Source organism: Pleurodeles waltl, chromosome 3_1 (genome assembly GCF_031143425.1).
Source record: "Pleurodeles waltl isolate 20211129_DDA chromosome 3_1, aPleWal1.hap1.20221129, whole genome shotgun sequence".
Lineage (NCBI taxonomy): Eukaryota > Metazoa > Chordata > Amphibia > Caudata > Salamandridae > Pleurodeles > Pleurodeles waltl.
The window spans coordinates 6,107,510-6,684,225 of record NC_090440.1 but is presented as its reverse complement, the minus strand read 5'-3'; the positions used below and the strand labels follow the sequence as shown (position 1 = coordinate 6,684,225).

The 576,716-nt window shown below is 49.0% G+C and overlaps 2 protein-coding genes across 2 annotated transcripts in view; one reads left to right on the top strand and one right to left on the bottom strand.

Annotated features, from left to right (window-relative positions):
- LOC138285947 (astacin-like metalloendopeptidase) overlaps nt 1–187,364 on the top strand; it is a 192,376-nt gene extending 5,012 nt beyond the window's left edge. Inside the window, exons 3-11 of the mRNA XM_069226466.1 lie at nt 16,817–16,934; nt 92,621–92,799; nt 103,040–103,121; nt 117,578–117,705; nt 136,391–136,506; nt 154,159–154,384; nt 169,643–169,761; nt 184,022–184,309; nt 187,134–187,364. Coding sequence (XP_069082567.1) covers nt 16,817–16,934; nt 92,621–92,799; nt 103,040–103,121; nt 117,578–117,705; nt 136,391–136,506; nt 154,159–154,384; nt 169,643–169,761; nt 184,022–184,309; nt 187,134–187,364 — 1,487 coding nt within the window. The remainder of the gene's footprint in view (nt 1–16,816; nt 16,935–92,620; nt 92,800–103,039; nt 103,122–117,577; nt 117,706–136,390; nt 136,507–154,158; nt 154,385–169,642; nt 169,762–184,021; nt 184,310–187,133) is intronic.
- Nucleotides 187,365–301,480: 114,116 nt separating this feature from the next.
- Nucleotides 301,481–574,088, bottom strand: RAPSN (receptor associated protein of the synapse). Its single transcript, XM_069221622.1, has 8 exons — nt 570,513–574,088; nt 409,219–409,557; nt 405,386–405,544; nt 338,464–338,562; nt 313,096–313,218; nt 309,814–309,867; nt 305,939–306,138; nt 301,481–305,479 (listed from the first exon to the last, which is right to left on the bottom strand). Exons 1-8 carry the CDS (start codon nt 570,702–570,704, stop codon nt 305,407–305,409), a joined length of 1,239 nt encoding a protein of 412 aa, XP_069077723.1. The 5' UTR covers nt 570,705–574,088; the 3' UTR covers nt 301,481–305,406.
- Nucleotides 574,089–576,716: the final 2,628 nt, after the last annotated feature.

The window sequence follows — 576,716 nt, the reverse complement described above, 5'->3', positions numbered from 1 at the left end:
CAGAGTCAGAATGTAACGTAGACAGGGACTGCCTCAGCCACTGCCTGTCCTCAGGGGCCGGAGGGGCACGCCCCCTCACCTTCTGCCCCTCAACAAGAGTGTCTGTCGGAATGAGCAAAGGTCAGCCTGGCGGACACTTCTGGATCAGCTTAGGTATCCAGGCGCTACACATGCCCTTAACCCCCAGACGCCGGGGGACTGCTGCCTTCCCTCGGTGGATGACCTAAGGTCAGGCAGTGAGGGAAGGCAGCAGTCCCAACCCTCCTGGGACCTCTGAGGCAAAGCTGAAGGTAAGTGTGATTTTAGTTTTATTAATGTATGGTGCATGCGTACATCTATAAATATTTGTAGTACATTTTGTGAATGGATGTGTGTATGTGCGCATGCTTGTGTGCATGTATGGGAGTGTGTGTATCTGTGCATGCGTGTCCCTTCCGCCACTCCCTGCTCAGATTTGCAGCCGCCACTGGACGGCATTGGTGTTATGGATTACCACAAGGCTTCCTACAGTTGTTGGGCATCAAGCATTATTTTTGTCTTTATAGGACATGAAGGTAGGACCGAGCAGGGACTCATTTCAAAGTTTTTAATTAGTGTTGTATCTGAGACCTGGAAGGACCTGACCCACTTAAACCCTACGGGTGGTACAGTGATGTGAAGTGAGTAAAAGGCAGGGGCCTAGTCAGATCAATGCCCTCGTCCCTGCGTTCCCATCACACACATCTTCATAGATTCCTCTGCAATGCTTTGCAAGCTCTAGAAGTGGGCGAGGTATTGAAATCTCAAACCAGATGCCTGGTCTTTTTCATCTCGAGGTCCCCTTGAGACCAAAACGAGCTGAAGTTTCATGTGGCGTCTGCCTGTCCCCACGTTCCAACCTCATGCACCAAGAATTAATGACAAAGCTATGACCATTGATGTAAAAAGAACAAGAGAACAGATACCCATCTGGTAGTTATATTGCATATTGGAATTCCAGAAAATATGGGTCTTAATCCCAGCTTCCCTGCTTGAACAAATTGTGTGATACTAGGCAAATCTTTTTCCTTGAGCCTAATTTTTTTCATTATCTCAAATGAGAGTACCTTCAAAGGTGTGAGTTCAGGATATGTGCTGTACAATACCCGCTAATGTTTAACAGACTATAATGTTGTACCATCCGTATTTATCTTGGCCACATTTGAGGTACACGTGACAACTGACTTGCCTCTGATTTCAGTCGTGGCATTGTCGTCAGGGTGGAAGGAGCCATACATAATTCTAAGTTTGTTTCAAAATTATCACTTTTAATAAATGCCTCTCAAGGCAGTGACATAATCTAAGGTTAAACACATCCACGTTATAAGAAATTCACTCTTTGGAAGCGACGTCATCATATTTTACATGTTTGTTGCATGATTTATGTGCCAAATATTTTCATGTCTCGGCTCGTGCACCGCCAAACCGCCAATGTCATAATAGTGGAGGTCGGTACTGCCAGCCTGTTGGCGGTAATACCTCCACTATTCCACCGACCGCCGGGGTCGTAATGAGGGCCTAAGTGTGCACAGAGTCCAGGGTTTCCCCGGAGGCTTTACCGAGGCCAAAGTAGATATTTCTAATGCTCTCTTTGTGGTAGTGTGGTCGAGCAGTAGGCTTATCAGAGGGTCGTGTTAAGCATTTGTTGTACAGAGACAGGCAATGAATGAGGTACATACCCAATGACTAACTCCAGGCCAATGTTTTTTTATGGCAAAAATATACTTTGTTACTTTATTTCTAGAACCAAAAGAACATTTGTTGCCGGTAAGTACAGTTGTAAGTTTGTATCAATCTTATATATCAAATGTACTTTGTTTAGGTTTTGCAGAGAAGACATTTTACAAGTAAGTAACACTTTTCAATTTCAAAACTAGACACACTGCAATTTCTCATAGGAAGCTATGCAGTCCTGGGGGGGAAGTGTTAACACAGTTCATAGGTAAGTACTCGACCTACGATTCCAGTCCTCAGGGTTAGGATGTCCACTGGCCAAGGTTTAAGTGGACCCCAAAAGCGCACCACCAGCAACACAGGGCCGGCCGGGTGCAGAGGTCAAAGCTGGTGTCGGGCGCCCAATGGAATCCTATGGAGACTGGGGGCACTCGGAAACAAACAGGTTGCAGGTAAGTACCCGTGGCTTCAGGACACAGACCTGGGGGCTTTAGATGAGCACCAGGGGGCACAGGTCAGCACCATACACACAACCTCAGCGGCACAGGGTGCAAACACAGCATCGGGCGCCCAATGCTTTCCAAAGGGGGAACCCCAGGGGTTACAAAGATGCTGCAGTCTGCCTCCAGTGAGTTGGTTTCCGAAAACCAAAGACTGGACAGCTAGAAGAGGAGCCTGCTGGATGCTGCTGGACTGTCAGTCAGATTTCACAAGGCCGGGGGGGAGGGCTGCAGATGCAGGGGTACATTTGGGTGTCAGGAATCTTCATCCGATCTGGTTGCAGTCAGGGGGGTTCTCTGGATTTAGGCTGCAGGCATTGTTGCGTTGGCCAGGGGGGTCAACCGAAGGTGGACCCGAGGTTGGAATCACCTGGGGACCTCTTCTGGTCCAGTGGGCCACCTGGACACGGGCCATGGGCGTCGGGTGCGGATTGGACAGGGCTCATGGATCCGGGGAGGTTCTGGAGTCCTTCTTGGAAGTTTTCTTTGTGGACAGGGCCGCTGTCCTCGGGAGTTATTGTTCCTCTGGTGGGCAGCCAGTCCTCTGGGTTTTGTAGAGGTCGCTGGTCCTGCAGGATGTGTCGCCTTTTTGTAGCAGGACTCTAAGCTGCAGACAGGCCAGTAGGGCTGGGGACAAAACTGTTGCTGTCTGGAGTCTTCACTGCTGGGGTTGGCTCTTCAGTGTTTCTTCTTGTTCTTGAGGTCGCCAGGAATCTGAAGAGCAAGTGTAGGAAGTTGGCTCTGTATGCACTATTTCAAAGTAAGGAATAGCATGCACAGAGTCCAAGGGTTCCCCTTAGAGGTAAGATAGTGGCAAAAAGAGATAATTCTAATGCTCTATTTTGTGGTAGTGTGGTCGAGCAGTAGGCTTATCAGAGGGTAGTGTTAAGCATTTGTTGTACATACACAAGCAATAAATGAGGAACACACACTCAGAGACAATTCCAGGCCAATAGGTTTTTCTATAGAAAAATATATTTTCTTAGTTTATTTTAAGAACCACAGGTTCAAGATTTGAAGTAAACACATAAAATGCAAGTTACTTCACACAGGTAAGTTAGGAACTTTGAATAAAAGCAATATCATATACAGTCTTTGTTAAAATGGCAATAAGCTATTTTAAAAGTGGACACTGCACAAAATCAACAGTTCCTGGGGGAGGTAACTAAAGGTTAGATTGTGAGGGAAGTAAGACACTTACAAATCTCAGTTCCTGGGCATAGGCAGCCCACCGTTAGGGGTTCAAGACAACCCCAAAGTTACCACACAAGCAGCTCAGGGCCGCTCAGGTGCAGAGGTCAAAGAGGGGCCCAAAACACATTGGTGCCCATGGAGAACAGGGGTGCTCCGGTTCCAGTCTGCCAGCAGGTAAGTGCCTGCGTCCTCGGGGGCAGACCAGGGGGCTTTTGTAGAGCACTGAAGGGGACACAAGTAGGCACACAAAACACACCCTCAGCGGCACAGGGGCGGCCGGGTACAGTGTGCAAAGCAGGTGTCGGGTTTGAGATAGGATTCAATGGAGGGACCCGGGGGTCACTCTAGCAGTGCAGGCAGGCACAGGGGGGGGCTTCTTGGGACAGCCACCACCTGGGCTAGGCAGAGGGTCGCCTGGGGGTCACTCATGCACTGAGGTTCGGTTCCTTCAGGTCCTGGGGGTTGCGGGTGCAGTGCTTGTTCCAGGCGTCGGGTCCCTTGTTACAGGCAGTTGTGGTCAGAGGGAGCCTCTGGATTCTCTCTGCAGGTGTCGCTGTGGGGACTCAGGGGGGTCGTCTCGAGCTACTCACGGGGTCGCAGTCACCGGGGAGTCCTCCCTGTGGTGTTTATTCTCTGGATCTCGAGCCGGGGGCGTCGGGTGCAGAGTGGAAAGTCTCACGCTTCTGGCGGGAAATGTGAAGTCTTTAAAGTTGTAGAAAAGTTGCAAGTTTGTTGCAGATTGTTGAGCAGAGCAGATGCTCACAGGAGTTTCTTGGTCCTTTAGTCCAGGGCAGTCCTCTGAGGCTTCAGAGGTCGCTGGTCCCTGTCATATGCGTTGCTGGTTGGTTAATTTCCTTTCCTCCTGTACCATTTCTCTAGGTCAGCGCCCACCAGAAGAAGGGTATTTGGCGTGCCATCGCCAAGGACGTCCGGACCCTGGGGGTCTACCACAGACGGAGCACCCACTGCCGTAAAAGATGGGAGGACCTGCACCGCTGGAGCAAGAAGACGGTGGAGGCCCAGCTGGGGATGGCCTCCCAACGTGAAAGGGGTGCCCTTCGCACCATGACCCCCCCGATGTACCGGATCCTGGCGGTGGCCTATCCGGAGTTGGATGGGCGCTTGAGGGCATCACAGCAGTCACAAGGGGTGAGTACACTCTCATTCAGCTGACTCTGCGCGCATAACGAGGTGTCTGGGTGGGGCAGGTGGGCAGTGGGTTCCCCTAGGCCAGGGCGAACTTGGTAGGCAAGGTCCCTTGTGAGGCAGGCTATGTGGCACCCCAACCCCACTAGTGGTAAGACCCATCTACACCTAGTCAGGCTCCTGTGACTTTCAGGTGTGCAGCACTTGGGCTTAGGCCTCGTACCCCATGGTCAGGTGAAATTTCTAGGAACTGTTAGTGCATGGCGTAGTGCAGAGGGCTGCTCCCTGTGTGTTGTGTCCACCAACAGTAGTGATGTTGCATGCACTGAACATGTTTTTCTTCTGTCTTCCCCCCCTTTTTGTTTTGTCTCCCTGTTCTTGTGTGCAATAGCATCATCAGGCGGAGGATCATTGGCACCGGAGCAGGAGGGAGCTGCAACCCACTTGTCCCTGGAGGGTGAAGCAACGGAGTCTGAAGCCACCAGTGGGACGGAGGGTGAGGGGAGCTCCACGGCGGGGACAGGAGCATACACCAGTGACAGCGACTCCTCCTCTGATGGGAGCTCTCTTGCGTTGGAGGGCACCTCTGTGCCCGCCGCATCAACAGGTACAGCCGCCACCCCCCCTACCAGCACGGCCCTCCCAGCAGCCCCTCAGCATGTGTCCCGTGCCCGCTCACCCAGGAGGGTGGGCATCTCCTTCACCCCAGGCACCTCAGGCCCTGCCCCAGTCAGCCCTGCTGCCCTCAGTGAGGAGGCTATTGACCTCCTGAGATCCCTCACTGTTGGGCAATCTACCATTTTGAATGCCATCCAGGGTGTTGACAGGCATTTGCAACAAACAAATGCATACCTGGAGGGCATTCATTCTGGGCAGGCAGCCCAACAGAGAGCATTTCAGGCTCTGGCCTCAGCACTGATGGCAGCCATTGTCCCTGCATCCAGCCTACCCCCTCCAACTTCCTACACCCGACCCAATCCCCTGTACCTCAGCCTATCCCAAGCACACCATTAGACCAGCATGCACACTCATCAACACACAAGAGTGGACATGGCAAACATAAGCACCACACATCCCACAAGCACTCACACAAGCACCATCCCCATGCAGACACAGCAACATCCACTGCCTCCACTGTGTCCCCCTCCTCCACGTCCTCCTCCTCCCTCCCTGTCTCGTCTCCACTCACACCTGCATGCACTACATCCTCAGCCACTACCTCCATCACCAGCACGCCCATCACCACACACCGTTCACGTGCAATCACCACCCCCACTACCATTCACCCATCCCCTGTGTCCTCTCCCAGTGTGTCAGTGAGCTCTCCTCCCAAAGTACACAAACGCAGGCACACACCCACCCAACAGCCATCCACCTCACAACAGCCTCCGGCCCATGCACCTTCACCCAAATTCAGAAAACGTACACCTCCTACAACCACTACCTCTTCCTCCACTCCCAAACCCACTCCATCTCCCCATCCCAGTATGTCTAAAAAGCTTTTCCTGGCAAACCTTGACCTCTTCCCTTCACCTCATCCTTCCCTTAGGGCCAGGCTTTCCAGGTCCCAGCCCAGCACCTCAGCCACCAAATCCCCAGGCACAATGGTGCCAGCAACTGTGGGGTCATCAAGTGCGCCACCCATCAGGGCTGCCAGTGTGACACGTAGCGAGGGCAAGGACATTCCGCAACCTGCCAAGGTGAAGAAGGTGCCCACATCTGTGAGGGAGAAGCCGCACCTACCAGCCACCAAGGGCTCCACGCCAAAACAAAAGGGGATAGTGGCGAGACACCTGCGGCACCATCAAAGGTGGGGAAGGGACAAAAGCAGAAGAGCAGGTCAGGACAGGGCACGGTGGCACCGACTGAGGGACTAATGTCACCCCTTCTGTCCACGACTACACCAACCTGTACAGCGGCGAACACCACAAGCTGCCCCGCCACCAGCACCGCCACTAGCACCGCCACCTGCACCGCCACCTGCACCACCACCTGCACAGCCACCTGCACAGCCACCTGCACAGCCACCTGCACGTCTGCAGCCTTAGCAACAGTCCCCAGCATCTTCCCCAGTGGGCAGCCGTCCGAGGCTGCAGGAGACGTCCTGCTGTGTCCCTCAACAGGTGCTGACACATGCACCACCGCCAGCACCTCCACCACAGACACCGCCGCAAGCACCGCCACCAGCCCCGTAACGTGCTCGGACAGTGGCACCACCGCTGACATGGCTACCATCCCCAGTGATCAGTCGTCTGAGGCTGGAGGAGAGTTCCTGGACCCTGCCCAGCTTCCATGAGGCATGAATTCCATCACTGTTTGCACCTGCAGGTGGAAGGCGAAACCGCAGCAGGGTGGGGTATGTCTCTGCCTCCATGGCGTATCATGCTACCTGTTCCCAGGCAATCTCGTGGCACACACACCCAGGTGAGGGAATGGGACCGGCCACACTGCATGTGGAGCACTCTGGGCACCATGACCCCTCCAGAACCAGCGGAGAATGATATCCACTACCTCAGTCCTTGGCAGGATGAAGCACTCTGGGCACTAGGCCCCCTCCAGAACCAGTGGATAATGACATCTACTACCTCAGTCCTTGGCAGGATAAAGCACTCTGGGCACCAGGCCCCCTCCAGAACCAGTGGAGACTGTTATCCACTTGAGAGACTGTTGCTTTGCACTCCGCAGAATAAAGCAGTGGGCAAACCACCCACTGGAGAGACTTGAGAGACTGTGGCTTTGCACTCCCCAGGATAAAGCAGTGGGCAAACCACCCACTGGAGAGACGTGAGAGACTGTGGCTTTACACTCCCAGGATAAAGCAGTGGGCAAACCACCCACTGGAGAGACTTCAGAGACTGTGGCTTTGAACTCCCCAGGATACAGTTCCTCGTTGGGTGTCGACAGGTGAGTGGTTTCCCTTCTGTGTACTGTTTCCGCCGTGCTTTTGATAGCATTGGTTCCGGCCCGGAAAAGGTGGCAGATAGGCCTGTTGTGATACGGTGGGCGGTAATTTGTCCTCCGCCTGTCTGTTGGCGGTGACCACTGCGGTGTTTGTTTCTACCGCCGTGGCGGTCGGAGTGTTAAAGTGGCTGTCTATGTTGGCGGTTTCCGACATGGTCGTGATTCCATTTTATTTCCCGCCGGCCTGTTGGTGGTATTACCGCCGCTTTAACACCGACCGCCAGGGTTGTAATGAGGGCCTAAATGTAGGGGAGTTACTGCGGTCAGAGGACAGTAACCAATGGCTACTGTCCCTGAGGGTGGCTACACACTTCCTGTGGCCACTCCCTTTGGGGAGGGGGTACATTCCTACCCCTATTGGCTACTCTCCTCCAAAGCAAGATGGAGGATTTTGCAAGGAGGGGGTAATTTCAGCTCTGGACACCCTAAGGGTGGTTCCGGATGAAGTGTCACTCCTCCTTGTTTTTCCTAATTTTCCCGCTGGATCTGCCACCAAAAGTGGAGCTATGTCCGGGGGGTGGGCATCTCCAATAGTTGGAGAGGCCTGGGGCAGTGTAACAGGAAGCCAAGTGTTGCAGTTCCTGTAGGGAGGAGGTGTGATGCACCTCCACCCAGAGGAGGTTATGTTTCTGATTCCAGGGAGCACAAAGGCTCTTACCCCATGGGGTCAGAAACTTGTCTGTTAGTGGCAGGCTGGCATAGACCGGTCAGCCTTACACTAAATGGTTGGATAAAATACAGGGGATATCTCTAAGATGCTCTGTGTGTGCATTTTTCAATAAATCCAAAACTGGCATCAGTGTGGGTTTATTGAGCTGAGAAGTTTGATTCCCACTCTTCAATGAAGCCATCATAGAGCTTTGAAGTTCGTAATGACAAACTCCCAGCCCATGTACTCAATATGGCCACACTGCACTTACAATGTCTACAAACCGACTTAGACAATGTAGGGACATATTTCTCATGCAGCTATGCCCTCACATGTGGTATAGTGTACACTGCATTAGGGCTGTAAGGCCTGCTAGAGGGGTGACTTACCTATGCCACAAGCAGTGATTTGTGGGCATGGCATCCTGAGGGGGATGCCTTGTCGACCTTACCTTTTTCTCCCCATCAACACACAAGCTGCAATGGCAGTGTGCATGTGTTTGGTGAGGGGTCCCTTAGGGTGGCACAATACATGATGTATCCTCCCTGCCCACAAGACCATTGGTACCACAGGTACCTTTTACAAGGCACCTAGCTGTGTGCCAAGGGTGTGCCTTGGCTGAAGCCAACCCGCCAATGTACACCGACTACCATGGCGGTAGCAGCCGCCGTCCTGGAGATACCATTCTCCAACCCGGCAGCAGCTACTGTCCCGCCGGCAGCATTATGACCCTGCCTACCGCCATGGTTTTCGTGGCGTTCGCAACGCCACAAAAACCATGGCAGTAGGCCCTACCAGTGACTGGTTGGAGCCCCCCAACACTTCCAGACAACCCCCACCTCATACCCCCCCTCCATCCACGCTCTCCCCTTCCGTTCCCCCCAAACATGCACACTCGCAGGCACACACCACGCATTCACACACTCAATCACACAGGCATACACGCATGCATCCATTCATTCATGCACACATCCGTACACACATCCACAATTACAGAGACACGCATTCACATTTCCATTTATGCACGCATTCTCATACATGCATACCCACATGCAAACAACACTACACACTCATTTGCATGCATGCACACACTCACACATTCATGCACCCCCCACACACAAACACCCCCCTCCTCCCCTGTCGGAACCCAGACTTACGTGGATCCAGGGGGTCCTCCTGCAGGAGATGGGATGGGGCGCTGCTACCGCCAGCAGCGCCCGCCAGCAGAACATTGCCAGGCTGTACTATTTCTCATAATATGGCTGGTGGTGGTCTACTGGCGTTACACTGCTGGTGGTAGGAAACTTGGAGGAAGCAACTGGCCTCAGTATTTAAAAAAAGTCAAACAAGAAACAGGGAGAACAAAAAAATGAATTAGCATCTGTGGGTGTTGACTGTATCCATAAATGCATCCATGGAAGAGAGGTTAAGCCTAACAGGCATTTGGAGTTTGCCGCAGTGAGTGACGGTGGTTGCCAGATTTGCAGACGAACCAGGAATGGCGTTTTGACCGATTGAGAAAGGTCTGCGGATGTTTCAGCTGATGAGGATGGGCCACCAGCTACTTTTTCTCGCATCATCCTGTTGTACTTTCTCTTGTGGATGGTGTGTAAATGCTTCCACGTGGAATACGTGGCATCTCAGTACTTTTTTCCCATCCCACAGGAAAGCTTTTTTCCACAAATGGTGCACACCATGATTTTTGCAACTACCTTCTTCTCTCCAATGGAATTCTGAAAAAGCTCCGCACACCTGAACATTTTGTTGGTTGTGACACGTCTCTTCCTCAGATGGTGAATCTCCTTCTGGTTCGGCAGCAGATGCAACAGAAGCCAAAACTTCCAATGCAGAGAGTGCATCACTGGCTGATACTTCTGTCTCTGTACAGAGCTGGGAAGCAAATGTCTTAATTAGGGCGTGGTTTGCAATTTGCATGGGTGGGGACTTACTGTACCCAATCAGAAGTTGAGGTATAGCTGTGTTCCTGTCATCGGTGCAGATCAGCGGATCCAGCCCGTGGATTCATGGCTCCGTCAAACCTGTAAAATAAATAACTATGTTTAAAACATATATATGTAGGTATAAATATGTTTCCTTTGATGGCATTATTAAAATGTGAGGGACCTATATATCTTAATTACATTTTATCCATTTTGATGAATAAGTGAATTCAAATTTGCGGATCTGACGTGATATTATCACAGGAAAAAGAAATCACAGAGTGCCGTATTAGTTCCTTTTTTCGGATTTGTGGAGGATCTTGCGCATTCATTACATCATTTTTGAGAAAACAATTGTTTATTGCATTTACAAAAATAGTACATAAATTAGATTACCTTCAATTGTGATTTTTTTACTTTTAAAATGTATATTATTAATAATAATTGTGAAAATCACGTATTGACATAGTTGTAAAAATAGTATTACTAGATTAAACTTACAGGTGAAATAGTAGTAAAATTTATATTTAAAAAACTGGTGAAATCCACTGAGAAGAACAACATTACAGGGGCATTATAGTTAGAAATTATTATTAAAAAAACATAGGTTACAGGGACTTTATAGTTAGTAAATAGCATTATAAAGCCCTAGAAAGTTATTAAAAACCAAAGGTTACAGGGAGGTTATAGTTAGGAAATAGCATTAAAAAAAACCTCAAAACTTCACTGAAAAAAGCTAAGGTTACAGGGATGTTATAGTTCGGCTCAGAGTTTACAAGCACAAAAACATAGAAATTCAGCAGTTATAGTTACTTAAGCTAACTATAACTTACGCCTCCACAATGCACTGCTAATGGCATCTCATATTACATCACTCATGACATGGTCAGTGACATCACTGATGACGTCAGTGATGACATCTCAAACGACATTACTGATGACATCACTGACGACATCATCCAGTGAGTGTGTTTCGTAAAGGTTTCTAAGACTTGAAGGTATATCCTAAGCCACCGCATAAGTTAATTACTATTCTTTTTCTACTGCTAATTAGTGAGACTATTTCTACCATACGTCATTTTATCTATAATCCCGTTATTAAAGCGGGTGCGCTATTTATTAGTAAACTATCCTCTACACTGACACAAGTCCCCTGCTGGCGTGTGGGTCATGTAGCGCTTTGAGACAGTCTAAGCTGGTCATTGAGACTTCACTCCACAGTGATGAGTGAGTGTATTAGTAGATAAGGTTACAGTGAACTAACTGTGTGCTGTACGTCTCTCGCCTGGGTCGTCTTCTCGCTTTTAAAATGTAAATAGTATTTTAGTAAGCATATTTAAGTTTAATTTGCTGGATGGTGTCATCAGTGATGACTTCTCTCTGTGTCTGCCTCTTCCTGACTCTCTCTGCAGCCCTCTCTGTGACTCTGTGACTCTCTCTGACTGTCTCTGTGGACTTCTCTCTGTGTCAGCCTCTTCCTGACTCTCTCTGGAGCCCTCTCTGTGACTCTGTGGCTGTCTCTGACTGTCTCTGTGAATGCCTCTTCATGACTCTCTCTGCAGCCCTCTTTGTGACTCTGTGGCGCTCTCTGACTGCCTCTTCCTGGCTCTCTCTGTAGCCCTCTATGTGACTCCCTGACTCTCTCTGCAACCCTCTATGTGACTCAGTGGCTCTCCCTGACTGTCTCTGGAGCCCTCTCTGTGACTCTGTGGCTGTCTCTGACTGTCTCTGTGACTGCCTCTTGCTGGCTCTCTCTGTAGCCCTCTCTGTGACTCTGTGGCTCTCTCTGACTGTCTCTGTGGACTTCTCTCTGTGACTGCCTCTTCCTGACACTCGCTGTAGCCCTCAATGTGACTCTGTGGCTCTCTATTTCTGTCTCTGTGGACTTCTCTCTGTGACTGCCTCTTCCTGACTCTCTCTGTAGCCCTCAATGTGACTCTGTGGCTCTCTATTTCTGTCTCTGTGGACTTCTCTCTGTGACTGCCTCTTCCTGACTCTCTCTGGAGCCCTCTCTGTGACTCTGTGGCTGTCTCTGACTGTCTCTGTGACTGCCTCTTGCTGGCTCTCTCTGTAGCCCTCTCTGTGACTCTGTGGCTCTCTCTGACTGTCTCTGTGGACTTCTCTCTGTGACTGCCTCTTCCTGACTCTCTCTGTAGCCCTCTTTGTGACTCTGTGGCTCTCTCTTACTGTCTCTGTAGCCCTCTCTGTGACTCTGTCGCTCTCTCTGACTGTCTCTGTGGACTTCTCTCTGTGACTGCCTCTTCCTGACACTCTCTGTAGCCCTATTTGTGACTCTGTGGCTCTCTATTTCTGTCTCTGTGGACTTCTCTCTGTGACTGCCTCTTCCTGACTCTCTCTGTAGCCCTCTCTGTGACTCTGTGGCTCTCTCTGACTGTCTCTGTGGACTTCTCTCTGTGACTGCCTCTCCCTGACTCTCTCTGCAACCCTCAATGTGACTCTGTGGCTCTCTATTTCTGTCTCTGTGGACTTCTCTCTGTGACTGCCTCTTCCTGACTCTCTCTGTAGCCCTCTCTGTGACTCTGTGGCTCTCTCTGACTGTCTCTGTGGACTTCTCTCTGTGACTGCCTCTCCCTGACTCTCTCTGCAACCCTCAATGTGACTCTGAGGCTCTCTATTTCTGTCTCTGTGGACTTCTCTCTGTGACTGCCTCTTCCTGGCTCTCTCTGTGACTCTGTGGCTGTCTCTGACTGTCTCTGTGGACTTCCTTCTGTGACTGCCTCTCCCTGACTCTCTCTGTAGCCCTCTCTGTGACTCCGTGGCTCTCTCTTACTGTCTCTGTGGACTTCTCTCTGTGACTGCCTCTTCCTGACTCTCTCTGTAGCCCTCAATGTGACTCTGTGGCTCTCTATTTCTGTCTCTGTGGACTTCTCTCTGTGACTGCCTCTTCCTGACTCTCTCTGGAGCCCTCTCTGTGACTCTGTGGCTGTCTCTGACTGTCTCTGTGACTGCCTCTTGCTGGCTCTCTCTGTAGCCCTCTCTGTGACTCTGTGGCTCTCTCTGACTGTCTCTGTGGACTTCTCTCTGTGACTGCCTCTTCCTGACTCTCTCTGTAGCCCTCTTTGTGACTCTGTGGCTCTCTCTTACTGTCTCTGGAGCCCTCTCTGTGACTCTGTCGCTCTCTCTGACTGTCTCTGTGACTGCCTCTTCCTGACACTCTCTGTAGCCCTCTTTGTGACTCTGTGGCTCTCTATTTCTGTCTCTGTGGACTTCTCTCTGTGACTGCCTCTTCCTGACTCTCTCTGTAGCCCTCTCTGTGACTCTGTGGCTCTCTCTGACTGTCTCTGTGGACTTCTCTCTGTGACTGCCTCTCCCTGACTCTCTCTGCAACCCTCAATGTGACTCTGTGGCTCTCTATTTCTGTCTCTGTGGACTTCTCTCTGTGACTGCCTCTTCCTGACTCTCTCTGTAGCCCTCTCTGTGACTCTGTGGCTCTCTCTGACTGTGTCTGTGGACTTCTCTCTGTGACTGCCTCTCCCTGACTCTCTCTGCAACCCTCAATGTGACTCTGTGGCTCTCTATTTCTGTCTCTGTGGACTTCTCTCTGTGACTGCCTCTTCCGGACTCTCTCTGTAGCCCTCTCTGTGACTCTGTGGCTCTCTCTGACTGTCTCTGTGGACTTCTCTCTGTGTCAGCCTCTTCCTGACTCTCTCTGCAACCCTCAATGTGACTCTGTGGCTGTCTCTGACTGTCTCTGTGAATGCCTCTTCCTGACTCTCTCTGAAGCCCTCAATGTGACTCTGTGGCTCTCTATTTCTGTCTCTGTGGACTTCTCTCTGTGACTGCCTCTTCCTGGCTCTCTCTGTAGCCCTCTCTGTGACTCTGTGGCTGTCTCTGACTGTCTCTGTGGACTTCCTTCTGTGACTGCCTCTTCCTGGCTCTCTCTGTAGCCCTCAATGTGACTCTGTGGCTCTCTATTTCTGTCTCTGTGGACTTCTCTCTGTGACTGCCTCTTCCTGACTCTCTCTGGAGCCCTCTCTGTGACTCTGTGGCTGTCTCTGACTGTCTCTGTGACTGCCTCTTGCTGGCTCTCTCTGTAGCCCTCTATGTGACTCTGTGGCTCTCTCTGACTGTCTCTGTGGACTTCTCTCTGTGACTGCCTCTTCCTGACTCTCTCTGTAGCCCTCTTTGTGACTCTGTGGCTCTCTCTTACTGTCTCTGGAGCCCTCTCTGTGACTCTGTCGCTCTCTCTGACTGTCTCTGTGACTGCCTCTTCCTGACACTCTCTGTAGCCCTCTTTGTGACTCTGTGGCTCTCTATTTCTGTCTCTGTGGACTTCTCTCTGTGACTGCCTCTTCCTGACTCTCTCTGTAGCCCTCTCTGTGACTCTGTGGCTCTCTCTGACTGTCTCTGTGGACTTCTCTCTGTGACTGCCTCTCCCTGACTCTCTCTGCAACCCTCAATGTGACTCTGTGGCTCTCTATTTCTGTCTCTGTGGACTTCTCTCTGTGACTGCCTCTTCCTGACTCTCTCTGTAGCCCTCTCTGTGACTCTGTGGCTCTCTCTGACTGTCTCTGTGGACTTCTCTCTGTGACTGCCTCTCCCTGACTCTCTCTGCAACCCTCAATGTGACTCTGTGGCTCTCTATTTCTGTCTCTGTGGACTTCTCTCTGTGACTGCCTCTTCCTGACTCTCTCTGTAGCCCTCTCTGTGACTCTGTGGCTCTCTCTGACTGTCTCTGTGGACTTCTCTCTGTGTCTGCCTCTCCCTGACTCTCTCTGCAACCCTCAATGTGACTCTGTGGCTCTCTATTTCTGTCTCTGTGGACTTCTCTCTGAGACTGCCTCTTCCTGACCCTCTCTGTAGCCCTCTCTGTGACTCTGTGGCTCTCTCTGACTGTCTCTGTGGACTTCTCTCTGTGTCAGCCTCTTCCTGACTCTCTCTGCAACCCTCAATGTGACTCTGTGGCTGTCTCTGCCTGTCTCTGTGAATGCCTCTTCCTGACTCTCTCTGTAGCCCTCAATGTGACTCTGTGGCTCTCTATTTCTGTCTCTGTGGACTTCTCTCTGTGACTGCCTCTTCCTGGCTCTCTCTGTAGCCCTCTCTGTGACTCTGTGGCTCTCTCTGACTGTCTCTGTGGACTTCTCTCTGTGACTGCCTCTCCCTGACTCTCTCTGCAACCCTCAATGTGACTCTGTGGCTCTCTATTTCTGTCTCTGTGGACTTCTCTCTGTGACTGCCTCTTCCTGACTCTCTCTGTAGCCCTCTCTGTGACTCTGTGGCTCTCTCTGACTGTCTCTGTGGACTTCTCTCTGTGACTGCCTCTTCCTGACTCTCTCTGTAGCCCTCAATGTGACTCTGTGGCTCTCTATTTCTGTCTCTGTGGACTTCTCTCTGTGGCTGCCTCTTCCTGACTCTCTCTGTAGCCCTCTCTGTGACTCTGTGGCTCTCTCTGACTGTCTCTGTGGACTTCTCTCTGTGTCAGCCTCTTCCTGACTCTCTCTGCAACCCTCAATGTGACTCTGTGGCTGTCTCTGACTGTCTCTGTGAATGCCTCTTCCTGACTCTCTCTGTAGCCCTCAATGTGACTCTGTGGCTCTCTATTTCTGTCTCTGTGGACTTCTCTCTGTGACTGCCTCTTCCTGGCTCTCTCTGTAGCCCTCTCTGTGACTCTGTGGCTGTCTCTGACTGTCTCTGTGGACTTCCTTCTGTGACTGCCTCTCCCTGACTCTCTCTGTAGCCCTCTCTGTGACTCCGTGGCTCTCTCTTACTGTCTCTGTGGACTTCTCTCTGTGACTGCCTCTTCCTGACTCTCTCTGTAGCCCTCAATGTGACTCTGTGGCTCTCTATTTCTGTCTCTGTGGACTTCTCTCTGTGACTGCCTCTTCCTGACTCTCTCTGGAGCCCTCTCTGTGACTCTGTGGCTGTCTCTGACTGTCTCTGTGACTGCCTCTTGCTGGCTCTCTCTGTAGCCCTCTCTGTGACTCCGTGGCTCTCTCTTACTGTCTCTGTGGACTTCTCTCTGTGACTGCCTCTTGCTGGCTCTCTCTGTAGCCCTCTCTGTGACTCTGTGGCTCTCTATTTCTGTCTCTGTGGACTTCTCTCTGTGACTGCCTCTTCCTGACTCTCTCTGGAGCCCTCTCTGTGACTCTGTGGCTGTCTCTGACTGTCTCTGTGACTGCCTCTTGCTGGCTCTCTCTGTAGCCCTCTCTGTGACTCTGTGGCTCTCTCTGACTGTCTCTGTGGACTTCTCTCTGTGACTGCCTCTTCCTGACTCTCTCTGTAGCCCTCTTTGTGACTCTGTGGCTCTCTCTTACTGTCTCTGGAGCCCTCTCTGTGACTCTGTCGCTCTCTCTGACTGTCTCTGTGACTGCCTCTTCCTGACACTCTCTGTAGCCCTCTTTGTGACTCTGTGGCTCTCTATTTCTGTCTCTGTGGACTTCTCTCTGTGACTGCCTCTTCCTGACTCTCTCTGTAGCCCTCAATGTGACTCTGTGGCTCTCTATTTCTGTCTCTGTGGACTTCTCTCTGTGACTGCCTCTTCCTGACTCTCTCTGTAGCCCTCTCTGTGACTCCGTGGCTCTCTCTTACTGTCTCTGTGGGCTTCTCTCTGTGACTGCCTCTTTCTTTCTCTCTCTCTCTCTCTCTCTCTCTCTCTCTCTCTCTCTCTCTCTCTCTCTCTCTCTCTCTCTCTCTCTCTCTCTCTCTCTCTCTCTCTCTCTCTCTCTCTCTCTCTCTCTTTCTCTCTCTGACTGTCTCCTTGCCTTCTGTTGTAGATTCCTCTGAGAGGGCTCAGCTGGAAGCAGCCATGGGCGAGTTTACAGCACTAACCTGCATTCAGTTCATAAACCGAACAACGGAGCGAGATTACCTACGTATCCAGTCTAGAGACGGGTGAGTGTCAGAGAGTGCACACTTACAGTGTGAGAGTACTGACTGTGCAGAGACGTGAGAGAATGAGTTCTGAGAATACAGAATGTGTGAGGGGAGACCTGAGAAAGGAGAGTGTATGAGTGTAGGAGGCTGGACTGGCTTGTAGTGAGTACCAAGGGGTACTTACACCTTGCACCAGGCCCAGGTATCCCTTATTAGTGTAGAAGGTGTCTAGCAGCTTAGGCTGATAGAAAAGGTAGATTAGCAGAGCAGCTTAGGCTGAACTAGGAGACGAGTGAAGCTCCTACAGTACCACTAGTGTCATATGCACAATATCACAAGAAAACACAATACACAGATATACTAAAAATAAAGGTACTTTATTTTTATGACAATATGCCAAAGTATCTCAGTGAGTACCCTCAGTATGAGGATAGCAAATATACACAAGATATATGTACACAATACCAAAATATGCAGTAATAGCAATAGAAAACAGTGCAAACAATGTATAGTCACAATAGAATGCAATGGGGGCACATAGGGATAGGGGCAACACAAACCATATACTCTAGAAGTGGAATGCGAACCACGAATGGACCCCAAACCTATGTGACCTTGTAGAGGGTCACTGGGACTGTAAGAAAACAGTGAGGGTTAGAAAAATAGCCCACCCCAAGACCCTGAAAAGTGGGTGCAAAGTGCACCTAAGTTCCCCAAAGAGCACAGAAGTCGTGATAGGGAATTCTGCAGGAAAGACCAACACCAGCAATGCAACAACAATGGATTTCCAGACGAGAGTACCTGTGGAACAAGGGGACCAAGTCCAAAAGTCACGATCAAGTCGGGAGTGGGCAGATGCCCAGGAAATGCCAGCTGTGGGTGCAAAGAAGCTGCCACCGGATGGTTGAAGCTATGGATTCTGCAAGAACGACAAGGGCTAGAAACTTTCCCTTTGGAGGATAGATGTCCCACGTCGTGGACAGTCGTGCATAAGTGTTTTCCCGCAGAAAGACCGCAAACAAGCCTTGCTAGCTGCAAGGGTTGCGGTTAGGGTTTTTGGATGCTGCTGTGGCCCAGGAGGGACCAGGATGTCGCCAATTGCGTGAGAAGACAGAGGGGGCATCCAGCAAGACAAGGAGCCCACTCAGAAGCAAGCAGTACCCAGAGAAGTGCCGGAACAGGCACTACGAAGTGGAGTGAATTGGTGCTCACCCGAAGTTGCACAAGAGAGTCCCACGACGCCGGAGGACAACTCAGGAGGTTGTGCAATGCAGGTTAGAATGCCAGGGACCCAGGCTTGGCTGTGCACAAAGGAAATCCTCGGTGGGTGCACAGGAGCCGGAGTAGCTGCAAAACACGCGGTTCCCAGCAATGCAGTCTAGCGTGGGGAGGCAAGGACTAACCTCCACCAAACTTGGACTGAAGAGTCACTGGACTGTGGGAGTCACTTGGACAGAGTTGCTGAGTTCAAGGGACCTCGCTCGTCGTGCTGAGAGGAGACCCAGAGGACCGGTGATGCAGTTCTTTGGTGCCTGCGTTTGCAGGGGGAAGATTCCGTCGACCCACGGGAGATTTCTTCGGAGCTTCTAGTGCAGAGAGGAGGCAGACTACCCCCCAGCATGCACCACCAGGAAAACAGTCGAGAAGGCGGCAGGTTCAGCGATACAAGGTTGCAGTAGTCGTCTTTGCTACTTTGTTGCAGTTTTGCAGGCTTCCAGCGCGGTCAGCAGTCGATTCCTTGGCAGAAGGTGAAGAGAGAGATGCAGAGGAACTCTGATGAGCTCTTGCATTCATTAGCTAAGGAATTCCCAGAAACAGAGAACCTAAATAGCCAGAAAAGGAGGTTTGGCTACTTAGGAGAGGGGATAGGCTAGCAACACCTGAAGGAGCCTATCAGAAGGAGTCTCTGATGTCACCTGCTGGCACTGGCCACTCAGAGCAGTCCAGTGTGCCAGCAGCACCTCTGTTTCCAGATGGCAGAGGTCTGGAGCACACTGGAGGAGCTCTGGGCACCTCCCTGGGGAGGTGCAGGTCAGGGGAGTGGTCACTCCCCTTTCCTTTGTCAAGTTTCGTGCCAGAGCAGGGCTGAGGGGTCCCTGAACCGGAGTAGACTGGCTTATGCAGAAATGGGCAGCATCTATGCCCATCAAAGCATTTCCAGAGGCTGGGGGAGGCTACTCCTCCCCAGCCCTGACACCTTTTTCCAAAGGGAGAGAGTGTAACACCCTCTCTCTGAGGAAGTCCTTTGTTCTGCCTTCCTGGGCCAAGCCTGGCTGGACCCCAGGAGGGCAGAAACCTGTCTGAGGGGTTAGCAGCAGCAGTAGCTGCAGTGAAACCCCGAAAAAGGTAGTTTGGCAGTGCCCGGGTCTGTGCTAGAGACCCGTGGGATCATGGGATTGTGCCAACAATGCCAGGATGGCATAGAGGGGCAATTCCATGATCATAGACATGTTACATGGCCACATTCGGAGTTACCATTGTGAAGCTACACATAGGTAGTGACCTATGTGTAGTGCACGTGTGTAATGGTGTCCCCGCACTCACAAAGTCCGGGGAATTTGCCCTGAACAATGTGGGGGCACCTTGGCTAGTGTTCTAGAATGTTCTGTAGGCCTGTCATCTGTTAGGGCCAGGTCTCCTTCTGTTCAATCTCAGCATACTTCTGTTTCTAGACATGCCTCACCCACCCACCCTGATGACAGAATGTTAGAAAGGGAGCTCAATAGATTGAGAGTGGAACAATCCAGACTGAAGCTCAAGAAGCAACAGCTGGATTTAGATAGGCAGTCCTTAGAGATAGAAAGAGAAAGACAGAAATTGGGGTGTGAACCCCATGGTGGAAGCAGCAGTATTCCAAATAGTCATCCTGTAAAAGTGAATGATTCTAGGAATCTGCACAAGATGGTTCCCCCTTACAAGGAGGGGGATGACATTAACAAGTGGTTTGCTGCACTTGAGAGGGCCTGTGTTGTATAGGATGTCCCTCAAAGGCAGTGGGCTGCTATCCTATGGCTATCATTTAGTGGAAAGGGTAGGGATAGGCTCCTTACTGTAAAGGAAAGTGATGCCAATAAATTTGCAGTTCTTAAGAATGCACTCCTGGATGGTTATGGCTTAACCACTGAACAATACAGGATAAAGTTCAGAGAAACCAAAAAGGAGTCTTCACAAGACTGGGTAGACTTTGTTGACCATTCAGTGAAGGCCTTGGAGGGGTGGTTACATGGCAGTAAAGTTTCTGACTATGAAAGCCTGTATAACTTAATCCTGAGAGAGCATATTCTTAATAATTGTGTGTCTGATTTGTTGCACCAGTATCTAGTGGACTCAGATCTGACCTCTCCCCAAGAATTGGGAAAGAAGGCAGACAAATGGGTCAGAACAAGAGTGAACAGAAAAGTTCATACAGGTGGTGACAAGGATGGCAAGAAGAAAGATGGTGAGAAATCTCAAGATAAGCATGGGGATAAGGGTAAAACCAAAGATCCTTCTTCAAATCTTAAACACTCTTCAGGGGGTGGGGCTAAAACAAATTCTTCCTCTTCTTCTCAACCTGCACACATTAAAAAGCCTTGGTGCTTTGTGTGTAAAAACAGAGGCCATAGGCCAGGGGATAAGTCCTGTCCAGGTAAACCCCCTGAGCCTACCACCACTAATACATCAAGCTCTAGTGCCCCTAGCAGTAGTGGTACTAGTGGTGGGACTGCTGGCAACAGTCAAGTTAAGGGTGTAGTTGGGTTCACTTATGGGTCCATAATAGAAACTGGGGTAGTCAGTCCCAAGACAGTTTCTGTCACACCTAGTGGCATTGGCCTTGCCACACTGGCTGCTTGTCCCCTTACAATGGATAAGTACAGGCAGACAGTTTCAATAAATGGTGTTGAGGCCTTGGCCTACAGGGACACAGGTGCCAGTATCACTTTGGTGACTGAAAACCTAGTGCATCCTGAACAACAAGTGCACCTAACTTCCCCAAAGAGCACGGAAGTCGTGATAGGGGAATTCTGCAGGAAAGACCAACACCAGCAATGCAACAACAATGGATTTCCAGACGAGAGTACCTGTGGAACAAGGGGACCAAGTCCAAAAGTCACGATCAAGTCGGGAGTGGGCAGATGCCCAGGAAATGCCAGTTGTGGGTGCAAAGAAGCTGCCACCGGATGGTAGAAGCTATGGATTCTCCAAGAACGACAAAGGCTAGAAACTTCCACTTTGGAGGATGGATGTCCCACGTCGTGAAGAGTCGTGCAGAAGTGTTTTCGTGCAGAAAGACCGCAAACAAGCCTTGCTAACTGCAAGGGTCGCGGTTAGGGTTTTTGGATGCTGCTGTGGCCCAGGAGGGACCAGGATGTCGCCAATTGCGTGAGGAGACAGAGGGGGCATCCAGCAAGACAAGGAGCCCACTCAGAAGCAAGCAGTACCGGAGAAGTGCCAGAACAGGCACTACGATGTGGAGTGAATCGGTGCTCACCCGAAGTTGCATAAGAGAGTCCCACGACGCCGGAGGACAACTCAGGAGGTCGTGCAATGCAGGTTAGAGTGCCGGGGACCCAGGCTTGGCTGTGCACAAAGGAAATCCTCGGTGGGTGCACAGGAGCCGGAGTAGCTGCAAAACACGCGGTTCTCAGCAATGCAGTCTAGCGTGGGGAGGCAAGGACTTACCTCCACCAAACTTGGACTGAAGAGTCACTGGACTGTGGGAGTCACTTGGACAGAGTTGCTGAGTTCAAGGGACCTCGCTCGTCATGCTGAGAGGAGACCCAGAGGACCGGTGATGCAGTTCTTTGGTGCCTGCGGTTGCAGGGGGAAGATTCCGGCGACCCACAGGAGATTTCTTCAGAGCTTCTAGTGCAGAGAGGAGGCAGACTACCCCCACAGCATGCACCACCAGGAAAACAGTCGAGAAGGCGGCAGGTTCAGTGTTACAAGGTCGCAGTAGTCGTCTTTGCTACTTTGATGCAGTTTTGCAGGCTTCCTTGGCAGAAGGTGAAGAGAGAGATGCAGAGGAACTCTGATGAGCTCTTGCATTCGTTATCTAAGGAATTCCCAGAAACAGAGACCCTAAATAGCCAGAAAAGGAGGTTTGGCTACTTAGGAGAGAGGATAGGCTAGTAACACCTGAAGGAGCCTATCGGAAGGAGTCTCTGACGTCACCTGCTGGCACTGGCCACTCAGAGCAGTCCAGTGTGCCAGCAGCACCTCTGTTTCCAAGATGGCAGAGGTCTGGAGCACACTGGAGGAGCTCTGGGCACCTCCCACGGGAGGTGCAGGTCAGGGGAGTGGTCACTCCCCTTCCCTTTGTCCAGTTTCGCGCCAGAGCAGGGCTGGGGGATCCCTGAACCGGTGTAGACTGGCTTATGCAGAAATGGGCACCATCTGTGCCCATGAAAGCATTTCCAGAGGCTGGGGGAGGCTACTCCTCCCAAGCCCTAACACCTTTTTCCAAAGGGAGAGGGTGTAACACCCTCTCTCTGAGGAAGTCCTTTGTTCTGCCATCCTGGACCAAGCCTGGCTGGACCCCAGGAGGGCAGAAACCTGTCTGAGGGGTTGGCAGCAGCAGCAGCTGCAGTGAAACCCCGGGAAAGGTAGTTTGGCAATACCCGGGTCTGTGCTAGAGACCCGGGCGATCATGGAATTGTCTCCCCAATGCCAGAATGGCATTGGGGTGACAATTCCATGATCCTAGACATGTTACATGGCCATGTTCGGAGTTACCATTGTGACGCTATACATATGTTGTGACATATGTATAGTGCACGTGTGTAATGGTGTCCCCGCACTCACAAAGTCCGGGGAATTTGCCCTGAACAATGTGGGGGCACCTTGGCTAGTGCCAGGGTGCCCACACACTAAGTAACTTAGCACCCAACCTTTACTAGGTAAAGGTTAGACATATAGGTGACTTATAAGTTACTTAAGTGCAGTGGTAAATGGCTGTGAAATAACGTGGACGTTATTTCACTCAGGCTGCACTGGCAGTCCTGTGTAAGAATTGTCAAATCTCCCTATGGGTTGCACAAGAAATGCTGCAGCCCATAGGGATCTCCTGGAACCCCAATACCCTGGGTACCTCAGTACCATATACTAGGGAATTATAAGGGTGTTCCAGTATGCCAATGTAAATTGGTGAAATTGGTCACTAGCCTGTTAGTGACAATTTGGAAAGAAATGAGAGAGCATAACCACTGAGCTTCTGGTTAGCAGAGCCTCAGTGAGATAGTTAGGCATCACACAGGGAACACATACATATAGGCCACAAACTTATGAGCACTGGGGTCCTGGCTAGCAGGGTCCCAGTGACACATAACAAACATACTGAAAACATAGGGTTTTCACTATGAGCACTGGGCCCTGGCTAGCAGGATCTCAGTGAGACAGTGAAAACACCCTGACATACACTCACAAACAAGCCAAAAGTGGGGGTAACAAGGCTAGAAAGAGGCTACTTTCTCACATATGAGAGTACAGACTGTGTGCAGAGACAGAGCTGAGAAACGAGAGTGTATGAGAGTACAGACTGTGCAGAGAGAGATCTGGGAGAGGTGAGTGTAAGAGAGTGCAGATGTACAAGGACAGACCTGAGAAAGGAGATTGTATGAGAGTAGACTGTGTGCAGAGACAGACCTGAGAGAGGTGAGTGTATGAGAGTACAGACTGTGTGCAGAGATAGACCTGAGAGAGGAGAGTGTATGAGAGTACAGACTGTGCTGGGAGAGCCCTGAGAGGGGAGCGTGTATGAGAGTACAGACAGTGTGCAGAGAGAGACCTGAGAGAGAAGAGTGTATGAGAGTGCAGACTGTGTGCAGAGTCTTAAAAGAGGACAGTGGATGAAAGTACAGACTGTGCACGGAGAGAGCGGAGAGAGGAGATTGTATGAGAGTAAAGACTGTGGTGGTCATTCTGACCCTGGCGGTCTTTGACCGCCAGGGCGGAGGACCGCGGGAGCACCGCCGACAGGCCGGCGGTGCTCCAATGGGGATTCCGACCGCGGCGGTGAAGCCGCGGTCGGACCGGCACCACTGGCGGGGTCCCGCCAGTGTACCGCGGCCCCATTGAATCCTCCGCGGCGGCGCAGCTTGCTGCACCGCCGCGGGGATTCCGACCCCCCCTACCGCCATCCAGATCCCGGCGGTCGGACCGCCGAGATCCGGATGGCGGTAGGGGGGGTCGCGGGGCCCCTGGGGGCCCCTGCAGTGCCCATGCCACTGGCATGGGCATTGCAGGGGCCCCCGTAAGAGGGCCCCTACATGTATTTCACTGTCTGCTGCGCAGACAGTGAAATACGCGACGGGTGCAACTGCACCCGTCGCACAGCTTCCACTCCGCCGGCTCGATTCCGAGCCGGCTTCATCGTGGAAGCCTCTTTCCCGCTGGGCTGGCTGGCGGTCTGAAGGCGACCGCCCGCCAGCCCAGCGGGAAAGTCAGAATTACCGCCGCGGTCTTTCGACCGCGGAACGGTAACCTGACGGCGGGACTTTGGCGGGCGGCCTCCGCCGCCCGCCAAGGTCAGAATGAGGGCCTGTGTGTGTACAGATACACCTGAGAGGGATGAAGGGATGTGAGTGCAGAGACATGAGAGAGGAGAGTGTATGTGAGTACAGACTGTATGCAGAGGGGCCCGAGAGAGGAGTGTGTAAGAGAGTGCAGACTGTGTACTGAGACCTGAGAGAGGAGAGTGTATTAGAGTACAGACTGTGTGCAGAGACCCGAGAGAAGAGAGGGCATGAGAGTACAGACTGTGTGCAGAGACCTGAGAGACTGAATTCTGAGAGTACAGACTATGGTGGTCATTACAAACCCAGCGGTTCAAAGAAACACAGCGGCGGTCACCGCCAACAGATAGGCGGAACACAATGTACCGCCATAGAATTACAACCTACCAATCCGCCACCTCTTCCGAGGCGGATTCACCGCGAACAAAAACACGGCGGAAACTGGACTTCGAAGGGAAAACGCTCACCTCTGCTCACCCCACGAGGAACCAGGATGCTATGAAACCAGAGCTCCACATTTTTCCAGCCATTATCTTCTTGCTCCTCTACCAGGAGCACGAACGCCGGCGGCAAAGACCACGGCACAGGGACGGGGAGGGAAAAAACTGTGACACACACAGGCAACACGCAACATCCCCACCCTCACCCATGACAACACACACACTAATACAGCATGATACATAACAGTTACACCCCCCAACCCCCCCGGAAGAATGCAAAGACAAAAGGAAATGAGGTGAACGATTGTAATATATTACAATTCGGTGTTAAAAAAAAATATACATACACTATTTACAAATATATACATCAATAATATTAGTCCAAGGTATTCCGCCATTAAAGTCCGTGGACCACTGGGCTCAAAATGCATGAGCGAGGCACACACAAGATACCCGAACAAGACAAAGAGAACACTGCAGGGGCATCAGATAGAAATAAAACAGGCACCTCAGGGGGAAGGGAAAGGGTGGGCACCTCAGCCGGTTGAGTGCACGACGCCAAATCCACGAGGGGGCCCCATGCCCACTGTTCAATCCTAGGGAGTGCAAAGCCACAGTCTCTCAAGTCTCTACAGTGGGTGGTTTGTCCACTGTTCAATCCTGGGGAGTGCAAAGCCACAGTCTCTCAAGTCTCTACAGTGGGTGGTTTGCCCACTGCATTATCCTGCGGAGTGCAAAGCCACAGTCTCTCAACTGGATAACAGTCGCCACTGGTTCTGGAGGGGGCCTTGTGCCCAGAGTGCTTCATCCTGCCAAGGACTGAGGTAGTGGATGTATCGCTCCACTGGTTCTGGAGGGGGCATGGTGCCCAGAGTGCTTCATCCTGCCAAGGACTGAGGTAGTGGATGTATCTCTCCACTGGTTCTGGAGGGGGCCTTGTGCCCAGAGTGATTCATCCAGCCAAGGACTGAGGTAGTGGATGTATCTCTCCAATGGTTCTGGAGGGGGCATGGTGCCCAGAGTGCTTCATCCTGCTTGTGGCGGCCTCAGTAGCGTCAGAGCTTTGGTCGCTCATGGGCCTGCGGTGCTTGTGGCGGTGGTGTACTTGGCAGCGGTGCTTGTGGTGGCAGTGTCTTTGGCAGTGGGGCTTGTGGCAGCTGTGTCCTTGGCAGCGGTGCTTGGGGCGGCGGTGTCTTTGGCAGCGGTGCTTGTGGCGGCGGTGTCTTTGGCAGCGGTGCTTGTGGCGGTGGTGTCCTTGGCAGCGGTGCTTGTGGCGGCGGTGTCTTTGACAGCGGTTCAGCTGCTTGCGGTCCTCTCTTGGGCAGTGGGGCTGCTGCTGGCGGTCCTGTCTTGGGCAGCGGGGATGCTGCTGGCCAGCTCCTTGGCAGCGGGGCTGCTGCTGGTGGTCCTGCCTTGGGCAGCGGGGCTGCTGCTGGCGGTCCTGTCTTGGGCAGCGGGGCTGATGCTGGCCGTCTCTTTGGCAGTGGGCTGCTGCTGGCGGTCCTTTCTGGGGCAGTGGGGCTGCTGGCGGTCGGCTCCTTGGCAACGGGGCTGCTGCTGGTGGTCCTGTCTGGGGCAGTGGGGCTGCTGGCGGTCGGCTCCTTGGCAGCGGGGCTGATGGCGGTCTTCTCCGCCGTGCTGATCTTCCCAGACTTGCCGGTTTTCTTGTGCCCCTTCCCCACCTTGGAAGGTGTTGCAGCTGACTCCACACTCCCACCTGTACCCCTGGGAGCGGCTGGTGTCTTCCCCCTCTCCCGCCGGGCACTGCCCAACTTTTGATGCTTGACAGGTGGGGGGCTGTCCAAGGAGTGGAGGAAGAGGTAGTGGTCGTAGGAGGTGTACGTTTGCTGAGTTTGGGTGAAGGTGCATGGGCTGGAGGCTGTTGTGAGGTGGATGGCTGTTGGGTGGGTGTGTGGCTGCATTTGTGTACCTTGGGAGGTGTGCTCACAGACACTGGGAGAGGACAAAGGGGATGTGTGAATGGTAGTGGGGTGGTGACTGCACGTGAGCGGGTGTGGTGGTGGGTGTGCTGGTGATGGATGTAGTGGCTGAAGATGTAGTGCATGCAGGTGTGAGTGGAGACGAGACTGGGAGGGATGAGGGAGACGAGGAGGAGGGGGACACAGTGGAGGCAGTGGATGTTGGTATGTCTGCATGTGTGTGATGCTTGCGTGAGTGCCTGTGGGATGTGTGGTGCTTATGTTTGCCAGAGCTTCCTTTGCGTGTTGAGGTGTGTGCATGCTGGTCTGATGGTGTGCTTGGGATAGGCTGAGTGTAAGGAAATGCCTCCTTGGCATGGTTACCCCCTGACTTTTTGCCTTTGCTGATGCTATGTTTTGAATTGAAAGTGTGCTGAGGCCTGCTAACCAGGCCCCAGCACCAGTGTTCTTTCCCTAACCTGTACTTTTGTATCCACAATTGGCACACCCTGGCATCCAGGTAAGTCCCTTGTAACTGGTACCTCTGGTACCAAGGGCCCTGATGCCAGGGAAGGTCTCTAAGGGCTGCAGCATGTCTTATGCCACCCTGGAGACCCCTCACTCAGCACAGACACACTGCTTGCCAGCTTGTGTGTGCTGGTGAGAACAAAATGAGTAAGTCGACATGGCACTCCCCTCAGGGTGCCATGCCAGCCTCTCACTGCCTATGCAAGTATAGATAAGTCACCCCTCTAGCAGGCCTTACAGCCCTAAGGCAGGGTGCACTATACCATAGGTGAGGGCACCAGTGCATGAGCACTGTGCCCCTACAGTGTCTAAGCCAAACCTTAGACATTGTAAGTGCAGGGTAGCCATAAAGAGTATATGGTCTGGGAGTTTGTCAAACACAAACTCCACAGCACCATAATGGCTACACTGAAAACTGGGAAGTTTTGTATCAAACTTCTCAGCACAATAAATGCACACTGATGCCAGTGTACATTTTATTGTGAAACACACCCCAGAGGGCACCTTAGAGGTGCCCCCTGAAACTGTATCCAACTATCTGTGTAGGCTGACTGGTTCCAGCAGCCTGCCACACTAGAGACATGTTGCTGGCCCCATGGGGAGAGTGCCTTTGTCACTCTGAGGCCAGTAACAAAGCCTGCACTGGGTGGAGATGCTAACACCTCCCCCAGGCAGGAGCTGTAACACCTGGCGGTGAGCCTCAAAGGCTCACCCCTTTGTTCCAGCACCGCAGAACACTCCAGCTAGTGGAGTTGCCCGCCCCCTCCGGCCACGGCCCCCACTTTTGGCGGCAAGGCCGGAGAAAATAATGAGAACAACAAGGAGGAGTCACTGGCCAGTCAGGACAGCCCCTAAGGTGTCCTGAGCTGAAGTGACTCTAACTTTTAGAAATCCTCCATCTTGCAGATGGAGGATTCCCCCAATAGGATTAGGGATGTGCCCCCCTCCCCTTGGGAGGAGGCACAAAGAGGGTGTACTCACCCTCAGGGCTAGTAGCCATTGGCTACTAACCCCCCAGACCTAAACACGCCCTTAAATTTAGTATTTAAGGGCTTCCCTGAACCTAAAGATTTAGATTCCTGCAACTTACAAGAAGAAGAGGACTGCTGAGCTGAAAGACCCCTGCAGAGGAAGAAAAGAAGACACCAACTGCTTTGGCCCCAGACCTACCGGCCTGTCTCCTGCCTTCCAAAGAAACCTGCTCCAGCGACGCTTTCCCAAGGACCAGCGACCTCTGAATCCTCAGAGGACTGCCCTGCTTCAAGAAAGACAAGAAACTCCAGAGGACAGCTGCACTGCTCCAAAAGAACTGCAACTTTGTTTCAAAGGAGCAGATTTAAAGACCCCTGCAACTCCCCGCAAGAAGTGTGAGACTTGCAACACTGCACCCAGCGACCCCGACTCGACTGGTGGAGAACCAACACCTCAGGGAGGACCCTCTGGCGACTCCAAGACCGTGAGTAACCAAAGTTGTCCCCCCCTGAGCCCCCACAGCGATGCCTGCAGAGGGAATCCCGAGGCTCCCCCTGACCGCGACTGCCTGAACTCTAATTTCCCGACGGCTGGAAAAGACCCTGCACCCGCAGCCCCCAGCACCTGAAGGATCGGAACTTCTGTGCAGGAGTGACCCCCAGGAGGCCCTCTCCCTTGCCCAGGTGGTGGCTACCCCGAGGAGCCCCCCCCTTGCCTGCCTGCACCGCTGAAGAGACCCCTTGGTCTCCTATTGAAACCTACAGAGAACCCGACGCTTGTTTGCACACTGCACCCGGCCGCCCCCGCGCTGCTGAGGGTGTACTTTCTGTGTGGACTTGTGTCCCCCCCGGTGCCCTACAAAACCCCCCTGGTCTGCCCTCCGAAGACGCGGGTACTTACCTGCTGGCAGACTGAAACTGGGGCGCCCCCTTCTCTCCATTGAAGCCTATGTGTTTTGGGCACCTCTTTGACCTCTGCACCTGACCGGCCCTGAGCTGCTGGTGTGGTAACTTTGGGGTTGCTCTGAACCCCCAACGGTGGGCTACCTTGGACCCAAAACTGAGACCTGTAAGTGACTTACTTACCTATTAAAAATAACAATACCCTACCTCCCCCAGGAACTGTGAAAATTGCAGTGTCCACTTTTAAAACAGCTATTTGTGTTTTATGTGAAAAGTATATATGCTACTGTAATTATTCAAAGTTCCTAAAGTACTTACCTGCAATACCTTTCAAATGAGATATTACATGTAGAATTTGAACCTGTGGATCTTAAAATAAACTAAGAAAATATATTTTTCTATAACAAAACCTATTGGCTGGATTTGTCTCTGAGTGTGTGTTCCTCATTTATTGCCTGTGTGTATGTACAACAAATGCTTAACACTACTCCTTTGATAAGCCTACTGCTCGACCACACTACCACAAAATAGAGCATTAGTATTATCTCTTTTTGCCACTATCTTACCTCTAAGGGGAACCCTTGGACTCTGTGCATACTATTCCTTACTTTGAAATAGTGCATACAGAGCCAACTTCCTACATTGGTGGATCAGCGGTGGGGTACAAGACTTTGCATTTGCTGGACTAACTCAGCCAATACCTGATCACACGACAAATTCCAAAAATTGTCATTAGAAATTGATTTTTGCAATTTGAACTATTTTTCTAAATTCTTAAAAGTCCTGCTAGGGCCTTGTGTTAGTCCCTGTTTAGCATTTCCTTTTAGAGTTTAAAAGTTTTGAAAAAGTTTGAATTAGATTCTAGAACTAGTTTTAGATTCTTAAAAAGTATTCCAACTTTTAGAAGCATAATGTCTAGTACAGATGTGAATGTGGTGGAACTCGACACCACACCTTACCTCCATCTTAAGATGAGGGAGCTAAGGTCACTCTGTAAAATAAAGAAAATAACAATGGGCCCCAGACCTTCCAAACTACAGCTCCAGGAGCTGTTGGCAGAGTTTGAAAAGGCCAACCCCTCTGAGGATGGCAACACAGAGGATGAAGATAGTGACTTGGAGGAAAATTCCCCCCTACCAGTCCTAACTAGGGAGAACAGGGCCTCTCAAGCTCTGTCTCCAAACATAATAGTCAGAGATGCTGGTTCCCTCACAGGAGGGACCAACCTCTCTGAAATCACTGAGGATAACTCCAGTGAACAGGACATCCAGCTAGCCAGGATGGCCAAAAGATTGGCTTTGGAAAGACAGATCCTAGCCATAGAAAGGGAAAGACAAGAGATGGGCCTAGGACCCATCAATGGTGGCAGCAACATAACTAGGGTCAGAGATTCTCCTGACATGTTGAAAATCCCTAAAGGGATTGTAACTAAATATGAAGATGGTGATGACATCACCAAATGGTTCACAGCTTTTGAGAGGGCTTGTGTAACCAGAAAAGTGAACAAATCTCACTGGGGTGCTCTCCTTTGGGAAATGTTCACAGGAAAGTGTAGGGATAGACTCCTCACACTCTCTGGAAAAGATGCAGAATCTTATGACCTCATGAAGGGTACCCTGATTGAGGGCTTTGGATTCTCCACTGAGGAGTATAGGATTAGATTCAGGGGGGCTCAAAAATCCTCGAGCCAGACCTGGGTTGACTTTGTAGACTACTCAGTAAAAACACTAGATGGTTGGATTCAAGGCAGTGGTGTAAGTAATTATGATGGGCTGTACAATTTATTTGTGAAAGAACACCTATTAAGTAATTGTTTCAATGATAAACTGCATCAGCATCTGGTAGACCTAGGACCAATTTCTTCCCAAGAATTGGGAAAGAAGGCGGACCATTGGGTCAAGACTAGGGTGTCCAAGACTTCCACAGGGGGTGACCAAAAGAAAGGGGTCAAAAAACCTCCCCAGGGGAAGGGTGGTGAGACAGCCAAAAACAAAAATAGTAAAGAGTCTTCTACAGGCCCCCAAAAACCTGCACAGGAGGGTGGGCCCAGAGCCTCTTCACAAAACAATTTTGGGTACAAGGGTAGAAACTTTGATCCCAAAAAGGCCTGGTGTCGTAGCTGTAATCAGCCTGGACACCAAACTGGAGACAAGGCCTGTCCCAGGAAAACAACCACTTCTAACTCCACTCCAGCTAACACTGGAATGGCTAGTCTCCAAGTGGGATCAACAGTGTGCCCAGAGCAAATCAGGTGTCACACTGAAGCTACATTAGTCTCTGAGGGTGGGGTGGATTTAGCCACACTGGCTGCCTGGCCTCCTAACATGCAAAAATATAGGCAGCAGCTCTTAATTAATGGGACAAGTGTAGAAGGCCTGAGGGATACAGGTGCCAGTGTCACTATGGTGACAGAGAAACTGGTTTCCCCGGCCAATACCTGACTGGACAAACCTATCCTGTCACCAATGCTGACAATCAAACTAAAGTACATCCTATGGCAATGGTAACTTTAGAGTGGGGAGGGGTCAATGGCCTGAAACAGGTGGTGGTCTCCTCAAATATCCCAGTAGACTGTTTGCTTGGAAATGACCTGGAGTCCTCAGCATGGGCTGAGGTAGAACTGAAAACCCATGCAGCCATGCTGGGTATCCCTGAACTGGTGTGTGTCAAGACAAGGGCACAGTGCAAGGCACAGGGTGAAAAAGTAGAGCTGGAGTCTGGAAGAAAGGCCCAGCCTACAAAGAGAAAAGGAAAGTCAGCTGGGAAACCAGCTGCAACACAACAAGAAAAAGAAAACCTCTCTTCTCAGGAAGACGTTTTGCCCTCTGAGGGAACTGAGCCTTTGGAGCTGGAACCTTATCAGGTTGAGCTCTTGGGCCCAGGGGGACCCTCAAGGGAAGAGTTGTGTAAGGGGCAAGAAACATGTCCCTCTCTTGAAGGCCTTAGGCAGCAAGCTGCTGAAGAGTCCAAAGGCAAGAAAAATGGAACACATAGGGTCTATTTGGAAGATGGACTCCTGTTCACTGAGGCAAGAGATCCCAAACCTGGTGCCACTAGGAGAGTGGTAGTACCTCAGGCGTTCAGAGAGTTTATTCTAACCTTAGCCCATGATATTCCCCTTGCTGGGCATTTGGGACAAACCAAGACGTGGGAGAGGTTAGTCAACCACTTCTACTGGCCCAACATGTCACAGAAGGTTAAGGAGTTTTGCACCTCCTGTATCACCTGTCAAGCCAGTGGTAAGACAGGTGGACATCCAAAGGCCCCCCTCATTCCACTTCCAGTGGTGGGGGTCCCCTTTGAAAGAGTGGGTGTGGACATAGTGGGTCCACTTGAACCTCCCACAGCCTCAGGAAATATGTACATCCTAGTAGTAGTTGATCATGCTACTAGGTATCCTGAAGCTATTCCCCTTAGGTCGACTACTGCCCCTGCAGTAGCCAAGGCCCTCATTGGCATCTTTACCAGGGTGGGCTTCCCTAAGGAGGTGGTGTCTGACAGAGGTACCAACTTCATGTCAGCATACCTGAAACACATGTGGAATGAGTGTGGAGTGACTTCTAAGTTCACTACACCATATCATCCACAAACTAATGACCTTGTTGAGAGATTCAACAAGACATTAAAGGGCATGATCATGGGGCTCCCAGAAAAACTCAAAAGGAGATGGGATGTCCTCCTGCCATGTCTGCTTTTCGCTTACAGAGAGGTGCCTCAGAAGGGAGTAGGGTTCTCACCCTTTGAACTTCTGTTTGGCCACCCTGTAAGGGGACCACTTGCTCTTGTTAAAGAAGGCTGGGAGAGACCTCTTCATGAGCCTAAACAAGACATAGTGGGCTATGTACTTGGCCTTCGCTCAAGGATGGCAGAGTACATGGAAAAGGCAAGTAAAAACCTTGAGGCCAGCCAACAGCTCCAGAAGTTTTGGTATGACCAAAAGGCTGCAATGGTTGAATTTCAACCAGGGCAGAAAGTCTGGGTTTTGGAGCCTGTGGCTCCCAGGGCACTTCAGGACAGATGGAGTGGCCCTTACCCAATCCTGGAAAAGAAGAGTCAGGTCACCTACCTGGTGGACCTAGGCACAAGCAGGAGCCCCAAGAGGGTGATCCATGTAAACCGCCTAAAACTCTTCCATGATAGGGCTGATGTGAATCTGTTGATGGTAACAGATGAGGACCAGGAAGCTGAGAGTGAGCCTCTCCCTGATCTCCTCTCATCAGACCCTAAAGATGGCTCAGTGGATGGAGTGATCTATTCAGACACCCTCTCTGGCCAACAGCAATCTGATTGTAGGAAGGTCCTGCAACAGTTTGCTGAGCTCTTTTCCTTGACCCCTGGTCAGACACACCTGTGTACCCATGATGTGGACACAGGAGACAGCATGCCTTTCAAAAACAAAATCTTCAGACAGTCTGATCAAGTTAAGGAAAGCATCAAGGTGGAAGTCCACAAGATGCTGGAATTGGGAGTAATTGAGCGCTCTGACAGCCCCTGGGCTAGCCCAGTGGTCTTAGTCCCCAAACCTCACAACAAAGATGGAAAGAGAGAGATGAGGTTTTGTGTGGACTACAGAGGTCTTAATTCTGTCACCAAGACAGATGCCCATCCCATTCCTAGAGCTGATGAGCTGATTGATAAATTAGGTGCTGCCAAGTTCTTAAGTACCTTTGACTTAACAGCAGGGTATTGGCAAATCAAAATGGCACCTGGAGCAAAAGAGAAAACAGCATTCTCCACACCTGATGGGCATTATCAGTTCACTGTTATGCCCTTTGGTTTAAAGAATGTCCCTGCCACCTTCCAAAGGTTGGTGAATCAAGTCCTTGCTGGGTTGGAATCCTTTAGTGCAGCTTATCTTGATGATATTGCTGTCTTTAGCTCCACCTGGCAGGATCACCTGATCCACCTGAAGAAGGTTTTGAAGGCTCTGCAATCAGCAGGCCTCTCTATCAAGGCATCCAAATGCCAGATAGGGCAGAGAACTGTGGTTTACTTGGGACACCTTGTAGGTGGAGGCCAAGTTCAGCCACTCCAGCCTAAGATCCAGACTATTCTGGACTGGGTAGCTCCAAAAACCCAGACTCAAGTCAGGGCATTCCTTGGCTTGACTGGGTACTATAGGAGGTTTGTGAAGGGATATGGATCCATTGTGACAGCCCTCACAGAACTCACCTCCAAGAAAATGCCCAAGAAAGTAAACTGGACGGTAGAATGCCAACAGGCCTTTGACGCCCTGAAACAAGCAATGCGCACAGCACCAGTTCTAAAAGCTCCAGATTACTCCAAGCAGTTCATTGTGCAGACAGATGCCTCTGAACATGGGATAGGGGCAGTTTTGTCCCAAACAAATGATGATGGCCTTGACCAGCCTGTTGCTTTCATTAGCAGGAGGTTACTCCCCAGGGAGCAGCGTTGGAGTGCCATTGAGAGGGAGGCCTTTGCTCTGGTTTGGTCCCTGAAAAAGCTGAGACCATACCTCTTTGGTACTCACTTTGTAGTTCAAACTGACCACAGACCTCTCAGATGGCTGATGCAAATGAAAGGTGAAAATCCAAAACTGTTGAGGTGGTCCATCTCCCTACAGGGAATGGACTTTATAGTGGAACACAGACCTGGGACTGCCCATGCCAATGCAGATGGCCTTTCCAGGTTCTTCCACTTAGAAAATGAAGACTCTCTTGGGAAAGGTCAGTCTCATCCTCTTTCGTTTGGGGGGGGGGGTTGTGTAAGGAAATGCCTCCTTGGCATGGTTACCCCCTGACTTTTTTCCTTTGCTGATGCTATGTTTTGAATTGAAAGTGTGATGAGGCCTGCTGACCAGGCCCCAGCACCAGTGTTCTTTCCCTAACCTGTACTTTTGTATCCACAATTGGCACACCCTGGCATCCAGGTAAGTCCCTTGTAACTGGTACCTCTGGTACCAAGGGCCCTGATGCCAGGGAAGGTCTCTAAGGGCTGCAGCATGTCTTATGCCACCCTGGAGACCCCTCACTCAGCACAGACACACTGCTTGCCAGCTTGTGTGTGCTGGTGAGAACAAAATGAGTAAGTCGACATGACACTCCCCTCAGGGTGCCATGCCAGCCTCTCACTGCCTATGCAAGTATAGATAAGTCACCCCTCTAGCAGGCCTTACAGCCCTAAGGCAGGGTGCACTATACCATAGGTGAGGGCACCAGTGCATGAGCACTGTGCCCCTACAGTGTCTAAGCCAAACCTTAGACATTGTAAGTGCAGGGTAGCCATAAAGAGTATATGGTCTGGGAGTTTGTCAAACACGAACTCCACAGCACCATAATGGCTACACTGAAAACTGGGAAGTTTGGTATCAAACTTCTCAGCACAATAAATGCACACTGATGCCAGTGTACATTTTATTGTGAAACACACCCCAGAGGGCACCTTAGAGGTGCCCCCTGAAACTGTATCCAACTATCTGTGTAGGCTGACTGGTTCCAGCAGCCTGCCACACTAGAGACATGTTGCTGGCCCCATGGGGAGAGTGCCTTTGTCACTCTGAGGCCAGTAACAAAGCCTGCACTGGGTGGAGATGCTAACACCTCCCCCAGGCAGGAGCTGTAACACCTGGCGGTGAGCCTCAAAGGCTCGCCCCTTTGTTCCAGCACCGCAGGACACTCCAGCTAGTGGAGTTGCCCGCCCCCTCCGGCCACGGCTCCCACTTTTGGCGGCAAGGCCGGAGAAAATAATGAGAACAACAAGGAGGAGTCACTGGCCAGTCAGGACAGCACCTAAGGTGTCCTGAGCTGAAGTGACTCTAACTTTTAGAAATCCTCCATCTTGCAGATGGAGGATTCCCCCAATAGGATTAGGGATGTGCCCCCCTCTCCTTGGGAGGAGGCACAAAGAGGGTGTACTCACCCTCAGGGCTAGTAGCCATTGGCTACTAACCCCCCAGACCTAAACACGCCCTTAAATTTAGTATTTAAGGGCTTCCCTGAATCTAAAGATTTAGATTCCTGCAACTTACAAGAAGAAGAGGACTGCTGAGCTAAAAGACCCCTGCAGAGGAAGAAACGAAGACACCAACTGCTTTGGCCCCAGACCTACCGGCCTGTCTCCTGCCTTCCAAAGAAACCTGCTCCAGCGATGCTTTCCCAAGGACCAGCGACCTCTGAATCCTCAGAGGACTGCCCTGCTTCAAGAAAGACAAGAAACTCCCGAGGACAGCGGCACTGCTCCAAAAGAACTGCAACTTTGTTTCAAAGGAGCAGATTTAAAGACCCCTGCAACTCCCCGCAAGAAGTGTGAGACTTGCAACACTGCACCCGGCGACCCCGACTCGACTGGTGGAGAACCAACACCTCAGGGAGGACCCTCCGGCGACTCCAAGACCGTGAGTAACCAAAGTTGTCCCCCCTGAGCCCCCACAGCGACGCCTGCAGAGGGAATCCCGAGGCTCCCCCTGACCGCGACTGCCTGAACTCTAATTTCCCGACGGCTGGAAAAGACCCTGCACCCGCAGCCCCCAGCACCTCAAGGATCGGAACTTCTGTGCAGTAGTGACCCCCAGGAGGCCCTCTCCCTTGCCCAGGTGGTGGCTACCCCGAGGAGCCCCCCCCTTGCCTGCCTGCACCGCTGAAGAGACCCCTTGGTCTCCCATTGAAACCTACAGAGAACCCGACGCTTGTTTGCACACTGCACCCGGCCGCCCCCGCGCTGCTGAGGGTGTATTTTCTGTGTGGACTTGTGTCCCCCCCGGTGCCCTACAAAACCCCCCTGGTCTGCCCTCCGAAGACGCGGGTACTTACCTGCTGGCAGACTGGAACTGGGGCACCCCCTTCTCTCCATTGAAGCCTATGTGTTTTGGGCACCTCTTTGACCTCTGCACCTGACCGGCCCTGAGCTGCTGGTGTGGTAACTTTGGGGTTGCTCTGAACCCCCAACGGTGGGCTACCTTGGACCCAAAACTGAGACCTGTAAGTGACTTACTTACCTATTAAAAATAACAATACTTTACCTCCCCCAGGAACTGTGAAAATTGCAGTGTCCACTTTTAAAACAGCTATTTGTGTTTTATGTGAAAAGTATATATGCTACTGTAATTATTCAAAGTTCCTAAAGTACTTACCTGCAATACCTTTCAAATGAGATATTACATGTAGAATTTGAACCTGTGGCTCTTAAAATAAACTAAGAAAATATATTTTTCTATAACAAAGCCTATTGGCTGGATTTGTCTCTGAGTGTGTGTTCCTCATTTATTGCCTGTGTGTATGTACAACAAATGCTTAACACTACTCCTTTGATGAGCCTACTGCTCGACCACACTACCACAAAATAGAGCATTAGTATTATCTCTTTTTGCCACTATCTTACCTCTAAGGGGAACCCTTGGACTCTGTGCATACTATTCCTTACTTTGAAATAGTGCATACAGAGCCAACTTCCTACACTGAGGTACAGGGGTGTGGGTCTGGGTGGAGGAAGTTGGAGGGGGGAAGCTAGAGACAGGGACAATGGCTGCCATCAGTGCTGAGGCCAGAGGATGAAAAGCTCGCTGAAGGGCTGCCTGACCAGAATGAATGCCCTCCAGGTATGCATTGGTTTGTTGCAACTGCCTCTCTACACCCTGGATGGCATTCAAAATGATAGGCTGCCCAACAGTGAGGGACCTGAGGAGGTCAAGGGCCTCCTCACTGAGGGCAGCAGGGGTGACTGGGGCAGGGCCTGAGGTGCCTGGGCGAAGGTGATGCCCACCCTCCTGGGTGAGCGGGCACGGGGCAAAGGCTGAGGGGCTGCTGGGAGGGCAGTGCTGGAGGGGGTGGTGGTGGCTGTACCTGTAGATGCGGGGTGCACAGATGGGCCCGCCACCGCAAGGGAACTCCCATCAGAGAACAAGTCCGTATCACTGGTGTCAGCTTCTGTCCCCGCCGTGGAGCTCCCCTCCCCCTCCGTCCCACTGGTGAAATCAGAATCCGTAATCTCACCCTCCAGGGCCGTGTGGGATGCAGCTCCCTCCTGCTCCGGTGCTACTGCTCCTCCGCCTGATGATGCTAATGCACACAAGTACAGGGAGACCACAAAAAGGAGGGGGGAGACAGAAGAAAGACATGCTGAGTGCATGCATTACCGCTACCGTTAGCGGACACGACAGACACAGAAGACCCCTGCACTACGCTGCGCACTTGGGGTCCACTGTTCAATCCCTGGGACATGTCCTACAAGGCTATGCCCGATATCTGCACACATGGATGTCACAGGAGCCTGACTAGGTGTAGTTGGCACTGTACCCAGGTGAGGTGAGGTGCCACAGTGTCTGCCTGAAAAAGGGGACTTAACTAGCACACTCACCCTGGCCTAGGGAAACCCACAGCCCACCTCCCCCACCCAGACACCTCCACTGCACGCTGAATCAGCAGAATGAGAGTGTACTCACCCCCTTGTGTCTGCTGTGATGCCCTCAAGCGCCCATCCAACTCCGGATACACCACCGCCAGGATCCTGAACATCAGGGGGGTCATGGTGCGACGGGCACCCCTCCCACGTTGGGAGGCCATCCCCAGCTGGGCCTCTGCCGTCTTCTTGCTCCAGCGGCGAATGTCCTCCCATCTTTTACGGCAGTGGGTGCTCCGTCTGTGGTAGACCCCCAGGGTCCGGACGTCCTTGGCAATGTCACGCCAAACATGCTTATTCTGGTGGGCGCTGACCTATAGGAATTGTACAGGGGAAAAAGAAAAGTTATTACCAACTGCACCGTCACAGTCATTGGCCCGCATCCCTACCCTTGCCATGTGGCACATGTACTCACCATTGTTTCATGCACGCCTCATTCCCCCCCCTATCTTTCATCCACCTCCCTCCACACAGGCATTGCTCATACAACATGTTCACAGTGTACTTACCTGTTTGTCTAGAGGACCGTAGAGTAGTGTGTACTGGGGGAGGACCCCATCCACGAGTTTCTCCAACTTCTCTGTGCTGAAGGCAGGGGCCCTTTCCCCAGACGCACGAGCCATTGTCTCTTCCAGACTGAGGTCACAGCAGCACTTGCAGTGTAGGTCCTCTCCTGTCGAAGATCAGGTATCAAGTGATTGAACTGATAGAAAATGGCGGTCACATCCGCAGCGGTGCGTACCGTCACCGCCAGCGTACATCGTCATTGGCTACTGGGACCCATAGGGTCCAATGTTAACCAATGCAGAATTGTGCTGTGGTCTTCGACCGCCAACCGCGACGGTGTACAACGCCAGCGCAGTTACCTCACATCCCATTGTCCCACTTTACAGGTCAGGCAGCCGCCATTTCAGGGGCCCACATGACTTTATTTTTAACTGTGTCACACATACCTAGGCCTTGGCTCAACACTCATACAGGCAAATTTCGGGTTATGAATAGTTTTCTGAGTAAGCTGTGTTTACGTACCTCTGGGTTGGTTGACTCTGTGCTCGCTGTTGTCCTCCATAGGCACCGTCCGCTGGGACATGTGAGGAGATGGCGGCATCCTCCGGTGTACAGACCGCTGGTGGACCTGTCGACAATGGAGGAAAGACATGTAATCATCACCTACAGGCTTGATTTTGCCACAATCCTGGAACGGTGTGCCCAGTTGGAGCCAGACCAGATGTCAGCTATCCGCCATCCCACAGGGATCCCCCCTCAAGTGCAGGTGCTGTCAGTGCTCCATTTCCTTGCAAGTGGGTCATTTCAAACAACAGTGGCCATAGCATCAGGGATGTCCCAGCCTATGTTTTCCAATGTGTTGTCCAGAGTGTTGTCTGCCCTGCTGAAACACATGCGCAGCTACATCGTTTTCCCTCAGGTGGAGGATTTGCCAACAGTGAAAGGTGACTTCTATGCCCTGGGACATATCCCCAACATCATAGGTGCCATTGATGGGACACATGTGGCCTTGGTCCCCCCCGCAGGAGTGAACAGGTGTACAGCTACCGGAAGAGTTACCATTTGATGAATGTGCAGATGGTGTGTTTGGCAGACCCGTACATCTCCCATGTGAATGCCAAGTTCCCTTGCTCAATGCATGATGCCTACATCCCGCGGAATAGCAGCATCCCTTATGTGATGGGGCAACTCCAGAGGCACCGTGTGTGTCTATTAGGTGAGCACCTAGAAGCAAGTCAGTGGGAATGGTTGTCTGGGTCTGGGGATATCCCTACAGGTTAGTGTGTGTTTAACAGTTGTCCCTCGCCATTTGCAGGTGACTATGGTTACCCCAACCTGTCACGGCTACTGACGCCAGTGAGGAATCCCAGGACAAGGGCAGAGGAATGCTACAATGAGGCCCATGGGCGAACTCGGCGGATTATCGAACGGACCTTCGGCCTCCTGAAGGCCAGGCTCAGGTGCCTCCATATGACAGGTGGATCTCTATTCTACTCACCAAAGACGGTGTGCCAGATCATCGTGGCCTGCTGTATGCTTCACAACTTATCTTTGCGACGACAGGTGCCTTTTCTGCAGGAGGATGGTCCAGATGGTGGTGTTGTTGCAGCTGTGGAGCCTGTGGACAGTGAAGATGAGGAACCAGAAGAAGAGGACATGGACAACAGGAACTCGGTGATCCTGCAATATTTCCAGTGAGACACAGGTAAGGGTACAGACCTGCCTACTACATGTACTTAAACACTACTACCTCTCTACTGTCTGTTGTTTTCACCCAGTGTATGGTCACTGAGTTGTCACTTTCCCTTACGATTTCACAGATGTGGGTCCCACTGTGTGACATCTGCTTTGTTGCCTCATGGACTAGAGCTGTGTGACATAGGTATGTTGACATTACAATTGTAAGAGCATTTTGTCACTGTAATTGCTAATACACTATTTCAAAATCACTCCAGATCGTTTTGTGCTTCAAGGGTGTTTATTTAAGTGCTCAATATTGGAGGGGGTTGTAAAATGGTGAGGGCTGATGGTGGAGGAATGTCCATGGCAGAGTCCAGTCTATTAGTCTCACAGGTGCATTGCCCAAATGGGCATAGGAAGTGGAGCTGGGGCAGTTTGAGGATGGACAGGGTGACAGAGTGGGACAGAAAGATGACATTCAGGGTGGTCTCATTTCTTGGCTGGGGTCTTGGCATCGTTCTCTGTCTTTGTCCTGGATCTCAGGGACCATTTGCGGGGTGGTTCTCCCTCTGCAGGGGTTGGGGTGGGGTGCTGATGTGGTGGTCCTGTGGAGGGGCGTCCTGTCCACTAGCGCCGGTGGAGGTGGTGGGCAGTTCATCGTCCAGGCTAGTGTCAGGGGCCCCTTGTTGTGCCACAGTGTCCCTCCTGGTGTTGAGTACTTCCTTCAGCACCCCTACGATGGTGCCCAGGGTGGAATTGATGGTTCTGAGTTCCTCCCTGAATCCCAAATACTGTTCCTCCTGCAGGCGCTGGGTCTCCTGAAACTTGGCCAGTACCGTTGCCATCGTCTCCTGGGAGTGGTGGTAGGCTCCCATGATGGAGGAAAGGGCCTCGTGGAGAGTGGGTTCCCTTGGCCTGTCCTCCCCCTGTCGCACAGCAGCCCTCCCAGTTCCCCTGTGTTCCTGGGCCTCCGTCCCCTGGACCGTGTGCCCACTACCACTGCCCCCAGGTCTCTGTTGTTGTTGGGGTGGTGGGTTAGCCTGGGTTTCCTGTAGTGGTGGACACACTGCTGCTTGACGTGTCCTGGGGACAGAGGTATGGGCCCGCTGGGTGGGTGCTGTGCTGGTGTTTCCAGAGGGTGGAAGCTCTGTAGTGGCCTGTGACTGTGTGATGGGAACCGACTGTCCTGAGGTCCCCAATGGGCTGGGCTGGTCATCTAGATCCAGTTGGACAGAGCTGCTGTCATCACTGTGGGCTTCTTCTGTTGGTGGTGTGGACATGTGTGGACCCTCCTGTCCGGTGACATTGGGTAGGGGTCCTGCAGGGGTATAAAAGGATGTTTATTACATCTGTGTATGCCATGGTGTGCAATGGGTGGGTGACCGTGTACCCCAGTGCTTGCATTCCTGTGTGGGACCTTGTGTGATGATGGTTTAGGGGGGTGTATGGGTATGTGCAGTGGGCATGCTTTAGTGATGGGTGTCCATGCTTTGGTGTTGCATGCAGGGCTTGGTGTTGGGATGGGTGGTTTGTGAAATTGGGACATTTGTGAGGAGTTGGAGTGATGGGGGTGAGGGCGAGGGTGGCGTATGTGATAGCATGCAGGTAGGGTGGGGGATGTAATATGTAAGATTTGACTTACCAGAGTCCATTCCTCCAACTACTTCTGCGAGGCCCTCAGGATGCAGAATCGCCAAGACCTGCTCCTCCCATGTTGTTAGTTGTGGGGGAGGAGGTGGGGGTCCGCCGCCAGTCCTCTGTACCGCGATGTGGTGTCTTGAGACCACGGAACGCACCTTCCCCCCGTAGGTCGTTCCACCCCTTCCTGATGTCATCCCTATTTCTTGGGTGCTATCCCACTGCGTTGACCCTGTCCACTATTCTTCGCCATAGCTCCATCTTCCTAGCTATGGAGGTGTGCTGCACCTGTGATCCGAATAGCTGTGGCTCTCCCCGGATGATTTCCTCCACCATGACCCTGAGCTCCTCCTCAGAGAACCTGGGGTGTCTTTGCCGTGCCATGGGGTGGGGTGGGTGATGTGTGGGGTGGTGTGTGTGGTGATAAGTGTGCTGCTATGTATTGGTGTGTTGTGTGAAGTGCATGGAAGTTATGTGGGTGATGATCTGGTGTGCCTGTGGATGCTTGGTAGTAGTTTGTAGTGTCTCTCTCTGGCCTTCTTTCGGTATTTTTGTCATAGGGGTTTGTGGGTGATGTGGATGTGTGTTTTATATTGTATTGGGTGTGTGGGAGTGGTGTGTATATGTGTATCAGGTGTGTGTATTTTGAATTGTCCAATGTGGCTGTGTTTTGTATATGTGTGTGTATTCGTGTGTCGTGATAGTGTGGGCGTATTTCTGTTGGCGTGACAGTGTAGGATTTGTTTTTCGCCAGTTTATCACTGACCTTTGGTGTGGCGGACTTGTGTGGGTGTCTGAATTTTGGCGGATTCTGTGCTGTGGGTCATAATAGCTGTGGCGGATTTCCGTGGCCGCGGCGTTGTGTTGGCGGTCTTCTGCACGGTGGTAAGCGGCTTTTACCGCCAATGCTGTAATGAGGGCCTGTGTGTGTACAGATACACATGAGAGGGATGAAGGTATGAGAGTGCAGAGACCTTAGAGAGGTGAGTGTATGAGAATGCAGACTGTGCAGAGAGAGACCTGAGAGAGGACAGTGTATGAGAGTACAGACTGTGTGCACAGACCCGAGAGAAGAGAGTGCATGAGAGTACAGATTGTGTGCAGAGACTCGAGAGAGGAGAGTGTATGAGAGTACAGATTGTGTGCAGAGACCTGAGAGAGGAGAGTGTATGAGATTACAGACTGTGTGCAGAGACCTGAGAGAGGAGAGTGTATGAGAGTACAAATTGTGTGCAGAGACCCGAGAGAAGAGAGTGCATGAGAGTACAGATTGTATGCAGAGACTCGAGAGAGGAGAGTGTATGAGAGTACAGATTGTGTGCAGAGACCTGAGAGAGGAGAGTGTATGAGATTACAGACTGTGTGCAGAGACAGAGCTGAGAGAGGATAGTGTATGAGAGCACAGACTGTGTGCAGAGAGAGACCGGAGAGAGAAGAGTGTATGAGAGTACAGACTGTGTGCAGAGAGAGACCTGAGAGAGAATGTATGAGAGTAGACTGTGTGCAGAGAGAGACCTGAGAGAGGAGAGTGTATGAGAGTACAGACTGTGTGCAGAGACAGACCTGAGAGTGTATGAGAGTACAGACTGTGTGCAGAGACAGACCTGAGAGAGGAGAGTCTATGAGGGTACAGACTGTGCAGAAAGAGACCTGAGAGAGGAGAGTGTATGAGAGTACAGACTGTGTGCAGAGACAGACCTGAGAGAGGAGAGTGTATGGGAGTACAGACTGTGTGCAGAGACAGACCTGAGAGGGGAGAGTGTATGAGAGTACAGACTGTGTGCAGAGAGAGACCTGAGAGAGAATGTATGAGAGTACAGATTGTGTGCAGAGACAGAGCTGAGAGAGGAGAGTGTATGGGAGTACAGACTGTGTGCAGAGAGAGACCTGAGAGAGGAGAGTGTATGGGAGTACAGATTGTGTGCAGTGAGAGACCTGAGAGAGGAGAGTGTATGAGAGTACAGACTGTGTGCAGAGACAGACCTGAGAGAGGATGCATGAGAGTATAGATTGTGTGCAGATAGAGACCTGAGAGAGGATAGTGTATGAGAGCACAGACTGTATGCAGTGAGAGAGCTGGGAGAGGAGAGTGTATGAGAGTACAGATTGTGCGCAGAGACAGACCTGAGAGAGGAGAGTCTATGAGAGTACAGACTGTGCAGAAAGAGACCTGAGAGTGTAGGAGAGTACAGATTGTGCGCAGAAAGAGACCTGAGAGAGGAGAGTCTATGAGAGTACAGACTGTGTAGAAAGAGACTTGAGAGAGGAGAGTGTATGAGAGGACAGACTGTGTGCAGATACAGACCTGACAGAGGAGAGTGTATGAGAGTAGTCTGTGTGCAGAGAGAGACCAGAGAGAGAAGAGTGTATGGGAGTAGACTGTGTGCAGAGAGAGACCGGAGAGAGGAGAGTGTATGAGAGTAGACTGTGTGCAGAGAGAGACCTGAGAGAGAATGTATGAGAGTAGACTGTGTAGGGAGAGCCCTGAGAGAGGAGCGTGTATGAGAGTAGACTGTGTGCAGAGAGAGACCGGAGAGAGAAGAGTGTATGAGAGTACAGACAGTGTGCAGAGAGAGACCTGAGAGAGGAGAGTGTATGAGAGTACAGACTGTGTGCAGACAGACCTGAGAGAGGAGAGTGTATGAGAGCACAGACTGTGTGCAGAGGCAGACCTGAGAGAGGAGAGTGTATGGGAGTACAGACCGTGTGCAGTGAGAGACCTGAGAGAGGAGAGTGTATGGGAGTACAGATTGTGTGCAGTGAGAGACCTGAGAGAGGAGAGTGTATGAGAGTACAGACTGTGTGCAGAGACAGACCTGAGAGAGGATGTATGAGAGTATAGATTGTGTGCAGATAGAGACCTGAGAGAGGATAGTGTATGAGAGCACAGACTGTATGCAGTGAGAGAGCTGGGAGAGGAGAGTGTATGAGAGTGCAGACTGTGTGCAGAGAGAGACCAGAGAGAGAAGAGTGTATGAGAGCACAGACTGTGTGCTGTAGGAAAGTACCATCTTGCCTGGCATGTTACCCCCATTTTTCACTGTATATATGTTGTTTTAGTTGTATGTGTCACTGGGACCCTGGTAACCCAGGGCCCCAGTGCTCATAAGTGTGCCTGAATGTGTTACCTGTGTAGTGACTAACTGTCTCACTGAGGCTCTGCTAACCAGAACCTCAGTGGTTATGCTCTCTCATTTCTTTCCAAATTGTCACTAACAGGCTAGTGACCATTTTTACCAATTTACATTGGCTTACTGGAACACCCTTATAATTCCCTAGTATATGGTACTGAGGTACCCAGGGTATTGGGGTTCCAGGAGATCCCTATGGGCTGCAGCATTTCTTTTGCCACCCATAGGGAGCTCTGACAATTCTTACACAGGCCTGCCACTGCAGCCTGAGTGAAATAACGTCCACGTTATTTCACAGCCATTTTACACTGCACTTAAGTAACTTAGAAGTCACCTATATGTCTAACCTTTACCTGGTAAAGGTTAGGTGCAAAGTTACTTAGTGTGAGGGCACCCTGGCACTAGCCAAGGTGCCCCCACATTGTTCAGAGCCAATTCCCTGAAATTTGTGAGTGCGGGGACACCATTACACGCGTGCACTACATATAGGTCACTACCTATATGTAGCTTCACAAGGGTAACTCCGAATATGGCCATGTAACATGTCTATGATCATGGAATTGCCCCCTCTATGCCATCCTGGCATAGTTGGCACAATCCCATGATCCCAGTGGTCTGTAGCACAGACCCTGGTACTGCCAAACTGCCCTTCCTGGGGTTTCACTGCAGCTGCTGCTGCTGCCAACCCCTCAGACAGGCAGCTGCCCTCCTGGGGTCCAGCCAGGCCTGGCCCAGGATGGCAGAACAAAGAACTTCCTCTGAGAGAGGGTGTGACACCCTCTCCCTTTGGAAAATGGTGTGAAGGCAGGGGAGGAGTAGCCTCCCCCAGCCTCTGGAAATGCTTTGTTGGGCACAGATGTGCCCAATTCTGCATAAGCCAGTCTACACCGGTTCAGGGACCCCTTAGCCCCTGCTCTGGTGCGAAACTGGACAAAGGAAAGGGGAGTGACCACTCCCCTGACCTGCACCTCCCCTGGGAGGTGTCCAGAGCTCCTCCAGTGTGCTCCAGACCTCTGCCATCTTGGAAACAGAGGTGCTGCTGGCACACTGGACTGCTCTGAGTGGCCAGTGCCACCAGGTGACGTCAGAGACTCCTGCTGATAGGCTCCTTCAGGTGTTAGTAGCCTATCCTCTCTCCTAGGTAGCCAAACCCTCTTTTCTGGCTATTTAGGGTCTCTGTCTCTGGGGAAACTTCAGATAACGAATGCAAGAGCTCATCCGAGTTCCTCTGCATCTCTCTCTTCACCTTCTGATAAGGGAACGACTGCTGACCGCGCTGGAAGCCTGCAAACCTGCAACATAGTAGCAAAGACGACTACTGCAACTCTGTAACGCTGATCCTGCCGCCTTCTCGACTGTTTTCCTGCTTGTGCATGCTGTGGGGGTAGCCTGCCTCCTCTCTGCACCAGAAGCTCCGAAGAAATCTCCCGTGGGTCGACGGAATCTTCCCCCTGCAACCGCAGGCACCAAAAAGCTGCATTACCGGTCCCTTGGGTCTCCTCTCAGCACGACGAGCGAGGTCCCTCGAATCCAGCAACTCTGTCCAAGTGACCCCCACAGTCCAGTGACTCTTCAGCCCAAGTTTGGTGGAGGTAAGTCCTTGCCTCACCTCGCTGGGCTGCATTGCTGGGAACCGCGACTTTGCAGCTACTCCGGCCCCTGTGCACTTCCGGCAGAAATCCTTTGTGCACAGCCAAGCCTGGGTCCACGGCACTCTAACCTGCATTGCACGACTTTCTAAGTTGGTCTCCGGCGACGTGGAACTCCTTTGTGCAACTTCGGCGAGCACCGTTTCACGCATCCTCGTAGTGCCTGTTTCTGGCACTTCTCCGGGTGCTACCTGCTTCAGTGAGGGCTCTTTGTCTTGCTCGACGTCCCCTCTCTCTTCAGGTCTAATTTGCTACCTCCTGGTCCCTCCTGGGCCCCAGCAGTGTCCAAAAACGCCAAACGCACGATTTGCGACTAGCAAGGCTTGTTGGCATCCTTCCGGCGGGAAAACACTTCTGCACAACTCTCCAAGGCAAGAGGAATTCGTCCACCAAAGGGGAAGTCTCTAGCCCTTTTCGTTCCTGCAGAAACCTCAGCTTCTTCTGTCCAGTAGAAGCTTCTTTGCACCCGCAGCTGGCATTTCCTGGGCATCTGCCCATCTCCGACTTGCTTGTGACTTTTGGACTTGGTCCCCTTGTTCCACAGGTACCCTAGATTGGAAATCCACAGTTGTTGCATTGCTGGTTTGTGTCTTTCCTGCATTATTCCTCTAACACGACTTCTTTGTCCTTAGGGGAACTTTAGTGCACTTTGCACTCACTTTTCAGGGTCTTGGGGAGGGTTATTTTTCTAACTCTCACTATTTTCTAATAGTTCCAGCGACCCTCTACAAGGTCACATAGGTTTGGGGTCCATTCGTGGTTCGCATTCCACTTTTGGAGTATATGGTTTGTGTTGCCCCTATCCCTATGTTTCCCCATTGCATCCTATTGTAACTATACATTGTTTGCACTGTTTTCTAAGACTATACTGCATATTTTTTGCTATTGTGTATATATATCTTGTGTATATTTCCTATCCTCTCACTGAGGGTACACTCTAAGATACTTTGGCATATTGTCATAAAAATAAAGTACCTTTATTTTTAGTATAACTGTGTATTGTGTTTTCTTATGATATTGTGCATGTGACACTAAGTGGTACTGTAGTAGCTTCACACGTCTCCTAGTTCAGCCTAAGCTGCTCTGCTAAGCTACCATTATCTATCAGCCTAAGCTGCTAGACACCCTATACACTAATAAGGGATAACTGGGCCTGGTGCAAGGTGCAAGTACCCCTTGGTACTCACTACAAGCCAGTCCAGCCTCCTACATTGGTTGTGCAGTGGTGGGATAAGTGCTTGAGACTACTTACCACTCTTGTCATTGTACTTTTTCATAAGAGAAAAATATACAAAACAAGGTCAGTGTATATACACATAGCCAAAAAGTTTTGCATTTCCTCTTTTCACTCTTTTCTAAGTGCTGAAAAGTACTCCTAAACTTTCAAAAAGTTCTTAAAAGTTTAAAAAGGTTTTTTCTATCTTTCCAAAAAGTTCTGAAAACTTTTTTCTCTTTTTCTATCACTTTAACTCTCTCTAAAAAATGTCTGGCACAGGCCAAAGTGTTGATCTGTCCAAACTTGCATATGACAACCTTAGCTGGAAAAGAGCAAGGAGTCTCTGTATAGAGAGAGGTTTGAGTGTAGGGAAAAATCCTTTCTTGGAACTGTTACTTAACATGCTTAGAGAACAGGATAAGGCCATAGGTGCCCCATCTGTTGAAAAAGTACCTAATAGTTCCCAATCTGATTCAGGGACTCCCCCAGGAAAAGATTCAGGAAAGAAACTTCCTAGCCTGCCCATTACTAGACAATCTAGCATAGATGGTAATGATGATGAGCCACACCATATAAATAGTGTTGTCTCACATCATAGCAAAAGCATTTATTCTCACCATACTGGTAGTAATGTTTCTGTTAACCAAGCTGTTAGGGTGGCTTCTGTAAGAGACAGGTCTCCTTCTGTTCATTCCCATCATAGCTCTGTTTCTAGAAATGTCCCTCCCACCAACCCTGATGACAGAATGTTAGAGAGGGAACTCAATAAGTTGAGGGTGGAACAAACCAGACTGAAGCTTAAAAAGCAACAGCTGGATTTGGATAGACAGTCTTTTGAATTAGAGAAGGAAAGACAGAAGTTGGGTTTAGATACCCATGGTGGCAGCAGCAGTATTCCCCATAGTCATCCTGCAAAAGAGCATGATTCCAGGAATCTGCACAAGATAGTTCCCCCTTATAAGGAGGGGGATGACATTAACAAGTGGTTTGCTGCACTTGAGAGGGCCTGTGTTGTACAGGATGTCCCTCAAAGGCAGTGGGCTGCTATCCTATGGCTATCATTTAGTGGAAAAGGTAGGGATAGGCTCCTTACTGTGAAAGAAAATGATGCTAATAATTTCCAAGTTCTTAAGAATGCACTCCTGGATGGTTATGGCTTAACCACTGAACAGTACAGGATAAAGTTCAGAGAGACCAAAAAGGAGTCTTCACAAGACTGGGTTGATTTCATTGACCAGGCAGTGAAGGCCTTGGAGGGGTGGTTACATGGCAGTAAAGTTACTGATTATGACAGCCTGTATAACTTGATCCTGAGAGAGCATATTCTTAATAATTGTGTGTCTGATTTGTTGCACCAGTACTTGGTGGACTCTGATCTGACCTCTCCCCAAGAATTGGGAAAGAAGGCAGACAAATGGGTCAGAACAAGAGTGAACAGAAAAGTTCATACAGGGGGTGACAAAGATGGCAACAAAAAGAAGGATGGTAAGTCTTCAGACAAGGGTGGGGACAAATCAAAAAATGAGTCTTCATCAGGCCCACAAAAACACTCTGCTGGGGGTGGTGGGTCCAAATCCTCCTTTAATCAGAACAAGGAAAAGAAACCATGGTGCTATTTATGTAAAATAAAAGGCCATTGGACAACAGATCCCAGTTGTCCAAAGAAAGGCACCACTGCTCCTACCACTACAACCCCTACTGCTACACCTAGTGTCCCTACTAATAGCAGTGGTGGTGGGAGCAAACCTACTAATAGCCAATCCAAGGGAGTAGCTGGGCTCACTTTTGGTAATTTAGTTGGGGTTGGTCTGATTAGGGAGACCACAGAGGCTACTTTAGTCTCTGAAGGGGCTATTGATTTAGCCACTTTGGTTGCTAGCCCCCATAACTTGGAGAAGTACAAGCAACTAACCCTAATAAATGGTGTTGAGGTCCAGGCCTACAGGGACACAGGTGCCAGTGTCACAATGGTGATTGAGAAACTGGTGCACCCTGAACAACACATACTTGGACACCAGTACCAAGTAACCGATGCTCACAACATAACACAAAGCCACCCCATGGCTGTTGTAAATCTCAACTGGGGGGGGGTAACTGGTCCAAAGAAAGTTGTGGTAGCTTCAGATTTACCTGTAGACTGTCTATTAGGGAATGATTTGGAGACATCAGCTTGGTCAGATGTGGAGTTGGAGGCCCATGCAGCAATGCTGGGCATTCCAGGGCATATTTTTGCTTTGACAAGGGCTCAGGCCAAAAAGCAAAAAGGACAGGGAAGCTTGGATCCTGGAACAATGGACCAAGTGCTCCCTAAAGCTAGGGCTAGTAGAAGCAAACCACTTCCTACTAGCCCTCCCTCTACAGTGGATTCTACTTCTGAGGAAGAAGAATTCCCTCCCTGTGCAGAACCTACACCAGAGGAGCTGGAAGCAGACACTGCTGAGCTTTTGGGTGAAGGGGGGCCTGCCAGAGAGGAGCTGAGTGTGGCACAGCAAACCTGTCCCACATTAGAGGGTCTCAGACAGCAAGCTGTCAAACAGGCTAATGGGGATGTCAGTGACTCTCACAGAGTTTACTGGGAGGACAACCTCTTGTACACTGAGCATAGGGATCCTAAACCTGGAGCTGCCAGGAGATTAGTGATTCCTCAGGAGTACAGAAAGTTCCTCCTAACACTGGCACATGACATTCCCTTAGCTGGGCACCTAGGACAAATGAAAACTTGGGACAGGCTAGTTCCCCTGTTTCATTGGCCTAGGATGTCTGAGGACACAAAGGAATTTTGTAAGTCCTGTGAAACCTGTCAAGCCAGTGGCAAGACAGGTGGCACCCCAAAGGCACCCCTTATCCCACTGCCTGTGGTTGGGGTTCCCTTTGAAAGGGTAGGGGTTGACATAGTTGGCCCCCTTGACCCTCCTACTGCTTCAGGCAATAGGTTTATCTTGGTGGTAGTGGACCATGCCACAAGATATCCTGAAGCTATTCCTTTAAGGACCACTACAGCTCCTGCAGTGGCAAAGGCCCTCCTGGGAATATTTTCCAGGGTGGGCTTCCCAAAGGAAGTAGTATCAGACAGAGGAAGCAATTTCATGTCTGCATACTTAAAGGCCATGTGGAAGGAGTGTGGTGTAACGTACAAGTTCACAACACCCTATCATCCACAAACAAATGGACTGGTGGAGAGATTTAATAAAACTCTCAAAGGCATGATTATGGGTCTCCCTGAAAAACTCCGCAGGAGATGGGATATCCTTCTCCCATGCCTCCTTTTTGCCTACAGGGAGGTACCCCAGAAAGGAGTGGGCTTCAGCCCCTTTGAACTTCTTTTTGGACACCCTGTTAGGGGTCCACTCACACTTGTAAAGGAGGGTTGGGAACAACCTTTAAAAGCTCCTAAGCAGGATATTGTGGATTATGTACTTGGCCTCAGATCAAGGATGGCTGAGTACATGAAAAAGGCCAGTAAAAACCTTCAGGCCAGCCAAGAGCTCCAGAAGCAATGGCATGATCAGAAGGCTGTTTTGGTTCAGTACCAACCAGGGCAGAAAGTGTGGGTCTTGGAGCCTGTGGCCCCAAGAGCACTCCAAGATAAATGGAGTGGACCCCACACAATTGTTGAAAAGAAGGGTGAAGTCACCTACTTGGTTGACTTAGGCACTGCCAGGAGTCCCCTTAGGGTGCTCCATGTCAACCGCCTGAAACCCTACTATGACAGGGCTGATCTCACCCTGCTCATGGCAACTGATGAGGGACAGGAAGAAGATAGTGATCCTCTACCTGATCTCTTCTCTTCCACAGAACAAGATGCTCTTGTGGAAGGTGTAGTTTTGGCAGATTGTCTTACTGCTGAGCAGAAAGACCATTGCATAAATCTCCTAGGACAATTTTCAGAACTCTTCTCTACTGTGCCAGGCACCACTTCTTGGTGTGAGCACACTATAGATACTGGAGACAGTTTACCTGTCAAAAGTAAGATCTATAGGCAGCCTGACCTTGTCAGGGACTGCATAAAGCAAGAAGTTCAGAAAATGTTGGAACTAGGAGTGGTTGAGCACTCTGACAGTCCATGGGCTTCTCCTGTGGTACTGGTACCAAAACCCAATTCTAAAGATGGAAAGAAGGAAATGCGGTTTTGTGTAGACTATAGAGGTCTCAACTTGGTAACCAAAACTGATGCTCACCCTATACCCAGGGCAGATGAGCTTATAGATACTCTGGCATCTGCCAAGTATCTAAGCACTTTTGATTTGACTGCAGGGTATTGGCAGATCAAATTATCAGAAGATGCTAAACCTAAGACTGCATTTTCTACCATTGGAGGACATTACCAGTTTAATGTAATGCCTTTTGGTTTGAAAAATGCACCTGCCACTTTTCAGAGGTTGGTGAACACAGTCCTGCAAGGGCTGGAAGCTTTCAGTGCAGCATATTTGGACGATATAGCTGTCTTTAGCTCCAGCTGGGATGAGCACCTGGTCCACCTATGGAAAGTTTTGGAGGCCCTGCAAAAGGCAGGCCTCACTATCAAGGCTTCAAAGTGCCAGATAGGGCAGGGTAAGGTGGTTTATCTGGGACACCTTGTTGGTGGGGAACAGATTGCACCACTTCAGGGGAAAATCCAAACTATTATTGATTGGGTTCCCCCTACCACTCAGACTCAGGTGAGAGCCTTCCTAGGCCTCACTGGGTATTACAGGAGGTTCATTAAGAACTATGGCTCCATTGCAGCCCCTCTTAATGACCTCACATCCAAGAAAATGCCTAAAAAGGTATTATGGACAGCAAACTGTCAGAAAGCTTTTGAGGAGCTGAAGCAGGCCATGTGCTCTGCACCTGTCCTGAAAAGCCCTTGTTACTCTAAAAAATTCTATGTCCAAACTGATGCATCTGAATTAGGAGTAGGGGCAGTCCTATCACAACTTAATTCTGAGGGCCAGGATCAACCTGTTGCTTTTATTAGTAGAAGGTTGACCCCTAGAGAAAAGCGTTGGTCTGCCATTGAGAGGGAGGCCTTTGCTGTGGTCTGGGCTCTGAAGAAGTTGAGGCCATACCTGTTTGGCACTCACTTCATTGTTCAGACAGACCACAAACCTCTACTTTGGCTAAAACAAATGAAAGGTGAAAATCCTAAATTGTTGAGGTGGTCCATATCCCTACAGGGAATGGACTATACAGTGGAACATAGACCTGGGAGTAGCCACTCCAATGCAGATGGACTCTCCAGATATTTCCACTTAGACAATGAAGACTCATCAGGTCATGGCTAGTCTTATTGTCCTTCGTTTGGGGGGGGGGGGGGTTGTGTAGGAAAGTACCATCTTGCCTGGCATGTTACCCCCATTTTTCACTGTATATATGTTGTTTTAGTTGTATGTGTCACTGGGACCCTGGTAACCCAGGGCCCCAGTGCTCATAAGTGTGCCTGAATGTGTTACCTGTGTATTGACTAACTGTCTCACTGAGGCTCTGCTAACCAGAACCTCAGTGGTTATGCTCTCTCATTTCTTTCCAAATTGTCACTAACAGGCTAGTGACCATTTTTACCAATTTACATTGGCTTACTGGAACACCCTTATAATTCCCTAGTATATGGTACTGAGGTACCCAGGGTATTGGGGTTCCAGGAGATCCCTATGGGCTGCAGCATTTCTTTTGCCACCCATAGGGAGCTCTGACAATTCTTACACAGGCCTGCCACTGCAGCCTGAGTGAAATAACGTCCACGTTATTTCACAGCCATTTTACACTGCACTTAAGTAACTTATAAGTCACCTATATGTCTAACCTTTACCTGGTAAAGGTTAGGTGCAAAGTTACTTAGTGTGAGGGCACCCTGGCACTAGCCAAGGTGCCCCCACATTGTTCAGAGCCAATTCCCTGAACTTTGTGAGTGTGGGGACACCATTACACGCGTGCACTACATATAGGTCACTACCTATATGTAGCTTCACAAGGGTAACTCCGAATATGGCCATGTAACATGTCTATGATCATGGAATTGCCCCCTCTATGCCATCCTGGCATAGTTGGCACAATCCCATGATCCCAGTGGTCTGTAGCACAGACCCTGGTACTGCCAAACTGCCCTTCCTGGGGTTTCACTGCAGCTGCTGCTGCTGCCAACCCCTCAGACAGGCAGCTGCCCTCCTGGGGTCCAGCCAGGGCTGGCCCAGGATGGCAGAACAAAGAACTTCCTCTGAGAGAGGGTGTGACACCCTCTCCCTTTGGAAAATGGTGTGAAGGCAGGGGAGGAGTAGCCTCCCCCAGCCTCTGGAAATGCTTTGTTGGGCACAGATGTGCCCAATTCTGCATAAGCCAGTCTACACCGGTTCAGGGACCCCTTAGCCCCTGCTCTGGCGCGAAACTGGACAAAGGAAAGGGGAGTGACCACTCCCCTGACCTGCACCTCCCCTGGGAGGTGTCCAGAGCTCCTCCAGTGTGCTCCAGACCTCTGCCATCTTGGAAACAGAGGTGCTGCTGGCACACTGGACTGCTCTGAGTGGCCAGTGCCACCAGGTGACGTCAGAGACTCCTGCTGATAGGCTCCTTCAGGTGTTAGTAGCCTATCCTCTCTCCTAGGTAGCCAAACCCTCTTTTCTGGCTATTTAGGGTCTCTGTCTCTGGGGAAACTTCAGATAACGAATGCAAGAGCTCATCCGAGTTCCTCTGCATCTCTCTCTTCACCTTCTGATAAGGGAACGACTGCTGACCGCGCTGGAAGCCTGCAAACCTGCAACATAGTAGCAAAGACGACTACTGCAACTCTGTAACGCTGATCCTGCCGCCTTCTCGACTGTTTTCCTGCTTGTGCATGCTGTGGGGGTAGCCTGCCTCCTCTCTGCACCAGAAGCTCCGAAGAAATCTCCCGTGGGTCGACGGAATCTTCCCCCTGCAACCGCAGGCACCAAAAAGCTGCATTACCGGTCCCTTGGGTCTCCTCTCAGCACGACGAGCGAGGTCCCTCGAATCCAGCAACTCTGTCCAAGTGACCCCCACAGTCCAGTGACTCTTCAGCCCAAGTTTGGTGGAGGTAAGTCCTTGCCTCACCTCGCTGGGCTGCATTGCTGGGAACCGCGACTTTGCAGCTACTCCGGCCCCTGTGCACTTCCGGCAGAAATCCTTTGTGCACAGCCAAGCCTGCGTCCACGGCACTCTAACCTGCATTGCACGACTTTCTAAGTTGGTCTCCGGCGACGTGGGACTCCTTTGTGCAACTTCGGCGAGCACCGTTTCACGCATCCTCGTAGTGCCTGTTTCTGGCACTTCTCCGGGAGCTACCTGCTTCAGTGAGGGCTCTTTGTCTTGCTCGACGTCCCCTCTCTCTTCAGGTCTAATTTGCGACCTCCTGGTCCCTCCTGGGCCCCAGCAGCGTCCAAAAACGCCAAATGCACGATTTGCGACTAGCAAGGCTTGTTGGCGTCCTTCCGGCGGGAAAACACTTTTGCACGACTCTCCAAGGCGAGAGGGATTTGTCCACCAAAGGGGAAGTCTCTAGCCCTTTTCGTTCCTGCAGAAACCTCAGCTTCTTCTGTCCAGTAGAAGCTTCTTTGCACCCGCAGCTGGCATTTCCTGGGCATCTGCCCATCTCCCACTTGCTTGTGACTTTTGGACTTGGTCCCCTTGTTCCACAGGTACCCTAGATTGGAAATCCACAGTTGTTGCATTGCTGGTTTGTGTCTTTCCTGCATTATTCCTCTAACACGACTTCTTTGTCCTTAGGGGAACTTTAGTGCACTTTGCACTCACTTTTCAGGGTCTTGGGGAGGGTTATTGTAGGAGGCTGGACTGGCTTGTAGTGAGTACCAAGGGGTACTTGCACCTTGCACCAGGCCCAGTTATCCCTTATTAGTGTATAGGGTGTCTAGCAGCTTAGGCTGATAGATAATGGTAGTTTAGCAGAGCAGCTTAGGCTGAACTAGGAGACGTGTGAAGCTACCACAGTACCACTTAGTGTCATATGCACAATATGATAAGAAAACACAATACAGTTATACTAAAAATAAAGGTACTTTATTTTTATGACAATATGCCAAAGTATCTTAGAGTGTACCCTCAGTGAGAGGATAGGAAATATACACAAGATATATATACACAATAGCAAAAATATGCAGTATAGTCTTAGAAAACAGTGCAAACAATGTATAGTTACAATAGGATGCAATGGGGAAACATAGGGATAGGGGCAACACAAACCATATACTCCAGAAGTGGAATGCGAACCACGAATGGACCCCAAACCTATGTGACCTTGTAGAGGGTCGCTGGGACTATTAGAAAATAGTGAGAGTTAGCAAAATAACCCTCCCCAAGACCCTGCAAAGTGAGTGCAAAGTGCACTAAAGTTCCCCTAAGGACAAAAGAGTTGTGTTAGAGGAATAATGCAGGAAAGACACAAACCAGCAATGCAACAACTGTGGATTTCCAATCTAGGGTACCTGTGGAACAAGGGGACCAAGTCCAAAAGTCACAAGCAAGTCGGAGATGGGCAGATGCCCAGGAAATGCCAGCTGCGGGTGCAAAGAAGCTTCAACCTGACAGAAGAAGCTAAGGTTTCTGCAGGAACGAAAAGGGCTAGAGACTTCCCCTTTGGTGGACGGATCCCTCTCGCCTTGCAGAGTCGTGCAGAAGTATTTTTCCCGCCGGAAGGACGCCAACAAGCCTTGCTACACGCAAATCGTGCGTTTGGCGTTTTTGGACGCTGCTGGGGCCCAGGAGGGACCAGGAGGTCGCAAATTAGACCGGCAGAGAGAAGGGACGTCGAGCAAGACAAAGAGCCCTCACTGAAGCAGGTAGTACCCGGAGAAGTGCCAGAAACAGGCACTACAAGGATGCGTGAAACGGTGCTCGCCGAAGTTGCACAAAGGAGTCCCACGTCGCCGGAGACCAACTTAGAAAGTCGTGCAATGCAGGTTAGAGTGCCGTGGACCCAGGCTTGGCTGTGCACGAAGGATTTCCGCCGGAAGTGCACAGGGGCCGGAGTAGCTGCAAAGTCGCGGTTCCCAGCAATGCAGCCCAGCGAGGTGAGGCAAGGACTTACCTCCACCAAACTTGGGCTGAAGAGTCACTGGACTGTGGGGGTCACTTGGACAGCGTCGCTGGATTCGAGGGACCTCGCTCGTCGTGCTGAGAGGAGACCCAAGGGACCGGAAATGCAGCTTTTTGGTGCCTGCGGTTGCAGGGGGAAGATTCCGTCGACCCACGGGAGATTTCTTCGGAGCTTCTGGTGCAGAGAGGTGGCAGGCTACCCCCACAGCATGCACAAGCAGGAAAACAGTCGAGAAGGCGGCAGGATCAGCGTTACAGAGTTGCAGTAGTCGTCTTTGCTACTATGTTGCAGGTTTGCAGGCTTCCAGCGCGGTCAGCGGTCGTTTCCTTATCAGAAGGTGAAGAGGGAGATGCAGAGGAACTCGGATGAGCTCTTGCATTCGTTATCTAAAGTTTCCCCAGAGACAGAGACCCTAAATAGCCAGAAAAGAGGGTTTGGCTACCTAGGAGAGAGGATAGGCTACTAACACCTGAAGGAGCCTATAAGCAGGAGTCTCTGACGTCACCTGGTGGCACTGGCCACTCAGAGCAGTCCAGTGTGCCAGCAGCACCTCTGTTTCCAAGATGGCAGAGGTCTGGAGCACACTGGAGGAGCTCTGGACACCTCCCAGGGGAGGTGCAGGTCAGGGGAGTGGTCACTCCCCTTTCCTTTGTCCAGTTTCGCGCCAGAGCAGGGGCTAAGGGGTCCCTGAACCGATGTAGACTGGCTTATGCAGAATTGGGCACCTCTGTGCCCAACAAAGCATTTCCAGAGGCTGGGGGAGGCTACTCCTCCCCTGCCTTCACACCATTTTCCAAAGGGAGAGGGTGTCACACCCTCTCTCAGAGGAAGTTCTTTGTTCTGCCATCCTGGGCCAGGCCTGGCTGGACCCCAGGAGGGCAGCTGCCTGTCTGAGGGGTTGGCAGCAGCAGCAGCTGCAGTGAAACCCCAGGAAGGGCAGTTTGGCAGTACCAGGGTCTGTGCTACAGACCACTGGGATCATGGGATTGTGCCAACTATGCCAGGATGGCATAGAGGGGGCAATTCCATGATCATAGACATGTTACATGGCCATATTCGGAGTTACCATTGTGAAGCTACATATAGGTAGTGACCTATATGTAGTGCACGCGTGTAATGGTGTCCCCGCACTCACAAAGTTCAGGGAATTGGCTCTGAACAATGTGGGGGCACCTTGGCTAGTGCCAGGGTGCCCTCACACTAAGTAACTTTGCACCTAACCTTTACCAGGTAAAGGTTAGACATATAGGTGACTTATAAGTTACTTAAGTGCAGTGTAAAATGGCTGTGAAATAACGTGGACGTTATTTCACTCAGGCTGCAGTGGCAGGCCTGTGTAAGAATTGTCAGAGCTCCCTATGGGTGGCAAAAGAAATGCTGCAGCCCATAGGGATCTCCTGGAACCCCAATACCCTGGGTACCTCAGTACCATATACTAGGGAATTATAAGGGTGTTCCAGTAAGCCAATGTAAATTGGTAAAATTGGTCACTAGCCTGTTAGTGACAATTTGAAAGTAATGAGAGAGCATAACCACTGAGGTTCTGGTTAGCAGAGCCTCAGTGAGACAGTTAGGCACCACACAGGGAACATATACATGCACACCTATGAGCACTGGGGCCCTGTGTGACAGGGTCCCAGTGACACATACATATAGGCCACAAACCTATGAGCACTGGGGTCCTGACCAGCAGGATCCCAGTGACACATAACAAACATACTGAAAACATAGTGTTTTCACTATGAGCACTGAGGCCTGGCTATCAGGATCCCAGTGAGACAGTGAAAACAGTGACAAACACCCTGACATACACTCACAAACAGGCCAAAAGTGGGGGTAACAAGGCTAGAAAGAGGCTACCTTCTCACACAACCCCCCCCCAAACGAAGGACAATAAGGCTAACCTTGGCCAGTTGAGACTTTATTGTCTAAGTGGTGATAAGTAGAGAGTAGCTCTGCAATAGACTGGTTACTCCCTTTATCATCCACTATATGGTTACTTCCCTGTGGGGATGTAAACCACCCTGTTTGAAGTTTTTTAGCTAAGCAACAATGTGAAGATGTATTTTCAGAGTTTCTATCAGTAAGTTTTAGTTTAGAGCAGTGGGAATTGTCCACTGAACCTATTTGTAGTGATGGAAATGCCAGACAGGGATGCTGTCTCAGAAAAGCCATAGCTGGGCAAAAACGTTGTCCATATGGCTGGAAGAGAGAACAGGGATGCTGTTTCTCTTGGGTTGGAGCAGGGCAGGGATGCTGTCCTATCAGCTCCACACTAGGGCAGGGATGCTGTCCTAAGTGTTGTGAGGCAGTGCAGGGTGTCTGCACTAAAGTTTCTCTGGGAGGGTTGGAGGGATGCTCCATGTTAACTAAAATGGTGCTCTTTTTGTCACCAATGTTAGTTATCCCACAGAGAGGTACTTCTACCTCAGGGAGTCCAGCTTTGCCAGCTGATGATTCCCTTGGAACAGGTGCCACCCCAGGAGAGGTTTCTCCCACCACAGGAATGGTATCCTGAATGGTAGGGTGGTTAGGGGATACTGTGATACCCTTTTTACCTGTTGATGGAGAGGGATCCTGAGTTTTCAGGCCTTCTCTCCTTTGCTTTTTCATTTCAGTAGAAATGAGAGCGAACAATTCCTCAGGGATGCCCAGCATGGCTGCATGGGCATAAAACTCTACATCAGCCCAACCTGAGGCCTCTAGGTCATTACCTAAAAGACAGTCTACAGGTAAGCTAGGTGATACCACCACCTGCTTAGGGCCAGTAATTCCACCCCAACTAAATTGAATTATAGCTAAGGGAAGAAACTTAGTGGAGTTATGGACATCAATAATCTTATACTGTTGTCCTATGATGTGTTGTTCAGGAGGCACTAGGTTTTCAGTCACCAAAGTGAAACTGGCACCTGTGTCCCTGTAGGCCAAGGCCTCAACACCATTTATTGAAACTGTCTGCCTGTACTTATCCATTGTAAGGGGACAAGCAGCCAGTGTGGCAAGGCCAATGCCACTAGGTGTGACAGAAACTGTCTTGGGACTGATGACATCAGTTTCCACTATGGACCCATAAGTGAACCCAACTACACCCTTTGCTTGACTGTTGCCAGCAGTCCCACCACTAGTACCACTACTGCTAGGGGCACTAGAGCTTGATGTATTAGTGGTGGTAGGCTCAGGGGGTTTACCTGGACAGGACTTATCCCCTGGCCTATGGCCTCTATTTTTACACACAAAGCACCAAGGCTTTTTAATGTGTGCAGGTTGGGAAGAAGAGGAAGAATTTGTTTTATCCCCACCCTCTGAAGAGTGTTTAAGATTTGAAGTGGGATCTTTGGTTTTACCCTTATCCCCATGCTTATCTTGAGATTTTTCACCATCTTTCTTCTTATTGCCATCTTTGTCACCCCCTGTATGAACTTTTCTGTTCACCCTTGTTCTGACCCATTTGTCTGCCTTCTTTCCCAATTCTTGGGGAGAGGTCAGATCAGAGTCTACCAGGTACTGGTGCAACAAATCAGACACACAATTATTAAGTATATGCTCTCTCAGGATTGTGTTATACAGGCTTTCATAATCAGTAACTTTACTGCCATGTAACCACCCCTCCAAGGCCTTCACTGAATGGTCAATGAAATCAACCCAGTCTTGTGAAGACTCCTTTTTGGTCTCTCTGAACTTTATCCTGTACTGTTCAGTGGTTAAGCCATAACCATCCAGGAGTGCATTCTTAAGAACTGTAAAATTATTGGCATCATTTTCTTTCACAGTAAGGAGCCTATCCCTACCTTTTCCACTAAATGATAGCCATAGGATAGCAGCCCACTGCCTTTGAGGGACATCCTGTACAACACAGGCCCTCTCAAGTGCAGCAAACCACTTGTTAATGTCATCCCCCTCCTTATAAGGGGGAACTATCTTGTGCAGATTCCTGGAATCATGCTCTTTTGCAGGATGACTATGGGGAATACTGCTGCTGCCACCATGGGTATCTAAACCCAACTTCTGTCTTTCCTTCTCTAATTCAAAAGACTGTCTATCCAAATCCAGCTGTTGCTTTTTAAGCTTCAGTCTGGTTTGTTCCACCCTCAACTTATTGAGTTCCCTCTCTAACATTCTGTCATCAGGGTTGGTGGGAGGGACATTTCTAGAAACAGAGCTATGATGGGAATGAACAGAAGGAGACCTGTCCCTTACAGAAGCCAACTTAACAGCTTGGTTTACAGAAACATTACTACCAGTATGGTGAGAATACATGCTTTTGCTATGATGTGAGACAACACTATTTCTTTGGTGTGGCTCATCATCATTACCATCTATGCTAGATTGTCTAGTAATGGGCAGGCTAGAAAGTTTCTTTCCTGAATCTTTTCCTGGGGGAGTCCCTGAATCAGATTGGGAACTATTAGGTACTTTTTCAACAGATGGGGCACCTATGGCCTTATCCTGTTCTCTAAGCATATTAATTAATAGTTCTAAGGCAGGATTCTTCCCTACACTCAAACCTCTCTCTATACAGAGACTCCTTGCTCTTTTCCAGCTAAGGTTGTCATATGCAAGTTTGGACAGATCAACACTTTGGCCTGTGCCAGACATTTTTTAGAGAGAGTTAAAGTGATAGAGAAAGAGACAAAAGTTTTCAGAACTTTTTGGAAAGACAGAAAAAAACTTTTTAAACTTTTAAGAACTTTTTGAAAGTTTAGGAGTACTTTTCAGCACTTAGAAAAGAGTGAAAAGAGGAAATGCAAAACTTTTTGGCTATGTGTATATACACTGACCTTGTTTTGTATATTTTTCTCTTATGAAAAGTACAATGACAAGAGTGGTAAGTAGTCTCAAGCACTTATCCCACCACTGCACAACCAATGTAGGAGGCTGGACTGGCTTGTAGTGAGTACCAAGGGGTACTTGCACCTTGCACCAGGCCCAGTTATCCCTTATTAGTGTATAGGGTGTCTAGCAGCTTAGGCTGATAGATAATGGTAGCTTAGCAGAGCAGCTTAGGCTGAACTAGGAGACGTGTGAAGCTACCACAGTACCACTTAGTGTCATATGCACAATATCATAAGAAAACACAATACACAGTTATACTAAAAATAAAGGTACTTTATTTTTATGACAATATGCCAAAGTATCTTAGAGTGTACCCTCAGTGAGAGGATAGGAAATATACACAAGATATATATACACAATAGCAAAAATATGCAGTATAGTCTTAGAAAACAGTGCAAACAATGTATAGTTACAATAGGATGCAATGGGGAAACATAGGGATAGGGGCAACACAAACCATATACTCCAGAAGTGGAATGCGAACCACGAATGGACCCCAAACCTATGTGACCTTGTAGAGGGTCGCTGGGACTATTAGAAAATAGTGAGAGTTAGCAAAATAACCCTCCCCAAGACCCTGCAAAGTGAGTGCAAAGTGCACTAAAGTTCCCCTAAGGACAAAAGAGTTGTGTTAGAGGAATAATGCAGAAAAGACACAAACCAGCAATGCAACAACTGTGGATTTCCAATCTAGGGTACCTGTGGAACAAGGGGACCAAGTCCAAAAGTCACAAGCAAGTCGGAGATGGGCAGATGCCCAGGAAATGCCAGCTGCGGGTGCAAAGAAGCTTCAACTGGACAGAAGAAGCTAAGGTTTCTGCAGGAACGAAAAGGGCTAGAGACTTCCCCTTTGGTGGACGGATCTCTCTCGCCTTGGAGAGTCGTGCAGAAGTGTTTTCCCGCCGGAAGAACGCCAACAAGCCTTGCTACACGCAAATCGTGCATTTGGCATTTTTGGACGCTGCTGGGGCCCAGGAGGGACCAGGAGGTCGCAAATTGGACCTGCAGAGAGAAGGGACGTCGAGCAAGACAAAGAGCCCTCACTGAAGCAGGTAGCACCCAGAGAAGTGCCAGAAACAGGCACTACAAGGATGCGTGAAACGGTGCTCGCCGAAGTTGCACAAAGGAGTCCCACGTCGCCGGAGACCAACTTAGAAAGTCGTGCAATGCAGGTTAGAGTGCCGTGGACCCAGGCTTGGCTGTGCACGAAGGATTTCCGCCGGAAGTGCACAGGGGCCGGAGTAGCTGCAAAGTTGCGGTTCCCAGCAATGCAGCCCAGCGAGGTGAGGCAAGGAGTTACCTCCACCAAACTTGGGCTGAAGAGTCACTGGACTGTGGGGGTCACTTGGACAGCGTCGCTGGATTCGAGGGACCTCGCTCGTCGTGCTGAGAGGAGACCCAAGGGACCGGAAATGCAGCTTTTTGGTGCCTGCGGTTGCAGGGGGAAGATTCCGTCGACCCACGGGAGATTTCTTCGGAGCTTCTGGTGCAGAGAGGAGGCAGGCTACCCCCACAGCATGCACAAGCAGGAAAACAGTCGAGAAGGCAGCAGGATCAGCGTTACAGAGTTGCAGTAGTCGTCTTTGCTACTATGTTGCAGGTTTGCAGGCTTCCAGCGCGGTCAGCGGTCGTTTCCTTATCAGAAGGTGAAGAGGGAGATGCAGAGGAACTCGGATGAGCTCTTGCATTCGTTATCTAAAGTTTCCCCAGAGACAGAGACCCTAAATAGCCAGAAAAGAGGGTTTAGCTACCTAGGAGAGAGGATAGGCTACTAACACCTGAAGGAGCCTATCAGCAGGAGTCTCTGACGTCACCTGGTGGCACTGGCCACTCAGAGCAGTCCAGTGTGCCAGCAGCACCTCTGTTTCCAAGATGGCAGAGGTCTGGAGCACACTGGAGGAGCTCTGGACACCTCCCAGGGGAGGTGCAGGTCAGGGGAGTGGTCACTCCCCTTTCCTTTGTCCAGTTTCGCGCCAGAGCAGGGGCTAAGGGGTCCCTGAACCGGTGTAGACTGGCTTATGCAGAATTGGGCACCTCTGTGCCCAACAAAGCATTTCCAGAGGCTGGGGGAGGCTACTCCTCCCCTGCCTTCACACCATTTTCCAAAGGGAGAGGGTGTCACACCCTCTCTCAGAGGAAGTTCTTTGTTCTGCCATCCTGGGCCAGGCCTGGCTGGACCCCAGGAGGGCAGCTGCCTGTCTGAGGGGTTGGCAGCAGCAGCAGCTGCAGTGAAACCCCAGGAAGGGCAGTTTGGCAGTACCAGGGTCTGTGCTACAGACCACTGGGATCATGGGATTGTGCCAACTATGCCAGGATGGCATAGAGGGGGCAATTCCATGATCATAGACATGTTACATGGCCATATTCGGAGTTACCCTTGTGAAGCTACATATAGGTAGTGACCTATATGTAGTGCACGCGTGTAATGGTGTCCCCGCACTCACAAAGTTCAGGGAATTGGCTCTGAACAATGTGGGGGCACCTTGGCTAGTGCCAGGGTGCCCTCACACTAAGTAACTTTGCACCTAACCTTTACCAGGTAAAGGTTAGACATATAGGTGACTTATAAGTTACTTAAGTGCAGTGTAAAATGGCTGTGAAATAACGTGGACGTTATTTCACTCAGGCTGCAGTGGCAGGCCTGTGTAAGAATTGTCAGAGCTCCCTATGGGTGGCAAAAGAAATGCTGCAGCCCATAGGGATCTCCTGGAACCCCAATACCCTGGGTACCTCAGTACCATATACTAGGGAATTATAAGGGTGTTCCAGTAAGCCAATGTAAATTGGTAAAATTGGTCACTAGCCTGTTAGTGACAATTTGAAAGTAATGAGAGAGCATAACCACTGAGGTTCTGGTTAGCAGAGCCTCAGTGAGACAGTTAGGCACCACACAGGGAACATATACATGCACACCTATGAGCACTGGGGCCCTGTGTGACAGGGTCCCAGTGACACATACATATAGGCCACAAACCTATGAGCACTGGGGTCCTGACCAGCAGGATCCCAGTGACACATAACAAACATACTGAAAACATAGTGTTTTCACTATGAGCACTGAGGCCTGGCTATCAGGATCCCAGTGAGACAGTGAAAACAGTGACAAACACCCTGACATACACTCACAAACAGGCCAAAAGTGGGGGTAACAAGGCTAGAAAGAGGCTACCTTCTCACAGTTATTTTTCTAACTCTCACTATTTTCTAATAGTCCCAGCGACCCTCTACAAGGTCACATAGGTTTGGGGTCCATTCGTGGTTCGCATTCCACTTTTGGAGTATATGGTTTGTGTTGCCCCTATCCCTATGTTTCCCCATTGCATCCTATTGTAACTATACATTGTTTGCACTGTTTTCTAAGACTAAACTGCATATTTTTTGCTATTGTGTATATATATCTTGTGTATATTTCCTATCCTCTCACTGAAGGTACACTCTAAGATACTTTGGCATATTGTCATAAAAATAAAGTACCTTTATTTTTAGTATAACTGTGTATTGTGTTTTCTTATGATATTGTGCATGTGACACTAAGTGGTACTGTAGTAGCTTCACACGTCTCCTAGTTCAGCCTAAGCTGCTCTGCTAAGCTACCATTATCTATCAGCCTAAGCTGCTAGACACCCTATACACTAATAAGGGATAACTGGGCCTGGTGCAAGGTGCAAGTACCCCTTGGTACTCACTACAAGCCAGTCCAGCCTCCTACATGTGCAGAGAGAGACCTGAGAGAGGAGAGTGTATGAGAGTACAGACTGTGTGCAGAGACAGACCTGAGAGAGGAGAGTGTATGAGAGCACAGACTGTGTGCAGTGAGAGACCTGAGAGAGGAGAGTGTATGAGAGTACATACTGTGTGCCGAGACAGACCTGAGAGAGGAGAGTGTATGAGAGTACAGACTGTGTGCAGAGACAGCTGAGAGAGGAGAGTGCATGAGAGTACATACTGTGTGCAGAGACAGACATGAGAGAGGAGAGTGTATGAGAGCACAGACTGTGTGCAGAGACAGAGCTGAGAGTGGATAGTGTATGAGAGCACCTGAGAGAGACCTGAGGGAGGTGAGTGTAGGAGAGTACATACTGTGCAGAGAGACACATGAGAGAGGAGAGTGCTTGAGAGCGCCTTAGAGAGCACCTGAGAGATACCTGAGGGAGGTGAGTGTAGGAGAGTACAGACTGTGCAGAGAGACACATGAGAGAAGAGAGTGCTTGAGAGCACCTTAGAGAGTACCTGAGAGAGACCTGGGGGAGGTGAGTGTCAGAAGGGAAAGGCTGTGTGCACTGAATGGCTGTGCTTCCTCGATGAGGACCTCTGGGTGCAGTGACTGACCTTAGTATCAGTCTATTGATCAACCTACCCCCATCACCCACACACACACTCCTTAAGAGAGGTCTCAGGGTGCATCGAGTGTTGTCAGTGTCAGAGGCAGGTGCTGGGCCTGTGTCTCACTCTCTCCCCTTATGAGAGGTCTCAGGGTGAGATGACTCTGTCCTCAGTGTAAGTGGCTGGTATTTGTCCGTGTCTCACTCTCTGTGTCTCAGGGTGTGGTCACTCCTCAGTGTCACAGGCTGTGTGTCTGTGTGTCTCAGGGTGAGATGACTCTGTCCTCAGTTTCAGAGGCTGGTGTTTGTCTGTGTGTCTCTCTCTGTGTCTCACGGTGTGGTCACTCACTCCTCAGTGTCAGAGGCTGTGTTTCTGTGTGTGTCAGGGTGAGATGACTCTGTCCTCAGTGTCACAGGCTGTGTTTGTCTGTGTCTCACTTTCTGTGTCTCAGGGTGTGGTCACTCACTCCTCAGTGTCACAGGCTGTGTTTCTTTGTGTCTCAGGGTGAGATTACTCTGTCCTCAGTGTCAGAGGCTGGTGTTTGTCTGTGTCTCACTCTCTGTGTCTCAGGGTGTGGTCACTCACTCCTCAGTGTCAGAGGCTGTGTTTCTTTGTGTCTCAGGGTGAGATTACTCTGTCCTCAGTGTCGCAGGCTGTGTGTCTCAGGGTGAAATGACTCTGTCCTCAGTGTCACAGGCTGTGTTTCTGTGTGTCTCAGGGTGAGATGACTCTATCCTCAGTGTCACAGGCTGTGTTTCTGTGTGTCTCAGGGTGAGATGACTCTGTCCTCAGTGTCACAGGCTGTGTTTGTCTGTGTCTCACTCTCTGTGTCTCAGGGTGTGGTCACTCACTCCTCAGTGTCAGAGGCTGTGTTTCTGTGTGTCTCAGGGTGAGATGACTGTCCTCAGTGTCAGAGGCTGGTGTTTGTCTGTGTCTCACTCCCTGTGTCTCATGGTGTGGTCACTCACTCCTCAGTGTAACATGCTTGGTTTCTGTGTGTCTCAAGGTGAGATGATTCTGTCCTCAGTGTTAGAGGCTGGTGTTTGTCTGTGTCTCACTCTGTGTCTCAGGATATGGTGAAACTGTCCTCAGTGTCTCAGGCTGTGTTTCTCTGTGTCTCAGGGTGTGGTGAGACTGTCCTCAGTGTCTCAGGTAGAGGACAGACAGTCGTCCCCAGCTTTGCCCTCTTCCTGCCCCCTCCTGCCCTGAGACCCGCACATACAGGTTCAGTGAAGGTCTCGCTGCCTCCATCACGAGGCTGTAATTAAACTTTAATGAAAGTTTCCTGTTGGACAATGAGATCCAGCTATCGCGAGCTGCAGGGCACTTAAATACATTAAAGGTTATTAGGAATGGATCAAAGGCCGGTGGTGACGTCATGAGACCCTCAGTTTAAAGAAAAGACGCCCTTAATGTATAGGAGCACAATATCACCCACCACACCAGTGACCCAATCTACTGCACACTACAGCACACTTGACCACACCAGTGACCCAATCGACTGCACCACACCGCACTAGTGACCCAATCACTGCACACTGCACTACACTACACCAGTGATCCATCCTACTGCACAATGCAGCACACTGCACCAGTGACCCAATATACTGCAAATTGCAGCACACTGCACCAGTGGCCTAATCTACTGCACACTCCACTACACTGCACCACACTAGAAACTCAAACCACTGCACATTGCAGCACTGTACCAGTGACCTAATCTACTGCACACTGCACTGCACCACACTAGTAATCCAATCTACTGCACACTGCAGCACACTGCACCACATCAGTGACCATATTTACTGCACATTGCAGCACACTGAAGCAGTGACCCAAAATGCTGCACACTGCACTACACTGCACCGCACCAGTGACCCAATCTACTGCTCACTGCAGCACACTGTGCCACACCAGTGATCGGAGATATACTGCACACTGCACAACACTGCACCACACCAGAGACTCAATCTACTGCTCACTGCAACAAACTGCCCCAGACCAGTGACCCAATCTACTGCACACTGCACCACACTGCACTAGTGACACAATCACTGCACACTGCACTACACTGCACCACACCAGTGATCCAATCTACTGCACAAAGCAGCACACTGCACCAGTGACCCAATATACTGCACACTGCACTACACAGCACCACACCAGTGATCCCACCCACTGCACAATGCAACACACTGCACCAGTGACCCAATATACTGCACACTTCACTACACTGAACCTCACCAGTGACCTAATCTACTGCACACTGCAATGCACTGCACCACACTAGTAACCCAATCTACGCACACTGCAGCACACCAGTGACCCAATATACTGCACACTGCACTACACTGCACACATGACTCATTTCACTGCACACTGCACTATACTGCACTGCACCAGTGACCCAATCAACTGCACCACTACACTGCACAACACCAGTGACTCAATATACTGCACACTGCACCACACTGCACCTGTGACCCAATCCACTGCAGACTGCACTACACTGCACCACACCAGTGACCCAAACGACTGCACACTGCATCAGTGACCCAATATACTGCACACTGCACTACACTGTACCACACCAGTGACCCAATCTACTGCACACCGCAGCACACTTCACCACACCAGTGACCCAATATACTGCACACTGCACCACACTGCACTAGTGATTCAATACACTGCACACTACATTACACTGCACCACACCAGTGTCCCAATCTACTGCACATTGCTGCACACTGCACCACACCAGTAACCCAATACACTGCACACTGCACTAGACTGCATCAGTGACTCAATACACTTCACACTGCGCCACACTAGTGACACAATATACTGCACACTGCAGCAGACTGCACCACACCAGTGACTCAATACACTCTACACTGCACCACATTGTACCAGTGACCCAATCTACTGCTCACTGCAGCACCCTGTACCATCACCAGTGACACAATCTACTGCACCTCACTGTACAATCACCAGTGACTCAGTCTACTACACACTGCACCACACCGTACTATCACCAGTGACCCAATCTACTGCACATTGTACTACACTGTACCATTACCAATGACCCAATCTGCTGAATACTGCACTACACTGCACCACCACCAGTAACCCACTCTACTGCACACTGCACTGCACTGTACCATCGCCAGTGATCAAATCTACTGCACATTGCACCTCAGTGAATCACATAAGTGACTCAATATACTGCACTCTGCTGTACCATCACCAGTGACCCACTCTACTGCACACTGCAGTACACTATACCATCACCAGTGATCCAATCTACTGCACACTGTACCACACTGTACAATCACCAGTGATCCAATCTACTGCACCTCACTGTACCATCAACAGTGACTCAATCTACTGCACACTGCACCACACTGTACCAGCACCAGTGATCCAGTGTACTGCACACTGTAGCTCACTGTACCATCACTGGTGACTCTATCTACTGCACACTGCACCACAGTGTACCGTCACCAGTGACTCAATCTACTGCACACTGTATCATACTGTACCATCATCAGTGACCTAATCTACTGCACCACAATGTACCATCACCAGTAGCCCAATCTACTGCGCACTGCACCACACTGTACCATCACCAGTGACCCAATCTACTGCACACTGTGCAGCACTGTGTCATCACCAGTGACCTAATCTACTGCACACTGCACCACACTACCATCACCAGTGACTCAATCTACTGTACACTGAACTGCATTGTACTATCACGAGTGACCCACTCTACTGCACACTGCACCACACTGCATCACCACCAGTGACCCACTCTACTGCGCACTGCACCACACTATACCATCACCAGTGACCCAATCTACTGTGCAGTGCACGTCAATGCACCACACCAGTGACTTAATCTACCACACACTGCACCACACTGTGGTGACCTAGTCTGCACCATACAGCAGCACCCCCATCACCATATCACAGCACCAGAGTGAACCACTCTACCGCACACTGCAGTGCACTACAATCACACAAACCATTGCACACTGTACCACTCTGAACTACTCTGCAGCACACAGCACCAAAATAGAGTGAACTAGTCTGCACCACATGGCAGCATACCCCCATCACCACATCTTAGCATCAGAGTGAACCACTCTACAGCACAGTGCAGTGCACCACAATGATACAACCTGCTGCACACTGTACCACGCCAAACTAGTCTGCACCACAGTGCAGCACATCTCATCACCACACAACATCAGAGTGAACCACTCTACAGCACAGTGCAGTGCACCACAATGACGAAACCTGCTGCACACTGTACCACGCTGAACTAGTCTGCACCACACAGCAACACACCTCATCATCACACAACATCAGAGTGAAAGGCTCTTCTGCACATTAAATACAGAGGAGAGAAATATTGTCCTGGAAAATGATTTGTTCAAAACATTAACTACTGCATTATTGTAAAGGTAGGTGTGTATAGGTAAGTGTGGATTTACTACCACATTATTGTAAAGGTAGGCGCGTATTGGTAAGTGTGGGTTTACTACCACATTATTGTAAAGGTAGGCACGTATAGGTAAGTGAGGATTTACTACCACATTATTGTAAAGGTAGGCGCGTATAGATAAGTGTGGATTTACTACCATATTATTGTAAAGGTAGGCGCGTATAGGCAAGTGTGGATTTACTCCCACATTATTGTAAAGGTAGGAGTGTATAGGTAAGTATGGATTTACTACCACATTATTTTAAAGGTAGGAGCGTATAGATAAGTATGTATTTACTCCCACATTATTGTAAAGGTAGGAGTGTATAGATAAGTGTAGATTTACTGCCACATTATTTTAAAGGTAGGCGCGTATAGGTAGGTGTAGATTTACTACCACATTATTGTAAAGGTAGGCACGTATAGGTAAGTGTGGATTTACTACCACATTATTGTAAAGGTAGGCACGTATAGGTAAGTGTGGATTTACTACCACATTATTGTAAAGGTAGGCACGTATAGGTAAGTGTGGATTTACTACCACATTATTGTAAAGGTAGGTGTGTATATGTAAGTGGGATTTACTACCACATTATTGTAAATGTAGGCCTGTATAGGTAAGTGTGGATTAACTACCACATTATCGTAAAGGTAGCACGTATAGGTACATGTGGATTTACTACCACATAATTGTATATGTAGGCATGTATAGGCAAGTGTGGATCTACTACCATGTTACTTTAAGCTTTGGAGCATATAGGTAAGTGTGGATTTACCACCACATTATTGTAAAGGTATGCACATATAGATAAGTGTGGATTTACTACCATATTATTGTAAAAGTAGGCGCATATAGGTAAGTGTGGATTTACTCCCACATTATTGTAAAGGTAGGAGTGTATAGATAAGTGTGGATTTACTCCCACATTATTGTAAAGGTAGGAGTGTATAGGTAAGTATGGATTTACTACCACATAATTTTAAAGGTAGGCACGTATAGATAAGTGTGTATTTACTCCCACATTATTGTAAAGGTAGGAGTGTATAGATAAGTGTAGATTTACTGCCACATTATTTTAAAGGTAGGTGCGTATAGGTAGGTGTAAATTTACTACCACATTATTGTAAAGGTGAGCACATACAGGTAAGTGTTGATTTACCACCACATTATTTCAAAGAAAGGCGCATATGGGTAAGTGTAGATTTACTACCACATTATTGTAAATGTAGGCATGTAAAGGTAAGTGTGGATTTACTACCGCATTACTGTAAAGGTAGGAGTGTATAGGTGAGTGTAGATTTACTACAGCGTTATTGTAAAGGTAGGAGTGTATAGGTGAGTGTGGATTTACTACCACATTATTTTAAAGGTAGGCGCGTACAGATAAGTGTTGATTTACCACCACATTATTTCAAAGATAGGCGCGTATGGGTAAGTGTAGATTTACTACCACATTATTGTAAATGTAGGCATGTATAGGTAAGTGTGGATTTACTACAACATTATTGTAAAGGTAGGCACGTATAGGTAATTGTACATTTACTACCACAGTTTAGTAAATGTAGGCGCATATAGGTAAGTGTGGATTTGCTACCACATTATTGTAAAGGTGAGAGTGCATAGGTAAGTGTGGATTTACTACCACATTATTTTAAAGGTAGGTGTGTATATATAAGTGTGTGTTTACTCTTCTTGGAGCACCGTCTGGTGCCCATAGCGTGAAGCAGCTTCTTTACTTTACACCTACCCGGCTCCTCCAAACAACGCTAGTCCTGCAACATCATCCCTATGCAGTGCGATTGTCAGATCAAGGCCCACCCTGGCAATTAATAAAATGCAATACCACACAGTGTTAGGATGCGCCCAGATCACAGCGATACCAGGAATATGTACACACAGATAATGACAACACTTTTAGCCGCACCGTGGACCAAAAACATGTAGAGATTGAGGGGGCACCAAACTGTGTTGACAAGCGCAGTTTTTTTTAATCCGTTTTTGGGCTGACTGCGCTTTGGGCATCCATACAAGAGAGGTGTCATTTTGTTCGGAAGGCCGAAGGGAATGCTGGGAGGTAGGAAATGTGTGCTGGCGCAGTGATCCCACACAGAAATGTATGGGATTTTTTTTTTTAGCTAAATTTGAGGATTGCAGGGTATTCTAGGTAAGAAAATACTGGGGGATCCACACAAGCCACTCTGCCAGCCAAGCTCCACTCCATGCACACCACCAGCCAGGCTCCAGTCCACGCACACCGCCAGCCAAGCTTCAGTCCACGCACACTGACAGCCAAGCGCCAGTCCATGCACACCACCTGCCAAGCGCCAGTCCATGCACACCACCTGCCAAGCGCCAGTCCACGCACACCACCAGCCAAGTTCCAGTCCACGCACACCGCCAGCCAAGCTCCAGTCCACGCACACCACCAGCCAAGCTCCAGTCCACGCACACCGCCAGCCAAGCTCCAGTCCACGCACACCGCCAGCCAAGCTCCAGTCCACTCACAGCGCCAGCCAAGCTCCAGTCCACGCACACCGCCAGCCAAGCTCCAGTCCACGCACATCGCCAGCAAAGCTCCTCTCTAAGCACACCGCCAGCCAAGCTCCACTCCACGCACACCGCCAGCCAAGCTCCAGTCCACGCACACCGCCAGCCAATCTTCAGTCCATGCACACCGCCAGCGAAGCGCCAGTCCATGCACACCGCCAGTCAAGCTCCAGTCTATGCACACCGCCAGCCAAGCTCCAGTCCACGCACACCGCCAGCCAAGCTCCAGTCCACGCACACCACCAGCGAAGCTCCAGTCTATGCACACCACCAGCCATGCTCCAGTCCACGCACACCGCCAGCCAAGCTCCAGTCCACACACACAACCAGCCAAGCTCCAGTCTATGCACACCGCCAGACATGCTCCAGTCCACACACACCACCAGCCAAGCTCCAGTCCACGCACACCACCAGCCATGCGCCAGTCCACGCACACCGCCAGCCAAGCTCCAGTCCACGCACACCGCCAGCCAGGGTCCAGTCCACGCACACCGCCAGCCAAGGTCCAGTCCACTCACACCGCCAGCCAAGCTGCAGCCCATGCACACCACCAGTCATGCTCCAGTCCATGCACACCAGCAGCCAAGCTCCAGTCCATGCACACCGCCAGCCAAGCTCCAGTCCATGCACACCGCCAGCCAAGCTCCAGTCCATGCACACCGCCAGTCATGCTCCAGTCCATGCACACCACCAGTCATGCTCCAGTCCATGCACAACGCCAGCCAAGCTCCAGTCCATGCACACTGCCAGCCAAGTTCCAGTCCATGCACACCGCCAGCCAAGCTCCAGTCTATGCACACCGCCAGCCAAGTTCCAGTCCATGCACACCACCAGTCATGCTCCAGTCCATGCACAACGCCAGCCAAGCTCCAGTCCATGCACACCGCCAGCCAAGCTCCAGTCTATGCACACCGCCAGCCAAGCTCCAGTCTATGCACACCGCCAGCCAAGCTCCAGTCTATGCACAACGCCAGCCAAGCTCCAGTCCACGCACACCGCCAGCCAAGCTCCAGTCCACACACATCACCAGCAAAATGCCAGTACACACACACCCAGCCAAATGCCAACTACATGCAGACGGTCCACCAAACTCCCCCAGTAGATGGCAACTGAACCCAGGACCAAAAAGACTCTTGAACCACTTCCGATTGTTCTCAGAATCACTCCTTCAGCCCAGTCAGTTACTGTTACCACCCAGGCCCTATCCAGGCAATACTACTTGCCATACAGAGGGCCCAAAAGGAACAATCAATGAAGAGGAAACTGTAGTAGGGGAGCCTCGCGGAAGGAGGAGGCACCCTGTCAGGTGCACGTTGTTCAGAGTTGTACCCAGGCAATCTGGGCACAAAGTCTGGTGCGCGATGATCCGAGCCGCACCAGACAATTCCAGTTTCACATACAGCAATGAGTTGCAAATTCCGGTGCCTCCTTGGAAATGAGGTAGAAGGCCTGGTGCTTATTGATACGGGTCACAGCAGACAGTTCCAATCAGTGACGATCCAAATCCTCCCGAGAAATGAGGCACAGCGCCTGGTTTGGGTTGATAAGAGTCACACCAGACAGTTCCAATCACACACAATTAGAAGATGCAAATTCAGTACCTCCCTGTAAATGAGACACAGTGCCCGGTCCGCGTTGGTATGGGTCGCACCAGACAGTCCCAGACACAGGCACAAGTTCGGTAGTGCCGCACAAGGTAGAATCAGGCACTACTGCAGTTACACCCCTACCTCAGAGGATTGCAACCTGTGAATCAGACACTGCATGCATTGAGCATGCAGTTGGCATGGCGCACCTTGGAGATAGGGCACGATTGATGAAGTGGGCCACACCAGGTTCCACAACCAGTGAATCCACTCACAACCAACAAGACGCTTATGTGTGCTGGGGCCCCACGATGTAGGGACCACACTCCTTAGATGAGGGCAATGCTTTTGGGGCTCTGCTCCAGGCAATCCAGTCTCCAGACACAATTTTTTGTTTTGCGCTCATGCCACACTGTCAGTTGGAATTCAGCAGCCGATGTGGGCACTCATGCGGGCACTGCTCTCCAGGACTCACAAGCAGATAGAGTGGGTCCCTCGTGGGAGGTCTTTGATGTCCCTGGGACCTCCACACAAGAACAGGGGGCAATCCAACAAGCCCTTGGAGAGCACACTTCTGGGTGCCACGCAGCAGCAGACAGTCTGGCCAGGCCAGCCACGATGCAGGAAGGGTACGCAGTCCCTTCCAAGGGCAGTAGCTCTCCTTGTGCACAACAGATTCCTCTGGCAGTGTGCACCACATGGTCCAGCGTCTCCGGTCCCACGTCTTTGCAAGTCTATCTCTACATTGCTGCAGTATGGTACAGTTATACTGTAGTGTGCCTTTGAAGTTGGGGTGGTTCAAAGGTTCTCTACCCTAAATGTCAGTCTTGTCTGCCATGGGGCCGCGGAATGCAGATCTTAATCTTCAGTGGGGCCATGATTTGGATCCCAGTGCCAAAACCTCTCCCTCCACTCTATCCAGCCAGGCTCTCAAATGGCAGAGGTCTGATATTCCAGTTGCGTGCCCAGTGTTTACAGCTGTTGCTGGGGAATGCACAGATGTGCTCCCCCAACCTCCGGTGTTGAGTGGAGCCAGGCAAAAAGGCACACAAAAAACACTGGAGCAGAGAAATGCCCACTTTCGAGAAGTGGCATTTCTCAGTTATTAATGACAAAACCACCCTTGCCATAGGAAGGGGTTTATCACTGCAAATCCAATGACAGGAAACATTGTGAGGTTGCTCCACTGCAATCCACCATTGTAGTTGGGAGTGATTTCAGTCATTTCCCCACGTTAGCCAATGGGGCGAGCAACCTTAAGAGGTAGTGAGAACACACATGAAACACCCCTGGTGCAAGTGCGCACACACAGGCCTGCAGGGGCAGGTCCATCACATGTTTAAAACATCCTTCGTGCAAGTGTGCACACGCTGGCCTGCAGTAGCAGGCTGGACACATGTTTAATAACACCCCTGGTGCAAGTGCACACACACAGGCCTGCAGGGGCAGTTCCATCACATGTTTAAAATATCCTTTGTGCAAGTGCGCACACACTGGCCTGCAGTAGCAGGCTGGACACATGTTTAATAACACCCCTGGTGCAAGTGCGCACACACAGGCCTGCAGGGGCAGGTCCATCACATGTTTAAAACATCCTTCGTGCACGTGCGCACACACTGGCCTGCAGTGGCAGGCTGGACACATGTTTAATAACACCCTTGGTGCAAGTGCGCACATACGGGCCTGCAATGGCAGGTCCAGCACATGCTTGAAAACACCATTGTGCAAGTGCGCACACACTGGCCTGCAGTGGCAGGCTGGACACATGTTTAATAACACCCTTGGTGCAAGTGCGCACATACGGGCCTGCAATGGCAGGTCCAGCACATGCTTGAAAACACCATTGTGCAAGTGCGCACACACTGGCCTGCAGTGGCAGGCTGGACACATGTTTAATAACACCCTTGGTGCAAGTGCGCACATACGGGCCTGCAATGGTAGGTCCAGCACATGCTTGAAAACACCATTGTGCAAGTGCACACGTTCAGGCCTGCAGTGGCAGGCTGGACACATGTTAAACACCGTTATGCAAGTGCGCACACACTGGCCTGCAGTGGCAGTCTCAGCACATGTTAAAACACCATTGTGCAAATGTGCACACACTGGCTTGCAATGGCAGACTAGACACGTTTGATAACACCCTTGGTGCAACTGCACACACACAGGCCTGCAGTGGTAGGCTGGACACATGGTAACACACCACTGTGAAGTGCACACACACTGGCCTACAATGGCATGCTCAGCACACACTGGTTAGCACCACTTCCTAAAATATGTAGGAAGGGGGCACACACTGGGTAGGGAATCAACAAAACCTATGGAAGGAGCTGATCTCCTAGGTAGGGAAACCCCACATGGGGGTTCTTCACAACCGAGGCATGGAACACCCATGTGTACGTGCCCGCCTTCTGCCTCCCACCTGCCCCACCCTTCAGGAGAGCTCTAAGGGTAGTGTAAGGCCAACTCAGGGTTAGCCAAGGAGTAAGAAATACCACACTAAGCGCCAGCGCAACGGCGCCTCCTGAGGCTTGCACTGACAGCCCAGATACATGGCTGACCGGCTATTCTGGTGGGTGACACGCTCCGTGCAGCGTCCCACTAGTAGCTCAGGCCCTACACACCCCCGGAATGTGGTGTACCTTTTTACAGGGCACTCCTGGGTACAGCACCTCAACCTATCAAGTAAGCACACCTTCCTGGCATGTGTAGGAAGGGCGCATGCACTTTCTCACTACAGTACAGGGGGAAGTGCCCAGAGTACTAAGGCCACACAAAGAGAGCCAGCAAAAAGGCTGAGAGGAAAAAAAGGAAAAAGTTTCATGGTAATCCCCTAAGAAGGGCCATGTCCAACACTTGTGATGGAAAAGTTTGGGAAGGGCAGATACTCCTGATAACATGCAGCTGTGGTGGTCTCTGTGACCCGCGCCTGTGCTGCTGAAAGGGACTGGATGACTCCAAAAGCGAGGTGAGGTTCTCCATCATGGAACATATAGGGGGGCAGTGAAGAAGTCTGGAGAGTAGGGTGACTACCTGACATGGAGGGAAATTCTGGGCAGGACTGTAAAAATTCAGGACAAAGAGTCAAATTTCAGGGCACAAATTCAGGACAAAAAAATCAGTTTTACGGACACGGAAGGAAAAGCACTTAATCAGTGCATTTATTTACTATTTTTTTATATTGCGCTATTTATTCATGAGATTGCTTCTAGGTATGCTACATTCAGATGGCACATTATGTCCTGTTCAATGGTGAACTGATTCCCTTGTGCGCTGTGTCAAGGGCACCTCCCCTCCCCAAATCTACCCAATCTTTCTTGGAGAGAAAGCAACAGAAACATTTTGATTATATTTCTAAATGCTTTAACACCTATGGCATACAGTTTGGGTAATATTAAGGTAAATTTTCTGTTTTCGCCTTCTGATAGTTTACTGCAGTTGATCAAACACATCTGGCTGGCCGCAACGCCACTGGATGACGGACCTAAAAATGAGGCAGGGCAGATGGTAGGAATAACAGTCTCACAACTGATGCCAGGATGTGAAGTACCCACCACTTGTCCGTAGTCTCACAGCACCAAGAAGGCCCGACTGCTGCATTAGAGTCTGCTTCAGGGATTCTACATTTACCTCAGGACCGGGGGCCCGACCGCCAGACAGAAAGAATTAAAGAACAGGATGAAGTCAAGATCAGATGGGAGATCCACGGCAACTGCTTCAAAGGGTCGTTGCTGAGAACCGTGCAAAGAAGGAAGAGGAGGAGACCGTGGGATAGTTCCTAACATCAGACAGGGCGGGCCCTCCATGAGTATCGGAAAGTATTCCGTACCCGGGGACTTGCCTCAGCAGAGGCCAGAAACAGAAGAGGCACTGCCAAGAGGCTGAACCAGCAGCACCCTCCCACCCTGGCACTCTCTGCGGGGGCTGTGGTCCCCCGGTTGTGCTTGTGGAGGGCAGGCAGGGGCCGGGCCCATTGGAAGGTTGAAACCTGGGAAGTTGCCCACCCACTCTGCCCATATCTTAAAGAGGCTTTGAAGTCCACCAATGCCAAACCAGTGACCCGGCTGATCCCCAGGTACCAAAGAATATTCGAAATGTTCAAAATATTTGGATGCAAATTACACAACAAACAAAATGTGAGAACATGATAAAAAGGTTTAAAATGTAGAAAGTGTTTCTTTAACATATGGAAGTTTCGTATATTAGATAAGAAGACTGCATTGATATTTATTTAAAGTCAGTATTAACCCTCCCTCCTTACAACGCAGTGAGTGAACAAAGTGAACCAGTTGTCTGGTGTCCCTTTCGTCATGGCCAATATTATTGTTCTGGGAAGTAGAACATTAGTGCTATTAAAGGATACACAACTGAGGGATTGTACAGGGTCCATTTTGAACTAAATTACTTGAAAGTGCTCTCAAATGTCAAGTAAATTAGAGACATTAAATGACTTGACTTAGGTCACACAACTTAATCATGCGGGGAAGCCGACATTTGAACCAAAGTTTCCTGGTCACACAAAGTGCAATTAGGCCACTGATAAGATTCATTTCGTTTTCTCAATCCCTCTAAACACCAGATGACGGTGCTTGTGTGTCATTCTTTCAGAAGAACAGTATATACTGTGTTAAATAAATACAGATCACAGGTGAACCTGACGCAATATCTAAAAAAAAGTACATAGTGAAGGCAGGTCACCGGCTTTTTCAGACTGTACGTGACTATTTCACACAGTGGTGAAGCGCATTGAAAGTAGGGATACTGTGGTCCTGGGTGGAATGGGGCGGGGTCAGTGAGCGTGGAGGTGGGGCCAAAGTCGCGGATGAAGCAGGAATATTTTCTGTCTCCTTTGTGTTGACCTTTCACGATCAGGTAACTGTATATTAAAGAGCACACACCTTAGTTGAGAAATAAATGCAAGTTAAACCAATCAGTGGGAAACGCACTATTTTATGTTACGAGCCCTCGGTTGGTTAATGCGATCACTGCGGATGTCTGTCCAACCAAAGGCCCATAAACGGAGCCCTCGTTGGTGCACAGGAAATAGTGACTTGTGTTTTTCCAGTTCTAGGAGGTGCCTCCTGTCACAGATGGCTAAGGGTGAAACGCTGGGCTCCCATGGTATCCCACTTACATTTTGTGCTATATTTATAGACCTGCTGGTTTTGCAGTTGATTGGCATGAATAATGGCCCTGCAAGAGCATGCCGTGCCAGCTGTGACCCACGAGGCACTGTTGGTGTCTCTCCCCAAACTTGAAAGGTACCCAATGGACCTCCCATCATACAGGCCATTGTTGGACCACAAACTTCTGCGCAAAATATTGAGATGCAAATTACTCCCATTGGGCCCAAAAATGTTACACACAGACCAGAACCACATCTCGACCGCAATCCAGTGAACGTTGGCAAGAGAACATCCTCTACATAGTAACGGGAATTTGCTTGTGGTCTAAACACCCGCCTGTGAGTGAACTTGGTATCCTGACTTTTCTTTTGGTCCTGGCATCACACTATTCTAGCATGTGGGCAGAGGCCTAGACAAGTGCCTGACAATGCAAGGCTATAATAGGATCGGAACGCGGTGGACGGGATATCCGTCACGTTTGTGACAGAGTAACCCCCGCCAAACTCTAAATCAGGCCTAAGTCTATATTTTCTCTACTAACTCCAAGTATATTGTACCTTGGTGACATACGCACCTTCGCGGTACGTAGATGTGGCGTAAGGAATAGTAACTCCATACTTCTCCATGCACACTTATCGTTCGATATTTTGTCCCTCGATATTCTGTCCTCAGTATTCCTGTACGACGGTATTCATATTCCGGGGGTTGATATTCAATAGAACACCATTTTGGATGCTAATTGTTTAGCTGACTACAAACTGGAGGGTGAGGGGAGCTTCCTTAGACATTGTCAGTGTGTTGCCTTCATTCGTGTGGCGACAGTCGTTTCTTTCGATATATAGAGATGACCGCTGGGCCGGGAACAACCTCCCTCACCTTGATGGACAGAGTACCATCTGTCAAATGCTAAATCAGGCCCTCAGCCTCTTACGTTACTCACTTTCTACAGCTCTTCTCAGAAGAGGCAGATGAAGCAGGAGCAGCAACATTGCACCAAGGCTTGAAGGAAGATTGAAAGACGGCGAGCTACTTCCACCACAGCTCTCATTGCTTTCATGCTATAGATAGATGCCCAAAAAAAGTTTAGAAGAATAGAAAATGGCTTCGGTGAACGAACCGGTGTTCCTAGACTGACAGCATATTCTGAAATATGAAAGAGCCGATGCAGAGTGGAGGTGTTCCTAAGACTCTTACTACAGAAGATAAGGAAAAAAGGTGAAAGGCTTGTTTATCTCTGCATTGTGAAAAAAGCAGTCAGTTTGAAGAGCAGTGCCTCTCATTCAGGTTGTATCAGTCTTAGAAGCCAGACCTAGGCCGGGTGGCTGTAAGCAAGTTTGATCCGTCAACAACCAATCACATTTCATTTGACCAATCTTCATCGCAACACCAGAGGGCCTGTGGCCCTTCGGCACTAGTGCACTCTGGAGTCTCAGGCTCTTTTACTGACTCTACATTCCAAATCCACAAACAAATTCCCATCGAAGGGAAGGAGCTTCCTGAAGAAATTGTAGGCGTTGACACTACATCTTTAATCTTTGGCCCAGTTTGTCTTGAAACTCTGCCCCTGGTAAGTGCATCCTCAAACGAGCATTTAGAGACTGTCTGTTCTGTTGCAATTGATGCCCCAACTTCTTCCATAGTTTTAGGCACTGCCTGGTTAAGACATAACCAATTAAGGTTTTATCCTGATATTGCGAGGAACACTGTTATTTGTATCCTACCCCAACAAAGGCTGAAGAATTAAAATACTAAGATCTTCAGACACCACAATCTCAGTCTCCTTCCTAAATTCAGTCTACTGTGGGAGCTAGTCTTGAAGTACACAAAGAATTTGTAAACATAATCAATAAGTAAGGCACCAATATGCCACCGCTCGACCAAAAATATGAATGCACCATTGAATAAGATCCGGATTCTAAGATTCCTCATGAAAGAATATATCTATTGACTATGAAGAATCATGATGTACTCTGACAATATTCACAGGAAAATGTTCAGATGGGTTTCATTTGGCATTCCACTTCATGAGCAAGGGCTCCAATTTTCTTCATTCCAAAATCCAATGGGAAATATGGACCACGTATTAAATACAGTGTTAAAATCCATCTCCTTCTGCAATACATAATCCCTCCTGCTTATCTCACTTCTCCTTGCTCAAATCAGGATGTCAAAATCATTTTCAAATTAAACTGCAAGATACCTTACCACTTGGTTCAGACCCAGGAGGGGGTCAAGCAAGAGGTCAAAGACCTCCTGCTCTTCAGAAAGAACCCCAAGACATGGTTGTTCGAACAGTGACCCTCCCTGCCCCCCCCCTTTGCCCACACCCCAAGCGCCTTGAGACCCTCACGGGTGAGTAGCGCACTCTATAAATTTTTTGATTGATTGATTGATTATAAATATCTTGTGATGCCATTTGGACCATATAATGCTTCTGCCACTTTGTAAATGACATATTTTGAGAACTCTTCAATACATTTACGGGAGTATATCTCAACGATATCCTCATCTATTTGGACAACCTATAACAACATAGGAAACATGTATGAGAAGTTCTGTCTAAAGTCCTGCAATAATCCCTTTACATGAAAGAAGAAAAGTTTGTTTTTAAATTCCCTGAGATCACTCTCCTAGGTTTCAGATATCAGGCCAAGGTATTTGCATGGACATTTCCAAGATAAAAACTATTTTAGAGTGCCTATGTTGTCAGAATGTCAAAGATATCTAATTATTTGTGAGATCTGCCCATTTGTTTAGACAGTTCATCCATGATTTTTCCCTGTTGATTAGCCCAATAATCCACTTCTCAAAGAAAGAAAGATTGCCAACCTCACTGGGGTATAGAACAGGTGAAGGTTTGTCCACCATGAAGAGAAGGACGCCTCGTCTTGCGCCCCATATCCCCTCAAAGGAAGCATAATGGAACAACTACAAACTATGGACGGAAACACGGGTCCAAGGGATCTAACACTGGGTGTGCCCACACTGTGTGGCAAACACTTGACTCAGAGAATCAACACTACTGAGGACTTCATCTACTACAATCCCTTGTGAGGACTGAGTGACAGGCCAGCAGTTTGCATTTGTTTATATTACTTAGGCTGACGAACCCTGAGGCTTCACCTGTCTGCTCTAAGTAGTACAAAACCTAAGATACTGAAAGTGGCTTCCCAAGACCCCTACATTGGCTCGCTTCATGCTGATGAGGGCAAATTAACCTTGAAACACGTGTCATAGAATGTGCCTCACTTGCTGTGCCTGTGCTGGGTGGGATACACTTCAGTCAATCAATCAGTCAATTTGTATAGTGCAGTTACTCACCTGAGAGGGTATCCAGGTGCTTGAGGGGTGCGAGAAACTCAGTCGAATAGCCAGAACTTGCACACTTTTTGGAATTCCGGTAGAGAAGGGGAGGCCCGGAGTTGCAGTCACTTGAGTTACTGAGAGTATCAGCACTATTGTGGACTGCAGTTACCACAATGCCTTGGGAGGACCGGTGCGTGCCGGTAGGCAGTGTGTGCCCCTCCACCACTCTTTTGAATTCCAAGTGTTGAATGCTAGTTTGATATAGTGAGTTAGTCTTTCATAGACCTCAAGGAAAGAGTCGGCTGATGAAATCAACCTTAAAAACTACAATGGCTGATGCCAAAGAACAGCTCTTGGCACAAACAGGAAAGCAAGTCAGAGAAGAGGTGGCAGCCACAGCATCATGAGTAGAATGGATCGAAGCAAGTCCAGCTTTGCCAACGTCAGATTGGGCGGGATCTACTAGGAGGAGAGAGGAGACCTAGAGACAGTTCTGAAGCAACAGATCCCCAATCTATTGGATCCACGACAGGGGATCATGTCTTTCAAACAAAGAGAGCAGATAGATTGATAGACTGAGGCACCCAGCAGGGGGAAGAGGAAGAAGGGAGGACACAAAAACACTCACTTCACACACAACTATGAATATATGGATATATGAGGGATGTGCTTTAACGAGCGGTGCCACGGGCTTGTAGACCACTACTACTGTGTACTCCCAAATGTGAGTCCAGAAACTCTGATGAGAAGAAGGGCTGCCGGGGTGTTAGAAAGGAGTATGCAACACTGTGGCCACAGGGATGGATTCTGGTCCAGCTAATCCGAGGACATCACAAACAAAGTGTATTATGGGACACAAGAAGCTTAGCAGCTGCTCCATTGTCTCCAGATGTCATCAGCCACAGAGGACATCGATGGGTTGGAAAGCGGCTACTATCATTTTTACATCTGATCCGTCTCCAAATGTCACCTACTGCAGAGGACATCGATGGTTTGTAGGGCGGCCACCATCATCTTTACATCTGATCCATCTCCAGATGTCACCATTCATCGCAGAGGACATCAGTGGGTTGAAGTGTGTCAACCATCATGTTTCCATCTGATCCATGTCTCCAGATGACACTGGCCTCCACAGAGAACACTGATGGGTTGAAGGACTGCCACCATCATGTTTTCATCTGATCCATCTCCAGATGTCACCTGCCGCAGAGGACATTGATGGGATAAAGGGTGGCCACCATCATGTTTACATCTGATCCATGTCTCTAGATGTCACCAGCCACAGAGGACACAGATGGGTTGAAGGGCTGCCACAATCATGTTTACATCTGATCCATCTCCAGATGTCACATGTAGCAGAGGACATTGATGAGTTGTAGGTCGGTCACCATCATATTTACATCTGATCCGTATCCAGATGTCATCAGCCACAGCAGTGGACATTGATGGGTTGAAGGGTGGCCACCATCATGTTTACATCTGATCCATGTCTCTAGATGTCACCAGTTGGAGAGGACATCGAAGGGTTGTAGGGCAGCCACCATCATGTTAACATCTGATCCGTCTCCACATGTCACCAGCCACAGAGGACACAGATGGGGTGAAGGGTGGCCACCATCATATTTACATCTGATCCATGTCTCTAGATGTCACCCGCCACAGAGGACATCGAGGGGTTGAAGGGCCACCGCCATCATGTTTACATCTGATCCATGTCTCCAGATGGGTTGTAGGGCAGCCACCATCATGTTTACATCTGATCCGTCTCCACATGTCACCAGGTGCAGAGGATATTGATGGGATAAAGGGCAGCCACCATCATGTTTACATCTGATCCATGTCTCTAGATGTCACCAGCCACAGAGGACATCGATGGGTTGAAAAGCAGCCACTATCATCTTTACATCTGATCTGTCTCCAGATGTCAGCAGCCACAGAGGACATCAATAGGTTGAAGGGCTGCCACCATCATGTTTACAGCTGATCTGTTTCCAGAAGTCTCCGACCACAGAGCACGTAGGTGGGTTGAAGGGCTCCCACCATCATGTTGACATCTGATCCATGTCTCCTCACCTCCTGTGGCCTGAACCTCTGATCCTGAACATTGGTGATCAGGTAAACCTGATTAAATGTATTAGCTTGCTGTGCTCTGTTAGGTGATGAAGCATCTGTTCCTCTGGCTAGTAATCAGGGATTTCATGTAATAGGGTAGCTGGTCTGCTCCAGGTGGTGGGGGACTGAGCGAGAACCTGTATTAGTGTTAAAGATACATGCCTTTACCCCCTCTTCTTGAATGTAGGATCATGCAGTTAACAATGCAGTAAAGGCAGTCACCAATGAAGTTAAGTATGCAGTTAATGATGGAGTTAACAATGCAATGAATGCAGTTAATGATGCAGTTAATGATGCCATGAATGCAGTTACCGATGTAGCTAGTGATGCAGTTAGCAATGCAGTTAAGGATGCAGTGAGTGCAGTTAGTGATTCAGTTATTTGTGTAGTTAATGATGCAGTGAATGATGCAGCTAATGATTCAGTGAATGAAGTTAACGATGCAGTTAATGATGAAGCTCACAATGCAATTAATGATGCAGTAAACAATGCAGTTGATAATGCAATTAATAATGCAGTAATCAATGCAGTTAATGATGCAATTAAAGATGCAGTGATTGCAGCTAACAATGCAGTTAATGATGAAGTGAGGGCAGTTAACAATGCAGTTAATTATGCAGTTAATGATGTAGTGAACACAGTTACTGTTGCAGTTAACGATGCAGTTAACAATGCAACTGATGATACAGTTAACATTGCAGTTAAAGATGCAGTTAATGTTGCAGTTAATTATGTAGTGAACACAGTTGATGATGCAGCTAACAATGCACTTAATGATACAGTTAACGATGCAGTTATTGATGCAGTTAAAGATGCAGTTAACAATGCAGTTAATGATGCAGTTAACGAGGCAGTTAATGATGCAGTTAATGACACAGTTAACAGTGCAGTTAATGATGCAGTTAACAATGCAGCTGATGATACAGTTAACATTGTAGTTAACGATGCAGTTAATGTTGCAGTTAATTATGTAGTGAACACAGTTGATGATGCAGTTAACAATGCAGTTAATGATACAGTTAACAATGCAGTTATTGATGCAGTTAACAATGCAGTTAATGATGCAGTTAAAGAGGCAGTTAAGGATGCAGTTAATGACACAGTTAACAGTGCAGTTAATGATGCAGTTAACAATGCAGTTAATGTTGCAGTTATCGTTGTAGTTATTGATGCAGTTAACAAAGCAGTTATTGATTAAGTTAACAATGTAGTTAATGATGCAGTTAATTATGTAGTGATTACACTTAAAGATGCAGTTAATGATGCAGTTGATGTGATACAGTTTACAATGCAGTTAATGATGCAGTTAACAGTGCAGTTAATGATGCAGTTAATGATTTAGTTAATTATGTAGTGAACACAGTTAACGATGCAGTTAACGATGCAGTTAATGATGCAGTTAATGATGCAGTGAATGACGCAGTTAACAGTGCAGTTAATGATACAGTTAACAATGCAGTTAATGATGAAGTTATTGATGTAGTTATTGATGCAGTTAACAATGCAGTTAATGATGCAGTTAATTATGTAGTGATCACACTTAAAGATACAGTTAATGATGCAGTTAACATGATGCAGTTAATGATGCAGTTAACAGTGCTGTTAATGATGCAGTTAATGATTTAGTTAATTATGTAGTGAACACAGTTAACAATGCAGTTAAGGATGCAGTTAATGGTGCAGTTAATGATGCAGTTAACAGTGCAGTTAATAATGCAGTTTTTGATGCAGTTAATCATGCAGTTAAAGATGTAGTGACCGCAGCCAATGATGCAGTTAAGGATGCAGCTGATGATGCAGTTAATGATGTCGTGAACGCAGTTAACAATGTAGTTTATGATGTAGTGAACACATTAATGTTGAAGTTAATGATGCAGTTAACGATGCAGTTAATGATGTTAACAATGCAGTTAATGATTAAACTAATGATGCAGTTAATGATGCAGTTAACAAGGCAGTTAATGGTGCAGTTAATGAGGCGGTTATTGATGCAGTTAACAGTGCAGTTAATTATGCAGTTAACAATGCAGTTAATGATGCACTTAATTATGTAGTGAACACAGTGAATGGTGCAGTTGACGATGCAGTTAACGATGTAGTTAATGATGCAGTTAGCAATACAGTTAATGATGCAGTTACCGGTGCAGTTAATGATGCAGTTAACAATGCAGTTAATTATGTAGTGAACACAATTAACGATGCAGTTAACGAGGCAGTTAATGATGCAGTTAATGGTGCAGTTAATGATGCAGTTAGCAATGAATTTAACAATGCAGTTCATGATGAACTTAGCTGTGCAGTTAATAATGCAGTTTTTGATGCAGTTAAGGATGCAGTTAAAGATGTAGTGACCGCAGCTAATGATGCAGTTAAGGATGCAGCTGATGATGCAGTTAACAATGTAGTTTATGATGTAGTGAACACATTAATGTTGCAGTTAATGATGCAGTTAATGATGTTGTTAACAATGCAGTTAATAATTAAATTAATGATGCCGTTAATGATGCAGTTAACAATGCAGTTAATGATGCAGTTAACAAGGCAGTTAATGGTGCAGTTAATGAGGCGGTTAATGATGCAGTTAACAGCGCAGTTAATTATGAAGTTATTGATGCAGTTAACAATGCAGTTAATTATGTAGTGAACACAGTGAATGATGCAGTTGACGATGCAGTTAATGATGCAGTTGACGATGCAGTTAACGATGTAGTTAATGATGCAGTTCACAATACAGTTAATGATGCAGTTTCCGGAGCAGTTAATAATGCAGTTAACAATGCAGTTAATAATGCAGTTAATTATGTAGTGAACACAGTTAACGATGCAGTTAACGAGGCAGTTAATGATGCAGTTAATGGTGCAGTTAATGATGCAGTTAGCAATGAAGTTAACAGTGCAGTTAATGATGGACTTAGCGGTGCAGTTAATGATGCAGTCAATAATGCAGTTAATGCAGTTAATGATGCAGTTAGTAATGTAGTGAACACAGTTAACAATGCAGTTAACGATACAGTTAATGAGACAGTCATCAATGCTGTTAATGATGCAGAGGGGCAAAGAGGATGCAAGAAAAGTGGCACACCGGGAGTGATGCACCACTTTGTAGTAAATATGCCCCTAAGTTAATGATGCAGTTAATGAGGCAGTTAATGATGCAGTTAACAATACAGTTAGTGATGTTGTTAACAATGCAGTTAATAATGAAATTAATGATGCCGTTAATGATGCAGTTAACAATGCTGTTAATGATGCAGTTAACAAGGCAGTTAATAGTGCAGTTAATGAGGCGGTTAATGATGCAGTTAACAGTGCAGTTAATTATGCAGTTATTGATGCAGTTAACAATGCAGTTAATTATGTAGTGAACACAGTGAATGATGCAGTTGACGATGCAGTTAATGATGCAGTTGACGATGCAGTTAACGATGTAGTTAATGATGCAGTTCACAATACAGTTAATGATGCAGTTTCCGGAGCAGTTAATAATGCAGTTAACAATGCAGTTAATAATGCAGTTAATTATGTAGTGAACACAGTTAACGATGCAGTTAACGAGGCAGTTAATGATGCAGTTAATGGTGCAGTTAATGATGCAGTTAGCAATGAAGTTAACAGTGCAGTTAATGATGGACTTAGCGGTGCAGTTAATGATGCAGTCAATAATGCAGTTAATGCAGTTAATGATGCAGTTAGTAATGTAGTGAACACAGTTAACAATGCAGTTAACGATACAGTTAATGAGACAGTCATCAATGCTGTTAATGATGCAGAGGGGCAAAGAGGATGCAAGAAAAGTGGCACACCGGGAGTGATGCACCACTTTGTAGTAAATATGCCCCTAAGTTAATGATGCAGTTAATGAGGCAGTTAATGATGCAGTTAACAATACAGTTAGTGATGTTGTTAACAATGCAGTTAATAATGAAATTAATGATGCCGTTAATGATGCAGTTAACAATGCTGTTAATGATGCAGTTAACAAGGCAGTTAATAGTGCAGTTAATGAGGCGGTTAATGATGCAGTTAACAGTGCAGTTAATTATGCAGTTATTGATGCAGTTAACAATGCAGTTAATTATGTAGTGAACACAGTGAATGATGCAGTTGACGATGCAGTTAATGATGCAGTTGACGATGCAGTTAACAATGTAGTTAATGATGCAGTTAACAATACAGTTAATGATGCAGTTTCCGGTGCAGTTAATGATGCAGTTAACAATGCAGTTAATAATGCAGTTAATTATGTAGTGAACACAGTTAACAATGTAGTTATTGATGCAGTTAACAATGCAGTTAATGATGCAGTTAACAATACAGTTAGTGATGCCTTTACTGGTGCAGTTAATGATGCAGTTAACAATGCAGTGAATGATGCAGTTAATTATGTAGTGAACACAGTTAATGATGCAGTAAATGATGCAGTTAATGCAGTTAACAATGCAGTTAATGATGCAGTTAACAATTCACTTAATGATGCAGTTAAAGATGCAGTTAACAATGCAGTTAATGTTGCAGTTAATGATGCAGTTAACGATGCAGGTAATGATGCAGTTAACCATGCAGTTAATGATGCAGTTAACAATACAGTTAATGATGCAGTTAATTATGTAGTGAACACAGTTAACAATGCTGTTAACGATGCAGTTAATGATGCAGTTAACAATGAAGTTAACAATGCAGTTAATGATGCACTTAACTGTGCAGTTAATGATGCAGTTAATGCAGTCAATGATGCAGTTAATAATGTAGCGGGCATAGTTAACTATGCAGTTAACAATACAGTTAATGGTGCAGTTAATGATACAGTTAACAATGCAGTTAATGATGCAGTTACCAATGCATTTAATGATGCAGTAAACAATGCAGTAAATGATGCAGTTAATGATGCAGTTAACAATGCAGTTAATTATGTAGTGAACACAGTTAATGATGCAGTTAATGATGCAGTTAGCAATCCAGTGAATGATGCAGTTAATTATGTAGTGAACACAGTTAACCATGTAGTCAACAAAGTAGTTAATCGTGCAGTTAATGATGCAGTTAACAAGGCACTTAATGATGCAGTTCATTATGTTGTGAACACAGTTAATGATGCAGGTAAAAAGGCATTTAACAATGCAGTTAGTGATGCAGTAGAGGACGTAGTTAATGATGCAGTTAACAATGTAGTTAATGATGCAGCTAACAGTGCAGTTAATGATGCAGTTAATTATGTAGTGAACACAGTTAATGATGCAGTAAATGATGCAGTTAATGCAGTTAACAATGCAGTTAATGATGCAGTTAACAATTCACTTAATGATGCAGTTAAAGATGCAGTTAACAATGCAGTTAATGTTGCAGTTAATGATGCAGTTAACGATGCAGGTAATGATGCAGTTAACCATGCAGTTAATGATGCAGTTAACAATACAGTTAATGATGCAGTTAATTATGTAGTGAACACAGTTAACAATGCTGTTAACGATGCAGTTAATGATGCAGTTAACAATACAGTTAATGAGGCTGTTAACAATGCAGGTAATGATGCAGTTAAGGGTGCAGTTAATGATGCAGTTAATGCAGTCAATGATGCAGTTAATAATATAACGGGAATAGTTAACTATGCAGTTAACGATACAGTTAATGGTGCAGTTAATGATACAGTTAACAATGCAGTTAATGATGCAGTTACCAATGCATTTAATGATGCAGTAAACAATGCAGTAAATGATGCAGTTAATGATGCAGTTAACAATGCAGTTAATGATGCAGTTAATGATGAAGTGAACACAGTTAATGATGCAGTTAATGATGCAGTTAGCAATGCAGCTAATGATGCAATTAATGATGCAGTTAACAATGCAATTAATGATTCAGTTAACAATGCAGTTAATGATGCAATTAATTATGTAGTGAACACAGTTAACGATGCAGTTAACAATGCAGTTAATGGTGCAGTTAACAATGCAGTTAATGATGTAGTTAACAATGTTGTTAATGATGCAGAGGGGCAAGGAGGATGCAAAAAAGTGGCACACCGGGACTGATGCGCCACTTTGTAGTAAATATGCCCTTAAGGCTCTCTGATGTGTACCTTCCTCTTAGGCCTGCCCTCGCTGCTTTACAATGAGTAGGTCTTTGCTGGTTTACATTAGATATATCTTTGTTGGCTAAATATTTGATCAGCCTATTGGATCGGTTGTTAGGTTTCCCCTAGATCTGCCTTCCCAGGATGTCTTTGGGACCTGGCTTCTCTGTTTTGCATTCCATCAGTTGTCACTATTTCCATTGGATCTGGCTCTATGGTTGCCTTTGAGTCTATCTGCACCTTTTTTTTCTGGCTCTACTTTCTTTGGTTGCGCTTGTGTTTATCTTCCTTGGGGGTTTTCTTTGATTTGTCTCCACTGATGTTTGTTGCTTCTTCCTCAACTCGGCATCTTTATAAATATTTCTGCAAGTCTTTGTTTCTAAAATCTTCTGTTTATTTGATGTACAAAATAAACAATTTTCAGGAATGAGTTAAGTCAATGTTAATAATTAAAAAAAAATATAGCACAAATCTTTTCCAAATAGGCATCCTTGGTTTCGAACATCCCCCTCCTGCCATGATATTTCCTTACTTAATGTCCATTGTTGTTTAGAAAAAAGAAAAAACACGCCCTCGTTTGTCAGCATTTTACTGCATAGACTGACATTTATTTGATCTTTATCCATTTCTTATTATAAAACGGTATGTTGCTAAAAGTCAACCAACATTCAGCTGCTCTGGCATTCCTATTCATTTTATATACATCAGATGTAAATACTAATTACCTCCTATGTTCATAGTCTAGAACCATGTTGCCCACAAGGATTTTCCACTTGGGATGTTTTTTTGAGATGACCCACTGGCCATGGCCTGACAGCACATACCGGTTTGTTGCCTTCCAGGTGCTGGTCTTACGTTGGGCGGGTGGGAGGCCCACAGGATGTCTCACTCCTGAGGAGCAGCTGCCTGCACCAAGGGGTCATCCAACACGAGCTGGTGCATGCCCTGGGATTCCAGCATGAGCAGTGCCGGAGCGACCGGGACAAATACATCCGGGTCAACTGGAGGAACATTGACCAGGGTAAGTCTGGAAAAGATTACAAAGAATTTGTCCAGGACGTCTGGGTCATTTCACCAGGATGTGCCTGGGAACAGCAGGAGCCACTGTGAGAACAGTCATCTACATCGAACAGTGGGGCGACCAGTTCAGGTGTGTCAGGGTCTGCTGTGGACCACTGGCTAATTCCATTCTAGGACAAGAAAGTACACCCGGGTTAACTGGGGGAACATTGAACAAGGTACTTATGGAATAAATTTGATTAGAACACCCAGGGCAAGTGGGGAATCATGTATCTAAATTGGTCTTGTTGCAAAGGGGACAAGTGCATCTGCGTCTACTAAATGGGTAATTGTCAAAGATGGTTCTGTGGGACCTGAGGATCTTGTGAGGATCCCTGCTAGGTAAAGCAATGTAGACTGAGGAGTAAGAGAAGCCAATTGAGTGATGGTGACAAACGTGATCCTTTTGGACTTTGGTGCGCTGAGTCTCCCTGGGTGAGAGGACTGATGAGACAGGAGAACACTGGGAACAATGTGATCTAAAATGTTGATTGATATGTCTTCAGTGTTGCCTCGCACCAGCACATCACCTTTCAACAACATCAAGCCCAGAGGAGGTAGTGAAAGAGAAGAAACAGGGTGGGAGCGTAGGATGGAGCATAAGTAAAGACTGGGGGGATGGGAGGAAGGGGCATAGTGCATTGGAAGTAATGATGGGGCAGTAGGAGGAGACGACTCCACTCTAAGGGAGGTTTGGTACATCATTCAGTGAATAAGGAGACAGAGATGCAGATGAGGAGATACCTTTGGGAGATGTCACCAAGATGGACAGTAGGATCTTTAGACTGAAAGACGGGTAGAGATAGACCTCTTAAAAATAGGGCTAGGCAGGAGAACCAGAACAAAGATGGTGTTTATTCTACATGTAGATTAAGTGGAGAGGACTGAGAACATTTGAAAAATGCTAAATTCAGAAATATTCTGCAGCAATTGTGATCACTACTTTGCTAGTCAGAAAAACAGGTCAATAGAGCTCCTCTGGGCTCTTCACCTTGGGGAGACCCATGTGGAGTCCAGGCTGCAGGAGTCCACCATTAACCTAATGCAGGAAAGTACCCTCTTTTTTGGCATAGTTACCCCCACCTTTTGCCTGCTGTCAGTGTGTTTTGACTGTGTTCACTGGGATCCTTCTAGCCAGGACCCGAGTGTCCGTGCTCCCTCCCTCTAAATTTGGTTGCTTAGGACTTAGCACACCCACAATTTGCATACTGGTGTGCCTATATAATTCCCTAGTATATGGTACTTAGGTACCCAGGGCAGTGGGGCACCCGGGGTCCTCCATGGGCTGCAGCATGTATTGTGCCACCCACGGGAGCCCATGCAAAATGTGTCTGCAGGCCTGACATTGCAGCCTGTGTGAAAAGGTGCATGCCGCTTTTCACTACAGGTCACTGCACCAGGTCACTGTAAGTCACCCCTATAGTAGGCCCTCCTAACCCAGAGAGCAGGGTGCAGGTACCTGTGTGTGAAGCACCCGTGCATGAGCAGAGGTGTCCCTAAGAACTCCAGCTCCATTTCACTGGACTTTGTAAGTGCAGGGAAGCTATTTTACCGGTCATAGCTCGCTGCCTATGACCAGCTACATAATGGGAACTCCGAACCTGGACATGTTTGGTATCAAACGTGTCGGATTCATATCCCAATACTGTTGCCAGTTTTGGTTGTATGATTCCAGGTACTTTGGGAGCTACTTAGAGGACCCCCAGCATTGCTCCTGCTAGTCATCTGTGCTTTTCCAGTCAGCCCGTGCTGCTGCCACCCCCTCAGGCAGGTTTCTGCTCTCCTGCTGCTTCACCAGCTCAGGCAGAGGAAGGCAGAACTTGTGCCCCTAGCATTAGCAGTATTGGTGGTAATAACACTAGTAGTGATCAGTAGTGGGATCTGGGCTAGTCAGAGAGACCACTGAGGCCGTGTTGTTCTCTGATGGGGGCACTTACTTTGCCACCCTAGCTGCCTGTCCCCTTAATATGGGTAAGTACAAGCAGCATCCCTTAATAAGTGGTGTTGAGGCTGAGGCCTACAGGGACACAGGTGCCAGTGTCACTATGGTGACGGAAAAACTGGTGTCTCCTGAGTAACACCTACTTGGTCACACGTACCAAGTGACTGATGCTCATAATAACAGTTTGTGCCACCCCGTGGCAGTTATTGATTTTAGCTGGGGGGGGTGTTACTGGTCCTAAAAAGGTTGTAGTTTCCTCTGATTACCTGTAGAATGTCTGCTATGTAACGACTTGGAGACTTCAGCTTGGGCTGAAATGGGATTGGAAGTCCATGCAGAAATGCTGGGCATCCCTGGGCATATATTTGCCCTGACTAGAGCACTGGCCAAGAAGCTAAGGGAACAGGAATCTCTGCAGCCTGGATCAATGGCACAGGAAGCTTCAAAACAAAACAACAAGAATGGCAAAAAGTTACCTCCTGCTCCAGCCTCCAGTGAAGATTCAACCCCTGAGGGAGTAGAATCTACTCCTTGGGTGGAGCCTACACCAGAGAAGCTCAAAGCTGACACTCTGACGTCTTGGGTGCAGGGGGCACAACAGGGAGGAACTCAGTATGGAACAGAAGTGCTGGCCCACACTGGGGAGCTTAAGGCAGCAAGCTGCAGGGGATATGATATCAGTGGCACCCATAAGGTGTACTGGGATAACAGTCTCCTATACTGAGAAGCAAATGACCCTAAACCTGGTGTCACCAGAAGATTGGTTATCCCTCTGAAGTTTAGGGATTTCCTGTTAACTATAGCAAAATGGTATTCCCCTTGCAGGTCACTTGGGGCAAAGAAAGACTTGGGATAGGCTTGTCCCTCACTTTCACTGGCCCCATATGTCAGAAGACACCAAGGGGTTTTGCTGCTCCTGTGTCACTTGTCAAGCTAGTGGCATGACAGGTGGCCCTCCAAAGGCCCCTTTCATGCCACTTCCAGTGATTGGGGTGCCCTTTGAGAGGGTAGGAGTGGATATTGTTGTTCCATAGACCCCCCAACAGCCTCTGGCAATAGATTTACACTGGCATAAGTGGACCATGCCACCAGAGGCCATTCCTCTTAGGACCACTATAGCTCCTGCAGTGGCCAAAGCCCTCCTGGAAATTTTCTCCAGGGTGGGTTTTCCTAAAGAGGTGGTATCGGACAGGGGTGCGAACTTCATGTCTGCTTAACTTACAGCCACGTGGAAAGAGTGTGGTGTAACTTATAAATTTACCACCGCTTTACTATCCACAAACAAATGAACTAGTTGAGAGGTGTAATACAACTCTCAAAGGCATGATAATGGGACTCTCTGGGAAACTCAGAAGAAGGTGGGATGTCCTGTTACCTTGCCTCCTCTTTGCCTAGAGGGAAGTTCCTCAGAAGGGAGTTGGCTACAGCCCATTTGAACTTCTGTTTGGAGACCCTTTTAGGGATCCCCTTGATCTTCTAAGGGAAGGTTAGGAGCAACCTCTCAAGCCCCCAAAACAAGACATTGTGGACTATGTACTAGGCCTAAGATCTAGGATAGCTGAGTACATGAAGAGGGCTTCCAAAAACCTTCAGGTGAGCCAAGAGTTGCAAATATAATGGCATGGCCAGAAGGCTGTGCTGACTATGTACCAGCCAGTACAGAAAGTGTGGGTCATGGAACCTGTGGCTTCCAGGCCACTCCAAGAAAAATGGAGTGGACCACACACTATTGTGGAGAAAAAGGGTGAGGTCACGTACTTGGTTGACCTAGGCACTCCTAGAAGCCCCCACAGGGTGCTTCCTGCGAACTGCCTGAAACCTTACCATGACAGGTCTGACATGACCTTGCTAATGGCAACTGATGAGGGACAGAAAGAAGAGAGTGACCCTCTCCCTGACCTTTTCTCCCCCAATATAGTAGATGGCTCTGTAGATGGGGTTGTACTTGCAGACTGCCTCTCTGCGTCACAAAACAATGACTGTAGAAACCTCCTGGGATCCTTCTCTGAACTGCTCTCCCTGACTCATGGTCAAATTACATGGTGTGAACACACCATTGACACAGGTGACAGCCTGCATGTTAAAAGTTAAATTTACAGGGAGCCTGATCATGTCAGGGAATGTCATGGAATGCATCAAATCTGAGGTGCAAAAGTTGTTAGACCTGGGAGTTATAGAGCCCTCTGACAGCCCCGGGCTAGCCCTGTATTTCTTGTCACAAACCCACACTCTCAAAATGGTAAAAAGGAGTGGATGTAGGAGGCTGGCCCTCTATGCAGTGTGCAAAACTAGGCACACTATGCAGAGGGTTCAGCCAACCACACGTTGGTTTCCAGAGGTAAAAATTAGACCACCTAATGCTCCAATTTTTAAGAAAGCTGGTTTGGCACTTAGGATAATCCAGGAGATGTGCTAAGTATTTGCTGTACTCACAAATCCAATCATGCACCACACACACTCAATGAATAACTCGAGACCAGAACTTGTAAACAAATACTTCAGACTTTTATATAATTCTTAAGTCCAAAATAGTTAAGATACGTTAAGTACTTTTTGAGTCATGATTTTTCAAAGTTTTAATGAAGTTAGTCTTTCTGTGTGTAATTACGCACCATAGGAATCAATGAAAGGCCACCTAGAAAATGCTTATAAAACCACACAGGTGAGTTACCAGTCTCGGGCGGCTCCCGGGTCCGGCGGCAGCACTGATGGAAAGTCTCTTGACACAGGCACAGGGCCACTTGGAGGGGCCACCTGGAAAAGGAGCTGGTTTGCAGGTTTAAAGGTGGTGCCTTTGGGTCCTCTTGGGCTGTCAAGGGCACAAAGGGCTAGGGACCCATGGCACACAACAGCTTCCACGATGCAGGGCTCAGGGCGGCCAGATGCAGGGAGAGTTGGAGGTCTTGGATGCTATGTGCAATGGAACCATTTGGAGCTGGAGGTGAGTCTTCCTCCGGGGGCCTTGCAGGATGATGAGGGTGCTCTGGTGGGAGGTCCAGGGTGTTCCTGGAGTCCCTCAACTGGGACTTCCTCCTGGTTCAGTTGCAGCTCTGGGTGAGCTGCTTTTGTTGTTGTCTGACGTGCACGGACCTGCACCTGCCAGGAGAGTGCACATTCCTGAGGGAGGGGGTTTTAGCTCCTCCACCCAGAAAGGGCATTGCCTTACAAACCAGAGAGCCAGGGCTCCCCCAAGTTCGTATATTGGCTGTCTGGAGGTGGCATGCTGGATGGAACCAGTCAGCAACCATGCCAGTTAGGTTAGCTTTTGTGACTGGCACCTCTAAGGTGACCCTTGGGTATATTTAGTGATAAATCCAATACCTGGTACCAGTTTGGATTTATCTTCCTGAGTTGTTTGATACCAAACAACCCAGGGTGCAGAGTGGCCATCATGTAGCCAAGAAACTCGTGTTTGACCAGTGTCCAGTACAGGTCCTTAAAATGACTGCTCTGTTCACTCACTATGTCCCTGGTGTGGCAAGGACACCATGGGGGCATATTGCTCATGCAACTATGCCCTCACATATAATATGATGCACCCTGCCTTAGGGCTGGAAGGTGGACAGGGCACACAGAGAGTGTGCCATGTCAAGTTTGCCTTTTTAGGTTTGCCCCAGTACACTCAGCCTGCAATAGCAGTGCTGGGTGCATGTGGGTGCAGGGCCCTAGAGGGTGGCAGAATCAGTGCTGCTGCCCACATGGGCCTACCCCTAATACCCCATGCCCTGGGTACTGGTGTACCCATGTACGAGGGATTTACAGTGATATTTAAGAGTGTATCCAATTGTGCCAAGCATCACAGCAGATTTAGGGAAAGAGCTCTGGGCCAGGGAACCTTTTTAGCAGGGGCCCTGGGCACTACCAACTTCTAGGACACATCAACATCAGGCAATAAGTGGGGGGTAACCATGCAAAAAGAGGCCTCCTCTCACACTGGACTACAGTCTTCTCAATACTGTGACTAAAACAGATGCTCACCCTATTCCAAGGGCAGATGAGCTCATAAATACACTGGCTTCTGCCAAGTATCTGAGCACTTTTGACCTGACTGCTGGCTACTGGCAGTTCAAGTTGTCAATGGATGCCAAACCAAAAACTGCATTCTCCACTCCTAGTGGGCACTGTCACTTTACAGTGATGCCCTTTAGGTAAAATAATGCACCTGCCACGTTCCAGAGGTTGGTGAACAAAGTTCTGCAAGGCCTAGAAAGCTTCATTGCAGCTTATCTTGGTGATATAGCTGTCTTTATCTCCACCTGGGAGGATCACCTGATCTACCTTGGGAATGTATTGAATGCCTTGCAGAAAGCAAGCCTCACTATCAAGGCCTCAAAGTGCCAGATAGGGCAGAGTAAAGTAGTTTATCTGGGCCACCTGGTAAGTGAAGGCCAGATTCAAACACTACATGGCAAAATCCAGACCATTCTGGATTGGACTGCCCCTACCACACAAACCCAAATCAGAGCCTTCCTAGACCTGACAGCATACTACAGGAGGTTCATTAAGAACTATGGCTCCATTGCGGCCCCTTTAAATTACCTCACCTCTAAAAGAATGCCCAAGAACGTTTTGTGGACAGCTAGCTGCCAAAAAGCTTTTGATGACCTTAAACAAGCCATATGCTCTGCTCCCATATTAAGAAGTCCTGACTACTCCAAGCAATTTATTGTGTAGACAGATGCTTCTGAGGTAGGGATAGGGGCAGTACTATCGCAACTGAATGAAGAGGGCCAGGACTAACCTGTAGCTTTCATGAGAAGAAGTTTGACCCCCAGGGAAAAGGGTTGGTCAGCCATAGAGAGGGAGGCCTTTGCTGTGGTCTGGGCTTTGAAGAAGCTGAGGCCATGCTTATTTGGTTCAAACAGACCACAAGCCCCTCCTATGGTTAAAACACATGAAAAGTGAAAATCCCAAAAGACAATGAAGACTCACCTGGGCAAGGTTAGTCTTATTGTCCTTTGTTTGGGGAGGGGGGGTATGTAAGAAAGTACCCTCTTATTGGCATAGTTATCCCCACTTTTTGCCTGTTGTCAGTGTGTTTTGACTATGTTCACTGGGATCCTGCTAGCTAGGACCCGAGTGTCTGTGCTCCCTCCCTCTACATTTGGTTGCTTAGGACTTAGCACACCTCACAATTGGCATACTGGTGCCCCCATATAGGTCCCTCGTATATGGTACTTAGGTACCAAGGGTATTTGGGCACCAGGGGTTCCCCATGGGCTGCAGCATGTATTATGCCACCCATGGGAGCCCATGCAAAAAGTGTCTGCAGGCCTGCCATTGCAGCCTGCGTGAAAAGGTGCATGCACCTTTTCACTACAGGTCACTGCACCAGGTCACTATAAGTCACCCCTATGGTAGGCCGTCCTAGCCCAGAGAGCAGGGTACAGGAACCTGTGTGTGAGGGCACCCCTGCATGAACAGAAGTGCCCCTACGAACTCCAGCCCATTTTCCTGGACTTCGTAGGTGCGGGAAGCCATTTTACCTGTGTACTAGACACTAGTCACTACCTGTGTCCAGCTACGTAATGGTAACTCCAAACCTGGGCATGCTTGGTATCAAACATGTCGGAATCGTACTTCAATACTGTTGCAAATATTGGTTGTATGAGTCCATGCACTCAGGGGGCTCTTTAAAGGACCCCCTTCTAGTCCTTGGGGGTTTTCCGAGGAGCCCGCCCTGCTGCCACCCCTCAGACAGGTTTCTGCTCTCCTGCTGCTTGACCAGCTCAGGCAGAAGAAGGCAGAACAAAGGATTTCCTGTAGGAGAGGGAGGTAACACCCTCTCCCTTGGAAATAGGTGTTACATGGCATGGAAGGGGTAGCCTCCCCAAGCCACCGGTATGCTTTAAAGGGCACATTTGGTGCCCTCCTTGCATAAACTGGTTTGCACCAGTCCAGGGACCCCCGGTCCTTTTTGCTCTGGTGCGAAACTGGACAATGGGAAGGGGAGTGCCCACTCCTCGGTCCATCACCACCCCAGGGGTGGTGCCCAGAGCTCCTCCAGGTGGTCAGTTGATTCTGCCATCTTGAATCCAAGGTGGGTAGACGCCCCTGGGAGCATCTGACTGGTCAGGTCAGGCAGGTGATGTCACAGCCCCCTCCTGATAGGAGGTCACCCTGCTAGGTGACCAATCCCCCTTTCTGGGCTATTTAGGATCTCCCTCTTGGGTGGGTCCTCAGATTCGACATGCAAGATTCCAGCAGGACTCCTCTGCATCATTTACTTCATCTTCGGGCCCTTCCAGGATCCAGGATCTGAGTGGCCAGGTCAGGCAGGTGACGTCACAGCCCAACCTGATAGGTGGCCACCCTGCTATATGACCGATCCATCTTTCAGGGCTATGTAGGGCCTCCCTCCAGGGTGGATCTTCAGATTCGACATCCAAGATTACAGCAGGACTCCTCTGCATTGTTTACTTCATCTTCTGGCCACTGGGACTGCAAGTGGACTCTCCAGGAACCGACAATCTGCAACTACAGTGACGACTCATCTCTGCAACATTGTTTCTCTGGCTCCTTCCAGCAATTGCAACATATCCCCGTCTGTGCATCCTCTGAGGATGGTGAGTCTTCAGTCTGCACAAGAAGCAAGAAGTAATCTCCCTTTGAGTGAAGGAGTTACTCCCCGGCATCTACAGGCACCAACTGCAACTATGACCGGCTGCGTAGATCCTCTCTCCTCCAGAACTGCGTGGATCCTGCATCACAGGTGGTGGTCTGGAGTGGTCCTCTTGGTCCTCTTCACCAGCTATCCAACTTGGGAGATGGTAAGTCCTTGCATCTCCTTGCAGGACAGCACCCCTGTGCACTGCGACTCTTGCAGCTACTAAGGCTTGTTTGTTCCTCCTCCAAGCTATCTTCAGGCTTCCTGTAGTCCCGTCCCACAGCACTCTTTCCTGCAACGCACAGTCTCCTGCCTATGGCTCCAGCGACGTTGGACACTTCTTCAGGTGTGCTGAGTGGGCCTCACTGTGACTGCTCTGTCTGCTGCCTGTGGGACGCGTGTGGGGGCTGCCTCTTCTTCTTGTAACTCTCCCAGCTGCTAAGGGTCACCTCAGACTCCCCTCCTTGGGTTGAGTCCTCTGGACCTTACTGGTCCTCTTGAGCCTTGCAAAACTTTCTTCACCAACTCTTGCATGTGCCAAGGTTTGTTGATGGTTTTCCAGCACCACTGACCGACTGCATCGCGACCGCCCACGTGGGTACAACACTCGCATCACTTCTGGAACTCCTCTTCTGCTCTTGTGCTGCACTATTGACTTTCTTCATCCACCATCAACCTGGTCCTGCATACACAGAAGGGTGGGTAGTGGCTCATGCCACAGCTGGACACTCCAACTCAAACTGGACTTAGTCCCCTTCTTTTTCAGGTCCTTTTCTGTCAGGATCCACCTTTGGTTTTCTCAAGTCTTGTCTGGGTCTTGCACAGTCTTTTTCCAAAATCCTCCTGTTGTTTTTGGGAAAAACAAGGTACTTATCTCTTCTCTCCTGGCACCTTGGGGGCACCCTGGTACTTACCTCTTGCGGTTCTTAGTTCCTCCAGTTCCCCTTTACTGATTCAACTTCCTTGGGTGGGGGTCTGCCTTTCACATTCCACATTTTCAGCATATGGTTTGGCCCTCCCCTAGGGCCCTCACTATTTACTATTGCTTTTACCAATGCCTGTTGATTTCTATGCTATTTCCTGGGTACTGATGTGTATATAATAGTGTGTTTACTTACCTCCAGTTGGGGTATTGTCTATACAGTATTTTAGCATTTGGGTTACCATAATAAATTACCTTTATTTTTGTAACACTGTGTGGTTCTTTCATGTTTGTAAGTGCTGTGTGACTATGAGTGGTATTGCATAAGCTTTGCACATCTCCTAGATATGCCTTGGCTGCTCATCCTCTAGAGAGCCCTGCCTTCCTAGACACTGCCTACACTCACTAATAGGGTATACCTGGACCTGGTATAAGGTGATAACACCATAGGTGCTCACCACACACCAGGCCAGCTTCTTACACCTGAAATATATACTTGCTGCCCGATGTTTCATCATGCACATATTTTTCTCTTTGACCTTCCCTCTGTCCTTCCAGCAGCCATAATTTGTGATGAATAACCTGGGAGTATGTGAGACAGTGAGAGTCTCTGTCTTGCTTTGTCATAAGCTCATGTTTACTCCAATTCCAGAGTCCCCCAGTGTTCTCTTCTGACCCTTGGTACTGTATGTTCTTTGCCCTTTGTCTAACTTCCCTTTCTCTATCCGCAGACAAGGAGCGCAACTTTTACAAGCATAAGACACAGAACCTGGGAGTGCCGTATGACTACTCCTCAGTCATGCACTATGGCAAGTAAGTGTCCTGTGTCTTCTTCACTTACGAACTTACTGTGCGATGGCAGACAGCCTTTGTGATAGAAATTCATTTCTTGTGATGCTTGCTTTGGGTTCCAATATCACAAAGTCTTGCTTTATGTGACTTCACACTCTTCATTGGATAACACCACAAGATCGCCATGCATCGCTGAAGAACTCCAGCCAATATTTGCAATTGTGAACTCAAAGTAGACGTTTTAAGTGTCCAACAGTTATAGAACCACTTCTTTTCACCTCATTACGAGGTCCAGTTCCTGGATGTACCTGTAATACTTCCACACCCCGGAGTTAATGATATGGGAGTCCCGTTAACTTCAAAGGTTCAACATTAACAAGGATAATGTATTGAACCTTGAGAATTAATCAGGTGGTTATGTAATTGCAGATCTTACTTCACTGCTAATTCCTTCTTCTCCCTTAACAGCTGGAATCTGTGGGAAACATGACAGGTCTGTAGTAACTCCACAGGCCTCATAATGATGGAAGTATCTGTCTTCTATGTTACTGTGTTGCATTACTACATGTTGTAGTTCCATACTCAGTTCTGAATGTTAAGTGTTGGTTTGAAATGAGGCAGTTGGAGGGGTGCCAGGGAAGAGAAAGTGTCTACGCCTAGAGCTGCAAATAAATGAGTAAAACTAAGGATGCAATTGATGAATTGAAAAAAAGCAAAGAACAGAAACAGTATTCTTGCGGGAAAATGGAACAGTAAGATATGAGAGGATGAATTTGAGAGATGAATCAGGAAGAATGGAGGAGACAAAGGGGCGTGCAGAAAGTGTTACGGATATCATAGAGTGGACCACATAATGTACAGTATCACATCCAACTGTGATTCATCTGAATGGATTGCTCCCCTAGTTGTGATGAGATAAGACAATGGGGCATTGAGATTTTGTGTAGACCTTAGTCATGTTAAAGGTGATATATTTGTTGACCAGTTTCCCTTCTCAAGGATCCATTAGTTGCTGTTTTGTACAAAGTATCAAATGGTGTTCCTCAATTTTTCTATTAGTGGCGCATTATCAGGTACTCTTACACTTAAAGAGTAAGAGGCTGATAACAATTAAAATGCCTATTGTGTGTTTTCAAATTGTTAGGATGCCATTTGGAATAACTTTAGAATGTGTGATTTTCCAAAGGTTAATGTACAAACCCTCATATTTATACTTTTTGCCTCAAAACTGCGCAAAAAGTATAGCACCGGCTTGCGTCATTCCAAAGCGCCAGCCAGGTGCCAAATTTCTGGAATGGAGCAAGCCGGCACTCAGGTTGGGCTGGCGTCAGAAAAAATGACGTTAGCCGGGTGGGGATGGCGGTATGGGTGAAGAGGGATTTGCCTCAAAAAATGATGCTAGGCTGGTTAGAGGCAAAGAAAATGTCATTTTCTGACGCAAAACCATCCATACCACATGACTCCTGTCTTATAAAATATAGGAGTCATGCCAACCACCCCAGCACAGGGGACCAGGATCCCCTGGGCATGGCCATTGCACCCAGTGCCAATGGCACTTAAATTTTTTTTTTAAATACTTGCCTATACTTACCCTACATACCATGGGATAGGGTCCCCCATCCTCTGGTGTCCCTCTGGTATGGGTGTGGGTGTTCCTGGGGCTTGGGGTAGGCACCTGTGAGCCCATTCCATGGTGTTTCACCATTGAAATGGGTCCACAGGTCCCCTAACACCTGGTCTGACCCAGACATTAAATAATGGTGCAAAGGAAGCTTCAATCAATCAATCAATCAGTGAAGTTGTAGAGCGCACTACCACCCGTGAGGGTCTCAAGTCGCTGAGGGGGAGGGGGTGCTGCTACTGCCCAAATAGCCAGGTTTTGAGCCGCGTCCTGAAAGTCAGCAGGTCTTCGGTCTGTCGTAGGGGCAAGGGAAGGGTGTTCCAGGTCTTGGTGGCGAGGTGAGAGAAGGATCTGCCTCCAGTAGTCGCTCTTCGGATGCGGGGGACGGTGGCGAGGGTGAGGTCGGCTGAGTGGAGTTGGCGGGACGGGGTGTAGAAGGTGGGTCGTCTGTTGAGGTAGGCTGGGCCAGTGTTGTGGAGTGCCTTGTGTGCGTGGGTGAGGAGCTTGAAGGTTATCCTTTTGTTGATGGGGAGCCAGTGTAGGTCTCTCAGAAGGGGAGTGATGTGGCTGTGGCAGTGGGCATCAAGGATCAGGCGTGAGGAGGTGTTTTGTATGTGTTGCGGTCGTTTGAGGAGTTTGGCCGGGGCTCCTGCATGGAGGGCGTTTCCGTAGTCAAGTTTGCTGCTGACGAGGGCTTGGGTGACTGTTCTTCTTGTATCTGTGGGGATCCATCTGTAGATCTTGCGGAGCAAGCGGAGGGTGTTGAAGCAGGATGAGGAGACGGCGCTGACTTGCTTGGTCATGGACATTGTTGAGTCGAGGATGATGCCCAGGTTGCGTGCGTGGTTGGTGGGTGTTGGGGCTGCTCCCAGAGCGGTCGGCCACCAGGAGTCATCCCAGGCTGAGGGGTTGGCGCCGAGGATGAGGACCTCCGTCTTATCTGAGTTCAACTTCAGTTTGCTGTTCCTCATCCATTCGGTGACGGCCTTCATTCCTTCGTGGAGGTTGGATTTGGCAGTGAGGGGGTCCTTGGTGAGGGAGAGGATCAGTTGGGTGTCATCGGCATAGGAGCTGATGTTGAGGTTGTGTAGCCGGGCGACGTGGGCGAGCGGGGCCATGTGAATGTTGAAAAGTGTAGGGCTGAGGGACGAACCTTGGGGAACGCCGCAGATGATCTTGGAGGCTTCGGAGCGGAAAGGGGGGAGGCGGATGATCTGGGTTCTGCCGGAGAGGAAGGAGGTGGTCCACTCCAGAGCTTTGTCCTGGATCCCTGCGTTGTGTAGGCGTGTGTGTAGGATGCGGTGGCAGACAGTGTCGAAGGCGGCCGAGAGGTCCAGGAGGATGAGGGCCACGGTTTCGCCGTTGTCAAGCAGGGCCCTGATGTCGTCGGTGGCGGCGATGAGGGCGGTTTCAGTACTGTGGTTGCTGCGGAACCCTGACTGGGATGGGTCCAGGATGTTGTTTTCTTCGAGGCAGTGGGTCAGTTGTATGTTGACGATCTTCTCGATGACATTGGCCAGGAATGGGAGCAGGGAGATCGGACGGAAGTTCTTGAGGTCTCTCGGGTCCGCCATGGGTTTCTTGAGTATGGGTTTGATCTCAGCATGCTTCCAGCTCTCGGGGTAGGTCGCGGTCTCAAAGGAGATGTTGATGACTTTGCGGAGGTGGGTTGCAATGGTGGTGCTTGCTTTGTGAAAGATGTGGTGCGGGCATGGGTCTGACGGAGATCCAGAGTGGATGGTGCCCATGGTTTTGATTGTGTCGTCTTCGTTCACGTTGGCCCAGACGAGCAGGGGGTTGTAGTTGAAAGTGGGTGGAGAGTCTGAGGAGTTGGTGATTGGCCGGGTGGTCTGACTATTGAAGCTGTCATGGATGTTTGTGATCTTGTGGTGGAAGAAGGCGGCGAGGGAGTTGCATAGGTCTTGTGAAGGTGGGATGTTGTTTGTGCTGGAGCTGGGGTTGGAGAGTTCATTCACGATGTTGAAGAGCTCCTTGCTGTTGTGTGCGTTGTTGTCCAGGCGATCTTTGAAGGAGGTTTTCAGGGCGGATCTGATGAGGTGATGGTGATTGAGATAGCGTTCTTGAAGGTGGCATGGTTGTCCGGTGTCTGTTTGAGGAGCCACTTTCTCTCGAGTTTCCGACAGGTTTGCTTGGAGGCTTGAAGGTCCGAAGTGAACCAGCTGGCTCTCTTGTTGGCACCTCTGTTGGAAGGTTTATTGAGCGGGGCGAGAGCGTTGGCGCAGTTGTTGATCCAGCGCCAGAGGTTGCAGGCTGCGAGGTCGGGATTGGTGGGTTCGGTGGGTAGTTTTCGGGCGAGGCTGGTGTTCAGCTGGTCTTGGCTGATTTTGCTCCAGTTGCGGCGGGGGGATCTGTTGGGTGTGGTGGCACGTGGTGGGTTTCTGGAAGGTGAAGTGGATGCTGCGGAGGTCGGTCCATTGGAGTTCGGTGGTGTGGCTGAAGGTGGCGTGGAGAAGACGGGGTCCAGCGTGTGGCCAGCGGAGTGTGTTGGGGTAGTGAGGAGTTGTCTGAGTCCGAGGGTGGCAAGGTTGTTGATTATGGTGGTGGAGCTGGGGTCGTTGTTATTCTCTAGGTGAAAGTTTAGGTCGCTGAGGAGGATGTAGTCGGCGGAGACTAGGGCATGCCTGCTGACAAGGTCAGCGATGGAGTCGCAGAACTGAGGCCGTGGTCCGGGGGGTCTGTAGATGAGGGTTCCTCTCAGGGTGGTGTTGGGGTTGGTGTGGATCTGAAAGTGCAGGTGTTCTGAGGTGCTGAGGGTGTCGTCGGTACAGGTCGTGACCCTGATGGTGTTCTTGTGGACGATGGCAATTCCGCCTCCGACTCCGCTGGTGCGATCCCTGCAGGTGATCTTGTAGCCATCCGGAATGGCTATGGCGATGTTTGGGGCCGATGCACCATTATTTAGCCCTTCCTCCCACCCGTGCATCATTTTAGCATGGGGGATAAATATGGCACTATGGGGTTAGCACCATTTTTTAGATGGGAACGTCTACCTTGCATCTCATTGACGCAAGGTAGGTGCACGCATCCAAAAAATGGTGCTAACTCCAATATTTTGACGCTAGACATGTCTAGTGTCAAAATATAAATATGGAGTTAAGTTTGCGCCAAATTTGCGTAAAAAATATTAATCAAATTTGGCGCAAACATAGTATAAATATGCCCCAAAATGTTTAATGGTTGGGAGTGAGGGAGTCACCTTTTCCCAAGATAATATTCTCCTCATGGGAACAATGAAAAGCATGGTCCTAGATTAAGGAAAGTCTTAAGAATTAAAACTAAAACAATGCCCAGTACAAGTATTGCAGATCTGCAGTACACAGTGTGACTTATTTAAGGGAGTCAAGAGATTGAACTGAAAAAATACTAGTAGAGGAATTAAGGGTTCCCTCCACCCAAAAGTAAGGATGATGTGAGAAATTTTTGGATTTAACAGAATTTTTTTTCAAATTTGGATTTAAACATGTAGAAAAAACCTAGAAGACCAAAAGGTAAAGTATATTTGGTGACAAGAATGTCAAGGGGTTTGTTGCATTATTAAAGAACATATTTGTAAAGTAAAGTGGAAACAGTTTGGGGGTGATGCTCACTCAGACAGATAAATTTGGGAAAGAGACCGGCATCACTATCACGTAATGGTCTAAATCCCAACTGAGAAGCAATACTTGGTGATTGGTGAGAGAATTTACAGTGTGCCAGAATTAAAATATTTCAGCCAGCTCATTCAGGGAATGCCAGTGGTGATTACAAACCTCTCAGAAACTCACTGCTCATGGTCTGCATAAGGCCTCACCACGTGCTGCCAGGTTCTTCATGAGGCTACAGGAATCTAACTACACAGTGCAATGTGTGCCAGTGTCAAATATGAAGTGGCATTTTTTCATTAGAATGCCACTCCCCATTAGGAAAGTACCAAAAATGTAATACCACAATTGTTTAATTGCTGGATAAGACGTTAGGAACCATTGGGCACGAAGAATGGAAGCCAGGACATGAAGAAGAAGAAGAAAAAAAAATTGTGAGGAAGCACAAAATGAACTGACATTGGAGGGAGAAGATTAGTTGATGATGAGAAGATAGACGAGTGATACCCGCGAAGGTTTGAGATGGAAATTTCAGGAAATTTAAGGTGAGGGCCACTTCGGGGTCATCAAGACCAATAAACAGGTTAAGGAACTATGGGCCATATTTATACTTTTTAACGCACAAATGCGCCAACGCAGTTGTGCATCAAAAATTTTACCGCCGGCTAACGCCATTCCAACGCACCATGCGGGCGCCTTATTTAAGGAATGACGTTAGCCGGCGTTGCGGACTGGTCTGAGTAAAAAAAAATGACTCACACCAGGCCGCGCCGGCGTAGGGGAAAATGGGGGTTGTGCGTCAAAAAATTGTGCAAGTCAGGTCTGAGGCAAAAATCAGGCCACAAACCGGACTTGCGCCATTTTTTTGACACACAACCCCCATTGACATGACTCCTGTCTTAGCAAAGACAGGAGTAATGCCCCCTTGCCCAATGGCCATGCCCAGGGGACTGGACATGGTCATTGGGCATAGTGGCATGTAGGGGGCCCCTCCTGTGCGTCAAAATGACGCTGGGGTATAAATAAGGCGCACAGGCCTTTAAGTCATTTTTTGGAAGGGAACGCCTACCTTCCATATTATTAACCCAAGGCAGTTTCCCGCTTCCAAAAAATTACGCACACAGTGGAATTTTGACATCTGCGGGGTCGGGCGTCAAAGTTTAAATATGGGGTAAGGTTTGCGCTGAATGTGCGTCAAAATTTGTGACGCACATTCAGCGCTAACAGAGTATAAATATGCCCCTATATTGGTTGCCAGGACTAGGCAGTGGCATTACGTACAAGCAAAGGAATTGCTTTGGAAATTTAGAGAAGACCCAAGTAACCTTTAATCTATCACTGTGCCTCATGATGTGTCCGAGTATGTCTTGGGAAAAAGTAGAAAATAATTGTATTGTTTTTTTTCAAAGTGGGTGAAGATAGAGTGGCAATGAAGTTGGATACAGAAACCAGTGTTCTGGGAGGAAAGCCTACCCAAGTGCATTGTGAGGGATAAAGGATTGCAATTTAAATCAGAATTCCTTGAGGAGAAATGGCATCACACACAACATTATCTCTGAGTACCATCTGTAGGAAGGCATTGTTCCCTCCACTTGTGGCCTGTTTGTGAGTGTATGTCAGGGTAATTTTACTGTCTCACTGGGATCCTGCTAGCCAGGGCCCAGTGCTCATAGTGGAAACCCTATTTTGTCAGTATGTTTGTTATGTGTCACTGGGATCCTGCTACCCAGGACCCCAGTGCTCATAGTTTGTGGCCTATCTGTGTTCCCTGTGTGGTGCCTAACTGTCTCACTGAGGCTCTGCTAGCCAGAACCTCAGTGTTTATGCTCTCTCTGCTTTTAAAATTGTCACTGCAGGCTAGTGGCCATTTATACCAATTCTGATTGGCACACTGGAACACCTAGTAAATTGTATCTAGGTACCCAGGGTATTGGGTTCCAGGAGATCCCTATGGGCTGCAGCCTTTCTTTTGCCACCCATAGGGAGCTCAGACAATTTTTACACAGGACTGCCACTGCAGCCTGAGTGAAATAACGTCCACGTTATTTCACAGCCATTTTACACTGCACTTAAGTAACTTATAAGTCACCTATATGTCTAACCGTCACTTAGTGAAGGTTAGGTGCAAAGTTACTAAGTGTGAGGGCACCCTGGCACTAGCCAAGGTGCCCCCACATAGTTCAGGGCAATTTCCCCGGACTTTGTGAGTGCGGGGACACCATTACACGCGTGCACTACATATAGGTCAATACCTATATGTATCTTCAAAATGATAACTCCGAATATGGCCATGTAACATGTCTAAGATCATGGAATTGTCCCCCCATTCCAAATCTGGTATTGGGGTGCCAATCCCATGCATCCCCGGGGCTCCAGCATGGACCTTGGGTACTGCCAAACCGTCTCTCTGGGGTTTTCACTCCAGCTACTGCTGCTTCCAACCCACAGACAGGCTTCTGCCCTCCTGGGGTCTGAGCAGCCCAGTCCTAGGAATGCAGAACAAAGGATTTCCTCTGAGCGAGGGTGTTACACCCTCTCCCTTTGGAAATAGGTGTTAAGTGCCTGAGAGGAGCCTCTGGAAATGCTTTGAAGGGCACAGATGGTGCTCTCCTTGCATAAGCCAGTCTACACCGGTTCAGGGATCCCCCAGCCCCTGCTCTGGTGCGAAACTGGACAAAGGAAAGGGGAGTGACCACTCCCCTGTCCATCACCACCCCAAGGGTGGTGCCCAGGGCTCCTCCAGTGTGTCCCAGACCTCTGCCAACTTGAATGAAGAGGTGTGAGGGCACAATGGAGGCCTCTGAGTGGCCAGTGCCAGCAGGTGATGTCAGAGACCCCTCCTGATAGGTGCTTACCGGACTACGTGGCCAATCCACCTCTGAGGGGTATTTAGGGTCACTCCTGTGGGCTTGTCTTCAGATAATGAATGCAAGAGCTCACCACAGTTTCTCTACATCTCCCTCTTCAATTTCTGCCAAGGATCGGCCGCTGACTGCTCCAGGACACCTGCAAAACTGCAACAAAGTAACAAGAAGACTACCAGCGGCATTGTAGCGCCTAATCCTGCCGGCTTTCATGTCTGTTTCCTGGTGGTGCATGCTCTGGGGGCTGTCTTTCTTCACCCTGCACTGGAAGCCAAGAAGTAATCTCTTGTGGGTCGACGGAATCTTCCCCCTGCTAGCACAGGCAACAAACTTCTACTTCACCGGTCCTCTGAGTCCCCTCTCATCTTGATGAGCCTGGTCCCTGGAACACAGGAGCTGGATCCAAGTGACCCCGACAGTCCAGTGGTCCTTCTGACCAAATTTGGTGGAGGTAAGTCCTTACCTCCCCATGCCAGACAGTAATCCTGTGTACTGCGTGAACTGCAGCTGCTAGGACTTCTGTGCACTTTTGCTAGGCATCCTTTGTGCACAGCATAGCCCAGGTCCCCAGCACTCTGTCCTGCATTGCTCAGCTCGGTGAGTTGACCACCGGCTTCCTGGGACCCTCCTTTGTAGTGTTGAGGTGACCGCCATGCTCAGTTTTCTGGAACCTGTGTTCAAGTACTTATGCGGGTGCTGCCTGCTTCTGCGTGGGCTCTCTGTGTTGCTGAGCACTTCCTCTGTCTCCTCCTCCAAGGGGCGACCTCCTGGTCCTTCTTGGGCCCGGGCAGCACCCATTTTCTTCAACTGCGACCTTTGCAGCTAGCAAGGCTTGTTTGTGGTCTTTCTGCGTGGAAACAACTCTGCATCCAGCAGCACGCCGTGGGACATCTTCTGTGCAAAGGAGAAGTTCCTGGCATATTTTGTTGTTGCAGAATCTTCAGCTTCTTCCACCCGGAGGCAGGCATTTTGCACCTTCATCTGGGGTTTAGTGGGCTCCTGCCCCCCCGGACACTTTCGTGACTCTTGGACTTGGTCCCCTTCGTTTGCAGGTCCTCAGGTCCAGGAATCCATCTTCAGTGCTTTGCAGTCTGTTGTGGTCTTTGCAGAATCTCCTATCACGACTTTAGTGTGTTTCTGGGGAAGTAGGGTAACTTTACTCCTACTTTTCAGGGCCTTGGGGTGGGTTATATTGGACACTGTAGGAAGTTGGCTCTGTATGTGCTATTTCAAAGTAAGGAATAGCATGCACAGAGTCCAAGGGTTCCCCTTAGAGGTAAAATAGTGGTAAAAAGAGATAATACTAATGCTCTATTTTGTGGTAGTGTGGTCGAGCAGTAGGCTTATCCAAGGAGTAGTGTTAAGCATTTGTTGTACATACACATAGACAATAAATGAGGTACACACACTCAGAGACAAATCCAGCCAATAGGTTTTGTTATAGAAAAATATCTTTTCTTAGTTTATTTTAAGAACCACAGGTTCAAATTTAACATGTAATATCTTGTTTGAAAGGTATTGCAGGTAAGTACATTAGGAACTTTGAATCATTTCAATTGCATGTATACTTTTCAAGTTATTCACAAATAGCTATTTCAAAAGTGGACACAGTGCAATTTTCACAGTTCCTGGGGGAGGTAAGTTTTTGTTAGTTTTACCAGGTAAGTAAGACACTTACAGGGTTCAGTTCTTGGTCCAAGGTAGCCCACCGTTGGGGGTTTAGAGCAACCCCAAAGTTACCACACCAGCAGCTCAGGGCCGGTCAGGTGCAGAGTTCAAAGTGGTGCCCAAAACGCATAGGCTCCAAGGGAGAGAAGGGGGTGCCCCGGTTCCAGTCTGCCAGCAGGTAAGTACCCGCGTCCTCGGGGGGCAGACCAGGGGGGTTTTGTAGGGCACCGGGGGGGACACAAGCCCACACAGAAATTTCACCCTCAGTGGCGCGGGGGCGGCCGGGTGCAGTGTTAGAACAAGCGTCGGGTTCGCAATGGAAGTCAATGAGAGATCAAGGGATCTCTTCAGCGCTGCAGGCAGGCAAGGGGGGGCTTCCTGGGGGGAAACCTCCACTTGGGCAAGGGAGAGGGACTCCTGGGGGTCACTTCTGCAGTGAAAGTCCGGTCCTTCAGGTCCTGGGGGCTGCGGGTGCAGGGTCTTTTCCAGGCGTCGGGACTTAGGTTTCAGAGAGTCACGGTCAGGGGAAGCCTCGGGATTCCCTCTGCAGGCGGCGCTGTGGGGGCTCAGGGGGGACAGGTTTTGGTACTCACAGTCGTAGAGTAGTCCGGGGGTCCTCCCTGAGGTGTTGGTTCTCCACCAGCCGAGTCGGGGTCGCCGGGTGCAGTGTTGCAAGTCTCACGCTTCTTGCGGGGAGATTGCAGTGTTCTTTAAAGCTGCTCCTTTGGATAAAGTTGCAGTCTTTTTGGAGCAGGTCCGCTGTCCTCGGGAGTTTCTTGTCGTCGTCGAAGCAGGGCAGTCCTCAGAGGATGCAGAGGTCGCTGGTCCCTTTGGAAGGCGTCGCTGGAGCAGAGTTCTTTGGAAGGCAGGAGACAGGCCGGTGAGTTTCTGGAGCCAAGGCAGTTGTTGTCTTCTGGTCTTCCTCTGCAGGGGTTTTCAGCTAGGCAGTCCTTCTTCTTGTTGTTGCAGGAATCTAGTTTCTAGGTTCAGGGAGAGCCCTTAAATACTAAATTTAAGGGCGTGTTTAGGTCTGGGGGGTTAGTAGCCAATGGCTACTAGCCCTGAGGGTGGGTACACCCTCTTTGTGCCTCCTCCCAAGGGGAGGGGGTCACATCCCTAATCCTATTGGGGGAATCCTCCATCTGCAAGATGGAGGATTTCTCAAAGTTAGAGTCACTTCAGCTCAGGACACCTTAGGGGCTGTCCTGACTGGTCAGTGACTCCTCCTTGTTGCTTTCTTGGTTTCCTCCAGCCTTGCCGCCAAAAGTGGGGGCCGTGGCCGGAGGGGGCGGGCAACTCCACTAAGCTGGAGTGCCCTGCTGTGCTGTGACAAAGGGGTGAGCCTTTGAGGCTCACCGCCAGGTGTTACAGCTCCTGCCTGGGGGAGGTGTTAGCATCTCCACCCAGTGCAGGCTTTATTACTGGCCTCAGAGTGACAAAGGCACTCTCCCCATGGGGCCAGCAACATGTCTCTAGTGTGGCAGGCTGCTGGAACCAGTCAGCCTACACTGAACAATTGGGTAAAATACAGGGGGCATCCCTAAGATGCTCTCTGTGTGCATTTTCTAATAAATCCAACACTGGCATCAGTGTGGGTTTATTATTCTGAGAAGTTTGATACTAAACTTCCCAGTATTCAGTGTAGCCATTATGGAGCTGTGGAGTTCGTTTTTGACAAACTCCCAGCCCATATACTCTTATGGCTACCCTGCACTTACAATGTCTAAGGTTTTGCTTAGACACTGTAGGGGCATAGTGCTCATGCACATATGCCCTCACCTGTGGTATAGTGCACCCTGCCTTAGGGCTGTAAGGCCTACTAGAGGGGTGACTTACCTATGCCACAGGCAGTGGGAGGTTGGCATGGCACCCTGAGGGGAGTGCCATGTCGACTTAGTCATTTTCTCCCCACCAGCACACACAAGCTGGCAAGCAGTGTGTCTGTGCTGAGTGAGGGGTCCCTAGGGTGGCATAAGACATGCTGCAGCCCTTAGAGACCTTCCCTGGCATCAGGGCCCTTGGTACCAGGGGTACCAGTTACAAGGGACTTACCTAAGTGCCAGGGTTGTGCCAATGGTGGAAACAATGGTACATTTTAGGTGAAAGAACACTGGTGCTGGGGCCTGGTTAGCAGGGTCCCAGCACACTTCTCAGTCAAGTCAGCATCAGTATCAGGCAAAAAGTGGGGGGTAACTGCAACAGGGAGCCATTTCTTTACAGACACCCTTCGTGTTTTCTTTCACTGCCAGCGACCCTCTACACATTACCCTAGGCCTGGGGTCCCTAAGTGGTTCGTATTCCACTTTCTTAGTATATGGTTTGTGTTGCCCCTGGGCCTATTGCATCCTATTGTATTCTACAGTGTTTGCACTACTTTTCTAACTGTTTACTTACCTGATTTTGGTTTGTGTATATATATTTTGTGTATTTTATTTACCTCCATAGGGAGTATATCCTCTGAGATATTTTTGGCACATTGTCACTAAAATAAAGTACCTTTATTTTTAGTAACTCTGAGTATTGTGATTCTTATGATATAGTGCTATCTGATATAAGTGGTATAGTAGGAGCTTTGCATGTCTCCTAGTTCAACCTAAGTTGCTCTGCTATAGCTACCTCTACCAGCCTAAGCTGCTAGAACACTACTAATCTACTAATAAGGGATAACTGGACCTGGCACAAGGTGTAAGTACCAACAGGTACCCACTATAAGCCAGGCCAGCCTCCTACACCATCCTAATTGTAACAGCGGAGTTGAAAGATTCAAGAGAGTTATCAAGGGTATTTTTCAGTTTACAAGATTAAATAAATCGGGAGGTTGAAATGTGGCAATGAGTTGGGCGTACATGATCATGAAGATCGCGAGATCGGGAAAGGAAGAACTCCATTTTCTAGTGATAATTTGGGATGATTGTACCAAATCCAAGCAGGTGGAATGCCCCCTGGTGTTTGTCACAGAAAACATTAAGACAGAGCAGGCAGCTTTAAAAAGCCTTGTATGATGTCAAGGGTGGTGCAAATGGGTGGGTCAGTGGGTGAAAGTGAAGAACAATGTTAAATTTGGGAAAGGGGAGTCCACGTTTACCAAACCCTTCAGATTTGAGGGGATCTTTGTGTTCCTCTGCATTGTTGAGTGATGACTATGGCACATGAGGCGGCTGTTGATATGCTAGTGCAGAGAAGAGGGTTGTAGAAGGTTGTAGAACATCAGGTTGTGGAGGTACTGAAGAAGGAAGGAAGAACGGATGAGCAGAGCGGGAACAGCACATTTCCCGAAGATACTGGTATCAAGGAAGGAAGATTTAGACACAAGATACTTATGTAGAAAAGGCTGGAGGAATATGTTTGTGACTAAAGAGTATTACCTGCTAACGTGTGTACATTGCTCTAAGTTTGTAGATGTTGTATTATCAGATTGTGTTTTTCATGTTTCTTATGTGTGTGAATTCACTGCTGTTTTCACCTTGTCGCCTACTCAGGGTTTTGATTATCCACAATGCAGCAATGGTCATTATTATTATAGTAACATCTTTACAGTAACTAATAGACCGGCTCTCTGGGGAATTATGAGCCTCTTTTAATGAGGGTTTTATGTGTAAAAGGGACAAGACCAGGAGGAAACACACTACTGGGCAATTAAAACAAATCATTATGAAAAAACACACAGTTAGGGGGACCTCATAGTAAGCAGGTGCCTGCAGAAGTGGTAGCTTTTAAGTTCTCTTTGCATAACACACACCTTTTTCCTCACAGGTGTTGCATTAGCTGACTACCCGTCCCTCCCGTGTCCCCCCACCCCCTGCTGAATAGTGTGGTCCAGGGAGCCTCGCATGGGCCTGCTTAGAGGGCACGTGGTCATTAAATCCCTGGGTGCCCCTCCCCTCTCATCAGGCCCACCCACCTCTACTTCCCTCCTTCTAGGAGTCCAGCCTGTGTTCCCAGGTGAAGGTTCGGTCCTCCTAGGACATGTTAGGACTGAGGATCAGAAATCCCTGCCTTCCTCCCCTCTCCCCTCTTCTCTCTTCCACTCATCCTTCTGGTCTCCATGGTTTACTCTCTTGGTGGTTTAACAGTACCTCCAGTGCTGGGTGGACTCCACACACGCACACCACTGACGCACATCTACTTTCTACATGTAATACTGTCCACCCTGATGGATGTTATGTGCCTGCATGTGCATCTCTTGCATGACTGTGACTTTTCCCATTCTGTGCCCTTTGCTTACGTGCAGTAGAATGAAGGCACGCATTGTTTCCATCAAGTTGTCTAAACTCTCGAACCCCCAGCCCTCTCCCAACAGGTCCCCAAAAGCAAAGCCAAACAAAACCCTTTCAACCTTACCCTATAAAGAGTGCCCAGGACCTCACCAAGGGTATCAAGTCTTTTAAAAGAACTTCAATTGGACCACACAGAAAGTGCTTTGGGCTTCACAAAGGGGAAAGAAACCACTATACAACTACCCAGGCATTACAATACAATAATTCTGGATGCACTCGGAATATTATTGGTAATTAAGGGCCTTGGGTTATAGTCAAAACGCTTTTTTAAGGTATTAGTTCACTTGGCACAAAGAAAATTCCCACAATAAAGTGTCATCTCAGCCAGTGAAAGGTGTCTAAAGCGTGCGTAAGTGGAACCTACCTGTACTCAGACTGGGTAACTGTTCTTCTGTACTACCATGGTGTCCTGACCATAGACCAGACCTCTGTCTCTCTTTCACAGATATGCCTTTGCCAGTGGCACTGGAAAGCCCACCCTGGAGCCTATTTCAAATCCGAAGGTCCTGATTGGCCAGCGGTTTGGGCTGAGTGCCCTGGACGTTGTGAAGCTGAACAAACTCTACCAGTGCAGTAAGTCATGGGGCACTGAGACTCCTTTCAAATGACCAGGTCCCTCCCAGGTACCCATCACTGAGCCCTTCCCATAGCGGAGCCCTTACCATCGCTCAACCCTTCCCACCAGGGAACCAGTGGAACCCTTCCCATCACTGAGCCCTTTCCATCGCTAAGCTCATCCTTCCGCTGAGCCCTTTCCATCAGGGAGCCCTTCGCAATCACTGAGCCCGTCCTTCTGCTGAGCCTTTCCCATCAGGGAGCCCTTCCCACCACTAAGCCCTTCCTATTGCTGAGCCCTTCCCAATCACTGAGTTTGTCCTTCTGCTGAGCCCTTCCCATTAGGGAGCCCTTCCCATCGCTGAGCCCTTCTCATCGCTGAGCCTTTCCCTTCACTAAGCTCGACCCTCCACTGAGCCCTTCGCATCACTGAACTTGTCCCTCCATTGAGCTCTTTCCATTACTGAGTCTGTCCCATTGCTGAGCCCTTCCCATCGCTGAGCTCCTGCCATTACTGAGCCGTCCATCACTGTCTTCTTCTCATCCCATCACTGGCCTCATCCCATCACTGACCTCTTCTAATCACCGTCCTCATCTCATCGCTGTCCTCTTCTCATTACTGTCCTCATCCCATCACAGTCGTCTTCTCATCATTGTCCTCATCTAATCACTGTCCTCATCACTGTCCTCTTCTCATCACTTTCCTCATCCCATCACTGTCCTCTTCTCATCACTGTCCTCATCCCATCACTGGCCTCTTCTCATCACTGTCCTCATCCCATTACTGTCCTCTTCTCATCACTGTCCTCATCCCATCACTGTCCTCATCTCATCACCATCCGCATCTCATCGCTGTCCTCATCTCATCGCTGTCATCATCTCATCACTGTCCTCTTCTCACCACTGCCCTCATTCCATCAGTATCCTCATCCCGTCACTATCCTCTTCTCCTCACTGTCCCCATCCTATCGCTGTCCTCTTCTCATTGCTGTCCTCTTCTCATCACTGTCCTCATCCCATCACTATCCTCTTCTCATCACTGTCCTCATCCCATCACTGTCCTCTTCTCATCATTGTCCTCAAAACATCACTGTCCTCTTCTCATCACTGTCCTCATCTCATTGCTGTCCTTATCCCATCACTGTCCTCTTCGTATTGCTGTCCTTTTCTCATTGCTGTCCTCATCCCATGACTGTCCTCTTCTCATTACTGTCCTCATCCCATCGCTGTTCTCATCTCATCACCATCCGCACCTCATCGCTGTCCTCATCTCATCTCTGTCATCATCTCATCACTGTCCTCTTCTCACCACTGCCCTCATTCCATCAGTATCTTCATCCCGTCACTATCCTCTTCTCATCACTGTCCTGATCTCATCGCTGTCCTCATCCTATCGCTGTCCTCTTCTCATTGCTGTTCTCTTCTCATCACTGTCCTCATCCCATCACTATCCTCTTCTCATCACTGTCCTCATCCCATCACTGTCCTCTTCTCATCATTGTCCTCAAAACATCACTGTCCTCTTCTCATCACTGTCCTCATCTCATCTCTGTCCTTATCCCATCGCTGTCCTCTTCGTATTGCTGTCCTTTTCTCATCGCTGTCCTCATCCCATGACTGTCCTCTTCTCATTACTGTCCTCATCTCATCGCTGTCCTCTTTTCATCGCTGTCCTCATCTCATCACAGTCATCTTCTCATCACTGTCCTCTTCTCATCATAGTCGCTTTTCATCACTGTCCTCATCTACTCGCTGTCCTCTTCTCATCGCTGTACTCATCCCATCACAGTTGTCTTCTCATCACCGTCCTCATCCCATCACTGTCCTCTTCTCATCACTGTCCTCAACCCATCACTGTCCACTTCTCATCACTGTTCTCATCCCATCACTGTCCTCTTCTCATCGCAGTCCTCTTCTCATCACTGTTCTCATCCCATCACTGTCCTCTTCTCATCGCAGTCCTCTTCTCATCACAGTCCTCATCCCATCACAGTCCTCAGCTCATCACTGTCTACTTCTCATCACTGTTCTCATCCCATCACTGTCCTCATCCCATCACTGTCCTTGTCTCATCACAGTCCTCATCCCATCACAGTCCTCATCTCATCACTGTCCTCATCTCATCGCTGTCCTCATCCCATCACTGTCCTCTTCTCATCACAGTCCTCTTCTCACCACTGTCCTCATCACATCACTTACTTCTTCTCATCGCTGTCTTCATCCCATCACTGTCTTCTTGTCATCACTGTCCTCATCTCATCGCTACCTTCTTCTCCTCATTGTCCTCATCCTATCACTGTCCTCATCCCATCACTGTCCTCTTCTCATCATTGTCCTCAAAACATCACTGTCCTCTTCTCATCACTGTCCTCATCTCATTGCTGTCCTTATCCCATCACTGTCCTCTTCGTATTGCTGTCCTTTTCTCATTGCTGTCCTCATCCCATGACTGTCCTCTTCTCATTACTGTCCTCATCCCATCACTGTTCTCATCACCATCCGCACCTCATCGCTGTCCTCATCTCATCTCTGTCATCATCTCATCACTGTCCTCTTCTCACCACTGCCCTCATTCCATCAGTATCTTCATCCCGTCACTATCCTCTTCTCATCACTGTCCTGATCTCATCGCTGTCCTCATCCTATTGCTGTCCTCTTCTCATTGCTGTTCTCTTCTCATCACTGTCCTCATCCCATCACTATCCTCTTCTCATCACTGTCCTCATCCCATCACTGTCCTTTTCTCATCATTGTCCTCAAAACATCACTGTCCTCTTCTCATCACTGTCCTCATCTCATCTCTGTCCTTATCCCATCGCTGTCCTCTTCTTATTGCTGTCCTTTTCTCATCACTGTCCTCATCCCATGACTGTCCTCTTCTCATTACTGTCCTCATCTCATCGCTGTCCTATTTTCATCGCTGTACTCATCTCATCACAGTCATCTTCTCATCACTGTCCTCTTCTCATCATAGTCGCTTTTCATCACTGTCCTCATCTACTCGCTGTCCTCTTCTCATCGCTGTACTTATCCCATCACAGTTGTCTTCTCATCACCGTCCTCATCCCATCACTGTCCTCTTCTCATCACTGTCCTCAACCCATCACTGTCCACTTCTCATCACTGTTCTCATCCCATCACTGTCCTCTTCTCATCGCAGTCCTCTTCTCATCACTGTTCTCATCCCATCACTGTCCTCTTCTCATCGCAGTCCTCTTCTCATCACAGTCCTCATCCCATCACAGTCCTCAGCTCATCACTGTCTACTTCTCATCACTGTTCTCATCCCATCACTGTCCTCATCCCATCACTGTCCTTGTCTCATCACAGTCCTCATCCCATCACAGTCCTCATCTCATCACTGTCCTCATCTCATCGCTGTCCTCATCCCATCACTGTCCTCTTCTCATCACAGTCCTCTTCTCACCACTGTCCTCATCACATCACTTACTTCTTCTCATCGCTGTCTTCATCCCATCACTGTCTTCTTGTCATCACTGTCCTCATCTCATCGCTACCTTCTTCTCCTCATTGTCCTCATCCTATCACTGTCCTCATCCCATCACTGTCCTCTTCTCATCATTGTCCTCAAAACCTCACTGTCCTCTTCTCATCACTGTCCTCATCTCATTGCTGTCCTTATCCCATCACTGTCCTCTTCGTATTGCTGTCCTTTTCTCATTGCTGTCCTCATCCCATGACTGTCCTCTTCTCATTACTGTCCTCATCCCATCACTGTTCTCATCACCATCCGCACCTCATCGCTGTCCTCATCTCATCTCTGTCATCATCTCATCACTGTCCTCTTCTCACCACTGCCCTCATTCCATCAGTATCTTCATCCCGTCACTATCCTCTTCTCATCACTGTCCTGATCTCATCGCTGTCCTCATCCTATCGCTGTCCTCTTCTCATTGCTGTTCTCTTCTCATCACTGTCCTCATCCCATCACTATCCTCTTCTCATCACTGTCCTCATCCCATCACTGTCCTCTTCTCATCATTGTCCTCAAAACATCACTGTCCTCTTCTCATCACTGTCCTCATCTCATCTCTGTCCTTATCCCATCGCTGTCCTCTTCTTATTGCTGTCCTTTTCTCATCACTGTCCTCATCCCATGACTGTCCTCTTCTCATTACTGTCCTCATCTCATCGCTGTCCTCTTTTCATCGCTGTCCTCATCTCATCACAGTCATCTTCTCATCACTGTCCTCTTCTCATCATAGTCGCTTTTCATCACTGTCCTCATCTACTCGCTGTCCTCTTCTCATTGCTGTACTCATCCCATCACAGTTGTCTTCTCATCACCGTCCTCATCCCATCACTGTCCTCTTCTCATCACTGTCCTCAACCCATCACTGTCCTGTCCTTTATTGCTGTTCACCTCTCATCACTGTCCTCATCTCATCACTGTCCACTTCTCATCACTGTTCTCATCCCATCACTGTCCTCTTCTCATCGCAGTCCTCTTCTCATCACAGTCCTCATCCCATCACAGTCCTCAGCTCATCACTGTCTACTTCTCATCACTGTTCTCATCCCATCACTGTCCTCATCCCATCACTGTCCTTGTCTCATCACAGTCCTCATCCCATCACAGTCCTCATCTCATCACTGTCCTCATCTCATCGCTGTCCTCATCCCATCACTGTCCTCTTCTCATCACAGTCCTCTTCTCACCACTGTCCTCATCACATCACTTACTTCTTCTCACCACTGTCCTCATCACATCACTTACTTCTTCTCATCGCTGTCCTCATCCTATCACTGTCCTCTTCTCATCATTGTCCTCATCTCATCGCTTTCCTCATCCCTTTGCTGTCCTCTTCTAATCGCTGTCCTTTTCTCATCGCTGTCCTCTTCTCACCACTGTCCTCATTCCATTACTGTCTTCTTCTCATCACTGTCCTCGTCCCATCAGTGTCCTCTTCTCATCACTGTTCTCATCCCATCAGTGTCCTCATCTCATCACAGTCCTCTTCTCTTCATTGTTCTCATCCCATCACTGACCCGTCCCATCGCTGAGCCCTTCCCATCACTGAGCTTGTCCCTCCACTGAGCTCTTCCCATTACTGAGCCTGTCCCATCGCTGAGCCTTTCCCATTGCTGAGCCCTTCCCATCGATGAGCCCTTCCCATTACTAAGCCCTCCATCACTGTCTTCTTCTCATCACTGTCCTCATCCATCACTATCCTCTTCTCATCACTGTCCTCATCCCATCACTGTCCTCTTCTCATCATTGTCCTCAAAACATCACTGTCCTCTTCTCATCACTGTCCTCATCTCATCGCTGTCCTTATCCCATCACTGTCCTCTTCGTATTGCTGTCCTTTTCTCATTGCTGTCCTCATCCCATGACTGTCCTCTTCTTATCGCTGTCCTCATTCCATGACTGTCCTCTTCTCATTACTGTCCTCATCTCATCGCTGTCCTCTTTTCATCGCTGTCCTCATCTCATCACAGTCATCTTCTCATCACTGTCCTCTTCTCATAGTCGCCTTTTCATCACTGTCCTCATCTAATCACTGTCCTCATCTAATCGCTGTCCTCTTCTCATCGCTGTACTCATCCCATCACAGTTGTCTTCTCATCACCGTCCTCATCCCATCACTGTCATCTTCTCATCACTGTCCTCATCCCATCACTGTTCTCATCTCATCACCATCCGCACCTCATCGCTGTCCTCATCTCATCTCTGTCATCATCTCATCACTGTCCTCTCCTCACCACTGCCCTCATTCCATCAGTATCTTCATCCCGTCACTATCCTCTTCTCATCACTGTCCTGATCTCATCGCTGTCCTCATCCTATCGCTGTCCTCTTCTCATTGCTGTTCTCTTCTCATCACTGTCCTCATCCCATCACTATCCTCTTCTCATCACTGTCCTCATCCCATCACTGTCCTCTTCTCATCATTGTCCTCAAAACATCACTGTCCTCTTCTCATCACTGTCCTCATCTCATCTCTGTCCTTATCCCATCGCTGTCCTCTTCTTATTGCTGTCCTTTTCTCATCGCTGTCCTCATCCCATGACTGTCCTCTTCTCATTACTGTCCTCATCTCATCGCTGTCCTCTTTTCATCGCTGTCCTCATCTCATCACAGTCATCTTCTCATCACTGTCCTCTTCTCATCATAGTCGCTTTTCATCACTGTCCTCATCTACTCGCTGTCCTCTTCTCATCGCTGTACTCATCCCATCACAGTTGTCTTCTCATCACCGTCCTCATCCCATCACTGTCCTCTTCTCATCACTGTCCTCAAACCATCACTGTCCTGTCCTTTATTGCTGTTCACCTCTCATCACTGTCCTCATCTCATCACTGTCCACTTCTCATCACTGTTCTCATCCCATCACTGTCCTTTTCTCATCGCAGTCCTCTTCTCATCACAGTCCTCATCCCATCACAGTCCTCAGCTCATCACTGTCTACTTCTCATCACTGTTCTCATCCCATCACTGTCCTCATCCCATCACTGTCCTTGTCTCATCACAGTCCTCATCCCATCACAGTCCTCATCTCATCACTGTCCTCATCTCATCGCTGTCCTCATCCCATCACTGTCCTCTTCTCATCACAGTCCTCTTCTCACCACTGTCCTCATCCCATCACTTACTTCTTCTCATCGCTGTCTTCATCGCATCACTGTCTTCTTGTCATCACTGTCCTCATCTCATCGCTACCTTCTTCTCCTCATTGTCCTCATCCTATCAGTGTCCTCATCCTATCACTGTCCTCTTCTCATCATTGTCCTCATCTCATTGCTTTCCTCATCCCTTTGCTGTCCTCTTCTAATCGCTGTCCTTTTCTCATCGCTGTCCTCTTCTCACCACTGTCCTCATTCCATTACTGTCTTCTTCTCATCACTGTCCTCGTCCCATCAGTGTCCTCTTCTCATCACTCTTCTCATCCCATCAGTGTCCTCATCTCATCACAGTCCTCTTCTCTTCATTGTTCTCATCCCATCACTGACCCGTCCCATCGCTGAGCCCTTCCCATCACTGAGCTTGTCCCTCCACTGAGCTCTTCCCATTACTGAGCCTGTCCCATCGCTGAGCCCTTCCCATTGCTGAGCCCTTCCCATCGATGAGCCCTTCCCATTACTAAGCCCTCCATCACTGTATTCTTCTCATCACTGTCCTCATCCATCACTGTCCTCTTCTCATCACTGTCCTCATCCAATCACTGTCCTCATCCGATCACTGTCCTCTTCTCATCACTGTCTTCATCTCATCACTATCCTCTTTTCACCAATGTCCTCATCCCATTACTGTCTTCTTCTCATCACGATCCTCATTTTATCACTGTCCTCTTCTCATCACTGTCCTCGACCCATCACTGTCCTCGACCCATCACTGTCCTCGACTCATCACTGTCCTCGACCCATCACTGTCCTCATCTCATCACTGTCCTCTTCTCATCACTGTCCTCGTCCCATCACTGTCCTCTTCTCATCACTGTCCTAATCTCATCATTGTCCTCTTCTCATCACTGTTCTCATCCCATCAGTGTCCTCTTCTCATCACTGTCCTCATCCCATCACTGTCCTCTTCTCATCATTGTCCTCAAAACATCACTGTCCTCTTCTCATCACTGTCCTCATCTCATCGCTGTCCTTATCCCATCACTGTCCTCTTCGTATTGCTGTCCTTTTCTCATTGCTGTCCTCATACCATGACTGTCCTCTTCTTATTGCTGTCCTTTTCTCATCGCTGTCCTCATTCCATGACTGTCCTCTTCTCATTACTGTCCTCATCTCATCGCTGTCCTCTTTTCATCGCTGTCCTCATCTCATCACAGTCATCTTCTCATCACTGTCCTCTTCTCCTCATAGTCGCCTTTTCATCACTGTCCTCATCTAATCACTGTCCTCATCTAATCGCTGTCCTCTTCTCATCGCTGTACTCATCCCATCACAGTTGTCTTCTCATCACCATCCTCATCCCATCACAGTCATCTTCTCATCACTGTCCTCATCCCATCACTGTTCTCATCTCATCACCATCCGCACCTCATCGCTGTCCTCATCTCATCTCTGTCATCATCTCATCACTGTCCTCTTCTCACCACTGCCCTCATTCCATCAGTATCTTCATCCCGTCACTATCCTCTTCTCATCACTGTCCTGATCTCATTGCTGTCCTCATCCTATCGCTGTCCTCTTTTCATTGCTGTTCTCTTCTCATCACTGTCCTCATCCCATCACTATCCTCTTCTCATCACTGTCCTCATCCCATCACTGTCCTCTTCTCATCATTGTCCTCAAAACATCACTGTCCTCTTCTCATCACTGTCCTCATCTCATCTCTGTCCTTATCCCATCGCTGTCCTCTTCTTATTGCTTTCCTTTTCTCATCGCTGTCCTCATCCCATGACTGTCCTCTTCTCATTACTGTCCTCATCTCATCGCTGTCCTCTTTTCATCGCTGTCCTCATCTCATCACAGTCATCTTCTCATCACTGTCCTCTTCTCCTCATAGTCGCCTTTTCATCACTGTCCTCATCTAATCACTGTCCTCATCTAATCGCTGTCCTCTTCTCATCGCTGTACTCATCCCATCACAGTTGTCTTCTCATCACCGTCCTCATCCCATCACAGTCATCTTCTCATCACTGTCCTCATCCCATCACTGTTCTCATCTCATCACCATCCGCACCTCATCGCTGTCCTCATCTCATCTCTGTCATCATCTCATCACTGTCCTCTTCTCACCACTGCCCTCATTCCATCAGTATCTTCATCCCGTCACTATCCTCTTCTCATCACTGTCCTGATCTCATCGCTGTCCTCATCCTATCGCTGTCCTCTTCTCATTGCTGTTCTCTTCTCATCACTGTCCTCATCCCATCACTATCCTCTTCTCATCACTGTCCTCATCCCATCACTGTCCTCTTCTCACCATTGTCCTCAAAACATCACTGTCCTCTTCTCATCACTGTCCTCATCTCATCTCTGTCCTTATCCCATCGCTGTCCTCTTCTTATTGCTGTCCTTTTCTCATCGCTGTCCTCATCCCATGACTGTCCTCTTCTCATTACTGTCCTCATCTCATCGCTGTCCTCTTTTCATCGCTGTCCTCATCTCATCACAGTCATCTTCTCATCACTGTCCTCTTCTCATCATAGTCGCCTTTTCATCACTGTCCTCATCTAATCACTGTCCTCATCTAATCGCTGTCCTCTTCTCATCGCTGTACTCATCCCATCACAGTTGTCTTCTCATCACCGTCCTCATCCCATCACTGTCCTCTTCTCATCACTGTCCTCAACCCATCACTGTCCTGTCCTTTATTGCTGTTCACCTCTCATCACTGTCCTCATCTCATCACTGTCCACTTCTCATCACTGTTCTCATCCCATCACTGTCCTTTTCTCATCGCAGTCCTCTTCTCATCACAGTCCTCATCCCATCACAGTCCTCAGCTCATCACTGTCTACTTCTCATCACTGTTCTCATCCCATCACTGTCCTCATCCCATCACTGTCCTCGTCTCATCACAGTCCTCATCCCATCACAGTCCTCATCTCATCACTGTCCTCATCTCATCGCTGTCCTCATCCCATCACTGTCCTCTTCTCATCACAGTCCTCTTCTCACCACTGTCCTCATCCCATCACTTACTTCTTCTCATCGCTGTCTTCATCCCATCGCTGTCTTCTTGTCATCACAGTCCTCATCTCATCGCTACCTTCTTCTCCTCATTGTCCTCATCCTATCAGTGTCCTCATCCTATCACTGTCCTCTTCTCATCATTGTCCTCATCTCATCGCTTTCCTCATCCCTTTGCTGCCCTCTTCTAATTGCTGTCCTTTTCTCATCACTGTCCTCTTCTCACCACTGTCCTCATTCCATTACTGTCTTCTTCTCATCACTGTCCTCGTCCCATCAGTGTCCTCTTCTTATCACTCTTCTCATCCCATCAGTGTCCTCATCTCATCACAGTCCTCTTCTCTTCATTGTTCTCATCCCATCACTGACCCGTCCCATCGCTGAGCCCTTCCCATCACTGAGCTTGTCCCTCCACTGAGCTCTTCCCATTACTGAGCCTGTCCCATCGCTGAGCCCTTCCCATTGCTGAGCCCTTCCCATCGATGAGCCCTTCCCATTACTAAGCCCTCCATCACTGTATTCTTCTCATCACTGTCCTCATCCATCACTGTCCTCATCCATCACTGTCCTCTTCTCATCACTGTCCTCATCCAATCACTGTCCTCATCCGATCACTGTCCTCTTCTCATCACTGTCTTCATCTCATCACTATCCTCTTTTCACCAATGTCCTCATCCCATTACTGTCTTCTTCTCATCACGATCCTCATTTTATCACTGTCCTCTTCTCATCACTGTCCTCGACCCATCACTGTCCTCGACCCATCACTGTCCTCGACTCATCACTGTCCTCGACCCATCACTGTCCTCATCTCATCACTGTCCTCTTCTCATCACTGTCCTCGTCCCATCACTGTCCTCTTCTCATCACTGTCCTAATCTCATCATTGTCCTCTTCTCATCACTGTTCTCATCCCATCAGTGTCCTCTTCTCATCACTGTCCTCATCCAATCACTGTCCTCATCCGATCACTGTCCTCTTCTCATCACTGTCTTCATCTCATCACTATCCTCTTTTCACCAATGTCCTCATCCCATTACTGTCTTCTTCGCATCACGATCCTCATTTTATCACTGTCCTCTTCTCATCACTGTCCTCGACCCATCACTGTCCTCGACCCATCACTGTCCTCGACTCATCACTGTCCTCGACCCATCACTGTCCTCATCTCATCACTGTCCTCTTCTCATCACTGTCCTCGTCCCATCACTGTCCTCTTCTCATCACTGTCCTAATCTCATCACTGTCCTCTTCTCATCACTGTTCTCATCCCATCAGTGTCCTCTTCTCATCACAGTCCTCTTCTCTTCACTGTTCTGATCCCATTACTGAGCCCATCCCATCGCTGAGCCCTTCCCATCATGGAGCCCTTCCTGTCACTATGCCCTTTTCATTGCTGAGCCCTTCTCATCGCTGAGCCCCTCACCTCAGGGAGTCCTTCCCATCACTGAGCCCTTCCCCTCACTGAGCTTGTTCCTCCACTGAGCCCTTCCCATCACTGAGCTTGTCTCTCCGCAGAGCTCTTCCCATTACTGAGCCTATCCCATCGCTGAGCCCTTCCCATCGCTGAGCTCTTCCCATTACTAAACCCTCCATCACTGTCTTCTTCTTATCACTGTCCTCATCCCATCACTGTCCTCTTCTCCTCAGTGTCTTCATCCCATCACTGTCCTCAATCCATCAGTGTCCACTTCTCATCACTGTCTTCATCTCATCACTGTCCTCTTCTCATCACTATCCTCATCCCATCACTGTCCTCCTCTTGTCATTGTCCTCTTTTTATCACTGTCCTCTTCTCATCACTGTCCTCATCCCATCACTGTCCTCATCCCATCACTGTCCTTAATGCATCACTGTTCTCATCGCATCATTGTCCTCATCCCATCACTGTTCTCTTCTCATCACTATCCTCATCCCATCACTGTCTTCTTCTTGTCATTGTCCTCTTCTTATCACTGTCCTCTTCTCATCACTGTCCTCATCCCATCACTGTCCTCTTCTCATCACTGTCCTCATCCCGTCACTGTCCTCATCCTATTACTGTCCTCTTCTCATTACTATCCTCATCACATTACTGTCCTCTTCTCATCACTTTCCTCATCCCATCAATGTCCTCTTCTCATCCCCGTCCTCATCTCATCGCTGTCCTCTTCCCATTACTTTCCTCATCCCATCACAGTTGTCTTCTCATCACTGTCCTCTTCTAATCACTGTTCTCATCTCATCGCTGTCCTCTTCTCATTACTGTCCTAATCCCATCACAGTCGTCTTCTCATCACTGTCCTCATGTCATCACTGTACTCTTCTCATCACCGTCCTCATCCCATCACTGTCCTCTTCTCATTGCTGCCCTCATCTCATCACTGTCCTCTTCTCATCACTGTCCTCTTCTCACCACTGTCATCATCCCATCACTGTCTTCTTCTCATCACTGTCCTCAATCTCATCGCTGCCCTCGTCTCATCACTGTCCTCATCCCATCACTGTCCTCTTCTCATCATTGTCCTCATCTCATTGCTTTCCTCATCCCATCGCTGTCCTCTTCTCATCACTGTCCTTTTCTCATCACTGTCCTCTTCTCACCATTGTCCTCATCCTATTAGTGTCTTCTTCTCATCACTGTCCTCATCTCATCACTGTCCTCTTCTCATCACTGTTCTCATCCCATCACTGTCCTCTTCTCATTACTGTCCTAATCCCATCACAGTCGTCTTCTCATCACTGTCCTCATGTCATCACTGTACTCTTCTCATCACCGTCCTCATCCCATCACTGTCCTCTTCTCATTGCTGCCCTCATCTCATCACTGTCCTCTTCTCATCACTGTCCTCTTCTCACCACTGTCATCATCCCATCACTGTCTTCTTCTCATCACTGTCCTCAATCTCATCGCTGCCCTCGTCTCATCACTGTCCTCATCCCATCACTGTCCTCTTCTCATCATTGTCCTCATCTCATTTCTTTCCTCATCCCATCGCTGTCCTCTTCTCATCACTGTCCTTTTCTCATCACTGTCCTCTTCTCACCATTGTCCTCATCCTATTAGTGTCTTCTTCTCATCACTGTCCTCATCTCATCACTGTCCTCTTCTCATCACTGTTCTCATCCCATCACTGTCCCCATCACAGTCCTCTTCTCATCACTGTTCTCATGCCATCACTGTACTCTTCTCATCACAATCCTCATCCCATCAAATTCCTCATCTCATCACTGTCCTCATCTCATCACTGACCTCTTCTCATCACCGTCCTCTTCTCATCACTGTCCTCTTGTCATTACTGTTCTCATTCCGTCACAGTCCTCATCCCATTACAGTCCTCATCTCATCACTGTCCTCATACCATCACTATCATCATCTCATCACTGTCCTCATCTCTTCACTGTCCTCATCCCATCACAGTTCTCATCTCATCACAGTCTTCATCCCATCACAGTCCTCATCACATCATAGTTCTCATCCCATTGCTGTCCTCTTCTCATCACTGTCTTCGTCCTCATCTCATCACTGTCCTCATTCCATCACAGTCCTCATCCCATCACAGTTCTCATCCCATCACTGTCCTCATCCCATCTCTATCCTCATCCCATCACAGTCCTCATCCCATCACTGTGCTAGCACTAAAATGAAGAATAGTACTGAGCCTACTGTCTTCTACAGCGACAACGGCAGGCTCCTGAATCTCCGCCAGTCTATGGAAATGTGCCAATGCCCTGCTGCTAGTGCCTGCACCTTCACAAAGTACAGACAAATCATCCAAATAATGTGTGACAAAGTCTTAACCAGAACTGGCTGCAAAACACCACTGCAAGAAAGTACTGAAGGTCTCAAACAACTCTCAGGAAATTGCCCACCCCAAAGCCAGCAACATTATCTAACAAAATCTTCCCTTATCTGCCTCTGATAAACCAAAGTCAACTGGATGGATGGGTAGCAACCTGAACATTGACTTAAAGTCAACTTCGGTTACTCAGCCCCAACACGGCATCTCCACGTAAAGCTAAAGCCACATCCACTGATGCAAACCGCACCACAGCATCCTCCCTGGCAATGAGGTCCCTATGGGTGTACTTCCGACCATGAGAAACGATGAATCACGCGTAAGTAATCAGCCTTTTTTGGCCAAAACTCCCAAAGCGGAAATCATTAAATTCCCCAAAGTCCAACCATCCAAAGTGCCAGCCATCCTTCCTTCAGCTCCTTCCTTGCACAACTTCTTGCTGGCCACCTGAGACTTTTCCCTGACCACCTGAGACTTTTCCCTGGCCACCTGAGACTTTTCCCTGGCCACCTGACCTTAGACTTTTCCCTGGCCACCGGAGACTTTTCCCTGGCCACCTGAGACTTTTCCCTGGCCACCTAAGACTTTTCCCTGGCCACCTGAGCCTTCTCCATCACCTGAGACTTTTCCCTGGCCACCTGAGACTTCTCCCTGGCCACCTGAGACTTCTCCCTGTGGCCACCTGAGACTTCTCCCTGGCCATCTGAGACTTTTCCCTGGCCATCTGAGACTTTTCCCTGGCCACCTGAGACTTCTCCCTGGCCACCTGAGACTTCTCCCTGGCCACCTGAGACTTTTCCCTGGTCATCTGACACTTTTCCCTGACCACCTGAGACTTTCCACTGACTGATTTTAAACTGTCAGCAAAGTGATATACCAAACAAAACCCAACCCCACTCCAACAATAATGCAGCTCCCCTTTCCCAGCTAACCTTTCAATTCTAACCGGAGTAAAAGCTCTTTTTCGAGAGCGGTGCCTATGTCCTCGACCCCTCCTCTGTGACTGGGAAGGTCTGTGTGATAGGATCAGTGGTGTAACAAAACTTGAGGGCGCCCCCCTGCAAAGTACATGAAGCTCCCCTTCTCTGATCCAGTCAGGAGCTCTCAGGCCAGCAGCCTGCCACCCGTGCACAGTGCTGAAGCGGCCCCTGGGAGCTCTGGGCCCCTCCACACCGCAAGCGATGCGGGTCTAATGTTACATCACTGGATAGGATGCCTTTCTGAACATTCTGGGCATTCACGCTTGTACCTGCAAGGTTTGTTTTTTAAATAACCTCGGTTAAAACCCCACCGTGCTTCTGCACTAACGCCTTGCTCTCCCACGTTCCAGTGGTGGGATGCCCCGGTTAGGGTCAATGAGCTACGGGTAGCCTACTTGCTGTATGCAAGTGATGGTGGTGGCCTAGCATGGACCATCCGTTGCAACCACAACTCACTGTTCACCTCCCCCTCTCTAGATACACCCATAGCCAGGCTCTAAACTTCTCATCATACCTGAGCCAGGCCAAACCCCTGAAAACCATTTGCATTTCCTGAAGATGTCCATCTATTTGAAAATGGCTACTGCCCTTCTCGAGTACTTTTCACAAAAGACTCCAGGGTAAAGCAGAAACACAGACGTGTCATGTCTCAATGTTTACCACGTGCTATCTCCTGTCCTCGTCTCACAACCCCTTTGTCACTTGTACCTCCCCGTGGAGAAGGGTGTCCACGTGTATCAATTCTCCCTTCGAAATCCTTTAAGTCATTTTGTCCCCAGTGCTGGTCTCCCCCACATCTCTGCTTCTGATTTACTCTTTGTGGCTTTGTCCACCCTGCCTTCCGCTCAGCCCTATGTGGACCCCACTGTGTCCATCCCGCTGGCATCGCTCTGTCCTTCAGTGTCCACCATTTTATCTTCACACGCCTGGATACCCTCTCGATTGACTAGTGCGCTGTAATAGAAATCAGCATAACATACCATAACATAACAAACCCTAACATAACATAGTACAACATACCATAACATAAGATAACTTAACATACCACAACATAGCATAACATAACATACCACAATATACCATAACATAACATACCCTAACATACCACACCATACCGTAACATAACATAAGATAACATAACATACCACAACATACCATAAGATAACATAACATACCCTAACATACCACAACATACCATACCATAACATAAGATAACATAACATACCACAACATACCATAAGATAACATACCATAACATACCATAACATGACATAGCACACCATAACATGACATACCATAACATACCACAACATAACATACCATAAAATAGCATAGCATAACATAACGTAACATAGCATAGCATAACGTAACACAGCATACCATAACATAACATAATATTACAAACAATAACATACCATAACATAACATACCATGACATACCATTGCATAACATACTATAACATAGCATGCCATACCATAACATACCATAACATAACATACCATAACATGACATACCATAACATAGCATACCATAAACAACATACAATAACATACCATACCATAACATAGAATACCATAACATAACATAACATAGCATAACATAACATACTATAACATACCATAACATGACATACCATACCATTCCATAACAGAACATACCATAACATAACATACCATACCATAGCATAACATACCATAACATAACATAGCATACCATAACATAGCATGCCATAATATATACCATACATAGCATACCATACCGTAACATAAGATAAGATAACATAACACAGCGTACCATAACATACCATACCATAACATACCATAACATAGCATAGCATACCATAACATAACATACCATAATATAACATACCATATCATAAGGTACCATAACATAGCATACCATAACATAACATACCATAAGGTACCATAACATACCATAACATTACATACCATAACATAACATAACATAACATACCATAACTTAACATACCATACCATACCATAACTTAACATACCATAATATACCATAACATAACATACCATACTATAATACCATAACATAACAAAAGATAAGATAACATAACATAACATAACATACCATAACATAGCATACCATAACATATCATAACATAACATACCATAAAATACTATAACATAACATCAAATAAGATAACACAACACGGCACAGCTCAACTCACTCAACGTAACATAATATAACATAATTTAGCCAACCTTTTCCCTTACTTTGGGGTCCCCTCTTCCTTCTCCTCCACCTCCCCAGTATCGATGGGCCGGCACCTTTGAGGGGTCTTAGCTTGGGTAATTATAGCCCCCCTCCACTTCCCGCTAGCCGCTTCTCACTCCTTCTCAGGGTCTCATCTACTCTGACCTCATGCGCAATATCTCCCTCCTCAAACCCTCATGCCACTCATCCAACCCCCTCCGCCTACCCCTTGACCCCGGCCGCCCACTATTTGCGACCCCTCCATCACACACCCCAGGCCATCATGTTATCCTATGCGTGGCTCTGATGTCTTCAGCTTCCTGGGTGTAGGAGGGGCCCCTGCAGACCACGTCCCCTCGTCACCCCGGGCCACAGGCTGCGCTGTTCATGTCTGGGTGCCGTGCAGGACCCCGAGCTTCAGGCCAGGTTTACTGCGCTGCGGGCCCGGTGTCAGAAGCCGGGGACCCCCAAACAATGTCTCAGACTTGACCCTCAAACACTACAGAAAATACAGAAACAAGTAGACATCAGGCTAATAGACAAATTGTGAAATATCTTATTTAGTGCTCAAAAATGCCAAACCCAAAAAGAGTGGAGTTTTTCTAAATGTACCCTTAGTTGAAGTGATATGCCAGGCTCAGCAACCATGGCCAGAGGCACGAAGGTAGGTGTTTGCGACTACCAAATGGTCATTTTTGCGATGTGCTATCTGGTAATTGCAAAGGCCAATGTACAAATGTGTGTTTGATACATTTTGCGACTCCCAGTAGGTTGAAAATAAACCTACTTCATGAATATTAATGAGGTAGGTCCCAGTCTGCAACCTGTTTGGAATCACAGGGACGGTGGCCTGTTGGGGTCAGCAGACCATCATGTCTGTGATGGCTTTTCAATAAAGCATCCCGTTTTCTTTAAAGGGAAATGGGATGTATTTCAAGAAAAAAAAAAAAGTTTTCTGTTCATTCTTTAAGAGTAGGTACTGGTCCATGGTCCTGCTCCTAAAAATATATGTAGAACCGTTCACAAAGAGGGACGGCTCTCTTGGGGACCCCTTCCCATGTGAGGATGCGTTACCACCAACTTCAAGTTAATGGTAAAATGCGAATGTGTGGTGACCACATTTCGGTCGCAAAGCATTCCTACATACCAGTTAGTATCAGTGAGGGACGCCCTAAACACGCCGCTTACTAACACCGAACCGCAAATCCCGATTGTGACTCGGAAACAGGTTACCCCAAGGGACCACAAGGCACTCACCCCCACCTGGCCTTGGTACACCCCAAAATGCCTTTTTGCGCTCACAAATGGCCAAATTCTGCAAACCAGCCCGTTTGCAAACATAAAAAGGCTTCGTACACCAGGTCCCATGCCTTTGTTGTTCTAATGTATTCATTTTTGTGGGCGCTAGTCCCCCTCTACTTGCAGTGCTCCCACAAACCAAGATACCGACACCAACTCACGGTTTAGTCTCCAATTTCAAATGCGTTTACATTTACAGAACATTTTAAAATGTTCAATTTTGTATGTGTTTTTTATTCATTTAAGGAGTTTTATATCGCACGAACATGACCCGTCTGGGTATCAGAGCGCTGTGCAAATAGCAAAACACAGATAAAACTACAGAGAGCAATATTTTGTACAAATAGCAAACCGGTTATAACAACAGAAAGGAAGCAAGAAACACAGTATATAGAATGAAAACAAGCGACTGAGAAGCTCCAGGGCACTGAAATAAATCACTAAATAAATGTAGGATTGGTAAAGCGCCCCCAAACCACCTGTGAGGGTCTCAAGGCGCTGAGCTGTAGGCACAGGGAGTGTAAGTGATTTGTCTAGAATCACAGGTTGTAGGAGTGGACGCCGAGACTCGAACCCGGTTCCCCCTCCAAGGGCAGCCGCTCTGGCCCTCAGCCCACATCCTCCGTGTGCAGCGTCCCAGGGCCAGTGTGGGGGGGTCTCAGCACCAGCAGTGACTCATGAATCTGTAACCTGGTGCACCTCTAGGGGGAGTCGCGCACCTCTGGGGGGCACCGGGGGCCCCAGAAGCCCACTGACCTCAGGTGCAGGGCCACTGCTCAGGGGTAACCGGGTTTTATTTTCCTTCCCAGGTCTGTGCCGGTTCTTGCTTCCGGGACCCCGGGGCTCCATTTCATCTCCCAACGTCACATCGGGGTCTCCCCGCAGCTCGGAGTGTGTTTGGCTCATTCGGACCCAGCAGCATCAGGTGAGGGCCTGGAACCATCTTCTGGGGGGCGGGGGGGATGGGGGGCTGGAGGATGTGCACCCCAAACCATCCGCCCAAGATCTGCTGTGGGGAGGGATGGAGGGGCTGGCAGATGTGCACCCCAAGGCACTCACCCAAGATCTGCTGTGGGGAGAAGGGGGGGGGGGGGGGGCTGGCGGATGTGCACCCCAAGGCACTCACCCAAGATCTGCTGTGGGGAGAAGGGGGGGGGGGGGCTGGCGGATGTGCACCCCAAGGCACTCACCCAAGATCTGCTGTGGGGAGAAGGGGGGGGGGGCTGGCAGATGTGCACCCCAAGGCACTCACCCAAGATCTGCTGTGGGGAGAAGGGGGGGGGGGCTGGCGGATGTGAACCCCAAGACACTCACCCAAGATCTGCTGTGGGGAGAAGGGGGGGGGGCTGGCGGATGTGAACCCCAAGACACTCACCCAAGATCTGCTGTGGGGAGAAGGGGGGGGGGGGGGCTGGCGGATGTGAACCCCAAGACACTCACCCAAGATCTGCTGTGGGGAGAAGGGGGGGGGGGGGGCCTGGCGGATGTGCACCCTAAAGGATGACCCACCCACCTCCAGTGAGGCACGGGAGGATGATATGTGCCAGATGGGGGGGCTGGCGGATGTGCACCCCAAGGCACCCACCCACCTCCAGCGAGGCAGGTGTAATGACACCTCCCTGATGTAGTCATATCACACAGAGTACCACCAGGACGCGTGACGTCGGACGCACGCGTCACTGGGGTACCCCATCCCCTCTCAGGCAGGTCCTGGTTATGAGTCGGGCTATGCAGGGGGCAGAGCTGTGGACTGAAGCCCCAACTGCCCCCCACCCCGGCACTGTCCGAAGAAGACCGGGCGCAGCGGGGTTCAGAGGGTAAAACAGGCGCCTTTTGCTCCCATTTCGTGCTCCCCTGTAGCGCCTGGTTGGAGCCGGTGGTGAACGGGAGTACAGGGGTACTGTGAGTCTGTCCTGGGGGAGGGGACTATGTCCAGGGCGGGGAGGAGCAGGTTGGGCAGGGGCAGCCTTTCATGCTCCCCCATACTCTGAGCCACTGGGATTATGCGGCAGAAGAGGGCCAAATTATGCGCCAGGTTTGAGTAAATTATGCGGCAAGAAAAGGCAAATTATGCGGCACATTTTCTGATGGTATTACTTCCTTATTTTGTTAATTTCAACCTTGTTAACATTGTCTGCACATTGTTGGACCTCATTAGTACCAGTTTCATACCCAAATATAGCAATAGAGCAACACAAATTTAACTTTGCAAAGGGCCTTCCACTGCGCAGCAATGTATGTCGCTGCATTTGTAGTAACTTTGTAATTGTTTGAGCTAGAAATTAATTTTTTGTTAAAATTTGCAGATTAAGCAGCAGATGATGGATTACGCGGCAAAGCTGTAGTTATGCAAAAATCACCACACCCTCAAAATGACATAATTCCAGTGGCCCTGCCCATACTGTGGGATGTGGTCGCACTTGTACCCACAGCCGCTGCCCGATCTGCACTCGATGCCACAGCCTGGCTGCCACAGTACATCCGGGTGCGGCAACACCAGTTCTCTTGTGATTGGGGTACCGCCCCACCCGACTCACGGTGAGGCCCTCAGAGGTATCTCACTCATTCCCACACGTCTGATCTCCTACACTTCTGTGGCACTCAGTCATTCCCATATCGCAGGCCTCATTCACTGCAGTGGTGTCTCACTCATTCCTTTCATTGGGCTCATACACTTCAGGGGTGTCTCACTCATTCCCACATCACAGGTCTCATTCACTGCAATAGCATCTCACTCATTCCCACATCATAGGCCTCATTCACTGCAGTGGTGTCTCACTCATTCCCTTCTCTGGTGTCATACACTTCAGAGGTGTCTCACTCATTCCCACATCCCAGGCCTCATTCACTGCAGTGGCGTCTCACTCATTCCCATATCACAGGTCTCATTCACTGAAGTGGTACCTCACTCATTCCCTTCATTGGTCTCATCGACTTCAATGGTGTCTCACTCATTCCTACATCACAGGCCTCATTCACTGCAGTGGTGTCTCACTCATTCCCTTCACTGGTCTCATACACTTCAGTGGTGTCTCACTCATTCCCACATCACAGGCCTCATTCACTGCAGTGGCGTCTCACTCATTCCTACATCACAGGCCTCATTCACTGCAGTGGTGTCTCACTCATTCCCTTCACTGGTCTCATACACTTTAGTGGTGTCTCACTCATTCCCACATCATAGGCTTCATTCACTGCAGTAGCGTCTCACTCATTCCCATCACAGGCCTCATTCACTGCAGTTGCTTCTCATTCATTCCCTTCATTGGTCTCATACACAGCAGTGGTGTCTCACTCATTCCCTCGTCACAGGCCTCATTCACTGCAGTGGCGTCTCACTCATTCCCATATTACAGGTCTCATTCACTGCAGTAGCGTCTCACTCATTCCCATCACAGGCCTCATTCACTGCAGTGGCCTCTCATTCATTCCCACAACACAGGCCTTATTGACTACAGTGGTGTCCCACTCATTCCCTTTATTGGCCTCATACACTTCACTGGTATCTCACTCATTCCCACATCACAGGCCTCATTCACTGCATTGGTGTTTCACTCATTTCCACAACATCACAGATCTCATTCACTGCAGTAACATCTCACTCATTCCCACATCACAGGCCTCATTAATTGCAGTGGCACCTCATTCATTCCCTTCATTGGTCTCATACACAGCAGTGGTGTCTCACTCATTCCCTCGTCACAGGCCTCATACACTGCAGTGGTGTCTCACTCATTCCTTTCATTGGTTTCATACACTGCACTGGTGACTCACTCTGTCCCTTCATTGTTCTCCTACATTGCAGTTGACATCTCACTCATTTCTTCTTTGGTCTCATACACTTTTAGTGGAGTCTCCCTCATTCCCTTCATTGGCTTCTTACACTTCAGCGGCGTCTCACTCCTTCTTCATTAGTTTCATACACTTCATTGGTCTCATACACTGCAGTGGCCAGTCACTCAGTCCGTTCATAGTTCTCATACACTTCAGTGGCATCTCACTCATTCCCCCTCATTGGCTTCATACACTGCTGTAGCGTCTCACTCAGTCCCTTCATTGGTCTCATACACTTCATTGCTGTCTCACTCATTCTCTTAATTGGTCTCATTCATTGGCCTAATACACTTCGTGTCATCTCACTCTGTCCTTTCATTGGTCTCATACACCGCTGTGGGGGATCACTCAGTCCCTTCTTGGAACACTCAGTTCCTTCATTGGTCTCATACATTGCAGTTGGCGTCTTACTCATTTCTTCAATGATCTCATACGCTTTGGTGGAGTCTCTCATTCCCTTCCTTGGCTTTCCATGCTGCAGTGGAATCTCACTCGTCTCCTTCATTAGTTTCATACTCTGCAGTGGTGTCTGACTCATTCTTTTCATTGTTTTCATTCGCTGCACTGCAGTGGTGTCTTAAGAGTGAATTCTAAGGACGGCACACACTGGGCTATAGATAAAAGTGCTGAGATAAAATTCACACATGCCCATTACTTGCCTCATGCACGGCGGGGGAGTGTCACTCATTCCCTTCACTGACCTCCTGCACTGCAGTGGAGTGTGACTCATTCCCTTCACTGACCTCCTGCACTGCAGTGGAGTGTCACTCATTCGTTTAACTGACCTCCTGCACTGCAGTGGAGTGTCACTCATTCCCTTCACTGACCTCCTGCACTGCAGTGGAGTGTCACTCATTCCCTTCACTGACCTCTTGCACTACAGTGGAGTGTCACTCATTCGTTTAACTGACCTCCTGCACTGCAGTGGAGTGTCACTCATTCCCTTCACTGACCTCCTGCACTGCAGTGGAGTGTCACTCATTCCCTTCACTGACCTCTTGCACTACAGTGGAGTGTCACTCATTCGTTTAACTGACCTCCTGCACTGCAGTGGAGTGTCACTCATTCCCTTCACTGACCTCCTGCACTGCAGTGGAGTGTCACTCATTCCCTTCACTCGCCTCATACACTGCAGAGGGCGTCACTCATTCCCTTCACTCGCCTCATACACTCATTATGTGGCCTTGGAATTTAGATAACAAGGGGCGTGCCCCAGACTGATGCTGCGAGGTGTTCTAGCGATGCCATTGGCTGTGCGCCGAGGGTCTCATCAGTGCCCTTGTCCGAATGACTGGGCACTTTCACAGGTTCTGGTACTGGTGAGGACAGAGGGCATCTGTGCCACATGCAGACATGCCCATGATGAGTCCCGGCTGCTCGTGATGGAGTCTGGCCTTGTGGGCTTTGTCACATGGGCACGGGAGACCTGGCAGGGCTGTGGTGGGGAGAGCCTGGGGCACTGGACCACCCAGAGCCTGGGCGTGCCAGCCAGTGGGTGGGTGTGAAGGTCCTGGTTCTCCCTCTGGGCAGGCTGCAGGCACACACAGCTCCCCCCTCTTCTTCTGGTGGCACGGGACACCCCGAGGCTGTGGTTGGCCGGATTGTGTGGCCTCTCAGCTCTTCGGAAGGCCAAAAGCAGGGCCGTCATAGATAGCGCTCTAGTGGGCTTATGGTGCTTCTAAGCGCTAATGGCTCTGCTAACGGTGGAGGTCCTCGGGAGCTTGTTACCCACCACCTTCTCCCCTGTGTCCCCCACTCCAAAATCTGGAGGGACTTGTCACCCGCTTCTCTGACACTCCCAACACCCATGCGCATGCGCCTCATACACTGCAATGGAAAGTCACTCATTCCATTCATTGACCTCATGCACTGCACTGAATGGTCACATAGTCCTTTTACACTGCAGTAGAGTGCCCCTTATGGGCACCCTTACATACCGTAGTAGAGTGACACTCACTCCCTTCACTTACCTCATACACTGCAGTAAAGTGACACTCCCTCCCTTCACTTACATCATACACTGCAGTAAAGTGACACTCACTCCCTTCACCTACCTCATACACTGCAGTAAAGTGACACTCACTCCCTTCACTTATTTCATATACTGAAGTAAAGTGACACTCACTCCCCTCACGTATCATATACTGCAGTAAAGTGACACTCACTCCCCTCACTTACATCATACACTGCAGTAAAGTGACACTCACCCCCTCACTTACCTCATACACTGCAATAAAGTGATACTTACTTCCTTCACTTATCTCATACACTCACTCCCATGATCACCCTTATATGCTGCAGTAGAGGGACACTCACTCCCCCGATTACCCTCATACACTGCAGTAGACTGACACTCACTCCCTTCACTGACCTCATACAATGCCGTAGACTGACACTTACTACTCTTATCACCCTTAAACACTGCAGAAGAGTGACACTCATTCCCCTCATCACCCTCATACATGCAGTAGAGGGACACTCACTCCCCTGGTTACCCTCATACACTGCAGTACACTGACACTCACTCCCCTGACAGACCTCACATACTGCAGTAGACTGGCACTCACTCGCCTGATCACCATTGTAAGGAAATGCCTCCTTGGCATGGTTGCTAACCAGGCCCCAGCACCAGTGTTCTTTCCCTAACCTGTACTTTTGTATCCACAATTGGCAGACCCTGGCATCCAGATAAGTCCCTTGTAACTGGTACTTCTAGTACCAAGGGCCCTGATGCCAAGGAAGGTCTCTAAGGGCTGCAGCATGTCTTATGCCACCCTGGAGACCTCTCACTCAGCACAGACACACTGCTTGCCAGCTTGTGTGTGCTAGTGAGAACAAAACGAGTAAGTCGACATGGCACTCCCCTCAGGGTGCCATGCCAGCCTCTCACTGCCTATGCAAGTATAGGTCAGTCACCCCTCTAGCAGGCCTTACAGCCCTAAGGCAGGGTGCACTATACCATAGGTGAGGGTACCAGTGCATGAGCATGGTACCCCTACAGTGTCTAAACAAAACCTTAGACATTGTAAGTGCAGGGTAGCCATAAGAGTATATGGTCTGGGAGTTTGTCAAACACGAACTCCACAGCACCATAATGGCTACACTGAAAACTGGGAAGTTTGGTATCAAACTTCTCAGCACAATAAATGCACACTGATGCCAGTGTACATTTTATTGCCAAATACACCCCAGAGGGCACCTTAGAGGTGCCCCCTGAAACTTAACCGACTGTCTGTGTAGGCTGACTAGTTCCAGCAGCCTGCCACACTAGAGACATGTTGCTGGCCTCATGGGGAGAGTGCCTTTGTCACTCTGAGGCCAGTAACAAAGCCTGCACTGGGTGGAGATGCTAACACCTCCCCCAGGCAGGAGCTGTAACACCTGGCGGTGAGCCTCAAAGGCTCACCCCTTTGTCACAGCACCGCAGGACACTCCAGCTAGTGGAGTTGCCAGCCCCCTCCGGCCCCGGCCCCCACTTTTGGCGGCAAGGCCGGAGAAAATAATGAGAATAACAAGGAGGAGTCACTGGCCAGTCAGGACAGCCCCTAAGGTGTCCTGAGCTGAGGTGACTCTAACTTTTAGAAATCCTCCATCTTGCAGATGGAGGATTCCCCCAATAGGATTAGGGATGTGACCCCCTCCCCTTGGGAGGAGGCACAAAGAGGGTGTACCCACCCTCAGGGCTAGTAGCCATTGGCTACTAACCCCCCAGACCTAAACACGCCCTTAAATTTAGTATTTAAGGGCTTCCCTGAACCTAAAGATTTAGATTCCTGCAACAACAAGAAGAAGGACTGCCTAGCTGAAAACCCCTGCAGAGGAAGACCAGAAGACACCAACTGCCTTGGCTCCAGAAACTCACCGGCCTGTCTCCTGCCTTCCAAAGAACTCTGCTCCAGCGACGCCTTCCAAAGGGACCAGCGACCTCTGAATCCTCTGAGGACTGCCCTGCTTCGACGACGACAAGAAACTCCCGAGGACAGCGGACCTGCTCCAAAAAGACTGCAACTTTATCCAAAGGAGCAGCTTTAAAGAACCCTGCAATCTCCCCGCAAGAAGCGTGAGACTTGCAACACTGCACCCGGCGACCCCGACTCGGCTGGTGGAGAACCAACACCTCAGGGAGGACCCCCGGACTACTCTACGACTGTGAGTACCAAAACCTGTCCCCCCTGAGCCCCCACAGCGCCGCCTGCAGAGGGAATCCCGAGGCTTCCCCTGACCGCGACTCTCTGAAACCTAAGTCCCGACGCCTGGAAAAGACCCTGCACCCGCAGCCTCCAGGACCTGAAGGACCGGACTTTCACTGCAGAAGTGACCCCCAGGAGTCCCTCTCCCTTGCCCAAGTGGAGGTTTCCCCGAGGAAGCCCCCCCTTGCCTGCCTGCAGCGCTGAAGAGATCCCTTGATCTCTCATTGACTTCCATTGCGAACCCGACGCTTGTTCTAACACTGCACCCGGCCGCCCCGCGCCGCTGAGGGTGAAATTTCTGTGTGGGCTTGTGTCCCCCCCGGTGCCCTACAAAACCCCCCTGGTCTGCCCTCCGAAGACGCGGGTACTTACCTGCTGGCAGACTGGAACCGGGGCACCCCCTTCTCTCCATTATAGCCTATGCGTTTTGGGCACCACTTTGAACTCTGCACCTGACCGGCCCTGAGCTGCTGGTGTGGTAACTTTGGGGTTGCTCTGAACCCCCAACGGTGGGCTACCTTGGACCAAGAACTGAACCCTGTAAGTGTCTTACTTACCTGGTAAAACTAACAAAAACTTACCTCCCCCAGGAACTGTGAAAATTGCACTGTGTCCACTTTTAAAATAGCTATTTGTGAATAACTTGAAAAGTATACATGCAATTGAAATGATTCAAAGTTCCTAATGTACTTACCTGCAATACCTTTCAAACAAGATATTACATGTTAAATTTGAACCTGTGGTTCTTAAAATAAACTAAGAAAAGATATTTTTCTATACAAAACCTATTGGCTGGATTTGTCTCTGAGTGTGTGTACCTCATTTATTGTCTATGTGTATGTACAACAAATGCTTAACACTACTCCTTGGATAAGCCTACTGCTCGACCACACTACTACAAAATAGAGCATTAGTATTATCTCTTTTTACCACTATTTTACCTCTAAGGGGAACCCTTGGACTCTGTGCATGCTATTCCTTACTTTGAAATAGCACATACAGAGCCAACTTCCTACATTGGTGGATCAGCGGTGGGGTACAAGACTTTGCATTTGCTGGACTACTCAGCCAATACCTGATCACACGACAAATTTCAAAATTGTCATTAGAAATTGATTTTTGCAATTTGAAAAGTTTTCTAAATTCTTAAAAGACCTGCTAGGGCCTTGTGTTAGATCCTGTTTAGCATTTCTTTTAGAGTTTAAAAGTTTGTAAAAGTTTGAATTAGATTCTAGAACCAGCTTTAGATTCTTAAAAAGTATTCCAACTTTTAGAAGCAAAATGTCTAGCACAGATGTGACTGTGGTGGAACTCGACACCACACCTTACCTCCATCTACAGATGAGAGAGCTAAGGTCACTCTGTAAACTAAAGAAAATAGCAATGGGCCCCAAACCTACCAAAGTACAGCTCCAGGAGCTTTTGGCAGAGTTTGAAAAGGCCAACCCCTCTGAGGATGGCAACTCAGAGGATGAAGATAGTGACTTGGAGGGAAATTCCCCCCCTCCAGTCCTACTTAGGGAGAGCAGGGCTTCTCAAGCCCTGACTCCACAAATAATAGTCAGAGATGCTGGTTCCCTCACAGGAGGGACCAACAACTCTGAAATCACTGAGAATAACTCCAGTGAAGAGGACATCCAGTTAGCCAGGATGGCCAAAATATTGGCTTTGGAAAGACAGATCCTAGCCATAGAGAGGGAAAGACAAGAGATGGGCCTAGGACCCATCAATGGTGGCAGCAACATAAATAGGGTCAGAGATTCTCCTGACATGTTGAAAATCCCTAAAGGGATTGTAACTAAATATGAAGATGGTGATGACATCACCAAATGGTTCACAGCTTTTGAGAGGGCTTGTGTAACCAGAAAAGAGAACAAATCTCACTGGGGTGCTCTCCTTTGGGAAATGTTCACAGGAAAGTGTAGGGATAGACTCCTCACACTCTCTGGAAAAGATGCAGAATCTTATGACCTCATGAAGGGTACCCTGATTGAGGGCTTTGGATTCTCCACTGAGGAGTATAGGATTAGATTCAGGGGGGCTCAAAAATCCTCGAGCCAGACCTGGGTTGACTTTGTAGACTACTCAGTAAAAACACTAGATGGTTGGATTCAAGGCAGTGGTGTAAGTAATTATGATGGGCTGTACAATTTATTTGTGAAAGAACACCTGTTAAGTAATTGTTTCAATGACAAACTGCATCAGCATCTGGTAGACCTAGGACCAATTTCTCCCCAAGAATTGGGAAAGAAGGCGGACCATTGGGTCAAGACTAGGGTGTCCAAAACTTCCACAGGGGGTGACCAAAAGAAAGGGGTCACAAAACCTCCCCAGGGGAAAGGTGGTGAGACAGCCAAAAATAAAAATAGTAAAGAGTCTTCTACAGGCCCCCAAAAACCTGCACAGGAGGGTGGGCCCAGAGCCTCTTCACAAAACAATCCTGGGTACAAGGGTAAAAACTTTGATCCCAAAAAAGCCTGGTGTCGAAACTGTAGTCAGTCTGGACACCAAACTGGAGACAAGGCCTGTCCCAAGAAAAGTTCCACTCCAAACTCCAATCCAGGTAACACTGGAATGGCTAGTCTCCAAGTGGGATCAACTGTGTGCCCAGAGCAAATCAGGGTCCACACTGAAGCTACTCTAGTCTCTGAGGGTGGGGTGGATTTAGCCACACTAGCTGCCTGGCCGCCTAACATGCAAAAATACAGGCAGCAGCTCTTTATTAATGGGACAAGTGTAGAGGGCCTGAGGGATACAGGTGCCAGTGTCACCATGGTGACAGAGAAACTGGTTTCCCCTGGCCAATACTTGACTGGAAAAACTTATACAGTCACCAACGCTGACAATCAGACTAAAGCACATCCCATGGCAATGGTAACTTTAGAATGGGGAGGGGTCAATGGCCTGAAACAGGTGGTGGTCTCCTCAAACATCCCAGTAGACTGTCTGCTTGGAAATGACCTGGAGTCCTCAGCATGGGCTGAGGTAGAACTAAAAACCCATGCAGCCATGCTGGGTATCCCTGAACTGGTGTGTGTAAAAACAAGAGCACAATGCAAGGCACAGGGTGAAAAAGTAGAGCTGGAGTCTGGAAAAATGGCCCAGCCTACCAAGAGAAAAGGAAAGTCAGTTGGGAAACCAACTGCAACACAGTCAGAAAAAGAGAACCTCTCTTCTCAGGAAGAAGTTCTGCCCTCTGAGGGAACTGAGCCTTTGGAACTTGAACCATATCAGGTTGAGCTCTTAGGCCCAGGGGGACCCACAAGGGAGGAGCTGTGTAAGGGACAAGAAACCTGTCCCTCTCTTGAAGGCCTTAGGCAGCAAGCTGCTGAAGAGTCCAAGGGCAAGAAAAATGGAACACATAGGGTCTATTGGGAAGATGGACTCCTGTACACTGAGGCCAGAGACCCCAAACCTGGTGCCACTAGGAGAGTGGTAGTGCCTCAGTCGTTCAGAGAGTTTATTCTGACCTTAGCCCATGATATTCCCCTTGCTGGGCATTTGGGACAAACCAAGACGTGGGAGAGGTTAGTCAACCACTTCTACTGGCCCAATATGTCCCAGAAGGTTAAGGAGTTTTGCCTCTCCTGCCCCACCTGTCAATCCAGTGGTAAGACGGTGGGCACCCAAAGGCCCCCCTCATTCCACTTCCAGTGGTGGGGGTCCCCTTTGAAAGAGTGGGTGTGGACATAGTTGGTCCACTGGAACCTCCCACAGCCTCAGGGAATATGTACATCCTAGTAGTAGTGGATCATGCTACTAGGTATCCTGAAGCTATCCCCCTTAGGTCGACTACTGCCCCTGCAGTAGCCAAGGCCCTCATTGGTATCTTTACCAGAGTGGGTTTCCCTAAGGAGGTGGTGTCTGACAGAGGTACCAACTTCATGTCAGCATACCTAAAACACATGTGGAATGAGTGTGGAGTGACTTACAAATTCACTACACCATACCATCCACAAACTAATGGCTTAGTTGAGAGATTCAACAAGACATTAAAAGGCATGATCATGGGGCTCCCAGAAAAACTCAAAAGGAGATGGGATGTCCTCTTGCCATGTCTGCTTTTTGCTTACAGAGAGGTGCCACAGAAGGGAGTAGGATTCTCACCCTTTGAACTTCTGTTTGGTCACCCTGTAAGGGGACCACTTGCTCTTGTTAAAGAAGGCTGGGAGAGACCTCTTCATGAGCCTAAACAAGACATAGTGGACTATGTACTTGGCCTTCGCTCTAGAATGGCAGAGTACATGGAAAAGGCAAGCAAAAACCTTGAGGCCAGCCAACAGCTCCAGAAGTTTTGGTATGACCAAAAGGCTGCAATGGTTGAGTTCCAACCAGGGCAGAAAGTCTGGGTTCTGGAGCCTGTGGCTCCCAGGGCACTTCAGGACAAATGGAGTGGCCCTTACCCAGTGCTAGAAAGGAAGAGTCAGGTCACCTACCTGGTGGACCTGGGCACAAGCAGGAGCCCCAAGAGGGTGATCCATGTGAACCGCCTTAAGCTCTTCCATGACAGGGCTGATGTAAATCTGTTGATGGTAACAGATGAGGATCAGGAGGCAGAGAGTGAACCTCTCCCTGATCTTCTGTCATCAGACCCAAAAGATGGCTCAGTAGATGGAGTGATCTACTCAGACACCCTCTCTGGCCAACAGCAAGCTGATTGTAGGAGAGTCCTACAACAGTTTCCTGAACTCTTCTCCCTAACCCCTGGTCAGACACACCTGTGTACCCATGATGTGGACACAGGAGACAGCATGCCTGTCAAAAACAAAATTTTTAGACAGTCTGACCATGTTAAGGAAAGCATCAAGGTGGAAGTCCACAAGATGCTGGAATTGGGAGTAATTGAGCGCTCTGACAGCCCCTGGGCTAGCCCAGTGGTCTTAGTCCCCAAACCTCACACCAAAGATGGAAAGAAAGAGATGAGGTTTTGTGTGGACTACAGAGGGCTCAACTCTGTCACCAAGACAGATGCTCATCCCATTCCTAGAGCTGATGAGCTCATAGACAAATTAGGTGCTGCCAAATTCTTAAGTACCTTTGACTTGACAGCAGGGTACTGGCAAATAAAAATGGCACCTGGAGCAAAAGAGAAAACATCATTCTCCACACCTGATGGGCATTATCAGTTTACTGTTATGCCCTTTGGTTTAAAGAATGCCCCTGCCACCTTCCAAAGGTTGGTGAATCAAGTCCTTGCTGGTTTGGAGTCCTTTAGCACAGCTTATCTTGATGATATTGCTGTCTTTAGCTCCACCTGGCAGGATCACCTGGTCCACCTGAAGAAGGTTTTGAAGGCTCTGCAATCTGCAGGCCTCTCTATCAAGGCATCCAAATGCCAGATAGGGCAGGGAACTGTGGTTTACTTGGGCCACCTTGTAGGTGGAGGCCAAGTTCAGCCCCTCCAACCCAAGATCCAGACTATTCTGGACTGGGTAGCTCCAAAAACCCAGACTCAAGTCAGGGCATTCCTTGGCTTGACTGGGTACTACAGGAGGTTTGTGAAGGGATATGGATCCATTGTGACAGCCCTCACTGAACTCACCTCCAAGAAAATGCCCAAGAAAGTGAACTGGACTGTGGAATGCCAACAGGCCTTTGACACCCTGAAACAAGCAATGTGCTCAGCACCAGTTCTAAAAGCTCCAGATTATTCTAAGCAGTTCATTGTGCAGACAGATGCCTCTGAACATGGGATAGGGGCAGTTTTGTCCCAAACAAATGATGATGGCCTTGACCAGCCTGTTGCTTTCATTAGCAGGAGGTTACTCCCCAGGGAGCAGCGTTGGAGTGCCATTGAGAGGGAGGCCTTTGCTGTGGTTTGGTCCCTGAAGAAGCTGAGACCATACCTCTTTGGGACTCACTTCCTAGTTCAAACTGACCACAGACCTCTCAAATGGCTGATGCAAATGAAAGGTGAAAATCCTAAACTGTTGAGGTGGTCCATCTCCCTACAGGGAATGGACTTTACAGTGGAACACAGACCTGGGACTGCCCATGCCAATGCAGATGGCCTTTCCAGGTTCTTCCACTTAGAAAATGAAGACTCTCTTGGGAAAGGTTAGTCTCATCCTCTTTCGTTTGGGGGGGGGGTTGTGTAAGGAAATGCCTCCTTGGCATGGTTGCCCCCTGACTTTTTGCCTTTGCTGATGCTATGTTTACAATTGAAAGTGTGCTGAGGCCTGCTAACCAGGCCCCAGCACCAGTGTTCTTACCTTAACCTGTACTTTTGTATCCACAATTGGCAGACCCTGGCATCCAGATAAGTCCCTTGTAACTGGTACTTCTAGTACCAAGGGCCCTGATGCCAAGGAAGGTCTCTAAGGGCTGCAGCATGTCTTATGCCACCCTGGAGACCTCTCACTCAGCACAGACACACTGCTTGCCAGCTTGTGTGTGCTCGTGAGAACAAAACGAGTAAGTCGACATGGCACTCCCCTCAGGGTGCCTTGCCAGCCTCTCACTGCCTATGCAAGTATAGGTCAGTCACCCCTCTAGCAGGCCTTACAGCCCTAAGGCAGGGTGCACTATACCATAGGTGAGGGTACCAGTGCATGAGCATGGTACCCCTACAGTGTCTAAACAAAACCTTAGACATTGTAAGTGCAGGGTAGCCATAAGAGTATATGGTCGGGGAGTTTGTCAATCACGAACTCCACAGCACCATAATGGCTACACTGAAAACTGGGAAGTTTGGTATCAAACTTCTCAGCACAATAAATGCACACTGATGCCAGTGTACATTTTATTGCCAAATACACCCCAGAGGGCACCTTAGAGGTGCCCCCTGAAACTTAACCGACTGTCTGTGTAGGCTGACTAGTTCCAGCAGCCTGCCACACTAGAGACATGTTGCTGGCCTCATGGGGAGAGTGCCTTTATCACTCTGAGGCCAGTAACAAAGCCTGCACTGGGTGGAGATGCTAACACCTCCCCCAGGCAGGAGCTGTAACACCTGGCGGTGAGCCTCAAAGGCTCACCCCTTTGTCACAGCACCGCAGGACACTCCAGCTAGTGAAGTTGCCCGCCCCCTCCGGCCCCGGCCCCCACTTTTGGCGGCAAGGCCGGAGAAAATAATGAGAATAACAAGGAGGAGTCACTGGCCAGTCAGGACAGCCCCTAAGGTGTCCTGAGCTGAGGTGACTCTAACTTTTAGAAATCCTCCATCTTGCAGATGGAGGATTCCCCCAATAGGATTAGGGATGTGACCCCCTCCCCTTGGGAGGAGGCACAAAGAGGGTGTACCCACCCTCAGGGCTAGTAGCCATTGGCTACTAACCCCCCAGACCTAAACACGCCCTTAAATTTAGTATTTAAGGGCTTCCCTGAACCTAAAGATTTAGATTCCTGCAACAACAAGAAGAAGGACTGCCTAGCTGAAAACCCCTGCAGAGGAAGACCTGAAGACACCAACTGCCTTGGCTCCAGAAACTCACCGGCCTGTCTCCTGCCTTCCAAAGAACTCTGCTCCAGCGACGCCTTCCAAAGTGACCAGCGACCTCTGAATCCTCTGAGGACTGCCCTGCTTCGACGACGACAAGAAACTCCCGAGGACAGCGGACCTGCTCCAAAAAGACTGCAACTTTGTCTCAAGAAGCAGCTTTAAAGAACCCTGCAATCTCCCCGCAAGAAGCGTGAGACTTGCAACACTGCACCCGGCGACCCCGACTCGGCTGGTGGAGAACCAACACCTCAGGGAGGACCCCCGGACTACTCTACGACTGTGAGTACCAAAACCTGTCCCCCCTGAGCCCCCACAGCGCCGCCTGCAGAGGGAATCCCGAGGCTTCCCCTGACCGCGACTCTCTGAAACCTAAGTCCCGACGCCTGGAAAAGACCCTGCACCCGCAGCCCCCAGGACCTGAAGGACCGGACTTTCACTGCAGAAGTGACCCCCAGGAGTCCCTCTCCCTTGCCCAAGTGGAGGTTTCCCCGAGGAAGCCCCCCCTTGCCTGCCTGCAGCGCTGAAGAGATCCCTTGATCTCTCATTGACTTCCATTGCGAACCCGACGCTTGTTCTAACACTGCACCCGGCCGCCCCCGCGCCGCTGAGGGTGAAATTTCTGTGTGGGCTTGTGTCCCCCCCGGTGCCCTACAAAACCCCCCTGGTCTACCCTCCGAAGACGCGGGTACTTACCTGCTGGCAGACTGGAACCGGGGCACCCCCTTCTCTCCATTATAGCCTATGCGTTTTGGGCACCACTTTGAACTCTGCACCTGACCGGCCCTGAGCTGCTGGTGTGGTAACTTTGGGGTTGCTCTGAACCCCCAACGGTGGGCTACCTTGGACCAAGAACTGAACCCTGTAAGTGTCTTACTTACCTGGTAAAACTAACAAAAACTTACCTCCCCCAGGAACTGTGAAAATTGCACTGTGTCCACTTTTAAAATAGCTATTTGTGAATAACTTGAAAAGTATACATGCAATTGAAATGATTCAAAGTTCCTAATGTACTTACCTGCAATACCTTTCAAACAAGATATTACATGTTAAATTTGAACCTGTGGTTCTTAAAATAAACTAAGAAAAGATATTTTTCTATACAAAACCTATTGGCTGGATTTGTCTCTGAGTGTGTGTACCTCATTTATTGTCTATGTGTATGTACAACAAATGCTTAACACTACTCCTTGGATAAGCCTACTGCTCGACCACACTACCACAAAATAGAGCATTAGTATTATCTCTTTTTACCACTATTTTACCTCTAAGGGGAACCCTTGGACTCTGTGCATGCTATTCCTTACTTTGAAATAGCACATACAGAGCCAACTTCCTACAACCATCATACACTGCTGACGAGTGACACTCACTACCCTCATCACCCTCATACACTGCAGTAGAGTGACACTCCCCCAATTACCCCATACACTGTAGTAAACTGACACTCACCCCCTTCACTCACATCATACATTGCCGTAGCCTGACATTCACTCCCCTTATCACACTTATACACTGCAGAAGAGTGACACTCAAGCCCCTCATCACCTTCATATACTGTAGAAGAGTGACTCTTACTCCCCTTAAAACCCTCATACACGGCAGTGAATGACACTACCCTGATCACCCTCATACACTACAGAAGATTAACACTCACTCTCCTTATCACCCTCACACACTACAGAAGATTGACACTCACTCTCCTTATCACCCTCACACACTGCAGTGAGTGACACTCACTCCCCTGATTACCCTCTTACACTATAGAAGAGTGACACTCTCTCTACTCTTTACCCTCATACTCTGCAGTAGAGTGACACTCACTCCCCATCTCACCCTCATACACTGCAGTGAGTGATGCTCACCTGATCACCCTCATGCACTGCAGAAGAGTGACACTCACTCCCCTCACAGACCTAATACACTGCAGTAGAGAGATACTCACCTGACCATCATCATACACTGCAGTAGAGTGACACTCACTCCCCTGAATTACCCTCATACACTGCAGTAGAGTGACACTCTCTTCACCAACATCATACACTGCCATAGACTGACACTAACTCCCCTGGTCACCCTCATATGGGACAGTAGGGTGACACTCACTCCCTTCACTGACCTCATACACTGCAGAAGACAGTCCCTCCCTCCACTGACATCATACACTGCAGTGCAGTGACATTCACTTCCTTCACTGACCCGATACACTGCAGTAGAGTGACACTCTCTCCCTTCACTGACCTCATACACTACAGTGAATGACACTCACCTGATCACCCTCATACACTGCAGTGAGTGACACTCAGTCACCTGATCACCCTAATACACTGCAGTAGAGTGACACTCACTCACCTGATCACCCACATACACTACAGAATAGTGACACTCACTCCCCTGATCACCCCATACACTGTAGTAGAGTGACATCCACTCCCCTGATCACCTCATACACTGCAGTGATTGACACTCACTTCCCTGACCACCCTCATTCACTGCATTAGAGTAACATTCACTCCCTTCCCTGACCTTATACTCTCACTCAGTCCTATATGGGCCCTGTCTTTGTTGCTAGTGATCGCACATTCCAATGGCTTCAGACTGAGCTCTGATTGTTTATCTCCCTCTCTCTCTCCCTCTCTTTCTCTGTCCATCTGTCTCTGTTTTTCTCTCTCTCTCTCCTCCCTCTCTCCCTCCCTCTCTCCCTCTGTCTGTCTCTGTCTGTTTTTCTCTCTGTCTCTCCTCCCTGTCTCCCTCACTCTCTCTCCTCTCTCCCTTCCCTCTCTCTCTCTCTCTATCTCTTTCTCTTTCTCTGTCCATCTCTCTCTCTCAGTTTTTCTCTCTCTACTCCCTGTCTCCCTCACTCTCTCCTCTCTCTCTCTCCCTCTGTCTGCTGTATCTCCCTCTCTCGCTCACTCTCTCTCTGTCCATCTCTCTGTGCTCACTCTCTCTCCTCTCCCACTCTCCTCCCTCCACCCTCCTCTGTCTCTCTCTCCTCCCTCCTCTCTCTCTCTCCTCTCTCACTCTCTCTCTCCTCTCGCGCTCTCTCTCTCTCTCTCTCTCTCTCTCTCTCTCTCTCTCACTCTCCTCCCTCCTCTCTCTCTCTCTCTCTCATCAGGTGCTCCTGGAGGTCGAGGCCGTGGATGTAGCGCCCTCTCCTGACTGCGCAGAGGGCTTCTTACGAGTGTATGATGGGCAGAGCCGGCGCTCACCCCTCCTGCCCCTCGGTGCTTGTGGTCAGAAGCAACTGCCTGCTGTGGTGGGGTCAAGTAACTCTCTGCTCATCGAGTGGGTGGCCAGCATCCCTGGGGTGAAGTCCAGCTTCAAGGCGCGCTACAGCTCTGGTACGTCCTACATTGCATCCTCCCCAGCCCCGGTACATGTAAATGATCACGCCACACATGGAGCTTGGTATAACATGTCTTTATTCCTCATTTTTATTCCTCAGTATGTAACTGTGAACCCAATACTCTACTCACGAATTCTATTAATCACACCAAAAGCTTACGTCACAGCGCTACGTAGTCCGCCAGGAACCAAAAGGGTCCAATCATCTCTAACTCACAAGACACTACATCTCCCCCTAGTTAAGTAAAGAGTACAAATATTACATATATTCATAACTCTTCAAGAGGTCGTTGTGGAGCTCGGATCAGTCGCCCAGAACGTGTCCCGAGAGGCTGTGACGAGACAGGGGCGGTGCCCGTGACCGGCACTGGTGATACAGACGCATCAGCAGTCACTGGCTCTCGGAGTCCCAGCGGAAACAGATTCATTGCTGACGCCTGAAACTGGCGAATGATCAGGCAGATGCTTGAACTGCGAAGAATCTTGTGTGATGGATTTTCCAGGACGGTGAGCAGTCACCATTACCTCCCGTCCCTCCCTCGCCTTCCTTTTCACCAATGAGGCCTCCCGCCTCCCCCCTAGACCCTCCCTTTCCCTTTTAAACCCCCCCCCACCCTTATCCCTCCTGTTCTTTTGTCTAGCCCACGCTAGACGTTTTTCTTTTCCCTTTCTTACCTGCACGGCGGGGCCTGGAGGTCTTCGATGGAGGCACTCCTCGGGACACGGAGCTCCGCGGGGAGTGCCACGGCTGGTCGCGTCTTTGACGAGCAGCAGGGCTGCTCGAGAGACGTGTACTGGGGGCCAGCTGACCCCTGGGGCGTCGGTTTCCGGGTTTCCACGCCGCAGAGCCGCGGGGAAATGAGGGAATTCGATTGTGTGAAGGCTCTTCAGGTAGGACGGGCGTTCTGCCTGTGGTTTTTATGATTTTTGCCAAAGAAGTTGACCTTTTGGGGGATTGGTGGAGCCCTGTTGGGGGAGGACCAGGTTCCTATATATAGGGTAGTATTTTGGGTGAGAGTCAGTGTTATTTGGTGATTTACCATGCCTAAAGTTCCGGCGAAAAGACGTAGAATTGTCTCTTCTTCCTCCTCGGAGGAGGGGGGTGAGGCTAGCGTTGCTACTCCTGAGAGCTCTCAGTTACCGAGCAGGGGTACTCCCCTCATGTCCAGAGAGGAAGTGCAGGATATGATTGAGGTGGCTGTTACCAGGGCACTGCAAGCAGGCGTGACCAGGACTGGTCAATCTAAGCTTGCGCACTCTTCAGTAGCGGCAAGGAAGTCCTCATCGGAGAGTGAGGATGAGGCCCCATCGACGTCATCTGGGGGGAAATATGTTTCCAGAGAAGAAATGTGGGAAGTGATGGCACATGTTCGGGACAATTTGGGTTTCCCAGTGTTTCAACCTACAAACTCGGATTCTCATTTATTTCCTCAATATCAGACACCTTTGAAGTTTGCCATGCCTTTTCAGGGACCTGTGAAGGATATGGTGTTTCGTGAGTGGAAGGATGTGGATAAGGCTCAGGTTCCACGATTCCTTCAGAAACTTTACTTGCTTGAGGGGGAGGAGGTTTTGCCTCCTTCGGTACGCCTGGATTCAATTTTGGCTACTCTGATTGGCAAAACGGCAGTCAATCCGGAGGATTGTGTGCCTACGGATGCCACGGACCGTAAAGTGGATTCAGGTCTTAAAAGGGCTTTTGCTGCAGAGAATCTGGCGTTGAGGGCAGGGATTTATTCTGCTTATGCGTCACAGTCGTTGGTTCAAGACTTTGATAAGCTGGCAGTGGCTGTACAGGAAGGGGTGGAATGTTCAGAGCTCCTGGCTGGTATGGAGCAGCAGGCAAGATTGTTGGCTGATGTGTCTTCAGACGTGGTCCGTACTTCGGCTCTGGCATCTGGGGCTTTGATTGGGGCTCGTAGGTCCCTCTGGTTGCGTTCCTGGAAGGCTGACCCAGGGGAAAAGGCGGCCTTGTTGAGACTGCCGTTTGAAGGTCGTAGCTTGTTTGGAGAACAATTGCCATCCATGCTTTCCAAGGCATTTAAAGAGCGGAAGCATGCCTTGCCTTATAAAGGGGGTTCTTCTTCGAGTAAAGGGTGGAAGAAGCATTCCCGGTCTTCTCCTAATAAGGATGCTAAATCCTTTTCATTTAGGAAACAGCGTTTTCATCCGCGTTTTTCACCTAAGAAGTCTGCTCCTGCAACCCGGGGTGGTTTCAAGAAGGGGTCCTGACAATCACTGTGGGCCTGGCAGAGGGCCGGTTGGGGGAAGACTGAGTCACTTTCTTTCGGCTTGGAAGGACAGTATAACCGATCATTGGGTACTAGGCATTGTGGCCAATGGTTATGTCATAGATTTTGTGGTGGTTCCTCCAGATTCAGGGGTACGTCCCACACCTCTGCCTTCAGGGGGGTCACGGAGAAGAGCATTATTGGACGGAGTGCAGGACTTACTGGTCAAGGGGGCCATTTCCCACGTTCCACTAGACGAACGGGGTCAGGGCACTTATTCGGTCTTGTTTCTTGTGCAGAAAGTTTCAGGGGGATTTCGACCGGTGCTCAATCTGAAGGAGGTGAATACCTGGATCAGGACAGTGCATTTCCGCATGCTGTCCATTCAGACTATTTTTCCATTGGTCAGGCAAGGGGACTTTATGGTGTCACTGGATCTGCAGGATGCTTACCTACACGTGCCTGTGGCAAGATCTTCTCAAAAGTTCCTGAGGTTTGCTGTGGGTCAGGACCATTATCAGTTTTGCGTTCTACCTTTCGGTCTAAAATCTTCTCCTCAAATTTTCACAAAGGTGCTGGCCCCTCTGGTGGCTTTGCTTCATTCAGAAGGGGTGTTTCTGCATCCTTATCTGGACGACATTTTGATTCATGCCCAATCACGAGACCTGTTGCAGAGGCAGGTGGCCCAAGTTCTGGGGGTCCTGCAGAACCACGGGTTTTTGATCAATTGGGGAAAGTCAGACTTAGTGCCGTCCCAGGATCTGGTTTTTCTGGGGGCTCGGTTTCAGACTCTTCTAGGTTTGGTGTCTGTGTCAGAAAAAAGGTTGGGTGTACTCCAGGCTTTGGTAAAGAAGGTATTGTTGCTGTCTGCTCCCCGAGCTCTTCTATGGTTGCGTCTGCAGGGTCATTTGGCGTCGGTGATATTTCTGGTTCCTTGGGCACGTTTCCATCTCCTGTGCTTGATGACATGGTTCCTGAGAAGGTGAGCGCCAGGGTCCGGGTCTTTGAAGGACATGGTTCCAGGGTCCGGGTTGATTCGCAGAGAGTTGCAATGGTGGTTGGATGCAGACCACCTGAGGGTGGGGGTTTCTTTATCGCCTCTGAGACCCGTGGTGATGACGACGGATGCCAGCCTCTCCGGTTGTGGTGCATGGATGGGGTCGGCTCAGATTCAGGGGTTTTGGTCCCCTCGGGAGGCGAGTCGGTCGTCGAATTGGCGCGAATTGAGGGCAATATTCCTGGCTCTGGTCCATTTCCAGGGTTCCCTGAGGGGAGCGGCGGTTCTGGTTCGCACAGACAACTTAGTGGCCAAGGCTTATGTCAATCGGCAAGGGGGGACCAGGTCTAGGGCTCTGTTCAATCTGGCCAGGGAGATTTTTGTGTGGGCTCAGGAGTGGGTTCCTTCTCTCAGGGCTACGTACATTCGGGGGGTGGTCAATGTTCGGGGCGGATCTGCTGAGCAGGGTGATTCCTTCCTCTCAACTTTTCTCCCTCCGGAAGTCTCTGTTTCAGCGTCTGGTTCGGCTTCGGGGTCTTCCAGTGCTGGATGTGTTTGCGTCCGCAGAGAATGCGAAAGTGGATCGCTTCTGCTCCCGGTTTCGGTGTCCCCAAGCATGGGAGGTGGACGGGATGTCATGTCCTTGGCCACAGGGCCTTTTGCATGCGTTCCCTCCTTTTCAACTACTCAGGGCGTTTCTGTTACGGGTAAGGGATCTGGGGTCCAGGGTTATCCTAATTGCGCCACTTTGGCCGAGGGCAAATTGGTTCCCGTTGTTGAGGCTGATGGCGGACGGGAGGATGTGGCCTCTGCCTCTTTGTCCGTCTCCCCTGGAGTTTCCCTGCCTCCCAGTGGGGTCATTGAGGAGGTTACACTTGACGGCCTGGAAGTTGAACGACGGGGATTGACAGGTCTGGGGGTGCCTGTGGCTTTGAGTTCTACCTTACTGGCTTCAAGGAGACGTTCCACTTTACTTTCTTATGGTAGACAGTGGAAGGTGTTTTCGTCTTGGTTCTTAAGTCGTGAGTTGGATCCTACCTCCGCTTCTATCTTTGAGGTGATGCAGTTCCTGCAAGACGGTGCTCATTTAGGGTTGTCAGTGGCATCTCTTCGGGTACAGTGGGCGGCTATTCAGGCTTTCAGAGGACCATGGCGTAATCTTCAGGATGAAGGGCGCTTGATGCCTAAATTTTTTCAAGGGCTTATTAATTTATTTCCTCGCCCGGTACGTTCTTTTCCTTCATGGGATCTTTCCTTGGTTTTGGATGTGTTGACGGATGCCCCTTTTGAACCATTGGGGGACTGTGATTTGCGCCATCTATCTTTGAAGACGTTCTTTTTGGTAGCCATTACTTCGGCTCGTCGGTTAGGGGAATTGGGGGCATTGGCTTGTTCCTTTCCTTTTTGTAAGATTTTTCCCGATAGGGTGGTTCTGGTTCCGGTGCCTTCTTTTATTCCGAAAGTCAATTCTTCGTTCCATTTGTGGCAGGAGGTCATCCTTCCTTCATTTTGTCTGAATCCCTCCTCAAGGGAGGAGGTCCGATTGCATTCGTTGGATGTACGCAGGGTTTTGTTGGAGTATCTGCGGGTGGTGGCTCCTTTTCATAAGGGGGATTCACTGTTTGTTAATTTTGGTCCGGCACGCAAAGGTGAGAAACCTTCCACGGCTTCCTTGAGTCGGTGGGTAAGAACTTTAATTCTGTTGGCCTATTCCTTGAAAGAGGTGGTTCCTCCTCAAGGGATTCAGGGGAGATCTACCAGAGGCATGGCGGCTACGGTGGCGGAGCTTCAGGGGACTTCTGTGGTGGAAATTTGCAGGGCCGCCACTTGGGCTTCTCCTTCGACGTTTGTGCGTCATTACAGGCTGTCAGACTTGGGTAGTTTGGAGTCGGTGTTGGGTCACCGGGTCTTATCCTCTATGAGATAATATTTGGGGTGATCTTGGTGCAGGATATTAAATAAAGGTCTTGCAACTCAAGGTCCGTCTCCTGTGTGTTTTCTTGCTAGGTCTCATTGGTGAAAAGGAAGGCGAGGGAGGGACGGGAGGTAATGCTTCCATTTTCTTACGATAATGGCATTACTCCTAGTCCTACTCCCTCGCCTTCCTTTTCCGTTCCCTCCCACCCTCCCGGTACGGACTGTCCGAGTTGCGGCTTGGGCTTGGTTTTTGTACAGGAGGGGATAAGGGTGGGGGGGGTTTTAAAAGCGAAAGGGAGGGTCTAGGGGGGAGGCGGGAGGCCTCATTGGTGAAAAGGAAGGCAAGTGAGTAGGACTAGTAGTAATGCCATTATCGTAAGAAAATGGAAGCATGTGTCCTTGGGGGAAGCGTGGCTCTAGTTGTAGTACCCCCAATGTTTGCCTGGAAAATTGTGTGGTTTCGAACTGTAAGTGCCCTTCTAAACAGTTCGGAGGGCCAGATCTATCTCCCCAAAACTGCACTATGTTTGGAACTTCTGCCATCCTTGTAAGTCCCTAGTAAATGGCGCCCCTGGTGCCCAGGGCATGGGCACTGAAGAGGGCCCTCAGAGCTGCAGCACTAATTGTGCCACTCTGAGAGACCCCCACACCAGCCTTGTGCAGACTGCCATTGCAAGTGCATGACCTGGTGCATTTAAAAGTTACAAACTCAACAGGGCACTCACCAAGAGGGCCCTGTCCACTAACACTGCATGCACTGTAGGTAAGCCACCCCGCTGGCAGGCCTTACAGCCCTAACACATCACTATAATGCACGTGAGGGCATATGTGCGCATGAGAAAATATGTCCCTACTGTGTCTTTACATAGTATGTGTACAGGGGAGCCATAGCGAGTACATGTACTGGACACTGGTCATTACGAGTTACCCAGCTACATGATGGCTGCTCTGAACCCTGGGTTGTTTGGTATCAAACAACTCAGAGTAATAAATTCTCATTGGTACCAGTGCTGGATTTATTATACTATGTACCCAGGGGGCACCTTAGAGGTCCCCCTGCAAAACCCACACCACCCTGGCACGGTTGCTGGCTAATCCAAACCAGTCTGCCACCACCAGACACGATTATTGGTCCCTGGGGTGAGAGCTCCTGCTCTGTGGGACCAGAAGGCAAAGCCTTTCCTGGACGAAGATGTCACACCTCCTCCTCCAGGAGGTGCCCTGCTCTGGCAGGAAGCTTCAAAGACCATTCCGTCTTTCAAGCTCCGCTCCAGCCATTTGCTACTAGCCGCAGATGGCCCCAGCGTCCCAGACCCCACTTTTAGCAGAGGGAACGGTGGGAATCACACAAAGGATAGAGGGAGGTACCACCCTCAGCCTAAACCACCCCTCAGTTGTGGCAGGCGAGGTGGCCACTCCATTTCATCTTCCTCCATCTGGGTTGGCAGGAAAATAGCCAACCAGGGTTAGGGATATGACCCCTTCCCACAGGAAGTAGTCACATAGTGGGTGTAGACACCCTAAGGTACGTGGCCCATTGGTCAATACCAGGAACCCCCTCTAGCGCCCACTAAATTCAATATTTAGTGGACAACCCAAAACCTGGAAATCTTATTCGACGGACGCAAGAAGGCCAGCGACAAAGAAGACCCGAGGCTCGAGAACACAAGTCCCGCTGCACTAAGGGAAGGCGCCAAACCCTGCCCGCTGCACCCAGGGCTCGACAATCACCACTGGGGGGTCGACTGGACAACGGGCAGACTCTAACAAACCCCAGAGAACCTCTAACCTTTTAAAAATCACCAAGAACCTCCCTCTGAGTGAAGGCATCCCTTCCTGCACCCTGCAGGCAAGAGGCCAGTGAAGTCCAGTTCACTGACCGGCCACTGACTAATGAACTGGACATAGCAACCAAACCAAATTTCAGCCAATGGACTTGAAGGACAAATCTTGAAAGTGTGCCAAGTTTGGTGGCACTGTGGTCTCCAGTGGTAGAGAAGTGCCATAGCCCGGTGTATTGGACCCCCAATGCTGGATTCCCGGAAGAAAAGTCCTCACTGGACTCTCCGAGGACCAGAAGCAAGCACCAGATGAGGGGCTTCAGGACACCCAAGAACCACCCCCTAGAGTGGCCCTGCTGACCTGAAATCCACCTTCAAAATGACCTGCACTTAGCTCCAAAGTCTCCTTGAGGCACGACCTTTGGCTGACCTATCTGCTCTGCACCCGGCCTCCTTGGCCCCTGCATTGGAGAAGCAGCTGTACTCTAGGGGTCCCCAACCCCTTGCAACCTCGATCCTCCAAGGGGACCCACCGGACTTACCTCTAAGTCCCCCTGTGCAGTGTGTTTCCTAGTGGTCCCCTTGGCGCACCAGCTCCAAAACCTTCAGCCGCTGCTCCTGCCAGAACTGGGAGCCACCCAAACTTCTCCAGCTGGCCCACAGGACATCTTGATGCCCTCAACTTAGAAACAAAAGGTGACCCATGTGAGAGCACTGCCTGATTTTATAAGCAATTTTAAAGTTTTCTCCCATTGATTTCTATGGTGCGTAGTTGCCCACAGAAACAGAACATTTTAACTTCGAAAAAGTACTTACCTGATTTTGATGACCTGGGTCTTAAAAAATGTATAAAAATCTGAAGTATTTTTGTAGATTGGTCTATTCTTCTGAGTGTGTGTCCACAATTATTACTACTGTGAGTACAAGATATGCTCAGCACATCTCGGGGTTAGCCTAACTGCTAGACCAAGCGACCACAGAAATAGAGCATTAGGTGATCTATTTTTGCCCCTGGATACCAAGGTGGGGTTGCCCACTCTCTCCACTGTGTACATCATTTTTCTACAGTATATAGAGAGCCAGCCTCCTACACTCCTTTATTAGACATAACTTTCAAGTGTTCAGCATCAAAGAGAGCATCAGACTTGCATTTTCCCCTTTCTCTCACTAGGACACAATCTCTTTCTGGACACACAGTGTTCTTAGCCCCATCGGCGCTTATCTGCGTAGATTTTCATCTTGTGCTTGTGACACCAATCTGTGTGACGAAGTTTACCATCATTTGTTGATCTTTCATTGGCCTATTGTAGTGTCGATTTGCATCAGCTGATATTGCCGCTTGGCCTTGTGAACGTGAGCAGAACATCGCTTCTGGAACATTTGGGCATCCATTTTGTTTTCTCAGCATGACGCACTTAGGCCCAGATTTATGAAAAGTGGCGCTGCACCTAGTGCAGCACCACTTTTCTTGCACCCCTTAGAGTCCCACTAATGCCTCCATGTGTGTGCCATATTTAAAATACGGCGCACCATGGCAGTAGTCAGGGGGACTAGCGTCATACGTTTTTTACGCTAGTCCGGCGCTTTGAACACAATGGGAGCCTCTTTTTAATGCTTCAACTTAGCCCTTAGCAGGTGTTAAAGAATGCCGATAAAAATGGCAGAAAGGAATCTCATAGATTCCTTTGTTCCATTTTAAACCCCCCATCGCCGGAATGCCCCGCCATGCATACATTATGCCTGTCGGAGGCATAATGTGGTTCAAGAGGTTACAAAGTGGCGCAATTCAAGCATTGTGCCACTTTGTAAATATGGCGCAGCATTTTTGACCCTCCAATGCCACATTAGCGTAAAAAAACGGATGCTATTGTGGCGTTAGAATGGCGCTAGGCCACTATAAATCTGGGCCTTAATTTTTCCTTCACCTTGCAAACCGTTACAAAATGGTTCTCTTTCCCGCAGCCCTTGAGCCCTTGCATACTTGTCCAGTGGCGGGACATTTACCTTGATTGATCGATTCGATTGATTTTGGTTTTGTAAAGTGCACAGCTATCCTTTTAGGGTTTCCCGGTGCTTCCAATTTACCTTCATGTGGAAACGAAAGTCTGCATCTAAAACACAGTTCCTTTTTCTTTGCAGACATCACTTTGCGTCCTCTTGCCTTGTGTTTCTGCTTACTTCTCATGTTCATAACTGAGTCACTGTGCGCATCTCCGGCCCCAGCTTGGTGATCTTTAGGTTCCTCCGCTCTGGCAGCCGTGAGTACTCGCTCCAGAATAAGGGCCTGATTTAGATCTTAGCGGAGGGGTTACTCTGTCACAACGGTGACGGATATCCCGTCCGCTGAAATCTAAATCTTTTAGGATAGAAGGGAATTTAGATTTTGGAGGATGGGATATTCGTCACCGTTGTGACCGAGTAACCCGTCCGCATAGTTCTAAATTAGGCCCTAAGTGTTTCTCTCGCTCATCGTCTAAATTAATCTGAGAAACAACCATCTATAACTGCGAGACGTATGGCTTCTTCATCATTGAATTAATTCAACTTACAATGTTTGATGAGCGTGTCAAGTCTTTCAACAAATGTGTCGATCGTTTCACCAGCTCTCCGTCTTTCCTGGGTGAAAATATATCTTTCGTAATCAACATTCGGCAATGGATTGAAGTTGATATTTAGCGCTTCTTTGATTTGAGGGCGTGGGACTTCGTCAGCATGTGGTATTTTCTTTATTACTTCCTTAACTCCTTCACCTACAACCTCCTAACCAGGCAGTCCATCTGGATCCAATATTTTGCTTCTTGGCGGAGTCAAAAGGAAGTGGTGGTTTTAGGAATGAAGCTGCATTATAACCATTTATGGAACTTACTGATATTGAGAGTGGGCTTCTCTCCAACACCGTCTGCTGGGACATTCTTCCTCTACGACATCTCTGAGGCCCTGCGGCATGCTGGAACCAGGGTTGTCGCAGACAATTTGAGGTTGTGTGACCTTTTTCTTCACAGCCATTGGAACCCTTCAGCTTCTCAAAGAATTTTTGAATTGACCGCTCTGTAAGCACAGCCCCCGTGCTTTCACTTGGATCGCTTTACCCAATGCTGTGGTCTGATGATTCACTTTACTCAGGTTTCAGTAAGTGCAATGATATATCTTATGTCTGAATATTCTTTCTGTCAGCGTTTCTTTGTACTCGGTGGTCTCTGCCTCTAGCGCTTTTCTGTACCTGGTTGTCGCTGCCTTTAGCGATATCATTCTGTATATTCTATAGTTCTGTGTTGCGCTGTTGGTCAATGATACACAAGTATCGTGGTAAGGACTTCATCTTCTTTGACTGCCACTGGCTGAAGTGGCACTTTGACTCTATATACGTCAAACGTTGCTCGTTGCTTCGTCTGAGGTGCATGTGGCATGCACAAGCAGTTCGTTGGACCACGGCAAAGTCTCTGGACGAGCACTGTCTGTTCTTCTTGTTACGTATCCCTTATTTCATCACCAGTTGTAGTGTCCTCCCCAGACTTAGTACATGTAAATGATTACACCACACATGGAGCTTGGTATCACAGGTCTTTGTTCCTCACCGTCTAACTGCGGACAGAACATTCTAATCAGGAACTCTAGTAACCACACCTGAACATTTGTGACACAGTTCCACGGAGTCCGTCAGGAACCAAAAAGGTCACATCATCTGTAACTCACAAGACACTACATTAGGGACTGGGCATGCCTGATCCCTCTACAGCTCATGTGAGTATACTTGCAGGTCCTTTTGGAAGGAGTGTCTGTTTGCAGTACAGCTGCAGTGAGTGTGGCTCCTCATGCCAGGGCCTCTCTGTGCCCAGTACAGCTCCAGTGAGTGTGGCTGCAGCTCCTCATGCCAGGGTCTGTCTAAGCCCAGTACAGCTCCAGTGAGTGTGGCTGCAGCTCCTCGTGCCAGGGTCTGTCTGTGCCCAGTACAGCTCCAGTGAGGTGTGGCTCCTCATGCCAGGGTCTACCACTGACCAGTACAGCTCCAGTGAGTCTGGTTGCAGCTCCTCGTGCCAGGGTCTGTCTGTGCCCAGTACAGCTCCAGTGAATGTCACTGCTGCTCCTAATGCCAGGGCCTCTATTCCCAGGACAGCTTCAGTGATATGACTGCAGCTCCTCACGCCAGGGTCTGCCTGTGCCCAGTACAGCTCCAGTCAGTGTGACTGCAGCTCCTTGTGCAGGGCCTGTCTATTTCCAGTGCAGCTCCGGTGAGTGTGACTGCAGCTCCTCGCGCCAGGAAGAGATCCATGTAATCCATGTACAGGGTTCAGTAGGAAGTGATCCATGTAGAGGGTGCGGCAGGAAGAAGAGTGATCCACGTAGAGGGTGCAGCAGGAAGTGATCCATCTGCAGAGTGTAGCAGGAAGTGATCCATGTAGAGTGTGTGTCAGGAAGTGAACCATGTAGAGGGTGCAGCACAAGTGATCCATGTACAGAGTGCAGCAGTAGGTGATTCATGTAGAGGGTGCGGCAGGAAGTGATCCATGTAGAGGGTGCAGCAGGAAGTGATCCATGTAGAGGGTGTGGCAGGAAGTGATCCATGTAGAGGGTGCAGCAGGAAGTGATCCATCTACAGAGTGCAGCAGGAAGTGATCCATGTAGAGTGTGTGTCCGGAAGTGATCCATGTAGAGGGTGCGGCAGGAAGTGATCCATGTAGAGGGTGCAGCAGGAAGTGATCCATGTAGAGGGTGCAGCAGAAGTGATCCATGTACAGAGTGCAGCAGGAGGTGATCCATGTAGAGGGTGCGGCAGGAAGTGATCCATGTAGAGGGTGCAGCAGGAAGTGATCCATGTAGAGGGTGCAGCATGAAGTGATCCATCTACAGAGTGCAGCAGAAAGTGATCCATGTAGAGGATGCAGCAGGATGTGAACCATGTAGAGTGTGTGTCAGGAAGTGAACCATGTAGAGGGTGCAGCAGAAGTGATCCATGTACAGAGTGCAGCAGGAGGTGATCCATGTAGAGGGTGCAGCAGGAAGTGATCCATGTACAGAGTGCAGCAGGAGGTGATCCATGTAGAGGGTGCAGCAGGAAGTGATCCATGTAGAGAGTGCAGCAGGAAGTGATCCATGTACAGAGTGCAGCAGGAGGTGATCCATGTAGAGGGTGCAGCAGGAAGTGATCCATGTAGAGGGGGCAGCAGGAAGTGATCCATCTACAGAGTGCAGCAGGAAGTGATCCACGTAGAGGATGCGGCAGGAAGTGATCCATGTAGAGGATGCGGCAGGAAGTGATCCATGTACAGGATGCAGCAGGTAGTGATCCACGTAGAGGATGCAGCAGGAAGTGATCCATGTACAGGGTGCAGCAGGTAGTGATCCATGTACAGGATGCAGCAGGAAGTGATCCATGTAGAGGGCGAGCCAGGAAGTGATCCATGTAGAGGGTGCAGCAGGAAGTGATCCATGTAGAGGGTGTGGCAGGAAGTGATCCATGTAGAGTGTGTGTCAGGAAGTCCACCATGCACAGGGTGCAGCAGGTAGTGATCCATGTAGAGGATGCAGCAGGAAGTGATCCATGTAGAGGGTGTGGCAGGAAGTGATCCATGTAGAGGGTGCAGCACGAAGTGATCCATGTAGAGTGCGTGCCAGGAAGTCCACCATGTAGAGGGTGCAGCAGGAAGTGATCCATGTACAGGATGCAGCCAGAAGTGATCCATGTAGAGGATGCAGCAGGAAGTGATCCATCTACAGAGTGCAGCAGGAAGTGATCCATGTAGAGGATGCAGCAGGAAGTGATCCATGTAGAGGGTGTGGCAGGAAGTGATCCATGTAGAGGATGCAGCAGGAAGTGATCCATGTACAGGGTGTGGCAGGAAGTGATCCATGTAGAGTGTGTGTCAGGAAGTCCACCATGTAGAGGGTGCAGCAGGTAGTGATCCATGTACATAGTGCAGCAGGAAGTGATCTATGTAGAGGGTGTGGCAGGAAGTGATCCATGTAGAGGGTGCGGCAGGAAGTGATCCATGTACAGGATGTGGCAGGAAGTGATCCATGCAGAGGGCATGGGAGGAAGTGATCCATATACAGGGCACGTCAGGAAGTGATCCACGTGTAGGGTGCGACAGGAAGTGATCCATCTAGAGGGCACTGCAGGAACTGATCCATGTAGAGGGAGTGGCAGGAAGTGATCCATGTAGAGGGTGTGGCAGGAATTGATCCATGGACAGGGTGTGCCAAGAAGTGATCTGTGTACAGGGTGCAGCAGAAAGTGATCCATGTACAGGGTGCGGCAGGAAGTCATCCATTTAGAGGATGCGGCAGGAAGTGATCCATGGACAGGGTGCGGCAGGAAGTGATCCATGTAGAGGGTGCAGCAAGAAGTGATCCATGGACTGGGTGCGGTAGAGAGTGATCCGTGTACAGAGTGCGGCCGGAAGTGATCCATGTAGAGGGTGCAGCAGGAAGTGATGCATGTACAGGGTGCATCGGGAAGTGGTCCATGTAGAGGATGCGGCAGGAAATGATCCATGTAGAGGGTGCAGCAGGAAGTGATCCATGTACAGGGTGCAGCAGGAAGTGATCCATGTAGAGGGTGTGGCAGGAAGTGATCCATGTAGAGGATGCAGCAGGAAGTGATCCATGTACAGGGTGTGGCAGGAAGTGATCCATGTAGAGTGTGTGTCAGGAAGTCCACCATGTAGAGGGTGCAGCAGGTAGTGATCCATGTACATAGTGCAGCAGGAAATGATCCATGTAGAGGATGCAGCAGGAAGTGATCCATGTAGAGGGTGTAGCAGGAAGTGATGCACGTACAGGGTGCAGCAGAAAGTGATCCATGTACAGGGTGCGGCAGGAAGTCATCCATTTAGAGGATGTGGCAGGAAGTGATCTATGGACAGGGTGTGGCAGGAAGTGATCCATGTAGAGGGTGCAGCAAGAAGTGATCCATGGACTGGGTGCGGTAGAGAGTGATCCGTATACAGAGTGCGGCCGGAAGTGATCCATGTAGAGGGTGCAGCAGGAAGTGATGCATGTACAGGGTGCAGCAGGAAGTGATCCATGTAGAGGATGCGTCAGGAAGTAATCCATGTAGAGGGTGCAGCAGGAAGCGATCCATTTGCAGGGTGCAGCAGGAAGCGATCCCTACTTGAGATACAACAGGGAATGTTCAATGAATGTGATCTAACAGGTGGTGATCCACATGCAGGGTTCAGCAGGAAGCATTACTTGCATGGGATGCATCATAAAGTGCCTACTAGACAGGGTGCAGCGGAAAGTATTCCTACATAGGGTAGAGCAGTGCCTGATCCCTGCATAGGGAACAACCATTAGTCCCTTCCTAAGGTACTGCAGGAAGTGATCCCGGCTGTGAGTATAACAGGAAACAATCCCTGGACAGGGTATAGTAGGGAGTGATCTCTACTGAGCATGTAACAGGAAAGGGCCCCTGTGTTCTGTACATCAGGAAGTGATCCCGGCTGTGAGTATAACAGGAAACAATCCCTGGACAGGGTATAGTAGGGAGTGATCTCTACTGAGCATTTAACAGGAAAGGCCCCTGTGTTCGGTGCAGCCGAAAGTGACCTAGGGAATAGCAGGAAGTGATAGGGCACAACAAGAAGCAATCCCTGCATTGCCCAGAGCAGGAAGTGACCCCTAGTCAGCACTCAGTACTTTAGGTCTCCACAGCTGGATGGAAGCAGGGTACTGCGGGAAGTGATGTCAGCATAGGGCACAACAGGAAGTGACATACACAGGGTATAGCAGGAAGTGATCCCTGCTCAGCACTCAGTGCTGTAGGTCTCCACAGCTGGATGGAAGCAGGGTACTGCGGGAAGTGATGTCAGCATAGGGCACAACAGGAAGTGACATACACAGGGTACAGCAGGGAGTGATCCCTATCCAGTACTCAATAGGACTTTATAGCTGGATGGGACCCCTAGCTCCAGGCACAACAGGAAGTGATATACCTAGGGTATAGCAGGAAGTGATCCCTGCTCAGCACTCAGTGCTGTAGGTCTCTACAGCTGGATGGGACATCTGGCTCAGGACACTGCAGGAAGTGATGTCAGCATAGGGCACCCTCTACATGGATCACTTCCTGCCTAGGGTATAGCAGGAAGTGATCCCTGCTCAGCACACAGTACTGTAGGTCTCTCCCAGGGATGGAACCCGTGACTCAGGGTACAGCACGAAGTGATGTCAGCTTAGAGCACAACAGGAAGTGGTATACCTAGGGTATAGCAGGAAGTGATCCCTGCTCAGCACACGGTACTGTAGGTCCCTACCCCCGGCTTAGGGTACAGTAGGTCTGAACCCCCCCAAGCATATGCCTCTTGAATGTTGTATTTTGTTGTCTTTCAGTGACATGTGGTGGGTCCTTGGTGGCTCCTGGAGGGAACTTCTCTTCGCCCGGATACCCCTTGAATTACCCCAATGACATGAACTGTGTCTGGATCATCTCTGCCCCCCCAGGGCGCAAGGTAAGGAGCAGAGGACGTGTAAGAGGGAAGGGGGAGAGAGAGTGAAGGGAGAGCCCGATCTGGATGGAGAGAAGGGCTCAGGTGTGAGAGGGGGTGAGGAGGTATGTAAATGTGGCAGAGAGGCCAGGAATGAGAGGAGGGTGAGACCTTGGTCCTTTGGACTCTCCATATTCTTATATTGATGCTGGATTCTGCACTAGTCCATGTCTATCTAACATTAACCACTGTCTTGTGTCAGTGTTTTACTCCCTGCAGAGCAACACTCCTGTTCTGATGTCTGATTCTCTGCAAGTGCTGTTCTGATGTCTGACTCTCTGCAGAGCAACTCTCTGGTTCTGATGTCTGACTCTCTGCAAGTCCTGTTCTGATGTCTGACTCTCTGCAGAGACGCTTGTCTTTATCAACACTCCTGTTCCGATGTCTGACTCTCTGCGGAGATGCTTGTCTTTATCAACACTCCTGTTCTGATGTCTGACTCTATGCAGAGATGCTTGGCTTTATCAACACTCCTGTTCTGATGTCTGACTCTCTGCGGAGACGCTTGTCTTTATCACCACTCCTGTTCTGATGTCTGACTCTCTGCAGAGCAACTCTCCGGTTCTGATGTCTGACTCTCTGCAAGTCCTGTTCTGATGTCTGACTCTCTGCAGAGCAACTCTCCGGTGCTAATGTCTGACTCTCTGCAAGTCCTGTTCTGATGTCTGACTCTCTGCAGAGCAACTCTATGGTTCTGATGTCTGACTCTCTGCAAGTCCTGTTCTGATGTCTGACTCTCTGCAAGGACACTTGTCTTTATCAACACTCCTGTTCTGATGTCTGACTCTCTGCGGGGACGCTTGTCTTTATGAACACTCCTGTTCCGATGTCTGACTCTCTGCAGAGATGCTTGTCTTTATCAACACTCCTGTTCTGATGTCTGACTCTCTGCGGAGACACTTGTCTTTATCAACACTCCTGTTCTGATGTCTGACTCTCTGCGGAGACGATTGTCTTTAACAACACTCCTGCTCTGATGTCTGACTCTCTGCAGAGCAACTCTCCGGTTCTGATGTCTGACTCTCTGCAAGTCCTGTTCTGATGTCTGACTCTCTGCAGAGCAACTCTCCGGTGCTGATGTCTGACTCTCTGGAAGTCCTGTTCTGATGTCTGACTCTCTGCAGAGGCGCTTGTCTTTATCAACACTCCTATTCTGATGTCTGACTCTCTGCAGAGCAACACTTTTGTTCTGATGTCTGACTCTCTGCAGAGATGCTTGTCTTTATCAACACTCCTGTTCTGATGTCTGACTCTCTGCGGAGATACTTGTCTTTATCAACACTCCTGTTCTGATGTCTGACTCTCTGCAGAGTCGTTTGTTTTTCTCAGCATTCCTGTTCTGATGTCTGACTCTGTGGAAATGCTTTTCTTTATCAACACTCCTGTTCTGATGTCTGACTCTCTGCAGAGCAACTCTCCTGTTCTGATGTCTGACTGCAGAGATGCTTGTCTTTATCAACACTCCTGTTCTGATGCCTGACTCTCTGCAGAGCAACACTCCTGTTCTTATGTCTGACTCTCTGCAGAGCAACACTCCTGTTCTAATGTCTGACTCTCTGCAGAGCAACTCTATGGTTCTAATATCTGACTCTCTGCAAGTCCTGTTCTGATGTCTGACTCTCTGTGGGAACGCTTGTCTTTATCAGAACTCGTGTTCTGATGTCTGACTCTCTGCGGGGACGCTTGTCTTTATGAACACTCCTTTCTGACGTCTGACTCTCCGCAGAGATGCTTGTCTTTATCAACACTCCTTTTATGATGTCTGACTCGTTGCAGAGACGCTTTCCCTTATTAATTCTCCTGTTCTTTTGTCCGACTCTCTCCAGGGATACTTGTCTTTATCAACATTCCTGTTCTGATGTCTGACTCTCTGCAGAGACGCTTGTGTTTATCAACACTTCTGTTCTGATGTCTGACTCAGCGGAGATGCTTGTCTTATTCAGCACTCTTGTTCTGATGGCTGGCTGCGGAGATGCTTGTCTTTATCAACACTCCTGTTCTGATGTCTGACTCTCTGCAGAGCAACTCTCCTGTTCTGATGTCTGACTGCGGAGATGCTTGTCTTTACCAACACTCCTGTTCTGATGTCTGACTCTCCGCAGAGCAACACTCCTGTTCTTATGTCTGACTCTCTGCAGAGCAACACTCATGTTCTGATGTCTGACTCTCTGCAGAGCAACTCTCTGGTTCTGATATCTGACTCTCTGCAAGTCCTGTTCTGATGTCTGACTCTCTGTGGGGACGCTTGTCTTTATCAGAACTCCTGTTCTGATGTCTGACTCTCTGCGGGGACGCTTGTCTTTATGAACACTCCTTTCTGATGCCTGACTCTCCGCAGAGGTGCTTGTCTTTATCAACACTCCTGTTCTGATGTCTGACTCGTTGCAGAGACGCTTTCCCTTATTAATTCTCCTGTTCTGTTGTCCGACTCTCTGCAGGGATAGTTGTCTTTATCAACATTCCTGTTCTGATGTCTGACTCTCTGCAGAGACGCTTGTGTTTATCAACACTTCTGTTCTGATGTCTGACTCAGCAGAGATGCTTGTCTTATTCAGCACTCTTGTTCTGATGGCTGGCTGCGGAGATGCTTGTCTTTATCAACACTCCTGTTATGATGTCCGAACTCTCTGCAGAGATGCTTGTCTTTATCAACACTTCTGTTCTGATGTCTGACTCTCTGCAGAGACATTTGTCTTTATCAACACTTCTGTTCCAGTGTCGGACTCTGCGGGGATGCCTGTCTTTATTAACACTCCTTTCTGATGTCTGACTCTCTGCAAAGATGCTTGTCATTTCCAACACTCCTGTTCTGATGTCTGACTCTCTGCAGAGTCGCTTGTCTTTATCAACACTACTGTTGTGATGTCTGACTCTCTGCAGAGACGCTTGGCTTTATCAACACTCCTGTTCTGATGTCTGACGTTCTGCAGAGATGCTTGTCTTTATCAACACTCTTGTTCTGATGTCTGACCCTCTGCAGAGATGCTTGTCTTTATCAACACTCCTGTTCTGATGTCAATCAATCAATCAATCATTCGCATTTATAAAGCGCGCTACTCACCCATTAAGGGTCTCAAGGCGCTGGGGGGGTGGGGGATCAGTGCTCAAAGAGCCAGGTCTTGAGCTGCCTTCTAAAGGAGAGGTGATCAGGTATGGCGCGAAGGTGGCTGGGCAGAGAGTTCCAGGTCTTTGCTGCCATGAAAGAGAAGGATCTTCCTCCGGCGGTGGCTTTGCGGATGCGGGGGACGGCTGCCAGGGCTTGTCCGGTCGAGCGTAGCGTGCGCGGAGGGGTGTAGAAGGAGACGCGGTTGTTGATGAGTTTGGGTCCGAGGTTGTGCAATGCTTTGTGTGCGTGGGTGAGGAGTCTGAAGGTGATCCTCTTGTTGACTGGGAGCCAGTGGAGTTTCTTCAGGTGTCCGGAGAGGTGGTGGTGGCGGGGTATGTCCAGGATGAGTTGTGCGGCCGCGTTCTGGATCCGTTGAAGTTTCTTCTGCAGCTTGATGGTGATGCCGGCGTACAGAGTGTTCCCGTAGTCCAAGCGGCTGGTGACGAGGGCGTGGGTGACGGTCTTCCTGGTGTCGATGGGGATCCAGCGGAAGATCTTGCGGAGCATGCGGAGGGTGTTGAAGCATGCTGAGGTCACTGAGTTGACCTGTCTGGTCATGGAGAGGGATGAGTCCAGGATGAAGCCGAGGTTGCGTGCGTGGTTGGTGGGCTGGGGAGTGCTGCCTAGGGCGGGAGGCCACCAGGAGTCGTCCCAGGCGGTGGGAGTAGGGCCGAGGATGAGGACCTCCGTTTTCTCTGTGTTCAGTTTCAGCCGGCTGTCTGTCATCCAGTTCGCTACTTCCTTCATACCGTCGTGTAGTCTGGTCCTTGCTGAGGTGGGGTTGTTGGTGAGGGATAAGATGAGCTGGGTGTCGTCGGCATAGGATATGAGGTCGAGTCCATGTTTGCGTGCGATGTTCGCTAGGGGGGTCATGTAGACGTTGAAGAGAGTGGGGCTAAGGGAGGATCCTTGAGGTACGCCGCAGATGATCTCCGTGGCTGTAGATCTGAAGGGGGGGAGGCGGACTCTCTGGGTTCTTCCGGAGAGGAAGGAGATGATCCATTCCAGGGCCTTGCCTCTGATGCCGGCGTTGCTCAGGCGGCGTATTAGGGTACGGTGGCAGACAGTGTCGAAGGCCGCAGAGAGGTCCAGGAGTATGAGGGCCACGGTTTCTCCCTTGTCGGTCAGGGATCTGATGTCATCCGTGGCTGCGATGAGGGCGGTTTCGGTGCTGTGGTTAGCTCTGAAGCCGAACTGTGTGGGGTCGAGGGAGTCGTTGGCTTCCAGGGCGGTGGTGAGTTGGGCGTTGACGATTTTCTCAATCACTTTGGCGGGGAACGGTAGGAGAGAGATTGGCCGGAAGTTTTTGAGTTCGGTGGGGTCTGCTGTAGGTTTCTTTAAGAGGGCGTTGAGCTCTGCGTGTTTCCAGCTCTCTGGGAAGGTGGCGGAGGTGAGAGATGCGTTGATGACGTCCCGGAGGTGGGGGGCGATGATGTTGTCGGCTTTGTTGTAGATGTGGTGTGGGCAGGGGTCGGATGGAGATCCAGAGTGGATCGAGTTCATGACGCGGGTGGTTTCCTCGGTGGTGGTTGGGGTCCAGGTGAGGATGGTGGCGTCGTTGGTGGTGGGTTCCGGTGGAGGGTTTGTGTTGTTTGTGGTGAAGCTGTTGTAGATGTCGGTGATCTTGTGGTGGAAGAAGGCTGATGTCTGATGTTCTGCAGAGATGCGTGCCATTAACAGCCCTACTGTTCTGATGTCTGACTCTATGCAGAGATGCTTGTCTTTATCAACACTCCTGTCCTGATGTCTGATTCTCTGCAGGGATGCTCGTCTTTATCAACATGTTGGAAATGGCCCTTTCTGCAGGGGTATCTCCAAATGTTTTGCTTTTCTCCTCCTATTTTTCTGACCCTCTTTTTGTTGACTTTAGGTCTCTGGGCACTTTACCACTGCTAATCAATGCTAAAGTGCATGTGATCTGTCCCCTACAACTTGGTACAATTGGTGTACACCTGTTTGGCTTACCTGTACGTCCCTTGTAAAGTGGTATACCATATACCCAGGGCCTGTAAATTAAATGCTATTAGTGGGCCTGCAGCACTGATCGCCCCACCCACAGAAGTAGCCTTTCAAACTTCTCTCAGCCCTCCCACTGCAGGGCCTGAGTGCACTGTTTACTGCCACATTGACTTGGCAAGTAATACCACTTGCCAAGATCTAAACTCCCTTCTACTACACCTAAGTCACCCCTAAGGTAGGCCCTACATAGCCCTATGGGCCGGGTCCTGTGTATGTAAAAGGTAGGAGGACAAAAAGCCTCCACAAAAGAAACCCAAACACAGGAAAAGGAGCTTGCGTAACTCAAACCTGAATGATCTGACATCCCTCAGCAATAACATTTTGACACCTCCTGTGGATATGACGGATGTCCGTGCACCTACTGACCATTATAAGAACTCCATGCTGAACACTCTTGGCTCGATAGCACCTAAAAAGAATGTCCACCAGAGAATCCAAACCATGGTTCAATGATAGCCTAAATTCAGAAAGACGTAAGCTTAGACTAGCTGAACGTTCATGGAGCACTAATTTTCCCTAAAACACCATAAACACCTGAGTTCTCAGAGGAACATCTACAACAAACATATCAGGAGTTCTAAAGCAAATTTCTATAGAAACCAATTAGATAAAGCTAGAAATCATCCCAAAAAAGTGTTTGGGCTTGTCAAGCTACAATCCAACAGGCAACTAAACCCTTCCCCGACTGGGTCTCTTTCACAACCAAACTGCAAAGAGTTTGCCTCCTTCCTCACAGAAAAGACAAGAAATATTGAAACCAATTAGCCGTCAGCTGGGGGGCACTTGCCTTTCTCACCTCATATCAGCACCCCCCACCCCTGATCGATGAGCCACCAGGTGACTCAGTGCCCACCCCCAAAAACAGTGCTTAATGCAACATACTCTAAACCTTTGATGAAAGCGCCATTCTCAAAATCCTTACAACAATAAAACCATCAAACCTCTTTAGTGACCCTCTTCCATTAAATATCTTTAGTGAGATCAAAATGTCCTTTCTTCCTCTCTGGACCAAGATTGTTAATGAATAACTACTTCAAGGATCGATACCCGTCTGCCTTAAAGTGGGATAGGTTACACCCATTTTTAAAAAACCATGGCGGATCATTCCGACCCAAACAACTTCCCCCCAATCTCTAATATTCCGACACTAGAAACACCTTGAGAAAGGTGTCCATACTCAACTTTGCAAACATGTAGCACAATTCAACCTCCTAGAACAATTCCAATCAGGTGTCCATCAGGGCCACAGCACAGAATCAGCACTCACACACATAGTTGATTATGCTCTAAAAATGTTGGATCAGAATGAATCTTGCCTTCTAATCCTCTTTGACCTCTCATCAGCCTTTGATACTGTCAAACATGATAGCCTCCTAAAAGTACTTTGCCGTAGGATAGGTCTATTGAGTGCCGTCGTTAATTGGTTCGCTTCTTTTCTCCACAACAGAACTCAATGATTCAGGGCAAATATGTCCTTATCTAACCTCACAATGGTCACACTGGGAGTCCCACAGGAGTTCACACTCATACTCACTCTTTACAGTCTGTTCATGGAACCTCTAACCAAATTATTGAAGTTATCTAACATTCACTATCCACATTTCTTTGGAGACTCGGTCTCAGCCGGCTTTCACTCCTGATTATTCTGTCGTTTATCCCACCTGTATGGTAAACATTTGCAAAGCACTCTGATACTCGCAAGAGTCATTTCCACGCTATATAAAACATTATACATAAATACATTTGTATGTGTTACATGTCCTAGTAGGGACAAACATCCTATTTCTTTTTTCACTACAGTGAGTGCTGCTCCTCTCATAGGTTTGCCTTTGAAATTCCCTTACATATGTCCAAGTTGTAATTTCTGATCTGTAAGTGTTAGAAATGGGGTCTTTGGTTGACAGTCAGGTTACCCCCTGTTCAAGCAAGAACCCTCACTCTACTCAGGGTAAAAGAGAATCACCCTCAGATAACCCCTGCTTACCCCCTTGGTAGCTTGGCAGAGCAGTAGGCTTAACCTCAGAGTGCTAGGTGTAAAGTATTTGTACCAACACACACAGTAACTTCATGAAACACTACAAAATGACACAACACCGGTTTAGAAAAATAGGAAATATTTATCTAAACAAAACAAGACCAAAACAACAAAAATCCAACATAGAAAAGTCAAGTTATGAATTTTTAAAGATTAAACTCAAAGATAGCGCTTAGAAACACAAAATGCTTCGATGAGGTGTTAACACGGCATCGTGACGGAGTCATTCCCAACAAGCCGACACCAGTGGTGCCGGACACGGAGTTGCGTAGACCCCCAAGTACAGTGCCTTTGGTGAAGAGTGAAAACAGGTCGATGTGCAAAACGTTGAATCTGTGCACTTCGAGTGGTGTCGGTCACGACGTGGTGCAGCGACTTCCACGGAGTTGCGGATTTCAGCGGAGCTGCAGCGGCGTCGGGCCTGCGAAGGTCGTCGCGTTCCAACGAAGATCACGGAGTCGGTTGCAGGCGGCGTCACCGGATTCAGCAGCGGCGTCGGTCCAAAGTCGTCCGAAGTCGATTTCCTGGTATTTCCACCAGCTTTCCGTTCAAGGGCCCAGGGACTGGATAGGGCACCACTTGTCAGAGCAGGAGTCTCTCCAGAGACTCCAGGTGCTGGCAGAGAGAAGTCTTTGCTGTCTCTGAGACTTAAAACAACAGGAGGCAAGCTCTAAATCAAGCCCTTGGAGATCTTCACAAGATGGAAGGCACACAAAGTCCAGTCTTTGCCCTCTTACTCTGGCAGAAGCAGCAACTGCAGGATAGGTCCACAAAGCACAGTCACAGGCAGGGCAGCTCTTCTTCCTCAGCTCTTCAGCTCTTCTCCAGGCAGAGGTTCCTCTTGTTTCCAGAAGTTTTTCTAAAGTCTGTGGTTATACCCAATTTCTCCTTTGAAGTAGGCCTACTTCAAAGTAAAGTCTCATTGGAATGTGAAATCCTGCCTTGCCCAGGCCAGGCCCCAGACACTCACCAGGGGGTTGGAGACTGCATTGTGTGAGGAGAGGCACAGCCCTTTCAGGTGTAAGTGACCACTCCTCCCCTCCCTCCTAGCACAGATGGCTCATCAGGATATGCAGGCTACACCCCAGTTCCCTTTGTGTCACTGTCTAGTGTAAGGTGCAACCAGCCCAACTGTCAAACTGACCCAGACAGGGAATCCACAAACAGGCAGAGTCACAGAAATGGTATAAGCAAGAAAATGCTCACTTTCTAAAAGTGGCATTTTCAAACACACAATCTTAAAATCAACTTTACTAAAAGATGTATTTTTAAATTGTGAGCTCAAAGACCCCAAACTCCACATGTCCGTCCGCTCCCAAAGGGAATCTACACTTTAATCAGATTTAAAGGTAGCCCCCATGTTAACCTATGAGAGGGATAGGCCTTGCAACAGTGAAAAACAAATTTAGCAATATTTCACTGTCAGGACATATAAAACACATTACTATATGACCTACCTTAACCATACACTGCACCCTGCCCTTGGGACTACCTAGGGCCTACCTTAGGGGTGTCTTACATGTAAGAAAAGGGAAGGTTTAGGCCTGGCAAGTTGATACACTTGCCAAGTCGAATTTAAAGTTAAAACTGCACACACAGACACTGCAATGGCAGGTCTGAGACATGATTACAGAGTTACTTATGTGGGAGGCACAACCAGTGCTGCAGGCCCACTAGTAACATTTGATTTACAGGCCCTGGCACCTCTAGTGCACCTTACTAGGGACTTACTAGTTAATCAACTATGCCAATCATGGATAAACCAATTACATACAATTTACACAGAAGGCAAATGTACTTTAGCACTGGTTAGCAGTGGTAAAGTGCTCAGAGTAAAAGAAAATCAACAGCAACAGGTCAGAAAAAATAAGAGGCAGGAGGCAAAAAGATTGGGGATGACCTTGCATAAGCAAAAAGGTCCAACAGTAAGGAGTAGCATGGGCATGTTTGGTATGTTTGGAATGGTAGTGGGAATCCTGTTTACTGGTGTAGGTGGGTTTTACATGACTATTTTAGAAATGACACTTTTAGAAAGTGGGCATTTCTCTGTGCTTGTAACTCTGATGCTTTGCAGCCTGACCCCAATCCACGTCTAAGGCAGAGTGACAGCTCAACTTGGTGCATACTCTCCAGACAGCCACCATCAGGGAGGGTTAGGTGCGACAGGGTCGCATCTGCATTTATCTGCATACTGATGGTCTTCCTGGGCTGGGAGAGAGGGCGGGCACACTTTACACTTGTATAGGCTGTGTCCTGCCCTCACACAAAGGCTCGTTTACCTCCTACTGATGTCTAGAGCCATAGTAGGGGAGAAGGGAAATTCTTGGAACTGGTCAGATCTGGCTAGAGCCTTCTCTCACCTTCTAGAAGCAGGGGACCTGGAGTATAAGTACAGGTGCTCTTGCCCCACGATTTTTACAGCAACTTTGGAACTGGGATTGAACTGGAAGAAGGACTGCTGGACTGCACAAATGACTCCTCTGTGGTTGCCCTGCTACCTGCTGCAGCTGGGTAACATACAGAACTCCCTAGATTGCTTTTCTACTTGTTGCCCTGCTGCCAGCCTGTTCCCTGATGTTGAACTCCCTGGGCACTGGGGTGATGTGGGGAGGAACCGCCATCCCTGCCTTCTACCTGGCTGGATGAGCTGGCCTGCCGCCCGCTTTGTGCCCCCCGATCTTCTCTATATGTGGTGAGCGCTTTATTTCTCATTTCAAGTAATGGCTAACTTTCTCACTGTACCCTACACCTGGTGAGGACTCTGCTCTTCGCCCTGCATTATCCCGCATGTGGTGAGCACTCTGAAAGAAAGAATATTGTGGATGGGCACGCAGCGCTTGAACTGCAACTGTGAACGGCCTGTGTCCGCTTGCTGTCTTTCCAGCTGTACCCAGGTTGCTGCAGTGACGGCTGGCCCCACCCCCTGTGTGCCAGTAGGAGGCTGCTGTGTTTCTGAGAAGGAGAACCCAGCCAACCAAAGATTGGTCCGCCGTCCATCACCGCTACTTTTCCCTGCTACTGTGTCATAGAGGCACACTTTCCAACTTTGCTCACCTTTCACTCTGCAACCACTAAGGAGGTGATTGATCCCCACAGCCAACACAGTTACAATTCCCCACCCTCGTACCTGAAAGGCACTCGTCCGACCCTGGTTAGCCTGCATCCATTACGGAAACCCCCGTCTGCCAGCGGGAGGTGGTTGGGCTACATTGAAAAACGTGCCTTAAAACTACTGTATCTCCCTAAGCAGATGTGCAGTGGATTCCACGCCTCTTGATCAAATTGTCATTCTCCTTCGTGTCTGAGCACTCCACAACATCCATAACTTCGCTAAGAGGGGTGCCAGGGCCTTAAACCCTGTAGGGTCATTGGGAGCCCTGATACGCTGATGGTGAGAAGTGGTGATTGGGGGTACTCTCGTTGATACATGGTGTTTTGTGTCACATGACATAACCAAATTGTGTATTTCTTGGCCAGATGCCCTAGGGCAGGTGTCTCCAACCAGTGGATCGCAAGCTACTAGTAGCTCCCACCCCTTCAGAGTAGCTCACAGCCTGGAATTCATTTTTAAATAAGAACAGGGTCACATTTTTCCTTTTAAAGTTAAGGGAGGGCTGTGTTTATTTTGCATTATTATCACCAGACTGCAGATAGCAGGGCCTGATAAGGAGCGGTGCTGGGGTCAGATTTATGACCCCGGGCTCAGAGATTAACAACTGAAGCACTGAGCTATTTAACTCTTAAATTAAAGTCCTTGTCAACTCAGTATTGAAAGTGAGAACAAAATAAGGTTTCTTGAAGCTTTTAAATCCTAGAAAATTAAAAAGAAAAGTTACCCTATGATTAAGTTAACCTTTCTTTTAAATGTTCTCAAAGTGTTGCATTTACTCACCGCAGGTCTCTTGCTCACAGTGCCCAGTATAACACTCCATATGCCATATTTATAACTAAATTTCACCCATTTAAACAATGACTGTATTTTTCAAAGTGTAGAAACATATTCCACTTTATGAACATTTTTGCACTTTAAACTCCTCCCATTTAAAAACATGGCTGTATGTTTTTGCTACACATGTAATTGTGCCAGGTATGACGAAAGGCATGCCCTGTGCCACAAGTACATGTGACACCAGCTCTCAGTTACCCAAGGCATATATCCCATTCGTATGCACACATGTTCATACATCCCCCAAATACCATTCTCGCACTGACATACATGGAAGCCAGTGCTCCTAGGTGAAGTATTTTGTTTAAGCAACAGTATCTGACTCTATAAATATTAGGCTTCAAGTCAAGAAAGTTTGGCGTGGGGGTGTTTGGTAATAATGCACAAGTTGATTGGCCTTCGGTAGCTCACGATAATTTTCACTGATCAGAAGTAGCTCTCACTAAAGAAAAGGTTGGAGACCCCTGCCCTATGGTGTATTGCGTTACTATTGACAGTCAAGTTATGATTCAGGTGTTCCTCAAACGTCACCACATCATATAGGATAACTGGGAGAGTATCCCTGAGGGGGGTCCATGTTTTATGGGGACACTGGGTAATGTACATGTTTTTCTGGTGTGCTTCATACCCTGATAATTCGCTCTATACCCATCCTGATATCTGCCAGGCCAGGACCATGAATACTGCCACAAGGGGCTGTATAATATGCACAGTAATGCTTTCCCTTATGATGTTTGACAATCAAACAGTAGTTTTTTTGTTGCACTCATTGTGATGTTTGTGACAACTGCCTAGCAGCAAAGTGATCACTGGTTTATGTTGTGCTGATCTATGAATTATGTATAATATATTTGTACTTTTACATAACCTTGTGTGGAGTCCCTTTTGTGGTGCATTTATTCTTTCACTGGTGCGACTATGTTGCTCAAACACTTTACACATGACCTCTAAGGATAAGCCTGACTGCTCTGTGCCACGCTACCAGGGGGTGAGCACAGGTTATCTTTGATGTGTAACTTATTTGCCCTGACTAGAGTGGTGGCTTCTGCCTGCCTGAGGTGCATACCCTAGCCAACCAGAAACCACATTTCAATTGCAACACTCCTGGTCCGATGTGTGATTCTCTGCAGGGATGCTTGTTTTTCGCAACACTCCTGCTCTGGGGCACGGCCTGCAGCCGAGAAAGATGGCCACAGCCTAGTGTGGCTCCTGACACCCACGACCTCTCCCCATAAATCTGACAATTTATCCAACATCCAAAGCCCCCAATGACTTGGGCCAGTGAGTGGAGACCCCCACCATACATATTCGGCCAGCAGGGGGCCCTGGCGGTGACTCGGACACTGAACACACACAGTACAGTCTGTGGAAGCCCTGACCTTGCGTGTCAGACTGGGAGATGGAGCAGTGGGGAGCCAGCCCCCTACACCACCCCGACAGGAGATGCTTACCTAAGGCTATTGATGCCTTACATCAATAAGCGGTGACGGTGAGGCCTACACAGGCTGGGGGAGCTGTGCACTTGCCGGCTGCCATGCAAGATGAAGTGGTGAGGGGGATGGAGGAGGGCTGCGCTAGATACCAGCTCCCACCCCCATTTTGAAAGAAAATTAGAATAATGCTGGCTGAGGATTCATCCAGTACCTGACAGGGGTAACATTGGACAATGCGCTGCAATTGGCTGTGGTGGCCATTCTACAGTAGAGGTGACTCATAGGGCCGACCAGCACCTATATCTCCTGCAGAGACTGCTACGGAGACTGCCTATCCCACAAGCAAGTCAGGTGGGGTGCCCCAGTGACATTAACTTTTAACAATAGCTGCCGTTCTCCTCCCCTGTGGCCTCTGAGTTTGACCTGCCGACGCGGTGGGCCATGACTAGTTCATGGAGGCTCGGTGGGCACCCAGGCTGCATGGTGGCCTGGATCCGCAATCGCCCCTGATATAAATTCTGTCATGACCCCAGCCTGCCTGTAACTGCAGAGAGTCACTGGGGCTCCAAGACACTCCCAGAGGGGCCCAGCTCGTTGTGGAGGAGCGCCTGAGGTACAATGGCCCTGAAGATGGAGGAGCCTAGGTTTCCTAAGAACTCTCCTTTGAGGAATCTTAAATCAGAGACACTTGATGCTTTGGTACCCACAAAGTGCCGATCTGCTGAATTGGCCATCGGGCCAGATGACTCTATGGGGAAGTGGAGAAGCAGATGCAGGAGCACTGACAGGCCACAGGGAGACCGCACACAGTCCCCTGGCAGGTGTCGGAGATTACCTAGTCTGCTTCCATGGACTCCTGACTGACCTAGCCCCTGTTACCACCACTCTGCCTCTATCTTCAATGATCATGACAGAGGGGCAAAGAGGCCTGTGCCGCCGACCAGACAAAGCTAGAACAATATATCTTGTCCAAAGGCTTTATGAAGACACCAGGAGCCCTTGTGTTATCACCCAATGTGGAGTAATCGCCTGATGAACCAAGACCTCCTACACTCCAGGACATCCTGGCCGCAATTCAGGGGGTTTGTACCTCTCTGGAGAGCAAAATAGACTCGGTCACGCAAGAGATCACATTGCTATGAACAGACCTCAGAAGCCTGGGTGCTGGAGTGACAGAAGCCGAAGACACAATTGCCACTCTCACAGCAGACAATGCAGCTCTGAAGACCGAGGTCAAAGACCTACAAGTCACTACACCTACCCTAGAAAGTTGATTAGAGGACTTTGAAAGTCGATCAAGGTGAAACAACAACAGAATCATAGGGGTACTGGAAAGCTTGAAGGGTCCAGCAGTGGACCTCTTCGTGGAAGACCTCATACTCAAACTGCTTCAGCCCCCGGGCCTCTGAAACTACCTCTTAGTGGAAAGGGTCCACCGGACAAAGGGCACTCCTCCAAAACCAGGTGCCCCACCTCGCCCTATAATCACACGTATTTTCAATTATCGAGACTGGGATGTTATCATCCAAATGGCTCGAAGTGCTCCCCGATCGAATACGAGAATGCCAGGATAAGCCATTTTCCAGATTTCATACTTAAAATCCAAAGACTCAGACACAGCTACATGGAGGGCCCTACGAGACCGTGAAATCAAGTATTCAATGATGTTCCTGGCAAAACTGCAGATAATGGTTGAAGGCAAGACCTGGTACTTTGAAACCCCTGCTGAAGCATGGGAATGGTTGGAGGGCTGGAGGCAAATGGGAAACACCAAAACACGACCAAGGCAAGATCAGAAACGAAGAGACAGAGATCTTCAGACCACTGCAGGTGAGCTGGTGAAGGGAGAAAAGATGGTGGCAGAGGTTTTTGCCACCTACTACACCCAATTGTACTCGATAGTAGCGAGCGCTATGGTAGACAAGTCCGTGGAATTTCTAGCTGACCTCCGACTTCCAGGCCTATCAGAAGAGGTAAAAGAATTGTTAGGAGGGGACCTCACAGAACTTTACAAGCTCACAGCAGCAAAGATTGTCCCACACCTGCTCAAATTGTTCCAAGAAAGCTACGCCTCTGGATCTCTTTCCAGAGTCCAATGAATAGCAAACATAGTGGTCAGTCACAAGGATGAAAAACTGCTGGACGAATGCACATGCTACAGGCCATATCACTATTAAACGGCAAAGCTAAGATCCTGGAGAAAGCATTGGCCTCACGATTAGTGCAAGTAATAACAACCCTTGTCCACTCGGACCAAACTGGCTTCATGCCGGGTTGAAACACAGCCAGCAATCTGCGGTGACTTCATGGGGTTCTGGGTCAGGCTGCTTCGCAACCTGAGGACGTACTGGTTCTCTCCTTAGACGCCAAGATAGCCCTTTATGTTTGTTGTGTTAGAAAAGATGGGCTTCGGCCCACGGTAGCTGCAGTGGATCAAGCTCCTATACACAGAGCCCCTGGCCCAGGTTATGGTCAATAGAGATGTGGCCCAGACGTTTCCGGCTCCAGCACAGCACCCGTTAGGCTGCCCGTTTTCATCACTAATATTTATTCTAGCCTTGGAGCCCTTAGCGACTTGGATTAGAGAAGACCCCTGATCCGGGGCCTACACTGCTTGCAAGACTGGGAGGACACGATTTCACTATATGCAGATGACATCCTGCTTTACATCTCCAATCCACCACTATGAGTAGGCAGAACAATGCAAACACGCGCACACTTCGAAACCTACTCAGGCTACACCATCAATTGGTAGAAAAGCCTAATCTACATACTCCATGGGGAGTGTGGGGCAAGGGTGGTGCAAGATGGATTCCGATATCTGGGAGTCTATGTCACACATGACCCCAATAGTTTCTACGCCAATAACTTAACGCCACCGATAACGAAAGGTAGGAAGCCCTGGTGTCCGCTAAGGAAGTAGCCATACGAATGCGCGTTCGCTTCATACAGCTGAAAATCCTACACAGGCTTACTATTCTTGCACCACACGGACAGAAGCGGGGAGGGTCCAGGACAATAGCTGTCAAAGGAAATGCGGCCAAGTGGGGACCTTTCTTCATATCTCGTGGAGCTGTCCTGTGGTGCAATAGTGTTGGTGAAATGTGCTTGCCCGTATTGGCCACTCCATGGAACTCAGCGCAAAATGATGTCTACTTAATATTTGGGACTCCACAGACATGTCCAGGATGGAACAAACTTGGGTTACAGTCGGCTCATTGTACGATGCTGGGGGGCAGAGGAACCGCCCCACTTGAGAAACTTGAAGAAAGATCTAGATTGGTGCATGCTCGCTGAAAAGGTTGTGTATGAGGGGAGAGGCTGCCCCAGAAAATGGACTAAAATATGGACAAAATGGAACGAATACCAGGGCAACCTCTGCATGTCCTCCCTGGGAAAGGCCACTACCATCCTATCTGATGGTCTGTCTGTGGTCTATCTGATGATCTGTCTGATGGTCTGTCTGATGATCTGTCTGATGGTCTGCCTGATGGTCTGCCTGATGGTCTGTCTGATGATCTGTCTGATGGTCTGCCTGATGGTCTGCATGATGGTCTGTCTGATGATCTGCCTGATGGTCTGCCTGATGGTCTTTATCAGCATTCCTTTCTGATATCTAACTCTCTGCAGAGACACTTGTTTTTATCAACACTCCTGTTCGGATGGCTGACTTTCTGCAGAGATGCTTGTCATTAACAGCACTCCTGTTCTGATGTCTGACTCTCCGCAGAGGTGCTTATCTTTATCAACACTCCTGTTCTGATGTCTGACTCTTTGCAGAGATGCTTGTCATGAACAACACTCCTGTTGTGGTGTCTGACTCTCTGTAGAGATGCTTGCCTTTATAAATACTCCTTCTGTTGTCTGACTCTCTGCAGAGATGCTTGCCTTTATCAACATTCCTGTTGTGGTGTCTGAATCTCTGCAGAGATGCTTGTCATTATCAACAGTTCTGTTCTGATGTCTAACTCTCTCTCCCTGTAAATCATTCCTTGGGAATGATGACATTCCTGCCAGCTGATCCTCCTTTCACTAACCACATTCCTCGTCAGATTCTCTGTGGGTCTCTTTTCATTGGTTCTTTGAAATTATCATATTCCTAGCTCAAAGTCCTATAAATGCAGAACTGCCTGTCATTAACCACATCCTTATTGTGATGTCTGATTCTCTGCAGGGCTGCCAGTCATTAACCACATTCATGTTATTATGTCTGATTGTCTCGCAGGGCTGCCTGTCATTAACCACATCCTTATTGTGATGTCTGATTCTCTGCAGGGCTGCCTGTCATTAACCACATTCATGTTATGATGTTTGATTGTCTGCAGGGCTGCCTGTCATTAACCACATCCTTATTGTGATGTCTGATTCTCTGCAGGGCTGCCTGTCATTATCCACATCCTTGAAGTGATGTCTGATTCCCTGCATGGCTGCCTGTCATTAACCACATTCATGTTGGGATGTGTGATTCTCTGCAGGTCTGCCTGTCATTAACCACATTCATGTTGTGATGTCTGATTCTCTGCAGGTCTGCCTGTCATTATCCACATTCATGCTGTGAAGTCTGATTCTCTGCAGGTCTGTCATTAACCACATTCATAGTCTGGTGTCTGATTCTCTGCAGGTCTGCCTGTCATTAACCACATTCATGTCATGATGTCTGATTTTCTGCAGGTCTGCCTGTTATTAAGCACATTCTTGTTGTGATGTCTGATTCTCTGCAGGTCTGTACATTCTTGTTATGATGTCTGATACTCTGCAGGTCTCCACATTCATGTTGTGATGTGTGATCCTCTGCAGGTCTCGCTGCACATTGGCCCGGTGCTCCTGGAGTCTTCACAGAGATGTGCTTATGACTATGTGAGTGTCCGTGAGGAGCCGATGATGGCGTCTGTCCAGGAGAGGAGACTGTGCGGCAAGGCCCCCGGCCAGACCTTCACCTCCTCCGCCAACTCACTGAGAGTCCACTTCCGCAGTGATGAGTCTGTGCAAGCTGGAGGCTTCCTGGCCTCATACTCCCTGAGTGAGTGACTGCTTTCACTGAGACATGTATACTTAGGGTGACTGCAGTCCCTAAGCTATGTACGCCTTCCATGTCACTACACCATCAGTGCCAGTTGTCACCAAGACATGCACGCTATTGTCACTATCTGCAGTCAGTGAGCTATGTGAAACCTTGGGGCAGATTTATTAAAAACTTGTGTTGTCTTTGCACCACATAACAGGGCCCAAGAGTGACACAACTCTTAAGTTCATTTTATCAAGCCACCTTGCGTGGCCCTGTGTGGCTTGATAAATCTAGAGTAACGCAACGCAGCGCAAATCACTGTGTTTAATGGGGGTGTGGCCAAGATGTACAGAGCACCGTGGCTGGCCCGTGCATTATTCTGCTTTTATTCTCCCCATCCAGCATGAATTCTTGGCGAAATGCTGCCTAAGCTTCCCGTACAGTAAAAAGACTCTGGGGGTCATTCTGAGCTTGAAGCCAAGCGGGAACCGCCAGAATACCGCTGCGCGGTCAAAAGACCGCCGCGGTTATTCTGAGTTTCCCGCTGGGCTGGCGGGCGACCGCCAGAAGGCCGCCCGCCAGCCCAGCGGGAAACCCCCTTCCATGAGGATGCCAGCTCCGAATGGAGCCGGCGGAGTGGAAGGGGTGCGACGGGTCCAGTTGCACCAGTCGCGATTTCAAGCAGACACTGAAAATCTTGGTGGGGCCCTGCGACACCCGTTACCGCCAGCCAGGTCCTGGCGGTCAAGACCGCCAGAGCCAGGCTGGCGGTAAGGGGGTCGGAATCCCCATGGCGGCGATGCCTGCAGCGCCGCCATGGAGGATTCCCCAGGGCAGCGGGAAACTGGCAGGACACCGCCGGTTTTCCGTTTCTGACCGCGGCTGTACCGCCGCGGTCAGAATGCCCATGGGAGCACCGCCAGCCTGTTGGCGGTGCTCCCGCGGTCGTTGGCCCTGGCGGTCCATGACCGCCAGGGTCAGAATGACCCCCTCTGTCTGTTGCTGCTTCCCACAAGCAATACTCCCGATTTTGAGTGGCCACGAAAAACACTGCCCTACGAGGGAGACCTTGTGGGGGACCTGAAATCACATGCCCCTGCATTCCCACAGGGACCTTGCGCCTGACATATCGACGCCGGTGGCAGAGCGCACTTGAGGGGCGTGGATAGTTGATGGCCCCGCAGCTGTTCAGGTGCTCTGGAGAGAGGCATTTGTTGTCCACACACAGATTCCTCGCATTACCTAGGCATGAAACCGGTGCATTACCTGGCCATGAAAACGGTGCATTACCTGGGCCTGAAACCGGTGCATTACCTGGGCATGAAACAAATGCATTACCTAGGCATGAAACCAGTGCATTACCTGGGCCTGAAACCGGTGCATTACCTGGGCATGAAACCGGTGCATTACCTGGGCATGAAACCGGTGCATTACCTGGGCTTGAAACCAGTGCATTACCTGGGCCTGAAACCGGTGCATTACCTGGGCATGAAACTGGTGCATTACCTAGGCATGAAACCAGTGCATTACCGGGGCCTGAAACCGGTGCATAATCTAGGCAGGAAACCGGTGCATTACCTGGGCCTGAAACCGGTGCATTACCTAGGCATGAAACCGGTGCATTACCTGGGCATGAAACCGGTGCATTACCTGGGCATTAAATCAGTGCATTACCTGGGCATGAAACGGGGATGTGGCGGAGCCCCCCTAGTTGCCAGCCGAGAGACACTGTTAGTGGTGGAACGGATGCAGGCCTGTCCCGGGACTCACGGTCTACCTTTCATCTGCCCTGAAGTGGTGACTACGGAGACACTTGGCCCCCCTCTTGCTATTCCGAAAACACCCTGGAGGAGCAGCTCCTATTCTCTACTGGAGGTCCTCACCTTGATGAGCCGGTGGACCCAGGGTGCGGCGGAGGAACACATGGTGCTGGGAGCCTGTTTTCCGTTGTCCTCCCACCCGGCACATGAGCCTCTAATTACTCGATCGGACACAGTTCAGGACACAAGTGATAATCTACTTGGGCCTCACGCGTGGTGCGGGGACACGCTGCTACACAGCAGAGTTCCATCCACTCGTCAGCTTCCGGTGACTATATTCTCACACCCTATGAAGACAACACATGTGACTGCAAGGCATTCTGGTAACACAGAGGAGGTAAGTTCACAAACATCATATGCCCCGCACTTGGCCTCTAAACTACACCAAGCGCCATGTTTATACTTTTTGAGGCAAAACTGCTCAAACGCAGTTTTGCAGCAAAAAGTATACCGCTGGCTTGCGTGATTCCAGGGCGCCAGCCGGGCGCCAAAGTTATGGAATCCCTCAAGCCGGCGCAAAGGATGGGCTAGCATCTGGGAAAATGACGTTAGCAATGTGGGGGGGGGGGGGTTGGGGGAAGGGAGTTTTGCACCAAAAAATAGCGTTAGGCTGGTTAGAGGCAAACAAATGCCTCTACCCAGTCTAACATCATTTCCTGATGCAAAACCATCCATACCACATGACTCATGTCTTAGAAAAGACAGGAGTCATGCTCACCACCCCAGTGGCCAGCACAGGGGACCAGTGTCCCCTGGCCATGGCCATTGCACCCTGTGCCATGCACGGGGTCCAAGTTGGGACTCCAATGGCACTTTAATTTAACAAAAAAAATACTTACCTATACTTACCCTACGTACCTGGGATGGGGTCCCCCATCCTACGGTGTCCCTCTGGTGTGGGGTGTTCCTGGGGCTTGGGCTGGGCACCTGTGGACGCATTACATGGTGTTCCACCATGGAAACAGTTCCACAGGTCCCTTCATGCCTGGTCTGACCCAGGCGTTAAATAATGGTGCTTTGCACCATTATTTAACCCCTCCTCCCACCTGTGCGTCATTTTATCATGGGGGTTAAATATGGGGCTATGGGGTTAGCACAATTTCTTTTAGATGGGAACGCCTACCTTGCATCTCACTGACGCAAGGTAGGTTCATGCATCTAAAAAATGGTGCAAACTCCAATAAATATGGAGTTCGTTTTGCGCCGAATTTGGGTAAAACAAAATGATGCAAATTTGCTGCAAGTGGAGTATAAATATGCCCCTAAGTTTACTGATTGCCTCTGCACGCCTCCCAATCACATGCCCAATTGGCCTCACAGTTGTCCAGAACTGTTCGTAGTGCAGCCTACACGCCCCCTATTGCTCCGGAGGGGTGCTGCACATGGATGACCCTGCATGACCTATGTGCGTTACCCAGTGTTTCTACCCCTTGGGCCAGCAGTTTATCTAAAGTGGGGAACATTTACCACTTTACATTGGGCTACCACAACATTGAGGTCTTCACTTCTGCCCTGTCTCAGCTGCCTCAGATAGGTCTGGGGGCACCTGGATAGGCCCTGGCACTGGGGGGGAGGTACACTGAGCAGATTTTAACTTTATCTCTGCTAAGGAGGTTCACCTGATTTGCCCTAAGGTGTGCCAGTACGTGCCCTGTCTAGTGGCCTTGAGACCGGGCATCCTTGGTGCCCCTGTCGGACATCTGCTGTGCTTATTGCTCCTCAACCACCCACCCCCTGAGTTTGCCTGGACTTGCTTATAATAATGGGGAAGCCCAAGACCAATACATGGTTGAACACTGGCACTGGGGAGGCAAGGAGATTCTCTGCACCCGCTGACAGAACCCTTGACAGCCTCCAACACCTTGAAGCAACCCTTCAAAACCATTCTACTCAGTTTGACAAGGTGCTCCAGGCCATCATGGACACTAAAACCTCCCTAGGAACCCGCATTGACACTATCTCACTAGACATGAATTTGTTAACCACTGACCACCGCAAGCTAGCGGACAGAGTGGAGGAAGCAGAGTCCACCTTATCTACGGTGAGGCCGACAGTGCAGGACAGGCAGGAGCAGCTGAAACACATGGAAGAGAAGGTTGCCAACCTACATTGCAGTGAGGAAGACATGGAGGGGCGTTCCAGATGCAACAATAACTACCTTCTGGGCTTCCCTGAATGCCCAGAAGGTCCTAGGGTGGAATTATTTCTTGAAGACAAAGACGGTTCTGGAAGTGAGTTTGCCAAAATTCTTCTCTCTTAAGTAAGCACACTGGACGCTGGGCTGGCCTCCCTTCCCAGGAGCCCCGCTGCATTCCTGCGACCTGTTGCTGCAGCATTACCGCATCAATGGCCCATGGCAATATGAAAATGTAACAATCACAGTGTATCATGACTTTACAATGGAGGTGCAGCACTACCAGAGTTCCTATTTCAAAATTAAGCAGCTTCTCTGTGAGTTGGATCTTGAATATGCACCTTTGTTTCCAGCGAAGCTCAGAGTGGTTGATGGCGACACATATTCCACTCACCGTATGATGTATGGACTTGGCTAAGAATCTGACAGGAACTTCAACCAAGGACTCGAGGGCTGACGACTTTCAGATGTCCAAATCTTGACAACGCAAAACCAACCAAGTGGTGGCTGAGCAGGCCTGAGCGGTATCAGAGGTTTCCTTCTAGAACATGACCTCCTCTATGAGCACCAATCGGAATTGAGATTATACTCGGATGGCTCATTCTCCTCTGCTACTAGGGGCCCGTCCAGGTACACAGGTCACTCTGTGTTCCGTGGATGAAGTCTAAGGTCGATCCTCAGGCTGGTGCGATGGATGATCTAGCAGCGTTGGGCTCCTTTTGGGTCTGACACCTCCCTGAAGTTAAGCCACAATAACAGGAGGGTCTGGATGCCACATCATCCAACACAGGCCCAAACCACAGCAGCATCGAACATTACTTTCACACTGCACAATTTTACTTAGCCGGATAGACTGTTTTGCATGGACAAGACTACGTTGCATGCATCTGAAGCATGCCAGTTGAATTGTTTGGGGAAGTTGTGGAATGGGATCAGAAAACGCTGAAGCCAGGGATAGGGGGGGTGTTTTTCAGAATTGTTTGATTGTCCTTTTCTGGATGGTTGGATAGGTGGTCGGGTGATGGGTGACTTGAGGGGAGACGGGGGCTGGCAAGGGCCTTGGGAGCCCTGAGATATACAGTTTGCACTCATGGTCACTACTTTTAATGCTTTAAATGGAATATCCGTGGTATGGCAACCCCTGCCAGGAGGCGCAGGTATGCACACTTTGCTTGTCTCCAGGAGACTCACCTGACCACAGGGGAGCATGACAGAGTGAGCAGGTGATGGAGTGGGCAGATATATGGTACTGGATATTCAGCCTATGCTTGAGGGGTCCTTATTTGGGTCACTCCAGAGGAACCATTTGTAAAATCTAGAGCCCTGGCTGATAGGGAGGGCTGTTATGGGTCTTGGAGGGTGCCCCTTCTCCATGGGTCCCTTTATGTGCCCAATACCACTCAAGGCACATTTTTAGATACTCTTTCCCCAACCATGTTGCTGGACCCTCAGGCCCCGGGGTTGTGGGGAGGTGATTTTAATTGCATACACAACACTGATTTGGACCGATCGGTACCCCCGCTGCTGGGCACGCCGGGTATACAAGCAACAAAGCACTTCCAGCAGTGGTCTAGGTTGTCCAGTTTACATGATGTCTGGCACTTGGGACTCCCTGGGGAGACAGAGTATTCTATGCACCGGGACATCAGGTCCCCACTCGGTTAGATGACATCTTTTGTAATACAAACTGCTCGCCCCTCATACGTGGTTCTGAGTACCCGGGTAGGACCCTCTTGCGATGTCTGGGGGGCTGACCTCAATGTTTTGGCCTCCCTGGACCTCCAAAAAGCATCTGATATGCTGAGTTGGTCCTACTTGCTACCGGTGCTGGGTGTGTTTGGGATTGGTAGCACAATTTCCTAGGTTGGGTGAAGCTTTTGTATTCTATATTCCGCCCCTCAAGCCATCAGATCTTGCACTCCTTTTGTATAAGCAGAGAGACCCTCAAGGGGTGCTATTTATCACTAGTAATTTTTGCATTAGCTATGGAGTTGCTTGCAGCTATGCTGCGCGCCAGGGGTCCTGCCTGGGGCAGTAGAGTGGGGCCAGACTGGCACACTGTGTCCTTGTACGCAGACGATGTGTTAGTATATCTCTGGGAGTATGCATGCACACTACTGGCCCTCTATAATCTGCTCCAGATGGCAGGCCTCAAGGTGAACTAGGGTAAATACTGTCTTACCTTTATGCTGGATTGAAGCAAAGCGTCGAGAAGTGGGGTGCCTCCCCTGGAATTTTGAGACCTTTCCCCATCTAGGCTTTTATGTCTACCACACGGACAGAGACTTACTAGATGGTAATCATGGTAAGGCCTTGCCCTCGATTCACCAATCCATGCACTTCTGTACTTGACTATGCCTCTCGCCTATCGGTAGGGCATCGGTGGCAAAGAAGCTGATTCTTTTGAGGCTCCTATATTTCTTTGCAGCTTTGCCAGTGATACCAACTAGATCCTTTTTTAGGACTCTGAGGGGTCTGGAGTCTGAGCTTATTTGGGGACCTGCTTGGAAGCAGGCATCGATCCCCATACTTCAATCCCCCATGCTTGAGGGGGAACTTGGGGTCCCGGACCTGGAGCTGTATTTCACAGTATTTGGCCTATACGTTGGCTGGCCAGGGACAGAACAGTGGAGCGTGGCCTGGTCCAGGCAGACCTAAGGGGCATGGATGTATTGGAATGGCTGCTCTCCCCAGGTGACCGACCAGGTGACTGGACAGACTCAGACAGGTGGCCAAGCTCATCTGGACTCGATATATCTAACCCAGACGTGCACCGACCCTCTATGCACTGCTCTTCCCCTCTGGAGCGTGCTGGCCATGAAAAACCTGCTGAGGGTTCATGGTTCTTCTCCGTGGCGAGAAGCAGGGCTCATCCAAATGGGTGATCTATATAGCGAGTGTGCTCTGCTCTCCTTCCAGGGCTGCAGGAATTATACGAGCTTGGGGCAGAACCTTTTCTTGCATGCACTGCAATCAGGGCAGCGACTGGGGGCATATGAACTCCAGGACCAGTCGAGCCACCATTACACTTGGGTTTGCAGTGCTTCTTAGCACATGGGCTAGGCCGTTGGGTGGTTTTGGTACTTGCGCAGCACTACAGGGGAGATGCAATAAACTTATGACCCGGGGCAGGACCAAATGGGATGACTGATTGGGCACAGAATTGACCACTTAGCAGTGAACCATGGCCTTAGAATGGGTGAAGTGAGTCTCACGCAATGCCCGTTAAAAATTCATGCAGTTCAATTACTTGCATCAAACCCACCTTACACCACGCTGCCTACACAAAACATTTCCGATGGTATCCCCGGTGTGCCCGAGATGTGGTCACAGAGATGCTACATTTTTTCATATGGTTTGGGAATGCCCGCCGTTGATGCGCACATGGACCCAGGTGACGGAACATGTGTTGACGGTGATTGATGTCCAGTTGCCACTAGACCGACTCCTTTGTCTCTTGGGGATCACAAAGTGTACTAAACGTACCAAACACTACCAGGAGCTAGTTGATCTGACGTTGGGTCTCTTTAAGTGTTTGATTTCCATGGCTTTGAAGGCTCCTCAGCCGCTTACGATCGAGTGCCGGCTGCGGGTGACTCACAAATGGGCTCTGGCAGAAGCAGGCACCAGGATGTACGACTGTAGGTAATGAGGGGGAGCTGGAGCAGCCACAATGTGGGACACTTATGTTCTTCAATTGGTTGACAGACTGAAGTCGACCACCCCCCCCCCAGGATGTAGAACCTCCTGCGGTGAGTCGAGCGGCCAGTCAGATTGTACCATAGAGTGACCCATTCGCGTACACACATGTTTGCTGGAAATTACCAAGAGATCCTGCGCTGTCCGCGGTGGACTGTGTAGGGATACACCCCGCCCCCTTTCTCACTAAAGTTTCCATGTTGGAAGTACCCCCCCGCTGCTCACGTCACTGCACTTCCAAGTAGTTGCAAACGGCAGCGCCAGCCAGAGGGTGTCTCAAGTCACTGTTTTGCTTTGTTTTATGCTGTAGCATATCCATTGGCTAAGTTTCTGCATGATAGGGGGCACTATGCTGATCTGGATTGATATCCTATGCTCTTTCTCTCAATATAACCCGCTATCCCTCCCATATCATTGTGTAACCTGCTAGCAGAATATTGCTAAAGCTGCAATGGTGGGAGATGTCTGTCCATCCACCTCTTGAACATGTGTATACCGTTTAAGGTGACTCTTCATGAAATGCCAATAAAGAAATTTAAAACAAAATCACTGTGTTGCATCACTCTGCTCTAGGACGGTGTTCCAGGGGTGGAGCGTGGGTGTTGCTACGCACCCACCCATGGACTGTGGAGCATTCCCAGATTTACCTTTACTGGTAGACCTGAGAATGCATAAAAACCCCACGCCTCCCGGGAGAGGCGTAACAAGGAGACATATCTTTATTTCTCCTTGTTTCTTCCTCTTTCTACGTGTGTTGTGTTCTGCAGCAAACACAGAAAGAGGACTATGCCTCTGGGGATTGTTTCTGTGCAAGACGGGGCCCCTTCCTGCACAGAAACAATCCTGCTTACAACGAGACACCCTTGCGCCACGGTTCAAGGGGGCCCGCTTTCACGCTAGGCAGCACATTGTGCACCAGCGCAGGGAAAACACAGGAATGCGCCATTAGATGTTAAGCACGGCGCATTCCTGCCCTTTCCCTACCACGCCACGCAGTGCAGTCCAGCACGGGGACTTGCGGGGCTGTGTACCACACCCCCTTATCTGCCACATACTATAGAGCCAGATTTACCCACATTTTGCATAATGGTTGCACCACTTTTGTGGCGCATCGTGATGCAAAATGCTTTTAGATATTTACAAAGCCCTGCAAGGGGCAATACGTGCCACCTCGCTTGGCATTGTCAAAAAACGTACCACAATGCAATGGCTTGTGCTGCATTACGTTGCATTTCATTCTGGGAGATGTCCCGTCGGTGGAACATGGGCGTGCCCATGCATCCGCCCATGGAGTGCACCCACCCATGGATATCACGCAACGCCAGATTTACAAAGGTTTGTAAACCTGGGACAGTGTGAAATTGTTACACCTCCCCGAGTACGGCATAATGAGGAGGAAAATCTTTTTTTCGTCATTATTTCATCTGTCTATGTCTGCTGCAAGCTGCAGCACACATAGAAAGAGGAAAATTGCCTTGATAGATTTATTTTGTGCAGGAAGGGGTCTCTTCCTGCACAAAAAGAATTCTCCTTGTAATGCAGGCACTGTTACACCGTGGTGCATAAGTGCTTGCTCTGGTGCTAGGCTACCTAAAGTATGTCAGCGCTCTGAAAGAGCGGATGGATGTGCACCATATCGTAGTAGATATGGTGCATTTCTGCTCTCTCCCTTTCACGCAACGCACTGCAGCAAGTTGCCTTCTACACTGTGCTGTGTGAAAGGTTAGTAAATCTGGCCCACAGTTTCATTCCCTGCTGTAACTGCCCCCACACATCTTCAGTGACACCTAGTCCCACTGCCCTTCATCTATTCCTCAGTCTCTGAGTACGGTATGGACACACTAACTGGGATGAGACTCAAAGTCGGTACCTAGGCAACTGAATAGATGAGTGAGTCTGTGGGTGAGTATGAAAGTGGCAAAATACGTGAGTGACACCGAGTGAATATGTAGAGGAGTGCATGCATGTGAGTGGGGCCTCTCACAGCAGGGCTCGAAGTGGTGAGTGAGTGTCTTCAGTGTTGTTATAGTTCATGCCTGGGTGAGTGCACAGCTGGTCTGTGTCTCTGGTGTTGGTACAGTTCAAGGGCAGTTTAGTGCAGGGCTGGTCTATGTCTCGGGTGTTGTTATAACTCATGGGTGGGTGAGTGCAGGGCTGGTCTATGTCTTGGGTGTTGTTATAACTCATGGGTGGGTGAGTGCAGGGCTGGTCTGTTTCTCCGGTGTTGTTATAGCTCATGGGTGGGTGAGTGCACAACTGCGCTGTGTCTCCAGTAATGTTGTAGCTCATGTGTGGTTGAGAGCAGGGCTGGTCTGTGTGTCTGGTGTTGTTATAGGTCATGGGTGGGTGAGTGCAGCACTGGTGTGTGTGTCCAGTGTTGTTATTCTTCATAGGTGGGTGCAAGGCTGGTGTGTGTCTCCAGTGTTGTTCTATCTCATGAGTGGGTGAGTGCAGGACTGGTCTGTGACTCGTGTAGTTATAACTCATGGGTGGGTGGGCGCAGGGCTGGTGTGTATCCAGTGTTGTCATAGCTCATCGGTGGGTGACTGTATGACTGGTCTGTGTCGCTGCTGTTGTTACAATTCATGGGTGGTTGGGTGCAGGGTAGGTCTGTATCTCCGGGGTTCTTATAGCTCATGGGTGGGTGGCTGCATGGCTGGTCTGTGTCTCCAGTGTTGTTATAGCTCATGGGTGGGTGAGTGCACAACTGCGCTGTGTCTCCAGTAATGTTGTAGCTCATGTGTGGTTGAGAGCAGGGCTGGTCTGTGTGTCTGGTGTTGTTATAGGTCATGGGTGGGTGAGTGCAGCACTGGTGTGTGTGTCCAGTGTTGTTATTCTTCATAGGTGGGTGCAAGGCTGGTGTGTGTCTCCAGTGTTGTTCTATCTCATGAGTGGGTGAGTGCAGGACTGGTCTGTGACTCGTGTAGTTATAACTCATGGGTGGGTGGGCGCAGGGCTGGTGTGTATCCAGTGTTGTCATAGCTCATCTGTGGGTGACTGTATGACTGGTCTGTGTCGCTGCTGTTGTTACAATTCATGGGTGGTTGGGTGCAGGGTAGGTCTGTATCTCCGGGGTTCTTATAGCTCATGGGTGGGTGGCTGCATGGCTGGTCTGTGTCTCCAGTGTTGTTATAGCTCATGGGTGGGTGAGTGCACAGCTGTTCTGTGTCTCTGGCGTTGGAATAGCTCATGAGTGGGTGAGTGCAGGGCAGGTCTATGTCAGGTGTTGTTATAACTCATGGGTGGGTGAGTGCATGGCTGGTCTGTGTCTCTGGTATTGCTATAGCGCATGGGTGGGTGAATGCACGGCTGCGCTGTGTCCCCAGTGTTGTTAAAGCTCATGGATGGGTGAGTGTAGGGCAGGTCTGTGCCAGGTGTTGTTATGACTCATGGGTGGGTGACTGGAGGGCTGGTCTGTGTGTCTAGTGTTGTTATATTCATAGGTGGGTGGGTACAAGGCTGTTCTGTGTCTCCAGTGTTGTTTTATCTCATGAGTGGGTGGGTGCAGGGCTGGTGTGTGTCTGGTGTTGTCATAGCTCATCGGTGGGTGACTGCATGGCTGGTCTGTGTCTCTGCTGTTATTACAACTGCTGTTGGGTGCGGGGCAGGTCTGTATCTCCAGGGTTCTACTAGCTCATGGGTGGGTGGCTGCATGGCTGGTCTGTGTCTCCATTGTTGTTATAGCTCATGGGTGGGTGAGTGCAGGGCTGGTCACTCTCCCCAGGGCTATTATAGCTCCTAGGTGGGTGAGTGGTGGGCTGGTGTGTGTCTCTGGTGTTTTTATAACTCATGGGTGGGGGAGTGCAGGGCTGGTGTGTGTCTGGTGTTGTTATAGCTCATCGGTGAGTGAGTATAGGTCTGGTCTGTGTCTCTGGTGTTGTTATAGCTCATGGATGGGTGAGTGTAGGGCTGGTCTGTGTCTCCAGTGTTGTTATAGGTCATGGGTGAGTGTTTGCAGGGCTGGTCTGTGTTAGGTTTTGCAATAACTCATGGAAGGGTGGGTGCTGTGCTGATCTGTATCTCAGGGGTTGTTATAGCTCATGGTGGATGAGTGCAGGGCTGTGTCCCCATGTTGTTCCAGCTAATTGGTGTGACAGAGGGCCTCTTTTTGACATGGTTATCCCCCACTTTTGCCTGATGTTGATGTGTCCAAGAAATTGTTGAGCTCATGGCCCCTGCTAACCAGGTTCCCTGGGCCTGAGCTCTTTCCCTAAATCTGTTGTGCTGCATTGGCACAATTGGATACACCCATAACTACCACTATAAGTCCCTAGTAAGTGGATACCTATGTACCCATGGCATGGGGTACTAAGGGCAGGCCCCGAAGGGCAGCAGCACTGATTGTGCCACCCTCTTGGGCCATGCATGCAGGTGCAGCCAGCACTGCCATTGCAGGCTGAATGTCCTGGTGCAAACCTAAATTACAAACTCGACATGGCACACTGCCTGTGTGCCCTGTTCACTAGACACTGCATTTAGTATGGGTAAGACACCCCTCTGGCAGGCCTTACAACCCTAAGGCAGGGTGCTCCATGTTATATGTGAGGGCATAGCTGCATGAGCAATGTGTCCCCACTGTGTCTTTGCCAAATCTGGGACATAGTGAGTGAACAGAGCAGCCATTTAATGCATGTGCTGGACACTGGTCAACACGAGTTTCCCATCTACATGATGGCCACTCTGTACCCTGGGTTGTTTGGTATCAAACAACTCACAATGATAAATCCAAACTGGTGCCAGTTTGGATTTATCCCTAAATGTACCCAGGGGTCTCCTTAGAGGTGCCCCCTGCAAAAGCTATCTGTCCTGGCAAGGTTGCTGACTGGTCCTATCCAGCTGCCACATCCAGACGGCCAATGCACAAACCCTGGGGGAGAGCCCTGCCTCTCTGGTTTGTAAGACAATGCCCTTCCTGGGTGGAGGAGCTCACACCCACTCCCTCAGGAATGTGCACTGTCCTGGCAGTGAGCTTCAAAGGGCTTACCGCCCTTGAAACTCGACCCCTAGGCCTGCTCCTAGCAGCAGCTTGCATCCCCCTTTGCAAACCCCAACTCTTGGCAGGAGCAATGGCGGGAAACCTAACGAAGGGTAGGAGGAGTGGCCTCACCTGGCATGTACCACCCATAAGGTGTTGCCTGCGAGGCGGACCCTCAAATTCAGTTTCCTCCATCATGGAATGGAGGAAAATAGGCGATTAAGACTTTAGGAAGTGGTCACTGTAGTGGGTGTAGCCTCCCTAAGGTAAGTGTCCTATTGGACACCAGCAGGTTCCCCCTAAAATGCCCACTAAATTCAGTATTTAGTGGGCTCCCCTAGACCAAGATTTCAGATTTGTAAGGACAAAGAAGACCGGCACCAAAGAAGATCCAAAGCAAGAGAACCCTGGACCTGCCTCATCAAGAAAAGGCGCCAACCCCTACCTGCTGCACCCAGGACCCGAAAGTCGCCACTGAGGAGGAGCTGGACACTGGACTGACCCCAAGAAACCAATCTGGACATCCCGGCTTCGCAAATGTCCCAAGATCTCCGTTCTGAGTGGAGGCACCACTCTGCAACAAACCAGGAACCAACAAGCCACTGAGGGTCACTTCACTGACCAGCCAATATCTCCTGAACAGGAAGGTGCAGCTGGACCTGATGAGACACTGACAACTGCCAGGAAAACCCCTGAAAGTGTGCCACGTTTGGTGGCACTGAACCCTCCAGAGGCCTGGTGGTGCCAAATCCCTGAGTACTGTTCAGCAAAACAGCTCCCCTGAGCTGCAACTGGATCAGATGGAAGCCCCATTGAGAGACTTCAGGAACACCCCAGATCTCCCGTCAGAGTGCCCCTGTTGTCCTGCAATTGACCCTGACCGCGACCTGCATCTGGACCAGAGAGGCATCTTTGCGCACAGCCCTTGGATTAACAACTCGCTCTGCACCCAGCCGCCCGGTGCCCCGCAACAAGGAATCAGCTGTGCCCCATGGGTCCCTCACCCCTTGCGACCTCGACACCACAAGGGGACCACCTTTAAACCTGCCCCTGAAGACCTATTCCAAATGGTCCCTCGCAGTGGCCCTGCACCAGCTCCATGAGTCTTTCCAATGCTGCTCCTGCCGGAACCCAAAGCTGCCCAAACTTCTCCTGCTGGCACAGTGTGCCCACTGATGACTGCGATCAACCTGCAAAAGCTGAACATGGTAAAGCAACTGTGTGATTTTATATGCATTTTTAAAAGTGACTGCCTATTGATTCCTATGGTGCATAATGACGCACAGAAAGACTGCATTTATAAAAAATTGAAAAATCGATAACTTAAAAAGTACTTAACCAATCTTAATGATCAAGGTCTGTATCTCCGGGGTTCTTATAGCTCATGGGTGGGTGGCTGCAGGGCTGGTCTGTGTCTCCAGTGTTGTTATAGCTCATGGATGGGTGAGTGCACAGCTGGTCTATGTCTCTGGTGTTGTCATAACTCATGGGTGGGTATGTGCAGGGTGGTCTGTGTCCCTGGTATTGGTGTAGCTCATGGGTGGGTGAGTGCAGGGCAGGTTTATGTCTTCTGTGTTGTTGTAACTAATGGGTGGGTAAGTGCAGGGCTGGTCTGTGTCTCCAGGGTTGTTATAACTCATGGGTGGATGAGTGCATGGCTGGTCTTTGTCTCCAGTCTTGTGATAGGTCACGGGTAGGTGGGTGCAGAGCTGGTCTGTGTCTCCGGTGTTGTTATAACTCATGGGAGGGTGAGTGCAGGGCTGGTCTGTAGCTCTGGAGTTCTTATAGCTCATGGTTGGGTGTGTGCAGGGCTGGTCTGTGTCTCCGGTGTTGGTATAGCTCATGGGTAGTTTAGTGCAGGGCTTGTCTGTGTCCCTGGTATTGGTATAGGTCATGGGTGGATGAGTGCAGGGCTGATCTGTGTCTCCAGTGTTGTTATAACTCATGGGTGGGTGAGTGTAGGGCTGGTCTGTGTCTCCGGTGTTGGTATAGCTCATGGGTGGGTGGGTGCAGGGCTGGTCTGTGTCTCCGGTGTTGGTATAGCTCATGGGTGGGTGGGTGCAGGGCTGGTCTGTGTCTCCGGTTTTGGTATAGCTCATGGGTGGGTGGGTGCAGGGCTGGTCTGCGTCTCCGGTGTTGGTATAGCTCATGGGTGGGTGGGTGCAGGGCTGGTCTGTGTCTCCGGTGTTGGTATAGCTCATGGGTGGGTAAGGGCAGGGCTGGTCTGTGTCTCCAGTGTTGTTATAACTCATGGGTGGGTGAGTGTAGGACTGGTCTATATTTCCAGGGTTGTCATAGCTCATGGGTGGGTGAGTGCAGGGCAGATCTGGGTCTCAGGTGTTGTATAGGTTATTGATTTCACTCCAGCCTGTGGGTGGCTTGGCTGATACTGGGGGCTTTGCTTGTGAGAGTGGGGAGGTGGGGGTGAGAGGGCTGTTGTCTCTCAGGCAGACAGGGCAGGAAGCCCCTGTACTGTAGATCTCAGTGTTTTGTCACTGCAGCTGCTGTGGTTGGACAGGTGGGGTCTGGCAGCCGCTGTGGTTGGACATGTGGGGTTCGTCAGCGTCTGTGATTAGACAGGTGGCCTCCTGCAGCTGCTGTGGTTGGACAGGTGGGGCCTGGCAGGCGCTGTGGTTGGGCAGGTGGGGATCCAGCAGCTGCTGTGGTTGGACAGGTGGGGTCCAGCAGCTGCTGGGTCAGTGACCCAGTGTAGAAGGCTGGCCTGGTTTGTAGTGGGTATCTAAGGTACTTACACCTTATACCAGGCCCAGTTATCCCTTATTAGTGAAATGTAGTCAGTGTTCTAGCAGCTTAGGCTGGTAGAGCTAGCTGTAGCAGAGCAGCCTAGGCTGATCCAGGAGACATGCAAAGCTGCTGCAATACCACTATAGTTACACAGTACTTTATTTTCAGTAACACAACGCCAAAAATATCTTAGAGGCAATACTCCGTCTGAAGGTAAGTATTATCCACAATATATACACTAGTAACCAAAATCAGGTAAGTAAATAGTCAGAGAATAGTGCAAACAGTAGAAAATACAATAGATTGCAATGGGCCTAGGGGCAACACAAACCATGTACTAAAATAGTGGAATGTGAATCACAAATTCCCCCTTAGGCAAGTGGGGTGTGTAGAGGGGTGCTGGGAGTGTAGGAAAACACCAAAGGTAAGTAAAGTACCCCACCCCAAGCCCAGGAAAGGAGGAGTAAAGTAAAGCAAGTTTCCTCAGGACGCACTACAAGTAGTGATAAGAGATTTTTCAAGAACCAAGCAAGACTGCAAGCAACAAACAATGGATTCCTGGACCTGAAGACCTGTGGAGAGAGGAGACCAAGTCCAGAAGTCGTGGAAGAGTCCAGGAAGGACAGGAGCCCCTGCCAACCTAGAAGATGGTGCAAAAGTGGATTCTCCGGTCAGAAGAAGAGTACAGAAGAGCACCAAAGAAGATGGCTCCGGGTTCCTGGTTGGAGCAGGTGATGTCCCACATCGAGTTGTTGGATGCAGGCTGTTTGCATCGTTGGATTCCACAAACAAGCATTGGTTCACGCAAGTACGCGGTTTGCATCAAAATGGAGCTGCCTGGACCCAGGAGGGACCTGGGAGTCTCAACTCGGACTGAGGAGACAGAGCGGGCTCTCAGCACTTCAGAGAGCCCACAGAAGACCAGGCAGCACCCTCTGGAGTCCCAGAACACGTGGACAAAGAAGATGCAAAGTCCGGTTGTCGCAGCACCACAAAGGAAGGTCCCACGCCGCCGGAGAACAACTCAGTGAGTTGTGCGTCACAGGACAGAGTGCTGGGGACCTGGGCTACACTCTGCATGAAGGATTCTTGGAAAAAGTGCACAGCAGCCCAAGGACCTGGAGAAGACGAGGTACACAGGGGTACTGTTGCAGCACAGGGAAGCAAGCTCTTACCTCCACCAAATTTGGACAGCTGGACCTTAGGACAGTGTGGGTCACGTTGGTCCTCCACCTGTGTTCCAAGGAGCACGCTCGTCATCAGGACAGGAGTTCCAGAGTGCCAGTTGTCGTCATGTAAGGGTGCCTGCAGAAGCAGGGAAGTGACTCCATCAGTCCACGGGAGATTCCTTCAGTTCTTCTGGTGCAGGATGAAGACAGGGAGTCGTCAGAGCATGCACACCATGGAAACTGTTGCAAATGCTGGTTGGAGCTGGAGCTGAAGTTGCAAGTCAAAGGAGTCATCCGGGATACTTTGTTGCAGTTACAGCGGTTCCTGGAGCAGTCTTCGGTTGATCCGACGGTCAGAAGCTGAAGCAGAGGATGCAGAGGATTCCTGAAGGAGTCTTGCAGGCTGAATCTAAGGAAACACCTAGAGGAGAGACCCTAAGTAGCCATTAGAGGGGGTTTGGGAACCTACCCAGGTATGCACCTATCAGGAGGGGTCTCTGACGTCACCTGCTGGCAATGGCCACATAGAGGTCTCCACACCTTGGGATCTAAGATGGCTAATGTGAGGGACATACTGAAGGAGCTCTGGGCACCACCCCTGGGGTGGTGGACAGAGGAGTGGTCACTTCCCTTTCCTTTGTCCAGTTTCGTGCGAGAGCAGGAACTGGGGGTTCCTGAACCGGTGAAGACTGTCTTATGCAAGGAGGGCACCATCTGTGCCCTTCAAAGCATTTCCAGAAGCTCTGGGAGGCTACCCGTTCCAAGCCTGTAACACCTATTTCCAAATGGAGAGGGTGTTACACCCTCCTCCCAAAGGAAATGCATTGTTCTGCCTTCTGGGATTGAGCTGCTCAGTCCCCAAAAGGGCAGAAACCTGTCTGTGAGGTGGCAGCAGCTGGGGCTGCAGTGGAAACATCAGAGAGCTTGTTTGGCAGTACTGGGGGTCCATGGTGGAGCCCCCAGGGTGCATGGTATTGGCCCCCCAATACTAGATTTGGAATGGGGGGACAATTCCATGATCTTAGACACCTCAAATGGCCATATCCGGAGTTACCATTGTGAAGCTACATATATGTATTGACATATGTAGTGCACATGCGTAATGTTATCCCCACACTCACGAAGTCCGGAGAATTGGCCTGGATAACATGGGGGCACCTTTGCTAGTGCAAGGGTGCCCTCACACACAGTAACTTTGTACCTAACCTTCACCAAGTGAGGGTTAGACATATAGGTGACTTATCAGTTACTTAAGTGCAGTGAAAATGGCTGTGAAATAACGTGTGCACTATTTCACGCAGGCTGCAGTGGCAGTCCTGTGTAAAGGTTTGTCTGAGCTCCCTATTGGTGGCAAAATAAATGCTGCAGCTCATATGGATCTCCTGGAACCCCAATACCCTGGGCACCTAGGTACCATATACTAGGGAATTATAAGGATGTTCCAGTGTGCCAATAGAAATTGTTAAAGTGGTCACTAGCCTATAGTGACAAATTTAAAGGCAGGGAGAGTATAAGCACTGAGGTTCTGGTTAGCAGAGCCTCAGTGACACAGTTCGGCACTACACAGGCATACACATTCAGGCCACAAACTATGAGCACTGGGGTCCTGGCTAGTAGGATCCCAGTGAGACAGGCAAAAACAAACTGACACACAAGTAAAATTGGAAGTAACATGCCAAGAAAGATGGTACTTTCCTACACCCAGTGCTCTAAACAGTTTAAAAGTAGTGCAGGCGCTGTCTCTCCCTCATGGCGCTAGTATCCTTCTGCGATGAGCTGGGCCCTTCTGAGCACAGTGGCACTGCTAAGAAGGTTCACAGCTGTTTAACACAGGGACAAAGGGGGCAAACACCCAGGCCCCCTGCGCCTGTTCTGAGGGGCCCCTGGAAGGGATCCTCTCTCTTCTCAGCTCTGCTTTCTTCTCGCTCTCAGCCTCATCCCCTCCCTCTGTGTTCCTCTGCGTCTGACTCTCCCTTAACATCTGTACTGTCCATGTGAGAAGTTTTTGGAGCCAGTAAGGATTTTCCTGCAGTCTAAGGGGTCCCCACATCAGACTGCTGCAGTACCCCAATCATGCTGTCCTTCTGGACACGACCTCCAGCAGGTGCATAGGGCGAGCCCCCCTGGACTTACCTTCAACCAGTCCTCCGCCAGTCACTAGTGACCAGCCTTTGTGAACTCGGCTCTAGCGCCTCGAGGTACCCCCGTGACTTTTGTGCCACCAGTCGCATTCTAATAGCGTTTTTCTCCCACTCTTTCTGCAACTTTTCTGTACTTTTTCTCCCTCCCTCTTTCTGTGACCTTTTCTGTGAGCTCTTTACTCACTCTTTTTGCCTTTTCTCTCATTTTCCTGCGACTTTACTCTTGCTCTTTTTTTGCCTTTTCTCTCACTCATTGCTTCTTTTTGGTGCCCTTTCACTCGCTCTTTGTGCCTTTTCTCTTCCTCTTTTCCCGACCATTGCATCTGCTTCCCCCACCCCTGCTCCTTACTTGTTCTTCGCACTTCTCTCCTTCCCCGCTGAGGCACTCATTCTTAGCTCCTCTCCCCATCCCCTATACTTCTCCCTCTTCCTAGGACCTCCCTAATGACAGCTGCAGTAGGACGGGTGCAGTTGGGGTGCTACTGGTGTATCAAAGATGCACCAATGGCAAGCCTGTCTGCACCCATCCACACCTGGACCGTGCCTAGCGTCTAGCGCCAGAAACCCCTAGGGTTCACTTCAGCCCAACCTACCTGCCGCTCTCCTTCACACCTTGAACTCCGGATGTCCCATCACCTTCTGCTGGCGCACCAGACCACACTACACGGAAGGAGCTATCCCCTGCTCCATCTGCGACTTCACCTGCACAACCAGGGATATGACAACAGCACCCAACCCCACACACACTCAAACACTGACCAACAAACACACCTGCATCCTTCACACACCAATATCACATATGCTGCTTAACAGCCGCTCACTCAGCAAGCACGCCACTGAGAATCTGGGACATGTTGGATGAGGCCACACCGGACCTCCTCTTCTTTATGAAAACATGTCTGATCCCAGCCTCAGCGTCAGCATCGATTCTGCCATCCCCACCAGATCAAGGGTCACCCAGCAAGAGCACCTAAACAGGCCCAGAGAGGGACCACCATCGTCCACAAAGATACCTTCATCTCTGAAGTAGGAACAAACTACGTGGAGCACCTCAAGTTTAAACTACGAATCACAGCAAACCCTACCCTGGGTGGAATCCTAGTCTACCATCCCACAGACTCCTGAGCCAACTCCGCAAGCAACATTACAGACTTCATCACTTCCCCAAACGCCACCCCCATCTAGCCTTTGACTCCAGCCCTTTCATCCTTCTAGAAGACCTCAATTTCCATCTACAAGATCAGACCAACACCCAACTAAGTCACCCTTCTTCACCACCTCGAAAAGCTAGGACTAGTTCAATGCATCACTGACCCCTACCCATGACTATGGACACATCCTAGATCTCGACCTCACATCCTTCAACAACTCATGATTAACACACCAAGTCCTGTCACTTGGATAAACCACACCATAGTCAGTTTCACAGTCAGTGTCCATCAACATAGGAGAACCCCCATAGCGGGTCCATCGCACCAACACAGGCGCAACCTGACAGAGGCGTACTGGGAAACACATGTATTGGAAAACAACCGGAACCCACAGACCTACAGGCACGCTACATCACCAACTGCGCTGCCTCTCTGGCACCCATGAAATGAAGTCACACAGCAAAGCTGGTGGTGTGCAGAAGACCTCACAATGACCAAACGACACTACAAACAACCAGAGCAGAAATGTAGAGCCAGCAAAGGGGAAGAGGAAATAGACACTTGCAAAGCTGCCCAAAGAAGCTACAATCAGCTAATCTAAGAAGCTAAGAGGAAGGTCATAGTTGAATGAATGAATAAACACCAGCTCCAACAGCAGTAAAGAAATCTTCACAATCGTCAAAGACTTCACCCCCCCTACAGCTGCACACCTCTCAGACTTCTTTTGCAGCAAAGCCGCAACTGTATACAGCAACTTCACCCTGGAAACGAGACCCTCTCCAGAACTCTTCCAGTGACTAGCGAAGACAACACAACCATCTTATGGGACCCCCCTTGATCCCCCCCAAGAGCCTTTGAAAAAGGAGTGTTCTTTAGCAGCGAGGCCTCACCCCTATCCTCAACACGCCCATCAGTACAGCCATCTTTCTGGAGCCATGGAAACACACAGCCATCAATGACCTGCTGAAGAAGCCGGCTTGACCACATTTGCCAATTACTGATCAGTACCCCTCCTTCTTTATCTAGCCAGAGTCTTGAAAAAGTCATTAACAAGGCCTGCAAAACCAATTTGCCAAACACCAACACAATCAGGAGTTAGATCTAACCACAATACAGACTCTGCCCTCATAGCAGCAACTGATGACATGCGGATGTTCCTCGACATGAGGAGAAGCACAGCCTTCATCTTCTAGAGCTAGCAGAAGCCTTCCTCCCATCCTAATCTGACAACTCCTTGAAGCACGCATCCGGGTACACACCTTCAATAGATCTGCTCCTTCCTCACCGGAAGAACCCAAGCCGTCACCATACCCTCCTGCTGCTCTGAAGCATGAGATCTAATCTGTGGAGTCTTACAGGGCTCCTCGCTCAGCCCAAGGTTCCTCAACATCTACATGACGCTTCTGGCCGAAACACCAGGAGCAACCATGACCAAGGTGGCCACTTGGGTGAAATCCACTTGCTTCAAACTGAAGATGGACAAGACTTAAGTTGTGGTCTTCGGCTAAGATGCCTCGTCATGGGACACCACCTGGTCGCCTACAAACATTGAGCTCACTCACACACATAGCTCAAAAGCAAGAAACTTTGAAATCAATATAAAAACAAGCTCAATATAACTGCCTAAATCAACGCAGTAGTCTCATCGTACTTCAAAACCCTAAGGACCCTGAAGAAAATTGTCAAGTGGCTACAACACAAAATCAGGAAAATTATCACCCAAGCCGTCATCACAAGCAGACTGGACCATGGGAACACCCAGTACGCAGGGATAATCAAGCAGCTCACAAGAAGACTGCAGACTGTCCAAAACGCAGCAGCGAGACTATCCTCACCTCCCATGCCGAGCCCACATCACCCCACACCGTAGGAAACTCCACTGGCTCCTGATACACAAGGGCGCACCCTTCAAACTCCTCACCCACACCTACAAAGCATTCCACAACAAAGGTCCAGCCTACCTGAATAGCTGCATTCACGTCCACCAACTTTCCAGACCCCTCAGCTGGTGTCTCACTAGCACACACCCCACGCATATACAAAAGCAGAGCAAGGGGCCACGCTCTTAAAGCCTGGAATGACCTCCTGTAACACATCAGAGCCTCCTCTCTTCTTGACTATCGCAAAAAGCTAAAAACCTGGCTTTTCAAGTAAGCCCTCTAGGGCTGGCCTCATACACTTGCTACAGATAACCCCAGGGGGCGATGAGCACCCCATGAAAACAAACATAACATCACATAACAATGCCACAGGTGCTATCATCAATTTAAGTAGTAATTTGAGAAACAAAGATAATAGTTAGAAAACCCAGTACTATGGTAGTCAGAAAGCCCTGTCCGGTGGTAGTCAGAAAGCTCCATCCAGTGGTAGTCAGAAAGCCCAGTAGTATGGTAGTCAGAAAGCCCGGTCCGATGGTAGTCAGAAAGCCCAGTCCGATGGTAGTCAGAAAGCCCAGTCCGATGGTAGTCAGAAAGCCCGGTCCTGTGGTAGTCAGGGACTCTTGCTGTCAAGAAGGGGCTTGGAACCTGCCCATAGCTTACCATTCATTGGCATTATTGTGGTTCACGTCGCGCCGAGTGCAGCGCGGAGCACGAACGCCGCCGAACGCTGCCGAACGCAGCCGCTACTGCCGCTACTGCCACAACCGCTATTGCTGCTTTTGGGGGCCCGAGGAGAACTCTTGCCGGTCGGCTCACGCACGGAGCACGGAGCACGGCGTTGCCGCGGCCTTTGGGGGTCAGAGGATCTCTGTGCGCCCCGGCTGTGGGTTGGCATTCCGGCAGGACCAGGCGTAACCTGGGCGCTGGAGGAGCCGGAAGCCAGAAGCCAGAGTCAAAGGGAGCCAGAAGGAGAAGGAGAAGGAGTCCTGCCGCCCCCCTGTGGACCCCTGTGACCTCCTGCAGCCCCTCCTGGAAAAGACGCTGAGCGGGAGAGCAGACCGGGTGAGGACTGACCGGGACTGGCCGGGAGAGACCGGGTAAGCAGACTTCGTGGGGGGGAGGGAGTCCATCCTGGCCATTGAACCTCTCTCCTGCTCCTGCTCCTCCCCTGCTCCTGCCCCTGCCCTCGGCTCCGGCATCGGTACTCAACCGCACCACGTCGTCTCACCCAGCCTCACCCAGCCTCACCCAGCCGCAGCCACAGCAACAGCTCTAGCCATAGCCCTAGTTGGCCCTAGCTGGCCTTTGGCCTTGGACTTGGACTGGGACTTGTCGTTGTTGTTGGTGGTCTCTTCTAAAGACCAAGCAAGGAAGGAACCCAGTAAGGAACCAAGGAGCCAAGGGGAGGGGTGCGGGGAGTGGTGAACGGTGAGCAGTGAACGGTAACCGGAGGATGGTTGGGACAAGAGGAAAAACAAAGAAGGCTAGGGAGGCCAACAAGGCGCTCACTCACCTAGCGGATTCCCAAAGATCAGAGCAGGAGCTCAAAAGTCTACAAAGCCTAGGGTTAGACCAGAACCAGGATCAGGATCAGGACCAGGACCAGGACCCCAGAACCATCCAGCAATCCCAGGGGGGATTCGCAAACCTAGGTGAGGACACAGCAGACACAGCAGACACAGCAGAGGGTGTCCAATTCGGGTCTCCCGCCAACAAAAGCGATTCCGAGCCAGGAGAAGAGTCAGGCGGGACATTAGAAGTGGTGACACTGCCTTGCTTGCCAGCCCATACTGACTCTGACGATATAGGGGGTGCCCTACCGAATGCAGGAGAAACTGTAGGCGAAACTGTGGGGGGCCTTCTAATTCCTCTGTGCAGGGGACATAAGTATACACCGACGCACCCGGGCCCGGGTGGATCTACGGGAGTAAGGAAAACTAGACCAAAAACAAACACTATCACTAACTATTACAACCAAGTGAACTTGAACTCAGAACAGCCGCAAACGCAAAGTCCTAAAGCCAGTGGCCTCCGATCACAGCCATCGGGGGAAGTGGGTGGCTACAACATGGGGGGGGGTGAACTGGAGCTACCAGCGACCGGGCTCCAGGATACTCGCCCACTTCAGCAGCAACAGCAACCGGTTGGTTTATCGCAATTATTCTGCCCAATGAGTAATCCTCTTGGGGATGGTGAAGTGGAGTTAAATAACCCCCCAAAGTGGAGCAACTTTTCGGGAGAGCAAAGAAAAGGCAACGATTCACCTTATCCTGACCCCCAAACGGGACTATTGAACTCCGGGAATTTTTCACTAACATCCTCTCCACAATGTGCCCAAGCAGAATTCACAGCACTCCAAAATGTAATGGGTCCAGAAACAGACTGCTCACCATCTAAACAGACCCATAAAACCCCAGCGCCACAGCTTCACTGCGGAAGACAAATTGTTAAAACTAATTTAATGCTGGGCAGACTCAACAGTAGTTCTTTCAGTCTGGAGCTGTCCTCACTCGACAACTCCGTTATTGGCAACACAGACCCTCAACTAAACAGCATAACATCAGAAGATCTAAACTTCCTGGAAGGTAGTATAATCATAGGCCACAGAGGAAAGGAAGGTAAAAATCCAGAAGGTCAGATAACCAACGAACAAAGTGGAAATGGAGATGTCCTCTCACTAGACCAACCAATTCTTAGTATCATGAAAGTTATATGTGCAACACTGGGCTCAATCGCAACAACGATCATGGCCCAGTCTCAAAAATTTGATGATCAACTTGAACTGACCAAACAACTTACATCCTCAATACAGTCTATAGATTACAGGATGGCCCTAGTAGAGGGCGTAATTAGGGAAAACCTGTTGCATCAAGCAGTGGCCGATAAAATGGACAAGTTGGATGGACAAGTTTGTGGACCACTGCTGGAAAAACTATTGGAAGTCCCAAAAGTAATCAAAGACATAATCGAAGACTGCAAACACAACCTTAAAAGCACACAGGGGTGCATTCACGAGCTAGGAAAAACAGAATCTAGTTTAATTGAAGGGCCAGCAGACAAAGAAAATATAGAAAGGCACTTCGGCCCAGGACGAGAGAACTATCCAGATGCAAAAAATCAGACACCTAAGAGGGAGAGAACAAATGGAAGTCCTGAATTTGGAAGCAAAGTCCCAAACACAGTAGAAAAAAGGCCACCGGGTAAAAGGCCTCAACTAACAGGCAGATGGAAAAACACATGGAAGAAAGCTAGAGGAAAAAAAAAAGCACCAGCAGGAAAGGCCTTAAACATGTTACAACAGATAGGCCTAATAGGAGAAATCAGGAACACAGGTGATGAGAGCGCCCAACGTCAGTATAAAGATAAAAGCATTAAGTCGAAGAGTTTTGAGAAACCCACTGATAAAGTTTTTAACTTTATAAATAAAAATCCCGGATTATTGTGCGACAAAAGTTGCACTCACCATTCCCATATAAACCGCATACCCACTGGCCCCAGGGGACACCAAGCATCTGGGCATGACTTAGACAAAGAAAGGTGGTCCGGAAAAGACCCTGGAACAAATCATGGGATAAACGAGGTAAATGATCCTCCAGCCAACAAACAACCCAAATGGAGCCCAGGAACATCCAAACCTAGCATTTGTATCGATAAGCATGTCCCAGCTACAAAAACTGAACATTTAGTTCAGGTACACTACTCAAACATAGTAGAAGACCACTACGGAAAATGCCAGCAGCCTCCGAACTCCATTAGTGAGGGGGCAGAACAAGATAATAGCAAAGGCGAAAATAGAAGGACAGAGACCCCAGAGTATATACGAAACGAACAAAGTATAAGAACAACCATGTGCGTGGACAACACAACAGCTCCAGTTCCCGCACCCCGGACAAAGGCAAAATATTGTTCTCAGGGCAGCCCTGGAAATTATAATCTCAGCAACCAGCCTGGGTGGATCACTGATTCACCTGCACCATCGCGCCCAGCACTGGACCTGGAAACCAATGAAATCAAAGGAAAAAGGGACAATTGGCCTCCAAAAAGGCAACCCTACGAAGAACAAAGGAACAAAGAAGTGCAACTGGGGAGGGAAAAAGGCCAGGTAAATCGAACACCTACTAGTCGTGCAGCTACCACTCAAGACAGACAAAATGAGAACACCCAACTCCAAGGAAGACTGTCGCAGGAAGGTGGCGGGCACACTGTGATCCGGTCTGAAACAACTAAAAAGCCCGAAGCCACGATCTTGTTCATGCCTGAGTACTCCTCAAGAGGAAGTCACGACATCCTGAACAGGTCTAACATCTTATGTCTTGTCAACTCCCTGCCAGCCTTACAGAATGTAACAACTAAAGATCTCCTTTCAGTAAGATTCATACCAAAAAAAGAATTAGAGAACGGGGAATCAACAGAAACAGTCTGGGCCTCACCTTGGATAGCAGAACAGATCTTAAAATGTTCAAACACGATGAAGACCTGGGGAATATCCATTGCTACTCCGCAAAAAGAACCATATCCAACAATACTTCTTGAAAAAGCTACAGACCGAAACATGATGCGTAGGCAAGAGGCAAAAGGCAATTCTGGCTCGATACTTCAGGGAGCAATCAGCTCCAAACAACAACTCCCTGAACGAACAAACTTGAGTAATATGAGGTTCTGCCTGGTAGCTAATTCCCCTAGAAACAGTAGGTGTAATCCCCCACAGTTACAGAATTGCAAAGAGCAATCATTTAAAAGCTCGTAGCAAAAAATGGATAACTCGAACATAAAAAATACAATCAGTCCCATATTAAAAATTCTAAGCTGGAACATAGCAGGTTTAAAAAACAAAATGGAAGATAAAGACTGGGTTGAATTTATTAAAAAACAAGACATCAGCTGCTTCCAAGAAACTTGGTCTACTCATGCTATTGACCTAGACGGGTTCGCCACCTTCCACTCACCTGCAATTAAGCAAAAAAAAGGAAGACCCTCGGGAGGTCTGAGTATTTGGATTAGAACTTCATTACTGAGGAACTCCGTAGTAACTCACACCGTACAAAGCAAGGGAATCCAGACGCTCGCAGTCAAATACGAGGAATGGTCACTCGAAATAGTAAATGTGTACTTCCCACCTATCAGCCGGGCTCAAGTTACGCCAGGGGTGCGGCTCCTTAAAGAACATATCCTAAACAAAAGAACCATGGATCGGAGGAACCCAGTACCAGGTCACATGAACAATCGCTCTCTCCAACCTTGTAAAACCTTTTTATTGATATGTGGTGACTTCAACACTAAACCTCATTCTATCCTCTGGGACGAACAAGTAGCAGAGGAAGATCATGCTTGGAATATCCCAACGCCTCTTATCCAACGCTGTAATGACTCCAAGAAAGGAGAATTAATCTTTGAAGCATTAATAGAAGGAGGACTTCGCACATTAAATGGGAGAACAAAGTCAGATAAAACCTTTAAATCTACCTTTCGAACTGGAAAAAGGCAAAGCATAATTTACTATATGGCAATAAACATCGAAGCCTGGCATTATGTCATCGATATGGAAATAAGGGACAGAATCGAGAGTGATCACGACCCACTGCTAATGGAGATAGTCCATCCGGACGCGAGCCCAGGGAAGGCGGAGTCTCCATTCAACGGAAATAGCCTAACAATAACTATGAGACCAAACAGGAAAAACATATTAAGGTCAAATGAGGATGAACCTTATATGAGTCTTCCCAGCCAAACCTGGTTGTCACTACTTAGCACGTTCTTAAATCCATCAGATAATGACGCTATACCCCTCCTGCATAACTTTAATAATTTGCTACTGCAAACAAAAAAGGAAAAGATCAAGCATCCTCAAATCAATCCTAAAATGATGGAGGGCTGGTTCGATGAAGAGTGTTTAAAGCTAAAAAAGACCTTATCACAAGCACTGAAGAACCGGCACTTGAATGATTCCAACGAGCAACATTTTCATGGATGTAGGCAACAGTACAAAAAATTATTAAGATACAAAAGGAAGATATTTCCACATAAACTTTGGAAAACTTTACTGCAAGCAATAACGGCAGGGAACCCCAAAAAGTTTTGGGAGATAGTCAGGTGGGGATGCGAAGGCCCCCCGAAAAACCTAGAACTGAATATTAACCCTCAACTTTGGGTAAAGCACTTTACTGCCTTGTATCAGGAAGTGGCCAAGACAGAACCAGGGATGACCACTAACCCAAACATCCTCACTCAAGGGCTGGGAGGCAGAAATCAAAGATTAAGCAAAGTATTTCCTCTTCAAAAGACCCATGCAGCATCTTCAAATTGTCTTTTTAGATCGGTAAACGGAACCCAGAATGCACTAGTCTCTAACGAATTTTCCAGCACAAATTCCACGCAAGTAGCCCACGTCATTCCACGTGCAATGAAGTTAATACCGGAATTCAGTGAAAAAGAGATTAAACAAGTTATCCTCCTTCAAAAGCCGCATAAGGCTGCAGGCCCAGATGGCATCCCTTCAGATGCTTACCGTAACCAGCTAACGTTATGGTTACCTGCTCTAGCCCGTCTATTCAACAGTGTTTGGCATTACGAGGTAATCCCTCCTTCTTGGAAGGAATCAATAATCGTTCCAATTCACAAAAAAGGGCCTCAGGACATGGTGAGCAATTATAGACCTATCTCACTGCTTGATAGTGTTGGAAAGATTTTTGCCAAATTGATTCAGTCGCGTCTAGACCAATGGCTAGAGGACGGAGATTTAATATCAACACACCAAGCTGGTTTTAGGAGAGGCCAAAGTACAACAGACCAACTTTTTAAGCTAAACATGATCTGTGCTAAATACGCCACCCTTAAAAACTGTCCATTATACCTGGTCTTTGTGGATCTCCAAACAGCCTTCGACAGCGTAAATCGCCAAACATTATGGCAGCTATTGTCGGACATGGGCATACAGGGAAAAATCTTAAGGCTGCTAATTCTATTGCATACAGGAAACACTGCCAGGGTCAGATATTCTACGAGAAATGATTATACGGCCAAAATTCCAATTGAGCGAGGTGTAAAACAAGGCTGCGTTTTGGCCCCAACCTTATTCAATTGTTATATAAATAAAGTAAGTCAAGTTTTGAAGGAATTAAATCTGGACGTGCCAAAACTAGCCAATGAAAGTATACCTATCTTGCTCTTTGCTGATGACGCCGTATTACTGGCAAGAACAGAGATAGCAATGCATGGTCTACTTAGGGGCTTCGAATCTTTCTGTACCTCAAGGAGCATGGTAATCAATGAGGGGAAAACAAAGTTTATGATTCTCAACCAAAAACAGACGTTGCAATCGACTTTTAGGGTAAATAATAAGCCTTTGGCCCGAGTGGCCACCTATGATTACCTGGGCTGCAGATTAGATGAAAAACAGACATGGAAACCACAAATCTACAAAAGCAGAATTTCCTTGGCCCAACAAGCCGGAGCAGTACTCAGATTTGCAAAGGCTACAGGCAATCACTCCGTGAGCTCCGCACTGCTTGCATACAAAACAAAAGCAAGAGCCGCAGCACTTTACAGCGCAGAGATCTGGGGATTCAGAAAGATTCCATCAATACAAGTAACCGAGAACACATTTTTACGCCAATTACTTTGTCTAGGTAATGCTACACCAATGAACGCAATAAGAATTGATCTACAGATGAGAAAGGTTGAGGACTACATCGCTCTGGCTCCAGTAAGATACTGGATCCGTATTTGGACAAAAGAGGCTCTTAAACCATTCAGAGACGTACTTAAGGATATCATGAAGCTGCAAAACCATCGGAAACTGCCCTGGTTCAAACATATCTCAACTATCCTGGCTGCTATCGGCCAGGATGACTTTTGGCTCCATCCAGAAAAAATCGGAAGGCCTAGTCTAGCTGTCATAAAAAAGGCATATTGGGAGCGAAAGACAGAGATTATGTGCGAGTCATTTAGCCCTTTATTCAAGCGGTATACTGTATTTTGTTTAACCAAGAGCTTAAACCAGCATTATTCATAGACAGTATTTATCCGGAGGAAAAAAGGGCTCTCTACTTTAAATTCCGTATGGGCACACTACCAGTGACAGCGGTGGTCAACAGATGGCAATCCGCTCCTCCGAGTAGTTTAGAATGTTGTCCATGCCTTCATGGTGGTCCGGAAACACTCTCCCACTTCCTTTTACTATGCCACTTTACGCTCAGACTCCGTAAATTGTACCTTCGTCCACTTTTTAGAACTTCCGGAGTTAGGAAGTGCAAGGAGGCGGAAGCGCTATGTATGCGTTCAGATGAGAAACACATTGTGACAAAGGTCTCAACCTATATCTTGGAAGCATGGAAATTACGTCTATCAATGCACCTACAGTTGGCACAGGCACAATAGCCTATGTTATCCCGTACCTATTTAGCTTGGGAAATCGGTGCAGGGTAGTGTAAACTGGGTTAGGCCTCGGGCTTTTATTAAATGGCTGGAAGGCAATGCAAGGCCCCAAATGACTCGTCCCATAATAAGACATTTTAAATATTAGACTTATAATGTTTTTCTAGAATAAGTTAAGTTTTTATGTAAATTATGGTCAAATCAGGTTTTACGATAATGCATGGTAAATTGGATACATTTTGGCACATGTTAAATCAAAAATTCAAGCATAGTTCCTTTTATTGAGATGTTTTATTTAATGTGATTTTTATTGAGTTCGAGGGATTGATATCTATTGTGTGATTATTGTTAAGGCCGGATAGGCTAATAACAATTAAATAAATGGTAAATGGTAAATGGTAGTCAGAAAGCCCGGTCCGATGGTAGTCAGAAAGCCTAGTCCGATGGGAGTCAGAAAGCCCAGATCGATGGGAGTCAGAAAGCTCCATCCAGTGGTAGTCAGAAAGCTCAGTCCGATGGTAGTCAGAAAGCCCAGTCCGATGGTAGTCAGAAAGCCAGGTCCGATGGTAGTCAGAAAGCCCAGTCCGATGGTAGTCAGAAAGCCTGGTCCAATGGTAGTCAGAAAGCCTGGCCCAATGGTAGTCAGAAAGCCCAGTCCGATGGTAGTCAGAAAGCCAGGTCCGATGGTAGTCAGAAAGCCCAGTCCGATGGTAGTCAGAAAGCCAGGTCCGATGGTAGTCAGAAAGCCCAGTCCGATGGTAGTCAGAAAGCCTGGTCCAATGGTAGTCAGAAAGCCCGGTCCGGTGGTCGTCAGAAAGCCCGGTCAGGTGGTAGTCAGAAAGCTCCATCCAGTGGTAGTCAGAAAGCCCAGTAGTATGGTAGTCAGAAAGCCCGGTCCGATGGTAGTCAGAAAGCCCAGTCCGATGGTAGTCAGGAAGCCCAATCCGATGGTAGTCAGAAAGCCCGGTCCGATGGTAGTCAGAAAGCCCAGTCCGATGGTAGTCAGAAAGCCCAATCCGATGGTAGTCAGAAAGCCCGGTCTGATGGTAGTCAGAAAGCCTAGTCCGATGGGAGTCAGAAAGCCCAGTCCGATGGGAGTCAGAAAGCTTCATCCAGTGGTAGTCAGAAAGCCCAGTAGTATGGTAGTCAGAAAGCCCGGTCCGATGGTAGTCAGAAAGCCCAGTCCGATGGTAGTCAGAAAGCCCAATCCGATGGTAGTCAGAAAGCCCGGTCCGATGGTAGTCAGAAAGCCCGGTCCGGTGGTAGTCAGAAAGCCCGGTCCGATGGTAGTCAGAAAGCTGCATCCAGTGGTAGTCAGAAAGTCCAGTAGTATGGTAGTCAGAAAGCCCGGTCTGATGGTAGTCAGAAAGCCCGGTCCGGTGGTAGTCAGAAAGCCCGGTCCGATGGTAGTCAGAAAGCTCCATCCAGTGGTAGTCAGAAAGCCCGGTCTGATGGTAGTCAGAAAGCCTAGTCCGATGGGAGTCAGAAAGCCCAGTCCGATGGGAGTCAGAAAGCTCCATCCAGTGGTAGTCAGAAAGCTCAGTCCGATGGTAGTCAGAAAGCCCGGTCCGAGGGTAGTTAGAAAGCCCGGTCCGATGGTAGTCAGAAAGCCCGGTCCGATGGTAGTCAGAAAGCTGCATCCAGTGGTAGTCAGAAAGCCCAGTCCGATGGTAGTCAGAAAGCTCCATCCAGTGGTAGTCAGAAAGCCCAGTCCGATGGGAGTTAGAAAACCTAGTCTGACAGGTATTTGGCAGTACCGCCTTCAAACAAGCTGAGGATTATGGCAAGAGAAATGTACTAGTAGGAACGGCCTGCCAAGATGTACTCAAATCAAAGGCTGCTTTGGCAACACGCACTGAGGAAAGTAGTAAATATTTATATCCCGGCAACAGCCCTTTAGCTGTCCATCCTGAGGTTCAGTCTAGTTCCTTGTTTGACCGATGGTGGAATGTTCTTTGGGGTTGATCTGGCTCATTGGCTCCATTTGACCTTGGGCAGTTGTTTTTAATTTACCAAAAGGAACCTATGTCCATCTGGTGAGGCTTGGAAGATTCTTGGGATTCGCTCTTAGTTCTGGAAGGATGAGTCTTCATGGATTTTCTTAGCCAGAGACAAGGGTAGCCCCTTCCAGTAGCCGCGGTTCTGCAGACACAGGAAAGTGCCTGGCAGTTGGAGTTCCAAAGAGGAAACAGCCAGTGAGGCAATAAACCCCCTGAGGAGCTGACAGGAGGACTGTCAGGGGGAGTACCCAAAAGAAAGAGCGTTGAGGCTGAACCAGCCAAGTTGGAGACAGTCGGACTGGAGACAGAGACTGGAAAGGATACAGCTGGAGGAGTAGGAGGTTACAGGAACAAGGAGAAGGAGTGGGAACTAGCCGCACAGGAAAAACCAGGAATAATGTCAAGAAAAATTAAGTCAAGAGGAAGGAAGGCAAGAGGAACTGTGTCCATTACCATGAGGCAAAAATAAACTTTGTTCTGATGCCCTTGTGAGCAAGTAACATGTGTTTAACTTTTGCTATCACTGGACACTCTCTGAGCAGCCACAGGAATGACTGTACCTGGGGCAGGAGGATTGCCAGCCCTCCAACAAGCCAGGAACATGCCAAGATGACCTACAAAGGCCTGCATTGTGAACTGGAGAAGAGAAGCAGCTAGAGCAGCCAGAGAGCAGAGCCCTGCCTCATCAGACCAGCAGTCTGAGTGTGCAGTGAGTATCATGGAGTGTTACTGTGGCTGATCCGAACCTGACAGCGACATCTCTGACGCTAGAGGAGTCACACCCGTCGGCGAGAGAAGCTGAGGGTCTCATACACCCTCCTCCAGGAGAGAGATACCTCAGCAGATGTGCTCTGCAGCTGGCCCAGGGGGCTGTTCCTCGCCATGAGACCAGAGTGCTGCCTTTAGACTTGGACAAAATGTTAATTACGCTGGCGTAATTGGCGTAAATTTGATAATGTTGCATAACACAATTTACACATCACTGAGAGTATGCCATTATGCCACATTACGTAATTTTGGGGAAAAATTCAAACCCAAGATGTCCTCTTCTAGTAATTTTTTAATGCAAGTGGCATTTTAGGTAGATTTTTTTACCTGAGCAGATCTTTCAGGTAATTTTAGAGCACAAATCTATTAATCCAAATGCGAGCTGCAGTGTATTAAAACTTTTTTTAGAGTTAAAGTCTTACCATTTATATAAAAATGAGATTATACTTTTTGTGCACCATTCAAGTGTTAACTAGTATCTAATAAACTTCCCCAGAGCAGAAGTAATCTTTAAATGCTCTCCTTTGCTACTCACTGAGAATCACAGGTAACTGGCATACAGTAAACTCGCAGTCTCATCTTGTTATTCAGGGTTGATGGGCAACAAACAAAGCTTGTTCCAAGAATTGCCCAGTAATTCCTGCGTCCTATGGGTCCCAGAGGTGGCCAGGCAGATAGGCAGTTAAAGACTTTGGAGAGCACGACTCCTGGGTTATGACATCTTTCCTAGGCCCATATTTATTCTCTGTTTGCGCCGGATTTGCGTCATTTTTTACGCAAATCTGGCACAAACTTAACTCCATATTTATATTTTGGCGCTAGACATGTCTAGCGCCAAAATTTTGGAGTTAACGAATTTTTTTGCCTGCGGAAAACTACCTTGCGTCATTGAGATGCAAGGTAGGTGTTCCCAGGCAAAAAAACGCCTCAAAGGTCCTAGCGCCTTATTTATCCTCCAGTGCAAAAATCACACACGGGAGGAGGAGGGCCTTAAATTATGGTGGTAAGCCTGCTTACTGCTATTATTTAACGCCTGGGTTTGGGCAGGCGTTAGGGGACCTGTAGGCAGATTTCCATGGTCAGAGACCATGGAAATTGCCCACAGGTGCCCTTCCCTGTCCCAGGAACACCCACACCCACACCAGAAGGTCACCCACAGATGGGGACCCATACGAAGATAAATCTGGGTAGGTATATTTTTTTTCCTTGAGCCACATTAGTGTAATTATTTACGCAATGTGGCCCAACAAGGCCATAATCGCTGCGCCAAATTTACAATGTGGCACAATGCATGCATTGCGCCACTTTGTAACCCTTTGCGCTACATCATGCCTGCAGCAGGCATAAAGGCAGTAATTATGAACACAATGGTAACAACCGCCGTGTTCATGCTGGCGGTCAAAACACTGACCGCCAGCGACCCCGGAACCCCGCGGGCCAAATAATGAACCGGCTCACAGAAAGGCCCGGCCGGGACATTGCCGAAGGCTCCACATGGAGCCGCCGTCAATGCCTCTGTGCGGCAGGTGCGGCTGCACCCGTTGCGCAGATCACTGCCCAAAAATCGGGCAGTGACCTGCGCGAAGGGCACTGCCCAAAATGCATGGGCAGTGCAGGGGCCCCCAGGGGTGCCCCGGGGCACCCCCTCCGCTAGCCTTTTCCTGGCAGGTGAACCCGCCAGGGAAAGACTGGCGGAAATGGAAACATTATCCGAAGGGTAGCGCAGCTACCCTGGCGGATAGTGTTTCCACTCACCGCTAGGCTACCTGATGGAGGAAGCCTGGCGGTGAGTGAGGGCTGCCGATGGCGGCCTTCACCGTGTTTATTATGTGGCGGGTTGACCCGCCATGCCGGCTGGTGGATTCAGCCGCCAATGCCGGCATGGCGGGCCAACCCACCATGTTCGTAAGGAGGGCCAAAGTATGGAAAGGGTGCGCTCCCCCTATAGGGGGCCAACAAATGGCGCAAAGAAATCGAAGAGATTTCTTTGCGTCATTTTTTTCTGCACATTTAACACCTGCTCAGAGCAGGCGTTAAAAAGGAGGCTGAAATGGGCCTCAATGGGCTTTGCAGGATTAGCGTCAACATTTTTGACGCTAATCCTGCAAAGTTCCAAACTAGCATCGAAATCTTTGACGGTAGTTTCCTAACTACCGCCATGGTGCGCCATATCTTAGATACAGCGCACACATGGTGGTGTTAGGGTGTGCTAAGGGGAATAAGGACAGTGGCGCTGCACTGGGTGCACCAGGTGCTCCGCCACTGTCCTTATATCAGGTCCCAAGGCCCTTATTTATCATGGGTTTGTGTCACCCTTGCGCAGTGCACAGTGGCGCCTGGGCGATGCAAAACCTTGAATGGTATTTACAAAGCCATGCCTTAGCTACCCACGCTCTCGCTGACACACACGTCAGCCCTGTCGTAATGTTCACCTCTCTCATGGACTGCTCCTGAGGTGGGTCACCTCTCTCTGGGGTGGGTCACCTCTTCAAGGTGTGGGTCACCTCTCATCGCCAGGGGTGGATCACCTATCCCATGGGTGGGTCACCCCTCCAATGGGTGGGTCACCTCTCCAGGGTTGTGTCACATCTCCACGGGTGGGTCACTTCTCCCAGGGGTATGGCACCTCTCCATGAGTGGGTTACCTCTCCTAGGGGTGGGTCACCCCTCCATGGGTAGGTCACTTCTATCAGGGGTGGATTACCTCTCCAGGGGTGGATCACCTCTCCCAGGGGTGGGTCACCTCTCCTCTCCAGTGGTGGGTCACCTCTCCAGTGGTGGGTCACCTCTCTCTGGGGTGAATCACCTCTCCAGTGGGGGGTCACCTCTCCTCTCCAGGGGTGGATCACCTCTCCTCTCCAAGGGTGGATCACCTCTCCTCTCTCAGAGGTGGGTCACCTCTCCAGTGGTGGGTCACCTCTCTCTGGGGTGGATCACCTCTCCAGTGGTGGGTCACCTCTCTCTGGGGTGAATCACCTCTCCAGTGGGGGGTCACCTCTCCTCTCCAGGGGTGGATCACCTCTCCAGTGGGGGGTCACCTCTCCTCTCCAGGGGTGGATCACCTATCCCATGGGTGGGTCACCCCTCCAATGGGTGGGTCACCTCTCCAGGGTTGTGTCACATCTCCACGGGTGGGTCACTTCTCCCAGGGGTATGGCACCTCTCCATGAGTGGGTTACCTCTCCTAGGGGTGGGTCACCCCTCCATGGGTAGGTCACTTCTATCAGGGGTGGATCACCTCTCCCAGGGGTGGGTCACCTCTCCTCTCCAAGGGTGGATCACCTCTCCTCTCCCAGGGGTGGGTAGCCTCTCCTCTCTCAGAGGTGGGTCACCTCTCCAGTGGGGGGTCACCTCTCCTCTCCAGGGGTGGATCACCTCTCCCAGGGGTGGATCACCTCTCCCAGGGGTGGATTATGTCACCTGGTACTGGGAAGGCATAAGTTCAGGGCTTGAGATGCCAGACCAGGCCGAGCTGAGGGTTACTGAGGGTGCTGCGGTCTCCTCAGCTTGGCTTCAATGTGCTTCTTTTTCTTGCAGTGCCTACAGCATGAGGATATTATTGAAAAGTCTGTCATCTGCTTCACATCTGGACTGGCACCTGTCCCGCGCTTCAATCAGTGGCACCCTGGTGTATTGCCTCCTCGCCTGCATCGGTACCGACCTCCCTCCTGTACCGGCTCCACCTCACCTGCATCAGTACTGACCTCTCTCTTGTACTGGCTCCTCTCCTGCATCAGTACCGACCTCCCTCCTGTACCAGCTCCTCCTCACCTGCATCAGTACCAACCTCTCCCCTGTACCGGCTCCTCACCTGCATCAGTACCAACCTCTCCCCTGTACCGGCTCCTCACCTGCATCAGTACCGACCTCTCTCCTGTACCGGCTCCTCACCTGCATCAGTACCGACCTCCCTCCTGTACCGGCTCCTCACCTGCATCAGTACCGACCTCCCTCCTGTACCGGCTCCACCTCACCTGCATCAGTACCGACCTCTCTCCTGTACTGGCTCCTCCTCACCTGCATCAGTACCAACCTCTCCCCTGTACCGGCTCCTCACCTGCATCAGTACCGACCTCCCTCCTGTACCGGCTCCACCTCACCTGCATCAGTACTGACCTCTCTCTTGTACTGGCTCCTCTCCTGCATCAGTACCGACCTCTCTCCTGTGACCCGCTCCTCCTCACCTGCATCAGTACTGACCTCTCTCTTGTACTGGCTCCTCGCCTGCATCAGTACCGACCTCCCTCCTGTACCGGCTCCACCTCACCTGCATCAGTACTGACCTCTCTCTTGTACTGGCTCCTCTCCTGCATCAGTACCGACCTCCCTCCTGTACCAGCTCCTCCTCACCTGCATCAGTACCAACCTCTCCCCTGTACCAGCTCCTCACCTGCATCAGTACCGACCTCTCCCCTGTACCGGCTCCTCACCTGCATCAGTACAAACCTCTCCCCTGTACCGGCTCCTCACCTGCATCAGTACCAACCTCTCCCCTGTACCGGCTCCTCACCTGCATCAGTACCGACCTCCCTCCTGTACCGGCTCCACCTCACCTCAAACAGTACTGACCTCTCTCTTGTACTGGCTCCTCTCCTGCATCAGTACCGACCTCCCTCCTGTACCAGCTCCTCCTCACCTGCATCAGTACCAACCTCTCCCCTGTACCGGCTCCTCACCTGCATCAGTACCAACCTCTCCCCTGTACCGGCTCCTCACCTGCATCAGTACCGACCTCCCTCCTGTACCGGCTCCACCTCACCTGCATCAGTACTGACCTCTCTCTTGTACTGGCTCCTCTCCTGCATCAGTACCGACCTCCCTCCTGTTCCAGCTCCTCCTCACCTGCATCAGTACCAACCTCTCCCCTGTACCGGATCCTCACCTGCATCAGTACCGACCTCCCTCCTGTACCGGCTCCACCTCACCTGCATCAGTACTGACCTCTCTCTTGTACTGGCTCCTCTCCTGCATCAGTACCGACCTCCTTCCTGTACCAGCTCCTCACCTGCATCAGTACCAACCTCTCCCCTGTACCGGCTCCTCACCTGCATCAGTACCGACCTCCCTCCTGTACCGGCTCCACCTCACCTGCATCAGTACTGACCTCTCTCTTGTACTGGCTCCTCTCCTGCATCAGTACCGACCTCTCTCCTGTGACCCGCTCCTCCTCACCTGCATCAGTACTGACCTCTCTCTTGTACTGGCTCCTCGCCTGCATCAGTACCGACCTCCCTCCTGTACCGGCTCCACCTCACCTGCATCAGTACTGACCTCTCTCTTGTACTGGCTCCTCTCCTGCATCAGTACCGACCTCCCTCCTGTACCAGCTCCTCCTCACCTGCATCAGTACCAACCTCTCCCCTGTACCGGCTCCTCACCTGCATCAGTACCGACCTCCCTCCTGTACCGGCTCCACCTCACCTGCATCAGTACTGACCTCTCTCTTGTACTGGCTCCTCTCCTGCATCAGTACCGACCTCTCTCATGTGACCCGCTCCTCCTCACCTGCATCAGTACTGACCTCTCTCTTGTACTGGCTCCTCTCCTGCATCAGTACCGACCTCCCTCCTGTACCGACTCCTCTCCTGCATCAGTACCAACCTCTCCCCTGTACCGGCTCCTCACCTGCATCAGTACCGACCTCTCTCCTGTACCAGCTCCTCCTCACCTGCATCAGTACCAACCTCTCCCCTGTACCGGCTCCTCACCTGCATCAGTACCAACCTCTCCCCTGTACCGGCTCCTCACCTGCATCAGTACCGACCTCTCTCCTGTACCGGCTCCTCATCTGCATCACTACCAACCTCTCCCCTGTACCGGCTCCTCACCTGCATCAGTACCAACCTCTCCCCTGTACCGGCTCCTCACCTGTATCAGTACCAACCTCTCCCCTGTACCGGCTCCTCACCTGCATCAGTACCGACCTCTCTCCTGTACCGGCTCCTCACCTGCATCAGTACCAACCTCTCCCCTGTACCGGCTCCTCACCTGCATCAGTACCGACCTCTCCCCTGTACCGGCTCCTCACCTGCATCAGTACCGACCTCTCTCCTGTACCGGCTCCTCACCTGCATCAGTACCAACCTCTCCCCTGTACCGGCTCCTCACCTGCATCAGTACCGACCTCTCTCCTGTACCGGCTCCTCACCTGCATCAGTACCAACCTCTCCCCTGTACCGGCTCCTCACCTGCATCAGTACCGACCTCTCCCCTGTACCGGCTCCTCACCTGCATCAGTACCGACCTCTCTCCTGTACCGGCTCCTCACCTGCATCAGTACCAACCTCTCCCCTGTACCGGCTCCTCACCTGCATCAGTACCAACCTCTCTCCTGTACCGGCTCCTCACCTGCATCAGTACCAACCTCTCCCCTGTACCGGCTCCTCACCTGCATCAGTACCGACCTCTCTCCTGTACCTGCTCCTCACCTGCATCAGTACCAACCTCTCCCCTGTACCGGCTCCTCACCTGCATCAGTACCGACCTCTCTCCTGTGACCTGCTCCTCCTCACCTGCATCAGTACCGACCTCTCTCCTGTACCCGCTCCTCACCTGCATCAGTACCGACCTCTCTCCTGTACCGGCTCCTCCTCACCTGCATCAGTACCGATCTCTCTCCTGTACCGGCTCCTCACCTGCATCAGTACCGGCCTCCCTCCTGTACCGGCTCCTCCTCTCCTGCATCAGTACCGACCTCTCCCCTGTACCGGCTCCTCATCTGCATCAGTGCCGATCTCTCTCCTGTACCGGCTCCTCATCTGCATCAGTACCGACCTCTCTCCTGTACTGGCTCCTCCTCACCTGCATCAGTACCGACCTCTCTCCTGTACCGGCTCCTCACCTGCATCAGTACCGACCTCTCTCCTGTACCGACTCCTCCTCACCTGCATCAGTACTGCCCTCTCTCCTGTACCGGCTCCTCACCTGCATCAGTACCGACCTCTCTCCTGTACCGGCTCCTCCTCACCTGCATCAGTACCGCCCTCTCTCCTGTACCGGCTCCTCACCTGCATCAGTACCGACCTCTCTCCTGTACCGGCTCCTCCTCAACTGCATCAGTACCGACATCCCTCCTGTACCGGCTCCTCACCTGCATCAGTACCGACCTCCCTCCTGTACCGGCTCCTCACCTGCATCAGTACCGACCTCTCTCCTGTACCAGCTCCTCCTCACCTGCATCAGTACCAACCTCTCCCATGTACCGGCTCCTCACCTGCATCAGTACCGACCTCTCTCCTGTACCAGCTCCTCCTCACCTGCATCAGTACCAAGCTCTCCCCTGTACCGGCTCCTCACCTGCATCAGTACCAACCTCTCCCCTGTACCGGCTCCTCACCTGCATCAGTACCGACCTCTCTCCTGTACCGGCTCCTCACCTGCAACAGTACCGACCTCTCTCCTGTACCAGCTCCTCCTCACCTGCATCAGTACCAACCTCTCCCCTGTACCGGCTCCTCACCTGCATCAGTACCAACCTCTCTCCTGTACCCGCTCCTCACCTGCATCAGTACCGACCTCTCTCCTGTACCGGCTCCTGACCTGCATCAGTACCAACCTCTCTCCTGTACCAGCTCCTCCTCACCTGCATCAGTACCGACCTCTCCCCTGTACCGGCTCCTCACCTGCATCAGTACCGACCTCTCTCCTGTACCGGCTCCTCACCTGCATCAGTACCAACCTCTCCCCTGTACCGGCTCCTCACCTGCATCAGTACCGACCTCTCTCCTGTACCGGCTCCTCACCTGCATCAGTACCAACCTCTCCCCTGTACCGGCTCCTCACCTGCATCAGTACCGACCTCTCTCCTGTACCGGCTCCTCACCTGCATCAGTACCAACCTCTCCCCTGTACCGGCTCCTCACCTGCATCAGTACCAACCTCTCCCCTGTACCGGCTCCTCACCTGCATCAGTACCGACCTCTCTCCTGTACCGGCTCCTCACCTGCATCAGTACCAACCTCTCCCCTGTACCGGCTCCTCACTTGCATCAGTACCAACCTCTCTCCTGTACCGGCTCCTCACCTGCATCAGTACCAACCTCTCCCCTGTACCGGCTCCTCACCTGCATCAGTACCGACCTCTCTCTTGTACCGGCTCCTCACCTGCATCAGTACCAACCTCTCCCCTGTACCGGCTCCTCACCTGCATCAGTACCGACCTCTCTCCTGTGACCCGCTCCTCCTCACCTGCATCAGTACCGACCTCTCTCCTGTACCCGCTCCTCACCTGCATCAGTACCGACCTCTCTCCTGTACCGGCTCCTCCTCACCTGCATCAGTACCGATCTCTCTCCTGTACCGGCTCCTCACCTGCATCAGTACCGGCCTCCCTCCTGTACCGGCTCCTCCTCTCCTGCATCAGTACCGACCTCTCCCCTGTACCGGCTCCTCATCTGCATCAGTACCGATCTCTCTCCTGTACCGGCTCCTCATCTGCATCAGTACCGACCTCTCTCCTGTACTGGCTCCTCCTCACCTGCATCAGTACCGACCTCTCTCCTGTACCGGCTCCTCACCTGCATTAGTACCGACCTCTCTCCTGTACCGACTCCTCCTCACCTGCATCAGTACTGCCCTCTCTCCTGTACCGGCTCCTCACCTGCATCAGTACCGACCTCTCTCCTGTTCCGGCTCCTCCTCACCTGCATCAGTACCGCCCTCTCTCCTGTACCGGCTCCTCACCTGCATCAGTACCGACCTCTCTCCTGTACCGGCTCCTCCTCAACTGCATCAGTACCGACCTCCCTCCTGTACCGGCTCCTCACCTGCATCAGTACCGACCTCCCTCCTGTACCGGCTCCTCACCTGCATCAGTACCGACCTCTCTCCTGTACCAGCTCCTCCTCACCTGCATCAGTACCAACCTCTCCCCTGTACCGGCTCCTCACCTGCATCAGTACCGACCTCTCTCCTGTACCGGCTCCTCACCTGCATCAGTACCGACCTCTCTCCTGTACCAGCTCCTCCTCACCTGCATCAGTACCAAGCTCTCCCCTGTACCGGCTCCTCACCTGCATCAGTACCAACCTCTCCCCTGTACCGGCTCCTCACCTGCATCAGTACCGACCTCTCTCCTGTACCGGCTCCTCACCTGCATCAGTACCGACCTCTCTCCTGTACCAGCTCCTCCTCACCTGCATCAGTACCAACCTGTCCCCTGTACCGGCTCCTCACCTGCATCAGTACCAACCTCTCTCCTGTACCCGCTCCTCACCTGCATCAGTACCGACCTCTCTCCTGTACCGGCTCCTCACCTGCATCAGTACCAACCTCTCTCCTGTACCAGCTCCTCCTCACCTGCATCAGTACCGACCTCTCTCCTGTACCGACTCCTCACCTGCATCAGTACCGACCTCTCTCTGTACCGGCTCCTCACCTGCATCAGTACCAACCTCTCCCCTGTACCGGCTCCTCACCTGCATCAGTACCAACCTCTCCCCTGTACCGGCTCCTCACCTGCATCAGTACCAACCTCTCTCCTGTACCAGCTCCTCCTCACCTGCATCAGTACCGGCCTCCCTCCTGTACTGGCTCCTCCTCTCCTGCATCAGTACCGACCTCTCTCCTGTACCGGCTCCTCATCAGCATCAGTACTGACCTCTCTCCTGTACCGGCTCCTCATCTGCATCAGTACCGACCTCTCTCCTGTACCAGTACCGACCTCTCTCCTGTACCGGCTCCTCATCTGCATCAGTACTGACCTCTCTCCTGTACCGGCTCCTCATCTGCATCAGTACCGACCTCTCTCCTGTACCAGCTCCTCACCTGCATCAGTACGAACCTCTCTCCTGTACCGGCTCCTCCTCACCTGCATCAGTACCGACCTCTCTCCTGTACCGACTCCTCACCTCCATCAGTACCAACCTCTCTCCTGTACTGGCTCCTCAACGGCATGAGTACCGACCTCTCTCCTGTACCGGCTCCTCACCTGCATCAGTACCGACCTCTCTCCTGTACCGGCTCCTCACCTGCATCAGTACCGACCTCTCTCCTGTACCGGCTCCTCCTCACCTGCATCAGTACCGCCCTCTCCCCTGTACCGACTCCTCCTCACCTGCATCAGTACCTACCTCCCTCCTGTACCGGCTCCTCACCTACATCAGTACCGACCTCTCTCCTGTACCAGCTCCTCCTCACCTGCATCAGTACCAACCTCCCTCCTGTACCGGCTCCTCACCTGCATCAGTACTGACCTCTCTCCTGTACCGACTCCTCCTCACCTGCATCAGTACCGACCTCCCTCCTGTACCAGCTCCTCCTCACCTGCATCAGTACCGACCTCTCCCCTGTACCGACTCCTCCTCACCTGCATCAGTACCAACCTCTCTCCTGTACCGGCTCCTCACCTGCATCAGTACCGACCTCTCTCCTGTCCCGACTCCTCCTCACCTGCATCAGTACCGACCTCCCTCCTGTACCGGCTCCTCACCTGCATCAGTACCGACCTCTCTCCTGTACCGGCTCCTCCTCACCTGCATCAGTACCGACCTCCCTCTTGTACCTACTCCTCACCTGCATCAGTACCAACCTCTCTCCTGTACCGGCTCCTCCTCACCTGCATCAGTACCGACCTCTCTCCTGTACCGGCTCCTTACCTGCATCAGTACCGACCTCTCTCCTGTACCGACTCCTCCTCAACTGCATCAGTACCGACCTCTCTCCTGTACCGGCTCCTCATCTGCATCAGTAGTGACCTCTCTCCTGTACCGGCTCCTCACCTGCATCAGTACCGACCTCTCTCCTGTACCGACTCCTCCTTACCTGCATCAGTACCGACCTCTCCCCTGTACCAGCTCCTCCTCACCTGCATCAGTACCGACCTACCTCCTGTCCCGGCTCCTCCTCACCTGCATCAGTACCGACCTCCCTCCTGTACCGGCTCCTCACCTGCATCAGTACCAACCTCTCTCCTGTACCGACTCCTCTCCTGCATCAGTACCGGCCTCCCTCCTGTACTGGTACCTCTGCCCTGTACCTGCATCAGTACTCGTCTCTCGCTAGAATCAGAACCCTTCTTCTTTGGACCCCCCCTTCCTAGTACCTGCATAAATAAAGTGTTGTAGTGATTACATCTGTCTCCTCGGTCACTGTGGTGGTGTGCAGGTTTGTCACTTTGTGTTCTTTTAGGTGTGTCAGCTGCTGGTGTGGTTCAGTGTGGTGTATCACCACATCCTGGGCGCCTGGAGGGTATCAGACGCCCCCCGCTTTGTGATGCCCCCGCCGCATCCACTTTCCACATGAGGAGACACTCACATGAACTTCTCCTACTCCAGACCCTACATCAACGCTGGGGACAGAGCCTTCCCCTACTCCAGACCCTACATCAACGCTGGGGACACAGCCTTCCTTACACCAGACCCTACGTCAATGCTGGGGACACAGCCTTCCCTACTCCAGACCCTACATCAATGCTGTGGACACAGCATTCCCTACTCCAGACCCTACATCAACGCTGGGGACACAGCCTTCCCTACTCCAGACCCTACATCAACGCTGGGGACACAGCCTTCCTTACACCAGACCCTACGTCAATGCTGGGGACACAGCCTTCCTTACACCAGACCCTACGTCAATGCTGGGGACACAGCCTTCACCCACTCCAGACCCTACATCAGCACTGAGGAAACAGCCTTCCCCTACTCCAGACCCTACATCAACGCTGGGGACACAGCCTTCCTTACACCAGACCCTACGTCAATGCTGGGGACACAGCCTTCACCTACTCCAGACCCTACATCAGCACTGAGGAAACAGCCTTCCTCTGCTTCAGACCCTACATCAACACTGGTGACACAGCCTTCCCTACACCAGACCCTACATCAACGCTGGGGACAGAGCCTTCCCCTACTCCAGACACTACATCAGCACTGAGGAAACAGCCTTCCTCTGCTTCAGACCCTACATCAACGCTGGGGACACAGCCTTCACCTACTCCAGACCCTACATCAACGCTGGGGACAGAGCCTTCCCCTACTCCAGACCCTACATCAGCACTGAGGAAACAGCCTTCCTCTGCTTCAGACCCTACATCAACGCTGGGGACACAGCCTTCCTCACACCAGACCCTACGTCAATGCTGGGGACAGAGCCTTCACCTACTCCAGACCCTACATCGATGCTGTGGAAACAGCCTTACCTACTCCAGACCCTACATCAACGCTGGGGACACAGCCTTCCTTACACCAGACCCTACATCAACGCTGGGGACAGAGCCTTCACCTACTCCAGACCCTACATCAGCACTGAGGAAACAGCCTTCCTCTGCTTCAGACCCTACATCAACGCTGGGGACACAGCCTTCCCTACTCCAGACCCTACATCAACACTGGGGATACAGCCTTCCCTACTCCAGACCCTACATCAACGCTGTGGACAGAGCCTTTCTTACCCCAGACCCTACATCAGCACTGATGACACAGCCTTCCCTACTTCAGACCCTACATTAACACTAGGGACACAGCCTTACACTGCTCCAGACCCTACATCAATGCTGAGGACAGAGCCTTTCTTACCCCAGACCCTACATCAATGCGAGGGACACAGCATTTCCCTGCCCGTGACCCCACAACAATACGGGGGAAACACACAATACAACAACAAAGGTGGTTACTGCAATCCAATATGTATATATCGTTCTGGGAAGGATCCAAAGTTTCTGTGGAGATTTACGCTGTGGGTGCCAGCCTGGTGTAACACCCGACCACCATGGGTGTCAAAATTGCTGACTGGAAGGCCAATTAGAAATGAAAATTGTCAATATATACCAGGGCACACCACATGTAGTCCAGCACTGTTCATCCAAGTGGAAGAATAAAATCTGAGTCCCGAGCCACGTAATTAATGATGATAAGCTTATTCTTGTCACGAAATGGTAAGTCCAATATACAGCTACAGCTGACACGTGTTTCGTCACATTGACTTTATCAAGGCCAATACATTTAGGTTTCAAAGATGACGTCCAATAGTAATGGGCGATATGCGTGCCCACAGTTGAAATCTAGATCGGTGTATAAGCCATCTGATACGACTGACCAGCGCGTTACAGCACAGTGACTCTGACAACGAGGCGTATCATGGCCGTTTCTCTCAGATGTACTCTTTGAACCAACCACCGATATTGCCGGCCTGATCTTACGGATTCCCATTGCTCTAGACTGCTTATACACCTATCTAGATTTTATTCTTCCACTTGGATGAACAGTGCTGGACTATGTTTGGTGTGCCCTGGTATATATTGACAATACTGGGGAAACAGCCTTCCCCTACACCAGACCCTACATCAGTGCTGAGGACAGAGCCTTCCCCTACTCCAGACCCTACATCGATGCTGGGGACACAGCCTTCCCCTACACCAGACCCTACATCAGTGCTGAGGACAGAGCCTTCCCCTACTCCAGACCCTACATCGATGCTGGGGACACAGCCTTCCGCTACACCAGATCCTACATCAACACTGGGGACACAGCCTTCCGCTACTCCAGACCCTACATCGATGCTGGGGACACAGCCTTCCCCTACTCCAGACCCTACATTGATGCTGGGGACACATCCTTCCCCTACTCCAGACCCTACATCAATGTTGGGGACACAGCCTTTCCCTACTCCAGACCCTTCATCAATGCTAGGGACACAGCCTTTCCCAACACCAGACCCTACATCAACACTGGGGACACAGTCTTTGCCTACTCCAGATCCTACATCAACGCTATGGACACAGCCTTCCTCTATTCCAGACCTTACATCAATGCTGGGGCACAGCCTTCCCCTACTCCAGACCCTACATCAATGCTAGGGACACAGCCTTCGCCTACTCCACACCCTACATCAATGCTGGGGACATAGCCCTCCCCTACACCAGACCTCACATCAACACTGAGGACACAGCCTTTCCCTACTCCAGACCCTACATTAGTGCAGGAGACACAGGCTTACTCTACTCCAGACCCTACATCAAAGCTGTGGACACAGGCTTTCCCTACACCAGATCCAACATCAACGCTGGGGACATAGCCTTTTCCTACTCCAGACCCGACATCAACACTGGGGACACAGCGTTCCCCTACTCCAGACCCCACATCAATTCTGTGGAAACAGGCTTCCCCTACACCAGACCCGACATCAACACTGGGGACGCAGCTTTCCCCTACACCAGATCCAACATCAACACTGGTGACACAGTCTTCACTTACAGAAGACCCTACATCAACACTGATGACACAGCCTTCCCCTATGCCAGACCTTATATCAATGCTGAAGACAGCCTACTCCAGACCTTACATCAAAGCTGGGGACACAGCCTTCCCCTACAACAGCCCCAAATCAACGTTGTTGACACAGACTTCCCCTACTCCAGACCCTACATCAACACTAGCGGCACAGCCTTCCCTACACCAGACTCTACATGAATGCTGGAGACACAGTCTTTCTTACACCAGACCCTACATCAGTACCGCAGGCACAGCCTTCGCCTACATCAGACCCAACATCAACTCTGTGGACACAGCCTTCCCCTACTCCAGACCCTACATAAATTTTACAGACACAGCCTTTCCCTACTCCAGAACCTACATCAACACTATGGACATAGCCTTCCCCTACACCGGACCTTACATCAACACTGGGGACACAGCCTTCCTCTAAACCAGACCCTACATCAACACTGGGGACACAGCCTTTCCCTACTTCAGACCCTACATTAACACTGGAGACACAGCCTTCCCCTACACCAGACTTTACATCAACGCTGGAGACACTGCCTTCCCTATTCTAGAACCTACATCAACACTGAGAACACAGCCTTCACCTACACCAGACCCTACATCAATGCTGTGGACACAGACTTCCCCCACACCAGACCCTACACCAACGCGGGGAACACAGCCTTCCCTACTCCAGACCCTACATCAATGCTGGGGACACAGCCTTCCCCTACTCCAGACCCTACTTCAATGCTCTGGGCACAGACTTCCCCTTACTCCAGACCTCACATCAATGCTGGGGACACAGCCTTCTCCTACACCAGACCCTACATCAACGCTGTGGACACAGATTTTCCCTACTCCAGACCCTACATCAATACTAGGGACATAGGCTACCCTACATCAGACCCTACATGAATGCTGGAGGCAGTCTTCTTTACACCAGACACAAAATCAGCACCGGAGAAACAGCCTTCCCCTACTCCAGACCCTACATCAGCGCTATGGGCACAGCCTTCCCCTACTCCAGACCCTACATCAACACTTGGGACACAGCCTTTTCCTACTCCAGACTTTACATCAACGCTATGGACAAAGCCTTCCCCTACACAAGACCCTACATTAACACTAGGGACACAGCCTTTTCCTACTCCAGACCTTACATCAACGCTGTTTACACTGACTTCCCCTACTCCAGACCCTACATCAGCGCTATGGGCACAGACTTCCCCTACTCCAGACCCTAAATCAACACTAGGGACACAGCCTTCCCTAAACCAGACTCTACATGAATGCTCGAGACACAGTCTTTCTTACACCAGACCCTACATCAGTGCCGGAGACACAGCCTTCCCCTACATCAGACCCAACATCAACGCTGTGGACACAGTCTTCCCCACTCCAGACCCTACATCCATTGTACAGACACAGCATTTCCTTACTCTAGACCCTACATCAGCGCTAGGGACACAGCCTTCCCCTACACCGGTCCCTACATCAACACGGGGACACAGCCTTCCTCTACACCAGATCCTACATCAACACTGGGGACACAGCCTTTCCCTACTTCAGACCCTATATTAACATTAGATACACAGCCTTCCCCTACACCAGACCCTATATCAACAATGGGGAGACTGCCTTCCTCTACACCAGACCCTACATCAACACTGGGGACACAGCCTTCCTCTACACCAGACCCTACATCAACACTGGGGACACAGCCTTTCCCTACTTCAGACCCTACATCAACACTAGGGACACAGCCTTTTCCTACTCCAGACCTTACATCAACGCTGTGGACAAAGCCTTCCCCTACACAAGACCCTACATTAACATTAGGGACACAGCCTTTTCCTACTCCAGACCTTACATCAATGCTGTTTACACTGACTTCCCCTACTCCAGACCCTACATCAGTGCTATGGGCACAGTCTTCCCCTACTCCAGACCCTAAAACAACACTAGGGACACAGCCTTCCCTAAACCAGACTCTACATGAATGCTGGAGACACAGTTTTTCTTACACCAGACCCTACATCAGTGCCAGAGACACAGCCTTCCCCTACATCAGACCCAACATCAACGCTGGGGTGTCAGACTATGCAGACTATCAGACCCAGGGTGTCAGACTATGCAGTTCTGGCCAAGAACCAAAGTCACAGGAGATCATGGTAAATCACCAAGGTGGGCTTTAGCAGCATCCCAGTCTGCTTTGAGCTTGGTTAGAGCTTCTTGAGAGACTGAAAATCTTTATAAGGGGTTGCATTGAATAGGGTGCACCCAGAGCATTGGGCCCCACCTGTGGGGCAGCAAAAACAGCTTTTCTCAGGTCACTTCTGCTGCACTATGGTAATAACATAGAGTGTGACCTTTGTACTGTAGTAGTAAATGTCTGGATCTGCGTTTATGAGTAGAGACACTCTCAGTTGGGTTGTTGACCCACATTTGACCTAATAGCACATATTCACCAATATACGATCATACACACATTCAAACGTGAGTGGATTTTGTCACAGGATGCCCTCAAGCCGCTGAAGTGCCAGTCAGTATGCTGAGTGGGCACATTCCTCTTGAAGTGCCTTGAAGCTGGCAGTAAGGCTGGCTGTTGTGTGCTTTCCTTACAACTTTGCCAGATATATAACATCTGTTTTAAGGCTCTGGGTCATGGAATCATGCAGGATGAATCCTGGAAGGTGCAGCCACTGGAGGTGGAAGCACAGGAAGGAGTAGGTACTCATCAAACGTGGCACCTTTTATGCCCCCTGGTCCATGCATTGGCATCACTGAGAAGCAGTGGATCCCGCCATAGTGTACATGTCCTTGTGCATGTGCAGCTGATATGCATGGTCAGTTGTGTGGTAGGAGTTGTCTGTGACATGGTGTCTGGTGCCTGGTGCATTCTTGCAACCTCCAGGGGGTGAGGGGAAGAGAGTGTTCGAAGTGTTGATGTAGGGTCTGGAGTAGGGGACGGCTGTGTTCCTAACATTGATGTAGGGTCTGGAGTAGGGGAAGTGTGTCCACAGCTTCGATGTAGGATCTGATGTAGGGGAAGGCTGTGTCCATAGAATTGATGTAGGGTCTGGAGTAGGGGAAGGCTGTGTCCACAGTTTTGATGTAGGGTCTGGTGTAGGGTAGGGCTGTGTCCATAGCATTGATCTAAGGTCTGGTTTAGGAAAAGGTTGTGCCCATAGTGCTGATGTAGGGTCTGGAGTAGGGGAAGGCTATGTCTGTGGCGCTGATGTCGTGTCTGGTGTAAGGAAGACTGTCTCCAGCATTCATGTATGGTCTGATGTAGGGAAGGCTGTGTCCCTAGTGTTGATGTAGGGCCTGGAGTAGGGGAAGTCTGTGTCCACAGCGTTGATGTAGGGTCTGGTGTAGGGGAAGGCTGTGTCCCCAGCATTGATGTGAGGTCTGGAGTAGGGGAAGTCTGTGCGCACAGCGTTGATGTAGGGTCTGGAGTAGGGGAAGGCTGTGTCCCCAGCATTGATGCATGGTGTGGAGTAGGGAAGGCTGTGTAACCCGTGCTGGTGTAGGGTCTGGTGTGGGGGAAATCTGTGTCCACAGCGTTGACTGATGGTACTGATGTAGGGTCTGGTGTAAGAAAGACTGTGTCTCCAGCATTCATGTAAAGTCTGGTATAGGGAAGGCTGTATCCCCATTGTTGATATAAGGTCTGGTGTAGGGGAAGGCTGTGTTCTCAGTGTTGATGTAGGTTCTAGTGTAGGGAAGGCTGTGTCCCCATTGTTGATATAGGGTCTGGTGTAGGGGAAGGCTGTGTTCTCAGTGTTGATGTAGGTTCTAGTTTAGGGAAGGCAGTGTCTCCAGTGTTGATGTAAGGTCTGGCGTAGGGGAAGGCTGTGTATCTAGTGTTAATGTAGGGTCTGAAGTAGGGAAAGGCTGTGTCCCCAGTGTTGATGTAGGGTCTGGTGTAGAGGAAGGCTGTGTCCCCAGTGTTGATGTAGGGTCCTGTGTAGGGGAAGGCTGTGTCTCTAGCCCTGATGTAGAGTCTAGAGTAAGGAAAGGCTGTGTCCATAGTGTTGATGTAGGTTCTGGAGTAGGGAAAGGCTGTGTCTGTAGAATTGATGTAGGGTCTGTAGTGGGGAAGGCTGTGTCCACAGCGTTGATGTTGGGTCTGATGTAGGGGAAGGCTGTGTCTCTGGCACTGATGTAGGGTCTGGTGTAAGAAAAACTGTTTCTCCAGCATTCATGTAGAGTCTGGTTTAGGGAAGGCTGTGTCCCTAGTGTTGTTTTAGGGTCTGGAGTAGGGGAAGACTGTGCCCATAGCACTGATGTAGGGTCTGGAGTAGGGGAAGTCAGTGTAAACAGCATTGTTGTAAGGTCTGGAGTAGGAAAAGGCTGTGTCCCTAATGTTAATGTAGGGTCTTGTGTAGGGGAAGGCTTTGTCCACAGCGTTGATGTAAGGTCTGGAGTAGGAAAAGGCTGTGTCCCTAGTGTTGATGTAGGGTCTGAAGTAGGGAAAGGCTGTGTCCCCAGTGTTGATGTAGGGTCTGGTGTAGAGGAAGTCTGTGTCCCCAGTGTTGATGTAGGGTCTGGTGTAGAGGAAGGCAGTCTCCCCATTGTTGATATAGGGTCTGGTGTAGGGGAAGGCTGTGTTCTCAGTGTTGATGTAGGTTCTAGTTTAGGGAAGGCAGTGTCTCCAGCGTTGATATAAGGTCTGGTGTAGGGGAAGGCTGTGTATCTAGTGTTAATATAGGGTCTGAAGTAGGGTAAGGCTGTGTCCCCAGTGTTGATGTAGGATCTGGTGTAGAGGAAGGCTGTGTCCCCCGTGTTGATGTAGGGTCCGGTGTAGGGGAAGGCTGTGTCCCTAGCGCTGATGTAGGGTCTAGAGTAAGGAAATGCTGTGTCTGTAGAATTGATGTAGGGTCTGGAGTGGGGAAGACTGTGTCCACAGCGTTGATGTTGGGTCTGATGTAGGGGAAGGCTGTGTCTCCGGCACTGATGTAGGGTCTGGTGTAAGAAAGACTGTGGGGGTCATTCCGACTCCCGCCCGCCGCGGTCACCGCGCGGCCGGCGGGAGCCGCCAGAATACCGTTCCGCGGTCGAAAGACCGCGGCGGTAATTCTGACTTTCCCGCTGGGCTGGCGGGCGGCCGCCTTCAGGCCGCCCGCCAGCCCAGCGGGAAAGAGGCTTCCACGATGAAGCCGGCTCGGAATCGAGCCGGCGGAGTGGAAGCTGTGCGACGGGTGCAGTTGCACCCATCGCGTATTTCACTGTCTGAGCATCAGACAGTGAAATACATTTAGTGGCCCGCTTACGGGGGCCCCTGCAGTGCCCATGCCATTGGCATGGGCACTGCAGGGGCCCCCAGGGGCCCCGCGACCCCCCCTACCGCCATCCGGTTCCCGGCGGGAGAACCGCCGGGAACTGGATGGCGGTAGGCGGGGTCGGAATCCCCTCGGCGGCGCAGCTAGCTGCGCCGCCTTGGAGGATTCCAATGGGCGGCGGTACACTGGCGGGAGACCGCCAGTGTTGCCGGTCCGACCGCGGCTTTATCGCCGCGGTCGGAATGCCCATTGGAGCACCGCCGGCTTGTCGGCGGTGCTCCCGCGGTCCACCAACCCGGCGGTCATTGACCGCCGCGGTTGGAATGAGGGCCTGTGTGTCCAGCATTCATGTAGAGTCTGGTTTAGGGAAGGCTGTGTCCCTAGTGTTGATTTAGGGTCTGGAGTAGGGGAAGTCTGTGCCCATAGCACTGATGTAGGGTCTGGAGTAGGGGAAGTCAGTATAAACAGCGTTGATGTAAGGTCTGGAGTAGGAAAAGGCTGTGTCCCTAGTGTTAATGTAGGGTCTTGTGTAGGGGAAGGCTTTGTCCATAGCGTTGATGTAAAGTCTGGAGTAGGAAAAGGCTGTGTTCTCAGTGTTGATGTAGGTTCTAGTGTAGGGAAGGCTGTGTCCCCATTGTTGATATAGGGTCTGGTGTAGGGGAAGGCTGTGTTCTCAGTGTTGATGTAGGTTCTAGTTTAGGGAAGGCAGTGTCTCCAGTGTTGATGTAAGGTCTGGCGTAGGGGAAGGCTGTGTATCTAGTGTTAATGTAGGGTCTGAAGTAGGGAAAGGCTGTGTCCCCAGTGTTGATGTAGGGTCTGGTGTAGAGGAAGGCTGTGTCCCCAGTGTTGATGTAGGGTCCTGTGTAGGGGAAGGCTGTGTCTCTAGCCCTGATGTAGAGTCTAGAGTAAGGAAAGGCTGTGTCCATAGCGTTGATGTAGGTTCTGGAGTAGGGAAAGGCTGTGTCTGTAGAATTGATGTAGGGTCTGGGTCTGGAACCAAAATTCTGCAAGAACTATAACCCCGTAAGCATCTCCCCAACAGGGTATGAGCCGATCCTCTGGGAAAGTGCCTGTTTGATTAGATTGATTGATAAATGACAAAACGCCTCATCGCTGCGGGAATTCAGAAAAGGACACAAGACCTGGCTGTTCAATTGAACTCAACAGTGCAAAGCAGCTAGCAACTCCAGGGTTCTGAGACCTTCGCGGGTAATTAGCCGCGCTTTATAAATCCTGATTGATTGATTGCTTTTAAACTATCCTTAGAAGCAGTGCTTAATTTGTAAATGAAAAGGTGCCGGTACCCTAAGCCCTCCTCTTAAACACGCGTCTGCTGCAATTAAATATGTGAACACGGAACACTGAGGCAGTGTAATCCCGAAGCCATCTCGGACCTCTTCAATCCATTTACAGCCTCTCCCTGCCCCTTCAGCTCACTCTTGCAGCTTTCTGCTTTCTCTCATCGTGACGCTTTTTCTTTTTTCTCTTCCTCCGTCTTTCCCAAATGTGTCTTTTGCTTGCAGTAAATGCTTGAGGCAGAAGACTGAGCACCCTGCCCTCAAAAATAAGTGCTGGTTCTCAGCACCGGAAATAACAAGCACAAATTAAGCACTGCTTAGAAGCATCCTTATAGAAAGCTATAGGTTGACACACTTCCTAAATCTTTGGTTAAATTTACAGGATGTCCATCAGACAGCGATGTGTAGTGGACTTGCGAGCCAACACCAGGTGCACTGCATGGTCCCATGAGAAAACACCAGGTGCTCCACATGGTCCAGCGGGCCAACACCAGTTGCACTGCATGTTCTCACGAGCCAACACCAGGTGCGCCGCATGGTCGCACAAGACAACACCACGTGTGCGCATGGTCCCACAAGACAACACCAAGCACGCCATGTGGTCCTGCAAGCCAACACCAGGTGCGCCGCATGGTCCCACAAGACAACACCACTGCGCCGCAAGGTCCCGCAAGCCAACACCAGGCACGCCACATGGTCCCACACGCCAACAACAAGCACGCCACGTGGTCCTGCAAGCCAACACCAGGCGCACCGCATGGTCCCACAAGACAACACTACGTGCGCCGCATGGTCCCGCAAGCCACCACCAGGCACGCCATGTGGTCCGACAAGCCAATACCAAGCGTGCCACTTGGTCCTGCAAGCCAACACCAGGCGCACTGCATGGTCCTGCAAGGCCAACGCTAGGTGTGCCACGTGAAATCCATCACATGGAGTCGAGGAGTTCAGAACCTGTTTTGATATGCTTGTTTGATCAGGTTGAACCAAGGTAGTAATGGAGAGACCCTAGGCCCAGACATAGGTGTCACTTCAGTGATGGACACCCACCAGGCTCATTCCCTTTATTTACTTCCATCAGGAGGCATGGTCCCGCAAGCCAACACCAGGCGTGCCACGTGGTCCTGCAAGCCAACACCAGGCACGCCGCATGGTCCTGCAAGCCAACGCTAGGTGTTCCACGTGAACTCCATCACCTGGAGTCAAGGAGTTGAGAACCTGCTTAGATGTGGCTTGTTTGATCAGGGTGAACCAAGGTAGTGATGGAGAGACCCTAGGCCCAGACGTAGGTGTCACTTCAGGGATGGACACCCACCAGGCTCACCGCCTGTATTTACTTCCATCAGGAGGCACAGCCTGGGGACCTTTACTAAGGCACCTTTGGTAATCTGTGGTGGAGAAGACATTGGATATACTTATGAGGATTAATACTTTATATTTAATGGTGGCCTCACTCTATGATTAATGGCCTGAGGTCCAGAGCAGGCTCTGTTTAATTCTTTTTGTAAAAGTGTCATTGTCTTTTTATTATTTTATGATGTCTTTATCAACATACGTTTACTTAACCTCAATACATCCATGTATTTATTTGCTTCGTCACCAACCTTCTCCAATGTGTGGGCTGCTTGAGAATCTTTTTGGTGTTTAGGGCACTGTTTTTGCAACAGGCACCAGACACATGGGGCATTTACTATAAATCACCCCTGAACCAGCCTGGCTGAGCCACAACCTCCTGGGCTACCTCATTACAGCAGGATCGTGTGGCCTGCAGGTTAGATAAGCATCTCTACAACATGCACATGAACCCACTGTGCTGTGATGTACACAATATACATCCGTGGCCTGGGATTACATGGAATGTCCTGCAGCTGGTATAGTCGAGTTAATGATCATTCATACCCTTGATCAGTGACTACACAAAGGTCTCTGTAGCAGGTGCATGAACCTCAGGAGCTGTCTCACTAGTAATGCATCTGAGAGACCTGCTGGAAGCACGTGGTGCCTGCAGCTGGTGTCTTAACCCGAAAAACCTTCTAAGAACGAAGACTGTTTCTATTGAGTTTACAGCAAAACTTTGCAATTTTATTTAATTTTCTGCTAATTTACTTGGAGAGATGAGAGTTGTGGAAGGCAGGAGCTGCCATTCACCATAACTTTGCCAGTTTCCCAGCAGCAGTGCCAGTGTCTTGGGCATCCCTTGGCAGCCATGCCTCTATTGCCACAGTGGTACGTGGCACTTGTCAGTTTGCCAGTTTCCCATCATCAGTGCCAGTGTTTGGTTTGACTTGGGCATCCTTTGGCAGCCATGCCTCTGTTGCCACAGTGGTACATGGGACTTGTCACTTTGCCAGTTTCCCAGCAGCAGTGCCAGTGTCTTGGGCATCCCTTGGCAGCCGTGCCTCTATTGCCACAGTGGTACCTGGGACTTGTCACTTTGCCAGTTTCCCAGCAGCAGTGCCAGTGACTTGGGCATCCTTTGGCAGCCATGCCTCTATTGCCACATTGGTACGTGGCACTTGTCAGTTTGCCAGTTTCCCATCATCAGTGCCAGTGTTTGGTTTGACTTGGGCATCCTTTGGCAGCCATGCCTCTGTTGCCACAGTGGTACATGGGACTTGTCACTTTGCCAGTTTCCCAGCAGCAGTGCCAGTGACTTGGGCATCCCTTGGCAGCCGTGCCTCTATTGACCCAGTGGTGCATGCCACTTGTCACTTTGCCACCACAGTGTGGGGCTTGCACTGTGTTTCTGTGGCAGGCTGGACTGACATTAAGCTGAGATGCGAATCTAGGCCCAGATTTATGGCATTTGTGTCAGGGCAGGGCAGCAAGGGCTGCAGAATGTGGCACACATCGAAAGAGGTAAAAAGGAGGAGAGATAAAGATATTTCTCCTTGTTACGCCTACCCTGGGGAAGCGTAAGGTTTTGACGCATTCCCAGGTTTACAGATCCTAGTAAGTCTGGCAATGCATCACAGCCCATGGGTGAGGCGTGGGAAAACCGACCGCAACGCCCATGGAACGCCTCCCTGATGCAGAGTAAGACAATGAAGCGACTTGCGCTGTGTTGCCTAACTCCATATCTACGAGGCCATGAAAAGCCATGTAAAGAGGCTTTGCGTGGAATCCCTAGATATAGTTGAAAGGTTTGCGCCATTACTGCGTCACCAAAAGCGACACAACCGCGGTGAAATCCTCTAATAAATATGCCCCCAGTGTGGAAGCACAGCTGGGGTTCACGAAGGATGTGTTTCCATGCAGTCAGTGCTTAACTTGTGTTAGGTTAGTGCCGGGGCCCTGCTGCTCAGGAGGCCACTGCTGGTTGCACTGCTGACTGGCACTGACGTCACTGCCACGTGCCCCTACAAATGCTCCCTGCTGTGCTGCACACTCCTTGGAACTCCACAGTCTTGGAAATTTCAGGCCACACAACGCAGTAAGAACGGCCTGAACACACTAGAATTATTTTTTTGATGTGTATATGATTGTTAAACTGATGTGTTCAGCATAAAAATAGAAAGACACCGCCGCCATGTGGTGAACTGTCATGAGTGCCAGTGTTAACAATTAATTGCTGGTGTGGAGCCAAGCACCTGCAAATACTGGCCCAAATTAAGTCCTGCGTGCAATGGTGTGCCTGAAGACATAGTTCAGCCTCCCCTCAGGGTGTGTATCACAGGTGACCCACATAGTCTCAAGCCACTGAACATGAGCTGGTAAATGCTGACTGCTTTCCACACACAGCACAAGACGCTGAGTAGAGGCTGAGCGCTAGCCTTGCAGTGTCCATGCACTGGTCTGAGAGTGTCCTGAGTGTTTACAACGCCTCCTGTGTGTTTAAACTAGCCTTCTGGGAGGAGAGTGCGTGGGGTGGGACCGCACGTCCCTGCACGTCCCAGCATGGTGGCGTGCAGTCTGCCACCTATCAGCTGGTGGCACCCCCAGCCCATGTCTTCTCTGACCTCAGCTCAGGCCCAAGCCTTGCATGACCTGGCCAAATGATGGACTTCCTGGCGGTAACTGTCGGGGAGTCTATGGGAGTTGCGCTCGGGTAGGCTGTATTGCATCCTCAAAGTGTGGACCCCACTGGTCCTCTCTGTGACCCCACGAGACCCAGAATTCTGACAATCCATTCTTCATTAAAATAGGTTTCAGGTGTTAAAAAATGAGATATATTTATACATATCCCACCAGACCAGAACTCAGATGATGTATTTTGGGGTAGCACATATTAAACAGGACAAGATGCTTTATCAGGACAGGTCTGCATCTAGCTTCAAAACTTTACTGTCAGGGAACCTCATCCGTCTAATACACTTCAAAACCTCTTACCCGCCACCCTCAATCCTCCACCCAACCACGATAAAACTTTATCAACCAAACAACCCCAACATCCAGTCACATCAAACATCCTTTCAACCTCCCCCAAACGTTACCTCCAAGTGTCTCATCACCCCCCCGTGACCTCCTAAGCCTTCCATCCTCGTGCCACTCAGAAATAACCCAGACCTGACCTTTTTTCTGGTCTTTTTTTGGACTATCGCTAAACAACCCAAAAATTAATTATGCGAGTTATCTAATGACTGTCGCCCCAACAGTCATCCCCCAAACCAAAAACCTGCATTAACTCTGCCATTGAACCATCAATTTCTTGGCTAACAATTCTCTGATCCCTAATAAATAATATCCATTACTTAAAAACAATAAATGCACTGTATTCTGCCTAAAGAGGGGGAAATCATCTTCCACTATGTTATTGTATTGCAAAACACCTATATCCCTATCTGCAAAAAATTCCTAATTTCCATGTTTACTTTCCTTCTAGCGTCCTCAGTCTCATAGTGCCTGACGGCTCCGCGCCTCACCCTTCTTAGCACCAACCCTGTCCCAATGACATGTGTGCCAGGCTGTGCCTCCAGAATCCTAAATCCTGATTCATGAGCTCCAGAAACTCTAAGCCTGACAACTGCACCAGGACATTTTCTCCTAAGTAAACCGACAAGATATCCGGACACTCACACAACACCACAGACAACCAAGGTAGCCATTGACCCCACTTCATGCCACTTTTCACCGCCATTTACCCACAGTGGCATCACCCGGCAGCCCTAAAGCATGCCCTAAGACTTTTCAGTCCATTTAGCAATAAAGGCCTGATGGTCCATATTGTGAACAGCGACAAGCTGTGAAAGGAACAAAATGGAACACCAACTTCACAGGTGTAAAACACATTAACAGCGCTCTTCCTACCGGCATATGTAATGTCTACAGCAGTCCAGTCCCATCTACTCACCCGCCTGACGCCCTTGAAGTCAAACCCCAATCTACAGGCTTCAGATGCTTCACCAATGCGAAAGGAGTCTGCTGCATAGACTCCAGGGTCTCCATCCAAAGCTGTCAAAACCCTACACAACACAGCATTGCTAACAACTGAAGAGTCATCAAACACTTGCCATCTTCATGACAAAAGCACAAGTTTCCCAACCTCCCAACTCTTCATTTCAATCAAAGCCAGGCCCCCACTAGGGACAAATCACCAGCTTTTCAACGCCACCTATCTTTCGCTCCTTTTCTGGCGAGTCGTGTCCACCTTAAACACAACAGGGACTGATTCTCCCAAAACATTTTGCCATTAAAGGAAATCCCTGACAATGTGGTTCTTTTCTTCAATAAACTAACAATGCCTATTTTAGCTTTTATGCATTGTTTTCACAGTGGCAACTTTTGTTTTATATACATAGAAGTTTAATTAATTAAAAATTCCAATAAATTAGCAGAGGATCTAAGAAGTTGACAGCTTTCCATCAAATCACTTGTGTTGTACAAATCACTCATGGTAACCTGTAAACCTGGTTAATATCAGAATCCAGGCTATCTATTCTGGGCCTTGGAAAATGTGTGGACCTGGTGTGTACCTAGGAGATGAGGTTATGGCAATCCCACAGCCTCGGCACCAAAAGGGATTTGTGAACACAAGTTTAAAATTAGGGTTAAAATCCAGTGGTGTCTATTGGGAAGAGTGAAGGTCTGACACTGAGAGACAGTAACTGTGCATCATCTCCCTGAGGCGACGAAGAGGTCTCGGGATGCATGGGTCACTAGGTGAACCTTCTCATCTCTCCAAGTATGACCTGGAAATACTGCAAAGGATTGAGAAGAAATCTTAGATCATGTATATAACAGTGACCACCGATCCAGGATGCTCTAGTCAAGGGCTAAGCAGCTCTTTCAAGAGGAAGGCTGGGAACAAGCCAAAAGCGTACAAGGAAGAAGTTCCACCTCTTTGAGGACCAGGAAGCCTGGAGGAGACGTCACATGAAGACGGAAGACCTCCAAGGCAAGCGAACTGGAAGTAGGTTGTGAAGGTTTGAGGGTAGAGAAATAGCGACTGGTCCTGAAGTAGCATTTAACACTGCCTGGTATCTTGAGACAATGTACTAATATAAACTGCAGCATGGGACAGAGGGATCAGTTGTTTTATTAAAGACTTAAACAACAACACTAAACCATGAACAGTCACTTGACCTAGAACGAGAGATTGGCCTTAATGGGATTGCTGTAGTGTGAGAAGGTAGCCTCCTTCTAGCCTTGTTACCCCGACTTTTGGCCTGTTTGTGAGTGTGTGTCAGTGTGTTTTTACTATCTCACTCGGATCCTTCTAGCCAGGAACCCAGTGCTCATAGTTTGTGGCCCATGTGTGTGTAGTGCTTACTGTGTCACTGGGGCTCTGCTAATCAGAACCTCAGTGCTTATGCTCTCTCTCTGACGTTAAATTTGTCACTATAGGCTAGTGACTAAATTTACCAATTCTAATTGGCACATTAGAACACCATTATAATTCCCTAGTATATGGTACCTAGGTACCCAGGGTATTGGGGTTCCAGGAGATCCATATAGGCTGCAGCATTTCTTTTTGCCACCCATAGGGAGCTCAGACAAACCTTTACACAGGCCTGCCACTGCTGCCTGAGTGAAATAACGCACACGTTATTTCACAGCCATTTTCACTGCACTTAAGTAACTTATAAGTCACCTGTATGTCTAACCTTCACTTGCCGAAGGTTAGGTGCAAAGCTACTAAGTGTGAGGGCACCCTTGCACTTGCAAAGGTGCCCCCACATAGTCCAGGGCCATTTCCCCAGACTTTGTGAGTGCGGGGACACCATTACACGCATGCACTACACATAGGTCAATACCTATATGTAGCTTCACAATAGTAACTCTGAATATGGCCATGTAACATGTCTAAGATCATGGAATCGTCTCCCCATGCCAAATCTGGTATTGGGGAGCCAATTCCATGCACCCTGGGGGCTCCACTATGGACCCCCAGTACTGCCAAACCAGCTCTCTGGGGTTTTCGCTGCAGCTACAGCTGCTGCCAACCCACATACAGGGTTCTGCCCTCCTGGGATTTGGGCAGCCCAGTCCCAGGAAGACAGAACAAAGCATTTTCTCTGAGAGCAGGGCGTTACACCCCATTCTTTGGAAATAGGTGTTAAAGGCTGGGGAGGGGTAGCCTCTCCCAGCCTCTGGAAATGCTTTGAAGGGCACAGATGGTGCCCTCCTTGCATAAGCCAGTCTACACTGGTTTAGGGAACCTGCAGTCCCTGCTCTGGCGCGAAACTGGACAAAGGAAAGGGGAGTGATCACTCTTCTGTCCATCACCACCGCAGGGGTGGTGCCTTGAGCTCCTCCAGTGTGTCCCAGACTTCTGCCATCTTGTTTCCAGAGGTGTGGCACATCTTCTGCATGAAGAAGAACTTCCTACCTCCTTTCGTTGTTGCAAAACCTGCAGCTTTTTCCAACCGGAGGCAGCCATTTTGCACCTTTATCCGGGGTTTAGTGGGCTCCTGCCCCCCCCGGGTACTTTAGCGACTCTTGGATTTGGTCCCTTCCTTTGCAGGTCTTCAGTTCCAGGAATCCGTCTTCAGTGCTTTGCAGTCTGTTGTGGTCCTTGCAAAATCCTTTATCACAACTTTAGTGTGTTTCTGCGGAAATAGTAGTATTTTACTCCTACTTTCCAGGGTCTTGAGGTGGGGTCTCCTTTATACCCTTAGTGTTTTCTTACACTCCCAGCGACCCTCTACACACTACACTAGCCTAGGGGTCCATTTGTGGTTCGCATTCCACTGTCTTAGTATATGGTTTGTGTTGCCCCTAGGCGTATTGCATCCTATTGTGTTCTACAGTGTTTGCACTACTTTCTGACTGTTTTACTTACCTGATTTGGTTAGTTGTGTATATTTTGTGTATGTTACTTACCTCCTAAGGGAGTATATCTTCTGAGATATTTTTGGCACATTGTCACTAAAATAAAGTACCTTTATTTTTAGTAACTATGAGTATTGTCTTTCTTATGATATAGTAACTATGGGGGTTATTACAACTTTGGAGGAGGTGTTAATCCGTCCCAAAAGTGACGGTAAAGTGACGGATATACCACCAGCCATATTACGAGTCCATTATATCCTATGGAACTCGTAATACGGCTGGTGGTATATCTGTCACATTTGGGATGGATTAACACATCCTCCAAAGTTGTAATAACCCCCTATATGATATAAGTGGTATTGCATGAGCTTTGCATGTCTCCTAGTTCAGCCTTGGCTGCTCTACTATAGCTACCTTCTATCAGCCTAAGCTGCTAGAACACTATTAATCTACTAATAAGGGATAACTGGACCTGGCACAAGGTGTAAGTACCCTCAGGTACCCACTATAAGCCAGGCCAGCCTCCTACAAGTAGCAATATCCTAAATGCAAACAGGGAAGGGCCCAAACCCTAGTGCCCAACCAGTCGAATAATTTATATGTGTCTCTAGTGACATCACTGAACATTTGGTCATGCTCTTTAAGAAAGTGGCGTAGGTGGGTCCACTCCCGACAGATCTTAGGGAGGCAACAATAACTTTAATATTAAAACCAGATAAAAAGTCAGAGAACAATTCCTCCTGTAGATCAATATTTATGACTCAAGAGACAAAACTCATGGTCAGCATTCTACAGGGCAGGTTATACACTTGTGTAACTTTGTTAGTTCATGCAGGAGCCTTCAATCTGGATTTATGCCAGAGCCTTGAGGAAGTTGTGCTGCAACTAGTAACCTCCACTGTCACTTCTGTTTGCTACAAAGCACCCACCTTCCATTGAGACCCTGCTCTGGTTGGACATGATTGGGCTGACGTGACCTGTAAGTCCCATCTAACCCCTCTGTGCACCAGCCGCTACTTTCATGCCTTCCACAATCCCCTTTCCTTTTACTGCATTGTGAATCCCAGGAGATCAAGGTGTGTTTTTGCCCTGCTTTTCTGAAGGATCTATTCCAAAACTTGCTGTCAGGTACAAATAGTTAGTTTTCACGATGTTTCTTTTCAGACTACTGTACTTGATGGGAAAACAACTTCATTGGTGAGTTGAGTAATCACCCCATTGGTCCAGGTGGGGATTTCAATGTATAAGTTGACTCTTTACTAGATCACTAGATGTATTACTAGATTTACTTATAAACAACCCAGGAGCCATAACCTGGTTCATGTATTATGAAGTTAAACTGGTTGTCTGTAATCTTTACTAACCCACCTGTCCTGCAACTCTTCATCCTTCTCCAAACCTATTAAGAGTTGTTTTCTAGTCCCTCTGAAGGCTTTCAGAGTTTCCTGCACTTCAGGAACTTCCACTTACACAGAAGAAGATGCAGGAAAGACCTTGGGATGGTGCCCCTAGGCAGCAAAAAGGAGAACTAATGAGGAAGGCCCAGTCAGAGCTTGAAACACGAGTTGGCTGGGACAGCAAGAAATAATTATTGAAATACTGCTGCAAGATTTAAGAGAATATCAATAAAGAAGTGAACTTTTAAAATAAAAACTCAGTGAGAAGACATACCCACACCCCCTTGGTGAGTCTCTGAGTTGGTGTGAACTCTTTCCAAGAAGCCTGTTTGAGGTTTCAGAGCAGGAGTCAATGCCCACCGGTGCACACTGGTGTGGCAAATTGTGAATGTGAAACCTTTTGGGGCTCAGAGAATTGACAAGAGGATGCTGATCACTTCTGCTTCTTTTTGTGTCTTATGTGGGGAGATCTCTTGGGAGACCATTCCTGAAAGGTATATTACCTGTGGGTGAAGGAGATCTCTTTGGTGTCTAATGTGGGAAGATCTCTTGGGAGACCGTTACTGAAAGGTATCTTACCTGCAGGTGAAGGAGGTCACTTTGGTGTCTAACGTGGGGAGGTCACTTTGGTGTCTAACATGGGGAGATCTCTTGGGAGACAGTTCCTGAAAGGTATCTCTGACCACGGAAGCAGTCCAAAGGTGCCCTTCCCTGCCTCCAGGGACACCACCTGCCACCCTCGCCCACCCCTGGAGGACACCCATGGATGGGGGGACCCATCCCAGGTAAGTACAGGTAAGTAGAGGAAAGTATTTTTTAATTTTATTTTTTAAGTGGTATGGGGGGGCTTAACTTGGGCCCTCCTACATGCCACTGTGCCCAATGACCATGCCCAGGGGAAAGAAGTCCCCTGGGCATGGCCATTGGGCAGGGGGCCATGACTCCTGTCTTTCCTAAGACAGGAGTCATTTCAATGGGAGTTGTGCGTCAAAAAATGTCCCAAGTCCGGTTAGAGCCATGATTTTTTACTCTAACCTGACTTGCACCATTTTTTGACGCACAACCCCCATTCTTCCCTACGCATGCGTTGCCCTGTTAGAGTATTTTTTTTTTTACTCTAACCAGGACGCAGCGCCGGCTAACGTCAATCCATAAATAAGGAGCCCGCCTGGTGCGTTCGAATGGCGATAGCCGGCGGTAAAAGTAAAAAAGTATAAATATTGGCCTTGGTGTCTAACATGGGGACATCTCTTGGGAGACCGTTCCTGAAAGGTATCTTGCCGGAGGGTGAAGGAGATCGCTTTGGTGTCTCACGGGTGAGTAGCGTGCTCTATAAATTTTTTTGATTGGTTGATTGATTAATCTCTTAGGAGACAGTTCCTGAAAGGTATCTTACCTATGGGTGAAGGAGGTCGCTTTGGTGTCTAATGTGGGAAGATCTCTTAGGAGACGGTTCCTTAAAGGTATCTTACCTGCAGGTGAAGGAGGTCGCTTTGGTGTCTAATGTGGGAAGATCTCTTAGGAGACCATTCCTGAAAGGTATCTTACCTGCGGCTAAAGGAGGTTGCTTTGGTGTCCCCCCTGCGGGCTGCTGCTGGATGGCATTTAATTCAAGGAAACAGAAGAATCCGAGCCCGTCTCATCACAGTCCAGTCCCAGGCACCATATGCAGATGTCATTTGGGTCTGATAAGGACTTCTTCTTACAGCAGCTCACGACCAGGCTTAAACCTTCAACCTTTGCCCTAGTCTTTGTTGAAATGCCGAGAAATGTAGAGGTGACACACACAGAGAGCTCCAAACCTGCATTGTGGAGCTGCAGAAAAAGAAAAAAAGCTACTTACCTTTAAATATAGTTCTCCAACCTTGTTATCTTTCATAAACTCACAGGGTTTATTCATTCCCTATTGGTGACCTGTGAGTGACACTTACATTATATTATTAGTAAGGTCAAATACATTTCCACAGAATACATAGAACAACATTTACTTTACTACCCAATCCAACTCCTTCTAAAATCCCCAAAGACCAACCAATGAGGTGAAGCCACTCTGAATTCAAGTCTCTCTGAGGCCACCATATCTCAGATTATACCACAAGCCTGAAATGTGGTTATACAAAGGCCTCGGACTAGGGGGGAGTGTGGGTGGCATGTCTGCCCTGCAGATATCTGCCAGGGTAGCTCCAGCTTATAATGCAGCTGCTGTTGCCACACTTCCTGGAAGGAGCTGATATTGACTTTGCAAAGAGCAAGCAGTTTTAAAATGGCTGAAAACAATATCTTAACTAATCCATGTGGTTTCTTGGAAAATGGCCGCTGCCCTTTTTTGCTGAGGGGCCAAAGGCTACAAATATGTATGTATGTGTGTATGAATGTATGTATGTGTGTGTGTGGTGTGTGTATGTATGTGTGTGCATGTATGTATGTATGTGTGCATGTGTGTATGTATGTATGTATGTGTGAATGTATGTGTATGTATGTGTGTGCATGTATGTTTGTGTGTGTATGAGTGTATGTATGTGTGTGTGTGTGTGTGTGTGGTGTGTGTGTGTATGTATGTGTGTGCATGGATGTATGTATGTATGTGTGTATATATAAACAATACAAAATCAATGGCATATGAATGTGTGTGTGTATGTATGTAGGTGTGTGCGTGTATCTATGTATGTGTGTAGGTATGTATGTGTGTGCATGTATGTATGTGTATGAATGTATGTATGTGTGTGTGTGGTGTGTATGTATGTGTGTGTGTGAAGTGTGTATGTATGTGTGTGTGTGGAGTGTGTATGTATGTGTGAGGGTGTGTGTGTATGTATGCACGTGTGTGCATGTATGTATGTGTGCACATGTATGTATGTATGTATAAATAAACAATACAAAATCAATGTCATTTGAATGTGTGTGTGTATGAATGTAGGTGTGTGCATGTATCTATGTACGTGTGTGTGTGTGTGTGTGAATGTATGTATGTATATGGTATTGCTATAGGTCAAGCCTAGCTGATTGGCAGCGGTGTGCTGTACATGGTCAAAGACAAGCATAAACACACCAATTATTAAGCGATGAAGCAGAGTTGTGGACAGGCAATCCATTGCGATGCAGTGTTCTTTAAAGAGCTGCACCTTCAACTCATTCCTGGATTGGACAGTGTTGAGGCGGCCCTAATGGATATGGAGATGTTGTTTCAGATCCTTGGTACATAGATGGAGACGGCCTGCTGCCTTGTGTTTACCTTTTTACACTTCTTATTCTGCAGTTTGGTGGTGTCCTGGCTGTGGATATGCCAAGAACCACCGAAGATGGTGAGTTTGTCTGGGAAATAAGCAGGTGGTCTGGTTGTACTGGCTTCATAAATGATGCAGATGGTTTTGAAGATGTGCAGACCGGCAAGGAGAGCACATGGGGTTCCATCAGTATGTGGGTGATGTGATCATATTTCTTCAGGACCTGAATGTGACGAGCTGTGGCGTGTTAGGGGTGTTTTCCCGAGGAGTGTCCACCCCTCCAGTGTGGAGACCCGGAGGCCATGGAGTAGGGTGTTAACACCATCCTGATGCAAGTGTACAATGGCTTGACCAGCAGTTCTGAAGTCACTTTCTGGAAGAAGCAGTTTGTTTTTACTTAGAAGATGTAGCTGGCGTCAGACCATCTTTCTTTTTTTTTTAACATGTTCCTTGATCGAGAGGGTAGTGTCCAGGGTGAACCCAAGTGATATGGCATTTGGTGAGAGTTGTGTTTCGAGACTGTCAAGGTTCATGTAATTGATCCAGGTTTGTAGTGATAGTTGTCTAGACTGTCTAAAAGGTTATGTTCAATTGATATAGAACTTCAAACACCATCAAGTCCCGGGAGAATACAAAATTGTTTTGACTGCAGACATGGGATATTGAAAAAACAAGATTTGGGTATTATAGGTTAATTCAGGTGAACTCTTATGGGACATTGGGTATAAATTTGAATTGAAGAATAAATCTGTCAGTTTGAAATTCAGGAAGGGTTCTTTTATTGTGAAATAGCAGGTTTCGAAGACAAGTACTTAAATGTTTGCTTCATGCATAGGTTCAAACAATGCTTTTATAAGTTGGAGAAGGACTGTCAAATTCCCATCTTGCTTGGGGATGCCGCAATGTTGGATAATCTCTAAAGAGTCCTTCTCTAAACTGTCAAATTGTTCTGTTAGGTAAAAGAGAATTTGAATCTGGAGATCTCTGGTATCTTGATGTCGGCTGCAGGTGGAGTTTAATGGACGCATGTTTCAGGTCTGAATGGGCAACATTGAAATTATCAGGCGGAACCTGGTGTGGCTCGCAACGAACACAGCTAATGCACTTAGACTGGCACCAGACTTCATACCTTTTCCACTTTTATATGTTTTTGCTGAAGGAGCTCAGGCTAGATGCTGAATTGCTCAACACTCTGGATACATGAATAGATGTAAGAACTCCAAGTATTCATGAACCCAGCTGACAAATTCAGAGATCCCAGATTGTGGTGATGAATGTGGTCTGGTTTCTTGATAGAAGATCCTGTTGGTTGCCCAGTGGATTGAGCAGAACTTCTGACGCATTAGGAAAGTCGGTGTACCTTGACGGAGCCACACCAGCACTATGAGAATGAGTTTGGACAGCTACCCTTTGGCCTTGTTGATCACCTGAATGATGAGGGGAAGTGTTGGAAAAGTGTCCCAAATGTGTCGGCCATGCATTCGAAAATGCATCACCTCTTGATCCTGGGTGGCACCTCTGCTTGCAAGCATTGCTTGTTCTTCAGCGTTGTAAAGAGATGTAGAGCTGATTGTCCCCATGTATGGATAATCATGTCTGAGAGGTCCCGGTGAAGCCCCCACTCTTGGCTGACACTGGCTGTTCTGCTGAGAGTATCTGCCCGTGTGTTGCGGATTCCTAGGAAATATTCTATGATGAGCACAGTGTGGTGGCTTATTACCTCCTCTGTAGATATTGTGCCTTGTCCAAGACTTCCTGAAGCTTTGTGAATCCTTGTTTCTTCATGTGACATTGATTTGTATTGTTTATTGGCGCAGGTTCAGCCGAGTTGACCATTCTTGAGAGAAATAACTGCTTTCAGCTCTAGTGTGTGGATCTGAAGCTGCGTCTCTACCTGAGACCAGGGTCCCCTTGCCTGGCTTTCTGGAGACGAGTGCCCCATCTTTCTAGAGAAGCATCTGTTGTCATCTCTCATCGTTGCAAACTGAACAGGATGTGATTGGCAAGGCAAGCCCGCCTCTGACTTCTACTTTAGCTTCCACCCTGTCGGTGTTCATTTCCTGGAGTGACTGGAATATGGTCTTTCAAGGATTCAGATGTCTGAAGCCACTGAGCATCTAATACCTTTTTTTAGTCTGCAATGCAGAATTAGGCAACTGTATGAGGAACACATGCCCAGAAGTGACGTGAAGGAAGGAGCATACCATGATTGTCTTTAGTCCTTGAACATGGCTTGTCATTGCTCGCAACTTCTGGAGTCTTCTTCCGACTCATAGTCCTTCTACCTTTCTGCTTCTAGACTGGCTCCAGAAACTGAATGCGAAAGGAGGGTTGTAACTGCAACTTGGCTATATTGAGAGATAAACCCAAATACTGGAACAGACGAAAACACGCCTTTATTGATATGCTTTACCTTTGACCAGGCAGGCACCTGGGTGCGGGAAGATTTGAAGCTCACACCACCGTATGAAAGGTGCTATAAGTGCATACGTTACGTCAATATCATTAGTGCTGACTGGAGGTCAGCTAGCATCACCCCAAACTGATAGTGGCTACTAGTTACTCCGAATTGAAGACATTTGTGATTCTACGGATGATTGGGAATATGGAAATATGCATCCTGCAAATTCTATAAAGTCATGTTCTCTCTAAGTTGTCCCCCATTTCTTGAAGCGTAACTATTCTGAAGGACTGTTTTCTCGACTACTTGTTAAACTGTCTCCAGTCCAATATAGGTCGCCATTCTCCTGATCGCATTCGTACCAGACAGGGTCAGCTTTAACGCTAGTGGCGCCCTGTGTGTCGGTCATTTTTGGCCCCCCTACCCCATGACCACCTCGTCGAATTCACTCACTACCAACCGCCAACTGTGCCCCACATCTCCTCATAGTCACCCTTTCCCATACATTCATTTGTTTGAAGGAGCTTGTAAAGGTTGGCTTTTTAATCCAATCAGCTATCCACATAAAATATAGTTCTGTTCTTTGCATCAGGCATATTAACCCTTTGTGCTACTTTATGGCATGTCAAAGCTGCCCCTAGACAAAACTCCCATCTCTTTCCCTAGCATGAACTTTAATCACAAGAGGTATCTGGACATTTTAATTACTTCCTGAAGGCTGGACACACAAGGAAGTGTTCAGCAGGTGCTTTGAAATCACAAGTTTCAAAAGTCATTGGTAAACACAGTGTCCCCCTGAGGTTAGCGCCCCCCAATCCAGGTCAGTGGCCGCACCACTCCACCATCCTAAAGCCGGCCCTGGTACCCGAACACACGTGGAGTAAAAGTTTGACTTTAGCTGGGATTTGGGGCAGGCTCCAAAGCCCCTTATCTATGTTCTGGCTTGACAGCACCGGTGTCGACAATTATGTCAGAATCACTTTAAGAGGGGCTTTGGCTCCGCCCGCATGTTGGGAGCAAGGAGTACATGTTTTGATTGGGCAGAGGTTGCGCGCTTCCACAAAAATGTGCTTGTCCTCCAGACAACTGTGGCGTCATTTTGATTTTGCAGCGACCTCAGCTTGAACATTCAGGGGCACACATTGCTGCAGAAGCCTTCTCACCCTTGCATAAAATAGCCGTGGCTTCCTGCTTCTTATCTCCTGGCAGCCATTTCAGCTATGGAGCCATGTCTGCTCACGCCTGCCTATCCCTCCTCAATAGCAGAGGCTTCCTGCTTCTTATCTCCTGGTAGCCATTTCAGCTATGGAGCCATGTCTGCTCGCGCCTGCCTATCCCTCCTCAATAGCAGAGGCTTCCTGCTTCTTATCTCCTGGTAGCCATTTCAGCTATGGAGCCATGTCTGCTCACGCCTGCCTATCCCTCCTCAATAGCCGAGGCTTCCTGCTTCTTATCTCCTGGTAGCCATTTCAGCTATGGAGTCATGTCTGCTCACGCCTGCCTATCCCTCCTCAATAGCAGAGGCTATACCTTCACCGGACCGCACATCACTCCAGAGATTTAGAAGAGAGCTAAAGACCTAGATGCTTGATTGATCATACCTCCACGCAGCAGCATCCAGCTTCAGCGCCTAGAGACCCTCACGGGTGATGTGCCGCTCTCTATACCTTCACGGGACCGCACATCACTCCAGAGATTTAGAAGAGAGATAAAGACCTAGATGCTTGATTGATCGTACCTCCATGCAGCAGCATACAGCTTCAGCGCCTCGAGACCCTCACGGGTGATGTGCCGCTCTCTATACCTTCACCGGACCGCACATCACTCCAGAGATTTAGAAGAGAGATAAAGACCTAGATGCTTGATTGATCATACCTCCACGCAGCAGCATACAGCTTCAGCGCCTAGAGACCCTCACGGGTGATGTGCCGCTCTCTATACCTTCACCGGACCGCACATCACTCCAGAGATTTAGAAGAGAGATAAAGACCTAGATGCTTGATTGATCATACCTCCACGCAGCACATACAGCTTCAGCGCCTAGAGACCCTCACGGGTGATGTGCCGATCTCTATACCTTCACCGGACCGCACATCACTCCAGAGATCTAGAAGAGAGCTAAAGACCTAGATGCTTGATTGATCATACCTCCACGCAGCAGCGTACAGCTTCAGCGCCTCGAGACCCTCACAGGTGATGTGCCGCTCTCTATACCTTCACCGGACCGCACATCACTCCAGAGATCTAGAAGAGAGCTAAAGACCTAGATGCTTGATTGATCATACCTCCACGCAGCAGCATACAGCTTCAGCGCCTCGAGACCCTCACGGGTGATGTGCCGCTCTCTATACCTTCACCGGACCGCACATCACTCCAGAGATTTAGAAGAGAGATAAAGACCTAGATGCTTGATTGATCATACCTCCACGCAGCAGCATACAGCTTCAGCGCCTCGAGACCCTCACGGGTGATGTGCCGCTCTCTATACCTTCACCGGACCGCACATCACTCCAGAGATTTAGAAGAGAGCTAAAGACCTAGATGCTTGATTGATCATACCTCCACGCAGGAGCACATACAGCTCCAGCGCCTCGAGACCCTCACGGGTGATGTGCCGCTCTCTATACCTTCACCGGACCGCACATCACTCCAGAGATTTAGAAGAGAGATAAAGACCTAGATGCTTGATTGATCATACCTCCACGCAGCACATACAGCTTCAGCGCCTAGAGACCCTCACGGGTGATGTGCCGCTCTCTATACCTTCACCGGACCGCACATCACTCCAGAGATTTAGAAGAGAGATAAAGACCTAGATGCTTGATTGATCATACCTCCACGCAGCACATACAGCTTCAGCGCCTCGAGACCCTCACGGGTGATGTGCCGCTCTCTATACCTTCACCGGACCGCACATCACTCCAGAGATCTAGAAGAGAGATAAAGACCTAGATGCTTGATTGATCATACCTCCACGCAGCAGCATACAGCTTCAGCGCCTAGAGACCCTCACGGGTGATGTGCCGCTCTCTATACCTTCACCGGACCGCACATCACTCCAGAGATCTAGAAGAGAGATAAAGACCTGGATGCTTGATTGATCATACCTCCACGCAGCACATACAGCTTCAGCGCCTAGAGACCCTCACGGGTGATGTGCCGCGCTCTATACCTTCACCGGACCGCACATCACTCCAGAGATTTAGAAGAGAGCTAAAGACCTAGATGCTTGATTGATCATACCTCCACGCAGCAGCATACAGCTTCAGCGCCTAGAGACCCTCACGGGTGATGTGCCGCTCTCTATACCTTCACCGGACCGCACATCACTCCAGAGATCTAGAAGAGAGCTAAAGACCTAGATGCTTGATTGATCATACCTCCACGCAGCACATACAGCTTCAGCGCCTCGAGACCCTCACGGGTGATGTGCCGCTCTCTATACCTTCACCGGACCGCACATCACTCCAGAGATTTAGAAGAGAGCTAAAGACCTAGATGCTTGATTGATCATACCTCCACGCAGGAGCACATACAGCTCCAGCGCCTCGAGACCCTCACGGGTGATGTGCCGCTCTCTATACCTTCACCGGACCGCACATCACTCCAGAGATTTAGAAGAGAGATAAAGACCTAGATGCTTGATTGATCATACCTCCACGCAGCAGCATACAGCTTCAGCGCCTAGAGACCCTCACGGGTGATGTGCCGCTCTCTATACCTTCACCGGACCGCACATCACTCGAGAGATTTAGAAGAGAGATAAAGACCTAGATGCTTGATTGATCATACCTCCACGCAGCACATACAGCTCCAGCGCCTCGAGACCCTCACGGGTGAAGTGCCGCTCTCTATACCTTCACCGGACCGCACATCACTCCAGAGATCTAGAAGAGAGATAAAGATCTAGATGCTTGATTGATCATACCTCCACGCAGCACATACAGCTTCAGCGCCTAGAGACCTTCACGGGTGATGTGCCGCTCTCCATACCTTCACCGGACTGCACATCACTCCAGAGATCTAGAAGAGAGCTAAAGACCTAGATGCTTGATTGATCATACCTCCACGCAGCAGCGTACAGCTTCAGCGCCTCGAGACACTCACGGGTGATGTGCCGCTCTCTATACCTTCACCGGACCGCACATCACTCCAGAGATCTAGAAGAGAGCTAAAGACCTAGATGCTTGATTGATCATACCTCCACGCAGCAGCATACAGCTTCAGTGCCTCGAGACCCTCACGGGTGATGTGCCGCTCTCTATACCTTCACCGGACCGCACATCACTCCAGAGATTTAGAAGAGAGATAAAGACCTAGATGCTTGATTGATCATACCTCCACGCAGCAGCATACAGCTTCAGCGCCTCGAGACCCTCACGGGTGATGTGCCGCTCTCTATACCTTCACCGGACCGCACATCACTCCAGAGATTTAGAAGAGAGCTAAAGACCTAGATGCTTGATTGATCATACCTCCACGCAGGAGCACATACAGCTCCAGTGCCTCGAGACCCTCACGGGTGATGTGCCGCTCTCTATACCTTCACCGGACCGCACATCACTCCAGAGATTTAGAAGAGAGATAAAGACCTAGATGCTTGATTGATCATACCTCCACGCAGCACATACAGCTTCAGCGCCTAGAGACCCTCACGGGTGATGTGCCGCTCTCTATACCTTCACCGGACCGCACATCACTCCAGAGATTTAGAAGAGAGATAAAGACCTAGATGCTTGATTGATCATACCTCCACGCAGCACATACAGCTTCAGCGCCTAGAGACCCTCACGGGTGATGTGCCGCTCTCTATACCTTCACCGGACCGCACATCACTCCAGAGATTTAGAAGAGAGATAAAGACCTAGATGCTTGATTGATCATACCTCCACGCAGCACATACAGCTTCAGCGCCTCGAGACCCTCACGGGTGATGTGCCGCTCTCTATACCTTCACCGGACCGCACATCACTCCAGAGATCTAGAAGAGAGATAAAGACCTAGATGCTTGATTGATCATACCTCCACGCAGCAGCATACAGCTTCAGCGCCTAGAGACCCTCACGGGTGATGTGCCGCTCTCTATACCTTCACCGGACCGCACATCACTCCAGAGATCTAGAAGAGAGATAAAGACCTGGATGCTTGATTGATCATACCTCCACGCAGCACATACAGCTTCAGCGCCTAGAGACCCTCAAGGGTGATGTGCCGCGCTCTATACCTTCACCGGACCGCACATCACTCCAGAGATTTAGAAGAGAGCTAAAGACCTAGATGCTTGATTGATCATACCTCCACGCAGCAGCATACAGCTTCAGCGCCTAGAGACCCTCACGGGTGATGTGCCGCTCTCTATACCTTCACCGGACCGCACATCACTCCAGAGATCTAGAAGAGAGCTAAAGACCTAGATGCTTGATTGATCATACCTCCACGCAGCACATACAGCTTCAGCGCCTCGAGACCCTCACGGGTGATGTGCCGCTCTCTATACCTTCACCGGACCGCACATCACTCCAGAGATTTAGAAGAGAGCTAAAGACCTAGATGCTTGATTGATCATACCTCCACGCAGGAGCACATACAGCTCCAGCGCCTCGAGACCCTCACGGGTGATGTGCCGCTCTCTATACCTTCACCGGACCGCACATCACTCCAGAGATTTAGAAGAGAGATAAAGACCTAGATGCTTGATTGATCATACCACCACGCAGCAGCATACAGCTTCAGCGCCTAGAGACCCTCACGGGTGATGTGCCGCTCTCTATACCTTCACCGGACCGCACATCACTCGAGAGATTTAGAAGAGAGATAAAGACCTAGATGCTTGATTGATCATACCTCCACGCAGCACATACAGCTCCAGCGCCTCGAGACCCTCACGGGTGAAGTGCTGCTCTCTATACCTTCACCGGACCGCACATCACTCCAGAGATCTAGAAGAGAGATAAAGACCTAGATGCTTGATTGATCATACCTCCACGCAGCACATACAGCTTCAGCGCCTAGAGACCTTCACGGGTGATGTGCCGCTCTCTATACCTTCACCGGACTGCACATCACTCCAGAGATCTAGAAGAGAGCTAAAGACCTAGATGCTTGATTGATCATACCTCCACGCAGCAGCGTACAGCTTCAGCGCCTCGAGACACTCACGGGTGATGTGCCGCTCTCTATACCTTCACCGGACCGCACATCACTCCAGAGATCTAGAAGAGAGCTAAAGACCTAGATGCTTGATTGATCATACCTCCACGCAGCAGCATACAGCTTCAGCGCCTCGAGACCCTCACGGGTGATGTGCCGCTCTCTATACCTTCACCGGACCGCACATCACTCCAGAGATTTAGAAGAGAGATAAAGACCTAGATGCTTGATTGATCATACCTCCACGCAGCAGCATACAGCTTCAGCGCCTCGAGACCCTCACGGGTGATGTGCCGCTCTCTATACCTTCACCGGACCGCACATCACTCCAGAGATTTAGAAGAGAGCTAAAGACCTAGATGCTTGATTGATCATACCTCCACGCAGGAGCATATACAGCTCCAGCGCCTCGAGACCCTCACGGGTGATGTGCCGCTCTCTATACCTTCACCGGACCGCACATCACTCCAGAGATTTAGAAGAGAGATAAAGACCTAGATGCTTGATTGATCATACCTCCACGCAGCACATACAGCTTCAGCGCCTAGAGACCCTCACGGGTGATGTGCCGCTCTCTATACCTTCACCGGACCGCACATCACTCCAGAGATTTAGAAGAGAGATAAAGACCTAGATGCTTGATTGATCATACCTCCACGCAGCACATACAGCTTCAGCGCCTAGAGACCCTCACGGGTGATGTGCCGCTCTCTATACCTTCACCGGACCGCACATCACTCCAGAGATTTAGAAGAGAGATAAAGACCTAGATGCTTGATTGATCATACCTCCACGCAGCACATACAGCTTCAGCGCCTCGAGACCCTCACGGGTGATGTGCCGCTCTCTATACCTTCACCGGACCGCACATCACTCCAGAGATCTAGAAGAGAGATAAAGACCTAGATGCTTGATTGATCATACCTCCACGCAGCAGCATACAGCTTCAGCGCCTAGAGACCCTCACGGGTGATGTGCCGCTCTCTATACCTTCACCGGACCGCACATCACTCCAGAGATCTAGAAGAGAGATAAAGACCTGGATGCTTGATTGATCATACCTCCACGCAGCACATACAGCTTCAGCGCCTAGAGACCCTCACGGGTGATGTGCCGCGCTCTATACCTTCACCGGACCGCACATCACTCCAGAGATTTAGAAGAGAGCTAAAGACCTAGATGCTTGATTGATCATACCTCCACGCAGCAGCATACAGCTTCAGCGCCTAGAGACCCTCACGGGTGATGTGCCGCTCTCTATACCTTCACCGGACCGCACATCACTCCAGAGATCTAGAAGAGAGCTAAAGACCTAGATGCTTGATTGATCATACCTCCACGCAGCACATACAGCTTCAGCGCCTCGAGACCCTCACGGGTGATGTGCCGCTCTCTATACCTTCACCGGACCGCACATCACTCCAGAGATTTAGAAGAGAGCTAAAGACCTAGATGCTTGATTGATCATACCTCCACGCAGGAGCACATACAGCTCCAGCGCCTCGAGACCCTCACGGGTGATGTGCCGCTCTCTATACCTTCACCGGACCGCACATCACTCCAGAGATTTAGAAGAGAGATAAAGACCTAGATGCTTGATTGATCATACCTCCACGCAGCAGCATACAGCTTCAGCGCCTAAAGACCCTCACGGGTGATGTGCCGCTCTCTATACCTTCACCGGACCGCACATCACTCGAGAGATTTAGAAGAGAGATAAAGACCTAGATGCTTGATTGATCATACCTCCACGCAGCACATACAGCTCCAGCGCCTCGAGACCCTCACGGGTGAAGTGCCGCTCTCTATACCTTCACCGGACCGCACATCACTCCAGAGATCTAGAAGAGAGATAAAGACCTAGATGCTTGATTGATCATACCTCCACGCAGCACATACAGCTTCAGCGCCTAGAGACCTTCACGGGTGATGTGCCGCTCTCTATACCTTCACCGGACTGCACATCACTCCAGAGATCTAGAAGAGAGCTAAAGACCTAGATGCTTGATTGATCATACCTCCACGCAGCAGCGTACAGCTTCAGCGCCTCGAGACACTCACGGGTGATGTGCCGCTCTCTATACCTTCACCGGACCGCACATCACTCCAGAGATCTAGAAGAGAGCTAAAGACCTAGATGCTTGATTGATCATACCTCCACGCAGCAGCATACAGCTTCAGCGCCTCGAGACCCTCACGGGTGATGTGCCGCTCTCTATACCTTCACCGGACCGCACATCACTCCAGAGATTTAGAAGAGAGATAAAGACCTAGATGCTTGATTGATCATACCTCCACGCAGCAGCATACAGCTTCAGCGCCTCGAGACCCTCACGGGTGATGTGCCGCTCTCTATACCTTCACCGGACCGCACATCACTCCAGAGATTTAGAAGAGAGCTAAAGACCTAGATGCTTGATTGATCATACCTCCACGCAGGAGCACATACAGCTCCAGCGCCTCGAGACCCTCACGGGTGATGTGCCGCTCTCTATACCTTCACCGGACCGCACATCACTCCAGAGATTTAGAAGAGAGATAAAGACCTAGATGCTTGATTGATCATACCTCCACGCAGCACATACAGCTTCAGCGCCTAGAGACCCTCACGGGTGATGTGCCGCTCTCTATACCTTCACCGGACCGCACATCACTCCAGAGATCTAGAAGAGAGATAAAGACCTAGATGCTCTATTGATCATACCTCCACGCAGCAGCATACAGCTTCAGCACCTAGAGACCCTCACGAGTGATGTGCCGCTCTCTATACCTTCACCGGACCACACATCACTCCAGAGATCTAGAAGAGAGATAAAGACCTGGATGCTTGATTGATCATACCTCCACGCAGCACATACAGCTTCAGCACCTAGAGACCCTCACGGGTGATGTGCCGCTCTCTATACCTTCACCGGACCGCACATCACTCCAGAGATTTAGAGGAGAGATAAAGTCCTAGATGCTTGATTGATCATACCTCCACGCAGCAGCATACAGCTTCAGCGCCTCGAGACCCTCACGGGTGATGTGCCGCTCTCTATACCTTCACCGGACCGCACATCACTCCAGAGATTTAGAAGAGAGCTAAAGACCTAGATGCTTGATTGATCATACCTCCACGCAGGAGCACATACAGCTCCAGCGCCTCGAGACCCTCACGGGTGATGTGCCGCTCTCTATACCTTCACCGGACCGCACATCACTCCAGAGATTTAGAAGAGAGATAAAGACCTAGATGCTTGATTGATCATACCTCCACGCAGCACATACAGCTTCAGCGCCTAGAGACCCTCAGGGGGTGATGTGCCGCTCTCTATACCTTCACCGGACCGCACATCACTCCAGAGATCTAGAAGACAGATAAAGACCTAGATGCTCTATTGATCATACCTCCACGCAGCAGCATACAGCTTCAGCGCCTAGAGACCCTCACGGGTGATGTGCCGCTCTCTATACCTTCACCGGACCACACATCACTCCAGAGATCTAGAAGAGAGATAAAGACCTGGATGCTTGATTGATCATACCTCCACGCAGCACATACAGCTTCAGCGCCTAGAGACCCTCACGGGTGATGTGCCGCGCTCTATACCTTCACCGGACCGCACATCACTCCAGAGATTTAGAAGAGAGCTAAAGACCTAGATGCTTGATTGATCATACCTCCACGCAGCAGCATACAGCTTCAGCGCCTAGAGACCCTCACGGGTGATGTGCCGCTCTCTATACCTTCACCGGACCGCACATCACTCCAGAGATCTAGAAGAGAGCTAAAGACCTAGATGCTTGATTGATCATACCTCCACGCAGCACATACAGCTTCAGCGCCTCGAGACCCTCACGGGTGATGTGCCGTTCTCTATACCTTCACCGGACCGCACATCACTCCAGAGATTTAGAAGAGAGCTAAAGACCTAGATGCTTGATTGATCATACCTCCACGCAGGAGCACATACAGCTCCAGCGCCTCGAGACCCTCACGGGTGATGTGCCGCTCTCTATACCTTCACCGGACCGCACATCACTCCAGAGATTTAGAAGAGAGATAAAGACCTAGATGCTTGATTGATCATACCTCCACGCAGCAGCATACAGCTTCAGCGCCTAGAGACCCTCACGGGTGATGTGCCGCTCTCTATACCTTCACCGGACCGCACATCACTCCAGAGATTTAGAAGAGAGCTAAAGACCTAGATGCTTGATTGATCATACCTCCACGCAGCACATACAGCTTCAGCGCCTAGAGACCCTCACGGGTGATGTGCCGCTCTCTATACCTTCACCGGACCGCACATCACTCCAGAGATTTAGAAGAGAGCTAAAGACCTAGATGCTTGATTGATCATACCTCCACGCAGCACATACAGCTTCAGCGCCTCGAGACCCTCACGGGTGATGTGCCGCTCTCTATACCTTCACCGGACCGCACATCACTCCAGAGATCTAGAAGAGAGATAAAGACCTGGATGCTTGATTGATCATACCTCCACGCAGCACATACAGCTTCAGCGCCTAGAGACCCTCACGGGTGATGTGCCGCTCTCTATACCTTCACCGGACCGCACATCACTCCAGAGATTTAGAAGAGAGATAAAGACCTAGATGCTTGATTGATCATACCTCCACGCAGCAGCATACAGCTTTAGCGCCTCGAGACCCTCACGGGTGATTTGCCGCTCTCTATACCTTCACCGGACCGCACATCACTCCAGAGATCTAGAAGAGAGATAAAGACCTAGATGCTTGATTGATCATACCTCCACGCAGGAGCACATACAGCTCCAGCGCCTCGAGACCCTCACGGGTGATGTGCCGCTCTCTATACCTTCACCGGACCGCACATCACTCCAGAGATCTAGAAGAGAGATAAAGACCTAGATGCTTGATTGATCATACCTCCACGCAGGAGCACATACAGCTCCAGCACCTCGAGACCCTCACGGGTGATGTGCCGCTCTCTATACCTTCACCGGACCGCACATCACTCCAGAGATCTAGAAGAGAGATAAAGACCTAGATGCTTGATTGATCATACCTCCACGCAGCACATACAGCTCCAGCGCCTAGAGACCCTCACGGGTGATGTGCCGCTCTCTATACCTTCACCGGACCGCACATCACTCCAGAGATCTAGAAGAGAGATAAAGACCTAGATGCTTGATTGATCATACCTCCACGCAGCACATACAGCTCCAGCGCCTAGAGACCCTCACGGGTGATGTGCCGCTCTCTATACCTTCACCGGACCGCACATCACTCCAGAGATTTAGAAGAGAGATAAAGACCTAGATGCTTGATTGATCAAACCTCCACGCAGCACATACAGCTTCAGCGCCTCGAGACCCTCACGGGTGATTTGCCGCGCTCTATACCTTCACCGGACCGCACATCACTCCAAAGATTTAGAAGAGAGATAAAGACCTAGATGCTTGATTGATCATACCTCCACGCAGCAGCATACAGCTTCAGCGCCTAGAGACCCTCACGGGTGATGTGCCACTCTCTATACCTTCACCGGACCGCACATCACTCCAGAGATTTAGAAGAGAGATAAAGACCTAGATGCTTGATTGATCATACCTCCACGCAGCACATACAGCTTCAGCGCCTAGAGACCCTCACGGGTGATGTGCCGCTCTCTATACCTTCACCGGACCGCACATCACTCCAGAGATCTAGAAGAGAGCTAAAGACCTAGATGCTTGATTGATCATACCTCCACGCAGCAGCGTACAGCTTCAGCGCCTCGAGACCCTCACGGGTGATGTGCCGCTCTCTATACCTTCACCGGACCGCACATCACTCCAGAGATCTAGAAGAGAGCTAAAGACCTAGATGCTTGATTGATCATACCTCCACGCAGCAGCATACAGCTTCAGCGCCTCGAGACCCTCACGGGTGATGTGCCGCTCTCTATACCTTCACCGGACCGCACATCACTCCAGAGATTTAGAAGAGAGATAAAGACCTAGATGCTTGATTGATCATACCTCCACGCAGCAGCATACAGCTTCAGCGCCTCGAGACCCTCACGGGTGATGTGCCGCTCTCTATACCTTCACCGGACCGCACATCACTCCAGAGATTTAGAAGAGAGCTAAAGACCTAGATGCTTGATTGATCATACCTCCACGCAGGAGCACATACAGCTCCAGCGCCTCGAGACCCTCACGGGTGATGTGCCGCTCTCATATACCTTCACCGGACCGCACATCACTCCAGAGATTTCGAAGAGAGATAAAGACCTAGATGCTTGATTGATCATACCTCCACGCAGCACATACAGCTTCAGCGCCTCGAGACCCTCACGGGTGATGTGCCGCTCTCTATACCTTCACCGGACCGCACATCACTCCAGAGATTTAGAAGAGAGATAAAGACCTAGATGCTTGATTGATCATACCTCCACGCAGCAGCATACAGCTTCAGCGCCTAGAGAACCTCACGGGTGATGTGCCGCTCTCTATACCTTCACCGGACCGCACATCACTCCAGAGATTTAGAAGAGAGCTAAAGACCTAGATGCTTGATTGATCATACCTCCACGCAGCAGCATACAGCTTCAGCGCCTAGAGACCCTCACGGGTGATGTGCCGCTCTCTATACCTTCACCGGACCGCACATCACTCCAGAGATCTAGAAGAGAGCTAAAGACCTAGATGCTTGATTGATCATACCTCCACGCAGCACATACAGCTCCAGCGCCTCGAGACCCTCACGGGTGATGTGCCGCTCTCTATACCTTCACCGGACCGCACATCACTCCAGAGATCTAGAAGAGAGATAAAGACCTAGATGCTTGATTGATCATACCTCCACGCAGCAGCATACAGCTTCAGCGCCTAGAGACCCTCGCGGGTGATGTGCCGCTCTCTATACCTTCACCGGACCGCACATCACTCCAGAGATCTAGAAGAGAGCTAAAGACCTAGATGCTTGATTGATCATACCTCCACGCAGCACATACAGCTTCAGCGCCTAGAGACCCTCACGGGTGATGTGCCGCTCTCTATACCTTCACCGGACCGCACATCACTCCAGAGATCTAGAAGAGAGATAAAGACCTAGATGCTTGATTGATCATACCTCCACGCAGCACATACAGCTCCAGCGCCTCGAAACCCTCACGGGTGATTTGCCGCGCTCTATACCTGTTTGATTGATTGATGACATTGTTGACGGTGGCGTTGGCTTTGTCTTAGCTACAAGAGGTGCTGCTCAAGGCACTTTTCCTGGCCTCTTTAGCTTCCTATCTTTTTAGCAGCCTCTTTGGTGGTTCTGCTGATGTTGATGCAGCAGACACCATCTCTTGGGTGCGCTTCACCTTTTCCAAATGTCTTTTCCACTCCAGAGTAGATTCCGACCTGAGAAAGGCTGTTCAGATGCTTTCTCCTCCTGAAGCCACCTCAGGAAACCACCCTTTTGATCACTGTGTTTGTAAACAGAGTAAGAAGTTCTTCATTTTGTGCTTCAGATAAAGGTAATAAATGTATTCTCAATGTGGCTTATAAGAACAAAATCTGTTTTACTACAGGGGGGAAATTGGCTCGTCTTAGGTGTTTCAGCCATTACATGAAAATGGGTTCTAAAGCTTCACCTCCATGGTTCTAATATTTTTTAAATAACAATATTAAGTTGTAAACTTACAAATATTCAAATATTTGTAAGATGTGTTACTCTTAAGGCAATAGACAGCACATGAATTCTTCATTAATTCTTCTACTCAATAGACTTATTGATAGTAGGAATTGCCATCTTTTGCCAGGTGAACCCCCAGATTTTTTCCTTGACTGTTTTGCTGGCTGTACTACTCTGTGCACTTTACTCCTGGAAACCAGTGGCAAAGTGCCTGTGCATCCCCTTTCAACATGATGAAATTGATATTCACCATATTCAGCTTACATATAAGTCCCTAGTATACGGTACAAAGTGTACGCAGGGAGTGGGAGTTATATGCTGTGAGAAAGTAGCCTCTTTCTAGCCTTGTTACCCCCACTTTTGGCCTGTTTGTGAGTATATCTCAGGGTGTTTTCACTGTCTCACTGGGATCCTGCTAGCCAGGGCCCAGTGCTCATAGTGAAAACCCTATGTTTTCAGTATGTTTGTTATGTGTCACTGGGACCCTGCTAGTCAGGACCCCAGTGCTCATAAGTTTGTGGCCTATATGTATGTGTTCCTTGTGTAGTGCCTAACTGTCTCACTGAGGCTCTGCTAATCAGAACCTCAGTGGTTATCCTCTCTCATTTCTTACAAATTGTCACTAACAGGCTAGTGACCATTTTTACCAGTTTACATTGGCTTACTGGAACACCCTTATAATTCCCTAGTATATGGTACTGAGGAACCCAGGGTATTGGGGTTCAAGGAGATCCCTATGGGCTGCAGCATTTCTTTTACCACCCATAGGGAGCTCTGACAATTCTTACACAGGCCTGCCACTGCAGCCTGAGTGAAATAACGTCCACGTTATTTCACAGCCATTTTACACTGCACTTAAGTAACTTATAAGTCACCTATATGTCTAACCTTTACCTGGTAAAGGTTAGGTGCAAAGTTGCTTAGTGTGAGGGCACCCTGGCACTAGCCAAGGTGCCCCCACATTGTTCAGGGCCAATTCCCTGAACTTTGTGAGTGCGGGGACACCTTTACACGCGTGCACTACATATAGGTCAATACCTATATGTAGCTTCACCATGGTAACTCCGAATATGGCCATGTAACATGTCTAAGATCATGGAATTGCCCCCTCTATGCCATCCTGGCATTGTTGGTACAATTCCATGATCCCAGTGGTCTGTAGCACAGACCCTGGTACTGCCAAACTGCCTTTTCTGGGGTTTCACTGCAGCTGCTGCTGCTGCCAACCCCTCAGACAGGTTTCTGCCCCCCTGGGGTCAAGCCAGGCTTGTCCCAGGATGGCAGAACAAAGGACTTCCTCTGAGAGAGGGTGTTACACCCTCTCCCTTTGGAAAATGGTGTGAAGGCAGGGGAGGGGTAGCCTCCCCCAGCCTCTGGAAATGCTTTCTTGGGCACAGATGTGCCCAATTCTGCATAAGCCAGTCTACACCGGTTCAGGGGACCCCTTAGCCCCTGCTCTGGCGCGAAACTGGACAAAGGAAAGGGGAGTGACCACTGCCCTGACCTGCACCTCCCCTGGGAGGTGTACAGAGCTCCTCCAGTGTGCTCCAGACCTCTGCCATCTTGGAAACAGAGGTGCTGCTGGCACACTGGACTGCTCTGAGTGGCCAGTGCCACCAGGTGACGTCAGAGACTCCTTCTGATAGGCTCCTTCAGGTGTTAGTAGCCTATCCTCTCTCCTAGGTAGCCAAACCCTCTTTTCTGGCTATTTAGGGTCTCTGTCTCTGGGGAAACTTTAGATAACGAATGCAAGAGCTCATCCGAGTTCCTCTGCATCTCTCTCTTCACCTTCTGCCAAGGAATCGACTGCTGACCGCGCTGGAAGCCTGCAAACCTGCAACATAGTAGCAAAGACGACTACTGCAACTCTGTAACGCTGATCCTGCCGCCTTCTCGACTGTTTTCCTGCTTGTGCATGCTGTGGGGGTAGTCTGCCTCCTCTCTGCACCAGAAGCTCAGAAGAAATCTCCCGTGGGTCGACGGAATCTTCCCCCTGCAACCGCAGGAACCAAAAAGCTGCATTACCGGTCCCTTGGGTCTCCTCTCAGCACGACGAGCGAGGTCCCTCGAATCCAGCGACTCTGTCCAAGTGACCCCCACAGTCCAGTGACTCTTCAGTCCAAGTTTGGTGGAGGTAAGTACTTGCCTCACCTCGCTGGGCTGCATTGCTGGGAACCGCGACTTTTGCAGCTACTCCGGCCCCTGTGCACTTCCGGCGGAAATCCTTTGTGCACAGCCAAGCCTGGGTCCACGGCACTCTAACCTGCATTGCACGACTTTCTAAGTTGGTCTCCGGCGACGTGGGACTCCTTTGTGCGACTTCGGGTGAGCACCATTTCACGCATCCTTGTAGTGCCTGTTTCTGGCACTTCTCCGGGTGCTACCTGCTGCTGAGAGGGCTCCTTGTCTTGCTCGACGTCCCCTCTCTCTCCTGGTCCAATTTGCGACCTCCTGGTCCCTCCTGGGCCACAGCAGCGTCCAAAAAACGCTAACCACACGATTTGCAGCTAGCAAGGCTTGTTGGCGGGAAAACACTTCTGCACGACTCTCCACGGCGAGAGGGATCCGTCCACCAAAGGGGAAGTCTCTAGCCCTTTTCGTTCCTGCAGAAACCTCAGCTTCTTCTGTCCAGTAGAAGCTTCTTTGCACCCGCAGCTGGCATTTCCTGGGCATTTGCCCATCTCCGACTTGCTTGTGACTTTTGGACTTGGTCCCCTTGTTCCACAGGTACCCTAGATTGGAAATCCACAGTTGTTGCATTGTTGGTTTGTGTCTTTCCTGCATTATTCCTCTAGCACGACTTCTTTGTCCTTAGGGGAACTTTGGTGCACTTTGCACTCACTTTTCAGGGTCTTGGGGAGGGTTATTTTTCTAACTCTCACTATTTTCTAATAGTCCCAGCGACCCTCTACAAGGTCACATAGGTTTGGGGTCCATTCGTGGTTCGCATTCCACTTTTGGAGTATATGGTTTGTGTTGCCCCTATCCCTATGTTTCCCCATTGCATCCTATTGTAACTATACATTGTCTGCACTGTTTTCTAAGACTATACTGCATATTTTTGCTATTGTGTATATATATCTTGTGTATATTTCCTATCCTCTCACTGAGGGTACACTCTAAGATACTTTGGCATATTGTCATAAAAATAAAGTACCTTTATTTTTAGTATAACTGTGTATTGTGTTTTCTTATGATATTGTGCATATGACACTAAGTGGTACTGTAGTAGCTTCACACGTCTCCTAGTTCAGCCTAAGCTGCTCTGCTAAGCTACCATTATCTATCAGCCTAAGCTGCTAGACACCCTATACACTAATAAGGGATAACTGGGCCTGGTGCAAGGTGCAAGTACCCCTTGGTACTCACTACAAGCCAGTCCAGCCTCCTACATTGGTTGTGCAGTGGTGGGATAAGTGCTTTGAGACTACTTACCACTCTTGTCATTGTACTTTTCATAAGAGAAAAATATACAAAACAAGGTCAGTGTATATACACATAGCCAAAAAGTTTTGCATTTCCTCTTTTCACTCTTTTCTAAGTGCTGAAAAGTACTTCTAACTTTCTAAAAAGTTCTAAAAAGTTTTAAAAGTTTTTTTCTCTGTCTTTCTAAAAGCTCTGACAAACTTTTTATCTTTTACTATCACTTTAACTCTCTCTAAAAATGTCTGGCACAGGCCAAAATGTTGATCTGTCCAAACTTGTATATGACCACCTTAGCTGGAAAGGAGCAAGGAGTCTCTGTGTAGAGAGAGGTTTGAGTGTAGGGAAGAATCCTTCCTTGGAACTGTTACTTAACATGCTTAGAGAACAGGATAAGGCTAGAAGTGCCCCATCTGTTGAAAAAGTAGCTAATGGTTCTCAATCTGATCCAGGGACTCCCCCAGGAAAAGATTCAGGAAAGAAACTTCCTAGCCTGCCCATTACTAGACAGTCTAGCATAGTTGGTAATGATGTTGGGTCACACCATACAAATAGTGTTGTCTCACATCATAGCAAAAGCATTTATTCTCACCACAGTGGTACTGATGTTTCTGTTAGCCAAGCTGTTAGGGTGTCCTCTGTAAGGGACAGGTCTCCTTCTGTCCATTCTCACCATATTTCTGTTTCAAGGCATGTCCCTCCCACCCACCCTGATGACAGATTGTTAGAAAGGGAGCTCAATAGATTGAGGCCCATATTTATACTTTTTGACGCTAAACTGCGCTAACGCAGTTTAGCGTCAAAAAGTTTTGCGCCGTCTAACGCCATTCTGAAGCGCCATGCGGGCGCCGTATTTATGGAATGGCGTTAGACGGCGCAATGAGACCGGCGCTGCCTGGTTTGCGTGGGAAAAAACCACGTAGACCAGACAGCGCCGGCGTAGGGGGAAAATGGCGCATGGGCGTCTTAAAATGGGGCAAGTCAGGTTACGTCGAAAAAATCGTCTTAACCCGACTTGCGCCATTTATTTTCGACGCCCATCCCCCATCAACATGACTCCTATCATTGTAAAGATAGGAGTCATGCCCCCTTGCCCAATGGCCATGCCCAGGGGACTTCTGTCCCCTGGGCATGGTCATTGGGCATAGTGGCATGTAGGGGGGCACAAATAAGGCCCCCCTATGCCACCCAAACAAAATATAAAAAAAAAAAAATCATACTTACCTGAATGTCCCTGGGGTGGGTCCCTCCATCCTTGGGGGTCCTCCTGGGGTGGGCAAGGGTGGCAGGGGGGGTCCCTGGGGGCATGGGAGGGCACCTGTGGGCTCATTTTGAGCCCACAGGCCCCTTAACGCCTGCCCTGAGCAGGCGTTAAAAAGTGGCGCAAATGCGCCGTTTTTTGTCACGCCAACTCCCGGGCGTCTCTTTTGCCCGGGAGTATAAATACCACGTAAAGGCCTGGGAGTTATTTTTTAGACGGGAACGCCTCCCTTGCATATCATTAACGCAAGGAAGGGGTTCACGCTAAAAAATGACGCACATTCCGGGAACTTTGGCGCTATTCGCCTCTAACGCCATAGTATAAATATGGCGTTAGTTGGCGTTAGTTTTGCGTCGAAATTGCGTCAAAAAAAACGACGCAATTTCGGCGCAAAAGGAGTATAAATATGGCCCTGAGAGTGGAACAAACCAGACTGAAGCTCAAGAAGCAACAGCTGGATTTGGATAGACAGTCTTTAGAATTAGAGAAGGAAAGAAAGAAGTTGGGTTTAGAAACCCATGGTGGCAGCAGCAGTATTCCCCATAGTCATCCTGCAAAACAGCATGATTCCAGGAATCTGCACAAGATAGTTCCCCCTTATAAGGAGGGGGATGACATTAACAAGTGGTTTGCTGCACTTGAGAGGGCCTGTGCTGTACAGGATGTCCCTCAAAGGCAGTGGGCTGCTATCCTATGGCTATCATTTAGTGGAAAAGGTAGGGATAGGCTCCTTACTGTAAAAGAAAATGAAGCTAATGATTACAAAGTTCTTAAGAATGCACTCCTGGATGGTTATGGCTTAACCACTGAACAATACAGGATAAAGTTCAGAGAGACCAAAAAGGAGTCTTCACAAGACTGGGTTGATTTCATTGACCATTCAGTGAAGGCCTTGGAGGGGTGGTTACATGGCAGTAAAGTTACTGATTATGACAGCCTGTATAACTTGATCCTGAGAGAGCTTATTCTTAATAATTGTGTGTCTGAGTTGTTGCACCAGTACTTGGTGGACTCTGATCTGACCTCTCCCCAAGAATTGGGAAAGAAGGCAGACAAATGGGTCAGAACAAGGGTGAACAGAAAAGTTCATACAGGGGGTGACAAAGAGAACACTAAGAAGAGAGATGGTGAAAAATCTCAAGATAAGCATGGGGATAAGGGTAAAACCAAAGATCCCACTTCAAATCTTAAACACTCTTCAGGGGGTGGGGATAAAACAAATTCTTCCTCTTCTTCTCAACCTACACAATTTAAAAAGCCTTGGTGCTTTGTGTGTAAAAATAGAGGCCATAGGCCAGGGGATAAGTCCTGTCCAGGTAAACCCCCTGAGCCTACCACCACTAATACATCAAGCTCTAGTGCCCCTAGCAGTAGTGGTACTAGTGGTGGGACTGCTGGCAACAGTCAAGTTAAGGGTGTAGTTGGGTTCACTTATGGGTCCATAGTGGAAACTGATGTAATCAGTCCCAAGACAGTTTCTGTCACACCTAGTGGCATTGGCCTTGCCACACTGGCTGCTTGTCCCCTTACAATGGATAAGTACAGGCAGACAGTTTCAATAAATGGTGTTGAGGCCTTGGCCTACAGGGACACAGGTGCCAGTATCACTTTGGTGACTGAAAACCTAGTGCACCCTGATCAACACATCATTGGACAACAGTATAAGATTATTGATGTCCATAACTCCACTAAGTTTCTTCCCTTAGCTATAATTCAGTTTAGTTGGGGTGGAGTTACTGGCCCTAAGCAGGTGGTGGTATCACCTAGCTTGCCTGTAGACTGTCTCTTAGGTAATGACCTAGAGGCCTCAGGTTGGGCTGATGTAGAGTTGTATGCCCATGCAGCCATGCTGGGCATCCCTGAGGAATTGTTCCCTCTCATTTCTACTGAAATGAAAAAGCAAAGGAGAGAAGGCCTGAAAACTCAGGATCCCTCTCCATCAACAGGTAAAAAGGGTATCACAGTATCCCCTAACCACCCTACCATTCAGGATACCATTCCTGTGGTGGGAGAAACCTCTCCTAGGGTGGCACCTGTTCCAAGGGAATCATCAGCTGGCAAAGCTGGACTCCCTGAGGTAGAAGTACCTCTCTGTGGGATAACTAACACTGGTGACAAAAAGAGCACCATTTTAGTTAACATGGAGCATCCCTCCAACCCTCCCAGAGAAACTTTAGTGCAGAAACCCTGCACTGCCTCACAACACTTAGGACAGCATCCCTGCCCTAATGTGGAGCTCATAGGACAGCATCCCTGCCCTGCTCCAACTCAAGAGAAACAGCATCCCTGTTCTCTCTTCCAGCCATATGGACAAAGTTTTTGCCCAGCTATGGCTTTATTGAGACAGCATCCCTGTCTGGCATTTCCATCACTACAAATAGGTCAGTGGACAATTCCCACTGCTCTAAACTAAAACTTACTGATAGAAACTCTGAAAATACATCTTCACATTGTTGCTTAGCTAAAAAACTTCAAACAGGGTGGTTTACATCCCCACAGGGAAGTAACCATATAGTGGATGATAAAGGGAGTAACCAGTCTATTGCAGAGCTACTCTCTACTTATCACCACTTAGACAATAAAGTCTCAACTGGCCAAGGTTAGCCTTATTGTCCTTCGTTTGGGGGGGGGTTGTGTGAGAAAGTAGCCTCTTTCTAGCCTTGTTACCCCCACATTTGGCCTGTTTGTGAGTGTATGTCAGGGTGTTTTCACTGTCTCACTGGGATCCTGCTAGCCAGGGCCCAGTGCTCATAGTGAAAACCCTATGTTTTCAGTATGTTTGTTATGTGTCACTGGGACCCTGCTAGTCAGGACCCCAGTGCTCATAAGTTTGTGGCCTATATGTATGTGTTCCCTGTGTAGTGCCTAACTGTCTCACTGAGGCTCTGCTAATCAGAACCTCAGTGGTTATGCTCTCTCATTTCTTACAAATTGTCACTAACAGGCTAGTGACCAATTTTACCAATTTACATTGGCTTACTGGAACACCCTTATAATTCCCTAGTATATGGTACTGAGGTACCCAGGGTATTGGGGTTCCAGGAGATCCCTATGGGCTGCAGCATTTCTTTTGCCACCCATAGGGAGCTCTGACAATTCTTACACAGGCCTGCCACTGCAGCCTGAGTGAAATAACGTCCACGTTATTTCACAGCCATTTTACACTGCACTTAAGTAACTTATAAGTCACCTATATGTCTAACCTTTACCTAGTAAAGGTTAGGTGCAAAGTTGCTTAGTGTGAGGGCACCCTGGCACTAGCCAAGGTGCCCCCACATTGTTCAGGGCCAATTCCCTGAACTTTGTGAGTGCGGGGACACCATTACACGCGTGCACTACATATAGGTCAATACCTATATGTAGCTTCACCATGGTAACTCCGAATATGGCCATGTAACATGTCTAAGATCATGGAATTGCCCCCTCTATGCCATCCTGGCATTGTTGGTACAATTCCATGATCCCAGTGGTCTGTAGCACAGACCCTGGTCCTGCCAAACTGCCTTTTTCTGGGGTTTCACTGCAGCTGCTGCTGCTGCCAACCCCTCAGACAGGTTTCTGCCCCCCTGGGGTCATGCCAGGCTTGTCCCAGGATGGCAGAACAAAGGACTTCCTCTGAGAGAGGGTGTTACACCCTCTCCCTTTGGAAAATGGTGTGAAGGCAGGGGAGGGGTAGCCTCCCCCAGCCTCTGGAAATGCTTTCTTGGGCACAGATGTGCCCAATTCTGCATAAGCCAGTCTACACCGGTTCAGGGGACCCCTTAGCCCCTGCTCTGGCGCGAAACTGGACAAAGGAAAGAGGAGTGACCACTCCCCTGACCTGCACCTCCCCTGGGAGGTGTCCAGAGCTCCTCCAGTGTGCTCCAGACCTCTGCCATCTTGGAAACAGAGGTGCTGCTGGCACACTGGACTGCTCTGAGTGGCCAGTGCCACCAGGTGACGTCAGAGACTCCTTCTGATAGGCTCCTTCAGGTGTTAGTAGCCTATCCTCTCTCCTAGGAAGCCAAACCCTCTTTTCTGGCTATTTAGGGTCTCTGTCTCTGGGGAAACTTTAGATAACGAATGCAAGAGCTCATCCGAGTTCCTCTGCATCTCTCTCTTCACCTTCTGCCAAGGAATCGACTGCTGACCGCGCTGGAAGCCTGCAAACCTGCAACATAGTAGCAAAGACGACTACTGCAACTCTGTAACGCTGATCCTGCCGCCTTCTCGACTGTTTTCCTGCTTGTGCATGCTGTGGGGGTAGTCTGCCTCCTCTCTGCACCAGAAGCTCAGAAGAAATCTCCCGTGGGTCGACGGAATCTTCCCCCTGCAACCGCAGGCACCAAAAAGCTGCATTACCGGTCCCTTGGGTCTCCTCTCAGCACGACGAGCGAGGTCCCTCGAATCCAGCGACTCTGTCCAAGTGACCCCCACAGTCCAGTGACTCTTCAGTCCAAGTTTGGTGGAGGTAAGTCCTTGCCTCACCTCGCTGGGCTGCATTGCTGGGAACCGCGACTTTTGCAGCTACTCCGGCCCCTGTGCACTTCCGGCGGAAATCCTTTGTGCACAGCCAAGCCTGGGTCCACGGCACTCTAACCTGCATTGCACGACTTTCTAAGTTGGTCTCCGGCGACGTGGGACTCCTTTGTGCGACTTCGGGTGAGCACCGTTTCACGCATCCTCGTAGTGCCTGTTTCTGGCACTTCTCCGGGTGCTACCTGCTGCTGAGAGGGCTCCTTGTCTTGCTCGACGTCCCCTCTCTCTCCTGGTCCAATTTGCGACCTCCTGGTCCCTCCTGGGCCACAGCAGCGTCCAAAAACGCTAACCAAACGATTTGCAGCTAGCAAAGCTTGTTGGCGTTCTTTCGGCGGGAAAACACTTCTGCACGACTTTCCACGGCGAGTAGGAACCGTCCACCAAAGGGGAAGTCTCTAGCCCTTTTCGTTCCTGCAGAAACCTCAGCTTCTTCTGTCCAGTAGAAGCTTCTTTGCACCCTCAGCTGGCATTTCCTGGGCATTTGCCCATCTCCGACTTGCTTGTGACTTTTGGACTTGGTCCCCTTGTTCCACAGGTACCCTAGATTGGAAATCCACAGTTGTTGCATTGTTGGTTTGTGTCTTTCCTGCATTATTCCTCTAGCACGACTTCTTTGTCCTTAGGGGAACTTTGGTGCACTTTGCACTCACTTTTCAGGGTCTTGGGGAGGGTTATTTTTCTAACTCTCACTATTTTCTAATAGTCCCAGCGACCCTCTACAAGGTCACATAGGTTTGGGGTCCATTCGTGGTTCGCATTCCACTTTTGGAGTATATGGTTTGTGTTGCCCCTATCCCTATGTTTCCCCATTGCATCCTATTGTAACTATACCTTGTTTGCACTGTTTTCTAAGACTATACTGCATATTTTTGCTATTGTGTATATATATCTTGTGTATATTTCCTATCCTCTCACTGAGGGTACACTCTAAGATACTTTGGCATATTGTCATAAAAATAAAGTACCTTTATTTTTAGTATAACTGTGTATTGGGTTTTCTTATGATATTGTGCATATGACACTAAGTGGTACTGTAGTAGCTTCACACGTCTCCTAGTTCAGCCTAAGCTGCTCTGCTAAGCTACCATTATCTATCAGCCTAAGCTGCTAGACACCCTATACACTAATAAGGGATAACTGGGCCTGGTGCAAGGTGCAAGTACCCCTTGGTACTCACTACAAGCCAGTCCAGCCTCCTACATATGCCTCAAGTGGAATCCATCCATTACAGTGGCAGTGCAAACATGGCTGAGGCCTACTAGTGTAGCCTAGTTGTAGTTTTGACAATTCGAATTGTCAAAATAAACCACTTAGTGGGTCTAAAAGTCCCCGTTTAAATATTAATGTCACCCTTAAGTAGACCTTCTCACCCCCAAGGCAAGGTGTCCTTACATGTCCTTACAGTGACTAGCACCTAAAATTTATTTATTCACTGTGGTAGGTCTAGCTGTCCTATTTAAGAAACCAGAGTACAGGTTAAAATCCTAATACTATATATCAGGAATGGGCCTAACTAGAAAAGTAACTGCAATTCAGTGGTGAAGTTGGGTTTTTAATAAATATTAAGCAAAAGTAACGTTTAGAAAGTTACCTTTTTCCTGTCTGACGCTACTGGTGGCTAAATCTGCATTTGATCTCCCACGTCTGCCAGCCAGCAATTAGCATTTTAAGAGATATGAAAACTGCTCCCTTAGCAGAGAACAAATGCCTGGGTGGGGGAAGGTGTTGTTTCCTTCAGAGAATGATCAGTGAGGCCTCCCCTATCACAGGTTAATGTTAGCTGACACCTGGGTAGGGCCCGTCCTGGACCCACCAGACAGGCTCTAATCACATGCTGTAGGAAAGTCCCCTCTTTCTGGTGCGGTTACCCCCACTTTTTGCCTGATGTCCGTGTGATAAGACACTTTTCACTGGGATCCTGCTAACCAGGACCCCAGTGATTGTGCTCCCTCCTCTAAATTTGGTTGTCTTGGTACTTCTTTTACCCCCCCACCTCCCCAACTGTCATACTGGTGCACCCCTGTAAGTACCTGGTAGGTGGTACCTAGGTACCCAGGGGATTGGTACACAAGGGGTCCCCCATGGGCTGCAGCATGTATTATGCCACCCATGGGAGAACATGCAAACTGAGTCTGCAGGCCTGCTATTGCAGCCTTTCACTGTTGGTCACTACACCAAGTCACAATAAGTCATCCCTATGGTAGGCCCTTCCAGTCCAAAGGGCAGGGTGCAGGTCCCTGTGTGTGTGGGTACCCCTGCATGAGCAGAGGTGCGCCTACAAACTCCAGTTCCAATTCTCTGGGCTTCATAAGTGCGAGGAAGATATTTTATCCATGTACAAGTCACTATTCACACTACCTGTGGTCCAACTACAGAATGGTAACTCCGAACCTGGGTGTGTTTGGTATAAAACATGTCAGAATCATATACCAATACTGATTACAGTATTGAGGCATGATTCCATGCACCTTGGGGGTGCTGTTGGAAGTTTTGCAGAGCTGTGGAACTGTTGGAAGTTTTGCAGAGCTGTGGAGGACCAGCAGGGTCTTAGGGACTCGACCTTTGGAGGGGAGTCTGGGCTGACCCTCAGGATGCAGGAGATCCAGAAAAAGCAGTCCGAGCCTGTAGGAAAGTGCCTCTCATGGCATGGTTACCCCCTAACTTTTTGCCTTTTTTTAATGCTAGTTATGATTGAAAGTGTGCTGGGACCCTGCTAAGCAGGCCCCAGCACCAGTGTTATTTCCCCAAAACTGTACCTTTGTTTCCACAATTGGCACAGCCCTGGCACACAGTTAAGTCCCTTGTAAGTGGTGCCCCTGGTAACAAGGGCCCTGTGGCCAGGGAAGGTCTCTAAGGGCTGCAGCATGTATTATGCCACCCTGGGGACCCCTCACTCAGCACATGCACACTGCCTCACAGCCTGTGTGTGCTGGTGGGGAGACAATGACTAAGTCGACATGGCACTCCCCTCAGAGTGTCATGCCCACAACCCACTGCCTGTGGCATAGGTAAGCTGCCTCTCTACCAGGCCTTACAGCCCTAAGGCAGGGTGCACTATACCACAGGTGAGGGCATAGTTGCATGAGCACTATGCCCCTACAGTGTCTCAGACAAATCTTAGGCATTGTAAGTGCAGGGTAGCCATAGAGAGTATATGATCTGGGTGTCTGTCAAACACGAACTCCACAGTTCCAAAATGGTATCAAACCTCTCAGCACAATAAATCCACACTGATGCCAGTGTGGGATTTATTGAAATATGCACACAGAGGGCATCATAGAGATGCCCCCTGTATACAAGTCCAACTCCTAGTGTTAGGCTGACCAGTTTCTGCCAGCCTGCCACATCCAGATGGGTTTCTGGCCACATGGGGTAAGTGCCTTCGCCACTCTGTGGCCAGGAACAAAGCCTGTACTGGGTGGAGGTGTTTCACACCTCCACCTGCAGGAACTGTAACACCTGATGGTGAGCCTCAAAGGCTCCAGCCTGGTGTTACAGCGCCCCAGGGCACTCCAGCTAGTGGAGATGCCCGCCCCTCCGGACACAGCCCCCACTTTTGGCAGCAAGTCCGGAGGAGATAATGAGAAAAACAAGGAGGAGTCACCCACCAGTTAGGACAGCCCCTAAGGTGCCCTGAGCTGAGGTGACCCCTACCTTAGGAAACCCGCCATCTTGTTTTGGAGGATTCCACCGAATGGGATTAGGGATGTGCCCCCCTACCCACAAGGGAGGAGGCACAAAGAGGGTGTAGCCACCTCCAGGACAGTAGCCATTGGCTACTGCCCCCAGACCTAAACCCACCCCTAAATTTAGTATTTAGGGGCGGCCATGAACCCAGGAAATCAGATTCCTGCAACCTGAAGAAAGAAGAAGGACTGCTGACCTGAAAGCCCCGCAGAGACGATGGAGACAACAACTGACTTGGCCTCAGCCCTACCGGCCTGTCTCCAGACTCAAGGAACCTGCACAGCGACGCATCCAGCAGTACCAGCGACCTCAGAGGACTCAGAGGACTGACCTGCACCTAAAGGACCAAGAAACTCCCGAGGACGGTGGCTCTGTCCAGATCTACAATCAAGAAACCATCTTTAAAGAAGACTCCAGCCTCACTCCGGAAGTGTGAGACTTCACACTCTGCACCCGACGCCTCCGGCCTGTGTCCAGAGAAACCAACACTGCAGAGAGGACCACCAGTTGACTCCAATGATGTGGACACCCTGAGGCGACCTCCCTGCACCCCCACAGCGATGCCTGCTGAGAGGATCCAGAGGCTCCCCCTGACCGTGACTGCCCGGTAACAAAGGAACCCAACGCCTGGACAAAGCACTGCACCCGCAGCCCCCAGGACCGAGATGAACCAACCACCGGTGCAGGAGTGACCAGCAGGCGGCCTTCATCCTAGCCCAGTTGGTGGCTGGCCCGAGAAGCCCCCCTGTGCCCTGCCTGCACCGCCAGAGTGACCCTCGGGTCCCTCCATTGATTTCAATTTAAAACCTGACGCCTTGTTCACACACTGCACCCGGCCGCCCCTGTGCCACTGAGGGTGTATTTTGTGTGCCTGTTTGAGACCCCCCCCCAAGTGCTCTACAAAACTCCCCTGGTCTGCTCCCCGAGGATGCAGGTACTTAGCTGCTATCAGACTGGAACCGAAGCACCCCTGTTCTCCATAGACACTTATGTTATTTGGGCCCTACTTTGATCTCTGCACCTGACCGGCCCTTTGTTGCTGGAGCTGGGTGTTTGGGGTTGACTTGAACCCCCAACAGTGGGCTGCCTATGCCCAGGAGACTGAACTTGTAAGTGCTTTACTTACCTGAGAAACTAACTATTACTTACCTCCCCCAGGAACTGTTGATTTTTGCACTGTGTCCACTTTTAAAATATTTTATTGCCATGTTTGCCAAAACTGTGTACATTACTGTTTTAATTCAAAGTTCCATACTTACCCGTGTGAAGTACCTTACAATGTATGTACCTACCTAAATTCTGAATCTTGTGGTTCTCAAATAAATGAAGAAAATAATATTTTTCTATATAAAAAGCTATTGGCCTGGAATTGTCTCTGAGTGTGTGTTCCGTATTTATTGCCTGTGTGTATGTACAACAAATGCTTAACTCTACTCCTTTGATAAGCCTACTGCTCGACCACACTACCACAAAATAGAGCATTAGAATGATCTCTTTTTGCCAGTATCTTACCTCTAAGGGGAACCCTTGGACTCTGTGCACACTATTCCTTACTTTGAAATAGTACATACAGAGCCACCTTCCTACAGAGCCCCACAAGCAGCCCACTGGCAGCAGACACAGTAAGTCACAGTGAGGCCGTCAGCGCACCGGAAGAGGACTCCGACGTCTCTGGAGCAGCAGAGAGGAGACGGTCCTTGCAGAGGTAGAGTGCCGGGGGCCGGGCTACTTGGAGCCTGAAGATTCCTCAGAGCAGGAGTCAACAGTCACAGTTGTAGGAGGCTGGACTGGCTTGTAGTGAGTACCAAGGGGTACTTACACCTTGCACCAGGCCCAGTTATCCCTTATTAGTGTATAGGGTGTCTAGCAGCTTAGGCTGATAGATAATGGTAGCTTAGCCATCGTCCCCCGAATCCAGCGCAAGACCTCTGGCGGCAGATCCTTCTCCTACCTCGCCGCCAAGACCTGGAACGCACTCCCGACCTCACTACGCCAGACCCAGGACCTCCTCACCTTCAGGAGACTCCTCAAGACATGGCTCTTCGAACGATAGCAGCACCACCCCCCCCCCTAGCGCCTCGAAACCCTAACGGGTACATAGCGCGCTTTATAAATTATTGATTGATTGATTTAGCAGAGCAGCTTAGGCTGAACTAGGAGACGAGTGAAGCTCCTACAGTACCACTAGTGTCATATGCACAATATCATAAGAAAACACAATACACAGATATACAAAAAATAAAGGTACTTTATTTTTATGACAATATGCCAAAAGTATCTCAGTGAGTACCCTCAGTATGAGGATAGCAAATATACACAAGATATATGTACACAATACCAAAAATATGCAGTATAGTATTAGAAAACAGTGCAAACAATGTATAGTTACAATAGGATGCAATGGGGACACATAGGGATAGGGGCAACACAGACCATATACTCTAAAAGTGGAATGCGAACCACGAATGGACCCCAAATCTATGTGACCTTGTAGAGGGTCACCGGGACTGTAAGAAAACAGTGAGGGTTAGAAAAATAGCCCACCCCAAGACCCTGAAAAGTGAGTGCAAAGTGCACTAAAGTTCCCCAAAGAGCACAGAAGTCGTGATAGGGGAATTCTGCAGGAAAGACACAAACCAGCAATGCAACAACAATGGATTTCCAGTCGAGGGTACCTGTGGAACAAGGGGACCAAGTCCAAAAGTCACAAGCAAGTCGGAGATGGGCAGATGCCCAGGAAATGCCAGCTGTGGGTGCAAAGAAGCTGCTACTGGACAGTAGAAGCTGAGGATTCTGCAGAAGCGACAAGGGCTAGAAACTTCCCCTTTGGAGGATGGATCCCACATGCCGTGGAGAGTCGTGCAGAAGTGTTTTCCTGAAGAAAGACCGCAAAAAAGCCTTGCTAGCTGCAAGTCGTGCGGATAGGGTTTTTGGATGCTGCTGTGGTCCAGGAGGGACCAGGATGTCGCCAATTGCGTCAGGGGACAGAGGGGGTGCCCAGCAAGACAAGGAGCCCTCTCAGAAGCAGGCAGCACCTGTGGAAGTGCCAGAACAGGCACTACAAAGAGGAGTGAAACGGTGCTCACCCGAAGTTGCACAAAGGAGTCCCACGCCGCCGGAGGACAACTTAGAAGGTCGTGCAATGCAGGTTAGGGTGCCGTGGACCCAGGCTTGGTTGTGCACAAAGGATTTCCGCTGGAAGTGCACAGAGGCCGGAGTAGCTGCAAAAGTCGCGTTTCCCAGCAATGCAGTCTGGCGTGGGGAGGCAAGGACTTACCTCCACCAAACTTGGACTGAAGAGTCACTGGACTGTGGGGGTCACTTGGACAGAGTTGCTGGATTCAAGGGACCTCGCTCGTTGTGCTGAGAGGTGACCCAGGGGACTGGTGATGCAGTTCTTTGGTGCCTGCGGTTGCAGGGGGACGATTCCGTTGAACCACGGGAGATTTCTTCGGAGCTTCTAGTGCAGAGAGGAGGCAGACTACCCCCACAGCATGCACCACCAGGAAAGCAGTCGAGAAGGCGGCAGGATCAGCGTTACAGAGTTGCAGTAGTCGTCTTCGCTACTTTGTTGCAGTTTTGCAGGCTTCCAGCGCGGTCAGCAGTCGAATCCTTGGCAGAAGGTGAAGAGAGAGATGCAGAGGAACTCGGATGAGCTCTTGTATTCGTTATCTAAGGAATTCCCCAAAGCAGAGACCCTAAATAGCCAGAAAAGACGGTTTGGCTACTTAGGAGAGAAGATAGGCTAGCAACACCTGGAGGAGCCTATCAGAAGGAGTCTCTGATGTCACCTGCTGGCCCTGGCCACTCAGAGCAGTCCAGTGTGCCAGCAGCACCTCTGTTTCCAAGATGGCAGAGGTCTGGAGCACACTGGAGGAGCTCTGGGCACCTCCCAGGGGAGGTGCTGGTCAGGGGAGTGGTCACTCCCCTTTCCTTTGTCCAGTTTCGCGCCAGAGCAGGGCTGAGGGGTCCCTGAACCGGTGTAGACTGGCTTATGCAGAAATGAGCACCATCTGGGCCGATGAAAGCATTTCCAGAGGCTGGGGGAGGCTACTCCTCCCCAGCCCTAACACCATTTTCCAAAGGGAGAGGGTGTAACACCCTCTCTCTGAGGAAGTCCTTTGTTCTGCCTTCCTGGGCCAGGCCTGGCTGGACCTCAGGAGGGCAGAAACCTGTCTGAGGGGTTGGCAGCAGCAGCAGCTGCAGTGAAACCCCGGGAAAGGCAGTTTGGCAGTACCAGGGTCTGTGCTAGAGACCCGTGGGATCATGGGATTGTGCCAACAATGCCAGGATGGCATAGAGGTGGCAATTCCATGATCTTAGACATGTTACATGGCCATATTCGGAGTTACCATTGTGAAGTTACACATAGGTAGTGACCTATGTGTAGTGCACGCGTGTAATGGTGTCCCCGCACTCACAAAGTCCGGGGAATTGGCCCTGAACAATGTGGGGGCACCTTGGCTAGTGCCAGGGTGCCCACACACTAAGTAACTTAGCACCCAACCTTTACTAGGTGAAGGTTAGACATATAGGTGACTTATAAGTTACTTAAGTGTAGTGTAAAATGGCTGTGAAATAACGTGGATGTTATTTCACTCAGGCTGCAGTGGCAGGCCTGTGTAAGAATAGTCAGAGCTCCCTATGGGTGGCAAAAGAAATTCTGCAGCCCATAGGGATCTCCTGGAACCCCAATACCCTGGGTACCTCAGTACCATATACTAGGGAATTATAAGGGTGTTCCAGTATGCCAATGTAAATTGGTAAAATTGGTCACTAGTCTGTTAGTGACAATTTGAAAGAAATGAGAGACCATAACCACTGAGGTTCTGATTAGCAGAGCCTCAGTGAGACAGTTAGTCATAACACAGGTAACACATACAGGGCACACTTATGAGCACTGGGGCCCTGGCTGGCAGGGTCCCAGTGACACATACAACTAAAACAACATATATACAGTGAAATATGGGGGTAACATGCCAGGCAAGATGGTACTTTCCTACAACAGTGTACTGGGATTCTCTCCCAGTGGCAGAGGCAAGGGCCCATGGGCGACCCCTGGTGTACCAATGCCCTGGGTACCTATGTACCACCTACCAGGGAAGTACAGGGGCACACCAGTATGCCAATTGTGGGGTGTAGGAAGTACCACGACAACCAAATTTAGAGGAGAGAGCACAATCACTGGGGTTGTGATTAGCAGGATTGTAGTATTGTTTGTTATTGTAAATATTAATTTTCTTGCATTTCTATTTTGTTGTACCCCTTTTTCCCTTTCATCTCTCTATTTCTTTTGTCCTTATGTAAATTGGTATGTGCCAGCTGCCGCTGCTCCAGCAATGGTACTAGCTGGAATGTTGGTGGGGATTCTGGACTGGACTGGCGGTTGTGGATGGAGCAGGAAGCAGGAGTGGCTGGAGTTTCTGTGTCCCTTTCTTGATGGAATAAAGAAGACATTATTATATCAACATACTCTGTAATTTCGTTGTACACTCCCACAAGGATCTCAGTGAAACCAGTCTAATCACACTGACATCAGGCACAAAAGTGGGGGTAACTATGCCAGAAAGAGGGGACTTTCCTACACCTCCCATAATATTTGCTCAGTTAATCCTCCACAATAATCCTTGTTTAGTCAATCAGGCCATTAAAGGACATTACCGGCTACCTTTTTTACCTCCCTCCTTGTATTCAGAGCTTGAGAGATTGAGCTCGCCCACAGCCCCTAGACGTGAATTGACACAGAAGACGAGTGGCTGTGTGTTTTTGGTAGCTTAGACTGGTACTAATTGGTACCACTAACTCTTCTGTAGGGGAGAGGTAGGGTGGTTGCTCGTGGTGGCCTTATTGGGCTTGTCTCACTGAGATGGCCCTGCTAGGTCGGGCGGTCTGTCGGCTTGATTTACACTAGGTTCGACTGCGGCTAACTATAACTAACTATAAACAATTTGGTAGCCTGGGCTGGTGCAGCCCCCAGCTCGGACACCGCAATAAGAAGCAATACGTTGCAATAAGATACAGTAAGAAGCCTGAGAGGTGTTTGCGCTCTGGCCGTCTAGTTTCTTCCATTGGTCCATCTGCTACTTGGCCCAGTTCCCCTAAACCTTTAAAGACTACACGGCGTAATAAGCCACAGTCTCATCTCTCCCTCCTGAAGTCTCACCCTAGAATCCTGCCTATGTTTTTAAAGGGTGATAGCAGGGAAGGGAATAAGGATTTGGAGCCGGTTTGGGTATACATCAGACAGTTCTGAGGTCTTGGATATGGCATCATTTCAGGGTGAATCTTACTGCCAGACTGGTGGATTAGGCCATGGGGCAGCTGCAGTTGCTCCTCCATTCTTGTCTATTGGCTTTGTTAGGTCTGGGGAAGAAACTGCAGCAGGGGCCGCACCAATGTTAAATATTGCAGATGTTTTTGTTAAGCCTGAGAACTGCCCAAAAGGCCCCATGGCTCCCTCTTGTGGTGAAGATGCTGGTCAAGACATGGTCTCTGTTCCTGAAAATCTGTTACACGAGGAAATTCCCTTTGAGTCCCAGAGTAGAAATCACTGATTGATTGATTGATTGATTGGTGTTCCTGCAGGGTCTTCTGTGAAGAGGACCCTGGTATGCCGGAGGTCCATACCCTTCCAGACATTGCTGCTCTTTTAAAGGAGAATCGGATAAGGGAGGCTAATTTAAGTCAACCTATTGCTTTGGGTATGGGTTTGGATACGGACTTGAGCTTACCACTGCACTGGTTACCCAGTTGTCCACCATTACCGGCCCTGTACAGCAGTACATCACCTTCAAGGGCTTCGCTGCTGGACACTGTGAATACTACAAATTGTGACGTAGCAGTGCCTGTTGGGTGGCATGTAATTGTGCAGTCGTCCAATTCTGAAGGGGAAGGGGTGGGAGGGACTAAGGTTTCTTCTGATATTTTACTGTGTATTGAGAGGGTTCTATCTTTGATTGAGGCTCTGTTGGGCAGATCAGTTGCTAATTCTGATCATGTGTTGGATGTGCTGTCCCCAATGTAAAGTCCCAGGTCTCTCAAACCAATAATGTGGAGTAAAGTGGGGTGAAGGAACTTGGAATTCAGGTGGGCACCGTGGGGGAGCTGGGGTTATAATTCCTGTGGAATCTAATGGTAAAACTGAGGCTACTCAGGAGAGTAACAACGTGCCATCTACATGTAATATACATTTGTCTGAGGGGCGGCGCCAAGAGGTCCAATGTTTTAATGTGATTGAGTCTGAGAATGCCCCATCCATTTCATTTTTTCGATTTTAAAAAAAGGGGCTCCCCCGCCTCTCTTGGTGTTGCCCTTACCCTCAGATGTGTTGATTCGTTGGGGGAATCCCATAAATAGTGCTTCCACTGTGAAGGGGACCCTTCTTGGGAAGTCCTACGGTAAAATGCCTGGAGGGTAAAAAGCGAAGAACTCTGCGTATTGCAAAATATAAATCCAAAAAACTTCGGTTCCCAAATGTTCTGGAAGAGTCAGCATTTAGGGCCAGATGTACCAAAGGATTTGACCCATTCTGTGTCTATGGGAAAAAGCTTTCGTACATATGGCCCATAGTCCCTTATAGTTGAAGAACTGAAGAATGTCCCTTTAACCCGTGGCCGAGACCTGGAGCATGATTTGTCCGAAATAACTAGCATGCACCTCTCCGCAACAATATTAGAAGACCCAAATCTAGGTGGCCATTGCCAGGAGAATGGGTTAGCCTTTGATATAGGGGTAATTGTTCACAAAATCACGGTGGCATTAAAGTGGATCATGGAAAAAAAGGTATTAGGTCTGGGGCCGTGAATGAGAAGATACCAACCACTGAAAAGGATGGGAGTGGGGTCCCCCAAGAGGGTGGGAAGGCTCCCGAGGGTTTACTATCAGTTGTCCATTGTGAGAAACTGCCCCATGTGTCATCCCTAAGTTAATCGGAACTCTTAATGGTGAGGTTCCTCATTTTTTCATTCGGCACAGAGGACTAATTTGGGGCCGGATTAAAACACAATAATAATTATGTGAGGTATCTCGATTGCAGCAATTTTTCCAATACTTTATCTAATACTTTGAATTTAGTTTCCCTGTTCGATAGTGAACTGGGTCCTGTGAATAGAAGTTTTATTTTGACACTTTGACTGGGAATCGAGGCATTATTCCTGGTGACAAGTAGAGATATTGATCATGTGTACTTGGATCCCTTTGCTCCTGTGCCAAGCTATAGGGTTACATTTAGCTCTGAAATAGTTGCAATGTTGATCTTGGGCAATTTAGGAAAAGAGGTGTTGATGTTTTCCCATTAAAAATTATCGCTGACCCTAAGTCGAAAGGTCTAAGTTTGGACTCTCAGGAGGTCACTCAGGAGCTACACAGCAGAGGGGGGGGGAGCTGTAAAGTTGAAGGATATCAGAATCTCCACTGGCAAGGACAGGGGAGAGAAGAGTAAATATTGTGGGATATGAGGATCCGCGCTGGGAGGTTGGGATGGGAGAACAGTTAGCACCCTGGGGCTGGGTAGCCGGTGGGCTGAATGCTGCAAAAACCAACAAAAAACTCCCTATGCTGCAGAGGTACTCTTTGGGCAAAATTGTTTCATGGGATATGGCGGGCCTGGGTCAGACTACTTCTAAATTAAATTGTATAACGCGTCTCAGTCCGTTGATTGTTTACCTACAGGGAACCTGGAGTTGTGACCATTTTAGGTATGAGCATGATCTTGTTTGTTCCTGTGCCGAGAAACCTTCAGTAAAGGCCAGGCAGCGAGGTCTTGCTATTCTATCGAAAAGCGACACAAGTCTGGATCCTAAGGTCATCCCTCAGAGTTATTTATTCGCTTCAGGTCATCCCTGCCCAGTGTGACAGGTGGGCTGTGTTCAGCTTTTCTGTTGGTAAATGTTTAAACCCCCGGGAGGTCTCACGATGCCCTAGTTGCTTCTATCGTTTCTTTAATACGCAATATTAGCATTTTGGAAGATTGTTTTTTGATTATTATTGAGGGGACTTTAACGCTAAAAGGTTCAACTCCGCTTGTTGGACATTTGGTCATTCTGAGTTGGAAGAAATATGGCGCATCCCTGAGGCCACCTTTCCTGGAAAAATTAGATCTGACAGGAGGGGTGTATGTTTTTTAGAGAACTTGAGATCAAGTTAACTCATTGCCATAAATGGCAGATTCCCTGGGGATTCCCTAGCTTCTTCTACTTTCTAATCCTCTCCAGGGCATTCATTAATTGATTATAGGGTGGATTCTTATTAAATGTTTGGAGCCTGTACCCAGTTTGAGGCATTGAGGATGTACTTAAGTGATCAGGGTATTCTCTCGATGGCCACTAATTTAGAGTTCAAGGCACTCGGTTTTTGGAATCCCATGAAGGGTACCGTAGTTCTAATAATAAAACAAACGGGGGGGACCTTTTGGTCCAGTGATAATGTTCTGAATTTGGCCTCTTGTATGACAACAATGAGTTTAGGCTCATTTGACACTTCCTCAGATACTCCAGTCCCCTGGCTTGAAAAGCAGTGGGTGGTTCCTTGTTCATACCTTTGGCAGTAAAGTTGAAAGTAATAGAGCTAAGATACGAGGGGCGATCCCTTTGAGAGTAAAAAAGTTGAATTGTGATATTCATTCCTTGTTAAGGGAACGGGTTTTGCCATCAGCATCAAGGCAAAGGGGAATGAATTGGTGAAAACGTGTAAGAACTAATTTGAAGGTGTCCGAACGTAGGAAGGAGGAGAACCAGGAGGCGATTAATTTGAGAGAAGCCATCTATTCTTGCGATTCACGCAGATAGTGAACCGTAACAGCCCAAACCTGCGATTCTAGCGTTAAGGCCGAGCCGATATCCCTCCCTGATGGTGAGCGGGCTCAGTAGGTTTTGCAGTTATAAGCCGCAGTGCTAGCTGGAGTGGAACGCAGGGTCTGACCCGTTGCACATACATGGTCCACCCTCCCGCAAGGAGGTAGAGGGTAATATTCAGGGTGCGAGGTCCTTTGAGCAGCGGGCCCAGAAAAGCCCCATATATCTCTTATTAAACAAGAAATCTCTACATGAGGTCCCTTTCCGTGTCCAGGGTTTCAATATTGCCATTGGACTAGGGTCAGACCGTCCTCTTGGAAGGGGAGTCTTGTTGTACGCCTGTACTGCCATTTGTTAAATTTTGTTTTGACCAATGACTTTGTGTTTCACCACTGCGCATATTAGTTGCTCAATGTTCACCAGTAGCACATGGTATATTTTGTTCAGTTTAGCCGCCTATGGGCTTTGACATTGCATTAGCCATTACATTCTGTATTCTGCCTATTGGCTTTGACATGCTGTATCCAGTCTAGCCGCCTATGGGCTTTGACATTGCATTAGCCATTACATTCTGTATTCTGCCTATTGGCTTTGACATGCTGTATCCAGTCTAGCCGCCTATTGGCTTTGACATTGCATTTCTATTGGCTTTGACATGATGTATTCAGTTTAGCTGCCTATTGACTTTGACATGCTATTAGATATTCTGCCTATTGGCTTTGACATGATATCATATATTACATTTTGTATTCAGCTCCGCTGCCTATTGGCTTTGACATGATATTAGACTTTGCATTTTGTATTCAGCTCAGCTGCCTATGGGCTTTGACATGATATTATACATTACATTTTGTATTCAGCTCCGCTGCCTATTGGCTTTGACATGATATCATATATTACATTTTGTATTCAGCTATACATTGCATTTTATATTCAGCTCAGCTGCCTATTGGCTTTGACATGATATAAGACATTGCATTTTGTATTCAGCTTAGATGCTTATTGGCTTTGACATGACACTAGACATTGCATTTGATATTTAGGTTAGCTGCCTATTGCCTTTAACATGACATTGCATTTGATATCTAGGTTAGCTGCCTATTGCCTTTAACGTGGAGTTAGACATTGCAGTTGAGAATCCAAGCTGTATTTTTCCAAGCTGTGTTTTTGCACCAGATGAACCAAGATGTTTTTTCTCACAGTAGACTAGACCTGATAAGAGAGAGTACATGGGTGTTGTTTTTCCTCGCTTGAGCTTGGGAACAGGAGTAGTCTTGGAGACCTGGCCAGTCTCCAAAAGGCTTGCTCAGTTTCCCAGGTCTGAGAGGAGGGGGCACACCTTTGTAACGAATGTAACAGGCTGCAGAGAGTCAGATTCGAATCTGCCGGACCTCGTGCTGGAGCTTGGCGCAGGCTGCCAGCAATCCCGTGTGGGTAGATGAATCTCTTTCTCGCGGCTGACAGGGGTCATCAGCTTGCAGACCTTAGAAAGATGAAGCTGTAGATAGTTTCCCACACGGTGAAGTATTTGTTTTGCTTTGCATTCAATATCTTATAAATATAACCTGCTGTGTATATTGCAAACTGATATATTTTGTTTGATTAACGCGGGCTTGAAAGCTACTAATTCGTCATTCATAAATATTGTGGTTGGGGAAGAATTAACAACAATAAAAGTCTTCTTTGACCTCAGAAGTGCATTTCTGGTGTGTTATGTTAGTGCTTAGAAACTAAATAAGAGGAAAGCACTACAATTGGTACCAGAAGTGGGGTGTCGGTCATTAAGAGGTGATTAAGAGGGTGTTGACGAGTTGGTAGATTTCTAAGTGCACACTTTAAAAGTGTAATTGTTTTTGTTGTTTGGAGAATTACAGAAATTGGTTTTTTTGGAGAATCACAATAGCACGGCAGACCATGTCTGAGAATGCATGTGTTGGTAAACTGCCCGATGGTGCTCGGAAAAACTGTGAATTGTTTTCTGTTTGGGGAATTACAGATAGTGTTTTGAGAAATAATTTCTGTTGTACATATGTAGAAAATGTGTCTTTTGGAAGTAATGATGACAGAAAGGTCTGGATACCTTTATCTGCTTACAGAGAAATGCAGGAGAAATGTAGGAAGTTGGAACATGAAAATAGGAATTTACGTGAGCAAATTAGCCAGGATACAATAATTCAAAATAATGCTGAAAGTTATAAAAATGAAGAATCTTTCTTTTCCCATTCCAGTAATGAGGGGGTTAAGACAGCTCCGAGCTGCACTGAGTTTTCGTGTGAGCCAGGGTTTTTGGCAGACAAAATGCATTCCTTAACTGATAACACGGACGAGAGAGACCAGAATGTGATTTACGAGTTACCGTTGCAAAATGCACAAGTAAAACGAAAGATTTTAGAGCAAGAGCCGACTTTCCTTAGCTTGTTTGATTTTTGGAAAAAGAATAGCTCTCATTTGAGAGAAATCCTAACACTTTTGTATATGGTCACTGTGAAAAATTATATGCAGCTGCGCGCTTGTGATTTGGCAAATGAAATAATGCAGACTTTAGGTTTCTGCGCAGTGCAAGAAGGAAATACTTATGTACATGTAACTCAAGAACAAGGAAAGAAAATAGTGCCCCTAGCTAGAATCATACAATGGATCTGGTACTTGCAAGACAGGGCTAGAGTACCACAGATAAAAGAATTACCAATGAAGTTGTGTGCACCATTTGAATTCGTGTCCACTGAAGATAAAAAGCATGTTTGTTTTACTAATGATTCATTGACTGAAATGTTGTTTTCTGGCACAGGAGAAGGAATGGAGTTGTATAATGTGTGTCAGATTTTAAAGCAAGAGCTACGTGAGATGTGTCATTTTTACGCTGATTTTTGGTTCATTGCTAATGTTTTAGCACCTAACTGGTTCAATTACCTTGCAGATGTTAATGAGAAAAATTCAGAGAGAGAAGTGTTCACCCAGAATTCTGCCTTAGTGGGGATGGCTAAGTGGGTGCCCCAGAAATGTGAACAGCTGAGAGAAAAAGCCACTTACAGGTGGGCAGAGATGAGAGAGATGCACATTCCCCTAGATTTGATAAAAACTGTGCAGCACGCACAAAAGCAATCTGTCATGCAAGCAGTCACAGAGCAGTTGGGGAGAGGAACGTTACCAGGACAGGAATGGCAAAGTGATCAGGTTTTAGGGAGAGTGATTGCTGCAGATTACCAAGGAAAAATCGAAATTATGCTGATACCTAGAAAAGAATCTGATTCATTCAAACAAATTGGAGACAGAATGGCCCAAATTGGCAAAAGTGCAGTGAATGGAGGTTTGTTAAAGAAGGAGTCTGCCCCAGCCCTTCTGACAGTGCAAGAAAAGGGAAGCTGTGGCGCAGCAGATAAAAACCTCAGTGCTGATGTGTGGGCTGAAGCCCTAAGTGACCCTCCAGAACCTGCAGAGAATATAACAAAGGGCCCCAAAAACGTCCTGCTGATTATAAAACAGGGAAAGAAAGAGGAAGGGTGCAGTTTAAATGAAAAATGTTATTTGCAAGAAAAGTCATACTTGTTTCTTTTGCAGATCCTACCACGTTTCGCCACTGTCCCTGAGTGTGCTGTGTGGTCCCCCTTCCGGTGTGTGCGTGTGGGGTCGGGGAAGGGACCGAATCCCCAACCTGAACCTGGCTGAGTAAAGTGCCAGCACCATGGATCCATTTTGCGCAAACTGCGCCTTCAGTTCAAGTTCAACTTGTTTGATTGCATTCTTCCACTGGAACTAAGCTGTGTGTGTTTTTTTTTTTTTTCCCTTCTCATATGGAACTCTGACTTTTGCTTATCTTCCAGCAAACCTTTCAGGTGGACCGTGCATCTTTACATGAGTAGAACTCATGCCACATCAAATTGCTAACACTGTTGAATTAGAGACTCATTCAGAGTACAAATTGCTCAGTCTTTTCTGTATAGATGTATCTGATGTGAAAGGTTATGAAATCAATGTGTTAATCCACTTTTATTGCTTTACAGGGATTGCTTTGATCATTCGAATCTGACTTGCTGATAATGTTTTTTTTTTGTGCTGATGTTTTTAGATTTTTGTTTTTGTTTGAAACAAGAGATATGTGAAACAAAAATTCATTGGTCAAAGGGCGGAATGTACTGCCATTTGTTAAATTTTGTTTTGACCAATGACTTTGTGTTTCACCACTGCGCATATTAGTTGCTCAATGTTCACCAGTAGCACATGGTATGTTTTGTTCAGTTTAGCCGCCTATGGGCTTTGACATTGCATTAGCCATTACATTCTGTATTCTGCCTATTGGCTTTGACATGCTGTATCCAGTCTAGCCGCCTATGGGCTTTGACATTGCATTAGCCATTACATTCTGTATTCTGCCTATTGGCTTTGACATGCTGTATCCAGTCTAGCCGCCTATTGGCTTTGACATTGCATTTCTATTGGCTTTGACATGATGTATTCAGTTTAGCTGCCTATTGACTTTGACATGCTATTAGATATTCTGCCTATTGGCTTTGACATGATATCATATATTAAATTTTGTATTCAGCTCCGCTGCCTATTGGCTTTGACATGATATTAGACTTTGCATTTTGTATTCAGCTCAGCTGCCTATGGGCTTTGACATGATATTATACATTACATTTTGTATTCAGCTCCGCTGCCTATTGGCTTTGACATGATATCATATATTAAATTTTGTATTCAGCTATACATTGCATTTTATATTCAGCTCAGCTGCCTATTGGCTTTGACATGATATTATACATTGCATTTTGTATTCAGCTCAGCTGCCTATGGGCTTTGACATGATATAAGACATTGCATTTTGTATTCAGCTTAGATGCTTATTGGCTTTGACATGACACTAGACATTGCATTTGATATTTAGGTTAGCTGCCTATTGCCTTTAATGTGGAGTTAGACATTGCAGTTGAGAATCCAAGCTGTATTTTTCCAAGCTGTGTTTTTGCACAAGAGAACCAAGATGTTTTTCTCACAGTAGACTAGACATGATAAGAGAGAGTACATGGGTGTTGTTTTTCTTCGCTAGAGCTTGGGAACAGGAGTAGTCTTGGAGACCTGGCCAGTCTCCAAAAGGCTTGCTCAGTTTCCCAGGTCTGAGAGGAGGGGGCACACCTTTGTAACGAATGTAACAGGCTGCAGAGGGTCAGATTCGAATCTGCCGGACCTCGTGCTGGAGCTTGGCGCCAGCTGCCAGCAATCCCGTGTGGGTAGATGAATCTCTCTTTCTCGCGGCTGACAGGGGTCATCAGCTTGCAGACCTTAGAAAGATGAAGCTGTAGATAGTTTCCCACACGGTGAAGTATTTGTTTTGCTTTGCATTCAATATCTTATAAATATAACCTGCTGTGTATATTGCAAACTGATATATTTTGTTTGATTAACGCGGGCTTGAAAGCTACTAATTCGTCATTCATAAATATTGTGGTTGGGGAAGAATTAACAACAATAAAAGTCTTCTTTGACCTCAGAAGTGCATTTCTGGTGTGTTATGTTAGTGCTTAGAAACTAAATAAGAGGAAAGCACTACAACGCCGGTATAAAACAAGGTCCTAAAACCTCTCCTGCGAGTTATAGGCAGATTGCCTTATTGGATGCGATTGGCCAAAAGGCTTTTGGTAAGAACCTCATTCCCGCTGAGCAGGCTGGTTTTCGTAATAAATGTAGAATCTTAGATAATATCACAGCTCTCCAAGCACGGACTGAAAAGTACCCTGTGGGGAAGGGCATGTCCATATATCCTGCCTTCATTGATTTCCCCACAGCGCTCGATAGGGTTGACAGTGGGAGGCTGTGGAGGAAGTTGTCTGCACTGGGGATTCCTGCTCATCTCCTCAGGTTCCCGGCACTCTTCCACATGGGCTCAGGTTCTGATGGGAGGGAACCAGGGTCTGTCTAGTAAAGTGGAGACACATACTGGTCTGAAGCAGGGGTGCATACTTGTGCCCCTACATTTTGCTGTCTAGATCCATGATTTCCCCTGTAGAGTTGGACAAGCGAATGGGGATCCACCTAAATTGAGATTAATGAATGTTAGTTCTTTACTCTATGCCGATGACGTTGTCTTTTTCTGTTTTACCCCAATAGGATTAAATGGCGTCTTGCGGTGTTAGGAAATTATGCAGATGAGCACTTCCTAATATTAAACATATCTAATGGCAAAGTCATAGTTTTTAGGTCCCCTGGGTGTATGCAGGAGACTGGCCCTCTTCTCCTAGACAAAACCAGGCACACTGTGTCGAACGTCCTGGCAACTATACAGTGGTTTACAGAGGTGAACACTAGACAGCCTAATGCTATAATTTTAAGGTAGGTTGGTCGAGCAGTTAGGCCAATCTTGGAGAAGTGCAAAGCATTTGTTGTACTCACAGTATCAATAAAGCAAGGCACACACTCAAAGGAATAACTCAAGACCAATTTACAAAAATACTTCAGAATTTTATAACATTTTTGAGACCAAGATCATCAAACTCAGGAAATAACTTTTTAAGTTATAAATTTTCAAAGTTTAGAAAATGTCTCAGTTCTGTGCGTAATTAAGCACCCTAGGAATCAATGGAGAAATACTTTAAAAATGCATACAAAATCAGGCAATGCATTTAACAATGTCTCCTTTTGCAGGTATGTGGAAGTTGTCAGTGAACCCTATGGAGCATCGGGAGAAGTTTGGGTGGCTCCCAGTTTCGGCGGGAGAAGCTGCAGAAAGTTTTTGGAGCTGGTGCAAGGCCACTGCCGAGGACCACCTGGAAAAGCACTGCCAGGTGGACTTCGAGGTGAGTCCCCTAGAAGTGTTGATGTCACAAGGGGTGGGGGACCCTCAAGGCACAGCTGGGTCTTCCGTGCAGAGCACAGGGCGGCCGGGTGCAGAGCAAATCGCCGAGCCAGGAGCTGTGCGCAAAGCTGCTCTTGGAAGCAGGAGGTAGGTTGCGTTGAGGGTCGCTTGCAGGTCAGCAGGGGCACTCTGGTGGGAGGTCCTGGTGTCTTCTGAAGTCTCTTGACTGGGGCTTCCTCCTGGTCTTTTTTCAGTTTGAAGTGTACTGTCCTTCTGTGTTTTTGATGTAAGGTGACCATTACCTGGTGACATTGTACGGTGTGGCCACTAGATGCCACAGTGCCACCAAACTTTGCACACTGGTAGGGTTTGTCCTTGCAATCTGTTGGGTGAAATTTAGTCCAGCTGCGGTGTCCAGTTCCTTGGTCAGCAGCCAGTCAGTGAACTGGACTTTTGGTTGTTGCAGGAGAGGGGTGCCTTCACTCTGGAGGGAGATCTTCAGTGATTTTTAGAAGAGTGGAGATCCTCTGGGGTTTGTAGAGTCTGTCCAAGTAACCCCTCAGCAGCAACTGTCGATTCCTGGATGCAGCAGGCAGGGTCTGGTGACTTCTTCTTGGTGCAGCAGAAGAGGTCACCAGACCCTGCCTGAGACTTCATAAATACTTTAGGGGGCGTTTAGGGGAGTACCTAGTAGTGACAAATGGGTCACTACTTTAGGGTGGCTACACCCACTAGGTGACCACTGTGGGCAGAGGTCCCTTCCCTACATCTGATTGGCTATTTTCCTTCCATGCAAGATGGAGGAAAATAAAATGGAGGGGTCACCTCGCATGCAATACCTTAAGGGTGGTGAAAGCTGGGGTTGACCACTCCTCCTGTCCTTTGTGTTTTTCCACTGTTGCTCCCATCAAAAGTGGGGGTTTGCAATGGGGGTGGCCATCTGCTGCTAGTAGCAGGGTTGGGGGTCAAGTTTCAAGGGTGGTAAGCCCTTTAAAGGTCATTAGCAGGACGGTGCACATTCCTGGGGGGAGGTGTGATAGCACCTCTGCCCAGGAAGGGCTTTGTTATGGGACCCAGAGAGCAGTATCTTTCACCCCAGGGTTCCAGACTCTTGTCTGGTGGTGGCAGGCTGGTTGTGACTGGCCAGGAACCGTGCCACGGTAGTTAGCTTTTGCAGGTGGCACCTCCAAGGTGATCTCTGAGTACATTCTGCAATAAATCCAATACTGGTACCAGTTTGGATTTATCATTGGGAATTTTTGATACCAAACAACCCAGGGTTCAGACTAGCCATCATGTAGCTGTGAAAGTCGTACTGAGCAGTGCCCAGCATGTGCATTTCAAATGGCTGCTATTTTTAAGTGTAGTTTAGGACACCAGACTGTGTCCCATGTCCCAAAATGTTTGTGGCAAGACACATTTTTCTCTTGTGGCGGCCTCTCTGATCTATAAGTAACACAGATCCCACTTTGAAACTGCAGTTCCTGTACAGATAACCGGAGAAAAGGCTTACTTATAGAACCAGATCTCTTTTACTTTAAATTCTGGGGTTCGCAAATCATTTGTGAATCCCAAACACATAAGTGTTAATTACAAAAACAAAAGTATTAATCCTCTAAAGCCTGCTCAACCACAGTATTTAAACAGTAATATCTCAAAACCTATTCAATAGACTTACCCCAAGGCAATGAAAGCATGCTGCCTTAACAAAGGGCCTGATTTTGATCTTGGCAGATCGGGTTACTCTGTCACAAACGTGACGGATACCCTGTCCGCCGTATTACGATTCCATTATATGCTATGTAGATTGTAATACAGCAGACAGAATAACTGCCTCATTTGTGACAGAATAACCCGTCCACAAAGATCGAAATCAGGCCCTAAGTTATAATTTCATGCAAAGTTTGGTGTAAATCTGTTTATCCATTTGGCTGTAAGTGTGAGCAGTTTCCTGTGAAAGCTGATGAAAATAAGCATCCTGATATATAGGATATTAATAGAAATTCACACTCACAAGCACAGTAGTATATGATCATTCTATGCTAAACATTTATTAGAAAAGTTACAATATTCAAAACACAGAAATATAAAATGGCAAATGTCTATTATTGAGATAAATATATAATACACTGAAACCTTCGATCTGTGTGTAAATGCTGCCTCTATTTTCCTTATTATGGTCGAGTTGTGATATCTCTAGTCACCTGTAATAAAACATGGCAAAGCTGCTGAACTGTAATAAGCTATTACATTTGAGTTCTGATGTCACAATGCCTACTGTTAGAGAAAGTAGCTAGGGTGAAAGAAAATTCATGGAGCATTGTTGCAGCTGTAGCCTAAACAACTAGCCTTCTTCTGACATGTTTTCCTAAAAAGAAAAAGTAATCAGCAAAAAGGAGATATTTATGAAATGTTTATTTTTCCCCGTGCTATACGTTATTATCCAGTTATCAACATCATCCGAGTCATAGCATTTTTAAATCTAATTTATGTTAAACTTATTCTAATATCTTCTTGCAGAAATTGCTAACTGCTTTTTAGTGTGTTTAATTGTGCTGCACAGATTCAGTTTTTATTCTGCAATGAACATTAAAGAGCAAGACACCAAGGAATAAAGACGTGTGTGGGAAGGGTGATAAAGTGACCATGTACTATAAAGAATAAAATACCCCTGCCCTCAATGGCGGCTGGCAGCTTTAGGAGGGACGGGGTGGGGGGGAAGCTTACACACTCATTCTTTCACACACAGACACGCACGCCAGCACATCCATTAACAACACTCATAGCATTCAAACATGCATGCACGCACCAAACATTCATTTAAAAAGTTCACACACACTCATTCTTTCACACGCACGCCCGCACATCCATTAACAACACTCATTACATTCAAACATGCACGCACACACCAGACATTCATTTTAAAACATCACACACACACAAACTCATGCTTTCACACACGCACGCACATCCATTAACATTCATAACATTCAAACATGCATGTACGCACCAAACATTCATTTTAAAAGGTCACACACACTCATTCTTTCACACACACACGCACATCCATTACCAACACTCATAACATTCAACATGCACGCACGCACCAAACATTCATTTTAAAAGGTCACACACACTCATTCTTTCACACACACACACACACGTACATCCATTACCAACACTCATAACATTCAAACATGCACGCACGCACCAACCATTCATTTTAAAACATCACACACACACACACTTACCTTCAGCATCAAGGTCCCAGGAGGGAAGGCTGCAGTCCCAGCCTCGTCATAGAGTGGGATGGGGTTAGTGAGACTGCTGACCCCACCCCACTCTGTGATGAATTGTCACTGATTGACACTCACCCTGGGCACTTCAGGGCTTAAACTGAAGCACCCAAGTCGAAGTCAATGGGTGACGCTTTCCTCGTCACCCAGGGGAGGGCCTCGAGGCACCTTTACTGAGCTGAGGAGTTCACGCCCATAGGAGCTGTGACCTCCTCAGCCCAGCAAAGTTCAGTTCAGGCAGCCAGGGGTCTGCGCAAATCGCGCATGTCTGCTCCTGGCTGTCTGAGCTGAAAATGAAGAGTGTCTGTCAGGCTGACCTTTGTTCAGCCTGACAGACACTCTTCATGAGGGGCAAAAGGTGGGGGGGCATGGCCCCTCTGCCCTGAAGGACGGGCCGCGCCTGCCTGCCCTACATTACAAGGATATTGCCAGTTACCTTGGGGTTCTATGACCTTATAACCTTAGAGAGGGACTAAGCTTTTGGCCTCCATTGACTCTATGGGGTCATGAAACTACTCTTTGACTTGTAAAATCCTTATAATTTACAACTAGGGGTACTTTATACCATATATTTTATTATTAGATATGTGTTTTTTTTCAAATTCTAATTCATTATGGCAAATAGACAAAGTCGGTGACTTAGTTTTGGCTTCAGCTTACCTCCTCGGTTGGTTTAGAGTGCTGTATTTCCTTTTATTTGTTTTTATTATCATTATGCAATAAAATGCACCTATTGTATATAATACGCAGAGCGGGCTTTGGGTCAGCCCATTGATTGTCACTGGTTGTCTTTTCTTGCCCATCTCATTTCCTTGCTTCTTATTTGCTTACTTTCCTTCCTCTCTCGGGTTTGTCCCTGGAGCCTAGCAGTTTTTGTTTCATCGCATTGAATCTTCCCACTACTTATATTCAGGCAATACGTGGCCGGTTTTCCCCTCTGTCCCTTATGTGCTTTTATTTTACACCTCCCTCCGCTCCCTCAGTTACTCTCCCACTCTTTACCCTTCCATTGCGTTTCGCCTTCGCATCAGTTCCTAGGTGCTCTGCAACCCCTTCCTGCTTTTCCGCTATGTCCTCACTCCCCAGCTCCTCGCCGCTGCTTACCCTTTGCTTGTAGCTTCCTCCATTGTTCTCCCTCCCCCTCCCCCTCTCCTTCTCTGTTCCTTTTGGTCTTCCCATCAGTTCCTCTGTTGCCCGGCCACCTCCCCAGACTTGTGGGAGTCCCTCACTGTCCTGCGGAGAGCATCACGCACGTGCTGACTGCTCCTAGGAGATGTTCTACCCTCGATGAACCTGCTTGCTCTGCTGCACAATTTCAAAGAAGTACTGCTTCCTACAAAATTAATTCATGCCAAAGTGTTGATAATCCAGTATATATGCAGAAGGTAGAATGTCTCTGATCAGAGCTCTGAGCGAGACTTCCCTTCCTCGCGGCACGTGGCAGAAGTGGGAAGCATGGAGGTGTCTAAGCAGGGTGGAGTTCAGTGGACTCTCTCCTCCTCACTGGTTGGAGTTTGGGTCATTTATAACGAGGAGATTGTGCTGCTAAAGTGATATGATTATAAGCTATTTCTGATGCAATTGCTTGGTACCTCGACGCAGGGAATGATTCAGACATGTGAATCTATGAAAGATCCTATGAAGGAGAAGTGTATTTTTCCTTGTATATGTTTTTCATTTAAAATATTAGTTATGTTTTTCAATACATAGCTTGTGCCCCTGCTCTCCTCCCTCTAATCTGGAGCCCCCACCCACACAGAGGCCGGTGTCAAGTGCTGCTGGTGCACCGGCCCCTGCCTTCCAGAACCCTACCGGCTCTGGGGCAGGGTGTGAAAACTGTCTCCTACCACTGATTTTTGCTTCACGTCACCTTTTTGCTGAATATGGTTATCCTTTAGACGACCTGATTTCACTCAGCAGCTGTCACCCCTCACTAGACTGCTTGTGTGCTGCTAGGTACTACGGCTTGTTCGCGGAGGAACACTGCTCATTTATACGTAACACTGCGGAGGAAGGTTTTCATAAGAGTTTTTGCAAGAGTCATACAACTGTACATAAGGAGAAATCAGAGGCTACACTGTGTGTCTGCTCACATGGAGGACCACACCCACCGAGCGATGCTGAGCATGTGCTCTGAGCTTGCAGTGCATCATGGGAATGTGCTGCCACCACAGAGATACGGCAGCTGAGATGCAAGGCCGCACGTTTCCCCACAACCCGCATCAGCGTCCAGATAAATTCTCCTAACATCACCCATACTTCTGCCGCGCTGCCCCTGTGGTAGTAGTTACCACGCCCTGACACTGAGACACTCCTGGAGCAGAACGAGAAAGACCTCCAAAGAGGATTGTCCTGTGAGATGCACTATAGACCGACTCCCTGTGCTTTGGTAACAAGTAAGAAGAGGTTCCTAGGGCTAACTCCAGCGAAATCTGAAATCTGTCATTCTCGCCTGGGTGGCAACCTGGAAGTTCACCAACTCTCTTACACCAGAGGCTTCCTTCTGTTCAAGTCAGAAGCCAAGAATTTGCACCATGTTTGTGTGTCCCAAGGCAGGGGATTCTTTGTTGTGGCCCCTGAAAAGTTTAGTCCTCATCAGAAACTGGCTGTTTCTAGGTGGTTGTGAGTGCAACATCTGAATCACACGAAGCCCGGCTTTATGGAAGAGCGGCGACAGTTTGGGCAGCCCCGGGTCCCGTTGGTCTGAAGGCACCTAAAGAAAAAAAGGTCCAGGGTGTTAAAGTGCACTTTCCCAGAAACTAGAGTGGCACAGATCACATCCTCACCACTGAGTCGGTGCCCAAATGAACAGTGACCATGTGAGTGGGCCTGGAGACAGTGCGGTGTGTAACAATGGTACTCAAGAGCCGGAGAGAACAGTCATGTGACAAAGAATCTGTGAGCAGCGTGGAAGGAGAACAGAGTGCCTGGGGACAATAAGGTGTCACAGAGTTGTTTGTGTAGATCAGGAGGCTGCATGCAGTTATTTAGAGTAGGCGGTTTGAGGGTGGAGGCAGAGTACTCCATAAAATCGAGATTAGATTTAAGGAGGAAGTAAAGGAGATTTAAAGTGTGTTGGACGTCAGTCACATCTTTTGAGGCAGATGTCAGAAGAACTAAACATTGAATGGAGATTGGGAGATGTGCAGTTGATGCAAAAGCAGATCCTCACCTGAGGTGGAAGATGTGTGAGCAGGGCAGGGCCTGCAGCTGGCTGTTTTTCTCCCCGATGGACTCCCCACACATGCCGCAGTACAACTCCATCTCCTCCACACACTCATGGAAGCGCACCACGTGGGTCCGGAGCTCCCGCTGCTGCTCCTTGGCGCGGTAGATGGTCTCACTCAGGCAGTGAACCTTCAGCATGGAGAGCTGAGGAGATGACAAGAGAAGGAGAGACCATCGGGCAATGAGGAGAGTTCAAGGGGACAACACAGATAGAAAGGATGGGGCACCCAAGAGAACAGAAAGCTCTTGTACATGAAGGGAAAGAACATGCTTCAGAGGAGACCTGAAGAAAGGAAAGAAGGACCAAGGAGACACAATAGGGGAAGACAGAGGTGGGGACACAGTCAGAGATGGAGACACAGTGGGGGCAGACAGAGGTGGAGACACAGTGGGGGCAGACAGAGATGGAGACACAGTAGGGGCAGACAGAGATGGAGACACAGTGGGGGCAGACAGAGGTGGAGACACAGTGGGGGCAGACAGAGATGGAGACACAGTGGGGGCAGACAGAGGTGGAGACACAGTCAGAGATGGAGACACAGTGGGGGCAGACAGAGGTGGGGACACAGTCAGAGATGGAGACACAGTGGGGGCAGACAGAGGTGGAGACACAGTGGGGGCAGACAGAGGTGGAGACACAGTGGGGGCAGACAGAGGTGGAGACACAGTGTGGGCAGACAGAGGTGGAGACACAGTGTGGGCAGACAGAGATGGAGACACTGTGTGGAAGAAAAGGGCAGGAGATGCAGAAGTAGAGGAAAGAGAAAGAATCAACGGAAGCAGGAGTAAGAAAGAGCAAGACAAGTATAGTGAGGAACAAGTCAATGGGATGGCTAAGCCAGAGCATAGTAGGAGGAAGAAAGAGCATGAGAGATGCAAAGGTCGTTCAGGGAAGAGGAAGCTTTGAGGAGCAGGGGATAGGCAGTGTAAGAGTCTGAGCATGAGAAATGGAAGAGTAGGAGGGCAGAAGAAACTGAAGAACAAGGGCTGGGAAAAGAGGGGGGAACCTGAAGGGAGTTCAGGAGACTTAGTGACTCCAGTGATGGACGGTGCCGGGCAGGAGGTGTAAGGATAGGAGCACAGAACATGAAGTGTGGGAGAACATGAGACAGAGGACCAGGACAGAAAGTGGAACATCATTGAAAAGAGGTTAAAGAGCAGGAGGACATGAGATGGGAGACCATGTCAGAAGACTAAAGGTCGTGGACGGGAGATGCAAGAGGAAAGGATATGGGAGAACCCAAGATATGGTACGGAACAGCAGGAGGGCAGGCAATGTAAGAGCAGGAGCCCCGGAGGTGGAAGAACGCTAAACAGCATATGAAAGAGGAGGAGGACAGGCGATGGAAGGGCAAGAAAACAGGAGGTGGGAGAAAACTCGACAGGGGATAGAAGAGTAGGTACTTATCCACTTGCAGGCTCTTAGTACAGTACTTTGTGTTCTTCATATTTACGTACAACTTGACATTGATTTCAGTACACCATCGTTATCAAGGCATACGATTGATTCACTTACTTTGTCGAGGACCTATGACTTCAGTGCATTCCATACATATCTCTAGATCTGGATACAATGGGGAGTAGAGATGTATATATACCTCTGAATTATCATTTTCCATCATCAAATCTGCATAGGAAGTGACATTACTGGATTTCCCATCATCCATCGACATAGGAAATGACATCACTGGACTTCCCATCATCCATCTGTACTGGAAATGACATTCCAGTTTTTTCCCACCAAAACTGTCCTTAAAAAAAGAAGCCAAGCAAGGGGGACTAATTTCCCATCATGCATCTGCACAGGAAGTGACATCAGTGGATTTCCCGTTATCCATCTGCACAAGAAGTGACATCACTGGAATGTACTATCTTCCATCTGCACAGGATGACATCCTAGTTTCCTGCAAAAAAATGGTTTCACTTAATGGCAGCTGCAGGGCAGACGCACACAGAGGGTGCGCCGCTGGCAGAAAGGACAAGCCTGTCTGCATCTGTCCACACCCTGCCAGTGCCCACCGCCAGGACCCCTGGTCCTCTTCCCACCCCCTTCAGTACTTCGCTGTGACCCCCCCACACCCTGAATCCCAGTCGCATCTCACAGCATAGCTGTGCCATCTCGCCGACCGGTACTCGAGGTGTGTTCTCTCACACCACCTGCCAGGCACTAAGAAAATAGAGCTTAATACCGGATTACGCTCCTCATGTCATTATGCATAATTAGAATTAATTTTGTGATATTTATGAGTAATTATGCAAGAGAGCATTACGCCAGTTACGCCCTCCATTGCTCATTATGCTCGGGAGGTTAGGCATGCTTTTAGAATATAACAATCTTTCAAAATGCATATGCAAAATCTTAGGAAATTAAGTGCTCGGAGTTCTCTGCACACAGAAGGAATATTCTCTGTTTATGAAGGCAGACTTTAAATTGGAAGCCGTATTTAAAGGGCAAATGTGTAACACTAGGGTGGAGGGCTGCCCCATTGTTTATGCGGACAGGCTAGAAAGGGGAGCAGAGAAAGGGAACCAGTTGCCAAACCAGTTTCCCTAGGGGTGTGTAGCCCTGAAGTAGCCATAGCCCCTGAGGTGGGTCTAGTGAGGTCCACACAAGAGAGGGGTCTCACCATCTTGGGAGTGGGCAGAATGGTGCATCCTGGGATATCCAGATGCCACACTCCACAGGAAGTGGTCACCAGGTGGGAGGGAATCTGGTAGTCCATTGACTACCAACTACATCCTGACCTGGGTGCATTCTCTGAGCATAAAGAAGGCACCCATGTCACCACAACCTCAGATTTCAATTGACCTGGAAGAACCGAAGAAGGACTACCATACTACACCAGCAAAGAGAGACTGCCGTCTATTTCTAGAAACTGATGCCAGATTTACTGAGTGTTGTGTCAATTTCTTCTTCAATTGTTTTGTGCTATTTAAATGCTTGACAGTAGTTCCTCTGAGTAAGCCTTTCTGCTGAGAGCCACAGATACCAAAGGCTGAGCTGAAGATTTACCAAATGAAACCCAAGGGTCCTAAACGGGGTTGGTAAGTTTAATACACACTATTGAGGTTCCACAACCACACCATCTAACGCATCCCATTTCCTCAGAGTAGCATTTTGCCTACCATTTTTGTGAATACTTATTCATTGTGTACTATCACCAGCTCTGCCCAAAGAAGCAAAGGATGCTGGGAGTACACTTCCTAGTTCTGTACCAGAGTAAATGGGGCCTGGAGGTGGGGCTGGGTCTATTACCATGCTCCCCCGGAGGCTGCAGGAGACCAGACTCTATCACATAATAAGAGGGACAACGTACTTACCTGTAATCCTAGTTCTCTCTCCTGGACATTCTTTCTGATTCCATAAACAGCAGAATATCTCCATGCTCGATCCCTGGAACACCATTTTTCCCAATATTTGATAAAGAAGAAACATGGCTTTCGGAGGCAGCATTTTCTACCTTTCGGAAAGCCCATCCTCTCTGTCCCTTTGATCCCTCAGTGCTGCCTGCATTGTGTAAGTGTGTTTGCATGTGTGCTGTCTGTGAGTCCTCTGCCAGCGCTGCACACACAGCCTATGCCCCTGGCTCGACTTTATCCACTTATGCCAAATGTGACCTCTTGGCCATTTTAGGACAGAGCCGCAAGAATTCCACGGTTGTTTGTGTCTTCAGCCATAGGCAAGGCACCGCCATCAACCAAGACAAGGAACCCTTTGGAGCGGCATGTACAACACTCGGATGTGTGGAGTCAGCTTGTAGGTACCATGCTAAGCTCTAAGACATTCGTCTGGTGCTCAGCGAAGACCCAAAGCCTCACCTTGTTCCCCAGGCCTTCAACCAGATCTTGAGCTTTCAGGGTGACATCCAAAGCCTGCAGAGAAGAAACAGAGAAAACCAGATCAGATGAGCACTGCAAGAGAGAGGGAGAGTCTTGGAGAGAGAAACAAGCCTTATAAAGATAGAAGAAGGGCTGGGCGGTACAAGAACTGCTTAGCTCCATTCACACCTGTAGGAGGCTGGCCTGGCTTGTAGTGGATACCAGAGGTACTTACACCCTGTGCCAGGTCCAGTTATCCCTTATTAGTAGAATAGAGGTGTTTCTAGCAGCTAAGGATGATAGAAGGTAGCTATGGCAAAGCAGCTTAGGCTGAACTAGGAGACATGCAAAGCTCCTACTATACCACTGGTGTCATATGCACAATATCATAAGAAAACACAATACACTGATATACTAAAAATAAAGGTACTTCATTTTTTATGACAATATGCCAAAAGTATCTCAGTGAGTACCCTCAGTATGAGGATAAGATATATACATAAGATATATGTACACAAACCAAAATTATGCAGATAATAGCAAAAGGAAGTAATGCAAGCAATGTAAAGTTACAATAGATTGCAATAGGAGCACATAGGTATAGGGGCAACACAAACCATATACTCCAAAAGTGAAATGCGAACCACGAATGGACCCCAAACCTATGTGAGCTTGTAGATGGTCACTGGGACTGTAAGAAAACAGTGAGGGTTAGAAAAATAGCCCACCCAAAGACCCTGAAAGGTAGGTGTAAAGTGCACCTACTACCCCCAGAGAGCACAAAAGTCGTGATAGGGGGATTCTGCAGGAAGAACAAACACCAGCAATGCAACAACAGTGGATTTCTGGACCCTAGTACCTGTAAGACAAGGGGACCAAGTCTAAGAGTTGCAACAATGTCGAGAATGGGCATGAGCCCAGGAAATGCCAGCTGAGGGTGCAAGGAAGCTGACACCTGTTGGAAGAAGCTTGATGTTCTGCAAGAGCGAAGAGGACTAGGAACTTCCCCTTTGGAGGATGGATGTCCCACGTCGAGAAGAAGCTTGCAGAGGTGGTCCCACGCAGAAAGACCGCAAACAAGCCTTGCTAGCTGCAAGGGTCGTGGTTAGGGTTTTTGGATGCTGCTGTGGGCCAGGAGGGACCAGGATGTCGCCACTTGGATGAGGAGACAGAGAGGGTGCCCAGCAACGTAGGGAGCCCTCACAGAAGCAGGCAGCACCCGCAGAAGTACCTGAACAGGCATTTAGAAGAAAAGTGAACCGGAGTCCACCCGAAGTCATAAAAGGGAGTCCCACGACGCCGGAGGACAACTCAGAAGGTTGTGCACTGCAGGTTAGAGTGTCGGGGACCCAGGCTTGGCTGTGCACGAAGGAAATCCTGGAAGAGTGCATAGGAGCCGGAGCAGCTGCAAATCACGCAGTCTAGCGTGGGGAGGCAAGGACTTACCTCCACCAAACTTGGACTGAAGAGTCACTGGACTGTGGAGTTGCTGAGTTCCAGGGACCGCGCTCGTCATGCTGAGAGGGGACCCAGAGGACCAGTGATGCAGTCTTTTGTTGCCTGCGGTTGCAGGGGGAAGATTCCGTCGACCCATGGGAGATTTCTTCAGAGCTCCTGGTGCAGAGAGGAGGCAGGCTACCCCCAGAGCATGCACCACCTGGAAACAGTCGAGAAAGCCGGCAGGATGAAGCGATACAAGGTTGCTAGTAGTCGTCTTGCTACTTTGTTGCGGTTTTGCAGGCGTCCTGAGCAGTCAGCGGTCGATCCTTTGGCAGAAGGTGAAGAGGGAGATGCAGAGGAACTCTGGTGAGCTTTTACATTCGTTATCTGGTGAGATCCCCAAAGCAGAGACCCTAAATAGCCAGAAAAGGAGGTTTGGCTACGTAGGAAGGATGATTGGCTACCAAGAAAGGTAAGAGCCTATCAGAAGGAGCCTCTGACGTCACCTGCTGGCACTGGCCACTCAGAGCAGTCCAGTGTGCCACAAACACCTCTGTTTCCAAGATGGCAGAGGTCTGGGACCCACTGGAGGAGCTCTGGGCACCTCTACTGGGAGGTGCAGGTCAGGGGAGTGGTCACTCCCCTTTCCTTTGTCCAGTTTTGCTCCAGAGCAGTGCTGGGGGATCCCTGAACCGGTGTAGACTGGCTTATGCAGAGATGGGCACCATCTGTGCCCATCAAAGCATTTCCAGAGGCTGGGGGAGGCTACTCCTCCCCAGCCTTCACACCTGTTTCCAAAGGGAGAGGGTGTTACACCCTCTCTCAGAGGAAGTCCTTTGTTCTGCCATCCTGGGCCAAGCCTGGCTGGACCCCAGGAGGGCAGAAACCTGTCTGAGGGGTTGGCAGCAGCAGCAGCTGCAGTGAAACCCCGGGAAAGGTAGTTTGGCAGTACCCGGGTCTGAGCTACAGACCCGTGGGATCATGGGATTGTGCCAACAATGCCAGGATGGCATAGAGGGGACAATTCCATGATCTTAGACATGTTACATGGCCATATTCGGAGTTACCATTGTGAAGCTACATATAGGTAGTGACCTATGTGTAGTGCGCGCGTGTAATGGTGTCCCCGCACTCACAAAGTCCGGGGAATTTGCCCTGAACAATGTGGGGGCACCTTGGCTAGTGCCAGGGTGCCCACACACTAAGTAACTTAGCACCCAACCTTTACCAGGTAAAGGTTAGACATATAGGTGACTTATAAGTTACTTAAGGGCAGTGGTAAATGGCTGTGAAATAACGTGGACGTTATTTCACTCAGGCTGCAGTGGCAGGCCTGTGTAAGAATTGTCAGAGCTCCCTATGGGTGGCAAAATAAATGCTGCAGCCCATAGGGATCTCCTGGAACCCTAATACCCTGGGTACCTCAGTACCATATACTAGGGAATTATATGGGTGTACCAGTGTGCCAATGTGAATTGGTAAATTTAGTCACTAGCCTGTTAGTGACAAATTTGGAAAGAAATGAGAGAGCATAACCACTGAGGTTCTGGTAAGCAGAGCCTCAGTGAGACAGTTAGGCATCACACAGGGAACACATACATGGCACATACTTATGAGCACTGGGTCCCTGCCTGGCAGGGTTCCAGTGACATATAGACTAAAACAACATATATACAGTGAAATATGGGGGTAACATACCAGGCAAGATGTACTTTCCTACAACACCCTGATACCCCACTACACCCTGACTCCCTTGACTCCTTCCCCACTGGGACCTTTCCTTCTTGGAAAGAGTCCACTCCCTTTATGCACAGGAGCCACAGGGCCCTGCCCCTTACTTACCTTATCCAGGTCTTTCTGGATGAGCCAGCACTTGGCCACTCCCAGCAGCACCTGCGTCTGTCCCAGGCGGTTCCCGATCTCCGTCATGATGCTCATGGAAGAGTCATAGCGCGGGAAGGCTTTCTGGGAGGGGAGGGGAGGAGAGAGCATCTGGTTAGGCATGGGAAGGTGAGCAAGTCACTGGAAGACCAAAAGAAAATAACTTTTCAAGCAGTTTGCAGAAGGTAAAGTAAATCATTAAACAAGGGAACTTTTTTTATCTGAAACATCATCTGGAGTTGCTGGTAAGAGGCTGAAATGTTCAGTGCATATTTGCACGCCACAATACTTGAGACACATGACTGAAGTTAAAAAGAAAAGGCAGGTGTGACAAGAGGCCGAGTGGTGCCTCCACCATTCTTACTCTGGGTGTGCTACCTTTACTGTGCAATCATGAAAAACAAAAGCAATCCAAATGTCTGTGTGAAACTGTGTAAGGAACATATGCAGAAGAACAGTGGTGCACACAGAACTCCGTCAAGGTTCAGTTACTTATACAAAACAGCAAAATTACTGCATAGAATACAATATATGAAACCAGCATTATATACGTTGCAGTTAAAAGAAATGGTTTATTAGCATAGCTCTGTAGATACCATACAAGGCACAAGAACAAATATATAACTTGCGCCCTGCCATGAACTACTTATGATCCACATATTACATCACTCATGACATGCTCTCCGACATCATTTATGACCTCATTGATGAATTTCAAATGACATAATTGATGACATCAGTGATGACACCATCCAAGCATCTTTTGTACAAATTACTCTATAAACAAGTGTGATAGGAGGCCTCTTTTGCATGGTTACCCCACACGTTTTGCCTGATGTTGATGTGTTCTAGAAGTTGTAGTGCCCAGGGCCCCTGCTAATCAGGTTCCCTGGGCCAGAGCTCTTTCCCTAAACCTGTTGTGATGCTTGACCCAATTGGATACCCTCTTACATATAACTGTAAGACCCTAGTAAATGGGTACACCAGTACCCAGGGCATGGGATAGTATGAGTATGCCCCTGAGGGCAGCAGCACTGGTTGTGCCACCCTATAGGTCCATGCACCAAGATGCACCCAGCACTGTCAGTGCAGGTTGAGTGTACTGGGGCAAACCTAAAAAGGCAAATGTGACATGGCACACTCCCTGTGCGCCCTGTCCACCCTACATTGCATATGATATGGGTAAGTCGCCCCTCTAGCAGGCCTTCCAGCCCGAAGGCAGGGTGCTCCATACTATATGTGAGAGGATAATTGTATGAGCAATATGCCCCCACTGTGTCCTTACCAAACCTGGGACATAGTGACCGAACAGAGCAGCCATTTTAAGTACGTGTACTGGACACTGGTCAAACACAAGTTCCCCAGTTACATGATGGCCACGCTGTAACCTGGGTTGTTTGGTATCAAACAACTCAGAATATTAAATCCAAACTGCTACCAGTGTTGGATTTAACCATAAATGTACCCAAGGGTCACCTTCGAGGTGCCCCTTGCAAACACTAACCTAACTCGCATATTTGCTGACTGGTTCCATCCAGCCTGCCACTCCAGACGGCCAATATACAAACCTGGGGGAGATCCATGGCTCTCTGGTTTGTAAAACAATGCCCTTCCTGGGTGGAGGAGCTAACACCCCCTCCCTCAGGAATGTGCAACACCCTGGCGGTGAGATCCAAAGGGCTACTGACCCTGAAACTCGAGCCCCCAGGCCTGCTGCTAGCAACAGATGGCTTCCCCCTTGTAAACCCCCACTTCTGGCGGGAGCAAAGGCAGGAAACCAGACAATGGGTAGGAGGAGTGGCCTCACTGAGCATGCACCACCCCAAGGGGCTTGCAGGTGAAGTGGACCCTCCATCTCATTTTCCTTCATGTTCAATAGCAGGAAATTATCCAATAGGGTTTAGGGAAGTGATCCGTCCCACAAGAAGTGGTCACTATAGTGGTTGTAGCCACCCAAGGGTAAGTGTCCTATTGGACACTACCAGGTTCCCTCTAAAACGCCCACTAAATTCAGTGTTTAGTGGGCTCCCCTAGACCAAAGATTTAGAATCATCTGGAAGAAAGAAGACAGCACCAAGACGTGAACAGATGACCTGCTGCATCAGGAGAGGCTCCAGGACCCCTACTTGCTGTACCAGTGTCCCGACAATCGCCGATGTGGAGGAGCTGACCACTGGACTGACCTCAAATGACTCTGCGGCCCTACGGGCTTCGTAAATAGCCCAAGATCTCCGTCCTGAGTGGAGGCACCATTCAGGAAACCAATGGAACCTGCAAGGAACCTGCAAACCAGTGAGGGACACTTCACCAACCGGACAATATCTCTGCAACCTGAAGACACAGTTGGACCCGACAACACACCAATGACAACCAGGATGGGAACTACAAGTGTGCCATGTTTGGTGGCACAGCGCCCTCCCGTGGCCCAGTTGTGGCAATACCCCTGGTACTAACAAGTGCACGTCAGACACCATCAAAAACAGCTCCACCAGAGCTGCAAATGGACCAGGAGGAACCCCCAGACAAGGGACTTCAGTGACTCCCTGGACCTCCCACCAGAGCACTGGCGACGTCCTGCACGACCTCAAGAAGACCTCCAGCTCCAAAGGGTCCCTTTGCGCACTGTATCTAAGACCTCCAAAATGCCCTGCACCTGGTCACCCTGAGCCTTGCATCGTGGGATATGCTGTGTGCCCGGGGAACCCAACCACTTGTGACCTCATCAGTCCAAGAGGACCCCCAGGCACCAACTTTAAATCTGTAAATCAGCTTCTTTTCCAAGTGGCCCATCCAGGTGGCCCTGTGCCAAGAGGGCTTCCAACGCTGCTCCTGCCGGAACTGGGAACCGCCTGCAAGGATGCCCACAGAAGCAGGAGGTAAGTCAGTTCAAGGGTCGATTGCAGGACAACGGGGGTTCACTGGTGGGAGGTTTAGGTTGTTTCTAAAGTCCCTCAACTGGGGCTTCCTCCTGATTCTTTTTCCAGTCCCAGGTTGGCTGTTTTTAGGAATGTCCGAACCCAGGTGAACAATACCCAGGGTATTGGTATGGTTCAGTCGCTCGAAGGTGTAGTGCCACCAGACTTTTCACACTGGTAGAGTTTGTCCTCACGGTCCTTGGTGTGAAGTTTGGTCCAGTTGTGGCATCCGGTTCTGGAGTTAGCACCCAATCATTGAAGAGGACCCCACTGGCTTGTGGGATCATTGCGGATTTAGAGTGGTACCGCCACTCTGGAGGGAATTCTCTGGTGATTTGTGAAGCCCGGAGGTCCTCTGGGGTTCTTTAGAGTTTTTCCAGTTGTCCAGCAGCTCCTCTGCGGTGATTGTCGGGTCCTGGGTGCAGCTGGCAGAGTTTGGTGCCTTTTCTAGGTCCAGCAGATCCACAGTTCTCGTGCCTTGGATCCTCTTGTTGCTGGCCTTGTTCTGTCTGTCAAATCTGAGGTCTTGGTCTAGGGATGCCTCCTAAATACTGCATTTAGTGGGCATTTTAGGGGGAACCTGGTAGTGACTAATGGGGCATCTACCTTAGGGCAGCTACCTGTTTAGCAGGAGTCCTGGGCACTAACAACTTCTAGGCTACATCACATACCAAGCAAAAAGGGGGGGCTACCCATGTCAAAAAGAGGCCTTTTCTCACAATGGTAACTTGACCCTTTCAGGGGTGAGGAATAATAATGGGGATGGTAGCTCAATTAAACGTGTAGGAACTATGTGAATGCAGTAATAAAACACAAACAGAGGGGTCTTGATGTTTATTATTTAGGGCAGCACAATATGTGAATTGATGTATGTGTACACACCTTCTATTGATTTTATTTACATATTGTGTAATGAGTTAATAAATACAAGCAATCTCAAGAATTGACTCATGACTTTGTGTACGTACTAGATTATTTTTTAATAGATTAATAAGGGTTGGGTCTTCTCATGAACTAGATATGGTTTATTATGAGGTTTCTGTGTTCATGTTTATAATTATTTAGATTAAATATATAGGTATCGATGAATGATGCTTAGGCAATATAGCACATGTGTGACTTTGGGATTTGTGGATCATTGGGTGGGAATGTATTTTTGAAATATGATTAAGAATCTTGGTTGTTTTCAATTGTAAATATTGGTATAGATGTTCTTTGCAGCCCTGATGAAGTCCCACGTGGGGACGAAACGTGTTGGCCAGGCTGACACTTTCTTGTTTTGATGAAGAGTAAAGAATTCAAATGAACCAAGTTATATTATAAACCACAATGTCTGTGCCTAATCTTTTGGATTTTACATAGCATTACCCATCAGCATCTTGGATTTCTGGGAACTTGATGGAATTGGACATGTGACTAGGTGGCTATTGGACCCTAATTAGCTTGAGAGCTTCCCATCTGCTGGGTTTCACTTCTGTGTGTTTAAGGGGGTTGTATGGCAGATCAACCGTAGGATAAAATGCCAGGACTAAAATAAAACTTCAATAAACCCTAGTGCAGCGGAATGTAACCATTTCTGACAGGCAAGTAAGGTTCTAAAGCTGTATAGTACATTTTGTTCCCTGCAGCATCCATTCTTTTGCTGTTGTGAATAGCTGTGTCTCTTCAGACAGCTGATACTGTGACTGAAACCAGCTTCTGTTGCAAATAAAGAAACCAGGGTTTTGCTCTTGTGCCCTGTGCTGAGAAGTAGGAGCTTTCAACATTGCAGGAGTCAAAAATGTATCCTCTGCTATTTTCAACAGCTCTGGCATAGGCTTTCTTTTTTCTGGTCCAGGGAGGGCCTGGCCTGGCAGTTTGGGCTCGACTGTTCCCATGGGGAACAAGGTCAAGACTGATTTGCAGATGGCTGGGTCCAAACTGGGGTGGCATAGTGAGCAAAAGAAGAATGGATTAAACCCAGATCTGTGACAGGGATATGTGGTTGAAAAGTTTCAGCACTCCATCCATCATCCTTTTGTGTTGCTAAAGTTGTCCTACATGGCTAGGGTATGCCCAGACGCGGGTCACTTGCTCACTGTGCCATTGGATTCAAGCTAGCCTGGCTGATGAAGGTTGATACCCCAAAACTGGTCCCAGGATGCTTGTTTTCTGCCCAGGGAGGACCTGGCTTGGCAGTTCAGGCTGGACTGTTCCTATGAGGAACAGGGTCAAGACTGATTTGCAAATGGCTGGGTCCAAACTGGGGTGGCATGTTGAGTAAAGGAATGATGGATTAAACCCAGATCTGTGACTGTTTGAAAAGTTTCAGCACTCCATTCATCATTCTTTTGTGTTGCTAAAGTCACCCTAAGTGGCCAGGGTATGCCCAGACATGAGTCCCTTGCTCACTGTGCCACTGGATTCAAGCTACCCTGGCTGATGAAGGGTGATACCCTGAATCTGGTCCCAGGATGCTTGTTTCCATTCCAGGCAGGACCAGGTCTGGCAGTGTGGGCTGGACTGTTCCCATGGGGAACAGGGTCAAGACTGAATTGTATATGGTTGAGTCTGAACTGGGGTGGCATGGTGAGCAAAAGAACAATGGATTTTACCCACCTCTGTGACTGGGGATGAATGTTCATCATCCTTTTGTGTTGCTAATCTTCCTTTGCAGGTACCACGCCATCCTCACAGCAGCCTCTCCCCTCCCCCACACTAAAACTCCTTGTGATGAAAATCCACTCTTCAGGCAATCTGGGAACCTGTCAGTGTCTCCAGGGCCTCCCTGTCTGAGGGGCAGACTGCCTGTCTTCCTGCCTCTTTTTGGTCTGTGATCCCTCAACATGTTTGAAGGGTGGGATGAGGGGCTCTCAGTGCTCTGACACGACAGTGATAGTAGGAGGAGGTTTGGAAGGAATCAGCCAGAGCTGAATCACTGGTAAAGCAGTGCTGCTGTGATATGTGTAAGTAGAGACAGCAAAACAAGCTCAAGTCTATATCTCACTAACCGGGTAGGCTAATGACTCAGACCTTCAGTAAGTGTTGGGTCACCATTTAAATACACCAGATGGTGAGTGTAGGACACTGGCCTAGTGTGTGGTGTACTTTATACAATGTCCATTCAACCCTTATTGGTAAGTGTTACAGTGTCTAGGTAGCCAGAGCTCTCTAGTGGTAGCTGTGGTGAGCAGCCAAGACTTATCCAGCAGGAGTGTCACGCACTTGCAATACCACAGTAGTCACACAGTCATTTATCACACAAGAAAGGAACCATAATGTTATAAAAATAAAGGTACTTTATTACAGGAACACCAAACTAGATTACTATAGGCAAACCCCCTTCTGGAGGTAGGTATACACAAAATATACACAGGTAAGCACTAAGGATTAGCATAAAAACATTAGAAATAGCAATAAATAACAAGGGACCTATGGGGGGGCCACACCATACACAAAAATAGTGGAGTGCGTGAATGGGTCCCTCACCTGAGGATATCTAGTAGTTAGGCAGCAAAGGCTGGGAGAGAGTGGAACCCCAAGAGGTAAGTAGCTAGAAGACCCCAAGCGACCAGGAGGGCAGAGGTACGTTACCTGGTCGTCCCCTAGGCTAACACGGGGACGTAGAATTTAAAAAAATGCAAGAACAGGACTGGACCAGTGGAACCCAGTGGTGGATCCAGGATGAAGAGGACCTGTGGAAGAAGAGGACAGAATCCAGTCCACGCAGGAGTGTCCCAGTGGGGGCAGGAGGCAATGCCCACCCTTCTGTGGGTGAAGATCCAGGATGACAGTGATGGGTGAAGGCCAGCTGCAGAGTCCAGGAGCTGCAGAGGTGTCTCTGAAGTCACCTAGGAGCTGTCCACCAACAAGCACAAGCAAATGCAAGCTGGAGCTAAAAGAAATTTGCAGGGCTAGAGAGGACCAGCAAGGTCCTGGAGACTGGACCTTTGGAGGGGAGTCTGCTCTGATCCTCAGAAGACAGGAGACCCAATAGAAGCAGTTGGAGCCCCCTTGAGAAATACACTGGCAGCAGGCACAATACGTCGCAGTGAGTCCCAAGCAGCACACCTGAAGAGGAGCCCCACGTTGCTGGAGCAGCAGAGAGGAGATTGTCCTTGAAGAATTAGAGTGCTGTGGGCCAGGGCTACTCGGATCCTGAAGATCCCTTGGAGCAGGAGTCAACAAGCCTTGGGTGATGGAACAGTCATGGTGCACAGGGATTCTGTCCTGGAGGAAGAGGCAAGGGCTCACCATCTCCCAAGTCACAAAGAAGGCAAACAGGATCCAGAGAACCCCTCAAAAGCACTGTGAGAAAGTAGCTTCTTTCTAGCATGGTTAGCCCCACCTTTGGCCTGTTTGTGAGTGTATGTCAGGGTGTTTTGCCTGTCTCACCAGGGTCCTGCTAACCAGGATCCCAGTGCTCATAGTTTGTGGCCTATGTGTGTGTTGTCAGTAGTGCTTAACTGTGTCACTGAAGTTCTACTAAATAGAACTCCAGTGCTTATACTCGCTCCAAAATTAGTCACTATAGTTTAGTGACTCCATATTCAAATTCCAATTGGCACATTGGACCCCACTTACAAGTGGAACCTAGGTACCCAGGGCATTGGGGTTCCAGGAGATCCTTATGGGGTGCAGCATTTCTTTTGCCACCCAGAAGGAGCTCAGACAAACCTTTCTTCAGGACTGCCACTGCAGCCTGAGTGAAATAGTGCACACACTATTTCACAGCAATTTTCACTGCACTTAAGTAACTTATAAGTCACCTATATGTCTAACCTTCATTTACTGAAGGCTAGGTGCAAAGTTACTAAGTGTGAGGATACCCTTGCACTAGCAAAGGTGCCCCCACGCTGTCCAGGGCCAATTCCCCAGACTTCGTGAGTGCAGGGATACCATTACACGCATGCACTACATATAGGTCAATACCTATATGTAGCTTCACAATGGTAACTCTGAATATGGCCATGTGAGGTGTCTAAGATTATGGAATTGTCCCCCCTATTCCAAATCGGGTATTGGGGGCCAATCCCATGCATCCTGGGGGCTCCACCATGGACCCCCAGTACTGCCAAACCAGCTCTCTGAGGCTTGCACTGCAGCTACAGCTGCTGCCACCTCACAGACAGGTTTCTGCCCTCCTGGGGTCTGAGCAGCTCAGTCCCAGGAAGGCAGAACAATGCATTTCCTTTTGGAGGAGGGTGTTACACCCTCTCCCTTTGGAAATAGGTGTTACAGGCTTGGGAGGGGTAGCCTCCCCGAGCCTCTGGAAATGCTTTGAAGGGGACAGATGGTGCCCTCCTTGCATAAGCCAGTCTACACCAGTTCAGGGACCCCCAGTCCCTGCTCTGGCACGAAACTGAACAGAAGAAAGGGGAGTGACCACTCCCCTGTCCATCACCACCCCAGGGGTGGTGCCCAGAGCTCCTCCAGTGTGTCCCTGGCGTTAGCCATCTTGTTTTCCAAGGTGTGGGGACACTCTGGAGATCTCTGAGTGGCCAGTGCCAGCAGGTGATGTCAGAGACCCCTTCTGATAGGTGCATACCTGGGTAGGTAGCCAATCCCCCTCTCAGGGCTATTTAGGGTCTCTACTGTGGATGTCTCTTCAGATTCAGCCTGCAAGACTCCTCCAGGAATCCTCTGCAACTACTACTTCATCCTCTGACCTCGGATCGACCGCAGACTGCTACAGAAACCGCTGTAACTGCTACAAATTATCCAGAAGGGCTACTTCAACTCTGCAACTTCAGCTCCAGCCAGCAACTGCAACAGTTTCCATGGTGTGCACGCTCTAGGGATTTCCAGTCTTCACTCTGCACCAGAAGGACCGAAGAAATCTCCAGTGGAGTGATGGAGTCACTTCCCTGCTCCAGCAGGCAACTTCTGCGACGACGACCGGTTCTCTAGGACTGCTCTCCTGACGACGAGTGTGCTCCCTGGAACACAGGTGGTGGACCATCACGACCCAGACTGTCCTAAGGTCCAGCTGTCCAAGTTTGGTGGAGGTAAGCGATTGCCTTCCTGTTTGCGATAGTACCCCTGTGCACTGCGTCAACTCCAGCTCCTTGGGCTTCTGTGCGCTTCTTCCAAGAATCCTTTGTGCACAATGTAGCCCAGGTCCCTAGCACTCCATCCTGCGATACACAACTCGCTGAGTTGTTCTCAGGTGACATGGGACCTTCTTTTGTTGTGCTGCACCAACCGCACTTTGCATCTTCTTTGTCCCGATGGTGTGGCCTGGTCATCTGTGGGCTCTCTCCAGTGTTGGGAGCCCCCTCTGCCTCCTCAGTCTGAGTTGAGGCCCCCAGGTCCCTCCTGGGTCAAGGCAGCGCCATTTTGACGCAAACCGCGACCTTGCTTGAACCAAGGATTGTTGGATGAATCCAGTGACGCAAACAGCCTGCATCCAACATCTGGACGTGGGACATCTGCTGCACCATGCAGGAACCCGCAGCCATGTTCTTTGGTGCTCTTCTGCAGACTTCTTTTGACTGGAGAATCCTCTTTTGCACCATCTTCTAGGTTGGCAGGAGCACCTGTCCTTCCTGGAATCTTCTGCGACTTCTGGACTTGGTCTCCTCTCTTCACAGGTCTTCAGGTCCAGAAATTCACCATTTGTTCATTGCAGTCTTGCTTGGTTCTTGCAATAACTCTTTTCCCGACTTGTAGTGTGTCCTGAGGAAACTTGCAATAATTTACTCCTCCTTTCCTGGGCTCTGGGGTGGGGTATTTTACTTACCTTTGGTGTTCCTTTACACTCCCAGCGATCCTCTACACACTACACTTGCTTAGAGGGGGAATTTGTGATTCACATTCCACTGTCATAGTATATAGTTCGTGTTGCCCCTAGGCCTATTGCATTCTATTGTATTTTCTACTGTTTGCACTATTCTATGACTATTTATTTACCTGATTTTGGTCTCTAGTGTATATATTGTGTATAATACTTACCTCCAGAAGAAGCATTGCCTCTGAGATATTTTTTGCCATGTGTCACTAAAATGAAGTACCTTTATTTTTGGTAACACTGAGTATTGTCTTTACCTGTGTATAAGTACTGTGTGACTACAGTGGTATTGCAGGAGCTTTGCATTTCTCCTAGTTCAGCCTAAGCTGCTCAGCTACAGCTACCTCTAGACAGCCTAAGCTGCTAAAACACTGCCTACATTTCACTATTAAGGGATAACTGGACCTGGTATAAGGTGTAAGTACCTTAGGTACCCACTACAAACCAGGCCAGCCTCATACAAACACCACCTGTGTTGGAGAATCTTCACAGATCCAGTGGACAGAAGATCTCAGAAGCCGGACGTGGTTGCCTTAGGTGCCTGCAGATGCAGGAAAGTGACTCCTTCACTCCAAGGGAGATTCCTTCTTGCTTCTTTGGTGCAGCTGAAGTCTTGCCGACCCCAGAGGATGCACAGCCATAGAAATGTTGCAAAGGGCTGACAGGGGCCACAGAAACAATGTTGCAAGGTGATGTCATCTCATGGTTGCAGTCATGCTCGGTTTCTGTGGAGTCCAGCAGCGGTTCAAGGAGCAGAAGAGGTCGATGCAGAGGAGTCCTGGTGGAGTCCTGCATGCAGAATCTGGGGTCCCATCTGCAAGGGAGTCCCTAAATAGCCCAAAAAGGGGTTGTTCACTTTGCAAGGTGACTACCTATCAGAGGGGGTCACTGACGTCACCTGCCTAACCTGACCACTCAGCTCCCAGGGGCCTCTGCCCATCTTGGTATCAAGAAGGCAGAATCAGGTGACCACCTGGCGGAGCTCTGGGCACCACCCTGGGGTGGTGATGGGCAGGGAAGTGGTCACTCCTCTTTCCTCGGTCCCTGAACTGGTGCAAACCAGATTACGCAGGCCTTCAAAGCAAGCTGGTGGCTTGGGGAGGCTCCCCCTCCCCAGCCTTGTAACACCTATTTCCAAGGGAGAAAGGGTTGCACCCTTCTCCCACAGGAAATCCTTTGTTCTGCCTTCCCCTGCTTGAGCTGGTCAAGCAGCAGAAGGGCAGAACCCTTTCTGGGAGGCTGCAGCAGCAGGATGGGCTGCTCACAGACCCTGGAAGACTGGTAGGAGCAATACTGGGGGTTCTCTAAGGAGCCCCCAGAATGCATTGAATCATGCCACCAATACTGGCATCAGTACTGGGGTATGATTCTGGCATGTTTGATACCAACCACACCTAGGTTCGGAGTTACCATTATGTAGGTGGACCATAGGTGGTGACCTATGGCCAGTCCTTAGCTAAAATGGCTTCCCCACACTTACGAAGTACAGGTATTTGGAACTGGAGTTGGTAGGGGCACCTCTGCTCATGCAAGGGTGCCCATACACACATTGACCTGCACCCTACCCTTAGGGCTGGAAGAGCCTACCATAGAGGTGATTTACAGTGACTTGGTGTACTGACCAGCAGTGAAAGGGTGCATGCACAGTTTGTATGGGCAGGCCTGCAGACACAGTTTGCATGCTCCCATGGGTGGCATAATACATGCTGCAGCCTATAGGGAACCCCTGGTGTACCAATGCCCTGGGTACCTAAGTACCATATACTAGGGACTTACAGGGGCACACCAGTATGCCGATTAAGGGGTGTAAAGGGTACCAGGAAATCAAATTTAGAGGAGAGAGCACACTCACTGGGGTCCTGGTTAGTAGGATTCCAGTGAAAACAGTCTAAGCACACTGACAACAGACAAATAGTGGGGTTAACCATGCCAAAAAGAGTGACTTTCCTACAGCAAGATTGGTGTATGGAGATGTCAGATATATAGGAACTGCTCCATGGGAAGACATGCATAAAAGCGTCTGTTGTGTGCAGCTGTTTAGTGTAGGAGGCTGGACTGGCTTGTAGTGAGTACCAAGGGGTACTTGCACCTTGCACCAGGCCCAGTTATCCCTTATTAGTGTATAGGGTGTCTAGCAGCTTAGGCTGATAGATAATGGTAGCTTAGCAGAGCAGCTTAGGCTGAACTAGGAGACGTGTGAAGCTACTACAGTACCACTTAGTGTCATATGCACAATATCATAAGAAAACACAATACACAGTTATACTAAAAATAAAGGTACTTTATTTTTATGACAATATGCCAAAGTATCTTAGAGTGTACCCTCAGTGAGAGGATAGGAAATATACACAAGATATATATACACAATAGCAAAAATATGCAGTATAGTCTTAGAAAACAGTGCAAACTATGTATAGTTACAATAGGATGCAATGGGGAAACATAGGGATAGGGGCAACACAAACCATATACTCCAAAAGTGGAATGCGAACCACGAATAGACCCCAAACCTATGTGACCTTGTAGAGGGTCGCTGGGACTATTAGAAAATAGTGAGAGTTAGAAAAATAACCCTCCCCAAGACCCTGAAAAGTGAGTGCAAAGTGCACTAAAGTTCCCCTAAGGACAAAAGAGTGGTGTTAGAGGAATAATGCAGGAAAGACACAAACCAGCAATGCAACAACGGTGGATTTCCAATCTAGGGTACCTGTGGAACAAGGGGACCAAGTCCAAAAGTCACAAGCAAGTCGGAGATGGGCAGATGCCCAGGAAATGCCAGCTGCGGGTGCAAAGAAGCTTCGACTGGACAGAAGAAGCTGAGGTTTCTGCAGGAACGAAAAGGGCTAGAGACTTCCCCTTTGGTGGACGGATCCCTCTTGCCGTGGAAAGTCGTGCAGAAGTGTTTTCCCGCTGAAAGAACGCCAACAAGCCTTGCTAGCTGCAAATCGTGCGTTTGACGTTTTTGGACGCTGCTGGGGCCCAGGAGGGACCAGGAGGTCGCAAATTGGACCTGAAGAGAGAGGGGACATCGAGCAAGACAAAGAGCCCTGACTGAAGCAGGTAGCCTCCGCAGAAGTGCCAGAAACAGGCACTACGAGGATGCGTGAAACGGTGCTCGCCGAAGTTGCACAAAGGAGTCCCACGTCGCCGGAGACCAACTTAGAAAGTCGTGCAATGCAGGTTAGAGTGCCGTGGACCCAGGCTTGGCTGTGCACAAAGGATTTCCGCCGGAAGTGCACAGGGGCCGGAGTAGCTGCAAAGTCGCGGTTCCCAGCAATGCAGCCCAGCGAGGTGAGGCAAGGACTTACCTCCACCAAACTTGGGCTGAAGAGTCACTGGACTGTGGGGGTCACTTGGACAGAGTCGCTGGATTCGAGGGACCTCGCTCGTCGTGCTGAGAGGAGACCCAAGGGACCGGTAATGCAGCTTTTTGGTGCCTGCGGTTGCAGGGGGAAGATTCCGTCGACCCACTGGAGATTTCTTCGGAGCTTCTGGTGCAGAGAGGAGGCAGGCTACCCCCACAGCATGCACAAGCAGGAAAACAGTCGAGAAGGCGGCAGGATCAGCGTTACAGAGTTGCAGTAGTCGTCTTTGCTACTATGTTGCAGGTTTGCAGGCTTCCAGCGCGGTCAGCGGTCGATTCCTTATCAGAAGGTGAAGAGAGAGATGCAGAGGAACTCAGCTGAGCTCATGCATTCGTTATCTGAGGTTTCCCCAGAGACAGAGACCCTAAATAGCCAGAAAAGACGGTTTGGCTACCTAGGAGAGAGGATAGGCTACTAACACCTGAAGGAGCCTATCAGCAGGAGTCTCTGACGTCACCTGGTGGCACTGGCCACTCAGAGCAGTCCAGTGTGCCAGCAGCACCTCTGTTTCCAAGATGGCAGAGGTCTGGAGCACACTGGAGGAGCTCTGGACACCTCCCAGGGGAGGTGCAGGTCAGGGGAGTGGTCACTCCCCTTTCCTTTGTCCAGTTTCGCGCCAGAGCAGGGGCTAAGGGGTCCCTGAACCGGTGTAGACTGGCTTATGCAGAATTGGGCACCTCTGTGCCCAACAAAGCATTTCCAGAGGCTGGGGGAGGCTACTCCTCCCCTGCCTTCACACCATTTTCCAAAGGGAGAGGGTGTCACACCCTCTCTCAGAGGAAGTTCTTTGTTCTGCCATCCTGGGCCAGGCCTGGCTGGACCCCAGGAGGGCAGCTGCCTGTCTGAGGGGTTGGCAGCAGCAGCAGCTGCAGTGAAACCCCAGGAAGGGCAGTTTGGCAGTACCAGGGTCTGTGCTACAGACCACTGGGATCATGGGATTGTGCCAACTATGCCAGGATGGCATAGAGGGGGCAATTCCATGATCATAGACATGTTACATGGCCATATTTGGAGTTACCATTGTGAAGCTACATATAGGTAGTGACCTATATGTAGTGCACACGTGTAATGGTGTCCCCGCACTCACAAAGTTCAGGGAATTGGCTCTGAACAATGTGGGGGCACCTTGGCTAGTGCCAGGGTGCCCTCACACTAAGTAACTTTGCACCTAACCTTTACCAGGTAAAGGTTAGACATATAGGTGACTTATAAGTTACTTAAGTGCAGTGTAAAATGGCTGTGAAATAACGTGGACGTTATTTCACTCAGGCTGCAGTGGCAGGCCTGTGTAAGAATTGTCAGAGCTCCCTATGGGTGGCAAAAGAAATGCTGCAGCCCATAGGGATCTCCTGGAACCCCAATACCCTGGGTACCTCAGTACCATATACTAGGGAATTATAAGGGTGTTCCAGTTAGCCAATGTAAATTGGTAAAAATGGTCACTAGCCTGTTAGTGACAATTTGGAAAGAAATGAGAGAGCATAACCACTGAGGTTCTGATTAGCAGAGCCTCAGTGAGACAGTTAGTCACTACACAGGTAACACATTCAGGCACACTTATGAGCACTGGGGCCCTGGGTTACCAGGGTCCCAGTGACACATACAACTAAAACAACATATATACAGTGAAAAATGGGGGTAACATGCCAGGCAAGATGGTACTTTCCTACACAACCCCCCCCTAAACGAAGGACAATAAGACTAGCCATGACCTGATGAGTCTTCATTGTCTAAGTGGAAATATCTGGAGAGTCCATCTGCATTGGAGTGGCTACTCCCAGGTCTATGTTCCACTGTATAGTCCATTCTCTGTAGGGATATGGACCACCTCAACAATTTAGGATTTTCACCTTTCATTTGTTTTAGCCAAAGTAGAGGTTTGTGGTCTGTCTGAACAATGAAGTGAGTGCCAAACAGGTATGGCCTCAACTTCTTCAGAGCCCAGACCACAGCAAAGGCCTCCCTCTCAATGGCAGACCAACGCTTTTCTCTAGGGGTCAACCTTCTACTAATAAAAGCAACAGGTTGATCCTGGCCCTCAGAATTAAGTTGTGATAGGACTGCCCCTACTCCTAATTCAGATGCATCAGTTTGGACATAGAATTTTTTAGAGTAACAAGGGCTTTTCAGGACAGGTGCAGAGCACATGGCCTGCTTCAGCTCCTCAAAAGCTTTCTGACCGCTTGCTGTCCATAATACCTTTTTAGGCATTTTCTTGGATGTGAGGTCATTAAGAGGGGCTGCAATGGAGCCATAGTTCTTAATGAACCTCCTGTAATACCCAGTGAGGCCTAGGAAGGCTCTCACCTGAGTCTGAGTGGTAGGGGGAACCCAATCAATAATAGTTTGGATTTTCCCCTGAAGTGGTGCAATCTGTTCCCCACCAACAAGGTGTCCCAGATAAACCACCTTACCCTGCCCTATCTGGCACTTTGAAGCCTTGATAGTGAGGCCTGCCTTTTGCAGGGCCTCCAAAACTTTCCATAGGTGGACCAGGTGATCATCCCAGCTGGAGCTAAAGACAGCTATATCGTCCAAATATGCTGCACTGAAAGCTTCCAGCCCTTGCAGGACTGTGTTCACCAACCTCTGAAAAGTGGCAGGTGCATTTTTCAAACCAAAAGGCATTACAGTAAACTGGTAATGTCCTCCAATGGTAGAAAATGCAGTCTTAGGTTTAGCATCTTCTGACAATTTGATCTGCCAATACCCTGCAGTCAAATCAAAAGTGCTTAGATACTTGGCAAATGCCAGTGTATCTATGAGCTCATCTGCCCTGGGTATAGGGTGAGCATCAGTTTTGGTTACCAAGTTGAGACCTCTATAATCTACACAAAACCGCATTTCCTTCTTTCCATCTTTAGAATTGGGTTTTGGTACCAGTACCACAGGAGAAGCCCATGGACTGTCAGAGTGCTCAACCACTCCTAGTTCCAACATTTTCTGAACTTCTTGCTTTATGCAGTCCCTGACATGGTCAGGCTGCCTATAGATCTTACTTTTGACAGGTAAACTGTCTCCAGTATCTATAGTGTGCTCACACCAAGAAGTGGTGCCTGGCACAGTAGAGAAGAGTTCTGAAAATTGTCCTAGGAGATTTATGCAATTGTCTTTCTGCTCAGCAGTAAGACAATCAGCCAAAACTACACCTTCCACAAGAGCATCTTGATCTGTGGAAGAGAAGAGATCAGGTAGAGGATCACTGTCTTCTTCCTGTCCCTCATCTGTTGCCATGAGCAGGGTTAGATCAGCCCTGTCATAGTAGGGTTTCAGGCGGTTGACATGGAGCACCCTAAGGGGACTCCTGGCAGTGCCTAAGTCAACCAGGTAGGTGACTTCACCCTTCTTTTCAACAATTGTGTGGGGACCACTCCATTTATCTTGGAGTGCTCTTGGGGCCACAGGCTCCAAGACCCACACTTTCTGCCCTGGTTGGTACTGAACCAAAACAGCCTTCTGATCATGCCATTGCTTCTGGAGCTCTTGGCTGGCCTGAAGGTTTTTACTGGCCTTTTTCATGTACTCAGCCATCCTTGATCTGAGGCCAAGTACATAATCCACAATATCCTGCTTAGGAGCTTTTAAAGGTTGTTCCCAACCCTCCTTTACAAGTGTGAGTGGACCCCTAACAGGGTGTCCAAAAAGAAATTCAAAGGGGCTGAAGCCCACTCCTTTCTGGGGTACCTCCCTGTAGGCAAAAAGGAGGCATGGTAGAAGGATATCCCATCTCCTGCGGAGTTTTTCAGGGAGTCCCATAATCATGCCTTTGAGAGTTTTATTAAATCTCTCCACCAGTCCATTTGTTTGTGGATGATAGGGTGTTGTGAACTTGTACGTTACACCACACTCCTTCCACATGGCCTTTAAGTATGCAGACATGAAATTGCTTCCCCTGTCTGATACTACTTCCTTTGGGAAGCCCACCCTAGAAAATATTCCCAGGAGGGCCTTTGCCACTGCAGGTGCTGTAGTGGTCCTTAAAGGAATAGCTTCAGGATATCTTGTGGCATGGTCCACTACCACTAAGATAAACCTATTGCCTGAAGCAGTAGGAGGGTCAAGGGGGCCAACTATGTCAACCCCTACCCTTTCAAAGGGAACCCCAACCACAGGCAGTGGGATAAGGGGTGCCTTTGGAGTGCCACCTGTCTTGCCACTGGCTTGACAGGTTTCACAGGACTTACAAAATTCCTTTGTGTCCTCAGACATCCTAGGCCAATGAAATAGGGGAAAAAGCCTGTCCCAAGTTTTCATTTGTCCTAGATGCCCAGCTAAGGGAATGTCATGTGCCAGTGTTAGGAGGAACTTTCTGTACTCCTGAGGAATCACTAATCTCCTGGCAGCTCCAGGTTTAGGATCCCTATGCTCAGTGTACAAGAGGTTGTCCTCCCAGTAAACTCTGTGAGAGTCACTGACATCCCCATTAGCCTGTTTGACAGCTTGCTGTCTGAGACCCTCTAATGTGGGACAGGTTTGCTGTGCCACACTCAGCTCCTCTCTGGCAGGCCCCCCTTCACCCAAAAGCTCAGCAGTGTCTGCTTCCAGCTCCTCTGGTGTAGGTTCTGCACAGGGAGGGAATTCTTCTTCCTCAGAAGTTGAATCCACTGTAGAGGGAGGGATAGTAGGAAGTGGTTTGCTTCTACTAGCCCTAGCTTTAGGGAGCACTTGGTCCATTATTCCAGGATCCAAGCTTCCCTGTCCTTTTTGCTTTTTGGCCTGAGCCCTTGTCAAAGCAAAAATATGCCCTGGGATGCCCAGCATTGCTGCATGGGCCTCCAACTCCACATCTGACCAAGCTGATCTGATGTCTCCAAATCATTCCCTAATAGACAGTCTACAGGTAAATCTGAAGCTACCACAACTTTCTTTGGACCAGTTACCCCCCCCCAGTTGAGATTTACAACAGCCATGGGGTGGCTTTGTGTTATGTTGTGAGCATCGGTTACTTGGTACTGGTGTCCAAGTATGTGTTGTTCAGGGTGCACCAGTTTCTCAATTACCATTGTGACACTGGCACCTGTGTCCCTGTAGGCCTGGACCTCAACACCATTTATTAGGGTTAGTTGCTTGTACTTCTCCAAGTTATGGGGGCAAGCAACCAAAGTGGCTAAATCAATAGCCCCTTCAGAGACTAAAGTAGCCTCTGTGGTCTCCCTAATCAGACCAACCCCAACTAAGTTACCAATAGTGAGCCCAGCTACTCCCTTGGATTGGCTATTAGTAGGTTTGCTCCCACCACCACTGCTATTAGTAGGGACACTAGGTGTAGCAGTAGGGGTTGTAGTGGTAGGAGCTGTGGTGCCTTTCTTTGGACAAATGGGATCTGTTGTCCAATGGCCTTTTATTTTACATAAATAGCACCATGGTTTCTTTTCCTTGTTCTGATTAAAGGAGGATTTGGACCCACCACCCCCACCAGAGTGTTTTTGTGGGCCTGATGAAGACTCATTTTTAGATTTGTCCCCACCCTTGTCAGAAGACTTACCATCCTTCTTTTTGTTGCCATCTTTGTCACCCCCTGTATGAACTTTTCTGTTCACTCTTGTTCTGACCCATTTGTCTGCCTTCTTTCCCAATTCTTGGGGAGAGGTCAGATCAGAGTCCACCAAGTACTGGTGCAACAAATCAGACACACAATTATTAAGAATATGCTCTCTCAGGATCAAGTTATACAGGCTGTCATAATCAGTAACTTTACTGCCATGTAACCACCCCTCCAGGGCTTTCACTGCCTGGTCAATGAAATCAACCCAGTCTTGTGAAGACTCCTTTTTGGTCTCTCTGAACTTTATCCTGTACTGTTCAGTGGTTAAGCCATAACCATCCAGGAGTGCATTCTTAAGAACTTGGAAATTATTAGCATCATTTTCTTTCACAGTAAGGAGCCTATCCCTACCTTTTCCACTAAATGATAGCCATAGGATAGCAGCCCACTGCCTTTGAGGGACATCCTGTACAACACAGGCCCTCTCAAGTGCAGCAAACCACTTGTTAATGTCATCCCCCTCCTTATAAGGGGGAACTATCTTGTGCAGATTCCTGGAATCATGCTCTTTTGCAGGATGACTATGGGGAATACTGCTGCTGCCACCATGGGTATCTAAACCCAACTTCTGTCTTTCCTTCTCTAATTCAAAAGACTGTCTATCCAAATCCAGCTGTTGCTTTTTAAGCTTCAGTCTGGTTTGTTCCACCCTCAACTTATTGAGTTCCCTCTCTAACATTCTGTCATCAGGGTTGGTGGGAGGGACATTTCTAGAAACAGAGCTATGATGGGAATGAACAGAAGGAGACCTGTCCCTTACAGAAGCCAACTTAACAGCTTGGTTTACAGAAACATTACTACCAGTATGGTGAGAATAAATGCTTTTGCTATGATGTGAGACAACACTATTTCTTTGGTGTGGCTCATCATCATTACCATCTATGCTAGATTGTCTAGTAATGGGCAGGCTAGGAAGTTTCTTTCCTGAATCTTTTCCTGGGGGAGTCCCTGAATCAGATTGGGAACTATTAGGTACTTTTTCAACAGATGGGGCACCTATGGCCTTATCCTGTTCTCTAAGCATGTTAATTAACAGTTCCAAGGAAGGATTCTTCCCTACACTCAAACCTCTCTCTATACAGAGACTCCTTGCTCTTTTCCAGCTAAGGTTGTCATATGCAAGTTTGGACAGATCAACACTTTGGCCTGTGCCAGACATTTTTTAGAGAGAGTTAAAGTGATAGAAAAAGAGAAAAAAGTTTTCAGAACTTTTTGGAAAGACAGAAAAAAACTTTTTAAACTTTTAAGAACTTTTTGAAAGTTTAGAAGTACTTTTCAGCACTTAGAAAAGAGTGAAAAGAGGGAATGCAAAACTTTTTGGCTATGTGTATATACACTGACCTTGTTTTGTATATTTTTCTCTTATGAAAAGTACAATGACAAGAGTGGTAAGCAGTCTCAAGCACTTATCCCACCGCTGCCACCAATGTAGGAGGCTGGACTGGCTTGTAGTGAGTACCAAGGGGTACTTGCACCTTGCACCAGGCCCAGTTATCCCTTATTAGTGTATAGGGTGTCTAGCAGCTTAGGCTGATAGATAATGGTAGCTTAGCAGAGCAGCTTAGGCTGAACTAGGAGACGTGTGAAGCTACTACAGTACCACTTAGTGTCATATGCACAATATCATAAGAAAACACAATACACAGTTATACTAAAAATAAAGGTACTTTATTTTTATGACAATATGCCAAAGTATCTTAGAGTGTACCCTCAGTGAGAGGATAGGAAATATACACAAGATATATATACACAATAGCAAAAATATGCAGTATAGTCTTAGAAAACAGTGCAAACTATGTATAGTTACAATAGGATGCAATGGGGAAACATAGGGATAGGGGCAACACAAACCATATACTCCAAAAGTGGAATGCGAACCACGAATGGACCCCAAACCTATGTGACCTTGTAGAGGGTCGCTGGGACTATTAGAAAATAGTGAGAGTTAGAAAAATAACCCTCCCCAAGACCCTGAAAAGTGAGTGCAAAGTGCACTAAAGTTCCCCTAAGGACAAAAGAGTGGTGTTAGAGGAATAATGCAGGAAAGACACAAACCAGCAATGCAACAACGGTGGATTTCCAATCTAGGGTACCTGTGGAACAAGGGGACCAAGTCCAAAAGTCACAAGCAAGTCGGAGATGGGCAGATGCCCAGGAAATGCCAGCTGCGGGTGCAAAGAAGCTTCGACTGGACAGAAGAAGCTGAGGTTTCTGCAGGAACGAAAAGGGCTAGAGACTTCCCCTTTGGTGGACGGATCCCTCTCGGCCTGGAGAGTCGTGCAGAAGTATTTTCCCGCTGAAAGAACGCCAACAAGCCTTGCTAGCTGCAAATCGTGCGTTTGACGTTTTTGGACGCTGCTGGGGCCCAGGAGGGACCAGGAGGTCGCAAATTGGACTTGAAGAGAGAGGGGACGTCGAGCAAGACAAAGAGCCCTCACTGAAGCAGGTAGCACCCAGAGAAGTGCCAGAAACAGGCACTACAAGGATGCGTGAAACGGTGCTCGCCGAAGTTGCACAAAGGAGTCCCACGTCGCCGGAGACCAACTTAGAAAGTCGTGCAATGCAGGTTAGAGTGCCGTGGACCCAGGCTTGGCTGTGCACAAAGGATTTCCGCCGGAAGTGCACAGGGGCCGGAATAGCTGCAAAGTCGCGGTTCCCAGCAATGCAGCCCAGCGAGGTGAGGCAAGGACTTACCTCCACCAAACTTGGGCTGAAGAGTCACTGGACTGTGGGGGTCACTTGGACAGAGTCGCTGGATTCGAGGGACCTCGCTCGTTGTGCTGAGAGGAGACCCAAGGGACCGGTAATGCAGCTTTTTGGTGCCTGCGGTTGCAGGGGGAAGATTCCGTCGACCCACGGGAGATTTCTTCGGAGCTTCTGGTGCAGAGAGGAGGCAGGCTACCCCCACAGCATGCACAAGCAGGAAAACAGTCGAGAAGGCGGCAGGATCAGCGTTACAGAGTTGCAGTAGTCGTCTTTGCTACTATGTTGCAGGTTTGCAGGCTTCCAGCGCGGTCAGCGGTCGATTCCTTATCAGAAGGTGAAGAGAGAGATGCAGAGGAACTCGGCTGAGCTCATGCATTCGTTATCTGAGGTTTCCCCAGAGACAGAGACCCTAAATAGCCAGAAAAGAGGGTTTGGCTACCTAGGAGAGAGGATAGGCTACTAACACCTGAAGGAGCCTATCAGCAGGAGTCTCTGACGTCACCTGGTGGCACTGGCCACTCAGAGCAGTCCAGTGTGCCAGCAGCACCTCTGTTTCCAAGATGGCAGAGGTCTGGAGCACACTGGAGGAGCTCTGGACACCTCCCAGGGGAGGTGCAGGTCAGGGGAGTGGTCACTCCCCTTTCCTTTGTCCAGTTTCGCGCCAGAGCAGGGGCTAAGGGGTCCCTGAACCGGTGTAGACTGGCTTATGCAGAATTGGGCACCTCTGTGCCCAACAAAGCATTTCCAGAGGCTGGGGGAGGCTACTCCTCCCCTGCCTTCACACCATTTTCCAAAGGGAGAGGGTGTCACACCCTCTCTCAGAGGAAGTTCTTTGTTCTGCCATCCTGGGCCAGGCCTGGCTGGACCCCAGGAGGGCAGCTGCCTGTCTGAGGGGTTGGCAGCAGCAGCAGCTGCAGTGAAACCCCAGGAAGGGCAGTTTGGCAGTACCAGGGTCTGTGCTACAGACCACTGGGATCATGGGATTGTGCCAACTATGCCAGGATGGCATAGAGGGGGCAATTCCATGATCATAGACATGTTACATGGCCATATTCGGAGTTACCATTGTGAAGCTACATATAGGTAGTGACCTATATGTAGTGCACACGTGTAATGGTGTCCCCGCACTCACAAAGTTCAGGGAATTGGCTCTGAACAATGTGGGGGCACCTTGGCTAGTGCCAGGGTGCCCTCACACTAAGTAACTTTGCACCTAACCTTTACCAGGTAAAGGTTAGACATATAGGTGACTTATAAGTTACTTAAGTGCAGTGTAAAATGGCTGTGAAATAACGTGGACGTTATTTCACTCAGGCTGCAGTGGCAGGCCTGTGTAAGAATTGTCAGAGCTCCCTATGGGTGGCAAAAGAAATGCTGCAGCCCATAGGGATCTCCTGGAACCCCAATACCCTGGGTACCTCAGTACCATATACTAGGGAATTATAAGGGTTTTCCAGTTAGCCAATGTAAATTGGTAAAAATGGTCACTAGCCTGTTAGTGACAATTTGGAAAGAAATGAGAGAGCATACCCACTGAGGTTCTGATTAGCAGAGCCTCAGTGAGACAGTTAGTCACTACACAGGTAACACATTCAGGCACACTTATGAGCACTGGGGCCCTGGGTTACCAGGGTCCCAGTGACACATACAACTAAAACAACATATATACAGTGAAAAATGGGGGTAACATGCCAGGCAAGATGGTACTTTCCTACATTTAGTTTCTGTTTAGTGTGATGACAGTAGAGGCAGAGTTTGACTCTAGTTGGGCACTCTGGACTGGATTCCATCCATGCTCAAGTTTCTAACACAGGCCACCATTTTTTAATAGGTTGTAACCTGACACTTTTTAAAGGGACAGATAAGAAGTGTGCATTCCTCAAATTCCCCCATTTTAGTACTTTTTTTATTCAGATGGAAAGAAATCAGCCAGTACGTTTCGTCCTTGTATTCTGGGGACTTCTTCAGGGCTGAGTCAAAAGAGTTGAGGAAATCGACAAACAAAACCCATCCTGTGTGTCCCAATCTTTTGTTTCTATTCAATTGCTCTAGCTCAGTCTCTTGAGCTGGGTAATCACTTGCTACAGAGGGCGCAAATTAAAACGTAGTGTGGTGTGTGCCCAGGTAGGCTAGCCAGAGAACAACAGACTGATGAGCATTAAACGTGTCATGATAAGCCTGACCAGAGGAAGTGGTAATGCCTGACATTGAAATGCTTCAGGTGGCGGCAGAACTGCTTATTATCCAGGGAAATCAGGCACCCGTGTTTTCTCCTGCGAAGGTGTCTTTTCTTAAAGAGATTGGGAACAGAGTTTTCATTATCATCAAGGGCTTTCACTGCACAGCAGTGGTCTATAGTGAGCGTCGAAGTTCTTTGGCGCTGAATGTTTTGTGTGACTCAACACCAAACTGAGCCTCAGTGTTCTGCGTCTTCATATCAAACACATGCAGGAATGGGAGCAGCGATGCTATTTTTCAACGGACCTTCTTTGGCATTTGAGAAAAGTTGTGACCCTCTGTCAGAGAGTTCTGGTCACTTTCAAAGAAGGCTCTTCTCACCCCTCTGGCTTCATCTCTCCCTTTCATCCAACCTCCTATAGGCCATCTCCTGACAAATACCTCAACCCTCACTGGAATGGGAGTCCGGAAGACTAACCCAACAAACTGTACATTTAACTTCCCAGCTCTTATTGCCACCACTGTGGGAGGAGAGGTGTCAAAGGCAAAGAAAGCTTGCATGGTGCTGAAGAGACGGATGAGAAGAGGCGCGTCCTGGCAGGAATTTAAAATGTCTTACGGGTAACCCGTGCATGCAAAGAAATAGTCAGTTTTATAATATGAAAGAAAATACCATAAAAGAGTGTGTACCCTTCTTAGCTGCATCTGTCAACAGGGAAGTACGGATCCATGCAGCAAGCACCACCCCATGCAATGAGCAATAATTCATGAAACAAGCACCGCCCCGTGCAATGAGCAATGATTCATGCACCAAGCACCACCCCATGCACCAAGCACCGCCCCGTGCAATGAGCAATGATTCATGCACCAAGCACCACCCCATGCACCAAGCACCAGCCCATTCACCAAACACCAGCCCATGCAATAAGCAATGATACGTGCAGCAAGCACCGTCCCTTGCAGCAAGCACCACTACATGCAATGAGCAATGATTCATGCACCAAGCACCACCCCATGCAATGAGCAATGATCCATGCAGCAAGCACTGTCCCTTGCAGCAAGCACACCCCATGCAGCAAGCACCGTCCCTTGCAGCAAGAACCACCCCATGCAACAGGCACTTCCCTTGCAGCAAGCACCGCCCTGTGCAATGAGCAATGATTCATGCAGCAAGCACCACCCCATGCAATGAGCAATGATCCATGCAGCAAGCACCATCCCTTGCAGCAAACATCATCCCATGCAGCAAGTACCGTCGCTTGCAGCAAGCAAAGCCCAGTGCAGCAAGAACTGTCCCTTGCAGCAAGCACCGCCCGTGCAATGAGCAGTGATTCATGCACCAAGCACCACCCCATGCACCAAGTACCGGCCCATGCACCAAGCACCACCCCATGCAATGAGCAATGATATATGCAGCAGGCAAGCACCGTCCCTTGCGGCAAGCAGTGCCCCATGCAGCAAGCACCTTCCCTTGCAGCAAGCAGTGCCCCAAGCAGCAAGCACCTTCCCTTGCAGCAAGCACTGCCCTATGCACCAAACATTATGCCATGCAGTGAGCAACACTGTATGTGCAAGTACCGCCCCATGCACCAAGCACTGCCCCATACAGAAAACTTCATCCTATGTTGTGCACATGCTCCAGTGGACCAAGCACCATCTCATGCAGCAAGCACTGCCCCACGAAGCGATCACTGTCCCATGCAGCAAGCACCGGCCCATGCACCAGGCATTGGCACATGCAGTAAACACAGACACATGCCCCCATGCAGCGCACCCCACCTCATGAGGCACACACGCCCCCATGCAGCGCGCACCACCACAATCAGCACTGGCCCCTGCAGCACATCATACTTCAGGGTCACTGTGGCTCCTGTGAATGTCTGCGAAGTTGAGGAGGCAAAGGGCTTGGAGTGGCCGGTCCCCATGCTGCAGTGCAATCTTCATGGACTCCTGAAAAAATAAATCATATTAGGGAGACAAAATATGATGGAAAGAGGTTTAACGTCACAGGAAGACACTGGCTCTGAGTCACTAGTACACACGACAAACCCCATCATTTGATGAGCTGTTCTGTTCATCGTTTGACTATAAGAACAGACGGATGCTTTTATACTCAAGTAACTTGTGTCAGGATTGCCTTATCCAGCGCTACGTGATTTTGCTGCTGCTCCCCAACAGCTTTAGTCTGCGAGAAAGTTATAACTTCATCCAAAGTGGAGCTTTGGAGCTTGGGGTGACTACTGGGCCCATCAGGAGGCCCTGGCACAAATACCATTGTGCCAACAAATGAGTGGTGGTACAGTCCTATTTACCCACTGTGGGGACACTGCATACTAGCACTCCTTGTCAGACTGTTATAACGGTCCCTGCAAGGGTCCCATTGCCCCCCTGAATGTGAGAGGTAAGTATGAGAAGTGCTCCTGTCTCTCCCCTTCTTCCCACCCACCCCAGGTGCACCAACCATTGGAAGCCAGGTGTGTGTCTGGGTCTTAAATCAACTCAACCTTAATGGAGCAGGAACACTTGTTTCTGCTCACCGTCCCTGTCTCCAGTACAAGAAGAATCTGTACAAATGACTGACCAAGGGCATGAAAGCAACCAAACACCCTGATAAAAGAGATGGGCTGGCTGCCCTCTCCATGCTGTGTCCATCCATCCTCCTCGTGCTGTGTCCACTCATCCTCTGCATGCTGTGTCCACCCATCCTCTGCGTGCTGTGTCCACCCATACTCTGCGTGCTGTGTCCACCCATCGACTCATGCTGTGTCCACTCATCCTCTGCATGCTGTGTCCACCCTTCCTCTGCCTGCTGTGTCCATCCATCCTCCTCGTGCTGTGTCCACCCATCCTCTGCCTGCTGTGTCCACCCATCCTCTGCCTGCTGTGTCCACCCATCCTCTGCGTGCTGTGTCCACCCATCCTCTCATGCTGTGTCCACCCATCCTCTGCCTGCTGTGTCCACCCATCCTCTGCCTGCTGTGTCCACCCATCCTCTGCCTGCTGTGTCCACCCATCCTCTGCGTGCTGTGTCCACCCATCCTCTCATGCTGTGTCCACCCATCCTCTCATGCTGTGTCCACCCATCGTCTGCCTGCTGTGTCCACCCATCTCCTGTGTGCTGTGTCCAGTCCTCCTCTTGTGCTGTGTCCATCCATCCTCCTCGTGTTGTGTCAACCCACCTTCTGCGTGCTGTGTCCACCCACCCTCTGCCTGCTGTGTCCACCCATCCTCTGCATGCTGTGTCCACCTATCCTCTTTGTGCTGTGTCCACCCATCCTCTGCATGCTATGTCCACCCATCCTCTGCAGGTTGTGTCCACCCTCCTGTGTGTGCTGTGTCCACCCATCCTCTGCATGCTGTGTCCACTCATCCTCTGTGTGCTGTGCCCACCTATCCTCTTGTGCTGTGTCCACCCATTATCTGCATGCTGTGTTCGCCCATCCTTTGAGTGCTGTCCATCCATCCTCTCATGCTGTGTCCACCCATCCCCTGCGTGCTGTGTCCATCCATCATCTGCGTGCTGTGTCCACCCATCCTCTCGTGCTGTATCCACCCATTCCCTTTATGCTGTGTCCATGCATCCCCTGCGTGCTGTGTCCACCCACCCTCTGCATGCTGTGTCCACCCATCCTCTGCAGGTTGTGTCCACGCATCCAGTGTGCTGTGTCCACCCATCCTCTGCGTGTTGTGTCCATTCATCCTCTGTGTGCTGTGCCCACCTATCCTCTTGTGCTGTGTCCACCCATTCTCTGCATGCTGTGTTCGCCCATCCTTTGCGTGCTGTGTCCACCCATCCTCTCGTGCAGTGCCCACCAATCCCCTGAGTGCTGTGTCCATCCATCATCTGGGTGCTGTGTCCACCCATCCTCTCGTGCTGTATCCACCCATTCCCTTCATGCTGTGTCCATGCATCTCCTGCGTGCTCTGTCCACCCATCCTCTGCATGCTGTGTCCACCCATCCCCTGCATGCTGTGTCCACCCATCCTCCATGCTGTGTCCAGCTGAGGCACAGAGAGCTGAGCCCAGTAACAGTCACCTATTTGGCTGCGGCCGTATGTCTGACAAATACACAACCCAGTGGGCATTTTGGGATTTGTGCTGTCACCACGGACCCAGAGTGATAGGTATGTCACTGGATATTGCCTTACATGGAAAATACCTGTAGCTACTGTAGGAGGCTGGACTGGCTTGTAGTGAGTACCAAGGGGTACTTACACCTTGCACCAGGCCCAGTTATCCCTTATTAGTGTATAGGGTGTCTAGCAGCTTAGGCTGATAGATAATGGTAGCTTAGCAGAGCAGCTTAGGCTGAACTAGGAGACGAGTGAAGCTCCTACAGTACCACTAGTGTCATATGCACAATATCATAAGAAAACACAATACACAGATATACTAAAAATAAAAGTACTTTATTTTTATGACAATATGCCAAAAGTATCTCAGTGAGTACCCTCAGTATGAGGATAGCAAATATACACAAGATATATGTACACAATACCAAAAATATGCAGTATAGTATTAGAAAACAGTGCAAACAATGTATAGTTACAATAGGATGCAATGGAGACACATAGGGATAGGGGCAACACAAACCATATACTCCAAAAGTGGAATGCGAACCACGAATGGACCCCAAACCTATGTGACCTTGTAGAGGGTCGCTGGGACTGTAAGAAAACAGTGAGGGTTAGAAAAATAGCCCACCCCAAGACCCTGAAAACTGAGTGCAAAGTCCACTAAAGTTCCCCAAAGAGCACAGAAGTCGTGATAGGGGAATTCTGCAGGAAAGACACAAACCAGCAATGCAACAACGATGGATTTCCAAACGAGGGTACCTGTGGAACAAGGGGACCAAGTCCAAAAGTCACAAGCAAGTCGGAGATGGGCAGATGCCCAGGAAATGCCAGCTGTGGGTGCAAAGAAGCTGCTACTGGACAGTAGAAGCTGAGGATTCTGCAGGAACGACAAGGGCTAGAAACTTCCCCTTTGGAGGATGGATGCCACACGCTGTGGAGAGTCATGCAGAAGTGTTTTCCTGAAGAAAGACCGCAAACAAGCCTTGCTAGCTACAAGTCGTGTGGTTAGGGTTTTTGGATGCTGCTGTGGCCCAGGAGGGACCAGGATGTCGCCAATTGCGTCTGGGGACAGAGGGGGCGTCGAGCAAGACAAGAAGCCCTCTCAGCAGCAGGCAGCACCCGCAGAAGTGCCAGAACAGGCACTATGAAGTGGAGTGAAACGGTGCTCACCCGAAGTCGCACAAAGAAGTCCCACATCGCCAGAGGACAACTTAGAAGGTCGTGCAATGCAGGTTAGAGTGCCGTGGACCCAGGCTTGGCTGTGCACAAAGGATTTCCACTGGTAGTGCACAGAGGCCGGAGTAGCTGCAAAAGTCGCAGTTCCCAGCAATGCAGTCTGGCGTGGGGAGGCAAGGACTTACCTCCACCAAACTTGGACTGAAGAGTCACTGGACTATGGGAGTCACTTGGACAGAGTTTCTGGATTCAAGGGACCTCGCTCGTCGTGCTGAGAGAAGACCCAGGGTACCGGTGATGCAGTTCTTTGGTGCCTGCGGTTGCAGGGGGACGATTCCGTCGAACCACGGGAGATTTCTTCGGAGCTTCTAGTGCAGAGGGGAGGCAGACTACCCCCACAGCATGCACCACCAGGAAAACAGTCGAGAAGGCGGCAGGATCAGCGTTACAGAGTTGCAGTAGTCGTCTTCGCTACTTTGTTGCAGTTTTGCAGGCTTCCAGCGCGGTCAGCAGTCGATTCCTTGGCAGAAGATGGAGAGAGAGATGCAGAGGAATTCTGATGAGCTCTTGCATTCGTTATCTAAGGAAATCCCCAAAGCAGAGACCCTAAATAGCCAGAAAAAAGGGTTTGGCTACTTAGGAGAGAAGATAGGCTAGCAACACCTGAAGGAGCCTATCAGAAGGAGTCTCTGACGTCACCTGCTGGCACTGGCCACTCAGAGCAGTCCAGTGTGCCAGCAGCACCTCTGTTTCCAAGATGGCAGAGGTCTGGAGCACACTGGAGGAGCTCTGGGCACCTCCCAGGGGAGGTGCAGGTCAGGGGAGGTGTCACTCCCCTTTCCTTTGTCCAGTTTCGCGCCAGAGCAGGGCTGAGGGGTCCCTGAACCGGTGTAGACTGGCTTATGCAGAAATGGGCACCATGTGCGCCTATGAAAGCATTTCCAGAGGCTGGGGGAGGCTACTCCTCCCCTGCCTTCACATCATTTTCCAAAGGGAGAGGGTGTAACACCCTCTCTCTGAGGAAGTCCTTTGTTCTGCCTTTCTGGGCCAAGCCTGGCTGGACCCCAGGAGGGCAGAAACCTGTCTGAGTGGTTGGCAGTAGCAGCAGCTGCAGTGAAACCCCGGGAAAGGCAGTTTGGCAGTACCAGGGTCTGTGCTAGAGACCCGTGGGATCATGGGATTGTGCCAACTATGCCAGGATGGCATAGAGGGGGCAATTCCATGATCATAGACATGTTACATGGCCATATTCGGAGTTACCATTGTGAAGCTACATATAGGTAGTGACCTATATGTAGTGCACGTGTGTAATGGTGTCCCCGCACTCACAAAGTCTGGGGAATTGGCCCTGAACAATGTGGGGGCACCTTGGCTAGTGCCAGGGTGCCCACACACTAAGTAACTTAGCACCCAACCTTTACTAGGTAAAGGTTAGACATATAGGTGACTTATAAGTTACTTAAGTGCAGTGTAAAATGGCTGTGAAATAACGTGGACGTTATTTCACTCAGGCTGCAGTGGCAGGCCTGTGTAAGAATTGTCAGAGCTCCCTATGGGTGGCAAAAGAAATGCTGCAGCCCATAGGGATCTCCTGGAACCCCAATACCCTGGGTACCTCAGTACCATATACTAGGGAATTATAAGGGTGTTCCAGTATGCCAATGTAAATTGGTAAAATTGGTCACTAGCCTGTTAGTGACAATTTGGAAAAAAATGAGAGAGCATAACCACTGAGGTTCTGATTAGCAGAGCCTTAGTGAGACAGTTAGTCATAACACAGGTAACACATACAGGGCACACTTATGAGCACTGGGGCCCTGGCTGGCAGGGTCCCAGTGACACATACAACTAAAACAACATATATACAGTGAAATATGGGGGTAACATGCCAGGCAAGATGGTACTTTCCTACACAACCCCCCCCCCCAAACGAAGGACAATAAGACTAGCCATGACCTGATGAGTCTTCATTGTCTAAGTGGAAATATCTCGAGAGTCCATCTGCATTGGAGTGGGTACTCCCAGGTCTATGTTCCACTGTATAGTCCATTCCCTGAAGGGATATAGACCACCTCAACAATTTAGGATTTTCACCTTTCATTTGTTTTAGCCAAAGTAGAGGTTTGTGGTCTGTCTGAACAATGAAGTGAGTGCCAAACAGGTATGGCCTCAACTTCTTCAGTGCCCAGACCACAGCAAAGGCCTCCCTCTCTATGGCAGACCAACGCTTTTCTCTAGGGGTCAACCTCCTGCTGATAAAAGCAACAGGTTGATCCTGGCCCTCAGAATTAAGTTGTGAAAGGACTGCCCCTACTCCTAATTCAGATGCATCAGTTTGGACAATGAATTTCTTGGAGTAACAGGGGCTATTCAGGACAGGTGCAGAGCACATTGCCTGCTTCAGATCCTCAAAAGCTTTTTGACAGCTAGCTGTCCACAATACCTTTTTAGGCATTTTCTTGGAGGTGAGGTCATTAAGAGGGGCTGCAATGGAGCCATAGTTCTTAATGAACCTCATTTAATACCCAGTGAGGCCTAAGAAGGCTCTCACCTGGGTCTGAGTTGTAGGGGGAACCCAATCTATAATAGTTTGGATTTTCCCCTGAAGTGGTGCAATCTGTTCTCCACCTTCCAGGTGTCCCAGATAAACCACCTTCCCTTGCCCTATCTGGCACTTTGAAGCCTTGATAGTGAGGCCTGCCTTTTGCAGGGCCTCCAAAACTTTCCATAGGTGGACCAGGTGATCATCCCAACTGGAGCTAAAGACAGCTATATCGTCCAGATATGCTGCACTAAAAGCTTCCAGCCCTTGCAGGACTGTATTCACCAACCTCTGAAAAGTGGCAGGTGCATTTTTCAATCCAAAAGGCATGACTGTGAATTGGTAATGGCCTCCAGTGGTTGAAAATGCAGTTTTTGCTTTTGCATCTTCTGATAATTTGATCGGCCAATACCCTGCAGTCAAGTCAAAAGTGCTTAGATACTTGGCAGATGCCAGTGTATCTATGAGCTCATCTGCCCTGGGTATAGGGTGAGCATCAGTTTTGGTTACTTGGTTGAGACCTCTATAGTCTACACAAAACCGCATTTCCTTCTTTCCATCTTTGGAATGAGGTTTTGGTACAAGTACCACAGGAGAGGTCCATGGAATTTCAGAGTGCTCAACCACTCCCAGTTCTAACATTTTCTGCACATCTTGTTTTATGCAGTCTCTGACATGGTCAGCCTGCCTATAGATCTTACTTTTGACAGGCAAGCTGTCTCCAGAATCTATAGTGTGCTCACACCAAGAAGTGGTGCCTGGCACAGTAGAGAAGAGTTCAGAAAACTGACCCAGGAGATTTATGCAGTGGTCTTTCTGCTCAGCAGTAAGACAATCTGCCAGTACAACCCCTTCCACTAGAGCATCTTGTTCTGTGGAAGAGAAGATATCAGGGAGAGGGTCACTCTCTGTAGGAGGCTGGACTGGCTTGTAGTGAGTACCTAGGGGTACTTGCACCTTGCACCAGGCCCAGTTATCCCTTATTAGTGTATAGGGTGTCTAGCAGCATAGGCTGATAGATAATGGTAGCTTAGCAGAGCAGCTTAGGCTGAACTAGGAGACGAGTGAAGCTCCTACAGTACCACTTAGTGTCATATGCACAATATCATAAGAAAACACAATACACAGTTATACAAAAAATAAAGGTACTTTATTTTTATGACAATATGCCAAAGTATCTTAGAGTGTACCCTCAGTGAGAGGATAGGAAATATACACAAGATATATGTACACAATACCAAAAATATGCAGTATAGTCTTAGAAAACAGTGCAAACAATGTATAGTTACAATAGGATGCAATGGGGACACATAGGGATAGGGGCAACACAAACCATATACTCCAAAAGTGGAATGCGAATCACGAATGGACCCCAAACCTATGTGACCTTGTAGAGGGTCGCTGGGACTATTAGAAAATAGTGAGAGTTAGAAAAATAACCCTCCCCAAGACCCTGAAAAGTGAGTGCAAAGTGCACTAAAGTTCCCCAAAGGACATAGAAGTCGTGATAGAGGAATAATGCAGGAAAGACACAAACCAACAATGCAACAACAATGGATTTCCAATCTTGGGTACCTGTGGAACAAGGGGACCAAGTCCAAAAGTCACAAGCAAGTCGGAGATGGGCAGATGCCCAGGAAATGCCAGCTGTGGGTGCAAAGAAGCTTCTACTGGACAGAAGAAGCTGAGGTTTCTGCAGGAACGAAAAGGGCTAGAGACTTCCCCTTTGGTGGACGGATCCCTCTCGCCGTGGAGAGTCGTACAAAAGTGTTTTCCCGCTGAAAGAATGCCAACAAGCCTTGCTAGCTGCAAATCATGCGGTTAGCGTTTTTGGATGCTGCTGTGGCCCAAGAGGGACCAGGAGGTCGCAAATTGGACCAGGAGGTAGAGGGGACGTCAAGCAAGACAAAGAGCCCTCTTAGCAGCAGGTAGCACCCAGACAAGTGCCAGAAACAGGCACTATGAGGATGCGTGAAACGGTGCTCACCCGAAGTTACACAAAGGAGTCCCACGTCGCCGGAGACCAACTTAGAAAGTCGTGCAATGCAGGTTAGGGTGCCGTGGACCCAGGCTAGGCTGTGCACAAAGGATTTCTGCCGGAAGTGCACAGGGGCCGGAGTACCTGCAAAAGTTGCGGTTCCCAGCAATGCAGTCTAGCGAGGTGAGGCAAGGACTTACCTCCACCAAACTTGGACTGAAGAGTCACTGGACTGTGGGAGTCAGTTGGACAGAGTTGCTGGATTCGAGGGACCTCGCTCGTCGTGTTGAGAGGAGACCCAAGGGACCGATAATGCAGCTTTTTGGTGCCTGCGGTTGCAGGGGGAAGATTCCGTCGACCCACAGGAGATTTCTTCGGAGCTTCTAGTGCAGAGAGGAGGCAGACTACCCCCACAGCATGCACCACCAGGAAAACAGTCGAGAAGGCGGCAGGATCAGCGTTACAGAGTTGCAGTAGTCGTCTTTGCTACTATGTTGCAGGTTTGCAGGCTTCCAGCGCGGTCAGCAGTCGATTCCTTGGCAGAAGGTGGAGAGAGAGATGCAGAGGAACTCGGCTGAGCTCTTGCATTCGTTATCTAAAGTTTCCCCAGAGACAGAGCCCCTAAATAGCCAGAAAAGAGGGTTTGGCTACCTAGGAGAGAGGATAGGCTAGCAACACCTGAAGGAGCCTATCAGAAGGAGTCTCTGATGTCACCTGGTGGCACTGGCCACTCAGAGCAGTCCAGTGTGCCAGCAGCACCTCTGTTTCCAAGATGGCAGAGGTCTGGAGCACACTGGAGGAGCTCTGGACACCTCCCAGGGGAGGTGCAGGTCAGGGGAGTGGTCACTCCCCTTTCCTTTGTCCAGTTTCACACCAGAGCAGGGCTAAGGGGTCCCCTGAACCGGTGTAGACTGGCTTATGCAGAATTGGGCACATCTGTGCCCAAGAAAGCATTTCCAGAGGCTTGGGAAGGCTACTCCTCCCCTGCCTTCACACCATTTTCCAAAGGGAGAGGGTGTAACACCCTCTCTCAGAGGAAGTCCTTTGTTCTGCCATCCTGGGCCAGGCCTGGCTGGACCCCAGGAGGGCAGATGCCTGTCTGAGGGGTTGGCAGCAGCAGCAGCTGCAGTGAAACCCCAGGAAGGGCAGTTTGGCAGTACCAGGGTCTGTGCTACAGACCACTGGGGTCATGGGATTGTGCCAACTATGCCAGGATGGCATAGAGGGGGCAATTCCATGATCATAGACATGTTACATGGCCATATTCGGAGTTACCATTGTGAAGCTACATATAGGTAGTGATCTATATGTAGTGCACGCGTGTAATGGTGTCCCCGCACTCACAAAGTCCGGGGAATTGGCCCTGAACAATGTGGGGGCACCTTGGCTAGTGCCAGGGTGCCCTCACACTAAGTAACTTTGCACCTAACCTTTACCAGGTAAAGGTTAGACATATAGGTGACTTATAAGTTACTTAAGTGCAGTGTAAAATGGCTGTGAAATAACGTCAACGTTATTTCACTCAGGCTGCAGTAGCAGGCCTGTGTAAGAATTGTCAGAGCTCCCTATGGGTGGCAAAAGAAATGCTGCAGCCCATAGGGATCTCCTGGAACCCCAATACCCTGGGTACCTCAGTACCATATACTAGGGAATTATAAGGGTGTTCCAGTAAGCCAATGTAAATTGGTAAAATTGGTCACTAGCCTGTTAGTGACAATTTGAAAGAAATGAGAGAGCATAACCACTGAGGTTCTGATTAGCAGAGCCTCAGTGAGACAGTTAGTCACTACACAGGTAACACATTCAGGCACACTTATGAGTACTGGGGCCCTGGAGAACAGGGTCCCAGTGACACATACAACTAAAACAACATATATACAGTGAAAAATGGGGGTAACATGCCAGGCAAGATGGTACTTTCCTACACAACCCCCCCCCCAAACGAAGGACAATAAGACTAGCCATGACCTGATGAGTCTTCATTGTCTAAGTGGAAATATCTGGAGAGTCCATCTGCATTGGAGTGGCTACTCCCAAGTCTATGTTCCACTGTATAGTCCATTCCCTGTAGGAATATGGACCACCTCAACAATTTAGGATTTTCACCTTTCATTTGTTTTAGCCAAAGTAGAGGTTTCTGGTCTGTCTGAACAATGAAGTGAGTGCCAAACAGGTATGGCCTCAACTTCTTCAGTGCCCAGACCACAGCAAAGGCCTCCCTCTCAATGGCAGACCAACACTTTTCTCTAGGGGTCAACCTCCTACGAATAAAAGCAACAGGTTGATCCTGGCCCTCAGAATTAAGTTGTGATAGGACTGCCCCTACTCCTAATTCAGGTGCATCAGTCTGGACATAGAATTTTTTAGAGTAACAAGGGCTTTTCAGGACAGGTGCAGAGCACATGGCCTGCTTCAGCTCCTCAAAAGCTTTCTGACAGTTTGCTGTCCATAATACGTTTTTAGGCATTTTCTTGGATGTGAGGTCATTAAGAGGGGCTGCAATGGAGCCATAGTTCTTAATGAACCTCCTGTAATACCCAGTGAGGCCTAGGAAGGCTCTCACCTGAGTCTGAGTAGTAGGGGGAACCCAATCAATAATTGTTTGGATTTTCCCCTGAAGTGGTGCAATCTGTTCCCCACCAACAAGGTGTCCCAGATAAACCACCTTACCCTGCCCTATCTGGCACTTTGAAGCCTTGATAGTGAGGCCTGCCTTTTGCAGGGCCTCCAAAACTTTCCATAGGTGGACCAAGTGATCATCCCAGCTGGAGCTAAAGACAGCTATATCGTCCAAATATGCTGCACTGAAAGCTTCCAGCCCTTGCAGGACTGTGTTCACCAACCTCTGAAAAGTGGCAGGTGCATTTTTCAATCCAAAAGGCATTACAGTGAACTGGTAATGCCCTCCAATGGTTGAAAATGCTGTTTTAGGTTTAGCATCTTCTGATAATTTGATCTGCCAATACCCTGCAGTCAAATCAAAAGTGCTTAGATACTTGGCAGATGCCAGTGTATCTATGAGCTCATCTGCCCTGGGTATAGGGTGAGCATCAGTTTTGGTTACCAGGTTGAGACCTCTATAGTCTACACAAAACCGCATTTCCTTCTTTCCATCTTTGGAATGGGGTTTTGGTACAAGTACCACAGGAGAAGCCCATGGACTTTCAGAGTGCTCAACCACTCCTAGTTCTAACATTTTCTGTACCTCTTGCTTTATGCAGTCCCTGACATGGTCAGGCTGCCTATAGATCTTACTTTTGACAGGCAAGCTGTCTCCAGTATCTATAGTGTGCTCACACCAAGAAGTGGTACCTGGCACAGTAGAGAAGAGTTCAGAGAATTGATCTAGGAGATTTATGCAATGGTCTTTCTGCTCAGCAGTAATCAATCAATCAATCAAAGGCATTTGTATAGCGCACTGCTCACCCGGAGGGTCTCAAGGCGCTGGGGGGGGGGGGAACGCTACTGCTCGAACAGCCAGGTCTTGAGTTGCTTCCTGAAGGCGAGATGGTCTTGCGTTGTCCGGAGGTGGATGGGGAGGGAGTTCCATGTCTTGGCTGCCAGGTAGGGAGTTCCATGTCTTGGCTGCCAGGTAGGAGAAGGATCTTCCTCCGGCGGTGGCTCTGCGGATGCGGGGGACGGTGGCGAGAGCGAGGCTGGCGGAGCGGAGCTGGCGGGTGGGCTTGTGGAAGGTCAGGCGGCTGTTGAGGAACTTGGGGCCCAGGTCGTGGAGGGCCTTGTGTGCGTGGGTGAGGAGTCGGAACGTGATTCTTTTGTTGACGGGGAGCCAGTGCAGGTCTCTCAGGTGTTCGGAGATGTGGCTGTGTCGGGGGATGTCCAGGATGAGTCGTGCTGAGGCGTTCTGGATCCGTTGGAGTTTCTTGTGGAGTTTGGCGGCGGTGCCGGCGTAGAGGGCGTTCCCGTAGTCCAGCCGACTGGTGACGAGGGCCTGGGTGACCGTCTTCCTGGTCTCGGTGGGGATCCACCGGAAGATCTTTCGAAGCATGCGCAGGGTGTTGAAGCATGAAGATGAGACGGCGTTGACTTGTCTGGTCATCGAGAGGGAGGAGTCCAGGATGAAGCCTAGGTTGCGAGCGTGGTCCGTTGGCTTGGGGGTGGCTCCCAGGGCGGGGGCCCACCAGGAGTCGTCCCAGGCGGATGGTGATGATCCCAGGATGAGGACCTCCGTCTTGTCTGAGTTCAGTTTCAGGCGGCTGTTCTTCATCCATTCGGCGACGTCTTTCATCCCTTCGTGTAGGCTGGCTCTGGCGGCGTCCGGGTCGCTGGTGAGGGAGAGGATCAGCTGGGTGTCGTAAGACAATCAGCCAAAACTACACCTTCCACAAGATCATCTTGTTCTGTGGAAGAGAAGAGATCAGGTAGAGGATCACTGTCTTCTTCCTGTCCCTCATCAGTTGCCATGAGCAGGGTGAGATCAGCCCTGTCATAGTAGGGTTTCAGGCGGTTGACATGGAGCACCCTAAGGGGACTCCTGGCAGTGCCTAAGTCAACTAAATAGGTGACTTCACCCTTTTTCTCAACAATTGTGTGGGGACCACTCCATTTATCTTGGAGTGCTCTTGGGGCCACAGGCTCCAAGACCCACACTTTCTGCCCTGGTTGGTACTGAACCAAAACAGCCTTCTGGTCATGCCATTGCTTCTGGAGCTCTTGGCTGGCCTGAAGGTTCTTACTGGCCTTTTTCATATACTCAGCCATCCTTGATCTGAGGCCAAGTACATAATCCACAATATCTTGCTTAGGAGCTTTTAAAGGTTGTTCCCAACCCTCCTTTACAAGTGGGAGTGGACCCCTAACAGGGTGTCCAAAAGAAGTTCAAAGGGGCTGAAGCCCACTCCTTTCTGGGGTACCTCCCTGTAGGCAAAAAGGAGGCATGGTAGAAGGATATCCCATCTCCTGCGGAGTTTTTCAGGGAGACCCATAATCATGCCTTTGAGAGTTTTATTAAATCTCTCCACCAGTCCATTTGTTTGTGGATGATAGGGAGTAGTGAATTTATAAGTTACACCACACTCCTTCCACATGGCCTTTAAGTATGCAGACATGAAATTGCTTCCCCTGTCTGATACTACTTGCTTTGGGAAGCCCACCCTGGAAAATATTCCCAGGAGGGCCTTTGCCACTGCAGGAGCTGTAGTGGTCCTTAAAGGAATAGCTTCAGGATATCTTGTGGCATGGTCCACTACCACCAAGATAAACCTATTGTCTGAAGCAGTAGGAGGGTCAAGGGGGCCAACTATGTCAACCCCTACCCTTTCAAAGGGAACCCCAACCACAGGCAGTGGAATAAGGGGTGCCTTTGGAGTGCCACCTGTCTTGCCACTGGCTTGACAGGTTTCACAGGACTTACAAAATTCCTTTGTGTCCTCAGACATCCTAAGCCAATGAAACAAGGGAACAAGTCTGTCCCAAGTTTTCATTTGTCCCAGATGTCCTGCTAGGGGAATGTCGTGAGCAAGAGTTAGGAGGAACTTTCTGTACTCCTGAGGGATCACTAATCTCCTGGCAGCTCCAGGTTTAGGATCCCTAGCCTCAGTATACAAGAGATTGTCCTCCCAGTAAACTCTGTGAGAGTCACTAACATCCCCATTAGCCTGTTTGACAGCTTGCTGTCGTAGACCCTCTAGTGTGGGACAGGTTTGCTGTGCCACACTCAGCTCCTCCCTGGCAGGCCCCCCTTCACCCAAAAGCTCAGCAGTGTCTGCTTCCAACTCCTCTGGTGTAGGTTCTGCACAGGGTGGAAATTCTTCTTCCTCAGAAGTAGAATCCACTGTAGAGGGAGGGATAGTAGGAAGTGGTTTGCTTCTACTAGCCCTAGCTTTAGGGAGCACTTGGTCCATTGTTCCAGGATCCAAGCTTCCCTGTCCTTTTTGCTTTTTGGCCTGAGCCCTGGTTAAAGCAAAAATATGCCCTGGGATGCCCAGCATTGCTGCATGGGCCTCCAACTCCACATCTGACCAAGCTGATGTCTCCAAATCATTTCCTAGTAGACAGTCTACAGGTAAATCTGTGGCTACCACAACTTTCTTTGGACCAGTAAACCCCCCCCCCAGTTGAGATTTACAATAGCCATGGGGTGGCTAAGTGTGTTGTTGTGAGCATCGGTTACTTGGTACTGGTGACCAAGTAGGTGTTGTTCAGGGTGGACCAGTTTCTCTATGACCATAGTCACACTGGCACCAGTGTCCCTGTAGGCCTGAACCTCAACACCATTTATTAGGGGTAGCTGCTTGTACTTATCCATATTAAGGGGACAAGCAACTAAGGTGGCTAAATCAATAGCCCCCTCAGAGACTAACACAGCCTCTGTGGCCTCCCTAACAAGGCCAACCCCAACTAAGTTACCAATAGTGAGCCCAGCTACTCCCTTGGATTGGCTATTAGTAGGTTTGCTCCCACCACCACTGCTATTAGTAGGGACACTAGGTGTAGCAGTAGGGGTTGTAGTGGTGGGAGGCTTGGTGCTTTTCTTTGGACAACTGGGATCTGTTGTCCAATGGCCTTTTACTTTACATAAATAGCACCATGCTTTCTTTTCTTTGTTTTGATTAAAGGAGGATTTGGGCCCACCACCCCCACCAGAGTGTTTTTGTGGGCCTGATGAAGACTCATTTTTATATTTGTCCCCACCCTTGTCAGAAGACTTACCATCCTTCTTTTTGTTGCCATCTTTGTCACCCCCTGTATGAACTTTTCTGTTCACCCTTGTTCTGACCCATTTGTCTGCCTTCTTTCCCAATTCTTGGGGAGAGGTCAGATCAGAGTCCACCAGGTACTGGTGCAACAAATCAGACACACAATTATTAAGAATATGCTCTCTCAGGATCAAGTTATACAGGCTGTCATAATCAGTAACTTTACTGCCATGTAACCACCCCTCCAAGGCCTTCACTGAATGGTCAATGAAATCAACCCAGTCTTGTGAAGACTCCTTTTTGGTCTCTCTGAACTTTATCCTGTATTGTTCAGTGGTTAAGCCATAACCATCCAGGAGTGCATGTGAGAAAGTAGCCTCTTTCTAGCCTTGTTACCCCCACTTTTGGCCTGTTTGTGAGTGTATGTCAGGGTGTTTTCACTGTCTCACTGGGATCCTGCTAGCCAGGGCCCAGTGCTCATAGTGAAAACCCTATGTTTTTAGTATGTTTGTTATGTGTGACTGGGACCCTGCTAGTCAGGACCCCAGTGCTCATAAGTTTGTGGCCTATATGTATGTGTTCCCTGTGTGATGCCTAACTGTCTCACTGAGGCTCTGCTAACCAGAACCTCAGTGGTTATGCTCTCTCATTTCTTACAAATTGTCACTAACAGGCTAGTGACCAATTTTACCAATTTACATTGGCATACTGGAACACCCTTATAATTCCCTAGTATATGGTACTGAGGTACCCAGGGTATTGGGGTTACAGGAGATCCCTATGGGCTGCAGCATTTCTTTTGCCACCCATAGGGAGCTCTGACAATTCTTACATGTAGGAGGCTGGACTGGCTTGTAGTGAGTACCAAGGGGTACTTGCACCTTGCACCAGGCCCAGTTATCCCTTATTAGTGTATAGGGTGTCTAGCAGCTTAGGCTGATAGATAATGGTAGCTTAGCAGAGCAGCTTAGGCTGAACTAGGAGACGTGTGAAGCTACTACAGTACCACTTAGTGTCATATGCACAATATCATAAGAAAACACAATACACAGTTATACTAAAAATAAAGGTACTTTATTTTTATGACAATATGCCAAAGTATCTTAGAGTGTACCCTCAGTGAGAGGATAGGAAATATACACAAGATATATATACACAATAGCAAAAATATGCAGTATAGTCTTAGAAAACAGTGCAAACAATGTATAGTTACAATAGGATGCAATGGGGAAACATAGGGATAGGGGCAACACAAACCATATACTCCAAAAGTGGAATGCGAACCACGAATGGACCCCAAACCTATGTGACCTTGTAGAGGGTCGCTGGGACTATTAGAAAATAGTGAGAGTTAGGAAAATAACCCTCCCCAAGACCCTGAAAAGTGAGTGCAAAGTGCACTAAAGTTCCCCTAAGGACAAAGAAGTTGTGTTAGAGGAATAATGCAGGAAAGACACAAACCAGCAATGCAAAAACTGTGGATTTCCAATCTAGGGTACCTGTGGAACAAGGGGACCAAGTCCAAAAGTCACAAGCAAGTCGGAGATGGGCAGATGCCCAGGAAATGCCAGCTGCGGGTGCAAAGAAGCTTCTACTGGACAGAAGAAGCTGAGGTTTCTGCAGGAACGAAAAGGGCTAGAGACTTCCCCTTTGGTGGACGGATCCCACTCGCCTTGGAGAGTCGTGCAGAAGTGTTTTCCCGCCAGAAGGAAGCCAACAAGCCTTGCTAATCGCAAATTGTGCGTTTGGCGTTTTTGGACGCTGCTGGGGCCCAGGAGGGACCAGGAGGTCGCAAATTGGACCTGAAGAGAGAGGGGATGTCGAGCAAGACAAAGAGCCCTCACTAAAGCAGGTAGCACCCGGAGAAGTGCCAGAAACAGGCACTACGAGGATGCGTGAAACGGTGCTCGCCGAAGTTGCACAAAGGAGTCGCCGGAGACCAACTTAGAAAGTCGTGCAATGCAGGTTAGAGTGCCGTGGACCCAGGCTTGGCTGTGCACAAAGGATTTCCGCCGGAAGTGCACAGGGGCCGGAGTAGCTGCAAAGTCGCGGTTCCCAGCAATGCAGCCCAGCGAGGTGAGGCAAGGACTTACCTCCACCAAACTTGGACTGAAGAGTCACTGGACTGTGGGGGTCACTTGGACAGAGTCGCTGGATTGGAGGGACCTCGCTCGTCGTGCTGAGAGGAGACCCAAGGGACCGGTAATGCAGCTTTTTGGTGCCTGCGGTTGCAGGGGGAAGATTCCGTCGACCCACGGGAGATTTCTTCGGAGCTTCTGGTGCAGAGAGGAGGCAGGCTACCCCCACAGCATGCACAAGCAGGAAAACAGTCGAGAAGGCGGCAGGATCAGCGTTACAGAGTTGCAGTAGTCGTCTTTGCTACTATGTTGCAGGTTTGCAGGCTTCCAGCGCGGTCAGCAGTCGATTCCTTATCAGAAGGTGAAGAGAGAGATGCAGAGGAACTCGGATGAGCTCTTGCATTCGTTATCTAAAGTTTCCCCAGAGACAGAGACCCTAAATAGCCAGAAAAGAGGGTTTGGCTACCTAGGAGAGAGGATAGGCTACTAACACCTGAAGGAGCCTATCACAAGGAGTCTCTGATGTCACCTGGTGGCACTGGCCACTCAGAGCAGTCCAGTGTGCCAGCAGCACCTCTGTTTCCAAGATGGCAGAGGTCTGGAGCACACTGGAGGAGCTCTGGACACCTCCCAGGGGAGGTGCAGGTCAGGGGAGTGGTCACTCCCCTTTCCTTTGTCCAGTTTCGCACCAGAGCAGGGGCTAAGGGGTCCCTGAACCGGTGTAGACTGGCTTATGCAGAATTGGGCACATCTGTGCCCAAGAAAGCATTTCCAGAGGCTGGGGGAGGCTACTCCTCCCCTGCCTTCACACCATTTTCCAAAGGGAGAGGGTGTCACACCCTCTCTCGGAGGAAGTTCTTTGTTCTGCCATCCTGGGCCAGGCCTGGCCGGACCCCAGGAGGGCAGCTGCCTGTCTGAGGGGTTGGCAGCAGCAGCAGCTGCAGTGAAACCCCAGGAAGGGCAGTTTGGCAGTACCAGGGTCTGTGCTACAGACCACTGGGATCATGGGATTGTGCCAACTATGCCAGGATGGCATAGAGGGGGCAATTCCATGATCATAGACATGTTACATGGCCATATTCGGAGTTACCATTGTGAAGCTACATATAGGTAGTGACCTATATGTAGTGCACGCGTGTAATGGTGTCCCCGCACTCACAAAGTTCAGGGAATTGGCTCTGAACAATGTGGGGGCACCTTGGCTAGTGCCAGGGTGCCCTCACACTAAGTAACTTTGCACCTAACCTTTACCAGGTAAAGGTTAGACATATAGGTGACTTATAAGTTACTTAAGTGCAGTGTAAAATGGCTGTGAAATAACGTGGACGTTATTTCACTCAGGCTGCAGTGGCAGGCCTGTGTAAGAATTGTCAGAGCTCCCTATGGGTGGCAAAAGAAATGCTGCAGCCCATAGGGATCTCCTGGAACCCCAATACCCTGGGTACCTCAGTACCATATACTAGGGAATTATAAGGGTGTTCCAGTAAGCCAATGTAAATTGGTAAAAATTGTCACTAGCCTGTCAGTGACAATTTGGAAAGAAATGAGAGAGCATAACCACTGAGGTTCTGGTTAGCAGAGCCTCAGTGAGACAGTTAGTCACTACACAGGTAACACATTCAGGCACACTTATGAGCACTGGGGCCCTGGGTTACCAGGGTCCCAGTGACACATACAACTAAAACAACATATATACAGTGAAAAATGGGGGTAACATGCCAGGCAAGATGGTACTTTCCTACACAACCCCCCCCAAACGAAGGACAATAAGACTAGCCATGACCTGATGAGTCTTCATTGTCTAAGTGGAAATATCTGGAGAGTCCATCTGCATTGGAGTGGCTACTCCCAGGTCTATGTTCCACTGTATAGTCCATTCCCTGTAGGGATATGGACCACCTCAACAATTTAGGATTTTCACCTTTCATTTGTTTTAGCCAAAGTAGAGGTTTGTGGTCTGTCTGAACAATGAAGTGAGTGCCAAACAGGTATGGCCTCAACTTCTTCAGAGCCCAGACCACAGCAAAGGCCTCCCTCTCAATGGCAGACCAACGCTTTTCTCTAGGGGTCAACCTTCTACTAATAAAAGCAACAGGTTGATCCTGGCCCTCAGAATTAAGTTGTGATAGGACTGCCCCTACTCCTAATTCAGATGCATCAGTTTGGACATAGAATTTTTTAGAGTAACAAGGGCTTTTCAGGACAGGTGCAGAGCACATGGCCTGCTTTAGCTCCTCAAAAGCTTTCTGACAGTTTGCTGTCCATAATACCTTTTTAGGCATTTTCTTGGATGTGAGGTCATTAAGAGGGGCTGCAATGGAGCCATAGTTCTTAATGAACCTCCTGTAATACCCAGTGAGGCCTAGGAAGGCTCTCACCTGAGTCTGAGTGGTAGGGGGAACCCAATCAATAATAGTTTGGATTTTCCCCTGAAGTGGTGCAATCTGTTCCCCACCAACAAGGTGTCCCAGATAAACCACCTTACCCTGCCCTATCTGGCACTTTGAAGCCTTGATAGTGAGGCCTGCCTTTTGCAGGGCCTCCAAAACTTTCCATAGGTGGACCAGGTGATCATCCCAGCTGGAGCTAAAGACAGCTATATCGTCCAAATATGCTGCACTGAAAGCTTCCAGCCTTTGCAGGACTGTGTTCACCAACCTCTGAAAAGTGGCAGGTGCATTTTTCAAACCAAAAGGCATTACAGTAAACTGGTAATGTCCTCCAATGGTAGAAAATGCAGTCTTAGGTTTAACATCTTCTGATAATTTGATCTGCCAATACCCTGCAGTCAAATCAAAAGTGCTTAGATACTTGAAAGATGCCAGTGTATCTATAAGCTCATCTGCCCTGGGTATAGGGTGAGCATCAGTTTTGGTTACCAAGTTGAGACCTCTATAGTCTACACAAAACCGCATTTCCTTCTTTCCATCTTTAGAATTGGGTTTTGGTACCAGTACCACAGGAGAAGCCCATGGACTGTCAGAGTGCTCAACCACTCCTAGTTCCAACATTTTCTGAACTTCATGCTTTATGCAGTCCCTGACATGGTCAGGCTGCCTATAGATCTTACTTTTGACAGGTAAACTGTCTCCAGTATCTATAGTGTTCTCACACCAAGAAGTGGTGCCTGGCACAGTAGAGAAGAGTTCTGAAAATTGTCCTAGGAGATTTATGCAATTGTCTTTCTGCTCAGCAGTAAGACAATCAGCCAAAACTACACCTTCCACAAGAGCATCTTGTTCTGTGGAAGAGAAGAGATCAGGTAGAGGATCACTGTCTTCTTCCTGTCCCTCATCAGTTGCCATGAGCAGGGTGAGATCAGCCCTGTCATAGTAGGGTTTCAGGCGGTTGACATGGAGCACCCTAAAGGGACTCCTGGCAGTGCCTAAGTCAACTAAATAGGTGACTTCTCCCTTCTTTTCAACAATTGTGTGGGGTCCACTCCATTTATCTTGGAGTGCTCTTGGGGCCACAGGCTCCAAGACCCACACTTTCTGCCCTGGTTGGTACTGAACCAAAACAGCCTTCTGATCATGCCATTGCTTCTGGAGCTCTTGGCTGGCCTGAAGGTTTTTACTGGCCTTTTTCATGTACTCAGCCATCCTTGATCTGAGGCCAAGTACATAATCCACAATATCCTGCTTAGGAGCTTTTAAAGGTTTTTCCCAACCCTCCTTTACAAGTGTGAGTGGACCCCTAACAGGGTGTCCAAAAAGAAGTTCAAAGGGGCTGAAGCCCACTCCTTTCTGGGGTACCTCCCTGTAGGCAAAAAGGAGGCATGGTAGAAGGATATCCCATCTCCTGCGGAGTTTTTCAGGGAGACCCATAATCATGCCTTTGAGAGTTTTATTAAATCTCTCTACCAGTCCATTTGTTTGTGGATGATAGGGTGTTGTGAACTTGTACGTTACACCACACTCCTTCCACATGGCCTTTAAGTATGCAGACATGAAATTGCTTCCTCTGTCTGATACTACTTCCTTTGGGAAGCCCACCCTGGAAAATATTCCCAGGAGGGCCTTTGCCACTGCAGGAGCTGTAGTGGTCCTTAAAGGAATTGCTTCAGGATATCTTGTGGCATGGTCCACTACCACCAAGATAAACCTATTGCCTGAAGCAGTAGGAGGGTCAAGGGGGCCAACTATGTCAACCCCTACCCTTTCAAAGGGAACCCCAACCACAGGCAGTGGAATAAGGGGTGCCTTTGGTGTGCCACCTGTCTTGCCACTGGCTTGAAAGGTTTCACAGGACTTACAAAATTCCTTTGTGTCCTCAGACATCCTAGGCCAATGAAACAATGGAACCAATCTGTCCCAAGTTTTCATTTGACCCAGGTGCCCAGCTAGGGGAATGTCATGTGCCAGTGTTAGGAGGAACTTTCTGTACTCCTGAGGAATCACTAATCTCCTGGCAGCTCCAGGTTTAGGATCCCTATGCTCAGTGTACAAGAGGTTGTCCTCCCAGTAAACTCTGTGAGAGTCACTGACATCCCCATTAGCCTGTTTGACAGCTTGCTGTCTGAGACCCTCTAATGTGGGACAGGTTTGCTGTGCCACACTCAGCTCCTCTCTGGCAGGCCCCCATTCACCCAAAAGCTCAGCAGTGTCTGCTTCCAGCTCCTCTGGTGTAGGTTCTGCACAGGGAGGGAATTCTTCTTCCTCAGAAGTTGAATCCACTGTAGAGGGAGGGATAGTAGGAAGTGGTTTGCTTCTACTAGCCCTTGCTTTAGGGAGCACTTGGTCCATTGTTCCAGGATCCAAGCTTCCCTGTCCTTTTTGCTTTTTGGCCTGAGCCCTTGTCAAAGCAAAAATATGCCCTGGGATGCCCAGCATTGCTGCATGGGCCTCCAACTCCACATCTGACCAAGCTGATGTCTCCAAATCATTCCCTAATAGACAGTCTACAGGTAAATCTGAAGCTACCACAACTTTCTTTGGACCAGTTACCCCCCCCCCAGTTGAGATTTACAACAGCCATGGGGTGGCTTTGTGTTATGTTGTGAGCATCGGTTACTTGGTACTGGTGTCCAAGTATGTGTTGTTCAGGGTGCACCAGTTTCTCAATCACCATTGTGACACTGGCACCTGTGTCCCTGTAGGCCTGGACCTCAACACCATTTATTAGGGTTAGTTGCTTGTACTTCTCCAAGTTATGGGGGCAAGCAACCAAAGTGGCTAAATCAATAGCCCCTTCAGAGACTAAAGTAGCCTCTGTGGTCTCCCTAATTAGACCAACCCCAACTAAGTTACCAAAAGTGAGCCCAGCTACTCCCTTGGATTGGCTATTAGTAGGTTTGCTCCCACCACCACTGCTATTAGTAGGGACACTAGGTGTAGCAGTAGGGGTTGTAGTGGTAGGAGCAGTGGTGCCTTTCTTTGGACAACTGGGATCTGTTGTCCAATGGCCTTTTATTTTACATAAATAGCACCATCGTTTCTTTTCCTTGTTCTGATTAAAGGAGGATTTGGACCCACCACCCCCACCAGAGTGTTTTTGTGGGCCTGATGAAGACTCATTTTTAGATTTGTCCCCACCCTTGTCTGAAGACTTACCATCCTTCTTTTTGTTGCCATCTTTGTCACCCCCTGTATGAACTTTTCTGTTCACTCTTGTTCTGACCCATTTGTCTGCCTTCTTTCCCAATTCTTGGGGAGAGGTCAGATCAGAGTCCACCAAGTACTGGTGCAACAAATCAGACACACAATTATTAAGAATATGCTCTCTCAGGATTAGGTTATACAGGCTGTCATAATCAGTAACTTTACTGCCATGTAACCACCCCTCCAAGGCCTTCACTGAATGGTCAATGAAATCAACCCAGTCTTGTGAAGACTCCTTTTTGGTCTCTAAGAACTTTATCCTGTACTGTTCAGTGGTTAAGCCATAACCATCCAGGAGTGCATTCTTAAGAACTTGGAAATTATTAGCATCATTTTCTTTCACAGTAAGGAGCCTATCCCTACCTTTTCCACTAAATGATAGCCATAGGATAGCAGCCCACTGCCTTTGAGGGACATCCTGTACAACACAGGCCCTCTCAAGTGCAGCAAACCACTTGTTAATGTCATCCCCCTCCTTATAAGGGGGAACTATCTTGTGCAGATTCCTGGAATCATGCTCTTTTGCAGGATGACTATGGGGAATACTGCTGCTGCCACCATGGGTATCTAAACCCAACTTCTGTCTTTCCTTCTCTAATTCAAAAGACTGTCTATCCAAATCCAGCTGTTGCTTTTTAAGCTTCAGTCTGGTTTGTTCCACCCTCAACTTATTGAGTTCCCTCTCTAACATTCTGTCATCAGGGTTGGTGGGAGGGACATTTCTAGAAACAGAGCTGTGATGGGAATGAACAGAAGGAGACCTGTCCCTTACAGAAGCCACCCTAACAGCTTGGTTAACAGAAACATTACTACCAGTATGGTGAGAATAAATGCTTTTGCTATGATGTGAGACAACACTATTTATATGGTGTGGCTCATCATCATTACCAACTATGCTAGACTGTCTAGTAATGGGCAGGCTAGGAAGTTTCTTTCCTGAATCTTTTCCTGGGGGAGTCCCTGAATCAGATTGGGAACTATTAGGTACTTTTTCAACAGATGGGGCACCTATGGCCTTATCCTGTTCTCTAAGCACGTTAAGTAACAGTTCCAAGGAAGGATTTTTCCCTACACTCAAACCTCTCTCTATACAGAGACTCCTTGCTCTTTTCCAGCTAAGGTTGTCATATGCAAGTTTGGACAGATCAACAGTTTGGCCTGTGCCAGACATTTTTTAGAGAGAGATAAAGTGATAGAAAAAGAGAAAAAAGTTTTCAGAACTTTTTGGAAAGACAGAAAAAAAACTTTTTAAACTTTTAAGAACTTTTTGAAAGTTTAGAAGTACTTTTCAGCACTTAGAAAAGAGTGAAAAGAGGAAATGCAAAACTTTTTGGCTATGTGTATATACACTGACCTTGTTTTGTATATTTTTATCTTATAAAAAGTACAATGACAAGAGTGGTAAGTAGTCTCAAGCACTTATCCCACCACTGCACAACCAATGTATGAGGCTGGACTGGCTTGTAGTGAGTACCAAGGGGTACTTGCACCTTGCACCAGGCCCAGTTATCCCTTATTAGTGTATAGGGTGTCTAGCAGCTTAGGCTGATAGATAATGGTAGCTTAGCAGAGCAGCTTAGGCTGAACTAGGAGACGTGTGAAGCTACTACAGTACCACTTAGTGTCATATGCACAATATCATAAGAAAATACAATACACAGTTATACTAAAAATAAAGGTACTTTATTTTTATGACAATATGCCAAAGTATCTTAGAGTGTACCCTCAGTGAGAGGATAGGAAATATACACAAGATATATATACACAATAGCAAAAATATGCAGTATAGTCTTAGAAAACAGTGCAAACAATGTATAGTTACAATAGGATGCAATGGGGAAACATAGGGATAGGGGCAACACAAACCATATACTCCAAAAGTGGAATGCGAACCACGAATGGACCCCAAACCTATGTGACCTTGTAGAGGGTCGCTGGGACTATTAGAAAATAGTGAGAGTTAGGAAAATAACCCTCCCCAAGACCCTGAAAAGTGAGTGCAAAGTGCACTAAAGTTCCCCTCAGGACAAAGAAGTTGTGTTAGAGGAATAATGCAGGAAAGACTGTAGGAAAGTACCATCTTGCCTGGCATGTTACCCCCATTTTTCACTGTATATATGTTGTTTTAGTTGTATGTGTCACTGGGACCCTGGTAACCCAGGGCCCCAGTGCTCATAAGTGTGCCTGTAAGTGTTACCTGTGTAGTGACTAACTGTCTCACTGAGGCTCTGCTAATCAGAACCTCAGTGGTTATGCTCTCTCATTTCTTTCCAAATTGTCACTGACAGGCTAGTGACCATTTTTACCAATTTACATTGGCTTACTGGAACACCCTTATAATCCCCTAGTATATGGTACTGAGGTACCCAGGGTATTGGGGTTCCAGGAGATCCCTATGGGCTGCAGCATTTCTTTTGCCACCCATAGGGAGCTCTGACAATTCTTACACAGGCCTGCCACTGCAGCCTGAGTGAAATAACGTCCACGTTATTTCACAGCCATTTTACACTGCACTTAAGTAACTTATAAGTCACCTATATGTCTAACCTTTACCTGGTAAAGGTTAGGTGCAAAGTTACTTAGTGTGAGGGCACCCTGGCACTAGCCAAGGTGCCCCCACATTGTTCAGAGCCAATTCACTGAACTTTGTGAGTGCGGGGACACCATTACACGCGTGCACTACATATAGGTCACTACCTATATGTAGCTTCACCATGGTAACTCCGAATATGGCCATGTAACATGTCTATGATCATGGAATTGCCCCCTCTATGCCATCCTGGCATTTTTGGTACAATTCCATGATCCCAGTGGTCTGTAGCACAGACCCTGGTACTGCCAGACTGCCCTTCCTGGGGTTTCTCTGCAGCTGCTGCTGCTGCCAACCCCTCAGACAGGCATCTGCCCTCCTGGGGTCCAGCCAGGCCTGGCCCAGGATGGCAGAACAAAGAACTTCCTCTGAGAGAGGGTGTGACACCCTCTCCCTTTGGAAAATGGTGTGAAGGCAGGGGAGGAGTAGCCTCCCCCAGCCTCTGGAAATGCTTTGTTGGGCACAGATGTGCCCAATTCTGCATAAGCCAGTCTACACCGGTTCAGGGACCCCTTAGCCCCTGCTCTGGCGCGAAACTGGACAAAGGAAAGGGGAGTGACCACTCCCCTGACCTGCACCTCCCCTGGGAGGTGTCCAGAGCTCCTCCAGTGTGCTCCAGACCTCTGCCATCTTGGAAACAGAGGTGCTGCTGGCACACTGGACTGCTCTGAGTGGCCAGTGCCACCAGGTGACGTCAGAGACTCCTCGTGATAGGCTCCTTCAGGTGTTAGTAGCCTTTCCTCTCTCCTAGGTAGCCAAACCCTCTTTTCTGGCTATTTAGGGTCTCTGTCTCTGGGGAAACTTCAGATAACGAATGCATGAGCTCAGCCGAGTTCCTCTGCATCTCCCTCTTCACCTTCTGATAAGGAATCGACCGCTGACCGCGCTGGAAGCCTGCAAACCTGCAACATAGTAGCAAAGACGACTACTGCAACTCTGTAACGCTGATCCTGCCGCCTTCTCGACTGTTTTCCTGCTTGTGCATGCTGTGGGGGTAGTCTGCCTCCTCTCTGCACCAGAAGCTCCGAAGAAATCTCCCGTGGGTCGACGGAATCTTCCCCCTGCAACCGCAGGCACCAAAAAGCTGCATCTCCGGTCCCTTGGGTCTCCTCTCAGCACGACGAGCGAGGTCCCTCGAATCCAGCGACACCGTCCAAGTGACCCCCACAGTCCAGTGACTCTTCAGCCCAAGTTTGGTGGAGGTAAGTCCTTGCCTCACCTCGCTGGGCTGCATTGCTGGGAACCGCGACTTTGCAAGCTTCTCCGGCCCCTGTGCACTTCCGGCGGAAATCCTGTGTGCACAGCCAAGCCTGGGTCCACGGCACTCTAACCTGCATTGCACGACTTTCTAAGTTGGTCTCCGGCGACGTGGGACTCCTTTGTGCAACTTCGGCGAGCACCGTTTCACGCATCCTCGTAGTGCCTGTTTCTGGCACTTCTCAGGGTGCTACCTGCTTCAGTGAGGGCTCCTTGTCTTGCTCGACGTCCCCTCTCTCTGCAGGTCCAATTTGCGACCTCCTGGTCCCTCCTGGGCCCCAGCAGCGTCCAAAAACGCCAAACGCACGATTTGCGTGTAGCAAGGCTTGTTGGCGTCCATCCGGCGGGAAAACACTTCTGCACGACTCTCCAAGGCGTGGGGGATCCATCCTCCAAAGGGGAAGTCTCTAGCCCTTGTCGTTCCTGCAGTATTCACAGTTCTTCAGCCTAGAAAGAGCTTCTTTGCACCAACCGCTGGCATTTCTTGGGCATCTGCCCACTTCCGAGCTGCTTGTGACTTTTGGACTTGGTCCCCTTGTTCCACAGGTACCCTCAGTCAGGAATCCATCGTTGTTGCATTGCTGATTTGTGTTTTCCTTGCATTTTCCCTCTAACACGACTATTTTGTCCTTAGGGGAACTTTGGTGAACTTTGCACTCACTTTTCAGGGTCTTGGGGTGGGTTATTTTGCTAACTCTCACTATTTTCTAATAGTCCCAGCGACCCTCTACAAGGTCACATAGGTTTGGGGTCCATTCGTGGTTCGCATTCCACTTCTGGAGTATATGGTTTGTGTTGCCCCTATCCCTATGTTTCCCCATTGCATCCTATTGTAACTATACATTGTTTGCACTGTTTTCTAAGACTATACTGCATATTTTTGCTATTGTGTATATATATCTTGTGTATATTTCCTATCCTCTCACTGAGGGTACCCTCTAAGATACTTTGGCATATTGTCATAAAAATAAAGTACCTTTATTTTTAGTATAACTGTGTATTGTGTTTTCTTATGATATTGTGCATATGACACTAAGTGGTACTGTAGTAGCTTCACACGTCTCCTAGTTCAGCCTGAGCTGCTTTGCTAAGCTACCATTATCTATCAGCCTAAGCTGCTAGACACCCTATACACTAATAAGGGATAACTGGGCCTGGTGCAAGGTGCAAGTACCCCTTGGTACTCACTACAAGCCAGTCCAGCCTCCTACATTGGTTGTGCAGTGGTGGGATAAGTGCTTGAGACTACTTACCACTCTTGTCATTGTACTTTTCATAAGAGAAAAATATACAAAACAAGGTCAGTGTATATACACATAGCCAAAAAGTTTTGCATTTCCTCTTTTCACTCTTTTCTAAGTGCTGAAAAGTACTTCTAAACTTTCAAAAAGTTCTTAAAAGTTTAAAAAGTTTTTTTCTGTCTTTCCAAAAAAGTTCTGAAAACTTTTTTCTCTTTGTCTATCACTTTAACTCTCTCTAAAAAATGTCTGGCACAGGCCAAAAAGTTGAACTGTCCAAACTTGCATATGATCACCTTAGCTGGAAAGGAGCAAGGAGTCTCTGCATAGAGAGAGGTTTGAGTGTAGGGAAGAATCCTTCTTTAGAACTGTTAATTAATATGCTTAGAGTACAGGATAAGGCCATAAGTGCCCAATCTGTAGAAAAAGTAGCTAATGGTTCTCAATCTGATCCAGGGACTCCCCCAGGAAAAGGTTCAGGAAAGAAACTTCTCAGCCTGCCCATTACTAGACAGTCTAGCATAGTTGGTACAGAGGTTGAATCACATCATACTGATGATGTGCTCTCACATTATACTGGTAGCCAAGCTGTTAGGGTGCCCTCTGTAAGGGACAGGTCTCCTTCTGTTCATTCCCATCATACCTCTGTATCTAGAAATGTCCCTCCCACCCACCCTGATGACAGATTGTTGGAAAGGGAGCTCAATAGATTGAGAGTGGAGCAAACCAGACTGAAGCTCAAGAAGCAACAGCTGGATTTGGATAGACAATCTTTAGAAATAGAGAGGGAAAGACAGAAAATGGGTTTAGATACCCATGGTGGCAGCAGCAGTATTCCCCATAGTCATCCTGCAAAAGAGCATGATTCCAGGAATCTGCATAAGATAGTTCCCCCTTACAAGGAGGGGGATGACATTAACAAGTGGTTTGCTGCACTTGAGAGGGCCTGTGCTGTACAGGATGTCCCTCAAAGGCAGTGGGCTGCTATCCTATGGCTATCATTTACTGGAAAAGGTAGGGATAGGCTCCTTACTGTAAAAGAAAATGATGCTAACAATTTCCAAGTTCTTAAGAATGCACTCCTGGATGGTTATGGCTTAACCACTGAACAGTATAGGATCAAGTTCAGAGATACCAAAAAGGAGTCTTCACAAGACTGGGTTGATTTCATTGACCAGGCAGTGAAGGCCTTGGAGGGGTGGTTACATGGCAGTAAAGTTACTGATTATGACAGCCTGTATAACTTAATCCTGAGAGAGCATTTTCTTAATAATTGTGTGTCTGTTTTGTTGCACCAGTACTTGGTGGACTCTGATCTGACCTCTCCCCAAGAATTGGGAAAGAAGGCAGACAAATGGGTCAGAACAAGAGTGAACAGAAAAGTTCATACAGGGGGTGACAAAGATGGCAACAAAAAGAAGGATGGTAAGTCTTCTGACAAGGGTGGGGACAAATCTAAAAATGAGTCTTCATCAGGCCCACAAAAACACTCTGGTGGGGGTGGTGGGCCCAAACCCTCCTCTAATCAGAACAAGGAAAAGAAACCATGGTGCTATTTATGTAAGATAAAAGGCCATTGGACAACAGATCCCAGTTGTCCAAAGAAAGGCACCACAGCTCCTACCACTACAACCCCTACTGCTACACCTAGTGTCCCTACTAATAGCAGTGGTGGTGGGAGCAAACCTACTAATAGCCAATCCAAGGGAGTAGCTGGGCTCACTTTTGGTAATTTAGTTGGGGTTGGTCTGATTAGGGAGACCACAGAGGCTACTTTAGTCTCTGAAGGGGCTATTGACTTAGCCACTTTGGTTGCTTGCCCCCATAACTTGGAGAAGTACAAGCAACTAGCCCTAATAAATGGTGTTGAGGTCCAGGCCTACAGGGACACAGGTGCCAGTGTCACAATGGTGATTGAGAAACTGGTGCACCCTGAACAACACATACTTGGACACCAGTACCAAGTAACCGATGCTCATAACATAACACAAAGCCACCCCATGGCTGTTGTAAATCTCAACTGGGGGGGGGGTATCTGGTCCAAAGAAAGTTGTGGTAGCTTCAGATTTACCTGTAGACTGTCTATTAGGGAACGATTTGGAGACATCAGCTTGGTCAGATGTGGAGTTGGAGGCCCATGCAGCAATGCTGGGCATCCCAGGGCATATTTTTGCTTTGACAAGGGCTCAGGCCAAAAAGCAAAAAGGACAGGGAAGCTTGGATCCTGGAACAATGGACCAAGTGCTCCCTAAAGCTAGGGCTAGTAGAAGCAAACCACTTCCTACTATCCCTCCCTCTACAGTGGATTCTACTTCTGAGGAAGAAGAATTCCCTCCCTGTGCAGAACCTACACCAGAGGAGCTGGAAGCAGACACTGCTGAGCTTTTGGGTGAAGGGGGGCCTGCCAGAGAGGAGCTGAGTGTGGCACAGCAAACCTGTCCCACATTAGAGGGTCTCAGACAGCAAGCTGTCAAACAGGCTAATGGGGATGTCAGTGACTCACACAGAGTTTACTGGGAGGACAACCTCTTGTACACTGAGCAAAGGGATCCTAAACCTGGAGCTGCCAGGAGATTAGTGATTCCTCAGGAGTACAGAAAGTTCCTCCTAACACTGGCACATGACATTCCCTTAGCTGGGCACCTGGGTCAAATGAAAACTTGGGACAGATTGGTACCACTGTTTCATTGGCCTAGGATGTCTGAGGACACAAAAGATTTTTGTAAGTCCTGTGAAACCTGTCAAGCCAGTGGCAAGACAGGTGGCACTCCAAAGGCACCCCTTATCCCACTGCCTGTGGTTGGGGTTCCCTTTGAAAGGGTAGGGGTTGACATAGTTGGCCCCCTTGACCCTCCTACTGCTTCAGGCAATAGGTTTATCTTGGTGGTAGTGGACCATGCCACAAGATATCCTGAAGCTATTCCTTTAAGGACCACTACAGCTCCGGCAGTGGCAAAGGCCCTCCTGGGAATATTTTCCAGGGTGGGCTTCCCAAAGGAAGTAGTATCAGACAGAGGAAGCAATTTCATGTCTGCATACTTAAAGGCCATGTGGAAGGAGTGTGGTGTAACTTACAAGTTCACAACACCCTATCATCCACAAACAAATGGACTGGTGGAGAGATTTAATAAAACTCTCAAAGGCATGATTATGGGACTCCCTGAAAAACTCCGCAGGAGATGGGATATCCTTCTACCATGCCTCCTTTTTGCCTACAGGGAGGTACCCCAGAAAGGAGTGGGCTTCAGCCCCTTTGAACTTCTTTTTGGACACCCTGTTAGGGGTCCACTCACACTTGTGAAGGAGGGTTGGGAACAACCTTTAAAAGCTCCTAAGCAGGATATTGTGGATTATGTACTTGGCCTCAGATCAAGGATGGCTGAGTACATGAAAAAGGCCAGTAAAAACCTTCAGGCCAGCCAAGAGCTCCAGAAGCAATGGCATGATCAGAAGGCTGTTTTGGTTCAGTACCAACCAGGGCAAAAAGTGTGGGTCTTGGAGCCTGTGGCCCCAAGAGCACTCCAAGATAAATGGAGTGGTCCACACACAATTGTTGAAAAGAAGGGTGAAGTCACCTACTTGGTTGACTTAGGCACTGCCAGGACTCCCCTTAGGGTGCTCCATGTCAACCGCCTGAAACCCTACTATGACAGGGCTGATCTCACCCTGCTCATGGCAACAGATGAGGGACAGGAAGAAGACAGTGATCCTCTACCTGATCTCTTCTCTTCCACAGAACAAGATGCTCTAGTGGAAGGGGTAGTTTTGGCTGATTGTCTTACTGCTGAGCAGAAAGATAATTGCATAAATCTCCTAGGACAATTTTCAGAACTCTTCTCCATTGTGCCAGGCACCACTTCTTGGTGTGAGCACACTATAGATACTGGAGACAGTTTACCTGTCAAAAGTAAGATCTATAGGCAGCCTGACCATGTCAGGGACTGCATAAAGCAAGAAGTTCAGAAGATGTTGGAACTAGGAGTGGTTGAGCACTCTGACAGTCCATGGGCTTCTCCTGTGGTACTGGTACCAAAACCCAATTCTAAAGATGGAAAGAAGGAAATGAGGTTTTGTGTAGACTATAGAGGTCTCAACTTGGTAACCAAAACAGATGCTCACCCTATACCCAGGGCAGATGAGCTAATAGATACACTGGCATCTGCCAAGTATCTAAGCACTTTTGATTTGACTGCAGGGTATTGGCAGATCAAAATGTCAGAAGATGCTAAACCTAAGACTGCATTTTCTACCATTGGAGGACATTACCAGTTTACTGTAATGCCTTTTGGTTTGAAAAATGCACCTGCCACTTTTCAGAGGTTGGTGAACACAGTCCTGCAAGGGCTGGAAGCTTTCAGTGCAGCATATTTGGATGATATAGCTGTCTTTAGCTCCAGCTGGGATGATCACCTGGTCCACCTTTGGAAAGTTTTGGAGGCCCTGCAAAAGGCAGGCCTCACTATCAAGGCTTCAAAGTGCCAGATAGGGCAGGGTAAGGTGGTTTATCTGGGACACCTTGTTGGTGGGGAACAGATTGCACCACTTCAGGGGAAAATCCAAACTATTATTGATTGGGTTCCCCCTACCACTCAGACTCAGGTGAGAGCCTTCCTAGGCCTCACTGGGTATTACAGGAGGTTCATTAAGAACTATGGCTCCATTGCAGCCCCTCTTAATGACCTCACATCCAAGAAAATGCCTAAAAAGGTATTATGGACAGCAAACTGTCAGAGAGCTTTTGAGGAGCTGAAGCAGGCCATGTGCTCTGCACCTGTCCTAAAAAGCCCTTGTTACTCTAAAAAATTCTATGTCCAAACTGATGCATCTGAATTAGGAGTAGGGGCAGTCCTATCACAACTTAATTCTGAGGGCCAGGATCAACCTGTTGCTTTTATTAGTAGAAGGTTGACCCCTAGAGAAAAGCGTTGGTCTGCCATTGAGAGGGAGGCCTTTGCTGTGGTCTGGGCTCTGAAGAAGTTGAGGCCATACCTGTTTGGCACTCACTTCATTGTTCAGACAGACCACAAACCTCTACTTTGGCTAAAACAAATGAAAGGTGAAAATCCTAAATTGTTGAGGTGGTCCATCTCCCTACAGGGAATGGACTATACAGTGGAACATAGACCTGGGAGTAGCCACTCCAATGCAGATGGACTCTCCAGATATTTCCACTTAGACAATGAAGACTCATCAGGTAATGGCTAGTCTTATTGTCCTTCGTTTGGGGGGGGGTTGTGTAGGAAAGTACCATCTTGCCTGGCATGTTACCCCCATTTTTCACTGTATATATGTTGTTTTAGTTGTATGTGTCACTGGGACCCTGGTAACCCAGGGCCCCAGTGCTCATAAGTGTGCCTGTAAGTGTTACCTGTGTAGTGACTAACTGTCTCACTGAGGCTCTGCTAATCAGAACCTCAGTGGTTATGCTCTCTCATTTCTTTCCAAATTGTCACTGACAGGCTAGTGACCATTTTTACCAATTTACATTGGCTTACTGGAACACCCTTATAATCCCCTAGTATATGGTACTGAGGTACCCAGGGTATTGGGGTTCCAGGAGATCCCTATGGGCTGCAGCATTTCTTTTGCCACCCATAGGGAGCTCTGACAATTCTTACACAGGCCTGCCACTGCAGCCTGAGTGAAATAACGTCCACGTTATTTCACAGCCATTTTACACTGCACTTAAGTAACTTATAAGTCACCTATATGTCTAACCTTTACCTGGTAAAGGTTAGGTGCAAAGTTACTTAGTGTGAGGGCACCCTGGCACTAGCCAAGGTGCCCCCACATTGTTCAGAGCCAATTCACTGAACTTTGTGAGTGCGGGGACACCATTACACGCGTGCACTACATATAGGTCACTACCTATATGTAGCTTCACCATGGTAACTCCGAATATGGCCATGTAACATGTCTATGATCATGGAATTGCCCCCTCTATGCCATCCCGGCATTTTTGGTACAATTCCATGATCCCAGTGGTCTGTAGCACAGACCCTGGTACTGCCAGACTGCCCTTCCTGGGGTTTCTCTGCAGCTGCTGCTGCTGCCAACCCCTCAGACAGGCATCTGCCCTCCTGGGGTCCAGCCAGGCCTGGCCCAGGATGGCAGAACAAAGAACTTCCTCTGAGAGAGGGTGTGACACCCTCTCCCTTTGGAAAATGGTGTGAAGGCAGGGGAGGAGTAGCCTCCCCCAGCCTCTGGAAATGCTTTGTTGGGCACAGATGTGCCCAATTCTGCATAAGCCAGTCTACACCGGTTCAGGGACCCCTTAGCCCCTGCTCTGGCGCGAAACTGGACAAAGGAAAGGGGAGTGACCACTCCCCTGACCTGCACCTCCCCTGGGAGGTGTCCAGAGCTCCTCCAGTGTGCTCCAGACCTCTGCCATCTTGGAAACAGAGGTGCTGCTGGCACACTGGACTGCTCTGAGTGGCCAGTGCCACCAGGTGACGTCAGAGACTCCTCGTGATAGGCTCCTTCAGGTGTTAGTAGCCTTTCCTCTCTCCTAGGTAGCCAAACCCTCTTTTCTGGCTATTTAGGGTCTCTGTCTCTGGGGAAACTTCAGATAACGAATGCATGAGCTCAGCCGAGTTCCTCTGCATCTCCCTCTTCACCTTCTGATAAGGAATCGACCGCTGACCGCGCTGGAAGCCTGCAAACCTGCAACATAGTAGCAAAGACAACTACTGCAACTCTGTAACGCTGATCCTGCCGCCTTCTCGACTGTTTTCCTGCTTGTGCATGCTGTGGGGGTAGTCTGCCTCCTCTCTGCACCAGAAGCTCCGAAGAAATCTCCCGTGGGTCGACGGAATCTTCCCCCTGCAACCGCAGGCACCAAAAAGCTGCATCTCCGGTCCCTTGGGTCTCCTCTCAGCACGACGAGCGAGGTCCCTCGAATCCAGCGACACCGTCCAAGTGACCCCCACAGTCCAGTGACTCTTCAGCCCAAGTTTGGTGGAGGTAAGTCCTTGCCTCACCTCGCTGGGCTGCATTGCTGGGAACCGCGACTTTGCAAGCTTCTCCGGCCCCTGTGCACTTCCGGCGGAAATCCTGTGTGCACAGCCAAGCCTGGGTCCACGGCACTCTAACCTGCATTGCACGACTTTCTAAGTTGGTCTCCGGCGACGTGGGACTCCTTTGTGCAACTTCGGCGAGCACCGTTTCACGCATCCTCGTAGTGCCTGTTTCTGGCACTTCTCAGGGTGCTACCTGCTTCAGTGAGGACTCCTTGTCTTGCTCGACGTCCCCTCTCTCTGCAGGTCCAATTTGCGACCTCCTGGTCCCTCCTGGGCCCCAGCAGCGTCCAAAAACGCCAAACGCACGATTTGCGTGTAGCAAGGCTTGTTGGCGTCCATCCGGCGGGAAAACACTTCTGCACGACTCTCCAAGGCGTGGGGGATCCATCCTCCAAAGGGGAAGTCTCTAGCCCTTGTCGTTCCTGCAGTATTCACAGTTCTTCAGCCTAGAAAGAGCTTCTTTGCACCAACCGCTGGCATTTCTTGGGCATCTGCCCACTTCCGAGCTGCTTGTGACTTTTGGAGTTGGTCCCCTTGTTCCACAGGTACCCTCAGTCAGGAATCCATCGTTGTTGCATTGCTGATTTGTGTTTTCCTTGCATTTTCCCTCTAACACGACTATTTTGTCCTTAGGGGAACTTTGGTGCACTTTGCACTCACTTTTCAGGGTCTTGGGGTGGGTTATTTTGCTAACTCTCACTATTTTCTAATAGTCCCAGCGACCCTCTACAAGGTCACATAGGTTTGGGGTCCATTCGTGGTTCGCATTCCACTTCTGGAGTATATGGTTTGTGTTGCCCCTATCCCTATGTTTCCCCATTGCATCCTATTGTAACTATACATTGTTTGCACTGTTTTCTAAGACTATACTGCATATTTTTGCTATTGTGTATATATATCTTGTGTATATTTCCTATCCTCTCACTGAGGGTACCCTCTAAGATACTTTGGCATATTGTCATAAAAATAAAGTACCTTTATTTTTAGTATAACTGTGTATTGTGTTTTCTTATGATATTGTGCATATGACACTAAGTGGTACTGTAGTAGCTTCACACGTCTCCTAGTTCAGCCTGAGCTGCTTTGCTAAGCTACCATTATCTATCAGCCTAAGCTGCTAGACACCCTATACACTAATAAGGGATAACTGGGCCTGGTGCAAGGTGCAAGTACCCCTTGGTACTCACTACAAGCCAGTCCAGCCTCCTACAAAGACACAAACCAGCAATTCAACAACTGTGGATTTCCAATCTAGGGTACCTGTGGAACAAGGGGACCAAGTCCAAAAGTCACAAGCAAGTCGGAGATGGGCAGATGCCCAGGAAATGCCAGCTGCGGGTGCAAAGAAGCTTCTACTGCAGCCTGAGTGAAATAACGTCCACGTTATTTCACAGCCATTTTACACTGCACTTAAGTAACTTATAAGTCACCTATATGTCTAACCTTTACCTGGTAAAGGTTAGGTGCAAAGTTACTTAGTGTGAGGGCACCCTGGCACTAGCCAAGGTGACCCCACATTGTTCAGGGCCAATTCCCCAGACTTTGTGAGTGCGGGGACACCATTACACGCGTGCACTACATATAGGTCACTACCTATATGTAGCTTCACAATGGTAACTCCGAATATGGCCATGTAACATGTCTATGATCATGGAATTGCCCCCTCTATGCCATCCTGGCATAGTTGGCACAATCCCATGATCCCAGTGGTCTGTAGCACAGACCCTGGTACTGCCAAACTGCCCTTCATGGGGTTTCACTGCAGCTGCTGCTGCTGCCAACCCCTCAGACAGGCATCTGCCCTCCTGGGGTCCAGCCAGGCCTGGCCCAGGATGGCAGAACAAAGAACTTCCTCTGAGAGAGGGTGTTACAACCTCTCCCTTTGGAAAATGGTGTGAAGGCAGGGGAGGAGTAGCCTCCCCCAGCCTCTGGAAATGCTTTCATGGGCACTTTTGGTGCCCATTTCTGCATAAGCCAGTCTACACCGGTTCAGGGACCCCTTAGCCCTGCTCTGGCACGAAACTGGACAAAGGAAAGGGGAGTGACCACTCCCCTGACCTGCACCTCCCCTGGGAGGTGTCCAGAGCTCCTCCAGTGTGCTCCAGACCTCTGCCATCTTGGAAACAGAGGTCCTGCTGGCACACTGGACTGCTCTGAGTGGCCAGTGCCACCAGGTGACGTCAGAGACTCCTTGTGATAGGCTCCTTCAGGTGTTAGTAGCCTATCCTCTCTCCTAGGTAGCCAAACCCTCTTTTCTGGCTATTTAGGATCTCTGTCTCTGGGGAAACTTTAGATAACGAATGCAAGAGCTCAGCCGAGTTCCTCTGCATCTCTCTCTTCACCTTCTGATAAGGAATCGACTGCTGACCGCGCTGGAAGCCTGCAAACCTGCAACATAGTAGCAAAGACGACTACTGCAACTCTGTAACGCTGATCCTGCCGCGTTCTCGACTGTTTTCCTGGTGGTGCATGCTGTGGGGGTAGTCTGCCTCCTCTCTGCACTAGAAGCTCCGAAGAAATCTCCCGTGGGTCGACGGAATCTTCCCCCTGCAACCGCAGGCACCAAAAAGCTGCATTACCGGTCCCTTGGGTCTCCTCTCAGCACAACGAGCGAGGTCCCTAGAATCCAGCAACTCTCTCCAAGTGACCCCCACAGTCCAGTGACTCTTCAGTCCAAGTTTGGTGGAGGTAAGTCCTTGCCTCACCTCGCTGGGCTGCATTGCTGGGAACCGCAACTTTTGCAGCTATTCCGGCCCCTGTGCACTTCCGGCGGAAATCCTTTGTGCACAGCCAAGCCTGGGTCCACGGCACTCTAACCTGCATTGCACGACTTTCTAAGTTGGTCTCCGGCGACGTGGGACTCCTTTGAGCAACTTCGGCGAGCACCGTTTCACGCATCCTCGTAGTGCCTGTTTCTGGCACTTCTCCGGGTGCTACCTGCTGCTAAGGGGGCTCCTTGTCTTGCTCGACGACCCCTCTACCTCCTGGTCTAATTTGCGACCTCCTGGTCCCTCCTGGGCCACAGCAGCATCCAAAAACGCTAACCGCACGATTTGCAGCTAGCAAGGCTTGTTCGCATTCTTTCGGTGGGAAAACACTTTTGCACGATTCTCCACGGCCAGAGGGATCCGTCCACCAAAGGGGAAGTCTCTAGCCCTTTTCGTTCCTGCAGAAACCTCAGCTTCTTCTGTCCAGTAGAAGCTTCTTTGCACCCACAGCTGGCATTTCCTGGGCATATGCCCATCTCCGACTTGCTTGTGACTTTTGGACTTGGTTCCCTTGTTCCACAGGTACCCTAGATTGGAAATCCATTGTTGTTGCATTGCTGGTTTGTGTCTTTCCTGCATTATTCCTCTAACACGACTTCTTTGTCCTTAGGGGAACTTTAGTGCACTTTGCACTCACTTTTCAGGGTCTTGGGGAGGGTTATTTTTCTAACTCTCACTATGTTCTAATAGTCCCAGCGACCCTCTACAAGGTCACATAGGTTTGGGGTCCATTCGTGGTTTGCATTCCACTTTTGGAGTATATGGTTTGTGTTGCCCCTATCCCTATGTGTCCCCATTGCATCCTATTGTAACTATACATTGTTTGCACTGTTTTCTAAGACTATACTGCATATTTTTGCTATTGTGTATATATATCTTGTGTATATTTCCTATCCTCTCACTGAGGGTACACTCTAAGATACTTTGGCATATTGTCATAAAAATAAAGTACCTTTATTTTTAGTATAACTGTGTATTGCGTTTTCTTATGATATTGTGCAAATGACACTAAGTGGTACTGTAGTAGCTCCACACGTCTCCTAGTTCAGCCTAAACTGCTCTGCTAATCTACCATTATCTATCAGCCTAAGCTGCTAGACACCCTATATACTAATAAGGGATAACTGGGCCTGGTGCAAGGTGCAAGTACCCCTTGGTACTCACTATAAGCCAGTCCAGCCTCCTACATTGGTTGTGCAGCGGTGGGATAAGTGCTTTGAGACTACTTACCACTCTTGTCATTGTACTTTTCATAAGAGAAAAATATACAAAACAAGTTCAGTGTATATACACATAGCCAAAAAGTTTTGCATTTCCTCTTTTCACTCTTTTCTAAGTGCTGAAAAGTACTTCTAACTTTCTAAAAAGTTCTAAAAAGTTTTAAAAGTTTTTTTTTCTGTCTTTCTAAAAGTTCTGAAAACTTTTTTCTCTTTTTCTATCACTTTAACTCTCTCTAAAAATGTCTGGCACAGGCCAAAATGTTGACCTGTCTAAGATTGCATATGATCACCTTAGCTGGAAAGGAGAAAGGAGTCTCTGCATAGAGAGAGGTTTGAGTGTAGTGAAGAATCCTTCCTTGGAATTGTTACTTAACATGCTTAGAGAACAAGATAAGGCTAAAAGTGCCCCATCTGTTGAAAAAGGAGCTAATGGTTCCAAATCTGATCCAGGGACTCCCCCAGGTAAAGGTTCAGGAAAGAAACTTCTTAGCCTTCCCATTACAAGACAGTCTAGCATAGTTGGTACTGAGGTGGAGTCACATCATACAGATGATGTGCTCTCACATTACACTGTCAGCCAAGCTGTTAGGGTGCCCTCTGTAAGGGACAGGTCTCCTTCTGTCCATTCTCACCATACTTCTGTTTCAAGACATGTCCCTCCCACCCACCCTGATGACAGATTGTTAGAAAGGGAGCTCAATAGATTGAGAGTGGAACAAACCAGACTGAAGCTCAAGAAGCAACAGCTGGATTTGGATAGACAGACTTTAGAAGTAGAGAAGGAGAGACAGAAACTGGGTTTAGAAACCCATGGTGGCAGCAGCAGTATTCCCCATAGTCATCCTGCGAAAGAGCATGATTCCAGGAATCTGCATAAGATAGTTCCCCCTTATAAGGAGGGGGATGACATTAACAAGTGGTCTGCTGCACTTGAGAGGGCCTGTGTTGTACAGGATGTCCCTCAAAGGCAGTGGGCTGCTATCCTATGGCTATCATTTAGTGGAAAAGGTAGGGATAGGCTCCTTACTGTGAAAGAAAGTGATGCCAATAATTTTACAGTTCTTAAGAATGCACTCCTGGATGGTTATGGCTTAACCACTGAACAATACAGGATAACGTTTAGAGAGACCAAAAAGGAGTCTTCACAAGACTGGGTTGATTTCATAGACCATTCAGTGAAGGCTTTGGAGGGGTGGTTACATGGCAGTAAAGTTACTGATTATGACAGCCTGTATAACTTGATCCTGAGAGAGCATATTCTTAATAATTGTGTGTATGATTTGTTGCACCAGTACTTGGTGGACTCTGATCTGACCTCTCCCCAAGAATTGGGAAAGAATGCAGACAAATGGGTCAGAACAAGGGTGAACAGAAAAGTTCATACAGGGGGTGACAAAGAGAACACTAAGAAGAAAGATGGTGAAAAGTCTCAAGATAAGCATGGGGATAAGGGTAAAACCAAAGATCCCACTTCAAATCTTAAACACTCTTCCGGGGGTGGGGATAAAACAAATTCTTCCTCTTCTTCTCAACCTACACAATTTAAAAAGCCTTGGTGCTTTGTGTGTAAAAATAGAGGCCATAGGCCAGGGGATAAGTCCTGTCCAGGTAAACCCCCTGAGCCTACCACCACTAATACATCAAGCTCTAGTGCCCCAAGCAGTAGTGGTACTAGTGGTGGGACTGCTGGCAACAGTCAAGTTAAGGGTGTAGTTGGGTTCACTTATGGGTCCATAGTAGAAACTGGGGTAGTCAGTCCCAAGACAGTTTCTGTCACACCTAGTGGCATTGGCCTTGCCACACTGGCTGCTTGTCCCCTTACAATGGATAAGTACAGGCAGACAGTTTCAATAAATGGTGTTGAGGCCTTGGCCTACAGGGACACAGGTGCCAGTATCACTTTGGTGACTGAAAACCTAGTGCATCCTGATCAACACATCATTGGACAACAGTATAAGATTATTGATGTCCATAAATCCACTAAGTTTCTTCCCTTAGCTATAATTCAGTTTAGTTGGGGTGGAGTTACTGGCCCTAAGCAGGTGGTGGTATCACCTAGCTTACCTGTAGACTGTCTCTTAGGTAATGACCTAGAGGCCTCAGGTTGGGCTGATGTAGAGTTTTATGCCCATGCAGCCATGCTGGGCATCCCTGAGGAATTGTTCCCTCTCATTTCTACTGAAATGAAAAAGCAAAGGAGAGAAGGCCTGAAAACTCAGGATCCCTCTCCATCAACAGGTAAAAAGGGTATCACAGTATCCCCTAACCACCCTACCATTCAGGATACCATTCCTGTGGTGGGAGAAACCTCTCCTGGGGTGGCACCTGTTCCAAGGGAATCATCAGTTGGCAAAACTGTACTCCCTGAGGTGGAAGTACCTCTCTGTGGGATAACTAACATTGGTGAGAAAAAGAGCACCATTTTAGTTAACATGGAGCATCCCTCCAACCCTCCCAGAGAAACCTTAGTGCAGAAACTCTGCACTGCCTCACAACACTTAGGACAGCATCCCTGCCCTAGTGTGGAGCTCATAGGACAGCATCCCTGCCCTGCTCCAACCCAAGAGAAACAGCATCCCTGTTCTCTCTTCCAGCCATATGGACAAAGTTTTTGCCCAGCCATGGCTTTTCTGAGACAGCATCCCTGTCTGGCATTTCCATCACTACAAATAGGTTCAGTGGACAATTCCCACTGCTCTAAACTAAAACTTACTGATAGAAACTCTGAAAATACATCTTCACATTGTTGGTTAGCTAAAAAACTTCAAACAGGGTGGTTTACATCCCCACAGGGAAGTAACCATATAGTGGATGATAAAGGGAGTAACCAGTCTATTGCAGAGCTACTCTCTACTTATCACCACTTAGACAATAAAGTCTCAACTGGCCAAGGTTAGCCTTATTGTCCTTCGTTTGGGGGGGGGGGTTGTGTGAGAAAGTAGCCTCTTTCTAGCCTTGTTACCCCCACTTTTGGCCTGTTTGTGAGTGTATGTCAGGGTGTTTTCACTGTCTCACTGGGATCCTGCCAGCCAGGGCCCAGTGCTCATAGTGAAAACCCTATGTTTTCAGTATGTTTGTTATGTGTCACTGGGACCCTGCTAGTCAGGACCCCAGTGCTCATAAGGTTGTGGCCTATATGTATGTGTTCCCTGTGTGGTGCCTAACTGTCTCACTGAGGCTCTGCTAACCAGAACCTCAGTGGTTATGCTCTCTCATTTATTTCAAATTGTCACTGACAGGCTAGTGACCAATTTTACCAATTTACATTGGCTTACTGGAACACCCTTATAATTCCCTAGTATATGGTACTGAGGTACCCAGGGTATTGGGGTTCCAGGAGATCCCTATGGGCTGCAGCATTTCTTTTGCCACCCATAGGGAGCTCTGACAATTCTTACACAGGCCTGCCACTGCAGCCTGAGTGAAATAACGTCCACGTTATTTCACAGCCATTTTACACTGCACTTAAGTAACTTATAAGTCACCTATATGTCTAACCTTTACCTGGTAAAGGTTAGGTGCAAAGTTACTTAGTGTGAGGGCACCCTGGCACTAGCCAAGGTGCCCCCACATTGTTCAGAGCCAATTCCCTGAACTTTGTGAGTGCGGGGACACCATTACACGCGTGCACTACATATAGGTCACTACCTATATGTAGCTTCACAATGGTAACTCCGAATATGGCCATGTAACATGTCTATGATCATGGAATTGCCCCCTCTATGCCATCCTGGCATTGTTGGTACAATTCCATGATCCCAGTGGTCTGTAGCACAGACCCTGGTACTGCCAAACTGCCCTTCCTGGGGTTTCACTGCAGCTGCTGCTGCTGCCAACCCCTCAGACAGGCATCTGCCCTCCTGGGGTCCAGCCAGGCCTGGCCCAGGATGGCAGAACAAAGAACTTCCTCTGAGAGAGGGTGTGACACCCTCTCCCTTTGGAAAATGGTGTGAAGGCAGGGGAGGAGTAGCCTCCCCCAGCCTCTGGAAATGCTTTGTTGGGCACAGATGTGCCCAATTCTGCATAAGCCAGTCTACACCGGTTCAGGGACCCCTTAGCCCCTGCTCTGGCGCGAAACTGGACAAAGGAAAGGGGAGTGACCACTCCCCTGACCTGCACCTCCCCTGGGAGGTGTCCAGAGCTCCTCCAGTGTGCTCCAGACCTCTGCCATCTTGGAAACAGAGGTGCTGCTGGCACACTGGACTGCCCTGAGTGGCCAGTGCCACCAGGTGACGTCAGAGACTCCTTGTGATAGGCTCCTTCAGGTGTTGCTAGCCTATCCTCTCTCCTAAGTAGCCAAACCCTCTTTTCTGGCTATTTAGGGTCTCTGTCTCTGGGGAAACTTCAGATAACGAATGCAAGAGCTCATCCGAGTTCCTCTACATCTCTCTCTTCACCTTCTGATAAGGAATCGACTGCTGACCGCGCTGGAAGCCTGCAAACCTGCAACATAGTAGCAAAGACGACTACTGCAACTCTGTAACGCTGATCCTGCCGCCTTCTCGACTGTTTTCCTGCTTGTGCATGCTGTGGGGGTAGTCTGCCTCCTCTCTGCACCAGAAGCTCCGAATAAATCTCCCGTGGGTCGACGGAATCTTCCCCCTGCAACCGCAGGCACCAAAAAGCTGCATTACCGGTCCCTTGGGTCTCCTCTCAGCACGACGAGCGAGGTCCCTCGAATCCAGCGACTCTGTCCAAGTGACCCCCACAGTCCAGTGACTCTTCAGTCCAAGTTTGGTGGAGGTAAGTCCTTGCCTCACCTCGCTGGGCTGCATTGCTGGGAACCGCGACTTTGCAGCTACTCCGGCCCCTGTGCACTTCCGGCGGAAATCCTTTGTGCACAGCCAAGCCTGGGTCCACGGCACTCTAACCTGCATTGCACGACTTTCTAAGTCGGTCTCCGGCGACGTGGGACTCCTTTTGGCAACTTCGGCAAGCACCGTTTCACGCATCCTTGTAGTGCCTGTTTCTGGCACTTCTCCGGGTGCTATCGGCTTCAGGGAGGGCTTCTTGTCTTGCTCGACGTCCCCTCTCTCTGCTGGTCCAATTTGCGACCTCCTGGTCCCTCCTGGGCCTCAGCAGCGTCCAAAAACGCTAACCGCACGATTTGCAGCTAGCAAGGATTGTTGGCGTTCTTTCGGCGGGAAAACACTTCTGCACGATTCTCCACGGCGAGAGGGATCCGTCCACCAAAGGGGAAGTCTCTAGCCCTTTTCGTTCCTGCAGAAACCTCAGCTTCTTCTGTCCAGTAGAAGCTTCTTTGCACCCGCAGCTGGCATTTCCTGGGCATCTGCCCATCTCCGACTTGCTTGTGACTTTTGGACTTGGTCCCCTTGTTCCACAGGTACCCTAGATTGGAAATCCACAGTTGTTGCATTGCTGGTTTGTGTCTTTCCTGCATTATTCCTCTAACACGACTTCTTTGTCCTTAGGGGAACTTTAGTGCACTTTGCACTCACTTTTCAGGGTCTTGGGGAGGGTTATTTTTCTAACTCTCACTATTTTCTAATAGTCCCAGCGACCCTCTACAAGGTCACATAGGTTTGGGGTCCATTCGTGGTTCGCATTCCACTTGTGGAGTATATGGTTTGTGTTGCCCCTATCCCTATGTTTCCCCATTGCATCCTATTGTAACTATACATTGTTTGCACTGTTTTCTAAGACTATACTGCATATTTTTGCTATTGTGTATATATATCTTGTGTATATTTCCTATCCTCTCACTGAGGGTACACTCTAAGATACTTTGGCATATTGTCATAAAAATAAAGTACCTTTATTTTTAGTATAACTGTGTATTGTGTTTTCTTATGATATTGTGCATATGACACTAAGTGGTACTGTAGTAGCTTCACACGTCTCCTAGTTCAGCCTAAGCTGCTCTGCTAAGCTACCATTATCTATCAGCCTAAGCTGCTAGACACCCTATACACTAATAAGGGATAACTGGGCCTGGTGCAAGGTGCAAGTACCCCTTGGTACTCACTACAAGCCAGTCCAGCCTCCTACAGTGCCCTACTTGGGTCTGGATTTCTGTGCACGTTTGTAGGAAAGTACCCTCTTTCTTGGCATGGTTACCCCCTTTTTCTGCCTGATGTCAGTGACTGTGTTCACTGGGATCCTGCTAACCAGGACCCCAGTGATTATTAGTCTCTCTCTCCCAAAACTCTGTATTTCATCCACATCCTACATAGGTACATAGGGCATTGGGGTTCCAGGTGATCCCTATGGCCTGCAGCTTATATTTTGCCACCGATAGGGAGGCCAAGCAAAGGTTTCTGCAAGACTGCCATTGCAGCCTTCATGAAAAGTTGCAAGCACCCTTTCACTGCAACTTTTCACTACACCGGGTCACTTATAAGTCACCCCTATAGCAGGCCTTCTAGCCCAGAAGACAGGATGCAAAGTACCTATGTATGAGTACACCCCTGCATTAGCAGAGGTGCCCCCCAAGAACTACAGGCCCATTTTCTCTGACTTCGTGAGTGCGGGACACCATTTTAAGCGTGAATGGACATAGGTCAATGCCTATGTCCAGCTGCATAATGGTAACTCCGAACATAGGCATGCTTGGTATCAAACATGTTGGAGTCATACCCCAAGGTTTTTTCAAGCAATGGTTGTATGATTCCATTCACTCTGGGGGCTCCTTATAGGACCCCCAGTATTGCCATTACAGCCTTCTGAGGGTTTCCAGGCAGCTTAAGCTGCTGCCACCTCCCAGACAGGTTTCTGTCCTCCTTTTGCTTGAGAAGCTCGAGCCCAGGAGGGCAGAACAAAGGATTTCCTTTGGGAGAGGGGTGTTACACCCTCTCCCTTTGGAAATAGGTGTTACAGGCTTGGGAGGGGTAGCCTCCCCAAGCCACTGGAAATGGTTTGAAGGGCACATTTGGTGCCCTCCTTGAATAAACCAATCTACACAAGTTCAGGGACCCCCAGTCCCAACTCTGGCACGAAACTGGACAAAGGAAAGGGGAGTGATCACTCCCTTGTCCATCACCACCCCAGGGGTGGTACCCAGAGCTCATCCAGAGGGTCCCTGGGTTTTGCCATCTTGGATTCAAGGTTGGCAGGGAACTTTGGGCGCATCTGAGTGGCAAGGCCAGGCAGGTGACGTCAAAGGCACCCTCTGATAGGTAGTTACCTGGTTAGGTGACCACCCCCCTTCTTTGGGCTATATAGGGTCTTCCTCTAGGGTAGGTCCTCAGATTCGGATTGCAAGACTCTAGCAGGAATCCTCTGTACTCTACACTTTGACTTCTGACCAAAGAAAATGCATCTGGACGCTCCAGGACCCGGAAAGCTGCAACAAAGAAGCAAGACATCTTCTGCAACTTTGTATCCACGGCTCCTTCCAGCAACTGCAACATTTCCACAGCCATGCATCTTCTGAGGACAGCCCGTCTTCAGCCTGCATTAGAGAAGGAATCTCCCTTGCTTCTGCAAGCACCAACTGTGACGACGACTGGCTGCGTGGATCCCCTCTCCTGCTTGCGTGGATCCGGCATCATGGACAATGGTCAACTTGGGTGGAGGTAAGCCCTTGCCTGCCAACACAGGACAGTACCCCCGTGCACTGCATCCTTTGCAACTGCCAAGGCTTGTTGGTGCCCTTCCTCAAAGATCTTCACGCAACCTGAAGCTCCAGCCCCCAGCACTCCTTCCTGTGATGCATAGCTCCCTGAATGGATCGCCAGTGGTGTGGGAGCCTTTCTCGTAGTGCAGCGCGGACCTCTTCTGCAACTCTCCTGTCCCCGTCCTGTAGGACACTTGTGGGTGCTGCCTGGGCTTTCATGGACTCTCTGTTTTTCTGAGGTCCCCCTCAGGCTCTCCCTCCCGGCAGCTCCACTTTCTGCTAACCGCGAGTTTTGCGTGTGCCAAGGCTTGTTGGCAGAATCCAAAGATGCAAACCCGACTGCAATCCTCCTTCCAGTGTGGGACATCACCGCATCCTCCAGGAACCCGACTTCATCTTCTTGAGTGCAGAGCTGACTCTTCTTCTTCAATGGTGGTTCACCTTTTGCACCTTCATCGTGGTGGGTAGGGGCTCCTGCCCTTCTTGGACCATGCTGTGCTTCTTGGACTTGGTCCCCTTCTTAGGTCTTTTTGTCCAGGAATCCACTGTTGGTGTCTTGCAGTCTCTTTTGGGCTTTGCATAATTCTTCTTCTCTTCTCTATGTGTTTTTTGTGAAACTCACTGTGATTTACTCCTGCTTTCCTGGTCTCTGGGATGGGTTGTGGTACTTACCTTTGGGCTTTCTTGGTACTCTTAGCTTACTCTACACACTACACGTGCCTAGGTGAGGAACCAATGTCCGCTTTCCATTTTTTTAGTATATGGTTTGTTCTCCCCCAGGCCTATTTTTCTCTATTGTGATTTTCACTAATTGCACTGTTTTCTAACTGTTTTTATGCCTATTTCTGCATACTAGTGTATTAATTTGTGTATTACTTACCTCCTAGGGGAGTATAGCCTCTATGGTATTTTTGGTGTTTGTGTCACCACCCATCCCCCTCCTGTGTCGGAGGCCCGACTTACCTTGTCCGGCGAGGCGGTTGTCTGGCAGGGAAGGGGCGCTGCTACCGCCAGCAGCGCCCCACCAGCAGGACACTGCCAGGCTCTCAGTTTGGTCAAAATACGTCTGCCGATGTCCTACTGGTATGGCGGTGCAAGTGGTAGCACTGCGCAGACGCCTTGGCCGCCGGCATGGCTGCTGATGGATGTCCGCCATAAATGTGGCGAAAATCTGGAAGTAACCATATTGTAGCGGGAGGAAGACGGCCAGCACTGGTGGTCTTCTGGCGCCCATGGCTTTGGCGGTCTCGGTTTGAGACCTCCAAAGTCATAATGAGGGCCTTTGTGATTGATACGCATGCTCACAGGATAATATCAGTGGTGGACGAGGCACTGACACTCATTTAAATGCGGGCTTTTCTTAAGCAATCTTCAATCCGTTTAGCCAACACCTCTCTCAGAGTAGTCGAATGGCTTGTGAAATGCTTATTTGAATAAGCACTTCACTCCTTACAGAGCACAGCACTTTAGAAATAATTGTAATAGTGCAAACAACACCGTCAACTCATGCTGTGTGTGGGTGTCCCCAGACCTAATTAATCCTATCTATCAGCCAAGGAAATTGTGGGCCAAAATTACAGGCTGAGCTTCTTTGTCAAATATTTTTCTGATCATTATGCTTTCAAAAATGCACTTTGCACTGGATACTGCACTTAGGGTCTGATTTAGAAATTGGTAGACAACTTACTCCATCACAACGGTGATGGATATCCCATCCGCCGATATCTAAATACAATTGTTTCCTATGGGATTTAGATTTGAGCAGACAGAATCGCTGCAAGAGTAACCATACGCCAATTTCTAAATCAGGCTCTTAGCTTTTGTATACGTTTTTGGTAGTTTGACAATGAGAAACGTGTGATTGTGTTGAACACTTTTTTTTTTATATGTTTCATACTTTTAACAGACTTGATTTTCTAAATGAAATAAATTTGAACTTGAAGTTTTACATAGCGCGAACTCGACCCAAGTGCATTGGAGCACTTTACATTAGCACAAGGTTATATTACACAAGGTTAGATTCATGTTTTTTAGGCAGGGATGGGGGAAATTAGGAATACACCTGGGGGTGAGGAATACACCGAGGGGTGAGGAATACACCACGGGAGACGATGAGTACAGCAGGGGCGATTAGGAGTACACCAGGGCGTTGAGGAGTACACCGGGGAGGAGGATGAGGAGTACACCAGGGGGAGATGAGAAGTACACCGTGGGAGGGGGGATGACGAGTACAGCAGGGGGAGATGAGGAGTACACCAAGGGGATGAGGAGTACACTGGGGAAAAGGGGGGAGGAATACACCAGGCGGGATGAGGAACACATCAGGGGGATGTGGAGTACACCAGGGGGTGAGGAGTACACTGGGGTGGTGATAAATGCACCGGCGGGGGTGATGAGTACACCTGGGGGGGGGGGAGGTGAGGAGTACACCAGGAGGAGATGAGGAGTACACCAGGGGGATGAGGAGTACACAGAGAGGGGGGATGAGGAACACCCCAGGGGGAGATGAAGAGTACACCAGGGGGAGAGGGATGAGTACACCAGCGCGATGAGGAGTACACTGGGAGAGGGATGAGGAGTACATCAGGAGGAGTTGAGGAGTACCCTGGCGGGGGCATTGGGGAATACACCAGGGGGAATGAGGAGTAAACCCAGTGGATGTGGAGTACCCTGGGGGGCAGGGGTGATGAGTACACCAGGGGGGGTGAGGAGTACACCAGGAGGAAATGAGGAGCACTCCGGGGGATGAGGAGTACACCAGGGGGATGGGGAGTACACAGGGGGGGTGAAGAATACACCAGGGGGAGATGAGAAGCACACCAGGAGGATGAGCAGTACACCCAAGAGCGGGATGAGGAGTACACCAGGGGGAGATGAGGAGTGCACCGGGGGTGATGAGTACACCAGATGGATGAGGAGTGCACCGGGGAGGGGCATAAGGAGCACACGAGGGGGAGATGAAGAGTACACCGGGTGGGGAAGGATACACCAGGGGGAGATGAGGAGTGCACCATGAGGGGGAGATGAGGAGTACACCAGGGGGAGATGAGGAGTAAACCGTGGGGGGGTGATGAGGAGTACACCGTGGGGGGGAGATGAGGAGTATACCAGGAGGATGAGGAGTACACTGAGGAGGGTAGGGACTACACCAGGAGCGACGAGGAGTACACCACGGGGGATGAGGAGTACACCATGGGGATGAGGAGTACACCAGGGGAATGAGGAGAACACCGGGGGGGTGATGAGTACACCTGGGGGAGATGAGGAGCACCCCTGGGTGATGATAAGTACACCAGCGGAGAGGGAAGGAATACACCAGGGGGGACGAGGAGTACACCAGGGGGATAAGGAGTACACCGGGAGGATGAGGAGTACACCAGGGGAATGAGGAGTACACGACAGGGGGTGATGAGTACACTGGGGGGGATGAGGAGTACACCAGAGGGATGAGGAGTACACTGGGGGGGTGATGAGTACACCGGGGAGGAGGGGTGATGAGTACACCAGGGGGATGAGGAGTACACTGGGGGGAGATGAGGAGTACACTGGGGGAAGGGGGAGGAATACACCAGGGGGGACGAGGAGTACACCAGGGGGATGAGGAGTTCACCCGGGAGGGTGATGAGGAGTACACCAGGGAGAGATGAGGACTACACCAGGGGGATGAGGAGTACACGGGGTGAGGTATACACCAGGGTGGGCGAGGAGTACATCAGGGTGGATGAGGAATACACTAGGGGGATAAGGAGTACACCAGAGGGGTTGGGGCATTGTAGGAAAGTACCATCTTGCCTGGCATGTTACCCCCATTTTTCACTGTATATATGTTGTTTTAGTTGTATGTGTCACTGGGACCCTGGTAACCCAGGGCCCCAGTGCTCATAAGTGTGCCTGAATGTGTTACCTGTGTAGTGACTAACTGTCTCACTGAGGCTCTGCTAATCAGAACCTCAGTGGTTATGCTCTCTCATTTCTTTCCAAATTGTCACTAACGGGCTAGTGACCAATTTTACCAATTTACATTGGCTTACTGGACCACCCTTATAATTCCCTAGTATATGGTACTGAGGTACCCAGGGTATTGGGGTTCCAGGAGATCCCTATGGGCTGCAGTATTTCTTTTGCCACCCATAGGGAGCTCTGACAATTCTTACACAGGCCTGCCACTGCAGCCTGAGTGAAATAACGTCCACGTTATTTCACAGCCATTTTTCACTGCACTTAAGTAACTTATAAGTCACGTATATGTCTAACCTTTACCTGGTAAAGGTTAGGTGCAGAGTTACTTAGTGTGAGGGCACCCTGGCACTAGCCAAGGTGCCCCCACATTGTTCAGGGCCAATTCCACGGACATTGTGAGTGCGGGGACACCATTACACACGTGCACTACATATAGGTCACTACCTACATGTAGCTTCACCATGGTAACTCCGAATATGGCCATGTAACATGTCTATGATCATGGAATTGCCCCCTCTATGCCATCCTGGCATAGTTGGCACAATCCCATGATCCCAGTGGTCTGTAGCACAGACCCTGGTACTGCTAAACTGCCCTTCCTGGAGTTTCACTGCAGCTGCTGCTGCTGCCAACCCCTCAGACAGGCAGCTGCCCTCCTGGGGTCCAGCCAGGCCTGGCCCAGGATGGCAGAACAAAGGACTTCCTCTGAGAGAGGGTGTTACACCCTCTCCCTTTGGAAAATGGTGTGAAGGCAGGGGAGGAGTAGCCTCCCCCAGCCTCTGGAAATGCTTTCTTGGGCATAGATGTGCCCAATTCTGCATAAGCCAGTCTACACCGGTTCAGGGGACCCCTTAGCCCTGCTCTGGCGCGAAACTGGACAAAAGAAAGGGGAGTGACCACTCCCCTGACCTGCACCTCCCCTGGGAGGTGTCCAGAGCTCCTCCAGTGTGCTCCAGACCTCTGCCATCTTGGAAACAGAGGTGCTGCTGGCACACTGGACTGCTCTGAGTGGCCAGTGCCACCAGGTGACGTCAGAGACTCCTTCTGATAGGCTCCTTCAGGTGTTAGTAGCCTATCCTCTCTCCTAGGTAGCCAAACCCTCTTTTCTGGCTATTTAGGGTCTCTGTCTCTGGGGAAACTTTAGATAACGAATGCAAGAGCTCATCCGAGTTCCTCTGCATCTCTCTCTTCACCTTCTGCCAAGGAATCGACTGCTGACCGCGCTGGAAGCCTGCAAAACTGCAACATAGTAGCAAAGACGACTACTGCAACTCTGTAACGCTGATCCTGCCGCCTTCTCGACTGTTTTCCTGGTGGTGCATGCTGTGGGGGTAGTCTGCCTCCTCTCTGCACTGGAAGCTCTGAAGAAATCTCCTGTGGGTCGACAGAATCTTCCCCCTGCAACCGCAGGCACCAAAAAGCTGCATTACCGGTCCCTTGGGTCTCCTCTCAGCACAACGAGCGAGGTCCCTCAAATCCAGCAACTCTGTCCAAGTGACCCCCACAGTCCAGTGACTCTTCAGTCCAAGTTTGGTGGAGGTAAGTCCTTGCCTCACCTCGCTAGACTGCATTGCTGGGAACCGCGACTTTTGCAGCTACTCTGGCCCCTGTGCACTTCCGGCGGAAATCCTTTGTGCACAGCCAAGCCTGGGTCCACGGCACTCTAACCTGCATTGCACGACTTTCTAAGTTGGTCTCCGGCGACGTGGGACTCCTTTGTGTAACTTCGGGTGAGCACAGTTTCACGCATCCTCGTAGTGCCTGTTTCTGGCACTTCTCCGGGTGCTACCTGCTGCTAAGAGGGCTCCTTGTCTTGCTCGACGTCCCCTCTACCTCCTGGTCCAATTTGCGACCTCCTGGTCCCTCCTGGGCCACAGCAGCATCCAAAAACGCTAACCGCATGATTTGCAGCTAGTAAGGCTTGTTGGCGTTCTTTCGGCGGGAAAACACTTCTGCACGACTCTCCACGGCGAGAGGGATCGGTCCACCAAAGGGGAAGTCTCTAGCCCTTTTCGTTCCTGCAGAAACCTCAGCTTCTTCTGTCCAGTAGAAGCTTCTTTGCATCCACAGCTGGCATTTCCTGGGCATATGCCCATCTCTGACTTGCTTGTGACTTTTGGACTTGGTCCCCTTGTTCCACAGGTACCCTAGATTGGACATCCATCGTTGTTGCATTGTTGGTTTGTGTCTTTCCTGCATTATTCCTCTAACACGACTTCTTTATCCTTAGGGGAACTTTAGTGCACTTTGCACTCACTTTTCAGGGTCTTGGGGAGGGTTATTTTTCTAACTCTCACTATTTTCTAATAGTCCCAGCGACCCTCTACAAGGTCACATAGGTTTGGGGTCCATTCGTGGTTCGCATTCCACTTTTGGAGTATATGGTTTGTGTTTCCCCTATCCCTATGTGTCCCCATTGCATCCTATTGTAACTATACATTGTTTGCACTGTTTTCTAAGACTATACTGCATATTTTTGCTATTGTGTATATATATCTTGTGTATATTTCCTATCCTCTCACTGAGGGTACACTCTGAGATACTTTGGCATATTGTCATAAAAATAAAGTACCTTTATTTTTAGTATAACTGTGTATTGTGTTTTCTTATGATATTGTGCATATGACACTAAGTGGTACTGTAGGAGCTTCACTCATCTCCTAGTTCAGCCTAAGCTGCTCTGCTAAGCTACCATTATCTATCAGCCTATGCTGCTAGACACCCTATACACTAATAAGGGATAACTGGGCCTGGTGCAAGGTGCAAGTACCCCTTGGTACTCACTACAAGCCAGTCCAGCCTCCTACAGGCATACACAGGGGGTGGCGAGGAGTACACCTGGGGGGATGAGGAGTACACTAGGTGGATGAGGAGTACACCGGGGGGGTGGGTGATGAGTACACCGGGGGATGAGGAGTAAACCAGGGGGAAATTGGGAGTACACCTGCGGGTGAGGAGTACACTAGGGCGATGAGGTGTACACCGGAGGGGGGGGGGGTGATGAGTACACCGGGGGAGATGAGAAGAACACCAGGAGGAGATGAGGAGTACACCGGGAGGGGAGGATACACCAGGGGAGATGAGGAGTACACCAGGGAGGAGAATGAGGAGTATACCAGGGGGAAATGAGGAGTACACCAGGGGGATGAGGAGTAAACCGGCGGGAGATGAGTACACCAGGGGGATGAAAAGTACACTGGGGGTGGGAGTGAGGAATACACCAGGGGGGAGACGAGGAGTACACAAGGGGGATGAGAAGTATACCAGGGAGAGAGATGAGGAGTACACTGGAGAGGGGGATGAGAAGTACACCAGAGGGATGAGGAGTACACCAGTGGGAGACAAGGAGTACACTGGAGAGGGGGATGAGAAGTACACCAGAGGGATGAGGAGTACACAGTGGGAGATGAGGAGTACACTGGGAAGGGGGATGAGTACACCAGGGGGATGAGGAGTGCACCGGTGAGGGAGGGGTGATGAATACACCGGGGGGGATGAGGAGTAAACCAAGGGGAAATTAGGAGTTCTGTATGTACACATGTGTGTTATATGGGCACTTTCTTTTGTATTAAATGTGAAACTCGAACAGTGTAGTCTTGGAGCCATTACACAGAATTGTTATTTACTTGAATTGTACTACAGTCATCTATAGAAGCTTTAATAGAACTAAAGGATCCAGGGTTTCAACTATTATTTGAAGTAAACCACTATTAGTGTGCTCCATTCTTTTTCTCATTAGAGTTTGTTGGTGCAAGTTTTCTTGCCCCATAATACATGTTTGACAACGGGCATGTTTAGGATGTACTGAGCACCATTTTCTACACTCTATATCAAAGGAAAGTGCGGCCTTTCGGTAGGGTTTTCTGTTGTCAATTATTTTTGTCCAATAAATTAGGAGTACACCTGGGGGTGAGGAGTACACCAGGGGGAAGAGGAGTACACCGGGGGGGAGGGGGGGATGAGTACACCAGGGGGAGCTGAGGAGAACACCAGGGTGAGATGAGGAGTACACCGGGAGGGGAGGATACACCAGGGGGAGATGAGTTCACTGTGGGGGGTGGGGGGGGGGGTAGTAGTACACCAGGGGGAAGAGGAGTACACCAGGGGGAGATGAGGAGTACACCACGGAGGAGAATGAGGAGTATACCAGGGGGAGATGAGGTGTACACCGGGGAGGAGAATGAGGAGTATACCAGGGGGAAATGAGGCGTACATCAGGAGTAAACCGGGGGGGGAGATAAGGAGTACACCAGGGGGATGAAGAGTACTCCGGGGGTGGGGTTGAGGAATACACCGAGTGGTGAGAAGTACACCAGGGGGAAATGAGGAGCACACCGGGGGGGAGGGGGGGGTGACGAGTACACCAGGGGGATGAGGAGTACACTGGGGTGGGATGAGGCGTACACCAGGTGGATGAGGAGTACACGGGGGAGGGGTTATGAGTACACCGGGGGAGGATGAAGAATACACCGAGTGGTGAGAAGTACACCAAGAGGAAATGAGGAGCACACCGGAGGGGTGAGGGGTACACCAGGGGCATAAGGAGTACACTGGGGTGGGATGAGGAGTACACCAGGTGGATGAGGAGTACAAGGGGGAGGGGTGATGAGTACACCGGGGGGATGAAGAGTACACCAAGGGGTGAGAAGTACACCAGGGGTAAATGAGGAGCACACCAGGGGTGAGGAGTACACCAGGGGGATGAGGAGTACACTGGAGGGGGTGATGAGTACACCAGGGGGAGATGAGCAGCACACCAGGGTGATGAGGAGTACACCCAGGAGATGGATGAGGAGATGAGGAGTGCACCAGGGGGGTGAGGAGTACACTAAGTGGATGAGGAGTGCACCGGGGAGGGGTTTAAGGAGTACACCAGGGGAGATGAAGAGTACACCGGGTGGGGGAGGATACACCAGAGGGAGATAAGGAGTACACTGAGGGGGTGAGGAATACACCAGGAGGTTCGAGGAGTACACCGGGGGGATGAGGAGTACACCAGGGGGATGAGGAGTACACCGGGGGTGAGGAATACACCGGGGGGATGAGGAGTACACCAGGGGGATGAGGAGTACACCGGGAAGGGAGATGAGGAATACACCTGGGGGATGAGGAGTACACCAGGGGGAGGGGGAAGGAATACACCAGGGGGGACGAGGAGTACACCATGGGGATAAGGACTACACCAGGGGATGAGGAGTACACCGAGGGGGAGGGGTGATGAGTACACCGGGAGGATGAGGAGTACACCAGGGGAATGGGGAGTAGACGACGGGGGTGATGAGTACACGGGGGGATGAGGAGTACACTGGGGGGTTTGATGAGTACACCGGGGGAGGAGGGGTGATGAGTACACCAGGGAGGGGGTGAGGAGTACACCAGAGGGAGATGAGGAGTAAACCGGGGGATGAGGAGTACACAGGGGGAGGAATACTCCAGGGGGGATGAGTACACCAGGGGGATGAGAAGTATACCAGGGAGAGAGATGAGGAGTGCACTGGAGAGGGGAATGTGAAGTACACCAGAGGGATGAGGAGTACATCAGTGGCAGATGAGGAGTACACCGGGAAGGGGGATGAGTACACCAGGGAGATGAGGAGTACACCAGGTGGGTCGAGGAGTACACAAGGGGTATAAAGAGTATACCTGGGAGGGAGATGAGGCATACACCAGGGGGATGAGGAGTACACTGGGGTGAGGAATATACCAGGGGGGCCGAAGAGTACACCAGGGGGGAATGAGTAGTACACCAGGTGAATGAGAACACCAGGGGGAAGGGTTGATGAATACACCGGGGGTGAGGAGTACACCAGGAGGGGGGTTGATAAGTACACCGGGGGGATGAGGAGTACACCAGAGGAATGAAGAGTACACTGGGGTGATGCGAACACCGGGGGGATGAGGAGTACGCCAGGGGGATGAAGAGTACACCAGGGGTGGGGGTAATGAGTACACCGGGGGGATGAGGAGTACACCAGGGGGATGAGGAGTACACCAGGGAGAGGGGTTGATGAGTACACGGGGGATGAGGAGTACACCAGGGAAATGAGGAGTACACCAGGGGGTAAGGAGTGCACCGGGGGAGATTATACACAATACTCTCCATGGTATCTCCCTGCCCGCTGCCCTGTCACAGGGAGGGGTGTTACGAGCTGTAGGGCATTTCCCTGGGGCAGTCAGTGGGGAATGAAAGTATTCTGCCCAGGTACTGCTGTTCACCTGTGGTTTCTTAGAGGTAAAACCAAGTCCAAACTGGGCAACTGAGACACGTGCCTCAAGGACCTCACAGACCCACATAATTTACAGACACACATGCCAAAGGGATCTCACGCTTCACAGAACCCAATACTTTAGAGACATATACCTCAATTATCTCACGCCTCACAGACCCCATATTTTACAGACACATGTGCCTCAATGACTGCACAGGCCTCCAAACCATCCCACACACCCCTGTACCTCACAGACCAACATATCTGACAGAACTCCATACTTCACAGACACACGTAACTCAAGGACCTCATGCCTCACAAACCATCATACTTTAGAGACACATATGCCTCAATGACCTCACACCTCACAGACCCTCAAACCATCCCACACACCCCTGTACCTCACAGACTCACATACCCAATAGAGCCCCATACTTTACAGACACGTACCTCAATGACCTCACAGACCCCTGAACCATCCCACACACCCCTGTACCTCACAGACCAACATACCTGATAGAGCCACATACTTCACAGACACCTGCCTCAAGGACCTCATGCCTCACAGATCCAGATACTTTACAGACACACATGACTCAAGGACCATCACACCTCACAGACCCCCATACTTTACAGACACATGTGCCTCAATGCCCTCACACCACACAGACCCCCCAAACCATCCCAGACACCCATGTACCTCATAGACCAACATACACGATAGCACCCCATACTTCACTGACACACATGCCTCAAGGATCTCACAGACCACATTCTTTACAGACTCACGTCCCTCAAGGACCTCACACTTCACAGACCCCAAAGCTTCCCACATCCCACAGTACTTCACAGACTATCATACCCAATAGAGCCTTATAGTTCACAGACATATGTGCCTCCAGGAGCTCATGCCTCACAGGTCCCCAAACCATCCCACAAACCCCTGTACCTCATAGACCAGCATACCCGATAAAGCCTCATAATTCACTGACACATGTGCCTGAAGTACCTCACATCACACATACTCCCAAACTCTCCCACACACCCCTGTACCTCACAGACCAACATACCCGATAGAGCCCCATACTACACAGACACACATGCCTCAGGGACCCCACAACTCACGGACCCCCAAAACTTCCCACACACCCCTGTACCTCACAGACCAACATACCCAATAGAGCTCCATACTTCACACATAGACGTGCCGCAAGAACCTCACGTGTCACAGACCCCCATATTTTACAGACATATGTGCCTGTAGGAGGCTGGCCTGGTTTGTAGTGGGTACCAAGGGGTACTTACACTCTGCACCAGGTCCAGTTATCCCTTATTAGTGTAGAAGAGGTGTTCTAGCAGCTTAGGCTGATAGAAAAGGTAGCTTAGCAGAGCAGCTTAGGCTGAACTAGGAGACATGAAAAGCTCCTACTATACTACTGGTGTCATATGCACAATATCATAAGAAAACACAATACACAGATATACTAAAAATAAAGGTACTTTATTTTTATGACAATATGCCAAAAGTATCTCAGTGAGTACCCTCAGTATGAGGATAGCAAATATACACAAGATATATGTACACAATACCAAAAATATGCAGTAATAGCAAAAGGAAGTAATGCAAGCAATGTACAGTCACAATAGATTGCATTGAGAGCACATAGGTATAGGGGCAACACAAACCATATACTCCAAACGTGGAATGCGAACCACGAATGGACCCCAAACCTATGTGAGCTTGTAGAGGATCGCTGGGACTGTAAGAAAACAGTGAGGGTTAGAAAAATAGCCAAGCCAAAGACCCTGAAAAGTAGGTGTAAAGTGCACCTATATTCCCCAGAGAGCACAGAAGTCGTGATAGGGGAATTCTGCAAGGAAGACCAACACCAGCAATGCAACCAAGGTGGATTTCCGGACGAGAGTACCTGTGGAACAAGGGGACCAAGTCCAAGAGTCGCAACAAAGTTGAGATTGGGCAGATGCCCAGGAAATGCCAGCTGAGGATGCAAAGAAGCTGCCACCGGATGGTAGAAGCTGTGGATTCTGCAAGAACGAAGAGGACTAGGAACTTCCCCTTTGGAGGATGGATGTCCCACGTTGCGATGAAGCTTGCAGAGGTATTCCCACGCAGCAAGACCGCAAACAAGCCTTGCTAGCTGCAAGGGTCGCAGTTAGGGTTTTTGGATACTGCTGTGGCCCAGGAGGGACCAGGATGTCGCCAATTGCGTGAGGAGACAGAGGGGGCGCCCAGCAAGATAGGGAGCCCTCACAGAAGCAGGCAGCACCCGCAGAAGTGCCGGAACAGGCACTACAAAGAAGAGTGAACCGGAGCTCACCCGAAGTCACAAAAGAAGATCCCACGACGCCGGAGGACAACTCAGAAGGTTGTGCACTGCAGGTTAGAGTGTCGGGGACCCAGGCTTGGCTGTGCACAAAGGAAATCCTGGAAGAGTGCACAGGAGCCGGAGCAGCTGCAAATCACGCCGTACCCAGCAATGCAGTCTGGCGTGGGGAGGCAAGGACTTACCTCCACCAAACTTGGACTGAAGAGTCACTGGACTGTGGGAGTCACTTGGACAGAGTTGCTGAGTTCCAGGGACCACGCTCGTCGTGCTGAGAGGGGACCCAGAGGACCGGTGATGCAGTCTTTTGGTGCCTGTGGTTGCAGGGGGAAGATTCCGTCGACCCACGGGAGATTTCTTCGGAGCTTCTAGTGCAGAGAGGAGGCAGACTACCCCCACAGCATGCACCACCAGGAAAACAGTCGAGAAGGCTGCAGGATCAGCGATACAAGGTTGCAGTAGTCATCTTTGCTACTTTGTTGCGGTTTTGCAGGCGTCCTGAGCAGTCAGCGGTCGATTCCTTGGCAGAAGGGGAAGAGAGAGATGCAGAGGAACTCTGATGAGCTCTTGCATTCGTTATCTAAAGAATTCCCCAAAGCAGAGACCCTAAATAGCCAGAAAAGGAGGTTTGGCTACCTAGGAAGGAGGATAGGCTAGCAACACAGGTAAGAGCCTATCAGAAGGGGTCTCTGACGTCACCTGCTGGCACTGGCCACTGGAGGAGCTCTGGGCACCTCCCCTGGGAGGTGCAGGTCAGGGGAGTGGTCACTCCCCTTTCCTTTGTCCAGTTTCGCGCCAGAGCAGGGCTGGGGGATCCCTGAACCGGTGTAGACTGGCTTATGCAGAGATGGGCACCATCTGTGCCCATCAAAGCATTTCCAGAGGCTGGGGGAGGCTACTCCTCCCCAGCCCTGACACCTTTTTCCAAAGGGAGAGGGTGTAACACCCTCTCTCTGAGGAAGTCCTTTGTTCTGCCTTCCTGGGCCAAGCCTGGCTGGACCCCAGGAGGGCAGAAACCTGTCTGAGGGGTTGGCAGCAGCAGCAGCTGCAGTAAAACCCCGGGAAAGGTAGTTTGACAGTACCCGGGTCTGTGCTAGAGACTCGGGGGATCATGGAATTGTCTCCCCAATGCCAGAATGGCATTGGGGTGACAATTCCATGATCTTAGACATGTTACATGGCCATGTTCGGAGTTACCATTGTGACGCTGTACATAGGTAGTGACCTATGTACAGTGCACGCGTGTAATGGTGTCCCCGCACTCACAAAGTCCAGGGAATTTGCCCTGAACAATGTGGGGGCACCTTGGCTAGTGCCAGGGTGCCCACACACTAAGGGGCTCATTCCGAGTCCGGCGGGCAGCGGGCACCGCCCGCCGGGCGGAAACCGGCCAAAGACCGCACCGCGGTCAAATGACCGCGGGAGTCATTTTGACTTTCCCGCTGGGCCGGCGGGCGATCTCAAGAAGATCGCCCGCCAGCCCAGGGGGAAAGCCCCTGCAACGAGGAAGCCGGCTCCAAATGGAGCAGGTGGAGTTGCAGGGGTGCGACGGGTGCAGTAGCACCCGTCGCGATTTTCACTGTCTGCATAGCAGACAGTGAAAACCATGGTGGGGCCCTGTTAGGGGGCCCCTGCACTGCCCATGCCAGTGGCATGGGCAGTGCAGGGGCCCCCAGGGGCCCCACGACACCCGTTCCCGCCATCCTGTTCCTGGCGGGTTTTACCGCCAGGAACAGGCTGGCGGGAAGGGGGTCGGAATCCCCATGGGGATTCCCTGGGCCAGGGGAAAACCGGCGGGAAACCGCTGGTTCCACTTTTCTGACCGCGGCTTTACCGCCACGGTCAGAACAGCCCTGGAAGCACCGCCAGCCTGTTGGCGGTGCTTCCGTTGCCCTCCACCCTGGCGGTTTCAAACCGCCAGGGTCGGAATGAGGGCCTAAGTAACTTAGCACCCAACCTTTACCAGATAAAGGTTAGACATATAGGTGACTTATATGTTACTTAAGTGCAGTGGTAAATGTAGGAGGCTGGACTGGCTTGTAGTGAGTACCAAGGGGTACTTGCACCTTGCACCAGGCCCAGTTATCCCTTATTAGTGTATAGGGTGTCTAGCAGCTGAGGCTGATAGATAATGGTAGCTTAGCAGAGCAGCTTAGGCTGAACTAGGAGACGTGTGAAGCTACTACAGTACCACTTAGTGTCATATGCACAATATCATAAGAAAACACAATACACAGTTATACTAAAAATAAAGGTACTTTATTTTTATGACAATATGCCAAAGTATCTTAGAGTGTACCCTCAGTGAGAGGATAGGAAATATACACAAGATATATATACACAATAGCAAAAATATGCAGTATAGTCTTAGAAAACAGTGCAAACAATGTATAGTTACAATAGGATGCAATGGGGAAACATAGGGATAGGGGCAACACAAACCATATACTCCAAAAGTGGAATGCGAACCACGAATGGACCCCAAACCTATGTGACCTTGTAGAGGGTCGGTGGGACTATTAGAAAATAGTGAGAGTTAGAAAAATAACCCTCCCAAGACCCTGAAAATTGAGTGCAAAGTGCACTAAAGTTCCCCTAAGGACAAAGAAGTCGTGTTAGAGGAATAATGCAGGAAAGACACAAACCAACAATGCAACAACTGTGGATTTCCAATCTAGGGTACCTGTGGAACAAGGGGACCAAGTCCAAAAGTCACAAGCAAGTCGGAGATGGGCAAATGCCCAGGAAATGCCAGCTGCGGGTGCAAAGAAGCTTCTACTGGACAGAAGAAGCTGAGGTTTCTGCAGGAACGAAAAGGGCTAGAGACTTCCCCTTTGGTGGACGGATCCCTCTCGCCGTGGAGAGTCGTGCAGAAGTGTTTTCCCGCCGAAAGAACGCCAACAAGCCTTGCTAGCTGCAAATCGTGCGGTTAGCGTTTTTGGACGCTGCTGTGGCCCTGGAGGGACCAGGAAGTCACAAATTGGACCAGGAGAGAGAGGGGACGTCGAGCAAGACAATGAGCCCTCTCAGCAGCAGGTAGCACCCGGAGAAGTGCCAGAAACAGGCACTACGAGGATGCGTGAAACGGTGCTCACCCGAAGTCGCGCAAAGGAGTCCCACGTCGCCGGAGACCAACTTAGAAAGTCGTGCAATGCAGGTTAGAGTGCCGTGGACCCAGGCTTGGCTGTGCACAAAGGATTTCCGCCGGAAGTGCACAGCGGCCGGAGTAGCTGCAAAAGTCGCGGTTCCCAGCAATGCAGCCCAGCGAGGTGAGGCAAGGACTTACCTCCACCAAACTTGGACTGAAGAGTCACTGGACTGTGGGGGTCACTTGGACAGAGTCGCTGGATTCGAGGGACCTCGATCGTCGTGCTGAGAGGAGACCCAAGGGACCGGTAATGCAGCTTTTTGGTGCCTGCGGTTGCAGGGGGAAGATTCCATCGACCCACGGGAGATTTCTTCGGAGCTTCTGGTGCAGAGAGGAGGCAGACTACCCCCACAGCATGCACAAGCAGGAAAACAGGCGAGAAGGCGGCAGGATCAGCGTTACAGAGTTGCAGTAGTCGTCTTTGCTACTATGTTGCAGGTTTGCAGGCTTCCAGCGCGGTCAGCCGTCGATTCCTTGGCAGAAGGTGAAGAGAGAGATGCAGAGGAACTCGGATGAGCTCTTGCATTCGTTATCTAAAGTTTCCCCAGAGACAGAGACCCTAAATAGCCAGAAAAGAGGGTTTGGCTACCTAGGAGAGAGGATAGGCTAGCAACACCTGAAGGAGCCTATCACAAGGAGTCTCTGACGTCACCTGGTGGCACTGGCCACTCAGAGCAGTCCAGTGTGCCAGCAGCACCTCTGTTTCCAAGATGGCAGAGGTCTGGAGCACACTGGAGAAGCTCTGGACACCTCCCAGGGGAGGTGCAGGTCAGGGGAGTGGTCACTCCCCTTTCCTTTGTCCAGTTTCGCGCCAGAGCAGGGCTAAGGGGTCCCCTGAACCGGTGTAGACTGGCTTATGCAGAATTGGGCACATCTGTGCCCAAGAAAGCATTTCCAGAGGCTGGGGGAGGCTACTCCTCCCCTGCCTTCACACCATTTTCCAAAGGGAGAGGGTGTAACACCCTCTCTCAGAGGAAGTCCTTTGTTCTGCCATCCTGGGCCAGGCCTGGCTGGACCCCAGGAGGGCAGATGCCTGTCTGAGGGGTTGGCAGCAGCAGCAGCTGCAGTGAAACCCCAGGAAGGGCAGTTTGGCAGTACCGGGGTCTGTGCTACAGACCACTGGGATCATGGGATTGTGCCAACTATGCCAGGATGGCATAGAGGGGGCAATTCCATGATCATAGACATGTTACATGGCCATATTCGGAGTTACCATTGTGAAGCTACATATAGGTAGTGACCTATATGTAGTGCACGCGTGTAATGGTGTCCCCGCACTCACAAAGTTCAGGGAATTGGCTCTGAACAATGTGGAGGCACCTTGGCTAGTGCCAGGGTGCCCTCACACTAAGTAACTTTGCACCTAACATTTACCAGGTAAAGGTTAGACATATAGGTAACTTATAAGTTACTTAAGTGCAGTGTAAAATGGCTGTGAAATAACGTGGACGTTATTTCACTTAGGCTGCAGTGGCAGGCCTGTGTAAGAATTGTCAGAGCTCCCCATGGGTGGCAAAAGAAATGCTGCAGCCCATAGGGATCTCCTGGAACCCCAATACCCTGGGTACCTCAGTACCATATACTAGGGAATTATAAGGGTGTTCCAGTAAGCCAATGTAAATTGGTAAAAATGGTCACTAGCCTGTTAGTGACAATTTGGAAAGAAATGAGAGAGCATAACCACTGAGGTTCTGATTAGCAGAGCCTCAGTGAGACAGTTAGTCACTACACAGGTAACACATTCAGGCACAGTTATGAGCACTGGGGCCCTGGGTTACCAGGGTCCCAGTGACACATACAACTAAAACAACATATATACAGTGAAAAATGGGGGTAACATGCCAGGCAAGATGGTACTTTCCTACAGTAAATGGCTGTGAAATAACGTGGACGTTATTTCACTCAGGCTGCAGTGGCAGGCCTGTGTAAGAATTGTCAGAGCTCCCTATGGGTGGCAAAAGAAATGCTGCAGCCCATAGGGATCTCCTGGAACCCCAATACCCTGGGTACCTCAGTACCATATACTAGGGAATTATAAGGGTGTTCCAGTATGCCAATGTGAATTGGTGAAATTGGTCACTAGCCTGTTAGTGACAATTTGGAAAGCAAAGAGAGAGCATAACCACTAAGGTTCTAGATAGCAGAGCCTCAGTGAGACAGTTAGTCATAACACAGGTAACACATACAGGGCACACTTATGAGCACTGGGGCCCTGGCTGGCAGGGTCCCAGTGACACATACAACTAAAACAACATATATACAGTGAAATATGGGGGTAACATGCCAGGCAAGATGGTACTTTCCTACAGTGCCTCAATGACCTCACCCCCAAACCTTTCCACACACACCTGTACCTCACAGACCAACATACCGGATACAGCCCCACACTTCACAGACACAGGTGCCTCAAGACCTCAAGCCTCACAGACCCCCATTCTTTACAGACACACATGCCTTAAGGAACTCATGCCTTACAGACCCCCATGCTTTGCAGACTCATGCCTCAAGGACCTCACGCCTCACAGACCCCCATACTTCATAGACACACGTGCCTCAAGGACCCCACACCTCACAGACTCCCAAACCTTCCCACACAACCCTGTACTTTACAGACCAACATACCCAATAGAACCCCATACTTCAGAGACAGACGTGCCTCAAGTACTTCACACCTCACAGACCCCATACTTTAGAGACATACGTGCCTCAATGACCCTACACCCCCCAAATCTTACCACACACACCTATACCTTACAGACCAACATACCCGATAGAGCCCCATACTTCACAGTCACACTTGCCCCAAGGACCTCACAGACCTCCATACTTTACAGACACGTACCTCAAGGACCTCACACTTCACAGACCCCCATACTTTACAGATAGACGTGTCTCAAGAACCTCATGCCTCACAGCCCCCCAATATTTACCGACACATGTGTCTCAAGGGCGTCACACCTCACAAACCCCCAAACCTTTCCACACACCCCTGTACCTCACAGACCAACATAACTGATAGAGCTCCATACGTCACAGAAAAATGTGCCTCAAGGATCTTACGCTTCAAAGACACCCATACTTTACAGACACATGTGCCTCAATGACCTCACAGACTCCTAAACCTTCCCACACACCCCTGTACTGCACAGACCAACATACCCGATAAAGTCCCATATTTCACAGACACAAATGCCTCAAGGACCTCACACCTCACAGATACCCATACTTCACAGACACATGTGCCTCAAGGATCTCATGCCTCAAAGACACCCCGTATGTTATAAATACGTGCCACAAGGACCTCACACCTCACAGTCCCCCATACTTTACAGACCCCCCAAACCGTCCCACACACCCCTGTATCTCACAGACCAACATACCTGCGAGAGCCCCATACTTCACAGACAGGCGTGCCTCAAGGACCTCACAGACCCCCAAACCTTCCCACGCACCTCTGTACCTCAAAGACCAATATACTCAAAAGACCCCACGACATAACAGACAGGTGCCTCAACGATCTCACAGACCCCAAAGCTTCCCACGACCCAAAGTACCTCAAAGACCAACATACCCAAGAGCAGGGCCCAAGTCCTAAAAAAGGAGGTGGTGGGACTAACCAAGTTAGGCGGTAGGCAAGTGACATCATGGCATGTGACAACAAAGCGTGTGACATCAGGGAGCATGATATGGCATCACAACCCATGACCTCACAGGAAGTGGCATCACAAGAAGTGACATCAGATCTTAAGACCTCACATATATGTTTAGCAGGTCTATCATGAGTACATTTCAGAACACTCCAAGATTTAACAAAAGGCATTTTGCATCGGGCTGTACAAAAAAGTGACGCAACCCTGACGCAAAATCTGCACCTTAACTTTTTTTTTATATTGCCACAAAGAAATTGGAAACAAGGAGAAATGTGGCAGTAAATCTGTTCTGCTTAATTTGTTGCAAAGTCTGCATGGGGTTAAGGTACATGCTGCATAGATGTTTGTGTACCCAGTAAATAATAATAGTGGTGAGATAACTCTGGAGGTTAATGTGCTTGCTGCAGAGATTGCTGTGTGCCCAGCTATTCTCAGGGAATAATAAATATGGTAAAATAACTCTTGAAGTTAATGCACTTGCTGGAGATATCTGTGTTTTGTCTAGTCCCAGTTCTGAATCAAAGTATCACAGAGGGTGGAGGTATCTCCTGCAAGGAACATCATGTGGCAAGGAAACATGTGTAAGTGGGTTATGACTTTTAACACAGAGATCCCCTTTGTTACTTGCAGTTCATATATTTGAATTCTTCTAATATAGCAAAGTGAGCTATGAAGGACATGTGACTCCTACACCTTGTAACACTCACTGTCTTATCTAACACATCCAATGCTGAGATTCACACACACATGAATCATTATTAATGTTTAATGTTTATGTGTGATGTAAAGCGCTCTGACACCCTGCATTAGGATGAGTAGCGCTATGAAAGAAATAAAACAAAATAGTGGTATTAAAATTATTAGTTGTGTAAATACTGGGACAGATTAACACACCTGACATTCTTACAGGGCATTTGTATCCCCTATATAGGGGGACCGAACAAAGTCAAGAGCAGCCTCTCTTGACTACCTGTGAAGTGATAAGCCCTGTGCCCTCCTTTGCTTTTGCGTCTAGGCCTGAGGGTCCAGATAGCTCCCAACCATGAAACGCCAACATAAGGAGGCCTGGTGGCCCCTTAAATTAAGACTTTGTTATGGGCCCAGCTGGAATTTAAAATAACAAAGCCCCCTCGCTGGATGTTGCTGCTGAGAATGAAAGGAGACAACGTGCAGGCGATGTGGATTTCTCCTGGGGTTTGAGAGTTAAACTGGGACAGTTCAGCATATTCCTTGGGGGCCCAACGTCTTGGCAGGGTAGATGGCTTCCACCCTGTGAAAAGAGTGGGTGGACGCCATCTACCTCTGTGCATCCTCGACTTGTGGTCTGGAATAGAGCCCCATACTTTACAGACAAATGTGCCTCAAGGACGTCACGCCTTGCCACACATCCCAGTACCCCAAGGATCTCACACCTCACAGACCCCACATCTTTCCCCCCTTACTCCCAGTACCTCAAGGACCTCACGTCTCACAGACCCCATACTTTACAGACAGATGTGCCTCAAAGACGTCACGCCTTTCCACACACCCCAGTACCTCAGAGACCTCACATCTCACAGACCCCACATCTCCCCCTGCCTTCCCCAGTACCTCAAGGACCTCACGTCTCACAGACCCCATATTTTACAGACACGTGCCTGAAGGACCTCACACCTCAGAGACCCCAGACCTTCCCACCTGCAGTACCTCGCAGCACTCCATGGCATCCGTCAGTCGCCCCAGCTTCCGGTAGGCCGCAGCCATGTGGTACTGGCTCATGGCCCGATACTTGAGGCTCCATCCTTTGCCGTAGTCATTCACCAGCTCAGCTGCCTTGCAGGGGAAGAAGAGGGCCTTCTCGTAGTCCTATAGGAAGGAGAGATAGACACATCAGCAGAAATCACTGTTTTATATGGACGTCTTACATTCAGAAGCAGATGAGTGGCTGGTGGGTGGCAGAGAGGGAACATGAAGATGGGGTGGGCCCTATCAGAAGGCACCCATAGAGGTGTGGTGGACCCTATCAGAAGTCACCCATAGAGGAGTGGTGGAACCTTTAAAAAGTCACCTGCAAAGCTGGCCCAGTAGAGAGGGGCTGAGAGTAGACCCCATCAAGAGAAGGCACCAACGGAGGTGGAGTGGACCCTACCAGAAATCACCTACAGAGACTTGACCCAGTAAGAAGAGGCTGACAGTAGGCGCTATCATGAGAAGGCACCCATGCAGGGGGGTGGACCCTGTCAGAACTCACCTGCAAAGACTTGAACCACTAAGAAGAGGCAGACAGTTGATGCTATCAGGAGAAGGAACCCATGGATGTGTGGTGGGCCGTATCAAAAGTCACACGCAGATACTTGACCCAATAAGAAAGGGCAGGCAGTACGGGCTGTCAGAAGACACCCATAGAGGTGGGGTGAACCCTATCAGAAGGCACCTGTGGAGGCAGAGAGTTGACCTGGTAAGAAGAGGCAGACAGTAGACACTATCAGGAGAAGGCACCCATGGAAGTGTGATGGCCTATCAGAAGTTATCTGTGGAGACAGTGAGCTGACCTGGTAAGAAGAGGCAGGCAGTAGACGTTGTCAGAAGGTACCCATAGAGGAGGGATGGACCTTATCAGAAGTCGCCTCTGGAAACAGCGAGCTGACCCGGTAAGAAGAGGTAGTGAGTAGACTCTACAAGAAGGCACCCATAGAGGTGGACCCTATCAGAAGACACCTGTGGAGACAGCGAGCTGACCCAGTAAGAAGAGGCAGAGAGTAGACTCCATCAGGCAAAGGCACCCATGGAGGTGTGGTGGGTCCTATCAGAAGGAACCCATTGAGGTGTGGTAGACCCTTTCAGAAGGCACCTGCAGAGAGCTGACCCGGTAAGAAGAGGCAGACAGTACGAGCTATCAGAAGGCACCCATAGAGGTGGGTAGACCGTACCAGAAGTCACCTGTGGAGCAGAGCGTAGAGCTATCAGAAGGCACCCATAGAGGTGTAGTGGGCCCTATCAGTAGTCAGCTGTGGAGGCAGGCAGTTGACCCAGTAGAAGGACACAGAAAGTAGACTCTATCAGGAGAAGACACATATGGTGGTGGGGTGGACCCTATCAGAAGTCACCTGTGGAGGTAGATAGTAGACTTGGTAAGAAGAGGCAGACAGTAGGGGCTATCAGAAGCAAACCATGGAGGTGTGGTGGAGAAGTAACCTGTGAAGGCAGCAAGCTGACCCAGTAGAAGGAGGCAGAAAGTAAACTCTATCAAGAAAAGACACCCTATCAGAAGTCAGCTGCAGAGACAAGACCCAGTAAGAAGAGGCAGACAGTAGATGCTATCAGGAGAAGGCACCCTTGGAGGGGAAGGTGGACCCTATCAGAAGTCACCTGCAAAGAGCTGGCCCGGTAAGAAGAGGCAGATAGTACGAGCTATCAGAAGGCACCCATAGAGGTGGAGTGGACCCTATCAGAAGGCACATGTGGAGGCAGGGAGCTGACCTGGTAAGGAGAGGCAAACAGTAGACTATCAGGTGAAGGCACCCATGGAGGTGAGGTGGGCCCTATCAGAAGTCACCTTTGGAGGCGGACGGCAGACCCAGTAGAAAGGGGCAGAGAGCGGGCTCCATCAGGTGAAGGCACCCATGGAGGTGAGGTGGGCCCTATCAGAAGTCACCTTTGGAGGCGGACAGCAGACCCAGTAGAAAGGGGCAGAGAGCGGGCTCCATCAGGTGAAGGCACCCATGCAGGTGGGGTGGACCCTATCAGAAGTCGCCTGTGGAGGCAGCGAGCTGACCCTGTAGAGAGGGTCAGAGAACGGACTCCATCAGGAGAAGGCACATATGATGGTGGAGTGGTTAGACCCTGTCAGAACTCACCTGTGAAGGAAAAGAGTTGACACAGCAAGCAGGGGCGTAGCTTCATAGGGGTGTTTGTAGTGTTACACCCCCCCATATAAATGTATTCTGTGATAAATAGTTGGGTGCAGGGGCTTTCAGTCTGGGATGGTGAGGGGTCTCTCAGCTTTGACTATGAACTTTTACATACAGACAAAAACACACACACACACACTCTCCCTTTGTTTTGGTTGGAAAGATTTAAAAAATGTTGGTTATGTCATAAAATAATGTGCTTTTTCTCACTTAGTACCCAACCAATATGCATTTCGATCCCTTTCCGCTGCCCCTCTCGTGCACTTTGCTTATCTTATAATGTATTTGACCATTATGTGTTATTGTGATTGTTGGGAAGTCTGAAGCTCCCCCCTACCCAAACCTTAGTGACCAAGCTATGCCCCTGCCAGTAAGAAGAGGCAGACAGTAGGCACTATCAGAAGGCACCCATAGAGATGGGGTGGACCCCATCAGAAGTCTCAAAAAGCAATAATCAAACATATTTATAAATAACTAAAGTATGTAAACACTGCTCTTCTGCTTCTCTACTGAGCTGTAACCAGACCCCACTTACCTTGAGCTGCAGGTATGAGCCTCACACTGAGCTGTAGGTAGAAGCCTCATACACTGAGCTGTACCCAGCCCCCCGTTAACTTGAGCTGCAGGTAGAAGCCTCATACACTGAGCTGTACCCAGCCCCCCCTTAACTTGAGCTGCAGGTAAAAGCCTCATACACTGAGCTGTACCCAGCCCCCCCTTAACTTGAGCTGCAGGTTGAAGCCTTATACACTGAGCTGTACCCAGCCCACCCTTACCTTGAGCTGCAGGTAGAAGCCTCATACAATGAGCTGTACCCAGACCCCACTTACCTTGAGCTGCAGGTAGAAGCCTCATAAACAGAGATGTACTCAGACCCCTCTTACCTTGAGCCGCAGGAAGAACCTCCATATACTGAGCTGTACCCAGCCCCCCTTACCTTGAGCTGTAGATAGAAGCCTCATATACTGAGCTGTACCCAGACCCCCTTACCTTGAGCTGCAGGTAGAAGCCTCATACACTGAGCTGTACCCAGACCCCACTTACACTGAGCTGCAGGTAGACGCCTCATATACTGAGCTGTACCCAGACCCCACTTACCTTGAGCTGTAGATAGAAGCCTCATACACTGAGCTGTACCCAGCCCCCACTTACCTTGAGCTGCAGGTAGAAGCCCCATATACTGAGCTGTACCCACCCCCCCTTACCTTGAGCTGCAGGTAGAAGCCTCATACACTGAGCTGTACCCAGCCCCCCCTTAACTTGAACTGCAGGTAGAAGCCTCATATACTGAGCTGTACCCAGACCCCACTTACCTTGAGCTGTAGATAGAAGCCTCATACACTGAGCTGTACCCAGCCCCCCTTACCTTGAGTTGCAGGTAGAAGCCCCATATAATGAGCTGTACCCAGCCCCCCTTACCTTGAGCTGTAGATAGAAGCCTCATACACTGAGCTGTACCCACCCCCCTTACCTTGAGCTGTAGGTAGAAGCCCCATATACCGAGCTGACCCAGCCCCCCTTACCTTGAGCTGCAGGTAGAAGCCCCATATACTGAGCTGTACCCACAACCCTTAACTTGAGCTGCAGGTAGAAGCCCCATATACTGAGCTGTACCCAGACCCCCCTTACCTTGAGCTGCAGGTAGAAGCCCCCGAGGCTGCAGCAGACCCTGCACTCCAGCATCTTGTCGTCGTTGTTGTGTGCGTAGCGTAGTGCCTTCTCGAAGCACTCAAGGCTCTTCTGGAAGACACTGAGGCCCAGGTAGGCGTTACCCATGCTCAGGCACACCTGACCGTTGAGCTGCAGGCTGACGCTGCTCCCCTGCATGTTCAGGCAGGTCTTGCAGTAGGAGATGGTCTTCTGGAACTCACAGAGCTTCTCGTTGCTGCGAGCCAGGTTCAGGTAGCTCTCCATCAGGTAGTCGGGGACCTCCATCTCCCGCGCAGTGTCGATCTGGATCACTGCGAACTGTCACCAAAAGCAGAGTTAGGCGCAAGCACTCGAGGGGGTTGATGTATTACACAAGGCCAGGTAGTATCCTCAAGGCACAACTTGATGAATGACTGCAGGCGGAAAAGCACTAAACATGAGCCTACGCAACCACACCAGCTACATCTCACAACAAGCACTGGCACAGCCAGCAGGTCTCGCCTATGCACAAACTATTAGCTTTGCCAATGTGTTTTAGCCATGTTGTGCATCAGCGACGCTGCTTTTCAGAATGGCTAAAAGTTAGTGGCATAGAGGAGAGTGACATGGAGAGTCATAGAGTGGAATGGGGAAGAGTGGAGTAAAGTGTTGTAGAGTGGAGTGGCTGAGTGTCGTGAACTGGAGTGGCATGGTGCGGAGTCTGTAGAGTGGCGTACAGTAGAGTGGCGTAGAGTGGAGTGGTGTAGAGTGCACTGGCAAAAAGTGTTACAGACTATAGCAACATAGAGCACAGTGGCATCGACTGCAGTGGCATTGAATTCAGCAGCATAAAATGCAGAATCAGTCCAGAGTCCAGTGGCGCAGAGTAGAGTGGAGCAAACTAGAGTGGCACAGAGTAGAGTGGCACAGAGTAGAGTGGCACAGCGTAGAGTGATACAGTGTATAGTGGCACAGAGTGCAGTGACACAGAGTGGAGTGGCGTACAGTAGAGTGCTGCAGCGTAGAGTGACACAGAATAGAGTGATGCAGCGTAGAGTGGCACAAAGTAGAGTGACACAGAGTAGAGTGGTGCAGCGTAGACTAGCACAGAGTAGAGTGGCACAGAGTAGAGAGATGCAGCGTAGAGCGGCACAGACTGCAGTGGCACAGAGTAGAGTGACACAGAGTGGAGTGGCGTAGAATAGAGTGCTGCAGCGTAGAGTGACACAGAGTAGAGTGCTGCAGCGTAGAGTAGCACAGAGTAGAATGACATAGAGTAGAGTGATACAGCGTAGAGTGGCACAGAGTAGAGTGGCACACAGTAGAGTGATGCAGCATAGAGTGGCACGGAGTAGAGTGGCGCAGAAAAGAGTGATGCTGCGTAGAGTGGCACAGAGTAGAGTGGCGCAGAGTAGTGTGATGCTGAGTGGCGCAGAGTAGAGTGATTCAGATTACAGTGGCACAGAGTACAGTGGCACAGAGTAGAGTGGCACAGAGTAGAGTAATGCAGCGTAGAGTGGCGCAGAGTAGAGTGATGCAGCGTAGAGTGGCGCAGACTAGAGTGGCGCAGAGTAGAGTGACGCAGAGTAGAGTGGCGCAGAGTAGAGTGACGCAGCGTAGAGTGATGCAGAGTAGAGTGACGCAGAGTAGAGTGGAGCAGAGTAGAGTGGCACAGAGTGGAGTGACGCAGAGTAGAGTGACGCAGCGTAGAGTGACACAGAGTAGAGTGACACAGAGTAGAGTGACGCAGAGTAGAGTGGCACAGAGTAGAGTAATGCAGCATAGAGTGGCGTAGAGTAGAGTGATGCAGCGTAGAGTGGCACCGAGTAGAGTGGCGCAGAGTAGAGTGGCACAGAGTAGAGTGATGCAGCGTAGAGTGGCACAGAGTAGAGTGACGCAGAGTAGAGTGACACAGAGTAGAGTGACACAGAGTAGAGTGACGCAGAGTAGAGTGGCACAGAGTAGAGTGGTGCAGAGTAGAGTGATACAGCGTAGAGAGACACAGAGTAGATGTGGTACAGAGTAGAGTGGCACAGCGTAGAGTGATGCAGCGTAGAGTGGCACAGAGTAGAGTGACGCAGCGTGGAGTGGCGTAGAGTAGAGTGGCACAGAGTAGAAGGACGCAGCGTAGAGTGACACAGAGAAGGGTGACACAGAGTAGAGTGACACAGAGTAGAGTGATGCAGCGTAGAGTGGCACAGAGTAGAGTGACGCAGAGTACAGTGATGCAGCGTAGAGTGGCACAGAGTAGAGTGGTGCAGAGTAGAGTGGCACAGAGCAGAGTGATACAGCGTAGAGTGGCACAGAGTAGAGTGACGCAGAGTAGAGTGATGCAGCGTAGAGTGGCACAGAGTAGAGTGGCGCAGAACAGAGTGGCGCAGAGTAGAGTGATGCAGCCTAGAGTGGCGCAGAGTAGAGTGATGCAGCGTAGAGTGACACAGAGTAGAGTGGCGCAGAGTAGAGTGGCGCAGAGTAGAGTGATGCAGTGTAGAGTGACGCAGAGTAGAGTGGTGCAGAGCAGAGTGACACAGAGTGGACTGGCGTAGAGTGGAGTGGCACAGAGTAGAGTGTCACAGAGTAGAGAGGCGCAGAGTGGAGTGACGCAGAGTAGAGTGACACAGAGTAGAGTGGCGCAGAGTAGAGTGACAAAGAGTGGAGTGGAGTGGCGTAGAGTAGAGTGGCACAGAGTAGAGTGGCACGGAGTAGAGTGACACAGAGTAGAGTGGCGCAGAGTGGAGTGACGCAGAGTAGAGTGATGCAGCGTAGAGAGACACAGAGTAGACTGGCACAGAGTAGAGTGACGCAGAGTAGAGTGGCGCAGAGTAGAGTGGCACAGAGTAGAGTGGCACAGCGTAGAGTGATGCAGCGTAGAGTGGCACAGAGTGCAGTGGCACAGAGTAGAGTGACGCAGCGTGGAGTGGCGTAGAGTAGAGTGGCACAGAGTAGAATGACGCAGCGTAGAGTGACACAGCGAAGGGTGACACAGAGTAGAGTGATGCAGCGTAGAGTGGCACAAAGTAGAGTGACGCAGAGTAGAGTGATGCAGCGTAGAGTGGCACAGAGTAGAGTGGCGCAGAGTAGAGTGGCACAGAGTAGAGTGATGCAGCGTAGAGTGGCACAGAGTAGAGTGACGCAGAGAAGAGTGACGCAGAGAAGAGTGATGCAGCGTAGAGTGGCAGAGAGTAGAGTGACACAGAGTAGAGTGGCACCGAGTAGAGTGGCACAGAGTAGAGTGGCACAGAGTAGAGTGATGCAGCGTAGAGTGGCACAGAGTAGAGTGACACAGAGTAGAGTGGCACAGAGTAGAGTGGCACACAGTAGAGTGATGCAGCGTAGAGTGACGCAGAGTAGAGTGGCGCAGAGTAGAGTGGCGCAGAGTAGAGTGATGCAGCGTAGAGTGACGCAGCGTAGATTGGCACAGAGTAGAGTGTCACAGAGTAGAGTGACACAGTGTAGAGTGACACAGAGTAGAGTGATGCAGCGTAGAGTGGCGCAGAGTGGAGTGACACAGAGTAGAGTGACACAGAGTAGAGTGGCGCAGAGTAGAGTGGCGCAGAGTAGAGTGATGCAGCGTGGAGTGACACAGAGTAGAGTGGCGCAGAGTAGAGTGACACAGAGTGGAGTTGCGTAGAGTGGAGTGGCACAGAGTGGAGTGGCACAGAGTAGAGTGGCGCAGAGTAGAGTGATACAGCGTAGAGAGACACAGAGTAGATGTGGCACAGCGTAGAGTGATGCAGCGTAGAGTGGCACAGAGTAGAGTGACACAGCGTGGAGTGGCGTAGAGTAGAGTGGCTCAGAGTAGAAGGACGCAGCGTAGAGTGACACAGAGTAGAGTGATGCAGCATAGAGTGGCACAAAGTAGAGTGACGCAGAGTACAGTGATGCAGCGTAGAGTGGCACAGAGTAGAGTGGTTCAGAGTAGAGTGGCACAGAGTAGAGTGATACAGCGTAAAGTGGCACAGAGTAGAGTGACGCAGAGTAGAGTGATGCAGCGTAGAGTGGCACAGAGTAGAGTGACACAGAGTAGAGTGGCACAGAGTAGAGTGTTGCAGCTTAGAGTGGCACAGAGTAGAGTGGCACAGAGTAGAGTGACACAGAGTAGAGTGGCACAGAGGAGAGTGACACAGAGTAGAGTGACACAGAGGAGGGTGACGCAGAGTAGAGTGACACAGAGTAGAGTGGCGCAGAGTAGAGTGGCGCAGAGCAGAGTGATGCAGCGTAGAGTGACGCAGAGTAGAGTGGCGCAGAGTAGAGTGACACAGAGTGGACTGCCGTAGAGTGGAGTGGCACAGAGTAGAGTGTCACAGAGTAGACTGGCGCAGAGTAGAGTGACACAGAGTGGAGTGGCGTAGAGTAGAGTGGCACAGAGTAGAGTGTCACAGAGTAGAGTGGCGCAAAGTGGAGTGACGCAGAGTAGAGTCACACAGAGTAGAGTGGTGCGGAGTAGAGTGACGCAGAGTAGAGTGGCGCAGAGTAGAGTGGCACAGAGTAGAGTAGCACAGCATAGAGTGATGCAGCGTAGAGTGGCACAGAGTGCAGTGGCACAGAGTAGAATGACGCAGCGTAGAGTGACACAGCGAAGAGTGACACAGAGTAGAGTGGCGCAGAGTAGAGTGATGCAGCGTAGAGTGGCACAAAGTAGAGTGACGCAGAGTAGAGTGATGCAGCGTAGAGTGACACAGAGTAGAGTGGCGCAGAGTAGAGTGGCACAGAGTAGAGTGACACAGAGTAGAGTGGCACCGAGTAGAGTGATGCAGCATAGAGTGGCACAGAGTAGAGTGATGCAGCGTAGAGTGGCACAGAGTAGAGTGACACAGAGTAGAGTGGCGCAGAGTAGAGTGATGCAGAGTAGAGTGATGCAGCGTAGAGTGACGCAGAGCAGAGTGGCACAGAGTAGAGTGACACAGAGTAGAGTGATGCAGCGTAGAGTGACGCAGAGTAGAGTGGAACATAGTAGAGTGGCACAGAGTAGAGTGATGCAGCGTAGAGTGACGCATAGTAGAGTGATGCAGCGTAGAGTGACGCAGAGTCGAGTGGCACAGAGTAGTTACGCAGCGTAGAGTAACACAGAGTAGAGTGACACAGAGTAGAGTGAAGCAGCGTAGAGTGACAGAGTAGAGTGGCACAGAGGAGGGTGACATGGAGTAGAGTGACACAGAGCAGAGTGACACAGAGTAGAGTGACGCAGAGTAGAGTGAGACAGAGTAGAGTGACGCAGCGTAGAGTGGCGCAGCGTAGATTGATAAAGAGTAGAGTGACACAGAGTAGAGTGATGCAGCGTAGAGTGACACAGAGTAGAGTGACACAGAGGAGAGTGACACAGAGGAGGGTGACACAGAGGAGAGTGACACAGAGTAGAGTGATGCAGCGTAGAGTGAGACAGAGTGGAGTGACGCAGAGTAGAGTGACGCAGCGTAGAGTGAGAAAGAGTAGAGTGACAAAGAGTAGAGTGACGCAGCATAGAGTGACACAGAGGAGAGTGACACAGAGGAGGGTGACACAGAGGAGGGTGACATAGAGTAGAGTGACACAAAGTAGAGTGATGCAGCATAGAGCGAGACAGAGTGGAGTGACGCAGAGTAGAGTGACACAGCATAGAGTGACACAGAGTAGAGTGACACAGAGTAGAGTGCCGCAGAGTAGAGTGGAGCAGAGTAGAGTGACACAGAGTAGAGTGGCGCAGAGTAGAGTGGCGCAGAGTAGAGTGGCACAGAGTAGAGTGACACAGAGGAGGGTGACACAGAGTAGAGTGACACAGATTAGAGTGACGCAGCGTAGAGTGATGCAGCGTAGAGTGATACAGAGTAGAGTGACACAGAGTAGAGTGAGACAGAGTAGAGTGACGCAACGTAGAGTGAGACAGAGTAGAGGTACTCAGAGTAGAGGGATGCAGCATAGAGTGACACAGAGTAGAGTGACACAGAGTAGAGTAACGCAGCGTAGAGTGACACAGAGTAGAGTGGAACAGAGTAGTGTGAAGCAGCGTAGAGTGACACAGAGTAGAGTGACACAGAGGAGGGTGACACAGAGTGGAGTGGCACAGAGTTGAGTGATGCAGAGTGGAGTGAGACAGAGTAAAGTGACACAGAGTAAAGTGACACAGAGGAGAGTGACAAAGAGGAGGGTGACACAGAGGAGGGTGACACAGAGGAGAGTGACACAGAGTAGAGTGATGCAGAGTGGAGTGAGACAGAGTGGAGTGACACAGAGGAGGGTGGTGCAGCGTAGAGTGAGACAGAGTGGAGTGACGCAGAGGAGAGTGACGCAGAGGAGAGTGACGCAGCGTAGAGTGAGACAGAGTAGAGTGAGAGAGAGTAGAGTGACACAGAGGAGAGTGACACAGAGGAGGATGACACAGAGTAGAGTGGCGCAGAGTAGAGTGGCACAGAGTAGAGTGACGCAGAGTAGAGTGGCGCAGAGTAGAGTGGCGCAGAGTAGAGTGGCACAGAGTAGAGTGACACACAGTAGAGTGGCACAGAGTAGAGTGACACAGAGAAGGGTGACACAGAGTAGAGTGACACAGAATAGAGTGACACAGCGTAGAGTGACGCAGCATAGAGTGAGACTGTGAGAAGGTAGCCTCTTTCTAGCCTTGTTACCCCCACTTTTGGCCTGTTTGTGAGTGTATGTCAGGGCGTTTGTCACTGTTTTCACTGTCTCACTGGGATCCTGATAGCCAGGCCTCAGTGCTCATAGTGAAAACACTATGTTTTCAGTATGTTTGTTATGTGTCACTGGGATACTGCTGGTCAGGACCCCAGTGCTCATAGGTTTGTGGCCTATATGTATGTGTCACTGGGACCCTGTCACACAGGGCCCCAGTGCTCATAGGTGTGCATGTATATGTTCCCTGTGTGGTGCCTAACTGTCTCACTGAGGCTCTGCTAACCAGAACCTCAGTGGTTATGCTCTCTCATTACTTTCAAATTGTCACTAACAGGCTAGTGACCAATTTTACCAATTTACATTGGCTTACTGGAACACCCTTATAATTCCCTAGTATATGGTACTGAGGTACCCAGGGTATTGGGGTTCCAGGAGATCCCTATGGGCTGCAGCATTTCTTTTGCCACCCATAGGGAGCTCTGACAATTCTTACACAGGCCTGCCACTGCAGCCTGAGTGAAATAACGTCCACGTTATTTCACAGCCATTTTACACTGCACTTAAGTAACTTATAAGTCACCTATATGTCTAACCTTTACCTGGTAAATGTTAGGTGCAAAGTTACTTAGTGTGAGGGCACCCTGGCACTAGCCAAGGTGCCCCCACATTGTTCAGAGCCAATTCCCTGAACTTTGTGAGTGCGGGGACACCATTACACGCGTGCACTACATATAGGTCACTACCTATATGTAGCTTCACAATGGTAACTCCGAATATGGCCATGTAACATGTCTATGATCATGGAATTGCCCCCTCTATGCCATCCTGGCATATTTGGCACAATCCCATGATCCCAGTGGTCTGTAGCACAGACCCTGGTACTGCCAAACTGCCCTTCCTGGGGTTTCACTGCAGCTGCTGCTACTGCCAACCCCTCAGACAGGCAGCTGCCCTCCTGGGGTCCAGCCAGGCCTGGCCCAGGATGGCAGAACAAAGAACTTCCTCTGAGAGAGGGTGTGACACCCTCTCCCTTTGGAAAATGGTGTGAAGGCAGGGGAGGAGTAGCCTCCCCCAGCCTCTGGAAATGCTTTCTTGGGCACAGATGTGCCCAATTCTGCATAAGCCAGTCTACACCGGTTCAGGGACCCCTTAGCCCCTGCTCTGGCACGAAACTGGACAAAGGAAAGGGGAGTGACCACTCCCCTGACCTGCACCTCCCCTGGGAGGTGTCCAGAGCTCCTCCAGTGTGCTCCAGACCTCTGCCATCTTGGAAACAGAGGTGCTGCTGGCACACTGGACTGCTCTGAGTGGCCAGTGCCACCAGGTGACGTCAGAGACTCCTTGTGATAGGCTCCTTCAGGTGTTGCTAGCCTATCCTCTCTCCTAGGTAGCCAAACCCTCTTTTCTGGCTATTTAGGGTCTCTGTCTCTGGGGAAACTTTAGATAACGAATGCAAGAGCTCATCCGAGTTCCTCTGCATCTCTCTCTTCACCTTCTGATAAGGAACCGACTGCTGACCACGCTGGAAGCCTGCAAACCTGCAACATAGTAGCAAAGACGACTACTGCAACTCTGTAACGCTGATCCTGCCGCCTTCTCGACTGTTTTCCTGCTTGTGCATGCTGTGGGGGTAGTCTGCCTCCTCTCTGCACCAGAAGCTCCGAAGAAATCTCCCGTGGGTCGACGGAATCTTCCCCCTGCAACCGCAGGCACCAAAAAGCTGCATTAAAGGTCCCTTGGGTCTCCTCTCAGCACGACGAGCGAGGTCCCTCGAATCCAGCGACACTGTCCAAGTGACCCCCACAGTCCAGTGACTCTTCAGCCCAAGTTTGGTGGAGGTAAGTCCTTGCCTCACCTCGCTGGGCTGCATTGCTGGGAACCGCGACTTTGCAGCTACTCCGGCCCCTGTGCACTTCCGGCGGAAATCCTTTGTGCACAGCCAAGCCTGGGTCCACAGCACTCTAACCTGCATTGCACGACTTTCTAAGTTGGTCTCCGGCGACGAAGGACTCCTTTGTGCAACTTCGGCGAGCACCGTTTCACGCATCGTCGTAGTGCCTGTTTCTGGCACTTCTCCGGGTGCTACCTGCTTCAGTGAGGGCTCTTTGTCTTGCTCGACGTCCCCTCTCTCTTCAGGTCCAATTTGCGATCTCCTGGTCCCTCCTGGGCCCCAGCAGCGTCCAAAAACGCCAAATGAACGATTTGCAGCTAGCAAGGCTTGTTGGCGTTCTTTCGGCGGGAAAGCACTTCTGCACGACTCTCCACGGCAAGAGGGATCCGTCCACCAAAGGGGAAGTCTCTAGCCCTTTTCGTTCCTGCAGAAACCTCAGCTTCTTCTGTCCAGTAGAAGCTTCTTTGCACCCGCAGCTGGCATTTCCTGGGCATCTGCCCATCTCCGACTTGCTTGTGACTTTTGGACTTGGTCCCCTTGTTCCACAGGTACCCTAGATTGGAAATCCACAGTCGTTGCATTGCTGGTTTGTGTCTTTCCTGCATTATTCCTCTAACACGACTATTTTGTCCTTAGGGGAACTTTAGTGCACTTTGCACTCACTTTTCAGGGTCTTGGGGAGGGTTATTTTTCTAACTCTCACTATTTTCTAATAGTCCCAGCGACCCTCTACAAGGTCACATAGGTTTGGGGTCCATTCGTGGTTCGCATTCCACTTTTGGAGTATATGGTTTGTGTTGCCCCTATCCCTATGTTTCCCCATTGCATCCTATTGTAACTATACATTGTTTGCACTGTTTTCTAAGACTATACTGCATATTTTTGCTATTGTGTATATATATCTTGTGTATATTTCCTATCCTCTCACTGAGGGTACACTCTAAGATACTTTGGCATATTGTCATAAAAATAAAGTACCTTTATTTTTAGTATAACTGTGTATTGTGTTTTCTTATGATATTGTGCATATGACACTAAGTGGTACTGTAGTAGCTTCACACGTCTCCTAGTTCAGCCTAAGCTGCTCTGCTAAGCTACCATTATCTATCAGCCTAAGCTGCTAGACACCCTATACACTAATAAGGGATAACTGGGCCTGGTGCAAGGTGCAAGTACCCCTTGGTACTCACTACAAGCCAGTCCAGCCTCCTACATTGGTTGTGCAGTGGTGGGATAAGTGCTGGAGACTACTTACCACTCTTGTCATTGTACTTTTCATAAGAGAAAAATATACAAAACAAGGTCAGTGTATATACACATAGCCAAAAAGTTTTGCATTTCCTCTTTTCACTCTTTTCTAAGTGCTGAAAAGTACTTCTAAACTTTCAAAAAGTTCTAAAAAGTTTAAAAAGTTTTTTCTGTCTTTCCAAAAAGTTCTGAAAACTTTTTTCTCTTTTTCTATCACTTTAACTCTCTCTAAAAAATGTCTGGCACAGGCCAAAGTGTTGATCTGTCCAAACTTGCATATGACAACCTTAGCTGGAAAAGAGCAAGGAGTCTCTGTATAGAGAGAGGTTTGAGTGTAGGGAAGAATCCTGCCTTGGAACTGTTACTTAACATGCTTAGAGAACAGGATAAGGCCATAGGTGCCCCATCTGTTGAAAAAGTACCTAATAGTTCCCAATCTGATTCAGGGACTCCCCCAGGAAAAGATTCAGGGAAGAAACTTCCTAGCCTGCCCATTACTAGACAATCTAGCATAGATGGTAATGATGATGAGCCACACCAAATAAATAGTGTTGTCTCACATCATAGCAAAAGCATTTATTCTCACCATACTGGTAGTAATGTTTCTGTAAACCAAGCTGTTAAGTTGGCTTCTGTAAGGGACAGGTCTCCTTCTGTTCATTCCCATCATAGCTCTGTTTCTAGAAATGTCCCTCCCACCAACCCTGATGACAGAATGTTAGAGAGGGAACTCAATAAGTTGAGGGTGGAACAAACCAGACTGAAGCTTAAAAAGCAACAGCTGGATTTGGATAGACAGTCTTTTGAATTAGAGAAGGAAAGACAGAAGTTGGGTTTAGATACCCATGGTGGCAGCAGCAGTATTCCCCATAGTCATCCTGCAAAAGAGCATGATTCCAGGAATCTGCACAAGATAGTTCCCCCTTACAAGGAGGGGGATGACATTAACAAGTGGTTTGCTGCACTTGAGAGGGCCTGTGTTGTACAGGATGTCCCTCAAAGGCAGTGGGCTGCTATCCTATGGCTATCATTTAGTGGAAAAGGTAGGGATAGGCTCCTTACTGTGAAATAAAATGATGCTAATAATTTCCAAGTTCTTAAGAATGCACTCCTGGATGGTTATGGCTTAACCACTGAACAGTACAGGATAAAGTTCAGAGAGACCAAAAAGGAGTCTTCACAAGACTGGGTTGATTTCATTGACCAGGCAGTGAAGGCCTTGGAGGGGTGGTTACATGGCAGTAAAGTTACTGATTATGACAGCCTGTATAACTTGATCCTGAGAGAGCATATTCTTAATAATTGTGTGTCTGATTTGTTGCACCAGTACTTGGTGGACTCTGATCTGACCTCTCCCCAAGAATTGGGAAAGAAGGCAGACAAATGGGTCAGAACAAGAGTGAACAGAAAAGTTCATACAGGGGGTGACAGAGAAGGCAGACAAATGGGTCAGAACAAGGGTGAACAGAAAAGTTCATACAGGGGGTGACAAAGATGGCAATAAGAAGAAAGATGGTGAAAAATCTCAAGATAAGCATGGGGATAAGGGTAAAACCAAAGATCCCACTTCAAATCTTAAACACTCTTCAGAGGGTGGGGATAAAACAAATTCTTCCTCTTCTTCCCAACCTGCACACATTAAAAAGCCTTGGTGCTTTGTGTGTAAAAATAGAGGCCATAGGCCAGGGGATAAGTCCTGTCCAGGTAAACCCCCTGAGCTTACCACCACTAATACATCAAGCTCTAGTGCCCCTAGCAGTAGTGGTACTAGTGGTGGGACTGCTGGCAACAGTCAAGCAAAGGGTGTAGTTGGGTTCACTTATGGGTCCATAGTGGAAACTGATGTAATCAGTCCCAAGACAGTTTCTGTCACACCTAGTAGCATTGGCCTTGCCACACTGGCTGCTTGTCCCCTTACAATGGATAAGTACAGGCAGACAGTTTCAATAAATGGTGTTGAGGCCTTGGCCTACAGGGACACAGGTGCCAGTTTCACTTTGGTGACTGAAAACCTAGTGCACCCTGATCAACACATCATTGGACAACAGTATAAGATTATTGATGTCCATAACTCCACTAAGTTTCTTCCCTTAGCTATAATTCAGTTTAGTTGGGGTGGAGTTACTGGCCCTAAGCAGGTGGTGGTATCACCTAGCTTACCTGTAGACTGTCTCTTAGGTAATGACCTAGAGGCCTCAGGTTGGGCTGATGTAGAGTTTTATGCCCATGCAGCCATGCTGGGCATCCCTGAGGAATTGTTCCCTCTCATTTCAAGTGAAATGAAAAAGCAAAGGAGAGAAGGCCTGAAAACTCAGGATCCCTCTCCATCAACAGGTAAAAAGGGTATCACAGTATCCCCTAACCACCCTACCATTCAGGATACCATTCCTGTGGTGGGAGAAACCTCTCCTGGGGTGGCACCTGTTCCAAGGGAATCATCAGCTGGCAAAGCTGGACTCCCTGAGGTGGAAGTACCTCTCTGTGGGATAACTAACATTGGTGAGAAAAACAGCACCATTTTAGTTAACATGGAGCATCCCTCCAACCCTCCCAGAGAAACTTTAGTGCAGAAACCCTGCACTACCTCACAACACTTAGGACAGCATCCCTGCCCTAGTGTGGAGCTCATAGGACAGCATCCCTGCCCTGCTCCAACTCAAGAGAAACAGCGTCCCTGTTCTCTCTTCCAGCCAGATGGACAAAGTTTTTGCCCAGCTATGGCTTTTCTGAGACAGCATCCCTGTCTGGCATTTCCATCACTACAAATAGGTTCAGTGGACAATTCCCACTGCTCTAAACTAAAACTTACTGATAGAAACTCTGAAAATACATCTTCACATTGTTGCTTAGCTAAAAAACTTCAAACAGGGTGGTTTACATCCCCACAGGGAAGTAACCATATAGTGGATGATAAAGGGAGTAACCAGTCTATTGCAGAGCTACTCTCTACTTATCACCACTTAGACAATAAAGTCTCAACTGGCCAAGGTTAGCCTTATTGTCCTTCGTTTGGGGGGGGGGTTGTGTGAGAAGGTAGCCTCTTTCTAGCCTTGTTACCCCCACTTTTGGCCTGTTTGTGAGTGTATGTCAGGGTGTTTGTCACTGTTTTCACTGTCTCACTGGGATCCTGATAGCCAGGCCTCAGTGCTCATAGTGAAAACACTATGTTTTCAGTATGTTTGTTATGTGTCACTGGGATCCTGCTGGTCAGGACCCCAGTGCTCATAGGTTTGTGGCCTATATGTATGTGTCACTGGGACCCTGTCACACAGGGCCCCAGTGCTCATAGGTGTGCATGTATATGTTCCCTGTGTGGTGCCTAACTGTCTCACTGAGGCTCTGCTAACCAGAACCTCAGTGGTTATGCTCTCTCATTACTTTCAAATTGTCACTAACAGGCTAGTGACCAATTTTACCAATTTACATTGGCTTACTGGAACACCCTTATAATTCCCTAGTATATGGTACTGAGGTACCCAGGGTATTGGGGTTCCAGGAGATCCCTATGGGCTGCAGCATTTCTTTTGCCACCCATAGGGAGCTCTGACAATTCTTACACAGGCCTGCCACTGCAGCCTGAGTGAAATAACGTCCACGTTATTTCACAGCCATTTTACACTGCACTTAAGTAACTTATAAGTCACCTATATGTCTAACCTTTACCTGGTAAATGTTAGGTGCAAAGTTACTTAGTGTGAGGGCACCCTGGCACTAGCCAAGGTGCCCCCACATTGTTCAGAGCCAATTCCCTGAACTTTGTGAGTGCGGGGACACCATTACACGCGTGCACTACATATAGGTCACTACCTATATGTAGCTTCACAATGGTAACTCCGAATATGGCCATGTAACATGTCTATGATCATGGAATTGCCCCCTCTATGCCATCCTGGCATATTTGGCACAATCCCATGATCCCAGTGGTCTGTAGCACAGACCCTGGTACTGCCAAACTGCCCTTCCTGGGGTTTCACTGCAGCTGCTGCAACTGCCAACCCCTCAGACAGGCAGCTGCCCTCCTGGGGTCCAGCCAGGCCTGGCCCAGGATGGCAGAACAAAGAACTTCCTCTGAGAGAGGGTGTGACACCCTCTCCCTTTGGAAAATGGTGTGAAGGCAGGGGAGGAGTAGCCTCCCCCAGCCTCTGGAAATGCTTTCTTGGGCACAGATGTGCCCAATTCTGCATAAGCCAGTCTACACCGGTTCAGGGACCCCTTAGCCCCTGCTCTGGCGCGAAACTGGACAAAGGAAAGGGGAGTGACCACTCCCCTGACCTGCACCTCCCCTGGGAGGTGTCCAGAGCTCCTCCAGTGTGCTCCAGACCTCTGCCATCTTGGAAACAGAGGTGCTGCTGGCACACTGGACTGCTCTGAGTGGCCAGTGCCACCAGGTGACGTCAGAGACTCCTTGTGATAGGCTCCTTCAGGTGTTGCTAGCCTATCCTCTCTCCTAGGTAGCCAAACCCTCTTTTCTGGCTATTTAGGGTCTCTGTCTTTGGGGAAACTTTAGATAACGAATGCAAGAGCTCATCCGAGTTCCTCTGCATCTCTCTCTTCACCTTCTGATAAGGAACCGACTGCTGACCGCGCTGGAAGCCTGCAAACCTGCAACATAGTAGCAAAGACGACTACTGCAACTCTGTAACGCTGATCCTGCCGCCTTCTCGACTGTTTTCCTGCTTGTGCATGCTGTGGGGGTAGTCTGCCTCCTCTCTGCACCAGAAGCTCCGAAGAAATCTCCCGTGGGTCGACGGAATCTTCCCCCTGCAACCGCAGACACCAAAAAGCTGCATTACCGGTCCCTTGGGTCTCCTCTCAGCACGACGAGCGAGGTCCCTCGAATCCAGCGACACTGTCCAAGTGACCCCCACAGTCCAGTGACTCTTCAGCCCAAGTTTGGTGGAGGTAAGTCCTTGCCTCACCTCGCTGGGAACCGCGACTTTGCAGCTACTCCGGCCCCTGTGCACTTCCAGCGGAAATCCTTTGTGCACAGCCAAGCCTGGGTCCACGGCACTCTAACCTGCATTGCACGACTTTCTAAGTTGGTCTCCGGCGACGTGGGACTCCTTTGTGCAACTTCGGCGAGCACCGTTTCACGCATCCTCGTAGTGCCTGTTTCTGGCCCTTCTCCGGGTGCTACCTGCTTCAGTGAGGGCTCTTTGTCTTGCTCGACGTCCCCTCTCTCTTCAGGTCCAATTTGCGACCTCCTGGTCCCTCCTGGGCCCCAGCAGCGTCCAAAAACGCCAAATGAACGATTTGCAGCTAGCAAGGCTTGTTGGCGTTCTTTCGACGGGAAAACACTTCTGCACGACTCTCCACGGCGACGGGATCCGTCCACCAAAGGGGAAGTCTCTAGCCCTTTTCGTTCCTGCAGAAACCTCAGCTTCTTCTGTCCAGTAGAAGCTTCTTTGCACCCGCAGCTGGCATTTCCTGGGCATCTGCCCATCTCCGACTTGCTTGTGACTTTTGGACTTGGTCCCCTTGTTCCACAGGTACCCTAGATTGGAAATCCACAGTCGTTGCATTGCTGGTTTGTGTCTTTCCTGCATTATTCCTCTAACACGACTATTTTGTCCTTAGGGGAACTTTAGTGCACTTTGCACTCACTTTTCAGGGTCTTGGGGAGGGTTATTTTTCTAACTCTCACTATTTTCTAATAGTCCCAGCGACCCTCTACAAGGTCACATAGGTTTGGGGTCCATTCGTGGTTCGCATTCCACTTTTGGAGTATATGGTTTGTGTTGCCCCTATCCCTATGTTTCCCCATTGCATCCTATTGTAACTATACATTGTTTGCACTGTTTTTTAAGACTATACTGCATATTTTTGCTATTGTGTATATATATCTTGTGTATATTTCCTATCCTCTTACTGAGGGTACACTCTAAGATACTTTGGCATATTGTCATAAAAATAAAGTACCTTTATTTTTAGTATAACTGTGTATTGTGTTTTCTTATGATATTGTGCATATGACACTAAGTGGTACTGTAGTAGCTTCACACGCCTCCTAGTTCAGCCTAAGCTGCTCTGCTAAGCTACCATTATCTATCAGCCTAAGCTGCTAGACACCCTATACACTAATAAGGGATAACTGGGTCTGGTGCAAGGTGCAAGTACCCCTTGGTACTCACTACAAGCCAGTCCAGCCTCCTACATTGGTTGTGCAGTGGTGGGATAAGTGCTTGAGACTACTTACCACTCTTGTCATTGTACTTTTCATAAGAGAAAAATATACAAAACAAGGTCAGTGTATATACACATAGCCAAAAAGTTTTGCATTTCCTCTTTTCACTCTTTTCTAAGTGCTGAAAAGTACTCCTAAACTTTCAAAAAGTTCTTAAAAGTTTAAAAAGTTTTTTTCTGTCTTTCCAAAAAGTTCTGAAAACTTTTGTCTCTTTCTCTATCACTTTAACTCTCTCTAAAAAATGTCTGGCACAGGCCAAAGTGTTGATCTGTCCAAACTTGCATATGACAACCTTAGCTGGAAAAGAGCAAGGAGTCTCTGTATAGAGAGAGGTTTAAGTGTAGGGAAGAATCCTGCCTTGGAACTGTTAATTAACATGCTTAGAGAACAGGATAAGGCCATAGGTGCCCCATCTGTTGAAAAAGTACCTAATAGTTCCCAATCTGATTCAGGGACTCCCCCAGGAAAAGATTCAGGAAAGAAACTTCCTAGCCTGCCCATTACTAGACAATCTAGCATAGATGGTAATGATGATGAGCCACACCAAATAAATAGTGTTGTCTCACATCATAGCAAAAGCATTTATTCTCACCATACTGGTAGTAATGTTTCTGTAAACCAAGCTGTTAAGTTGGCTTCTGTAAGGGACAGGTCTCCTTCTGTTCATTCCCATCATAGCTCTGTTTCTAGAAATGTCCCTCCCACCAACCCTGATGACAGAATGTTAGAGAGGGAACTCAATAAGTTGAGGGTGGAACAAACCAGACTGAAGCTTAAAAAGCAACAGCTGGATTTGGATAGACAGTCTTTTGAATTAGAGAAGGAAAGACAGAAGTTGGGTTTAGATACCCATGGTGGCAGCAGCAGTATTCCCCATAGTCATCCTGCAAAAGAGCATGATTCCAGGAATCTGCACAAGATAGTTCCCCCTTATAAGGAGGGGGATGACATTAACAAGTGGTTTGCTGCACTTGAGAGGGCCTGTGTTGTACAGGATGTCCCTCAAAGGCAGTGGGCTGCTATCCTATGGCTATCATTTAGTGGAAAAGGTAGGGATAGGCTCCTTACTGTGAAAGAAAATGATGCCAATAATTTCCAAGTTCTTAAGAATGCACTCCTGGATGGTTATGGCTTAACCACTGAACAGTACAGGATAAAGTTCAGAGAGACCAAAAAGGAGTCTTCACAAGACTGGGTTGATTTCATTGACCAGGCAGTGAAGTCCTTGGAGGGGTGGTTACATGGCAGTAAAGTTACTGATTATGAAAGCCTGTATAACTTGATCCTGAGAGAGCATATTCTTAATAATTGTGTGTCTGATTTGTTGCACCAGTACTTGGTGGACTCTGATCTGACCTCTCCCCAAGAATTGGGAAAGAAGGCAGACAAATGGGTCAGAACAAGAGTGAACAGAAAAGTTCATACAGGGGGTGACAAAGATGGCAACAAAAAGAAGGATGGTAAGTCTTCTGACAAGGGTGGGGACAAATCTAAAAATGAGTCTTCATCAGGCCCACAAAAACACTCTGGTGGGGGTGGTGGGTCCAAATCCTCCTTTAATCAGAACAAGGAAAAGAAACCATGGTGCTATTTATGTAAAATAAAAGGCCATTGGACAACAGATCCCAGTTGTCCAAAGAAAGGCACCACAGCTCCTACCACTACAACCCCTACTGCTACACCTAGGGCCGTATTTATACTCTGGTTGCGCCGAATTTGCGTCGTTTTTTTCGACGCAAATTCGACGCTAAACTAACGCCAACTAACGCCATATTTATACTATGGCGTTAGAGGCGTCTAGCGCCAAAGTTCCCGGAATGTGCGTCATTTTTTAGCGTGAACCCCTTCCTTGCGTTAATGATATGCAAGGGAGGCGTTCCCGTCTAAAAAATGACTCCCAGGCCTTTACGTGGTATTTATACTCCCGGGCAAAAGAGACGCCCGGGAGTGGGCGTGGCTAAAAACGGCGCATTTGCGCCGCTTTTTAACGCCTGGGTCAGGCATGGCGTTAAGGGACAAGTGGGCTCAAAATGAGCCCACAGTGCCCTCCCCTGCCCCCAGGGACCCCCCCTGCCACCCTTGCCCACCCCAGGAGGACACCCAAGGCTGGAGGGACCCACCCCAGGGACATTCAGGTAAGTATTTTTTTATTTTTTTTTAATAATTTTTTTTGGCATAGGGGGGCCTGATTTGTGCCCCCCTACATGCCACTATGCCCAATGACCATGCCCAGGGGACAGAAGTCCCCTGGGCATGGCCATTGGGCAAGGGGGCATGACTCCTATCTTTACAATGATAGGAGTCATGTTGATGGGGGATGGGCGTCGAAAATAAATGGCGCAAGTCGGGTTACGACGATTTTTTCGACGTAACCTGACTTGCCCCATTTTAAGACGCCCATGCGCCATTTTCCCCCTACGCCGGCGCTGCCTGGTGTACGTGGTTTTTCTCGCGCACACCAGGCAGCGCCGGTCTGCTTGCGCCGGCTAACGCCATTCAATAAATACGGCGCCCGCATGGCGCTTCAGAATGGCGTTAGCCGGCGCAAAACTTTTTGACGCTAAACTGCGTTAGCGCAGTTTAGCGTCAAAAAGTATAAATATGGGCCCTAGTGTCCCTACTAATAGCAGTGGTGGTGGGAGCAAACCTACTAATAGCCAATCCAAGGGAGTAGCTGGGCTCACTTTTGGTAATTTAGTTGGGGTTGGTCTGATTAGGGAGACCACAGAGGCTACTTTAGTCTCTGAAGGGGCTATTGATTTAGCCACTTTGGTTGCTTGCCCCCATAACTTGGAGAAGTACAAGCAACTAACCCTAATAAATGGTCCAGGCCTACAGGGACACAGGTGCCAGTGTCACAATGGTGATTGAGAAACTGGTGCACCCTGAACAACACATACTTGGACACCAGTACCAAGTAACCGATGCTCACAACATAACACAAAGCCACCCCATGGCTGTTGTAAATCTCAACTGGGGGGGGGGGGGTAACTGGTCCAAAGAAAGTTGTGGTAGCTTCAGATTTACCTGTAGACTGTCTATTAGGGAATGATTTGGAGACATCAGCTTGGTCAGATGTGGAGTTGGAGGCCCATGCAGCAATGCTGGGCATCCCAGGGCATATTTTTGCTTTGACAAGGGCTCAGGCCAAAAAGCAAAAAGGACAGGGAAGCTTGGATCCTGGAACAATGGACCAAGTACTCCCTAAAGCTAGGGCTAGTAGAAGCAAACCACTTCCTACTATCCCTCCCTCTACAGTGGATTCTAATTCTGAGGAAGAAGAATTCCCTCCCTGTGCAGAACCTACACCAGAGGAGCTGGAAGCAGACACTGCTGAGCTTTTGGGTGAAGGGGGGCCTGCCAGAGAGGAGCTGAGTGTGGCACAGCAAACCTGTCCCACATTAGAGGGTCTCAGACAGCAAGTTGTCAAACAGGCTAATGGGGATGTCAGTGACTCTCACAGAGTTTACTGGGAGGACAACCTCTTGTACACTGAGCATAGGGATCCTAAACCTGGAGCTGCCAGGAGATTAGTGATTCCTCAAGAGTACAGAAAGTTCCTCCTAACACTGGCACATGACATTCCCCTAGCTGGGCACCTGGGTCAAATGAAAACTTGGGACAGATTGGTTCCATTGTTTCATTGGCCTAGGATGTCTGAGGACACAAAGGAATTTTGTAAGTCCTGTGAAACCTGTCAAGCCAGTGGCAAGACAGGTGGCACCCCAAACGCACCCCTTATCCCACTGCCTGTGGTTGGGGTTCCCTTTGAAAGGGAAGGGGTTGACATAGTTGGCCCCCTTGACCCTCCTACTGCTTCAGGCAATAGGTTTATCTTGGTGGTAGTGGACCATGCCACAAGATACCCTGAAGCAATTCCTTTAAGGACCACTACAGCTCCTGCAGTGGCAAAGGCCCTCCTGGGAATATTTTCCAGGGTGGGCTTCCCAAAGGAAGTAGTATCAGACAGAGGAAGCAATTTCATGTCTGCATACTTAAAGGCCATGTGGAAGGAGTGTGGTGTAACGTACAAGTTCACAACACCCTATCATCCACAAACAAATGGACTGGTGGAGAGATTTAATAAAACTCTCAAAGGCATGATTATGGGTCTCCCTGAAAAACTCCGCAGGAGATGGGATATCCTTCTACCATGCCTCCTTTTTGCCTACAGGGAGGTACCCCAGAAAGGAGTGGGCTTCAGCCCCTTTGAACTTCTTTTTGGACACCCTGTTAGGGGTCCACTCACACTTGTAAAGGAGGGTTGGGAACAACCTTTAAAAGCTCCTAAGCAGGATATTGTGGACTATGTACTTGGCCTCAGATCAAGGATGGCTGAATACATGAAAAAGGCCAGTAAAAACCTTCAGGCCAGCCAAGAGCTCCAGAAGCAATGGCATGATCAGAAGGCTGTTTTGGTTCAGTACCAACCAGGGCAGAAAGTGTGGGTCTTGGAGCCTGTGGCCCCAAGAGCACTCCAAGATAAATGGAGTGGTCCCCACACAATTGTTGAAAAGAAGGGTGAAGTCACCTACTTGGTTGACTTAGGCACTGCCAGGAGTCCCCTTAGGGTGCTCCATGTCAACCGCCTGAAACCCTACTATGACAGGGCTGATCTCACCCTGCTCATGGCAACAGATGAGGGACAGGAAGAAGACAGTGATCCTCTACCTGATCTCTTCTCTTCCACAGATCAAGATGCTCTTGTGGAAGGGGTAGTTTTGGCTGATTGTCTTACTGCTGAGCAGAAAGACAATTGCATAAATCTCCTAGGACAATTTTCAGAACTCTTCTCTACTGTGCCAGGCACCACTTCTTGGTGTGAGCACACTATAGATACTGGAGACAGTTTACCTGTCAAAAGTAAGATCTATAGGCAGCCTGACCATGTCAGGGACTGCATAAAGCAAGAAGTTCAGAAAATGTTGGAACTAGGAGTGGTTGAGCACTCTGACAGTCCATGGACTTCTCCTGTGGTACTGGTACCAAAACCCAATTCTAAAGATGGAAAGAAGGAAATGAGGTTTTGTGTAGACTATAGAGGTCTCAACTTGGTAACCAAAACTGATGCTCACCCTATACCCAGGGCAGATGAGCTCATAGATACACTGGCATCTGCCAAGTATCTAAGCACTTTTGATTTGACTGCAGGGTATTGGCAGATCAAATTGTCAGAAGATGCTAAACCTAAGACTGCATTTTCTACCATTGGAGGACATTACCAGTTTACTGTAATGCCTTTTGGTTTGAAAAATGCACCTGCCACTTTTCAGAGGTTGGTGAACACAGTCCTGCAAGGGCTGGAAGCTTTCAGTGCAGCATATTTGGACGATATAGCTGTCTTTAGCTCCAGCTGGGATGATCACCTGGTCCACCTATGGAAAGTTTTGGAGGCCCTGCAAAAGGCAGGCCTCAATATCAAGGCTTCAAAGTGGCAGATAGGGTAGGGTAAGGTGGTTTATCTGGGACACCTTGTTGGTGGGGAACAGATTGCACCACTGTAGGAAAGTACCATCTTGCCTGGCATGTTACCCCCATTTTTCACTGTATATATGTTGTTTTAGTTGTATGTGTCACTGGGACCCTGGTAACCCAGGGCCCCAGTGCTCATAAGTGTGCCTGAATGTGTTACCTGTGTAGTGACTAACTGTCTCACTGAGGCTCTGCTAATCAGAACCTCAGTGGTTATGCTCTCTCATTTCTTTCCAAATTGTCACTGACAGGCTAGTGACCATTTTTACCAATTTACATTGGCTTACTGGAACACCCTTATAATTCCCTAGTATATGGTACTGAGGTACCCAGGGTATTGGGGTTCCAGGAGATCCCTATGGGCTGCAGCATTTCTTTTGCCACCCATAGGGAGCTCTGACAATTCTTACACAGGCCTGCCACTGCAGCCTGAGTGAAATAACGTCCACGTTATTTCACAGCCATTTTACACTGCACTTAAGTAACTTATAAGTGTAGGAGGCTGGACTGGCTTGTAGTGAGTACCAAGGGGTACTTGCACCTTGCACCAGGCCCAGTTATCCCTTATTAGTGTATAGGGTGTCTAGCAGCTTAGGCTGATAGATAATGGTAGCTTAGCAGAGCAGCTTAGGCTGAACTAGGAGACGTGTGAAGCTACTACAGTACCACTTAGTGTCATATGCACAATATCATAAGAAAACACAATACACAGTTATACTAAAAATAAAGGTACTTTATTTTTATGACAATATGCCAAAGTATCTTAGAGTGTACCCTCAGTGAGAGGATAGGAAATATACACAAGATATATATACACAATAGCAAAAATATGCAGTATAGTCTTAGAAAACAGTGCAAACAATGTATAGTTACAATAGGATGCAATGGGGAAACATAGGGATAGGGGCAACACAAACCATATACTCCAAAAGTGGAATGCGAACCACGAATGGACCCCAAACCTATGTGACCTTGTAGAGGGTCGCTGGGACTATTAGAAAATAGTGAGAGTTAGAAAAATAACCCTCCCCAAGACCCTGAAAAGTGAGTGCAAAGTGCACCAAAGTTCCCCTAAGGACAAAATAGTCGTGTTAGAGGGAAAATGCAAGGAAAACACAAATCAGCAATGCAACAACGATGGATTCCTGATTGAGGGTACCTGTGGAACAAGGGGACCAAGTCCAAAAGTCACAAGCAGCTCGGAGATGGGCAGATGCCCAAGAAATGCCAGCGGTTGGTGCAAAGAAGCTCTTACTAGGCTGAAGAACTGTGAATACTGCAGGAACGACAAGGGCTAGAGACTTCCCCTTTGGAGGATGGATCCCCTGCGCCTTGGAGAGTCGTGCAGAAGTGTTTTCCCGCCGGATGGACGCCAACAAGCCTTGCTACACGCAAATCGTGCGTTTGCCGTTTTTGGACGCTGCTGGGGCCCAGGAGGGACCAGGAGGTCGCAAATTGGACCTGCAGAGAGAGGGGACGTCGAGCAAGACAAGGAGCCCTCACTGAAGCAGGTAGCACCCGGAGAAGTGCCAGAAACAGGCACTACGAGGATGCGTGAAACGGTGCTCGCCGAAGTTGCACAAAGGAGTCCCACGTCGCCGGAGACCAACTTAGAAAGTCGTGCAATGCAGGTTAGAGTGCCGTGGACCCAGGCTTGGCTGTGCACAAAGGATTTCCGCCGGAAGTGCACAGGGGCCGGAGTAGCTTGCAAAGTCGCGGTTCCCAGCAATGCAGCCCAGCGAGGTGAGGCAAGGACTTACCTCCACCAAACTTGGGCTGAAGAGTCACTGGAGTGTGGGGGTCACTAGGACGGTGTCGCTGGATTCGAGGGACCTCGCTCGTCGTGCTGAGAGGAGACCCAAGGGACCGGTAATGCAGCTTTTTGGTGCCTGCGGTTGCAGGGGGAAGATTCCGTCGACCCACGGGAGATTTCCTCGGAGCTTCTGGTGCAGAGAGGAGGCAGACTACCCCCACAGCATGCACAAGCAGGAAAACAGTCGAGAAGGCGGCAGGATCAGCGTTACAGAGTTGCAGTAGTCGTCTTTGCTACTATGTTGCAGGTTTGCAGGCTTCCAGCGCGGTCAGCGGTCGATTCCTTATCAGAAGGTGAAGAGGGAGATGCAGAGGAACTCGGCTGAGCTCATGCATTCGTTATCTAAAATTTCCCCAGAGACAGAGACCCTAAATAGCCAGAAAAGAGGGTTTGGCTACCTAGGAGAGAGGAAAGGCTACTAACACCTGAAGGAGCCTATCACAAGGAGTCTCTGACGTCACCTGGTGGCACTGGCCACTCAGAGCAGTCCAGTGTGCCAGCAGCACCTCTGTTTCCAAGATGGCAGAGGTCTGGAGCACACTGGAGGAGCTCTGGACACCTCCCAGGGGAGGTGCAGGTCAGGGGAGTGGTCACTCCCCTTTCCTTTGTCCAGTTTCGCGCCAGAGCAGGGGCTAAGGGGTCCCTGAACCGGTGTAGACTGGCTTATGCAGAATTGGGCACATCTGTGCCCAACAAAGCATTTCCAGAGGCTGGGGGAGGCTACTCCTCCCCTGCCTTCACACCATTTTCCAAAGGGAGAGGGTGTCACACCCTCTCTCCGAGGAAGTTCTTTGTTCTGCCATCCTGGGCCAGGCCTGGCTGGACCCCAGGAGGGCAGCTGCCTGTCTGAGGGGTTGGCAGCAGCAGCAGCTGCAGAGAAACCCCAGGAAGGGCAGTCTGGCAGTACCAGGGTCTGTGCTACAGACCACTGGGATCATGGAATTGTACCAACAATGCCAGGATGGCATAGAGGGGGCAATTCCATGATCATAGACATGTTACATGGCCATATTCGGAGTTACCATGGTGAAGCTACATATAGGTAGTGACCTATATGTAGTGCACGCGTGTAATGGTGTCCCCGCACTCACAAAGTTCAGTGAATTGGCTCTGAACAATGTGGGGGCACCTTGGCTAGTGCCAGGGTGCCCTCACACTAAGTAACTTTGCACCTAACCTTTACCAGGTAAAGGTTAGACATATAGGTGACTTATAAGTTACTTAAGTGCAGTGTAAAATGGCTGTGAAATAACGTGGACGTTATTTCACTCAGGCTGCAGTGGCAGGCCTGTGTAAGAATTGTCAGAGCTCCCTATGGGTGGCAAAAGAAATGCTGCAGCCCATAGGGATCTCCTGGAACCCCAATACCCTGGGTACCTCAGTACCATATACTAGGGAATTATAAGGGTGTTCCAGTAAGCCAATGTAAATTGGTAAAAATGGTCACTAGCCTGTCAGTGACAATTTGGAAAGAAATGAGAGAGCATAACCACTGAGGTTCTGATTAGCAGAGCCTTAGTGAGACAGTTAGTCACTACACAGGTAACACATTCAGGCACACTTATGAGCACTGGGGCCCTGGGTTACCAGGGTCCCAGTGACACATACAACTAAAACAACATATATACAGTGAAAAATGGGGGTAACATGCCAGGCAAGATGGTACTTTCCTACACAACCCCCCCCCAAACGAAGGACAATAAGACTAGCCATTACCTGATGAGTCTTCATTGTCTAAGTGGAAATATCTGGAGAGTCCATCTGCATTGGAGTGGCTACTCCCAGGTCTATGTTCCACTGTATAGTCCATTCCCTGTAGGGATATGGACCACCTCAACAATTTAGGATTTTCACCTTTCATTTGTTTTAGCCAAAGTAGAGGTTTGTGGTCTGTCCGAACAATGAAGTGAGTGCCAAACAGGTATGGCCTCAACTTCTTCAGAGCCCAGACCACAGCAAAGGCCTCCCTCTCAATGGCAGACCAACGCTTTTCTCTAGGGGTCAACCTTCTACTAATAAAAGCAACAGGTTGATCCTGGCCCTCAGAATTAAGTTGTGATAGGACTGCCCCTACTCCTAATTCAGATGCATCAGTTTGGACATAGAATTTTTTAGAGTAACAAGGGCTTTTCAGGACAGGTGCAGAGCACATGGCCTGCTTCAGCTCCTCAAAAGCTTTCTGACAGTTTGCTGTCCATAATACCTTTTTAGGCATTTTCTTGGATGTGAGGTCATTAAGAGGGGCTGCAATGGAGCCATAGTTCTTAATGAACCTCCTGTAATACCCAGTGAGGCCTAGGAAGGCTCTCACCTGAGTCTGAGTGGTAGGGGGAACCCAATCAATAATAGTTTGGATTTTCCCCTGAAGTGGTGCAATCTGTTCCCCACCAACAAGGTGTCCCAGATAAACCACCTTACCCTGCCCTATCTGGCACTTTGAAGCCTTGATAGTGAGGCCTGCCTTTTGCAGGGCCTCCAAAACTTTCCAAAGGTGGACCAGGTGATCATCCCAGCTGGAGCTAAAGACAGCTATATCATCCAAATATGCTGCACTGAAAGCTTCCAGCCCTTGCAGGACTGTGTTCACCAACCTCTGAAAAGTGGCAGGTGCATTTTTCAGACCAAAAGGCTTTACAGTAAACTGGTAATGTCCTCCAATGGTAGAAAATGCAGTCTTAGATTTAGCATCTGATAGACAAAGAGAAAAAAGTTTTCAGAACTTTTTGGAAAGACAGAAAAAACTTTTTAAACTTTTAAGAACTTTTTGAAAGTTTAGAAGTACTTTTCAGCACTTAGAAAAGAGTGAAAAGAGGAAATGCAAAACTTTTTGGCTATGTGTATATACACTGACCTTGTTTTGTATATTTTTCTCTTATGAAAAGTACAATGACAACAGTGGTAAGTAGTCTCAAAGCACTTATCCCACCGCTGCACAACCAATGTAGGAGGCTGGACTGGCTTGTAGTGAGTACCAAGGGGTACTTGCACCTTGCACCAGGCCCAGTTATCCCTTATTAGTGTATAGGGTGTCTAGCAGCTTAGGCTGATAGATAATGGTAGCTTAGCAGAGCAGCTTAGGCTGAACTAGGAGACGTGTGAAGCTACTACAGTACCACTTAGTGTCATAATCACAATATCATAAGAAAACACAATACACAGTTATACTAAAAATAAAGGTACTTTATTTTTATGACAATATGCCAAAGTATCTTAGAGTGTACCCTCAGTGAGAGGATAGGAAATATACACAAGATATATATACACAATAGCAAAAATATGCAGTATAGTCTTAGAAAACAGTGCAAACAATGTATAGTTACAATAGGATGCAATGGGGAAACATAGGGATAGGGGCAACACAAACCATATACTCCAAAAGTGGAATGCGAACCACGAATGGACCCCAAACCTATGTGACCTTGTAGAGGGTCGCTGGGACTATTAGAAAATAGTGAGAGTTAGAAAAATAACCCTCCCCAAGACCCTGAAAAGTGAGTGCAAAGTGCACCAAAGTTCCCCTAAGGACAAAATAGTCGTGTTAGAGGGAAAATGCAAGGAAAACACAAATCAGCAATGCAACAACGATGGATTCCTGATTGAGGGTACCTGTGGAACAAGGGGACCAAGTCCAAAAGTCACAAGCAGCTCGGAGATGGGCAGATGCCCAAGAAATGCCAGCAGTTGGTGCAAAGAAGCTCTTACTAGGCTGAAGAACTGTGAATACTGCAGGAACAACAAGGGCTAGAGACTTCCCCTTTGGAGGATGGATCCCTCGCGCCTTGGAGAGTCGTGCAGAAGTGTTTTCCCGCCGGATGGACGCCAACAAGCCTTGCTACACGCAAATCGTGCGTTTGCCGTTTTTGGACGCTGCTGGGGCCCAGGAGGGACCAGGAGGTCGCAAATTGGACCTGCAGAGAGAGGGGACGTCGAGCAAGACAAGGAGCCCTCACTGAAGCAGGTAGCACCCGGAGAAGTGCCAGAAACAGGCACTACGAGGATGCGTGAAACGGTGCTCGCCGAAGTTGCACAAAGGAGTCCCACGTCGCCGGAGACCAACTTAGAAAGTCGTGCAATGCAGGTTAGAGTGCCGTGGACCCAGGCTTGGCTGTGCACAAAGGATTTCCGCCGGAAGTGCACAGGGGCCGGAGTAGCTTGCAAAGTCGCGGTTCCCAGCAATGCAGCCCAGCGAGGTGAGGCAAGGACTTACCTCCACCAAACTTGGGCTGAAGAGTCACTGGACTGTGGGGGTCACTTGGACGGTGTCGCTGGATTCGAGGGACCTCGCTCGTCGTGCTGAGAGGAGACCCAAGGGACCGGTAATGCAGCTTTTTGGTGCCTGCGGTTGCAGGGGGAAGATTCCGTCGACCCACGGGAGATTTCTTCAGAGCTTCTGGTGCAGAGAGGAGGCAGACTACCCCCACAGCATGCAGAAGCAGGAAAACAGTCGAGAAGGCGGCAGGATCAGCGTTACAGAGTTGCAGTAGTCGTCTTTGCTACTATGTTGCAGGTTTGCAGGCTTCCAGCGCGGTCAGCGGTCGATTCCTTATCAGAAGGTGAAGAGGGAGATGCAGAGGAACTCGGCTGAGCTCATGCATTCGTTATCTAAAATTTCCCCAGAGACAGAGACCCTAAATAGCCAGAAAAGAGGGTTTGGCTACCTAGGAGAGAGGAAAGGCTACTAACACCTGAAGGAGCCTATCACAAGGAGTCTCTGACGTCACCTGGTGGCACTGGCCACTCAGAGCAGTCCAGTGTGCCAGCAGCACCTCTGTTTCCAAGATGGCAGAGGTCTGGAGCACACTGGAGGAGCTCTGGACACCTCCCAGGGGAGGTGCAGGTCAGGGGAGTGGTCACTCCCCTTTCCTTTGTCCAGTTTCGCGCCAGAGCAGGGGCTAAGGGGTCCCTGAACCGGTGTAGACTGGCTTATGCAGAATTGGGCACATCTGTGCCCAACAAAGCATTTCCAGAGGCTGGGGGAGGCTACTCCTCCCCTGCCTTCACACCATTTTCCAAAGGGAGAGGGTGTCACACCCTCTCTCCGAGGAAGTTCTTTGTTCTGCCATCCTGGGCCAGGCCTGGCTGGACCCCAGGAGGGCAGCTGCCTGTCTGAGGGGTTGGCAGCAGCAGCAGCTGCAGAGAAACCCCAGGAAGGGCAGTCTGGCAGTACCAGGGTCTGTGCTACAGACCACTGGGATCATGGAATTGTACCAACAATGCCAGGATGGCATAGAGGGGGCAATTCCATGATCATAGACATGTTACATGGCCATATTCGGAGTTACCATGGTGAAGCTACATATAGGTAGTGACCTATATGTAGTGCACGCGTGTAATGGTGTCCCCGCACTCACAAAGTTCAGTGAATTGGCTCTGAACAATGTGGGGGCACCTTGGCTAGTGCCAGGGTGCCCTCACACTAAGTAACTTTGCACCTAACCTTTACCAGGTAAAGGTTAGACATATAGGTGACTTATAAGTTACTTAAGTGCAGTGTAAAATGGCTGTGAAATAACGTGGACGTTATTTCACTCAGGCTGCAGTGGCAGGCCTGTGTAAGAATTGTCAGAGCTCCCTATGGGTGGCAAAAGAAATGCTGCAGCCCATAGGGATCTCCTGGAACCCCAATACCCTGGGTACCTCAGTACCATATACTAGGGAATTATAAGGGTGTTCCAGTAAGCCAATGTAAATTGGTAAAAATGTTCACTAGCCTGTCAGTGACAATTTGGAAAGAAATGAGAGAGCATAACCACTGAGGTTCTGATTAGCAGAGCCTTAGTGAGACAGTTAGTCACTACACAGGTAACACATTCAGGCACACTTATGAGCACTGGGGCCCTGGGTTACCAGGGTCCCAGTGACACATACAACTAAAACAACATATATACAGTGAAAAATGGGGGTAACATGCCAGGCAAGATGGTACTTTCCTACAATAAGTCACCTATATGTCTAACCTTTACCTGGTAAAGGTTAGGTGCAAAGTTACTTAGTGTGAGGGCACCCTGGCACTAGCCAAGGTGCCCCCACATTGTTCAGAGCCAATTCCCTGAACTTTGTGAGTGCGGGGACACCATTACACGCGTGTACTACATATAGGTCACTACCTATATGTAGCTTCACCATGGTAACTCCGAATATGGCCATGTAACATGTCTATGATCATGGAATTGCCCCCTCTATGCCATCCTGGCATAGTTGGCACAATCCCATGATCCCAGTGGTCTGTAGCACAGACCCTGGTACTGCCAAACTGCCCTTCCTGGGGTTTCACTGCAGCTGCTGCTGCTGCCAACCCCTCAGACAGGCAGCTGCCCTCCTGGGGTCCAGCCAGGCCTGGCCCAGGATGGCAGAACAAAGAACTTCCTCTGAGAGAGGGTGTGACACCCTCTCCCTTTGGAAAATGGTGTGAAGGCAGGGGAGGAGTAGCCTCCCCCAGCCTCTGGAAATGCTTTGTTGGGCACAGAGGTGCCCAATTCTGCATAAGCCAGTCTACACCGGTTCAGGGACCCCTTAACCCCTGCTCTGGCGCGAAACTGGACAAAGGAAAGGGGAGTGACCACTCCCCTGACCTGCACCTCCCCTGGGAGGTGTCCAGAGCTCCTCCAGTGTGCTCCAGACCTCTGCCATCTTGGAAACAGAGGTGCTGCTGGCACACTGGACTGCTCTGAGTGGCCAGTGCCACCAGGTGACGTCAGAGACTCCTGCTGATAGGCTCCTTCAGGTGTTAGTAGCCTATCCTCTCTCCTAGGTAGCCAAACCCTCTTTTCTGGCTATTTAGGGTCTCTGTCTCTGGGGAAACTTTAGATAACGAATGCAAGAGCTCATCCGAGTTCCTCTGCATCTCCCTCTTCACCTTCTGATAAGGAAACGACCGCTGACCGCGCTGGAAGCCTGCAAACCTGCAACATAGTAGCAAAGACGACTACTGCAACTCTGTAATGCTGATCCTGCCGCCTTCTCGACTGTTTTCCTGCTTGTGCATGCTGTGGGGGTAGCCTGCCTCCTCTCTGCACCAGAAGCTCCGAAGAAATCTCCTGTGGGTCGACGGAATCTTCCCCCTGCAACCGCAGGCACCAAAAAGCTGCATTACCGGTCCCTTGGGTCTCCTCTCAGCACGACGAGCGAGGTCCCTTGAATCCAGCGACGCTGTCCAAGTGACCCCCACAGTCCAGTGACTCTTCAGCCCAAGTTTGGTGGAGGTAAGTCCTTGCCTCACCTCGCTGGGCTGCATTGCTGGGAACCGCGACTTTGCAGCTACTCCGGCCCCTGTGCACTTCTGGCGGAAATCCTTTGTGCACAGCCAAGCCTGGGTCCACGGCACTCTAACCTGCATTGCATAACTTTCTAAGTCGGTCTCCGGCGACGTGGGACTCCTTTGTGCAACTTCGGCGAGCACCGTTTCACGCATCCTCGTAGTGCCTGTTTCTGGCACTTCTCCGGGTGATACCTGCTTCAGTGAAGGCTCCTTGTCTTGCTCGACGTCCCCTCTCTCTTCAGGTCCAATTTGCGACCTCCTGGTCCCTCCTGGGCCCCAGCAGCGTCCAAAAACGCCAAACGCACGATTTGCGTGTAGCAAGGCTTGTTGGCGTCCTTCCGGCGGGAAAACACGTTTGCACGACTCTCCAAGGCGAGAGGGATCCGTCCACCAAAGGGGAAGTCTCTAGCCCTTTTTGTTCCTGCAGAAACCTCAGCTTCTTCTGTCCAGTCGAAGCTTCTTTGCACCCACAGCTGGCATTTCCTGGGCATCTGCCCATCTCCGACTTGCTTGTGACTTTTGGACTTGGTCCCCTTGTTCCACAGGTACCCTAGATTGGAAATCCACAGTTGTTGCATTGCTGGTTTGTGTCTTTCCTGCATTATTCCTCTAACACAACTACTTTGTCCTTAGGGGAACTTTAGTGCACTTTGCACTCACTTTTCAGGGTCTTGGGGAGGGTTATTTTTCTAACTCTCACTATTTTCTAATAGTCCCAGCGACCCTCTACAAGGTCACATAGGTTTGGGGTCCATTCGTGGTTCGCATTCCACTTTTGGAGTATATGGTTTGTGTTGCCCCTATCCCTATGTTTCCCCATTGCATCCTATTGTAACTATACATTGTTTGCACTGTTTTCTAAGACTATACTGCATATTTTTGCTATTGTGTATATATATCTTGTGTATATTTCCTATCCTCTCACTGAGGGTACACTCTAAGATACTTTGGCATATTGTCATAAAAATAAAGTACCTTTATTTTTAGTATAACTGTGTATTGTGTTTTCTTATGATATTGTGCATATGACACTAGGTGGTACTGTAGTAGCTTCACACGTCTCCTAGTTCAGCCTAAGCTGCTCTGCTAAGCTACCATTATCTATCAGCCTAAGCTGCTAGACACCCTATACACTAATAAGGGATAACTGGGCCTGGTGCAAGGTGCAAGTACCCCTTGGTACTCACTACAAGCCAGTCCAGCCTCCTACATTGGTTGTGCAGTGGTGGGATAAGTGCTTGAGACTGCTTACCACTCTTGTCATTGTACTTTTCATAAGAGAAAAATATACAAAACAAGGTCAGTGTATATACACATAGCCAAAAAGTTTTGCATTTCCTCTTTTCACTCTTTTCTAAGTGCTGAAAAGTACTCCTACACTTTCAAAAAGTTCTTAAAAGTTAAAAAAGTTTTTTTTTCTGTCTTTCCAAAAAGTTCTGAAAACTTTTGTCTCTTTCTCTATCACTTTAACTCTCTCTAAAAAATGTCTGGCACAGGCCAAAGTGTTGATCTGTCCAAACTTGCATATGACAACCTTAGCTGGAAAAGAGCAAGGAGTCTCTGTATAGAGAGAGGTTTGAGTGTAGGGAAGAATCCTGCCTTGGAACTGTTAATTAACATGCTTAGAGAACAGGATAAGGCCATAGGTGCCCCATCTGTTGAAAAAGTACCTAATAGTTCCCAATCTGATTCAGGGACTCCCCCAGGAAAAGATTCAGGAAAGAAACTTCCTAGCCTGCCCATTACTAGACAATCTAGCATAGATGGTAATGATGATGAGCCACACCAAAGAAATAGTGTTGTCTCACATCATAGCAAAAGCATTTATTCTCACCATACTGGTAGTAATGTTTCTGTAAACCAAGCTGTTAAGTTGGCTTCTGTAAGGGACAGGTCTCCTTCTGTTCATTCCCATCATAGCTCTGTTTCAAGAAATGTCCCTCCCACCAACCCAGATGACAGAATGTTAGAGAGGGAACTCAATAAGTTGAGGGTGGAACAAACAAGACTGAAGCTTAAAAAGCAACAGCTGGATTTGGATAGACAGTCTTTTGAATTAGAGAAGGAAAGACAGAAGTTGGGTTTAGATACCCATGGTGGCAGCAGCAGTATTCCCCATAGTCATCCTGCAAAAGAGCATGATTCCAGGAATCTGCACAAGATAGTTCCCCCTTATAAGGAGGGGGATGACATTAGCAAGTGGTTTGCTGCACTTGAGAGGGCCTGTGTTGTACAGGATGTCCCTCAAAGGCAGTGGGCTGCTATCCTATGGCTATCATTTAGTGGAAAAGGTAGGGATAGGCTCCTTACTGTAAAAGAAAATGATGCTAATAATTTCCAAGTTCTTAAGAATGCACTCCTGGATGGTTATGGCTTAACCACTGAACAGTACAGGATAAAGTTCAGAGAGACCAAAAAGGAGTCTTCACAAGACTGGGTTGATTTCATTGACCAGGCAGTGAAGGCCTTGGAGGGGTGGTTACATGGCAGTAAAGTTACTGATTATGACAGCCTGTATAACTTGATCCTGAGAGAGCATATTCTTAATAATTGTGTGTCTGATTTGTTGCACCAGTACTTCGTGGACTCTGATCTGACCTCTCCCCAAGAATTGGGAAAGAAGGCAGACAAATGGGTCAGAACAAGAGTGAACAGAAAAGTTCATACAGGGGGTGACAAAGATGGCAACAAAAAGAAGGATGGTAAGTCTTCTGACAAGGGTGTGGACAAATCTAAAAATGAGTCTTCATCAAGCCCACAAAAACACTCTGGTGGGGGTGGTGGGTCCAAATCCTCCTTTAATCAGAACAAGGAAAAGAAACCATGGTGCTATTTATGTAAAATAAAAGGCCATTGGACAACAGATCCCAGTTGTCCAAAGAAAGGCACCACAGCTCCTACCACCACAACCCCTACTGCTACACCTAGTGTCCCTACTAATAGCAGTGGTGGTGGGAGCAAACCTACTAATAGCCAATCCAAGGGAGTAGCTGGGCTCACTTTTGGTAATTTAGTTGGGGTTGGTCTGATTAGGGAGACCACAGAGGCTACTTTAGTCTCTGAAGGGGCTATTGATTTAGCCACTTTGGTTGCTTGCCCCCATAACTTGGAGAAGTACAAGCAACTAACCCTAATAAATGGTGTTGAGGTCCAGGCCTACAGGGACACAGGTGCCAGTGTCACAATGGTGATTGAGAAACTGGTGCACCCTGAACAACACATACTTGGACACCAGTACCAAGTAACCGATGCTCACAACATAACACAAAGCCACCCCATGGCTGTTGTAAATCTCAACTGGGGGGGGGTAACTGGTCCAAAGAAAGTTGTGGTAGCTTCAGATTTACCTGTAGACTGTCTATTAGGGAATGATTTGGAGACATCAGCTTGGTCAGATGTGGAGTTAGAGGCCCATGCAGCAATGCTGGGCATCCCAGGGCATATTTTTGCTTTGACAAGGGCTCAGGCCAAAAAGCAAAAAGGACAGGGAAGCTTGGATCCTGGAACAATGGACCAAGTGCTCCATAAAGCTAGGGCTAGTAGAAGCAAACCACTTCCTACTATCCCTCCCTCTACAGTGGATTCTACTTCTGAGGAAGAAGAATTCCCTCCCTGTGCAGAACCTACACCAGAGGAGCTGGAAGCAGACACTGCTGAGCTTTTGGGTGAAGGGGGGCCTGCCAGAGAGGAGCTGAGTGTGGCACAGCAAACCTGTCCCACATTAGAGGGTCTCAGACAGCAAGCTGTCAAACAGGCTAATGGGGATGTCAGTGACTCTCACAGAGTTTACTGGGAGGACAACCTCTTGTACACTGAGCATAGGGATCCTAAACCTGGAGCTGCCAGGAGATTAGTGATTCCTCAAGAGTACAGAAAGTTCCTCCTAACACTGGCACATGACATTCCCCTAGCTGGGCACCTGGGTCAAATGAAAACTTGGGACAGATTGGTTCCATTGTTTCATTGGCCTAGGATGTCTGAGGACACAAAGGAATTTTGTAAGTCCTGTGAAACCTGTCAAGCCAGTGGCAAGACAGGTGGCACCCCAAACGCACCCCTTATCCCACTGCCTGTGGTTGGGGTTCCCTTTGAAAGGGAAGGGGTTGACATAGTTGGCCCCCTTGACCCTCCTACTGCTTCAGGCAATAGGTTTATCTTGGTGGTAGTGGACCATGCCACAAGATACCCTGAAGCAATTCCTTTAAGGACCACTACAGCTCCTGCAGTGGCAAAGGCCCTCCTGGGAATATTTTCCAGGGTGGGCTTCCCAAAGGAAGTAGTATCAGACAGAGGAAGCAATTTCATGTCTGCATACTTAAAGGCCATGTGGAAGGAGTGTGGTGTAACGTACAAGTTCACAACACCCTATCATCCACAAACAAATGGACTGGTGGAGAGATTTAATAAAACTCTCAAAGGCATGATTATGGGTCTCCCTGAAAAACTCCGCAGGAGATGGGATATCCTTCTACCATGCCTCCTTTTTGCCTACAGGGAGGTACCCCAGAAAGGAGTGGGCTTCAGCCCCTTTGAACTTCTTTTTGGACACCCTGTTAGGGGTCCACTCACACTTGTAAAGGAGGGTTGGGAACAACCTTTAAAAGCTCCTAAGCAGGATATTGTGGACTATGTACTTGGCCTCAGATCAAGGATGGCTGAATACATGAAAAAGGCCAGTAAAAACCTTCAGGCCAGCCAAGAGCTCCAGAAGCAATGGCATGATCAGAAGGCTGTTTTGGTCCAGTACCAACCAGGGCAGAAAGTGTGGGTCTTGGAGCCTGTGGCCCCAAGAGCACTCCAAGATAAATGGAGTGGTCCCCACACAATTGTTGAAAAGAAGGGTGAAGTCACCTACTTGGTTGACTTAGGCACTGCCAGGAGTCACCTTAGGGTGCTCCATGTCAACCGCCTGAAACCCTACTATGACAGGGCTGATCTCACCCTGCTCATGGCAACAGATGAGGGACAGGAAGAAGACAGTGATCCTCTACCTGATCTCTTCTCTTCCACAGATCAAGATGCTCTTGTGGAAGGGGTAGTTTTGGCTGATTGTCTTACTGCTGAGCAGAAAGACAATTGCATAAATCTCCTAGGACAATTTTCAGAACTCTTCTCTACTGTGCCAGGCACCACTTCTTGGTGTGAGCACACTATAGATACTGGAGACAGTTTACCTGTCAAAAGTAAGATCTATAGGCAGCCTGACCATGTCAGGGACTGCATAAAGCAAGAAGTTCAGAAAATGTTGGAACTAGGAGTGGTTGAGCACTCTGACAGTCCATGGGCTTCTCCTGTGGTACTGGTACCAAAACCCAATTCTAAAGATGGAAAGAAGGAAATGAGGTTTTGTGTAGACTATAGAGGTCTCAACTTGGTAACCAAAACTGATGCTCACCCTATACCCAGGGCAGATGAGCTCATAGATACACTGGCATCTGCCAAGTATCTAAGCACTTTTGATTTGACTGCAGGGTATTGGCAGATCAAATTGTCAGAAGATGCTAAACCTAAGACTGCATTTTCTACCATTGGAGGACATTACCAGTTTACTGTAATGCCTTTTGGTTTGAAAAATGCACCTGCCACTTTTCAGAGGTTGGTGAACACAGTCCTGCAAGGGCTGGAAGCTTTCAGTGCAGCATATTTGGACGATATAGCTGTCTTTAGCTCCAGCTGGGATGATCACCTGGTCCACCTATGGAAAGTTTTGGAGGCCCTGCAAAAGGCAGGCCTCACTATCAAGGCTTCAAAGTGGCAGATAGGGTAGGGTAAGGTGGTTTATCTGGGACACCTTGTTGGTGGGGAACAGATTGCACCACTGTAGGAAAGTACCATCTTGCCTGGCATGTTACCCCCATTTTTCACTGTATATATGTTGTTTTAGTTGTATGTGTCACTGGGACCCTGGTAACCCAGGGCCCCAGTGCTCATAAGTGTGCCTGAATGTGTTACCTGTGTAGTGACTAACTGTCTCACTGAGGCTCTGCTAATCAGAACCTCAGTGGTTATGCTCTCTCATTTCTTTCCAAATTGTCACTGACAGGCTAGTGACCATTTTTACCAATTTACATTGGCTTACTGGAACACCCTTATAATTCCCTAGTATATGGTACTGAGGTACCCAGGGTATTGGGGTTCCAGGAGATCCCTATGGGCTGCAGCATTTCTTTTGCCACCCATAGGGAGCTCTGACAATTCTTACACAGGCCTGCCACTGCAGCCTGAGTGAAATAACGTCCACGTTATTTCACAGCCATTTTACACTGCACTTAAGTAACTTATAAGTCACCTATATGTCTAACCTTTACCTGGTAAAGGTTAGGTGCAAAGTTACTTAGTGTGAGGGCACCCTGGCACTAGCCAAGGTGCCCCCACATTGTTCAGAGCCAATTCCCTTAACTTTGTGAGTGCGGGGACACCATTACACGCGTGTACTACATATAGGTCACTACCTATATGTAGCTTCACCATGGTAACTCCGAATATGGCCATGTAACATGTCTATGATCATGGAATTGCCCCCTCTATGCCATCCTGGCATAGTTGGCACAATCCCATGATCCCAGTGGTCTGTAGCACAGACCCTGGTACTGCCAAACTGCCCTTCCTGGGGTTTCACTGCAGCTGCTGCTGCTGCCAACCCCTCAGACAGGCAGCTGCCCTCCTGGGGTCCAGCCAGGCCTGGCCCAGGATGGCAGAACAAAGAACTTCCTCTGAGAGAGGGTGTGACACCCTCTCCCTTTGGAAAATGGTGTGAAGGCAGGGGAGGAGTAGCCTCCCCCAGCCTCTGGAAATGCTTTGTTGGGCACAGAGGTGCCCAATTCTGCATAAGCCAGTCTACACCGGTTCAGGGACCCCTTAGCCCCTGCTCTGGCGCGAAACTGGACAAAGGAAAGGGGAGTGACCACTCCCCTGACCTGCACCTCCCCTGGGAGGTGTCCAGAGCTCCTCCAGTGTGCTCCAGACCTCTGCCATCTTGGAAACAGAGGTGCTGCTGGCACACTGGACTGCTCTGAGTGGCCAGTGCCACCAGGTGACGTCAGAGACTCCTGCTGATAGGCTCCTTCAGGTGTTAGTAGCCTATCCTCTCTCCTAGGTAGCCAAACCCTCTTTTCTGGCTATTTAGGGTCTCTGTCTCTGGGGAAACTTTAGATAACGAATGCAAGAGCTCATCCGAGTTCCTCTGCATCTCCCTCTTCACCTACTGATAAGGAAACGACCGCTGACCGCGCTGGAAGCCTGCAAACCTGCAACATAGTAGCAAAGACGACTACTGCAACTCTGTAATGCTGATCCTGCCGCCTTCTCGACTGTTTTCCTGCTTGTGCATGCTGTGGGGGTAGCCTGCCTCCTCTCTGCACCAGAAGCTCCGAAGAAATCTCCTGTGGGTCGACGGAATCTTCCCCCTGCAACCGCAGGCACCAAAAAGCTGCATTACCGGTCCCTTGGGTCTCCTCTCAGCACGACGAGCGAGGTCCCTTGAATCCAGCGACGCTGTCCAAGTGACCCCCACAGTCCAGTGACTCTTCAGCCCAAGTTTGGTGGAGGTAAGTCCTTGCCTCACCTCGCTGGGCTGCATTGCTGGGAACCGCGACTTTGCAGCTACTCCGGCCCCTGTGCACTTCCGGCAGAAATCCTTTGTGCACAGCCAAGCCTGGGTCCACGGCACTCTAACCTGCATTGCATGACTTTCTAAGTCGGTCTCCGGCGACGTGGGACTCCTTTGTGCAACTTCGGTGAGCACCGATTCACGCATCCTCGTAGTGCCTGTTTCTGGCACTTCTCCGGGTGATACCTGCTTCAGTGAGGGCTCTTTGTCTTGCACGACGTCCCCTCTCTCTTCAGGTCCAATTTGCGACCTCCTGGTCCCTCCTGGGCCCCAGCAGCGTCCAAAAACGCCAAACGGACGATTTGCGTGTAGCAAGGCTTGTTGGCGTCCTTCCGGGGGGAAAACACTTTTGCACGACTCTCCAAGGCGAGCGGGATCCGTCCACCAAAGGGGAAGTCTCTAGCCCTTTTCGTTCCTGCAGAAACCTCAGCTTCTTCTGTCCAGTCGAAGCTTCTTTGCACCCACAGCTGGCATTTCCTGGGCATCTGCCCATCTCCGACTTGCTTGTGACTTTTGGACTTGGTCCCCTTGTTCCACAGGTACCCTAGATTGGAAATCCACAGTTGTTGCATTGCTGGTTTGTGTCTTTCCTGCATTATTCCTCTAACACGACTACTTTGTCCTTAGGGGAACTTTAGTGCACTTTGCACTCACTTTTCAGGGTCTTGGGGAGGGTTATTTTTCTAACTCTCACTATTTTCTAATAGTCCCAGCGACCCTCTGCAAGGTCACATAGGTTTGGGGTCCATTCGTGGTTCGCATTCCACTTTTGGAGTATATGGTTTGTGTTGCCCCTATCCCTATGTTTCCCCATTGCATCCTATTGTAACTATACATTGTTTGCACTGTTTTCTAAGACTATACTGCATATTTTTGCTATTGTGTATATATATCTTGTGTATATTTCCTATCCTCTCACTGAGGGTACACTCTAAGATACTTTGGCATATTGTCATAAAAATAAAGTACCTTTATTTTTAGTATAACTGTGTATTGTGTTTTCTTATGATATTGTGCATATGACACTAGGTGGTACTGTAGTAGCTTCACACGTCTCCTAGTTCAGCCTAAGCTGCTCTGCTAAGCTACCATTATCTATCAGCCTAAGCTGCTAGACACCCTATACACTAATAAGGGATAACTGGGCCTGGTGCAAGGTGCAAGTACCCCTTGGTACTCACTACAAGCCAGTCCAGCCTCCTACATTGGTTGTGCAGTGGTGGGATAAGTGCTTGAGACTGCTTACCACTCTTGTCATTGTACTTTTCATAAGAGAAAAATATACAAAACAAGGTCAGTGTATATACACATAGCCAAAAAGTTTTGCATTTCCTCTTTTCACTCTTTTCTAAGTGCTGAAAAGTACTCCTAAACTTTCAAAAAGTTCTTAAAAGTTTAAAAAGTTTTTTTTTCTGTCTTTCCAAAAAGTTCTGAAAACTTTTGTCTCTTTCTCTATCACTTTAACTCTCTCTAAAAAATGTCTGGCACAGGCCAAAGTGTTGATCTGTCCAAACTTGCATATGACAACCTTAGCTGGAAAAGAGCAAGGAGTCTCTGTATAGAGAGAGGTTTGAGTGTAGGGAAGAATCCTGCCTTGGAACTGTTAATTAACATGCTTAGAGAACAGGATAAGGCCATAGGTGCCCCATCTGTTGAAAAAGTACCTAATAGTTCCCAATCTGATTCAGGGACTCCCCCAGGAAAAGATTCAGGAAAGAAACTTCCTAGCCTGCCCATTACTAGACAATCTAGCATAGATGGTAATGATGATGAGCCACACCAAAGAAATAGTGTTGTCTCACATCATAGCAAAAGCATTTATTCTCACCATACTGGTAGTAATGTTTCTGTAAACCAAGCTGTTAAGTTGGCTTCTGTAAGGGACAGGTCTCCTTCTGTTCATTCCCATCATAGCTCTGTTTCAAGAAATGTCCCTCCCACCAACCCAGATGACAGAATGTTAGAGAGGGAACTCAATAAGTTGAGGGTGGAACAAACAAGACTGAAGCTTAAAAAGCAACAGCTGGATTTGGATAGACAGTCTTTTGAATTAGAGAAGGAAAGACAGAAGTTGGGTTTAGATACCCATGGTGGCAGCAGCAGTATTCCCCATAGTCATCCTGCAAAAGAGCATGATTCCAGGAATCTGCACAAGATAGTTCCCCCTTATAAGGAGGGGGATGACATTAGCAAGTGGTTTGCTGCACTTGAGAGGGCCTGTGTTGTACAGGATGTCCCTCAAAGGCAGTGGGCTGCTATCCTATGGCTATCATTTAGTGGAAAAGGTAGGGATAGGCTCCTTACTGTAAAAGAAAATGATGCTAATAATTTCCAAGTTCTTAAGAATGCACTCCTGGATGGTTATGGCTTAACCACTGAACAGTACAGGATAAAGTTCAGAGAGACCAAAAAGGAGTCTTCACAAGACTGGGTTGATTTCATTGACCAGGCAGTGAAGGCCTTGGAGGGGTGGTTACATGGCAGTAAAGTTACTGATTATGACAGCCTGTATAACTTGATCCTGAGAGAGCATATTCTTAATAATTGTGTGTCTGATTTGTTGCACCAGTACTTCGTGGACTCTGATCTGACCTCTCCCCAAGAATTGGGAAAGAAGGCAGACAAATGGGTCAGAACAAGAGTGAACAGAAAAGTTCATACAGGGGGTGACAAAGATGGCAACAAAAAGAAGGATGGTAAGTCTTCTGACAAGGGTGGGGACAAATCTAAAAATGAGTCTTCATCAGGCCCACAAAAACACTCTGGTGGGGGTGGTGGGTCCAAATCCTCCTTTAATCAGAACAAGGAAAAGAAACCATGGTGCTATTTATGTAAAATAAAAGGCCATTGGACAACAGATCCCAGTTGTCCAAAGAAAGGCACCACAGCTCCTACCACCACAACCCCTACTGCTACACCTAGTGTCCCTACTAATAGCAGTGGTGGTGGGAGCAAACCTACTAATAGCCAATTCAAGGGAGTAGCTGGGCTCACTTTTGGTAATTTAGTTGGGGTTGGTCTGATTAGGGAGACCACAGAGGCTACTTTAGTCTCTGAAGGGGCTATTGATTTAGCCACTTTGGTTGCTTGCCCCCATAACTTGGAGAAGTACAAGCAACTAACCCTAATAAATGGTGTTGAGGTCCAGGCCTACAGGGACACAGGTGCCAGTGTCACAATGGTGATTGAGAAACTGGTGCACCCTGAACAACACATACTTGGACACCAGTACCAAGTAACCGATGCTCACAACATAACACAAAGCCACCCCATGGCTGTTGTAAATCTCAACTGGGGGGGGGTAACTGGTCCAAAGAAAGTTGTGGTAGCTTCAGATTTACCTGTAGACTGTCTATTAGGGAATGATTTGGAGACATCAGCTTGGTCAGATGTGGAGTTAGAGGCCCATGCAGCAATGCTGGGCATCCCAGGGCATATTTTTGCTTTGACAAGGGCTCAGGCCAAAGAGCAAAAAGGACAGGGAAGCTTGGATCCTGGAACAATGGACCAAGTGCTCCCTAAAGCTAGGGCTAGTAGAAGCAAACCACTTCCTACTATCCCTCCCTCTACAGTGGATTCTACTTCTGAGGAAGAAGAATTCCCTCCCTGTGCAGAACCTACACCAGAGGAGCTGGAAGCAGACACTGCTGAGCTTTTGGGTGAAGGGGGGCCTGCCAGAGAGGAGCTGAGTGTGGCACAGCAAACCTGTCCCACATTAGAGGGTCTCAGACAGCAAGCTGTCAAACAGGCTAATGGGGATGTCAGTGACTCTCACAGAGTTTACTGGGAGGACAACCTCTTGTACACTGAGCATAGGGATCCTAAACCTGGAGCTGCCAGGAGATTAGTGATTCCTCAAGAGTACAGAAAGTTCCTCCTAACACTGGCACATGACATTCCCCTAGCTGGGCACCTGGGTCAAATGAAAACTTGGGACAGATTGGTTCCATTGTTTCATTGGCCTAGGATGTCTGAGGACACAAAGGAATTTTGTAAGTCCTGTGAAACCTGTCAAGCCAGTGGCAAGACAGGTGGCACCCCAAAGGCACCCCTTATCCCACTGCCTGTGGTTGGGGTTCCCTTTGAAAGGGAAGGGGTTGACATAGTTGGCCCCCTTGACCCTCCTACTGCTTCAGGCAATAGGTTTATCTTGGTGGTAGTGGACCATGCCACAAGATACCCTGAAGCAATTCCTTTAAGGACCACTACAGCTCCTGCAGTGGCAAAGGCCCTCCTGGGAATATTTTCCAGGGTGGGCTTCCCAAAGGAAGTAGTATCAGACAGAGGAAGAAATTTCATGTCTGCATACTTAAAGGCCATGTGGAAGGAGTGTGGTGTAACGTACAAGTTCACAACACCCTATCATCCACAAACAAATGGACTGGTGGAGAGATTTAATAAAACTCTCAAAGGCATGATTATGGGTCTCCCTGAAAAACTCCGCAGGAGATGGGATATCCTTCTACCATGCCTCCTTTTTGCCTACAGGGAGGTACCCCAGAAAGGAGTGGGCTTCAGCCCCTTTGAACTTCTTTTTGGACACCCTGTTAGGGGTCCACTCACACTTGTAAAGGAGGGTTGGGAACAACCTTTAAAAGCTCCTAAGCAGGATATTGTGGACTATGTACTTGGCCTCAGATCAAGGATGGCTGAATACATGAAAAAGGCCAGTAAAAACCTTCAGGCCAGCCAAGAGCTCCAGAAGCAATGGCATGATCAGAAGGCTGTTTTGGTTCAGTACCAACCAGGGCAGAAAGTGTGGGTCTTGGAGCCTGTGGCCCCAAGAGCACTCCAAGATAAATGGAGTGGTCCCCACACAATTGTTGAAAAGAAGGGTGAAGTCACCTACTTGGTTGACTTAGGCACTGCCAGGAGTCCCCTTAGGGTGCTCCATGTCAACCGCCTGAAACCCTACTATGACAGGGCTGATCTCACCCTGCTCATGGCAACAGATGAGGGACAGGAAGAAGACAGTGATCCTCTACCTGATCTCTTCTCTTCCACAGATCAAGATGCTCTTGTGGAAGGGGTAGTTTTGGCTGATTGTCTTACTGCTGAGCAGAAAGACAATTGCATAAATCTCCTAGGACAATTTTCAGAACTCTTCTCTACTGTGCCAGGCACCACTTCTTGGTGTGAGCACACTATAGATACTGGAGACAGTTTACCTGTCAAAAGTAAGATCTATAGGCAGTCTGACCATGTCAGGGACTGCAGAAAGCAAGAAGTTCAGAAAATGTTGGAACTAGGAGTGGTTGAGCACTCTGACAGTCCATGGGCTTCTCCTGTGGTACTGGTACCAAAACCCAATTCTAAAGATGGAAAGAAGGAAATGAGGTTTTGTGTAGACTATAGAGGTCTCAACTTGGTAACCAAAACTGATGCTCACCCTATACCCAGGGCAGATGAGCTCATAGATACACTGGCATCTGCCAAGTATCTAAGCACTTTTGATTTGACTGCAGGGTATTGGCAGATCAAATTGTCAGAAGATGCTAAACCTAAGACTGCATTTTCTACCATTGGAGGACATTACCAGTTTACTGTAATGCCTTTTGGTTTGAAAAATGCACCTGCCACTTTTCAGAGGTTGGTGAACACAGTCCTGCAAGGGCTGGAAGCTTTCAGTGCAGCATATTTGGACGATATAGCTGTCTTTAGCTCCAGCTGGGATGATCACCTGGTCCACCTATGGAAAGTTTTGGAGGCCCTGCAAAAGGCAGGCCTCACTATCAAGGCTTCAAAGTGGCAGATAGGGTAGGGTAAGGTGGTTTATCTGGGACACCTTGTTGGTGGGGAACAGATTGCACCACTGTAGGAAAGTACCATCTTGCCTGGCATGTTACCCCCATTTTTCACTGTATATATGTTGTTTTAGTTGTATGTGTCACTGGGACCCTGGTAACCCAGGGCCCCAGTGCTCATAAGTGTGCCTGAATGTGTTACCTGTGTAGTGACTAACTGTCTCACTGAGGCTCTGCTAATCAGAACCTCAGTGGTTATGCTCTCTCATTTCTTTCCAAATTGTCACTGACAGGCTAGTGACCATTTTTACCAATTTACATTGGCTTACTGGAACACCCTTATAATTCCCTAGTATATGGTACTGAGGTACCCAGGGTATTGGGGTTCCAGGAGATCCCTATGGGCTGCAGCATTTCTTTTGCCACCCATAGGGAGCTCTGACAATTCTTACACAGGCCTGCCACTGCAGCCTGAGTGAAATAACGTCCACGTTATTTCACAGCCATTTTACACTGCACTTAAGTAACTTATAAGTCACCTATATGTCTAACCTTTACCTGGTAAAGGTTAGGTGCAAAGTTACTTAGTGTGAGGGCACCCTGGCACTAGCCAAGGTGCCCCCACATTGTTCAGAGCCAATTCCCTGAACTTTGTGAGTGCGGGGACACCATTACACGCGTGTACTACATATAGGTCACTACCTATATGTAGCTTCACCATGGTAACTCCGAATATGGCCATGTAACATGTCTATGATCATGGAATTGCCCCCTCTATGCCATCCTGGCATAGTTGGCACAATCCCATGATCCCAGTGGTCTGTAGCACTGACCCTGGTACTGCCAAACTGCCCTTCCTGGGGTTTCACTGCAGCTGCTGCTGCTGCCAACCCCTCAGACAGGCAGCTGCCCTCCTGGGGTCCAGCCAGGCCTGGCCCAGGATGGCAGAACAAAGAACTTCCTCTGAGAGAGGGTGTGACACCCTCTCCCTTTGGAAAATGGTGTGAAGGCAGGGGAGGAGTAGCCTCCCCCAGCCTCTGGAAATGCTTTGTTGGGCACAGAGGTGCCCAATTCTGCATAAGCCAGTCTACACCGGTTCAGGGACCCCTTAGCCCCTGCTCTGGCGCGAAACTGGACAAAGGAAAGGGGAGTGACCACTCCCCTGACCTGCACCTCCCCTGGGAGGTGTCCAGAGCTCCTCCAGTGTGCTCCAGACCTCTGCCATCTTGGAAACAGAGGTGCTGCTGGCACACTGGACTGCTCTGAGTGGCCAGTGCCACCAGGTGACGTCAGAGACTCCTGCTGATAGGCTCCTTCAGGTGTTAGTAGCCTATCCTCTCTCCTAGGTAGCCAAACCCTCTTTTCTGGCTATTTAGGGTCTCTGTCTCTGGGGAAACTTTAGATAACGAATGCAAGAGCTCATCCGAGTTCCTCTGCATCTCCCTCTTCACCTTCTGATAAGGAAACGACCGCTGACCGCGCTGGAAGCCTGCAAACCTGCAACATAGTAGCAAAGACGACTACTGCAACTCTGTAATGCTGATCCTGCCGCCTTCTCGACTGTTTTCCTGCTTGTGCATGCTGTGGGGGTAGCCTGCCTCCTCTCTGCACCAGAAGCTCCGAAGAAATCTCCCGTGGGTCGACGGAATCTTCCCCCTGCAACCGCAGGCACCAAAAAGCTGCATTACCGGTCCCTTGGGTCTCCTCTCAGCACGACGAGCGAGGTCCCTTGAATCCAGCGACGCTGTCCAAGTGACCCCCACAGTCTAGTGACTCTTCAGCCCAAGTTTGGTGGAGGTAAGTCCTTGCCTCACCTCGCTGGGCTGCATTGCTGGGAACCGCGACTTTGCAGCTACTCCGGCCCCTGTGCACTTCCGGCGGAAATCCTTTGTGCACAGCCAAGCCTGGGTCCACGGCACTCTAACCTGCATTGCATGACTTTCTAAGTTGGTCTCCGGCGACGTGGGACTCCTTTGTGCAACTTCGGCGAGCACCGTTTCACGCATCCTCGTAGTGCCTGTTTCTGGCACTTCTCCGGGTGATACCTGCTTCAGTGAGGGCTCTTTGTCTTGCTCGACGTCCCCTCTCTCTTCAGGTCCAATTTGCGACTTCCTGGTCCCTCCTGGGCCCCAGCAGCGTCCAAAAACGCCAAACGCACGATTTGCGTGTAGCAAGGCTTGTTGGCGTCCTTCCGGCGGGAAAACACTTCTGCACGACTCTACAAGGCGAGTGGGATCCGTCCACCAAAGGGGAAGTCTCTAGCCCTTTCCGTTCCTGCAGAAACCTCAGCTTCTTCTGTCCAGTCGAAGCTTCTTTGCACCCACAGCTGGCATTTCCTGGGCATCTGCCCATCTCCGACTTGCTTGTGACTTTTGGACTTGGTCCCCTTGTTCCACAGGTACCCTAGATTGGAAATCCACAGTTGTTGCATTGCTGGTTTGTGTCTTTCCTGCATTATTCCTCTAACACGACTACTTTGTCCTTAGGGGAACTTTAGTGCACTTTGCACTCACTTTTCAGGGTCTTGGGGAGGGTTATTTTTCTAACTCTCACTATTTTCTAATAGTCCCAGCGACCCTCTACAAGGTCACATAGGTTTGGGGTCCATTCGTGGTTCGCATTCCACTTTTGGAGTATATGGTTGGTGTTGCCCCTATCCCTATGTTTCCCCATTGCATCCTATTGTAACTATACATTGTTTGCACTGTTTTCTAAGACTATACTGCATATTTTTGCTATTGTGTATATATATCTTGTGTATATTTCCTATCCTCTCACTGAGGGTACACTCTAAGATACTTTGGCATATTGTCATAAAAATAAAGTACCTTTATTTTTAGTATAACTGTGTATTGTGTTTTCTTATGATATTGTGCATATGACACTAGGTGGTACTGTAGTAGCTTCACACGTCTCCTAGTTCAGCCTAAGCTGCTCTGCTAAGCTACCATTATCTATCAGCCTAAGCTGCTAGACACCCTATACACTAATAAGGGATAACTGGGCCTGGTGCAAGGTGCAAGTACCCCTTGGTACTCACTACAAGCCAGTCCAGCCTCCTACATTGGTTGTGCAGTGGTGGGATAAGTGCTTGAGACTGCTTACCACTCTTGTCATTGTACTTTTCATAAGAGAAAAATATACAAAACAAGGTCAGTGTATATACACATAGCCAAAAAGTTTTGCATTTCCTCTTTTCACTCTTTTCTAAGTGCTGAAAAGTACTCCTAAACTTTCAAAAAGTTCTTAAAAGTTTAAAAAGTTTTTTTTTCTGTCTTTCCAAAAAGTTCTGAAAACTTTTGTCTCTTTCTCTATCACTTTAACTCTCTCTAAAAAATGTCTGGCACAGGCCAAAGTGTTGATCTGTCCAAACTTGCATATGACAACCTTAGCTGGAAAAGAGCAAGGAGTCTCTGTATAGAGAGAGGTTTGAGTGTAGGGAAGAATCCTGCCTTGGAACTGTTAATTAACATGTTTAGAGAACAGGATAAGGCCATAGGTGCCCCATCTGTTGAAAAAGTACCTAATAGTTCCCAATCTGATTCAGGGACTCCCCCAGGAAAAGATTCAGGAAAGAAACTTCCTAGCCTGCCCATTACTAGACAATCTAGCATAGATGGTAATGATGATGAGCCACACCAAAGAAATAGTGTTGTCTCACATCATAGCAAAAGCATTTATTCTCACCATACTGGTAGTAATGTTTCTGTAAACCAAGCTGTTAAGTTGGCTTCTGTAAGGGACAGGTCTCCTTCTGTTCATTCCCATCATAGCTCTGTTTCAAGAAATGTCCCTCCCACCAACCCAGATGACAGAATGTTAGAGAGGGAACTTAATAAGTTGAGGGTGGAACAAACAAGACTGAAGCTTAAAAAGCAACAGCTGGATTTGGATAGACAGTCTTTTGAATTAGAGAAGGAAAGACAGAAGTTGGGTTTAGATACCCATGGTGGCAGCAGCAGTATTCCCCATAGTCATCCTGCAAAAGAGCATGATTCCAGGAATCTGCACAAGATAGTTCCCCCTTATAAGGAGGGGGATGACATTAGCAAGTGGTTTGCTGCACTTGAGAGGGCCTGTGTTGTACAGGATGTCCCTCAAAGGCAGTGGGCTGCTATCCTATGGCTATCATTTAGTGGAAAAGGTAGGGATAGGCTCCTTACTGTAAAAGAAAATGATGCTAATAATTTCCAAGTTCTTAAGAATGCACTCCTGGATGGTTATGGCTTAACCACTGAAGAGTACAGGATAAAGTTCAGAGAGACCAAAAAGGAGTCTTCACAAGACTGGGTTGATTTCATTGACCAGGCAGTGAAGGCCTTGGAGGGGTGGTTACATGGCAGTAAAGTTACTGATTATGACAGCCTGTATAACTTGATCCTGAGAGAGCATATTCTTAATAATTGTGTGTCTGATTTGTTGCACCAGTACTTCGTGGACTCTGATCTGACCTCTCCCCAAGAATTGGGAAAGAAGGCAGACAAATGGGTCAGAACAAGAGTGAACAGAAAAGTTCATACAGGGGGTGACAAAGATGGCAACAAAAAGAAGGATGGTAAGTCTTCTGACAAGGGTGGGGACAAATCTAAAAATGAGTCTTCATCAGGCCCACAAAAACACTCTGGTGGGGGTGGTGGGTCCAAATCCTCCTTTAATCAGAACAAGGAAAAGAAACCATGGTGCTATTTATGTAAAATAAAAGGCCATTGGACAACAGATCCCAGTTGTCCAAAGAAAGGCACCACAGCTCCTACCACCACAACCCCTACTGCTACACCTAGTGTCCCTACTAATAGCAGTGGTGGTGGGAGCAAACCTACTAATAGCCAATCCAAGGGAGTAGCTGGGCTCACTTTTGATAATTTAGTTGGGGTTGGTCTGATTAGGGAGACCACAGAGGCTACTTTAGTCTCTGAAGGGGCTATTGATTTAGCCACTTTGGTTGCTTGCCCCCATAACTTGGAGAAGTACAAGCAACTAACCCTAATAAATGGTGTTGAGGTCCAGGCCTACAGGGACACAGGTGCCAGTGTCACAATGGTGATTGAGAAACTGGTGCACCCTGAACAACACATACTTGGACACCAGTACCAAGTAACCGATGCTCACAACATAACACAAAGCCACCCCATGGCTGTTGTAAATCTCAACTGGGGGGGGGTAACTGGTCCAAAGAAAGTTGTGGTAGCTTCAGATTTACCTGTAGACTGTCTATTAGGGAATGATTTGGAGACATCAGCTTGGTCAGATGTGGAGTTAGAGGCCCATGCAGCAATGCTGGGCATCCCAGGGCATATTTTTGTTTTGACAAGGGCTCAGGCCAAAAAGCAAAAAGGACAGGGAAGCTAGGATCCTGGAACAATGGACCAAGTGCTCCCTAAAGCTAGGGCTAGTAGAAGCAAACCACTTCCTACTATCCCTCCCTCTACAGTGGATTCTACTTCTGAGGAAGAAGAATTCCCTCCCTGTGCAGAACCTACACCAGAGGAGCTGGAAGCAGACACTGCTGAGCTTTTGGGTGAAGGGGGGCCTGCCAGAGAGGAGCTGAGTGTGGCACAGCAAACCTGTCCCACATTAGAGGGTCTCAGACAGCAAGCTGTCAAACAGGCTAATGGGGATGTCAGTGACTCTCACAGAGTTTACTGGGAGGACAACCTCTTGTACACTGAGCATAGGGATCCTAAACCTGGAGCTGCCAGGAGATTAGTGATTCCTCAGGAGTACAGAAAGTTCCTCCTAACACTGGCACATGACATTCCCCTAGCTGGGCACCTGGGTCAAATGAAAACTTGGGACAGATTGGTTCCATTGTTTCATTGGCCTAGGATGTCTGAGGACACAAAGGAATTTTGTAAGTCCTGTGAAACCTGTCAAGCCAGTGGCAAGACAGGTGGCACTCCAAAGGCACCCCTTATCCCACTACCTGTGGTTGGGGTTCCCTTTGAAAGGGTAGGGGTTGACATAGTTGCCCCCCTTGACCCTCCTACTGCTTCAGGCAATAGATTTATCTTAGTGGTAGTGGACCATGCCACAAGATATCCTGAAGCTATTCCTTTAAGGACCACTACAGCTCCTGCAGTGGCAAAGGCCCTCCTGGGAATATTTTCCAGGGTGGGCTTCCCAAAGGAAGTAGTATCAGACAGGGGAAGCAATTTCATGTCTGCATACTTAAAGGCCATGTGGAAGGAGTGTGGTGTAACGTACAAGTTCACAACACCCTATCATCCACAAACAAATGGACTGGTGGAGAGATTTAATAAAACTCTCAAAGGCATGATTATGGGACTCCCTGAAAAACTCCGCAGGAGATGGGATATCCTTCTACCATGCCTCCTTTTTGCCTACAGGGAGGTACCCCAGAAAGGAGTGGGCTTCAGCCCCTTTGAACTTCTTTTTGGACACCCTGTTAGGGGTCCACTCACACTTGTAAAGGAGGGTTGGGAACAACCTTTAAAAGCTCCTAAGCAGGATATTGTGGATTATGTACTTGGCCTCAGATCAAGGATGGCTGAGTACATGAAAAAGGCCAGTAAAAACCTTCAGGCCAGCCAAGAGCTCCAGAAGCAATGGCATGATCAGAAGGCTGTTTTGGTTCAGTACCAACCAGGGCAGAAAGTGTGGGTCTTGGAGCCTGTGGCCCCAAGAGCACTCCAAGATAAATGGAGTGGACCCCACACAATTGTTGAAAAGAAGGGTGAAGTCACCTACTTGGTTGACTTAGGCACTGCCAGGAGTCCCCTTAGGGTGCTCCATGTCAACCGCCTGAAACCCTACTATGACAGGGCTGATCTCACCCTGCTCATGGCAACAGATGAGGGACAGGAAGAAGACAGTGATCCTCTACCTGATCTCTTCTCTTCCACAGATCAAGATGCTCTTGTGGAAGGTGTAGTTTTGGCTGATTGTCTTACTGCTGAGCAGAAAGACAATTGCATAAATCTCCTAGGACAATTTTCAGAACTCTTCTCTACTGTGCCAGGCACCACTTCTTGGTGTGAGCACACTATAGATACTGGAGACAGTTTACCTGTCAAAAGTAAGATCTATAGAGAGCCTGACCATGTCAGGGACTGCATAAAGCAAGAAGTTCAGAAAATGTTAGAACTAGGAGTGGTTGAGCACTCTGACAGTCCATGGGCTTCTCCTGTGGTACTGGTACCAAAACCCAATTCTAAAGATGGAAAGAAGGAAATGCGGTTTTGTGTAGATTATAGAGGTCTCAACTTGGTAACCAAAACTGATGCTCACCCTATACCCAGGGTAGATGAGCTTATAGATACACTGGCATCTGCCAAGTATCTAAGCACTTTTGATTTGACTGCAGGGTATTGGCAGATCAAATTGTCAGAAGATGCTAAACCTAAGACTGCATTTTCTACCATTGGAGGACATTACCAGTTTACTGTAATGCCTTTTGGTTTGAAAAATGCACCTGCCACTTTTCAGAGGTTGGTGAACACAGTCCTGCAAGGGCTGGAAGCTTTCAGTGCAGCATATTTGGACGATATAGCTGTCTTTAGCTCCAGCTGGGATGATCACCTGGTCCACCTATGGAAAGTTTTGGAGGCTCTGCAAAAGGCAGGCCTCACTATCAAGGCTTCAAAGTGCCAGATAGGGCAGGGTAAGGTGGTTTATCTGGGACACCTTGTTGGTGGGGAACAGATTGCACCACTTCAGGGGAAAATCCAAACTATTATTGATTGGGTTCCCCCTACCACTCAGACTCAGGTGAGAGCCTTCCTAGGCCTCACTGGGTATTACAGGAGGTTCATTAAGAACTATGGCTCCATTGCAGCCCCTCTTAATGACCTCACATCCAAGAAAATGCCTAAAAAGGTATTATGGACAGCAAGCTGTCAGAAAGCTTTTGAGGAGCTGAAGCAGGCCATGTGCTCTGCACCTGTCCTGAAAAGCCCTTGTTACTCTAAAAAATTCTATGTCCAAACTGATGCATCTGAATTAGGAGTAGGGGCAGTCCTATCACAACTTAATTCTGAGGGCCAGGATCAACCTGTTGCTTTTATTAGTAGAAGGTTGACCCCTAGAGAAAAGCGTTGGTCTGCCATTGAGAGGGAGGCCTTTGCTGTGGTCTGGGCTCTGAAGAAGTTGAGGCCATACCTGTTTGGCACTCACTTCATTGTTCAGACAGACCACAAACCTCTACTTTGGCTAAAACAAATGAAAGGTGAAAATCCTAAATTGTTGAGGTGGTCCATATCCCTACAGGGAATGGACTATACAGTGGAACATAGACCTGGGAGTAGCCACTCCAATGCAGATGGACTCTCCAGATATTTCCACTTAGACAATGAAGACTCATCAGGTCATGGCTAGTCTTATTGTCCTTCGTTTGGGGGGGGGTTGTGTAGGAAAGTACTGTAGGAGGCTGGACTGGCTTGTAGTGAGTACCAAGGGGTACTTGCACCTTGCACCAGGCCCAGTTATCCCTTATTAGTGTATAGGGTGTCTAGCAGCTTAGGCTGATAGATAATGGTAGCTTAGCAGAGCAGCTTAGGCTGAACTAGGAGACGTGTGAAGCTACTACAGTACCACTTAGTGTCATATGCACAATATCATAAGAAAACACAATACACAGTTATACTAAAAATAAAGGTACTTTATTTTTATGACAATATGCCAAAGTATCTTAGAGTGTACCCTCAGTGAGAGGATAGGAAATATACACAAGATATATATACACAATAGCAAAAATATGCAGTATAGTCTTAGAAAACAGTGCAAACAATGTATAGTTACAATAGGATGCAATGGGGAAACATAGGGATAGGGGCAACACCAACCATATACTCCAAAAGTGGAATGCGAACCACGAATGGACCCCAAACCTATGTGACCTTGTAGAGGGTCGCTGGGACTATTAGAAAATAGTGAGAGTTAGAAAAATAACCCTCCCCAAGACCCTGAAAAGTGAGTGCAAAGTGCACCAAAGTTCCCCTAAGGACAAAAGAGTCGTGTTAGAGGAATAATGCAGGAAAGACACAAACCAGCAATGCAACAACTGTGGATTTCCAATCTAGGGTACCTGTGGAACAAGGGGACCAAGTCCAAAAGTCACAAGCAAGTCGGAGATGGGCAGATGCCCAGGAAATGCCAGCTGCGGGTGCAAAGAAGCTTCGACTGAACAGAAGAAGCTGAGGTTTCTGCAGGAACTAAAAGGGCTAGAGACTTCCCCTTTTGAGGACGGATCCCTCTCGCCTTGTAGAGTCGTGCAGAAGTGTTTTCCCGCCAAAAGGACGCCAACAAGCCTTGCTACACGCAAATCGTGCGTTTGGCGTTTTTGGACGCTGCTGGGGCCCAGGAGGGACCAGGAGGTCGCAAATTGGACCTGCAGAGAGAGGGGACGTCGAGCAAGACAAAGAGCCCTCACTGAAGCAGGTAGCACCCGGAGAAGTGCCAGAAACAGGCACTACGAGGATGCGTGAAACGGTGCTCGCCGAAGTTGCACAAAGGAGTCCCACGTCGCCGGAGACCAACTTAGAAAGTCGTGCAATGCAGGCTAGAGTGCCGTGGACCCAGGCTTGGCTGTGCACGAAGGATTTCCGCCGGAAGTGCACAGGGGCCGGAGCAGCTGCAAAGTCGCGGTTCCCAGCAATGCAGCCCAGCGAGGTGAGGCAAGGACTTACCTCCACCAAACTTGGGCTGAAGAGTCACTGGACTGTGGGGGTCACTTGGACAGTGTCGCTGGATTCGAGGGACCTCGCTCGTCGTGCTGAGAGGAGACCCAAGGGACCGGTAAAGCAGCTTTTTGGTGCCTGCGGTTGCAGGGGGAAGATTCCGTCGACCCACGGGAGATTTCTTCGGAGCTTCTGGTGCAGAGAGGAGGCAGGCTACCCCCACAGCATGCACAAGCAGGAAAACAGTCGAGAAGGCGGCAGGATCAGCGTTACAGAGTTGCAGTAGTCGTCTTTGCTACTATGTTGCAGGTTTGCAGGCTTCCAGCGCGGTCAGCGGTCGTTTCCTTATCAGAAGGTGAAGAGAGAGATGCAGAGGAACTCGGCTGAGCTCATGCATTCGTTATCTAAAGTTTCCCCAGAGACAGAGACCCTAAATAGCCAGAAAAGAGGGTTTGGCTACCTAGGAGAGAGGAAAGGCTACTAACACCTGAAGGAGCCTATCAGCAGGAGTCTCTGACGTCACCTGGTGGCACTGGCCACTCAGAGCAGTCCAGTGTGCCAGCAGCACCTCTGTTTCCAAGATGGCAGAGGTCTGGAGCACACTGGAGGAGCTCTGGACACCTCCCAGGGGAGGTGCAGGTCAGGGGAGTGGTCACTCCCCTTTCCTTTGTCCAGTTTCGCGCCAGAGCAGGGGCTAAGGGGTCCCTGAACCGGTGTAGACTGGCTTATGCAGAATTGGGCACATCTGTGCCCAACAAAGCATTTCCAGAGGCTGGGGGAGGCTACTCCTCCCCTGCCTTCACACCATTTTCCAAAGGGAGAGGGTGTCACACCCTCTCTCAGAGGAAGTTCTTTGTTCTGCCATCCTGGGCCAGGCCTGGCTGGACCCCAGGAGGGCAGCTGCCTGTCTGAGGGGTTGGCAGCAGCAGCAGCTGCAGTGAAACCCCAGGAAGGGCAGTCTGGCAGTACCAGGGTCTGTGCTACAGACCACTGGGATCATGGAATTGTACCAACAATGCCAGGATGGCATAGAGGGGGCAATTCCATGATCATAGACATGTTACATGGCCATATTCGGAGTTACCATGGTGAAGCTACATATAGGTAGTGACCTATATGTAGTGCACGCGTGTAATGGTGTCCCCGCACTCACAAAGTTCAGTGAATTGGCTCTGAACAATGTGGGGGCACCTTGGCTAGTGCCAGGGTGCCCTCACACTAAGTAACTTTGCACCCAACCTTTACCAGGTAAAGGCTAGACATATAGGTGACTTATAAGTTACTTAAGTGCAGTGTAAAATGGCTGTGAAATAACGTGGACGTTATTTCACTCAGGCTGCAGTGGCAGGCCTGTGTAAGAATTGTCAGAGCTCCCTATGGGTGGCAAAAGAAATGCTGCAGCCCATAGGGATCTCCTGGAACCCCAATACCCTGGGTACCTCAGTACCATATACTAGGGAATTATAAGGGTGTTCCAGTAAGCCAATGTAAATTGGTAAAAATGGTCACTAGCCTGTCAGTGACAATTTAAAAGTAATGAGAGAGCATAACCACTGAGGTTCTGGTTAGCAGAGCCTCAGTGAGACAGTTAGGCACCACACAGGGAACATATACATGCACACCTATGAGCACTGGGGCCCTGTGTGACAGGGTCCCAGTGACACCTACATATAGGCCACAAACCTATGAGCACTGGGGTACTGACCAGCAGGATCCCAGTGACACATAACAACCATACTGAAACCATAGTGTTTTCACTATGAGCACTGAGGCCTGGCTATCAGGATCCCAGTGAGACAGTGAAAACAGTGACAAACACCCTGACATACACTCACAAACAGGCCAAAAGTGGGGGTAACAAGGCTAGAAAGAGGCTACCTTCTCACACAACCCCCCCCCAAACGAAGGACAATAGGGCTAACCTTGGCCAGTTGAGACTTTATTGTCTAAGTGGTGATAAGTAGAGAGTAGCTCTGCAATAGACTGGTTACTCCCTTTATCATCCACTATATGGTTACTTCCCTGTGGGGATGTAAACCACCCTGTTTGAAGTTTTTTAGCTAAGCAACAATGTGAAGATGTATTTTCAGAGTTTCTATCAGTAAGTTTTAGTTTAGAGCAGTGGGAATTGTCCACTGAACCTATTTGTAATGATGGAAATGCCAGACAGGGATGCTGTCTCAGTAAAGCCATAGCTGGGCAAAAACTTTGTCCATTTGGCTGGAAGAGAGAACAGGAATGCTGTTTCTCTTGAGTTGGAGCAGGGCAGGGATGCTGTCCTATGAGCTCCACACTAGGGCAGGGATGCTGTCCTAAGTGTTGTGAGGTAGTGCAGGGTTTCTGCACTAAAGTTTCTCTGGGAGGGTTGGAGGGATGCTCCATGTTAACTAAAATGGTGCTGTTTTTCTCACCAATGTTAGTTATCCCACAGAGAGGTACTTCCACCTCAGGGAGTCCAGCTTTGCCAGCTGATGATTCCCTTGGAACAGGTGCCACCCCAGGAGAGGTTTCTCCCACCACAGGAATGGTATCCTGAATGGTAGGGTGGTTAGGGGATACTGTGATACCCTTTTTACCTGTTGATGGAGAGGGATCCTGAGTTTTCAGGCCTTCTCTCCTTTGCTTTTTCATTTCACTTGAAATGAGAGGGAACAATTCCTCAGGGATGCCCAGCATGGCTGCATGGGCATAAAACTCTACATCAGCCCAACCTGAGGCCTCTAGGTCATTACCTAAGAGACAGTCTACAGGTAAGCTAGGTGATACCACCACCTGCTTAGGGCCAGTAACTCCACCCCAACTAAACTGAATTATAGCTAAGGGAAGAAACTTAGTGGAGTTATGGACATCAATAATTTTATACTGTTGTCCAATGATGTGTTGTTCAGGAGGCACTAGGTTTTCAGTCACCAAAGTGAAACTGGCACCTGTGTCCCTGTAGGCCAAGGCCTCAACACCATTTATTGAAACTGTCTGCCTGTACTTATCCATTGTAAGGGGACAAGCAGCCAGTGTGGCAAGGCCAATGCCACTAGGTGTGACAGAAACTGTCTTGGGACTGATGACATCAGTTTTCACTATGGACCCATAAGTGAACCCAACTACACCCTTTGCTTAACTGTTGCCAGCAGTCCCACCACTAGTACCACTACTGCTAGGGGCACTAGAGCTTGATGTATTAGTGGTGGTAGGCTCAGGGGGTTTACCTGGACAGGACTTATCCCCTGGCCTATGGCCTCTATTTTTACACACAAAGCACCAAGGCTTTTTAATGTGTGCAGGTTGAGAAGAAGAGGAAGAATTAGTTTTATCCCCACCCTCTGAAGAGTGTTTAAGATTTGAAGTGGGATCTTTGGTTTTACCCTTATCCCCATGCTTATCTTGAGATTTTTCACCATCTTTCTTCTTATTGCCATCTTTGTCACCCCCTGTATGAACTTTTCTGTTCACCCTTGTTCTGACCCATTTGTCTGCCTTCTTTCCCAATTCTTGGGGAGAGGTCAGATCAGAGTCTACCAGGTACTGGTGCAACAAATCAGACACACAATTATTAAGTATATGCTCTCTCAGGATTGTGTTATACAGGCTTTCATAATCAGTAACTTTACTGCCATGTAACCACCCCTCCAAGGCCTTCACTGAATGGTCAATGAAATCAACCCAGTCTTGTGAAGACTCCTTTTTGGTCTCTCTGAACTTTATCCTGTACTGTTCAGTGGTTAAGCCATAACCATCCAGGAGTGCATTCTTAAGAACTGTAAAATTATTGGCATCACTTTCTTTCACAGTAAGGAGTCTATCCCTACCCTTTCCACTAAATGATAGCCATAGGATAGCAGCCCACTGCCTTTGAGGGACATCCTGTACAACACAGGCCCTCTCAAGTGCCGCAAACCACTTGTTAATGTCATCCCCCTCCTTATAAGGGGGAACTATCTTGTGCAGATTCCTTGAATCATGCTCTTTTGCAGGATGACTATGGGGAATACTGCTGCTGCCACCATGGGTATCTAAACCCAACTTCTGTCTTTCCCTCTCTATTTCTAAAGACTGTCTATCCAAATCCAGCTGTTGCTTCTTGAGCTTCAGTCTGGTTTGTTCCACTCTCAATCTATTGAGCTCCCTTTCTAAAAATCTGTCATCAGGGTGGGTGGGAGGGACATTTCTAGATACAGAGGTATGATGGGAATGAACAGAAGGAGACCTGTCCCTTACAGAGGGCACCCTAACAGCTTGGCTACCAGCATAATGTGAGATCACATCATCAGTATGGTGTGATTCAACCTCTGTACCAACTATGCTAGACTGTCTAGTAATGGGCAGGCTGAGAAGTTTCTTTCCTGAACCTTTTCCTGGGGGAGTCCCTGGATCAGATTGAGAACCATTAGCTACTTTTTCTACAGATTGGGCACTTATGGCCTTATCCTGTACTCTAAGCATATTAATTAACAGTTCTAAGGAAGGATTCTTCCCTACACTCAAACCTCTCTCTATGCAGAGAATCCTTGCTCCTTTCCAGCTAAGGTGATCATATGCAAGTTTGGACAGTTCAACATTTTTTCCTGTGCCAGACATTTGTTTGAGAGAGTTGAAGTGATAGAAAAAGAGAAAAAAGTTTTCAGAACTTTTTGGAAAGACAGAAAAAAAACTTTTTAAACTTTTTGAAAGTTTAGAAGTACTTTTCAGCACTTAGAAAAGAGTGAAAAGAGGAAATGCAAAACCTTTTGGCTATGTGTATATACACTGACCTTGTTTTGTATATTTTTCTCTTATGAAAAGTACAATGACAAGAGTGGTAAGTAGTCTCAAGCACTTATCCCACCACTGCACAACCAATGTAGGAGGCTGGACTGGCTTGTAGTGAGTACCAAGGGGTACTTGCACCTTGCACCAGGCCCAGTTATCCCTTATTAGTGTATAGGGTGTCTAGCAGCTTAGGCTGATAGATAATGGTAGCTTAGCAGAGCAGCTTAGGCTGAACTAGGAGACGTGTGAAGCTACTACAGTACCACTTAGTGTCATATGCACAATATCATAAGAAAACACAATACACAGTTATACTAAAAATAAAGGTACTTTATTTTTATGACAATATGCCAAAGTATCTTAGAGTGTACCCTCAGTGAGAGGATAGGAAATATACACAAGATATATATACACAATAGCAAAAATATGCAGTATAGTCTTAGAAAACAGTGCAAACAATGTATAGTTACAATAGGATGCAATGGGGAAACATAGGGATAGGGGCAACACAAACCATATACTCCAAAAGTGGAATGCGAACCACGAATGGACCCCAAACCTATGTGACCTTGTAGAGGGTCGCTGGGACTATTAGAAAATAGTGAGAGTTAGAAAAATAACCCTCCCCAAGACCCTGAAAAGTGAGTGCAAAGTGCACCAAAGTTCCCCTAAGGACAAAAGAGTCGTGTTAGAGGAATAATGCAGGAAAGACACAAACCAGCAATGCAACAACTGTGGATTTCCAATCTAGGGTACCTGTGGAACAAGGGGACCAAGTCCAAAAGTCACAAGCAAGTCGGAGATGGGCAGATGCCCAGGAAATGCCAGCTGCGGGTGCAAAGAAGCTTCGACTGAACAGAAGAAGCTGAGGTTTCTGCAGGAACGAAAAGGGCTAGAGACTTCCCCTTTGGTGGACGGATCCACTTCGCCTTGTAGAGTCGTGCAGAAGTGTTTTCCCGCCAAAAGGACGCCAACAAGCCTTGCTACACGCAAATCGTGCGTTTGGCGTTTTTGGACGCTGCTGGGGCCCAGGAGGGACCAGGAGGTCGCAAATAGGACCTGCAGAGAGAGGGGATGTCGAGCAAGACAAAGAGCCCTCACTGAAGCAGGTAGCACCCGGAGAAGTGCCAGAAACAGGCACTACGAGGATGCGTGAAACGGTGCTCGCCGAAGTTGCACAAAGGAGTCCCACGTCGCCGGAGACCAACTTAGAAAGTCGTGCAATGCAGGTTAGAGTGCCGTGGACCCAGGCTTGGCTGTGCACGAAGGATTTCCGCCGGAAGTGCACAGGGGCCGGAGCAGCTGCAAAGTCGCGGTTCCCAGCAATGCAGCCCAGCGAGGTGAGGCAAGGACTTACCTCCACCAAACTTGGGCTGAAGAGTCACTGGACTGTGGGGGTCACTTGGACAGTGTCGCTGGATTCGAGGGACCTCGCTCGTCGTGCTGAGAGGAGACCCAAGGGACCGGTAAAGCAGATTTTTGGTGCCTGCGGTTGCAGGGGGAAGATTCCGTCGACCCACGGGAGATTTCTTCGGAGCTTCTGGTGCAGAGAGGAGGCAGGCTACCCCCACAGCATGCACAAGCAGGAAAACAGTCGAGAAGGCGGCAGGATCAGCGTTACAGAGTTGCAGTAGTCGTCTTTGCTACTATGTTGCAGGTTTGCAGGCTTCCAGCGCGGTCAGCGGTCGTTTCCTTATCAGAAGGTGAAGAGAGAGATGCAGAGGAACTCGGCTGAGCTCATGCATTCGTTATCTAAAGTTTCCCCAGAGACAGAGACCCTAAATAGCCAGAAAAGAGGGTTTGGATACCTAGGAGAGAGGAAAGGCTACTAACACCTGAAGGAGCCTATCAGCAGGAGTCTCTGACGTCACCTGGTGGCACTGGCCACTCAGAGCAGTCCAGTGTGCCAGCAGCACCTCTGTTTCCAAGATGGCAGAGGTCTGGAGCACACTGGAGGAGCTCTGGACACCTCCCAGGGGAGGTGCAGGTCAGGGGAGTGGTCACTCCCCTTTCCTTTGTCCAGTTTCGCGCCAGAGCAGGGGCTAAGGGGTCCCTGAACCGGTGTAGACTGGCTTATGCAGAATTGGGCACATCTGTGCCCAACAAAGCATTTCCAGAGGCTGGGGGAGGCTACTCCTCCCCTGCCTTCACACCATTTTCCAAAGGGAGAGGGTGTCACACCCTCTCTCAGAGGAAGTTCTTTGTTCTGCCATCCTGGGCCAGGCCTGGCTGGACCCCAGGAGGGCAGCTGCCTGTCTGAGGGGTTGGCAGCAGCAGCAGCTGCAGTGAAACCCCAGGAAGGGCAGTCTGGCAGTACCAGGGTCTGTGCTACAGACTGTGAGAAGGTAGCCTCTTTCTAGCCTTGTTACCCCCCACTTTTGGCCTGTTTGTGAGTGTATGTCAGGGTGTTTGTCACTGTTTTCACTGTCTCACTGGGATCCTGATAGCCAGGCCTCAGTGCTCATAGTGAAAACACTATGTTTTCAGTATGGTTGTTATGTGTCACTGGGATCCTGCTGGTCAGGACCCCAGTGCTCATAGGTTTGTGGCCTATATGTATGTGTCACTGGGACCCTGTCACACAGGGCCCCAGTGCTCATAGGTGTGCATGTATATGTTCCCTGTGTGGTGCCTAACTGTCTCACTGAGGCTCTGCTAACCAGAACCTCAGTGGTTATGCTCTCTCATTACTTTCAAATTGTCACTAACAGGCTAGTGACCAATTTTACCAATTTACATTGGCTTACTGGAACACCCTTATAATTCCCTAGTATATGGTACTGAGGTACCCAGGGTATTGGGGTTCCAGGAGATCCCTATGGGCTGCAGCATTTCTTTTGCCACCCATAGGGAGCTCTGACAATTCTTACACAGGCCTGCCACTTCAGCCTGAGTGAAATAACGTCCACGTTATTTCACAGCCATTTTACACTGCACTTAAGTAACTTATAAGTCACCTATATGTCTAACCTTTACCTGGTAAAGGTTAGGTGCAAAGTTACTTAGTGTGAGGGCACCCTGGCACTAGCCAAGGTGCCCCCACATTGTTCAGAGCCAATTCACTGAACTTTGTGAGTGCGGGGACACCATTACACGTGTGCACTACATATAGGTCACTACCTATATGTAGCTTCACCATGGTAACTCCGAATATGGCCATGTAACATGTCTATGATCATGGAATTGCCCCCTCTATGCCATCCTGGCATTGTTGGTACAATTCCATGATCCCAGTGGTCTGTAGCACAGACCCTGGTACTGCCAGACTGCCCTTCCTGGGGTTTCTCTGCAGCTGCTGCTGCTGCCAACCCCTCAGACAGGCAGCTGCCCTCCTGGGGTCCAGCCAGGCCTGGCCCAGGATGGCAGAACAAAGAACTTCCTCTGAGAGAGGGTGTGACACCCTCTCCCTTTGGAAAATGGTGTGAAGGCAGGGGAGGAGTAGCCTCCCCCAGCCTCTGGAAATGCTTTGTTGGGCACAGATGTGCCCAATTCTGCATAAGCCAGTCTACACCGGTTCAGGGACCCCTTAGCCCCTGCTCTGGCGCGAAACTGGACAAAGGAAAGGGGAGTGACCACTCCCCTGACCTGCACCTCCCCTGGGAGGTGTCCAGAGCTCCTCCAGTGTGCTCCAGACCTCTGCCATCTTGGAAACAGAGGTGCTGCTGGCACACTGGACTGCTCTGAGTGGCCAGTGCCACCAGGTGACGTCAGAGACTCCTTGTGATAGGCTCCTTCAGGTGTTAGTAGCCTTTCCTCTCTCCTAGGTAGCCAAACCCTCTTTTCTGGCTATTTAGGGTCTCTGTCTCTGGGGAAACTTTAGATAACGAATGCATGAGCTCAGCCGAGTTCCTCTGCATCTCCCTCTTCACCTTCTGATAAGGAATCGACCGCTGACCGCGCTGGAAGCCTGCAAACCTGCAACATAGTAGCAAAGACGACTACTGCAACTCTGTAACGCTGATCCTGCCGCCTTCTCGACTGTTTTCCTGCTTGTGCATGCTGTGGGGGTAGCCTGCCTCCTCTCTGCACCAGAAGCTCCGAAGAAATCTCCCGTGGGTCGACGGAATCTTCCCCCTGCAACCGCAGGCACCAAAAAGCTGCATCTCCGGTCCCTTGGGTCTCCTCTCAGCACGACGAGCGAGGTCCCTCGAATCCAGCGACACCGTCCAAGTGACCCCCACAGTCCAGTGACTCTTCAGCCCAAGTTTGGTGGAGGTAAGTCCTTGCCTCACCTCGCTGGGCTGCATTGCTGGGAACCACGACTTTGCAAGCTTCTTCGGCCCCTGTGCACTTCCGGCGGAAATCCTGTGTGCACAGCCAAGCCTGGGTCCACGGCACTCTAACCTGCATTGCACGACTTTCTAAGTTGGTCTCCGGCGACGTGGGACTCCTTTGTGCAACTTCGGCGAGCACCGTTTCACGCATCCTCGTAGTGCCTGTTTCTGGCACTTCTCCGGGTGCTACCTGCTTCAGTGAGGGCTCTTTGTCTTGCTCGACGTCCCCTCTCTCTGCAGGTCCAATTTGCGACCTCCTGGTCCGTCCTGGGCCCCAGCAGCGTCCAAAAACGCCAAACGCACGATTTGCGTGTAGCAAGGCTTGTTGGCGTCCATCCGGCGGGAAAACACTTCTGCACGACTCTCCAAGGCGTGGGGGATCCATCCTCCAAAGGGGAAGTCTCTAGCCCTTGTCGTTCCTGCAGTATTCACAGTTCTTCAGCCTAGTAAGAGCTTCTTTGCACCAACCGCTGGCATTTCTTGGGCATCTGCCCATCTCCGAGCTGCTTGTGACTTTTGGACTTGGTCCCCTTGTTCCACAGGTACCCTCAGTCAGGAATCCATCGTTGTTGCATTGCTGATTTGTGTTTTCCTTGCCTTTTCCCTCTAACACGACTATTTTGTCCTTAGGGGAACTTTGGTGCACTTTGCACTCACTTTTCAGGGTCTTGGGGAGGGTTATTTTTCTAACTCTCACTATTTTCTAATAGTCCCAGCGACCCTCTACAAGGTCACATAGGTTTGGGGTCCATTCGTGGTTCGCATTCCACTTCTGGAGTATATGGTTTGTGTTGCCCCTATCCCTATGTTTCCCCATTGCATCCTATTGTAACTATACATTGTTTGCACTGTTTTCTAAGACTATACTGCATATTTTTGCTATTGTGTATATATATCTTGTGTATATTTCCTATCCTCTCACTGAGGGTACACTCTAAGATACTTTGGCATATTGTCATAAAAATAAAGTACCTTTATTTTTAGTATAACTGTGTATTGTGTTTTCTTATGATATTGTGCATATGACACTAAGTGGTACTGTAGTAGCTTCACACGTCTCCTAGTTCAGCCTGAGCTGCTCTGCTAAGCTACCATTATCTATCAGCCTAAGCTGCTAGACACCCTATACACTAATAAGGGATAACTGGGCCTGGTGCAAGGTGCAAGTACCCCTTGGTACTCACTACAAGCCAGTCCAGCCTCCTACATTGGTTGTGCAGTGGTGGGATAAGTGCTTGAGACTACTTACCACTCTTGTCATTGTACTTTTCATAAGAGAAAAATATACAAAACAAGGTCAGTGTATATACACATAGCCAAAAAGTTTTGCATTTCCTCTTTTCACTCTTTTCTAAGTGCTGAAAAGTACTTCTAAACTTTCAAAAAGTTCTTAAAAGTTTAAAAAGTTTTTTTTCTGTCTTTCCAAAAAGTTCTGAAAACTTTTTTCTCTTTGTCTATCACTTTAACTCTCTCTAAAAATGTCTGGCACAGGCCAAAAAGTTGAACTGTCCAAACTTGCATATGATCACCTTAGCTGGAAAGGAGCAAGGAGTCTCTGCATAGAGAGAGGTTTGAGTGTAGGGAAGAATCCTTCCTTAGAACTGTTAATTAATATGCTTAGAGTACAGGATAAGGCCATAAGTGCCCAATCTGTAGAAAAAGTAGCTAATGGTTCTCAATCTGATCCAGGGACTCCCCCAGGAAAAGGTTCAGGAAAGAAACTTCTCAGCCTGCCCATTACTAGACAGTCTAGCATAGTTGGTACAGAGGTTGAATCACATCATACTGATGATGTGCTCTCACATTATGCTGGTAGCCAAGCTGTTAGGGTGCCCTCTGTAAGGGACAGGTCTCCTTCTGTTCATTCCCATCATACCTCTGTATCCAGAAATGTCCCTCCCACCCACCCTGATGACAGATTGTTAGAAAAGGAGCTCAATAGATTGAGAGTGGAACAAACCAGACTGAAGCTCAAGAAGCAACAGCTGGATTTGGATAGACAGTCTTTAGAAGTAGAGAGGGAAAGACAGAAGTTGGGTTTAGATACCCATGGTGGCAGCAGCAGTATTCCCCATAGTCATCCTGCAAAAGAGCATGATTCCAGGAATCTGCATAAGATAGTTCCCCCTTACAAGGAGGGGGATGACATTAACAAGTGGTTTGCTGCACTTGAGAGGGCCTGTGCTGTACAGGATGTCCCTCAAAAGCAGTGGGCTGCTATCCTATGGCTATCATTCACTGGAAAAGGTAGGGATAGGCTCCTTACTGTGAAAGAAAATGATGCTAATAATTTCCAAGTTCTTAAGAATGCACTCCTGGATGGTTATGGCTTAACCACTGAACAGTACAGGATAAAGTTCAGAGAGACCAAAAAGGAGTCTTCACAAGACTGGGTTGATTTCATTGACCAGGCAGTGAAGGCCTTGGAGGGGTGGTTACATGGCAGTAAAGTTACTGATTATGAAAGCCTGTATAACACAATCCTGAGAGAGCATATACTTAATAATTGTGTGTCTGATTTGTTGCACCAGTACCTGGTAGACTCTGATCTGACCTCTCCCCAAGAATTGGGAAAGAAGGCAGACAAATGGGTCAGAACAAGGGTGAACAGAAAAGTTCATACAGGGGGTGACAAAGATGGCAATAAGAAGAAAGATGGTGAAAAATCTCAAGATAAGCATGGGGATAAGGGTAAAACCAAAGATCCCACTTCAAATCTTAAACACTCTTCAGAGGGTGGGGATAAAACAAATTCTTCCTCTTCTTCCCAACCTGCACACATTAAAAAGCCTTGGTGCTTTGTGTGTAAAAACAGAGGCCATAGGCCAGGGGATAAGTCCTGTCCAGGTAAACCCCCTCAGCCTACCACCACTAATACATCAAGCTCTAGTGCCCCTAGCAGTAGTGGTACTAGTGGTGGGACTGCTGGCAACAGTCAAGCAAAGGGTGTAGTTGGGTTCACTTATGGGTCCATAGTGGAAACTGATGTAATCAGTCCCAAGACAGTTTCTGTCACACCTAGTGGCATTGGCCTTGCCACACTGGCTGCTTGTCCCCTTACAATGGATAAGTACAGGCAGACAGTTTCAATAAATGGTGTTGAGGCCTTGGCCTACAGGGACACAGGTGCCAGTTTCACTTTGGTGACTGAAAACCTAGTGCCTCCTGAACAACACATCATTGGACAACAGTATAAGATTATTGATGTCCATAACTCCACTAAGTTTCTTCCCTTAGCTATAATTCAGTTTAGTTGGGGTGGAGTTACTGGCCCTAAGCAGGTGGTGGTATCACCTAGCTTACCTGTAGACTGTCTCTTAGGTAATGACCTAGAGGCCTCAGGTTGGGCTGATGTAGAGTTTTATGCCCATGCAGCCATGCTGGGCATCCCTGAGGAATTGTTCCCTCTCATTTCAAGTGAAATGAAAAAGCAAAGGAGAGAAGGCCTGAAAACTCAGGATCCCTCTCCATCAACAGGTAAAAAGGGTATCACAGTATCCCCTAACCACCCTACCATTCAGGATACTATTCCTGTGGTGGGAGAAACCTCTCCTAGGGTGGCACCTGTTCCAAGGGAATCATCAGCTGGCAAAGCTGGACTCCCTGAGGTAGAAGTACCTCTCTGTGGGATAACTAACATTGGTGAGAAAAAGAGCACCATTTTAGTTAACATGGAGCATCCCTCCAACCCTCCCAGAGAAACTTTAGTGCAGAAACTCTGCACTGCCTCACAACACTTAGGACAGCATCCCTGCCCTAGTGTGGAGCTGATAGGACAGCATCCCTGCCCTGCTCCAACTCAAGAGAAACAGCATCCCTGTTCTCTCTTCCAGCCAGATGGACAAAGTTTTTGCCCAGCTATGGCTTTTCTGAGACAGCATCCCTGTCTGGCATTTCCATCACTACAAATAGGTTCAGTGGACAATTCCCACTGCTCTAAACTAAAACTTACTGATAGAAACTCTGAAAATACATCTTCACATTGTTGCTTAGCTAAAAAACTTCAAACAGGGTGGTTTACATCCCCACAGGGAAGTAACCATATAGTGGATGATAAAGGGAGTAACCAGTCTATTGCAGAGCTACTCTCTACTTATCACCACTTAGACAATAAAGTCTCAACTGGCCAAGGTTAGCCTTATTGTCCTTCGTTTGGGGGGGGGTTGTGTGAGAAGGTAGCCTCTTTCTAGCCTTGTTACCCCCACTTTTGGCCTGTTTGTGAGTGTATGTCAGGGTGTTTGTCACTGTTTTCACTGTCTCACTGGGATCCTGATAGCCAGGCCTCAGTGCTCATAGTGAAAACACTATGTTTTCAGTATGGTTGTTATGTGTCACTGGGATCCTGCTGGTCAGGACCCCAGTGCTCATAGGTTTGTGGCCTATATGTATGTGTCACTGGGACCCTGTCACACAGGGCCCCAGTGCTCATAGGTGTGCATGTATATGTTCCCTGTGTGGTGCCTAACTGTCTCACTGAGGCTCTGCTAACCAGAACCTCAGTGGTTATGCTCTCTCATTACTTTCAAATTGTCACTAACAGGCTAGTGACCAATTTTACCAATTTACATTGGCTTACTGGAACACCCTTATAATTCCCTAGTATATGGTACTGAGGTACCCAGGGTATTGGGGTTCCAGGAGATCCCTATGGGCTGCAGCATTTCTTTTGCCACCCATAGGGAGCTCTGACAATTCTTACACAGGCCTGCCACTGCAGCCTGAGTGAAATAACGTCCACGTTATTTCACAGCCATTTTACACTGCACTTAAGTAACTTATAAGTCACCTATATGTCTAACCTTTACCTGGTAAAGGTTAGGTGCAAAGTTACTTAGTGTGAGGGCACCCTGGCACTAGCCAAGGTGCCCCCACATTGTTCAGAGCCAATTCACTGAACTTTGTGAGTGCGGGGACACCATTACACGCGTGCACTACATATAGGTCACTACCTATATGTAGCTTCACCATGGTAACTCCGAATATGGCCATGTAACATGTCTATGATCATGGAATTGCCCCCTCTATGCCATCCTGGCATTGTTGGTACAATTCCATGATCCCAGTGGTCTGTAGCACAGACCCTGGTACTGCCAGACTGCCCTTCCTGGGGTTTCTCTGCAGCTGCTGCTGCTGCCAACCCCTCAGACAGGCAGCTGCCCTCCTGGGGTCCAGCCAGGCCTGGCCCAGGATGGCAGAACAAAGAACTTCCTCTGAGAGAGGGTGTGACACCCTCTCCCTTTGGAAAATGGTGTGAAGGCAGGGGAGGAGTAGCCTCCCCCAGCCTCTGGAAATGCTTTGTTGGGCACAGATGTGCCCAATTCTGCATAAGCCAGTCTACACCGGTTCAGGGACCCCTTAGCCCCTGCTCTGGCGCGAAACTGGACAAAGGAAAGGGGAGTGACCACTCCCCTGACCTGCACCTCCCCTGGGAGGTGTCCAGAGCTCCTCCAGTGTGCTCCAGACCTCTGCCATCTTGGAAACAGAGGTGCTGCTGGCACACTGGACTGCTCTGAGTGGCCAGTGCCACCAGGTGACGTCAGAGACTCCTTGTGATAGGCTCCTTCAGGTGTTAGTAGCCTTTCCTCTCTCCTAGGTAGCCAAACCCTCTTTTCTGGCTATTTAGGGTCTCTGTCTCTGGGGAAACTTTAGATAACGAATGCATGAGCTCAGCCGAGTTCCTCTGCATCTCCCTCTTCACCTTCTGATAAGGAATCGACCGCTGACCGCGCTGGAAGCCTGCAAACCTGCAACATAGTAGCAAAGACGACTACTGCAACTCTGTAACGCTGATCCTGCCGCCTTCTCGACTGTTTTCCTGCTTGTGCATGCTGTGGGGGTAGCCTGCCTCCTCTCTGCACCAGAAGCTCCGAAGAAATCTCCCGTGGGTCGACGGAATCTTCCCCCTGCAACCGCAGGCACCAAAAAGCTGCATCTCCGGTCCCTTGGGTCTCCTCTCAGCACGACGAGCGAGGTCCCTCGAATCCAGCGACACCGTCCAAGTGACCCCCACAGTCCAGTGACTCTTCAGCCCAAGTTTGGTGGAGGTAAGTCCTTGCCTCACCTCGCTGGGCTGCATTGCTGGGAACCGCGACTTTGCAAGCTTCTCCGGCCCCTGTGCACTTCCGGCGGAAATCCTGTGTGCACAGCCAAGCCTGGGTCCACGGCACTCTAACCTGCATTGCACGACTTTCTAAGTTGGTCTCCGGCGACGTGGGACTCCTTTGTGCAACTTCGGCGAGCACCGTTTCACGCATCCTCGTAGTGCCTGTTTCTGGCACTTCTCCGGGTGCTACCTGCTTCAGTGAGGGCTCTTTGTCTTGCTCGACGTCCCCTCTCTCTGCAGGTCCAATTTGCGACCTCCTGGTCCCTCCTGGGCCCCAGCAGCGTCCAAAAACGCCAAACGCACGATTTGCGTGTAGCAAGGCTTGTTGGCGTCCATCCGGCGGGAAAACACTTCTGCACGACTCTCCAAGGCGTGGGGGATCCATCCTCCAAAGGGGAAGTCTCTAGCCCTTGTCGTTCCTGCAGTATTCACAGTTCTTCAGCCTAGTAAGAGCTTCTTTGCACCAACCGCTGGCATTTCTTGGGCATCTGCCCATCTCCGAGCTGCTTGTGACTTTTGGACTTGGTCCCCTTGTTCCACAGGTACCCTCAGTCAGGAATCCATCGTTGTTGCATTGCTGATTTGTGTTTTCCTTGCCTTTTCCCTCTAACACGACTATTTTGTCCTTAGGGGAACTTTGGTGCACTTTGCACTCACTTTTCAGGGTCTTGGGGAGGGTTATTTTTCTAACTCTCACTATTTTCTAATAGTCCCAGCGACCCTCTACAAGGTCACATAGGTTTGGGGTCCATTCGTGGTTCGCATTCCACTTCTGGAGTATATGGTTTGTGTTGCCCCTATCCCTATGTTTCCCCATTGCATCCTATTGTAACTATACATTGTTTGCACTGTTTTCTAAGACTATACTGCATATTTTTGCTATTGTGTATATATATCTTGTGTATATTTCCTATCCTCTCACTGAGGGTACACTCTAAGATACTTTGGCATATTGTCATAAAAATAAAGTACCTTTATTTTTAGTATAACTGTGTATTGTGTTTTCTTATGATATTGTGCATATGACACTAAGTGGTACTGTAGTAGCTTCACACGTCTCCTAGTTCAGCCTGAGCTGCTTTGCTAAGCTACCATTATCTATCAGCCTAAGCTGCTAGACACCCTATACACTAATAAGGGATAACTGGGCCTGGTGCAAGGTGCAAGTACCCCTTGGTACTCACTACAAGCCAGTCCAGCCTCCTACACAGACCACTGGGATCATGGAATTGTACCAACAATGCCAGGATGGCATAGAGGGGGCAATTCCATGATCATAGACATGTTACATGGCCATATTCGGAGTTACCATGGTGAAGCTACATATAGGTAGTGACCTATATGTAGTGCACGCGTGTAATGGTGTCCCCGCACTCACAAAGTTCAGTGAATTGGCTCTGAACAATGTGGGGGCACCTTGGCTAGTGCCAGGGTGCCCTCACACTAAGTAACTTTGCACCCAACCTTTACCAGGTAAAGGCTAGACATATAGGTGACTTATAAGTTACTTAAGTGCAGTGTAAAATGGCTGTGAAATAACGTGGACGTTATTTCACTCAGGCTGCAGTGGCAGGCCTGTGTAAGAATTGTCAGAGCTCCCTATGGGTGGCAAAAGAAATGCTGCAGCCCATAGGGATCTCCTGGAACCCCAATACCCTGGGTACCTCAGTACCATATACTAGGGAATTATAAGGGTGTTCCAGTAAGCCAATGTAAATTGGTAAAAATGGTCACTAGCCTGTCAGTGACAATTTAAAAGTAATGAGAGAGCATAACCACTGAGGTTCTGGTTAGCAGAGCCTCAGTGAGACAGTTAGGCACCACACAGGGAACATATACATGCACACCTATGAGCACTGGGGCCCTGTGTGACAGGGTCCCAGTGACACCTACATATAGGCCACAAACCTATGAGCACTGGGGTCCTGACCAGCAGGATCCCAGTGACACATAACAACCATACTGAAACCATAGTGTTTTCACTATGAGCACTGAGGCCTGGCTATCAGGATCCCAGTGAGACAGTGAAAACAGTGACAAACACCCTGACATACACTCACAAACAGGCCAAAAGTGGGGGTAACAAGGCTAGAAAGAGGCTACCTTCTCACAAGTACCATCTTGCCTGGCATGTTACCCCCATTTTTCACTGTATATATGTTGTTTTAGTTGTATGTGTCACTGGGACCCTGGTAACCCAGGGCCCCAGTGCTCATAAGTGTGCCTGAATGTGTTACCTGTGTAGTGACTAACTGTCTCACTGAGGCTCTGCTAATCAGAACCTCAGTGGTTATGCTCTCTCATTTCTTTCCAAATTGTCACTGACAGGCTAGTGACCATTTTTACCAATTTACATTGGCTTACTGGAACACCCTTATAATTCCCTAGTATATGGTACTGAGGTACCCAGGGTATTGGGGTTCCAGGAGATCCCTATGGGCTGCAGCATTTCTTTTGCCACCCATAGGGAGCTCTGACAATTCTTACACAGGCCTGCCACTGCAGCCTGAGTGAAATAACGTCCACGTTATTTCACAGCCATTTTACACTGCACTTAAGTAACTTATAAGTCACCTATATGTCTAACCTTTACCTGGTAAAGGTTAGGTGCAAAGTTACTTAGTGTGAGGGCACCCTGGCACTAGCCAAGGTGCCCCCACATTGTTCAGAGCCAATTCCCTGAACTTTGTGAGTGCGGGGACACCATTACACGCGTGTACTACATATAGGTCACTACCTATATGTAGCTTCACCATGGTAACTCCGAATATGGCCATGTAACATGTCTATGATCATGGAATTGCCCCCTCTATGCCATCCTGGCATAGTTGGCACAATCCCATGATCCCAGTGGTCTGTAGCACAGACCCTGGTACTGCCAAACTGCCCTTCCTGGGGTTTCACCGCAGCTGCTGCTGCTGCCAACCCCTCAGACAGGCAGCTGCCCTCCTGGGGTCCAGCCAGGCCTGGCCCAGGATGGCAGAACAAAGAACTTCCTCTGAGAGAGGGTGTGACACCCTCTCCCTTTGGAAAATGGTGTGAAGGCAGGGGAGGAGTAGCCTCCCCCAGCCTCTGGAAATGCTTTGTTGGGCACAGAGGTGCCCAATTCTGCATAAGCCAGTCTACACCGGTTCAGGGACCCCTTAGCCCCTGCTCTGGCGCGAAACTGGACAAAGGATAGGGGAGTGACTACTCCCCTGACCTGCACCTCCCCTGGGAGGTGTCCAGAGCTCCTCCAGTGTGCTCCAGACCTCTGCCATCTTGGAAACAGAGGTGCTGCTGGCACACTGGACTGCTCTGAGTGGCCAGTGCCACCAGGTGACGTCAGAGACTCCTGCTGATAGGCTCCTTCAGGTGTTAGTAGCCTATCCTCTCTCCTAGGTAGCCAAACCCTCTTTTCTGGCTATTTAGGGTCTCTGTCTCTGGGGAAACTTTAGATAACGAATGCAAGAGCTCATCCGAGTTCCTCTGCATCTCCCTCTTCACCTTCTGATAAGGAAACGACCGCTGACCGCGCTGGAAGCCTGCAAACCTGCAACATAGTAGCAAAGACGACTACTGCAACTCTGTAACGCTGATCCTGCCGCCTTCTCGACTGTTTTCCTGCTTGTGCATGCTGTGGGGGTAGCCTGCCTCCTCTCTGCACCAGAAGCTCCGAAGAAATCTCCCGTGGGTCGACGGAATCTTCCCCCTGCAACCGCAGGCACCAAAAAGCTGCATTACCGGTCCCTTGGGTCTCCTCTCAGCACGACGAGCGAGGTCCCTCGAATCCAGCGACGCTGTCCAAGTGACCCCCACAGTCCAGTGACTCTTCAGCCCAAGTTTGGTGGAGGTAAGTCCTTGCCTCACCTCGCTGGGCTGTATTGCTGGGAACCGCGACTTTGCAGCTACTCCGGCCCCTGTGCACTTCCGGCGGAAATCCTTTGTGCACAGCCAAGCCTGGGTCCACGGCACTCTAACCTGCATTGCACGACTTTCTAAGTCGGTCTCCGGCGACGTGGGACTCCTTTGTGCAACTTCAGCGAGCACCGTTTCACGCATCCTCGTAGTGCCTGTTTCTGGCACTTCTCCGGGGGCTACCTGCTTCAGTGAGGGCTCTTTGTCTTGCTCGACGTCCCCTCTCTCTTCAGGTCCAATTTGCGACCTCCTGGTCCCTCCTGGGCCCCAGCAGTGTCCAAAAACGCCAAACGCATGATTTGCGTGTAGCAAAGCTTGTTGGCGTCCTTCCGGCGGGAAAACACTTCTGCACGACTCTCCAAGGCGAGTGGGATCCGTCCACCAAAGGGCAAGTCTCTAGCCCTTTTCGTTCCTGCAGAAACCTCAGCTTCTTCTGTCCAGTCGAAGCTTCTTTGCACCCGCAGCTGGCATTTCCTGGGCATCTGCCTATCTCCGACTTGCTTGTGACTTTTGGACTTGGTCCCCTTGTTCCACAGGTACCCTAGATTGGAAATCCACAGTTGTTGCATTGCTGGTTTGTGTCTTTCCAGCATTATTCCTCTAACACGACTACTTTGTCCTTAGGGGAACTTTAGTGCACTTTGCACTCACTTTTCAGGGTCTTGGGGAGGGTTATTTTTCTAACTCTCACTATTTTCTAATAGTCCCAGCGACCCTCTACAAGGTCACATAGGTTTGGGGTCCATTTGTGGTTCGCATTCCACTTTTGGAGTATATGGTTTGTGTTGCCCCTATCCCTATGTTTCCCCATTGCATCCTATTGTAACTATACATTGTTTGCACTGTTTTCTAAGACTATACTGCATATTTTTGCTATTGTGTATATATATCTTGTGTATATTTCCTATCCTCTCACTGAGGGTACACTCTAAGATACTATGGCATATTGTCATAAAAATAAAGTACCTTTATTTTTAGTATAACTGTGTATTGTGTTTTCGTATGATATTGTGCATATGACACTAGGTGGTACTGTAGTAGCTTCACACGTCTCCTAGTTCAGCCTAAACTGCTCTGCTAAGCTACCATTATCTATCAGCCTAAGCTGCTAGACACCCTATACACTAATAAGGGATAACTGGGCCTGGTGCAAGGTGCAAGTACCCCTTGGTACTCACTACAAGCCAGTCCAGCCTCCTACAACCACTTCAGGGGAAAATCCAAACAATTATTGATTGGGTTCCCCCTACCACTCAAACTCAGGTGAGAGCCTTCCTAGGCCTCACTGGGTACTACAGGAGGTTCATTAAGAACTATGGCTCCATTGCAGCCCCTCTTAATGACCTCACATCCAAGAAAATGCTTAAAAAGGTATTATGGACAGCAAGCTGTCAGAAAGCTTTTGAGGAGCTGAAGCAGGCCATGTGCTCTGCACCTGTCCTGAAAAGCCCTTGTTACTCTAAAAAATTCTATGTCCAAACTGATGCATCTGAATTAGGAGTAGGGGCAGTCCTATCACAACTTAATTCTGAGGGCCAGGATCAACCTGTTGCTTTTATTAGTAGGAGGTTGACCCCTAGAGAAAAGCGTTGGTCTGCCATTGAGAGGGAGGCCTTTGCTGTGGTCTGGGCTCTGAAGAAGTTGAGGCCATACCTGTTTGGCACTCACTTCATTGTTCAGACAGACCGCAAACCTCTACTTTGGCTAAAACAAATGAAAGGTGAAAATCCTAAATTGTTGAGGTGGTCCATATCCCTACAGGGAATGGACTATACAGTGGAACATAGGCCTGGGAGTAGCCAATCCAATGCAGATGGACTCTCCAGATATTTCCACTTAGACAATGAAGACTCATCAGGTCATGGCTAGTCTTATTGTCCTTCATTTGGGGGGGGGGTTGTGTAGGAAAGTACCATCTTGCCTGGCATGTTACCCCCATTTTTCACTGTATATATGTTGTTTTAGTTGTATGTGTCACTGGGACCCTGGTAACCCAGGGCCCCAGTGCTCATAAGTGTGCCTGAATGTGTTACCTGTGTAGTGACTAACTGTCTCACTGAGGCTCTGCTAATCAGAACCTCAGTGGTTATGCTCTCTCATTTCTTTCCAAATTGTCACTGACAGGCTAGTGACCATTTTTACCAATTTACATTGGCTTACTGGAACACCCTTATAATTCCCTAGTATAGGGTACTGAGGTACCCAGGGTATTGGGGTTCCAGGAGATCCCTATGGGCTGCAGCATTTCTTTTGCCACCCATAGGGAGCTCTGACAATTCTTACACAGGCCTGCCACTGCAGCCTGAGTGAAATAACGTCCACGTTATTTCACAGCCATTTTACACTGCACTTAAGTAACTTATAAGTCACCTATATGTCTAACCTTTACCTGGTAAAGGTTAGGTGCAAAGTTACTTAGTGTGAGGGCACCCTGGCACTAGCCAAGGTGCCCCCACATTGTTCAGAACCAATTCCCTGAACTTTGTGAGTGCGGGGACACCATTACACGTGTGCACTACATATAGGTCACTACCTATATGTAGCTTCACCATGGTAACTCCGAATATGGCCATGTAACATGTCTATGATCATGGAATTGCCCCCTCTATACCATCCTGGCATAGTTGGCACAATCCCATGATCCCAGTGGTCTGTAGCACAGACCCTGGTATTGCCAAACTGCCCTTCCTGGGGTTTCACTGCAGCTGCTGCTGCTGCCAACCCCTCAGACAGGCAGCTGCCCTCCTGGGGTCCAGCCAGGCCTGGCCCAGGATGGCAGAACAAAGAACTTCCTCTGAGAGAGGGTGTGACACCCTCTCCCTTTGGAAAATGGTGTGAAGGCAGGGGAGGAGTAGCCTCCCCCAGCCTCTGGAAATGCTTTCTTGGGCACAGATGTGCCCAATTCTGCATAAGCCAGTCTACACCGGTTCAGGGACCCCTTAGCCCCTGCTCTGGCGCGAAACTGGACAAAGGAAAGGGGAGTGACCACTCCCCTGACCTGCACCTCCCCTGGGAGGTGTCCAGAGCTCCTCCAGTGTGCTCCAGACCTCTGCCATCTTGGAAACAGAGGTGCTGCTGGCACACTGGACTGCTCTGAGTGGCCAGTGCCACCAGGTGACGTCAGAGACTCCTGCTGATAGGCTCCTTCAGGTGTTAGTAGCCTTTCCTCTCTCCTAGGTAGCCAAACCCTCTTTTCTGGCTATTTAGGGTCTCTGTCTCTGGGGAAACTTTAGATAACGAATGCAAGAGCTCATCCGAGTTCCTCTGCATCTCTCTCTTCACCTTCTGATAAGGAAACGACAGCTGACCGCGCTGGAAGCCTGCAAACCTGCAACATAGTAGCAAAGACGACTACTGCAACTCTGTAACGCTGATCCTGCCGCCTTCTCGACTGTTTTCCTGCTTGTGCATGCTGTGGGGGTAGCCTGCCTCCTCTCTGCACCAGAAGCTCCGAAGAAATCTCCCGTGGGTCGACGGAATCTTCCCCCTGCAACCGCAGGCACCAAAAAGCTGCATTACCGGTCCCTTGGGTCTCCTCTCAGCACGACGAGCGAGGTCCCTCGAATCCAGCGACTCTGTCCAAGTGACCCCCACAGTACAGTGACTCTTCAGTCCAAGTTTGGTGGAGGTAAGTCCTTGCCTCACCTCGCTGGGCTGCATTGCTGGGAACCGTGACTTTGCAGCTACTCCGGCCCCTGTGCACTTCCGGCGGAAATCCTTTGTGCACAGCCAAGCCTGGGTCCACGGCACTCTAACCTGCATTGCACGACTTTCTAAGTTGGTCTCCGGCGACGTGGGACTCCTTTGTGCAACTTCGGCGAGCACCGTTTCACGCATCCTTGTAGTGCCTGTTTCTGGCACTTCTCCGGGTGCTACCTGCTTCAGTGAGGGCTCTTTGTCTTGCTCGACGTCCCCTCTCTCTTCAGGTCCAATTTGCGACCTCCTGGTCCCTCCTGGGCCCCAGCAGCGTCCAAAAACGCCAAACGCACGATTTGCGCCTAGCAAGGCTTGTTGGCGTCCTTCTGGCGGGAAAACACTTCTGCACGACTCTCCAAGGCGAGAGGGATCCGTCCACCAAAGGGGAAGTCTCTAGCCCTTTTCGTTCCTGCAGAAACCTCAGCTTCTTCTGTCCAGTCGAAGCTTCATTGCACCCGCAGCTGGCATTTCCTGGGCATCTGCCCATCTCCGACTTGCTTGTGACTTTTGGACTTGGTCCCCTTGTTCCACAGGTACCCTAGATTGGAAATCCACAGTTGTTGCATTGCTGGTTTGTGTCTTTCCTTCATTATTCCTCTAACACGACTCTTTTGTCCTTAGGGGAACTTTAGTGCACTTTGCACTCACTTTTCAGGGTCTTGGGGAGGGTTATTTTTCTAACTCTCACTATTTTCTAATAGTCACAGCGACCCTCTACAAGGTCACATAGGTTTGGGGTCCATTCGTGGTTCGCATTCCACTTTTGGAGTATATGGTTTGTGTTGACCCTATCCCTATGTTTCCCCATTGCATCCTATTGTAACTATACATTGTTTGCACTGTTTTCTAAGACTATACTGCATATTTTTGCTATTGTGTATATATATCTTGTGTATATTTCCTATCCTCTTACTGAGTGTACACTCTAAGATACTTTGGCATATTGTCATAAAAATAAAGTACCTTTATTTTTAGTATAACTGTGTATTGTGTTTTCTTATGATATTGTGCATATGACACTAAGTGGTACTGTAGTAGCTTCACACGTCTCCTAGTTCAGCCTAAGCTGCTCTGCTAAGCTACCATTATCTATCAGCCTAAGCTGCTAGACACCCTATACACTAATAAGGGATAACTGGGCCTGGTGCAAGGTGCAAGTACCCCTTGGTACTCACTACAAGCCAGTCCAGCCTCCTACAGCAGCGTAGAGTGAGACAGAGTAGAGTGACACAGAGTAGAGTGACGCAGAGTAGAGTGGCTCAGAGTAGAGTGGAGCAGAGTAGAGTGACACAGAGTAGAGTGGCGCAGAGTAGAGTGGCGCAGAGTAGATTGGCACAGAGTAGAGTGACACAGAGGAGGGTGACACAGAGTAGAGTGACACAGAATAGAGTGACGCAGCGTAGAGTGATGCAACGTAGAGTGATACAGAGTAGAGTGAGACAGAGTAGAGGGACTCAGAGTAGAGTGATACAGCATAGAGTGACACAGAGTAGAGTAACGCAGTGTAGAGTGACACAGAGTAGAGTGGCTCAGAGTAGTGTGAAGCAGCGTTGAGTGACACAGAGTAGAGTGACACAGAGGAGGGTGACACAGAGTGGAGTGGCATAGAGTAGAGTGGCACAGAGTAGAGTGACACAGAGTAGAGTGATGCAGCGTAGAGTGAGGCAGAGTAGAGTGACACAGAGTAGAGTGACACAGCGTAGAGTGACGCAGCGTAGAGTGACGCAGCGTAGAGTGATACAGAGTAGAGTGACACAGAGTAGAGTGACAGCGTAGAGTGACACAGAGTAGAGTGACGCAGCGTAAAGTGAAGCAGAGTAGAGTGGCGCAGCGTAGAGTGACACGGAGTAGAGGGACATAGAGTAGAGTGATGCAGCGTAGAGTGAGGCAGAGTAGAGTGACACAGAGTAGAGTGACACAGTGTAGAGTGACGCAGCGTAGAGTGATACAGAGTAGAGTGACACAGAGTAGAGTGACGCAGCGTAGAGTGACACAGAGTAGAGTGACACAGAGTAGAGTGACGCAGCGTAGAGTGACGCAGAGTAGAGTGGTGCAGCGTAGAGTGACACGGAGTAGAGTGACACAGAGTAGAGTGATGCAGCGTAGAGTGACGCAGAGTAGAGTGACACAGAGTAGAGTGACGCAGCGTAGAGTGACGCAGCGTAGATTGATACAGAGTAGAGTGACGCAGCATAGAGTGACACAGCGTAGAGTGACACAGAGGAGAGTGACACAGAGGAGGGTGAGACAGAGGAGAGTGACACAGACTAGAGTGACACAGAGTAGAGTGATGCAGCGTAGAGTGAGACAGAGTGGAGTGATGCAGAGTAGAGAGGTGCAGCGTAGAGTGACAAAGAGTAGAGTGACGCAGCGGTAGAGTGAGACAGAGTAGAGTGACACAGAGGAGGGTGACACAGAGGAGGGTGACACAGAGTAGAGTGATGCAGCGTAGAGTGAGACAGAGTGGAGTGACGCAGAGTAGAGTGACGCAGCGTAGACTGACACAGAGTAGAGTGACACAGAGTAGAGTTACGCAGCGTAGAGTGACACAGAGTAGAGTAACACAGAGGAGAGTGGTACAGAGAAGGGTGACACAGAGTAGAGTGACACAGAGGAAAGTGACACAGAGGAGGGTGACACAGAGTAGAGTGGCGCAGAGTAGAGTGACACAGAGTAGAGTGGCGCAGAGTAGAGTGGCGCAGAGTAGAGTGGCGCAGAATAGAGTGACACAGAGTAGAGTGGCACAGAGTAGAGTGACACAGAGGAGGGTGACACAGAGTAGAGTGACACAGAATAGAGTGACGCAGCGTAGAGTGATACAGAGTAGAGTGACACAGAGTAGAGTGACGCAGCCTAGAGTGAGACAGAGTAGAGGGATGCAGCATAGAGTGACACAGAGTAGAGTGACACAGAGTAGAGTGACACAGAGTAGAGTAACGCAGCGTAGAGTGACACAGAGTAGAGTGGCACAGAGGAGGGTGACGTAGAGTGGCACAGAGTAAAGTGACAGAGTAGAGTGACGCAGCATAGAGTGACGCAGAGTAGAGTGACACAGAGTAGAGTGAAGCAGAGTAGAGTGACACAGCGTAGAGTGACACAGCATAGAGTGATACAGAGTAGAGTGACACAGAGTAGAGTGGCGCAGCATAGAGTTACACAGAGTAGAGTGACTCAGAGTAGAGTGACACAGAGGAGGGTGACACAGAGGAGAGTGACAGAGCAGAGTGACACAGAGTAGAGTGATGCAGTGTAGAGTGAGACAGAGTGGAGTGACGCAGAGTAGAGTGACACAGAGGAGAGTGACACAGAGGAGGGTGACACAGAGGAGGGTGACACAGAGTAGAGTGACACAGAGTAGAGTGATGCAGTGTAGAGTGAGACAGAGTGGAGTGATGCAGAGTAGAGTGACGCAGCGTAGAGTAACACATGGTAGAGTGACACAGAGTAGAGTGACGCAGCGTAGAGTGACACAGAGGAGGCTGACACAAAGGAGGGTGACAAAGAGTAGAGTGACACAGAGTAGAGTGATGCAGCGTAGAGTGAGACAGAGTGGAGTGACGCAGAGTAGAGTGACACAGCGTAGAGTGACACAGAGTAGAGTGACACAGAGTATCAATCACATTATTTGTAGAGCGCACTACGTACCCGTTAGGGTTTCAAGGCGCTGAGGGAGAGGGGGGGTGCTGCTACTGGTCGAAGAGCCAGGTCTTGAGTAGTCTCCTGAAGGTGAGTAGGTCCTGGGTCTGTCACAGGACAGTCGGGAGGGTGTTCCAGGTCTAAGCGGCGAGGTAGGAGAAGGATCTGCCACCGGAGGTCTTACGCTGAATGCGGGGAACGATGGCGAGGGCGAGTTTGGCGGAGCTGAGTTGGCGGGTGGGGGCGTAGAAGTTGAGTCTGTTGTTCAGGTAAGCTGGTCCGGCGTTGTGGAGTGCCTTGTGAGCGTGGGTGAGGAGCTTGAAGGTGATCCTCTTGTCCACGGGGAGCCAGTGGAGGTCTCTCGGGTGGTGGGAGATGTGGCAGCGGCGGGGTACGTCGAGGACCAGCCGGGCGGAGGCGTTTTGGATGCGTTGGAGGCGTTGTATGTCTTTTGCTGGGATGCCTGTGTAGAGTGCGTGTGTGAGAAAGTAGCCTCTTTCTAGCCTTGTTACCCCCACTTTTGGCCTGTTTGTGAGTGTATGTCAGGGTGTTTTCACTGTCTCACTGGGATCCTGCTAGCCAGGGCCCAGTGCTCATAGTGAAAACCCTATGTTTTCAGTTTGTTTGTTATGTGTCACTGGGACCCTGCTAGTCAGGACCCCAGTGCTCATAAGTTTGTGGCCTATATGTATGTGTTCCCTGTGTGGTGCCTAACTGTCTCACTGAGGCTCTGCTAATCAGAACCTCAGTGGTTATGCTCTCTCATTTCTTTCAAATTGTCACTAACAGGCTAGTGACCAATTTTACCAATTTACATTGGCTTACTGGAACACCCTTATAATTCCCTAGTATATGGTACTGAGGTACCCAGGGTATTGGGGTTCCAGGAGATCCCTATGGGCTGCAGCATTTCTTTTGCCACCCATAGGGAGCTCTGACAATTCTTACACAGGCCTGCCACTGCAGCCTGAGTGAAATAACGTCCACGTTATTTCACAGCCATTTTACACTGCACTTAAGTAACTGATAAGTCACCTATATGTCTAACCTTTACCTGGTAAAGGTTAGGTGCAAAGTTACTTAGTGTGAGGGCACCCTGGCACTAGCCAAGGTGCCCCCACATTGTTCAGGGCCAATTCCCCGGACTTTGTGAGTGCGGGGACACCATTACACGCGTGCACTACATATAGGTCACTACCTATATGTAGCTTCACAATGGTAACTCCGAATATGGCCATGTAACATGTCTATGGTCATGGAATTGCCCCCTCTATGCCATCCTGGCATAGTTGGCACAATCCCATGATCCCAGTGGTCTGTAGCACAGACCCTGGTACTGCCAAACTGCCCTTCCTGGGGTTTCACTGCAGCTGCTGCTGCTGCCAACCCCTCAGACAGGCATCTGCCCTCCTGGGGTCCAGCCAGGCCTGGCCCAGGATGGCAGAACAAAGGACTTCCTCTGAGAGAGGGTGTTACACCCTCTCCCTTTGGAAAATGGTGTGAAGGCAGGGGAGGAGTAGCCTCCCCCAGCCTCTGGAAATGCTTTCTTGGACACAGATGTGCCCAATTCTGCATAAGCCAGTCTACACCGGTTCAGGGGACCACTTAGCCCTGCTCTGGCACGAAACTAGACAAAGGAAAGGGGAGTGACCACTCCCCTGACCTGCACCTCCCCTGGGAGGTGTCCAGAGCTCCTCCAGTGTGCTCCAGACCTCTGCCATCTTGGAAACAGAGGTGCTGCTGGCACACTGGACTGCTCTGAGTGGCTAGTGCCACCAGGTGACGTCAGAGACTCCTTCTGATAGGCTCCTTCAGGTGTTGCTAGCCTATCCTCTCTCCTAGGTAGCCAAACCCTCTTTTCTGGCTATTTAGGGTCTCTGTCTCTGGGGAAACTTTAGATAACGAATGCAAGAGCTCATCCGAGTTCCTCTGCATCTCTCTCTTCACCTTCTGCCAAGGAATCGACTGCTGACCGCGCTGGAAGCCTGCAAAACTGCAACATAGTAGCAAAGACGACTACTGCAACTCTGTAACGCTGATCCTGGCGCCTTCTCGACTGTTTTCCTGGTGGTGCATGCTGTGGGGGTAGTCTGCCTCCTCTCTGCACTAGAAGCTCCAAAGAAATCTCCTGTGGGTCGACGGAATCTTCCCCCTGCAACCGCAGGCACCAAAAAGCTGCATTACCGGTCCCTTGGGTCTCCTCACAGCACAACGAGCGAGGTCCCTCGAATCCAGCAACTCTGTCCAAGTGACCCCCACAGTCCAGTGACTCTTCAGTCCAAGTTTGGTGGAGGTAAGTCCTTGCCTTACCTCGCTAGACTGCATTGCTGGGAACCGCGACTTTTGCAGCTACTCCGGCCTCCGTGCACTTCCGGCGGAAATCCTTTGTGCACAGTCCAGCCTGGATCCACGGCACTCTAACCTGCATTGCACGACCTCCTAAGTTGTTCTCCGGCGACGTGGGACTTCTTTGTGCGACTTCGGGTGAGCACCGTTTCACGCATCTTTTAGTGCCTGTTTCTGGCACTTCTCCTGGTGCTATCTGCTGCTAAGAGGACTCCTTGTCTTGCTCGACGTCCCCTCTACCTCCTGGTCCAATTTGCGACCTCCTGGTCCCTCCTGGGCCACAGCAGCGTCCAAAAACGCTAACCGCACGATTTGCAGCTAGCAAGGCTTGTTGGCATTCTCTCGGCGGGAAAACACTTCTGCACGACTCTATACGGCGAGTGGGATCCGTCCACCAAAGGGGAAGTCTCTAGCCCTTTTCGTTCCTGCAGAAACCTCAGCTTCTTCTGTCCAGTAGAAGCTTCTTTGCACCCACAGCTGGCATTTCCTGGGCATCTGCCCATCTCCGACTTGCTTGTGACTTTTGGACTTGGTCCCCTTGTTCCACAGGTACCCTAGATTGGAAATCCATCGTTGTTGCATTGTTGGTTTGTGTCTTTCCTGCATTATTCCTCTAACACGACTTCTTTATCCTTAGGGGAACTTTAGTGCACTTTGCACTCACTTTTCAGGGTCTTGGGGAGGGTTATTTTTCTAACTCTCACTATTTTCTAATAGTCCCAGCGACCCTCTACAAGGTCACATAGGTTTGGGGTCCATTCGTGGTTCGCATTCCACTTTTGGAGTATATGGTTTGTGTTGCCCCTATCCCTATGTGTCCCCATTGCATCCTATTGTAACTAAACATTGTTTGCACTGTTTTCTAAGACTATACTGCATATTTTTGCTATTGTGTATATATATCTTGTGTATATTTCCTATCCTCTCACTGAGGGTACACTCTAAGATACTTTGGCATATTGTCATAAAAATAAAGTACCTTTATTTTTAGTATAACTGTGTATTGTGTTTTCTTATGATATTGTGCATATGACACTAAGTGGTACTGTAGTAGCTTCACCCGTCTCCTAGTTCAGCCTAAGCTGCTCTGCTAAGCTACCATTATCTATCAGCCTAAGATGCTAGACACCCTATACACTAATAAGGGATAACTGGGCTTGGTGCAAGGTGCAAGTACCCCTTGGTACTCACTACAAGCCAGTCCAGCCTCCTACATTGGTTGTGCAGTGGTGGGATAAGTGCTTTGAGACTACTTACCACTCTTGTCATTGTACTTTTCATAAGAGAAAAATATACAAAACAAGTTCAGTGTATATACACATAGCCAAAAAGTTTTGCATTTCCTCTTTTCACTCTTTTCTAAGTGCTGAAAAGTACTTCTAACTTTCTAAAAAGTTCTAAAAAGTTTGAAAAGTTTTTTTTCTCTGTCTTTCTAAAAGCTCTGACAAACTTTTTTCTCTTTTTCTATCACTTAACTCTCTCTAAAAATGTCTGGCACAGGCAAAAATGTTGATCTGTCCAAACTTACATATGATCACCTTAGCTGGAAAGGAGCAAGGAGTCTCTGCATAGAGAGAGGTTTGAGTGTAGGGAAGAATCCTTCCTTGGAACTGTTACTTAACATGCTTAGAGAACAAGATAAAGCCACTAAGGCCCCATCTGTAGAAAAAGCACCTAATGGTTCCCAATCTGATCCAGGGACACCCCTAGGAAAAGATTTAGGAAAGAAAAATCAGAGCCTGCCTATTACTAGACAGTCTAGCATAGTTGGTACAGATGTAGAGTCACACCATACAGATAGTGTTGTCTCACATCATAGCAAGAGCATTCATTCTCACCACAGTAGAAGTGATGTTTCTGTTAACCAAGCTGTTAGGGTGCCTTCTGTAAGGGATAGGTCTCCTTCTGTCCATTCTCACCATACTTCTGTTTCAAGGCATGTCCCTCCCACCCACCCTGATGACAGATTGTTAGAAAGGGAGCTCAATAGATTGAGAGTGGAACAAACCAGACTGAAGCTCAAGAAGCAACAGCTGGATTTGGATAGACAGACTTTAGAAGTAGAGAAGGAGAGACAGAAATTGGGTTTAGAAACCCATGGTGGCAGCAGCAGTATTCCCCATAGTCATCCTGCAAAAGAGCATGATTCCAGGAATCTGCACAAGATAGTTCCCCCTTATAAGGAGGGGGATGACATTAACAAGTGGTTTGCTGCACTTGAGAGGGCCTGTGCTGTACATGATGTCCCTCAAAGGCAGTGGGCTGCTATCCTATGGCTATCATTTAGTGGAAAAGGTAGGGATAGGCTCCTTACTGTGAAAGAAAGTGAAGCCAATGATTACAAAGTTCTTAAGAATGCACTCCTGGATGGTTATGGCTTAACCACTGAACAATACAGGATAAAGTTCAGAGAGACCAAAAAGGAGTCTTCACAAGACTGGGTTGATTTCATTGACCATTCAGTGAAGGCCTTGGAGGGGTGGTTACATGGCAGTAAAGTTACTGATTATGACAGCCTGTATAACTTGATCCTGAGAGAGCATATTCTTAATAATTGTGTGTCTGATTTGTTGCACCAGTACTTGGTGGACTCTGATCTGACCTCTCCCCAAGAATTGGGAAAGAAGGAAGACAAATGGGTCAGAACAAGGGTGAACAGAAAAGTTCATACAGGGGGTGACAAAGATGGCAACAAGAAAAAGGATGGTAAGTCTTCTGACAAGGGTGGGGACAAATCTAAAAATGAGTCTTTATCGGGCCCACAAAAACACTCTGGTGGGGGTGGTGGGCCCAAATCCTCTTCTAATCAAAACAAAGAAAAGAAACCATGGTGCTATTTATGTAAAATAAAAGGCCATTGGACAACAGATCCCAGTTGTCCAAAGAAAGGCACCAAGCCTCCTACCACTACAACCCCTACTGCTACACCTAGTGTCCCTACTAATAGCAGTGGTGGTGGGAGCAAACCTACTAATAGCCAATCCAAGGGAGTAGCTGGGCTCACTTTTGGTAACTTAGTTGGGGTTGGTCTTGTTAGGGAGACCACAGAGGCTGTGTTAGTCTCTGAGGGGGCTATTGATTTAGCCACCTTAGTTGCTTGTCCCCTTAATATGGATAAGTACAAGCAGCTACCCCTAATAAATGGTGTTGAGGTTCAGGCCTACAGGGACACAGGTGCCAGTGTCACAATGGTGATAGAGAAACTGGTCCACCCTGAACAACACCTACTTGGTCACCAGTACCAAGTAACCGATGCTCACAACAAAACACTTAGCCACCCCATGGCTGTTGTAAATCTCAACTGGGGGGGGGGGGGGGTTACTGGTCCAAAGAAAGTTGTGGTAGCCACAGATTTACCTGTAGACTGTCTACTAGGAAATGATTTGGAGACATCAGCTTGGTCAGATGTGGAGTTGGAGGCCCATGCAGCAATGCTGGGCATCCCAGGGCATATTTTTGCTTTAACCAGGGCTCAGGCCAAAAAGCAAAAAGGACAGGGTGACTTGGATCCTGGAACAATGGACCAAGTGCTCCCTAAAGCTAGGGCTAGTAGAAGTAAAGCACTTCCTACTATCCCTCCCTCTACAGTGGATTCTACTTCTGAGGAAAAAGAATTTCCACCCTGTGCAGAACCTACACCAGAGGAGCTGGAAGCAGACACTGCTGAGCTTTTGGGTGAAGGGGGGCCTGCCAGGGAGGAGCTGAGTGTGGCACAGCAAACCTGTCCCACACTAGAAGGTCTAAGACAGCAAGCTGTCAAACAAGATAATGGGGATGTCAGTGACTCTCACAGAGTTTACTGGGAGGACAACCTCTTGTACACTGAAGCAAGGGATCCTAAACCTGGAACTGCCAGGAGGTTAGTGATTCCTCAGGAGTACAGAAAGTTCCTCCTAACTCTAGCCCACGACATTCCCCTAGCTGGACATCTAGGACAAATGAAAACTTGGGACAGGCTTGTTCCCTTGTTTCATTGGCCTAGAATGTCTGAGGACACAAAAGAGTTTTGTAAGTCCTGTGAAACCTGTCAAGCCAGTGGCAAGACAGGTGGCACACCAAAGGCACCCCTTATTCCACTGCCTGTGGTTGGGGTTCCCTTTGAAAGGGTAGGGGTTGACATAGTTGGCCCCCTTGACCCTCCTACTGCTTCAGGCAATAGGTTTATCTTGGTGGTAGTGGATCATGCCACAAGATATCCTGAAGCCATTCCTTTAAGGACCACTACAGCACCTGCAGTGGCAAAGGCCCTCCTGGGAATATTTTCCAGGGTGGGCTTCCCAAAGGAAGTAGTATCAGACAGGGGAAGCAATTTCATGTCTGCATACTTAAAGGCCATGTGGAAGGAGTGTGGTGTGACTTACAAGTTCACTACACCCTATCATCCACAAACAAATGGACTGGTGGAGAGATTTAACAAAACTCTCAAAGGCATGATTATGGGTCTCCCTGAAAAACTCCGCAGGAGATGGGATATCCTGTTACCATGCCTCCTTTTTGCCTACAGGGAGGTACCCCAGAAAGGAGTGGGCTTCAGCCCCTTTGAACTCCTCTTTAGACACCCTGTTAGGGGTCCACTAACACTTGTCAAGGAGGGTTGGGAACAACCTTTAAAAGCTCCAAAACAAGATATTGTGGATTATGCACTTGGCCTCAGATCAAGGATGGCTGAGTATATGAAAAAGGCCAGTAAAAACCTTCAGGCCAGTCAACAGCTCCAAAAGCAATGGCATGACCAGAAGGCTGTTTTGGTTCAGTACAAACCAGGGCAGAAAGTGTGGGTCTTGGAGCCTGTGGCCCCAAGAGCACTCCAAGATAAATGGAGTGGACCCCACACAATTGTTGAGAAAAAGGGTGAAGTCACCTATTTAGTTGACTTAGGCACTGCCAGAAGTCCCCTTAGGGTGCTCCATGTCAATCGCCTGAAACCCTACTATGACAGGGCTGATCTCACCCTACTCATGGCAACTGATGAGGGACAGGAAGAAGACAGTGATCCTCTACCGGATCTCTTCTCTTCCACAGAACAAGATGCTCTAGTGGAAGGTGTAGTTTTGGCTGATTGTCTTACTGCTGAGCAGAAAGACCATTGCATAAATCTCCTGGGTCAGTTTTCTGAACTCTTCTCTACTGTACCAGGTACCACTTCTTGGTGTGAGCACACTATAGATACTGGAGACAGCTTGCCTGTCAAAAGTAAGATCTATAGGCAGCCTGACCATGTCAGGGACTGCATAAAGCAAGAGGTGCAGAAAATGTTAGAACTGGGAGTGGTTGAGCACTCTGAAAGTCCATGGGCTTCTCCTGTGGTACTTGTACCAAAACCTCATTCCAAGGATGGAAAGAAAGAAATGCGGTTTTGTGTAGACTACAGAGGTCTCAACCAGGTAACCAAAACTGATGCTCACCCTATACCCAGGGCAGATGAGCTCATAGATACACTGGCATCTACCAAGTATCTAAGCACTTTTGATTTGACTGCAGGGTATTGGCAGATCAAATTATCAGAAGATGCTAAACCTAAAACTGCATTTTCAACCATTGGAGGCCATTACCAATTTACAGTAATGCCTTTTGGATTGAAAAATGCACCTGCCACTTTTCAGAGGTTGGTGAACACAGTCCTGCAAGTTCTGGACGCTTTTAGTGCAGCATATTTGGACGATATAGCTGTCTTTAGCTCCAGCTAGGATGATCACCTGGTCCACCTATGGAAAGATTTAGAGGCCCTGCAAAAAGCAGGCCTCACTATCAAGGCTTCAAAGTGCCAGATAGGGCAGGGAAAGGTGGTTTATCTGGGACACCTTGTTGGTGGGGAACAGATTGCACCACTACAGGGGAAAATCCAAACTATTATAGATTGGGTTCCCCCTACTACTCAGAGTCAGGTGAGAGCCTTCCTAGGCCTCACTGGGTATTACAGGAGGTTCATTAAGAACTATGGCTCCATTGCAGACCCTCTTAATGACCTCACATCCAAGAAAATGCCTAAAAAGGTATTATGGACAGCAAACTGTCAGAAAGCTTTTGAGGAGCTGAAGCAGACCATGTGCTCTGCACCTGTCCTGAAAAGCCCTTGTTACTCTTAAAAATTCTGTGTCCAAACTGATGCATCTGAATTAGGAGTAGGGGCAGTCTTCTCACAACTTAATTCTGAGGGCCAGGATCAACCTGTTGCTTTTATTAGTAGAAGGTTGACCCCTAGAGAAAAGCATTGGTCTGCCATTGAGAGGGAGGCCTTTGCTGTGGTCTGGGCACTGAAGAAGTTGAGGCCATACCTGTTTGGCACTCACTTCATTGTTCAGACAGACCACAAACCTCTACTTTGGCTAAAACAAATGAAAGGTGAAAATCCTAAATTGTTGAGGTGGTCCATATCCCTACAGGGAATTGACTATACAGTGGAACATAGACCTGGGAGTAGCCACTCCAATGCAGATGGACTCTCCAGATATTTCCACTTAGACAATGAAGACTCATCAGGTCATGGCTAGTCTTATTGTCCTTCGTTTGGGGGGGGGTTGTGTAGGAAAGTACCATCTTGCCTGGCATGTTACCCCCATTTTTTCACTGTATATATGTTGTTTTAGTTGTATGTGTCACTGGGACCCTGTCAGCCAGGGCCCCAGTGCTCATAAGTGTGCCTGAATGTGTTACCTGTGTAGTGACTAACTGTCTCACTGAGGCTCTGCTAATCAGAACCTCAGTGGTTATGCTCTCTCATTTCTTTCAAATTGTCACTAACAGGCTATTGACCAATTTTACCAATTTACATTGGCTTACTGGAACACCCTTATAATTCCCTAGTATATGGTACTGAGGTACCCAGGGTATTGGGGTTCCAGCAGATCCCTATGGGCTGCAGCATTTCTTTTGCCACCCATAGGGAGCTCTGACAATTCTTACACAGGCCTGCCACTGCAGCCTGAGTGAAATTACGTCCACGTTATTTCACAGCCATTTTACACTGCACTTAAGTAACTTATAAGTCACCTATATGTCTAACCTTTACCTGGTAAAGGTTAGGTGCAAAGTTACTTAGTGTGAGGGCACCCTGGCACTAGCCAAGGTGCCCCCACATTGTTCAGGGCCAATTCCCCGGACTTTGTGAGTGCGGGGACACCATTACACGTGTGCACTACATATAGGTCACTACCTATATGTAGCTTCACAATGGTAAATCCGAATATGGCCATGTAACATGTCTATGATCATGGAATTGCCCCCTCTATGCCATCCTGGCATAGTTGGCACAATCCCATGATCCCAGTGGTCTGTAGCACAGACCCTGGTACTGCCAAACTGCCTTTTCAGGGGTTTCACTGCAGCTGCTGCTGCTGTCAACCCCTCAGACAAGTTTCTGCCCTCCTGGGGTCCAGCCAGGCTTGTCCCGGGATGGCAGAACAAAGGACTTCCTCTGAGAGAGGGTGTTACACCATCTCCCTTTGGAAAATGGTGTGAAGGCAGGGGAGGAGTAGCCTCCCCCAGCCTCTGGAAATGCTTTCATGGGCATATTTGGTGCCCATTTCTGCATAAGCCAGTCTACACCGGTTCAGGGACCCCTTAGCCCTGCTCTGGCACGAAACTGGACAAAGGAAAGGGGAGTGACCACTCCCCTGACCTGCACCTCCCCTGGGAGGTGTGCAGAGCTCCTCCAGTGTGCTCCAGACCTCTGCCATCTTGGAAACAGAGGTGATGCTGGCACACTGGACTGCTCTGAGTGGCCAGTGCCACCAGGTGACGTCAGAGACTCCTTCTGATAGGCTCCTGCAGGTGTTGCTAGCCTATCCTCTCTCCTAGGTAGCCAAACCCTCTTTTCTGGCTATTTAGGGTCTCTGTCTCTGGGGATTCTTTAGATAACGAATGCAAGAGCTCATCCGAGTTCCTCTGCATCTCTCTCTTCACCTTCTGGCAAGGAATCGACTGCTGACCGCGCTGGAAGCCTGCAAAACTGCAACATAGTAGCAAAGACGACTACTGCAACTCTGTAACGCTGATCCTGCCGCCTTCTCGACTGTTTTCCTGGTGGTGCATGCTGTGGGGGTAGTCTGCCTCCTCTCTGCACTAGAAGCTCTGAAGAAATCTCCTGTGGGTCGACGGAATCGTCCCCCTGCAACCGCAGGCACCAAAGAACTGCATCACCGGTCCCCTGGGTCTCCTCTCAGCACAACGAGCGAGGTCCCTTGAATCCAGCAACTCTGTCCAAGTGACTCCCACAGTCCAGTGACTCTTCAGTCCAAGTTTGGTGGAGGTAAGTCCTTGCTTCCCCACGCCAGACTGCATTGCTGGGAACCGCGACTTTTGCAGCTACTCTGGCCTCCGTGCACTTCCGGCGGAAATCCTTTGTGCACAGTCCAGCCTGGGTCCACGGCACTCTAACCTGCTTTGCACGACCTCCTAAGTTGTTCTCCGGCGACGTGGGACTCCTTTGTGCGACTTCGGGTGAGCACCATTTCACGCATCCTTGTAGTGCCTGTTTCTGGCACTTCTGCGGGTGCTGCCTGCTGCTGAGAGGGCTCCTTGTCTTGCTCGATGCCCCCGCTGTCCCCTGACGCAATTGGCGACATCCTGGTCCCTCCTGGGCCACAGCAGCATCCAAAAACACTAACCGCACGATTTGCAGCTACCAAGGCTTGTTGGCGGTCTTTCGGCAGAAAAACACTTCTGCACAACTCTCCACGGCGTGAGGGATCGGTCCTCCAAAGGGGAAGTCTCTAGCCCTTGTCGTTCCTGCAGAAACTTAAGCTTCTACTGTCCGGTAGCAGCTTCTTTGCACCCATAGCTGGCATTTCCTGGGCATCTGCCCATCTCCGACTTGCTTGTGACTTTTGGACTTGGTCCCCTTGTTCCACAGGTACCCTCAACTGGAAATCCATTGTTGTTGCATTGCTGGTTTGTGTCTTTCCTGCAGAATTCCCCTATCACGACTTCTATGTCCTTTGGGGAACTTTAGTGCACTTTGCACTCACTTTTCAGGGTCTTGGGGTGGGCTATTTTTCTAACCCATACTATTTTCTAATAGTCCCAGCGACCCTCTACAAGGTCACATAGGTTTGGGGTCCATTCGTGGTTCGCATTCCACTTTTGGAGTATATGGTTTGTGTTGCCCCTATCCCTATGTGTCCCCATTGCATCCTATTGTAACTATACATTGTTTGCACTGTTTTCTAATACTATTACTGCATATTTTGGTATTGTGTACATATATCTTGTGTATATTTGCTATCCTCATACTGAGGGTACTCACTGAGATACTTTTGGCATATTGTCATGTAAATAAAGTACCTTTATTTTTAGTATAACTGTGTATTGTGTTTTCTTATGATATTGTGCATATGACACTTGTGGTACTGTAGGAGCTTCACTCGTCTCCTAGTTCAGCCTAAGCTGCTCTGCTAAGCTACCATTATCTATCAGCCTATGCTGCTAGACACCCTATACACTAATAAGGGATAACTGGGCCTGGTGCAAGGTGCAAGTACCCCTTGGTACTCACTACATGCCAGTCCAGCCTCCTACAGAGTGACACAGAGTAGAGTGACGCAGCGTAGAGTGACACAGAGTAGAGTGACACAGAGTAGAGTGACACAGAGGAGAGTGACGCAGAGTAGAGTGACACAGAGTAGAGTGACGCAGCATAGAGTGATGCTGCGTACAGTGATACAGAGTAGAGTGACACAGAGTACAGTGACGCAGCGTAGAGTGACACAGAGTAGAGTGACACAGAGTAGAGTGACACAGAGGAGGGTGACACAGAGGAGAGTGACACAGAGTAAAGTGACACAGAGTAGAGTGATGCCGAGTAGAGTGAGACAGAGTGGAGTGACGCAGAGTAGAGTGACGCAGCATAGAGTGACACAGAGTAGTGTGACACAGAGTAGAGTGACGCAGCGTAGAGTGACACAGAGTAGAGTGACACAGAGGAGGGTGACACAGAGGAGGGAGACACAGAGGAGGGTGACACAGAGTAGAGTGATGCAGCATAGAGTGAGACAGAGTGGAGTGACGCAGAGTAGAGTGACGCAGCGTAGAGTGACACAGAGTAGAGTGACACAGAGTAGTGGGACACAGAGTAGAGTGACGCAGCGTAGAGTGACACAGAGAAGAGTGACACAGAGGAGGGTGACATAGAGGAGGGAGACACAGAGGAGGGTGACACAGAGTAGAGTGATGCAGGGTAGAGTGAGACCGAGTGGAGTGACGCAGAGTAGAGTGACGCAGTGTAGAGTGATACAGAGTAGAGTGACGCAGCGTAGAGTGACACAGAGTAGAGTGACACAGAGGAGAGTGACACAGAGTAGAGTGACACAGAGTAGAGTGGCGCAGAGTAGAGTGATGCAGCGTAGAGTGGCACAGAGTAGAGTGGCACAGAGTAGAGTGATGCAGCGTAGAGTGGCACAGAGTAGAGTGGCACAGAGTAGAGTGACGCAGCGTAGAGTGACACAGAGTAGAGTGGCACAGAGTAGAGTGGCGCAGAGTAGAGTGATGCAGCGTTGAGTGGCACAGAGTAGAGTGGCACAGAGTAGAGTGCTGCAGCGTAGAGTGGCACAGAGTAGAGTGACGCAGCGTAGAGTGACACAAAGTAGAGTGACGCAGCGTAGAGTGACACAAAGTAGAGTGACACAGAGTAGAGTGACACAGAGTAAAGTGACACAGAGTGGTGTAACGCAGAGTGGAGTGATGCAGAGTAGAGTGGCGCAGAGTAGAGTGACGCAGAGTAGAGTGATGCACCGCAGAGTGACACAGAGTAGAGTGGCACAGAGTAGAGTGACTCAGAGTAGAGTGGTGCAGCGTAGAGTGGCGCAGAGTAGAGTGGCGCAGAGTAGAGTGGCACAGAGTAGAGTGACTCAGAGTAGAGTGGCGCAGAGTAGAGTGGCGCAGAGTAGAGTGACACAGAGGAGGGTGACGCAGAGTAGAGTGATGCAGCGTAGAGTGGCACAGAGTAGAGTGGCGCAGAGTAGAGTGATGCAGCGTAGAGTGGCACAGAGTAGAGTGGCACAGAGTAGAGTGATGCAGCGTAGAGTGGCACAGAGTAGAGTGGCACAGAGTAGAGTGACGCAGCGTAGAGTGACACAGAGTAGAGTGGCACAGAGTAGAGTGGCGCAGAGTAGAGTGATGCAGCGCTGAGTGGCACAGAGTAGAGTGGCACAGAGTAGAGTGCTGCAGCGTAGAGTGGCACAGAGTAGAGTGACGCAGCGTAGAGTGACACAAAGTAGAGTGACGCAGCGTAGAGTGACACAAAGTAGAGTGACACAGAGTAGAGTGACACAGAGTAAAGTGACACAGAGTGGTGTAACGCAGAGTGGAGTGATGCAGAGTAGAGTGGCGCAGAGTAAAGTGACGCAGAGTAGAGTGATGCACCGCAGAGTGACACAGAGTAGAGTGGCACAGAGTAGAGTGACTCAGAGTAGAGTGGTGCAGCGTAGAGTGGCGCAGAGTAGAGTGGCGCAGAGTAGAGTGGCACAGAGTAGAGTGACTCAGAGTAGAGTGGCGCAGAGTAGAGTGGCGCAGAGTAGAGTGACACAGAGGAGGGTGACGCAGAGTAGAGTGATGCAGCGTAGAGTGGCACAGAGTAGAGTGGCGCAGAGTAGAGTGATGCAGCGTAGAGTGGCACAGAGTAGAGTGGCACAGAGTAGAGTGCTGCAGCGTAGAGTGGCGCAGAGTAGAGTGATGCAGCGTAGAGTGGCGCAGAGTAGAGTGATTCAGCGTACAGTGGCACAGAGTAGAGTGGCACAGAGTAGAGTGACACAGAGTAGTGGGACACAGAGTAGAGTGACGCAGCGTAGAGTGACACAGAGTAGAGTAACACAGAGGAGGGTGACACAGAGGAGGGAGACACAGAGGAGGGTGACACAGAGTAGAGTGATGCAGGGTAGAGTGAGACCGAGTGGAGTGACGCAGAGTAGAGTGACGCAGTGTAGAGTGATACAGAGTAGAGTGACGCAGCGTAGAGTGACACAGAGTAGAGTGACACAGAGGAGAGTGACACAGAGTAGAGTGACACAGAGTAGAGTGGCGCAGAGTAGAGTGATGCAGCGTAGAGTGGCACAGAGTAGAGTGGCACAGAGTAGAGTGATGCAGCGTAGAGTGGCACAGAGTAGAGTGGCACAGAGTAGAGTGACGCAGCGTAGAGTGACACAGAGTAGAGTGGCACAGAGTAGAGTGGCGCAGAGTAGAGTGATGCAGCGTTGAGTGGCACAGAGTAGAGTGACATAGAGTAGAGTGCTGCAGCGTAGAGTGGCACAGAGTAGAGTGACGCAGCGTAGAGTGACACAAAGTAGAGTGACGCAGCGTAGAGTGACACAAAGTAGAGTGACACAGAGTAGAGTGACACAGAGTAAAGTGACACAGAGTGGTGTAACGCAGAGTGGAGTGATGCAGAGTAGAGTGGCGCAGAGTAGAGTGACGCAGAGTAGAGTGATGCACCGCAGAGTGACACAGAGTAGAGTGGCACAGAGTAGAGTGACTCAGAGTAGAGTGGTGCAGCGTAGAGTGGCGCAGAGTAGAGTGGCGCAGAGTAGAGTGGCACAGAGTAGAGTGACTCAGAGTAGAGTGGCGCAGAGTAGAGTGGCGCAGAGTAGAGTGACACAGAGGAGGGTGACGCAGAGTAGAGTGATGCAGCGTAGAGTGGCACAGAGTAGAGTGGCGCAGAGTAGAGTGATGCAGCGTAGAGTGACTCAGAGTAGAGTGGCGCAGAGTAGAGTGGCGCAGAGTAGAGTGACACAGAGGAGGGTGACGCAGAGTAGAGTGATGCAGCGTAGAGTGGCACAGAGTAGAGTGGCGCAGAGTAGAGTGATGCAGCGTAGAGTGGCACAGAGTAGAGTGGCACAGAGTAGAGTGCTGCAGCGTAGAGTGGCGCAGAGTAGAGTGATGCAGCGTAGAGTGGCGCAGAGTAGAGTGATTCAGCGTACAGTGGCACAGAGTAGAGTGGCACAGAGTAGAGTGACACAGAGTAGTGGGACACAGAGTAGAGTGACGCAGCGTAGAGTGACACAGAGTAGAGTAACACAGAGGAGGGTGACACAGAGGAGGGAGACACAGAGGAGGGTGACACAGAGTAGAGTGATGCAGGGTAGAGTGAGACCGAGTGGAGTGACGCAGAGTAGAGTGACGCAGTGTAGAGTGATACAGAGTAGAGTGACGCAGCGTAGAGTGACACAGAGTAGAGTGACACAGAGGAGAGTGACACAGAGTAGAGTGACACAGAGTAGAGTGGCGCAGAGTAGAGTGATGCAGCGTAGAGTGGCACAGAGTAGAGTGGCACAGAGTAGAGTGATGCAGCGTAGAGTGGCACAGAGTAGAGTGGCACAGAGTAGAGTGACGCAGCGTAGAGTGACACAGAGTAGAGTGGCACAGAGTAGAGTGGCGCAGAGTAGAGTGATGCAGCGTTGAGTGGCACAGAGTAGAGTGGCATAGAGTAGAGTGCTGCAGCGTAGAGTGGCACAGAGTAGAGTGACGCAGCGTAGAGTGACACAAAGTAGAGTGACGCAGCGTAGAGTGACACAAAGTAGAGTGACACAGAGTAGAGTGACACAGAGTAAAGTGACACAGAGTGGTGTAACGCAGAGTGGAGTGATGCAGAGTAGAGTGGCGCAGAGTAGAGTGACGCAGAGTAGAGTGATGCACCGCAGAGTGACACAGAGTAGAGTGGCACAGAGTAGAGTGACTCAGAGTAGAGTGGTGCAGCGTAGAGTGGCGCAGAGTAGAGTGGCGCAGAGTAGAGTGGCACAGAGTAGAGTGACTCAGAGTAGAGTGGCGCAGAGTAGAGTGGCGCAGAGTAGAGTGACACAGAGGAGGGTGACGCAGAGTAGAGTGATGCAGCGTAGAGTGGCACAGAGTAGAGTGGCGCAGAGTAGAGTGATGCAGCGTAGAGTGGCACAGAGTAGAGTGGCACAGAGTAGAGTGATGCAGCGTAGAGTGGCACAGAGTAGAGTGGCACAGAGTAGAGTGACGCAGCGTAGAGTGACACAGAGTAGAGTGGCACAGAGTAGAGTGGAGCAGAGTAGAGTGATGCAGCGTTGAGTGGCACAGAGTAGAGTGGCACAGAGTAGAGTGCTGCAGCGTAGAGTGGCACAGAGTAGAGTGACGCAGCGTAGAGTGACACAAAGTAGAGTGACGCAGCGTAGAGTGACACAAAGTAGAGTGACACAGAGTAGAGTGACACAGAGTAAAGTGACACAGAGTGGTGTAACGCAGAGTGGAGTGATGCAGAGTAGAGTGGCGCAGAGTAAAGTGACGCAGAGTAGAGTGATGCACCGCAGAGTGACACAGAGTAGAGTGGCACAGAGTAGAGTGACTCAGAGTAGAGTGGTGCAGCGTAGAGTGGCGCAGAGTAGAGTGGCGCAGAGTAGAGTGGCACAGAGTAGAGTGACTCAGAGTAGAGTGGCGCAGAGTAGAGTGGCGCAGAGTAGAGTGACACAGAGGAGGGTGACGCAGAGTAGAGTGATGCAGCGTAGAGTGGCACAGAGTAGAGTGGCGCAGAGTAGAGTGATGCAGCGTAGAGTGGCACAGAGTAGAGTGGCACAGAGTAGAGTGCTGCAGCGTAGAGTGGCGCAGAGTAGAGTGATGCAGCGTAGAGTGGCGCAGAGTAGAGTGATTCAGCGTACAGTGGCACAGAGTAGAGTAATGCAGCGTAGAGTGGCGCAGAGTAGAGTGATGCAGCGTAGAGTGGCGTAGAGTAGAGTGGCGCAGAGTAGAGTGACGCAGCGTAGAGTGATGCACAGTAGAGTGGCACAGAGTAGAGTGACACAGAGTAGAGTGACTCAGAGTAGAGTGGCGCAGAGTAGAGTGCTGCAGCCTAGAGTGAGACAGAGTAGAGTGATGCAGAGTAGAGTGACGCAGAGTAGAGTGACACAGATAGAGTGATGCAGCGTAGAGTGACACAGAGTAGAGTGGCGCAGAGTAGCGTGATGCAACGTAGATTGGCAAAGAGTAGAGTGGCACAGAGTAGAGTGGTGCAGCGTAGAGTGTCACAGAGTAGAGTGGCACAGAGTAGAGTGACACAGAGTAGAGTGATGCAGCGTAGAGTGGCACAGAGTAGAGTGGTGCAGCGTAGAGTGTCACAGAGTAGAGTGGCACAGCGTAGAGTGTCACAGAGTAGAGTGGCACAGCGTAGAGTGTCAGAGAGTAGATTGGCGCAGAGTAGAATGGCACAGAGTAGAGTGACGCAGTGTAGAGTGACACAGAGTAAAGTGATGCAGCGTAGAGTGGCGCAGAGTGGAGTGACACAGAGTAGAGTGACACAGAGTAGAGTGTCACAGAGTAGAGTGGCGCAGAGTAGAGTGATGCAGCATAGAGTGACACAGAGTAGAGTGGCACAGAGTAGACTGGCACAGAGTAGAGTGGCGCAGAGTAGAGTGATGCAGCGTAGAGTGGCACAGAGTAGATTGGCGCAGAGTAGAGTGATGCAGCGTAGAGTGACACAGAGTAGAGTGGCACAGAGTAGAGTAATGGAGCACAGAGTGGCGCAGAGTAGAGTGATGCAGCGTAGAGTGGCACAGAGTAGATTGGCGCAGAGTAGAGTGATGCAGCGTAGAGTGGCACAGAGTAGAGTGGCACAGAGTAGAGTGATGAAGCATAGAGTGGCGCAGAGTAGAGTGATGCAGCGTAGAGTGGCGCAGAGTAGAGTGACACAGAGTAAAGTGATGCAGAGTGGAGTGACCCACAGTGGAGTGACACAGAGTAAAGTGACACAGAGTGGAGTAATGCAGAGTGGAGTGATGCAGAGTGGAGTGGCGCATAGTAGAGTGACACAGAGTGGCATTGAGTACAGTGGTGCAAATTAGATGCAGCGGCATACAGTGGAGTGGAGTAGCATAGAGTAGAGTGAAGTGGTGTAGAGTACATTTGCGTAGTGTTGCAGACCATAGTGGCGTTGAGGACAGTAGCATAGGATTCAGCAGCATACAATCTGTCATCTTATAAAGCAGTGGCATAGATTAAAGTGGTGCATAGCAGAGTGCAGTGGTGAAGGGTGGAGTGGCATAGAGTGCAGAGGCGTAGAGTACAGTGGTGAACAGTGCACTGGTGCGGCGTAGAGTGCAGTGATGTAGAGTGGAGTGGTGCAGGGTGGACTGCCATAGAGTGCGGCAGCATACAGCACAGTGGCGTAGAGTGTAATGGTGCAGAGTAGAGTGCCGTAGAGTGTAGTGTCATAAAATGGTGCTGACTAGAGTGGCGTAGAGTGCAGTGTCATAGAATGGTGCTGACTAGATTGGCGTAGAGTGCAGTATAGTGGTGTAGAGTGGAAATGGCATAGAGTGGAGTGGTGTGGAGTGGCATAGAGTGCAGTGGAGTAGAGTGCCTGGAGGGACTGGCATCAAAAAGGCATCATATGAGTAGACCAACTCATATCGGGGCATACCTGGAAAACATTCAGGGAACTTCTGGCAATATTCAATCTCCCGGAATGTTATTCATGGCGTTATCTCCAACTCCGACATTGCCTCATACAACGACTAGGGCCTTCCCCCCGACGACTCCCACTCTCTCCAGTACTACACTACCTGGAAACTTGGGGGCAACTGAAGGGAGCGGTTTCGGGACTACAGGCATTATTGAATCAACACCTCTTCTCACTCCCCCTCCTGAACTCCCTTAAGAATAAACGGCAGACGAGCCTACAGACTGACTATGACCTAGAGGACTGGGCTGATTTGATCGAAGCCAGAGATCGTGGAGCACGTGAGGCCCGCCTAAAATTTTGTCTCTTTAAGACCCTACACGACTGGTACTGGACCCTACAGAAACTCCTTCCCCATGCAACCTGCTGGAGATGTCCGCACTTGCGCTGCAATTTAATTCACATCTTACACAATTGCCCGGCCATACAACCTTTTTGGCGGTCAGTGGGAAACACTCTCCCGGAAGCCCTACCTCTTCCACCACTCCTCCCCCCATCTCTCCTATTGCTACACGATACTGGAGAACTCTACAATGTTTGACAAACACAAAGCCGACTACTACATACAGCGGAGGCCACGGCAAAACTATGTATCCTCGGACACTGGCGTGCAGAGTCCGTTCCCTCCCGTGACGAATGGTTGGTGGCAATGTACCAAGCAGCAGCACATGAACAACTCATTTATAGCCTACAATATAGAACAGAAGTGTTTCTACAGACCTGGTCACCCTTCCTCTCGGGGCCACAGGACTAGACCCTTTTCAAAGAAATCTACTTCAACCCACACACCGGGAATGTTCCCTTTACAACATCAAACTATTCACAGCCATCCCCTGTTGTGCTTTTCTCCCAGAACCCAGGCATGATCCCCGGTAGGAAGCTATCACACAGCTTCCTGTAAACCCATGGGCCTCTCGTTTTTGTTTTTGTTTCTATTTTTATTTTTATTTTATCCTTAGTGGCCTATTATCATCATATATTCCCCCTTCCCCCCCACCCTATGCCCCTTAACGCTCCGTAACTTTGTTCTACCATCTCCACACTATCACCACCACTACAATAAAAAAAATTCCTGAATATATGTGATCCCTCCCCCCTCGGTCACTGCTACTGTTATTTCCATACTTGTAGCCACCACTGATATTATCACAATCCCTATCGACATCATCCCTAGCATCAACACTCTTTTTCTTTTTTCCACACCCTTATTGATCTATATCCCTGCCCCTCCTTATCCCCCCTTTCTATTTTGATCTTTTATCCCTCCCTTTCCACTATCTTTCCTTATTTCTCTCTGTAAATCCGTACCGTTCTCCCCCCCCATCCTTGACCATTTCCCATCTATATCATGCAACATCTTGAATTATATCTCCCAGTGGTTAGCAGTGCACTTTTGAGAGGCTCTTGGACCTCAGAGTCTCACACCCATGTCCCTAAATCAAGGTCCTCAGTAAGAGTAGTTCCCATATTTCGAAACTGAGGCGTCACCTCAGTTTTTCTTATACCATACTGGATCACCATATATCGCCCCTAACTTTAAGCCCACATGTGGAAGTTATTCAAAGTCACCTCTTCCCCCCTCTCATCTGTTGCTCCCCCACAATATACGTTTATCTTCACCCATACCATATATATATCCTATTCACCAGGGGGAGGACCACCTTCCACTAAGAAAGACAACTATACGCACGACCCACCCCTAGAGATATGGGATAAGGCAATGAGAAGAGTATTTGACTAGTATTATGCCCGACTACTATTATAACGGGACTGCACAACGAGAACATCATGGAGCGAATGGGTTCTTGTTTTCTTTTCTTTTATAAGTCTGTCATAATAAGATGCGGATTGAGTCCCTATTTGTATTTGTGTTATTTTACGATAATTATTTCTACTTTGTCAAATAATATTGACGACGTCAACCGATAACTAGGAATGTAAATATTCACGCAAACTGTCTAAATAAGCGAACATGTGTATTTATAACAGACTACAGAACTTATACTTGTATATGTCAACCAAGCCAAGAGAAGATACGATCAGAAATAGGAATGGTATAAAATATTTCTTGTAAAAAATTAAAAAATTTAAAAAAATAAACAGCAGCACGCTGGATCACGTCACCTGAGATGCTGTCAATAATGTTATTTGAGATGTCAGATGTCACTAAACATGTCACAGGTAATGTAATATGTGAAGCCATGAGCGAAGCATGATTAAGGAGCAAGTTATAGTTAACTGGTTGATTCATAACTAGTGAACCTCAGTGGTTCTTTGAGTTTAAAATGTTATGTTATGACTGGTATACTATCCCTGTAACTTTTGTTTTTTTCAGTGGGTTTCTGTGTTTTAAGTGAAGTAAGACCTTATTACTATTCCTAACTATAACATCATTTTAATCTTTGTTTTTTTAAGGTGAATTTTTGGAGTTGTTTTATCTGAAGTGAAATCGTACTAGCATACTTAGGTATAATAACATTGCTATCTTCAATTTTTCTAGTGATTTTTCAGTAAGGTGGTTTAATTAATGGCTAATTCAAATTAATGGCTGTTTTTTTGTACTTTTCAAAGGTATAGCAGTACTACTCATGGGAGCGTCCTGTGCGAGTGCCATGTGGATTTTATTTTCTGTTCAAGGTTAGGGGTGCTTGTAACTTTTGTAATTTCATTTAAAGTAATCATTAGAATAACATGAATTCTGCAAGATTAGGCAGAATTACACAAGAAGATTAATTCTGAATTCAGCGCTGATTCTTAGCTTAAAAATGTCCCCTCGCATTCAAAAGAAATAGCGCTAAGTGCAATAGAACATGAATAGCGAGTGTGAGAAGCTGTTCGCACTTGCTAAATGTGCTCTTAGTGTAGGATTTCCCCCCAGCTTACTACAGGTATTTAGGGCCAGATGTAGCAAGCAGTTTTGCCCATTCTGTGTCTATGGGAAAATGTGTTAGTACATATGGCCCTTAATGTTGTTTTCCTAGCGCAAAATGCACCCTTGCCTCCGAAATGGATGTAAGCATGCATTTTGCTTTAACAAACAATCCTAAATGCAGCAGAAAACGAAATTGCAAGTACAAACAGCCTCTCACACTCACTAGATTTTCTCTTGCACTAGGTTTTTTTCTCCTTAATTGCTCTTAATTACGCAAGCAGGAGTAATCATGTAATTATCGATAAATCCCATTATGTTCTATGGGATTTAGATTTTGGCAGACGGGATATTTGTTACCATTGTGACGGAGTGACCCCTAAATCCGGCCTTAGGTTTTTTAGGCACTATGGCTAAGGTGCATTTTTAATGCTAATTTACCTACAGGAAACAGAAAATCTCATAATCTGTAGCTCATGAACTACCTAAACATTGCATGACGATGATGCTTTCTGGGTGATGATCAGTCCTGTGAGACTCGCAGGATTATTTTTTGTTATTGAATTCTCTTTTCATCATAAATATAAAAGAGTACATGGTTTATGATTTTGTCAAACTCTACCTGCTTCCCTAGGGTAAATATTATGTGTATAGCTGTAACTATAAAAATAAATAAAACTGGGGCAATGAAAATGATTAATAAACAAAATGTAAAAAAGACTTGCAACATTGCAACTGTTTCAAGATGTCCTTGCTTGGAAAAGGTGGAATGAGACCCTGCTCTCTAACCCCTCCCTTCATGCCTCTATCTAAGCTGTCTTAGCACCAAAAGGTCCTGCATGAGTTTCTAAAGTGGCCTCTCACTCATATACCTTGGCGGACAACCAGTGCATTGTTACGTATGAAGAAGGTAGTTGTCGGTCCATAGCTATGATGTACCCAGCGAAATGATTGGGGCCAGGCTCGGTCTGAGATGTCTGCCTACGGCCTTCCCAGAGGATGCTTACCTCTTCTGCTTGCTAGACTTCAGACTTCCAGGAAGCCAAAGATTCCTCTCTGCCTTGCACTTATCCGTATTCACCTAAAATATATTTTTCTAATAATTTTAAAAAGGGCAGTCCTTACATCAAATCATATCAAATTCAAGATTGAAGATATTAATTGTATTGAACCCTGAATTCTATAGAGCCTTAGAAAGGATGTGAATACATATGACTGCTAAACTCTGAGACTATAATAAAGGAAATGTTATACGGGACAACTGTACAAACAACACTAAATGCAATATACATTTATACATGAGAAATGTGCACTTGGAATAAATGAATATATGAAACATATGAAATGCAGTGGGAGCACAAAAGTGGAAAATGTGAGGAGTCCATCAGTAAGGTGAAATGAGGTACTTCGAAAGGAGCAATGGTTAAGTCTGCTGTGTAGGTTCGTGAAGTGAGGCCTAGTAAATGGCTTCAAGATGCCCTGTATATGGCATTGATGTGTGAAAGTTAAAATCCACAATGTACATAATGAAAGGTACAGCTTGTAATTACTGAATAAATCTCTTGTATCTTTCATGTAAACTGACATGGGCTTAACTATAGGCTGCAAGACGTGGTCCAGATATTTGCATATCAATTGGTGTAAGAGTTTAGCATAGCGATAATGGGGCGTGTGGGAGGATCACATAAGTTCTTACATATTTTCGGTAACAGATAGATGTGAGGAACTTTAGGATGAGCCATTAGTAGAATTTATTTAGCATTATCTTTTATCCATTGTCACTCAAAAGCTTTTCTGAGATAGTTTCAATTATCTCTTTGTAGGATCATGTTCCAATTTTAAATAAGTTACTTAATCGTTAAGATGTTCAAGTTTTGTTGGTGTCGATTTTAACAATGGCTCATCCTTTATCATCCATTTTTATAACCACTTTGAAGTTGTCTACTAATTTCAGTGAAGCTGGCAACTTTTCAAATATTTAAATTTTTTACTATTTTGTTTGAAAGTGGTGGTATTGATTTCGCCTAGTAATAGATCTCCATATGTGTTCAACAATTTATATCTTACTAGGGACACTGATCTGGATTTATTTTTTAATTCTGCTATATGTGATTTTTCTTGTCTGGGAGGAGTCTCCAGTGTTAAAGAAAAAAGTCAATCTAAGTTTACTTGTGAATTTGTAGAAGCTAATTTGTGATCCGTATTGGCTGGGATTGTATATAGGTACAAATAATGTTCCAAATTAACCCTATTGATATGTGTATTTTAGAGAATGAAGTGTGAGTATGTTCTTGGCATGTTCTCACTCCCTATCTCTTTGAACTACAGCAGAAAGCATGAGTTTGGAGGGGAGACACTGAATTTGAACTGTAAGTGAATGACTTAGAGATTCAGTAATCAGCGAACCATGAACTGTCTCTGAAGGAGAGATTCAGGAGGTGATGATTGTAACAAAGTGGGCTGCCTCAGTAAAGGTGTTTAAGGCCTTGTACTGAGCAGGCAACTCAAGGCATGCGTGGGAATCTACAGCACTGTCCCAGTGAATCGTTGTCTGCACTGCTACAGTACAGGGAGGCAGTGATGACTGCGTCAGATTCCGTATCTGACCCTCAGCTATCAGAACGTTTATACAAGTTCTAAATATAGATTTGAGTTTCAAAAAACTCAGGAGGGTAATTCAACATCCCTGTGTGTTTTCTTTAATTGTGCACACTCAAATTTTATTTTGTGGTTATATGTTATCTTATTCCATCTAAGACTATTGTGAATAAACCCCTCATTGATGTTTTAAAAGTACACAACATTTAGTCATTGTACAAAGTCACACTCTTTGGATTGTTCCGACACCATTCTTTGACGGGATTTGGTGGTATCTTTACTCTGAGCAGGGGAAGATTGTTGTCTGGCATTCCATGTGTGTGCCCTGCCCTTTACACATTAAGAAGAAGTGGAACAAGGAGTACTAATGGAAGAAAGGAGTACTAGTGAACCCAAGGAGTACCAGTGTAACAAGAAGTACTAGTGGGACAAGGGGGTACTAGTGGAACTAAGGAGTACTAGCAGAACAAAGGAGCAACAGTGGTACAAGTAGTACTAGTAGAGAATTACTAGTGGAACAAACAAGTACTAGTGGAACAAGGAACACTAGTGGAACAAGCAGTACTAGTAGAGGAGTACTAGTGGAACAGTGAGTACTAGTGGAGGGAGACTAGTGGAACAAAGGAGTGCTAGTGGAACAAGGAGTTCTAGAGGAACAAGGAGTACTTGTGGAACAGGGTAGCATTTATTTTAAACATTTGTAGAGCACATCTATCGCCTGAAAGGTATCCTGATGCTGAGACCAATAACCGGACATCCTAACACTACTCGACCAACATGACGGGATCATTAGGGGAAGAGCTAGGATTTCAAGGCCCTTCTGACGACAAGAAGATCAAATTGTTGTCTAATGAAAGCAGGGAGCTGATTCCAAAGTTGGGCTGTCATTACAGAGAGGACACATCCACACTGTCAGAACTTCTTAAACTTGGAGATAAACACAAAATTGGCTGAGGATGACCAGAGGCATTTTCCCGTTGTGTATTTCCAGAATCCATTCTGGAAATGCATGAGGCCAAAACCTTGGACGGCCTTGAGCACTATGTAAAGGGCTTTACAAGTGAAACTCTGCCTAACCCAAAGCCAGTGAAGCTCCCTTAGAGCCACTGAGGCGGAGGATCTCCGAGGCCTATCCAGAGCCAGCTTGGTGGCTACTGTAGGAGGCTGGACTGGCTTGTAGTGAGTACCAAGGGGTACTTGCACCTTGCACCAGGCCCAGTTATCCCTTATTAGTGTATAGGGTGTCTAGCAGCTTAGGCTGATAGATAATGGTAGCTTAGCAGAGCAGCTTAGGCTGAACTAGGAGACGTGTGAAGCTACTACAGTACCACTTAGTGTCATATGCACAATATCATAAGAAAACACAATACACAGTTATACTAAAAATAAAGGTACTTTATTTTTATGACAATATGCCAAAGTATCTTAGAGTGTACCCTCAGTGAGAGGATAGCAAATATACACAAGATATATATACACAATAGCAAAAATATGCAGTATAGTCTTAGAAAACAGTGCAAACAATGTATAGTTACAATAGGATGCAATGGGGAAACATAGGGATAGGGGCAACACAAACCATATACTCCAAAAGTGGAATGCGAACCACGAATGGACCCCAAACCTATGTGACCTTGTAGAGGGTCGCTGGGACTATTAGAAAATAGTGAGAGTTAGAAAAATAACCCTCCCCAAGACCCTGAAAAGTGAGTGCAAAGTGCACTAAAGTTCCCCTAAGGACAAAGAAGTCGTGTTAGAGGAATAATGCAGGAAAGACACAAACCAACAATGCAACAACTGTGGATTTCTAATCTAGGGTACCTGTGGAACAAGGGGACCAAGTCCAAAAGTCACAAGCAAGTCGGAGATGGGCAGATACCCAGGAAATGCCAGATGCGGGTACAAAGAAGCTTCTACTGAACAGAAGAAGCTGCGGTTTCTGCAGGAACGAAAAGGGCTAGAGACTTCCCCTTTGGTGAACGAATCCCTCTCGCCGTGGAGAGTCGTGCAGAAGTGTTTTCCCGCCGAAAGGACGCCAACAAGCCTTGCTAGCTGCAAATCGTGCGGTTGGCGTTTTTGGACGCTGCTGAGGCCCAGGAGGGACCCGGAGGTCGCAAATTGGACCAGCAGAGAGAGGGGACGTCGAGCAAGACAAGGAGCCCTCTCTGAAGCAGGTAGCACCCGGAGAAGTGCCAGAAACAGGCACTACGAGGATGCATGAAACAGTGCTCGCCGAAGTTGCACAAAGGAGTCCCACGTCGCCGGAGACCAACTTAGAAAGTCGTGCAATGCAGGTTAGAGTGCCGTGGACCCAGGCTTGGCTGTGCACAAAGGATTTCCGCCGGAAGTGCACAGGGGCCGGAGTAACTGCAAAAGTCGCGGTTCCCAGCAATGCAGCCAAGCGAGGTGAGGCAAGGACTTACCTCCACCAAACTTGGACTGAAGAGTCACTGGACTGTGGGGGTCACTTGGACAGAGTCGCTGGATTCGAGGGACCTCGCTCGTCGTGATGAGAGGAGACCCAAGGGACCGGTAATGCAGCTTTTTGGTGCCTGCGGTTGCAGGGGGAAGATTCCGTCGACCCCCGGGAGATTTCTTCGGAGCTTCTGGTGCAGAGAGGAGGCAGACTACCCCCACAGCATGCACAAGCAGGAAAACAGTCGAGAAGGCGGCAGGATCAGCGTTACAGAGTTGCAGTAGTCGTCTTTGCTACTATGTTGCAGGTTTCCAGGCTTCCAGCGCGGTCAGCAGTCGATTCCTTATCAGAAGGTGAAGAGAGAGATGCAGAGGAACTCGGATGAGCTCTTGAATTCATTATCTAAAGTTTCCCCAGAGACAGAGACCCTAAATAGCCAGAAAAGAGGGTTTGGCTACCTAGGAGAGAGGATAGGCTAGCAACACCTGACGGAGCCTATCACAAGGAGTCTCTGACGTCACCTGGTGGCACTGGCCACTCAGAGCAGTCCAGTGTGCCAGCAGCACCTCTGTTTCCAAGATGGCAGAGGTCTGGAGCACACTGGAGGAGCTCTGGACACCTCCCAGGGGAGGTGCAGGTCAGGGGAGTGGTCACTACCCTTTCCTTTGTCCAGTTTCGCGCCAGAGCAGGGCTAAGGGGTCCCCTGAACCGGTGTAAACTGGCTTATGCAGAATTGGGCACATCTGTGCCCAACAAAGCATTTCCAGAGGCTGGGGGAGGCTACTCCTCCCCTGCCTTCACACCATTTTCCAAAGGGAGAGGGTGTAACACCCTCTCTCAGAGGAAGTCCTTTGTTCTGCCATCCTGGGCCAGGCCTGGCTGGACCCCAGGAGGGCAGATGCCTGTCTGAGGGGTTGGCAGCAGCAGCAGCTGCAGTGAAACCCCAGGAAGGGCAGTTTGGCAGTACCAGGGTCTGTGCTACAGACCACTGGGATCATGGGATTGTGCCAACTATGCCAGGATGGCATAGAGGGGGCAATTCCATGATCATAGACATGTTACATGGCCATATTCGGAGTTACCATTGTGAAGCTACATATAGGTAGTGACCTATATGTAGTGCACGCGTGTAATGGTGTCCCCGCACTCACAAAGTTCAGGGAATTGGCTCTGAACAATGTGGGGGCACCTTGGCTAGTGCCAGGGTGCCCTCACACTAAGTAACTTTGCACCTAACCTTTACCAGGTAAAGGTTAGACATATAGGTGACTTATAAGTTACTTAAGTGCAGTGTAAAATGGCTGTGAAATAACGTGGACGTTATTTCACTCAGGCTGCAGTGGCAGGCCTGTGTAAGAATTGTCAGAGCTCCCTATGGGTGGCAAAAGAAATGCTGCAGCCCATAGGGATCTCCTGGAACCCCAATACCCTGGGTACCTCAGTACCATATACTAGGGACTTATAAGGGTGTTCCAGTAAGCCAATGTAAATTGGTAAAAATGGTCACTAGCCTGTTAGTGACAATTTGGAAAGAAATGAGAGAGCATAACCACTGAGGTTCTGATTAGCAGAGCCTCAGTGAGACAGTTAGTCACTACACAGGTAACACATTCAGGCACACTTATGAGCACTGGGGCCCTGGGTTACCAGGGTCCCAGTGACACATACAACTAAAACAACATATATACAGTGAAAAATGGGGGTAACATGCCAGGCAAGATGGTACTTTCCTACAGCTACTACCTGGACTCGCTATAGTCTATGAAATAGATAATCAGGGGCTCCAATAAGGAGCACATTGCTATAATCTAGCCTTCTCAGGATCACACTGCGTCCAACCGTGGATTTCACAGATGAGGGCAGATGGGGAAGGTTTTTCCACAAGCCCCGTAGCAGTGAGAAATAAATTCTGGTTACTTTAGTAACAACATGAGCTTCAAGAGCTAACTTACTGACAGTGACCGAGGGGAGGAGCTCGGACTGAGTAGGTAGAGGCCAGAATTTAGTTGGCAGATTAAAAGGACTTTTGTTGGCTGAGCAACATAGGATCTCAGTTTTGTCTCCGTTAAATTTCATAGTATTGGTGTTAAGCCATAAGGCAATATCTTTCATACAATTCTGAAAGATCGCACTTTCAGTGCAGCAGTATGGCTGTTTAGTACCAGAATTAGTTGTGTATCATCCTCATAATTCACTACACAAATTTGTGAAAATTGAACTGAATGGTCACAATGGGTCTCATATAAAGGATGAACGAGATAGGACTAAGGGCAGACCCCTGCGGGACACCCTGTTCCACATCTCTAAAGGCAGATCGATAGAGAGGGAGAGCCTCAGCCTGGCTATGTTCTGACAAGTAGGATTGCAACCAGCTCAGTGCAACACCGTTCATTTCTGTTGCAGAGAATCTTTATGAAAGAACCTCATGGTCTACTGTATTGAAGATGGCAGAGAGGTCTTATAAAATCCGAATAGCTGATCTGCCATCACTAAGTATTCATAGCCTAGAGGAGAGCTGTTTCGGTTCCGTGTCCTGGCAGGAAACCAAATTGATCATCTTCTAGAAGGGTGTTGTGCTTGAGGGGCTGAGACACGATTCTGCTGATGTGCCATTCCAATATTTTAATCGGGAAAGGCAATAGAGAGATCGGCCTGTTACCTGCAATGGCTGGATTTAAAAAGGGCTTCTTCAGAATTGTAGGAGGCCTGCCTGGTTTGTAGTGGGTACCTAAGGTACTTACACCTTACACCAGGTCCAGTTATCCCTTATTAGTGAAATGTAGACAGTGTCTAGAAGCCAGGCTGTCTAGGGGTAGATGTAGTCAGAGCAGCCAAGGGTGAACTAGGAGACATGCAAAGCTCATGCAATAGCACTTTAGTCACACCGTACTCACACACACGAAAGAAAATACTCATTGTTACAAAAATAAAGGTACTTTATTTTGGTGACACACATGCCAAAAATACCATAGAGACTATACTCCCTTAGGAGGTAATACTCACACAAATTATATACACTAGTATGCAGAAATAGCCGTAAAAACAGTTAGAAAACAGTGTGAATAGTGAAAATCACAATAGTTAGAAATGGGCCTAGGGGGAACACAAACCAAATACTAAGAAAGTGGAATGCGAAACTCAGTTTCCAATCTAGGCAAGTGTAGTGTGTAGAGGGTCACAGGGAGTGTAAGAAAACACCAGAGGTAATTAATGGGACCCAGCCCTGGGCCCGGGAAAGCAGGAGTAAATCACAGTAACTTTCCTAGAACACATAAGAACACAAGAAAGATGATTATGCATGAACCATTAGAGACTGCAAGACACTCACAATGGATTTCTGGACCTGAAGACCTGTGGAAGAAGGGGACCAAGTCCAAGAAGCACTGAAGAGTCCAGGGAGAACAGGAGCCCCTGCTAACCCGGATGAAGGTGCAAAAGAGAAACACCAGTGAGGAACAACAGTCAGTATTGCACCCAAGAAGACAGATGCAGGTTCCTGGTTGGTGCAGATGTCCCAAGCCGGATGGAAAATGCAGTCTGGTTTATGTTGCTGGATTCTGCCAACAAGCCTTGGCACACACAAAGCATGCACTTAGCAGAAAATGGTGCTTCCCGGGACCAGGAGGGACCTGGTGACCTCTACCCAGAAGGAGGAGACAGAGAGGACTCTCAGCAACTCCGAGAGCCCTTTGAAGACCAGGCAGCATGCACAGGAGTCCCAAAGCACACAGACAAAGAAGGTGCAAAAGGAGGTCCATGTAGCACTACACAATGGGATCCCACGCCAGCAAAGAACAACTCACGAAGCTGTGCGTCACAGGATAGAGTGCTGGTGGCCAGAGGTGCATGGTGCCGAAGAACTTCATGGAAGGATGCCAACAAGCCTTCGCAACTGTGTGAGAAAGTAACCTCTTTCTAGCATGGTTACCCCCATTTTTGGCCTCTTTGTGCATGTTTGTCAGTGTGTTTTTACTGTCGCACTGGGATCCCCTTAGCCAGGACCCAAGTACTCATGGTTTAAAACCCTATTTGTCAGTGTGTTTTGCCTGTCTCTCCTGGATCCTGCTAGCCAGGACCCCAGTGCTCATAGTTTATGGCCTATGTGTGTTATCAGTATACTTGACTGTGTTACTGAATTCTGCTAACCAGAACTCCAGTGCTTATGCTATCTCTACAAATTTGTATCTATACGTTAGTGACTCCACATTCCAATTCTAATTGGCACATTGGACCCCCTTATAAGTCCCTTGTATATACCCAGGGCATTGGGGTTCCAGGAGATCCTTATGGGCTGCAGCATTTATTTTGCCACCCATAGGGAGCTCATACAAACCTTTCTTCAGGACTGCCACTGCAGCCTGAGAGAAATAGTGCACACACTATTTCACAGCCGTTTTACACTGCACTAAGTAACTTATAAGTCACCTATACATCTAACCTTCATTTACTGAAGGCTAGGTGCAAAGTTACTGTGTGTGAGGGCACCCTTGCACTAGGAAGGTGCCCCCACGTTGTCCAGGGCCAATTCCCCGGACTTCGTGAGTGCGGGGATACCATTATAAGCGTGCACTACATATATGTCAATACATATATGTAGCTTCACAATGGTAACTCCGAATATGACCATGTGAGGTGTCTAAGATCATGGAATTGTCCCCCCCAATCCAGATATGGTATTGGAGGACCAAACCCATGCACCCTGGGGGCTCAACCATGGAACCCCAGTACTGCCAAACCAGCACTCTGAGGTTTCCACTGCAGCCCCAGCTGCTGCCACCTCACAGACAGGTTTCTGCCCTCCTGGGGTTTGAGCAGCTCAATCCCATGAAGGCAGAACAATGCATTTCCTTTAGGAGAGGGGTGTTACACCCTCTCACATTGGAAATAGGTGTTACAGGCATGGAGGGGTAGCCTCCCCGAGCCTCTGGAAATGCTTTGAAGGGCACAAACTGTGCCTTCTTGCATAGGCCAGTCTACACCGGTTCAATGACCCCCAGTCCCTGCTCTGGCACGAAACTGGACATAGGAAAGGGGCGTGACCACTCCCCTGTCCATCACCACCCCAGGGGTGGTGCCCAGAGCTCCTCCATAGTGTCCCTGGCGTTAGCCATCTTAGATTCCAAGGTGTGGGGACCCTCTGGAGTCCTCTGAGTGACCAATGCCAGCAGGTGACGTCAGAGACCCCTCCTGATAGGTGCATACCTGGTTAGGTGACCAGTCCCCCTCTGAGGACTATTTAGGGTCTCTCCTCTGGGTGTTTCCTCAGATTCGGTATGCAAGACTCCTCCAGGACTCTTCTGCATCCTCTGGTTCAGCTTCCGACCGTTGGCTCAACCACAGTCTGCTCCAGAAACCGCTGTAACTGCAACAAAGTATCCAGGACGACTCCTGTGACCTGCAACTTAAGCACCCACCAGCATTTGCAACAGTTTCCAAGGTGTGCATGCTCTGAGGACTGCCTGTCTTTACCCTGCACCAGAAGAACTGAAGGAATCTCCCGTGGAGTGACAGAGTCACTTCCCTGCTTCTGCAGGCACCCTTCTGCGATGACAACCAGTACCCTGGGACTCCTCTCCTGACGAAGAGCGTGCTCCCTGGAACACAGGTGGTGGACCAAAGTGTCCCAGACTGTCCAAAGGTCCAGCTGTCTATATTTGGTGGAGGTAAGAGCTTGCCTTCCCGTGCTGCGACAGTACCCCTGTGCACCGCATCTTCTGCAGCTCCTTGGGCTTCTGTGCACTTCTTCCAAAAGTCCTTCATGCACAGTGTAGCCCAGGTCCCTAGCACTCCATCCTGCGACGCACAGCTCCCCAAGTTGTTCTCCAACGGCGTGGGACCTTCTAGTGTAGTTCTGCGATGACCACACTTTGCATCTTCTTTGTCTCTTTGTTCTAGGACTCCGTGTGTGCTGCATGGTCTTCTGAGGGCTCTCTGAAGTGCTGAGAGCCCCCTCTGTCTCCTCAGTCTGAGTTGAGACCCCCAGGTCCCTCCTGGGTCCAGACTGCTCATTTTTGACGCAAACCGTGTACTTGCTTGAACCAAGGCTTGTTGGCAGAATCCAGCGACGCAAACAGCCTGCATCCAACAACTCGACGTGGGACATCTCCTGCACCATTCAGGAACCCGCAGCCATCTCCTTTGGTGCACTTGTGTACTTTTCTTCTGACCAGAGAATCCAGCTCCTGTCCTTCCTGGACTCTTTCTCGACTTCTGGACTTGGTCTCCTCTCTCCACAGGTCTTCAGGTCCAGGAATCCATCATTTGTTGCTTGCAGTCTTGCTTGGTTCTTGCAAAATCCTTTATCACGACTTGTAGTGTGTCCTGAAGAAACTTGCTGTACTTTACTCATGTTTTCCTGGGCTCTGGGGTGTGGTACTTTACTTACCTTTGGTGTTTTCCTTCACTCCCACTGCCCCTCTACACACTACACTTGCCTAGGGGGAAATTCGATATTCACATTCCACTATTTTAGTACATGGTTTGTGTTGCCCCTAGGCCCATTGCAATCTATTGTATTTTCTACTGTTTGCACTAATCTATGGCTGTTTATTTACCTGATGTTGGTTACTAGTGTATATATTGTGTATAATACTTACCTCCAGTAGGAGTATTGCCTCTAAGATATTTTTGGCTTTGTGTCACTAAAATAAAGTATCTTTATTTTTGGTAACACTGAGTATTGCCTTTTATTGTGTATATGTACTGTGACTAGAGTGGTATTGCAGGAGCTTTGCATGTCTCCTAGTTCAGCCTTGGCTGCTCTGCTACAGCTACCGCTATCAGCCTAAGCTGCTAGAACACTACTAATCTACTAATAAGGCATAACTGGACCTGGTATAAGGTGTAAATACCTTAGGTACCCACTACAAACCAGGCCAGCATCCTACATTGATGGTGCAGCGGTGGGATAAGTACTTGCAATTGCTTTACCACTTTGTTACTGGTGCTTTTCACAAGAAAATTGTACTCCAATCCTTAGAGCTATAAATAATCATACCTAGCGGTCATTGTTTTCACTTTCAAAAAATTATTTCAAACTTTCTAAAAGTTTTACAAAAGTTTTTCTTTTCCTCTAAAAAGTTAGGTGAAGTTTGCTAACTTCTTATTCTTCTCTCTAACTGTTTCTATCACTATGTCTTCTGTAGGGGCTACCACCAGGGTTGTCCACACCACTTATGAAAACCTTAATTTCAAATGTCTGAGGGGTCTCTGTTTAGAAAGAAAACTAGGGATTGGGAAGAACCCTAACAAGGATGTCCTCTTGAATCTCCTCTTACAAAGTGACCAGGACCATCCTGAGGGTCATGTACAGCCAGAAGAGGAGGTAGGGGGGATTCTGACCATGTGTAGGAGGCTGGACTGGCTTGTAGTGAGTACCAAGGGGTACTTGCACCTTGCACCAGGCCCAGTTATCCCTTATTAGTGTATAGGGTGTCTAGCAGCATAGGTTGATAGATAATGGTAGCTTAGCAGAGCAGCTTAGGCTGAACTAGGAGACGAGTGAAGCTCCTACAGTACCACTAGTGTCATATGCACAATATCATAAGAAAACACAATACACAGATATACTAAAAATAAAGGTACTTTATTTTTATGACAATATGCCAAAGTATCTTAGAGTGTACCCTCAGTGAGAGGATAGGAAATATACACAAGATATATGTACACAATATGAAAAATATGCAGTATAGTCTTAGAAAACAGTGCAAACAATGTATAGTTACAATAGGATGCAATGGGGACACATAGGGATAGGGGTAACACAAACCATATACTCCAAAAGTGGAATGCGAACCACGAATGGACCCCAAACCTATGTGACCTTGTAGAGGGTCGCTGGGACTATTAGAAAATAGTAAGGGTTAGAAAAATAGCCCACCCCAAGACCCTGAAAAGTGAGTGCAAAGTGCACTAAAGTTCCCCAAAGGACATAGAAGTCGTGATAGGGGAATTCTGCAGGAAAGACACAAACCAGCAATGCAACAACGATGGATTTCCAGTCGAGGGTACCTGTGGAACTAGGGGACCAAGTCCAAAAGTCACAAGTAAGTCGGAGATGGGCAGATGCCCAGGAAATGCCAGCTATGGGTGCAAAGAAGCTGCTACTGGACAGTAGAAGCTTAGGTTTCTGCAGGAACGACAAGGGCTAGAGACTTCCCCTTTGGAGGATGGATCCCTCATGCCATGGAGAGTCGTGCAGATGTGTTTTCCCACCGAAAGACCACCAACAAGCCTTGCTAGCTGCAAATCGTGCAGTTAGTGTTTTTGGAAGCTGCTGTGGCCCAGGAGGGACCAGGATGTCGCCAATTGCGTCAGGAGACAGAGGGGGCGTCGAGCAAGACAAGGAGCCCTCTCAGCAGCAAGCAGCACCCGGGGAAGTGCCAGAAACAGGCACTACGAGGATGCGTGAAATGGTGCTCACCCGAAGTCGCACAAAGGAGTCCCACGTCGCCGGAGGACAACTTAGGAGGTCATGCAATGCAGGTTAGAGTGCCGTGGACCCAGGCTGGACTGTGCACAAAGGATTTCCGCCGGAAGTGCACGGAGGCCGGAGTAGCTGCAAAAGTCGCGGTTCCCAGCAATGCAGTCTGGCGTGGGGAGGCAAGGACTTACCTCCACCAAACTTGGACTGAAGAGTCACTGGACTGTGGGAGTCACTTGGACAGAGCTGCTGGATTCAAGGGAACTCGCTCGTCGTGCTGAGAGGAGACCCAGGGGACCGGTGATGCAGTTCTTTGGTGCCTGCGGTTGCAGGGGGACGATTCCGTCGACCCACAGGAGATTTCTTCGGAGCTTCTAGTGCAGAGAGGAGGCAGACTACCCCCACAGCATGCACCACCAGGAAAACAGTCGAGAAGGCGGCAGGATCAGCGTTACAAGGTCGCAGTAGTCGTCTTTGCTACTTTGTTGCAGTTTTGCAGGCTTCCAGCGCGGTCAGTGTAGGAAAGTACCATCTTGCCTGGCATGTTACCCCCATTTTTCACTGTATACTGTATATGTTGTTTTAGTTGTATGTGTCACTGGGACCCTGTCACCCAGGGCCCCAGGGCTCATAAGTGTGCCTGAATGTGTTACCTGTGTAGTGACTAACTGTCTCACTGAGGCTCTGCTAATCAGAACCTCAGTGGTTATGCTATCTCATTTCTTTCAAATTGTCACTAACAGGCTAGTGACCAATTTTACCAATTCACATTGGCTTACTGGAACACCCTTATAATTCCCTAGTATATGGTACTGAGGTACCCAGGGTATTGGGGTTCCAGGAGATCCCTATAGGCTGCAGCATTTCTTTTGCCACCCATAGGGAGCTCTGACAATTCTTACACAGGCCTGCCACTGCAGCCTGAGTGAAATAACGTCCACGTTATTTCACAGCCATTTTACACTGCACTTCAGTAACTTATAAGTCACCTATATGTCTAACCTTTACCTGGTAAAGGTTGGGTGCTAAGTTACTTAGTGTGAGGGCACCCTGGCACTAGCCAAGGTGCCCCCACATTGTTCAGGGCCAATTCCCCGGACTTTGTGAGTGCGGGGACACCATTACACGCGTGCACTACATATAGGTCACTACCTATATGTGGCTTCACAATGGTAACTCCGAATATGGCCATGTAACATGTCTATGATCATGGAATTGCCCCCTCTATACCATCCTGGCATAGTTGCCACAATCCCATGATCCCAGTGGTCTGTAGCACAGACCCTGGTACTGCCAAACTGCCTTTTCAGGGGTTTCACTGCAGCTGCTGCTGCTGCCAACCCCTCAGACAGGCATCTGCCCTCCTGGGGTCCAGCCAGGCCTGGCCCAGGATGGCAGAACAAAGGACTTCCTCTGAGAGAGGGTGTTACACCCTCTCCCTTTGGAAAATGGTGTGAAGGCAGGGGAGGAGTAGCCTCCCCAGCCTCCGGAAATGCTTTCTTGGGCACAGATGTGCCCAATTCTGCATAAGCCAGTCTACACCGGTTCAGGGGACCCCTTAGCCCTGCTCTGGCGCGAAACTGGACAAAGGAAAGGGGAGTGACCACTCCCCTGACCTGCACCTCCCCTGGGAGGTGTCCAGAGCTCCTCCAGTGTGCTCCAGACCTCTGCCATCTTGGAAACAGAGGTGCTGCTGGCACACTGGACTGCTCTGAGTGGCCAGTGCCACCAGGTGACGTCAGAGACTCCTTCTGATAGGCTCCTTCAGGTGTTGCTAGCCTATCCTCTCTCCTAGGTAGCCAAACCCTCTTTTCTGGCTATTTAGGGTCTCTGTCTCTGGGGAAACTTTAGATAACGAATGCAAGAGCTCATCCGAGTTCCTCTGCATCTCTCTCTTCACCTTCTGCCAAGGAATCAACTGCTGACCGCGCTGGAAGCCTGCAAAACTGCAACATAGTAGCAAAGACGACTACTGCAACTCTGTAACGCTGATCATGCCGCCTTCTCGACTGTTTTCCTGGTGGTGCATGCTGTGGGGGTAGTCTGCCTCCTCTCTGCACTAGAAGCTCCGAAGAAATCTCCCGTGGGTCGACGGAATCTTCCCCCTGCAACCGCAGGCACCAAAGAACTGCATCACCGGTCCCTTGGGTCTCCTCTCAGCACGACGAGCGAGGTCCCTCGAATCCAGCAACTGTGTCCAAGTGACCCCACAGTCCAGTGACTCTTCAGTCCAAGTTTGGTGGAGGTTAGTCCTTGCCTCCCCATGCCAGACTGCATTGCTGGGAAGCGCGACTTTTGCAGCTACTCCGGCCTCTGTGCACTTCCGGCAGAAATCCTTTGTGCACAGCCAAGCCTGGGTCCACGGCACTCTAACCTGCATTGCACGACTTTCTAAGTTGGTCTCCAGCGACGTGGGACTCCTTTGTGTAACTTCGGGTGAGCACTGTTTCATGCATCCTCGTAGTGCCTGTTTCTGGCACTTCTCTGGGTGATACCTGCTGCTAAGAGGGCTCCTTGTCTTGCTCGACGTCCCCTCTACCTCCTGGTCCAATTTGCGACCTCCTGGTCCCTCCTGGGCCACAGCAGCATCCAAAACCACTAACCGCATGATTTGCAGCTAGCAAGGCTTGTTGGCATTCTTTCGGCGGGAAAACACTTCTGCACGACTCTCCACGGCGAGAGGGATCCGTCCACCAAAGGGGAAGTCTCTAGCCCTTTTTGTTCCTGCAGAAACCTCAGCTTCTTCTGTCCAGTAGAAGCTTCTTTGCACCCACAGCTGGCATTTCCTGGGCATCTGCCCATCTCCGACTTGCTTGTGACGTTTGGACTTGGTCCCCTTGTTCCACAGGTACCCTCGACTGGAAATCCATTGTTGTTGCATTGTTGGTTTGTGTCTTTCCTGCATTATTCCTCTATCACGACTTCTATGTCCTTGGGGGAACTTTAGTGCACTTTGCACTCACTTTTCAGGGTCTTGGGGTGGGCTATTTTTCTAACCCTCACTATTTTCTAATAGTCCCAGCGACCCTCTACAAGGTCACATAGGTTTGGGGTCCATTCGTGGTTCGCATTCCACTTTTGGAGTATATGGTTTGTGTTGCCCCTATCCCTATGTGTCCCCATTGCATCCTATTGTAACTATACATTGTTTGCACTGTTTTCTAAGACTATACTGCATATTTTTGGTATTGTGTACATATATCTTGTGTATATTTGCTATCCTCATACTGAGGGTACTCACTGAGATACTTTTGGCACATTGTCATAAAAATAAAGTACCTTTATTTTTAGTATATCTGTGTATTGTGTTTTCTTATGATATTGTGCATTTGACACTTGTGGTACTGTAAGAGCTTCACTCGTCTCCTAGTTCAGCCTAAGCTGCTCTGCTAAGCTACCATTATCTATCAGCCTATGCTGCTAGACACCCTATACACTAATAAGGGATAACTGGGCCTGGTGCAAGGTGCAAGTACCCCTAGGTACTCACTACAAGCCAGCCCAGCATCCTACATTGGTTGTGCAGCGGTGGGATAAGTGCTTTGAGACTACTTACCACTCTTGTCATTGTACTTTTCATAAGAGAAAAATATACAAAACAAGTTCAGTGTGTGTACACATAACTAAAAAGTTTTGCATTTCCTCTTTTCACTCTTTTCTAAAGTGCTGAAAAGTACTTCTAAACTTTCAAAAAGTTCTTAAAAGTTTAAAACATTTTTTTTCTGTCTTTCTAAAAAGCTCTGACAAACTTTTTTCTCTTTTTCTATCACTTTAACTCTTTCTAAAAATGTCTGGCACAGGCCAAAATGTTGATCTGTCCAAACTTGCATATGACCACCTTAGCTGGAAAGGAGCAAGGAGTCTCTGTGTAGAAAGAGGTTTGAGTGTAGGGAAGAATCCTTCCTTGGAATTGTTACTTAACATGCTTAGAGAACAAGATAAGGCTAAAAGTGCCCCATCTGTTGAAAAAGTAGCTAATGGTTCCCAATCTGATCCAGGGACTCCCCCAGGAAAAGATTCAGGAAAGAAACTTCTTAGCCTGCCCATTACTAGACAGTCTAGCATAGTTGGTACTGAGGTGGAGTCACATCATACAGATGGTGTGCTCTCACATTACACTGTCAGCCAAGCTGTTAGGGTGTCCTCTGTAAGGGACAGGTCTCCTTCTGTTCATTCTCATCATACTTCTGTGTCTAGGAATGTCCCTCCCACCCACCCTGATGACAGATTGTTAGAAAGGGAGCTCAATAGATTGAGAGTGGAACAAACCAGACTGAAGCTCAAGAAGCAACAGCTGGATTTGGATAGACAGACCTTAGAAGTAGAGAAGGAGAGACAGAAACTGGGTTTAGAAACCCATGGTGGCAGCAGCAGTATTCCCCATAGTCATCCTGCAAAAGAGCATGATTCCAGGAATCTGCACAAGATAGTTCCCCCTTATAAGGAGGGGGATGACATTAACAAGTGGTTTGCTGCACTTGAGAGGGCCTGTGTTGCACAGGATGTCCCTCAAAGGCAGTGGGCTGCTATCCTATGGCTATCATTTAGTGGAAAAGGTAGGGATAGGCTCCTTACTGTGAAAGAAAATGAAGCTAATGATTACAAAGTTCTTAAGAATGCACTCCTGGATGGTTATGGCTTAACCACTGAACAATACAGGATAAAGTTCAGAGAGACCAAAAAGGAGTCTTCACAAGACTGGGTTGATTTCATTGACCATTCAGTGAAGGCCTTGGAGGGGTGGTTACATGGCAGTAAAGTTACTGATTATGACAGCCTGTATAACTTGATCCTGAGAGAGCATATTCTTAATAATTGTGTGTCTGATTTGTTGCACCAGTACTTAGTGGACTCTGATCTGACCTCTCCCCAAGAATTGGGAAAGAAGGCAGACACATGGGTCAGAACAAGGGTGAACAGAAAAGTTATAACAGGGGGTGACAAAGATGGCAACAAAAAGAAGGATGGTAAGTCTTCTGACAAGGGTGGGGACAAATCTAAAAATGAGTCTTCATCAGGCCCACAAAAACACTCTGGTGGGGGTGGTGGGCCCAAATCCTCCTTTAATCAAAACAAAGAAAAGAAACCATGGTGCTATTTATGTAAAGTAAAAGGCCATTGGACAACAGATCCCAGTTGTCCAAAGAAAAGCACCAAGCCTCCTACCACTACAACCCCTACTGCTACACCTAGTGTCCCTACTAATAGCAGTGGTGGTGGGAGCAAACCTACTAATAGCCAATCCAAGGGAGTAGCTGGGCTCACTATTGGTAACTTAGTTGGGGTTGGTCTTGTTAGGGAGGCCACAGAGGCTGTGTTAGTCTCTGAGGGGGCTATTGATTTAGCCACCTTAGTTGCTTGTCCCCTTAATATGGATAAGTACAAGCAGCTACCCCTAATAAATGGTGTTGAGGTTCAGGCCTACAGGGACACTGGAGCCAGTGTGACTATGGTCATAGAGAAACTGGTCCACCCTGAACAACACCTACTTGGTCACCAGTGCCAAGTAACCGATGCTCACAACAACACACTTAGCCACCCCATGGCTGTTGTAAATCTCAACTGGGGGGGGGTTACTGGTCCAAAGAAAGTTGTGGTAGCCACAGATTTACCTGTAGACTGTCTACTAGGAAATGATTTGGAGACATCAGCTTGGTCAGATGTGGAGTTGGAGGCCCTTGCAGCAATGCTGGGCATCCCAGGGCATATTTTTGCTTTAACCAGGGCTCAGGCCAAAAAGCAAAAAGGACAGGGAAGCTTCGATCCTGGAACAATGGACCAAGTGCTCCATGAAGCTAGGGCTAGTAGAAGCAAACCACTTCCTACTATCCCTCCCTCTACAGTGGATTCTACTTCTGAGGAAGAAGAATTTCCACCCTGTGCAGAACCTACACCAGAGGAGCTGGAAGCAGACACTGCTGAGCTTTTGGGTGAAGGGGGGCCTGCCAGGGAGGAGCTGAGTGTGGCACAGCAAACCTGTCCCACACTAGAGGGTCTAAGACAGCAAGCTGTCAAACAGGCTAATGGGGATGTCAGTGACTCTCACAGAGTTTACTGGGAGGACAACCTCTTGTACACTGAAGCAAGGGATCCTAAACCTGGAACTGCCAGGAGGTTAGTGATTCCTCAGGAGTACAGAAAGTTCCTCCTAACTCTAGCCCACGACATTCCCCTAGCTGGACATCTGGGGCAAATGAAAACTTGGGATAGGCTTGTTCCCCTGTTTCATTGGCCTAGGATGTCTGAGGACACAAAGGAATTTTGTAAGTCCTGTGAAACCTGTCAAGCCAGTGGCAAGACAGGTGGCACCCCAAAGGCACCCCTTATCCCACTGCCTGTGGTTGGGGTTCCCTTTGAAAGGGTAGGGGTTGACATAGTTGGCCCCCTTGACCCTCCTACTGCTTCAGGCAATAGGTTTATCTTGGTGGTAGTGGACCATGCCACAAGATATCCTGAAGCTATTCCTTTAAGGACCACTACAGCACCTGCAGTGGCAAAGGCCCTCCTGGGAATATTTTCCAGGGTGGGCTTCCCAAAGGAAGTAGTATCAGACAGGGGAAGCAATTTCATGTCTGCATACTTAAAGGCCATGTGGAAGGAGTGTGGTGTAACTTACAAGTTCACAACACTCTATCATCCACAAACAAATGGACTGGTGGAGAGATTTAACAAAATTCTCAAATGCATGATTATGGGTCTCCCTGAAAAACTCCGCAGGAGATGGGATATCCTGTTACCATGCCTCCTTTTTGCCTACAGGGAGGTACCCCAGAAAGGAGTGGGCTTCAGCCCCTTTGAACTCCTCTTTGGTCACCCTGTTAGGGGTCCACTAACACTTGTCAAGGAGGGTTGGGAACAACCTTTAAAAGCTCCAAAACAAGATATTGTGGATTATGTACTTGGCCTCAGATCAAGGATGGCTGAGTATATGAAAAAGGTCAGTAAAAACCTTCAGGCCAGCCAAGAGCTCCAGAAGCAATGGCATGATCAGAAGGCTGTTTTGGTTCAGTACAAACCAGGGCAGAAAGTGTGTGTCTTGGAGCCTGTGGCCCCAAGAGCACTCCAAGATAAATGGAGTGGACCCCACACAATTGTTGAGAAAAAGGGTGAAGTCACCTATTTAGTTGACTTAGGCACTGCCAGAAGTCCCCTTAGGGTGCTCTATGTCAATCGCCTGAAACCCTACTATGACAGGGCTGATCTCACCCTGCTCATGGCAACTGATGAGGGACAGGAAGAAGACAGTGATCCTCTACCTGATCTCTTCTCTTCCACAGAACAAGATGCTCTTGTGGAAGGTGTAGTTTTGGCTGATTGTCTTACTGCTGAGCAGAAAGACCATTGCATAAATCTCCTGGGTCAGTTTTCTGAACTCTTCTCTACTGTGCCAGGTACCACTTCTAGGTGTGAGCACACTATAGATACTGGAGACAGTTTACCTGTCAAAAGTAAGATCTATAGGCAGCCTGACCATGTCAGGGACTGCATAAAGCAAGAGGTGCAGAAAATGCTAGAACTGGGAGTGGTTGAGCACTCTGAAAGTCCATGGGCTTCTCCTGTGGTACTTGTACCAAAACCCCATTCCAAAGATGGAAAGAAGGAAATGCGGTTTTGTGTAGATTACAGAGGTCTCAACCAGGTAACCAAAACTTATGCTCACCCTATACCCAGGGCAGATGAGCTCATAGATACACTGGCATCTGCCAAGTATCTAAGCACTTTTGATTTGACTGCAGGGTATTGGCAGATCAAATTGTCAGAAGATGCTAAACCTAAAACTGCATTTTCAACCATTGGAGGACATTACCAGTTCACTGTAATGCCTTTTGGATTGAAAAATGCACCTGCCACTTTTCAGAGGTTGGTGAACACAGTCCTGCAAGGGCTGGAAGCTTTCAGTGCAGCATATTTGGACGATATAGCTGTCTTTAGCTCCAGCTGGGATGATCACCTGGTCCACCTATGGAAAGTTTTGGAGGTCCTGCAAAAGGCAGGCCTCACTATCAAGGCTTCAAAGTGCCAGATAGGGCAGGGTAAGGTGGTTTATCTGGGACACCTTGTTGGTGGGGAACAGATTGCACCACTTCAGGGGAAAATCCAAACAATTATTGATTGGGTTCCCCCTACCACTCAGACTCAGGTGAGAGCCTTCCTAGGCCTCACTGGGTATTACAGGAGGTTCATTAAGAACTATGGCTCCATTGCAGCCCCTCTTAATGACCTCACATCCAAGAAAATGCCTAAAAAGGTATTATGGACAGCAAACTGTCAGAAAGCTTTTGAGGAGCTGAAGCAGGCCATGTGCTCTGCACCTGTCCTGAAAAGCCCTTGTTACTCTAAAAAATTAAATGTCCAAACTGATGCATCTGAATTAGGAGTAGGGGCAGTCCTATCACAACTTAATTCTGAGGGCCAGGATCAACCTGTTGCTTTTATTAGTAGGAGGTTGACCCCTAGAGAAAAGCGTTGGTCTGCCATAGAGAGGGAGGCCTTTGCTGTGGTCTGGGCTCTGAAGAAGTTGAGGCCATACCTGTTTGGCACTCACTTCATTGTTCAGACAGACCACAAACCTCTACTTTGGCTAAAACAAATGAAAGGTGAAAATCCTAAATTGTTGAGGTGGTCCATATCCCTACAGGGAATGGACTATACAGTGGAACATAGACCTGGGAGTAGCCACTCCAATGCAGATGGACTCTCCAGATATTTCCACTTAGACAATGAAGACTCATCAGGTCATGGCTAGTCTTATTGTCCTTCGTTTGGGGGGGGGGGTTGTGTAGGAAAGTACCATCTTGCCTGGCATGTTACCCCCATTTTTCACTGTATATATGTTGTTTTAGTTGTATGTGTCACTGGGACCCTGTCACCCAGGGCCCCAGTGCTCATAAGTGTGCCTGAATGTGTTACCTGTGTAGTGACTAACTGTCTCACTGATCCTCTGCTAATCAGAACCTCAGTGGTTATGCTCTCTCATTTCTTTCAAATTGTCACTAACAGGCTAGTGACCAATTTTACCAATTCACATTGGCTTATTGGAACACCCTTATAATTCCCTAGTATATGGTACTGAGGTACAAAGGGTATTGGGGTTCCAGGAGATCCCTATGGGCTGCAGCATTTCTTTTGCCACCCATAGGGAGCTCTGACAATTCTTACACAGGCCTGCCACTGCAGCCTGAGTGAAATAACGTCCACGTTATTTCACAGCCATTTTACACTGCACTTAAGTAACTTATAAGTCACCTATATGTATAACCTTTACCTGGTAAAGGTTGGGTGCTAAGTTACTTAGTGTGAGGGCACCCTGGCACTAGCCAAGGTGCCCCCACATTGTTCAGGGCCAATTCCCCGGACTTTGTGAGTGCGGGGACACCATTACACGCGTGCACTACATATAGGTCACTACCTATATGTGGCTTCACAATGGTAACTCCGAATATGGCCATGTAACATGTCTATGATCATGGAATTGCCCCCTCTATACCATCCTGGCATAGTTGCCACAATCCCATGATCCCAGTGGTCTGTAGCACAGACCCTGGTACTGCCAAACTGCCTTTTCAGGGGTTTCACTGCAGCTGCTGCTGCTGCCAACCCCTCAGACAGGCATCTGCCCTCCTGGGGTCCAGCCAGGCCTGGCCCAGGATGGCAGAACAAAGGACTTCCTCTGAGAGAGGGTGTTACACCCTCTCCCTTTGGAAAATGGTGTGAAGGCAGGGGAGGAGTAGCCTCCCCAGCCTCCGGAAATGCTTTCTTGGGCACAGATGTGCCCAATTCTGCATAAGCCAGTCTACACCGGTTCAGGGGACCCCTTAGCCCTGCTCTGGCGCGAAACTGGACAAAGGAAAGGGGAGTGACCACTCCCCTGACCTGCACCTCCCCTGGGAGGTGTCCAGAGCTCCTCCAGTGTGCTCCAGACCTCTGCCATCTTGGAAACAGAGGTGCTGCTGGCACACTGGACTGCTCTGAGTGGCCAGTGCCACCAGGTGACGTCAGAGACTCCTTCTGATAGGCTCCTTCAGGTGTTGCTAGCCTATCCTCTCTCCTAGGTAGCCAAACCCTCTTTTCTGGCTATTTAGGGTCTCTGTCTCTGGGGAAACTTTAGATAACGAATGCAAGAGCTCATCAGAGTTCCTCTGCATCTCTCTCTTCACCTTCTGCCAAGGAATCGACTGCTGACCGCGCTGGAAGCCTGCAAAACTGCAACATAGTAGCAAAGACGACTACTGCAACTCTGTAACGCTGATCCTGCCACCTTCTCGACTGTTTTCCTGGTGGTGCATGCTGTGGGGGTAGTCTGCCTCCTCTCTGCACTAGAAGCTCCGAAGAAATCTCCCGTGGGTCGACGGAATCTTCCCCCTGCAACCGCAGGCACCAAAGAACTGCATCACCGGTCCCCTGGGTCTCCTCTCAGCACGACGAGCGAGGTCCCTCGAATCCAGCAACTGTGTCCAAGTGACTCCCACAGTCCAGTGACTCTTCAGTCCAAGTTTAGTGGAGGTAAGTCCTTGCCTCCCCACGCCAGACTGCATTGCTGGGAACCGCGACTTTTTCAGCTACTCCGGCCTCTGTGCACTTCCGGCGGAAATCCTTTGTGCACAGCCAAGCCTGGGTCCACGGCACTCTAACCTGCATTGCACGACTTTCTAAGTTGGTCTCCAGCGACGTGGGACTCCTTTGTGTAACTTCGGGTGAGCACTGTTTCATGCATCCTCGTAGTGCCTGTTTCTGGCACTTCTCTGGGTGATACCTGCTGCTAAGAGGGCTCCTTGTCTTGCTCGACGTCCCCTCTACCTCCTGGTCCAATTTGCGACCTCCTGGTCCCTCCTGGGCCACAGCAGCATCCAAAAACGCTATCCTCACAATTTGCTGCTAGCAAGGCTTGTTGGCGTTCTTTCGGCGGGAAAACACTTCTGCACAACTCTCCACGACGAGTGGGATACGTCCACCAAAGGGGAAGTCTCTAGCCTTTTTCGTTCCTGCAGAAACCTCAGCTTCTTCTGTCCAGTAGAAGCTTCTTTGCACCCACAGCTGGCATTTCCTGGGCATCTGCCCATCTCCGACTTGCTTGTGACTTTTGGACTTGGTCCCCTTGTTCCACAGGTACCCTCGACTGGAAATCCATTGTTGTTGCATTGTTGGTTTGTGTCTTTCCTGCATTATTCCTCTATCACGACTTCTATGTCCTTGGGGGAACTTTAGTGCACTTTGCACTCACTTTTCAGGGTCTTGGGGTGGGCTATTTTTCTAACCCTCACTATTTTCTAATAGTCCCAGCGACCCTCTACAAGGTCACATAGGTTTGGGGTCCATTCGTGGTTCGCATTCCACTTTTGGAGTATATGGTTTGTGTTGCCCCTATCCCTATGTGTCCCCATTGCATCCTATTGTAACTATACATTGTTTGCACTGTTTTCTAAGACTATACTGCATATTTTTGGTATTGTGTACATATATCTTGTGTATATTTGCTATCCTCATACTGAGGGTACTCACTGAGATACTTTTGGCATATTGTCATAAAAATAAAGTACCTTTATTTTTAGTATATCTGTGTATTGTGTTTTCTTATGATATTGTGCATATGACACTAAGTGGTACTGTAGGAGCTTCACTCGTCTCCTAGTTCAGCCTAAGCTGCTCTAGCTGGATTTGGATAGACAGTCCTTAGAAGTAGAGAAGGAGAGACAGAAACTGGGTTTAGAAACCCATGGTGGCAGCAGCAGTATTCCCCATAGTCATCCTGCGAAAGAGCATGATTCCAGGAATCTGCATAAGATAGTTCCCCCTTATAAGGAGGGGGATGACATTAACAAGTGGTTTGCTGCACTTGAGAGGGCCTGTGTTGTACAGGATGTCCCCCAAAGGCAGTGGGCTGCTATCCTATGGCTATCACTTAGTGGAAAAGGTAGGGATAGGCTCCTTACTGTGAAAGAAAATGAAGCTAATGATTACAAAGTTCTTAAGAATGCACTCCTGGATGGTTATGGCTTAACCACTGAACAATACAGGATAAAGTTCAGAGAGACCAAAAAGGAGTCTTCAGAAGACTGGGTTGATTTCATTGACCATTCAGTGAAGGCCTTGGAGGGGTGGTTACATGGCAGTAAAGTTACTGATTATGACAGCCTGTATAACTTGATCCTGAGAGTGCATATTCTTAATAATTGTGTGTCTGACTTGTTACACCAATATCGTATGGACTCAGATCTGACCTCTCCCCAAGAATTGGGAAAGAAGGCAGACAAAAGGGTCAGAACAAGGGTGAGCAGAAAAGCTCATACGGGGGTGACAAAGAAAAGAAGAACAGTGGTAAAAATCTCAGGATAAGCATGGGGATAAACCTAAACACAAATATCCTTCTTCAGGTCCATAACACTCCTCTGGGGGTGGGGATAAATCATCTTCCTCTTGTTCTCACTCTACACACAATAAAAAGCCCTAGTGATATGTGTTCAGAGGTAAAGGCCATAGGCCAGGGGATAAGTTCTGCCCAGGTAAAACCCCTGAGCCTACAACGACTAATACATCAAACTCTAGTGCCCCTAGCATTATTGGTAATAGTGGTGGGACTACTGGCAATAGTCAAACAAAGGGTGTAATTGGGTTCACTTTTTGGTCCATCATAGAAACTGGGGTAGACACTCCCAAGGCAGTTTCTGTCACACCTGGTGGCATTGGCCTTGCCACCTTGGCTGTTTGTCCCCTTAACGTGGACAAGTACAAGCAGTCCATTGCAATAAATGGTGTTGAGGCCCAGGCCTACAGGGACACAGGTGCCAGTATCACTTTGGTGACTGAAAGCTTGGTGTCACCTGCACAACACCTCTCTGGACAGAAGTACCAGGTTACTGATGTCAACAACTCCACTCAGTCTCTTCCCTTAGCTCTAGTACAACTTAGTTGCGGTGGAGTTACTAGCCCAAAGCAGGTGGTGGTATCACCTAGCTTACCTGTAGACTGTCTCTTAGGGAATGACCTAGAGGCCTCAGGTTGGGCTGAGGTAGAGTTTTATACCCATGCAGCCATGCTGGGTATCCCTGAGGAATTGCTTCATCTCATTTCAGGTGAAATTAAAAAGCAAAGGAGAGAAAAAGACCTGGAATCTCAGGATCTCTCTCAACCAACAGGTAAAAAGGGTATCAAAGTATCCCTTCCCCCACCCTACCACAAAGGATACCCTTCCTGTGGTGGGAGAAACCTCTCCAGGGGGGGAACCTGTACCAAAGGAGCCCTCAGCTACCAGAGCTGGAGTCCCAGAGGTAAATGTACTTCTCTGTGGAACAACTAATCCAGATGTGCAAAATTGCACCATTTTAGTAAATATGGAGCATCCCTCCAGCCCTCCCAGAGAAGCTTTAGTGCAGCAGCCCTGCACTGCCTCACAACACTTAGGACAGCATCCCTGCCCTAGTGTGGAGCTAATAGGACAGCATCCCTGCCCTGCTCCAACTCAATAGAAACAGCAACCCTGTTCTCTCTTCCAGCCATATGGACAAGGTTTTTGCCCAGCTATGGCTTTACTGAGACAGCATCCCTGTCTGGCATTCTCTTCTTTAGGACAGCAACCCTGTCTTGACATAGGCTCAGTGGAACAATCCCACCACCCAACTTTAAAACTTACAAATGGAGACTCTGAGAATATACACTTACACTGTTTTCTAGGTACAAATCTCCAAACAGGGTGGTTTACATCCCCACAGGGAAGTAACCATACAGTGGATGATAAAGGGAGTAACCACTTTATTGCAGATCTACTCTCCACTTATCACCACTTAGACAATAAAGTCTCAACTGGCCATGGTTAGCCTCATTGTCCTTCGTTTGGGGGAGGAGTTATGTGAGAAAGTAGCCTCTTTCTAGCATGGTTACCCCCATTTTTGTCCTGTTTGTGAGTGTTTGTCTGTCTCTCTGGGATTCTGCTAGCCAGGACCTCAGTGCGCATAGTTTAAAACCCTATTTGTCAGTGTGCTTTGCCTGTCTCACTGGGACCCTGCTAGCCAGAACCGCAGTGCTCATAGTTTATGGCTTATGTGTGTTATCAGTATGCTTGACTGTATCACTGACGTTCTGCTTACCGGAACTCTAGTGCTTATGCTCTCTCTACTTACCAAATTAGTCACTACACTTTAGTGACTCCATATTCCATTTCTGATTGGCATACTGGACCCCCTTATAAGTCCCTAGCATATGGCACTTAGGTACCCAGGGTATTGGGGTTCCAGGGGATCCCTATGGGCTGCAGCATTTCTTTTGCCACCCATAGGGAGCCCATGCAAAGGCTTCTACCGGACTGCCATTGCAGCCTGTATGAAATGGTGCATGCACCCTTTCACTGTCATTTACACTGCACCAGATCACTTATAAGTCACCTATATGTCAGGTCTTCCAACCCTGAAGGCTAGGTACAGAGTACCTGTGTTTGAGGGCACCCCTGCACTAGAAGAGGTGCTCCCACATTGTCCAGGACCATTTTCCCGGTCTTCGTGAGTGCGGAGACGCCATTTTACACGTGCGCTGGACATATAGCTCACTACCTATGTACAGCTTCACAATGGTAACTCAGAATATGGCCATGTTTGGTATCAAACATGTTGGAATCATACCCCAAGGCTTTTGCAAGCATTGGTTCTATGATTCCATGCACTCTGGGGGCTCCTTAGAGGACCCCCAGTACTGCCATTACAGCCTTCTGAGGTTATCCAGGCAGCCCCAGCTGCTGCCACCTCACAGACAGGTTTCTGCCCTCCTGTTGCTCAAGCAGCTCGCTCCCAGGAAGGCAGAACTGGAAATAGGTGTTACAGGCATGAAGGGGTAGCCTCCCAGAGCCTCTAGAAATGCTTTGAAGGGCACAGATGATGCACTCCTTGCATAATCCAGGCTACACCGGTTCAGGGACCCCCAGTCCCTGCTGTGGCGCGAATCTGGACAAAGGAATGGGGAGTGACCCCTCCCCTGTCCATCACCACCCAGGGGTGGTGCTCAGAGCTCCTCCAGAGTGTGCCTGGGATTTGCCATCTTGGATTCCAAGTTGGAGTGTTGGAGACTGGCAAATTGGCGGGAATAGGAGAGGCAGGAGCATTAATCAAATTTGTTAGAGACTATCCCAGGTGCTGATTGGCTCGTAGGAGTAGGTGAGGCCTTAAAATCTTCTAAGATTTTATTTCTCTTTTCCTCAAAGAATATTGCACGGTTGTTGCATAATTCCTGAGACTGGCTGTGGTCCTTTCCCTACATGCTGGGTTGGATAATTCCTGGATAATATCAAACACCTTTTTAGCGTTATTGTAAAAAATGTAAATTTGCACTTGTATAGCGCACTACTCACCCATTAGGGTCTCAAGGGACTGTACTCATACCGCTATGGAACCCCTCCTGGCTTTTCCCTGTAAGGTGCCCACTCCTGAGCACCCCCAGGGTGAAGCCAGGCATCCAAGCGCTGTTGGGGCCGTTGTGGAGATTAAGCAAGCTATTGCCCAGAGTTGCAGAGTGGGACCCATTAATTAGATTAGGCACCGAGGCGAGAACTATCTGATCCAAGGGAATTGAGCCCAAGACCTGCCGAAGCGGGACTTGAACCCTGGTCTTGAGACAGATCTCTGCTTCAGGGTCTGCCGCTCTAACCATTGTGCCACACTTCTCCACTTGGGGCGGTTAAAATGGCTGAAGCATATTATTCTGCTTTAGCTGCAATAATTGCTTTCTTATGATTTTGTAAGTAGGATTGTTTGCAGGGCTCTATCTTCATCCTCCCAAGAACAGGGCCATTTTCTCTCAGCTTGCTTACAGGCTATTTTTACTTGTTTTAGGGAGGGATCATACCAAGGGGCAGATAGGCGATTACGCTCTCTCCTGACTTGTAAAGGGATCTCAGAGTCAAGGCATTCGTGAATTTTTGCTTTAATCACTGCACAAATTTCGTCTACAAGTTTATCTTCAGCAAAAAAGGAGGCCAGGTTGGATAACTCCTCACAAAAGAAGTTACGGTATGCCAAGCAATGTTGATGGTTTGAGAGGTCTCCGTTTTCTTTGCAGAATTTGTAGCTCTGATATGGAGGAGAAATTTATCAAGGCATGGTCAGTCCAACAGAGAGGGATGAGGCAAAACTAAGATCTAATGTGTGACAACTGGTCTCAGTAGAGTCAGAGATCATCTGTTCGAGGTCCAAAACATTGCAGGAGCTGCACAATTCTCTGTATGCCGGGAAAGGGGGTAGGTCCTCTTCCCACATCTTGAAATCTCCTCATACAAAGAAGTTAGAGTGGGCCAATGCTACATTTACTAGTAGTACTAGTGGATAAGAACTAGTAGAACAAATGAATACTTGTGAAACAAGGAGTACTTGTGGAACAAACGAGTACTGTGGAACAGTGAATACTAGTGGAAAAAGGACTACTAGTGGAGAAGCACTAGTGGAACAGGGAGAACTAGTGGACAAGGGGTATTAGTGAAACAAGGAGTACTAGTGGAACAAAAGAATACTGTGGAACAGGGAATACTAGTGGAAAAAGATTACTAGTGGAGAAGTACTAGTGGAACAGGGAGAACTACTGGACAAGGGGTATTAGTGAAACAAGGAGTACTAGTGGAACAGGGAGTACTAGTGAAACAAGGAGTACTATTGGAACAAAAGAGTACTATGGAACACAGAATACTAGTGGAATAAGGAGTACTAGTGGAGGAGTAGTAGTGGACAAGTAGTACAAGAGGAACAAGAAGTACTAGTGGAACAGGGAGCACTAGTGGAACAAGGAGTACTAGTGGAACAAATGAGTACTGTGGAACAAGCAATACTAGTGGATTAGGAGTACTACTAGTGAAACAAGGAGTACTACTGGAACAAAAGAGTACTATGGAACACAGAATACTAGTGGAATAAGGAGTACTACTTGAGGAGTAGTAGTGGACAAGGAGTACTAGTGGAACAAGAAGTACTAGTGGAACAGGGAGCACTAGTGGAACAGGAAGAACAAGTGGGGGAGTACTAGTGAAATAAGGAGTACTAGTGGAGCAAGGAGAACTAGTGCAACAAGGGGTACTAATGGAACAAAGAAGTACTAGTGGAACAAGGAGTAGTAGTGGAACAGAGAATACCAGTTGAACAAGGCGTGTAGTGAATCCTAGTGCGTTTTAATGGGATAACAGGAGTTAGCTTAGCCTCTGGCTTGCAGACTTGTGCCCCCGTCACCTAGTGACTTTTAACCTACTTAGCTTGCTCTGTCTTAGCCCATTTAATTATTTAATTCATCTAAGATGGCTGTCTTGTTTTAGTTAGGCCACTTGTTATACTTTGCATTATCAGTGTCACCGCGCTAAGGCGTCAAGATCAAGCAATAAAGACAAACAAACAGCAGATGTTCACACGTAGGGATTTTCCCTCTCTATACTTTCGAGGGATTGTTTATAATAATTGCCGTCCCAAGCATGTCTGTTATCTATTGTTTGGGAACACACCTACGTCAGGGGTCCTTGTAGATCTGTATAAATACATCACACTTTAGACAGATAATCAGAGGGATTCCGACCAGAGGGCATCACCACCATCGCTGATACCGATGCTGCAGTCGTCTTGACGCTGACCCAGTCTTCGTGTCCCTGTGTATGAGTATGAGATAGAGTATGAGATAGAGACCTCATTCCAAGGTAACGAGGGTTGGGGGCTCCTCTCATGGACACGGCTTTGGCAGATTAGGTTTAACGAACCCAGCTCTCTTTTAGGTAGGAGGTTAGGCCTTACACATTAGGGTATTAGGGCATATTACATTTCATATGCATTTTACATGCATTGCAAGATGGTGGGGGTCTTTGTAATAATGACTCTTGTCTTCACAATTCTGTTCCTTGCATTATTCATTATCCTAATCATTGCAGCCCATGCATCATATCGCAAATTGCAGTTGTGTTAAATAAAAACTATTGAAACTTTACTGTATCTTTGTCATTGCCTGTGTTTGTATGAGACATGATATATCTGTGATAAAGGGGTAATCTCCGTTTAACCACGACACTCCCTGAGATGTCTTATTCTCGAGTCCATGCGTAAAGGCTGACACAAATCACCTTTTACCATTGTGTTTTTGGTGAGGTGCTGCTAGTGAGCCGGTAAGGTTGGGACAATAGTTGCGATTTGTTGTAGGATAGGCATAGTCGCCTACAAACAAAAGTACTGTCATCCTCTAACCAACAGTCTTGCCCAGAGCAAGAGTCCAAACTACGACAGGCGCAATAGTGGAACAAGGGGTACTAGTGGAAAAAAAGAGTACTGTGGAACAAGAAATACTTGTGGAATAAGGAGTACTAGTGGACAAGGAGTACTAGTGGAACAAAGAGTACTAGTGGAACAGGAAGCATTAGAGGAACAATGAATACTAGTGGAACAAAGGTCTACCAGTGTAACAAGGAGTACTAGTGAAAGAAAGAAGTACTAGTGGAACACGGAGTACTAGTGGAACAAGGAGAACTAGTAGGGGAGTACTAGTGAAATAAGGAGTACTAGTGGAGCAAGGAGTGTAGGAGGCTGGCCTGGCTTGTAGTGGGTACCTTGGGTACTTACACCTTATACTAGGTCCAGTTATCTCTTATTAGTGAAATGTAGTAGTGTTCTAGCAGCTTAGGCTGATAGAGGTAGCTATAGCAGAGCAGCTTAGGCTGAACTAGGAGACATGCAAAGCTCCTGCAATACCATTATAGTTACACAGTACTTATACATAAGTAAAGACAATACTCAGTGTTACCAAAAATAAAGGTTGTTTATTTTAGTGACACAAGGCCAAAAATATCTAAGAGGCAATACTCCTTTTGGAGGTAAGTATTATACACCATATATACACTAGACACCAAAATAAGATAAGCAAATAGTCATAGGATAGTGCACACAATAGAAAATACCATGTAATGCAACAGGAAGAAATAAGCCTAGGGGTAACATAAACCATACTGTATACTAAGAAAGTGGAATGCGAACCACAAATTCCCCCCTAGACAAGTGTAGTGTGTAGAGAATCACTGGGAGAGTAAGAAAATCACAAAGGTGAGTAAAATACCCCACCCCAGAGCCCAGGAAAGTAGGAGTAAAGTACTGCAAGTTTCTTTAGGACACACTACAAGTCGTGATTAGAATTATTGCAAGAACCAAGCAAGACTGCAAGCAACAAATGGTGGATTCCTGGACCTGAAGACCTGTGAAGAGAGGAGACCAAGTCCAGAAGTCGCAGAAGATTCTAGGAAGAATAGGAGCCCCTGTCAACCTAGAAGATGGGGCAAAAGAGGATTCTCCGGTTGGAACAAGTCTGCAGAAGAGCACCAAAGAAGATGGCTGTGGGTTCCTGCATGATGCAAAGGATGCGCTACATGGAGATGTTGGATGTAGGAGAGTTGCAGCGCTGGATTCGTCCAACAAGCCTTGGTTCAAGCAATGTCACGGATTGCGTCAAAATGGTGCTGCCTGGACCCAGGAGGTACCTGGGGGCCTCAACTCAGACTGAGGAGGCAGAGGGGGCTCCCAACACTGGGGGGGACCCAAAGATGACCAGGCAGCACCCACGGAGGTCCCAGGACACTGGGACAAAGAAGGTGCAAATTGCACTTGCTGCAGAACTACAAAAGAAGGTCCCATGCTGCCGGAGAACAGCTCAGCGAGTTGAGCATCGCAGGATAGAGTGCCGGGGACCTGGGCCAGGCTGTGCACAAAGGATTCTTGCAAATAGTGCACAGAGGCCTCAGGAGGTGAAGATAACGTTGTGCACAGGGGTACTGTCGCAAAAGGGGAAGGCAAGCTCTTACCTCCTCCAACTTTTGACAGCTGGACCTTAGGACAGTCTGTGTCGAAGGGGTCCACCACCTGTGTTCCAAGGAGCACGCTCATTGCCAGGAGAGGAGTCCAAGAGAACCGGTTGTCATCTTAGAAGGTGCCTGCTGGAGCAGGGAAGTGACTCCGTCACTCCACGGGAGATTTCTTCGGTCCTTCTCGTGCAGGGTGAAACACTGGAGAGACACTAAATAGCCCAGGGAGGGGGATTGGCTACCTAACCAGGTATGCACCCATCAGGAGGGGTCTCTGACGTCACCTCCTGGCACTGGCCACTCAGACGCCTCCAGAGTGTCCCCACACCTTGGAAAACAAGATGGCTGAAGTCTGGACACATTGGAGGAGCTCTGGGCACCACCCCTGGCGTGGTGATGGACAGGGAAGTGGTCACTCCCCTTTCCTTTGTCCAGTTTTGCACCAGAGCAGGGACTGGGGGTCCCTGAACCGGTGTAGACTGGCTTATGCAAGGAAGGCACCATCTGTGTCCTTCAAAGCATTTCCAGTGGCTCTGGGAGGATGCCCCTCCCATGCCTGTAACACCTATTTCCAAAGTGAGAGGGTGTAACACCCCTCTCCTAAAGGAAATGCATTGTTCTGCTTTCCTGGGATTGAGCTGCTCAAGCCCCAGGAGGGCAGAACCCTGTCTGTGGGGTGGCAGCAGCTGTAGCTGCAGTGCAAGCCTCAGAGAGCTGGTTTGGCAGTACTGGGGGTTCATGGTGGAGCCACCAGGATGCAAGGAATTGTCTCCCCAATACCAGTATTTGTATGAGCTCCTCATGGGTGGCAAAATAAATGCTGCAGCCCATAAGGATCTCCTGGAACCCCAATACCCTGGGTACCTCAGTACCATATACTAGGGACATATAAGGGGGGTCCAGTGTGCCAATCTGGATTGGAATATGGAGTCACTAGACTATAGTGACAAATTTGGAAACAGAGAGAGCATAAGCACTGGAGTTCTGGTTAGCAGAGCCTCAGTGACACAGTCAAGCATACTGACAACACAGTAAAACATACTGACACATAGGCCACAAACTATGAGCACTGGGGTCCTGACTAACAGGATCCCAGTGAAACAGCAAAAACACACCGACAAACAGGCAGAAATTGGGGGTAACATGCCAAGAAAGATGGTACTTTCCTACAACACTTTTTTATTTTACTGCTGGCAACCCTCCCTAATGTACTGATGTGATCACTGCTGACAATGCTGGATGGGGCGGTCACTGCAGCACCACTAATGTTAGTAGCGCAGGATGACTTTCATAGAACATAAGTAACTCTTTTTACCGAAACTTTTGCAGACCCTGATCTAAACACTGTATCAAAACACAGCAGCTAAACACAGCACTTAAACACTGCATTTGAACACTGCATCTCAACAAAGCACCTCAACACAGCATCTAAACACTGCATCTCAACACTGCATCTCAACACTGCATCAGAACACAGCACCTCAAAACAGCATCTAAGCACTGCATCTCACCACTGCATCTAAACACAGCATCTGCATCTTAACACTGAAGCTAAAATAGCACCTAAACACAGCATTACATCTAAAAACTGCATCTAAACACAGCATCTAAACACTGCATCCAACCACTGCATCTAAACACTGCATCCAACCACTGCATCTAAACACTGCATCTAAACACAGCATCTAAACACAGCACCTCAACAAAGCACCTCAACACTGCATCTAAACACTGTTTCTACATCTAAACACTGCATCTAAACACTGCACCTAAACACTGCATCTAAACACAACACCTAAACACAGCACCTAACACGGAATCTAAACACAGCACCTAGACACTGCATCTCAACACTGCATCTCACAAACTATGAGCACTGGGGTCCTGACTAGCAGGATCCCAGTGAAACAGTAAAAACACACCAACAAACAGGCAGAAATTGGGGGTAACATGCTGTACTGCCATTTGTTACATTTTGTTTTGACCAATGACTTTGTGTTTCACCACTGCGCATATTAGTTGCTCAATGTTCACCAGTAGCACATGGTATGTTTTGTTCAGTTGAGCCGCCTATGGGCTTTGACATGGCATTAGCCATTACTTTCTGTATTCAGTTGAGCCGCCTATGGGCTTTGACATTGCATTAGCCATTACATTCTGTATTCTGCCTATTGGCTTTGACATGCTGTATCCAGTCTAGCCGCCTATTGGCTTTGACATTGCATTCCTATTGACTTTGACATGATGTATTCAGTTTAGCTGCCTATTGACTTTGACATGCTATTAGATATTCTGCCTATTGGCTTTGACATGATATCATATATTACATTTTGTATTCAGCTCCGCTGCCTATTGGCTTTGACATGATATTATATATTGCATTTTGTATTCAGCTTAACTGCCTATTGGCTTTGACATGATATTAGACATTGCATTTTGTATTCAGCTTGGCTGCCTATTGGCTTTGACATGATATTATACATTGCATTTTATATTCAGCTCAGCTGCCTATGGGCTTTGACATGATATTATACATTGCATTTTGTATTCAGCTTAGATGCCTATTGGCTTTGACATGACACTAGACATTGCATTTGATATTTAGGTTAGCTGCCTATTGCCTTTAACATGACATTGCATTTGATATTTAGGTTAGCTGCCCATTGCCTTTAACGTGGAGTTAGACATTGCAGTTGAGAATCCAAGCTGTATTTTTCCAAGCTGTGTTTTTGCACCAGATGAAACTAACCAAGATGTTTTGCTCTCACAGTAGACTAGACCTGATAAGAGAGGGTACATGGGTGTTGTTTTTCCTTCGCTTGAGCTTGGGAACAGGAGTAGTCTTGGAGACCTGGCCAGTCTCCAAAGGGCTTGCTCAGTTTCCCAGGTCTGAGAGGAGGGGGCACACCTTTGTAACGAATGTAACAGGCTGCAGAGAGTGAGATTCAAATCTGCCGGACCTCGTGCTGGAGCTTGGCGCCAGCTGCCAGCATCCCGTGTGGGTAGATGAAACTCTTTCTCGCGGCTGACAGGGGTCCTCAGCTTGCAGACCTTAGAAAGATGTAGCTGTAAATAGTTCCTACACGGTGAAGTATTTGTTTTGCTTTGCATTCAATATCTTATAAATATAACCTGCTGTGTATATTGCAAACTGATATATTTTGTTTGATTAACGCGGACTTGAAAGCTACTAATTCGTCATTCATATAACAACAATAAAAGTCTTCTTTGACCTCAGAAGTGCATTTCTGTTGTGTTATGTTAGTGCTTAGAAACGAAATAAGAGGAAAGCACTACAATTGGTACCAGAAGTGGGGTCGGTCATTAAGAGGTGATTAAGAAGGGGTTTGACGAGTTAGTAGATTTCTAAGTGCACACTTTAAAAGTGTAATTGTTTTTTTGTTGTTTGGAGAATTACAGAAATTGTTTTCTGTTTGGAGAATCACAGTAGCACGGCAGACCATGTCTGAGAATACATGTGTTGATGAACTGCCTGATGGTGCTAAGAAAAACTGTGAATTGTTTTCAGTTTGGGGAATTACAGAAGAAAATGCATGTGTAGCTAAAAGGCCTGATAATGTTTTGAGAAATAATTCCTGTTGTATATATGTAGAAAACGTGTCTTTTGGAAGTAATGATGACAGAAAGGTCTGGATACCTTTATCTGCTTACAGAGAAATGCAGGAGAAATGTAGGAAGTTGGAACATGAAAATAGGAATTTACGTGAGCAAATTAGCCCGACTGAAAGTTATAAAAGGGCTGTTTTTGAAGAATCTTTCTTGTCCCATTCCAGTAATGAGGGGGTTAAGACAGCTCCGAGCTGCACTGAGTTTTCGTGTGAGCCAGGGTTTTTGGCAGACAAAATGCATTCCTTAACTGAGAACACGGACGAGAGAGCTCAGAATGTGATTTACGAGTTACCGTTGCAAAATGCACAAGTAAAAGGAAGGATTTTAGAGCAAGACACCCCGAGTTTCATTAGCTTGTTTGATTTTTGGAAAAAGAACAGCCCTCATTTGAGAGAAATCCTAACACTTTTGTATATGGTCACTGTGAAAAATTATATGCAGCTGCGCGCTTGTGATTTGGCAAATGAAATAATGCAGACTTTAGGTTTCTGCGCAGTGCAAGAAGGAAATACTTATGTACATGTAACTCAAGAACAAGGAAAGAAAATAGTGCCCCTAGCTAGAATCATACAATGGATCTGGTACTTGCAAGACAGGGCTAGAGTACCACAGATAAAAGAATTACCAATGAAGTTGTGTGCACCATTTGAATTCGTGTCCACTGAAGATAAAAAGCATGTTTGTTTTACTAATGATTCATTGACTGAAATGTTGTTTTCTGGCACAGTAGAAGGAACAGCGTTGTATAATGTGTGTCAGATTTTAAAGCAAGAGCTACGTGAGATGTGTCATTTTTATGCTGATTTTTGGTTTATTGCTAATGTTTTAGCACCTAACTGGTTCAATTACCTTGCAGATGTTAATGAGAAAAATTCAGAGAGAGAAGTGTACACCCAGAATTCTGCCTTAGTGGGGATGGCTAAGTGGGTGCCCCAGAAATGTGAACAGCTGAGAGAAAAAGCCACTTACAGGTGGGCAGAGATGAGAGAGATGCACATTCCCCTAGATTTGATAAAAACTGTGCAGCACGCACAAAAGCAGTCTGTCATGCAAGCAGTCACAGAGCAGTTGGGGAGAGGAAAGTTACCAGGACAGAAATGGCAAATTGATCAGGTTTTAGGGAGAGTGATTGCTGCAAATTACCAAGGAAAAATCGAAATTATGCTGATACCTAGAAAAGAATCTGATTCATTCACACAAATTGGAGACAGAATGGCCCAAATTGACAAAAGTGCAGTGAATGGAGGTTTGGTAAAGAATGAGTCTGCCCCAGCCCTTCTGACAGTGCAAGAAAAGGGAAGCTGTGGCACAGCAGATAAAAACCTCAGTACTGATGTGTGGGCTGAAGCCCCAAGTGACCCTCCAGAACCTGCAGAAAATATAACAAAGGGCCTCAAAAACGTCCTGCTGATTATAAAACAGGGAAAGAAAGAGGAAGGGTGCAGTTTAAATGAAAAATGTTATTTGCAAGAAAAGTCATACTTGTTTCTTTTGCAGATCCTACCACGTTTCGCCACTGTCCCTGAGTGCGCTGTGTGGTCCCCCTTCCGGTGTGTGCGTGTGGGGTCGGGGAAGGGACCGAACCCCCAACCTGAACCTGGCTGAGTAAAGTGCCAGCACCATGGATCCATTTTGCGCAAACTGCGCCTTCAGTTCAAGTTCAACTTGTTTGCTGTGTTTTTTTTTTTCCTCTCGTATGGAACTCTGACTTTTGCTTATCTTCCAGCAAACCTTTCAGGTGGACCGTGCACCTTTACATGAGCAGAACTCATGCCACATCAAATTGCTAACACTGTTGAATTAGAGACTCACTCAGAGTATAAAAAAAAATTGCCCAGTCTTTTCTGTATAGATGTATCTGATGTGAAAGGTTATGAAATCAATGTGTTAATTCACTTCTATTGCTTTACAGGGATTGTTTTGATCATTCAAATCTGATTGGCTGATAATGTTTTTTTTTGTGCTGATGTTTTTTTTTGTTTTTGTTTGAAACAAGAGATATGTGAAACAAAAATTCATTGGTCAAAGGGCGGAATGTACTGCCATTTGTTACATTTTGTTTTGACCAATGACTTTGTGTTTCACCACTGCGCATATTAGTTGCTCAATGTTCACCAGTAGCACATGGTATGTTTTGTTCAGTTGAGCCGCCTATGGGCTTTGACATGGCATTAGCCATTACTTTCTGTATTCAGTTGAGCCGCCTATGGGCTTTGACATTGCATTAGCCATTACATTCTGTATTCTGCCTATTGGCTTTGACATGCTGTATCCAGTCTAGCCGCCTATTGGCTTTGACATTGCATTCCTATTGACTTTGACATGATGTATTCAGTTTAGCTGCCTATTGACTTTGACATGCTATTAGATATTCTGCCTATTGGCTTTGACATGATATCATATATTACATTTTGTATTCAGCTCCGCTGCCTATTGGCTTTGACATGATATTATATATTGCATTTTGTATTCAGCTTAACTGCCTATTGGCTTTGACATGATATTAGACATTGCATTTTGTATTCAGCTTGGCTGCCTATTGGCTTTGACATGATATTATACATTGCATTTTATATTCAGCTCAGCTGCCTATGGGCTTTGACATGATATTATACATTGCATTTTGTATTCAGCTTAGATGCCTATTGGCTTTGACATGACACTAGACATTGCATTTGATATTTAGGTTAGCTGCCTATTGCCTTTAACATGACATTGCATTTGATATTTAGGTTAGCTGCCCATTGCCTTTAACGTGGAGTTAGACATTGCAGTTGAGAATCTAAGCTGTATTTTTCCAAGCTGTGTTTTTGCACCAGATGAAACTAACCAAGATGTTTTGCTCTCACAGTAGACTAGACCTGATAAGAGAGGGTACATGGGTGTTGTTTTTCCTTCGCTTGAGCTTGGGAACAGGAGTAGTCTTGGAGACCTGGCCAGTCTCCAAAGGGCTTGCTCAGTTTCCCAGGTCTGAGAGGAGGGGGCACACCTTTGTAACAAATGTAACAGGCTGCAGAGAGTGAGATTCGAATCTGCCGGACCTCGTGCTGGAGCTTGGCGCCAGCTGCCAGCATCCCGTGTGGGTAGATGAAACTCTTTCTCGCGGCTGACAGGGGTCATCAGCTTGCAGACCTTAGAAAGATGTAGCTGTAAATAGTTCCTACACGGTGAAGTATTTGTTTTGCTTTGCATTCAATATCTTATAAATATAACCTGCTGTGTATATTGCAAACTGATATATTTTGTTTGATTAACGCAGACTTGAAAGCTACTAATTCGTCATTCATATAACAACAATAAAAGTCTTCTTTGACCTCAGAAGTGCATTTCTGTTGTGTTATGTTAGTGCTTAGAAACTAAATAAGAGGAAAGCACTACACATGCCAAGAAGGATGGTACTTTCCTACAACACTTTTTTATTTTACTGCTGGCAACCCTCCCTAATGTACTGATGTGATCACTGCTGACAATGCTGGATGGGGCGGTCACTGCAGCACCACTAATGTTAGTAGCGCAGGATGACTTTCATAGAACATAAGTAACTCTTTTTACCGAAAATGTTGCAGACCCCTGATCTAAACACTGTATCAAAACACAGCAGCTAAACACAGCACTTAAACACTGCATTTCAACACTGCATCTCAACAAAGCACCTCAACACAGCATCTAAACACTGCATCTCAACACTGCATCTCAACACTGCATCTCAACACTCCATCTCAACACTGCATCAGAACACAGCACCTCAAAACAGCATCTAAGCACTGCATCTCACCACTGCATCTAAACACAGCATCTGCATCTAAACACTGAAGCTAAGATAGCACCTAAACACAGCATTTACATCTAAAAACTGCATCTAAACACAGCATCTAAACACTGCATCCAACCACTGCATCTAAACACTGCATCTAAACACTGCATCTAAACACTGCATCTAAACACAGCATCTAAACACAGCACCTCAACACTGCATCTAAACACTAAGGCCCTCATTCTGACCCTGGCGGTCTTTGACCGCCAGGGCGGAGGACCGCGGGAGCACCGCCGACAAGCCGGCGGTGCTTCAATGGGGATTCCGACCGCGGCGGTAAAGCCGCGGTCGGACCGGCACCACTGGCGGGGTCCCGCCAGTGTACCGCGGCCCCATTGAATCCTCCGCGGCGGCGCAGCTTGCTGCACCGCCGCGGGGATTCTGACCCCCCCTACCGCCATCCAGATCCCGGCGGTCGGACCGCCGAGATCCGGATGGCGGTAGGGGGGGTCGCGGGGCCCCTGGGGGCCCCTGCAGTGCCCATGCCACTGGCATGGGCATTGCAGGGGCCCCCGTAAGAGGGCCCCTAAATGTATTTCACTGTCTGCTGCGCAGACAGTGAAATACGCGACGGGTGCAACTGCACCCGTCGCACAGCTTCCACTCCGCCGGCTCGATTCCGAGCCGGCTTCATCGTGGAAGCCTCTTTCCCGCTGGGCTGGCTGGCGGTCTGAAGGAGACCGCCCGCCAGCCCAGCGGGAAAGTCAGAATTACCGCCGCGGTCTTTCGACCGCGGAACGGTAACCTGACGGCGGGACTTTGGCGGGCGGCCTCCGCCGCCCGCCAAGGTCAGAATGAGGGCCTTAATCTACATCTAAACACTGCATCTAAACACAACACCTAAACACAGCACCTAACACGGAATCTAAACACAGCACCTAGACACTGCATCTCAACACTGCATCTCAACACTGCATCTAAACACAGCATCTGCATCTAAACACTGCAGCTAAAAAAAACTAAACACAGCATCTACATCTAAACACTTGTTGGAGGCTGGCCCTCTATGTAGTGCACAAAAACCAAGTACACTCTGCAGAGGGTCCGAACAAGCACATGTTAGTTTTCAGGGGTAAAAATCAGACCACCTAATGCTCCCATTTGTAAGGTAGCTGGTCGAGCACTTAGGCTAATCCAGGAGATGTGCTAAGTATTTGCTGTACTCACAAATCCAATCATGCACCACACACACTCAATGAATAACTCAAGACCAGAATTTATAAAAATACTTCAGACTTTTAAATAATTTTTAAGACCACAATCTTTAGAATAGGTTAAGTACTTTTCTTGTTATGACTTTTTAAAGTTTTATCAAAGTTAGTCTTTCTGTGCGTAATTACGCACCATTGGAATCAATAGGCAGTCACTTTTAAAAATGCATTAAAAATCGTACAGTTGAGTTACCAGTCTCTTCTTTTGCAGGATGGTTGCAGGGGTTGGTGGGCACCTTGTGCCAGCTGGAACGCTTCGGGCAGCTCCTGGTTTTGGTGGGAGCAGCATTGGCAATGTTCTTGGTGCAGGCACAGGGCCACCTGGATGGGCCATTTGGAAAAGGAGCTGGTTTGCAAATTCAAAGTGGTGCCTGGGGGTCTTTTTTGGCTGTCGAGGTCACAAGGGGTTGGGGACCCGGGGCACACAGCAGAACCCGTGATGCAAGGCCCAGGACGGCCAGGTGCAGGGCGCTTTGGAGGTCTTGGATGCTGTGCGCAATGGAGTCCTCTGGAGCTGGAGGTAAGTCTCTTTGGGGGTCGCTTGCAGGACAACAGAGGCACTCTGGTTGGAGGTCCAGGGTGTTCCTCAAGTCCCTCAACTGGAGCTTCCTCCAGATTTGGGAGAGCTGGTTTTCCCCTGGTCTGACGTCAGCTGACCAGGACCCAGGGTATTGCTCTATCTCAGCCACCAGGGGTTGCAGCACCACCAAACTCAGTACAGCTGGGGGGCACTTCCAGACTGTCATCTGTGTGTCGTTGGGTCCAACTGTGACCTCCGGTCATGGCGATATCGGCGATTCAGTGAAGTGTCCTTCACTGGTTTCTTGGTCTTTAGCAGTTTTACTTGCATTTCTTGAGTGGTGCATCCCAGGGAGATCTGGGGTGATCCTTGAAGCCCGGAGGTCCTCTGGGTTTCTTGGGGTCGGTCCAGTGTTCAGCTCCTCCGATGTTGCGATTGTTTGGACTCTGGTGCAACAAGCAGGGGTCTTGGCACCTCTTCTGGTGCAGCAGGTCCTCAGTTCTCGTCCTGGCGGCTTCTTTAGTGCTGGTCTTCTTCTCTCTTTGGGAACCTTTTCAAATCTTTTCCAAATCTAAAATCTTGGTCTAGGGGAGCCCACTAAATACTGAATTTCATGGGCGTTTTAGGGGGAACCTGTTAGTGTCCAAAGGGGCCCTTACCCTTGGGTAGCTACACCCACTACAGTGACCACTTCCTGTGGGAAGGGTCACTTCCCTAAACCTCATTGGCTGTTTCTCCCCATTCCAAGATGGAGAAATCTGAATCAAGGGGTCCACTTCGCATTGCAAGCCCTTAGGGGTGGTGAATGCTCAGTGAGGCCACTCCTCCTACCCTTTGTCTGGTTTCCCGCCTTTGCTCCCACCAAAAGTGGGGGTTTGCAAAGGGGGAAGCCCTCTGCTGCTAGCAGCAGGCCTGGGGCTTGAGTTTCAGGGGCTGTAGCCTTTTGAAGCTCACCGCCAGGGTGTTGCACATTCCTGAGGGAGGGGGAGTTAGCTCCTCCACCCAGAAAAGGCATTGTCTTACAAACCAGAGAGCCAGTGCTCTCCCCCAGGTTTGCATATTGGCTGTCTGGATTGGCAGCTGGATGGAACCAGCCAGCAACTCTGCCACTTAGGGTTAGCTTTTGCAGGGGGCACTTATAAGTTGCCCCCTGGGTACATTTAAAGTTAAATCCAATACTGGCATCAGTTTGGATTTAATATTCTGAGTTGTTTGATACCAAACAACCCAGGGTACAGGATGGCCATTATGTAGCTGGGAAACTCGTGTATGACCAGTGCCCAGTACATACATTAAAATGGCTGCCCTGTTCACTCACTATGTCCTAGGTTTAGCAAGGACGCAGTGGGGGCATATTGCTCATGCAGCTATGCCCTCACATATAGTATGGTGCACCCTGCCTTAGGGCTGAAAGGCCTGCTTGAGGGGTGGCTTACCCATAACATATGCAGTGTATGGTGGACAGGGCACACAGAGAGTGTGCCATGTCGAGTTTATCTTTTTAGGGTTGCCCCGGTGCACTCAGCCTCAGGGGTGTGGAATTTATTAAAATATCTACTTGTCCAGGGGACAGGTTGCTTCTCAAATCTACTTGTCCTGTAAAAAGATCTACTTGTCCCATTGGTGCCATGTAGTGTGGCGACAAATTATGGCAGCAATCTCATTATGTAAGAGCTCTGATAATAGCCTCTCTGATTATGCCAAGGCTACTACCATAGTAGGGCTTGAATACTTGCAGTTTCAATCCCTACTGTTAGAATTTCCTTATTTTGCCACCTTTCTGCAGATCTGCATACTGGGGCTGGAGGAAGCAGTAAGCAATAGTTCCAGGGCTGGAATGCCTTTGAGTCTGCAAACCTACTAACCTGCATGTTTTAAAGATTTTCACCAGCTTCTCTCTAATATTTTCCCATGATAAGAAAGGTTGGACATTTACTCCTGACAATGGCAGAATTAGAACTTCTTCCAGGGTTGGGAAGAAAGTGGTCGGAGGGAAAATGAACTTGCAAATGCTCAATAGATTTTCACATGAGCAAATCTACACATGCGTATTTACCCATGCTAAAATACAGTTCACTAATATTTTATAGGGGTACGACATATACCATGGGTGCACTTTTGTGACTTTCTTTAAGAATTTGGGGCCACATGTAGGTAGGTTCAGATTTGCGACCCGCAAATTGCGAGTCAGAGTGACTCGCAATTTGCGAGTGGCAAATCCGAATGTAGGATGGTGTCCCTGACACCATCTGTGATTCACAAGCGCTTCGCAAATGCCCACCTAGTGAATAATCATGAGGTGGGTCGCAATTTGCGACCCCCTTGCGAATAGCGGCCCTCACAGGGATGGTGGCCTGCTGGAGACAGCAGACCACCATGTCTGTGACTGCTTCCTTAAAGGAAAACGAGATGCATTACAAAAACGAAAAATGAAACGTTTTCGTTTCATTTTTTCAGAGCAGGCAGTGGTCCTGCTCTGAAATTTTCTTTACAGTGACATTCACAATGGGGAAGGGGTCCCATGGGGACCCCTTCCCTTTTGTGAAAGTGTTAGCACCCATTTGAAATGGGTGCAAACTGCGATTGGTTTGCGCCCGCGTTCGCGGTCACAAAACAATCCTACATTGCACTGCGAGTCGCAATTAAGAAGGGAACACCCCTTCCTAATTGCGAGTCGCAAACCCGTTTTGCGATTCGGTAACCAGGTTACTGAATCGCAAAACTGGGTTTGTGCATCGCAATGTGCTTTTTGCACGTCGCAAGCAGCGAAAGTCGCTGTTTGCGACATGCAAAAAGCTACCTACATGTGGGTCTTGGTCCCTAATTAGGTCTGGTGTTAACAAAGACATTTTGTTTTTATTAAACTTCTATTTCTCTCTCTTTCGGCTGGCTTTACTGTGAGTGATCGCATTCTGCTCTTCCACAAGGAGCATATTGGCACACAAAGTAGTTTTGTTCAGTGTCAGGAACTACAGTGGCAATCAGTGACGTAACGAAAATGGAGGGTGCCCCTTTGCAAAGAACATGGAGGAGCCCCCTCTCCAGACTCACTCAGGGCAGGTGCTGTGCTGAAGGGGCCCCCTGGAGGGCGGCTGCGGGGCCTTTGTTATGCCACTGGTGGCAACGTGTGCTTTTAGAGTTCAAAAACATTTTGGGGGGTTTTTGCCAGTGTTTGTTACAATGTTGAGGGCCTGGTAGCTCCCACAACAATAAAGTGTTACAAAAGCCATGTCAAAACAAGACATGCATTGATGAAACTAAAAGACTTATAAAAATATGTCAGACCAGTTGGCTTTGTCAGTGTTTGTTTATTTTCATGCTTCCCATATTCGTGTTGAAAATGGTTACACTGATTTTCCATTAGAAATATTTTTGGGAAATACTAGCATGCATCAACACATTTTACTAAATGACACTTCATTTGCATCTAATCAGAGAGCATTCTGGGAGCATTATACTTAGCCTCATAGCCTAAACCTTTCAAACATGTGTATACACGTTTTTTTTTTTGTACTGGAACCAACGTCAGTAGTGAAGTGTGACCTTAAAACATTTATTTACAGCACTCACCCTAATAATGAAGGCTTTCAAATAATGAACCATAAATACAAGTTTGAACAGCATTATCTTTTGGAAACACATTACCTCAACTGCAGGCAGCCAAAGGGTTTGTGCTGCAGAGGGTTGGGCCTACTTGTCCCAAGGACAAAGTAAACATAAAAACTTGTTGCCCTTGACCTAAGAATTCCGCAGCCTGCGTTGGCAATGCTGGGTGCAGGGCCTTTGGGGGTGGCACAATCATTGGCAATGCTGGGTGCATCTGGGTGCCGGGCCTTTGGGGGTGGCACAATCAGTGCTGCTGCCCCCAGGAGCCTACTCTTAATATCTCTTGCCCTGGGTTCTGGGGTGCCCATTTACTAGGGACTTACACGGGTATTTAAGAGTATAACCAATTGTGCCAAGCATCACAGCAGTTTAAGGGAAAGAGATCTGGCCCAAGGAACCTGTTTAGCAGGGGCCCTGGGCACTACCAACTTCTAGAACACATCAACATCAGGCGGAAAGTGGGGGCTAATCATGCAAAAAGAGCCCTCCTCTCACAACACTGCATCTAAACACAGCAATTAAACTTAGCATCTATACACTGCATCTACATCTAAACACAGCACCTAAACAATGCATCTCAACACTGCATCTAAACACAACACATAAGCATAGCATCTAAACACAGCATCTAAACACTGCATCTACATCTAAACACAACACCTAAATACAATACCTAGGCACAGCATCTCAACATTGCATCTAAACACAGCACCTCAGCAAAGCATCTCAACACAGCATCTGAACACTGCATCTAAACATTGCATCTACATCTAAACACTGCATCACTGCATCTGAACACAGCACCTAAACACAGCATCTGCATCTTAACACTGAAGCTAAAAACAGCACCTAAACACAGCATCTACATTTAAACACTGCATCTGAACACAACATCTAAAACTGCATCTAAACACTGCTTCTAAACACTGCAACTAAACACTGCATCACTGCATATAAACACAGCATCTAAACACTGCATCTACATCTAAAACTGCATCTAAACACAGCACCTAAACACAACACCTAAATACAATACCTAGGCACAGCATCTCAGCATTGCATCTAAACACAGCACCTCAGCAAAGCATCTCAACACAGCATCTGAACACTGCATCTAAACATTGCATCTACATCTAAACACTGCATATAAACTCAGCATCTAAACACTGCATCTAAACACTGCATCATTGCATCTAAACACTGCATCTGAACACAGCACCTAAAGACAACACCTAAACACAGCACTTAAACACGGCATCTAAACACAGCACCTAAACACAGCACCTAGACACTGCATCTCAAGAGATGCAGTGTAGAGAGACAGCACCTAAACACTGCATCTAAACACAGCATCTCAACACTGCATCTAAACACAACACCTTAACAAAGCACCTCAACACAGCATCTAAACACTGCATCTAAACACTGCATCTACATTTAAACACTGCATCTAAACACAGCACCTAAACACTGCATCTAAACACTGCACCAAAACGCAACACCTAAACAGAGCACCTAAACACGGCATCTAAACATAGCACCTAAACGCAGCACCTAGACACTGCATCTCAACACTGCATCTCAACACAGCACTGAAACAAAGCATTTAAACACTGCATCTAAACACTGCATCTCAACAGTGCATCTAAACACAGCATCTGCATCTAAACACACCTAAACACAGCACCTAAACACTGCATCTAAGCACAACACCTAAACACAGCATCTAAACACTACATCTAAACACTGCATCTAAACTCAGCATCTAAACACTGCATCTAAACACTGCATATGAGCACTGCATCACTGCATCTAAACTCAGCATCTAGACACTGCATCTACAACTATTCACTGCATCTAAACACAACACCTAAACACAGCATCTAAATGCAGCACCTAGACACTGCATCTCAACACAGCACCTCAACACAGCACCTCAACACTGCATCTCAACACTGCATCTAAACACAGCATCTGCATCTAAACACTGCAGCTCAAAACAGCACCTAAACACAGCATCTACATCTAAACACAGCACCTAAACACAACACCAAAACACAGCATCTAAACACAGCATCTAAACACTGCATCTAAACATTACATCTAAACACAGCATCTAAACACTGCTTCTAAACATTGTAACTAAACAATGTAACTAAACACTGCATCACTGCATCTAACCTCGTCATCTAAAAACTGCATCTACATCTAAACACTGCAACTAAACACAGCACCTAAACATTGCATCTAAACACTGCACCTCAACAAAGCACCTCAACACAGCTTTTAAACACTGTATCTAAACATGGCATCTACATCAAAACACTGCACCTAAACACAACACCTAAACACACCACCTAAATACAGCATCTAAACACAGCACCTAAAATCAGCACCTAGACACTGCATCTCAACACTGCATCTAAACACAGCATCTGCATCTAAACACTGCAGCTAAAAACAACACCTAAACACAGCATCTACATCTAAACACTGCATCTAAACACAGCACCCAAACACAGCACCTAAACACAGCATCTAAACACAGCACCTAAACACAGCATTGAAACACTGCATCTAAACACTTCACCTAAACACTGCATCTAAACACTGCATCTAAACACAGCATCTAAGCACTGCTTCTAAACACTCACTGTAACTAAACACTACATCACTGCATCTAAACTCAGCATCTAAACACTGCATCTACATCTAAACACTGCATCTAAACACACCACCTAAACACAGCCCCCAAATACAGCACCTAAACACTGCATCTAAACACAGCACCTAAACGCAGCATTGAAACACTGCATCTAAACACTTCATCTGAACACTGCATCTAAACACAGCATCTACGCACTGCTTTTAAACACTGTAACTAAACACTGCATCACTGCATCTAAACACAGCATCTCAACACTGCATCTAAACACTGCATCTCAACCCTGCACCACAACACAGCACCTAAACACTGCATCTAAACACAGCATCTCAACACTGCATTTAAACACTGCATCTCAGCACTGTATCTCATCACAACACTGCATCTCAACACTGCATCTAAACACAGCATCTGCGCCTAAATACTGCAGCTAAAAACAGCACCTAAACACTGCATCTAAACACAGCATGTAAGCACTGCTTCTAAACACTCCCTGTAACCAAACACTGCATCTAAACACAGCATCTACGCACTGCTTTTAAACACTGTAACTAAACACTGCATCACTGCATCTAAACACAGCATCTCAACACTGCATCTAAACACTGCATCTCAACCCTGCACCACAACACAGCACCTAAACACTGCATCTAAACACAGCATCTCAACACTGCATTTAAACACTGCATCTCAGCACTGTATCTCATCACAACACTGCATCTCAACACTGCATCTAAACACAGCATCTGCGCCTAAATACTGCAGCTAAAAACAGCACCTAAACACTGCATCTAAACACTGCATCTAAACACAGCATGTAAGCACTGCTTCTAAACACTCCCTGTAGCCAAACACTGCATCATTGCATCTAAACTCAGCATCTAAACACTGCATCTACATCTAAACACTGCATCTAAACACACCACCTAAACACAGCACCTAAACATAGCACCCAAATACAGCACCTAAACACTACATCTAAACACAGCACCTAAACACAGCATTGAAACACAGCATCTAAACACTTCATCTGAACACTGCATCTAAACACAGCATCTAAGCACTGCTTCTAAACACTGTAACTAAACACTGCATCACTGCATCTAAACTCAGCATCTAAACATTGCATCTACATCTAAACACTGCATCTAAACACAGCACCTAAACCCAGCACCTAAACACTGCATCTAAACACAGCATCTCAACACTGCATCTAAACACTGCATCTCAACCCTGCACCACAACACAGCACCTCAACACAGCATCTAAACACTGCATTTAGACACTGCATCTCAGCACTGTATCTCATCACAACACTGCATCTCAACACTGCATCTAAACACAGCATCTGCATCTAAATACTGCAGCTAAAAACAGCACCTAAACAGAGCACCTAAACACTGCATCTAAACACTACATCTAAACACTGCCTCTAAACACAGCAACAAAATGCATCATATAAACACAGCATCTAAACACTGTAACTAAACACTGCATCAAAACACAGCATCTAAACACTGCACCTAAACACTGTAACTAAACACTGCCTTGCTGCATCTAAACTCAGCATCTAAACACAGCATCTAACTGCATTTAAACACTGTAACTAAACACTACATCACTGCATCTAAACACTGCATCTAAACACAGCATCTAAACAGCATCTAAGCACTGCAACTAAACAGTGGATCACTGCATCTAAATACTGCATTTAAACACTGCATCTCAGCACTGCATCTCAACACTGCATTTCAACACTGCATCTAAACATTGCACCTAACCACTGCATCACTGCATCACTGCATCACTGCATCACTGCGTCACTACATCTGAACACTGCATCTAAACACAGCATTTAAACAGCACCAGGGTGATGTCTACATTGGTCCGGTGACATCATGGGGGTCATTACAACCTCGGCGGTCTATTAACAAGACTGCCGAGGGACCGCCGTGTGGAAGACCGCCAGTAGTGGCGGTTTGCCGCTCGGCGTATTATGACTGTTGGCTGCTCTCCGTCCTTTTTAGGACGGATAGCCGCCAACAGCCATACTGGCGGGCGGCGGGGAAGTGGAGGTTGCTCCACCTCCACCGCCACGGCAACAGAACACCGCCCAGCGAATCACGTCCTGTGATTCGGCGCGGCGGTGTGGTGTCGGCGGAGCAGCCCCCATGGCTCCCATCCCCTCCCGGAGGATCGACGGAACAGGTAAGGCGATCGTCCGTTAGGGGAGGGGGGTGGGGGGGGTGTTGTGTGTTGTGTGGGTGCATGGGGGTGTGCGTTTGTGTATGCAGAGGGGGTGTGTGAGTGCGTGTATGCTTGCGGGTGTGTTGCTTGTTTTGGGAATGAGTGCATGTATGTCTGTATGTATGTCTGTATGGATGTGTGCGTGTATGGCTGTATATGGGTGTGCGTGTCTGACTGAGTGTGTGGATGTAGGCATGTATGTCGGTGTGTGCGTGTGTGTGTTGGTGGTGCCTGCGTGCGTGTCATGTGTGTGTGAGTTATGTGATGTTGGGGGTCGGGGTGGGGAGGGGGGCCCTGCCACCTTTGGGGGGTGGCAGTGGTGGTGGTGGGTGTAGGGGAGGGAGTCAGGGTGGGGGAGACCCCTATCAGTGCCAGGGAAGGAATTCCCTGGCAATGATAGTGCTTACCGCCATAGATTTCATGGCGGTTCCTACCGCTGGAAATCCACGGCGGTAAGCCGGGTCAAAATACCGGCGGCGGTATTGTGACGGCCGCCGGGCTGGAGACCCATGTCTCCAGCACAGCGGTCATCTCCGCCCTGGCGGGCGGAACGGAGAAGCGGCGGATGACCATGGCGGTAACCGTCATGGTCATAATACCAAAAAAAAGACTGCCAGCCTGTTGACGGTCTTACCGCCGCTTTAACACCATCCGCCAGGGTTGTAATGACCCCCCATGTGTGGCTCACACAATGCCGACAATAGCCGTTGAGCTGACCGATGCCACCTGATGGCACACAAGGGTACTGCTCGAGAAAAATCCCCAGAGCCAGACTGACACCAAATCTCTGGATCCAAACTGACGTCTGTGGAAATTCAAAAGGTAAGCAATCTGCAACTAGAAATCTCTATCAGATACAGCAGCTAAACACTGAATCTACACAATGTATCACTGCACCTAAAGATGTGAAGCAGCATCTAAACACAGCATCTAAACACTGCATCTAAACATTGTATCACTGCTTCTAAACACTGCATGTAAACAGCATGTAAACACTGCAATTAAACACTGCAACTAAACACTGCATCTAAACACAGCCTCTAAACACAGTGTCTAAACACAGTGTCTAAACACTGCATCTAAACACAGCATCTCAAAACAGCATCTCAAAACAGTATCTCAACACAGCATCTCAACACCACATCTAAATACTGCATCACTGCATCTAAGGACTGCATTTAAGCACACCATGTACACACAGCATCTCAACACTGCATGTAAACAGCATATAAACACTGCATCTAAATACTGCATTTAAACACTGCATAAAGTAAGATGTCCATTGGCATATGTGTGTGAGGTTGGGAACATCGCTTGGCCTGTGGCTAGGCCCTGCACTTAAACCCCTTGGGGACACCAAACACTATGCTGCGCACAGCCAGAGGCCATGCGCAGCCTGTGGTTGTGCGCATCATCTGGCCTGCCCCAATGCCGCTGCTCATGGCTTTGTCATTTAACACTTTAAAAGTGTCATTTTAAGTAAGGCAGATCTACAGGCTTAATAAAAGGGCCAGCACATCAACACATATAATGCTGATCTTTTAGCTTTGGCACAGAGTGATCAGTCACCATAATCAAATGTATATTTCATAAATTCCCACATTGCAATGTTTAATAATGGCAATAACATATTTTCAATAAAGCCTTTTTAAGAAAACACTATCATGTCTGAGTGTTCTTTTAACATTTTGAGGCCATAGTGGTACCTGCACTCCAGCTGAAGAGCTCTACCATGGAAGACTTTATAAACAAAAATGGTGGCTCTCCTTGGGATCAAGGATTCAATGACCCAGGAGACTTACAGAGTTTTTTTAATGTTGTTGGGGGAATGCTGCACTCCCTGTAGCTCCCTACACCATTAAAAAAACACGTTTTGGTGGAGCCCCCTAGCCCCCTAGGAGAGATGAAGGCAGCTGTTTCTCATCCAGTTGGCGACTGCTTCCATGCCTTCATGGAAGTTATGTCTGGCCTTGTCGGGTTTGTTGGAGAGGGAGGGGATGAGTTCGGTGTCGTCGGCGTAGGAGATGATGTTTATTCCGTAGCTTCTGACGAGGGTGGCTAGCGGGACCATGTAGACGTTGAACAGCGTGGGGCTGAGGGAGGATCCCTGTGGCACTCCGCAGGTGGTGGGTGTGGGATCTGCAAGGAAGGAGGCGAGTCACACTTGTTGCGTTCTGCCGGAGATGAAGGATTGGATCCAGTCGAGGGCCTTGTCTCTGATGCCGGCTTCGTGGAGTCTTCTTATTAGGGTGTGATGGGGGACTGTGTCGGAAGCCTCCGAAAGGTCTAGAAGGATGAGTGACGTCATCTCTCCCTTGTCCAGTAGGGAGCGGATGTCATCTGTTGCGGCCTGGAGGACTGTTTCGGTGCTGTGGTTTGACCTGAATCCGGATTGGGAGATGTCGAGGATGTTGTGGTCTTCTATAAATGTGGTGAGTTGGCTGTTGACTGCTTTTTCAATGGCTTTCACAGGAAATGGAAGTAGGGAGATGGGCCTGATGTTTTTGAGGTCATGGGGTCTGCAGAGGTTTTCTTGAGGAGGGGGTGGATCTCGGCGTGTTTCCATTCGTCGGGGAAGGTGGCGGCAGCTAGTGAGCGGTTGATGGTGAGGTGGAGCTTGGGGGCGATAGTTTCAGTAGCACTGTTGAAGATGTGATGGGGGCATAGGTCCGTGGGAGCCCCGGAGTGTATGGACTTACTTCATTTTTTTCAGCGTATCTTCGTTGATGAGGGGTGTCCAGTTGGACAGTGGGTTCTGTCACAGGTTTGGACCTCATAGTACTAAACACACACACGTCACTATTCTCCATTGCACCAAGCAGGATTCAGTCAGTCAGTCAGTCAGTCAAAATAACTTTATTCGGCGTTTTGCCATAAAAGTATACATGCATACATAAAAGTCATCATAAAATACAGTACTTATAGCATTCATAAAAAGCAAATCTATTAAATCTAAGCTTTCCGCCCAAGCTTACTAAAACAGTATAAGATAATAAATACTTATGAAAGCGTATATAATGATAAGACAATATAGTAATAAGACAATGCCTAGTTTCTCTCAATAAATAGTCACATTACCAGTTCATATCGGTTTCTAATGGTGGTAGTGGATTTAATAAAACTAAGAATAGAAATGCACATTTGTTTGGATGAGAGGCTTTGGATGCCAGTCAATCCTTCTTTGTAGGAAGAAGTGTGCAAGTTACGCAAAATGGGTAATAGAAAGGATTTCCTGGGAGCTGAGTAAAGTTTACAAAATAAAATAAAGTGGCAAGTGCTTTGTTTCGAAAAGTTATCACAAGGGCATGGCGGTAGTGTTTTTTCCCACACACATTTTATCGGGAACGCCACTCTAAAATGGATCAGGTTAAATCTAAAAAGTACGAGTAAAGAGTATAAAGAAGGGGTTGGGGACCAAACAAAATAAGGTTCTAGCAAGTCTGATGATAAAATTTGTATGTATGAATTAAAAGAACTCAATTTCTCTGCTACTTGGTATCTAAGATTCATAACATGCTCTTTATGCCGAAGTTTAACAATTTCTTTCGCATTAGCTGGCAGGAGCTCTGGTTTAAAATACATATACTCCAAGTCCAAGTTTCGGAAGCCATTGTGAACAAAATTTAGCCATGGAATTTTGTTACAGTTTGTTAGTGAAATACAATCTTTTACGCAATCGTGTGTTAAAGTAGCCGCCGGATTTGACCATACTTTTATCCATAGCAAAAGTGGGGCAATATCTATCAAATCTGTAATGTAGCGGATTCCCAGTTCCTCATGGCATAAAATGTTCGCTATGTTCTTAGGTACCATAAGTAACCGATTAAGGAATTTATTCTCTGCAAGCTGTAGAATGCTTGGCTGGTATATCCCCAAAAGCCACCCCCATAAATCGCCGCCGAAACACATTTAGAGTTGTAGAGCGTGAGGATCTGATGGACCGGTCTATGCCCTAATCTGCGGGCAAAACGAAAGATTGCCTCAACATTTCTTGCCAGTTGTTGAAACTTAAAATTCAAATGGAATTTCCAAGACAGAGTGGAACTTAAATACAGACCTAGATAGCAAAAGTCTTTTACCTTTGTCAAAGTGTCCCCCCCATTCTAAAACATTTGGTACGAGTGTTTTTAGGACCGCAGGTCATAACGTGTGATTTTTAAAAATTGACTTTCAAATCAAGCTCTCGTGTGTGTGTTAAAAAAAGATCCAGGAGGGTCTGTAGACCATTGGCCGTGCGGGCGATTAAAACAGCATCATCGGCATATAATAAAATTGGCAATTGTCTAAAACTCATCCTTGGGAAATCCTTACCATTTTGGACCAAACAATTATACAAGCCGTTTATTTACAGTAGAAACAAAAAAGGTGCCAGTGTGCAGCCCTGTCTAACACCTCGATTGGAAGCAAGGGGATGAGACCTTTCACCATGTTGTCCAAACTGAATTAAAATAGAGAGGTCAGAGTATAAGCGTTTGATCAAATCCAGCAAATCTTGCTCAATCCCCATTGTATCCATTATGTCCCACAGTTTTGCTCTATTCACCATATCAAATGCACTGGACAGGTCTATAAATGCTAAGTGGATAGGTTCCCTTTTGGCAATAACATATTTACTGAGGATAAGATGTAAATTTAGGGCCTGATCCACTGTGCCTAATCCAGGCCTAAACCCGTATTGAATTGGCGATAGAATGTTTGTCCTTACAACCCAATCCTCGAGCCGGGTCAGAATGACACTCCCCAGGATCTTTGCCGTGGAGTCTATTAGAGAGATGGGTCTATAGCAGAAAGGGCCAAGCCTATTACCCTTTTTGAAGATCGGGACGATTATTGCCATTAACCATGAGGAGGGGATGGCACTTTGAATAGCACTGTTCAGAACATTTGTGATTAATGGAACCCACAGATCAGGTAGAGATTTAAATAGGTCCACCGGTATCCCATCGGGGCCAGGAGCTTTCCTTAGTTTCATTTTAGTTATTGCTGCACTGATCTCATGTGCCTCAAGTAAAATGCCGCTCTTAGCTGGAATTAGAGTAGCCGAACATGTGAGGCCACGTACCTCCCCTCCATCATTAGGATTATTTGCAGATTGAAATATAGATGAAAAATGGTCTACCCAAACCCCCTCTGGTATCAAACAGTCGTCGTCCCTATTTTCCTTTCCTGAGAAATATGGGTGATTAACCACCTTCCAAAATTGAGAGGGATCCCGTAGTTCCGTCGCTGCCATAAGGTCTTCCCAAGCGCTAATGCGTATTTCATTCTTTCTCTCTTCAAGGACTGATTTGTATCGGCCCCTGGCCTGTTTAATTAAATCCTGATTACATGGAATAGTTTTGATCGCTGACTTTAGATCTCTATGGGCAGCCGTACAGGCAGAGTTGAACCACCGTTGAGATTTTGCACCTTTGGGATATTGGGCACACGTCAGTGCCTCAGAAATAGCACAGCTTAAAGATTCAAAGGCAGTTATAAGGTGGAATGGAGTGGATTGCAGGGACAAGCAAGTGTTGATGTCAGCCTTATTTTGAGTTATAAGGTTCGCGTGAAAAGTGTTAGGGTTTACTCTCTCCCACCTCATGCGAGGGCCAGAATTTCTTTTAAACACCTCTTTCCCTTTATATGCAGTCCTAGGTAAGATTACTCTAGTTTTAAAGGATAATTTTATACTCAAAGGGTTATGGTCACTGGCACAGTGAGAATTAATTTTAAAATCTACTATTGAACGTGAAAGTGAGGAGTTGATAAGAATAAAATCAATAATGCTGCCATTAGTACTCCCTGTATAGGTGGGTATTTCTCTTATATGACTATTTGCCATATCCCTTGCAAAAGCAAGATAAAATTTATAAATGAGGGTATTCAAGGCATTTCCTAAATTAGAGTGAATGAAATGAGTGAGTGACTCTCTGCCTTCTGTAGCGGCACCACATAAGTGGGGTAATTCATACTTGCATAACTGAACATTAAAATCTCCAACCCAGATCGTATCAAATTCCCTGTCCTGGAGTTTCCCGGCTAAGTCTAGTTGGTCTGTAAGCTCTTCGAGACTTCCTGGGAGGGCAACACTTGGAATGTTATTGTAAAAGTTTAACAGTAGAATGTCTTTCCGTCCAGATATTGATAATAAAACTACCAAAAAAAAAGCAGAAGACCAAATCAATGAAACCTCAATTTTGGGGAGTAATAAAGACACAAGTACCAGAAGACCGCCACTTGGTCTGCCTGCTCTGGATGGAGTAGCTGGCTGAGACACGGAGTAGTAGCCGTCTAAATGGAAAGGTGCCGTAAGCCAAGTTTCTTGGAAACAAATGATATCAAATGTGGATATAAACTCCAGCCATTCCAAATTTTCAACTTTAGAACGAAGCCCAGCAATATTTCAACTAATTAAAGATAACAATGCATTGCTTTGCTGGGGCATTTTCCCAGACTCCTCAAACATGGCCGTATCTGTTGTAAGATGTGGAAAGCTAACTATCTCATCAGACCCTATGGGCGATTCCAAAAGTGTATGCACTCCCATCAGCTCTAGTTCCTGTTAACAATCAATTGCATCAAGGGAAGAGTGATTTTGGGTACCCCCAGGGTCAAGGGTGGGGTTCTGTAAAGGTGCCTTTGTTAAAATATTTTTACCATGGGAAGCCCTCATAGGAGGAAGTAATGAAGTGGGCGGCCTGTAAAAAAAGCTTAATGGATAGACTTTGATCCCACCTTCCCAGGAAGCAGGATTCAATTCTGTGGCTCTCTGGTTACACACAGACCTCTGGTTACACAGACCTCTGGTTATCCACACAGACCTCTGGTTACAAACACAGCCCTCTGGTTATACACACCGACCTCTAGTTACACAGACCTCTGGTTACACAAATAGACCTCTGCAATGTATTAACCAATAGATGTTTCATAATGTACAATAGTGCATTTCCCACTGATTAACTTAACTTGGAATTATGTGTCAAAAAGGAACAAAAATGCGGCAGGGTTGATCAATTAATGTGGCAAAAGAAGTACAGTTATAAATGTTGTAATGTCAATAGCGCCAACTCCAGTAAATGCGAGACCCGTTGCATTGCAAATGCTTGTTATGTATATGGTACATAATACATGTGGGTCTCCTTTAGAAACCTGCTGCATTATTGGATTTAGCTTGCACTTAATGTTCACCCTTTCAGTTCAGCCGAGAGCCCTTATGCCAGAGTGTTATGTTGCAGCACTTTCTCCATCACAGGGTCAAAAAGTAATGTGATGCCACTTCCTGTGACGTCATCAATGTCGGAACATTTGGATTATGTAATTTCCACTACCCCTGGTACTTTAGTGAATCGACACTAATGTCTCTACCAGCTCACTGGTGTCACGACCCGCCGCTCTGTCACCCTCTGGGGGTTGTGGTGCCCACTGTACCCCCCAGAGGGTGATGTACTGCCTCCACTCCCCTGCGGCCTGTGCCTCTCCCGCCGCGGACTGTACCCCCAATGGATGATGTACCAACTCTACCCCCCTGTGGCCTGTGCCTCTACCCCCCTGCGGCCTGTACCCCCCATTGGGTGATCTACCTCCTCCACCCCCCTGCGACCTGTGCCTCCCCCGGCGGACTGTACCCCCCATAGGTGATGTAGTGCCTGTACCCTCAGCAGCCTGTGACCTCAGCGGCTTGTACCCCCAGTGGGTGATGTACTGCCTCCACCCCCTTGCAGCCTGTGCCTCTCACCACCTGCCGATTGTACCCCCAGTGGGTGATGTACCGCCTCCACCCCCCTGTGGCCTGTACCCTCCCAATGTGTGATCTACAGCCTCAACCCCCCTGCGGCCAGTGCCTCCCCCGCGGACTGTACCCCCCGTGGGTGATGTATCACCTCTACCCCAGCACCCTGTAGCCCCCTAGTGGGTGATGTAACGCCTCCCCCCCCTGCGGCCTGTACCTCCAGTGGGTGATGTACCGCCTCCACCCCCAGCAGCCTGTACTCCCCAGTGGGTGGTGTACCACCTCCTCCCCCCTGCGGCCTGTGCCCACCCCCATGGATCGTACCACCAGTCGGTGATGTACCACCTCCACCCCCCTGTGGCCTGTGCCTCCCCCCCCGCAGACCGTACCCCCAGTGGATGATGTACCGTCTAAACCCCCCTGCGGCCTGTGCCTCCCCCCGCGGACCATACCCCCAGTGGGTGATGTACCGCCTCCACCCCCCTGCGGCCTGTGCATCTCCCCCCCCTGCGGCCTGTACCCCCCAGTGTGTGATCTACAGCCTCCACCCCCCTGCGGCCTGTGCCTCCCCCCACGGACTGTACCCCCTGCGGCCTGCGTCTCTCCCCGCTGCGGCCTGTACCCCCCAGTGGGTGATGTACCGCCTCCACCCCCCTGCAGCCTGTGCCTCCCCCCTGTGGCCTGTACCTCCAGTGGGTGATGAACCACCTCCACCCCCAGCGGCCTGTACTCCCCAGTGAGTGGTGTACCACCTCCTCCCCCCTGTGGCCTGTGCCTCCCCCCGCGGACCGTACCCCCAGTGGGTGATGTACCGCCTCCACCCCCCTGCAGCCTGTGCCTCCCCCCCACGGACCGTACCCCCAGTGGATGATGCACCGCCTCCACTCCCCTGCGGACTGTGCCTCCCGCCCTCCCCCACGGTCTGTAGCCCCAGTGGGTGATGTTCTGCCTGTACCCCGCGGCCTGTGCTCCCCAGTGGGTGATGTTCACCTCCACCCCCAGAGGCCTGTACCCCCAGAGGGTGATGTAGTGCCTGTACCCCCTGCAGCCTGTACCCCCAGTGGGTGATGTATTGCCGGTACCCCCAGTGGGTGATGTAGTACCTGTACCCCCTGCTGCCTGTGCCCCCCAGTGGGTGATGTAGTGCCTGTACCCCCTGCAGCCTGTACCCCCCAGTGGGTGATGTTCTGCCTCTAACCCTGCAGCCCGTGCCACCCCATCGATGAGCTGCACCCAGCTTACCTTCAGCATGTCCTTGTAGCGACCCATCTCCGAGTGGGCAGTGATGAGACAGCCCAACACACGGAACCTGCCCGCGGGGTCCTCGCTCTTCTCCAGGACCCTCAGCCACACCTGTAGCGCCCGCTCCGTCTGGTTGGCCTGGTAGAGCTGCAGCCCCTTCTCGATCTGCTGCTTGGTCTGGTCCTGACCCATCTCTGCTGCACCAGGAGTGTCCCCTGGACCCCCAGACCTGGGCACCTCCTCGCCTGCAGCCGTCCTGGGGGATCCGGGCACCGCAGCTGTGATTGGGGTGAAGGCGGGCAAATGCCTTATTCAGGGAGTCCGTCCCTGACTCTGGTCGAAGGCAGCCAGGTCCCTGCCGAGCTACCCCAGAGTGGGTCACGACAGCTGGTGGGGCTGGACTGACTAGACAACCCCTCTGTGCCACGGTGGAGGCTGGCCTGACTAGACAACCTCTCTGGGCCCACTGGGGATGCTGCCCTCTCTAGACAACCCCTCTGTGCCCACGGTGGACACTGGCCTGACTAGACAAACCCTCTGTTTCCACCCTAGAGGCTGGCCTCTCTAGGCAACCTCTTTTGTGCCCACGGTGGAGGCTGGCCTGAATAGACAACCCCTCTGTGCCCACTGTGAAGGCTGGCCTCTCTAGACAACCCCTCTGTGCCCACTGGGGAGTCTTGCCTGACTAGACAAACTCTCACTGCCCACTATGAAGGCTGGCCTGACTAGACAACCCCTCTGTGCCACAGTAGAGGCTGACCTGACTAGACAAACCCTCTGTGCCCACTGTGGAGGCTGGCCTCTTTAGATAACTCCTCTGTGCCCAGGGTGGAGGATGGCCTCTCTAGACAACCCCTCTGTGCCCACTGTGGAGGCTGGCCTCTTAGACAACTCCTCTGTGCCCAAGGTGGAGGCTCGCCTCTCTAGACAACCCCTCTGTGCCACGGTGGAGGCTGGCCTCTCTAGACAACCCCTCTGTGCCCACGGTGGAGGCTCGCCTCTCTAGACAACCCCTCTGTGCCACGGTGGAGGCTGGCCTCTCTAGACAACCCCTCTGTGCCCACGGTCGAGGCTGGCCTGACTATACAAACCCTCTGTGCCTACAGCCCAGGGTGAAGGCTAGCCTGTCTACACAACCCCTCAGTGCCCACTGTGAAGGCTGGCCTCTCTAGACAACTGCTGTGTGCCCGGGATGGAGGCTGGCCTGACTAGACAAACCCTCTGTGGCACGATCGAGGCTGGCCTCTCTAGACAACCCCTTTGTGCTCACTGTGGAGGCCGACTCCGGTAAACAGCGCCTCTGTGCCCACGGCAGAGGCTGTCCTGACTACACAACCCCTCTGTGCCCACGGTGAAAGCGCGCGCAAAGCCTTGATGTGGACTCTATGCCATTGCAGAGTCTTGTTCAACGCCCGGATCTGGACGCTCTGCGGTCCGGAGAGTCCGTTGCTGTCCTCGGGACAGGCCTGGTTAGTCAGTCAGAGGACCCCTCGGTGGCAGGGGTGTGAGACTGGTGGGCCCCTCAGCGGTGCCAGGGGTGTGAGACTCGTGGGCCCCTCAGCGCTCGACACTGATCCGTCAGGTGCTTTGGTTGCCAGTGCGTGGATGCCGGACGGGGCCCCCTGTGAATGTCCCGATCTGCAGTGCCCGTCTTATGCCCGGGGTGGGGAGTGCGTTGGCATCCTAAAGTGCACAGTCCGCTTGTGCCCAGAGTGGAGGCCTGTCCGGCCCTGAGATCCGTCCCTTGCCCTGAGGTCTGGTTACTCCACAGACCAGGGGTCCCCTGTGATCTGTGCCTTGGGAGGTCCTTTCAGTCCAGAGTGCAGGGGTCCCCTGTGATCTGTGCCTTGGGAGGTCCTTTCAGTCCAGAGTGCAGGGGTCCCCTGTGAGCTGTGCCTTGGGAGGTCTTTTCAGTAAACAGTTCAGGGTCCTCTGGGAGCTGTGCCTTGGGAGGTCCTTCCAGTCCAGAGTGCAGGGGTCCTCTGGGAGCTGTGCCTTGGGAGGTCCTTTCAGTCCAGAGTGCAGGGGTCCCCTGTGAGCTGTGCCTTGGGAGGTCCTTCCAGTCCAGAGTGCAGGGGTCCTCTGGGAGCTGTGCCTTGGGAGGTCCTTTCAGTCCAGAGTGCAGGGGTCCCCCTGTGAGCTGTACCTTCGGAGGTCCTTTCAGTCCAGAGTGCAGGGGTCCTCTGTGAGCTGTGCCTTGGGAGGTCCTTTCAGTCCAGAGTGCAGGGGTGCTCTGGGAGCTGTGCCTTGGGAGGTCCTTTCAGTCCAGAGTGCAGGGGTCCTCTGTGAGTTGTGCCTTGGGAGGTCCTTTCAGTCCAGAGTGCAGGGGTCCCCTGTGAGCTGTGCCTTGGGAGGTCCTTTCAGTCCAGAGTGCAGGGGTCCTCTGTGAGCTGTGCCTTGGGAGGTCCTTTCAGTGCAGAGTGCAGGGGTCCCCCTGTGAGCTGTACCTTGGGAGGTCCTTTCAGTCCAGAGTGCAGGGGTCCCCTGTGAGCTGTACCTTGGGAGGTCCTTTCAGTCCAGAGTGCAGGGGTCCCCTGTGAGCTGTACCTTGGGATGTCCTTTCAGTCCAGAGTGCAGGGGTCCTCTGTGAGCTGTGTCTTGGGAGGTCCTTTCAGTGCAGAGTGCAGGGGTCCCCCTGTGAGCTGTACCTTGGGAGGTCCTTTCAGTCCAGAGTGCAGGGGTCCCCTGTGAGCTGTACCTTGGGAGGTCCTTTCAGTCCAGAGTGCAGGGGTCCCCTGTGAGCTGTACCTTGGGATGTCCTTTCAGTCCAGAGTGCAGGGGTCCTCTGTGAGCTGTGTCTTGGGAGGTCCTTTCAGTCCAGAGTGCAGGGGTCCTCTGTGAGCTGTGCCTTGGGAGGTCCTTTCAGTCCAGAGTGCAGGGGTCCCCTGTGAGCTGTGCCTTGGGAGGTCCTTTCAGTCCAGAGTGCAGGGGTCCCCTGTGAGCTGTGCCTTGGGAGGTGCTTTCAGTCCAGAGTGCAGGGGTCCTCTGTGAGCTGTGCCTTGGGAGGTCCTTTCAGTGCAGAGTGCAGGGGTCCCCTGTGAGCTGTACCTTGGGATGTCCTTTCAGTCCAGAGTGCAGGGGTCCTCTGTGAGCTGTGTCTTGGGAGGTCCTTTCAGTCCAGAGTGCAGGGGTCCTCTGTGAGCTGTGCCTTGGGAGGTCCTTTCAGTCCAGAGTGCAGGGGTCCCCTGTGAGCTGTGCCTTGGGAGGTCCTTTCAGTCCAGAGTGCAGGGGTCCCTTGTGAGCTGTGCCTTGTCCAGAGGTCTGTTCCCTTCAGAGCCCAGGGGTTCCGCGTGGGAGCTGTGTTTTGCCCAGAGCTCTGCGCCTCGAGAGATCCCTTCAGTGCACAGCCCTGGGGGTCCGCCTGTGAGCTGCGCCGCGCCCAGAGGTCCCTTCAGCACAGTCCAGGGGCCCTCGGCGCACCCTATGAGGAGGGGCAGCGCAGTGCCAGCATTGGGTCCCTCGGCCGGGGCTGGCAGCAAGCAGGGCCCCAGTCAGACTTCAAGCCGTGGACGAGTCTCCAGGTCTCCCAGGGTGGGGGTCCCCCGCCCCCCAGGAGCAGAGCCGGCCCTGCCCCTCGCCCAGCCCCACAGCTGTCCCTGCCAGTCCGGCCAGGCTTGGCAGGAATAGAAGACTTGGCAAGTCCCAAGGTGACCGAGCCAGCGGGCCCTCGCCCCCTCCCGGGCCCCGGACACAAATACTCCAAGACGGGTGTGTGTATAAATACCAGCCCCCCCGCCATTCATTGACATAAACACCCGCAGCCGCTTGAAGACCCCCACCCCCGCCAAGGAGGGTATTAATAACTCAAGAGAGACCAGCGAGGGGGGCAGGAATGCGCGCCTCAGATGAAGGAGCTCGGTGACATGGGGGGGGCATGAGGAGGACCAGACCGTGACCCCCCAGGGGGGGTGGGTCATACACCCCATGGGAGGATGAGGAGGGCACCGCGAGGGGGCAGGTCTGGGAACAAGTGAGAAGAAAGGGTCGCAATTCTGGACAAGAATGTCCGGACCAAAGGTCAGTTTTACAACCACATATGAGGACGTAAAGCAGGAATGTCTCAGTGAGAATAAAGACAACAAACACCAGTCATGATTGTGGGACCCCCCCCCCCCCAGAGAACAGAAAGCCACCACCAGACACCCCAAACCCCCCAAACAAACCCAGGAGCCCCGGCGTTCAAGCAGCTACACAGGAAAGCATCTGAAAAGACGAAAATAAAGTGACTGACCCCGCGCCTGTGGAACCCCAGGACTCGGGCTGCACCCTGAAACTTCAAAGCGCTCACCCTGGCAGCACGAGGCGCTGCTTCCTGCCCCTGCTGGGGGTCGCGTCAGATGGCATCCGCGGAACCACTTAACTCTCTCCAAGCCCTGCATCACTAACAAACACTTGGGATCTTCTTAAAGCTTCCCTCACACGCCCACGGAAGAGGGACCCCAGGGGGTCAGTGAAGAATCAGCAGGGAGAGATTATCCAACCAGCACCATTACCACAGCGGTAACTACCTCTTCCGACGGATACTTCCACCTGTAGATTCCTCCCAAGCTACCCCGTCCCGAGGAGGGCTGATGAATGGGTAGATGAGGGAATCCCAAGAACTGACCATGTGACGTGCCTTCTGGTCGCACTTCTGAGTCCAAGCAGTAATCCTTGTGGAGGTGCAGTGATGCCCACCTGCACGCCTTCCAGATGTCTGCAATCGGATCCCTGGCGAGGGCAGAAGTGGTCGATGTAGCACTGGTTGAACGGCCTCTGATCCCTCCCGGAGTGTTCATTCAGCGGGTGATCTACCTGGACAGGGCCTGCGCGGCACCGTGGCATCTTGATTGGCACCACAGATGCACAAGAGGAGCTGGGCACCCACCAATATGCCCCGGTGCGACCCAGGTATCAGCTGGGCACCCACCTGGGGCCGACCCTGTGCGAGCACTTGCACTTCGTGGGGTGAGGTGGGGTGAAAGGATGGGAGGGCGAGGCCGAGGGGGACGCGAGTCACAACCCTTGGCAGGGACGCAGCCCTGGTTCGCAACACCAGCCTGTCCAGGGGGGGGGGGGTTGAAGCCTGGAATCCCACTGTCCGGACTGCTCGAAGTGATTGGCACCAAAAACATGGCTTTTACAGTTAACATTCATAACTGGCAACTATGTCGGAACTCACATAACGTTAAGGCCCCACTGGGGCACAACAGGAGGGGTTGCAGGGTACAGGTCAGTCATCCCTTTAAAAAAAGGCTTCCCAATAGGGGATCTGAATAGAGAAGGCTGGTCTGGGAGACTGCAGGAGGCTGGCCTGGTGTGTGGTGAGCACCTAAGGTGTATCACCTTATGCCAGGTCCATTTATCCCTTATTAGTGTAGTGTAGGCAGTGCCTAGAAGCCAGGCTCTCTGGCGGTAGCTGTGGATGAGCAGCCAAGGCTTATCTAGGAGACATGCAAAGCTCATGGAATACCACTGTAGTCACACAGTACTCACACACATGAAAGAAAATACTCAGTGTTACAAAAATAAAGGCACTTTATCCTTGGCACAAATCACCACACAACACTAGACAGGTGACCCACCCGTAGGAGATAAGTAATACATTAAATATATACACTAGCGATCAGAAATAGGCATAGAAAAGGTTACAAAACAGTGCAAACAGTAATAACCAGTAGTGACCCTAGGGGGAGCACAAAACATATGCTAAAAAAATGGAATGCGAACAAGGTACCCCCACCTAGGTAAGTAAAATGTGTAGAGGGGAGATGGGGGTACTAGAAAACCACAGAGGTAAGTAACACAGTACCCCCAGGCGACCAGGAATGCAGGAGTAAGGGCCAGATGTCTATAAGGATTCTGCATTCGCAAATGGTGCGAATCGCAAAATTCCACCATTTGCGAATGCAAAATCACCTTTCATGATTTATGAAACAAATTCGCAGTGCAATTTTAAGGAATCGCAAAAATAGCGATTTTTAAAATTGCAACTCTGATTAGGGAATACCTATTTGCGATTACCTATTCACATGTATCATGCATTTCCTAAACGTGAATTTGGCATTTAGGAAATGCAATTACCACAAACTCAAGTTTGTGTTACCACATTGGCAATTGTTACCAGTTGCAAAGCGCATCAAATTTAAAACCTTATGTTTAACCTATAAGTCTGTGCATGGAAGTGGATCCGAATATTTATCCTTGAGACAACAGTGGTACAGA

Bases quoted from the DNA above. Each gene is read 5' to 3' on its own strand.
- RAPSN (XM_069221622.1), bottom strand. From the start codon at position 570,704: ATGGGTCAGGACCAGACCAAGCAGCAGATCGAGAAGGGGCTGCAGCTC. The intron at 313,219-338,463 runs GTATGATGTGCT...CTCCCCTCCCAG, and splicing joins GGAGCCACAGTGACCCTGAA to AAAGCCTTCCCGCGCTATGA. The intron at 305,480-305,938 runs GTGAGGATCTGC...TTTTTTCTTTAG, and splicing joins TCACACATCTTCCACCTCAG to GTGCCTTCAGACCAACGGGA.